The sequence below is a fragment of the Mastigoproctus giganteus genome, chromosome 1, assembly GCF_048544385.1.
Source record: "Mastigoproctus giganteus isolate SK-2022 chromosome 1, ASM4854438v1, whole genome shotgun sequence".
Lineage (NCBI taxonomy): Eukaryota > Metazoa > Arthropoda > Arachnida > Uropygi > Thelyphonidae > Mastigoproctus > Mastigoproctus giganteus.
The window spans coordinates 127791360-128231112 of NC_143575.1; the positions used below are offsets into that span (position 1 = coordinate 127791360).

General features: G+C 38.8%; 2 protein-coding genes across 4 annotated transcripts in view; one reads left to right on the forward strand and one right to left on the reverse strand.

The window, feature by feature from the left end:
- Window positions 1-798: 798 nt before the first annotated feature.
- LOC150091130 (mitochondrial intermediate peptidase) lies at window positions 799-324176 on the reverse strand. 3 transcript variants are annotated; one of them, XM_090382168.1, is made up of 15 exons: window positions 323661-324176; window positions 313948-314121; window positions 287788-287876; window positions 275399-275546; window positions 259848-259966; window positions 246592-246655; window positions 242907-243112; window positions 227896-227956; window positions 192986-193038; window positions 165170-165323; window positions 106477-106605; window positions 90069-90290; window positions 61413-61643; window positions 23204-23390; window positions 799-968 (listed from the first exon to the last, which is right to left on the reverse strand). In XM_090382168.1, the coding sequence occupies exons 1-15, from the start codon at window positions 323910-323912 to the stop codon at window positions 886-888; spliced, it is 2172 nt and encodes a 723-aa protein (XP_090238294.1). In that variant the 5' UTR covers window positions 323913-324176; the 3' UTR covers window positions 799-885. The 3 variants fall into 3 exon arrangements, with proteins under 3 accessions (XP_090238294.1, XP_090238285.1, XP_090238302.1); XM_090382159.1 differs by having other exon boundaries at window positions 23204-23399; XM_090382176.1 differs by lacking the exon at window positions 323661-324176 and adding an exon at window positions 322662-322722 and having other exon boundaries at window positions 23204-23399.
- A 58624-nt stretch (window positions 324177-382800) lies between these two features.
- The window catches only part of LOC150091131 (photoreceptor-specific nuclear receptor-like), a 101948-nt gene continuing 44995 nt past the window's right edge, over window positions 382801-439753 (forward strand). Inside the window, exons 1-3 of the mRNA XM_090387134.1 lie at window positions 382801-382861; window positions 399534-399674; window positions 417139-417234. Coding sequence (XP_090243260.1) covers window positions 382801-382861; window positions 399534-399674; window positions 417139-417234 — 298 coding nt within the window. The remainder of the gene's footprint in view (window positions 382862-399533; window positions 399675-417138; window positions 417235-439753) is intronic.

Consider the following 439753-nt stretch of genomic DNA (forward strand, 5'->3'; position numbering starts at 1 on the left):
TTACTGTTAACTGTTAGATGCACATCACTTCTTAATTTAGTATTTTTACAATCGATTTCAGTATTATAGCTGAAAGTGTTTTTGCACATTTTTGTAGTCTAGAATTAAAGCATTAAACAAAAAAAAAAAAAAAAAAAACACCCTGCAAACAGTAACTTTTAGAGAGAAAACTATATATAAACAAGATATTTAAGCAATATGATTTTCACTTTCACCAAAATGTAACTAATGGCATAAAAAACAGACTACCTTTCTAAGCTGTAAAAACGTGTACTACTCCATTTTTAATTGTTTATATATACTCTAAATATATCTAACTTTCTGTACTTTATATTTGCATTATCAATAATAAAAGAAAATAGATCTTTTATATATAACACAGGTTTCTACAGAAATTGACTATCTGCTTAGTAAGGATTATTAAGAACAGCATATACATTAGGGTCTATCTATATATGTAAATATATAGGTAGACCCTAAGGAGGCCTCCGTAGCTGAGTGGTCAGGAGCGGGAGAGCAGTAGCGCACGCTCTTTGAGTAGGCCAGGGTTCAAGCCCCCGACTGCTAAATATGGTCAAGCTGCCGACCTACACTGGACCAGCATGGCAGATTATGGTCCATTTCCTTCGACATGAATTTTTGAGGAGGCTTTGATCCTGCTGTGGGTTGTTAATTGCTGCAGTTTTTATATATGTAAATATTCATCAATATGATTTTATTAGCTCATTTTATTTATAATTTAAGTTGTGATCTAAACTCTTTGAATTTTATGAAATATGAACGCTAACCAAAGGTTCCTTCTATAGAAAAATTTGATTTATTAGCTACTTACAACAACCGAAAGAAAATTTATCCAATTGTCACTTTCACTTTGCATTCTGAAGTTCACATGAATTGTTTATTGCCATCAATATCTTTTATAAGTGCTTCACACAGTGAAGCTGAATTAAGTTCTTTGCCAAGAAAATCTGTCAAATGAAATAAAACTCATAAATACTTTTTCATGAGTGATTTTAACAATCATATCAGAACCTGCACAAATCTATATAATAAATTATAGTTAGCAATGCATGACATCAATTCCAAGTGCATTGCTGAAAACGAAAGTTAAGTTAAGGTTTAATAACAGTATGCTGCTATTATTACTCAGAAAGGTACCAAGTGTTCCATGCAAAAAAAAAAAAATGGAGCACCCCAGAGTATTCTTCAATTTTATGTCAGAGAAAAATTTGTTAAAAAAAATCAATCAAATGATTACTGGATATCTAGTATCTACCTGTTTTGAGTTTACTTATGTATAATATCAACATTCTCACTTATATCATTAGAGAAAAAAATCTAAGTTCGTAGCATTTTATTGTCGGCAAAGGTTATATATGATTCTCAAAAACTTACAGAAATCTTATGAAAATCTCTTGAAATTTCAGAAATTTTCAAGAGGCTGTAATCATCATGTTGCACACCACCCTCTAAAGAGTATCTGGACTTCCATTTTCAGAGTCCACTGGACCTCCCCAATAAAAAAGTAACACAGACTAAGGTGTCACTTTTAGTGTATATTAGCGTTGTGACAATAAAGGCATTGTGAGCCATACAAGTAAGTTGTTCCCTTCATGGCACATAGGGCTGTACCAAATGATTTCAAAAGAGATATTATTGTCAGATGCTAAATTGCTGGCTTGTCAATTCGTGCAATTGTGGACAGCCTACAATATCATGGTGCCTGCATGGAGGGGGGGGGGACATTGGGTCCCATTAGGGGCCCAGCGGCCAAATGACCAGAGGAACAACAGTAACACGACACTACACATATACAAGAACCATATACCTTTAAACCTCTGGCATTAACAGTGTTCTGTTTCGCACCTACAATGTATACTACGCGGAGATGGGGGAAACCCCTGGTGCCACTTAACACTAAACACACAAACACCACCACTGACCGGCAATGCATAGGAAAACCAATACAGCTCACTCCAGGCAACCCTCTGGTCATGTGCCTTTGTGGTCTCTGAAAGGTAGCATAATAATTCCATCACACATTCCTGCAAAATATCACTTAGGGGTTTAATGCTTCAACAGAACTTGAAGTCTCTGTACAAACATGCTCCGTTATTATGGAGTCCACAGTCTCAGACATAAGCTAACAGGAGCCATAATAAGCAGTCATGCCTTTAATGGTGCAATGAATGTTATAATTCGTTCACAGAGTAGTGGAAATCAGTCCTAAAGTGACAAATTTTATTAATCCAAAATGTTAAAATTAGATGGGCTGGTATGGAGGATGCCTGGAGAATGTTTGCTGCCAGAGTTCACAGTGTCAACAATGAAGTTTGGAGTCATGACATTAGTTGAGGCATATGATGCAAGAAAGCAAGCTTATACAGCATCAGTCCAAAAAAAAACCCTTGCCCATTCCACCCATCCGGTCACTCCAAATGTTTGTCTAGTTCAGCCTTAAATTTATTTAAGCTATTAACTTCCACAACAACAGATGGAAGTCTGTTCCAGCAATCAACTATCTGCAGGCTAAAAGCACACTTCTGCACATCTATTCTACAACTATCTTTCCTCAATTTGAATCTATGCTCCTCAGGTTCTTAATCTGAGCAAGAGGAAAAATCCCATCAGCACTGAGCCTGCTCAAACCATTCAAGGCCTTATACACCTCAATCGGATCACCTTGCAAGTGCCTAGTCTCCAAAGGCTGCAATTTGCAGAAGTCTGACATGGAGCTATTTCTCATAGTATGGCCTAGGACATTTGATGTTTGTGTGTTTGAATAGCTCTTTAGTACAGACCTATATTGTTTCAAAACAAAAATGCCCTATGTTATACTAAGAGTGCTGTTCAAATATACTGGTGCATGCTACTGGTCTTGTGTTGTGCTAATTGTTCACACTGGGGAAGAAAATCTTGTTAATAAAATATAAGTATAAAAAGAAAAAAGGCATTTTTTTGAGTTTTTATTATATATTATCACCTCATACGGATAGTGTGGTTACACAAATAGTGTAATATTGCTTATACAGACATTGTCTGGCAAATACATGTTAAGCAGACAATGTCTTGTTAACAATAGGGACTGCAATACCAGCATTTCATACTATTTTTCAGTATGAAAATATTGATATTTTTGTTAGTAAAATAATCAGTATTTCAATATTTTGGCTTTCTAACCTTAGATTCCAGAACTAAAGGTCAATTTTTCAATTTAGATATGCATAAACACAAACTGTTTCAATTTGTTCAAGTTGCTTGCAACAATGACTAAACAGTGTAACAATGTCTTGCATAAAGCCTAATGTAACCAGCCCTGAATGATGAGATTTCCAACAATCAGGGCTAAAGACATCTCATGGTCAATTAATGAACAATAAACAGCTTCCCAAATTTTGAGTTCAAAAGTTGTCTGTGAGGTGTCAAAGAAACACATATAATACACATAATAGTTAGTATAGCATCAAGTGCTATTCGATTCGAAATAAGCTCTCTGCTGTGGGCATGACGTTTGTACATTCATGGACATGAATGTACAAAAGTTGGAATTTATTAGCACACTAGCTATTTAGGCCATATTGTGCCTTCCATATGATGTTTGCAAAAGGATCCAGCTGAAAAGATATACTCATATGCATATATCTTTATTTTGCTTTGGCAGATTAAATCTGATTATAATAGGAAAAAGTCATACAAGAGGAAAACTTCTGCAATGTTCTACCTTCTAACATTTCTTTTATAATCAAAGTGCCATAGATATTATAGAAAGAAGTGAATGCTCTGTACTGTTCCTGTTTCCTTTCTCAATCTGAATTCATGCCCCCTCACTTCCATGACTATAGTTCAAGCTAAATTTGAAGGAGTTTGTTGTTACTTTGGTCCTTCCACATCTGTTGTTATTTTTAGTTTGGCTGTGTTGTATTATCAGCTGTAGTATCAATTAGTGTTGTGGCAATTTTAGCAGCAAGAAATGTACATTTATTTTCTGTAATTCCAGTATAGCCAGGAGTCCAACATATTCTGATGGTTTGTGTTCTCTCCAGTTGACTGACAGCAGTCTATTTTTTTTTAGCATGGGATGCAAAGGGATGGTTTCAGTTTGTAAAGCTTGAAAAGCACTTAATAAATCTGCATATATAATGTACAGCAAGGAAGTGATAATTGAAAAATCTGATATGGCAACTTGTATAGAATACAGCTCAGTAGTGCATACACTACATTGTATTGAAAGCTGATGGAGCTGTTTGTATATATTTCTATGTGGGTATCCAGCCACATGATCAGCACACAACTGCTTAAGGTTTCATTTTGAAAGCTTATATTATCCTAAAGCTAAGAGTGTTCATATATATCTTTGTACAATTGAACTGGTGGGAGGGAATCTGTGGGAGTCAAGTTGGATTCTATCTTGTCAAAATTTAGCTGTCAGAAATTTAACGGGTTTCAGAGACATATGCCAGATGGTTTGTTTTTTGTTGGCTTATTTCTAAACAGGTTTTCCCATTTCAGATTGTAGAGTATTTCGCATACTGAACTACTTTTCATTTTGGCAGAGTAAGTGAAGGTTCATTAGCTTCTAAAAACAGGCTTTGAATCAGTGATGTGTGGAAGGCACCTAGATATGATGAATGCGATTAAGCCATCTCAGAATCATATATCATGAAGCATAATCAATTTATGATCTTATTTATACTGATCAGCACTACATGTTATGGATGATATGGCTTTGAGGGATATTTAGTTTCTTCAGACAACTGAACCATGGAATTTTTTATAGGTTCCAAGAAGTTAAATATTATACCAAGAAATCTGATTCTCGAAGCAAAGGAAATCAGATGGTTTCCAAGCCTTAGTTCAGGTTCAGGATGTAAACTGCATTTTCTACAAAAATGAATTCCTGTTTTATGTACAGAGGTTTAATAGCCATTATTTCTGTTTCATGCTTCTATTTTATTTATTGCACCCTGTATCTATCGCTCAATCATGCACATATTTTGTGAGTGACAGGAGATACTTAGATCATCCACAACAAATAAGTGTCTACATAACTGGTATATTTTTTGTCACTGAACCGATTCAAATAATGGCAAATGGAGTGGCTAACAAACTTAATGAGTATTTTGCAGCTACATTTACACATGGAGTTATTCAGGAACGGGAAGAATACCAGAGGTTTAAATAGCGATGGTAGCGAGTTAAATGATTTTTTAATAACTGAGAGCAAAGTGGAGGAGAATTTGTTGAAGGTAAATATAAAAAAGGCACCAGGGGTGGATAGGATCTATCCAGTTATATTAAAGAAGGTGGCAAAGTAAGAAAGCAAACCCTTGGCCATAATTATGAGAGCTTCCTTGGACACACAGGAGGTACCCATGACTGGAGATGAGAACATGTGACCCCAATTCACAAAGGAGGATGAAAGGCTGTTAGTTTAACTTCTGTTCTGGGAAAATTAATGGAGGCACTGTTTAAAGAAGCACTGAAAGATCACCTAGACATTGTCGGACCAATTTGATTGGATACTATGATGTGGTCACAAAAATACTGGATGCAAAAATTTAATTTTGATATCATATATTTGGATTTTAGGAAAGCTTTTCATATTATTACACATGGAGGTCTACTGTACAAATTAGATCAGTATGGGATTAAGGGCTAAATGCTGCTATGGATAAAGAGATGGTTGAGTGGGAGAAGACAGGGTAGTTATCAATGGACACAGGTCTTCGTGCACTAATTTTATTAGCGGAGTCTCCCAGGATTCAGTGTTGGATCCATTGTGTTTTCTGTATTTATTAATGACATTGATGAAGTTATATCAGGCTTAATGTCTAAATTTGCAGATGATATGATGCCAAATGATGGTTGGCTGGGTTGTCAATGACACTAATGACAGTATGCTGCCATAGTTTTGCATAAACTAAGAAATTAAAAGAAATGACTGCTATTTTTCCCTTATTCAAGGTTCAAGATTACATGAAGGACATCTTCATAATTGAAAATACCATCTGTTATATAAGCCCCTACACATGTACCTGATACCATTAACCCATTTGGCTCACATCTGGTGAGTATGGGCTTGACACACCCAGGTCCTGAGCTGCAGATCATCATCATTCTCTTTCTTGGCGATTCCCCTCTACATCTGACTGACTAACTGTAAAATTTTTTTTTACCTGACAGAGAGAGAGAGAATTTTTTTTTGGCTGGTGCCTCGTAAGCCTCAGATTTTCTTGCACCCTATGGATAATATTAATAATAAAAAAATAATAATGTGTATATAAACCATCTTCCTCAGACTTAGCATTAGCATTAGTAGAGGCATTTGATGCAAGAAAGCAAGCTTATGCAGCATCAGCCAAAAAAAAAAAAAAAAACCACTTCCACTTCACCCCTCTGTTCGTTCAAAATACCTGTCCAGCTGAGCCTTAAACTTATTTAGGCTATCAACCTCCACCACAAGGGATGGAAGTCTGTTCCACCAACCAACCACCCGCTGGCTAAAGGCAAATTTCCGCACGTCTATCCTACATCTGTCTTTCCTCAATTTGAATTTATACCCTCTCAAGTGATTTTTCTGAGCTAGAGGAAGAATCCCATCAGCATTGAGCATGCTTAAACCATTCAAGGCTTTATACACCTCTATCAGATCACCTCGCTGGTGCCTAGTCTCCAGACACTGTAATTTGCAAAACTTAAGCCTTTCTTCTCAATATACAATACTCTAGGAGTGGCCTGATCGTTGTCTTGTACAATGGGATAACCACCTCCCTATCCCTGCTAGCAAAATTCCTATATATCATTGACAAGACTATGACTTGCCCTGGCAGGCTATCTATACTGTCAGCAAACATATTTGATTGCACAATTACTGGTAGGTCTTTTTCACTTTCCACTACCCTGAGTGTAATACCACATAGTTGGTACGTTTCTCTTCAGTTATTTCTACCCATATGCAGTACTTTTGCATTTGTCAATTAGCATTAGCATTAGTAGAGGCATTTGATGCAAGAAAGCAAGCTTATGCAGCATCAGCCAAAAAAAAAAAAAAAAACCACTTCCACTTCACCCCTCTGTTCGTTCAAAATACATGTCCAGCTGAGTCTTAAATTTATTTAGGCTATCAACTTCCACGACAAGGGATGGAAGTCTGTTCCACCAACCAACCACCCGCTGGCTAAAGGCAAATTTCCGCACATCTATCCTATATCTGTCTTTCCTCAATTTGAATTTATGCCCTCTCAGGTGATTATTCTGAGCAAGAGGAAGAATGCCATCAGCATTGAGCATGCTCAAACCTTTCAAGGCTTTATACACCTCTATCAGATCACCTCGCTGGTGCCTAGTCTCCAGACAATGTAATTTGCAAAACTTAAGCCTTTCTTTGTAAGAGCACCCCTTTGTTCCATTCACTAATCTTGTTGCCCTTCTCTGTACTCGTTCCAGCAGCTCTACACCCTTCTTGAAATGAGGCCTCCAGACCAGTATACAGCACTTTAGGTGTGGCTGACCATTGCCTTATACAAGGGAATAATCACCTCCTTATCCCTGCTAGAAAAATTCCTATATATCATTGACAATACACCTTGAGCTACTCTTGCAGCCCGTCTGCACTGCTCAGAGAACTTCATATCTGCCTGCACAACCACCCCCAGGTCCCTTTCATTCTCTACCACTGTCAGTGTAGTACCACAGAGTTGATACGTTGCTCTGGGGTTGCTGTTTCCCATGTGTAGTACTTTACATTTGTCAATGTTAAACTTCATTTGCCACATCTCAGCCCATCTGCTCAACCTTTCCAGATCCTGTTGCGGCAGCATAGTGTCAGTAGTGTCCTTGACAACCCTGCCTACCTTTGTATCGTCTGCAAACTTCGACATTAAGCGTGATATACCATCATCAATATCATTTATAAATACAGAAAACAATAATGGACCCAACACTGAGCCCTGAGGGACTCCACTAATAACATTAGTCCACGACGAGCAGTGTCCATTGATTACCACTCTCTGTCTTCTCCCCCTCAGCCACCCCTTTACCCACAGCAGCAATTTGCCTCCAATGTTACACTGCTCCAATTTGTGCAGCAGTCTTCCATGTGCAACAGTATCAAAAGCCTTTCTAAGATCCAAATATATAACATCAAAGTTATTCCCTGCATCCAGTTCCTTTGTGACTGCATCATAGTATCCAATCAAATTGGTCAGGCAAGACTTCCCCTTAACAAAACCATGCTGTGTCCGAGCTATAACTGAAGTCTTGTCTAAATGATCCTGCAGTGCTTCTTTAACTAGTGCCTCCATTAATTTTCCTGGAACAGAAGTTAAACTCACAGGTCTATAATTGCTTGTGTCAGCTTTTGATCCTCCTTTGTGAATTGGGGTCACATTTGCACATCTCCAGTCTATGGGTACCTCCCCTGAGTCCAAGGAAGCTCTCATAATTATGGCTAAGGGTTTGCTTACTTCCTTTGCTGCCTCCTTTAATATAACTGGATAGATCCCATCCACCCCAGGTGCCTTTCTTGTGTTTATCTTCAACAGTTTCTCCTCCACTTTACTCTCAGTTATTACAAGATTCTCTAGCTTACTGCCAGAGTTGAATACACCTCTGGCATTCCCCTCGCTGAATAAATCCTCGTGTGTGAATGTCGATGGAAAATATTCATTTAGTTTGTTAGCTACCTGAGCAGGATCATCAACAGTTGACCCATCGATATCAAGTGGACCAATCTGATTCATCCCCTTCCTTCTAGAGTTTACATAAGTAAAGAACTCTTTGCTGTTTTTCTTTGCATCCCTTGCCAAAGATTTCTCGTAATCTGCCTTCGCCTGCCTAATCTCCTTGGTAACTTGGTTACAGATCAACTTGTATCTATCATAGGCTTTTGTGTCATGTGTTAATTTGTATGTATACCATGCATGTTTCTTCTCTACCATATGCCTCATTAGTTCATCTGACATCCATTTAGGCCTAAACCTTGAACAATATTTCTTAGTTGGTATGTAAAGCCTAGTAGTTCCCAAGATAAGTTCTTTGAATGCTTCCCATTTTGCATTTGCTGTTGGTAACATCATCAGTTGGTCCCACTGTATAGAATTTAAATACTGTCTCAGTCCATCGTAGTTACCTTTACAAAAGCAATAACCCTTCCCTTTACCCCTAATGGTAGTTACCTCTTTGAGTAAATCCCACTTCAGCACACTGTGATCACTGCCACCTAGTGGTTCATTTATCTGCAGATTCTTAATGCATGAAGAATCACTGCTGATAATCAAATCAAGAGTATTCCTCCCTCTAGTTGGCTCCCGAACATGCTGATGTAGAAAACAATCATCCAATAAATCCACAAAAGCCTTGCTAGTGTGAGTGACCAGCCCCCAAATTCCAGTCAATATCTGTGAAATTAAAATCTCCCATTATAAGACTCTCTGATTTACTGGCCCACTATTTCCCTGTACAGTTTCTTATTATACTCATCAGAGTCGTTAGACCTATAGCACACTCCTACTCTCAATTTTGATCTCCCAATGCTTATGTCACACCAAACTGACTCAACACTGCACTGTCCAGCGATGTCTACTGGCTTCACTTCCTAGGATTTTATGTATTTCTTAACTAATAGCATAACCCCTCCTCCCTTCCTATCCAGTCTATCCTTTCTGTAGATGTTGTACTCCCCGAATTCCAGTTCTACATTCCTTATATCTGTGTGACACCACGTCTCTGATATCCCAACAATATCTGCCTTTGATGTTTTGAGCAATACCTCAAATTCATCAAATTTATTTACTAAACTCCTAGCATTGGTGTACACGCAAGTATACATGGACCTATTTCTATTCTTAGCTACCCTAACACAACCCATGTGTTTACTTGTACCGCAATGACTCCCAGCAGTCTCTGAAATATCCTGCATCTTGTTTTTCAGGCTTCTGCTCATTCCAATAGAAGCAGTGCAAGAATCTCTTTCACCTCTGCCAGTAGCTACTGTTAATCTATTCGTCTTTGTCTCCCCCCAAGCTAGCAGTTTTCCGACCCACCTAACAATGCCTCGATAGCATCAGCAAATATTCTTGCACCGTTTCTATTTAATTGTATCCCATCCCTGTAGAAGCAATCTCTCCTGTTAACAAGTACAGTCCAGGCTGATAAAAATTCTACCCCTTGAGCCTTGCACAATCTTTCCAGGGCCGAATTGATCGACAAGGCTCTCATCATATACTCCCTCCTATCGTGTCTGGGCAGAATTGCAGACACTTTCAAAGTCAACCCTATTTCACGGCTTTTTTTCAACCGTGACCTGTACTTGTTAAGCAATTCTGCTGGTCTCCTACTCTTGATATCATTAGTGCCAACGTGTAACTATATCACCTTTTGTGCCCTTAAAAGATGATATCTGCTCTACAACGTCATCAACCTTTGCCCCTGGCAGACATACCCTGGTCCTGTTCCACCTATCCTTTTTACAAAGGATGTTCCCCGTTTCCCTGACAATAGAGTCACCAACAACTACTAGTTCCTTTGGGACCAGTGCATTCTGCCTTGGGGGTTGTCGCTGTGTTGTGCGATGACCAAGTGCAAGCTCTGGCATTGATGTGGGCAGCTGAGAGCTTGATGGGCCCCTCAATTTAGTTCCATCGAGGGCATCCACCCTGTCCTTCAAGCTCTCATATAGGCCCATAAGAACGCTGAGTTGTTGCCCGATTTCGATACACTCCTTGCATCGCGCGCACACACACAAAAACATCCCCCATGGCAATATCATGTCCCGTACCTGAATGCTCCACAAACATCATGCAAGCTGTGCATTTTAAAAGGCTGTGATTCAGAAGGCAACTGCCCCCCTTAGTTCTCCCCTGAGCCACAGCACTTCCATTAGCTTGAGCCTTTTGTTTTGCTGCTCTGGTCTGAATCATGATTTCTTTTAATTTAAATAAAATTTCAATTTCAGTTTATAACCCTAACTTATCTCCCAAGACAGTTATAACGGGATATATATTTTTTTTAGTGTCAAGTATTAATTATCTCCGAGTTCCCTTTATATAACTCCCGTATCGGTTATGTATTAATTAATTATATTACGTTTGTAATCTGAGTCAGTATATGTATTTAGTTAAAATACAATTTAAATGCCAACGAAGTTCAACAAGTTTAATAGATTTTACCGATCACTGAAAATATTATAACCTATACTATACTAACGCTATCTAGGTTCGATATATAACGATCGTATGACAAAGACAAAGGCGGGAAGTTACGAACGGTGAATCTATGGACACTTAAGTATTAATTAACTTTCAAATCTCGCTGTCTCAATTCAGAATAAACTAACGATCCTTACTAGGTCTATAAGCTACTTACAAAAAATAATTTGATGTAAAAAATATTCAATAAGCGGCTAAATATGGCTAAAAAAACTTCTCGTTCAGCGGAGTTGCGACTTGTAACACGTGGATACCCTTACCGATACTTTTATGCAATTGCAAGGCCGAGTAAAGAATAAATACACCAAATTAATCAGAAAATCACAAAATAATGCTATACTACTAAATTTAAATGTTAAACTTCAATGTTAAACATCGGTTGCCACTTCTCAGCCCATTTGCCCAACTTATCTAGATCCAGGTGGAGTAGCATACTGTGTTTACTGTCGTTAACAGCCCTGCCTTTGTCCACGATGCGCAATGAACACTGCACTTTGTCCACGAAACGCAGTGTCCACTTTATCGTATCCCACTCAACCATAACTTTATCCATTGTAGCAACTTACCCTTAATGCCATACTTCTCCAATTTGTACAGCAGTCTTCCATGTGCAACAGTATCAAAAGCTTTTCTGATTTTCAAGTATATGATATCAAAATTATTTGTGACATTCAGTTACTTTGTGACCACATCACAGTATCCAATCAAATTGGTCAGACAAAACATCCTTTTAACAAATCCATGCTGTGTCATAACTATGACTGCAGTCTTGTCTAGATGATCCTGCAATGCTTCTTTAACCAGTTACTCCATTATTTTCGCAGATCACAAGTTAAACTAACAGGTCTATAGTTAGTTGTGTCACCTTTTGAACCCTCTTTGTGAATTGCTGCTACATTTGCACACCTCTAGTCCATGGGGATCTCCCCTGAGTCCAAGGAAGCTCTCATAATTATGGCTAAGCATTTGCTTACTTCCCTTGTTGTCTCCTTTAATATAACTGGATAGATCTCATCCACCCCAGGTGCCTTCTTTATGTTTAACTTCAACAATTTCTCCTCCACTTTGCTCTCAGTTATGACAAAATCACTTAGCTCCCTGTTAGAGTTTGATAAACTTCTGGAATTCTCCTCATTGAATAACTCCTCATGTGTGAATGTACATGCAAAATACTCATTCAGTTTATCAGCTACATGTGCATGATCATCAATAGTCGACCCATCTATGATAAGTTGTCCAATCTGATTCATCCCTTTCCTTCTAGATTTTACATAAGAAAAGAACTGTTTGTCTTTGCATCCTTTGTCAAAGATTTCTCGTAATCTGCCCTCACCTGCCTAACCTCCTTTGTGACTTGATTAAAGACAGGCTTATATCTGCCATAGGCTTTTGTGCCACCTGATTCTTTATATGCATCCCATACATTTTTCTCCTCTGCCACAAGCTTCATTATTTCATCTGACATCCATTTAGGCCTGAACCCTGAACAGTATTTCTTATTTGGAATGAAAAGCCTAGTAGCTTCCAAGATTAAGTCCCTGAAGGCTTCCCATTTAGAATTCAATGTTGGTAACCTCATCAGTTGATCCCACTGTACAGAATTTAAAAACTGTCTGAGACCCCCGTGGTCACCTTTATGAATGCAAAAGCCATTCTCTTTAGGCTCGATGGCAGTTACATCTTTAAGTAATTGCCACATCAGTACATTGTGATCACTGTCACCCAGTGGCTCCGTTATCTGCAAATACTTAATGCATGAATAATCACTGCTGATAATCCGATCAAGAGTATTACTCTCTCTGGTTGCCTCTCAATCATGGTGCTGTAGAAAACAGTCATCCAATAAATCCAAAAAATGTCTTGCTAGTGTGCGAGTGACCAATCCACAAGTTCCAGTCATTATCTGGAAAGTCAAAATCCCCCATTATAAGACATTCTGAATTACTGGCCCACTATTTCTCTGCACAATTGCTCATTACATTCATTAGATTCATTAGGCCTATAACACACACCTACTCTTATTTTTCCTTTCCCAGTTCTTATGTCACACCAAACTAACTCAACATTGCACTGTCCACCACTGTCAACTGGATGCACTTCCTTAAATTTAGTTTCTTAACTAACAGTATAACCCTTCCTATCCATGCTTTCTGTACATATTGCACTCCCCAAATTCCAATTCTGCTTATATCTGTGTGACAATACATCTCTGATATCCCAACAATATCTGCCTTTAATGTCTTGACTAGCACTTCAAGCTCATCAAATTTATTAACTATACTCCTAGTATTGGTGTACATGCAAGTATACATGCACTCGTTTCTACTCTTAGTTACTCTTAACATAGCCCATGTACTTATTTGTTCCACTAAGACTCCCAACAGTCCTGGAAATCTCCATTGTCTTGCTTTCCATGCTTGTGTTCATTCTAACTTAAAACTTTCTTTGTTCCTCTCACCAATCTTGTTTCCTTTCTCTGTACTCATTCTAGAAACTCTACATCCCTCCTAAAATGAGGCCTCCAGACCTGTATACAGTACTCAAGGTGGGGGGCCTGACCATTGCCTTATACAAAGGGTAATCACTTCCTTGTTTCTGCTAGAAAGATTTCTATATATAATTGACAAAACTCTGACCTGCTCTGGCAGCCCGTCTGCACTGCTGTTGTTATTTGGTTTTTAGGAGCATTAGCAACTAAGGCCATATTGCTCTGGGATATGCGGTGGTCATTCCCTGACCTTTCCGCATCCTCCGTATTTGGTGGTGACAGGCTCGAACCCCGGTCTAATCAAGAAGAGTGTGCTACGCACTGCTGCTCCTTCCCACCTGGCTACGGAGGCACCTCCGTCTGCACTGCTCAGAGAACTTCATATCTGACTGCACAATTACCCATAGGTCTTTTTCATTCTCCACCTCCCTGAGTCTAGTACTACCCAGCTGGTAAGTTTCTTTTGGGTTACTGCTACCCATATGGAGTACTTTGCCTTTGTCAACGTTAAACTTCAGTTGCCACTTCTCAGCCCATCTTCCTAACTATTCTAGATCCTGTTGCAGTAGCATACTGTGTGTACTGTCATTCAAAATCCTGCCGACTTGGACATTAAGCCTGATCTACCTTCATCAATATCACTAATAAATACACAAAACAACAATGGATCCAGCACCGAACCCCGGGGGACTCCGCTAATAACATTTGTCCACATGGAGCAGTGTCCATTTATTACCACTCTCTGCTGGCTCCCACTCAACCATCCCTTTAACACGCATGAGAGGCGACTAGAATACTGGTGTAGAATAACACACATTGCAGTAAGATGTTCAGAAGATGGTGAGAAGAAATTTCCATAGTGCCACACCATAAAGAAGGTTATCAGCCACTGTTAGATGTTGGTTTTTCTCATGGCAGCCCTATAAAATTAAGTTCACCCTAACGACTGTCATGTAAGTAGGGCAGAATATAGCAGGGCAGTAAGAGTCACCTAGGCATCAATAGGCAAAGGGTATGAGAGGCCATGAGCAGTGAGAGCCAGTTGTATTTGGATATTTGTGGGTGGAGGACCAATATCGGGATACAGGACAATTTATTAGAGAAGGGAACTAGCTAAAACATGGGGTAGGGGTATAGGTCATGACAAAAGGAACAAAATAATCAAGGCATTCGTGGTGGAGCAGTAACAATAGATGGGTAACAACCTTCGAAAGGGTGGCATCATCAAAACAAGAGGAGATACTAGTTTATATCAGTTGGTTGTTGTGGTGATATTGGGACATTATTATTTTAGTAATTCAGTTATTCTAGTTGCATCAAGTTGTGCTGAATGCCTCTTTTGTTTCAATAAGTTTTTTTCCTAGTCAGCAGCAAATGGCTAGTTGAATTGTTAGTTGTTGCCTCTATACTGCACATAGGGGACAGGAGTAGAGAACACGAGACTAGGTCTCTTGTTCTTCATAGTCGTGTGTTCATGTATGTATGCATAAACTGATGGTTATTGGCCAATTAGTTGCCCAAATTTTGGTTGGCCAATTTTGATTTGAAGGAGCCATGGCCTGTCAAGAAATGTAACATTAGTACTAGGTTGGAACCACTTCCTGATTTTGGGGTTTACATAAGTTTCATTTGGAATAAACATAACTTATGTAAGGAAGTTATGGCACCCTTAGTCCCAATGTTTCAGTATATATGCTAAATATTTGTTAGTGCATTCATTATGCTTCCTTTTCCCTTTTTTGAAATCAGTCTTAAGCCTATGGAGATGGAAACCAAGTCCACAAAATATGGTCATAATTTTCAACTTCCAAAATGAAAGTTGAAAATTATGAATTTTAAAAACTGATGGAAACTGGCACATCACATTCTTCAATATATCTCGGAGTAACATCCTCAGACATCAATTCGAGGTAAGCTGGACTGAACAGCTACACTGAGATTTTCTGACATTGGAATGACATTTAAGAGAACAAGAAAATTGCTTTAATCAAGTCAGAAGAGAGAAATACGAACATATTTTCCACACAAATGAGCATAACACATACCTAAACTTATCAGTTTGCTTGGCCTGTTTAAGATTGATTTCACCAGTAGTTATTTTTCTTGCAGATATCATTAATTTCTCTTCTTTCAAAACTTATTTTGGATCACAAACTGGATTCAGGTATGAAGCAATGCCAATCACTAGTGACTGCTTGTATTTTCAATTTGCTAACTTTGAAAAGTGCCTATATGACTTTTCTCAACACTTCTAACCTCTTCTTTAAAGAGATATGTCAGAGCTAAACACTTTTCTACCAGTTTACTTAAACATTTATCCAAAGTCAGCCAATGCATGTACACATGCTTTAAAATAATTTTTTACTTCAGTAGCATGTATCAATCAAAATTGTTTAAATCCATCTTTCCTTTTAGCACTTCCTTCTAGATAGTAAATGTTCACTAAGAGGGGCATTATCAAGGTCATTCAGAAGAAGATACCTATATCACCTTCCAGTGCTGACACTGAGAGCAAGCTATTTTTTTTTTTTTTTTTTTTGAAGGAAACCACCACAATGGGATATAGATGGGAATCACTTTGATTACTGTCATCTACAGCAAATGGGAAAAAAAACAAAGGACATTTTTTAGAGCCATCACTCCTCTTCTTTCCCTCTCTGTGCAAGTTGGGATAAAGCTGGAATCACTTTGTTTATCACCACTTACAGCAATAATAATAATAATAAAAAAAAAGCACATTTTTTTAGAGCCATCATTACCTCTTCTTTCCCTCTCTGTGGAAGTTCACCAACAATACCTACTATTTGAGTTCTTCCAGAACCATAATTTTTTTGCTATTTCATTATCAGGAAGTATATTTCTGAATGATGTACTTGCGTGAGTAGAACAAATAGAACAAAAATAATATTCTCTGATAGACAATGTGAATAAGCATTCAGCACATATAATGGTATCATCCATCATATGTGCAATGCTACATCTATTTTTTTCATTCATTTCTATATGGTGCAAATTGTCTTTATGATTACTTATTTGCAAAGAGCTGATTACATGTTTTCTGCCACTTGAAATTAAAAAATCATATTTACATAAAAAGCAAATGCATAATTTTTTCCATATTATACAACAATAAATGGATCTTCTGATATTTTACACTGTACTTATTAGGTATCTCACTGAAGGATGTTGTTAATTATACTGCACCAGAACAATGTGCCACACATTTCAAGTTCCACATATGTCAATGCAACACAGACCATAACATGTAATTGCCAATTTTTTATTTTTTTTTTTTTAAAGCAGAAATATGCAAATTTTTTAAAAAATTCTGAATTTAACACAGTTTTACTATTTTCCTACACAAAAGTCAGACAAAAACCATGTTACAATGGTGAGATGAAGGACGGATCAAAAAAGGCATATTCTCCATCATAAATCAAGACAGTTGGAAAGGACGTGGGTTAGAAATTCCAATAAGATATAAGGGCAATAGAAATAAGATGCCAAAGAACGATTAGTGCCTCTTTGAAAAGGTGAGGTCTGATGTAATGCATAAAAGAAAAACCACAAAATTTTCATTTGGGATCAAGAGAGAGATCTATAATTTATTCTCTGAAATGTTCTGATGAATATGCAGGTTCACTTCTGTATTAATATTCTATTTTCTTCACTTTGTGTTCCTCTGTCTTATTATTTAAAAAGTGCACAAAGTTATCTGGATATATTAAATAAAATTTATAAAATAAGGAAAAATGCACTTTCCTTTTTCCTAATTTGTGGAAAATACTTACTTAATACAAAATGGATGTTACTACCAAAATCAGTATAGGATAGTTATGGCAACAGTTAACACATTATGATACAAATTCCTCTCTTAAGTTTAAATTTGCAGGCCTACATTATTAAGTGTAAAATTTTTTCTGAAATTGTTTATGGGTCATAAGCATTAATTAAGTACAGTAAAGTATTTCAATATAACCCCAGAGAAAAAAAAAAAAAATAATAATAATAACAAAAATGTCTCCCCTAAACAGTATTACAAACTTGTGTCATAAAAGAGAAAAACCAACACAGATCAACTTTAATGTAATTGCATCAAAAGTAGATCATCAAAATTTAAATCTTTTGCATTCTTTAGATTTTAAGGTGGGTAATTAGCATTAGCAGAGGCACATGATTCAAGAAAGCAAGCTTATATAGCATCAGCCAAAAAAAAAAAAAAAAAAAAAACCTTTATTTCAGCCAAACAAATGTTTGTCAAGTTCTGCCTTGAATCTATTTAAGCTATCAACTTCTACAACAACAACAGATGGAAGTTTGTTCCAGCAATCAACCACCCGCTGGCTAAAGGCAAACTTCCACACATCTATCCTACAACTGTCTTTCCTCAATTTGAATTTATGCTCTCTCAGGCGATTATTCTGAGAAAGAGGAAGAATCCCATCAGAATTGAGCATGCTCAAACCATTCAAGGCTTATACACCTCAATCAGATCACCTTGCAGGTGCCTAGTCTCCAGACACTGTAATTTGCAAAACTTAAGTCTTTCTTCATAAGAGCAACCCTTTGTTCCATTCACTAATCTTGTTGCCCTTCTCTGTACTAGCATTAGCATTAGTAGAGGCATTTGATGCAAGAAAGCAAGCTTATGCAGCATCAGCCAAAAAAAAAAAAATAAATAAAAAATAACCACTTCCACTTCACCCCTCTGTTCGTTCAAAATACCTGTCCGGCTGAGCCTTAAACTTATTCAGGCCATCAACTTCCACGACAAGGGATGGAAGTCTGTTCCACCAACAAACCACCCGCTGGATAAAGGCAAATTTCCTCACGTCTATCCTACATCTGTTCCAACAGCTGTAGGATAGATGTGAGGAAATGTAAGAAGCTCTACATCCTTCTTAAAATGAGGCCTCCAGACCCATATACAGTACTCAAGATGTGGTGTGACCATTGCCTTATACAAGGGGATAATCACCTCCTTATCCCTGCTAGAAAAATTCCTGTATATCATTGACAAGACACCACGAGCTACTCTTGCAAACCATCTGCACTGCTCTGAAAACATCATATCTGCCTGCACAATTACCCCCAGGTCCTTTTCATTATCTACCACTGTCAGTGTGGTACCAAAGAGTTGATACGTTACTCTAGGATTACTGCTTCCCATATGTAGTAGTTTACATTTGTCAATTTTAAACTGCATTTGCCACCTCTCGACCCATCTGCTCAACTCTTCTAGATCCTGTTGCAGCAGTGTACTGTCATTAGTGTCATTAACAACCATGCCAACCTTCGTATCATTTGCAAACTTGGACATAAAGCCTGATATACCATCATCAATATCATTTATAAATACAGAAAACAACAATGGACCTAACACTGAACCCCGAGGGACTCTACTAATAACATTAGTCCACAAAGCGCAGTGTCCATTGATTACTACTCTGTCTTCTCCCGCTCAACCACCCCTTTATTCATAGCAGCAATTTGCCTCCAATGCCACACTGCTCCAATTTCTGCAACAGTCTTCCATGTGCAACAGTATCAAAGGCTTTTCTAAGATCCAAATATATGATATCAAAGTTATTCTTTGCATCCAGTTCCTTTGTGACTACATCATAGTATCCAATCAAATTAGTCAGACAAGATTTCCCCTTAACAAACCCATGCTGCGTCCAAGCTATAACTGAAGTCTTGTCTAGATGATCCTGCAATGCTTCTTTAACCAATGCCTCTATTAATTTCCCTGGAACAGAAGTTAAACTAACAGGTCAGTAATTACCTGTTCTCCCTTTGATCCTCCTTTGTGGATTGGAGTCACATTTGCACTTCTCCAGTTCATGGGTACCTCCCCTGGGTCCAGGGAAGCTCTCATAATTATGGCTAAGGGTTTGCTTGCTTCCTTTGCCACCTCCTTTAATATAACTGGATAGATCCCATCCACCCCAGGTGCCTTTCTTGTGTTTATCTTCAACAATTTCTCCTCCACTTTACTCTCAGTTATTACAAGATTATCTAGCTTACGGCCAGAGTTGAATATACCTCTGGCATACCCCTCCCTGAATAACTCCTCATGTGTGAATGTCGATGCAAAATATTCATTTAGTTTGTTAGCTACCTGAGCAGGATCATCAACAATTGAACCATTGATATCAAGTGGACCAATCTGATTCATCACCTTCCTTCTAGAGTTTACATAAGTAAAGAACTCTGCTGTTTTTCTTTGCATCTCTTGCCAAAGTTTTCTTATTACTTGGATATAAAGCCTGATATACCATCATCAATATCTTATATATTACGTAATATAATTAATTATTACGTAATTATATTATATTACGTAATTAATATATTACGTAATATAATTAATTAATAAATTAATAGAATCATGACTCAGACCAGAGCAGCAAAGCAAAAGGCTCAAGCTAATGGAAGCGCTGTGGCTCAGAGCAGAACTGAGGGGGGCAGTTGTCCTCTGACTCACAGCCTTATAAAATGCACTGTTTGCTTGATGTTTGCAGAGCAATCGGCTACTGGACATGATACTGCCAAGGGGGATGTCTTTGTGTGTGCGCGATGCAAGGAGTGTATCGATATCAGGCAACAACTCGGCGTTCTTGTGGGCCTATATGAGAGCTTGAAGGACAGGGTGGATGCCCTCGAAGAAACTAAATTGAGGGGCCCATCAAGCTCTCAGCTGCCCACATCAACGCCAGAGCTTGCACTTGGGCATCGCGTGACACAGAGACAACCCCCAAGGCAGAATGCGCTGGTCCCGAAGGAACTAGTAGTTGTTGGTGACTCTATTGTCAGGGAAACGGGGAACATGCTTTGTAAAAAACATAGGTGGAACAGGACCAGGGTATGTCTGCCAGGGGCAAAGGTTGATGACGTTGTAGAGCGAATATCATCTTTTAAGGGCACAAAAGGTGATATAGTTGTACACGTTGGCACTAACGATATTAAGAGTAGGAGACCGGTTTGTTGTTGTTATTTGGTTTTTAGGAGCATTAGCAACTAAGGCCATATTGCTCCGGGATATGCGGTGGTCATTCCCTGAATGACCTTTCCGCATCCTCCGTATTTGGTGGTGACGGGCTCGAACCCCGGTCTAATCAAGAAGCGTATGCTACGCACTGCTGCTCCTTCCCACCTGGCTACAGAGGCGCCAGTAGGAGACCGGCAGAATTACTTAACAAGTGCAGGTCACTGTTGAACAAAAGCCGAGAATTAGGGTTGAATTTGAAAGTGTCTGCAATTCTGCCCAGACACGATAGGAGGGAGTATATGATGAGAGCCTTGTCGATCAATTTGGCCCTGGAAGGATTGTGCAAGGCTCAAGGGGTAGAATTTTTTTCAGCCTGGACTGTACTTGTTAACAGGAGAGATTGCTTCTACAGGGATGGGATACACTTAAATAGAAAGGGTGCAAGAATATTTGCTGATGCTATCGAGGCAGTGTTAGGTGGGTCGGAAAACTGCTAGCTTGGGGGGAGACAAAGACCAATAGATTGACAGTAGCCACTGGCAGAGGTGAAAGAGATTCTTGCACTGCTTCTATTAGAATGAGCAGAAGCCTGAAAAACAAGATGCATGGTATTTCAGAGACTGCTGGGAGCCATTGCGGTACAAGTAAACACATGGGTTGTGTTAGGGTAGCTAAGAATAGAAACAGGTGCAGGTATACTTGCGTGTACACCAATGCTAGGAGTTTAGTAAATAAATTTGATGAATTTGAGGTATTGCTCAAAACATCAAAGGCAGATATTGTTGGGATATCAGAGACGTGGTGTCACACAGATATAAGGGATGCAGAAATGCAATTTGGGGAGTACAACGTCTACAGAAAGGATAGGCAGGATAGGAAGGGGGGAGGGGTTATGCTATTAGTTAAGAAACACATAAAAACCAAGGAAGTGAAGCCAGTCGACATCGCTGGACAGTGCAGTGTTGAGTCAGTTTGGTGTGACATAAGCATTGGGAGATCAAAATTGAGAGTAGGAGTGTGCTATAGGCCTAATGACTCTGATGAGTATAATAAGGAACTGTACAGGGAAATAGAGTGGGCCAGTAAATCAGAGAGTCTTATAATGGGAGATTTTAATTTCCCAGATATTGACTGGAATTTGGGGGCTGGTTACTCACACACTAGCAGGGCTTTTGTGGATTTATTGGATGATTGTTTATTACATCAGCATGTTCGGGAGGCAACTAGAGGGAGTGGAGAATGAAAGGGACTTGGGGGTGATTGTGCAGGCAGATATGAAGTTCTCTGAGCAGTGCAGATGGGCTGCAAGAATAGCTCATTGAGTATTGTCAATGATATACAGGAATTTTTCCAGCAGGGATAAGGAGGTGATTATTCCATTGTATAAGGCAATGATCAGGCCACACGTAGAGTACTGTATACAGGTCTGGAGGCCTCATTTCAAGAAGGATGTAGAGCTGCTGGAACGAGTATAGAGAAGGGCAACAAGATTAGTGAATGGAACAAAGGGGTGCTCTTACGAAGAAAGGCTTAAGTTTTGCAAATTACAGTGTCTGGAGACTAGGCACCAGCGAGGTGATCTGATAAAGGTGTATAAAGCCTTGAATGGTTTAAGCATGCTCAATGCTGATGGGATTCTTCTTCTAGCTCAGAGAAATCACCTGAGAGGGCATAAATTCAAATTGAGGAAAGACAGATGTAGGATAGACGTGCGGAAATTTGCCTTTAGCCAGCGGGTGGTTGGTTGGTGGAACAGACTGCCATCCCTTGTGGTGGAGGTTGATAGTCTAAATAAGTTTAAGGCTCAGCTGGACAGGTATTTTGAACGAACAGAGGGGTGAAGTGGAAGTGGTTTTTTTTTTTTTTTTTTTTTTGGCTGATGCTGCATAAGCTTGCTTTCTTGCATCAAATGCCTCTACTAATGCTAATGCTAATGCCTTTGCCTGCCTAACCTCCTTTGTAACTTGGTTACAGACCAGCTTATATCTATCATAGGCTTCTGTGTCACATGCTAATTTATATGTATCCCATGCATTTTTCATCTCTGTCACATGTCTAATTAGTTCATCTGGCATCCATTTAGGCCATTAGGTCCATACCCAAGGTAATCAACAGAGTAAAATCCAGTCTAATATTCACCATACAAGGCCTTGCACCATCTTGCAAAAGGCATCACACAGTAGGTACTGTACCAGATTTTCTGAAAGAAATAACATTTGGTGAGTATTCCAAACCAATTTCCAATTTAACCCATTTGTGACTATTTTCTATAACAATATCTCAAAGAGTAAGCATTCAAAATCAATCCTCACACAGTTCAGAAATATCCAATCCTAGGAGAGGTAATTCTAATCTCTACAGAAACTTTAGGTTGTACTGTGAGATTTCATTATTCAAAACTTAACGCACAAAGGATATATAAAATTTGTTTCACTTTGAACACCACAATTTTATACAAATAATTTATGTTTATTTTATATAAATAATTAAGAAAGTTCAAATTTATTTCTATATTGTTACCTTTCATTAATGAATGGGGAGGTTTGGAGCCACCATAAGCAAGAACTTCTTTTCTGTACTGCATACCGGCATGCCTACTAAATGGGTCATCTTTAAAAAACTGCTGCCAAATCCATGATGCCACTGCACGACACATAACGTAAGAATAATATTTGGCACCATATCCAACCAGATGACCAAATCTAAGCTGCCAGGCCTCAAAACAGAAGTTTGATTAAAAATAAATTATATAAATTGTCACAAATCTTAATTACAACACTTACTTTGACTTACAATAAAAACTATAGAAAACAAGTGTTACACTATACATATAAAAATAATGGATTTCCTACTATGGAAGAACTTTTTTTTGTTGTGGAAAAGTGGATTGGAATGTACCTTAGTTACGTACACTGAGTGGACAAAAAATCATGGGATACTTAACTAGTAACGGGCAGGCCCGCCTTTTGCCAGGATAAGGGCAGTCACATGGCGAGGCATTGAATCCACTAGTTCACGAAAGCGTTCCACAGGTATTTCCATCCATGCTTTCTGCACCGCTGTCCATAATTCTGTCACATTCCTGGGTTGAGGATCCAAAGTGCAAATGGACCTTTCCGCTGCATCCTAAAGATGCTCCACAGGTTTCATGTCCGGTGAACAGGGAAATCATTCCACGGTGGTAAAATCTGCAGAATGCTTTTTGAACCATGTTCTAGTCACCACGGCTCTGTGGGGGGGGGGATCATTGTCCTGCTGGAAGAGTCCATTGCCCTGTGGGTGCACGATGACCATTAAGGGATGCAGATGGTCTGCAAGGATGGACATGGTCCCAACATGTGCCAGTTGTATACGCCTGAGACCATTACCGACCGTCCACCTGCGTGAACAGTTCCTTGTTGACATGATGGGTGCATAGCGTCGTGCTGTTTCCGCTCGAAATAACTGGAAATGGAACTCATCGGATCAGCAGACCCGTCTCCAATCATCCAAGGTCCAGTGCCATGGTGTTAGCAATGGGACTTTGGTGGGTCGGCAGCTCCCATAACCTATTGCGGCTAATGATCGCCTGATGGTTTTGGTAGAGACGTTTCTGGCACCTCCCTCATTGAAGTCTGCAGTGATTTGTGCCACTGTCATTCTCCGGTTGGCTGAAACAATGCAAGACAGATGTCAACAGCCATGTTCATCCACCACCTTTCTCCGCCCACAGAACTGTCCACAATGAGATGCTATTCCAGAAATGGCATATTCCTGATACACTCTTGATACTGTTGAATAGGGATAGTGCAATTTTTGTACCACCTCCTCAACAGAGTGACCCATGCGTCGAGCACCCACTATCATCCCTCTTTTAAAATCAGTTAACTCTGACTTTTATCCATACTGACATCAAATTACCGTCTACACAAATGCAGTGTACCTATATACTTGCCAAGCAGTGGGTTCATCCACTAGCAATTGCCCAGGAACCAGGTATCCCATGAATTCTGTCCTTTCAGTATATAACACTACTCTCATTGGTTTTTGATGTTTGTAAACTAATAGCCATTTTTAACTGTTTTTTAATGTGATTTCAGAAATTTTTTTTTTGTTTTTTTCTACTGCGTATGTAAATTTTTTCACAAATCACTTAAGTTGATGTTGTGAGTTGAATTATTGAAAGTATCAAGGTTAGGAGTAAATGCTGGAAATTTGCAAACTAAATCTTCACATGCTGGCAACACTGCCTTCAGTCATTTGTTTCTTGACCTTGAGAACTCCAAGCAGCAGTGTTTATTAGCATGAGCCCAGTTTATTTTTGAGATTATCATGACAAACTTGTGCTGAAAAGTGAGTAGTACGTCCTCACACAAGTGTCTGAAGAATCCAAAGTTATTTTGATATCTTTGTGGAAGTTATAAAGTCCTCAAGCAAAGATATCGCAGAATAATAAAAAAAAAATTGTGATTTGTGCTTATTTTGGAGTGAAACTTGGTGACCAAGATAAACAAAGACATTTTGAAAAAATGGTTAAGAGAAGGCTCATTTGCAATTCCCATGATTTTACGAGAGCCTACAAAACTCAACGATCTGGTAAGAGATTTAAATTTGCCAAAGAAATCTGCAGGACTCCTTGGTATTAGAGTCAAGTCAAAAACTTTTCTAGCACATTGGATGTTTTTCTCATAGTACAGACACAGAAAACAAGAACTAGTCTCCTATTTTTCTGAGAATTATTTGATGGTTTTTTGCAGTAACATAAATGACTTAATAAATTATTTAGATATTAGTTGCCATGCTAAACAATGCTGACTTTTTATTGACTCATCAAAGAGCAGTCTCAAAGGTGTGTTGCTCCACAATGGAAATAAATATGGGTCAGTTCCAATGACTCACTCTGTCCATTTGAAAGAATGCATACGAGAACATGGTTGGTTGGTTGGAGTGACTGACTATACAGTGATAGACATGTTACCTGGACAGCAATCTGGTTCATAAACAACTGGTGGACCCCAAATGGTCCTCTTTCCATCAGACTGGGGTTGATGAAACAGTTTGTGAAAACTTTACCTCAGGAAGATCCCTGCTTCAACTACCTGTTTCCAATCGCTCATTCAAGAGAAGCTAAAACGATATTTTTGTTGGACCTCAAATTCGCAAACTGATGAGGGACTGATATTTTGAAGGAACTATGAATAAAAGAGAAAAACAGGCAGGGATTAGCTTCAGGTCTGTTGTTGAGAACTTAGGGAACAGCAAAGATACAGACTACAAGAATATAGCTGAAAATATGTTAGCAAACTTCAAGAAACTGAGCTGCAACAAGAGTCAAGGTACATTTTTTACCTCCCAAGTCGGCTACTTCCTAGAATAAAATCTAGGAAGTGTTAGTGAAGAGCAGGGTGAGAGGCTTCACCAGGACATCAAAGACATAGAAATGAGGTACCAGGAGAGGTGGAATGTCAATATAATGGCTGACTATTGCTCGATGCAAAAGAAGGACAATAAAGTATTGTCCTTCTTTAGACTAACCCAATTCATTGGGTTAGTCTGTTGCTTATGTTTACTTCCTTAGAGGAGGTGGTATAAATTAACAGCTTTAAGGAAGTTGAAAACATCTGTGAAGTCATCTCTATCATTCAAGAGGCCGTTAGGGTAATGGTGTGATGTGTTCTATAAATATCTTTGAAGGCTTGTTTGCATTCATTTGCATATGTAGGACAATGATGCAAGAAAGCAAGCTTACATCAACTTACACAGTGACAGATGGAAGTTGATATTCCCATGACTTCGGAGCCTACAAAACTCAATGATTTGGTAAGAGATTTAAATTTGCCAAGGAATCTGCAGAACTCCTCGGTTCTAGAGTCAAATCAAAAGTTTTCTAGCACATTGGATGTTTTTCTTATAATACAGACACAGATGACCTGTCCAGATGCTGCAATTTTCAGAACTTAAGCATTTATAAGCAAGAGCAACCTTTTGTTACCCTCAATCTTGCCCTTCTCTGTACTCATTCTAGCAACTCCACATCCTTTCTAAAATGAGGCCTCCAGACCTGTATGCAGTACTTAAGGTGTGGTCTCACCATTGCCTTATACAAAGGGATAATCACCTCCTTATCCCTGCTAGCAATATTCCCATATACCACTGAACTGCTCTGGAATCCTTTCTGCACTACTCAGAAATCTTCATATCTGACTGCACAATTACCTCCAGATCTTTTTCATTCTCCACTACTCTGAGTGTAGTACTACACAGTTGGTACATTTCTCTGGGGTTACTGCTACTGCCCACATGCAGTACTTTGCATTTGTCAATGTTCAACTTCAGTTGCCACTTCTCAGCCAATCTGCTCAACTTTTCCAGTTTCTGTTGCAGTAGCACACTATCCTTACTGTCATTAACAACCTTACCAACCTTCATATCGTCAGCAAACTTCGACATTCAGCCTGATATACCTTCATCAATATCACTGATAAATACAGAAAATAACAATGGGCCCAACATGGACCCCTGGGGGATGCCACTAATAACATTAGTCCACAAAGAGCAGAGTCCATTGATTACCACTCTGTCTTCTCCCAGTCAACCATCCTTTATCCATAGCAGCAACTTGCCCTTAATGCCATACTGCTCCAATTTGTACAGCAACCTTTTATGTGCAAAAGTATCAAAAACTTTACTGAAATCCAAGAATGTGATATCAAAATTAGTTTTTGCATCCAGTTCCTTTATGACCACATCATAATATCCAATAAAACTTGTCAAACAAGACTTACCCTTAACTACCATGCTGTGTCTGAACTATAACTACAGTCTTGTCTAGATGATCCTGCAGTGCTTTTATCAGCGACTCCATTATTTTCCCTGAAACAGAAGTTAAACTAACAAGTCTGTAATTGCTCATGACACCTTTCGATTCCCCTTTGCGAATTGGGGATACATTTGCACATTTCCAGTGCATGGGGACCGCCCTGAGTCCAAGGATGCCCTCATAATTATGGTTAAGGGCCTGCTTACTTTCTTTGCTGCCTCCTATAATATAACTAGATAGATCCCATCCACCCCAGGTGCCTTTCTTATGTTTAACTTCAACAATTTTTCCTTCACTTTGCTCTCAGTTATTACAAAATCATTAAGCACTCTGTTACAGTTTGATAAACTTCTGGCATTTTCCTCCTTTAATAACTCCTCATGTGTGAATGTAGATGAAAAATACTCATTCAGTTTATCAGCTATCTGAGCAGGGTCAATAGTCGAACCATCGATATCAAGTGGACCAATCTGATTCATCCCCTTCCTTCTAGAGTTTACATAAGTAAAGAAGTCTTTAGTGCTTTTCCTTGCATTCTTTGCCAGAGATATCTCGTAATCTGCCCTTGCTTGCCTCATAACTGGGTTGAGGTCGAGGCAACTCGTAATCTTGCCTGATAACTGGGTTGTCACTATTGCAACACCAGTGTAGCTGTTCACCCACTGAAGAGAGGCCATAAGCCTCGAGGTAGTGCAATACATGACAACTTGTTGTGAAGGTATTCAACAATATGAGATGTAATTAAAATGATGCCAATTTGTCTACTTTGGTAGGTGGCTACGTATAAAATTTGCACTAACTCATACATTAGCTTGTTTTTCTTTATTACTGGATAAGCCCAAATTTTTTTTGGTTAAAAAAAAAATTAAACTGAACCTACTTATATGGAAATAAAATACCTCATATCTTTAATAATGATGGGAAATTTATTAATTTTGAGGTCTATAACAGTAACACTTGGGTATACAATAAAATTTGAGTTAAAATTTACAAACTATGCATTACAATCTCTTTCTTGAGATCTTTCCCTGTGGTATACGAGCCCAAATATTTGACTGAAAGAGACCAACTTGCTGCTGACAGTCCTTTACTGGATTACTGCTTCCTGAGGAAGAAAATGTCCAACAGTGTATCCTAGTGGCTTCTGGACATGTAATGAAAAGAAGTGCTAAGTTCTCAGATGTATATGATCAATTTGCCATTTCAGCATTCATACCTACTGTCACAAACAGAGCCAACTCGAGGGTATGTGGCACCCCGGGCCAGTAAAATAGGTGCCTCAAAAATAAAATTTTTGATCAAAATGAAGTCCCATTCAATACAGCACCTGGTATGAAAAATCAAAAATGCTAAAAACGATGCCCCTTGCAATACGGCTTTTGGAGGGCACTGCTCATACCACCAACACTTCGACTCACTAGTCCTCTTTAATACTATTACTTTTTTTTAACTATGTTGGTGCCCCAAAGCCAATGCCTCTTGTGCCTAAGCCTAGAGCTGGTCCTGGTCACAAATTGATAATGTCAACCAGATGCCAGTATATTCAGACACTGCTGTGAACAGGAAAGGAAAGAAGAATATCACGGTAAGAACCAGTGGTAATGAAAAGCAAAGATGCTCTATAATGATATGCATCCTGGCAAAGGCAGAAAAATGTTACCTTACGTTGTTTTAAGAGGAAAAAAAATTCTTCTGAAAGTGAATATGACTGAAAGGTGTTATTTTTAAAACCCAAGAAAAAGGATGGATTTACACTGCACTTATCCTAGACAATGCACTATCCTAGACACACAGCAAAAGTGTCCCGAAGTACTACAGAATGTCAGGAGTATGCTGGTAAAGGTTATCTATTTAAAACAGAATCCAATGTTTAGGAGTTAAAAATGAAAATTTTAATTTTGAAATTTTATATGGGTATGTGTGAGTGAATCAATCTTTTTTTAGGAATAAAACTAGGCCCTGCAAAATAGTTCTGCATTTGTTGATTCTTATTACCATTTTAATTTCAAATGGGACAAATCTGCAGATTTAACTCAACAAGTCAATGTTGAAAGGAAGTCGTGAGTTAGGGTTGAATGTGAAAGTGTCTGCCATTCTGCCCAGACATGACAGGAGGGAGTACATGATGAGAGCCTTGTTGATCAATTCAGACCTGGAGAGATTGTGTAAGGCTCAAGGGGTAGAATTTTTTTCAGCCTGGTCTGTGATTGTTGACAGAACAGACTGCTTCTACAGGGATGGGGTACATTTAAATAGAAAGGGTGCAAGAATATTTGCTGATGCTATCGAGGCAGTGATAGGTGGGTCGGAAAACTGCTAGCTTGGGGGAATACAGACTAAAAGGTTAAGAGTGGCCACAGGCAGAGGCAAAAGTGATTCTTGCACTGCTTCTATTAGAATGAGCAGCAGCCTGGAAAGCAAGTTACCGTAATGGAAATTTCCAGGACTGCTGGGAGTCATAGCGGAACAAGTAAATACATGGGATGTGTTAGGGTAACTAAGAGAGTAGGAACAGGTGCATGTATATTTGCATGTACACACAATGCTAGGAGTATAGTTAATAAATTTGATGAGCTTGAAGTGCTAGTCAAGGCATCAAAGGCAGATATTGTTGGGATATCTGAGATGTGGTATCACAGATATAAGCAATGCAGAATTGGAATTTGGGGAGTACAATGTGTACAGGAAGGAAGGAGGGGTTATGCTGTTAGTTAAGAAACACATAAAATCCAAGGAAGTGCATCCAATTGATGTTGGTGGACAATGCAATGTTGAGTCTGTTTGGTGTGAAATAAGCATAGTGGCATAGTGTTTTGTGGAAGGCGCCACCGGTGGTTTCCCACATCTGCACCATGGTACTTTGTGAAGAATTACAGAATCTCTGTAAAAGCCAGGAAAAGTGTGGTGTCTGGTTTGTGACAGAGTAGTGCTACGTTCTATCTCTGGCTGATTAGCCGCAGGGCCCCTAAGGGAACCCCACATTGCCCGCCACCACCGAGAGGTGAGCCAGGCTGGCCTCCGCCAGGGTTGCCTGAGCTTCCTGAGACCAAATAAAAAAAAAAAAAAAAAAAAAAATATATATATATAAATAAATTAAAAAAATAAAAATAAATAAAGAAATAGATTAAAAAAGAAAACGAAAAGAGGATTGAAAGGGGAATGAATTTGGGTGGGTTGACAGGCTAGAATAAATCCACCCTAGTTTAGGCAAAGCATAGGAAACAGAGTGGGTTTAAAAATCACAGGGGGCAGGCGCCCCTGTGTAATTTCCAATGGCATAGTGCCTGTAGATCCCGCACTGTGGTCAGTGCCAGCAATCCTGCATCTAGATCGGTGCCAGCAGTATATCCTACCCATTTTGGATTTGCAATTACTTTTAAATCCTGCACTCCAAGGAGTGCCAGCATCCCACACCTTGAATGGTGCCTGCAATAAATCCTACCCTATTAGGGTTAGCATGATCATGTCTGTGTTGTTCTGGGGGGATGGAGAGTTATCCCATGTCGGTCCGGTTTAGTTCTCGGGCTCTGAGTTCTGCAATCTTAGCTTGTTTAAGTGCAAATGTTTCCTGTGCATAGGTGGTTAATGACTTATAGGTATCTTCCTCGAGTAGCAGAGTGAATTCTTGATTGCGAGGGTTTCTCTGTATTGTGGTGAGGAATTTAAGCCTAATGTTGTCGTAGCTGGGGCACTCATACATGAAGTGCCCCCAAGACTCCTCTTTGTCGCAGTGGCAACGTGGATCATTCTCGATTCCCATGGCGGTCAGTTTTTGTTGGAAGGATCCAGGGCCGGTGATGATAAAGGTCACACGGAGGCCAGGCAAAAACCATGGTGAGTTGAACTTATAGATGGAAGGAATCATTTTGTGATGGCCCCTTTTGTTGTAGTGTCCCAGTCATGTTGCCATATCTCTTGTAGATGTTGGGTTATCAAAGCACTGTACCTTTGAATTTTGTTGGCTAGATACTTTAGGTGGTGGTAGAAGGTAGGTCCTGAGCCTAAGAAGATACCTAGGAGCTTGACCAGTGTCCAGTCATATGGGTGTAAAGTTTAATTTTATTGTAGGTGGTCTTGTGATTTGTAGCCTGCCTTTAAGGAGTATGGATTTTGTTTTCTCTCCTGAAATGGTAAGGTTGTGCAGGGCTGCCCAGTTCTGGAGTTTTACCAGTGCTCTATTTGCCATTTTCTCCAGCGCTGCCCTGGTGTTATCACATACCAAAAGGACAAGATCATCTGAGAAGGCTAAGGGCTCAACATCCCAGGTCCATGCCCAGGAACTCATCCAGGACAATAGACCAGAGGAATGGGCCAAGCATAGAGCCCTGCGGATAGCCTCGATTGATGTACCTAGTCACTGTCTGGAATCTGTTGGTAACTTGGACTTTTCTACCAGTTAAATATGACCTTAAAGTGTTGTATAGGTTGTTGGAAACATTTGATTGCCGAAGCCTCCGAAGAACACTGGGCCATCATAGTTGATCAAAGGCCCCAGCGAAGTCTACCATGATTGCAAGGGAGTACTTAAAGGCTGTGTGAGTTGCTTGAGTGATTAATCTGTTGATGGCATCTTCTGTGCTGCAACCTGCTTTGAATCCAAATTGCTTGTCACTTGTTCATATCTGGCGGTTAAGCGAAATAGGAGCACGCATTCTTGTAACTTGGCCATTACAGAGAGCAAGGCAATCGGGCAGTAGGAGGTTGGAATTTGTTGTGGCTTGTCGGGATTTTTCGATATAAATTTCAGGGTTGTCATTTTCCAGGATGTTGGAAAGGTGCCTTCTGTTAGGCACCTATTTAGAAGGCTTAGGAGAGTAACAGGGTAGTATTCTAGTATTCTGCAAATTTTTTAACCACATCCATTTCCAGGCAGATCTGCACCAGGTGTTTTTCCTACTTTCATTTTGTTTATTGCCAGGTCCATATCAATGTTAGTGAAGGGGGATTCCACAGAGGTGATAGTTGTGATTTTCATCTACTATTTCCTGTTGTTGTTGAGTCATAGCTGCAGCTTCAATGGAATAAATGGTGTATAGAATATTGTTAATGCTATCCTTCCAGGTGTAAGTAGAGGAGCCATCCATCTTTAGTGTCGTGTTGAGTACCTCTCCTCGTGGCAGCTTGTTTGTTACAATCTTGAAAGCGATGCTCCAGGGGTCCTTATTCCCAGAAGTGGATACCAGGGTTTTCCATGTTTGCTTTTTACTTTTACGTATTAGCTTTGTGTATTCATTTCTGACAATGCGGTAAGCCTCCCTGGCGGCATCTACCTCATGGGGAAGTAGACTTGATCGAGCCTGCTGGAACATTTTTCTTGCATGGTAGACTCTTCTTCTGAGATCCTGTAGTTGGGGATTCCACCAGGGAACTGCATACCGGTAGGACTTTCTGCATGGGATGGAGAGATCACATGCAGATCTTATGGCAGTGGTAATGAACTGTATACAATCGTCTGAAGGGAGTGCTTCAGGGAGTCTTCTTGTTAGCTCAGTCTGAAAGCGCTGCCAGTCTGTCTTTTTTGAATTGTACTGTATCACATCTCGTGGGATCGGAGGGGTCCATTCCACAGAGCGAACCAGAGAAAATGATATCGCTCTGTGGTCCAACGTGGTCCATGGTGCTCTCCCAAAGGTGGTTGTTGTTGAGTTTTTAGCAGCATTAGCAACTAAGGCCATATTGCTCCAGGGATATGCGGTGGTTATTCCCTGACCTTTCCGCATTCTCCGTATTTGGTGGTCACGGGCTCGAACCCCGGTCTAATCAAGAAGCATGTGCTACGCACTGCTTCTCCTGCCCACCTGGCTACGGAGGCACCTGGTAGTCTCTGTATTTGTGCCTTTTTCAGCACAGTGGCCACATGTTGAATCATGCTGGTTGCATGTGTGCGATGTGTGGCCAAAGCGAAGGCACTTGTAACATTTCGTAACTGAAATATGCTCCTTAAACCTATGGCTTTCCTAGCCTATGAAAATGCGACTCTGTTTCTAAGATTTGCCATGCTCGCATGGAGAGCTGGATTACCCAATTGACATTTAAATGTGTTTTAGATTTAGTACTGTATTTTGGCTAACGTCTTCTTCCACAATGTCCTCAGGTAGGTGCAGACTTCGGTTTTTGTGGTAAATTTCCTCTTTGAGTCCTTCTGGGATTACACCTTGCTGTACATCAAATAAGACAATTCAGGGTCTTTTTTCTCGGGAGCCTCTGCCTTTAAACCGTACTTGGTCATATTTTCATTACTTAAGATTGTTTGTGCCTCTTCTCTGGAGTTGGTTTCAATTACCACTGGGTGCCTAGTCTTCTGCATACCTTTGATCTGGATCGTCTTCATTTGGTCTTTTAGATTTTTTGTTAAGGTCTCCTTTACAGCATCACTTGTGTCAAGCTGTACATCTTCTGTCGGCTTAATCAGGATTATATGTGATTCTGTCTTTCTTGTTAGTGTTTTGGGTCCATCTGGTTTATGGGATGCGAGTTTAGAGCCATTCCGCAACGCCTCTGCGAAGGTAGGGGGCGTTGTTGCATTTGTTTTCCCCTTTCGGAGGGCAAACCTCCCAATTCGCTTGCAGTTTTAAGTATTCGATGTAGGGGTTTAAAATCAGTGTCTCCTTCTTACTGAATATGATAATGAGGTCAGTGCGGATAGCAGCAGTAATTTTGTTTGATTTTCCCACATACTCCTCAAGCGTCCCTCTGATAGCCATAATTTTGTCAACTGGGTTCCAGTTAGAGTCGGTAGAGTGGGGTTCAGGTTTGCAGCTGGTTTGGCACTTCGTTTGTTTCTTTATTTGCATCTTTGTTCACCTCTTCGCTGGTCTCTTCAGTCACGTCCGGGTGTGAGCGAGTCAATTGTTGTGAATCCTTGGGTTCACAACTACTTCTCTTTCCCTTTTCTGGGCAGTAAAAGTAAAGTTGCGGCCATTATCAACCCACTGCAGGGTGGACGCCTCCTCAACAATTCATGCTGAGGGAAAAAGGGACCATGATCTGCCACGCTGGTCCAGTGCAGGTTGGCAGATCGACCGTATTCAGTAGTCAGGGGCTTGAACCCCGGTCTACCCAAAGAGTGTGTGCTTACTGCACTCCTGCTCCTGACCACTCAGCTACAGAGGCCTTGCGCAACCAGGCATAATGATTATTAAAAAGAGGGAGAAATTGGCAAAGAACAAATGTTTAAAGTAGCACTACAGTAGGGGCAGAAGGCTTCTGCAATTTTATTTTTTTTTTCTTATTTATTAGAAAAATTACTGAAAATTCTATTTAGTTTCTCAAGTTCCTTATTTTTAAAGTGTTCCACTGCTAGGCAATAAAAGCACTTCCTATTATATGAGAAGTGTTTGTGTTCAGTTATATTTAGCATTTGCATGATAAGCACTGTGAAAGGAAAAATCAGAGTAGGTGTGTTAGCATTAGTAGAGGTATATGATGCAAGAAAGCAAGCTCAGAAACACTTAAAAAAAAAAAAAAAAAAAAAACTCTCCCATTTCACCCTTCCATTCGTTCCAAATACCTGTCCAGCTCAGCCTTAAATTTATTTAGGCTATCAACTTCCACAACAAAGGATGAAGTCTGTTCCACAAACCAACTACCCACTGGCTAAAGGCAAACTTACGCACATCTATCCTACATCTGTCTTTCCTCAATTTGAATTTATGCCCTCTCAGGTTATTATTCTGAGCAAGAGAAAGAATGCTATCAGCATTGAGCATGCTCAAACCATTCAAGGTTTTATACACCTCAATCAGATCACCACGCTGTTGTCTAGTCTCCAGACACTGTGATTTCCAAAACTTAAGCCTCTCTTCGTAAGAGCAACCCTTTGTTGCCCTTCTCTGTACTCATTCCAACAGCTCTACATCCTTCTTAAAATGAGGCCTCCAAACCTGTATACAGTACTCAAGGTGCGGCCTGACTTCCTACAAGGGAATAATCACCTCCTTATCCCTGCTAGAAAAATTCCTGTATATCATTGACAAGACATTATGAGCTACATTTGCAGACTGTCTGCACTACTCAGAAAACTTCATATCAGCCTGCACAATTATCCCCAGGTACTTTTTGTTCTCTACCACTACAGATTTGATATGTCACTCTGAGGTTACTGCTTTCCCATATGTAGTACTTTACATTTGTCAATGTTAAACTTCATTTGCCACCTCTCAGCCCATCTGCTCAACTTTTCTAGATCCTGTTGCAGCAGCGTACTGTCAGTGTCCTTAACAACCCTGCCAACCTTCGTATCATCTGCAAACTTGGACATTAAGCTTGATATACCTTCATCAATATCATTTATAAATACAGAAAACAACAACAGACCAAACACTGAACCCTGAGGGACTCTATTAATAACATTAGTCCACAATGAGCAGTGTCCACTGATTACCACTCTCTGTCTACTCCCACTCAACCATCCCTTTATCCATAGCAGCAATTTGCCTCCAATGCCACACTGCTCCATTTTGTTCAGCAGTCCTCCATGTGCAACAGTATCAAAAGCCTCTCTAAGATCCAAAAATATATGCTATCAAAGTTATTCCCTGCATCCAGTTCCTTTCTGACCACATCATTGTATCCAATCAAATTGGTCAGGCAGGACTTTCCCTTAGCAAAACCATGCTGTGCTCGAACTATAACTGAAGTCTTGTCTAGATGATCCTGCAGTGCTTCTTTAACCAGTGCCTCCATTAATTTTCCTGGAACAAAAGTTAAACTAACAGGTCTATAATTACTTGTGTCGCCCTTTGATCCTGCTCCTTTGTGAATTGGGGTCCATTTGCACATCTCCAGTCCATGGGTACCTCCCCTGAGTCCAAAGAAGCTCTCATAATTATGGCTAAGGGTCTGCTTACTTTCTTTGCTGCCTCCTTTAATATAACTGGATAGATCCCATCCACCCCAGGTGCCTTTTTTATGTTTATCTTCAACAATTTCTCCTCCACCTTCCTCTCAGTTATTACAAAATCATCTAGCTCACTGCCAGAGTTTAACTCACCTCTGACATTCCTCTCCCTGAATAACTCCTTACGGATGAATGTAGATGCAAAATACTCATTTAGATTGTTAGCCACATGAGCACGATCTTCAATACTTGAACCATCAATATCCAGTGGACAAATCTGATTCATCCCTTTTCTTCTAGAGTTTACATAGGTAAAGAACTCTGTTTTTCTTTGCATCCTTTGCCAAAGACTTCTCGTAATCTGTCTTTGCCTGCCTAATCTCCTTTGTGACTTGGTTACAGACCAGCTTATATCTATCATAGGCTTCCATGTCACCCATTAATTTATATATATCCTATGCATTTTTCTTCTCTGCCATATGTCTCATTAGTTCATCTGACATCCATTTAGCCTAAACCTTGAACAATATTTCTTAGTTGGTATGCAAAACCTAGTAGCTTCCAAGATAAATTCTTTGAATGCTTCCCATTTTGAATTCGCTGTTGATAATGTCACCAGTTGGTCCCACCGTATAGAATTTAAATATGGTCTCAGACCACCGTAGTCACCTTTACGAAAGCAAAAACCCTTCCCTTTACCCCTGATGGTAGTTACCTCTTAGGCGCCTCCGTAGCCAGGTGGGAAGGAGCAGCGGTGCATAGCGCAGGCTTCTTGATTAGACCGGGGTTCGAGCCCGTCGCCACCAAATACGGAGGATGTGGAAAGGTCAGGGAATGACCACCGCATATCCCGGAGCAATATGGCCTTAGTTGCTAATGCTCCTAAAAACCAAATAACTAACTAACTAACTAAGTTACCTCTTTGAGTAAATCAGTAGTAAAGAATCACTACTGATAATCAGATCAAGAGTATTACTCACTCTAGTTGCCTCCTGAACATGCTGATGCAGAAAACAATCATCCAATAAATCCACACAAGCCTTGCTAGTGTGTGAGTGACCAACTCACAAATTCCAGTCAATATCTGGGAAATTAAAATCCCTCATTATAAGACTCTCTGATTTACTGGCCCACTATTTCCCTGTACAGTTTCTTATTATACTTGTCAGAGTCATTAGGCCTATAACACACTTCTACTCTCAATTTTGATCTTCCAATGCACTGTCCAGCAATATCGATTGGTTTCACTTCCTTCGATTTTATGTGTTTCTGAACTAATAGCATAACCCCTCCTCCCTTCCTATCCTTCCTGCAAACATTTTTCTCCCCAAATTCCAGTTCTGCATTCCTTATATCTTTGTGACAACATGTCTCTGATATCCCAACAATATTTGCCTTTGATGTTTTGAGCAATACCTCAAATTCATCAAATTTATTTACCAATCTCCTAGCATTGGTGTACATGCAAGTATACATGCACCTGTTCCTATTCTTAGCTACCCTAACACAACCCATGTGTTTACTTGAACCGCAATGACTCCCAGCAGTCATTGCGGTTCAAGGAAACTCCCAGCAGTCTCTGAAATACCCTGCATCTTGTTTTCCAGGCTGCTGCTCATTGCAATAGAAGCAGTGCAAGAATTCCGACCCACCTAAGACTGCCTCAATAGCATCAGCAAATATTCTTGCACCCTTTCTATTTAAGTGTATCCCATCCCCGTGGACAAGTACAGAGAAGGCTGAAAAAAATTCTACCCCTTGAACCTTGCACAAAGTGTTATAGGCCTAATGAATGTGATGAGTATAATGAGCAATTGTGCGGAGAAATAGAGTGGGCCAGTAAATCAGAATGTCTTATAATAGGGGATTTTAACTTTCCAGATATTGACTGGAATTTGTGGATTGGTCACTCACACATTAGCAAAACTTTTGTGGATTTATTGGATGACAGGTTTCTACAGCAACATGTTCCAGAGTAATACTGTTGATCTGATAATCAGCATTAAGAATTTGCAGATAAAGGAATCACACGGTGGCAGTGATCACAATGTACTGATGTGGGAATTACTTAAAGATGTAACAACCATCAAGACTAAAGGAAAGATGACTACAGAGGTCTCAGACAGTTTCTAAATTCTGTACAGTGGGATCAACTGATGATGTTACCAATGTTGAATTCTAAATGGGAAGCCTTCAGGGACTTAATCTTGGAGGCTACTAGGCTTTTCATTCCAAATAAGAAATATTGTTCAAGGTTCAAGCCTAAATGGATGTCAGATGAATTAATGAGGCTTGTGGCAGAGAAGAAGAATGTATAGGATGCATATAAAGTATCAGGTGACACAGAAGCCTATGGCAGGTTTAAACTAATCTGTAATCAAATCACAAATGAGGTTAGGCAGTCGAAGGCAGATTATAAGAAATCTTTGGCAAAGGATGCAAAGAAAAACAACAAAGACTTTTTTACTTCTGTAAACTCTAGAAGGAAAGGGATGAATCAGACTGGATCACTTAACATAGTTGGTTTGACTATTGATGATCATGCTCAGGTAGCTGATAAACTGAATGAGTATTTTGCATCTACATTCAAACATGAGGAGTTATTCAATGAAGGGAGTGCCAGAAGTTTATCAAATGCTAACAGGGGGCTAAGTGATATTGTAATAACTGAGAGCAGAGTGGAGGAGAAATTGTTGAAGTTAAACATATGGAAGGCACCTGGGGTGGACGGATCTATCCAGTTATATTAAAGGAGGCAGCAAAGGAAGTAAGCAAATCCTTAGCCATAATTATGAGAGCTTCCTTGGACTCAGGGGAGGTCCCCATGGACTGGTGATACATGCGCAAATGTATCACCAATTCACAAAGGGGTTTCAAAAGGTGACACAAGTAACTACAGACCTGTTAGTTTAACTTGTGTTCCGGGGAACATAATGGAGTCACTGGTTAAAGAAGCATTGCAGGATCATCTAGACAAGACTGCAGTAATAGTTAAGACACAGCATGATTTTGTTAACAGGGAGGTCTTGTCTGACCAATTTGATTGGATACTATGATGTGGACACAAAGGAACTGAATTCCAAAAATAATTTTGATATCATATACTTGTCACCTGCCAAACAGCCAATCTAACTACGAATTTGTTGGAAGAATATTTTGGTAGTGCATTATTTCAAAAAGATTATAGAGGCTACATTGTAATGAGTTGTCAATCCTGGATTATTATTATTTTTTAAATCCACAATCATTGGAAAAACTTTGGAATCAACAATCATTGGAAGAACAAAACACTGAACATTATATCAGTGACTGAATTGCAATGTGATAAACAGGGTAAATGCATGTTGTCTAATGTACTAAAACTGTGTTGTACTACACTCAGGGTAGTGGAAAATGACCTGGGGGTAATTTTGCAGTCAGATATGAAGTTCCCTGAGCAATGCAGACAGGCTACCAGGACAGTTCATGGAGTTTTGTCAATGAGGTACAGGAATTTTGCTTTATATCCCATCATATAAAGATGATCAGGCCACACCTTGAGTACTGCACACAGGTCTAAAGCCCTCATTTTAGGAAGGATGTAGAGCTGCTGGAAATGGTGCAGAAAACAATAACGAGATTGGTAAGCAGAGCAAAAGTGGTGCTCTTACCAAGAAATGCTTCAGTTCTGCAAATTGCAGCATCTGGAGACTAGGCACGTGCAAGGTGATCTGATTGAGGTGTTTAAGGCTTTGAGTGAACTGACCAAGCTCAATGCTGATGGGATTCTTCCTCTTGACCACACACATGCGTGCACGCATACGAGGACACAAATTGACACTGACGAACTAGACAAACTATCGTAGTGAATGAACAGGTGAAATGGAAGTTTTTTTTTTTTTTTTTTTTTAGCTGATGCTGTATAAGTTTGATTTCTTGCATAATTTGCCCCTACTAATGCTCATGAGCAACAAGGTGGACATTTCTAACCCTTAATTGCGATTAATGTATGTGTATATAAAAGCAATAATGCCCTATCACATTTTTAAATTTGCATGATTTTAATTCTTGCTCATAGGGTTTTACTTTACGTGGACAATCCTGTGTGAGGAAGCACCCATGGGCACACAACTAAAAACATAAAAAAAAACAGGAGAGAGAGAGAGCACTGCAACACAGATCAAGAAATCATCCCTGGAGGGCTACTATCAGTGTTGCAACTACTGGATGTCAGCATAAACAGACAATTCAAGGGCTTCCCTGTAGGAACTATATATACACACAATGGCTGGTTGGGAGAAAGAAAACAAGTACACACACACACACACACACACACACACACACACACACACACACACACACGCACACACACACACACACACACACACACACACACACACACACACACACACACACACACACACACACCTATAAGAAAGTGACAAAAAAGTGGTCCAGATTTGCAAAAAGCCCAAAGCATGGGCAAAGACTAGCTTTAAAAGACATGGGACATCAAATAAACTTGATGATACTGAGGATAACTTGCTTTGGGACAGCGATCATGGCCATGTGAGCCAGGATCACTAGTATAGTAACTAAGTATTAAAAAATTTCTGTACCAGTTTTTAAATTTTCTTAAAAATGAGGTGTAGAGTTGAAAAAATACAGTCTCTTACTTGATATTTGCATCTTAGGAGACTTTACCTGTTAGGGAAGGGCCTATTCTACAAGGACAACTTATACAGGGAGCAATTAAGTCTAATGGCATTAAACACTGGAGTGCAGATACATGTACACTCGCTCACATGATGAAAATCTGACCCTTCTCTTTTCCTCTTTGGCTTTATATATTGTTTTGCTAGTCACTAAACAACAATCCATTCAGCAGTGATCAATAAAGCTGTATGTTAAGAAAAATGCCATAAATGACTATTTTTCCATTTTTTTTGAATTTTTGTAAGCTTAATTTGAGAATGAAAGTAGCTAATAGTTTCACATTTATTTTTGTTTAGTGTTTCCTCTTTCCAACAATATGAATAAAAGTTACGCTATTTTAACAATAAGGGGGTGGAGAGGTCATAATTCTTATAAAAAGCAGCCTGAGCACAAAAAAGACCTTTTGCTGAGATTGAAGTTACATCTGCCAGCATAGAATCTGTGGGGTGTGAGTAAGTTGGAAGCAAAGGTATAATGAGAGTCTCTACATGCAGAGAATGGACAGGAAAGCATGAATGTCTTATTATGGGCAACTTTAATCTGCTCCAGATTGACAGAAATACATGGGAGCAAAAATCACCATGGGGAAAATTTTTATAAATAAACCAGATTATTATTTGTACCAGCATGTCAGAGAAAGTATGAGGGGTGAGAATATTCTTGACCTCATCATTACTAATGATTTAGATGACAATCACAGGGCTTAAAGTACAGGAACCATTTTCAGGAAGTGATCTTGCAACTGTCACCTGGAAGATGAAGAAAGATGTTGCAGTAATTGAAGGTAAAGGCACGGGTTTAACTTCAGAAGAGGGGACTATAAGAGGGACTATATGGCATCTGTGAATTGGGTGGATTGCCAAAGGAGGGCAAATACATTTGAATCGTGGAATACTTTTAAAGCAAAAATCACAGAAGCCATGAATGCATACATACCATTTAAGAAAATATTGCAGGAGGAAACTGCCAAAACAGATGACTGTGGAGTTGGCCAGTCAAATAGAGCAGAAAAAGATAGCATGGGATAGTTAGAGTATTGAAGCCTAGAAAAGATACAAGTTGATCTGTAATAGTACCACAATCAGTGAGTCATACAGTAGTATCGTCACCATCCTCCACACACCATGGTAAAGGCCCAGGTTCGATTCCTGTCGATGATGCAAGGAACTTTTATGGGCTTTTGATGTGAAAACATCCTTGGCAGCACCTACTAAATTTTTCAGACTGAAGTAAAACCGATTGGTAACGAAAATGCGAGATGGAAATGAGAATGTCACTTCCTAAATCAGCATTTCCCAAACTGTATTCCTTGAAAAATCGTAACTGATAATTAAAAAAATAAAATAAATAAACCTTGCATATTTGTAGCAAAGCATAGACTAATAATTAAATAGACCACGGAACACTATTTTGGCAGGCTTTTGCATAGAGCTGTATGCGTAGAAGTAATGAAATCTACAACAAAGTAGCAATGTAGTGATCTAATATGCCATTTGTAAGCGATTTAGCCCGGAGTACACAGGCTGAGGGAGAGGGAGAAGCAAACTGTTATCATAACTAAACTCACTTCCTTGTATACATTTTTTTTGATAATTATCAGTATTTCGAAATATTATTATTAAAATAAATGACCATGGATTTCTGATTGAAAAAAGGAACTTTAAAACGAGAAGCAAGTACTTCTAGAATTGCAACTGTGGTTGATGAAAATGAACACAATATTGTCACACTTCAAAGTGGGGATGAACAATTGCAGCCTTTTGTTCCCCAAAAATCCGAAGTAAAAAAACAGAGCCAACTAATAAAAGACCAAAACGAAAGTATGATGACAGTTATTTGAATTTCGGCTTTATGTTTTGGAAATATAGATGCTCCTGATGCACAGTGCATTATATGAAATAAAATATTAGTAAACAGTTCTTTGGCTCCTGCTAAACTTGTTTCGTAAGTGTTCCGTAAATATATTGTGAGATGAAAAGTGTTCCGTGACCAAAAAAATTTGGGAAATGCTGTCCTAAATGACGCTAACTCAATCGTTAATGTTGATTCAGCAGAGAAGGTAGCTGGCATGAGCATAAAACATTACATTATTCATATTAAATATTTTGGACTGAAATAAAACTGATAGGTAACGAAAATGCAAGATGAAATAATGCTAACTCAGTCACTAACGTTGATTCGGTAGAGTAAGTAGCGGGTGTGAGCATAAAACATTACATCATTCATAACTTTGATTCTAACTGTTCGATTTTAAAAATTTAGACAGTTTTGATTTTCATCAAAGATAAATAAAACATCTTACGTGTGTATGGGGTACACACACACTTTTTTAAAATTTATTTTTTTAAAACTCTGTGGCTGAGTTAGTCAGTCTCAGGCATAGATAGCAAGGTTTTATCCAAGGAAAAAAAAAACTAGGGTTTTTTTTGTAGAGCAAAGCAGGCAAATCAACCAGAGAACACATGCAATTTACAGACACAATACACATGGATAACTGAAAGTTTCTTTCTAGGTAACTCTAATATAATAGTTTGTAATAGTACCACAAATAAGGTTAGGAATGCCAAGGCCAATATGAGAAAGCATTGGCTAAGAGAGCAAAGAATGGGGATAAGAAATTTTTGCATCTGTGTGAATACAACAAAGAAGAAAGCTAATCAGATCAGACCCTTGTGCACTGGGTGTGTGAAATTCTTAGCTAACATAGTTGAGGTTGCATATGAACTGACAAGGTACTTTGCATCGGTCTTTACTGACGAAAGACCTTCATGCTGAGAGTAGGCTGTGCAAGTGAGGTTGAGCCATATAAAATTAGTGCTTTCATAATTACAGATGATTGTTTATTAGAAAAAAATTGAGCATAAAGGCAAGTGAGGCTCCCAGAGTTGATGGCATATACCCAGTAATTTTGAGGGAGACAGCAGGAGAGTATTGAACCATTTAGGTTAATTATGAGGGCATCTTTGGAGAGATTCTTTTGGATGACTGGAGAAGTGCCAACTTATCACCAATACATATGTCCCCTCCACTTTCTTTACTGCTGAAATCATCATGGATATTCAAATTAATAGAAAAAACTTCTCTGCAAAAAGACCTAAACCTTCCCAAACTCTTCCTCATTCACTTCACAAATATACGTGGTCTCACTTACAATCTCACTGACGTCAATTTTCACTTAAGAGCCTGCCAGGCTACACTTACTTTTTCAGAAGGATTTCCAATTACTAGTTGATTCAACCACTGCTCATCTCACTTGTCCTAACTATTTTCTGTACAATTCTTGTCATTTCAAATTCGGTACTTGTGCACATGCTCTGTTATTCCCCGAGAGAGACTTAGTAATTTGAAATCCGCTCTTTTTGATCTTCTCTCTCTTAAAATCTCTCTACTCCATAACATAAAATTCACCTGTTGCCTCTATAGATCTGCAATTTTCACTAATCACTTGGAACTCTGTGACTTCCTTTTTTTGAAGCTCAACTTTCTTCAGTCAACCTTTCCTAACAGTTAGGTAATATTCCTTGGCAACTTAAATGTTCACAACTACAGCTGGCTTCCATTTTCTAGTCACAGACCCAGCTGATTGAGATGTGAGGCTGTTGCAATTACTAATAACCTCTCACAGATTGTTCATTTATGTACCAGAATACCAAATGATCTTAACAACACACAAAACACTCTTGATATTTTTATCTTGAGCAATGCTTCCAAGTACACAGTAAAGGCAAGTGGTCCTTCTAGGCACTTCAGATCACAACTTGGTGATGGTTTCTTCTACAATGGAGCCTTTCTTTCATGGCCATTCCCAGCCTTGTGTTGTTTGGCATTACAAGATTGTAAAATGGGATGATCTGTGAGATTTCTATTCTTATTTTTCATGGTTGGATTACTTTTTATATTTTTTGATTTCAATTTTTACTGAGATCATGTCACTGAAGTTATTCTTGTAGGTATGGAATCCTTTATTCCATACTCCACCTTAAAATGTCATCCTTTATCTAAACCTTGGTTTTCCAATAAATGTGATAATGCTGTGCAAAATTAGAATGTTGCATATCATAATGGCTCAAATCCAAATCTCCAGGTTTACTTTTCTGCCTACACCAAAGCTTGCAATTGTAAACCAGTTATTAATCAGTCCAAATTAGATTTCGAACAGGCTAAGAGTAGGTAACTTGCTAATGGTAGTCCAACATTCTGGTCTCTTACCAAAACCAGTTATTAAATCCACAACTTCTGCCCATCTATAATTCCATCTCTGTTAAAACCTGATGGTTCTATTGCCACCTCAGCTAAAGATAAATGCCTTCTTGCTAATATACTATTTTGCTTCTAACTCATGTATTGATGATCTTGGTAAACTGCCTCCTTCCATTCTGCAGTACACTTCATTCAATGCCTTCTGCAATGCAATCTTCCATCAAAAGGATGTCACAAGAATTTTGAACAATCTTGATGACAAAACACCAAGTCCTGATTGTATTCCTCCACTTCTCAATGCCTGTGCTCCTGAGTTTATGCGTGCTCTGTGTCACTTTTTTACACTTTCTTATTCCATCGGTGGTGTTTGTCCTTCCACTTGGAAATTTGCTCATATCCAGCCAGTTCTAATATGGACAAACACCTCTCATCCAATAATTATTGTCCCATTGCACTTACTTCTACTCTTTAAAATAATGGAGAAATCTGTTAACTGCTAACTCCTAGATTATCTTGAAACCTTTTGCCTAATCAATGATGGATTCTGCCAGTGTCAATGAAGACTGGTGATAATACTGGCTCATGTTATCCATCTATGGACAAATTCAATGGAAAAGTTTGGTGAAACTAAAGCAGTTGCTCTTGACATTTCAAAGGCGTTGATCATGTCTGCTATAAAGTCTTCTAAATAAGCTTCTATCTTATTGACTGCTGAATGCTTTTTGTAATTGGGTATCTTTTTTTTTTTTGACTGCTCACTGCAAGTGATGATAGATGACTGTCTTCTAACTTCTCCACTAATTATTATTATTAGCCATATGGTGCAAAGAAGCCTGAGACTTATGCCGCACCAGCCAAAAAAAAAAAAAAAAAAAAACAATTTCTGAATTACCCTGAGAGAGAGAGACAGAAAACAAGAGTCAGAAGTAGAAAGGAATCACCAAGAAGGAGAAGAATGATGATATCCAGCTCGGGACCTTGGGTGTGCCAAGCCCATACTCACAAGATGTGAGCCCCTGGGGTTAATGCTAGTGTTTCCCCAAGATTCAGTTTTTTCTCTCTCTTTCCCTCTTGTATATGCAATGGTCTTCTTCCACTGAATGCAAATATTATCTAAAGTTTTGCTGATGATTGCAAATTGCATTCTTCATTCCACTTTAAGAAACCTTGTTTTGCACAAACAGCTTCAACTTCTCAAATATCCACTACCAATTCCTTAAACGCTGATCTCCAGGTAATTCACCAATGGAGCAAAGATAACTTAGTTAATTTCAATTCTTCTAAAACTGAGTCCTGTCTTATATCTTGCAAAAAAGGATTCTACTGCTCCTATGCTTATCTTCGATGACATTCAGATTTCTAGACAAGATCACATCTCTATTGGAGGTTACCCTAATTTCTAATATCTCTTGGCATAAGCACATCATGAATATTGCTTCCTTGGGGTTTTCTCTTTCTTTCTTTTTTTGGCATTAGTTTTCTTTTAAACAGCTATTCGCTCTGTATAAATCTCAAATCAAACCAACTGTGGAATATTGTTCCCACAGTGCACCCATTACGTAGAATTCTTCAGGCTTCTAGACTCAAGGCAGTTAAGTTTATTAATGATCTATCTCTTACAAACTCTCCCTGCTCTATCTCATAGATATTCTGTGAGAATATCTATGAGACAGAGAATAGAAAATGAATGGAATGGAGACGAATGGATAGCCAGGAAGGCCTAGAGTGCAATGGAGAGATGAAATCCAGATAACTTCAAGAGTGCAATGGATAGGAATTACAGCAGCAAGGTGAGAAAGGAGACAGAGACCTTCATACAGCAGCGTACTAACAACAGTTGAAGAAGAGACAGAGAGAGTAGTTGTTTAGAAGAAAAGTAACACTAAGAGCAATATTTTTGATGCGCTTATGCCAAGAGGGATTAGAAGCCAGAGTAATCTCTAACAGAGATATGTGAACAAAGGAATAGTACTCCTTTTTGCAAGATATAAAACAGGACTGAGTTTTAGAAGAATTGAAGTTAAATAAGTTATCTTCATCCCATCAAGAATTACCAGCAGATTGGTGTTTAACGAATTGTTGGTGGATATTCAAGAAGTTGAGGCAGTTTGTGTAGGACAAGATTTTTCTGGAAGGTGCAATCCTTTGTACTGGAAAACCTATTCAGTACAAAGATTTTGAACAAAACTATGAATAGGATTTCCAGTCAGTGAAAGAAGGTCATTCATATACAAGAGGAACGAGTGGGAAAAAGTACAGAACTGCAGGGAATGCCAAAATTAATGGAACAGTCAGAAGACAGAGCTGCAGTGTGAATGGTTGGAGTGAAAATTGGGGGATTTTCACTTCGACCCAATGGAAACGCAATTGCAAAATATTGCCTGCAAAATAATTTGATTGGATACTATAATTTTGATATCATATGCTTGGATTTCAGGAAAGCTTTTGATACTGTTGGAAGACTACTGTACAAATTGCATTGATTGTTCCTCCCTTCGGTGCCTTGGTGATCCCAGAACACTGTGGCCATAACTTTTTGGACACTGGGAACAGTTTTGAATTTTTTGCGCACAGGAGATTGTGGATGTTTCCAGGTCATGGTGTCTTGTTTGCTCTCCAGGGTAGTGATGAATCCATGTTTCGTCTGCTGCGACTATGCGAGTGAGAAAATCCTCTCCTTCATCGCCGTATCGCCACAGGTTCTGAAGACACATCCCCATGCGTTTTGCTTTGTCCTCCTCTGACAATTGTTGGGGCACCCAGCGGCAGCACACTTTTCGAAAGCCAAGGACATTGCGAACAATTTCGTGAACAGTCAACTTACTCACATTCACTATTTGTGCAATTTCACGCAGTTTCACTCGCCTGTTTTCAAGAATGATGCCCTAAATGAGCGAAATATTGTCTTCTGTCTTGCTCGATGATGGCCTGCCTGCCCAATGCCGATCTTCAATATCAACACCTCCCACTTTAAATTCATTGCACCAAAAACACATCTGCTTCATTGTCATCACCTTTTTGCCATACATAGCAATCAGTTCACAGTAAATGTCACTTGGTGAAGACCCTTAATAATAATGTGGGCATTCAATAAGTGACTGCTTAGCTGTGAAGGTCGAAATACAGTGGAGATGTTAAGGTTGGGGGAGGGACCATTTCAAGTTGGCAGGTAGAGATGTATAAGGTAAGTATGTCCATTATGTGTCTCACAAGGACAAATTTGTGTAAGTTTGAGTGAGAACTGAATATCCAGAATTGTGAATCATGTTTGATTTGCATTATTTGATTATACATAAATGCTTGGCATTCTAAAGGGCTATATAATGTAAAAACGGCACATGGTGAAAAAACAGTTTTACCAATCTTTATAAAAAAAAACATCTAATTTATAATTTATAAGTAAAAAAAGGCATTCTTCTCAAACAGCTACATGAATTACTGAAAAGATGAACTTATTTACAAGTAAGAACAAAGGAGTTTTATTAGTTAGCCAAATGTAATAAACTTTGGTTATTACTACACATCAGATTACATGCATTTGCATATGCACATTATTGTCATTTTAATCATTAATGCATATAATGTGAATATTCCTAGGAACATATAATTCTTTAATTGATCAATTTTCAGGCATTAAATTCAAAAATTACAATTTCGGTCACTGAAAATCATAACATTACAATAACATTAGTGTGGGAAACCATATTGGTTAGCATGGGAAAACATTTCAATGGTGTTTTAGTTTAATTGTTGTGCCATAAATGAGATGAGAGTATATTCTTTGAATGGGTAACACATAAAAGTTTAGTTTTCCTATAAAAATTGACAGTTTCAGCTTTTGTTCAAAATGTGAAAACTCAAATCTGCTGCTCAACTCTTATGGATTATATATGGTTCAGCATGGAAAAAAGTTCACTATGGATGGCAGTAATGCCTTTTGTGTTGTTTGTGAAAAGAAGGTACCATGCAAAAAAAAAAAAAATCCAGATTGACTAAAATGGTCCTTGAGGTTGTCACAGACATTCTCTCAGATATGCCAGACAAGCTGTTCTTGCTACCTGGGAGTCTAAAACGCTGATGGAACTGATATTCGGGTGACACTTAAGTCAAGTGGACCCAATTTCAGCAAAGTCCGGACGGTCTATGACAGCCAAATCCTCTGCTTGCACCTTCACGAAGGTGGGACTGTTAGTAATCCTGGGTATAACCTTCATGCACAAGTACATGGTGGGTGACCACCCAGGTGTGAACCAACGTAAGCAGCGGTCGAGGTGTGGCGCCCACACCACATGGAGGAATGCCGCCCCTCTATGTTACCAGGCAGTACTAGGTGGTAGATGACTCTCATCAACCGGTGAAATACCACCACTTTGCTTATTGGAGGCTTGAAGTGGTGGAACCCATGTTTAGTCTCTAGAGCTAAGTTCCGGCTAACCCTTCCCTATCTCTTCCACCATGCAGTATGATTGATGATTTTTGAGGTTATGATGAATGTCGTGGCGAGATCCAATATTCCTTACATTTCGAGGGTACAGCTCTAAAACGGTGTTCGCAGGCCGGCCGCTAGATAGTACACGGGACCAAACCTATTGGTAACTCTCTAGGAGGCTTCCGGATCAGCTGGTGATTAATCTTGCTACCTCTACTCTGCCAGATAGTGACTGGAGGGAGTCCGAGTAGTGTGTATGTGGGGAGCATTGTCGAGGCCACGTTATGTCAAGGATCTGGATATATTTTTACCACATGTACGCCATATCCAAAAATTTCATTACTTCATACAGCATGTCCCACCCACTTTTTCTTACTATTGAATATACCATGAATTGTCAAAATAATAGAGCAAGCTTATCTGCAAAAAGATCTAAACCTCGCAAGCACTTCCTAATTTATTTCACAAATATATGTGGTCTCAATTCCAATCTCAACGATGTCCATTTCCACTTGCAGTCTTCCAAATCCCATGTACTTTTTCTGACTGAATCTCAGTTATCAATTGATTCAACTACTGCTCATCTCAGATGTCCAAATTATTTGCTGTATGATTCCTTTCGTCTCAAAGGTGGTACTTGTGCATATGTCCGTTCTGATATTCCCTGTCAGAGACTTGGCAATTTGGAATCTCCTCTCTTTGATCTTCTCTGGCTTAAAATCTCTCTACCTCATTGTGTCAAATTCATCTGTTGTCTCTACAGTTCTCCCAACTCCACTAATCACTTGGAGCTCTTTGACTTCCTCTCTTTGCAACTTGACTTTCTCCAGTCCAACTTTCCTAACAGTGAGGTAATTTTCCTTGGTGATTTTAATGTTCACAACTCCAGCTGGCTTCCGTTTTCTAGTTACACCGACCCAGCAGGTCGAGATGCTGAGGCTTTTACAATTACTAATGACCTAGCACAGATTATTCATTTACCTACAAGAATACCAGACAATCCTAATCATACAGCCAATACGCTTGATCTTTTTCTCACAAACAACCCTTCTAAATACAAGGTCGAAGTGAGAGGTCCTTTAGGCAGTTCAGATCACAACTTGGTGATTGTCTCTTCTCCCATGGAACCTTTATCTCATGGCTATTCCCAACCTCGTATTGTATGGCATTACAAGAATGCAAAATGGAATGACTTGCGAGACTTCTTTTCTTCTTTTCCTTGGTCTGATTACTGTTTCAAAACTTCTGATGTCAACGTTTGCTCAGATCGTGTCAGTGAAATTATTCTTGCAGGAATGGAATCCTTTATCCCACACTCCACTTTAAAATCTCGTCCTTTATATAAACCTTGGTTCTCCAACAAATGTGCTAAGGCTGTCCAAGAGAAGAATGTTGCATATCGTAACTGGCTTGTTTCTAATTCTTCAGTTTCATTTTCTGCCTACACCAAAGCTCGCAACAATTGTAAAGCAGTTATTAATCAGTCCAAACTAGAGTTTGAACAGGCTAAGAGTAGAAAACTTGCTTCTTGCCCTAATGGTAGCCGAGCATTCTGGTCTCTTGCCAAAGCTACTGGCCGAAACTTTTGCCCATCTCTGCTCCCACCTCTGTCCAAACCAGATGATTCTGTTGTCACTTCGGCCAAGCATAAAGCTGACCTGCTAGCATCCCATTTTTCTTCCAGCTCATGTATTAATGATCTTGGTAAAACACCTCCCACCATTCCTAACATGCTCCATTCAATGCCTTCTGTGGTCTTCCGTCAAAAGGATATCAGAAGGATTTTGATGAATCTTGATGCTAAGAAAGCTCCAGGTCCTGATGGTATTTCTCCACTTGTTCTCAAAACCTGTGCTCCTGAACTTACTCCTATTCTTTGCCGCCTTTTTTCACTTTCTTATTCCGAAGGTGTTTTTCCTTCTGCTTGGAAATTTACTCATATCCAGCCAGTTCCTAAAAAGGGTGAAAAATCCCTCCCATCCAATTATCGTCCCATTGCAATTACTTCTACTCTTTCTAAAGTAATGGAGAAATCAATTAACCGGCAACTCTTAAACTACCTTCCGTCTGATCAACGATCGCCAGTATGGATTCCGTCAGTGTCGATCCACTGGTGATATTCTGGCTTATGTTTATGGACTAATTCAATGGAAAGGTTCGGTGAAACACAAGTAGTTGCTCTTGACATCTCAAAGGCTTTTGATCGTGTTTGGCATAAAGGTCTTCTAAACAAGCTTCCATCTTATGGTTTGCCAACTGTTTTTAGTAATTGGTTATCCAGTTTTCTCTCTGATCGCTCACTGAGGGTGATGGTAGATGGCTCTCTGTCTTCTAACTTCTCCACTAATGCCAGTGTCCCCCAAGGTTCAGTTCTTTCCCCCACTCTTTTCCTCTTGTATATCAATGACCTTCTTCCATTGACTGGAAATCCTATCCATAGTTTTGCCAATGATAGCACATTGCATTCAACTTTCCATTTTGAGAAACCTTGTCCTGCTCAATCAGCTTCAAGTTCTCGAAAATCTGCTGCCAATTCCTTAAATGCCGATCTTCAGGTAATTCTCCAGTGGGGCAAAGACAACTTAGTTGATTTCAACCCTTCTAAAACTCAGTCTTGTCTTATATCTCGCAAAAAGGATTCTTCTGTTCCTATGCTTATCTTTAGTGACACTCCGATTTCTAGGCAAAATGATATATCTCTTTTGGGGATTACCCTGACTTCTAATCTCTCTTGGCACAAGCATATTACAAATATTGCTTCCTCTGCGTCTAAAAAACTTGGTTTTCTCTTTCGCTCTCGGCGTTACTTTTCTTCCAAACAGCTGCTCACTCTGTATAAATCGCAAATCCGCTCTGCCATGGAATATTGTTCCCACTTCTAGGCAAAATGATATATCTCTTTTGGGGATTACCCTGACTTCTAATCTCTCTTGGCACAAGCATATTACAAATATTGCTTCCTCTGCATCTAAAAAACTTGGTTTTCTCTTTCGCTCTCGGCGTTACTTTTCTTCCAAACAGCTGCTCACTCTGTATAAATCGCAAATCCGCTCTGCCATGGAATATTGTTCCCACAGCTGGGGTGGTTCCCCCAAAACCTCTCTCAGGCTTCTTAATTCCATTCAGAAGAGGGCAGTTAGGTTAATTAATGATTCATCTCTAACAGAGTCTCTCCACTTGCTTTCTCATAGACGTACTGTTTCTGCTGCATGCCTCTTCTACAGATACTTCCATGGGCACTGTTCTCCTGAATTGGCTTCTATAATTCCCGTTCTCTCTTTCAAAACAGTCCGAACACGTGCCGCCACCAGCCAACATCCATTTACTGTCCAGCTTCAAACCCACAGAACCAACTTTTCATCTTCCTCATTTATTCATTCAACTGCCGTTTTCTGGAACAACCTTCCTTCATACGTATTTCCTGAAAATTACAATCTACAGAAGTTCAAGTCCAATGTCAACAAATATCTTCTTTCGTCTTTTCAACCTCCAACCCAAGCACGGTACTAAGTACTATAGGTTCTAATACCTCTCGTGTTTGGGGTTCTCATAAAAAAAAATGTAAAAATAACATCACATTGCACATTATGAGTGAATAAGAGAGAGAAATTAAAATAAAAAATAAATAAATAAAAAGAAAGAAAGAAATATTGCCAGATCTGTCAATTTAACCAAACCATGTACCTAAAGAGAAGGGAAAAGTGACTCTTCCAAGGATCACTGTCTTTCTTTGGTAAGCAGCATTATCCCTTTTAAGCAATTCAGTTTTCAAACATGGCTTATGGCCCATGGCTTACATGGGCTTGTGGAAACAATTTGGAATAATTTTGGCAAAGTTAGTAAAGTTATTTCTTGCGTAAAAAAAAAAGATCTTCATAAAAGGCCCTACACATATAACCATTTACAGAGATATGCAACTTAGTCTTCTTCTTCCACTGCATCCCATTTTGATAAGGTAGAAAACATGGTTATATTCATTTACAGTTGGTCGTCGACTTACGACCGACTTCTGTTCTGACTGACAGGTCGTAAGTCGATCTGATTGTATGTCAGCCATATATTTATTAACAGTATTTTTTAACCTTTCTAATCTTTTTATCATCTTTATAATCTATTTTTATAATCTTTTAAATTTTTATCATCTTTTATTTTTCATTTTAAATACAGTGTTTTTATCCTGAAAAAGGCCTCTGAGGTTGGGCAAATTCATATTTTAGCATTAAATCAGCTCACACACCAACCATAAGAATAAGTATTTTCTGTAACTAAAATATTTACATATTAAAATAAAATAAAATTAATATTTACAAAAACTGCTATTATATTAAATTAAATTATATACATGTAAAAAACATTAAAACTGTGATAAAATCCTCGAGATAAAATACACTAAAATAAACCGGATTAAAAACAATAAAAATCTCTGGAGCTTTCGGAAGCATCGGCTTCCTTCCTCAGCAGTAACACAACTTCCTGCAGCATGTCCATATATAACAGGCTCACGGTACTTACACACGTGGTGCAGTCGGCGCATGGTCTGAACTGGAAGCGGAAATAGCGGGAACGTGTTAAGCAAAACCATCTATCCGTACTTAGGATGATAATTTCAAACAGAGGATGCATACGCATACCTCTGTCCCTATTCATAATATTGTGGTCGGATGAACAGATTCATAGGCTCTCGAGCCATTTACGGTTCCAGAACCCATGCGCTCGATCCACGATAACCGCATCCTCTGGGGAGATTTGATGCTGCTTCTCCCAAAAATGTTCGGCCACAGCAGACTTATTGTAATCAACGGTTTTTATAGCATTTGCATGCTCCCCCAGACAATCCTTGAGCCGTCGTTTTGTCTCGCCCACAAACCTCCCATTGCGGAGATAGCAATGGGTATTGAACGGGCCATCAGCAAGCTACCGGAGGCCCTAGCTAATGAGATCCGGGTTAAATCTGCCATTATTTTGAGCCAGGTAAAGAAAGTATCTCCGAATCTTAACTTTAGTCAAAGAAAAGCCTTGAATGAACTGAGAAGAGACGATGGAATTGTAGTTTTACCTGCGGACAAGGGCAGATCGACGGTTGTCCTAAACAAAGAAGACTTTCACAAAAAAGCAATGGACCTTTTACAGAACAATAATACGTATAAAGTTACTCAGAGAAATCCGTAGGTTGGCCTAGAGCGGCGTGTTAATAAACTGGTACAGGTTTGGTTAAAGGCAGAGATGATTTACAGGGAGACCTTCTGGTTCTTACATGCTACTGGATGTCAACTCCCTAGGTTTTATGGACTTCCAAAAATTCATAAGACAGAAGTTCCACTCAGACTTATTGTATCATTTATAGGAAGCCCCACATATGCTTCGTCAGGGTATTTGGCTAAATTGATTTCGCCTATAGTGGGCCAGTCCAACTATGTCATAAAAGACAGTAAAGAATTTGTGAATTTTGTGAAAGATTTGATTGTAAATGAAAACGAGAGCATGATTTCTTTTGATGTGGTGTCACTATTCACATGCATTCCAATTAAACATGGAATATATTGTGTTAGAAAATCTTTGAGTAATGATGTCTCTTTGGGTAATAGATCGCTTTTAAATGTAGAGGATATTTGTTCTGGTGTGGAACTTTGTCTGGCCAGCACCACTATGGTGTACCAAGGTGTTAGGTACAAACAGGTTCACGGTACAGCCATGGTATCTCCTATTAGCGCCATCGTGGCCAATCTGGCCATGAAGGAGTTAAAGGACAGGGTTTTTAGTGGATGTCAATTTCCCATAAAGAAACGGAAAAGGTATGTTGATGATCCCTTCACCGTGGTCCAGAAGGGGAGAGAGGATGATGCACTCCATTGGCTTAATAGCTTCTCCCAATTTATACAATTTACCTCAGAGGTGGAGACAGGAGGTACCCTTCCTTTCTTGAATGTACTGGTCTCTAGGATAGAGACTAGGCTCAAAACTTCTGTGTTTAAAAAACCTATGTGCAGAGGCCAGTACAACCATTATAGTTCAGCACAAGCTGGGAAGCATAAGAATAGTGTAGTGAAAGCTCTACTAGATAGAGCAGGGTCACACTGCACCACCTCTGAGGACAAAGAATGTGAAATTAGACGAGTCACAGCAGACCTTAAAAAATGCGGATACCCCCAGAGGATCATAGACAGGTTTAGTAGAGGAATAGAGTCTAACCGTCAGGAACCGTTTGTTCCTGTGGCTACCGCATACATTCCTTACTATCCGGGCATTACTGAGCATCTCGCTAGAGTTTTGCAGGGTTATAAAACACGCCGTGTGCAGCTTCCCGGGTGGAGGTTGCACACAGTGTTGTCTCAGGTAAAAGACCCAATAGCAAAGGACCTGAGTAGTGGAGTAGTATACAGGATAAAATGCCCGGATTGTGGGGAATGTTATGTGGACGAGACAAAACGACGGCTCAAGGATCGTCTGGGGGAGCATGCAAATGCGTGGGGGGAGCATGCAAATGCTATAAAAACCGCTGATTACAATAAGTCTGCTGTGGCCGAACATTTTTGGGAGAAGCAGCATCAAATCTCCCCAGAGGATGCAGTTATCGTGGATCGAGCGCATAGGTTCTGGAACTGTAAATGGCTCGAGAGCCTACGAATCTGTTCATCCAACCACAATATTATGAATAGGGACAGAGGTATGCGTATGCATCCTCTGTTTGAAACTATCATCCTAAGTATGGATGAACGGTTTTGCTTAACACGTTCCCGAGCTATTTCCGCTTCCAGTTCAGACATGCGCCGACTGCACCACGTGTATAAGTACCATGAGCCTGTTGTATATGGACATGCTGCAGGAAGTTTTGTTACTGCTGAGGAAGCCGATGCTTCCGAAAGCTCCAGAGATTTTTATCGCTTTTAATCTGGTTTATTTTAGTGTATTTTATCTCAAGGATTTTATCACAGTTTTAATGTTTTTTACATGTATATAATTTAATTTAATATAATAGCAGTTTTTGTAAATATTTATTTTATTTTATTTTAATATGTAAATATTTTAGTTACAGTAAATACTTATTCTCATGGTTGGTGTGTGAGCTGATTTAATGCTAAAATATTACAGTGTTTTTATCTTTTACTTAGCGATACTGTACATACCTTCGTTTCTATGCCTAGGCATAGAGGTTAAATTTTAACCTCTATGAGGTTAAATTCAAACGTTCTCTACATTTTAATTGATTTATTATTCATACTGTTTATAAAAAAACAAAACTACAATCTATAATTATATTGTACATAATGTGAAAAATAATACTGTACATAATGTACTGTAAACACAAAAATACAATCTGAAATTAAAACAAATCAAATTTACAAAATCAATTTTTAATCTTTGCTTGTGCTGGGTTGTGCATCGTCAGGGTCATGTTCCTGGGTTGAGGTAGGAGATGTTTATTTATAGAGACATTATGCAAAGCAAATCTTTTTTTAAAACGCTTAAACCACCCAGTACTAGCCTGCAAATCTTCTGTGTAATCGTGTCCGGCGCGTGATTTTAAACTCTGAAACAAATTTCTAGCCTTTGCTTGCACTGTGTGAAGGCTCAGGAGTGTATTTTTTTGTATTAAATCTTCCATCCACATAAACAACAATTTCTCCATTTAATGGATGGGTCCCTGCCATTTGGTTAAAATTGTAGACTTAATAGGTGCAGAACCTTTCACAGCTTCTCGAATTCTTTCTTTGTCCTTAAGTATCGTCGATACCGTGGAATGTGATAACTTCAAGTCACGTGCTATCGTATTCACTTTCTTTCCGCCTTCATACTGCTGGATAATTTTCATTTTACACTCTAAATCAATAGTTTTCCTTGACTTCTTAGCTGGCGTGTATGTAGATGAAGGCATTTTCCTTTTACTAAACATTTTATGCGTATTTCAGTAGAATTTTAATTAATATACCACACGCAACAGATGCTTGAAAGCAACTGGGTGTATGTGAGAGAGAGCGACTGAGTGTATGTGCCTGGTGCTGTCCTCAGGCCTCCCGTCATCAATGTGCCTCCTCACCTGGGTTATGGGTGTCCTCAGTAGTGACTTCCTGATTTATTATTAATTTATTCATTTATTCACTATTTATTTATTTATTTTGTTGTCATAAGTGTGGCCGGTCGTAAGTCAACGACCAAGTGTATATGAAGCATTGTTTTATGCCAAGAAGTTTGATTCTACAAAAATAATTGTCAAAGCTTGATACCCCAGATGCTGCAGCTGCTGGTGCAGCATCTGGGGTATCCAAAGCATCTTTTTCTAACCAATGATTTACTACAGAAATTCTTTCTGATTCTTTGGTTAAAAAAGATTTGCCATTCACCAAGGCTGTTTTACATGTTTATCTAATTCTATAACCAAACTCAAAGCATGGGGACGGCGTCTGAGCAGTGCAATTGAAGAGGAAGAGTAAGTTCAGTTGGAAATTTCAACCATTGCTGGAGACATTAGGAAGAAAATAAGAAATAAGTTTGATAATGTTTTAAAATAAAGAACTCTAAATTTCATATTTTAAAGAAAATAGTTATTTTTATTAATGGAAATGAGCAAGAACTTCTACTTCAGGTAGCTTACATATAAGGCTCATATTTTTAAGTTTAGCTGATCACTCCAATCGACGAAAGTATGTTCTCTGCTTTTAAAATTATTTTGGACAATAAATGCAATAGAATTAATAACAGGCCATTGAAAAATATATTATTTACTGTAACAGAAATTATTTCACGTAAAATGATACTTATTTTAAAACTTTTTATTTAACAGTTTGTTATTTTAAATCCTGAATACAGGTGTACCCTGCAGTTACGACAGGTTAGGTTCTGGGTCTTTATCGTAAAGCGTAAATCGTCGTAAAGCAGAACACTACCTTTTTTCACTCGCAAATGCATGTGATGCTCAAAAGTCGCACAAAATTAAGCATAGCACTTACCATTAACACTGGAATTAAATATTACTGCAGCAACTTACAAAATTCTGAAAGAAAGTCCCTCCACTTTGCATTCACATAAAATGCTTGTGACCTTCAAACATAAAATGTAAACACTATATTTGGCAGCATTAAAGGGATGGAAAAAATTAGTAAGAGTAAAAGATAGGAAAATATAAAAAGTAGGAGGTTGCAAATATGATTAGAGGGGATTGATCATTTTAAAACCTTTATTTTGACAAAATAAATGATAAAAACCTGTTTCTGAATGACCTCAATATATTCACTTTGTCTGTACACACTATTAAGTGTACAATATAAATTTATCGAAGCAAATCTTAAGTGGATGGCACAAATTCTACATCTGAATCTTCTTCATCTACAACTAAATGCTTCCTTGCAGGCGATTTGGATGGACTTTTTGTAGGCCTAACTAATGCTCAAGAAGGACTTTCAGTTGATTTTGAAGGTTGTTCTAAGATTTGAGAGGATGCTGGTCTTTTATGAAAGTAGGAATCGAATTAAGTTTGAATTGTGGCTCTTCTTTTCTTTTCTCTGTTGATTTCTCTATAACAGGCATATTGATCTAAAATACCAGCATTTACTTTGGAACTTATTTCAAAATTGGAATCCACCTTTTCAAAAATGGACATAGCTCCTTCTAAAAGCCTGAATGCTTTTGGAAGTTTCTTGCAAGTTAGTTCTTTAGGAATGAGATTCGATACATCCTCAGGATGAGAATCCTCTTCAAGTTCTAGAAGATCTTCATTATTCTAGGGACTATAAATGTGACCCAAGCAGTTCAGTAACATCTTCGGTCTCCACGTCTAGCTCTAAATGACTTGCCAAATCTACAATATCCCATGAATAAGTTCAAGGCAGAACTAGACAAGCATTTGGAGTGAATAGATGGGTGAAATGGGAAGGGTTTTTTTTGCTTTCTTGCATCATATGCCTCTACTAATGCTATTTGTAGTAGCCTCCTCAACATGATTTTCAAATCCTTCAAAATCATCAATAGTAAACTGAAGACAACTTCTTCCAAAGGCCTTTAAGTGTTGACTGTTTCACTTCATCCCATGTATCCCTAATAGTCTTGATGCCATCCAAGATCGTGAAACCTTTCCAGAATTCTTTTACTACATTTGCTCTAGGCATACTTTCAGATTCACTGTCTATTGCAGCTACAGCCTTAGCAAATGTTCTCCTTAGGTAACATGATTTAAATGTAGCAATAACACCTTGGTCCATTGGTTGAAGTAACAAAGTAGTATTTGCAGGGAGGAAAATTACTTGAACGTTTGGGTTAAGATCATCTAATGATTTAAGGTGGCCAGGTGCATTATCCAAAATAAGTAAAATTTTGAAGGGAATTTTCTTTTCTGTACAGCATTCCTTAACTGCAGGCACAAAGTAATTTTACCACTCTTCAAAAAGTGATGCAGTAACCCATGCTTTTGAATTTGATTTCCAATAAAGAGGAAGACTGGATTTTGCATAATTCTTTAAAGCTTTTGGGCTTTCTGAATGATAAATTAGCATTGGAACCTAACAAAAGGGTTAGCCTGTCTTTTGCTACTTTAAATCCCAGCACTGACTTTTCTTTTGCTACAAATGTTCTTGAAGACATTTTTTCTCAGTAGAGGCCAGTTTCATCAATATTAAAAATCTGCATTTCAGATTAATCTCCCTCATCAATGATCTTGGCTAGCTCGTTAGGAAAATTAGCTGCAGCTCCTGTATCTACACTGGCCGCTTCACCCTGAACTTTAATGTTATGGAGGTTGCTCCTATGCTTAAATCTATTAAATCAGCCTCTATTGGCAGCAAATTCAGAATCTTTAGCTGTCTCCTCCTCTCCTGGCTTTCATGTCAGCAAACAGACTTAGGGCCTTATTCTGGATAGCTTGGTTAAAGGGAACACACTGGCTAGTTTGATCACCTATCCACGCCATTAAAAATTTTTCCATATCGGCAATAATATTGTCACGTTCACAAATTATTGTTGTACTGACTGGAATAACACTCCTCATTTCACTTCGAATTTTTGCTTTGGTTTTAGGAACAGTAATAACTGTAGTGCAAGGTAAGCTTAGCCTAAGACATATCTCACTGTCTAATAAACTATCGTCGCTCAATTTAATAATTTTACTCTTGGTATCTAATGTCAGAGACTGACAGCTCTTCATCTTCTTTTCACTTTTACTATTATCTGCCATTATTAATGTATAATTATTATATTATGTAATTATATGTACTTACATGTTATAATGCATAAAAGTTTGTATAGTAATCAACATTGAAATACAGAGATAAACAGCATGCAACAATGCCAAATTACAAACTAAGTCAGCCACATGGAATGCATGTCGGTTGATATCTCGTTCAACGAGATGTCGTTAATGTAAATCAGGAAAAAATTAATGTGTAAAAAATGTCTTCAGGTGTCTCAGGAATGGATTATAGGGTATAATTAAAAGTGTCATAAATATGGATTGTCGTAAAGCGGGGTACACCTGTACAAAGAAATTTTAATTCGATTAATAAATAAATGTATAATAAATTTAAAAATGTTATTGAACAGTGTTTTTGTACATATTTTCACATAATTTTTTGGCTATTTTTTTAGTGCATATTATCCAGTCTATTTATTACCAGTGTGAAATCACGACAATAGGTTTGTTCTCTGGGTAGTTAACATTAACCAAAGAAGAGGAAGAAGAATATTCAAAGAAGAAAGTTGTTGAGGTACTTGATCGCAATTTTCTAGTTCATTTGAATTATTCCATTATTTTACCATGTTTATGACAGGTATTTATTCTTACCGTCTCTTCCACATAAGGCAGACTGTAATAATCTTGTTGTATTGATTTCAGAACATCTGTAGTAGATTTTCTTAAAGGATATCCATGATATACCTGATCTAATGCTGCATAAAACACTTGCAACTGCATTTCACTGGCTGAAAACAGCTGTTTAGAGGACGTCAGACTTGTAAGCAGATGGGATGGAATTGGCCTACCACTCTGATAATGCTTAGCAAAATGTGATATTACCTAAAATACAGAGAAAACAAAATTCAACAAATTAAATGAAATGGAAAATTCAAACCACATCCTAAATGTTTGAATTTTCCAAATTTCTTAACATTGAGTTTCATTACTGATGAAACTGAATATTAAGAAGAGGCATCTGAAAAGGATGGAATAAATTATATTATTTGGATTCATCTCCACCTTTAAAAAAAATAATAAATAAAATATATATGTATATTGTTATTGTTGTTGTTATTTTGGTTTTTAGGAGCATTAGCAACTAAGGCCATATTGCTCCGGGATATGCGGTGGTCATTCCCTGACCTATATATGTATAGACAAAAAGGTAAAAATCAGTATATTTGTGTATATGGTAGGGGAGTTGAGCTAACAGGTGTAATAACCATGGAAGAATAGGGAGAACCTGTAAGTAAAAAATAAATTTACTTGAATTAAAAATAAAATGTAATTAATAAGAAGGGTCTGCAGCGACACTTCTTATTAATTACATTGTAGGAGCCACGACAATAGGCCAAGTCTGACTTATTGTCGTGGCTTCTGCGATTTTTGCTGCCGACCCTTTTGAAGAAGTAGTTAAAGTCCTAGGACCCATAGCTTTAGGTTCTTACAATAATTATGCCCTTATTAATTGCATTTTATTTTTGTTTCAGGTAAATTAATTTTTTACTTACAGATTCTCCCTATACTTCCATGGTTACAGCTGATAACTCAATCCCCTACCATGTACACAAATATACTGATTTTTACCTTTTTGTCTATTATTCATTATGGTTGCCCGTCCTTTCTGCATTTACCATAGTACCCGGATCCATAACCTTGTCTTATATACATTTTACATTAACTCTTATAGCTCATTCCTGTTTGATAAGACTTTCGTAATTTCATTGCATCTTTATAATTTTTTACACACGCATGCATGTCCAAAGAAAGTGCATCACCTAGGAATTTCACATTTCTAAACCTTTTTTTTTTTGCGATGGTAGGTTACATTAATGACTAGCATCACAAATAGAAATATAAACAAAAAATATTTATTAATAGTTAAAGCAAAGCTAAGTAATATTTGACAGGTGCTCTCAAAATATTCCAAAATGAGCATTTGCAACCTTTATATAACAGTTTTGGCAAACACGACATTTATGGTTGAAATGTTATCAGAAGCCCTCAACTTGCTTCAGGGAAACGAAATGAAAAGTTCACAGGTGCAAACTAAAATTTAGTTGAACCGCCTCTGGCCCTGATAATAGCAGCACACCATCGAGGCATTGACAAGATCAACAATCTGAAGATAATCAACTGATAATTCGTGGTTCCAAACACGAATTATGGCTTCCTGAAGTTCACGAAGGGTCTCTGATTCCTTTCTGGCAACTGCAGATTCCACACGAAGCTAACAGTTCTCTACAGGATTAAGGTCTGGGCTGTTTTCAGGCCAGCTAAGAGTTGTAATGGATGGTTCTTCCAACCATTTTTTCACCTGTAACAAATGTAAACACATTTTTGTCGAACCTCTAATGCAGAAATGAAGATAAAGTAACTACAGAAGTGCCTACTTACACTTTTCGCCTGATGACAAGGAGCAGAGTAGAGTCGTCCTGAAAGATGCAGTTACTTGGCAGGTTGAAATGGTCTCTAATGGTTGGCAGCAATTTGCCTTCCAATATAGCCAAGTATTCATTGGCATTTACGGAACCTTTTATAAACTGCAGGTATCCTACTCCATAATACGAAATGCACCCCCATATCATTTGGCCACTAGGGAATTTCACTGTAGAAACCATACCGTCTGGATGGTATTCTTCACCACGTCTACGGCGAATCGTTTGTCTCCCATCAGAGCCATGCAGGTTGAATTTCTTCTCATCCAAGAAAATAACTGAATTTCACTGCTCGGGATCCATTTGACATGCTCCTTACACCATATAAACAATGTCGTTTTCATTTTTTGTATGAGGAGGGGCTTCTCCTTAGGACGACAGGCTACAAGTCTATTTTTGAAGAGGCATCTTCTGACTGTTACTGCACTTGCTACCACTCCTGTATGTTCTTCCCATTCTCTTTTCAGCTCAGACAAAGAAGCTTTATGGTTTTTAAGGCATAAGTGCTTCAAAATGTGGTCCTGGTTTTGGCGTAGAAGAAAAAAGGAACTGGACGCGTTCGAGTCCGGTTCCTTTTTTCCTATCAGCAGAACCAGTATTCTTGAGTTTGGAAAGAAATCTACTCACTGTTGACTGATTACAAGACACTTTATAAGCAATATGACAGGAAGAACATCCTTCCTCACGTAAAGCAACAATAGCACTCTTTGTTCGTGGTGTCAACTGCATGTAATTCGCCATCCTAACATAAGCAAGGAATGACTGCAACTCTTGCAGAGCGTGCTTATATAGCTGAAAGTAACAGCTGATGGAATATTACGTCATCACCTACACGTCAATTTTATCTGATGCAATCTGTAAGAAATATTGCCACATACATACATTATTCGGACAATAATTACAATTTTAAGGGGTGATGAACTTTCTTTGAACACCAGTGTGTGTGTATACAGTAAACCCTCAATTTAATGGACTAATAAGGGAGAATGAGTGTCCATTAATGCCGAAAGTCTGTTAAATTGGGGGCATTTTTCATCATTCTTAATGTAAAAAAAAAAAAGATTTAATACAATATACAGTACTGTACAATATAAAATTATGTTGCAATTTGGCCTTTGATTTACGGATATCAGAAACAATGTTTTTTTACGCTGTAAATTTCACTAACATGTGCTACTGAGACGCCTTGTTCTAATTTCTCAATTAGCTCTAATTTCTGTGCCACATTTAAGTTCACATGCTTTCTTTTAACTCCTCTATCACTTGATGCCATTTTAAATTGTAAGGATTGCAAAATTATTTAATAAATAAAGTCACAATTCAGAAATCAGAAACATTCTGTATACAACCTGACCGCACGATAGCTTGAGGCAGACTGAGACCGAAACAAAGTGAGTCGGTACACCTGCAGTTTAGTGTCCCGAGTCATGTTCAGCTTGCAAGTCACTGCCTGCTCTTATCTGTAATCTGGGAAAACAGCTATTTGAACACATTGTCAGAAAGAATAAAAAAAAATTTCCTGAATTTCATTATAAAAATAAAAGTAGGTAATTATCAAAACAATAATGGAAATAGGTAATTATTATTAATTTTTAATTAATAATAACACTGAAGTTTTGTATAACCTAAAAAAATATGGTCGAGATTAATATATACATTACTGTATTATTATTTGTCTGGTCCATTAAATCCAAAATTCGTTATATCGGGGTCTGTTAAATTGAGGGTTTTTATATATATATACACACCCTCGTTAATTTCACTTCAAGGAAAAGCCAAATATTATTCTGATAGTTGATGAATCTCAATTATCATTTCCCTAAATAACTGAGCTTCATCTTACATGAGCTACCAAACGATTTTATTGCAGAATTAACAAAGCTGATGTGGTTATATAAAAAAATACAACCTTGAACACTGATGGAACTGATATTATTCAGGTAACGCTCAAGTAAAGTAAACCAAATTTTTGGCAAAGTCTGGTTGTTCTGTGACAACCAAATCCTCCGCATGCACCTGCACAATAGTAGTACTGTTAGTAACCTTGAGCATAACCCCTCATGTGCAAATCCTGAAATACAGCACCAAGTATACAGGAGGTGACCACCCAAGTGCAAACCAATGTAAGCATGGGTCAAGGTGTGGGTGGTGTCCACAACACACGGAGGAATGCCACCCCTCTGTGGTAAATGATTCATCTACTGGTGCAATACTACCACTTTTCTTATCGGAAGTGGTGGAATCCATGTTTAGTCTTCAGAGCAAGGCTTCGACAACTCCCCCCCCCCCGCAGGTGCCTCCGTAGCCAGGTGGGCAGAAGCAGCAGTGCGTAGCACATGCTTCTTGATCAGACCCGGGGTTTGAGCCTGTGACCACCAAATACGGAGGATGCGGAAAGGTCAGGAAATGACCACCGCATATCCCCGGAGCAATATGGCCTTAGTTGCTAATGCTCCTAAAAACCAAATAACAACAACAACTCCCCCCGCCCGTCCAAATCTTCCATCATGCAGTACGATCGATGCTTTTTGAGGTTATGATGGACATCATGATAAGATCCAATCTTCGTTACATTCTGAGGGTGCAGCTCTAACATGGTATTCACAGGCTAGGTGCCAGATAGTCCACAAGACCAAACCAATTAACTCTGCTAGGAGGCTACTGGATCAGCTAGTGTATAATCTCACTGCACGTACTCTGTCAGATAGCGACAAGGGAGTCTGAGTAGTGTGTATGCAGGGCACATTGTTGTGGCCAAGTTATGTCAAGGAGTTGAGTATATGGGGCTTGGCAAGAGAACATGTACGTTCTCTGAAAGAATCCCAATTATCGGTCGATTCAAGCACTGCTCAATCTCGGTTCCTAATTATTTGTTGTAAGATTCCTTTCATTTCAAAGGTGGTAGTTGTTCATATCTCTGCTGTGATATTAACTGTCAATTAGCAATTTGGAATCTTCTCTTTTCCATTTTCTCTGGCTTAAAATCTCTTTATTCCGTTCTGTAAAATTCATCTCTTCCCTCTATTGTTCTAAAAACTCCACTAATCACTTGGAACTCTTTGAAACTCTGAGTTTCTTCAGTCCAAATTTCCTAACAGTGAGGTAATTTCTTGGTGATTTTAATGTTCACAACTCCAGCTGGTCAAGATGCTGAGGCTTTTTCACTTAATAATCACCTCACATAGACTGTTCATTTACCTACCCAGAATACTAGACAATCCTAATTGCATAGTCAACACTCTTACTCTTGATCACTTTCTCACAAACAATCCTTCTACGTACACAGTCAAGCAGAGTGTACTAGCAGCTCAGATCACAACTTGGTGATGGTCTCTTCTCCAATGGAGCCATTCTCTTGTGGCCATTCTCAAACTCATGTTTGTGTGGCATTGCAAGAATGCAAAATGGGATGATCTGTAAGATTAATTTTCTTTTTCTTGGTTGGATTACTGTTTTAAATCTTCTGATTTTGATGTTTGCTGAGATCATGTGAGTGAATTATTCTTGTAGGGATGAAATCCTTTATTCCATACTCCACCTTAAAATTTTGTCCTTCATATAAGCCTTGGTTTTTCAATAAATGTGCTAAGGCTGCTCAAGATAAGAATGTTGCATATTGCAATTGCTTGCATCCAAATCTCCAGGTTCATTTTCTGCCTTCACCAAAGCTCACAACAACCATAAAGCAGTTATTAAATAGTACAATTTAGATTTTGAACAGACTAAGAGTAGAACACTTGCTTTTGTTCAAATGGTAGTCGAGCATTCTGGTCTCTTGCCAAAACTATTGTTTGTGTAGGGCAAGGTTTCTGTAACTGAAAGGTGGAATGCAATGTGCTATCATCAGCAAAACTATGGATGGGATTTCCAGCTGGTGGAAATATTAATATACAAGAGTAAAAGAGTGGGAGAAAGAACTGACTCTTGCAGAACACCTGCATTACTGGAGAATTTAGAAGACTATTCACCATCACCAACAGTGAGCAGTCTGAAAGCAAACTGGATGCCGGTTACAAAAAAACATTTGGCAAACCATAAGATGGAAGGCTTATTTAGAAGACCTTTATGCCAAACAAGACTAGAGGCGAGGCAAGACTACTAGAGGCGAGGCTACTAGAGACGGTCGTGTTCAAAGCCGCTAAGTGGATTTTTCTTATTTATTGATTTGAAATTATTGTTTTTCTAAAACTTTTGATTTAAATTTAGTAGTATAACATTATTTTGTTATTTTCTGATTAATTTGGTGTATTTATTCTTTACTCGGCCTTGTAATTGCATAAAAGTATCGGTAAGTGTTTCCACGTGTTTCAACTCCGCTACCGTTCGTAATTTTCCCGCCTTTGTGATACGATAGTTATATACCGTACTAGATAGCGTTAGTTGAACTTCGTTAGCAGTTAAATTGTACGTTTAAATAAATACATATAACGACTTAGATTACAAACGTAATATAATTAATTATATTTAACATAATTAATAACATAACATAATTAATTATAATTAATTAATAAATTAATAGAATCATGACTCAGACCAGAGCAGCAAAGCAAAAGGCTCAAGCTAATGGAAGTGCTGTGGCTCAGAGCAGAACTGAGGGGGGCAGTTGTCCTCTGACTCACAGCCTTATAAAATGCACTGTTTGCTTGATGTTTGCAGAGCAATCGTGTACGGGACATGATACTGCCAAGGGGGATGTCTCTGTGTGTGCGCGATGCAAGGAGTGTATCGATATCAGGCAACAACTCGGCGTTCTTGTGGGCCTATATGAGAGCTTGAAGGACAGGGTGGATGCCCTCGAAGAAACTAAATTGAGGGGCCCATCAAGCTCTCAGCTGCCCACATCAACTTTTCCTTGAGACTTTTCTTTTTCCCCTTGTCAGTGCAAGTTGGGCTTCCTTCCCGGCTAGGGGAATCTTTCTTTCAAATGTACAAGCCTTCAGGCTTCAAAATTTTACCTCTTCAAGCTCTCTCGCTTGTTAGATTTTCCAACTAGTGTTTTCCTCTTTCCTGTTTCTTCTTTTTCCTGAGAGAGTGTTTTGCTCTCATTTCTTCTTCTACTTTCTTTTCTCCTACTTTATCCTCCCTATTCATTATTTACTATAACCGGGATTCCACTTGTTGGAATCCCACTAAGTGTAATTTAGATAATTCCTGGAGCGCCTCCACGTGGCTAGGGACGGGAGTCGGGACGCAGGTAGCTTGCTCCCTGCCTCCCGGCTGCTAAGACTCCAGGGCCGGCAAACAACAACCATCACAACACACATATATACTTACTTACACACACACACACACACACACACACACACACACACACACACTTGCCGGCTATAAATAACCTACAGATGCTACAGCGGTATATAGGGGTAACCCTGGAGGCCGCAATCAATACAAGAATACCTTGTCCCCTTGTCCCTTGCCCACATCAACGCCAGAGCTTGCACTTGGGCATCGCGTGACACAGAGGCAACCCCCAAGGCAGAATGCGCTGGTCCCGAAGGAACTAGTAGTTGTTGGTGACTCTATTGTCAGGGAAACGGGGAACATGCTTTGTAAAAAAGATAGGTGGAACAGGACCAGGGTATGTCTGCCAGGGGCAAAGGTTGATGACGTTGTAGAGCGAATATCATCTTTTAAGGGCACAAAAGGTGATATAGTTGTACACGTTGGCACTAATAATATTAAGAGTAGGAGACCGGCAGAATTACTTAACAAGTACAGGTCACTGTTGAACAAAAGCCGAGAATTAGGGTTGAATTTGAAAGTGTCTGCAATTCTGCCCAAACACGATAGGAGTGAGTATATGATGAGAGCCTTGTCGATCAATTCGGCCCTGGAAAGATTGTGCAAGGCTCAAGGGGTAGAATTTTTTTCAGCCTGGACTGTACTTGTTAACAGGAGAGATTGCTTCTACAGGGATGGGATGCACTTAAATAGAAAGGGTGCAAGAATATTTGCTGATGCTATTGAGGCAGTGTTAGGTGGGTCAGAAAACTGCTAGCTTGGGGGGAGACAAAGACCAATAGATTGACAGTAGCCACTGGCAGAGGTGAAAGAGATTCTTGCACTGCTTCTATTAGAATGAGCAGAAGCCTGAAAAACAAGACGCATGGTATTTCAGAGACTGCTGGGAGCCATTGCGGTACAAGTAAACACATGGGTTGTGTTAGGGTAGCTAAGAATAGAAACAGGTGCAGGTATACTTGCGTGTACACCAATGCTAGGAGTTTAGTAAATAAATTTGATGAATTTGAGGTATTGCTCAAAACATCAAAGGCAGATATTGTTGGGATATCGGAGACGTGGTGTCACACAGATATAAGGGATGCAGAACTGCAATTTGGGGAGTACAACGTCTACAGAAAGGATAGACAGGATAGGAAGGGGGGAGGGGTTATGCTATTAGTTAAGAAACACATAAAAACCAAGGAAGTGAAGCCAGTCGACATCGCTGGACAGTGCAGTGTTGAGTCAGTTTGGTGTGACATAAGCATTGGGAGATCAAAATTGAGAGTAGGAGTGTGCTATAGGCCTAATGACTCTGATGAGTATAATAAGGAACTGTACAGGGAAATAGAGTGGGCCAGTAAATCAGAGAGTCTTATAATGGGAGATTTTAATTTCACAGATATTGACTGGAATTTGGGGGCTGGTTACTCACACACTAGGAGGGCTTTTGTGGATTTATTGGATGATTGTTTTCTACATCAGCATGTTCGTGAGGCAAAAAGAGGGAGCAATACTCTTGATCTGATTATCAGTAGTGATTCTTCATGCATTAAGAATCTGCAGATAAATGAACCACTAGGTGGCAGTGATCATAGTGTGCTGAAGTGGGATTTACTCAAAGAGGTAACTACCATTAGGGGTAAAGGGAAGGGTTATTGCAGCCGTAAAGGCGACTACGATGGACTGAGACAGTATTTAAATTCTATACAGTGGGACCAACTGATGATGTTACCAACAGCAAATTCAAAATGGGAAGCATTCAAAGAACTTATCTTGGAAGCTACTAAGCTTTACATACCAACTAAGAAATATTGTTCAAGGTTTAGGCCAAAATGGATGTCAGATGAACTAATGAGGCATATGGCAGAGAAGAAAAATGCATGGGATACTTACAAATTAACACATGACACAGAAGCCTATGATAGATACAAGTTGATATGCAACCAAGTTACAAAGGAGGTTAGGCAGGCGAAGGCAGATTACGAGAAATCCTTGGCAAGGGATGCAAAGAAAAACAGCAAAGAGTTCTTTACTTATGTAAACTCTACAAGGAAGGGGATGAATCAGATTGGCCCACTTGATATTGATGGGTCAACTGTTGATGATCCTGCTCAGGAAGCTAACAAACTAAATGAATATTTTGCATCGACATTCACACATGAGGAGTTATTCAGCAAGGGGAATGCCAGAGGTGTATTCAACTCTAGCAGTAAGCTACAGAATCTTGAAATAACTGGGAGTAAAGTGGAGGAGAAACTGTTGAAGATAAACACAAGAAAGGCACCTGGGGTGGATGGGATCTATCCAGTTATATTAAAGGAGGCAGCAAAGGAAGTAAGCAAACCCTTAGCCATAATTATGAGAGCTTCCTTGGACTCAGGGGAGGTACCCACAGACTGGAGATGTGCAAATGTGACCCCAATCCACAAAGGAGGATCAAAGGCTGACACAAGTAATTATAGACCTGTGAGCTTAACTTCTGTTCCAGGAAAATTAATGGAGGCAGTGGTTAAAGAAGCACTGCAGGATCATTTAGACAAGACTTCAGTTATAGCTCAGACACAGCATGGTTTTGTTAAGGGGAAGTCTTGCCTGACCAACTTGATTGGATACTGTGATGCAGTCACAAAAGAACTGGATGCAGGGAATAACTTTGATATTATATACTTGGATCTTAGAAAGGCTTTTGATATTGTTGCACATGGAAGACTGCTACACAAATTGGAGCTGTGTGACATTGGAGGCAAATTGCTGCTATGGATAAAGGGGTGGTTGAGGGGGAGAAGACAGAGAGTGGTAATCAATGGACACTGCTCATCGTGGACTAATGTTATTAGTGGAGTCCCTCAGGGCTCAGTGTTGGGTCCATTATTGTTTTCTGTATTTATAAATGATATTGATGATGGTATATCAAGCTTAATGTCCAAGTTTGCAGACGATACAAAGGTTGGCAGGGTTGTCAAGGACACTACTGACACTATGCTGCTGCAACAGGATCTGGAAAGGTTGAGCAGATGGGCTGAGAGGTGGCAAATGAAGTTTAACATTGACAAATGTAAAGTACTACACATGGGAAACAGCAACCCCAGAGCAACGTATCAACTCTGTGGTACTACACTGACAGTGGTAGAGAATGAAAGGGACTTGGGGTGGTTGTGCAGGCAGATATGAAGTTCTCTGAGCAGTGCAGACGGGCTGCAAGAGTAGCTCATGGAGTACTGTCAATGATATACAGGAATTTTTCCAGCAGGGATAAGGAGGTGATTATTCCATTGTATAAGGCAATGGTCAGGCCACACCTAGAGTACTGTATACAGGTCTGGAGGCCTCATTTCAAGAAGGATGTAGAGCTGCTGGAACGAGTACAGAGAAGGGCAACAAGATTAGTGAATGGAACAAAGGGGTGCTCTTACGAAGAAAGGCTTAAGTTTTGCAAATTACAGTGTCTGGAGACTAGGCACCGGCGAGGTGATCTGATAGAGGTGTATAAGGCCTTGAATGGTTTAAGCATGCTCAATGCTGATGGGATTCTTCCTCTAGCTCAGAAAAATCACCTGAGAGCGCATAAATTCAAATTGAGGAAGGAGAGATGTAGGATGGACGTGCGGAAATTTGCCTTTAGCCAGCGGGTGGTTGGTTGGTGGAACAGACTTCCATCCCTTGTGGTGGAGGTTGATAGCCTAAATAAGTTTAAGGCTCAGCTGGACAGGTATTTTGAATGAACAGAGGGGTGAAGTGGAAGTGGGTTTTTTTTTTTTTTTGGCTGATGCTGCATAAGCTTGCTTTCTTGCATCAAATGCCTCTACTAATGCTAATGCTAATGATCAAAAGCCTTTGAAATGTGAGGAGCAACTGTTTGAGTTTCACAAAACTTTTGCATTGAATTTGTACATAGATGGGTAACTAACTATATAATATCAATGTAGATACACCACAGTTTACCCATAAATTTAAACTATGTATGTAGTGTAAAAGGCATCGTTGTATCTCATATTGTGGTTGCCTTCAACAAGATACCACCACCACCACCCAGATGGCACCATTTCAAAGGTGTTGGCCTATCATCGGTGGGTGGGCAGGTACCCTGGTAATGCAACATGCCATCACAGTTGCGAAATTATTCCACAATATGAGAGATGCCAAATGGTGTACCGTTAAAGTATTTAAAGATGAAATGCACAAGGCAGAATTATACAGGGAATCCTCGGTATCCAAGTATTCATTATCTGAGTCCCCCTCCCCCAGTTACGAGGATTTGAAAATTAAAGAATTAAAAGCTTTTTCCCTTGAGAAAATTGACCAAGCACTTTAATATTTCTTTGTGAGAACGATCTTTTATAATAAAAAAATGTCCAATAAAATAATTTTCCAATTTTTCAGTTCCTTCATCCATTTTTTACTATATTTTTTTATATTGTTTACTATGTAAATGTACATAATAACCATACATAATAAAATCACACTACTATCATAGTTTTTCTTTAAGAGTTGTCTATGGTGTATCTACACTGATATTATATAGATACAGAATCTTAGAAACTTTTAAAATATTATGCCTAGTTGCATTTAGTTTTATTTAAATAATAAACGTTACAAAAATTGGTTCTGTTTTAAGTGGAATATTCTGGAATCAATTATTCTCAGATAACGAGAATCCCTGTATATGGGTTTTCTTCTTCTTCTTTGGTCCTTAGCTGGCAGCTGGGGGAGGCGGTTGGCCACGCAACCAGTATGCTGCTGTAGGTGCCGCAGGGTTTCGGACTTGCTCTGTGATGTTCTTCCATACCTTACGATCAATGGCGTCAGTCCTGGCCTGGTTAAGGTCGAGACGTCGGCTCTTCATGTCATTTTCCACTTGCTTGGCCCACGTTTTCCTAGGCGCGGTCCGTTGGATGCTCCATTGGGTGAGTCGTTGTCTCCAAAGGAGTCTGGATGGTATTCTGTTCGTGCCCATTCTACATACGTGGCCAAACCATCTAAGCCTTCGCTTCTGGATTTGGTCGGCAATGGTTGGTTGCTGTTCGCATCTGGCGCGGATGGTATCATTAGTGATGCGGTCGCGAAGAGAGATGCCCAAGATCTGCCGCAGGCATCGCATTTGGAATACCTCAAGTTTGTTCAAATCTAACTTGAGACAAATCCATGTTTCCGATCCGTAAAGAAGAATGGGCAGGATCAAAGTCCGGAAGAGTTGGATTTTAGTCTTTGTGGAAATGTTGGTCCTCTTCCACAGACACCATTTGAGCAAGGCGAACGCAGTGGCCGCCTGTCCAATTCTGCTGTGGATTTCCATGGTGGATGCAACTTTCTTCTCCTGGACCAGCGACCCAAGGTATTTAAAGTCCTGCACTTGCTCGATCTGGACGCCTTCGAGATAGATGGTGGCTTGCGACCCATCTGTTGTCAGGGCCTTTGTCTTAACAGCATTGATCTTCAAACCGTATGGCCGGGCAATGCGGGCAATGTCGTAGAGGATGTCCGTGGCTTCAGCGTCGTTACTGGCAAGGATAGCACTATCATCAGCAAACATCAGGTCAGTCACATAGTGATCCTTGTCATATTGTATGCCCTGTCTATTTCTGAATGCTTGCCTCATAATGGTGTCGACCACGATGTTGAAAAGTAACAGGGAGGCTACATCCCCTTGGCGAACTCCAGTTTGGATGGTAAATTCCTCAGATAAATCGTTCTGGATGTGCACCTGGCTGGTTAAACCGTTGTATGCAGTTTGGAGGAGTGTGATGACTTTTCGAGGTACATGTTCAACCTCTAGTAGTTTCCATAAGGCAGGCCGGTGGACACAGTCGAAAGCAGACTTAAAGTCAATGAAAACAATGACGGTTCGCTGTCCACACCGGATCCTCTCCTCCATCAGCTGACGAATGGCAAAGATTTGATCACAGCATCCTCGCCCGGGTCTAAATCCTGCCTGTTCTTCTCGACTGGTTTGCTCACAATGTTTTTGCAGTCTTGACTGGATGATCTTCATAAAGACCTTTCCGATGATGGAAAGGAGGCTGATGCCACGGTAGTTCTTGCAGTCCCGGTTATCACCTTTCTTGTGGATCGGTATGATAATGGCTTTCCTCCATGTTAGCGGAATTTGTTCAGTGCACCAGATGGTTTTGAGGAGCGAGTGTAGTCGGCGAAGCAGTACATCTCCCCCGGCTTTGATCGCTTCTGTGGTGACTTGGTCCACTCCTGGTGCCCTGCCATTCTTCAGGGATTGTATGGCTGCTTTCACTTCTTCTACTGTAGGCTCAACATCGACCATGGAGACCTCAGGGGGGTCGATCGAGAGTGCTGTTGCTGGCGGTCCCTGAGGTGGGTCGTGATTATACAAAGCTTTGAAGAATTCACTCCACCGTTGCAGGCGTTCGGATGGTGATCGCACGAAGGTCCCATCAGCATTCTTGATGTTGTCACTAGTCAATTTGGTCTTTCCACTCAGACATCTGAGGGTGCGGTAGAGAGTGCGGTACTCATTCTTGGATGCCGCCACTTCAAGATCGTCTGCCACTTGGTTCCAGTATGCTTCTCTTTCTGCTTTCATTCTTTGTTGTACTTCTCGGTTTAGCTGCCAGTACCGTTCAAAGTCGACGAACTTTGCCTGTTTCCGTTTGTCCAAGAGGTCGAGGCACTCGTCTGATATCCATGGTTGCGTTCGACGTCGGGCAGGTGGACATAGGGGGTTGGCACATTCCAGGATGGCATCAGAGATCTGCTTTTCTTCTTCATTTATATCCTCGGGCACGGCCAGCATCTCGAAGCGGTTGGATAGGGCGATCTGATATGCCTGTTTGTTGGCAGCATTCATTAGCTGCCTCCAGTCCAGCTTGGCTGACCGAGATGATATTTTTGCATGCCGTAATTTGAGCTGCACCTTAGCCCGGATGAGGTAGTGATCAGATCCGCAATCAGGTCCCCTCATGGCACGAACGTCCATGAGTGATGAGCGAAATTTGGCATTGATCAAAATGTAGTCCAGGATTGCTGAGTCCTTGCCAGATGGATTTCGCCATGTAAGTTGATGTTTTTGAGGGTGCTGGAAATGGCTGTTTCCAATGATCAGGTTGTTAGATGCGGCAAAGGACAACAAACGTAGTCCGTTGTCATTGATCTTCCCATGGCCAAACTTGCCCATTGTTGTTTCCCAACCAGATCTGTCCACGCCAACGTGGGCATTAAAGTCCCCTGCGAGGATGATCACTTCTGTCTGCGGAATTGAATCCAGCGTATGTTGGAGCTGGTTGTAGAAGTCATTCTTGGTCGGGTCCAGGCTAGTCTCAGTTGGCGCATAGGCGGAGATAATATGGGTCTTGATGGTGCCCTTGACAGTAAGGACTGCCAGGCGGTCCGATATTGGTTGGAAAGCGATCACACTACTGGTGGCCTGAGCATCGACCATAAAGCCCACTCCTGCTTCTCATTTCTCACCACCAGAGTAGAATAGCATAACCGCTTCGTTAGGTGCTGGTGGTTGGATGATCATCGTTCCAGACCCGGTGAGCCTTAATTCGGATAATGCCGTGATTGATATCTTGCACCTAAGTAGTTCTTGGGCAATGATTTCCTTTTGTCCAACGTGGTGCCCCGTTCGAACATTCCATTCGCCAATGTTAATTGTCCTTTTCGGCGTAGTAAGCTTATTGCTGTGGCCAGTGATCCACTTCACACCAGCACCCTGGGTCCCTAGTGCTGGCACATCGGCTACCCCGGGATGCGGTAACATTGTTATAAGAGCTTGTTCTGTGGCCAGTGGTCCACTTCACACCAGTACCCTGGGTCCCCAGTGCTGGCGCATCGGCTACCCTGGATGCGGTAACATTGTTGTAAGAGCTTGTTCCGAATTTCATGCGTTTTCTTGCCTAGTTTCCCCGGTTTCCCGGTTCTGGTCATTTCGGCAGGATGACCAACCTCCTCCTTTCGCAGCCGGGCTTGGGGCCATCCATGGCATGTTGCATTACCAGGGTACCAGCCCACCCTGCGATGATAGGCCAACATCTTTGAAACGGTGCCGTTTGGATGGTGGTATCCACTGAGAATAAATAACAGTAGTCTTCTCTTCTCTTCTAGAGAAGTGTTACTTATTCAGAGTACAGCAATACCTGGTATCTTGTTGTGAAGGCTGTTGTTGTTGTTGTTGTTATTTGGTTTTAAGGAGCATTAGCAACTAAGGCCATATTGCTCCGGGGATATGCGGCAGTCATTTCCTGACCTTTCTGCATCCTTCGTATTTGGTGGTCACGGGCTCGAACCCCGGGTCTGATCAAGAAGCGTGTTGCTACGCACTGCTGCTCCTGCCCACCTGGCTACAGGGGCACCATTGTAAAGGCAACCACAATATGTGATACAATTAAAACAATGCCTTTTTCATTAATTATTGGTGTAAGTACACCATAGTTTACCAATAAATTTAAATTACATGCATAATTTAAATTTATGGGTAAACTATGGTGTACCTACACCAATATTATATAGTTAATTACTTAAAACCCATATATAATTATGCCTTGTGCATTTCATCTTTAAATAGATGGGTAACATAAGCCAGTACATCAGTGGATCAACGTTGACAGAATCCATGCTGGCAATCATTGATCAGATGGAAGGATTCTAGATAGATCAGGAGTTGGTGGTTAATAGATTTCTCTATTACTTTAGAAAGAGTATATGTGCAATGGGATGAAAATTGATTATTATTTATTATTATTATTCATATGGTGCAAGGAAGCCTGAGGCTTATGCTGCACCAGCCAAAAAAAAAAATTCCCAAGTTACCAAAATATACACAATTTTATATCATTTCATTTCATTTTAGACAAGAGAAGAATGATAATATCCAGCTCAGGACCCTGGATGCACCAAGCCCATACTCACCAGATGTGAACCCCTGGGGATACTTCTGTTGTCTAAAATGAAATGAAATTATATAAAATTTCAATTCACATGCACACTGGAATTGAAACATTAATTCTACTTTCTGAATGAATTCCACCATTTCTGAGAATTTATTAATATTTCAAACCTTTTATTTAATGTAAAGATAAATAATATTAGGGAAATTCTTTTTAATATTTGGTGGGATCATGATGATTAGTTTTCAATTTTCTTAAACAATAACTCAGCAAAATGTTTCCCAGTCTTCACCTGGAAGTCTTTGAGGGGAGGGGGGTTGTGTTTCATGGGTTGCTCAGGGCACCAGTTATTCATAATTAGTCTAGAGCTGCCCTTGGGAATGAATTGCAACTACCATATTTTGTTGTGAAAAAAAAAAAAAACATGGTAACTGGGAACCAATGCAGGCTGCTTTTTCATACTCGTAATTCACAAATACCAAAATTTGGGAGTGTTTAATTTGAAAAAAAAAAAAAAAAAAAAAAATATATATATATATATATATATATACAGTAATACCCCGAAGTTACGCGATAGGTGGGTCCGACGAAAATCGCGTAAGTCGAATTCGCGTAAGTCGGGGTACAACTTTGCATATAAATACATATAAATTTTGCTTAATTGGGACCAAGGACTAACAAAAACACTAGTTTAGAAGAAAAATATTAATAAAATTGCAGTTCTTTATCATATTAATACAAAATATGTATTAAAAAAACAAATGACTTACGTTAAAAAGTTATTTCGATGTCGATGGCTTCATAAAATCTAACAAATTCGTCTGACGACACAGCGCGTTCTTTTTTTCACGCATAATTTCTTCGTAGCAAGCTAATAATTTTTTTATTCCTTGCTTTGTAGCTATAACGCGTTCTTCGTTGGAGTCTATGTTTACTAAAATTTTTAAGACCTTTACAATTGAGCCCTTTTCAATTTTCAACCTGTCAAGTTTGCAATTGTCATGTGCTTGTTCGCCGTTGCTTCATTTAGGCCTGTAGCACGTGCAATATCACATGGTCTTTCATTTCGCTCAAAGCGTTTCACAATTTCATATTTTTTTCTCTATCGACAGAGGCGGACTGGCCATAAGCCTTACCGGGGAAACCCGGTGGGCCAGTGTGATTTTGGCCATAAACCATAGTATGAGGCACTATAAATTTTCCCGGGTAAGAATTTTTGACCCAGTCGCCTCTGTTTATCAATAATTGCTTTTCTTTTTCTCTCTGAATCTGCAGTGTCTTCACCAGGACGCTTCCTTTTCACACCTTTTAATTAAGTATTTTACTCATTTTTAGGGAATAAAGCACAATTACAAAACGAGGAGGCACGCTTGATACGCATAAACAAAGCTGCGCGCATGTAGCAACTGAATAAACAACACCATAAAGGCAGAGATACACTATTAACACCTCACATTTCTAGGGGTTACTACCATAAAACAATAAAAATCCAGTGCGTTTCTGCTAGTGAAATCTGTTATAAACTGGTAGTAAACTCGATCTAATTGCATTTGCGATTATACCGATAGCTGGAATTGTGTTGGTTTTTACGTTATTATGGTGAAATGTGTTTCCCCTTCACTGATATAAAAAACATAAAAGCAGCAAAGTTGAATTTTGTTCATCTTTCCCTCTCATTCTCCGCCGTCGCACCGTATATCGATAACATATGAAAAACGACCTTGAAGATAGTGGGCGGCAGCGTTGCCAAACGAAAAAATCAGGAACCGCGTAACTCCGAGTTCGCGTAAGTCGGGGTATTACTGTATATACAAAGACAAATCAAGAACAGTCACATGGGCAGACATATATAACTTCACAGTATACTTTCAACAGCCAAATGGCACAAACCTTTGCCATTCGATGGTTGCCCCTACAGTCCATTGACAGCAGACACACTGAAGGGGGAAGTAAAGCTCCTCAAAAACCATTTTGTTTATGTAACTGCAGTCATGTGTTAAAGCTTGTAAAAGCTACCAATGTGGACTACTACTCCCTCCCCCCACCACTACCAAAAAAAAAAAAAAAAAAAAAAAACACTACTGGGCGTGTCGCTCTAATAGCTAAATAAATAAATGAGTAAATCTTTATTATGTGAAGAATGATAACAGTTAACCAAAAACCTGAAACATTACACAAATATCATAACTTCAGCTTACTTATAACAAAGAGAGAATGCTCTCTGACTGCTAAACACAAATACTATATAGTATATTACCACTTACGATACATGTTGAGATCCAACCACTAACAATCCATGCCCAAGAATTCATGGGGGATTTGTAATCCTTTTTAGGAAATGACTGGATATGAGCAAATTTCCAAGCAGAAGGGAAAACACTGGTGGAACAAGAAAGTGTAAAAATGCAACAAGGAACAAGAGTAAGCTCAGGAACATAGCTTGTGAGAACAAGTGGAGAAATACCATCAGGACCTGGCACTTTCTTGGTATCAAGATTATTCAAAATTCTTCTGACATCCTTTTTAGAGAAGACCACAGGAGGCACTGAATGAAGTGTGCTGAGTGTAGGTGTGAGGTAGTTTACCAAGTTCATCAATACACAAGTTACAAGGAAAGTAGGATGCTAGCAGGTCAGCATCCTACTTTTCTTTAGATGAGGTGCTAATACAGTGGTTTCCAACCAGGGGGCCGCAGCACCTTAGGGTGCAGCAACAACATTCCAGTGGTGCCACATAATTTGGGTTTAAGTTACTTAAAACTTTTTTTTAAAATTATATATTTATTTCATTATAAAAAGGTGTACGGTATCTTTTTAATTTTGTGGAGATCTATAATAGATATTTATTTAGTACCTCTATATAAAGAATTAAATTATTATATATATATATAATTTATATTATGAATTGTAATTTTGTTTATAGTTATATTATTGTAATAACTGTCATATAACATATTTTTTTAATATTACATATATATAGCAGACTCTTGATTTTTACTGGGATCGGTTTAACCGGGACAGTTCAAGACTCCAAATAAAAATAAAAAAACAGAAATCATAAAATTCAAGTAATAACTAGAATAGGTATAAATAGATGTTTTGAAAGTCGTAAATAAGCAGTGTTATAAGTCGTCACTGGGAGATTAGTGTATTATTATCTTGCAATCCCCGTTGTCTTCACATCCACCGCTGAAAAAAAAAAAAAAAAAAAGAGACCAAATGTTAAGTTTGTTTTAGTGCATCACGTCGATTGTTGTGTTCCGTTGCACTGCAAAACAAATTTGTTTCATTATTTGTGTCTGGGACGTTGAAATTTTTTTTTGTTTAGAAAACGTGAAAATGATGTCACCCATCATTTACCCATGCAAAAGAGTTGTGCTTTCAGTTAAACAAAAACTTGAAATTATTCAAAAGTTTTAAAAATGAAAATGGTGCATCCGTTAAATCTCTAAAGAACCATTATAATGTTGGTGACCAAACCATACATGACATCATAACAAATAAAGGGAAGCTATTAAGATTTAAAACTGACATTGAAAAAAAATAAAGGGAAGCATCATATTGAACACGTGAGTAGTGCGTGATAAGTTTTTTATCTATCACCATATTTTTTACGTAGATTGTTGAACATTTTTCAATGATATGTTCAGCAACCCACGGATTTACGTAAATTTTTTTTCACTCAGTTTTTTTTTTTTTTTTTAAATTTAAAACAAACAAAAAAAATAAAAATAAATAAATAAAATAAGCAATCAATAACGACGATCATGGCATGCACAAATTTCACAAGTGAGATACAGAGTAACAAAGAAAAAATAGGAAAGAAGAGAAGATTCTTAAAATTTGTTTTTTTTTTTAAGATTTCAGTGAAGGGGACACACATTTCACCATAATAACGTAAAAATCCACAGAATTCCAGTTATTGGTATTATCGCAAATGCAATAAGCTGATTGCGTTTACTACCTATTTATAATAGATTTCGCTAACAGAAAAGCCCAGTAACCTGGAAAGTGCAAATTGTTTTTATTGTTTTATGGCAGTGACCTCCAGAAATGAGCTTTAGTAAAACCTGAGCTCGGATTGGGGTGATAATAGTGAGTTTTAGCCTTAACCCTGTGAAATTCTTTTCAAAAATTTTCATTTTGACTGTTATCATGGTGCCAACTAAGAGAATAAGTGACAGCGGTACTAGGAAATCTACCAAGAAAAGAAAGAGATCGATTTGGAACAGAAAATTAAAATAATAAGGATGTATGAAAATTATCAAGCATTAACAAGTATCGTGCTGAATTCAGATTTGTCAATAATAATATAGTAGGGTTGGTACTTTAAATGAATTCAAGGAAAAACTACACAAACTATTAGAGAAGATGGAAAAGTGATATGATTTTTTATTTTTTTTGATGATTAACTTGCTTTCTTGCATCATTTGCATATATAAAGGTCAATTTTTAAGCAAAATATGCAGAAATTTGTAAAATGAAAAAAAAAAAAAAAAAAAACTTCACCTAGTTTTATTATTATTTTATATATTTTTGTAAAACAAGACAGATGATAACTGAATTTTTGCAAAACAACGAAGAAACTTTGTCACCAGTTATATTACAATGGCGAGACGAAGAAGGGTCGGAAAACTGCTAGCTTGGGGGGAGACAAAGACCAATAGATTGACAGTAGCCACTGGCAGAGGTGAAAGAGATTCTTGCACTGCTTCTATTAGAATGAGCAGAAGCCTGAAAAACAAGATGCATGATATTTCAGAGACTGCTGGGAGCCATTGCAGTACAAGTAAACACATGGGTTGTGTTAGGGTAGCTAAGAATAGAAACAGGTGCAGGTATACTTGCGTGTACACCAATGCTAGGAGTTTAGTAAAGAAATTTGATGAATTTGAGGTATTGTTGGGATATCAGAGACGTGGTGTCACACAGATATAAGGGATGCAGAACTGCAATTTGGGGAGTACGTCTACAGAAAGGATAGACAGGATAGGAAGGGGGGAGGGGTTATGCTATTAGTTAAGAAACACATAAAAACCAAGGAAGTGAAGCCAGTCGACATCGCTGGACAGTGCAGTGTTGAGTCAGTTTGGTGTGACATAAGCATTGGGAGATCAAAATTGAGAGTAGGAGTGTGCTATAGGCCTAATGACTCTGATGAGTATAATAAGAAACTGTACAGGGAAATAGAGTGGGCCAGTAAATCAGAGAGTCTTATAATGGGAGATTTTAATTTCCCAGATATTGACTGGAATTTGTGGTTTGGTCACTCACACACTAGCAAGGCTTTTGTGGATTTATTGGATGATTGTTTTCTACATCAGCATGTTCGGGAGGCAAATGGAGGGAGTAATACTCTGGATTTGATTATCAGCAGTGATTCTTCATGCATTAAGAATCTGCAGATAAATGAACCACTAGGTGGCAGTGATCACAGTGTGCTGAAGTGGGATTTACTCAAAGAGGTAACTACCATTAGGGGTAAAGGGAAGGGTTACTGCTTCCGTAAAGGCGACTACGATGAACTGAGACAGTATTTAAATTCTATACAGTGGGACCAACTGATGATGTTACCAACAGCAAATTCAAAATGGGAAGCATTCAAAGAACTTATCTTGGAAGCTACTAGGCTTTACATACCAACTAAGAAATATTGTTCAAGGTTTAGGCCAAAATGGATGTCAGATGAACTAATGAGGCATATGGCAGAGAAGAAAAATGCATGGGATACTTACAAATTAACACATTACACAGAAGCCTATGATAGATACAAGTTGATATGCAACCAAGTTACAAAGGAGGTTAGGCAGGCGAAGGCAGATTACGAGAAATCCTTGGCAAGGGATGCAAAGAAAAACAGCAAAGAGTTCTTTACTTATGTAAACTCTACAAGGAAGGGGATGAATCAGATTGGCCCACTTGATATTGATGGGTCAACTGTTGATGATCCTGCTCAGGTAGCTAACAAACTAAATGAATATTTTGCATCGACATTCACACATGAGGAGTTATTCAGCGAGGGGAATGCCAGAGGTGTATTCAACTCTAGTAGTAAGCTACAGAATCTTGAAATAACTGGGAGTAAAGTGGAGGAGAAACTGTTGAAGATAAACACAAGAAAGGCACCCGGGGTGGATGGGATCTATCCAGTTATATTAAAGGAGGCAGCAAAGGAAGTAAGCAAACCCTTAGCCATAATTATGAGAGCTTCCTTGGACTCAGGGGAGGTACCCATGGACTAGAAATGTGCAAATGTGACCCCAATTCACAAAGGAGGATCAAAGGCTGACACAAGTAATTATAGACCTGTGAGCTTAACTTCTGTTCCAGGAAATATACTTGGACCTTAGAAAGGCTTTTGATACTGTTGCACATGGAAGACTGCTACACAAATTGGAGCAGTGTGACATTGGAGGCAAATTGCTGCTATGGATAAAGGGGTGGTTGAGGGGGAGAAGACAGAGAGTGGTAATCAATGGACACTGCTCATCGTGGACTAATGTTATTAGTGGAGTCCCTCAGGGCTCAGTGTTGGGTCCATTATTGTTTTCTGTATTTATAAATGATATTGATGATGGTATATCAAGCTTAATGTCCAAGTTTGCAGACGATACAAAGGTTGGCAGGGTTGTCAAGGACACTACTGACACTATGCTACTGCAACAGGATCTGGAAAGGTTGAGCAGATGGGCTGAGAGGTGGCAAATGAAGTTTAACATTGACAAATGTAAAGTGCTACACATGGGAAACAGCAACCCCAGAGCAACATATCAACTCTGTGGTACTACACTGACATTGGTAGAGAATGAAGGGGACTTGGGGGTGGTTGTGCAGGCAGATATGAAGTTGTCTGAGCAGTGCAGACGGGCTGCAAGAGTAGCTCATGGAGTATTGTCAATGATATACAGGAATTTTTCCAGCAGGGATAAGGAGGTGATTATTCCATTGTATAAGGCAATGGTCAGGCCACACCTTGAGTACTGTATACAGGTCTGGAGGCCTCATTTCAAGAAGGATGTAGAGCTGCTGGAACGAGTACAGAGAAGGGCAACAAGATTAGTGAATGGAACAAAGGGGTACTCTTACGAAGAAAGGCTTAAGTTTTGCAAATTACAGTGTCTGGAGACTAGGCACCAGCGAGGTGATCTGATAGAGGTGTATAAAGCCTTGAATGGTTTAAGCATGCTCAATGCTGATGGGATTCTTCCTCTAGCTCAGAAAAATCACTTGAGAGGGCATAAATTCAAATTGAGGAAAGACAGATGTAGGATAGACGTGCGGAAATTTGCCTTTAGCCAGCGGGTGGTTAGTTGGTGGAACAGACTCCCATCCCTTGTGGTGGAGGTTGATAGCCTAAATAAGTTTAAGGCTCAGCTGGACAGGTATTTTGAACGAACAGAGGGGTGAAGTGGAAGTGGGTTTTTTTTTTTTTTTTTTTGGCTGATGCTGCATAAGCTTGCTTTCTTGCATCAAATGCCTCTACTAATGCTAATGCTAAAGGGTCAAATTTGGTTAAAGATTATAATCTGTCTTAAATCTACAGGGCTGTCAGCTACACAAGATTATGCTAAAATCTGTTCTGAGTGAATATTTTCCTATTACTGGTTTGTTATGGATTTCATAATCCTTGAATATTCTCAAGATGTGAGTGCCTTCAGCCACAACATTTTTAGAACAATGGACAATGACATGTTGTCTTTAACAAAGATCCAAGGTCAGTTCTTTGAATTTATATTTTATGTGGTTTGAAGAACTTAGGAACTGTACCTTTGTGAGATTCAAGGGATTGTTTTATGCTTATGTACCACAAGACAATTAATTATAAGAGTGTGTGTGCATGCACTCTTCGATTAATCACTGCTCAACACACCAAGTTACTGGTTCAACTTTACTGCAAGAATAAGAGTAAGACTGATGTTACTGCTTCTGCTGCTGTGCAATAATTTCTATAAAAGTAAGAATCTTTAATTTTTGTATTTTGGAATTTATAATGTTGCATTAAAATGAGCACTTTGTTTTTTATGTGAAAGCATTTTTTGCTTTCTTATGTGTGTGCTAATTTACATGCAATTTGATTTGAAGTTAAGGCACATCTTTGCAATTCAGAATTCTAACCAGTACAAATTGTCTTAACTGTAGACATTTAGATGGTTTTATATATTTATTACTTTTATGAGGGGGCTCAAAAAAGATCTGTATTCACCAGAAGTAATTGTGACAGAAAGATGAAATGTAATTGACACCTTGAAATTACTATATCAACCACACAAATTTTGGTTTCGATCTGACAGACAGTTCATTTTTTTTTTTTTTATTTGCAGCACACTGAATAAAGTGAAGTGAACAATGGATAAAGTGAAATACAAATCAGTGATTCAGTTCATCATTCTGCAAAGGAAAACACCCAAAATAAGCTATGAAGAAATGGTCACTGTTTATGAGGAAGAACCTCAGTGCATGAAGAAATCCCAGGATGCCCAGCAACTGCTGTAACAGAAGAGAGTGTTGCAACAATTGAGGCATTAATCCTGGAAGATCACTGTATTAGCTTCAAATTACTAGCTGCATAGCTCCAAATTAGTGTAAGGTCTGGAGAACATCACCTTCGACAGTTTCATATGAGTAAAGTGTCTGCTAGACAGGTTCCCAGACTTCATACCCATTGTCAGAAGAAAAGGACACAATGTATATATGAAACATTGATGTGCCAGGAAAAACTTGGATCCATTGTTATGATCGCAAAACTAAACAAATGTCAAAACAATGTGAGCATGCAGAATCAATCCCCCCCCCCCACAAAAAGGGCAGAGGTGCAACCAAATGCTGGTGTCAGTTTTTAGTAATAGTAATAGAGGCATGAGAGAGAAGAAAGCAAGCATATAAGCTTATACAGCATCAGCCAAAAAAAAATAATTCACACAACCATCCCCTCTAAAGGTTTGTTCAGTTCCTCCTTGAATTCATTTAGGCTATCAACTTCCCCAATGTCAGATGGAAGTTTGTTCCAGCAATTAACCACCTGCTGGCTAAAGGCAAATTTCCACACATCTATTCTACAGCTGTCCTGAATTTATGCCCCATTAGGTTCGTAATCTGAGCAAGTGGAAGAAACCCATCAAAATTCAGCTTGCTCAATCCATTCAAGGCCTTATACACCTCAATCAGTTCACCTTGCAGGTGCCTAGTCTCCAGCCACTGCAATTTGCAGAACTTAAGCCTCTCTTGGTAAGAGAACCCTTCATTCCCCTCACCAATCTTGTTGCCCTTCTCTGTACATGCTCAAGCAAAGCTACATGCTTCCTAAAATGAGACCTCCAGACCTGCATGCAGTACTCAAGGCGTGGCCTGACCACTGCCCTATACAAAGGGATAATCACCTCCTTTTCCCTGCTAGCAAAATTCATGTATATCATTGACAAAACCCCATAACTTGCTCTGGCAGCCTGTCTGCATTGCTCAGAAAACTTCATATTTGACTGCACAAATACTCCCAGGTCTTTTTCATTTTCTACCACCCTAAGTGTAGTACCACACAGTAGGTATGTTACTCTGGGGTTACTTCTACCGATATGCAGTACTTTTCATTTGTTAATGTTAAACTTCAGTTGCCACTTCTCAGCCAATCTGCCCAAATTTTATAGATCCTGCTGCAGTAGCACACTGCCATTACTGTCATTAACAACCCTGCCAACCTTTGTATCATCTGCAAACTTCGCCACTAAACCTGATATACCTTCATCAATATCACTGATAAATATACAAAACAACATGCATCTTTAACCAGTACTCCATTATTTTACCCGGAACAGAAGTTAAACTAACTGGTCTGTAATTGTCACCCTCGACCCCCCCCTTGTGAATTGGGGATACATTTACACATCATCCGTGAGGACTTGCCCTGAATCCAAGGGGGCTCACATAATTATGGCTAAGGGTTTGCTTAGTTCCTTTGCCACCTTCTTTAATATAATCGGATAAATTCCCATTCATCCCAGGAGCCTTTCTTATGTTTAACTTCAAAAATTTCTCCTGCAATTTGCTCTCAGTTATTACAAAATCATTAAGCACCCTGTTACAGTTTGATAAACTTCTGGAATTTTCCTCCTTTAATAATTTCTCATATGTGAATGTAGATGCAAAATACTCATTCAGTTTGTTAGCTATCTGAGCAGGATAATCAATAGTCGAACCATCAATATCAAGCGGACATCTGATTGATTCCCCTCCCCTTAGAGTTCATATAAGTGAAGAAGTCCTTGCTGTTTTTCTTAGCATCCTTTGCCAAAGACCTCTTTCAATCTGCCTTCGCTTGCCCAATCTCCTCTGTGACTTGATCACAGACAAGCTTATATCTGCCATAGGCTTCTGTGTTGCCTGATAATTTATATGCATCCCATGCATTTTTCTTCTCTGCCACGAGTCTCATTTGTTTATTTGTCAACCATTTAGGCCTAAACTTTGAACAATATTTTCTTAAATTGGTATGAAAACCCTAGTGGCTTCAACAATTAATTCCTTAAATGCTTCCCAATTAGAATGGGCAAGTAAGCATGTATGTCTTATTATGAGTGATTTTAATTTGCCTCTAAATGAATTGGAGCAAATGGGAAAGAAACTCAACATGTTAGGGAAAAGAATATTCTAGACCTGATCATCACCCATGAACCAGATGACATAATATGGCTGAACCAGTAGCAGGAAGTGATAATGGAGTTCTAAGGTGGACAATGAAGAGAAGGGTAGCAGTAGTTAAAGGCAAAGGAAAGGGTTATAATTTCAGGAAATGAAATTATGACAGCTTAAGGTGCTAACATGGCCTCTATTCACTCTCACAGAGAGTGAATACAATTGAATTATGGTATACCTTTAAGATAATCACAGAAGCCAATCACATTTAAAAAATACTCCATGAGGAGGATTTCAATATCTTCAAACAGGCCTATGGGGCTGGGAAATTCCATACTGCAATAATTAAAGACAAACACCAGCCAAGGAATAAAAAATTTTTACTATAAAAATAATGTGAGATACACTATCAGAAATATTACAATAAATTACGATAAAACATTAAAAATATACCTTCAGGTTTTATCGCTTTTAATCCAGTTTATTTTAGATAATTTTATTGCTTCGGTATATTTTTAACTATATTTTTAATGTTTTATCGTAATTTATTGTAATATTTCTGATAGTGTATCACATTATTTTTATAGTAAAAATTTTTTATTCCTTGGCTGGTGTTTGTCTTTAATTATTGCAGTAAGGAGGAATTCAAGTTGGATGAATAATAAAACTGTCAGATTACCTGAGCAGAAAAAGATGGCATGGAAAAGTCATAGAGCAATAAAAAGTACTGAAGACTATAACAGCTACAAATTTTTTGGGCATGGTGCAATATTAAAAGATTACCTTCAAAAGATGGGGAAAGCTGTCAAAAGCTGTGTGTGCATTCCTGCATGCTGCAGTGAGGTGTGCCCATGAATGTGGGTTTGAAATATTGCTGCATTCTGCACCCTCAGACTTTTTCTTCTTTCCTGCCCTGAAAGTCCTTTCTTCATTGAAAACACTTTGCTACTAATGAGATGATTTCTGTTGCTGTCATGGTTTATATATTTTCAACACACTGGCCTATGGAAGTGTATTTAGAGGTGGAAAATATGTGTCAATTTGTCAGGTGACTATGTTGAAAAAGTGTAACAGATGGTGTTTGTTTTGACTTTCTATCACAACTACTTCTGGGTGAATACAAATCTTTTTTTTGAATCCCCTCCCCCATAACTGAGCTTGTTATCTGCTTACGCAGCTTGTAGCATTTAATATTTAACAGGATTGTGAAATTGATTACATTCACTAATATTAGAATTTAATTACTACAGTGTTAGTTTATGAGTTGCTGGTGTTCTTGGTTTTACTTACTTATGGCAGAGCTGAATTTCAGGGTTGATTGGTTGTTTTGGGTATTCCTGGATGCAATGTTGCAAGCTGAAAAGTTTTCAATTTATATGAATAATTTAACAAGTTTTCTCTTGGAATAATTCAGAGGGAAAACCCTATTCCCACTTTTTGAGATTATATAACTGGCCCATCATGAAGATGGTCTTTAAGAATGCCTCCTGTCTTCAATATAATTTAAATACATACCTCTCTATACAGGTGACAAAACCACTATAACTTAATGAGGAAAAAAAAAACCATACAGACTTTCACTCTTGCCGAGCCATAGTGAGGAAAAATAAACTCATAACAGTTCTTTCTGCTCTAATAGGTGGGCATCTTCCAGATTCAGCCAGCAATAGAAATCAAACCCAGACTTTTTAATTAGATCTGCTCTGCTACATATGTAATGTGGAACCACTACTGAGAAAACTGCTAGTTTCTCTTTGAAGAATGATTAAATTATAACTTCATACCTTTCTGAATTAGAAAGGTTTGTCCCCCTCAACATAATCCCTGCAATATCAAGTTTACTATTATTCCTTTTCTATGCAGATGCACCTGCACTACATCCTTAAACTATGGGAGATGTTTCAGATACCACTTACCTTGAATTATCAACACATCTGAATATGACATAAGGAATGTGAATGAGATAAGACAGGTTTAAAATATAAGATTATTTGTTGATTCACATTGCTTTCTTCTACTGTGTGTGTGTGTGTTTTAATTTCACATTTATACAATTCATGTGGACTTTCCTAAAATTTAATTTTATAAACATGTCAAATTAAAACAACAGTGAATTACCCTGGGATCAGAGGCAAAGTACTCCATAAGAATAGAAGGCACTTCTGCAAGATCTGTAGAACATCTTGTGCCTGTAACATGTTGATAAACAGTTCTTGCCATCATGGAATGCATAGCATGGCCCATCTCATGAAAGAGATTATCTACCATGCCAGGTGTTAAAAGAGATGGAATATTCCATAATGGAGAGGGTAGGTTCATCATTAATACTACAATGGGCAACTGCAAAAAAAAAAAAAAAAAAAATGAATACTATAATAATATTAACTATAGTACAAATGTAATATTTCTTGAATATAAAAGTAAATTAGAATAATCCAAAAATTCTGCACGGTAAACTATTGGTTTAAAGTTTTAATGCTGAATACAAAAGCTCTTTACATTCCTAAAAAGAAACAACAGATAAGTTGTTTCTTTTTAGGAAAGATTAAAAGTATTGTCCAAAATATTACTTGGACAATACTTTCAATCTCAAATAGATGTGTGTAAAACTGGAAATTTCAGTTTTTACACAAATCAAGAAATTCTAAGACTTTGTCTTAGAATTTCTTGATAATTTTAGTCTTAATAATTTTAAGACTTTGCTAATGCTACAGAGGATGCCTTAAGAATTCAGGAAATTGCTAATGAGTGGGTTACAGGAGGGACTGGAAACGTTCAGGCTGGTGACACAGATCAAGGTTACACTTGAACCTTCACTGAAAGTGGGTGTGCAAAACTGAAATTACCATGTTTATGGGCAGGTGTAATGAAATCTGACTACTCACACCTGAGAAACAATTCTGCACGGAAATAGATTTATAAAGAGCTGCAACAGATGGTTACTGAAGATAGTGAGTTCTGCACAAAGTGATAACAGTGGATGAGACATGGCTTCATCATTTCTACCAAGAGAGTAAGCAAAAAAGCTCTTTTTGGAAGTCTATGTCACCGCTAAAACCAAATAAAAGCAAAAGTTATGGCTTCTGCAGGAAAGGTTATAGTTGTCTCTCTTTTTGACATTCAAGGAATGGTTTACCAGCATGTTGTGCCACATCATAAGACTATTACGGGAACTTACTACAGAACTGTACTGCACACTTTGCGGGATCACATTTGTCACAATCAACCACAAGTGATGTGGATGCTGCATCATGACAATACAAGACCTCACATTGCTCATACTGTCATTAATCATCAAGTACTTAGCTAGCATTATCATCAAATGTATTCCTCATCCATCCTACAGCCCTGACTTTGCACCCTCAATTTTTTTTTTTTTTTTTTTAAATTTCCAGAATTAAAGAAGGAGCTGAAAGGATTACATTTCTAGTCATCAGAAGAAATTGTAAAGACGTCAGAGGCGATTCTCAAATGCATGTCAAAAAATAGCTTCCACCATGTTTTTGAAGAATGGGGACTACTTTGAAAAGGGGCCATCAAATATTAGCATTAGCATTAGTAGAGGCATTTGATGCAAGAAAGCAAGCTTATGCAGCATCAGCCAAAAAAAAAAAAAAAAAAAAAAAACCACTTCCACTTCACCCCTCTGTTCGTTCAAAATACCTGTCCAGCTGAGCCTTAAACTTATTTAGGCTATCAACCTCCACCACAAGGGATGGAAGTCTGTTCCACCAACCAACCACCCGCTGGCTAAAGGCAAATTTCCGCACGTCTATCCTACATCTGTCTTTCCTCAATTTGAATTTATGCCCTCTCAGGTGATTTTTCTGAGCTAGAGGAAGAATCCCATCAGCATTGAGCATGCTTAAACCATTCAAGGCTTTATACACCTCTATCAGATCACCTCGCTGGTGCCTAGTCAAATGCATGTCAAAAATGTCAATATGGATGATTAATAAAAAATTATGATCATTCTTTATTGAACAGCCCTTATATATACTATAAGCATAATATAATAAATGTAAATGCACAAGGCATAATACTATAAGAGCTTAAAATTATACTATTATATTTAATAGTATAATTTTAAAGCTCTTATAGTATTATGCCTTGTGGCATTTATATTTATTATAGTATAATCACGTACACCTTTTGGTATCTCTCATATTGTGGGATTAACTTCATAATGGGGTTGTCATGATTGCAATACCAGGGTGCCTACCTGTCTGCCTGCCTGCCCAACCCACCCACCACTGAAAGGCCATACAGCCTTGAAACGGTGCCATCTGGGTGGTGGTGGTGCCCACCAAGAATAAGTAACAATTGTCTTCTCTATTAGTGAAGCGTTACTTATTTGAGGTAGTGTAATACATACATGGTAACTCGTTGTGAAGGATGATCACAATATGAGATACAAATAAAACAATGCCTTTACACTACGAATGTAGATTTCATTTAAGAGCGAGCTATCTATGCTGTATCAACACTAATATTTAATAATACTATAAGCATATACCCAATGAATAAATATAGTATTACTTATAGCTGCAGACAAATGTTTCTGAATGAAATAAGAACTTTGACATATCAACTCAAAATTGGTAATGGCCATGGAATTGATACACTTTTAGGTCATGCATATATTTTATAATTTAGAAGAAAAGAATACAGAAGAACACAATAATGCAAAACTAATATACAGCCAAGCCTCGCATAACGCGAGTTTGATTAACATGTTTTTCAGTTACTCGATTTGAAAAAATTATACCACTTTTTTCTTTGCGCGATACAAATTTCTAGTTAATGCAATCTTTTTTTATGTGATAGTTGAAAAAGATTTGAATCACACGCTAAACATCTGATGGCCAATAAACAAGCGTTTGCCTGCTGCCCGCCTCAGTGTGTTCCACAACCATCGGAAGTAGATGTGTCGCTTGTTTGTTTCCTGCTAATAAAGTCATGTGCAGATGCATTTAAAAATTCTAATTTTCTACCCATTAATTATGGATAAAAGAAAGAGTGAAATCAACGTGGTTGCAATAAAAAAAAAAACGAAAAGTTATAACTTTAGCTTAAAAAAATTGGAGTTATTAAAAAACATGAAAGTAGTGCAAACCATGAGAAAATCTTAAGAGTTCTAGTATACAGCAAATCTATGGTACAAACTATTTTGAGCCATAAGGCCAAATATAAAGAGAAAGGTAAAGTTTCATCAACTTCTTTTGTTTTACAAAATACCAGAAACAGAACTCCAATAATGATTGAAATGGAAACTATTTTATCAAATTGGATAGAAGATTGCAATCTAAAAAGAATTCCATTATCTAAGGACAATATTCAGAGCAAAGCCATTAACATTTTTAATAAGCTTAAAGAAACAAAACATCAAGGGGAGACTGAAACGGTTTTGCTAGTTCAGGGTGGTTTGAATATTTCAAAAATTGAGCAGGACTGTATAATGTTAAAGTAACAGGGGAAGCTGCTAGTGCTGATGAAGATTCTGCAGACAAATTTCCTGCAGAATTGCAAAAAATCATTCAGGATGATGAATACGACGATCGGCAAATATTTAATGTAGACGAAACGGGCCTATTTTGGAAACAGATGCCAACTAAAGCTTATTTGGCTGCAAATGAAGCATCACAATCTAGGTATAGAGTCTCAAAAGATCGACTAATGCTTGTGAACCACACACAAAATCCTAGGGCTTTAAAAGGATACAGCCATCGGATAAGGCCAAATATAAAGAGAAAGGTAAAGTTTCATCAACTTCTTTTGTTTTACAAAATACCAGAAACAGAACTCCAATAATGATTGAAATGGAAACTATTTTATCAATTTGGATAGAAGATTGCAATCTAAAAAGAATTCCATTATCTAAGGACAATATTCAGAGCAAAGCCATTAACATTTTTAATAAGCTTAAAGAAACAAAACATCAAGGGGAGACTGAAACGGTTTTGCTAGTTCAGGGTGGTTTGAATATTTCAAAAATTGAGCAGGACTGTATAATGTTAAAATAACAGGGGAAGCTGCTAGTGCTGATGAAGATTCTGCAGACAAATTTCCTGCAGAATTGCAAAAAATCATTCAGGATGATGAATATGACGATCGGCAAATATTTAATGTAGACGAAACGGGCCTATTTTGGAAACAGATGCCAACTAAAGCTTATTTGGCTGCAAATGAAGCATCACAATCTAGGTATAGAGTCTCAAAAGATCGACTAATGCTTGTGAACCACACACAAAATCCTAGGGCTTTAAAAGGATACAGCCATCGGACTCTTCCAATCATTTTGCGTTCAAATAAAAAAAGCATGGATGAACAAAGCCCTATTTGAAGACTGGTTTAAGTCTTATTTCTGTCCAACAGTTGAAGCCTATTGCAAAAAAAATAATCTTACTTTTAAAGCTATGTTGCTTTTAGATAATGCACCTTTTTTTTTTTTTTTTATGTGAACCCCAAACACGAGAGGTATTAGAACCTAGAGTACTCAGTACCGTGCTAGGGTTGGAGGTTGAGAAGACGAAAGAAGATGTTTGTTGACATTAGACTTGAACTTCTGTAGATTGTAATTTTCAGGAAATAGGTATGAAGGAAGGTTGTTACAGAAAACAGCAGTTGAATGAATAAATGAGGACGATGAAAAGTTGGCTCTGTGGGTTTGAAGTTGGACAGTAAATGAATGTTGGCTGGTGGCGGCACGTGTTCGGACTGTTTTGAAAGAGAGAGCGGGAATTATAGAAGCCAATTCAGAAGAACAGTGTACATGGAAGTAACTGTAGAAGAGGCATGCAGCAGAAAAAGTGCGTCTATGAGAAAGTGAGTGGAGAGACTCTCTTAGAGATGAATCATTAATTAACCTAATTGCCCTCTTCTGAATGGAATCAAGAAGTCTGAGAGAGGTTTTGGGGGAACCACCCCAGCCGTGGGAACAATATTCCATGGCAGGGCGGATTTGCGATTTATACAGAGTGAGCAGCTGTTTGGAAGAAAAGTAACGCCGAGAGCGAAAGAGAAAACCAAGTTTTTTAGATGCAGAGGAAGCAATATTTGTAATGTGCTTGTGCCAAGAGAGATTAGAAGTCAGAGTAATCCCCAAAAGAGATATATCATTTTGCCTAGAAATCGGAGTGTCGCTAAAGATAAGCATAAGAGCAGAAAAATCCATTTTGCGAGATATAAGACAAGACTGAATTTTAGAAGGGTTGAAATCAACTAAGTTCTCTTTGCCCCACTGGAGAATTATCTGAAGATTTAAGGAATTGGTAGCAGATTTTTGAGAAGTTGAAGCTGACAAGCTTCAACTTCTCAAAGTTGAAGTTGAAGTTGAGCAGGACAAGGTTTCTCAAAATGGAAAGTTGAATGCAATGTGCTATCATCGGCAAAACTATGGATAGGATTTCCAGTCAATGGAAGAAGGTCATTAATATACAAGAGGAAAAGAGTGGGGGAATGAACTGAACCTTGGGGGACACCGGCATTAGCGGAGACGTTAGAAGACAGAGAGCCATCTACCATCACCCTCAGTGAGCGATCAGAGAGAAAACTGGATAACCAATTACTAAAAACAGTTGGCAAACCATAAGATGGAAGCTTGTTTAGAAGACCTTTATGCCAAACACGATCAAAAGCCTTTGAGATGTCAAGAGCAACTACTTGTGTTTCACCGAACCTTTCCATTGAATTAGTCCATAAATGGGTAACATAAGCCAGAATATCACCAGTGGTTCAACACTGACGGAATCCATACTGGCGATCGTTGATCAGATGGAAGGTTTCTAGATAGTTTAAGAGTTGGTGGTTAATTGATTTCTCCATTACTTTAGAAAGAATAGAAGTAATTGCAATGGGACGATAACTGTATGGGAGGGATTTGTCTTCCTTTTTAAGAACTGGCTGGATATGAGCAAATTTCCAAGCAGAAGGAATAAGAAAGTGAAAAAAGGCGGCAAAGAATAGGAGTAAGTTCAGGAGCACAAGTTTTGAGAACAAGTGGAGAAATACCATCCGGACCTGGAGCTTTCTTAGCATCGAGATTCATCAAAATCCTTCTGATATTCTTTTGACGGAAGACCACAGGAGGCATTGAATAGAGTGTGTTGGGAATGGTGAGAGGTGTTTTACCAAGATCATTAATACATGAGCTGGAAGAAAAATGGGATGCTAGCAGGTCAGCTTTATCCTTGGCTGAAGTGACAACAGAACCATCTGGTTTGGACAGAGGTGGGAGCAGAGATGGGCAAAAGTTGCGGCCAATAGCTTTGGCAAGAGACCAGAATGCTCGGCTACCATTACAGCAAGAAGCAAGTTTTCTACTCTTAGCCTGTTCAAACTCTAGTTTGGACTGATTAATAGCTACTTTACAATTGCTGCGAGCTTTGGTGTAGGCAGAAAATGAAACTGAAGAATTAGAAACAAGCCAATTACGATATGCAACATTCTTCTCTTGGACAGCCTTAGCACATTTATTGGAAAACCAAGGTTTAGATAAAGGACGAGATTTTAAAGTGGAGTGTGGGATAAAGGATTCCATTCCTGCAAGAATAATTTCACTGATATGATCTGAGCAAATGTTGACATCAGAACTTTTGAAATAGTAATCCGACCAAGGAAAAGAAGTCTCGCAGGTCATCCCATTTTGCATTCTTGTAATGCCAAACAACACGAGGTTGGGAATAGCCATGAGATAAAGGTTCCATCGGAGAAGAGACTATCACCAAGTTGTGATCTGAAGTGGCTAAAGGACATCTCACTTTGACCGTGTACTTAGAAGGGTAGTTTGTGAGAAAAAGATCAGGCGTATTGGCTGTATGATTAGGATTGTCCGGTATTCTTGTAGGTAAATGAACAATCTGTGCTAGGTCATTAGTAATTGCAAAAGTCGAGCAACTCGACCTGCTGGGTCAGTGTGACTAGAAAATGGAAGCCAGCTGGAGTTGTGAACATTAAAATCACCAAGGAAAATTACCTCACTGTTAGGCAAGTTGGACTGGAGAAAGTCAAGTTGCAAAGAGAGGAAGTCAAAGAGCTCCAAGTGATTAGTGGAGTTGGGAGAACGGTAGAGACAACAGATGAATTTGACACAATGAGGTAGAGAGATTTTAAGCCAGAGAAGATCAAAAAGAGGAGATTCCAAATTGCCAAGTCTCTGACAGGGAATATCAGAATGGACATATGCTCAAGTACCACCTTTGAGGCGAATAATTTGGGCATCTGAGATGAGCAGTAGTTGAATCAACCGATAACTGAGATTCTGTCAGAAAAAGTACATGGGGTTTGGCAGACTGCAAGTGGAAATGGACATCGTTGAGATTAGAATTGAGACCACGTATATTTGTGAAATGAATTAGGAAGTCCTTGGGAGATTTAGATCTTTTCACAGATAAGCTTGCTCTATTAGTTTGACAATTCATGGTGTATTCAACAGTAAGAAAAAGTGGGTGGGACATGCTGTATGAAGTAATGAAAATTTTGGATATGGTGTACATGTGGTAAGAATATACCCCGATCCATGACATAATGTGGCCTCGACAATGCTCCCCGCATACACACTACTAGGACTCTCTCCAGTCACTATCTGGCAGAGTAGAGGTAGCAAGATTATACACTAGCTGATCCGGAAACCTCCTAGAGAGTTACCAATAGGTTCGATCCGGTGTACTAACTAGCGGCCGGCCTGCAAACACCGTTTAAGAGCTGTACCCCCGAAATATAAGGAATATTGGATCTCGCCACGACGTTCATCATAACCTCAAAAGTCATCAATCATACTGCATGATGGAAGAGATAGGGAAAGGTTGACTGGAACTTAGCTCTAGAGACTAAACATGGGTTCCACCACTTCAAGCCTCCAATAAGCAAAGTGGTGGTATTTCACCGGTTGATGAGAGTCATCTACCACCTAGTACTGCCTGGTAACATAGAGGGGCGGCGTTATTTCATGTAGTGTGAGCACCAACACTTGGACATTATTCTGCACTTGGTGACTTAAATGAAAATGTGAAAGTTTGTTTTTTTACCAGCGAATACAACTTCGTTGTTGCAACCCATGGACCAAGGTATGATTGCAACTTTCAAGGTTTACTATATCCGTAGACATTTACACAGGCACTTGAAGCTAGAACAGGAAACAATGCAATTTCTGTACCAGAATTTTGGAAAAAATATAATATATGAGTGCCCATTGAAAACATTCATGCAGCATGGGAAGAAGTGACAGTCAGCAATATGACAGCAGTTTGGAAGCATCTTTTATCCCATTGTGCAAACAATTTTACTGGCTTCAAAGATGCAGTTCAAAAAGTTATTGAAGACATAACTAATATTGGTAATGACCTTGGTTTCAAAGGCTTGGATACAACTAACATTTGAGAATCACTGAATTTGCATTCAGAACAGCTAAGTGACAATGATCTACTTCAAATAAAGGGACAGCGTGCGTACAAAGAAGCTGAAATAAAAGTGTGAGCCAGATGAAATTTATCATTATTATTAGCGATATGGTGCAAGGAAGCCTGATGCTTATTCTGTGCCAGCCGAAAAAAAAAAAAAAAAAAAAAATTTGATTTACCCTGTGAACCAGAGAGAAAGGGAGAGAGAGACGTAGAAGGAAATCACCAAGAAAGAGAAGAATGATGATATCCAGCTCAGGAGCCTGGGTGTGCCAAGCCCATACTCACCAGATGTGAGCCCCTGGTTTGTTACCACAAAGGAGATAACGGTAAAAGAACTAGGTGAAATCTTTAGTATCGCAGAGAACCTTAAACAAAAAGGTAATGGATGTTGATCCTAACATGGAAAGAAGCATGTTATTTCTCCAGGACCTAGAGTGGCTTGTTGTTGGCTATCGGAAATTGTATGATGAAAAAAAGAAAGCCAAAACTGTTCAAACAACTGTGTTCAAATATTTCCATAGCAAATAATTAGTTTCATTATGTATTTTATGCAATAAACATTTAATTCTATAATAATTTTTACTATCTTTTACATAGTATACATTTAAAAAGTTATTTAAAAGGTATTTTTAAAATTCTTTATAGACATTCCTGAAGATCATGGACCAATTATAATTTTTCCCAATTGATTATGATATTTTATTAACTTTATTTTTTGTGCTATGCACTCGTGGGACGAATTAATCGCGTTAATCGATGCCGGCCTGTATAGGTAATAAATGCATGATTATTCTGCAAGAAAATTCATTGTTAGTTCTTAATGACACTAAATATTCCTTTTTTTACAATAACATTGCTGCAATGAGCAAGTCCCTGATTGAAACATGCACCCTCGCCTGTTTTGATCAGGTATAGGGTGGATCTATCAAGATAGAATCTAACAATGAATCACTTCAGACAGAAATTGTTTATTTCTCTATAATTATTCAGGTGAATAATTAAAGACCTATCAACTTGACTTTATGCCATAGAAAATAATGCATTCGGTGGTGAAAGAAGTAATGCAGATTCACAGTTATCAGCAACCAAAACATGTATCTGTTAAAGGCACACCTTGTCTGACTAATCTCAGTAGTGACTGTGGTGGTCACAAAGGAACTAGATGCAAAAAATAATTTCAACACATATATTTAGATTTGAGTGAGGCTTTTTATGCCATTCCACGACTGCTGTCCAAACTGGAGCAGTGTGGCATTGGGGACAAGTTACTACTATGGATAAAGTTTGTTATAACTATGGCTATAATGTGCCAAAAACATGGCATACAATGAAATATGTATGCCATGGCATACAATACTATGAAAAATAATATGTACAAGCACAAAAAAGGATAAAAAATGCTATATATGGACTAAAAATAAATGCTATATACACTCAGTGATAACTGAATTATGACCATCCGATCAGTAATGGACTGTGCCTCATAGCTTGCAGTATAAAAAGCTGAATAGCTTCCTATGCTAAAACAGTGATAATCTGCATTTGATCGTGCAAGTCAATGTGATAAAGTAGAAGTTATGGGATGTAGTAAATATATCACAGAGTTCCAATCAGTAAAAAAAGATCATTAATATACAATAGGAAGGAGTGGGAAAGAGAACTTGACCTTGTGGAACAGCAGCATTAGTGTTCCACAAGCCAAGTTAGCCATCAACTCAGAAAAATCAGTGGATACTCAATTGCAAGAAAAAGAAACAGGTGCCAATCCATAAGGTAGGTTCTTATTATGAATCTGCATTACTTCTTTCACCACCTTTATGCCAAACAATCAAAAACATTAAATATGTCAAGAACAACTTGAGTTTTACCAAATGTTAGATTGAGACAGTTAAGAGTTGCCGGCTGATGAATTTTTCCATTACTTTGGAAATACAGGTAACGGTAATGGAATAACAACTGGATAGGAAGAATTTTTCACCTTTTTAGGAATTGGCTGGATATGAGTAAGTTTCCAAGCAAAAGGAGAAAAATCAGTGGAATAAGAAAGTGGAAAAAAAAAAAAAACAAAGGTGACGGAGAACAGCAGCAAAGTCAGGAACACAGGTTGCACAAAGCGTACAGAAATGACAACCAGCACAGCACAAGTTTTTAAGGTATTTGATTACAAAAGCAGGGAGACAGCTTATGGTATATTCGAATTAAGAATATGCCATAAGCTGCCTCCAGCTATATCATAAACAAAACTCTTTAAGACCTATTAGAGGGTTTTGCGTGTAATATTTATTTGCTAAAAAATGTACCAAACAATTAGGAAGCAGATATATTTGCTTTAGTGTTTTTTTCAATGGTAAAAAAATTCATACTTTCAAATTTTGGTGCCTCCTAAACTTCACAGTGCCAAGCCAATTCAACATTGGCTCATCCCTTAAGCCAGCACTAGTTAAGCAGTTAAAGCCAAGAGGAGTACCTGTAACACACTGTGCAGTGATAAATGTTGAGTTTTAGGATATAAATTTTTACACAGTTTAATAGTAATACTAATGTATAAATATAATGCAAAAACTGCATAAGGTATCTCATCAAGAAAAAGATGCAGAATTATTACAGTAGTGTATGAAAGCAAAGTATTTCGATGGGCAAACAATTTGGTGTAACATACTAAACACATTTTTTTTTTTTTAACTCCACCAACCTCATTATTTTACTTATGAGCAATAAATACTTTATACTGATTTTAAATGTATCTGAATATCTGGAACATATAAGCAAAATAATCAAATTGCTGGGGTTAGAAAATAATAAGAATAAAAAAAAATAAAAAAAAAACACTACTTTGCATTATATATTTCTGTAATTACTGCTGGTAGTCACTATTGTCCCACTGCTAGAGCTTGGCTTTATTCTTTATTAAATTCCCAGTTATACAAACACATAATGAATGCTACATTTTCATTTGGAAGTTTTCTTGCACACGTCACTTGATTGCTCATTTAGATTGAATATATTTATTCATTGTTTGAAACAAGGATGCTAATCGAGGCTGCCTCTTGTTGATGAGCAAACTAAATATTTTAAAAACTAGTTATAACAGTTTATTTGAGACTGTTACAACATTTAATTAATAATTGCCTTCTTGGTGATTCTCTGACTGAAATTATATTAGTTACTATTTTTTTCAACATGTTTTGTAATTGTTGCAACAATTGTAAAAAACTTACTAATCAGTATAATTTTGATTTGGAACAGGCTAAAGTGCAAACTTATAAAAGCGGTCCATAAGACTTAACAGTAAGACAAACCAAGCAATAATCCTATTAATATTCATGGGAAATACACGTATACCTATAACAAACTAATATATACTACATGTTAAGTACAACTACATATCATTGTATTTAAAAAATAATCATTAATATACAGTTGGACCTCTATATAACGAAATCGATCATTCATTTGAAAAAATTCGTTAAACAGAAATTTTATTATAGAGAAATATGACCATTTCAGCAATGAAAAATACTGTCAACATTCAGAAATATAGTAAAAGATGGGAAATAAAACAGAAATAAGTGGGAATGAATACATTTTCTAACATTTTAAACAATTAATTTATTAATACATATATATTAAGAAATGACTACATACATGATAGTGCACAAAATATTTTTTTGAAGACTAAATGCTCAAGGCATAATACGTTATGGGTTGAAATTAACTATATAATATAGGTGTAAATACACCATAGTTTACCAATAAGTTTAACTGCATACATAGTGTAATGGCATCGTTTAGATTTTATCTCACATTGTGGCTACCTTCACTTCAAATAAATAATGCTTCTCTAGTAGAGAGGCCTACTGTTATTTATTCTCAGTGGGCACAACCACCCAGATGCATTTCGGAGCTTGTTGGCTCACTCATCACTGGGTGGGCAGGTACCCTGGTAATGCAAACATGCCACCACAATATATTAGTACACTGGATTTTACTGTACATCATTCATAAAAATGTTAAACACTCAAATATTTTCTGGCACATTTTCTTCATATTGAAGGCCTTGACAAATGCTAGGTTTAATATTGGCCCTCATTTTGGCATTAGCATTAATTGAGACATATGATGAAAGAAAGCAAGCTTATATAGCATCAGCCAAAAAAAAAAAAAAAACCATTCCTGTCACTCCAAATGTTTGTCTAGTTCAGCCTTAAATTTATTTATGCTATCAATTTCCACAACAACAGATGGAAGTCTGTTCAGCAATCAACTACCCACACATCTATTCTGCAAGTGTCTTTCCTCAATTTGAATCTATACCCCCTCAGGTTCTTAATATGAGCAAGCAGAAGTATCCCATCAGCACTGAGCCTGCTAAAACCATTCAAGGCCTTATACACCTCAATCAGATCACCTCACAGGTGCCTAGTCTTCAGATGCTGCAACTTACAGAACTTAAGCCTTTCTTCGTAAATGTACCCCTTAGTTCCTCTCACCAATCTTGTTGCCCTTCTCTGTACTCATTCTAGCAACTCTACATCCTTCCTAAAATGAGGCCTCCAGACCTGTATGCAGTACTCAAGGTGTGGCCTGACCATTGCTTTATACAAGGGGATAATCACTTCCTTGTTTCTGCAAGCAAAATTCCTATATATCATTGACAAAACTCCATAACCTGCTCTGGCAGCTTGTCTGCACTGCTCAGAGAACTTCATATCTGTCTGTACAATTAGCCCCTGGTCTTTTTCATTCTCCACCTCCATGAGTGTAGTAACACAGAGTTTGTACATTTCTCTTGGGTTACTGCTACCCATATGCAGTACTTTGCATTTGTCAATGTTAAACTTTAGTTGCCACTTCTCAGGCCATCTGCCTAACTTTTCTAGATCCTGTTGCAGTAGAATAATGTCTTTATTGTCATTAACAACCCTGCCAACCTTTGTATCATCTGCAAACTTGATATTCGCCCAAGTCATTGCTGATATTGTCACTAGTACTTTGTATACCCTCTAAAATGTTGGAGTCACTCAGATATTCAGCTACTATGACACCATTATCAACTCCTAAAAATTCGTCAAGAACAATTTCTCCAATGATCAAACCCCTTGCTTGGAGTTCTTCCCAAAGTTGCTTAATGTCTTGTAGTACTTCATTCCTCTCATCACTGTTAATTGGTGTTTTAGCAAAACCTGCTTTGCGAAACAATTCTTAATCATTGTTTCCGTCACATCTTGACTCCACACTTTCACCCACTGCACATCAGAAAAACTATAACAGAATCTATAGGATGGTTGGTTTCTATTCTCAGTATAATTTTTTTTTTTTTCCCAGTATGTGCCTTTGGTAGCATTTTCAAATTCTTGATAATGCCCTGGTCCATTGATTGCAGTTTAAACGAGGTATTCGGAGGGAAGAAACAAGCTTCACACCTGTACATTTCGAAATTACCGAGTGAAGGTTGGCAGGGCAGTTGTCGACAATCAACGCGATTTTTCTGTTTTCTTTTGTCATCTTTCTATCGAAATTTAAAATCCACTGTTCAAAAATTTCACTTATCAACTAAGCTTTTTTTGTTATAGTTGTAATCCAACTCTAATGACTTTACTCCTTTGAAACATCAGGGTTGTTTATTACCAAAGCCTATTACCAAATGCTTCAGTTTTTCATTGCTAGCCATATTTGCACCAACCAAGACTGTATTTCTCCTTACCATTTTACCACTTAAACATTTATAACCTTTAAAAGTCAGTGTCTTGTTCGGCAAACATTTAAAAAATACACCTGTTTCATCAATGTTGAACATGTCTTTGGGCTTGTAGTCCTTCATAATTTTTTTCACTCTTTTTCTCCAATTGGTACAGTCTTCTTTGATTACAACTCCACTTTCAACAGAAATAACTTTTTCGAGTAAGCCATGGCACTTTTTAAATTTGCTCAGCCAACCAGAACTAGCTTGGAATGTTTTATTCCCCAGAAAAGATACACACTCCACAGCCTTTTCTTTTATTAATGAGCAATGATATCAGCATGTTTTGGTCTCTAATCAAGTACACCCACTTAAAAAGGCTTCATCTACATATAATTATCATACGTGATACAGGCAAAATTTCGCATGCTTCTGATGTTGTTGTTGTTATTTGGTTTTTAGGAGCATTAGCAATTAAGGCCATATTTCTCCAGGGATATGCGGTGGTCATTCCCTGACCTTTCTGCATCCTTTGTATTTGGTGGTCATGGGTTTGAACCCAGGTCTAATCAAGAAGCGTGTGCTACGCACTGCTGCTCCTGCCCATCTGGCTACGGAGGCATACATGCATGCTTCTGATGGGTCCTGTTTCCTCAGTTTGAGAATCGAAACAGTTTTTCAGAATGGTTGATAAACTACTGGCAGAGATACCAAATTTTAAAGTGATTTTTTTTTATGCTCCGATCTACACCAATATGCCTTTAATCTTTGCCAATGGCTGTGGATACATAAACAGCAGTTGACCAGCGTGACTTCTCAGTACAGTAGAGCTATAGGTTGTATAGGTTTTATGGGTAACAGTAAATTGTGGAATGTTTTAGCGCTTAATTCATGCTCTTAAGAATTAATCCCTTTAGCTCTTAAAAGCTAAAGGGATTAAATCTTAATTCTTTTAGCTATTAACTCATGCTTTCTACAGCATCAGCTCTATTGCCTAAAGGACAGAGGTGTGAACAATGCATACCCATGTTTCTCGAAATTAGTTCAATATATGGAAATTTTCTTTGTTATATGGACACTATTTTCAATGTAATGGGAATGACCAAGGGGAAATAAAAAAAATTCGTTATATGGAAGTTTGTTAAAGAGATTTTGTGATCTGTGGATTGTACTTCAAAAACACTATTCTAGATGATCCAAAAGTTGGCAACTGAACTGGAAATTCAGCCTGAATTTGGTCAAACAAAAAATTCATAACACCAGATGAAAAAAGCCCTGGTTTGAATCCCATCAATGATGTGAAGAATTTATGGGGTTTTTTTTTTCACGTATTTGAGTTAAGTCAGTCTCAGGTAGGTTGCATGGTTTTTTTTCCCCTCCTCCCAGAAGCTCAGGTTTTACATCCGGCAAATAGGTGACCATAGAACATACAATTTAGAGACATAATAAATATGATTCTATATGATCTGTCAGTGATGCACCCAAAAACCTATTACAACAACCACAACAACTCATTCCAAAAGAGAATGTATGATAATAGAAGTTGGAACGATTAAAAAAGAAAATTTTAGAATCCACTTTTTTTTTTTCTTCATATTTTTAAACATTACAATCCAGTCCAATATGGATTTAGAATTGTGTGTAAGATGGTGATTTATATGAATAATTAAAATATTTGTGAAAGCATTTCGAAGATAGTTATTTTTGCTAAAAATCTAGTCACGGGTTCAAACACGTTGATGGCATCATCGGCAAATCTTTATGTGTCAGGAATTCTTGTTTGTTTGTTTGTTATTTGGTTTTTTAGGAGCATTAGCAGCTAAGGCCATATTGCTCCGGGATATGCAGTGGTCATTCCCTGACCTTTCCACATCCTCCGTATTTGGTGGTGATGGCCTCGAACCCCGGTCTAATCGAGAAGCGTGTGCTACGCACTGCTGCTCCTTCCCACCTGGCTACGGAGGCACTAGGAATTCTTGTAATTTTGCCAGTTGTCAGTGCTGAAGGAAGCTTTTTTTCAAAAATAAAGTTAATAAAAAAAGACCTCTGTTCCATGATGACACAAGATCATTAGATTGGTCGGCAATCTTATCAAATGAACATGCCTTTGCAAAGGATTTAGACCTGGATGAAATGATCCAAGATTTGCAGCTATTCATGAATGAAAGGTTAATCTTAGAGAACAGAAAATTTAATAAATATGTAATAATTAATGCTATTTGTTTATTAAATTTAAATTAATAAGTTATATTTTATTTTATTAGGGGAGGGGGGAATATACTTCAGTGAATGCTGGTTTTAACTCAAGTTTAAGTGAGAGATAAAGAGATCTCAGGAAAGATCTAATGATCAGTGCAAATAAACACACTTAAAATATAATTTTTCTCAGAAAAAAGAACAAATAAAAAATAAAGTAAAACAAATGCAATATACTACCGATACCTACTTGGTATGTTTCATTTTTCAATAATTTTCCTCCTTGAATAGTAAAATGACAATCTTGATTGGGCTTACCAGGTCTTTCATAAAAATCACAATAAATATATCCAAGAACACTGTGGTCTTCACAAACTGCCTAAAAAGGTATATACACTCATTCATATATATAATCTTACACTCTCAAAATCTTATACTGTAAAGGATATTTATTGCAATTTATAATTTATAATACATTGCTTAATAACATACATATAAATGCACTGACATTTACCTCATCTCCTTCCAATGAATAACTAATTATATTACATACCGATGTAATATTGGATTAGATTAAATTAAATTAGCATAGCAAAAATAAGGGAGGGGGGATTTTGAAGAATGGACAAAGATGGCTATTGGCTATATGTGGATAGCACATAACTCATCAGCGTTTTCACTTGGTCGGGTCTTGCAACCAGGCAAAGCAAAATGCAATCAATGGCATTCATTAGTTTTATGAAATATTAAACTGCCAAGAAAGTGCACTGTCTTCTTTTCACTTCAAATTAGAAATGAAAACAGTATTAACTTACCCCATTTTCTTAAAGTTAGTTAGTTCTTTGGTTTTTAGCAGCATTAGCAACTAAGGCCATATTGCTCCGGGATATGCAGTGGTCATTCCCTGACCTTTCCGCACCCTCCATATTTGGTGGTGACGGGCTCCTTCCCACCTGGTTACGGAGGCGCATTTTCTTAAAGTAACCAGACAGTTTCATTAAGATAAGTTGCTTGAGAGAAAGTAAGAAATGAAGGAAAAAATGCAATTCATTAATAACATTACAGGAGCCAGCTCCTTTAAAATCCTTTATTAATTATTGCCTTTTATTTTTCAATTCTTGAAACTACTTGGATTGAGAGGTTAAATTCATAAATTTGCATATCTCCAACAAGATTGTTATATAATTTTATTGAAGTGTAGAACTATTGAATAAGATCATAATGTGTATGTTATAAGAGGAGAGGCACTGGAACTGCCACCCAATTTTGCGCTAAATATACTCTAACCAGATGACACATTTTCAGCAACATGGAGAAGCATGTTCTAGACAATGTTAGCAATTAACTCACTGATGGCGTCAATTAGTTAATCAATTAAGCGTGGCATGTTCAACAACACTCACTCCTTAATATATAGTAGATTCCTGAATACATAAAGTGGTCAAGAAATGCAAAACTAATGCAAAATTCTTTTCCATTAGTCACCAAAAGATAACACGTAATGCAGTTCTTTAATTACTCAACAGCTTCCAAGTTAGCATAAGTAGAGGCATAAGATGCAAGAAAGCAAGCTTATGCAGCATTAGCCAAATAAAAAAAAAAAAAAACATTTCACCACTCCATTCGTTCCTAACCTGTACAGTTCAGACTTAAATTTATTTAAGCTATCACCTTCCACAACGAAAGATGGAAGTTGTTTCACCAATCAACTACCTGCTGGCTAAAGGCAAATTTCTGCACATCTATTCTAACTCTTTTTCTTCAATTTGAAACTGTGCTCACTCAGGTTCTTAATCTGAACAAGAGAAAGAATCCCATCAGCATTCTGCTCAACCCATACAAGGCCTTATACACCTTAATCAGATCATCTCGCAGATGCCTACTCTCCAGGTGCTGTGATTTGCAGAACTTTAGCCTTTGTTCCCCTCACCAATCTTGTTGCCCTTCTTTGTATTCATTCTAGCAACTCTACATTTCACTAAAATTAGACCTCCAGACCTGTACACAGTACTCTAGGTGCGGCCTTGTATAATGGGATTAACATTAGAAGAGGCATATGATGCAAGAAAGCAAGCTTATGCAGCATCATCAAAAAAAAACACGCTCCCATTTCACCCCTCCATTCGTTCCAAGTACCTGTCCAGCTCAGCCTTAATTTTATTTAGACTATCAACTTCCACAACAAAGGATGGAAGTCTGTTCCACCAACCACCCACTGGCTAAAGGCAAACTTCCGAACATCTATCCTACATCTTTCTTTCCTCAATTTGAATTTATGCCCTCTCAAATGATTATTCTGAGCAAGAGAAAGATTTCCATCAGCATTGAGCATGCTCAAACCATTCAAGGCTTTATACACCTCAATCAGATCACCTCGCAGGTGCCAAGTCTCCAGACACCGTAATTTGCAAAATTTAAGCCTTTCTTCATAAGAGCAACCCTTTGTCCGATTCACTAATTAGCATTAGCATAGGCATTTGATGCAAGAAAGCAAGCTTATGCAGCATCAGCCAAAAAAAAAAAGATAAATAATAAATAAATTAAAATAACCACTTCCACTTCACCGCTCTGTTCGTTCGAAATATCTGTCCAGCTGAGCTTTAAACTTATTTAGGCTATCAACTTCCACGACAAGGGATGGAAGTCTGTCCCACCAAACAACCACCCGTTGGCTAAAGGCAAATTTCCTCATGTCTACCCTATATCTGTCTTTCCTCAATTTGAATTTATGCCCTCTCAGGTGATTATTCTGACCAAGAGGAAGAATCCCATTAGCATTGAGCATGCTCAAACCATTCAAGGCTTTATAAACCTCTATCAGATCACCTCGCTGGTGCCTAGTCTCCAGACACTGTAATTTGCAAAACTTAAGCCTTTCTTCGTAAGAGCACCAATTTGTTCCATTCACCAATCTTGTTGCCCTTCTCTGTACTCGTTCCAGCATCTCTACATCCTTCTTGAAATGAGGCCTCCAGACCTGTATACAGTACTCTAGTTGTGGCCTGACCATTGCCTTATACAAGGGAATAATCACCTCCTTATCCCTGCTAGAAAAATTCCTATATATCATCGACAATACAACATGAGCTACCCTTGCAGCCCATCTGCACTGCTCAGAAAACTTCATATCTGCCTGCACAACCACACAAGGGCCCTTTCATTCTCTACCACTGTCAGTGTAAGTACCAGAGTTGATACGTTGCTCTGGGGTTGCTGTTTCCCATATGTAGTACTTTACATTTGTCAATGTTAAAAACTTCATTTGCCACATCTCAGCCCATCTGCTCAACCTTTCCAGATCCTATTGCAGTAGCATAGTGTCAGTAGTGTCCTTGACAACCCTGCCAACCTTCGTATTGTCTGCAAACTTAGACATTCAGCTTGATATACCATCATCAATATCATTTATAAATACAGAAAACAATAATGGACCCAATACTGAACCCTGAGGGACTGCACTAATAACATTAGTCCACGATGAGCAGTGTCCATTGATTACCATTCTCTGTCTTCTCCCCCTCAACCACCCCTTTATGCCCAATTTATGCAGCAGTCTTCCATGTGCAACAGTATCAAAAGCCTTTCTAAGATCCAAGTATATAATATCAAAGTTATTACCTGCATCCAGTTCTTTTGTGACTGCATCATAGTATCCAATCAAATTGGTCAGGCAAGACTTCCCCTTAACAAAACCATGCTGTGTCTGAGCTATAACTGAAGTCTTGTCTAGATGAATCTGCGGTGCTTCTTTAACCAGTGCCTCCATTAATTTTCCGGGAACAGAAGTTAAACTAACAGGTCTATAATTACTTGTGTTGCCCTTTGATCCTCCTTTGTGAATTGGGGTCACATTTGCACATCTCCAGTCCCTGGGTACTTCCACTGAGTCCAAGGAAGCTCTCATAATTATGGCTAAGGGTTTGCTGCCTCCTTTAATATAACTGGATAGATCCCATCCACCCCAGGTGGCTTTCTTGTATTTATCTTGAACAATTTCTCCTCCACTTTACTCTCAGTAATGACAAGATTCTCTAGCTTACTGCCAGAGTTGAATACACCTCTGGCATTCCCCTTGCTGAATAAATCCTCGTGTGTGAATGTCGATGGAAAATATTCATTTAGTTTGTTAGCTACCTGAGCAGGATCAACAGTTGACCCATCGATATCAAGTGGACCAATCTGATTCATCCCCTTCCTTCTAGAGTTTACATAAGTAAAGAACTCTTTGCTGTTTTTCTTTGCATCCCTTGCCAAAGATTTCTCGTAATCTGCCTTTGCCTGCCTAACCTCCTTTGTAAATTGGTTACAGATCAACTTGTATCTATCATAGGCTTCTGTTTCAAGTGTTAATTTGTATGTATGCCATGCATTTTTCTTCTCTGCCATATGTCTCATTCGTTCATCTGACATCCACTTAGGCCTAAACCTTGAACAGTATTTCTTATTTGGTAAGTAAAGCATAGTAGCTTCCAAGATAAGTTCTTTGAATGCTTCCCATTTTGAATTTGCTGTTGGTAACATCATCAGTTGGTCCCACTGTATAGAATTTAAATACTGTCTCAGTCCATCGTAGTTGCCTTTACGAAAGCAATAACCCTTCCCTTTACCCCTAATGGTAGTTACCCCTTTGAGTAAATCCCACTTCAGCACACTGTGATCACTGCCACCTAGTGTTTCATTTACCCGCAGATTCTTAATGCATGAAGATCACTACTGATAATCAAATCAAGAGTATTACTCCCTCTAGTTGCCTCCTGAACATGCTGATGTAGAAAACAATTATCCAATAAATCCACAAAAGCCTTGCTAGTGTGTGAGTGACCAGCCCCCAAATTCCAGTCAATATCTGGGAAATTAAAATCCCCCATTCTCTCTGATTTACTGGCCCACTCTATTTCCCTGTACAATTTCTTATTATACTCATCAGAGTCATTAGGTCTATAGCACACTCCTACTCTCAATTTTGATCTCCCAATGCTTATGTCACACCAAACTGACTCGACAATGCACTGTCCAGCAATGTCAACTGGCTTCACTTCCTTGGATTTTATGTATTTCTTAACTAATAGCATAACCTCTCCTCCCTTCCTATCCTGTCTATCCCTTCTGTAGACATTGTACTCCCCAAATTCCAGTTCTGCATTCCTTATATCTGTGTGACACCACGTCTATGAAATCCCCACAATATCTGCCTTTGATGTTTTGAGCAATACCTCAAATTCATCAAATTTATTTACTAAACTCCTAGCATTGGTGTACATGCAAGTATACATGCACCTGTTTTTTTTCTTAGCTACCCTAACACAAACCATGTGTTTACTTATACCCCAATGATTCCCAGCAGTCTCTGAAATATCCTGCATCTTATTTTCCAGGCTGCGGCTCATTCCAATAGAAGCAGTGCAAGAATCAATTTAACCTCTGCCAGTGGCTACTGTTAATCTATTAGTCCTTGCATTCCCCCAATCTAGCAGTTTTCCGACCCACCTAACACTGCCTCGATAGCATCAGCAAACCTTCTTGCGCCTTTTTTCTATTTAAGTGTATCCCATCCCTGTAGAAGCAGTCTCTCTGTTAACAAGTACAGACCAGGCTGAAAAATATTCTAACCCTCGAGCCTTGCACAATCTTTCCAGGGCCGAACTAATCTTGTTGTCCTTCTCTGTACTCATTCCAACAGCAATACATAATTCTTAAAATGAGGCCTCCAGACCTGAATACAGTACTCAAGGTGTGGCCTCACCATTGCCTTATATAAGGGGATAATCACCTCCTTATCTCTGCTACAAAAATTCCAGTTAATCATTGACAAGACATTATGAGCTACTCTTGCAGACCATCTGACTGCTCAGAAAACTTCATATCTGCCTGCACAATTACCCCCAGGTCCTTTTCGTTCTCTACCACTGTCAGTGTAGTACCACAGAGTTGATATGTCACTCTGGGGTTCCTGCTTCCCATATGTACTACTTTACCTTTGTCAATGTTAAACTGCATTTGCCACCTCTCAACCCATCTGCTCAACTTTTCTAGATCCTGTTGCAGCAGCGTACTGTCATTAGTGTCCTTAACAACCCTGTCAACATTCATATCGTTAAGCTTGATATACCATCATCAATGTCATTTATAAATACAGAAAGCAACAAAGGACCCAATCCTGAACCCTGAGGGACTCCACTAATAACATTAATCCACGATGAGAAGTGTCCATTGATTACCACTCTCTGTCTTCTCCCACAAAACCACCTCTTTATCCATAGCAGCAATATGCCTCTAATGCTACACTGCTACAATTTGAGCAGCAGTCTTCCATGTGCAACAGTATCAAAAGCCTTCCTAAGATCCACATATATGTTATCAAAGTTATTCCCTGCATCCAGTTCCTTTGTGACCACATAACAGTATTCAATCAAATTGGTCTGGCAAGACTTTCCCTTAACAAAACCATGCTGTGTCTGAGCTATAACTGAAGTCTTGTCTAGATGATCCTGCAGTGCTCCTTTAACCAGTGCCTCCATTAATTTTCCTGGAAGAAAAGTTAAACTAACAGGTCTATAATTACTTGTGTTGCCCTATGATCCTCCTTTGTGAATTGGGGCCACACTTTCACATCTCCAGTCCATGGGTCCAAAGAAGCTCTCATAATTATGGCTAAGGGTTTGCTTACTTCCTTTGCTGCCTCCTTTAATATAACTGGATAGATCCTATTCACCTCGGGTTCCTTTATGTTTATATTCAACAATTTCTCCTCCACTTTCCTATCAGTTATTACCCATTCAAGGCCTTATACACCTTAATCAGATCACCACGCAGGTGCCTAGTCTCCAGCCACTGCAATTTGCAGAACTTAAGTCTCTCTAGGTAAGAGGATCCCTTCATCCCCCTCACCAATCTTGTTGCCCTTCTCTGTACACGCTCAAGCAAATCTACATCCTTCTTAAAATGAGACTTCCAGACCTGTATGCAGTACTCAAGGCGTGGCCTGACCACTGCCTTATACAGAGAGACAATCACCTCCTTTTCCATTGCTCAGAAAACTTCATATCTGACTGCACAATTACCCCCAGGTCTTTTTCATTTTCTACCACCTTTAGTGTAGTACCACACAGTTGGTACGTTTCTCTGGGGTTACTTCTACCCACATGCAGTACTTTGATTTGTCAAGATTAAACTTCAGTTGCCACTTCTTAGCCCTTCTGCCCAAATTATCTAGATACTGTTGCAGTAGCACACTGCCATGCTGTCATTATCAACCCTGCCAACCTTTGTATCATCTGCAAACTTCGACACTAAGTCTGATATACCTTCATCAATACCATTGATAAATATACAAAACAACAGTGGACCCAACACCGAACCCTGTGGGACTCCACTAATAACATTAGTCCATGAAGAGCAGCACTCATTGATTACCATCCTCTGTCTTCTCCCACTTAACCATCCTTTTATCCATTGTGGCAACTTACCCTTAATACCATTCTGCTCCAATTTGTATAATAGTCTTCCATGCACAACAGTGTCAAAAGCTTTCCTGAAATCCAGATATATGATATCAAAATTATTTTTTGCATCCAGTTCCTTTGTAACCGAATCATAATATCCTATCAAATTTGTCAGACAAGAGACTTTCCATTAAGAAACCCATGCTGTGTCTGAATTATTGCTGCAGTCTTGTCTAGATCCTGCAATGCATCTTTAACCAGTGGCTCCATTATTTTACCCGGAAGAGAAGTTAAACTATCTGGTCTGTTGTAATTACTCGTGTCGCCCTTCGATCCCCCTTTGTGAACTGGGGATACATTTGCACATCTCCAGTCTATAGGAACCTCCTCTGAGTCCAAGGATGATCTCATAATTATGGATAAGGGTTTGCTTAGTTGCTTTGCCACCTCTTTAATATAACTGGATAGATCCCATCCACTCCAGATGCTTTTCTTATGTTGAACTACAACAATTTCTCCTCCACTTTGCTCTCAGTTATTACAAAGTCATTAAGTGAGAGGAAAGTGGAGGAAAACAATTATCCAATAATTCTGCAAAAGCCTTGCTAGTGTGAGTGACCAACCCACAAATTCCAGTCAATATCTGGGAAATTAAAATCCCCCATTATAAGACTCTCTGATTTACTATTTCCCTGCACAGTTTCTTATTATCTTATTACACTCATCAGAGTCATTAGGCCGAAAACACACTCCTACTCTCAATTTTGATCTCCCAATGCTTATGTCACACCAAACTGACTCAACACTGCATTGTATAGCGATGTCGACTGGCTTCACTTCCTTGGATTTTATGTGTTTCTTAACTAATAGTATAACCCCTCCTCCCTTCCTATCTTGTCTATCCTTCCTGTACACATTGTACTCCCCAAATTCCAGTTCTGCCTTCCTCATATCTGTGTGACACCACATCTCTAACATCCGCCTTTGACAATACCCCTTGAGCCTCATACAGTCTTTCCAGGGTCGAATTGATCGACAAGGCTCTCATCACATACTCCCTCCTATCGTGTCTGGGCAGAATTGCAGACACTTTCAAATTCAACACTAATTGAAGGCTTTTTTCAACAGTGACCTGTACTTGCTAAGTAATTCTGCCGGTCTCCTACTCTTAATATCATTAGTGTCAACGTGTACAACTATATCACCCTTTGTGCCCTTAAAAGATGATACCTGCTCTACAACTTCATCAACCTTTGCTCCTGGCAGACATACCCTGGTCCTGTTCCACCTAGCCTTTTTACATAGCATGTTTCCCTTTTTCCTGACAATAGAGTCAACAACAACTACTAGTTCCTGTGGGACCAGCACATTCTGCCTTGGGGGTTTCCACTGTGTTGCGTGATGATCAAGTGCAAGCTCTGGCGTTGATGTGGGCAGCTGAGAGCTTGATGGGCCCTCAATTTAGATCCTTTGAGGACATCCACCCTGTCCTTCAAGCTCTCATATAAGCCCGTAACAAATTTGAGTTGTCACCTCATTTCCTTACATCCTGCACACACAATGACATCCCCATTGGCAATATCGTATCCTATACCTGATTGCCCCACAAACATCAAGCTAGCAGTGCATTTTAAAAGGCTGTGATTCAGAAGGAAACTGTCCCCCTCAGTTCTACCTTGAGCCACATCACTCCATTTAGCTTGAGCCTTTTGCTTTGCTGCTCTCGTCTGAGTCATGATTGCGATTTAATTTTAATAAAATTTCAATTTCAGTATAAAGGGATAATGGCCTCCCAATCCCTGCTAGCAAAATCCCTACATATCATTGACAAGACTCCATGACCTGGCTTCACACCCCATCTGCACTGCTCAGAGAACTTCATATTTGACTGCACAATTACCCCCAGGTCTTTTTTACTTTCCACTTCCCCGAGTGTAGTACCACACAGTTCGTACGTTTCTCATGTGTTATTAGCATAGGCACATGATGCAAGAAAGCAAGCTTATATAGCATCAGCCAAAAAAAAAAAAAAAAAACACACACACTTATTTCACCCATTCACTCACTCCAAATGTTTGTCAAGTTCTGCCTTGATTCTATTTAACCTATCAACTTCTTCAACAACAGATGGAAGTTTGTTCCAGTGTTCCGGCAATCAATCACCCGCTGGCTAAAGGAAAAATTCTGCACATGTATCCTACATCTGCCTTTCCTCAATTATGCCCTCTCAAACGATTATTCTGAACAAGAGGAAAAATCCTATTAGCAATGAGCATGCTCAAACCATTCAAGGCTTTATACACCTCACTCAGATCACCTCGCAGGTGCCTAGTCTCCAGGCACTGTAATTTTCAAAACTTAAGCCTTTCTTCGTAAGAGCAACCCTCTGTTCCATTCACTAATCTTGTTGCCTTCTCTGTTCTCATTCCAACAGCTCTAAATCCTTCTTAAAATTTAACTATTTAAAACGACATCCTTCTTAATTTGCTACCCATATGCAAACGGGCTAAGAAGTTGCCACTTCTCAGCTCATTTGCCCAACTTATTGAAATCCAGTTGGAGTAGCATACTGTCGTTAACAACCCTGCCAACCTTTGCATCATCTGCAAACTAGGACATTCATCATCATCTGCAAACTAGGACATTCATCATCATCATCAGCCATTTTCAATCCGCTGCAAGATAAAATGCAGTGTATTGAAAACTCTCCAGCAACTTTCCAGTTCCTTCTGTTTTGTGCAATGGCCATCCATTTACTATCCACAAACTCATGAATTTCATATATCCTTCTCCGTCGTTGTCTTCCAGGTTTTCTTCTAGCTCCTCTTGGGTGACATTCTGTTATTCTCTTAGTCCATCTGTCATCATGTCTTCGAGCTATGTGTCCTGCACAAGACCATTTTAGTTCTTTAGTTTTGATAAGAATGTCCTTTTCTTGAGTTTGCTGCCTAATCCATTTGTTTCACTTCTTATCTACCAGTCTTCAGGTGGTAGATAACTTTCATCAACCGGTGAAATACCACCACTTTGCTTATTGGAGGCTTGAAGTGGTGGAACCCATGTTTAGTCTCTAGAGCGAAGTTTCTGGCACCCCCCTCCCCCCATACTTCTCCTTCAACCCATGTACGGTACTAAGTACTATAGGTTTTGATACCTTTCATAAAACAAGTCTGATTTCAATATAATCCGCTCCATTCTTCGCTGTGTAGTTCTCAGCTTCTCTTCCATTCTTTTGGTGAGGGCCCAAGTTTCACTTCCATAAGTCATGTAGGTAGTATACATTGGTTCATTATTTTACATTTCAGACAAATTGGGATATTGCTCCTCAGTATGTGACAATATTTCCTGAATGCTATCCATCCAAAATTTATTCTTCTCTTGACTTCCAGCCATTTATCATTATAACAGCTGATGACTTTTCCCATATAAGTATATGACTCCACCTTTTCAATTACTGCTCCTTCAATAACTATATCCCTTTCTATGACATACTTGTTCATCATTACTTTTGTTTCAGCCATATTCATCTTTAGTCCAAAATCCTTACAAACTCTGCATAACTGATTAAGATTTTCCTCTAATTCTTTGGGATCATGGCATATGACCATAATGTCATCTACAAATCGTAAATGGTTTAGGTACTCTCTATTCACATTGACTCCCTTCTGCGACCAGTCTAATCTTCTGAAAGCTTCCTCAAGGACAGCAGTAAACAGTTTTGGAGATGTGTCTCCTTGTCGAACTCCTTTCTGAATTTTAAATTTACTACGGTCTTTGTCTAGTCTAATAAAGGAGGTAGCGTTCTCATATATTTTCTTGAAAATCATAATATATCGGGTATCTATGCCTTGTCTTTCCAGTACCCGAAACACTGCCTTATGCTGTATCGAGTCAAATGCCTTTTCATAATAAACAAATGCCAGGTTCTTCATTAGCTGTGATATTATGTGAAGGTGATCCATAGTTGAGAATCCTGTCCTAAAGCCAGCTTGCTCTTTAATTTGATTCTCATCAAGTATTCTTTCTAACCTGTTAGTAATGACCCTTATGAACAACTTGTAGATACGGGACATTAAACCTGATATACCTTCATCAGCATCATTGATAAATATACAAAAAAACATTGGGCCCAACACCAAACCCTAGGTAACTCCACTATTAACATTTGTCCACGAAGAGCAGTGTCCACTGATTACCACTCTCTGTTGTCTCCCACTCAACCTTCCCATTATCCATTGTAACAACTTACCCTTAATGCCATACCTCTCCAACTTGTACAGCAGTCTTCCATTGCAACAGTATCAAAAGCTTTCCTGAAATCCAAATATATGATATCAAAATTATTTTTGGCATTCAATTCCTTTGTGACTACATCATAGTATCCAATCAAACTGGTCAGACAAGATCTCCCTTTAACAAACCCTTCCTGTGTCTTAATTATTACTGCAGTCTTGTCTAGATGATCCTGCAATGCTTCTGAACTAGTGATTCCATTATTTTCCCCGGAACACAAGTTAAACTAACAGGTCTATAGTTAGTTGTGTAACCCTTTTGAACCCCATTTGTGAATTGGTGATACATTTGCAAACTTCCAGTTCATGGGGACCTCTCCTCTGAGTCCAAGGAAGCTCTCATAATTATGGCTAAGGGTTTGCTTACTTCCTTTGCTGCCTCTTTAATATAACTGGATAGATCCTGTCCACCCCAGGTGCCTTTTTAATTTCAACAATTTCACTTCAACAATTTCTCCTCCACTTTGATCTCATTATTACAAAATCACTTGGCTTCCTGTTAGAGTTTGATAAACTTCTGGCACTCCCCTCATTGAATAACACCTCATGTGTGAATGTAGATGCTAAATACTCATTTAGTTTATCAGCTACCTGAGCATGATCATCAATAGTCAACCCATCTATGTTAAGTGGTCAAACCGATTCTTCCCTTTCCTTCTAGACTTTACATAAGTAAAGAACTCTTTTCTGTTTTCTTTACATTCTTTGCCAAAGATTGCTCGTAATTTGCCTTCGCCTGCCTAAACTCCTTTCTGGATTGATTACAGACTAGCTTATATCTGCCACAGGCTTCTATGTCGCTGATAATTTATATGCATCCCATGCATTTTTCTTCTCAAGCACGAGCCTCATTAACTCATCTGACATCCATTTAGGCCTGGCCCTTGCTTGAATGAAAAGTCTAGTAGCCTCCAAAATTAAGAGAATTCAACGTTGTTAACATCATCAGTTGATCCCTCTATACAGAATTTAAAAACTGTCTGACAACCCTGTAATCACCTTTACAAAAGCAAAAGCCCTTCCCTTTAGCGTTCGCTTGATGGTAGTTACATCTTTAAGTAATTTCCACATCAGTACATTGTGATCACTGTCCCTAATGGTTCCTTTATCTGCAAATTCTTAATGCATGAATAATCACTGCTGATAATCAGATCAAGAGTATTATTCCCTCTAGTTGCCTCTCGAACATGTTGCTATAGAAAACAGTCATCCAATAAATCCACAAAAGTCTAGCTAGTGTGCGAGTGACCAACCCAAGTTCCAATCAATATCTGGAAAGTTAAAATCACCCATTATAAGACATTCTGATTTACTGGGCCACTCTTTTTCTCTGCACAATTGCTCATTATACTCATCAGATTCATTAGGCCTATAACACACACCTACTCTCATTTTTTCTTTCCCAGTGCTTATGTCACACCAAACAGACTCAACATTGATTGTCCACCAACATCAATTAGATGCTGGATTTTGTGTTTCTTAACTAACAGCATAACCCCTCCTCCCTCCCTTCCTGTCCTGTCTACCCTTTCTGTACATATTGTACTTCCCAAATTCCAATTCTGCACTGCTTATATCTGTGTGACAGCACGTCTCTGATATCGCAAAAATATCTGCCTTTGATGTCTTGACTATCACTTCAAGCTCATCAAATTTATTAATTTGATGAGCTTGAAGTGCTCAGGGCTGTGTTATGTTACTCTTAGTTACGTAACACAGCCGATGTATTTACTTGTTCCAGTATGACTCCCAGCAGTCCTGGAAATCTCTATTACCTTGCTTTCCAGGCTGCTTCTCAATCTAATAGAAGCAGTGCAAGAATCACTTTTGCCTCTGCCTGTGGCCACTGTTAAACTTTTAGTCTGTGTCTCCCCCCAAGCTAGCAGTGTTCCGAACCACCTAACACTGCCTCGATAGCATCAGCAAATATTCTTGCACCCTTTCTATTTAAGTGTACCCCATCCCTGTAGAAGAAGTCTCTACTGTCAACAATTACAGAACAGGCTGAAAAAAATTCTACCCCTTGAGCCTTAAACAATCTTTCCAGGGCCGAATTGATCAACAAGACTCTCATCATATACTCCCTCCTATTGTGTCTGGACAGAATTGCAGACACCTTCAAATTCAACCCTAACTAGCAGCTTTTTTTCAACATTGACTTGTACTTGGTAAGTAATTCTGCCTTTCTCCTACTAACTCATTCACATTCATACCTAAATAACAGGGCATGGCTCCTTCAACGTAAATCTCGCTGGCTTCAGAGTCACAGAAAACCCAAATTCTGATTACAAAAGTGAAATATCATCCAAGAGGACAACAATTTCTCCTCCTTGAAACAGAAGAAGATTATAAAGCCTTGTCACGATTCGCCCAGGACCTCTTCGTGAGAAGAAAGGTGCAAATTGCCATATACTGAGAAAAAGAGGAAATGACAACCCAAAGACAAAGCATATCACCAACCAGGACTTCTCCTCCTTGAAACGGAAGATGATTATAACCGAAAACTTGATGACAGCCTGGAAGGACAGGATTTGTCCTTGGACTACCACGGACTTAACTCTACTGGACTTTACCTCATTGCAGCTCTGTTGCCAATGCCATATGAGATCCTATACCTGTGCTCTCTTGCACGGTGCTTTCTTTCCACTTCCCTGGGGAGGGAAGAAGATGGTTTCACTGTCACCCCCTCCTTTTCCTCCTGGTGGGACATGGGTTTGCCCGACTGACTACAAGGATCACCTCCTCTATCGATCCCTTTCTTCCTGTTTCCTCCCCTACTCTGTTCACTTTCACAGCATAACCCCACACAGTCTAAATTTAAAACTTTAAAATTCCACTGTACAAGTATTTCTCTCAGCCTCTAATCTTTTCAGCACTTAATTGTAACGCTTTTTTTTTTTTTTTTTTTTTAGGTCCTAGCTACTGAAATCTCAGGAAACTAGGTGGCAAGACCTGCCAGAGTACTTACTTAAAATACTGGTGTACCTGGTCAAGTGTGGGCAATGGTGGGCCCCAACAGGGATCCAACAGCTAAATGGTCAGATGAACAATGGTGTACGACTGGTCCCGGTCATTTTTTCCTGATAGTGAAATACCAGTATTGATACAAAAAATACCGGTTTTTCGGTACTAATTTAAAAAATATAATTGTTTATAATTTAATCACATAAAGGTAATAAAATCACCTTTATGTGATTATGATGTCGTTATCTCTACTAGCAAATTTCGATAAATCATTGATAGGACACCATGAACACTGCAACCTGTCCACAATTCTTGGATAACTTCATGTGGGCGCCTCCGTAGCCAGGTGGGAAGGAGCAGCAGTGCGTAGCACACGCTTCTTGATTAGACCGGGGTTCGAGCCCGTCATCACCACCAAATACAGAAGATGCGGAAAGGTCAGGGAATGACCACCGCATATCCCGGAGCAATATGGCCTTAGTTGCTAATGCTCCTAAAAACCAAATAACAACAACAACAACTTCATGTCTGACCATATCGTAACTCCGAAGTCCCTTTCCTCCACTACTGACTTTCAGTTCAACTCCACCAAATGTGTAAGTTATTTTGGGGTTGATGTTCCCCAGGTGTAAGACCTTGCATTTTGCTGAATTAAAGCATAGCTGCCACTTTTCTGACCATCCCAGAAGTCTATCTAGGTCACTCTGAAGAAGCTCGGCTTGGCGGCGATCGTTAACTACTCCAGTGATCTTTACATCAACTGCAAGTTTAGACCTCATGCCCTCCATAGATGTCATTTAAGATAATCAAAAACAACAGTGGTCCCAATAGTGATCCTTGGGGAACCCCACTACTTACATTAACCCAATCTGAGGAATAACCATTTATCACAACTCTCTGCCTGGTGCCCTCAAGCCATCGTGCTATCCATCTAAGGATTTTCTCTATGATTCCAGCCTGCTCCAATTTATAAAGTAACCACTCATGTGGGACTGAGTCAAATGTTTTGCTGAAATCCAAATAAACAATGTCAAAATTATTCCCTAAATCCATCTCACGAGTGATCTGTCAAAATGGCTAACCAGATTTGTTAAACATGATTTTCCCTTTACAAAACCATGCTGGGTATCCTACAGAATTCCATTTCCATCTAAATGATCCTAAATTCCACCCTTGATCATTAACTCCATGATTTTCCTTACAACTGAAGTTAAACTGGCCAGTCAGTAATTTCCCGTTACACTCCTAGAACCGCCTTTATGTTCCAATTTACACCAATCCAATGGAATCTCTCCTGTCCAGTGATGCTCTCATAACTAGCCTTAATAGTTCAATGCACTCACTTGCCGCCTCCTTTAAGATTATAGGATATATGCCATCAACCACAGGAGCCTTACCCGCCTGTAGGTGCGAAAGTTCTCATTAAATAATCATTTCAAATTTCAACATCATTAATTACATTTTTTTCAACTTCACTTCCATAATATCTCATTGACACAAAGGGTTTTTTTTTATGTAAATATCGATGCAAAGTAATGTTGGGTTCATCTGCAACTTCAGCTATGCTATCTAATACTATCCCACGTCCATTACATAAGGGTTCAATCTGATTTGTCCTTCTGTTCTTTGCATTTATATATGTGAAGAATTCTTTAACTGCACTCTTTGTTCTCTTCTTTATTTCTTATCTGCACCCTTTGCTCTCTCCTAGACTCAGTAAAGATACTATAGTGAAAATTATATTTCACTTAATAAAACATCTTTCTCCTTCAGAAAATGATGAACATAATTGAACCATGGAAGACCAACATGGAACAGAACATCAGTGTTCCGCAAATTCTTTCCAAAATAAGAAATGGCCTGACTCCAATAAGATTTTAAAAGATGAATTTGAGTTGGAAATTAATGAAATACTTTTAACTATTTTTGCTAAAAACGTTCAAAGCCTAGAAAATATGGCCTGAGATCATCTACGATTATCTAAGTACAATAGTACCAGAATAGAATCCGAAAGGGCATTTTCTGCCACTAATCAAATACTGTATATACTAAAATTAGATCCATTTTAAACTATCATACTATTGATTGCTTATTTTTCTTAAGAGCTCACTTTCTTCGGACAGGTAATGTGGATGCTTAAACATAACTAAACTTTGCAGTAACAATATATATTTTTTTGTTTTTAGAATAACTGTATTTTTAATGATTTTTTTCAGGATATTTATTATTGAAATAAATGTTTATTTAAAACTTGAATTCAAGTAATTACAGTACTTATATTTTCCATACTTTATTGCACCTAACTGTCATCAAAATTTATTGAGAAAAACGTTTGTTTTTGGAATACCGGTATCCTGGTTTCGTAAATTAAAAATACCAAAATACTGGTATCGAGATTTTGACCAGCATTGTAAGCCCTATACAAGACACTAAACTTAAAAATATCCATATACAGTCCATTCCAGTTATTTGGGACACATTGGGACTAGTGCATTTTGACCCGATTAAGCGGCTGCCCCAATTATCCGAAGTTTCACGTAAATAGTTAAAAATACAATGTACCCCCCCTTTACAATTGGTTCACTGTACAATCAAATCACGTTATGACAAACTCAACATAGTAAAGTACCGTTCACTATACGATGTGCAGTAAGCGCCGGTCATTGTGATCACGTTTGTGAATTGAATTTTAATTCTATTAAATAGCGATTCTAATTAGCGAAAATAGGAGAAATATCCACAGGCTATAAAAGCAAAGTATATTAAGCACAAATTACTCTTTATTACCTTACCAATTAAAAAAATGAAATGATACATGAAAATCAGAAGAATATAATCGGAATAATTAATACGTACTGTAATATGTACATATGAACTAGTTAACATATCTGTTCATTGACATTTGTGGGCGGGGGGGGGGGGGGGGGTAAAAATTTAAAACAGTAAAAAGATAAGCAATCAATAACAAAGAACATGGCACGCACACAAATTGCAAGTAACACAATACATGCAAGTGAGAACCGAGTAACGAGTTACAAAGCTTTAAAAATAAGAATGAAGAAAAGATCTGAAAATTAATTTTTTTATATGATTGAAGATTTCATGGAAGTGTAAACACATTTCACCATAATAACCCGGTATTATCGCAAATTCAATAAGATCGAGTTTACTGTCTGTTTATGATAGATTTCACTAACAGAAAAGCCCAATAAACAGGTGACTGCTAATTGTTTTTATTGTTTTATGGTTGTGACCTCCAGAATTTCGACCGAACCATGTGGTACCGTCGGAGACAATCGTAGGGTAATTTCCAGTGCTGCTGTCTCCTGCCCCGATTAAATGGCATGTTGTCCCAATTAAGCGAAGTAAACCCTGGCTATTTTCTCAATTGGTGTCTGTTTTTTAAGATTTGTCCCAAATAAACGGCTGCCCCGATTAACAGGTGACCCAAATAACCGGAATCCACTGTACTTATAAATCTCTGGCCTTTACAGTGTACTGTAACACACAACAATGTATACTACACAGAGATGGGGGGAAACCGCTCCAGTGCTGTCAGACCCTAAACACGCTTTACACTTTTACCACTCAGCTATGGAGGCACTTCAGAAAAAAGGAAAATTTTTTAAAGTCCACACTGCACTAGAAATTAAATTTTATTGGCAAAAAACACGTTTAATATAAAAAAATATAGGTAGAGTATGCTTTCAAATATTAACTTAACTAGGATTTTTATGTCTGTGAATTTTTTTTTTTTCTTTTTTTTTTTTGGTAGTTGTTGGCGCATCAGCTTCTGTGGCCATAATGCACCTCCCAAGGTTTTTGCAGTACTTTGATCCAAGCCCGAGGCGGGATTCGAACCCGCGACCTTTGGGTTGCTAGGCAGGCACTTTACCCACCCGGCTAGCCCGGTCGGCCTGTCTGTGAATATCTGCTTGGATATTCTATTAGGCAAATCATTTTCATTGCTTCAAAAAATATACCGTTGCAGACTTTTCCCTCTTCAAAAATGTTCATAACAGTGGCTCTTCTCAGAGACATTTCCAAAGCTTCAGCAGAAAGAGAAGATCTGAACTCAGTTTTTGATTTTCTAACTTGCCAGAATATTCTCTTGTGCTCGGCACTGTTACGAGGAATTGTTAAAATGCCAAGCATGACCAGATAATTTGTTATATTTGAAGCTGCTACATCAGGGGGTGTAAAACTCATTTGGGCCGCGGGCTATTTCCCGTATTAGTGTACCTCATGCAGGTCGCACACAACCTACAAACCTTGTCACTGCTACGCCTAAAGGTGTTTTTTATTTGCTCAGTTGTTGCTGATGATACTCGCAGCTGAGAATGCACTAATAACTACTTGAAAGGAAATAAAATCTGAATAAACAATACAACGAATAATGAAAAACAAGTTTATTCCAGATAATACAATATTTCAATAAGGGAATATACATGAAACTAGGTAATCTAAGCCTTTTTGCCAGACACTTGACTCCGTTTGCTTGCAACCAGCTTCGCAAGATTTGGAGTCAAAGATTGATAAGACACAATCTTCATTATGGAAGAAAGACCGGCGTCGGTTAGGCTTGATCTGTGGGCTGTTTGTTAGCTTTCAAATGTGAAAACAGTTGTTCATATAAATATGTGCAGCAAACTTTCTTATCTCTGGGTATTTTTGCCCTAAATAGGAGTAGATTTTTGGGATCCCAACTTCTCAGTATTTCTATTTTAAAATTGAGTACTGCAGATCAATTAGTTCCATTTGTATGGAAATGGGAGCTCTCTCAACGTTAAAAGAAAAAGGACCTGTGAAAAGAGAAAAATCTTCTTGGTGCTCCTTGAAACCTTTAAAGAGCCTATCAAATTCACCTTTAATCATTTCTATTCTGTCGCATTTTTTGAAAAGGTATAACTTTGACTCTGGTTTTTCAACTGTCACACATAGAAGAGCAAGTCAGAGTAACCTATTTTAATTGATTTTGCCACACAATCAACTTTTTTTGAAAACTAGCCAGTGCATCGTGCATGTCTGTTAGGCGCCTCTGTAGCCAGGTGAGGAGTAGCAGTGGGTAGCACACACTTCTTCATTAGACCGGGGTTCGAGCGCGTCACCACCAAATACAAAGGATGCGGAAAGGTCAGGGAATGACCACCGCATATTCATGGAGCAATATGGCCTTAGTTGCTAATGCTCCTAAAAACCAAATAACAACAACAACATGTCTGTTACAATTGATCTTTCCCTTGTAGTTTGATGTTTAGATCATTTAGGTGACCGGTAATATCTACTAGGAAGGCCAGATCTTGTACCCAAGACTGATCCTTCAGAAGCAATACATCCTGACCTTTCATTTCTAGCAACAGTATTATTTATTCCAAAAGTAAAAAAAACCTTTTTAGTATGTTGGGGCAAGACAACCAATGAACCTCTATGTAGTATGGCAGCTCTTCAAATTCACTTTCCAAGTCCTTAAGAAGGGGAGCAAACTGGCAGTGATTCAGTCCTCTGGACCAGATGAGGTTCATAGTTTTGGCCAGTCTTGAGCACATAGTCCATTTTCAGTATTTTCGAACACAGAACCTGCTGATGATGAATAATACAGTGGAAAGATTGCAATTTTTGTTTGTCCAGATACTCATCCTTCAGTTTTGCTTCTAGTGTTGATACAAACCTTTTGACTTTGCCTGCCATCACTGCAGCACCATTGGTAGTCACAGTCAAGTCTTTTGAGAGGAAGCTTGTATTTCTTCAGAATGCTCCATACAGCGTCAAAAATGTCTTCCCCAGTAGTAATTCCATGGATGGGAATCATTTCCAAAAACTCTTCAGTTACTTTCAAATTGTCATTGCAGGATCAAAGAAACAGTACAACCCTCTTCAAGTAGAGGGGGTAACCTGACCTTTTTTCTGTAGAATCACTGGTGGACTGGTGAATAAATTGTTTATTAAGAAAAAAAAAAGGAAGCTCATACAAGAAGCATGGCAATTTTTGAAAAAGTTTACCGGTGAAACTATATTAAGAACATTTTTTACAATGGCAGAACTTCCAATCTGACTCTATTCATGATTCAATTAGTTAATTCAATTAGTGATTCTAAAGAAAAAAAAGGTCAGGTTATCCCCTCCACTTCAGGAGGGTTTCAAGCTCCCATGGGATTCAACTTCTACTCCAGACCGATAACGCCCATTATCTTTTTACCGAGCGAGCAACGATACAAATGCCGTTACGGCAAAGTACTTTTACTGATAAATTTCATCAAACTTTTGCGTGCTTCTTGTGCAGGCTTTCTTTACCTTAGCCCTTAAGCCTTTCTTGTGAGAGCACTCCTGTTTTCCTCTCATCAGTCTTCTTGCACTTCCTGGTACTCGTTCTAGCAACTCTATATCCTTCCTAAAATGAGGCCTTCAGACTTGTATGCAGTACTCAAGGTGTGGACTGACCATTGCCTTATACAAGGGGATAATCACCTCCTTTTCCCTGCATAAAATTCCTGCATATCATTGACAAGACCCCATGAGCTGCTTTGGCAGCCTGTCTGCACTATTCATGCTAGATATTTGTGGAATTGAATGCTTTGCTGTCTGGATTATACTTTTTGAAATGTATGTCGCTGCATCATTAATTGAAACTTGGCTGACTGTTAGCCGATCGAACTGTGCCAGCTGTTTATATGCATTCTAATCAGCTTGCTCTATCTTCCACCTTAGTGTTTCAATAGGATGGAAAAACTTCACATTTATCAAGGTAGAACAGGGGAACAGTAGCCACAGGGGCAGGCCACTCCCTACGATTGGACTCAACCCTATGAATATATTTGTCCAAGACCCTCTGGGGGTATCCACATTTCCTGAGGTCTGCCGTGACTTTGCAAATTTCTATTTCCTTTTCTTCAGGGGTACTACAGTGGGTCCCCACCCTATTCAACAATGCCCTGGCTACACTGTTCTTATGATGACAAGCCTGTGCTGAGCTATAATGAACAAATTGGCCACAGCACATAAGCTTTCTATAGATCGTTGTTTTTAATCTAGATCCATCTCTGCTCACCAAGACATCCAGAAACAGGAGGGACCCAGCTTCTTCCACCTCTGAGGTAAATTGTATAAATGTGGAAAAGCTGTTGAGCAAATTGAAGCACCTCATCTTCCTTTCCCTTTTTTAAAATAGTGAAGGTATCGTCCACATATCTCCTCCACTCATGCATGGGGAAATTCAACTGATGCTCTGGATACTCTGGATACCCCCAGAGGGTCTTGGACAAATATATTCATAGGGTTGAGTCCAATTGTAGGGAGTGGCCTGCCCCTGTGGCTACTGCATACATTCCTTACTATCTGGGCCTTTCAGAACGTATTGTATGGGCATTGCGGGAGTGCCAGACTCGCTGTGTGCAACTTCCGGGTCGGAGGTTGCACACAGTGATATCCCAAGTTAAAGATCCCGTAGCCCAGGACCATACTAGCAATGTGGTCTACGAGATTAAGTGCCCGGATTGTGAGGAGTGTTATGTGGGGGAAACGGGGCGACGTTTAAAGGACCGTCTGGGGGAACACACGACCGCTATCAAGACTGCTAACTATGCGAGGTCTGCTGTGGCAGAGCATTTCTGGGAAAAGCAGCATCAGATCTCCCCTAAAGACGCGGTCATTACTGACCGCGCCCATGGATTTTGGGAATGCAAGTGGCTCGAGAGCTTGCGAATCGGTTCATCCAGTCACAATACTATTAATGGGGACGGGGGGATCTGTTTACACCCCCTGTTTGAGGCAGTTGTCCTCAGAAGGGATGACCATTTCTGTTTGACACGTTCCTGAGCCACTTCCATTTCCAATACGCACATGGAGAATGTAGATCATGTGTCTGATGATCACGTGCATGAGTGCCATGGACCGGCTACTTAAGGATGTGTCTTAGCACTAGTAGTATGCTGTTGAAGAAGGAGACGGCAGTTCTCCGAAAGCTCCAGGTTTCATTGTTTTATCGCTTTTAACCTAGTTTATTTTAATTAATTTTATTGTTTTTAACTATATTTTAAATTATATTGTAACTATAATTTAATCAGTGTTTTTATTTTATTTGCATCACATTTCATTGTATATTATTTCATTGTATAGTAAATTTTTAGTTTAATTTCTTGGCTGGTGTTTATCATTAATTATTATAGTATGGAAATTCCCAGCCCCATAGGCCTGTTTGAAGATATATAGTTAGTAAGAAACCTACAGTGATGCAAACTTCCAAGGTTGCAGTTTGTATAAGAGAGATTTGCAGAACCGGGGAATCACTATCCACAACTACGGTGATTGCATCATGTAGGGCTATCCCCCCATCTTATCTTTATTAATGATCATAAAGTTTTTTAAGGCTGGGTTTTCTGTCTTCTTTAGGTAAGTCTCCTGTAGATATAAGGGAACTGGCTTCTGCTTAAAAAAGGGAGCTTTGACATCATCAAAGTTCTGGAAAAGTCTAGTACAGTCGATTTCGGTTATTTGGGACACATTCGGACTAGTGGATTTTGGCCGATTAAGCAGCTGCCCCAATTAGCATAGGCACATGATGCAACAAAGCAAGCTTATATAGCATCAGCCAAAAAAAAAAAAAACAAAAACCCTTATTTCACCCATCCACTCCAAATGAAGTCCACGAAGAGTAGTGTCCATTGATTACCACTCTCTGTCTTCTCCCACTTAACCATCCCTTTATCCATAGCAGCAATTTGCCTCCAATGCCATCATCATCAGCCATTTTCAATCCACTGCAGGATGAATGCCTCTCTAGCAACTTTCTAGTTCCTTCTGTTTTGTGCAATAGCCATCCATTTACTATCCACAAACTCATGAATTTCATCTGTCCATCTCCGTCGCTGTCTTCCAGGTTTTCTACTAGCTCCTCTTGGGTACCATTCTGCTATTCTCTTAGTCCATCTGTCATCATGTCTTCAAGCTATGTGTCCTGCCCAACACCATTTTAGTTCTTTAGTTTTGATAAAAATGTCCTTTTCTTGAGTTTGCTGCCTAATCCACATTTCTCTTCTTATCTAACAGTCTGATTCCCAATATAATTTGTTCCATTCTTTGCTGTGTAGTTCTCAGCTTCTCTTCCAGTCTTTTAGCATTAGCATTAGTAGAGGCATTTGATGCAAGAAAGCAAGCTTATGCAGCATCAGCCAAAAAAAAAAAAAAAAAAACCACTCCCACTTCACCCCTCTGTTCGTACAAAATACCTGTCCAGCTGAGCCTTAAACTTATTTAGGCTATCAACTTCCACGACAAGGGATGGAAGTCTGTTCCACCAACCAACCACTCGCTGGCTAAAGGCAAATTTCCGCACATCTATTCTACATCTGTCTTTCCTCAATTTGAATTTATGCCCTCTCAGGTGATTATTCACCTGAGAGGTGAATGAGAGGAAGAATCCCTTAGCATTGAGCACGCTCAAACCATTCAATGCTTTATACACCTCTATCAGATCACCTCGCTGGTGCCTAGTCTCCAGACACTGTAATTTGCAAATCTTAAGCCTTTCTTCGTAAGAGCACCCCTTTGTTCCATTCACTAATCTTGTTGCTCTTCTCTGTACTCGTTCCAGCAGCTCTACATCCTTCTTAAAATGAGGCCTCCAGGCCTGTATACAGTACTCTAGGTGTGGCCTGACCATTGCCTTATACAAGGGAATAATCACCTCCTTATCCCTGCTAGAAAAATTCCTATATATCATTGACAATACACCATGAGCTACTCTTGCAGCCCATCTGCACTGCTCAGAGAACTTCATATCTGCCTGCACAACCACCCCCAGGTCCCTTTCATTCTCTACCACTGTCAGTGCAATACCACAGAGTTGATACGTTGCTGTGGGGTTGCTGTTTCCCATGTGTAGTATTTTACATTTGTCAATGTTAAACTTCATTTGCCACCTCTCAGCCCATCTGCTCAACCTTTCCAGATCCTGTTGCAGCAGCATAGTGTCAGTAGTGTCCTTGACAACCCTGCCAACCTTCGTATCGTCTGCAAACTTGGACATTAAGCTTGATATACCATCATCAATATCATTTATGAATACAGAAAACAATAATGGACCCAACACTGAGCCCTGAGGGACTCCACTAATAACATTAGTCCACGACGAGCAGTGTCCATTGATTACCACTCTCTGTCTTCTCCCCCTCAGCCACCCCTTTACCCACAGCAGCAATTTGCCTCCAATGTTACACTGCTCCAATTTGTGCAGCAGTCTTCCATGTGCAACAATATCAAAAGCCTTTCTAAGATCCAAATATATAATATCAAAGTTATTCCCTGCATCCAGTTCCTTTGTGACTGCATCATAGTATCCAATCAAATTGGTCAGGCAAGACTTCCCCTTAACAAAACCATGCTGTGTCCGAGCTATAACTGAAGTCTTGTCTAAATGATCCTGCAGTGCTTCTTTAACTAGTGCCTCCATTAATTTTCCTGGAACAGAAGTTAAACTCACAGGTCTATAATTGCTTGTGTCAGCTTTTGATCCTCCTTTGTGAATTGGGGTCACATTTGCACATCTCCAGTCTATGGGTACCTCCCCTGAGTCCAAGGAAGCTCTCATAATTATGGCTAAGGGTTTGCTTACTTCCTTTGCTGCCTCCTTTAATATAACTGGATAGATCCCATCCACCCCAGGTGCCTTTCTTGTGTTTATCTTCAACAGTTTCTCCTCCACTTTACTCTCAGTTATTACAAGATTCTCTAGCTTACTGCCAGAGTTGAATACACCTCTGGCATTCCCCTCGCTGAATAAATCCTCGTGTGTGAATGTCGATGGAAAATATTCATTTAGTTTGTTAGCTACCTGAGCAGGATCATCAACAGTTGACCCATCGATATCAAGTGGACCAATCTGATTCATCCCCTTCCTTCTAGAGTTTACATAAGTAAAGAACTCTTTGCTGTTTTTCTTTGCATCCCTTGCCAAAGATTTCTCGTAATCTGCCTTTGCCTGCCTAACCTCCTTTGTAACTTGGTTACAGATCAACTTGTATCTATCATAGGCTTCTGTGTCATGTGTTAATTTGTATGTATCCCATGCATGTTTCTTCTCTGCCATATGCCTCATCAGTTCATCTGACATCCATTTAGGCCTAAACCTTGAACAATATTTCTTAGTTGGTATGTAAAGTCTAGTAGCTTCCAAGATAAGTTCTTTGAATGTTTCCCATTTTGCATTTACTGTTAGTAACGTCATCAGTTGGTCCCACTGTATAGAATTTAAATACTGTCTCAGTCCATCGTAGTCGCCTTTACGAAAGCAATAACCCTTCCCTTTACCCCTAATGGTAGTTACCTCTTTGAGTAAATCCCACTTCAGCACACTGTGATCACTGCCACCTAGTGGTTCATTTATCTGCAGATTCTTAATGCATGAAGAATCACTGCTGATAATCAAATCAAGAGTATTCCTCCCTCTAGTTGCCTCCCGAACATGCTAATGTAGAAAACAATCATTCAATAAATCCACAAAAGCCTTGCTAGTGTGTGAGTGACCAGCCCACAAATTCCAGTCAATATCTGGGAAATTAAAATCTCCCATTATAAGACTCTCTGATTTACTGGCCCACTCTATTTCCCTGTACAGTTTCTTATTATACTCATCAGAGTCATTAGGCCTATAGCACACTCCTACTCTCAATTTTGATCTCCCAATGCTTATGTCACACCAAACTGACTCGACACTGCACTGTCCAGCGATGTCCACTGGCTTCACTTCCTTGGATTTTATGTATTTCTTAACTAATAGCATAACCCCTCCTCCCTTCCTATCCAGTCTATCTTTTCTGTAGACGTTGTACTCCCCAAATTCCAGTTCTGCATTCCTTATATCTGTGTGACACCAAGTGTCTGATATCCCAACAATATCTGCCTTTGATGTTTTGAGCAATACCTCAAATTCATCAAATTTATTTACTAAACTCCTAGCATTGGTGTACACGCAAGTATACATGCACCTATTTCTATTCTTAGCTACCCTAACACAACCCATGTGTTTACTTGTACCGCAATGACTCCCAGCAGTCTCTGAAATATCCTGACTCTTGTTTTTCAGGCTTCTGCTCATTCCAATAGAAGCAGTGCAAGAATCTCTTTCACCTCTGCCAGTGGCTACTGTTAATCTATTTGTCTTTGTATCCCCCCAAGCTAGGAGTTTTCCGACCCACCTAACACTGCCTCGATAGCATCAGCAAATATTCTTGCACCCTTTCTATTTAAGTGTATCCCATCCCTGTAAAAGCAATCCCTCCTGTTAACAAGTACAGTCCAGGCTGAAAAAAATTCTACCCCTTGAGCCTTGCACAATCTTTCCAGGGCCGAATTGATTGACAAGGCTCTCATCATATACTCCCTCCTATCGTGTCTGGGCAGAATTGCAGACACTTTCAAATTCAACTCTATTTCACGGCTTTTTTTCAACAGTGACCTGTACTTGTTAAGCAATTCTGCCGGTCTCCTATTCTTGATATCGTTAGTGCCCACGTGTACAACTATATCACCTTTTGTGCCCTTAAAAGATGATATCTGCTCTACAACGTCATCAACCTTTGCCCCTGGCAGACATACCCTGGTCCTGTTCCACCTATCCTTTTTACAAAGCATGTTTCCCGTTTCCCTGACAATAGAGTCACCAACAACTACTAGTTCCTTTGGGACCAGCGCATTCTGCCTTGGGGGTTGCCGCTGTGTTTCACGATGACCAAGTGCAAGCTCTGGCGTTGATGTGGGCAGCTGAGAGCTTGATGGGCCCCTCAATTTAGTTCCTTCGAGGGCATCCACCCTGTCCTTCAAGCTCTCATATAGGCCCATAAGAAATTGGGCACTTTTGGTGAGTGCCCAAGTTTCACTTCCATAAGTCATGGTAGGTAGTATAGATTGTTTCATTATTTTACATTTCAGACAAATTGGGATATTGCTCCTCAGTATGTGAATATATTTCCTGAATGCTAATCCATCCAAAATTTATTCTTCTCTTGACTTCCAGCCATTTATCATTATTACAGTTGATGACTTGTCCCAGATTAGTGGCATAGTATTTAGGGTTAGGTGCCACCTGTGGTTTCCCACATCTGCACCGTATGTACTCTGTGATGGAATGCAGAACTACTGCTTAAACCAGAAAAAAAATGTAGTGTCTGGTTAATGCAGTATTATGTTATGTTCTGTTGTTGTGTCTCTGGCTACTTGGCCACAGGGCCCCTAGTGGAACCCTACACTGCCTGCCTTCATACTCTGGCTGATCTCTGCCAGGGTTGTCTGAGCTTTCTGGAGGGAGACCAAACAAAAAGAAAACAAAGGGAAGATAGTAGAAGTGGTGGAGTCAAAGTAGGCAAAAGGAGGAGGATGAGGAAAGAAGGCATCCTCCAGCGGAAAGAAGAGGTGGGAAGGGAGAAGTAGGAATCACCCCTGGTCTGTGAGCCCACCGAAGGCCAGGGAAAGTAAGACAGCTTGCATAAAAAGGAAGGTCTGCAAAATTGGGAAGGTGCAACAGTAGTGTCTGAGTTTGATTTATATCAGTTCAGTGCCATCATTCCAACGTGGAAGATGTCCAGTTAGGTGTTCATTCAGTTCTGATAGTGGCCAGTGATGAGGGAAGAGCAGGTACGAGGAGAGATCATAGCAGTTTCAGGAACGTCTGGTGTGGATGTCTATGTTGTGGGATCAGATGTGGAGAGATGATACCAATGCCTTTTTAAGACTGCTGAGGCATACCTGCTAAAAGCTAAAAATGCTTCTTTTGATTTTAACAGGTTGCCTTCCAGGCTGAGTGTGAGTAAATTTATATCCAGTAACAGCTGATTATGTAGGTCTAGGTAGACGTTACACGAGTGCATTACGTGGTGCCAGTCCTCCAGTTCTCCACAAACACAATGGGCATCATTTACAAGCTCCAAGTCCTGAAGTAGCTTTTTGAATGACACATGTCCTGTCAGAAGAAAGGTAGCATGTAAATTAGGGAAGAACCAGCCAAGTCTTTGTTTGTTTGTAGGAGACACTAGGTAAAAATAGCTTGGTAGTACTGCCTTTGGTGGAATCATCCCAACGGATTTTCCAGAGGGAAACATGTTCCTGCCATGTATGCTGGAGTTCTTGTTTAGGACCTGCATCGACAATAGTTTTTATCCCCAGGAATTCAGTTTCTTTGTTCTTTCTGATGCCATGTGAAAGTGCTGTGAAGGCCACTTGGAGGTCAAGGGGGATACAACCTGTTAATACTTGTAGTGCTGCTGTTGAGGTCGTTCTACAAGCTCGAGTTATTTTTAATAACATTAACTGTTGTAACTGCAGAATAACGTTCCCAGTGCTGATGATGGACAAACGATGGAATCATACAGCAGTGCCATATGTTACGAATGGTGCAAAAACAGCTGAATAAAGAAGGTGGAATGCAGGTCCCTTAAGACCCCAGTCTTTGCAGGTCAAGTGAGCAAGCATATTGATATAATTTTTGACCTTCTCTTTTATGGACTTTAGATGTGGCATGAAAGTTCTGCGATCATCTAGGGTGACACCTAAATATTTGAATGAACATTGATTCTTGAGTGCATGTCCTTTAATTGTTGTTGTTATTTGGTTTTTAGGAGCATTAGCAACTAAGGCCATATTGCTCTGGGGATATGCGGTGGTCATTCCCTGACCTTTCCGCATCCTCCGTATTTGGTGGTGATGGGCTCGAACCCCGGTCTAATCAAGAAGCGTGTGCTACGCACTGATGCTCCTTCCCACCTGGCTACGGAGGCGCCCTCCATGTCCTTTATAACGAATGGTTGGTAGTCTGTTGATGTCAAGACTGTCTTTGAGAAGCAGGGTTCTGCTTTTATCTATAGAGATTTCCAGCTTATTCTTTTCAGCCCAAACCGACAGGGCATTCAAGACTGTGTTGGCTCTGGTCTCAATAGCTGCAATGAGTAGGGCCCTCAACAACAACAACAACAACCAAGTCATCTCTGCATATGAGAGCTGTGTGGTGTGGGGGAAGTCCTGCAGGAGCCATTCATCTAGAATCATATTCCAAACATCTGGTCCCAGCACAGAGCCCTGAGGGCAGCCTCTGGTGAGTTGGCGGGTGATACCATGAAATTTTGTTTTCATGGTAACTTTTCTGTTATAGAAGTAATCTGTAAGGCATTTGATGATGTTGAGGGAGCAGCCAGATATTCTGGCTTGCCGCAAAACCCCTGGCCACAAGACGGTGTCAAAAGCTCCCTTAAAATCTATAAAAAATTGCCAATATGTAACGGGCATCAGAATTATCTGCTAGATGAGTGGTTTTCAGTAGTGCATCAATAGTTGAGCACCCCTGCTTGAAGCCAAACTGGAGTGTAGAGGAGAGTCCATAGACAGAGGAGGTTTCATAGACAGACTGAAGATGGATGAGAAGCAACCTCTCAAATACTTTTCCTAATATTGGCAATAGAGCAATTGGATGGTATGCTTTGGCTGCACCAGTGGAACAATTTGGATCCTTGGGTAAAAGCCTGAGGTCGGCATGCTTCCAACATGTAAGAAAGGAGCCTTCATTAAGACACGTGTTGAATAGTTGTACTAGAATATCAGGTGCAGCAGACCAAAGGTGCTTGATGGACTCCCCCTCGATGAGGTCCAGTCTGATGATTTTTGATTTTATTTATGGCTAATGCAACCTCCTCTTCTGTGGCCGAGGGCAAGTAGCCCTGATTCTCAGTGATGACGTTTCTGTGTACTTCAGTGTCATGATCAGGATTAAGAAAAAAAACAGTATAATCCAGTGAATGTATTTAATAACACAATAAATATAATAAGATACAGTAGAAGCTTTCGCGGCCTTGAAAGCTTCTACTGTATCTTATTATATTTATTGTGTTATTAAATACATTCACTGAATTATACTGTATTTTTCTTAACCATGGACCCCAGTACACCAGGCCCTTTCGTGATAATGATCAGGATTGTCTTGGCAGATTATTCCATCTAGAATTTTGTTCATTGTCTCTTCCCAGGAAAGTGTCTCCAAGGAGCCCTCAGAATAGATAGAATTTATGATATCTGTGAACCCAACTTTGTTCCTTATGAGCTTGGCACCAAACCCTAATAAAAGCAATAAAAGCCCAAGGGCTTTTATTGCTTTCCGTCTCCACCAGGAACTTTGTTTGGCATGATAAATTTTGTTCGTGTATTCTCTCCAGATTGCATTATATCTTTCCTTGTACTGTGCTACTGTTTGCGTTGGGCGTGTTCTTCTTTTACTTTGTAACTCTTCTCTTGCACGCTGGAGAGAGGAGCGGAGATCTATTAATTCTTCTGACCACCAGGGAACTGATTTTGGATGTCTGGTACATTTTTTCATCGAGGCACGTGATGCTTTATGGAGTAAGTCTTGCAGGAAATTAGTTTTCTGGTAGCTATTCATGGTTCGAAAGTGCTCAGCTGAATGGTGGTGAAGAGCATCTTGGATAATGTTCTCAAAGGTATCCCATTTGGCAGTTCTAGTGGAGAATCTGATGGTATTGTGAACATACATCAAACGAGTAGAGGTGCTGTTTTCAATGCTATATGTTATTAATCGATGATCACTGGTGGTGGCAGTGTCGTGTACTTGCCAGTGCCTTAGTCTGTTGACAAGAGAGGGGGTTAATAGTCTGATATCCAGATTAGACTCCCCATTTCCCGAGCTGTACGTTGTTGGCTGTCCAGGTAGGTTGGCTATTACAAGTCCACGAGAGGTGATGAATTCCTCTAGTAGGTCTCCTTTGGCATCAGTGGTGGCATTATACCATTGGGTTGATTGAGCATTTGAGTCAGTAGCTATGATAACATCTGCATTTCCAAGGAGGTCAAGGGCTTGTTCAAGACGAGCAATGTGTGGCTGTATATTGGTGCCAAATTGGAAATACGGTGTGAGAAATGTAATGCAGCCGAAGTTGCCCTCAACAGTTGCCCCAGCCAGATGTGGGCAGCATAGGGAATCAATTCTAGTGATGACTAGATCTGGATTGGGGACAATGATGGATGTGAGACAGTGCTGTTGTGTAGTTTGAATTTTTCTGTACATTAGGGGATAACCAGAGACCCTGCCACATATGCAGTAGAGCTCTTGTAGAAGGAGATCAAGATTTAATTCCTCCATAAGATGGAACTGGGATGCACTGAAGTTGATTTTTGTGTGTTTATTTGGCCTATGAGAAGTCTGGATGATGGTAAGTATGCTGTCCTACTTTCCATAATTGGTGGTATTGCATATTATTATTTCAGCTGCTCTCTTGTAAACAAGGTATGATCCATTTCTCAAAGAGTGGTCACTAGGTTTGTTGATGGCTTTACAATTGGTGCATTTCAGTTGCGAAGTTTTATTGGGGCTTCCTTTGTAAAGGTGGCCAGCTTCTGCACAGTGGCTGCATATAGGTTTTTATTTCAGACATTTGGCTGATATGTGCCGGTCTCCTAAACAGTTATAACATTTCAGGACTGGTACAAAATCCCTTATCCCATGTGAGGGCCAGCCAAGAAAGATTGCATATATACTTGCACGTACACCAATGCTAGGAGTGTGGTAAATAAATCTGATGAATTTGAGGTATTGCTCAGAATATCAAAGGCAGATATTGTTGGGATATCAGATGCGTGGTGTCACACGGATATAAGAAATACAAAACTGGAATTTGGGGAGTACACAATGTGTACAGAAAGGATAGACATGATAGGAAAGCAGGAAGGATTATGCTATTAGTTAAGAAACACAAAATCTAAGGAAGCACATCCAGTTGACATATGTGGCCAGTGCAATGTTGAGTCAGTTTCGTGTGACATAAGCACTGGGAAAGCAAAATGAGGATACGAGTTTGTTATAGGCCTACTGACTCCGATGGGTAAAATAAACAATTATACAGAGAAACAGAGTGGGCCAATAAATCAGACTGTCTTATGATGGGGGATTTTAACTTCCCAGATATAGACTGAACTTGTGGATTGGTCACTTGCACACTACCATGGCCTTTGTAGATTTACTAGCCGATAGTTTTCTACATCAGCATGTTCAGGAGGCAACTAGAGGGAGTAATACTCTTGATCTGATTACCAGTAGTGATTCTTCATACATTAAGAATCTGCAGATAAAGGAACCACTAGGTGGCAGTGATCGCAGCGTGCTAAAGTGGGATTTACTCAAAGAGGTAACTACCATCAGGGGTAAAGGGAAGGGTTTTTGCTTTGGTAAAGGCGACTACGCTGGTCTGAGATAGTATTTAAATTCTATACAGTGGGACCAACTGATGATATTACCAACAGCAAATTCAAAATGGGAAGAAGAATTTATCTTGTAAGCTTCTAGGCTTTACATGCCAACTAAGAAATACTGTTCAAGGTTTAAGACTAAATGGATGTCAGATGAACTAATGAGACATATGGCACAGAAGAAAAATGCACGGGATACATATAAATTAATGGATGACATGGAAGCCTACGATAGATATAGGCTGGTCTGTAACCAAGTCACAAAGGAGATTAGGCAGGCAAAGGCAGATGAGAAATCCTTGGCAAAGAATGAAAAGAAAAGCAGCAAAGAGTTCTTTACCTATGTAAACTCTAGAAAGAAAGGGATTAATCAGATTGGTCCACTGGATATTGATAGTTCAACTGTTAATGATCCTGCTCAGGAGGCTAACAAACTAAATGAGTATTCTGCATCTACATTCACCCACGAGGAGTTATTGAGAGAAGGGAATGCCAGAGGTGAGTTAAACTCTGGCAGTGAGCTAGATGAATTTGTAATAACTGAGAGTAAAGTGGAGGAGAAATTGTTGAAGATAAACATAAAAAAGGCACCCAGGGTGGACTGGATCTATCCAGTTATATTAAAGGAGGCAGAAAAGGAAGTAAGCAAACCTTTAGTCATAATTATGAGAGCTTCTTTGAACTCAGGGGAGGTACCCATGGACTGGAGATGTGCCCAATTCACAAAGGAGGATCAAAAGGAGACACAAGTAATTATAGAACTGTTAGTTTAACTTCTGTTCCAGGAAAATTAATGGAGGCACTGGTTAAAGAAGCACTGCAGGATTATGTAGACAAGACTTCAGTTATAGCTCGGACACAGCATGGTTTTGTTAAGGGAAAGTCTTGCCTGACCAATTTGATTGGATACCATGATGTGGTCACAAAGGAACTGGATGCAGGGAATAAATTTGATATCATATATTTGGATCTTAGAAAGGCTTTTGATACTGTTACACAAATTGGAGCAGTGTGGCATTGGAGGCAAATTGCTGCTATGGATAAAGGGATGGCTGAGTGGGAGAAGACAGCGTGGTAATCAATGGACACTGAACCCTGAGGGACCCCACTAATAACACTGGTTATTAGTGGAGTGCCTCAGGGTTCAGTGTTGGGTCCATTGTTGTTTTCTGTATTTATAAATGATATTGATGATGGTATATCAAGCTTAATGTCCAAGTTTGCAGACGATATGAAGATTGGCAGGGTTGTAAGGACACTAATGACAGTACACTGCTGCAACAGGATCTAGAAAAGTTGAGCAGATGGGCTGAGAGGTGGCAAATGAAGTTTAACATTGACAAATGTAAAGTACAACACTGACAGTGGTAGAGAACAAAAAGGACCTAGGGGTAATTGTGCAGGCAGATATGAAGTTTTCTGAGCAGTGCAGACAGTCTGCAAGAGTAGCTCATAGTGTCTTGTCAATGATATACAGGAATTTTTCTAGCAGGGATCAGGAGGTGATTATCCCCTTGTATAAGGCAATGGTCAGGCCACACCTTGAGTACTGTATACAGGTCTGGAGGCCTCATTTTAAGAAGGATGTAGAGCTGTTGGAATGAGTACAGAGAAGGGCAACAAGATTAGTGAATGGAACAAAGGGTTGCTCTTACGAAGAAAGGCTTAAATTTTGCAAATTACATTGTCTGGAGACTTGGCACCTGCGAGGTGATCTGATTGAGGTGTATAAAGCCTTGAATGGTTTGAGCATGCTCAATGATGATGGGATTCTTCCTCTTGCTCAGAATAATCACCTGAGAGGACATAAATTCAAATTGAGGAAAGACAGATGTGCAGAAATTTGCCTTTAGCCAGCAGGTAGTTGATTGGTGGAACAGACTTCCATCCTTTGTTGTGGAAGTTGATAGCCTAAATAAATTTAAGGCTGAGTGGGACAGGTATTTTGAATGAACAGAGGGGTGAAATGGGAGCTTTTTTTTTTTTTTTTTTTTTTTGGCTGATGCTGCATAAGCTTGCCTCTACTAATGCTAATGCTAAAATTGTTTTCTGATTCTGGGAGATACTTCTATGATCCAATTTCTGCGATCATGTACCGTGGTTTTAGTGAAGTATTTGATCTTAATTTCACTATAAGCATCCTCCTTCTGCTTCTCTATAGTCTCATAAAGATTCCTGTTGTAGATTTCTTTAATTAAGTCATCCTTCTGGATAGAGCTTTCTACATCTAATACTATTAAGCTGGACCCCCGAAACTTGGGGGTCTCGAAGACAAGAGTAGTATCCACTTCAGTCCTGCACGATTTTATCTTATCTAAGTCAGATTTCGTGGCTGTTTCAAGAATGATTCCTTTGTCCCTGATCTTGCGGATACTTTTGATTGACATTACTTAGCTTTGGTTTTATAGTCTGAAGGTTTTGTTTTTCACTCCATGACTGTTGCAGCCCTCTCCAGCTTTAATGATGAGCATGTGTTTATATTCAGGGGTAGTTGCTTTGGGCATTTTTGCCACAGCTGCATATAATAATTGTTGGGTACACAGATATGGCTGTGGAGGTCTGGACGTCCGTAGGCATGAGAGCAGGACTGTTGACAGCCGCAGTTAGCATAGAGTTAATCAACTGGAGTTGTTCATTTGCAACTTTAAGTTGTTGATTTTCTATTATCAATTCATACAACATCTTTTCAAGGGAGCCCCAGCAACGTGTTATACAGAGCGAGGTAGTTTTAGGGATCATACTCTTGTCATTGTTTAAGCAACACTCCACTTTACGCCTCAAAAGAGGGATTATATTATTGCTCAGAAAAGTGTGAAGTTCCTCATCAAATTCGGCATCCTCCCAAAGCTTGGTGGGAGGGCATTTCGAGTGACCTATACATTTTTCTTGGTTAGTACCACTTTCAGCAAAGTTTTGCATACCACACTGGCTGGCATACAAATGACTATCACTGAAATGCCGCCTTCTCCTTCCATTATTAAAAAATTCCGGTTTGGAGGTAACTGAATTATTGGGGGCTACTCCATAGTTGTTAAGGTTGCAGTTATCATTTGCAGCTGATTGTATCTGGATATTGCTCTTTTCATCATGAATTACTTCTGAAGAGGAAGATGTATTATGTGCTTTTGTGATTTCAGAGCTGTGCAGAGTTGTTGTTATTTGGTTTTTAGGAGCATTAGCAACTAAGGCCATATTGCTCCGGGAATATGCGGTGGTCATTCCCTGACCTTTCTGCATCCTCGGTATTTGGTGGTGACGGGCGAGCTGTGCAGAGCAGCAGGACTGTCAGTATAATTGCTTCCTTCTGCATTTGATAGAGTTGGATCCATCAATTTTACTAGAATTATCAGGCTCACTTGCCTTTCTTTTCGTTTTCATCACTTGGTTTTGTGAAATTTTCTTATGTGCATGCATTTCGCATGCTTGGCATAGGAAGAATTTCCTCTTTGCGAGTGGCAACTTTGATAGTTTATTGACACGGCAAGCCCCTAGGACAATCAAAAAGCTGACACACTGACTGCATGTGATCTTTTCAGCGTCAGCGCTTTTCTTCTGTATTAGACTTGGCATATTTAGACAATAAACAGCTCTTACAAATTAGAAGAAGTGGAATAGTTTGTTTTCTGATTTGGAGCGAGAGCTTTAAAGCAATTTGTTACAACAACGACTAGCAATATATACCTGCTTGTAGGTCGTTAGCAGCAGGTCACTAGGGAGTTGATTCTTTAAGTAAATAAGGGATTTAATGACCATCTTAAGTGCTAAACTTGACAGGTTTCCGAGTGGATAGCTTTAGCATTGCTGGGGTAGTAGAAGGCAAACTTTGTTCTGATGAAACATTACTGATTAGTTGAATTATAACACACAGAAAAATGAAAATAAAAGTTTACCTGTCACATGGAATAACGTACTCAATCTGCCAAAGAGTTTTCCTTACACTAACAGGAATGTCCTGGTATAAGATTCATCACAAACTGTTTTAAACTATATATTTTTTTGCACTAAACACAGAGCAACAAACTGTGGTCACACTTCCTGTCAACACCAAGACGTTCCTGTCCCAAATAAGTATATGACTCCACCTTTTCAATTACCGCTCCTTCAATCATTATATCCCTTTCTATGGCATACTTGTTCATCATTACTTTGTTTTAGTCATATTGATTCTAGACAAAGACGGTAGTAAATTTAAAATTGAGAAAGGAGTTCGACAAGGAGACACAATATCTCCAAAGCTGTTTACTGCTGTCCTTGAGGAAGCTTTCAGAAGATGAGACTGGTCTCAGAAAGGAGTCAATGTGAATGGAGAATACCTAAACCATTTACGATTTGCAGATGACATTGTTGGTCATAAGCCATGATCCCAAAGAATTAGAGGAAAATCTTAAAATCAGTTATGCAGAGTTAGTAAGAATTTTGATAAAGGAGGTAGTGTTCTCATATATTTTCTTCAAAATAATAATGTATGGGGTATCTATGCCTTATCTTTCCAATGCCCGAAACACTACCTTATGCTGTATGGAGTCAAATGCCTTTTCATAATCCACAAATGCCAGGCACAATGGTGTTTTATATTCCATTGCTTTCTCCATTATTGTGATATTACGTGATGGTGATCCATAGTTTAGAATTCTGTCCTAAAGCCAGCTTGCTCTTTTGGTTGATTCTAATCTGTTGGTAACGACCCTTGTGAACAACTTGTAGATGTGGGATAACAAGCTAATTGGTCTATAATTTCCAATTTCTGATTTATCTCCTTTCTTTTGCAGCAAAACTATGACTGCATTATTCCACTCCTTAGTCGTCACCCCTTTTCTAATGCATTTTGTGAAAAGTCTTGCCAGTTTTTGTGTTATGTCTCTTCCTCCCAATTTTAACAATTCTACAGTAACTTCATCCCCCCCCAGGGCTTTCCGATTCTTCATTTTCTTCAACGCATGTTCTACCCTCATCAGGAAAAATATCGGGTATGTTGTATGTGATACTAATTTGGGATCCATCTTCCCCACTGCTGGCATCATTCCCTTGCTCCTTGTATAATTCTCTATAGTAGTCTTCTGCTATTTGAATTATACCTTCTCTGCTATTTATAAGTACACCATCACTATTCTTCAGTTTCAGTATCATTTATCTTTCTGTATTACTGCTCATGGCATTACTGCTCAAAGGACTTAAATCATGGCTGATTTAAGTCCTTTGTTTTCTCTTAATGCTTGTTCTACTTTTCTTGTGTTAAATCTTCTTATGTCCTCTCTGAGTCTCTTTCTAATAGCTTTGCATAACTCAGTATACTCAATTTTCTCCTTGTCAGTGTTTATCTTGTTCTTCATTTGTCATCTTCAGTTCATCATGACAAGTGTTTCTTGACTAATTTTTTCTTCTTTGGATTTCTTTTACCCTATAGGTTTCTTGAGCTTTTATCACTTTCAGAAAGTTGTAATATTCTTCATGAATATCTTGGTCAGGAGCAGTCTGCAGAAGCTCAAAATTGTTCTTAAGTTCCAGCTTATAATGCTTTTTCTCCTCTTCTGTTATCTCAAAGACCTTCATGTTATTTACTCGAGTCAATTGTTTCCTTTCTTTTCCTACATCTATATCAAGTGTGCATCTTACCATTCTATGATCGCTTCAAACATTTACCTTATTCAGGACAGTAACATCATTCACGATATATCTATCTTGCTCTTCATTTGTCGTCTTTTATTGCATTTTTTGACCAGGATCTTAGGCAGATGTCGATATAAACAAAGCTGATCCCACTTTAATTCTGCATCTGTTATTCCTGTAAATTGTCTTAATAACATTAATCAGTTGTCCATCAATATTTGCCTGTTTCAGTGCTGCCCATAAGAGTTTTCTTGGAACACTGTCATATGCCTTTTCAAGGTCAAATCATAAATCTTTATGAAAATCATAAAGATTTCTTTTCCTTTTGATTGGCATTTTTCAAGGATTTGTCATACTGTTGAGATATGGTCTATACATGACCTCGCGGCTGAAAAACCCCTTTGTTCTTCTGACAACTCGATTCGGGATTCTAAATGGTTCCTGATCCATTTTCCAAGAATCTTCAACAGTGGGTTCAGGATGCATATTCCTCTGTAATTTGAACAGCTTTTTCGATAGCCCTTCTTATAAATTGATGTAATATATCCTGTTGTCATTTCTTTCAGTATTTCTTCTCCTCTCAGTATACCATTTAACAGTTTTTGTATCAGAACAGCCACTCCTCGTCCTCCGTATTTCAGAAGTTCCATATAAACTCCTCCAGGTCCAAGTGATTTGCCATTCCTTCCTTTAGCAAGAGTTCCACTTCCCTAACAAACTTTTAAGCCCGAGTCTTCTACACCGAAATCCTCCACCATCTTGAACGTTTCCCGGTCTCCTTTTAAAATTCCTTCATAGTACTTCATACAGTCTTTTAAAGGTATTAATTGCAAACCTGCGTTGTGTCTATTATGTTTTCTCAAGTCTTTAAGGACCTTCTACGATTCTGCTGATCGCTTGAAGCCCAATTTGCGATTAATAGTCGCACGTTTCCATTCCCATTCTTCGCTTCTACTACCAACCAATTGGCTCTTTTTTTCTTTTCAACATAAATGTTCCTATATGCATCATTCCTATCACCCAGCCATTTCTGATAAGCAAGTTTCTTTTCCTCTACAGCAGCTCTTACTTTCTCTGCAATCTCTGCTTGCAACTTCAAGATGATGGGACTATTAGTAATCCTGGGTATAAACTCCATGCACAAGTAAATGGTGGGTGACTACCCAGGTGTGAACCAATGTAAGCAGGGGTCGAGGTGTGGCGCCCACACCACATGGAGGAACGCCACCCCTCTATGTTACCAGGCAGTACTAGGCGGTAGACGACTCTCATCAACCGGAGAAATACCACCACTTTGCTTATTGGAGGCTTGAAGTGGTGGAACCCATGTTTAGTCTCTAGAGCTAAGTTCCGGTCAACCCTTCCCTATCCCTTCCATCATGCAGTATGATTGATGACTTTTGAGGTTATGATGAACGTCGTGGCGAGATCCAATATTCCTTACATTTTGAGGTACAGCTCTAAAACGGCGTTCGCAGGTCGACCGCTATTTAGTACACTGAACCGAACCTATTGGTAACTCTCTAGGAGGCTTCCGGATCAGCTAGTGTTGTTGTTGTTCAGTTTAACGACACAAGGGCTACTAAGGCCAAATTGTGTCCCTTCATCGTTAATTGACAAAAAGCGTATTGTTAGAAAGATTAAATTATATGCTTCTGTACAAACCAATATGTTTTAGATATAATAAAAGTTCTTCAATATTTGCTTCATTTCCTAAGATGCAAGATACATCAGGTGATATATTCAGTGTAGAGAGTGACTGAAAAGTGTTTGATCGAATGGTTGAATGTAAGGGACAATCAACCAGGAAATGACAGACTGTAAGTTGCGTCTGACAGGATGAGCACTGTGGTGGGCTTTCACCCAATAATAGGAAGAGATGAGTATGGCGAGTGTGTCCAATTCTGAAAAGTGAGAGTGACTGAAAAGTGTTCGATCGAATGGTTGAATGTAAGGGACAATCAACCAGGAAATGACAGACTGTAAGTTGCGTCTGACAGGATGAGCACTGTGGTGGGCTTTCACCCAATAATAGGAAGAGATGAGCATGGTGAGTGTGTCCAATTCTGAGTCTTGCCAGTACCAGTTCCTCTCGTCTGTTTCTTTGGAAGCCAGACAGCCACAGATTTGGTTCTTCTTTTATCTGGTAAAGTTTATTGTTAGTGTTACTTTTCCAGGTCTGTGACCATTTATCGTAGCAGGCTTTGCATATGACACACTTAAAATCAGAGAAAGGAACCTGAGGATGTTGTGAGAGAGCGGGTTGAGGATGTTTAGCGGCAAAGTCAGCACTTTCATTTCCCAGAATGCCTGAATAGCCAGGGATCCAGTAAAAACTGATTGACTGATTGGACACACTGCAAGCAAATTTTTTTTTTTTTTTTTTATGTGAACCCCAAAACACGAGAGGTATTAGAACCTATAGTATTAGTACCGTGCTTGGGTTGGAGACTGAGAAGACGAAAGAAGATATTTGTTGACATTGGACTTGAACTTCTGTAGATTGTAATTTTCAGGAAATACATATGAAGGAAGGTTGTTCCAGAAAACGGCAATTGAATGAATAAATGAGGAAGATGAAAAGTTGGTTCTGTGGGTTTGAAGTTGGACAGTAAATGGATGTTGGCTGGTGGCGGCATGTGTTCGGACTGTTTTGAAAGAGAGAGCGGGAATTATAGAAGCTAATTCAGAAGAACAGTGCCCATGGAAGTATCTGTAGAAGAGGCATGCAGCAGAAACAGTATGTCTATGAGACAGAGAGTGGAGAGACTCTGTTAGAGATGAATCATTAATTAACCTAACTGCCCTCTTCTGAATGGAATCAAGAAGCCTGAGAGAGGTTTTGGGGGCACCACCCCAGATGTGGGAACAATATTCCATGACAGGGCGGATTTGCGATTTATACAGAGTGAGCAGCTGTTTGGAAGAAAAGTAACGCCGGGAGCGAAAGAGAAAACCAAGTTTTTTAGATGCAGAGGAAGCAATATTTGTAATGTGCTTGTGCCAAGAGAGATTAGAAGTCAGGGTAATCCCCAAAAGAGATATATCCTTTTGCCTAGAAATTGGAGTGTCTCTAAAGATAAGCATAGGAGCAGAAGAATCCTTTTTGCGAGATACAAGACAAGACTGAGTTTTAGAAGGGTTGAAATCAACTAAGTTGTCTTTGCCCCACTGGAGAATTACCTGAAGATCGGCATTTAAGGAATTGGTAGCAGATTTTCGAGAAGTTGAAGCTGATTGAGCTGGACAAGGTTTCTCAAAATGGAAAGTTGAATGCAATGTGCTATCATCGGCAAAACTATGGATAGGATTTCCAGTCAATGGAAGAAGGTCATTGATATACAAGAGGAAAAGAGTGGGGGAAAGAACTGAACCTTGGGGGACACCGGCATTAGTGGAGAAGTTAGAAGACAGAGAGCCATCAACCATCACCCTCAGTGAGCAATCAGAGAGAAAACTGGATAACCAATTACTAAAAACAGTTGGAAAACCATAAGATGGAAGCTTGTTTAGAAGACCTTTATGCCAAACACGATCAAAAGCCTTTGATATGTCAAGAGCAACTACTTGTGTTTCACCGAACCTTTCCATTGAATTAGTCCATAAATGGGTAACATAAGCCAGAATATCCCCAGTGGATCGACACTGACGGAAACCATACTGGTGATCATTGATCAGACGGAAGGTTTCTAGGTAGTTTAAGAGTTGTGTTAATCGATTTCTCCATTACTTTAGAAAGAGTAGAAGTAATTGCAATGGGACGATAATTGGATGGGAGGGATTTGTCACCCTTTTTAGGAACTGGCTGGATATGAGCAAATTTCCAAGCAGAAGGAAAAACACGTTTAGAATAAGAAAGTGAAAAAAGGCGGCAAAGAATAGCAGTAAGTTCAGGAGCACAGGTTTTGAGAACAAGTGGAGAAATACCATCAGGACCTGGAGCTTTCTTAACATCGAGATTCATCAAAATCCTTCTGATATCCTTTTGACGGAAGACCACAGGAGGCATTGAATGGAGTGTGTTGGGAATGGTGGGAGGTGTTTTACCTAGATCATTAATACATGAGCTGGAAGAAAAATGGGATGCTAGCAGGTCAGCTTTATCCTTGGCTGAAGTGACAACAGAACCATCTGGTTTGGACAGAGGTGGGAGCAGAGATGGGCAAAAGTTGCGGCCAATAGCTTTGGCAAGAGACCAGAATGCTCGGCTACCACTAGGGCAAGAAGCAAGTTTTCTACTCTTAGCCTGTTCAAACTCTAGTTTGGACTGATTAATAACTGCTTTACAATTGTTGCGAGATTTGGTGTAGGCAGAAAATGAAACTGAAGAATTAGAAACAAGCCAATTACGATATGCAACATTCTTCTCTTGGACAGCCTTAGCACGTTTATTGGGCAACCAAGGTTTAGATAAAGGACGAGATTTTAAAGTGGAGTGTGGGATAAAGAATTCCATTCCTGCAAGAATAATTTCACTGACACGATCTGAGCAAACGTTGACATCAGAACTTTTGAAATAGTAATCCGACCAAGGAAAAGAGGGAAAGAAGTCTCGCAGGTCATCCCATTTTGCATTCTTGTAATGCCAAACAACACGAGGTTGGGAATAGCCATGAGATAAAGGTTCCATCGGAGAAGAGACTATCACCAAGTTGTGATCTGAAGTGGCTAAAGGACATCTCACTTTGACCGTGTACTTAGAAGGGTAGTTTGTGAGAAAAAGATCAGGCGTATTGGCTGTATGATTAGGATTGTCCGGTATTCTTGTAGGTAAATGAACAATCTGTGCTAGGTCATTAGTAATTGCAAAAGTCTGAGCAACTCGACCTGCTGGGTCAGTGTGACTAGAAAATGGAAGCCAGCTGGAGTTGTGAACATTAAAATCACCAAGGAAAATTACCTCACTGTTAGGAAAGTTGGACTGGAGAAAGTCAAGTTGCAACGAGAGGAAGTCAAAGAGCTCCAAGTGATTAGTCGAGTTGGGAGAACGGTAGAGACAACAGATGAATTTGACCCAATGAGGTAGAGAGATTTTAAGCCAGAGAAGATCAAAGAGAGGAGATTCCAAATTGCCAAGTCTCTGACAGGGAATATCAGAATGGACATATGCAAAAGTACCACCTTTGAGGCGAAAGGAATCATATAGCGAATAATTTGGGCATCTGAGATGAGCAGTAGTTGAATCAACCGATAACTGAGATTCTGTCAGAAAAAGTACATGAGGTTTGGAAGACTGCAAGTGGAAATGGACATCGTTGAGATTAGAATTGAGACCACGTATATTTGTGAAATGAATTAGGAAGTCCTTGGGAAGTTTAGATCTTTTTGCAGATAAGCTTGCTCTATTAGTTTGACAATTCATGGTGTATTCAATAATAAGAAAAAGTGGGTGGGACATGAATAGCTGGGAATGAATCTGTTTCAATGTAGGGTGAGAAATGGAGGAATTCTTCCTTATGGCAGAGACAGCACTAAGAGAATCTGTGTAAATTATGGCAGGTGAGATGGAAAGCTCAATTATCTTACTAAGAGCTAAGTTAATGGCATATAATTCAGCTGTGAAGATGCTGCAGGCAAGCGGTAGTGTGGCTGAACTTGTACATAAAGGGAAAACCGCTGCAGCACGTACAGTACTCTCAGTTTTTGAACCATCCGTATAAATTTTACAGGCATGGTTGTTCATAGCATGAGCGGAATGTAACTGTCTGATATTGCAGGAAGGTATATTTTTCCCCCACTGGAGGAAGTGTGTATCTTGAAAGACAGACACATATGTCCAACGAGCAACAGGTGTAGTTGTGTCTTGGAAAATTTCATTTAAATTAACATTCCAAGTCTGAACAAGCTCTTTGATCCTGAGAGAGGCAGGTCTACTTTCATTTGGCTTGCTCTCATAGAAGGCATCCCAACAAGTATTATAGAGATACTCCCAACTTGGGTGCGATGGTAGACTCTGGATCTTAGAAGCGTAGTGGAGCAGTAGTGTTTTTCTATGCAGGTGTAATGAGGGATCATGCGCTTCAATATATAGACTTTGGATCGGAGAAGTCCTGAAAGCTCCCAGCGCAGTCCTCAGAGCACTGTGATGGATCATATTTAGCCGTTTTAAAGTAGTGCTCCTGGCAGAGTCATACACTGGACAACCATAATCTAGTCATGAACGGATTAGCATTAGCATTAGTAGAGGCATTTGATGCAAGAAAGCAAGCTTATGCAGCATCAGCCAAAAAAAAAAAAAAACCCACTTCCACTTCACCCCTCTGTTCGTTCAAAATACCTGTCCAGCTGAGCCTTAAACTTATTTAGGCTATCAACCTCCACTACAAGGGATGGAAGTCTGTTCCACCAACCAACCACCCGCTGGCTAAAGGCAAATTTCTGCACGTCTATCCTACATCTGTCTTTCCTCAATTTGAATTTATGCCCTCTCAGGTGATTTTTCTGAGCTAGAGGAAGAATCCCATCAGCATTGAGCATGCTTAAACCATTCAAGGCTTTATACACCTCTATCAGATCACCTCGCTGTTGCCTAGTCTCCAGACACTGTAATTTGCAAAACTTAAGCCTTTCTTCGTAAGAGCACCCCTTTGTTCCATTCACTAATCTTGTTGCCCTTCTCTGTACTCGTTCCAGCAGCTCTACATCCTTCTTGAAATGAGGCCTCCAGACTTGTATACAGTACTCTAGGTGTGGCCTGACCATTGCCTTATACAATGGAATAATCACCTCCTTATCCCTGCTGGAAAAATTCCTGTATATCAATGACAATACTCCATGAGCTACTCTTGCAGCCCGTCTGCACTGCTCAGAGAACTTCATATCTGCCTGCACAACCACCCCCAAGTCCCTTTCATTCTCTACCACTGTCAGTGATAGAGAGTTGATACGTTGCTCTGGGGTTGCTGTTTCACATGTGTAGTACTTTACATTTGTCAATGTTAAACTTCATTTGCCACCTCTCAGCCCATCTGCTCAACCTTTCCAGATCCTGTTGCAGCAGCATAGTGTCAGTAGTGTCCTTGACAACCCTGCCAACCTTTGTATCGTCTGCAAACTTGGACATTATGCTTGATATACCATCATCAATATCATTTATAAATACTGAAAACAATAAAGGACCCAGTACTGAACCCTGAGGGACTCCACTAATAACATTAGTCCACGATGAGCAGTGTCCATTGATTACCACCCTCTGTCTTCTCCCCTTCAACCACCCCTTCATCCATAGCAGCAATTTGCCTCCAATGTCACACTGCTCCAATTTGTGTAGCAGTCTTCCATGTGCAACAGTATCAAAAGCCTTTCTAAGATCCAAGTATATAATATCAAAGTTATTCCCTGCATCCAGTTCTTTTGTCACTGCATCATAGTATCCAATCAAGTTGGTCAGGCAAGACTTCCCCTTAACAAAACCATGCTGTGTCTGAGCTATAACTGAAGTCTTGTCTAAATTTTCCTGCAGTGCTTCTTTAACCAGTGCCTCCATTAATTTTCCTGGAATAGAAGTTAAACTAACAGGTCTATAATTACTTGTGTCGCCCTTTGATCCTCCTTTGTGAATTGGGGTCACATTTGCACATCTCCAGTCCCTGGGTACTTCCACTGAGTCCAAGGAAGCTCTCATAATTATTGCTAAGGGTTTGCTTACTTCCTTTGCTGCCTCCTTTAATATAACTGGATAGATCCCATCCAACCCGGGTGTCTTTCTTGTGTTTATCTTCAACAGTTTCTCCTCCACTTTACTCCCAGTTATTTCAAGATTCTGTAGCTTACTGCTAGGGTTGAATACACCTCTGGCATTCCCCTTGCTGAATAACTCCTCATGTGTGAATGTCGATGCAAAATATTCATTTAGTTTGTTAGCTACCTGAGCAGGATCATCAACAGTTGACCCATCAATATCAAGTGGACCAATCTGATTCATCCCCTTCCTTCTAGAGTTTATATAAGCAAAGAACTCTTTGCTGTTTTTCTTTGCATCTCTTGCCAAGGATTTCTCGTAATCTGCCTTCTCCTGCCTAACCTCCTTTGTAACTTGGTTGCATATCAACTTGTATCTATCATAGGCTTCTGTGTCATGTGTTAATTTGTAAGTATCCCATGCATTTTTCTTCTCTGCCATATGCCTCATTAGTTCATCTGACATCCATTTTGGCCTAAACCTTGAACAATATTTCTTAGTTGGTATGTAAAGCCTAGTAGCTTCCAAGATAAGTTCTTTGAATGCTTCCCATTTTGAATTTGCCGTTGGTAACATCATCAGTTGGTCCCACTGTATAGAATTTAAATACTGTCTCAGTCCATCGTAGTCGCCTTTACGGAAGCAGTAACCCTTCCCTTTACCCCCAATGGTAGTTACCTCTTTGAGTAAATCCCACTTCAGCACACTGTGATCACTGCCACCTAGTGGTTCATTTATCTGCAGATTCTTAATGCATGAAGAATCACTGCTGATGATCAAATCAAGAGTATTTCTCCCTCTAGTTGCCTCCCGAACATGCTGATGTAGAAAACAATTATCCAATAAATCCACAAAAGCCCTTCTAGTGTGTGAGTAACCAGCCCCCAAATTCCAGTCAATATCTGGGAAATTAAAATCTCCCATTATAAGACTCTCTGATTTACTGGCCCACTCTATTTCCCTGTACAGTTCCTTATTATACTCATCAGAGTCATTAGGCCTATAGCACACTCCTACTCTCAATTTTGATCTCCCAATACTTATGTCACACCAAACTGACTCAACACTGCACTGTCCAGCGATGTCGACTTGTTTCACTTCCTTGGTTTTTATGTGTTTCTTAACTAATAGCCTAACCCCTCCCCCCTTCCTATCCTGTCTATCCTTTCTGTAGACGTTGTACTCCCCAAATTGCAGTTCTGCATCCCTTATATCTGTGTGACACCAGGTCTCTGATATCCCAACAATATCTGCCTTCGATGTTTTGAGCAATACCTCAAATTCATCAAATTTATTTACTAAACTCCTAGCATTGGTGTACACGCAAGTATACCTGCACCTGTTTCTATTCTTAGCTACCCTAACACAACCCATGTGTTTACTTGTACCGCAATGGCTCCCAGCAGTCTCTGAAATACCATGCATCTTGTTTTTCAGGCTTCTGCTCATTCTAATAGAAGCAGTGCAAGAATCTCTTTCACCTCTGCCAGTGGCTACTGTCAATCTATTGGTCTTTGTCTCCCCCCAAGCTAGCAGTTTTCCGACCCACCTAACACTGCCTCGATAGCATCAGCAAATATTCTTGCACCCTTTCTATTTAATTGTATCCCATCCCTGTAGAAGCAATCTCTCCTGTTAACAAGTACAGTCCAGGCTGAAAAAAATTCTACTCCTTGAGCCTTGCACAATCTTTCCAGGGCCGAATTGATCGACAAGGCTCTCATCATATACTCCCTCCTATCGTGTCTGGGCAGAATTGCAGACACTTTCAAATTCAACCGTAATTCTCGGCTTTTGTTCAACAGTGACCTGTACTTGTTAAGTAATTCTGCTGGTCTCCTACTCTTAATATTATTAGTGCCAACGTGTACAACTATATCACCTTTTGTGCCCTTAAAAGATGATATTCGCTCCACAACGTCATCAACCTTTGCCCCTGGCAGACATACCCTGGTCCTGTTCCACCTATCTTTTTTACAAAGCATGTTCCCCGTTTCCCTGACAATAAAGTCACCAACAACTACTAGTTCCTTCGGGACCAGCGCATTCTGCCTTGGGGGTTGTCTCTGTGTCACGCGATGCCCAAGTGCAAGCTCTGGCGTTGATGTGGGCAGCTGAGAGCTTGATGGGCCCCTCAACAGATTAAACTTCTATAAAGATGCAGCAAAGTATACCGATCAGCTTCCCACGACATAGATGAGATGGAACTAAGTATATTCAAATGCTTTAAAGAAGAAGTTCTTAAATAACTGATGTGAGCTTGGAAATTTAGTTTGCAGTCAAATTGTAGTCCAAGAAATTTAACGGTATTAACAAGCGGGATTGGAGTATTGTTTATTTGTAGTTCAGATTCGGGATGGAGAGCTCTCTTCTTGCAAAAGTGAGTGACAGTGCATTTCTTTTCTGACAGTCTGTAACTGTTCCATGAAGTCCAGGATTCTATTTTGGTTATGGCAAGTTGTAGCTACCGTTCAATGGTATTCATACTTTGAGATTGACAGGAAATGGTAAGGTCATCTGCATACATATAAGTTTGAACAGTTTTTGGGATATCTCGTGTTATGCTGTTAACTCGGATTGAAAACAGTTGGACTGAGTATTGATCGCTGCGGGACTCCCTCTTCCTGAATGTGGGATGTAGAGAGGACGTTTTTGTATTGGACTTGAAAAGAACGCAATTGCAGGAAATTCTGAATTATTTCTGGTAAATGACCCCTAAGCCCCAAGATGGTAAAGGTCCATAATAATACTATGCTGCCATGTAGTATCAAATGCCTTTTCAAGATATAAATTGACTGTGACTAGGTGTTGTTTCATGACAAAGGCATTTCGGATATGAGACTTGGTTTTAATGAGCACATCTAGGGTTGATCTATTTTTTCGAAAGCCATACTGGTGATCTGGAAGGAGATTCTCTGACTCCAGGATGTAAGTGAGCCTAGTATGAACCATTCTTTCGAAAATTTTTCCCATGCAGCTCGTAAGAGATATTGGCCTGTAGTTTTCAACACAGGAAGGATTTTTTCCTGGTTTTGGTAAGGCGATAATGAACGAATGGCACCATGAAGTTGGATAGGCATTTTCAGAGAAGATCCGATTATAAAAAATTAATAGGGTTCTCAGGTCTTCTCCAAGTAAATGCTTTAACATAATGTAATGAACTCCATCTGGACCTGCAGCACTATTGGAAGATCTGTTTAATGATTCTTGAAGTTCTATTAATGTAAACGGTTGGTTGTACGGGAATGAGCGGAGCATGGAAAAGTTAATTTTATACCATTCTGCACCTACTTTGATGTTCTGGAAGGTGGAGGCATAGGCGGCAGAAGCTGAGATTTTTGCAAATGATTCTGCTAATACATTTGTAACTTCTTCAGGAGTAGAAATGTCTTTCCCTTTCCAATGAAGTATTGGAGAGGGCAGCAAAGCAAATTTGCCATTTAGTGCCTGTATTCTTTTCCAGATGACTTGTGTGTCCGTAATTTGGTAATGGTGGAGGCAAAAGCAATCCATGAATCCCATTTCGCTTTCCACCTAACTTGTCTAGCTTTTGCTTTTAGTCTTTTAAAAGCAATTAGGTTACTAGTGGTGGGATACTAATGGAAATGATTCCAGGTGTGGTTTTTTTCCTGTTTGGCAATTAAACAATCTGTATTCCACAGGTGATTTCTGTGCTTTCGATATGGTATGGATTTTGGAATGGAGGCCTTAGCTGCAGTCAGAATCTGATTGGTTATGTAAGTGTTTACATCATCAATATGTTGTCTTTGAACATAAAATCTGTCTAAGCATATCTGGGCAGAATAGCCACCCCAATTTGCCCTTTTAAACTGCCAAGTGGATCGTTGGTCAGGATTTGAAGTTACCCCTGTTTGTAGCGAGCAAATAATTGGAAAGTGATCACTGTTGAAGGGATCGGTTAATACCGACCATGTCATGATTGGAAATATGGATGATGAACAAATTGACAAGTCTATTGCAGAAGCAGATCCGGTTGCTAAGTGGATATAGGTAGGAGATCCAGAATTTAATAAATTAAGATCATTATTATGCATGAATTCCTCCATCAATTTGCCTCTTATATCCATTGTGGCCGATCCCCACAATGGATGGTGTCCATTAAAGTCACCAAAAATTGGAGTTGGGAGTTTTGCAATAAGGTTGTCAAGTTCTGAAAGCAGAAGTGGTGCAGATGGCAGAATATAAATGGAAACAATGGTAAATGACGTACCAACTGCAAGGTGAGCTGCCACAGCTTCTAGGATAGTTCTCAATTGGATCGGCCTGGATGGTTTGTTAGCGTTAACAAGAATAGCAACTCCTCCACGTGCAGGTGATACTGAGTTCCTATCTCGTCTATAAATGGTATAACTTGAAAATTTTGGAAATACTTGGGTTGACAAGAATGTTTCCTGTAAGCATACACCTATGGGATTAAATTGAGCTATTGAATCTCTTAAGTCATCAGAATGAGTGCTTAGTCCTCTGAAATTCCATTGTATGATCTTCTTCATTATTTAGGTTTACCTGAGGGTGATTCATCTGACTGTTTTCTGTACGTGGGACATTTTTTCCAGTCCTTTTTTGAGAATGTGGGGCATCCAGTATCCATGGTGTCATCTGCATGGAGTTCTAGAATAGGTTCCTCATTGTCTAGCAGCTCATCTACATCCATGCTTTTGGAGGGGGATTCCGTTTTTTTTAGAGACTGATTCAGATTTTAATTGTTCGTTTCCAACTGGGACTGATGGGGTATGAGTAGGAATGCTGATTGGAGTATTTGTGGCTTCGCTAGTTCTTTTTGGAAGAATTATCTTTGAGGTTGAAAGCGTACATTTGAGCCAGTTCGCTAGAGAGGTGTTAGGTGGAACTGATACATCTGTTTGAGCTGCAGTAGAAACTAAGTTCTGAGTGTGAGCTGCATAAGAACGACTACTAGGCATGGTCGACATAACTTGTCTACGTGCCTCAGGAAAGGTGACTTTATTTTCTATTTTGTACTTTTGAATTTTCTTTCCTTTAATCCATAGCTCACATGTTTTGGAAAAAGCTGGGTGGCTTTCTTTGCAGTTTGGACAAACAGGGGTTTTGACAGAGCAATCCGCTTGAGTGTGATCTTTAGAGCCGCAGATGGGACATATGGCCTCACCTCTACGTGCCTGCTGCGAATGCCTGTATTTCTGGCATTTGAAGCAGCGAACGGGATTCGGGATATATGGTCTAATACGACAATTCAAATAGCCAGCTTTAATTGAGGATGGTAAATCTGGCGTACTGAATGTTAAAATGATGGATCTCATTGGAGTGAGATTTCCATCTTTTTTAGTCATAATCCGTTTCACATTTGTGACTTTTTGACTACTTAGTTCTTGAAGTAGCTCTTCTTCGGAGACTGTAATTAGGTCCTACTCACTCATTACACCCTTTGATGAATTTAAGGTTCTGTATGGAGTAATTGATACTGTGAGCCCACAAAATGTTGTGTTTAAGAGCCGCTCAGAATGTTTTGCAGTGGCAGTTTCAATGAGGAGATCTCCGGATTGTAGTCTTTTCACCATTTTTGGTGATCCAATAATTGATTCCAAATATGTTTGAATCAAGAATGGTGATAATTTGCCTACAGGTTGGGAGGATAAAGAATGAATCGCCAAGAAATTTGGTAATTCATCATGGCATTGAGGTTCCCTTTAAGCCTTTTGGGCTCGTTGGTGTCACGAATTTCTGATCTTGAGCTTGATGGCTCTAAGGTGGATAACTACTCGTATCCATGTTAGCTCCTTTTGGCCCTGGGGGTATATTTTTACCACCCAGATTACCGGCCCCGCCACGGGGAGGCAGGAGCAGTGCCGCTTGTGGTCAAGCGTATAGGTTAGTACAGTTAGTAAGACTAATTAAATTAAACAAAAAGGTTCTTTCCTTCTTCTGGGCTCTTTCCTTAGTGATTTTAAGAAAGAAGGGCTACTTAACGGAAAAGTTTAATAAGCAAGGGAGAAAACAAAAGAGAACCTAGTCGTTTAGAGAAAAACACTTTTCAATCGCACGAGAATCGCTTGGCCACGGAAACGCTTGGCACTCGGACCCTCAACTAGTGTATAATCTTGCTACCTCTACTCTGCCAGATAGTGACTGGAGGGAGTCCAAGTAGTGTGTATGCGGGGAGCATTGTCGAGGCCACATTATGTCAAGGATCTGGGTATATTCTTACCACGTGTACGCCATATCCAAAAATTTCATTACTTCATACAGCATGTCCCACCTACTTTTTCTTACTATTGAATACACCATGAATTGTCAAACTAATAGAGCAAGCTTATCTGAAAAATTATCTAAACCTTCCAAGCACTTCCTAATTCATTTCACAAATATACGTAGTCTCAATTCTAATCTCAACGATGTCCATTTCCACTTGCAGTCTGCAAAACCCCATGTACTTTTTCTGACAGAATCTCAGTTATCAGTTGATTCAACGACTGCTCATCTCAGATGCCCAAATTATTCGCTGTATGATTCCTTTCACCTCAAAGGTGGTACTTGTGCATATGTCCGTTCTGATATTCCCTGTACCTCATTGTGTCAAATTCATCTCTTGTCTCTACCGTTCTCCCAACTCCACTAATCACTTGGAGCTCTTTGACTTCCTCTCATTGCAACTTGACTTTCTCCAGTCCAACTTTCCTAACAGTGAGGTAATTTTCCTTGGTGATTTTAATGTTCACAACTCCAGCTAGCTTCCATTTTCTAGTCACACCAACCCAGCAGGTCGAGGAGATGTTGAGGCTTTTGCAATTACTAATGACCTAGCACAGATTGTTCATTTACCTACAAGAATACCGGACAATCCTAATCATACAGCCAATACGCTTGATCTTTTTCTCACAAACAACCCTTCTAAGTACACGGTTGAAGTGAGAGCTCCTTTAGGCACTTCAGATCACAACTTGGTGATTGTCTCTTCTCCAATGGAACCTTTATCTCATGGCTATTCCCAACCTCGTGTTGTTTGGCATTACAAGAATGCAAAATGGGATGACCTGCCAGACTCCTTTTCCATGGTCGGATTACTGATTCAAAACTTCTGATGTCAACATTTGCTCAGATCGTGTCAGTGAAATTATTCTTGCAGGAATGGAATCCTTTATCCCACACTCCACTTTAAAATCTCATCCTTTATCTAAACCTTGGTTTTCCAATAAATGTGCTAAGGCTGTTCAAGAGAAGAATGTTGCATATCGTAATTGGCTTGTTTCTAATTTTTCAGTTTCATTTTCTGCCTACACCAAAGCTTGCAACAATTGTAACAAAGTTATTAATCAGTCCAAACTAGAGTTTGAACAGGCTAAGAGTAGAAAACTTGCTTCTTGCCCTAATGGTAGCCGAGCATTCTGGTCTCTTGCCAAAGCTATTGGCCGCAACTTTTGCCCATCTCTGCTCCTACCTCTGTCCAAACCAGATGGTTCTGTTGTCACTTCAGCCAAGGATAAAGCTGACCTGCTGGTATCCCATTTTTCTTCCAGCTCATGTATTAATGATCTTGGTAAAACACCTCCCACGATTCCCAACACGCTGCATTCAATGCCTCCTGTGGTCTTCCATCAAAAGGATATCAGAAGGATTTTGATGAATCTTGATGCTAAGAAAGCTCCAGGTCCTGATGGTATTTCTCCACATGTTCTCAAAACCTGTGCTCCTGAATTACTCCTATTCTTTGCCGCTTTTTTTCATTTTCTTATTCCAAAGGTGTTTTTCCTTCTGCTTGGAAATTTGCTCATATCCAGCCAGTTCCTAAAAAGGATGACAAATCCCTCCCATCCAATTATCGTCCCATTGCAATTACTTCTACTCTTTCTAAAGCAATGGAGAAATCAATTAACACAACTCTTAAACTACCTAGAAACCTTCCGTCTGATCAACAATCGCCAGTATGGATTCTGTGAGTGTCTATCCACTGATGATATTCTGGCTTATGTTACCCATTTATGGGCTAATTCAATGGAAAGGTTCGGTGAAACACGTTGTCAAGTTAGTCTTCACATCTCAAAGGCTTTTGATCATGTTTGGCATAAAGGTCTTCTAAACAAGCTTCCACCTTATGGTTTGCCAACTGTTTTTAGTAATTGGTTATCCAGTTTTCTCTCTGATCGCTCACTGAGGGTGATGGTAGATGGCTCTCTGTCTTCTAACTTCTCCACTAATGCCGGTGTCCCCCAAGGTTCAGTTCTTTCCCCCACTCTTTACCTCTTGTATATTAATGAACTTCTTCCATTGACTGGAAATCCTATCCATAGTTTTGCCAATGACAGTGCATTGCATTCCACTTTCCATTTTGAGAAACCTTGTCCTGCTCAATCAGCTTCAACTTCTCGAAAAGCTGCTACCAATTCCTTAAATGCCGATCTTCGGGTAATTCTCCAGTGGGGCAAAGACAATTTAGTTGATTTCAACCCTTCTAAAACTCAGTCTTGTCTTACATCTCACAAAAAGGATTCTTTTGTTCCTATGCTTATCTTTAGTGACACTCCGATTTCTAGGCAAAATGATATATCTCTTTTGGGGATTACCCTGACTTCTAATCTCTCTTGGCACAAGCACATTACAAATATTGCTTCCTCTGCATCTAAAAAAACTTGGTTTTCTCTTTCGCTCTCGGTGTTACTTTTCTTCCAAACAGCTGCTCACTCTGTATAAATCGCAAACCCATCCTGCCATGGAATATTGTTCCCACATCTGGGGGTGGTGCCCCCAAAACCTCTCTCAGGCTTCTTGATTCCATTGAGAAGAGGGCAGTTAGGTTAATTAATGATTCATCTCTAAGAGTCTCTCCACTCGCTTTCTCATAGACATACTGTTTCTGCTGCATGCCTCTTCTACAGGTACTTCCATGGGCACTGTTCTGAACTGGCTTCTATAATTCCAGCTCTCTCTCTTTCAAAACAGTCTGTACACGTGCCGCCACCAGCAAACATCCATTTACTGTCCAACTTCAAACCCACAGAACCAACTTTTCATCTTCCGCATTTATTCATTCAACTGCCGTTTTATGGAACAACCTTCCTTCATACGTATTTCCTGAAAATTAAAATCTACAGAAGTTCAAGTCCAATGTCAACAAATATCTTCTTTCGTCTTCTCAACCTCCAACCCAAGCACGGTACTAAGTACAATAGGTTCTAATACCTCTCGTCTTTGGGATTCACATAAAAAAAATAAATAAAATAAAAAATCCAGGTCTTTTTTGGTCCTTGGCTCTTCTTTTTGCCTAGTATTTCATGGGCTATTTTTTTTTAAATATTTTTTAAAAATTTTTGTAGATTTCTTCAATATTACATTTTATTATTATATGATGCAAGGAAGCCTGAGGCTTAATACTGCACCAGGGAAAAGAAAAAGTTCCCGAGTTACCCTGAGAGAGAGAGAGAGAGAGAATCAAATGTAGAAGGGAATCACCAAGAAAGAGAGGAATGATGATATCCATCTCGGGACCCTGGGTGTGCCAAGCCATACTCACCAGATGTGAGCCCCCGGGGTTAACTCTATATTAATTGCAGCATCCAATTCTCTGGGTGAAGTTGTTTCTAATGCTGTTGTCTTGAAGTAGTTCAACGTTAAATTGATCCACTTGTAGCATTTCTCCTTCACTGCATTGTTGATTGTCCACGCTTATTTTCTTAATCCAGTTCCACCTCAGTGTTGTTTTAACAAGAAAATGGTCAGATCCACATTTGGTTTCTCTATAAACTCTGACATCTTTCAATACATATGTCCCTGAATGTTTTGAAATAATGTAATCTATAACTGATCTAATTTGTCTTGTCTCCTGTGACCACGTATATTTATAAATATTCTTGTGTTGGAAAAATGTGTTGTTTATTCTAAAGTCAAACTGTTCACAAAGATTGAATAGTCTATCTCCGTTGTCATTCCTCTCTTTCTCTCCGAATCTTCCAACAACTTTGCTATTTTGTTCAGTTCCTACTCTTGCATTGAAATCCCCCATTAAAAATCTCTTTGTTCTTGGAGATTAGTTTCTATTAGTTCTCCCAGATCCTCCCAAAATTCATCCTTCAAGGTATCAGCCATGTCATTAGTTGGGGCATATATTCCCAAAATACATATTTCTCTCCCATACATTGTCAATTCCAATGAGATCATTCTTTCATTAATAAATTGCCAGTTTTTGATGTTATGTCTCAATTTCTTTTTAACAGCAATAGAAACTCCTGCTCTTGCTCTTTCACTCTTATCGACTCCACTCCAAAAATGGTAGTATTCTCCCATTATTTCCTCTCGACATCCTTTTTTCTTTGTCTCTGATAACACAACGATGTCTAAATTGAATTTTTGCAGTTCATCCGGAAGTAAGTTTCTTTTAGTTGAAAGACCTTGAATATTCCAGCATCCCAAAATCATTGTCCTTTTATATTTGTTGAGTCATTTCCGAAAGTGCAGTCTGTTTTCATTTTCACTTGTAGGTTGTTTAGCATTTGTGTATTTTTTGCGCTGAACGAGGAGCTAGCCCATTGCAGCAACCTGGAGGACCAGGGTATCTCTCTTAGTCTAGCCCCTACCCTTTGACCTGTCTGGCTTGGGAGGCTCTACCAGTAACTAAGCTACTGCTGACTTAGCCTTTGGGTCATTGGGACACACAAGCTCTCCCATCATACCAAGGTGGAGAATGCCATCGGGGGTGCCATGCTCAATACTGCAACAAATAATTAGTATAGCAATGACTTCTGGAGGTAGAAAACAACTTTGGGAACAACTGAGAGCTTTATTTAAATATGAGAAGAAACACTGCATTGGATAGTATTAAAATATACTATTTTAATCTATCTTGCATAATTACAATATTCAAAAAATTTAACACTAGGTTAACTCTTCAAATAACTGAAGTACTTAAAATATACTACAATAACATTTTGGCATTATACTATAGCTCTTGACAAAAGAGACCAATGTCTGAAGTGATTGGTAAAAATTCATAAACTGGTTATAATTTTTTACCAATCGCTTCAGACATACAAGTTTTTCCATACCATTAATTAATTTCTATTTATTTGGAACATTCATACTTTTCTCATTCAACTATTTTCTCATTAATTATCAATCAACTGAATTATTAAATTACTTTCTTGTATTAGGCTCCACTAGAGGACCCAAAAACAGAGAGCTACCACTACATATCGTGTAATTTGATTAGCTATCTGATTAGTAATTTGATTAGTGTAATTAGCTATTGCTACATATCACGTAATTTGATTGTTTTTTTTTTTTTGTTTTTTTTTTAATAGAAATCATCTGGTATTCTAAGCAGTTAAGGAGTAAAAAATATTAGAAGAGAGAAATTATAGTAAAAAAAGTCATGATTAACTAAGTTTGTTAAAAAATGAAAAGCAGTCATTAACTGATTGCCAGATTATAGGTTGAATATTTCTTATTCAACTAAGTGGTCTGTATATATCAGATAAATTAAAATCTATATTCTTACACTGTATATAAAGAAAATAAAAATTATACTACAAACTTCCACAAATACTTCAACAATGATAGCATTAAATGGAAAGAGAATAATGTTCTCTTAAAAAGAAAATTTAGCAGTCTGTAATCTCTATGATTAATTTTGGAAGTGTTTTACTTTCCAATTACAGTTGCGTCCCCGTATCCACTGATTCAGTTACCCACGGTTAACCATGGAAAAAAAAACAACTTAGCATATACTACTCGTGTGTCCAATATGATGCTTCCCTTTATTTTTTACAATGTAGCATATGGTTTCATCACCAACATTATGAGATATGTTCTTTAGAGATTTAACGGATGCACTGTTTTCAAACTTTTGAATAATTTCAGGTTTTTGTTTAATTTGAAAGACAACTCTTGTGTTTGCCCATCATTTTCGCGATTTCTATACAAAAAAAAAAAATAAATAATAAATAAATAAAAAATAGTTACTATATATAAAAAAAAAAAAAAAAAAAAAATTTCCGACATCCCTGACAAATTACAAAACAAAATTTGTCCTTTTCTGGTGCAACGGAACACAACAATCGACATGACGCACTAAATCAAACTAAACATTTGGTCTCTTTTTTTTTTTTTTTTTTTTTTTGTTTTGAGTGGCAGGTGTGAAGACAGCAGGGGTTGCAAGATAATTGGTACACTAATCTCTCAATGACGACTTATAATGCCGGTCCTTGTCACTTATTTACGACTTGCAAAATATCTGTTTATACCTATTCTAGTTATTACTTGAATTTTATGATTTCTGGTTGATTTTTTTATTTATTTATTTTTTTATTTGGAGTCTTGAAGTGTTCCAGTAAATCCGCTCCCCGGTTAATCCAATCCCGATAAATCGAGAGTCTGATGTATTTTATTATTACCATATTTAATGTTGGTAATGTCTTACTGTTTGTTTAATTTATCAATTAAAACTTCATTGCATGTACAAGAAAATCACGTTATATATGGGGTCAGCAGGTGTTCACTTATATCTGCGGTTTCAGCCATCCACAGTAGGTTTTAGGACATATCCCCCGGAGATATGGGGGTCTTACTGTACTTTCTCTTGCAGACACTATAAACCATTAACTTAACTGAAAAATTTGACGATGATATATACTGCCTATAACAATGCAGTACTTTATCCTTTGTTCACAGCACCATACACTTCAAAAATACTTTAAACTGCTACATATTTTATAGATGATCCTATAAAAAAAATCTTACCAATTTTACAACCTCTGTATGCCAAACTTCTCCTGGTTTTACTTTCTGGACCTGAAGCGTTACACCATACAAAGACTGAAACAAATAATTCAGGCCATCCATGCAAACACCCAATGAAAAGTAGGGACAAAAATCACTGCTTCTTACACGAAACCTGTAAGGGAAAAAATTACATATTAAATAAAATTTTAAAAAAATTCAATTCAAAACTAATGCAACAAACCTTTTGAGACTTTATGCATCAAAAGGTACTATATCTCAAAAAATACAGAACATTTTTATTAATAAAAATATAAATTACACACTACAAGTTGTAATCATTACCATATGTTAAATATAAATTGACAAATATTATTACATAATACCAATAGTCAAAAAGGGAAAAAACCCTGTTTTGATTAAAGTCAGAAGTTTTACATTCTTTAACAACAATTAAACTAGTATTTCTATTAAGAAAAGATATATAAATATTAAAAAAAAAAAATGAGAACACCGATAGACAATGTTTAATTGATCAACAAACAAGAGTGTGACACCTATTCTAATGGCCAATGATTTATTTATTTTAATTTTTTTTATTTTTTTTTTTTATTAAATATGACAATTGATTCTCCCTGCCACTCAAACTTGAAAACAGTTAAAACAAAAAAAAATTTATGCTAGGTCAATGTTAGATGAACAGATGATTAAGTAGAATAATGAAGTTTAAACTTTTTTAAACTGGTTATTGTCACAAAATATAACTATACAGTAGAACGACAGTTACCTAGAATAATTGATGTCAGACCTCTTCCAGATAGACAAATTTTTCCGGATAATCGAACCGGAAAATTTTCCAGATATTTTTCCAGTAAGATTAAATAAATTTAATCCTTCTTTATTAAATTAAATAATTATGACTAATTAAATAAAAAAATTATAAACTAATCTCAGGCATCTTTATGATTTTTATAGAAAACAGGAAAATTAGAAAGACTTTAATGCTCTCTGTTTTTTTGACTTACCGATAATGAGCATGGACAATCTGTGCGTTCCAATGACATTTGCACACATAGCAATTGTAACTCGCTATTTTCTCATCTTAAAACTGGTGCAGGCATTTCTCTTTTAGTGGCTAGGGTTTTTCTCGGTTATGCTTTCCATAATAAGTCCGTCTCATTTACATCAACATTATAAACTTTTCTTTCTCATAATTTGCTTAACTGAAGCAAACTTACTTTTAAAGGACACCGCTGCCAAGTCATCTGCAAAAAGTTTCTCACCTTGAATATCTAGTTCAGGTATACAGTCTCAGTTTAAAATTTTTCTGTGCTTGCCTTAAAATCTTCATTACCTCTTAATTTGATTAAAATCCAATGCTTTTTCACACAATATTGGGCCAGACACTGGTTCACCTAAACTTCGCTTCTGAAGAAACCATAAATAAAGTGCTCTCTAAAGCGGCATTTTCAGGTTTCAACATCATCTTTTTTCTGCTTGATCCTCCTTCACTATCCATAATCGACACAAATTCTGTTATAGCATTGGAAATATTCTTGATGTTGTAAATTGATGAAGTCCCCACATTAAACTCTTTGGAGAGATTGCCTAAATTTTCACCTTTTCTAATTCTATTAATAATTTCCGTTTTTTGTTGCAATGTTGAAACTATGCATTTTCTTTTCATTCACATTTTACTGTAAAAAAAACTAAGAAAAATAATAAATCACGCAGCTTCAGCCGATATTATTCTTACCAAATCTGGAGCTAAACTAATCTGAAATTCACTCATGGTTTCCGAGAAAACCCAGTAGTGTGATAATTTTCTACAGCACTTTTCTGAAGGTCACACAGAATTCTAGAGGTCACAACCACAAAACAATTTGCAGTTTTCGATTTATTGGGTTTTTTGTTTGTACAATCAATTTTTTGTTTGTACTCAATTTCGCTTATTATAATCAAAATTCAATTTGCAAACGTGACCCCTATAACTGGTGCTTAATGTACTACTGTTAATAAAAAAAAAAAGAAGGAAGATCAGCCTTTCAAATTATTCCAGATAACTGACGTTTCGGATAACCGACGTTCTACTGTACTACAATTATTTAACTTTAGAGAGACCCTATTCAAGTGTAGTAGTGATCAAGATGGGCAGTTTAAATAAAATTGGTACGACATAAATTATGATTTCTCAACGGTCTAGCTGGGCAACTAAAGTTAATACTCAGAAGTTCTGGAGCATCTGCAAGCCCTACAAGAAATCTGTTGAACATGCTTAAATACAGCAGCTCATCTTGCAAAAAGCATTATGAGACCAAAATGTTTGCACCAGTCTAAGTAAGGTTTATCCTCATATATTAAATTAGACTTAAATAACAGGAATCTAATAAAAGATTTCTGTATTTTTTATATAGTCTTAATTTGTCCCATAGCAGTAGGATAGGATACCACACCTGAGAGACTTACTCCAATACAGGCAATACATAAAGGAATTAATTCAAAAAGAAAAAATTCCATGAAAAAATTCCATGACTCACAGAAATTTAGGGTAACTGTATTAAGTTGAATAACCACAGAGGAAAATTGATGTGGTTGTTGATAATAACAATTACGCTGATTCCTATTTTTGACCAACATGCCATGCGAATGAATTTGTATCTGCTGTTTCTATGTTTTTTATGAATGACACAGACAATGCCTCAATTGATCCAAAAAACATTTTTATCATGACAACAATAATTATACAATTATACTAATGATGTCAAAATGCTTTATATTTGATGTTTACTTTTATAATTTTAAAGAATGAGTTATGAAAGTAATTGATCATTTAAACCAGAGATTGCCAAACCTTTATACCTTGAGTCCCTTAATTTTTTTTTTATAAATTTCACACACTGCCCAGGTTCTAGAACAAATGCAATAAACAAATTTGATCTAAAATTTAGCTATGAATATACATACTTTTATAAATTAATATATATACTTCAGTACATTTCTTCTCAAAGAAATAAAATAGGAATAATATAAATAAATAAAAACTGCTTTGTACCAGGATTTTGGGATGGTTTGTCCATATTTCATTAAAATTAGTGCTTCATGAAAACAATAAAATTCTACTTCGGTCCAATGTTGGAATGAAATGGAATTTTATGTTGAAGTAGGTGCATCAGAGGACATCAGATTTGTTTTCCCAATCTGTTGGCATACTTACAGTACTACCATTTCCTGAACACAACCTGAAAAACTAAATCAATGTTTACTGCAGTTTATATTAGATTGTCAGCAGCATTTTTTTTTTATTATTTTTTCTTAAAGGAGTGCATTCAGAAGCTATTAGAATCTGCTGAATTAGAATTTGATTTTGCTTGATAGCAACAATCCAATGTTTCTACCAACAGAGACAAAAGGTAAACAATGCATTATTCAAATATTTTTCCCACTTACTGCTCCAAACTGCAATTTCAGTCTGGTAAATCAAGGATTCCAAAAAGTGAACTTGCATTTTTTCCAGCTGTTTTTTTTTTGATTCTTTTATAGTAACATGATTCTTTTATGGGCCCAACAGAAGGAACACAAAGTTTTAGTCAAATAACGATTTTCTAAATGAGTCCAAACTTAAGTCCATTTTCATTTATAAATGGTATAGTTCTGAAGCAAACTACTTATATAAGCGAAATTTAAATGTTGAGAAAAATTCAATCAAGTACTGGAATATAAAAATATAATAATGTAAAGTAAGTAAACTGATTACTGAATGGTTCTTTATTTCATTTTTCTCTAGGTCAAAATTAAGATTTGGCTTAAATAGCAAGACTATAGAATAGTAGAGCATGTAACAAACTGGTGAATAATAAAAAAAAGTTGACATTTAACCATTTCACACAGCATTTCCCAACTTAAATAAAAAATTATGTAGAACACAAGGAAAACTTTTCTTAAGTCTGTACACTAAGTAACATTAGCATTAGAAGAGGTATATGATGCAAGAAATCAAGTTTATTTAGCATCAGCAAAGAAGGAAAAAAAAAAAACCACTTCACATTTCACCATTCCATTCACTACAAATGATTGTCCAGTTCTCCCTTGAATTTATTTAAGCTAACGACTTCTACACTGACAGATGGAAGTTTGTTTCAACAATCAACTACGTGCTAGCTAAAGGCATATTTCAGCACATCTATTCTACAACTGTCTTTCCTCAATTTGAAATTATGCCCCTCAGGTGTGTAATCTGAGAAAGAGGGAGAATACCATTGAGCTTACTCAAGCCATTCAAGAACTTATACACCTAAATCAGATCACATTGCAGGTGCCTATTCACCAGAAGCTGCAATGTGCAAAACTTAAGGCTTTCTTGGTAAAGCACCCCTCTGTTTCCTTCACCAATCTTGTTGCCCTTCTCTGTACTCATTCCATCAACTCTACATCCTTCCTAAAATGAGGCCTCCAGACCTGTATGCAATACTCAAGTTGAAGCCTGACCATTCTCTTATACAAGGGGATAATCACCACCTTATCCCTGCCCAAATTTTCTGTATTTCATTGACAAGACAAGACTTGCTCTGGTAGCCTGTCCGCACGGTTCAGAACACTTCATATGTTTTCTAGCACATTGGATGTTTTTCTTATAATACAGACACAGATGACCTGTCCAGATGCTGCAATTTTCAGAACTTAAGCATTTATAAGCAAGAGCAACCTTTTGTTACCCTCAATCTTGCCCTTCTCTGTACTCATTCTAGCAACTCCACATCCTTTCTAAAATGAGGCCTCCAGACTTGTATGCAGTACTTAAGGTGTGGTCTCACCATTGCCTTATACAAAGGGATAATCACCTCCTTATCCCTGCTAGCAAATATTCCCATATACCACTGACCTCCTCTGGCATCCTTTCTGCACTGCTCAGAAATCTTCATATTTGACTGCATAACTACCCCAGGTCTTTTTCATTCTCCACTATCCTGATTGCAGTACCACACAGTTCTTACATTTCTTTGGGATAACTGCAACCCATATGCAATACTTTGCATTTGTCAATGTTAAACTTCAGTTGCCACTTCTCAGCCCACCTGCCTGACTTTTCTAGATTCTGTTGCAGCAGCATACTGTCATTACATTAACAACCCTGCCAACCTTTGTATAATCTGCAAACTTTAATAATAAGCCTGATATACCTTAATCAATAGCATTGATAAATATACAAAACAAGAATGGGCCCAACACTGAATCCTGGGTTCTCCACTAATAACATTAGTCCACGAAGAGCAGTTTCCATTGATTACCACTGTCTTCTCCCACTCAACTGCAATACTTTATCCAAAGTAGCAACTTGTCTTTAATGCCATAACACTCCAATTTGTATAGTAGTCCAATTTGTACAATGTACAACAGTAGCAAAAGCTTTCCTGAAATCCAAATATATTATATCAAAATTATTTTTGGCATTCAGTTCCTTTGTGACCACATCACAGTATTGAATCAAATTGGTTAGACAAGACCTCTCTTTAACAAACCCATGCTGTGTCTAAACTATTACCGCAGTCTTGCCTAGATGATCCTGCAATGCTTCTTTCACTATTGACTCCATTATTTTCCCCAGAACTGAAGTCAAACTAACAGGTCAGTAATTACTAGTTTCATATGTATCTGGAGCATATGCACTGGAGATGTGCATATGTATATACATATGCCCATCTCCAGCCCATGGTTACGTCAGACCTCCCTAAGTCTAAGGACTCAAGGGAGGTCCCACGTAACCATAATTAAGGCTAAAGGTTTGCTTACTTCCTTTGCTGCCTCCTTTAATATGACTGGATAGATCCTATTCACCAGGTGCCTTTCTTATGTTTAAGTTCGAAAATTTTTTCTCCTCCACTTTACTCTTAGTTATTATAAAATCATTTAACAAACCTCTGTCATCCACCTCCATACAGAATTCCTCATGTGTGAATGTAGATGGAAAATTCTCATTCAGTTTGTCAGCTATCTGAGCAGGATCATCAACAGTAGAAACATTAGCATTAGCATTAGTAGAGGCATTTGATGCAAGAAAGCAAGCTTATGCAGCATCAATATCAAGTGGGCCAATCTGATTCATCCCCTTCCTTGTAGAGTTTACATAAGTAAAGAACTCTTTGCTGTTTTTCTTTGCATCCCTTGCCAAGGATTTCTCGTAATCTGCCTTCGCCTGCCTAACCTCCTTTGTAACTTGGTTGCATATCAACTTGTATCTATCATAGGCTTCTGTGTAATGTGTTAATTTGTAAGTATCCCATGCATTTTTCTTCTCTGCCATATGCCTCATTAGTTCATCTGACATCCATTTTGGCCTAAACCTTGAACAATATTTCTTAGTTGGTATGTAAAGCCTAGTAGCTTCCAAGATTAATTCTTTGAATGCTTCCCATTTTGAATTTGCCGTTGGTAACATCATCAGTTGGTCCCACTGTATAGAATTTAAATACTGTCTCAGTCCATCGTAGTCGCCTTTACGGAAGCAGTAACCCCTCCCTTTACCCCCAATGGTAGTTACCTCTTTGAGTAAATCCCACTTCAGCACACTGTGATCACTGCCACCTAGTGGTTCATTTATCTGCAGATTCTTAATGCATGAAGAATCACTGCTGATAATCAAATCAAGAGTATTCCTCCCTCTAGTTGCCTCCCGAACATGCTGATGTAAAAAACAATCATCCAATAAATCCACAAAAGCCTTGCTAGTGTGTGAGTGACCAACCCACAAATTCCAGTCAATATCTAGGAAATTAAAATCCCCCATTATAAGAATCTTTGATTTACTGGCCCACTCTATTTCCCTGTACAGTTTCTTATTATACTCATCAGAGTCATTAGGCCTATAGCACACTCCTACTCTCAATTTTGATCTCCCAATGCTTATATCACACCAAACTGACTCAACACTGCACTGTCCAGCGATGTCGACTGGCTTCATTTCCTTGGTTTTTATGTGTTTCTTAACTAATAGCATAACCCCTCCCCCCTTCCTAAATATAACTAAAGAAGTCCATGCTGTTTTTCTTTGCAACCTTTTCCAATGATTTCTTGTAATCTGTCTTCGCTTGCCTAACCTCCTTTGTGATTTGAATACAGACTAGATTATATCTACCATAAGCTTCAGTGGTGCCTGATATTTTGTATGCATTACATGCATTTTTCTTTTCAGCCATGCGTATCATTAGTTCCTCTGACATCCATTTATGCCTAAACCTTGAACAGTATTCCATAGTTGGTGTACAAAGCCTAGTAGCTTCAAAATTAATTCATTGAATGCTTCCCACTTAGAATTTGCTGTTGGTAACATCACACTTTGTCATTGAGTACAGAATTTAAAACCTGTCTGAGACCACTATAATCACCTTTACAAAGCAAAAGCCCTTCCTTTTACCCATGATGGCAGTTACATCTAACAGGGTTAAACGCTAACAGGGAGCTAAGTGATTTTGTAAAAACTGAGAGTAAGGTGGAGACATTGTTGAAGTTAAACATAAGAAAGGCATCTGGGGTGGATGGGATCTATCCAGTTAAATTAAAGGAGGCAGAAAAGGGAGTAAGCACACCCTTAGCCATAATTATGAGAGCTTCCTTGGACTTGTGGGGGGTGGGAGGTGTTCCGATGCACTAGAGGTGTGCAAATGTATCAACAATTCACAAAGGAGGTTCACAAAAGGTGACACAAGTAACTACAGACTTTTAGTTTAACTTGTATTCTGAGGAAAATAATGGAATCACTGGTTAGCATTAGCAAAGGCGCATGCTGCAAAAAAGCAAGCTTATATAGCATCAGCCAAAAAAAAAAAAAAAAAAAAACCCTTATTTCACCAATCCAATTGCTCCAAATGTTTGTCAAGTTCTGACGTGAATCTATTTAAGCTATCAACTTCTACAACGACAGATGGAAGTTCGCCGACTAAAGGCAAACTTCTGCACATCTATCCTAGAAACGTCTTTCCTCAATTTGAATTTATGCCGTCTCAGGTGATTATTCTGAGCAAGAGGAAAAATCCCATCAGCATTAAGCATGCTCAAACCATTCAAGGCTTTATCAGATCAACTCGCAGGTGCCTAATCTCCAGACACTGTAATTTGCAAACTTAAGCCTTTCTTCGTAAGAGCAACCCTTTGTTCCATTCACTAATCTTGTTGCCCTTCTCTGTACTCGTTCCAACAGCTCTACATCCCTCTTAAAATGAGGCCTCCAGACCTGTATAGTACTCAAGGTGTGGTCTGAACATGGCCTTATACAAGGGGATAATCACCTCTTTATCCCTGCTAGAAAAATTCCTGTATATCATTGACAAAACACCATGAGCAAATCTTGCAGACCGTCTGCACTTTCAGAAAACTTCATATCTGCCTGCATAATTACCCCCAGGTCCTTTTCATTCTCTACCACTGTCAGTGTGGTACCACAGAGATGATACGTTACTCTGTGATTACTGCTTCCCATATGTAGTGCTTTACATTTGTCAAGGTTAAACTTCATTTGCCACCTCTCAGCCCATCTGCTCAACTTTTCTAGCTCCTGTTGCAACAGTGTACTGTCATTAGTGTCATTAACAACCCTGCCAACCTTCGTATCGTCTGGAAACTTGGACACTGAACCTGATATACCATCATCAATATCATTTATAAATACAATAGACCCTAAACTGAACCCTGAGGGGCTCCACTAATAACATTAGTCCACGATGAGCAGAGTCCATTGATTACCACTCTCTGTCTTCTCCCACTCAACCATCCCTTCATCCATAGCAGCAATTTGCCTCCTATGCCACACTGCTCCAATTCGTGCAGCAGTCTTCCATGTGCAACAGTATCAAAGGCGTTTCTAAGATCCAAATATATGATATCAAAGTTATTCTTTGCATCCAGTTCCTTTGTGACTACAACATAGTATCCAATCAGATCGGTCAGGCAAGACTTCCCCTTAACAAAGCCATGCTGTGTCCGAGCTATAACTGAAGTCTTGTCTACATGATCCTGCAATCTTTCTGCAACCACAGCCTCCATTAATTTCCATGGAACAGAAGTTAAACTAACAGGTGTGTAATTACCTCTGTCTCCTTTTGATTTGCACATCTCCAGTCCATGGGTACCTCCCCTGAGTCCAGGGAAGCTCTCATAATTATGGCTAAGGGTTTGCTTACTTCCTTTGCCACCTCCTTTAATATAACTGAATAGATTCCATCCACCCAAGGTGCCTTTCTTGTGTTTATCTTCAACAATTTCTCCTCCACTTTACTCTCAGTTATTACAAGATTATCTAGCTTACTGCCAGAGTTGAATACACCTCTGGAATTCCCCTCCCTGAATAACTCCTCATGTGTGAATGTCGATGCAAAATATTCATTTAGTTTGTTAGCTACCTCAGCAGGATCATCAACAATTGAACCATCGATATCAAGTGGACCAATTTGATTCATCCCCTTCCTTCTAGAGTTTACATAAGTAAAGAACACTTTGCTGTTTTTGTTTGCATCCTTTGCCAAATATTTCTCATAATCTGCCTTCGCCTGCCTAATTTCGTTTTTAACGTGGTTACAGACCAGCTTATATCTATCATAGACTTCTGTGTCACATGTTAATTTATAGGTATCCATGCATTTTTCTTCTCTGTCACATGTCTAATTAGTTCAACTGAGATCCATTTAAGCCTAAATCTTGAACGATATTTCTTTGTTGGTATGAAAAGCCTAGTAGCTTCCAAGATTAATTCTTTGAATGCTTTCCATTTTGAATTTGCTGTTGGTAACATCATCAGTTGGTTCCACCGTATAGAATTTAAATACTGTCTCAGACCACTGTAGTCACCTTTATGAAAGCAAAAACCCTTCCCTTTACCCTTGATGGTAGTTACCTCTTTGAGTAAATCCCACTTTGGCTCACTGTGATCGCTGCCACCTAGTGGTTCCTTTATTTGCAGATTCTTGATGCATGAAGAATCATTACTGATAATCAGATTAAGAGTATTACTCCCTCTAGTTGCCTCCTGAACATGCTGCTGTATAAAACAATCATCCAATAAATCCACAAAAGCCTTGCTAGCGTGTGAGTGACCAACCCACAAATTCCAGTCAATATCCTGGTAATTAAAGTCCCCCATTATAAGACACTCAAATTTACAGGCCCACTATTTCTCTGCACTATTGCTCATTATACTCATCAGATTCATTAGGCCTATAACCCGAAGCATTGCAGAGTTAAAGAAGCATTGGAGGATCATCTAGACAAGACTGCAGTAAGAGTTAAGACACAGCATGGGTGTTAAAGAGAGGTCTTGTCTGACCAATTTGATTGGATACTATGATGTGGTCACAAAGGAACTGAATGCCAAAAATAATTTTGATACTTGGATTTCAGGAAAGCTTTTGATACTGTTGCGCATGCGCATGGAAGACTGCTGTACAAATTGGAGAGGTATGGCATTAAGGGTAAGTTGATACAATGGATAAAGGGATGGTTGAGTGGGAGATGACAGAGAGTGGTAATCAATGGACACTGCTCTTTGTACAAAATATTTTTTGTAAATATACAAAACAATAATGGGCACCATTGTTGTTTTGTATATTCATCAGCGATATTGCTGAAGGTATATAAGGTTTGATATCGAAGTTTGCAGATGATCCAAAGGTTGGCAGGGTTGTTAATGACAGTAAAGACAGTATGCTACTCCAACTGGATCTAGATAAGTTAGGAAAATGGGCTAAGTTTAATGGGGAAAATGGGCAACTGAAGTTTAATATTGACAAATGCAAAGTGCTTCATATGGGTAGCAATTACCGAAGAGAAATGTACCAACTGTGTGGTAGTAAACTCAGGGAAGTAGAAAGTGAAAAAAACCTGGGAGTAATTGTACAGTCAAATATGAAGTTTGCTTAGCAGTTCAGACGGGCCGCCAGGACAGGTCATGGAGTCTTGTCAATGATCTATAGGAATTTTGCTAGCAGGGACAGGAAGGTGATTATCTCATTGTATAAGGCAAGGGTCAGGCCACACCTAGAGTAGTGTACAAGTCTGGAGGCCTCATTTTAGAAGGATGTAGTGATGTAGAACGAGTACAAAGAAGAGCAACAAGACTGGTGAGCGGAATAAAGGGGTGCTCTTACCAAGAAAAGCTTAAGTTCTTCAAATTGCAGCACCTGCGAGGTGATCTGATTGAAGTGTATAAGGCCATTAATGTGTCGAGTAAGCTGAATGCTGATGAGATTCTTCCTCTTGCTCAGACTAAGAACCTGAGGGGGCACAATTTCAAATTGAGGAAAGATAGTCACATGTGCAGAAATTTGCCTTTACCCAGCGGACAGTTGATTTGTGGAACAGGCTTCCAGCTTTTGTTGTGAAAACTAATAAATTTAAGGCTAAGGTGGACAGGCATTTGGAACGAATGGAGGGGAAAAATGGGAGGAGTTTTTTTTGGCTGATGCTGCATAAGCTTGCTTTCTTGCATCATATGCCTCGACTAATGCTAATGTTTAAGTAAATCCCAGATCAGTACACCGTGATCACTGTCATCTAGTAGTTCCTTTGTCTGCAAATTCTTAATGCGTGCATAATTACTGTTGATAATCAGATCATGAGTATTATTCCCTCTAGTTGCCTCTCGATCATGCTGCTGCAGAACACAAACATCCAATAAATCCACAAGTCTCCCTAGTGACTAGATCTTGGGGGGGGGGGCAAGACTTTTCTGGATTTATTGAATAACTGTTTTCTACAGCAACATGTTTGAGAGACAATTAGAGGAAATAATACTCTTGATCTGATTATCAGCAGTGATTATTCATGCATTAAGAATTTTCAGATAACGGAACCACTGGGTACAGTGATCACAATGTATTGATATAGGAATTACTTAAAGATGTAACTACCATCAAGGCTAAAGGGAAGGGCTTTTCCTTTCTAAAGGTGACTACAGGTGTCTAAGACAGTTTTTAAATTCTGTACAGTGGGTTCAACTGATGATGTTGCCAACGTTCAATTCTAAATGGGAAGCCTTCAGGGACTTAATTTTGGAGGTTACTAGGCTTTTCATTCCAACTAAGAAATACTGCTCAAAGGTTTGGGCCTAAATAGACGTCAGATGAATTAATGAGGCTCGTGGCAGAGAAGAAGAATGTATAGGATGCATATAAAGTATCAGGCGACACAGAAGCCTATGGCAGATATAAGCTAGTCTGTAATCAGGTCAGAAAGGAGGTTAGGCAGGTGAAGGCAGATTATGAGCAATCTTTGGCAAAGGATGTAAAGAAAAACAAAAAAAAAAAAAGTTCTTTACATATGTAAACTCTAGAAGGAAAGGGATGAATCAGATTGCACCACTTACCATAGATGAGTTGACTACTGATGATCATGCTCAGGTAGCTGATAAATTGAATCAGTATTTTGCATCTACATTCACACATGAGGAGTTATTCAATTAGGGGAGTGCCAGAAGTTTATCAAACTCTAACAGGGAGCTAAATGATTTTGTAATAATTGAGAACAAAATGGAGGAGAAATTGTTGAAGTTAAACATAAAAAAGGCACCTGGGATGGACGGAATCTTTCCAGTTATATTAAAGGAGGCAGCAAAGGAAGTAAGCAAAATCTTAGCCATAATTATGAGAGCTTCCTTGGACTCAGAGGAAGTCCCCATGGACTGGAGGTGTGCAAATGTATCACCAATTCACAAAGGGGGTTCAAAAGGTGACACAAGTAACTATACACCTGTTAGTTTATCTTGTGCTCTGAGGAAAATAATGGAATTAAAGAAGCATTGCAGGATCATCTATACAAGACTGCAGTAATAGTTAAGACACAGCATGAGTTTGTTAAAAGGAGGTCTTCTCTGACCAATTTGATTGGATACTATGATGTGGTCACAATGGAACTGAATACCAAAAATAATTTTGATATCATATACTTGGATTTCACGAAGCTTTTGATACTGCTGTACAAATTGTAGAGGTGTGGCATTAAGGGTAAGCTGCTACAATGGATAAAGGGATGGCTGAGTGGGAGACGACAGAGAGTGGTAATCAATAGACACTGCTCTTCGTGGACAAATGTTATTAGTGGAGTTCCCCAGGGTTCGCTGTTGGGCCTGTTGTTGTTTTGTATATTTATCAATGATATTGATGAAGGTATATCGGACTTAATGTCCAAGTTTGTAGATGATACAAACGTTGACAGGGTTGTTAACGACAGTAAAAACAGTATGCTACTCCAACTGGATGTAGATAAGCTGGGCAACTGAAGTTTAACATTGACAAATGCAAAGTATTGCATATGGGTAGCAATAACCAAAGAGAAATGTGCCAACTGTGTGGTACTGCACTCAGGAAAATGTAAAAGACCTGGCTGTAATTGTGCAGTCAAATATGAAGTTCACTGTGCAGTGCAGACAGGCTGCCAGAGCAGGTCATGGGATCTTGTCAATAATATACAGGAATTTTGCTAGGAGGGATAAGGAGGTGATTACCCCCTTGTATAAGGCAATAGTCAGGCCATACCTTGAATACCTTGTACAGGTCTGGAAGGCTCATTTTAGGAAGGATGTTGAGTTGCTAGAACGAGTACAGAGAAGAGCAACAAGACTGGTGATGGGAACAATGGGGTGCTCTTACCAAGAAACATAAAAGAATTAATATATGTTCCAGATTAACTATTTTCTACTTTATGACAACCAGGGACGGAGTAGCGCACTTCTGTTTCCCTGTGCTTATTTTAAAATTCCGTTAAATTAAATCACATCCCACCTTAATGCATTAACTTAACCATTCCACCTTATATTTAACCATCAGTTTTTCATAAAACTATTGCAGATTATATTCAAGGTGAGTACCGCACTTTAAGTATTTCGCTATTCTTATATTTAGTCTATTATCATGGTACTATAAGAATTCTATAACTTTATACTTGCTAATAGATTCCTAAATGCAGTGATACATGTTACGCCGCTATCTAGTTCTATGCTATCTAACTTGCACTAATAAGTTCAGAATATATGTTACACTATACCATAACTACCACAATTTTAAATTAGTATACCTTAGCAAAACACAAAAGATATATTCCCAACAAGTGATTTGAGTTATAAGTTAATTGTAATATATAACAAAATTATCCAACTAACACCAACCTAATTAATCTGAACTTTAGAGTTACCTATTTAGCACAATTAAAAAATTTGAATTCCCCTCCTCTCGGTCTAATAACAATAACAAGTGGCAAGATTCGAATGAAACAAAGGTTCTACATATATTAAGTAGTAACCTACAAAATCTCTTGCTAAATTAAAAATAAAATAGTGAGCATGCCTAGGACTATAAAGCTACTTATAGAGTACAATAATGACAATTAAGTCAATAAAACGTCAAGTCTTCAAAAACTTATCAGTTTCGTGGAGCTGTAAATTCAGTGACTTGCACTTGGATAATCTCATCCCCATTTCATGATATGATATAAACTGCACATTAATCCCCAGGTGGGCTCATTTTTTCTAAAATTTGCCCATTTTGGTGGGACACCTCTCCATTTTGATGTATTTGACTATAAACCGAGAGCTGGTGTATTTTACATTTAATTAGCACTAATGTTTACACTAAAGTGTTAATTGCAGCAACCCACGACTGGATCACCATGCCAGATAAATCCTCAATGATTTAATGGGCAATGAAACACACTGGTATCCACACACGTGTTTGATATTATCTGTGGTTACAATCAATTCCTTCACAACGTTCAAAAATAAGTAATTTTTTATTGTGTAGGAATGAATAATTTAGAGATGTCAGCCAAAAACTTCAGAGCCCCTCCTGATGAACTGACAATAACATATAGGGCACAAATGATCTTCTTTCTATTTCTATTTCCTGTGCCACAAAATAAAGTGATTTATTTTTTGTCATTCAAAAAACATCACTGTTAGAAAAGTTTCACGTTACTTTTTGTAGTAAGAAACTACTCAAGGCAATTTTCAAAAAAATAAAAAAAATAAATAAATAAAACCCTTGTAATCGCTTTGTTCATTCAGAATAATGGTATAAAAGAGCCACCTTTGAAGAAAACAAAAATAATCATACCGATGTAATAAAAATATTTGTATTAAAAAATCATTTCAGTATAATAAATGAATTTTTGTATTAAAAATTGATTATTTCCATCAAATAGAATTGATATATCTAGTGGAAGATATTGCTTCAAATTTCAGTTATATTTATGCATCAATTACCACTTGTTGGTTAGAAAGAAAGTGTAATAACACCTTACTGTAGTAATATATCATTTTTCCAAAACCAAGCAGTTTCTTCTTATATTACTATTAAATATAAGTGATAGTGCAGGAAAACCATAAGTTAAATGAATGTATGATAACCAAACAATTTCCTATATAAAATCATGTAAATTTACTCAGATATGTTCCCCAAATACTTTTCAATAATTTGATTTTTTAAAAATGATATAAGAATTAAATACAATTATTGTAAATACCTGATTAATCCTGTTTGAAAACTTCATTCAAAGAAAGCTGATTATTATTATTAGCTATATCGTGAGGCTTATGCTGCACCAGCCAAAAAAAAAAAAATCCCCGAGTTACCCTGAGAGAGAGAGAGAGGAGAAGTAGAAGGGAATCACCAAGAAAGAGAAGGATGATGAAGTCTCCTTCTCATCATAAAGAATCTTATAGAAATGGTAACATCACAGGGTGTTTCTGACAACACTACTGCTTCTTTCAACACTGCAATTGAAATCCTCTGACTCTCACTGTCTCTTCCAATTTCATGATATTTCTCAAACTTTTGAGGTTTAAGCTCTTTGAAGAGATACTGGAGTTTTATTCCTTTTTTCAATTTATTTTGCCTGCAACTCAATGAAACTATCAGTCTTGAGGTCTTCTCTATGAACTCCACCAACTTGTTCAACATCTGGATCCACTTCCAGATTTGTTTGCCAAGACTAAAATTCCTGACACTTATGTTTCTTGAAAATCTTCAGTCATGGAAAAATTAAAAAACTGTAAGCAAAGCTTTGTCCAAAAGTCAGTCATAGTGAAATACTTGATATCTTTCTAACTTGCAGCAATGTTTCTTACTGCCATAGAGATGTTCGTTACAGCACATCAAAATTTGTATGACAGCTGTTGCTTGCTTCCTTCCCTGAACCATGGATTAGGCTACTGCCATTGATAAGAAGCAGTAGACTGAGCTAATGTTCTTCACAAATAATAGTGATTAAAAGTGAAAATAAACCCTTAATCCATAGGCAGAGCAGAAAAGTGGTGTTGGGGGGGGGACACTATCTTTCATTGAAGTACATATTGTTAATCCACTAACCCTCACTCGTGGACAATAGATACCATGCCTTCACCACTTCAGCTCTTATTATTTTCATTTTCACTACAAAAGTAATCAAGTGTCTTTTTTTTTCTTCAAACCATCAGTTACAGGGGCACACTACCTTCATTTTCCCTTTTCTTTCATCTGAGCCATAGTTTAAAAAAACATTTCTACAAGTTATTGTTCCACTAAAACTATGAAAACTGAAAATATAAACAGACTGCCAAAACAATACCAAAAGTGAAACCAAACTTTTGATTTGGTTTCAGATTCATATGGCACCTAATTATTTACACCAAATTAAACAAATCTCAAAAATAATCTCAATCTAAAATCTAATCTCAATTGTCAGGGAAATGGGAAATATAGGAGGAATAGGACTAGGATATGTCTGTCAGGGGAAAAATTTGTTGACGTTGTAGAGCAGATATCATCTTTTAAGGGCACAAAAGGTGATATCGTTGTACATGATGGCACTAACGACATTAAGTGTAGGAGATTTGCAGATTTACTTAATAAGTACAGGTCAATGTTGAAAAAAAAGTTGCGAGTTAGGGTTAAATTTGAAAGTGTCTGCAATCCTGCCCAGACACGATAAGAGGGAGTATATGATGAGAGCCCAGTCAACCAATTTGGCCCTGGAGAGATTGTGCAAGGTCATGGGGTAGAATTTTTTCAGCTTGGTCTGTGCTTGTTAACAGGAGAGACTGCTTCTACAGGGATGGGATACACTTAAACAGAAAAGGGTGAAAGAATATCTGCTGATGCTATTGGGGCAATGTTAGGTGGGTCACATAACTACTAGCATGGGGGAGGATTCACAGACTAATAGATTAACAATAGCCACAGGCAGAGGTGGAAATGATTCTTGCACTGCTTCTATTGGAATGAGAAGCAGCCCGGAAAGCAAGTTTCTGGGGATTTCTGGAACTGCTGGGAGTCATAAAACAAATAATTACATGGGCTGCATTAGAATAGGAGTAAGAACAGGTGCATGAATACTTGCATGTACACCAATGCTAGGGGTATAGTAAATAATTTTGATGAATTTGAAGTGGTAGTCAAGACATCAAAGGTAGATATTGTTGGGATATCAGAGACGTCACACAGATGTAAGGAATGCAGAATTGGAAATTGGAGAGTACGATGTGTACAGAAAGGATATACAGGATAAGAAGGGAGGAGGGGTTATGCAGTTAGTTAAGAAACACATAAAATCTAAGGAAGTGCGTCCAGTTGACATAGATGGACAATGCAATATTGAGTCAGTTTCGTGTGGCATTAGCATTACTATAGGCACATGATGCAAAAAAGCAAGCTTATATAGCATCAGCCGAAAAAAAACAAAAAAGCCAACACTTCTCATTTCATCCATCCACTCTCGGCTCCAAATGTTTGTTTAGTTCTACCTTGAATATATTTAAGCTATCAACTTCTACAGCGACAGATGGAAGTTTGTTCCAGCAATCAACCACCTGCTGGAAAAAAATAAGCACTGGGAAAGCAAAAATTAGGGTAGGAGTTTGTTATGTTATAGGCCTAATGACTCTGATGAGTGCAATGAACAATTATACAGAGAAATCGAGTGGGCCAGTAGATCAGAGTGTCTTATAATGGGGGATTTTAACTTCCCAGATATTGACTGCAACTTGTGGATTGGTCACTCACACACTAGCAAGGCTTTTGCGGATTTATTGGATGATTGTTTTCTACAGCAGCACGTTAGAGAGGCAACCAGAGGGAGTAACACAATTGATCTAATTTTAATTTTCAGCCGTGATTATTCATGCATTAAGAATTTACAGATAAAGGAGCTACTAGGTGGCAGTGATAACACTGTACTGATGTGGGATTTACTTAAAGATGTAACTACCATCAGGGGTAAAGGAAAGGGTTTTTGAATTCGTAAAGGTGACTAAAGTGGTTTCAGAGATTTTTTAAGTTCTATATAGTAGGACCAACTGATGATGTTAACAATAGCAAATTCTAAATGGGAAGCATTCATGGTAGTAATTTTGGATGCTACTAAAAGTTTCATACCTATTAAGAAATATTGTTCATGGTTTAGGCCTAAATGGTTATCAAATGAACTAATGAGACTCGTGACACCAAAAGAAAAATGCATGGGATGCATATAAATTATCAAGCGACTCAGAAGCCTATGGTATATATATATATATATATATATATTTTGTGTTATTATTATTATTGTTAATGTCTAATTGATTATTTTTAATTTATCGCTTGCTATGTTAATGCCATTGCCCTGTGGCAATTGGACTATTATACGTGCTTGATGTATATTTTTTATTTTGATTGCTTAGATTACTTAAATTTTTCTGGTATCTATTTTCTATAGGGTATTAAGGTGTATAATGAACAGGAGATTTAGTTAGCGTTTTTATTCTAACCTATTCCTGGGGGTCTGTAATGGTATTAAATTATATAATATATAATGAATTTAGTTTTAATTATAATTATTTTAACATTAATTAATCATCATACAATACTAACTAACTAACATTCCCTCACCTGGTCATCTACCCGCTACTTCATCAGGGGCTTTGAGCAGATCGATAGCCAGTTTTAAAGGAATGTCTCATAATTACCCGTTTCTGTTATCTCCTTACCAGTTTTGCCTTAGCAGTGAGATTATTTTGCTCTTTAAGTCTATTTAATTAATTGAATATGGATATTTTTATTTCAATTTGTCTTTTGGTTTAATTTTAATTTTTGAAAGTATTTTTATTTTAACATCGGATTCGGCAAACTGGTAGAGGGGAAACAAAGCCCAACGGGTAATTATCGGAATAAGCGAGTGGAGTTATACTTATCTGTCCGGTGGTGGTCTTTCGGTAAATGAGGGGTTTGCCCTACTCATTGTTTGTTTTATCACTGGTTTGGTTTTTGAGTGCGCAGCCGCTCATATTGTTGCTTGATATTGTTGTAGGGTGATGTTTTTGCAAGTCATCCGATGAGTGGGCTGATTCCTACGTCAGCCGGGGTGGGGCTGAGTCCGGGTTTTTTTTTTTATTTCCGGTTTTTGATTGACTCCGCGGTGAAAATTAAATTCTTACATGTTTTGGTTGTTTGTTATTTACAAGCGTTGTTTTTTTGTTATTTGCAAGCATTGTTTTTTTGTTATTTACACGAGTTGGTTTGTTATTTACATTAATTGTTATTTACATGAGTTGGTATTGCTATCCCTTTGGACTGGGCCGGTATAGCTTTTCTAAGGCATAACAGCCCGTATTGTCTTAGGGGATAGCTATTTACATATTTACAGCCTCCTGTAAAGTGAATGTTACCTTCCGTCTCATTGCGTGCAAATTTTTATAAAAAATTGGGTGGGTTAATATAGGAAGCCGGATTATAGTGCGGTCAGAGGACAAGCCTCCTCTGAGCGTAAGAAATACGGACCTTAATTTAGGTAATTTTGATATTGCATTATGATTTAGACATTTGATTTTTAATATTCATAATTGTGGCCGCTTTTATGTGGTGTTTGCTATAATTGTAGGGTATATTGTTTATTGTGAGTGTTTTTATAAGTTTGTTAATTGCTTCTGTTGTGTTCTCTGCATTATTGCATATTTTTATTATTCTGGTTGTTTGGTTTCTAATTGTGTTTCCATATATGTGTTTTGCAATGTTGCTGTCCCAGTGGACGAGCTTTATAGCTGGGAAGTTGAAGTGGTCTCTTTTATCATAATGTTTAGTTTTGATATTGTTGTTGTTGATGGTGGTGATCTGACTGTCGAGGTAATATGCTTGTAGGTTGCTGTTTTGGTTGGTCCGTTCTATGCTGAAGTCAGTGGGGTAGATTACTTGGGCTAGTGTTTCAAAACTGTCGTGGTTGATGACTAGGACGTCATTGATATATCTAAATATGTTGATTTCTTCTGTGATGTCATTTTCAAAGTGGTGTAAGCATAGGTTGGCAATCGCGCTGGAGCAGCACGATCCCATGGCTATCCCTCTGGTCTGTTGGTAGATGCTGTTTCCCATCTTTACGTAGTTATTTTTGACGTTGAGATTAATTAGATCGTACCAGTATTGTTTGTTACATTTTAAACTATTTTGGTGGTTTTGAAAGTAGACTAATAGGACTTTAATCAGATTTTCGTGTGATATGCTAGTAAATAGGCTTTGGAAGTCATAGGTGTATATGCTTCTTATCTTATTGTTTTTGTTTTGGATGTATTCTAGGTATGTTTTGTTGCTGGTGAACAACAACAATATCGAAACTAAACATTATGACAAAAGAGACCACTTCAACTTCTCAGCTATAAAGCTTGTCCACTGGGACAGCAACATTGCAAAACACATATATGGAAACACAATTAGAAACCAAACAACCAGAATAATAAAAATATGCAATAATGCAGAGAACACAACAGAAGCAATTAACAAACTTATAAAAACACTCACAATAAACAATATACCCTACAATTATAGCAAACACCACATAAAAGCGGCCACAATTATGAATATTAAAAATCAAATGTCTAAATCATAATGCAATATCAAAATTACCTAAATTAAGGTCCGTATTTCTTACGCTCAGAGGAGGCTCGTCCTCTGACCGCACTATAATCCGGCTTCCTATATTAACCCACCCAATTTTTTATAAAAATTTGCTTTATATTTTTGCTGATGCTTGATAGCATCAGCAAAAATATTTGCTGATGCTATCAAGGCAGTGCTAGGAGGGTCGGAAAACTGCTAGCTTGGGGGGATTCACAGACTAAAAAGATTAAAAGTAGCTGCAGGCAGAGGTGAAGGTGATTCTTGCACTACTTCTATTAGAATAAGCAGCGGCGTGGAGCAAGGGGGTGTTGGGGGTTTCAGGGACTGATGGCAGTCATCATGAAACAGGTGGGATGTGTTAGGATAACTAATAATAAGAATAGGTACATGTATACTTGCATGTATACCAATGCTAGAAGTATAGTAAATAAATCTGATGAATTTGAAGTGTTGGTCTAGACATCAACGGCAGATATATTGTTGGGATAGCAGAGACGTGGTGTCACACAGACAGAAGGAATGCAGAACTGGAATTTGGGGGTACAATGTGTACAGAAAGGATAGACAGGATAGGAAGGGAGGAGGGTGTTATGCTGTTAATTAAGAAAAACATAAAATCAAAAGAAGTGCATCCAGTTGATATAGATGAACAGTGCACTGTTGAGTCAGTTTGGTGTGACATAAGCACTGTTTGTTTGTTTGTTATTTGGTTTTTAGGAGCATTAGCAACTAAGGCCATATTGATCTGGGATATGCGGTGGTCATTCCCTGACCTTTCCGCATCCTCTGTATTTGGTGATGACGGGCTCGAACCCTAGTCTAATCAAGAAGCATGTGCTACGCACTGCTGCTCCTTCCCACCTGGCTACGGAGGCACCCCATAAGCACTGTGAAAGCAAAAATAAGAGTAGGAGTGTGTTATAGGCCTAATGACTCGAATGAGTACAATAAACAATTGTACAGAGAAACACAGTGGGCCAGTAAATCAGAATGTCTTATAATGGGGGATTTTAACTTCCCAGATATTGACTGGAACTTGTGCGTTGGTCACTCACACACTAGTAAGACTTTTGTGGATTTATTGGATGGTTGTTTTCTGCAGTGGCATGTTCGAGAGGCAACCAGAGAGGTTAATTCTCTTGTACTGGTGATCGGCAGTGATCATTTGTGTATTAAGAATTTGCAGATAAAGGAACAACTAGGTGGCAGTGATCACAGTGTACTGATGTGGGATTTACTTAAAGATATAATTACCATCAGGTGTAAAGGAAAGGGTTTTTGCTTCTGTAAAGGTGAGTACAGTGGTCTCAGACAGTTTTTAAGTTCTGTACAGTTGGTAACTGACGATGTTACCAACAGCAAATTCTAAGTGGAAAGCATTCAAGGAATTAATCGTGGATGCTAATAAAAGTTTCATACCTATTAAGAAATATTGTTCAAGGTTTAGGCCTAAATGGTTATCAAATGAACTAATCAGACTCATGACAGAGAAGAAAAATGCATGGATGCATAAAAATTATCAAGCGACTCAGAAGCCTATGGCAGATATAAGGCGAAGGCAGATTACGAGAAATCTTTGACAAAAGATGCTAACAAAAACAGCAAGGAACAATAAAAAACTTATATAAACACTAAAAAGAAGGGGATGAATCTGATTGGTCCACATGATATCGGTGGTTCGACTGTTGACAATCCTGCTCAGATAGCAAACAAACTGAATGAGTATTGTACATCTACACACATGACGAGTTATTAAGGTTTGAAAATGGCAGAAGATTATCAAATTGTAGCAGGGTGTTTAATGATTTTGTAATAACTCAGAGCAAAGTGGAGGAGAAATTGTTGAAGTTAAACATAAGAAAGGCACCTGGGGTGGATGGGATATATCCAGTTATATTAAAGAAGGCGACCAAGCAACAAAGCAAACCCTTAGCCATAATTATGAGAGCATCCTTGGACTTGAGGGAGGTCCCCACTGACTGGAGATGTGCAAATGTATCCCCAATTCACAAAGGGGGAATCCAAGGGTGACACGAGTAATTAAAGACCAATTAGTTTAACTTCTGTTCCGGGTAAAATAATGGAGTCACCAGTTAAAGATGCATTGCAGGATCATCTGGACAAGACTGCAGCAATAATTCAGACACAGCATGGGTTTGTTAAGGGAAAGTGTTGTGTGACAAATTTGATAGGATATTATGATGTGGTTACAAAGGAACTAGATGCAAAAATAATTTTGATATCATATATTTGGATTTCAGAAAAGCTTTTGACACTGTTGCGCATGGAAGACCATTGTACAAATTGGAGTAGAATGGTATTAAGGGTAAGTTGCTACAATGGATAAAAGGATGGTTGAGTCGGATAAGACAGAGGGTGGTAATTAATGGGTGCTGCTCTTCGTGGACTAATGTTATTAGTGGAGTCCCACAGGGTTTGGTGTTGGGTCCTCTGTTATTTTGTATATTTATCAATGATATTGATGAAGGTATATCAGGCTTAGTGTCGAAGTTTGCAGATGATACAAAGGTTGGCAGGGTTGTTAATGACAGTGTGCTACTGCAAAGGATCTAGATAATTTGGGCAGATGGGCTAAGAAGTGGCACTGAAGTTTAACCTTGACAAATGCAAAGTACTGCATATGGGTGGAAGTAACCCCAGAGAAACTTCCCAACTGTGTGGTACTACACTTAAGGTGGGAAAATGAAAAAGAACTGGGAGTAATTGTGCAGTCAGATATGAAGTTTTCTGAGCAATGCAGACAGGCTGCAAAGGGCAAGTCATGGTGTTTTGTCAGTGATATATAGGAATTTTGCTAGAAGGAAAAAGGAGGTGATTGTCCCTCTTTATAAGGCAATAGTCAGGCCATGCCTTTAGGTCTGGAGGCCTCATTTTGCTTGAGCGTGTACAGAGAAGGGCAACAAGAGTGGTGAGGGGAATGAAGGGATCCTCTTACCGAGGGCACCTCCGTAGCCAGGTGGGAAGGAGCAGCAGCAGTGCATAACACACGCTTCTTGATTAGACCGGGGTTCGATCCCGTCACCACCAAATACGGAAGATGCAGAAAGGTCAGGGAATGACCACCGCATATTCCCGGAGTAATATGGCCCTAGTTGCTAATGCTCCTAAAAACCAAATAACAAACAATAACAAACAATCCTCTTACCAAGAGAGGCTTAAGTTCTGCAAATTGCAGTGGCTGGAGACTAGGCACCTGCACGGTGATCTGATTGAGGGGTATAAGGCCTTGAATGGGTTGAGCACGTTGAATTCTGATGGGATCTTTCCACTTGTTCAGATTACGAACCTAAGGGGGCATAAATTCAAATTAAGAAAAAACAGATGTAGAATAGATGTTCGGAAATTTGCCTTTAGCCAACGGGTGATTAATTGCTGGAACAAACTTCCATCTGTTGTTGTGGAAGTTGATAAGTTAAAGAAATTTAAGGAGGAACTGGCCAGGCATTTGGAGGGAATGGTGTTTTGTTTTTTTTTTTTTTTTGGCTGATGCTGCATAAGCTCATACACGTGCTTTCTTGCATCACATGCCACTACTACTATTACTACAGTCTGTAATAAAGTCACAAAGGAGGTTAGGCAAGCAAAGGCAGATTACAAGAAATATTTGGCAATAGATGCAAAGAAATCAGCAAAGACTTCTTTAGTTATATAAACTCTAAAAGGAAGGGGATGAATCAGATTAGTCCACTTGATATCAATGGTTTGACTGTAGATGATCATTTTCAGCTAGCTGCCAAACTAAATGAGTATATTGCATCTACGTTCACACACGAGGAGTTATTCAAGGAGGAGGGCCAGATGTTTATCATACTCTAACAGGGAGTTAAATGATTTTGTAATAACTGAGAGCAAAGTGGAGGAGAAATTGTTAAAGTTAAACATAAGAAAAGCATCTGGAGTGAATGGGATCTATCAATTTATATTAAAGGTGGTGGCAAAGGAAGTAAGCAAAATCTTAGCCATAATTATGAGAGCATCCTTGAACTCGGTATAAGTCCCATGGACTGGAAATGTGCAAAGGTACCTCTAATTCGCAAAGGGTGACAAGTAATTACAGACCTGTTAGTTTGTCTTCTGTTCCACGGAAAATAATGGAGTCACTGGTTAGAGAGCATTGCAGGATCATGTAGATAACACAGCAGTAATAATTCAGACACAGCATGGGTTTGTTAAGAGAAAGTCTTGTCAGGCCAATTTGATTGGATAATATGATGTGGTCCCAAATGAACTGGATACAAAAAATAATTTTAATATCATACACTTGGATTTCAGGAACACTTTTGATACTGTTGCACATGGAAGACTACTGCACAAATTGAAGCAGTATGGCATTAAGGGCAAGTTGCTACAATGGATAAAAGGGTAGTTGAGTGAGAGAAGATAGTGGTAAACAATGGATACTGCTCTTCGTGGACTAATGTTATTAGTGGTGTCTCCCAGCGTTCAGTGTTGGGCCCATTGTTGGTTTGTATATTTATCAATGATATTGATGAAGATATATCAAGCTTAATTTCAAACTTTGCAGATGATACAATGGTTGGCAGGGTTGTTAATAACAGTAATGACAGTATGCTGCTGCAACGGGATCTGGAAAAGTTGGGCATAGGGGCTGAGAAGTGGCAACTGAAGTTTCACACTGACAAATGCAAAGTATTACATATGGGTAGCAGTAACCTCAGAGAAATGTACCAACTGGCTGTTGTTACACTCAGGGTAGTGGAGAATGAAAGAGCTCTGAGGGTAATTGTGCAGTTAGATATGAAGTTTTCTGAGCAGTGCAGACAGTCTGTCCAATTAGGTGATGGAGTTTTGTCAATAATATATAGGAATTTTGCATGAAGGGATAAGGAGGTGATTATCCCCATGTATAACGCAATGGTCAGGCCACACCTTGAGTACTGCGTACAGGTCTGGAAGCCTCGTTTTAGGAAGGATGTAGAGTTGCTAGAATGAGTACAGTGAAGGGCAACAAGACTGGTGAAGGGAAGAAAGGGGTGCTCCTACAAAGAAAGTTCTGCAAATTGCAGTGTGTGCAGACACTAGACACCCGCGAGGTGATCTGATTGAGGTGTATAAGGCCTTGAATGGATTGAGCAGGCCGAATGCTGATGTGATTCTTCCTCTTGCTCAGATTACTAACCTGGGGGGGGCATAGATTGAAACTGAGGAAAGACAGTTGTAGAATAGATGTGCAGAAGTTTGCCTTTACAGCGGGTAGTTTATTGTTGGAACAAACTTCCCTCTGTTGTTGCGGAAGTTGATAGCTTAAAAAAATTCAAGGCAGAACTAGACAAACATTTAGAATTAATGGATCAGAGAAATGGGAAGGGTTTTTTTTATTTTTGGCTGACGCTGCTTGCGTTTTTTGCATCATGTTCCTCTACTAATGCGAAATATACAAGTTTTCTGTTTATATAACCAAACAATTTTAGGGATCAGAGGGGGTATACAAGTGCAGTCATCATTTAAAGATAATGTCAGTGCATCAAAGCATTGAAACTGCACAGAACTGCAGATATACACTGAGTGATCACTGAATTAGGACCACCCCTATGAAAACTGAATGCAACCTACTGACCATGTGAGGTATGAGCGTACACAGTTAGTCGACCTATGTAGCATAGATAAGGTTTCAGTGGTTCAGTAGGTAGTAAAATTCTGAGCGCGATGGGTAAAAGGAAGGATTTATCGGACTTTGATAAAGGACAGATTGTGGGTGCCTGACAAACTGGTGCCTCGATTTCCTAAACGGCTGAACTGGTGAGGTGTTCGAGAGCCGCCATAGTTAAAGTGTACCAGGACTGGCGTCAAAATAGTTAAACAACAACAACCCGACAGCAAAACTGCAAACATCAGCGAAAGGTTGATGTTTAAGGTGAGTGCCGGGTCTGACAACTCGTACAGGCAAACAGGCGCAGCACTATTGAAGAGTTGACTACCCAATACAACATGGGCCAACTCGAAACAATATCTGCCATGACCATGCGTCGCATGCTTGCACATATGGGCTATACCAGCAGACGACCCCTACCGCATCCTCTCCTAACCAAGGTTCATCGGCATAAAAGACTTGCCTGGTGAAAAGAGCATGTAAGTTGGATGTTAGAAGACTGGAAGAAGGTGTGCTGGTCGGATGAGTCATGCTATTTACTCGACACCGTGGATGGTCATGTATGGATTTGGCATCAACAACATGAGGCTCTTGATCCATCATGCATGGTATCAAAAGTGGAGGCGGTTGTGTGGTGTGGGGCATGTTTCACTGGCAGGAACTTAGACCCCTGGTACATGTGGAACAACGTATCACTGGTCTCTGCTATCGTCACCTACTTGCTGACTGTGTACACCCCACTATGTTACACTTTTTCCCAAATGGCGATGGTGTCTTCCAAGATGACAATGTACTGAGCCATCAGGCACTTTATGTGCAGGAATGGTTTGAGGAAAACAGTTCTGACTTCCAGCATATCGATTGGCCTCCGAACTTCCCCCAATATCAATCACATAGAGCACTTGTGGGACATTATGGAAAGGCATATCAGGCATCTGGATACATCAATCACCTCTATACCTACATTGCTGACCACATTACACACAGCTTGGTTGGCCATACCTCCCAAATGCTTCCGACATCTTGTTGAATCAATGGCACATTGGATAGCTTCTGTACTGAGGGCAAAAGGAGGATCTATGAAGTATTATGTAGGTGGTCATAATTCAGTGATCACTGTGTATGTAGGTTTATTGGACAAATAATATCAGCATGGAATTTCTGTATCATCAGGTAACCATGCACTAGATGTACTTTGTTATAAAAATGACTATTATGAAATACAGAATGAGAGAAAAAAAAAAAGGAAAACTAGCAAAGCATTAAATTTCACAATACTAAAGTAATATAAACACATTATTAACACAAAAATTAAAAAGCATCATCATTTACCTTTGATGTCTAGCAAGCGCGATGTAGTAAGGTACATCCCATGGCATTAATTCCTTAAATAAAAATATCAATATAAATATACAGATGGATCAAGAAAAGTTCAGTTCTGAATGCCTGTATTTTTTTTTATGTACTGGGCTGTCATTGTAAGACATGGGAGGTTTTTTTTTTTTTTTTTGCCAATTAGCAGAGCATTCCAACAAGAAATTTGTAAACAGGAGAGTATACCACAATAAAGCATGACTTTAAGTAAGATGTGGCTGCAAAAAAAATGGCCCAAAAAGGTCAACTTCAAAGTTAGCAAAGAAATGTGAACACTGATTCTGTGATTAACAATAAGCACAATAGTTTCAAAATGAAGCTGATGATGTAGCTGAAATTATTGCACATATCGGAATCTTGAAGACCACTCTGTTCCAACTGTTGAATGCATGATAGTGAAACTGAAGAAACATTTTTCCCAAGAAACATACAGCAAATGCAGTTCTTCAGTTCCTGTAGGAACTTTTAATGATACAGACATCTTGAATTGATATCATGGGTGATATGTGATTGGAATGTCTTAGCCACTGTACTTGCCAGATCTAAATCCCTGTGACCACTTTGTGTGAGATTTCTGAAGGATGCCTTCAGGAATAATCCACATATCACTTATGGATTAAAAGGTGAAATAACAGCTGCTGGATGATTCCCTGCTGAAGAAACAATGCCTGCAGCTATGGTAACCACTGATTAATGTCTGTGAGTAGTCTTGGATGCACAGATATCACATACTGAATAAATTCCCATTCATTACATGTTTAACAACACCAAATGTGCCAATACCAGCTCAATACATGAAAGAAATATAGGCATTCAAAACAGCTGCATCTTTTTGTGATTATCCTGTACATCAGTACTTAAAATATATATAAATTAATTAAAAACACAAATGCACACATGCATGCACTTACAATGTATAGTTGCCAATGCCTCTATTTAAACTAGAGTTTAAATTTAACAATAACTTTCTTATAAAAACAAGTTACAGTATGATGTGCCACTTTACCATGTATCATATTTATATACATCCAGAAATTAGATCAAAACTTATTAGGATTTCAAGAACCAATTAAAATAAAATTATATAAAATAAGGAATTAATGAAGTATGCATAACAATTTGTACTAGTGGAAACACTCAATTATTAAATAGTTTTCTCTCTTGTACAGGTTCTTTCAATCTTTCCTGATTTGGCCTAATGACAGGATTCAGAAATAACTGTTAAGTAGTTGTATATTGTGTGGAAACTTCAGCTCCCTTATCAGTATTAGCCAAATCATGCAAGAAAGCATGAGTCCTTTGCTGCAGCAGCCAAAAAAATATAAAAATTAATTAATTAATAATAAAATAAACTACCTATTTGCCTCCCCTCTCATGTGGGTACCTATTTATCTGACCTTGGAGGATGTGTGGTCAAGATTACTGTATGCATCTGCTGAAACACGTTGTGGAAATTGAAAAATATTTTTTTAAACGTGAACACATTATCTTATTTTTGAATTTAGCTAAAGCTTTTAAGTTACAACTTAATACTCAAAGTTCCTTTATCTAAAATTATGTCATCCCATACATTACCACCACCTACTAGACTACTTTCTAACATTACAGTACTTTATACACTAGTTTTTCATTAATATTAGTTCAACATTTTCTTATTTACACCTCTAAATTATGTCTTCTTCATTCCTCAATATGATAATCAAGGCTTCATTTTGTGAATTATTATTTTACAATTATTTCTGCTTGCAGACAACCTCCCTACCTATCCTAAATTCTACAAGTTACAAAGTTCACTTAGCAGAGAACTGCACTCCTTGTTATCAGTGAATGCTGAAGCTGTTATCAGTAAAAGTAAGCAGTACTTGGTAACTACAAGTATTAATTCTATTATGGCACTTTCACAGTCAAATAAATGCAAGCCAATAGTAGTAGTAGGCATGTGATGCAAGAAAGCAAGTGAAAACAACCTTTGTATCATCTGCAAACTTCAACACTAAGCCTGATATACCTTCATCAATATCATTGATAAATATACAAAACAACAGAGGACCCAACACTGAACCCTGTGGGACTCCACTAATAACATTAGTCCACAAAGAGCAGAACCCATTAATTACCACCCTCTGTCTTCTCCCACTCAACCATCCTTTTATCCATTGTACCAACTTACCCTTAATACCATTCTGCAACAGTGTCAAAAGCTTTCCTGAAATCCAAATATATGATATCAGAATTATATTTTGCATCCAGTTCCTTTGTAACCAAATCATAATATCCTATAAATTTGTCAGACAAGACTTTCCCTTAACAAACCCATGCTCTGTCTGAATTATTGCTGCAGTCTTGTCTAGATAATCCTGCAATGCATCTTTAACCAGTGACTCCATTATTTTGCCCAGAACAGAAGTTAAACTAACTGGTCTGTAATTATTCGTGTCACCCTTCAATCCCCCTTTGTGAATTGGGGATACATTTGCACATCCCCAGTAAGTGGGTACCTCCACTGAGTCCAAGGATGCTCTCATAATTATAGCTAAGGGTTTGCTTAGTTGCTTTGCCGCCTCCTTTATTATCATAACTGGATAGATCCCATCCACAACAGGTGCCTTTCTTATGTTTAACTTCAACAATTTCTCCTCCACTTTGCTCTCAGTTATTACAAAATCATTAAGCACCCTGCTACAATTTGATAACCTTCTGCCATTTTCAAACCTTAATAACTCCTGTGTAAATGTAGATGCAAAATACTCATTCAGTTTGTTTGCTATCTGAGTAGGATCATCAACAGTCGAACCATCGATAATAAGTGGACCAATCAGATTCATCCCCTTCCTTTTAGAGTTTATATAAGTAAAGAAATCCTTGCTGTTTTTCTTAGCATCTTTTGCCAAAAATTTCTCGTAATCTACCTTCGCCTGCCTAACCTCCTTTGTGACCTGATTACAGACTAGCTTATATCGGCCATAGGCTTCTGAGTCGCTTGATAATTTATATGCATCCCACGCATTTTTCTTCTGTGTCACGGGTCTCATTAGTTCATTTGATAACCATTTAGGCCTAAAACTTGAACAATATTTCTTAATAGGTATGAAACTTTTAGTAGCATCCACAATTAATTCCTTGAACGCTTCCCACTTAGAATTTACTGTTGGTAACATTGTCAGTTGATCCCACTGCACAGAATTTAAAAACTGTCTGAGACCACTGTACTCACCTTCACGGAAGCAAAAACCCTTTCCTTTACTCCTGATGGTAATTATATCTTTAAGTAAATCCCACATCAGTACACTGTGATCACTGCCACCTAGTGGTTTCTTTATCTGAAAATTCTTAATACACGAATGATCACTGCTGATAACCAGATCAAGAGTATTACATGCTGTTGCAGAAAACAATCATCCAATAAATCCACAAAAGTCTTACTAGTGTGTGAGTGACCAACGCAAAAGTTCCAGTCAATATCTGGGAAGTTAAAATCTCCCATTATAAGACATTCTGATTTACTAGCCCACTATTTCTCTGTACAACTGTTCATTGTACTCATTCAAGTCATTAGGCCTATAACACACTCCTACTCTTATTTTTGCTTTCAGAGTGCTTATGTCACACCAAACTGACTCAACAGTGCACTGTTCATCTATATCAACTGGATGAACTTCTTTTGATTTTATGTTTTTCTTAATTAACAACATAACACCTCCTCCCTTCCTATCCTGTCTATCCTTTCTGTACGCATTGTAATCCCCAAATTCCAGTTTTGCATTCCTTATATCTGTGTGACACCATGTCTCTGCTATCCCAACAATATCCGCCTTTGATGTCTTGACCAACATCTCAAATTCAAATTTATTTACTATACTTCTAGCATTGGTATACATGCAAGTATACATGTACCTATTCTTATTATTAGTTACCTTAACACATTCCACATACCCACCTGTTTCACGATGACTGCCATCAGTCCGTGAAACTCTCAACACCCATCATTGCTGTTATTCTAATAGAAGTAGTGCAAGAATCACCTTCACCTGCAGCTACTTTTATCCGTTTAGTCTGTGAATCCCCCAAGCTAACAATTTTCCGACCCACCTAACACTGCCTCGATAGCATCAGCAAATATTTTTGCACCCTTTCTATTTAAGTGTATCCCATCCCTGTAGAAGCAGTCTTTCCTGTTAACAAGCATAGACCAGGCTGAAAAAAATTTTACCCCTTGAGCCTTGCACATTTCCTCCAGGGCCGAATTGATTGACCAAGCTCTCATCATGTATTTCCTCCTATCATGTCTGGGCAGAATTGCAGACACTTTCAAATTTAACCCTAATTCAGAACTTTTTTGCAACATTGACCTATACTTGTTAAGTAAACCTGCAGATCTCCTACTCTTAATGTCATTGGTGCCAACGTGTACAACAATATCACCGTTTGTGCCCTTAAAAGATGACATATGCTTTACGTCATCAACTTTTGTCCCTGGCAGGCATACCCTGGTCCTGTTCCATTTATCATGCAAGTATACATGTACCTATTCTTATTATTAGTTACCTTAACACATTCCACATACCCACCTGTTTCACGATGACTGCCATCAGTCCGTGAAACTTGACAATAGTCACCAACAATAACTAGTTCCTTTGGGAATAATGAGAGATAATTAATTAGAATCCTCATTAAACTTTAAACTGGTATAAATTAAAATCAGATCCCATTAATTAAGATCTCATTAAAATCAGATAATTAGTCACCTGGACTAATTATGATTTTTAATGAGACTTTCAATAAATAACATGTCAGAATAGTGACTATTTTTTAAAACTATTTTCTATAATCAAAATCAAATACATTTTAAGTACTTTTAAATTTCGGTAATTTTAAATCATCTTTTAAAAATTAAAGTTTTTAATATCGATATCAGATAAGGAGTGACTAAACTTTTCAGGCATATAAATTTGAAATAAATTTCTCTGCTCATCAAACTTCTGCTATGAGACAAATGCCGGTGTCTTTTTAAAAATAGTTTTAAATTTATTTACATTGTATTCAAAGTCTATTGTGAAATCAGTTATTTTTTTAGTAGGAAGGATTTGTAACCTTGTATCAAGAATATCTGCCATTTAATAATTATAACATTTTTAAACTATTTTATTTCATACATAATTTTGCTAGCATATATAAAACTAAACTCTTAATTTTCATTTATGAATTCATTACTTAATGAATGATTGAAAACAACATCACACCAGTTTATTTTCATTTTACGTGTACAAGGGGGTAATCCTTTAATTTGCAGACTGTGTACAAGATTTCGTGTTTACCGTTCAAACTTTTCGTAACTGCCAGTAGAGGTGACCCCCCTCCTGATCACTACAGAGCAGACTGTTTACAGGCCAGTACTTGTCAAGCTAATGTTGTGTGAAGAGTTTTTTTTTTAGCAGCATGTCACTGATGATCATTTTGAAGCAAGTATCATGTCGGACATACAGATGAACAGTGATATGTGATTCATTATTGTGTAAGACGAGACTTAAATGCATCGGAAAGAGATGAATGATGCATATGATAATGAGTGCCTTGGTAGGACAGTCAGATTCTAGTGTGAAGTGACAATGCCAGGCCCCATATGACTAGTATTGTGCTGTGATCACTGCCATAGGTGCCAAAGTTCTGCCACATTCTCCTTATTCACCGGTATAATCAGTATACCTGATTATACTCGATAAACCTGATTATATTAATAAGTTAGATTCAGTTATTTCAGATACCTCCACTTATCCTGAAGTAGACCCAGCACTATTTACCAATTTGGTCAATCAATACAATAAAACATTAACCACGTATCGTAAAAACGACTACATTACTATGGCTCAGTTAAAGGAATTGAAGGCCAGAACATACAATATTCCTGCACTTTTTGGTCAGGTAAAATTACACAAGACTGGATTTCCTTCCTAAAATTACTGGATTTCCTATTCAGCCTATTGTTTCCTACAGAAATTCTGCATTTTCATCCCTGGCCACACACGTATATAGCATTATAAAACCCTATAGACAAGCGATACAATTTGGGATTAAGAACTACGATACATTATTTAATAACATTATTTAAGGACTGTAGACTTGGCGACAATGACAATTTATTCTCACTAGATTTTTCCTCATTATATACGAATGTAAACATTGAATACACATTAGATATTATTTGAGATATGTTAAATAATAACCATTTGCAGATGACATTGTGGTCATAAGCCACTATCCCAAAGAATTAGGGGAAAATCTTAATCAGTTATGCACAGTTAGTAAGGATTTTGGACTAAAGATGATTATGGCTAAAACAAAAGTAATGATGAACAAGTATGCACGGAAAGGGAAATAATGATTGAAGGAGCATTAATTGAAAAGGTGGAGTCATATACTTATCTGGAACAAGTTATTAGCTGTAATATAGATAAATGGCTGGAAGTCAAGAGAAGAATAAATTTTGGATGGATAGCATTCAGGAAATATAGTCACATACTGAAGAGCAATAATCCCAGTTTGTCTGAAACATAAAATAATGAATCAATGTGGAAGTGACTTAGGGAAGTGAAACTTGGGCACTCACCAAAAGAATGGAAGAGAAGCTGAGAACTACACAGCGAAGAATGGAACGAATTATACTGGGAATCAGACTGTTAGATAAGAAGAGAAACACATGGATTAGGAAGACATGATGACAGATGGACTAAGAAAATAACAGAATTGTACCCAAGAGGAGCTAGAAGAAAACCTGGAAGACAAAGGTGGAGATGGATAGATGAAATTCATGAGTTTTTGGGTAGTAAATGGATGGCCAGTGCTCAAAACAGAAGGAACTGGAAAGTTGCTGGAGAGGCCTTCATCCTGCAGTGGATTGAAAATGGCTGATGATGATGAAATAATAACTTGATACTGATTAATTATATGAAGCTTCCTATTAAGGAAATTTTTCACTTAAACTGTTAGTTGAGGCCAACTATATCACCTTTCGAGACAAAGTGTGCAAACAAATTTTTGGTTTGCCAATGGGATTGAGCCTGAGCGGCTTAATATCAGAGATCTATCTCTCAACAATTGAGCATATACATTTGACACCTTTTCAACCCCGTATCACATACTATGGGAGGTATTTAAACGATGTTCTAGTTATTACTAATAGTAGTACTATCCAAGGCATTTTACATTCATTTAATAATATTTATCCTAGACTCAAATTTACATTGGAAAGGGAGGATACGGATACAAAGTCATTAAATTTTCTAAATTTCACGCTTGCTCGGGACTCAAATAAAATCCAATTTAACATCTATCGAAAACCTACAAACGCCAGTATGGTTCTATATTATAACAGCTATCACCCGTTCACCTACAAAAGATCAGTTATCTTTCAGCAATTTCTAAATGCCTAAAAATATTCAATGAAGGAATCTGCTTTGGGCTCAGAAATACAAATATTGACCAGCAGATTCTTAAACAGGGGTTATACCCTTGCTACAATAAACCAAATTAGGGTATAAGCTAAGGATAGGATACAAAATACTAAACCAACCAACAATAGTAATATCAAAAAACACTTTATTTCTGTCACGTATATTGAACAGTGGCACAAACAGCTTAACAGATTCTTTAAAGATACCAAATTTAAAATTGTGGACAGACCAATACGGAAATTACACACTATACTGTGATTTTTAAATGTTTCTCACCAACCATGTATTAAAATAAGACACGGAAACTGAAATTTTAAAAAATATATACTACTATACATTTACAATTAAAATAACTTTACAACTAAAAATATAAAAATATTTAAAATATATATATACATCAAATAAAATACATTAAAATACCGGGTTAAGAGCAATAAAACCGACTGTAGCTTTCCAAGGCTCCTGCCTTCTTCTTCAGCGGTAGCTTCCTTGTACTGCAGTGCATCCTAAGTACCAGCAGGTTCACGGTCTAAATCACGTGTTTCATCACCACGTGTTCTATTCTCCTGTGTACTGGGACCGGAAGCAGCTCAGGAGCACGTCATATGAAATCGTTCATCCCTTCTGAGGATTGTAGCCTCAAAGAGGGGATGAATCCACAAACCGTTGTCTCTATTAATGTTTTCTGTCGAATTAATCCGCAAACTCTCGAGCCACTTGCGGTCGCAGAACCTACGCACCTGATCAGTGATGATAGCATCGTCCGGGGAGAGCTGGTGGTGCTTCTCCAAAAAATGCTCGGCCATGGCGAACTTACTGTAGTCTGCATTCCTTATTGCCTTAGTGTGCTCCCCCTTATTGCCTTAGTGTTCTTTGAGACGACGCTTTGTTTCCCCTACATAACATTCCCCACAATCCGGGCATTTAATACTGTAAACAACCCCACTAGCATTCTCTTTTTGAATGGGGTCTTTTACTTGTGACACGATTACTATACTGAACAATCGCTCAGTCCTTTCCTCATTCGCAACACAAATTAATGACCTGGTATACATTTCTTGAGGTGATTGCGACTCATTTTACCAAGGTTCGACACATTTTCCTTTGAATATTCGTGTTAATCAACATGGGGCCTCACTTCATGCTTCTCGTTCAGCAGCGTCAGAATTAGCCTTTCACGGTGTTAACAAAAAATATACTTTTTTTATTTAATGAGGCCAAAATACTTAGGGTCCAACGTAATTATACGAGACTAATTACAGAAACAATAGAAATTAAATAACACGAAAATTCTGTGTTCATCGGCCATATCTGATCTCCGATTCATGGTGATGTGATTTTAGTTGTTAGGAGCATTAGCAACTAAGGCCATATTGCTCCGAGATGTACGGTGGTCATTCCCTGACCTTTCCACATCCTCCGTATTTGGTGGTGACGGGCTCGAACCGCAGTCTAATCAAGAAGCGTGTGCTACGCACTGCTGCTCCTTCCCACCTGGCTACGGAGGCGCCCCGATTCGTGGGCTTTTATGTGTATGCGCGAAGACAAATAATCCCTATTTAAGTTTCATGCTCACCCCTATTTGGTAATTTTCATTCCTGTGATCATGACATACGATCGAAAAGAGTAGTCAGCTTCAGGAAGGAAAATCGTTTTGGCAATATTTTTATTAAATTCTTTTAATTTTCTTATTTTTAATTGCATTAAATTGATTTTTAATTATTTGCTACTCTAATGTAAGATTTTCGATTTTTTCGTTTTATATTTTTCGGGAGAGTATCATACGGAAGTGTTCTACGTACTATATTGAGGTAAACTTCTCTTATTATTTTACAAAAAAAAAAAAAAGAAATTCTATTATAAAACCGAGTTTTTGTTCTTTAGAAATAATCCTTAAATAGTCTAGCCAACTGTTCAGAGAGAGTAGGATCTCTAGATACTTCATCCTATTTTATAGTATTAGGTTTAAAGGGATGGTTTTCAGGAATTTTTATTTATTTATTTTTTTTTTATGTGAACCCCAAACACGAGAGATATTAGAACCTATAGTACTTAGTATCGTGCTTGGGTTGGAGGTTGAGAAGACGAAAGAAGATATCTGTTGACATTGGACTTGAACTTCTGTAGATTGTAATTTTCAGGAAATCTTTAGAAGGAAGGTTGTTCCAGAAAACGGCAGTTGAATGAATAAATGAGGAAGATGAAAAGATGGTTCTGTGGGTTTGAAGTTGGACAGTAAATGGACGTTGGCTGGTGGCGGCACGTGTTCGCACTGTTTTGAAAGAGAGAGAGAGCGGGAATTATAGAAGGCAATTCAGAAGAACAGTGCCCATGGAAGTATCTGTAGAAGAGGCATGCAGCAGAAACAGTACGTCTATGAGAAAGTGAGTGGAGAGACTCTGTTAGAGATGAATCATTAATTAACCTAACTGCCTTCTTCTGAATGGAATCAAGAAGCCTGAGAGAGATTTTGGGGGCACCACCCCAGATGTGGGAACAATATTCCATGGTAGGGCGGATTTGCGAATTATACAGAGTGAGCAGCTGTTTGGAAGAAAAGTAACGCCGAAAGCGAAAGAGAAAACCAAGTTTTTTAGATGCAGAGGAAGCAATATTTGTAATGTGCTTGTGCCAAGAGAGATTAGAAGTAAGGGTAATCCCCAAAAGAGATATCCTTTTGCCTAGAAATTGGAGTGTCACTAAAGATAAGCATAGGAGCAGAGGAATCCTTTTTGCGAGATATAAGACAAGACTGAGTTTTAGAAGGGCTGAAATAAACTAAGTTGTCTTTGCCCCACTGGAGAATTATCTGAAGATCGGCATTTAAAGAATTGGTAGCAGATTTTCGAGAAGTTGAAGCTGATTGAGCAGGACAAGGTTTCTCAAAATGGAAAGTTGAATGCAATGTGCTATCATCAGCAAAACTACGGACAGGATTTCCAGTCAATGGAAGAAGGTCATTGATATACAAGAGGAAAAGAGTGGGGGAAAGAACTGAACCTTGGGGAACACCAGCATTAGTGGAGAAGTTAGAAGACAGAGAGCCATCTACCATCACCCTCAGTGAGCGATCAGAGAGAAAACTGGATAACCAATTACAGTCTGTCCTCGTACAGCACGATAGTTGCGTTCCTAGAAACCCTCGTGCAATGCGAAATCGTGCAATATAAACAACAGGCCCTATGGGAAAAGTGGGGTTAGGTGCCGACCACCCAAGATTGAACACAAATTTGGAACCAAAACATTACCAAACAATAAATAATCGGGTAATTTTAATCGTTATAAAATACGTAATAAAAATATTATAATAAAGTATTTTTAGTATTTTTTAATACTAAAAAAGTATTTTTTACGAATAAAATACGTATTTTATTCGTAAAAAATTTATTATATTAAATAAAATAGTCGTAATAAAACACTTACGTATTTTATAATACGTAATTATAATACGTAAGTCATAATAAAATATTGCTAATGCTTTTGCTTCTATCGTAAGCAGACTTTTTTTTGTTTGATTTTCTATACAAACAGATGACAGCCGTTCCATCTCTTCCAATTCTTGTCTTAATCTAATGGATTTTAATTACACTTTGAATTGTTCCCGCTATGAAAGTTGTTTTTATTTTCTCTGCATTCTTTGTAATTCTCGGCGTTGCCTGATTTAGGTCTATAGCACGTGCAATATCACATGGTCTTTCATTTCGCTCAAAGCGTTTCACAATTTCATATTTTTTCTCTATCGACAGAGGCGGACAGGAGCCTTACGGGGGAAACCACGGTGGGCCGGAGGCCGGTGTGATTTTGGCCATAAACCGTAGTATGAGGCCACTATAAATTTTCCCGGTTAAGAATTTTTGATCCAGTCCGCCTCTGTTTATCGATATTGCTTTTTTTTTTTTTCTCTGAATCTGCAGTGTCTTAGCCAGAACGCTTCCTTTTCACACCTTTTAAGTATTTTACTCATTTTTAGGGAATAAAGCACAATTACAAAACGAGGAGGCACGCTTGATACACATAAACAAAGCTGCCCGCGTGTAGCAACTGAATAAACAACACGGCCGAGATACACTATTAACACCTCACATTTTACTAAAGCACATTTCTGAGGGTTACTACCATAAAACAATAAAAACAATTTCCAGTTGCGTTTTTGCTAGTGGAATCTGTTATAAACTGGTAGTAAACGCCATCTAATTGCATTTGCTATTATATCGATAAGTGGAATTGTGTTGGTTTTTTACGTTATTATGGTGAAATGTGTTTCCCCTTCACTGATATAAAACACATAAATACATTTTAAGAATCTTCTTCGTTCCTATCGTGTTGCGTTCAGTTGGGGTGATTCCGCGTTCGACTGCCATTTCTTGTAAACACAAAGGCGAATCGTGTATAAGCGAATTCGGTTCGTGTTATATAAGATAACGTTCCCCTATTTATAAATCGTGTATGATCGAATTCGTGTAATGTAAACACGTGTTATACGAGGACCGACTGTACTAAAAACAGTTGGTAAACCATAAGATGGAAGCTTGTTTAGAAGACCTTTATGCCAAACACGATCAAAAGCCTTTGAGATGTCAAGGGAAACTACTTGTGTTTCACCGAACCTTTCCATTGAATTAGTCCAAAAATGGGTAACATAAGCCAGAATGTCACCAGTGGATCGACACTGATGTAATCCATACTGGTGATCGTTGATCAGATGGAAGGTTTCTAGGTAGTTTAAGAGTTGGCGGTTAATTGATTTCTCCATTACTTTAGAAAGAGTAGAAGTAATTGCAATGGGGCGATAATTGGATGGGAGGGATTTTTCACCCTTTTTAGGAACTGGCTGGATATGAGCAAATTTCCAAGCAGAAGGCAAAACACCTTTGGAATAAGAAAGTGAAAAAAGGTGGCAAAGAATAGGAGTAAGTTTAGGAGCACAGGTTTGAGAACAAGTGGAGAAATACCATCAGGACTTGGAGCTTTCTTACATCAAGATTCATCAAAATCCTTTTGATATCCTTTTGACGGAAGACAACAGGAGGCATTGAATGGAGTGTGTTGGGAATGGTGGGAGGTGTTTTACCAAGATCATTAATACATGAGCTGGAAGAAAAACGGGATGCTAGCAGGTCAGCTTTATCCTTGGCTCAAGTGACAACAGAACCATCTGGTTTGGACAGAGGTGGGAGCAGAGATGGGCAAAAGTTGCGGCCAATAGCTTTGGCAAGAGACCAGAATGCTCGGCTACCATTAGGGCAAGAAGCAAGTTTTCTACTCTTAGCCTGTTCAAACTCTAGTTTGGACTGATTAATAACTACTTTACAATTGTTGCGAGCTTTGGTGTAGGCAGAAAATGAAACTGAAGAATTAGAAACAAGCCAATTACGATATGCAACATTCGTCTCTTGAACAGCCTTAGCACATTTATTGGAAAACCAAGGTTTAGATAAAGGACAAGATTTTAAAGTGGAGTGTGGGATAAAGGATTCCATTCCTGCAAGAATAATTTCACTGACACGATCTGAGCAAACGTTGACATCAGAACTTTTGAAACAGTAATCCAACCAAGGAAAAGAAGAAAAGAAGTCTCGCAGGTCATACCATTTTGCATTCTTGTAATGCCAAACAAGAGGTTGGGAATAGCCATGAGATAAAGGTTCCATTGGAGAAGAGACAATCACCAAGTTGTGATCTGAAGTGCCTAAAGGACCTCTCACTTCGACCGTGTACTTAGAAGGGTTGTTTGTGATAAAAAGATCAAGCGTATTGGCTGTATGATTAGGATTGTCCGGTATTCTTGTAGATTAATGAACAATCTGTGCTAGGTCATTAGTAATTGCAAAAGCCTCAGCATCTCGACCTGCTGGGTCAGTGTGACTAGAAAACGGAAGCCAGCTGGAGTTGTGAACATTAAAATCACCAAGGAAAATTACCTCACTGTTAGGAAAGTTGGACTGGAGAAAGTCAAGTTGCAACGAGAGGAAGTCAAAGAGCTCCAAGTGATTAGTGGAGTTGGGAGAACGGTAGGGACAACAGATGAATTTGACACAATGAGGTAGAGAGATTTTAAGCCAGAGAAAATCAAAGAGAGGAGATTCCAAATTGCCAAGTCTCTGACAGGGAATATCAGAACGGACATATGCACAAGTACCACCTTTGAGGCGAAAAGAATCATACAGCGAAAAATTTGGGCATCTGAGATGAGCAGTAGTTGAATCAACCGATAACTGAGATTCTGTCAGAAAAAGTACATGGGGTTTGGCCGACTGCAAGTGGAAATGGACATCGTTGGGATTAGAATTGAGACCACGTATATTTGCGAAATGAATTAGGAAGTCCTTGGGAGGTTTAGATCTTTTCGCAGATTAGATCCTTGAGGTTGTCACAGACATTCTCTCAGATATGCCAGACAAGCTGTTCTTGCTACCTGGGAGTCTAAAACGCTGATGGAACTGATATTCGGGTGACACTCAAGGCAAGTGGACCCAATTTCGGCGAAGTCCGGACGGTCTATGACAGTCAAATCCTCTGCTTGCACCTTCACGATGGTGGGACTGTTAGTAATCCTGGGTATAACCTTCATGCACAAGTACATGGAGGGTGACCACCCAGGTGTGAACCAACGTAAGCAGGGGTCGAAGTGTAGTGCCCACACCACATGGAGGAACGCCGCCCCTCTATGTTACCAGGCAGTACTAGGTGGTAAATGACTCTCATCAACCGGTGAAATACCACCACTTTGCTTATTTGAGGCTTGAAGTGGTGGAACCCATGTTTAGTCTCTAGAGCTAAGTTCCGGCCAACCCTTCCCTATCTCTTCCATCATGCAGTATGATTGATGAATTTGAGGTTATGATGAATGTCGTGGCGAGATCCAATATTCCTTACATTTCGAGGATACAGCTGTAAAACGGTGTTCGCAGGCCGGCTGCTAGATAGTACACCGGACCAAACCTATTGGTAACTCTCTAGGAGGCTTCCGGATCAGCTAGTGTATAATCTTGCTACCTCTACACTGCCAGATAGTGACTGGAGGGAGTCCGAGTAGTGTGTATGCGGGGAGCATTGTCGAGGCCACGTTATGTCAAGGATCTGGGTATATTCTTACCACATGTATGCCATACCCAAAAATTTCATTACTTTATACAGCATGTCCCACCCACTTTTTCTTACTATTGAATACACCATGAATTGTCAAAATAATAGAGCAAGCTTATCTGCGAAAAGATCTAAACCTCCCAAGGATTTCCTAATTAATTTCCAAATATACGTGGTCTCAATTCCAATCTCAACGATGTCCATTTCCACTTGCAGTCTTCCAAACCCCATGTACTTTATCTGACTGAATCTCAGTTATCAGTTGATTCAACTACTGCTCATCTCAGATGTCCAAATTATTTGCTGTATGATTCCTTTCGCCTCAAAGGTGGTACTTGTGCATATGTCCGTTCTGATATTCCCTGTCAGAGACTTGGCAATTTGGAATCTCCTCTCTTTGATCTTCTCTGGCTTAAAATCTCTCTACCTCATTGTGTAAAATTCATCTGTTGTCTCTACCGTTCTCCCAACTCCACTAATCACTTGGAGCTCTTTGACTTCCTCTCTTTGCAACTTGACTTTCTCCAGTCCAACTTTCCTAAACAGTGAGGTAATTTTCCTTGGTGATTTTAACGTTCACAACTCCAACTGGCTTCCATTTTCTAATCACACCGACCCAGCAGGTCGAGATGCTGAGGCTTTTACAATTACTAATGACCTAGCACAGATTGTTCATTTACCTACAAGAATACCGGACAATCCTAATCATACAGCCAATACGCTTGATCTTTTTATCACAAACAACCCTTCTATGTAAAAGGTTGAAGTGAGAGGTCCTTTAGGCACTTCAGATCACAACTTGGTGATTGTCTCTTCTCCAATGGAACCTTTATCTCATGGCTATTCCCAACCTCGTATTGTTTGGCATTACAAGAATGCAAAATCGGATGAATTGCAAGACTTCTTTTCTTCTTTTCCTTGGTCTGATTACTGTTTCAAAACTTCTGATGTCAACGTTTGCTCAGATCGTGTCAGTGAAATTATTCTTGCAGGAATGGAATCCTTTATCCCACATTCCACTTTAAAATCTCGTCCTTTATCTAAACCTTGGTTTTCCAATAAATGTGCTAAAGCTGTCCAAGAGAAGAATGTTGCATATCGTAATTGGCTTGTTTCTAATTCTTCAGTTTCATTTTCTGGCTACACCAAAGCTCGCAACAATTGTAAAGCAGTTATTAATCAGTCCAAACTAGAGTTTGAACAGGCTAAGAGTAGAAAACTTGCTTCTTGCCCTAATGGTAGCCGAGCATTCTGGTCTCTTGCCAAAGCTACTGGCCGCAACTTTTGCCCATCTCTGCTCCCACCTCTGTCCAAACCAGATGGTTCTGTTGTCACTTCAGCCAAGGATAAAGCTAACCTGCTAGCATCCTATTTTTCTTCCAGCTCATGTATTAATGATCTTGGTAAAACACCTCCCACCATTCCTAACACGCTCCATTCAATGCCTCCTGTGGTCTTCCGTCAAAAGGATATCAGAAGGATTTTGATGAATCTTGATGCTAAGAAAGCTCCAGGTCCTGATGGTATTTCTCCATTTGTTCTCAAAACCTGTGCTCCTGAACTTACTCCTATTCTTTGCCGCCTTTTTTTCACTTTCTTATTCCAAAGGTGTTTTTCCTTCTGCTTGGAAATTTGCTCATATCCAGCCAGTTCCTAAAAAGGGTGACAAATCCCTCGCATCCAATTATCGTCCCATTGCAATTACTTCTACCCTTTCTAAAGTAATGGAGAAATCAATTAACCGCCAACTCTTAAACTACCTAGAAACCTTCTGTCTGATCAACTATCGCCAGTATGGATTCCGTCAGTGTCGATCCACTGGTAATATTCTGGCTTATGCTACCCATTTATGGACTAATTCAATGGAAAGGTTCGGTGAAACACAAGTAGTTGCTCTTGACATCTCAAAGGCTTTTGATCGTGTTTGGCATAAAGATCTTCTAAACAAGCTTCCATCTTATGGTTTGCCAACTGTTTTTAGTAATTGGTTATCCAGTTTTCTCTCTGATCGCTCACTGAGGGTGATGGTAGATGGCTCTCTGTCTACTAACTTCTCCACTAATGCCGGTGTCCCCCAAGGTTCAGTTCTTTCCCCCACTCTTTTCCTCTTGTATATCAATGACCTTCTTCCATTGACTGGAAATCCTATCCATAGTTTTGCCGATGATAGCACATTGCATTCAACTTTCCATTTTGAGAAACCTTGTCCAGCTCAATCAGCTTCAAGTTCTCGAAAATCTGCTGCCAATTCCTTAAATGCCGATCTTCAGGTAATTCTCCAGTGGAGCAAAGACAACTTAGTTGATTTCAACCCTTCTAAAACTCAATCTTGTCTTATATCTCGTAAAAAGGATTCTTCTGCTCCTATGCTTATGTTTAGTGACTAAAAAACTTGGTTTTCTCTTTTCGCTCTCAGCGTTACTTTTCTTCCAAACAGCTGCTTACTCTGTATAAATCGCAAATCCGCCCTGCCATGGAATATTGTTCCCACATCTGGGGTGGTGCCCCCAAAACCTCTCTCAGGCTTCTTGATTCCATTCAGAAGAGGGCAGTTAGGTTAATTAATGATTCATCTCTAATAGAGTCTCTCCACTCGCTTTCTCATAGATGCACTGTTTCTGCTGCATGCCTCTTCTACAGATACTTCCATGGGCACTGTTCTTCTGAATTGGCTTCTATAATTCCCGCTCTCTCTTTCAAAACAGTCCGAACACGTGCCGCCACCAGCCACCATCCATTTGCTGTCCAACTACAAACCCACAGAACCAACTTTCATCTTCTTCATTTATTCATTCAACTGCCGTTTTCTAGAACAACCTTCCTTCATACGTATTTCCTGAAAATTACAGTCTACAGAAGTTCAAGTCCAATATCAACAAATATCTTCTTTCGTCTTCTCAACCTCCAATCCAAGCACGGTACTAAGTACTATAGGTTCTAATACCTGTCGTGTTTGGGGTTCTCATAAAAAAAAAAAAAAAGCTTGCTCTATTAGTTTGACAATTCATGGTGTATTGAATAGTAAGAAAAAGTGGGTGGGTGGGACATGCTGTATGAAGTAATGAAATTTTTGGATATGGCGTACATGTGGTAAGAATAAACCCAGATCCTTGACATAACGTGGCCTCGACAATGCTCCCCGCACAAACACTACTCTGACTCCCTCCAGTCACTATCTGGCAGAGTAGAGGTAGCAAGATTATACACTAACTGATCCGGAAGCCTCCTAGAGAGTTACCAATAGGTTCGGTCCGGTGTACTAACTAGCGGCCGGCCTGCGAAAACCGTTTTAGAGCTGTACCCTCGAAATGTAAGGAATATTGGATCTCGCCACGACGTTCATCATAACCTCAAAAGTCTTCAATCATACTGCATGATGGAAGAGATAGGGAAGAGTTGACCGGAACTTAGCTCTAGAGACTAAACATGGGTTCCACCACTTCAAGCCTCCAATAAGCAAAGTGGTGGTATTTCACCGGTTGATGAGAGTCGTCTACCGCCTAGTACTGCCTGGTAACATAGAGGGGTGGCGTTCCTCCATGTGGTGTGGGTGCCACACCTCAACCCCTGCTTACGTTGGTTCACACCTGGGTGGTCACTCACCATGTACTTGTGCATGGAGGTTATACCCAGGATTACTAACAGTCCCACCATCGTGCAGGTGCAAGCAGAGGATTTGGCTGTCACAGACCGTCCGGACTTCGCCGAAATTGGGTCCACTTGACTTGAGTGTCACCCGAATATCAGTTCCATCAGCGTTTTAGACTCCCAGGTAGCAAGTACAGCTTGTCTGGCATATCTGAGAGAATGTCTGTGACAACCTCAAGGACCAAAGAAGTTTATATTTAAAATATAAACTTTTTTTTTTTTTTTTTTTTTTTCAATTAAATAACTGTCTTTTTCTCCAATAATTGCAACTTTCCTTCCTTTTCAGATAAAATTAAACAGTATATTTGATACTTTCATGTTTTTTTTAATTTCCACTGAAATAAAACTTATATAGATTTGATATTTACATAAAGTGTTTACTCACATCAAAATGTATTATTGGATATACATTTATGAACTGAAAATAATCAACAATTATACCTTCATCACGACACATCTTTTATTCCTGCAGCTAAAAAAACTTGTATATAATCTTATATACTCATTTTCTTCATATTTTATTGTAAATTCTTCTTATGGATATCTTTTTCCTGACACCTCGACATAACATGATTCTAATATCAAATGATCGAAAATCATATTGGTTTGTTTTTGATTTTCAAACCTATCTGATTTCTGAAAAATTATGAAACTATGAGAAGGCAAGTTCTCTGTATTAGAAACTAACCATTTATCACCATTATCACATGGTCAGAGGAGTTCACAAGACAGAGAATACTAGAAACAGCACTGTATTTAGTAGTCACAGGGTTGAACTCCGTTACTCAAGGCATGTGTACTTATGAACTCTTTTGCCTCACCACTCAGCTATGGCACACTCCCAATAACAAGTTAACAGTTTCTCCTGATATATTTTGAAAAAATTTACTTTCTGTGGTTAATGAGGGTTTAACCTGTGGAAGTCATAAAGATAGCTTTTTTAAGTGAATTTATATTTCATATCATCTGCTGTAGTATTCAATATATTTTCATCCGAATTTTTATTTAATACAAATTTGATTTCAACTCCTGTGAAAACTCTTTGACATATCTAAACAAAAATTTTGAGTGGTAACCAAAAATATACAAGCTAACATTTTTGTGTTAATTAACATTGTGTTAAAAGCTAACATTCTTGTGTAAAAAATTCAATGAATCCTTCAGTGAATTTTTTTTCTTTTTTTTTTTTTTTTGGAGGCTATTTGTGCAACTGTCAAGTCTTTAGATGAATCTGTAGTACCATTAAATCTATTCAAATCTAAGGTATTTGTGGTATCAGGATATCAAAACATATTAGTAGCACTAGTCTATAACAATCATCTAAGAAATTCACAAAATTTAACTAATGTTTTTATACTGAAATTTAATATTTAAACATATGTTTGGATATTTTATTCCAGTCGATCTTTTCATGAAATTCTTCTGTAAAACTTGGAGAGTTTTTGTTCTTTAGAAATAAAATTCCAATTGAAATAATGCTTAAATTGTCTTGCCAACTGTTCAGAGAGAGAGTAGGATTTCTGGATGATTAGAGAGTAGGACCTCTAGAGGATATGTCTGCCAGGAGCAAAAATCGATGATGTTATGGAGCAGATATCTTTTAAGGGCACAAATGGTGATATTGTTGTGTATGTTAGCACTAACAACATTAAGAGTAGATCTGTGGAATTACTTAACAAGTACAGGTCAATGTTCAAAAAAGTTGAGAGTTAAGAGTTAAATTTGAAAGTGTCTGCAATTCTGCCGATAGGAGGGAGTATACGAGTAGCCATATCAATCAATTCGGCCCTGGAGAAATTTTGCAAGGCTAAAGGGAAAGAATTTTTCTCAGCCTGGTCTGTGCTTGTTAACAGGAGAGATTGTTACTACAGGGATGGGATACACTTCAACAGAAAGGTGTTGTTGTTTTTTAGGAGCATTAGCAACCAAGGCTATATTGCTCCGGGAATATGCGGTGGTCATTCCCTGACCTTTCCGCATCCTCCGTATTTGGTGATGACGGGCTCGAACCCCGGTCTAATCAAGAAGCATGTGCTACGCACTGTTGCTCCTTCCCACTTGGCTACGGAGGCACCATCAACAGAAAGGGTGCAAGAATATTTGCTGATGCTATCAAGGCAGCGTTAGGCAGGTAAGAAAACTGTTTGCTTTGGGTGAGTGTGACTAATTGATTAACAGTAGCTGAAGGCAGAAGTGAAAATGATTCTTGCACTGCTTCTATTGGAATGAGCAGCAGCCTGGAAAGCAAGGTGCTGGGAATTTCAAGGACTCATGGAAATCATCATGGAACAAGTAAATACATGGGCTGTAGTAGGTTAACTAATAGTAAGAATAGGTGCCCGTACACCAATGCTAAGACTATAGTAAATAAATTTGATGAATTTGAGGTGCTGGACAAGGCAAATATTGTTTGGATAGCAGACATTAGCATTAGCAAAGGCATACGATGCAAGAAAGCAAGTTTTTATAGCATCAGAACTATCAACTTCCACAACAGATGGAAGTCTGTTCCAGCAATCAAACACCCTCTGCTTAAAGGCAAACTTCTGCACATCTAGTCTACAATTGCCTTTCCTCAATTTGATTCTATGCCCCCCTCAGGTTCTTAATCTGAGCAAGCCGAAGTATCCCATCAGCATTGATGCCTGCTCAAACCATTCAAGGCCTTATAACACGATTGGCAAAAACTGCACACGGATATCACTATTAATTTTATTTATTTATTAATAGCACAATTAATAAAAAATTGCTAGCGTAATAAATTTCCAACATGTGTAAATAGCGTAAACAACAACCAACCGAATGTTTCACCACATGGACCTTTACTACCCGCATCTACGAGTGGTTACTTTGAGTGTGGGAATCTTTCTCGTCTCTGATATGGATGTGCTAATTGCTGATTGCCTCAGATTGTCCTAAATCACATGAACAGTGGATAGCACAGTACGATGCCGATAAATTGTCTGACGATTTTAAACTTTCAATTTATAAAAAATTTGCAAAAATAAATAAATAAAAATGGCATTGTCATCAGTGATCGGCGCTATTGCGAATCGGTGCAAATTGGACCAGCACAAAACGAGGGCTACCTATATATATATATATATATATGATAATGTTTTTACTCTTATCTGTGATAAAAATCCATTTTTTTTTTATATGAAAATAGAGTTCGATATCACCACGTAAAAGGGAAAAAATGAGATTTTGCTTATTTTAGTTGCGATTTGTTTTGCCTATTGGTTTTTATTTTTTAATTATAATAATTATTTTGGTCCAGGTTTCACATTTTTCTACTGAAACGTATATATGTATAATGTAAACGTATAATAAGTTATTACTTACTTTTAGAAATAAAAATCAATGTTTATATCTAAAAACAAATAACTTAAAATATATTTATTAAATTGCTTCATTAAGAACTTTATATTTAAACAAAATTTAAATTTTTGTAGATATTTATTTTCCACCCATAATGGAAAACTTTTTGAAATGCTAGAAAGTCATCAGATTCACAGGACAAACAAAGTAGTCCAAAAAAAAAAAAAAAAAAAGCCAGTATTTTGGCAATATAATGAAGAAAATATCAAATATGGATTTGCATGCGCTGATAATTATTCTCTTTCTCAACCCATATGTCTTATTTGCCTAGAAGAGTTATCAACTGAAACAATGGTACCAAGTAAACTACGCTGGCACCTTACCATGAAACATCCAATCATGCACAGAAAAAGATTTGAATTTTTTTAATCATCTTCAAACACAAAATAGGAAGCAAAGCTCTTTTATGAATTCAATAACAACAGTGTGAAATCGAGCTTAAGAGACTAGTTACAATGTTGTCCAATTGGTAGCCAAATCCAAAATTCCTCATACGATTGCTGAGTCACTTATTTTACCAGCTTGCATTGAAATTGTTAACGCTATGCTTGGGGCAAAAGAAGCAAAGGAAATTGAAAAAGTGCCACTTTTGAATAACACAATTAGTAGATGCACTGAAGACATATCGATGACATAGAAACAAAATTAATTCAAAGAATTATCAAATCTAAAAAAATTTCATTGCAAATTGATGAATCTACAAATGTTAATAGCTGTGCTCAATTAATAGGGCTAGTTTGAATTATTGCAGAGAAATGTTTGAAAGAACATTATTTGTTCTGCAAAGAACTGCCAAATTACACTAATGGGGAATTAAATATTCAAAGTGGTAAATGAATACTTGGAGACAAATAATATATCACGGAAAGATTGCTTAAGATTGTGTACTGATGGTTCAGCTGCAATTACCTGAAGAGTTGGAGATTTTACATCAAGTGTTCATTCTGAAAACCTGGAAATTTAGGTAATGCATTGTTTTATTCACACAGAAGCTCTTGTATCTAAAAGTTTGCCTGTGGATCTGAATTCCACATTTACATAACATTATCAAGATTGTGAATTTAATAAAATGAAAGCCGTTAACGTCACGTCTGTTTTCAAGCTTTGTGTGAAGAAATAGGATCGAAATACCACTCTCCGCTATTTCACACTGAAGTACATTGGCTGTCCAAAGGAAGAGTTTATGAGCTAAGAGAAGAGTTTAAAAAAATTTTTTTTTTTTGTGAATAATTCTTACTTTGCAGATTTATTGAAGGATAGTTATTTGGCTCCAGAAACTAGCTTACTTAACTGATATTTTTGAGCGCTTGATTGAGCTAAATTGAAAATTGCAAGGATCACATGAAAACATACTAATGCATACGGACTAAGTTTATGGGTTCAAAGAAAAACATTCAACTTTGGAGAAATTAGGTTAAAAATGAATCACTAATTATGTTTAATCGGTGTTATAATTTAAATCTTAAAGAAGAGTTATTGGAATTAGTAGAGCAATGTTTGTGTTTGCTTGAGGTAAAACTTCACAATTTTTGAAATACTGTACTTGATGTAAAAAAATTTGATTGGATTAGAAATCCATTTTGCATTATCCCTAGTAATTCTACATTTATCAATGAAAGAAAAAGAAGAGCGATTTAAGAAATGATTGCACCTTTCAAGTAGAATTTAAAGAAACAGAGTTATCCGATTTTGATTAATGGTGAGAAATGAATTTCCTTCAATTGGAGAAAAAGCAATTGCCACTCTTCTTCCATTTGCTACCACCTATTTGTGCGAACAAAGTTTCTCGTCGATGGTGACTATCAGGGGTGGGCAGAGCGAGCATTGCCCCCCTTAACCAAAAATTTGAAATTAAAGAAAAAGAATGCAGAAGGTGTTCTAAAAAATAAAAAACTCAACTTGGTTACAATCCCCTCCCCCCTTATAACGATACTTGGATATGCCACTGGTGACTATCAATAATTCGAAGAGATCATTAAAAACTCTGGATCAGGAGTAATGAGTAGCCACTTCAAGAATAAAGCCTGATATAAAAATGTTATGTTCACAGAAGGTTTCCCATTAAAAAAAATTTGAGAAGATTTTATTTTGAAGTTTTGTATGAATTTAGTATTATATATTTAATATCTTCCATAGTATTTATATTTTACTTTTCTTATCATAATTACAGTAGAGAGTCAGTTATCCGGAATAACTGATGTCAGACCTCTTCCAGTTAGCCAAATTTTCCGGATAATCAAACTTAAGGCAAGGTTAAATAAAAAAATTATAAACCAATCTTGGAAAACAGCAACATCCACATCCAGGCATTTTTATGACTTTTATACAAAACAGGAAAATTAGAAAGATTTTTTAAATGCTCTAGGTTTTTTCAACTTACTGATAACAAAGCATGGACAATCTGTGTATCACAATGACACATTTGCACACACAGCAACTGTAACTTGCTAAAACTTGGTGCAGGCATTTCTCTTTTAGTGGCTCAGGTAATGCTTTCCATAATAAGCCCATCTCATCAACCTAATAAACATTTTCTTTCTTGTAATTTGCTATAACTGAAGCAAACTTACAAGGACACTGCAACTAATTCGTCTTCAGAAAGTTTACCTCTTAATTTTCAATTAAAATGCAATGCTTTTTCACACAACATTGAGTCAGACACTGGTTCAACTAAATTTCGCTTCAGAAGAAACCACAAATAAAGTACACTCTAAAGTGGCATTTTCAGGTTTCAACAGTCTTTTTCCTACCAGATCCTCCATCACTATCCATAATCAACACGAATTCTGCTATAACATTGGAATTTTTCTTAATTTTGTAAATTGTTGAAGTCCCCACATTAAACTCTTCGGAGAGATTTTATTCGGGCCGATATTATTCTTACTGAATCTGGAGCTAAACTAATCTGAAATTCACTCATGGGTTCCGAGAAAACCCAAGTAGTCTGTGATATTTTTCTAAAGCACATTTCTGAAGGTCACATAGAATTCTAGAGGTCACAACCATAAAACAATTTGCAGTTTTCAGTTTATTGGGCTTTTTGTTTGTACAATCTGTTATAAATGGGTAGTAAACTCGATCTTTCGCTTACTAGAATCAAAATTCAATTTGCAAACGTGATCATTATAACTGCCGCTTACTGTACTACCACCATTAATAAAAAAAAAAAAAAAAAAAAAGAAAGATCAGTCTTTCAAATTATTCTGGATAACTGACTTTCCGGATAACTTATTTTCTACTGTATAGTAACGAATGGGCCTGGAGTACTGGGGTCCATAGTTTATAATAACATACACGTAAGTTTTAATCCAGTTTAATACAAATATATACTAACAAAATCAGTAGCTTTCGAGACGCGTGTCTCTTCGTCAACTGACAAATTAAATACAAAAATACAACGAGCTGAGTGAGGCACGTTAATCATGCATCATTGTTGTTGCACGGACGTGCGCCGCTTTCTACACCACTGATCATCCAGCATTAAAACGGTTGTCTCTAGGATGGGATGTAGACGTATGCCTTTCTGGCGATTTAATGCCTTTGGATTGTTTACTATGTTGAGTGGTCTACTATTTCAAAGTTGCGTTTGGGGTCAAGATCGTGGTTGGTGGCCCAAAAATGTTCTGCGACCGTGGACTGGTCAGTTTCGGCAAGCCGGATTGCTCTGTCGTGAGGCGATCTTGGAGACGCCTTGATGTTTCTCCTATGTAGCAACTTTTACAGTCTCTACAGGTGATGCGATATACCACACTGCTGCGCAAGACAGGTGTGACAGGGGTCTTCACGCTGGAGACAAGTGAACGTAGGTTCCTGAAGGGTAATTGCACACATTTGATGTTGTAACTTCTAAGGACCTTCGAGATCCGTCCTGACATGCCTGGATAATAGGGAATGTAGGCGGATGATATACCGACTTTGTTCGGTGGTCTTGGGTTGGATGTGAGCTTCTTCTGCCTGTAATAGGCATCTGCTTAGTACATGGGATGGATAACCACATTTGGTTAGGTCCGCCTTCACATGGGAGATCTCATTACGCCTAATTGTGTCGGTGCTGGAATGGCTCCAAGCCCTGGAGAATAGGGTGCGGGCAGTGCTATTGAGATGGCTAGGTGCGTGGCCGGATCTGTAGTTAGTGAATTGACCGCACTACATAGGTTTGCGGTATACTGAGGTCTCTAGATGTGGGCCTACGCGATGCACTAGGACGTCCAGGAACGGGAGCGTACCGTTCACCTCTGATTCTATGGTAAACTTGATGAAATTAGATAGGGAGTTGAGGTATTCCAGCAGTGCAGTTTCAGAGCCACGTGGTATTATGGTAAAAATATCATCAACGTATCTACACCATGTTGTAATAGGCGTAGGCGGGTTCTGGTGTATCTGCTCCTCCAGATCTTCCATGGCGATGTTGGCTACTACGGAACTGACAGGGGCACCCATAGCAGTGCCATGTTCCTGCTGGTAGAGTGAATCCTCAAAAGTGAAGATGCTGCTTGATAAGCATAGGTTGAGGGCGGTACAGATGTCATCAGTGGATAGTGATGTCCTGGATTGGAGGCTTAAGTCATTCTCGAGGAGCCTTCTGGCGCAGTGCATGGCCTGTTGGACGGGAATTGAAGTGAATAAAGAATAAACAAAGTCCTTACAGACACCAAAATTATAATTTTCCAAGTGTGCCCTGGTGTGAAAAAGGTTGGGAAGCACTGTGTTATATGTACTCCCCCCCCCCCACACACACTCAACCTCATAAAAGGCATTTATAGTTTACTGCTGTAGTTTGCTGTCTATTTGGCCTTTCCAGTTTAGTTGCTGCTGCTGGAGTTAGCAGCTTTTTTAGACTATCTGCATAAAGTATTTCGTACAGTATATACTTTATACAGTATTTCCTGTTCATGATTAGGTGGTGTTGGAGCTAACTTGGCAGCATTCGTCAGTTACTTCATTACCTAAGATTCCAATATGACTTGGTACCTACCAGAAATAATCCCTTTCTTCAGTGAGTATAGATATAGTCTAAAATTTTCCAGAGGACAAGATAAGAATCTTGCAAGCCATTTTTTGAAAGACTGTGAAGTTCTTCCGTTGTGGCTCTGTGAGCATCACTGTTGGATTTGAAATGCTTGCCTTTCAGAGCTTTCTTCAGACATGGAAACAGGAAGAAATCGTACAGGGCTAAGTCCAGTGAATAAAGGGAATGTGGAAGAACCTTGGCACCTATGGCAGTGATCACTGGCTACACAATATTAGCTGTGGAGAAACCACTTCACACGGGAAAGTTCTTGACATTTCTCAAGAATGACACAGGTAAAGTTTGACTCTGAGAACCTCAAAGTATGTTTCCTTATTCATAATTGTTCCACGAGGCATAAAATGTGTAACAAGAATGCCTTTTATGTCAAAAAAAACCCACAAGTCCCATTTGTTTGTCAGCCAAACGAGAAGCTTGAAATTTTTTAGGTCTTGGTGAATCACTCACTTGACCGTTGTTTTGTCTCTGGTCATAATGAAAAATCCAAGTTTCATCACAAGTCACTATTTGATTTAAGAAGTATTCCCTGTGTTTCAAAACGATCAAGCATTTCTTTGCCCAAATCTACTATTTGCTGTTTTTTTCTGGAGTCAAATTGTGTGGAATCCAGCAGACACAGATTCACAACATTTCAGGTGATCTTTCACAATATTGTGAACACTGCCTTTTTAATTGGACATTCTAACAGCTAATTCACAAAGTGTAATTTGCCTGTCTTCGTCCAAGATTTGTTGGGGTTTTGCAATTTTCTCAGGAGTTGTTGAGCAGGAAGGCTGACCAGGTCTTGGGTCATCTGCAACAGACTCACGGCCTTCACTGAATTGTTTGTTCCATTTAAATATGGCTTCTACCAAGACGCTCAATACCACATGCTTCATTCATCTCTAACTGTTTCCGAGGCATTTAAGCGCCATCTAACACAATAACAAATCACACACTGCTGTTCAAATCTGTATGTCTGACATGATACTTGCTTCAAAACGATCATCAGTGACATGCAGCTAAAAAAAAAAAAAGCTCTTCACACACACAACACTAGCTCAACAAGTACTGACATGTGAACATGTCAGTACTTGTTGCGATCACGAGGTTCTGCAAATTAAATGATCACCCCTCATATATTATACTTTTTAGGATATTTGTTGATTTTGTATGTTCTATAGATAAATTTGTTGCTGGTAATTTGCAGAATATATGCTGCATTTAGTTAACAATTGTTTTTAATAAAAATTATATCAGGAAAGACTGGCTATTTTGACAGATTTTGCTCTTTGATCCGTCGGTATATATTGAAATGAAGTTGGAGTATTGTCATTGATGATGACATGCAGTTATAAGATATTATCTTTGGGAAGCATATTTATGTTCCACTTGTGAATTATGAATTGCATTGTGGCAGAGTTCAGCTCCAAGGTGAATGAGGGGATTGGGAATGGTTACAATGTTATATAATGTCAACTAAGTATACTAGCATTTACTGGATTTGTATTCATAAAGGTCTACTGACTGAAGGCTTGTTATACTATTCAGTTTCCTAGCATGGTGTGAATAATATTGACTAATTTGTGTGTTCATGGAAAAATTGTATTTTAGATGCATATTGCAACATTAGTGTTGTCTGGTAATTGAGAGTGGAGGTTAGTGTTCTTTGGCATAGAAGCTATGAATAAGGATGTGCAAAAAACTCCAAAGGAAAAGTGTGTATAGCACCGAGGTGAAATGAACCAAGCAGCAAAAGAGCATTAGGTCTTGCTGAGTTATATACTGCTGCTCTGTATCAAGCAGAGATCTGATCAGGACTCTGTACAATTGGAGTAGATCACAGAAGGGCATTTCTTATTGAATATTCCAACTGTACAGAAACATCTAAGGTGGTTCCGTTTCATCTGATCTCATTATGGACAGCATATAGGAAGTTGTACTTTTTTTTTTAAATACCATAATAAATCTATGATTTACTATTTTCTTCAAAATCTTGCAGAGGCATCTGGTTAAAGCAATGGGTCTGTAATAAACTGGATTAGTGGAATCTTTTTCTGGTTTCAGGAAAGCAAAAACAATAACATGCCACTGTTGAAAGTTTTCTGTATATATCCTATTGTAGATGATACAACAGAATTTTCATAAACTGATTATGAAAATTCCATAATAGATTACTGTAGATCTTTGTTGTAGATTTCATAATAATCAACTAATTTGCATATATTCAATTATTTCATTAATAAAATAACCGATTATTAATCATTCGATTATGCCCATCACCAGTACATAATGAGCAATGAAGTCATAAATGTTGACCATGTTTGTATTTTAACCACAGTAATTCCACCAAATATCTCTCTTATTTATTTCTTGATGTGCCTTCTGAATGCTTCCAAAAAACTGAAGTTTCATGCTTGTCTGCCTTGGCCCTATTTTGGAAAAACCATTTTCCTATGTCGATATCCTCTTTCACAAATAGATCAAGTCTTCTTCTGGTGATTTTTTCCATAAAATATGCATTTCGTCGCAAGTGCTGTTATTTTACTGACCTTCCTGATTGGAAAGGCAGACGTTTTTAGGTATAACTGTAATTGGTGTGTTGACTGCTCCATCTGGCTGGTTGCGGAGAGGGTAAAGTTTCACACAGCTGAAAAAAAAATCATTCTTTTGATTTATAATGATTTATATTATATATAGCTAAGTTGGTTTGGGTTTCTGATAATTGATATTTATTGATAATATGTGGATAGGTTAGTTTGTTAGTATTAATGGAAGGAGACTTATTTAGCTGTTGTTGGTTGGGTTTAATGACACATAGGCTACTTGGGCCATATTGTGTCTTCTAATGGTGAATATGAAATAATAACTATATTTTATGATATATTTCTATCCTGTTTAGGAGAGTAAATAGTTCTTTTTTTATTAGGATCATCTCCCAGAATCTGCAATAAATTTATTGATGACTGTGTTTTAGCAATTGATTTAAAAGTATCTAAGCGGATGTTCTGAAAGTGGGGACAGTCCACTAACAAATGGTGAATGGTCAGTTGTACTTGACATAATGTACATTGTGGAGTGCTGTCATTAGTTAATAGATACAGGTGAGTGAGATGAGTATGCCCAATCCTGAGCCTTCCTAAAATTGTTTCTTCTCGTCTGCTTTTCTGGAAGCTGGAGGGCCACAGCTTTGGTTCTGGTTTTATTTGGTATAATTTGTTTCCTGGATAACCTCTCCAGATTAGTGACCAGCTATTGTAACATGCTTTACAGATGATATGTTTATAATCAGTATATGGGGGTTCGAAGAGTCTGCAAAAGAGTAGTATCTGGTTGTTTGGCTGCAAGATCTGCTCTTTCATTTCCTGCTATCCCAAAATGACCTGGAATCCAGCAGAATGTCACAGTTTGGTTTGACTCATTACACACAAGTAATTTAGAATGGATTTGTTTTATTACAGGGTGAGGGGAGTTGGTATTACTATTTATGGCAGAGACAGCACTGAGCGGGTCAGTGTATATTAAGGAAGATGAAATTAGAAGTTGAGTAATGTGACCTAGAGCCAAGTTAATAGCATAAAGCTCGGCAGTGAAGATACTGCATTCTACATGTAATGAGACAGAAGTGGTGAAATGTGGAAAGATCGCCGCAGCGCCTACTTGGGTCTCAGTTTTCGATCCATCTGTATAGATCTTACAGGCCTGTGAATTAGAAGCAGAGTGAGCTTCATGTAACTGTGCGATATTGAAGGGACACAAGGTGTTCTTTCCCCACTGTTGGAAATAGTCATCGTAAATTGCAGGGATATTTGTCCACGGTGGAACAGGCGGTGTTATGTCCTGATATATATTGCCGATTTCAATATTCAAAGTTTGAGTTAGTTCTTTAAGTCTAAGTGCAGCAGGTCTGTTTTTATTTGGTTTACTGTTGTAAAATGAGTCCCATTCGGTATTGTACAGACATCTCCAATTAGGATGAGAGGGAAGACTGTGGATTTTTGCGGCATATATTAAAAGCAATGTTTTCCTCCAAAGATGTAAGGGAGGTTCGTGGGCTTCAATGTAAAGGCTCTGGACTGGGGAGGTTCTGAAAGCACCTAGAGGAACTCGAAGGGCACTGTGCTGGATGGTATTTAATCGCTCTAAAGTACTCTTCCTCGCAGAGTCATACACTGGAGAACCGTAGTCCAAACGGGACCTGATGAGAGCTCTATAACTATAAGCATATGCCGATCAGCGCCCCATGACATGGATGACACACACCGAAGGATATTCAATTTCTTCAAGCAGATGGTTCAAAGATAGGCCACATGTGTTTGAAAGTTCAGTTTTCTATCTAGTATCAGGCCAAGAAAGCGGACAGTGTTAACCAGAGGAACTGGCACATTTTTTATCTTTAACTCAGGATCAGGATGAAATGACCGGAGTTTGCAGAAATGAGTGGTAGTGGATTTCTGTTCAGCAAGATGGTATCCATTGCTTAAAGTCCATGATTCTATTCTATTTAGAGTAATTTGTAACTGTCTTTCGATAGTATTCATATTTTGTGATTGGCACGATATGGTGAGGTCATCTGCATACATATATATTTCAATAGTTTTTGGAAGATCTTCCAATATATTATTGACCCTAATTGCAAACAGGGTTGGACTCAGTATGGAACCCTGTGGGATACCCTCTTCTTGAATATGAGATGTTGATAGGAAGTTTTGATATCAGACTTGAAAGGTAAGTAACTTTAAAAAGTTTTGAATAATTTGAGGGAGATAGCCTCTCAACCCTAACTGATGCATATCTTTGATAATACCATGATGCCATGTCGAATGCTTTCTGAATATCCAGATTGACCATAACTAAATGTTGTCTCTTAATGAAGGCGTTACGTATGTTGGATTCAATTTTGACAAGTAAATCTAGGGTGGACCTGTTTTTGCAGAAGCCATATTGGTGATCAGAAAGCAGATTTTGGGAGTCTAGAATCCAGGTGAGCCTTTTATGCACCATCCTTTCGAAGATCTTGCCCAAACAGCTTGTCAATGATATTGGTCTGTAATTTTGAACTAGAGAGGTATCTTTTCCCGGTTTTGGTATTGCACAAATATAGAATGACGCCATGAGAGAGGATATGTGTTTTCTGAGAAGATCCTGTTATAAAATAGCAATAGTGTGTACAGATCAGCTTCACACAGATGTTTAAGCATTCTGTAGTGAATGCCGTCTGGTCCTGCTGCACTATTTGGAGATTTACTCAAGGATTCTTTGAGTTCAGCTATAGTAAAGGGCTTGTTATATGGAAGTGGGAGATTAGTTGAAAAATTCAATTTTTTACGTTCTTCATTAGTTTTAATTCTCTGAAAAGCAGTCACATAAGTGGTTGAGGCGGAAGTATTATAGAAAGATTCTGCTAAAGCATTTGCGATGTCAGTAGGAGAGGATAGGTCCTGCCCATTCCACTGTATTATTGGAGACTGTAACAATAGAAATTTTCCATTGACAGCTTGTATTTTTTTCCAGATAATCCGAGTGTCAGTATTTTTGTTAATAGTTGAGGCGAATTTAATCCAGGAGTCACGTTTTGCTTTATTCCTAATTTGTCTTGCTTTGGCTCTCAGTTTTTTGAAAACTATAAGGTTGGCGGTGGTGGGGAATTTACGAAATTGGTTCCAAGCATGGTTTTTTTCTACTTGCACTATGGTACAATCTTGATTCCACCACTGGTTTTGGTGTACCCGCTTGCTCTGGTTGGATTTTGGAATAGAAATTTCGGCTGCTAATAATATATGGCTGGTAATGTGTTCGGTTATGTCATCAATATGTTGTTGCTGTACATACTGTTTGTTTAGTAGGACAAAAGTACAGTAGTTTTTCCAGTCTGCTTTGTGGAAATTCCAAGATATACGGGTTTTAGGGCATGATACGACCTGTGTTTGAATTGAGCTGTGATGACTTATTTAGCTTCTTAGTTGGAGACATTATGTTGCACTTTATATTTCTGTATATATTTTTCACTTTTCCATTAGTTAGTCTTCACAGCAGCCTAATCAGCATGATACATCACTGCTTACAACTTTTTTGAGAAGTCTGGTTCAATTCCCATCAAAGACTGAAAAAATTTCTAAAGTACTCTTAATTTGGAGCTGTAGTAAGCCAATCATAGGCAGAGACTGTATGGTTTCCTCCATGCATTATTCTACATTTTTCAGCTTGCACAAAAAACAAATAGGGCTGTGAACACATGCCTTTACAGACAAAATACATTTATGGTTATATATTCCAAAAAATTTGGCATGTCCAAATTTTTGGAATATATAACAATACAGAGGATTAGGGAAATATAGTCTAACATTGCATAATAAATATACAGCTTTGATTGATGTGGGGCACTGTAGAAACTTAAATATGAGAATTAGATTTTGTGTAGGCATGGGGTTGTCATCTTGCTTAACTGAGATTGTCTGAACCCTCAATCACACCTTGTTCTTTGAGTCCAGTATGTATTTCCTCTTTGAAAACATCAAGGAAGTCCCAGTTCAAAACTACTATTTTCGATATATCAAGTGGCACGTGGGGATTTAATATAATGTAATTCTCTAAACCGGTTAGTATTTGTTAGTTTCAAAGAATATATTGCTCGAGTTGAGAAGCTTGGTAGTCTTTTGGAATCCAGCAATGATTTGAAATTCTTTCTGTATTCTGAATGATAATAGTTTGTCCACTGAAAGTTCACTGGAATGCATAATAAAGAAGATTGGAGCTGGATATGTATATAAAGTAGTCTTCTGTCTCTTAGCTGATCCAATATTTTTGTCATCATTTTGTCACATTAGTGTTAATCATAGTTTTTGGCACTGGAGGGGGGGGATGGTAACACTGCCATTAGAGTTACCAAGTGGTAATAAAAGTATATGCAAGTAAAAAGGAAAAATAACTAAGGTGGTTTTCCTTTCTGAAATTAGATTACAGACATGACATGCCTTTTATTAATGGAAACTGAAGAAAATCTTTAAAACTAAATAAGACATACATCTTTGAGAAATGCCATTTGGAATACTTTTAAAATTGCAAAAAGTGTATCGCTTGGCCATGTGAATGGCCAACACCCAGGGGCCAATTTTAATTTAACTGCAGAGACTGAAAGAGCTCTAATTTATTCTAAATGATTGTCTACAAAATATGGTCTTGAGTGTTATAACAGGCAAAGTCATCTACAGACAGGTACAGAGTAGGCAACAATTTTTAGTGCTAGCTAAAAATTGCTAACTCTTAGTGAACTAGTTAGTCGCTTGAAACTAAGTAAACTAATTAGTGCTTACTGATCTAAACTCCTTTAAATACAGGACTAAAATGACAAAATGAACTTTAAAGAGAGAGAGAGAGAGAGAGAGAGAGAGAGAGAGAGAAAGAAAAGAAAACTAAGGATTAAAGAATGCATCACTATAACTGCTATTTTTTCTCCTTGAGGTAAAATATGATACCATTGTTATATCAGTGAGAGGAAGTTTATAAAATAATAATGATTGCTTGTTTTTTGATTTTTTGTTTTATTTGGTTTTTACGAGCATTAGCAACTAAGGCCATATTGCTACGGGAAATGCAGTGGTCATTCCTTGACCTTTCCGCATCCTCCGTATTTGGTGGTGACGGGCTCGAACCCCGGTCTAATCAAGAAGAGTGTGCTACGCACTGCTGCTCCTTCCCACCTGGCTACGGAGGCGCCTAACAATGATTGTACTTTTCTTTAAGTGTGTATGTTAAAATCATTTCTCAAAATTAAAATTTAAGTGCCTTGATCAGACTCTCAATGTGAGTGGTCAAAGAGGATTTCACTTATATTGAAAAATGAAAGATATACCTTATGTACTGAATCCTATTTTTGTAAATGACATTTTCAATATTTCTGCTCCATAAAGCTAATTACAAGAATGAAAAACATCTGCTCTTAAAAAAGTATAAATTATATTGATATTGTGTCTGCTATGCTAATTTCAAAAAAATTTTTTTTTGAATTTTGCTAATATTCATATATAGTAAAGTAAGTAAAGTGCAGCCATTATCAACCCACTGCAGGGTGGAAGTCTCCTCAACAATTCATGCTGAGGGAAATGGACCATTATCTGCCACGCTGGTCCAGTGCGGGTTGGCAGATCGACCATATTCAGCAGTCAGGGGCTTGAACCCCGGTCTACTCAAAGAGCGTGTGCTACTGCACTCCCGCTCCTGCCCACTCGGCTACGGAGGCCGTATATTCATATATAGTAATTATTAAATATATTTACTAAAGAATGTAAAATTCTTACCATTGCATATTTATTAGTTGCCTTTTTCATTGAAAGCATTTCCCCGTAATCTTTATCAGCTCTGAAAAACAGAGTTGAAGTCTCAAAACACTAAATACACTTTCCAAAGAAAAAATAAGTAAGCACCTTCCCTGCATAATTTCAAATTTATTTTACTGCAATTTACCAGAAATAAGAGAATAAATATGTGAAGGGTTTGGTGTACTGAATCTATTTTTTTTTGGAGTATAATAGATTTAAAAATTATGCAAAAATAAGTAGTTAATTATTTTTACTACTTTTTATTAGAGTACACAAATAACTTGAACCATATGCAATTTAAAAACTATACTATACGTGATTTTAAAATACACAGGTGACCTCACTCAGAATACTGCAGGATAAGAAGTAAAGAATTGCCTTGTAATGATTTAATAAATAAATAAATTTTCTGTTTATACTCCAAGACGACCAAACGGTCAGAGGATTTCACAAGATAGACAGAATACAAGAAACAACACAGTATTCAGCAGTCACGGGCTTGAACCCCAGTCACTCAAGGCACGTGTACTTATGCACCTGCGCGCCTACTAGGCTACAGCGGCCTTTTAGTATTAGCAGAGGTAAATGATGCAAAGCAGCAAGTTCACACAGCATCAGCCTAAAAACTACCTGCATCATTTGTCCATCTTTTTAATGATTTGTCTAATCCTTCCTTAATTTATTTAAACTACATACTTCTGCAATATTTTGGATTTTAGCATTAGTAGAAGCATATGATGCAAGAAAGCAAGCTTATATATAGCATCAGCCAAAAAATAAAAAAAAACACCTTTCCCATTTCACCCATCTATTAACTCCAAATGTTTGTCAAGTTCTAATGTGAATGTATTTAAGCTGTCAACTTCTATGACAGATGGAAGTTTGTTCCAGCAATCAACCACCTGCTGGGTAAAGGCAAATTTCTGGACATCTATTCAACAACTGTCTTTCCACAGTTTGAATTTATGCCCCCTCGGTTGCCACTTCTCAGCCCATCTGCTCAACTTTTCTAGATCCTGTTGCATACCATCATTAGTGTCATTAACAACCCTAACAACCTTCATATAGTCTGAAAACTTGGATATTAAGCCTGATATACCTTCATCAATATCATTGAAAAATACAGAAAACAATAATGGGCCCAACAAGAAGCCCTGAAGGACACCAATAACATTAATCTACGAAAAATCAGTGTCCATTGATTAGCACTCTCTGCCTTCTCCCACTCAACCATCCCTTTATCCCCAGCAGCAACTTGCCCTTAATGCCATATTGCTCCACCTTGTACAGTAGTTTTCCATGTGCAACAGTATCAAAAGCTTTACTGAAATCCGAGTATATGATATCAAAATTATTTTTGCATCTAGTTCATTTGTGACCTCATCGTAATATCAAATCAAATTGGTAAGATAAACCCATGGTGTGTTTGAATTAAATTAAAACTACTCTACATTAGCATAGGCACATGATGCAAGAAAGCAAACTAATTTAGTATCAGTCAAAAAAAAAAAAAAAAAACCCTTCTAATTTCACCCATCCACTCACTCCAGATGTTTGTCTAGTTCTCCCGTGAATCTATTTAAGCTATGAACTTCTACAATGGCAGATGGAAGTTTTTCCAGCAAACAACCACCCGCTGGCTAAAGACAAACTTCCATACATCTATCCTACAACTGTCTCTTCTTTCAATTTGAATTTATGCCCTCTCAGGCAGATTATTCTGAGCAAGAGGAAGAATCACATCAGCACTGAGCATGCTCAAACCATTCAAGGCTTTATACACCTCAATCAGATCACCTCACAGGTGCCTAGTCTCCAGACACTGTAATTTGCAAAACTAAGCCTTTCTTCGTAAGAGTAACCCTTTGTTCCATTCACTAATCTTGTTGCCCTTCTCTGTACTCGTTCCAACAGCTCTATATCCTTCTTAAAATGAGGCCTCCAGACCTGTATACAGTATTCAAGGTGTGGCCTGACCATTGCCTTATACAAGGGAATAATCACCTCCTTATCCCTGCTAGAAAAATTCCTGTATATCATTGACAAGACACCATGAGCTACTCTTGCAGCTCGTCTGCACTGATCAGAGAACTTTATATCTGCCTGCACAATTACCCCAGGTCCTTTTCACTCTCTACCACTGTCAGAGTAGTACCACACAGTGGATATGTTACTCTGGGGTTACTGCTTCCCATATGCAGTACTTTACATTTGTCAATGTTAAACTTGAGTTGCCACCTCTCAGCCCATCTGCTCAAGTTTTCTTGATTCTGTGGCAGCAGCATACTGTCATTAACAACCCTGCTGATCTTCATATCTTCTGCAAACTTGGACATTAAACCTGATATACCATCATCAATATCATTAATGAATACAGAAAACAACAATGGACGCAACACTGAACCCTGGGGGACTCCACTAATAACATTAGTCCACAAAGAGCAGTGTCCATTGATTACCACTGTCTTTTCCCACTCAACAATCCTTTTATCCATAGCAGCAATTTGCCTCCAATGCCACACTGCTCCAATTTATGCAGTAGTCTTCTATGTGCAATAGTAACAAAAGCCTTTCTAAGATCCAAATATATGATATCATCATCATCAGCCATTTTCAATCCACTGCAGGATGAAGGCCTCTCCAGCATTCCACTTTTCAATCCACTGCAGGATGAAGGCCTCTCCAGCACTGGCCATCCATTTACTACTCAAAAACTCATGAATTTCATCTATCCATCTCCGCCTTTGTCTTCCAGGTTTTCTTCTAGCTCCCCTTGGGTACCATTCTGTTATTTTCTTAGTCCATCTGGCATCATGTCTTCGAGCTATGTGTCCTGCCCAAGACCATTTTAATTCTTTAGTTTTGATAAGAATGTCCTTTACTTGAGTTTGCTGCCTAATCCATGTGTTTCTCTTCTTATCTAACAGTCTGATTCCCAATATAATTCGTTCCATTCTTCGCTGTGTAGTTCTTAGCTTCTCTTCCATTCTTTTGGTGAGTGCCCAAGTTTCACTTCCATAAGTCATGGTGGGGAGTATACATTGATTCATTATTTTACGTTTCAGACAAACTGGGATATTGCTCTTCAGTATGTGACTATATTTCCTGAATGCTATCCATCCAAAATTTATTCTTCTCTTGACTTCCAGCCATTTATCATTATTACAGCTAATAACTTGTCCCAGATAAGTATATGACTCCACCTTTTCAATTACTGCTCCTTCAATCATTATTTCCCTTTCCGTGGCATACTTGTTCATCATTACTTTTGTTTTAGCCATATTCATCTTTAGTCCAAAATCCTTACTAACTGTGCATAACTGATTAAGATTTTCCTCTAATTCTTTGGGATCGTGGTTTATGACCACAATGTCATCTGCAAATCGTAAATGGTTTAGGTACTCTCCATTCACATTGACTCCTTTCTGCGACAAGTCTAATCTTCTGAAAGCTTCCTCAAGGGCAGCAGTAAACAGCTTCGGAGATATGTCTCCTTGTCGAACTCCTTTCTCGATTTTAAATTTCCTACTGTCTTTGTCTAGTCTAATAAAGGATGTAGCACTCTCATATATTTTCTTCAAAATCATAATATATGGAGTATCTATGCCTTGTCTTTCCAGTGCCCGAAACATTGCCTTATGCTGTATGGAGTCAAATGCCTTTTCATAATCCACAAATGCCAGGCATAATGGTGTTTTAAATTCATTTGCTTTCTCCATTAGCTGTGATATTACGTGAAGGTGATCCATAGTTGAGAATCCTGTCCTAAAGCCAGCTTGCTCTTTCGGTTGATTCTCATCAAGTATTCTTTCTAATCTGTTAGTAATGACCCTTGTGAACAACTTGTAGATATGGGATAACAAGCTAATTGGTCTATAATTTCCAATTTCTGATTTATCTCCTTTCTTATGCAGCAAAACTATGATTGCATTATTCCACTGCTTAGGCGTCACACCTTTTCTAATGCACTTTGTGAAGAGCCTTGCCAGTTTTTGTGTTATGTCTCTTCCTCCCAATTTTAACAACTCTACAGTAACTTCATCTTCCCCCGGGGCATTCCGATTCTTCATTTTCTTCAATGCATGTTCTACCTCATCAGGAAGAATATTGGGTATGTCGTATGTGTTGCTACTTTGCAATCCATCTTCCCCACTGCTGGTATCATTCCCTCGCTCCTTGTATAATTCTCTATAGTAGTCTTCTGCTATTTGAATTATGCCTTCTCTGCTGTTTATAAGTACACCATCGCTATTCTTCAGTTTCAGTATCATTTGTCTTTCTGTATTACTGCTCATGGCTGCCGATTTAAATCCTTTGTTTTCCCTTAATGCTTGTTCTACTTTTCTCGTGTTAAATCTTATGTCCTCTCTGAGTCTCTTTCTAATGGCTTTGCATAACTCAGTATACTCAATTTTCTCCCTGTCAGTGTTTTTCTTGCTCTTCATTTGTCGTCTTTGGTTCGTCATGACAAGTGTTTCTTGACTAATTTTTTCTTCTTTGGATTTCTGTTTCCCTATAGGTTTCTTGGGCTTTATCACTTTCAGAAAGTTGTAATATTCCTCGTCGATATCTTGGTCCTGAGCAGTCTGCAGAAGCTCAAACTTGTTCTTAAGTTCCAGCACATACTGTTTTTTCTCCTCCTCTGTTATTTCAAAGACCTTTGTATTATTTACTCGAGTCAGTTTTTTTCTTTCCTTTCCTACATCTATATCAAGTGTACATCTTACCATTCTGTGATCACTTCCAACATTTACCTTATTCAGGACGGTAACATCATTCACAATATATCTTCTGTTAGTGAGGATGAAGTCGATTTCATTAGTTGTTAATCCATTTGGACTCTTCCATGTCCACTTTCTGTTCACCCTTTTCTTGAAAAAAGTGTTCATTACTGACATTCCTTGAGATTCTGCAAATTCCACAAGTCTTTCACCTCTTTTATTTCTTTCACCAATTCCAAAATTTCCTATAGTTCCTCTTTCTGCGCTGTTTTGCCTTTTTCCAACCTTAGCATTGAAGTTCCCCATAATAATAGTGTAGTGGGTTTTCTGCTCATCTAGAAGACTCAATTTCAGTGTACATTTCTTCAACCTCTTCATCATCATGGCTCGATGTTGGTGCATAAATCATTATAATCTTTAGCTTGTACCTCTTAGAAATCTTGAGTATTAGTCTTGACACCCTTGGTGATGTACTTTTGAATTCCAAAATGTTGTTTTTAAAATCTTTATGGACCAGAAACCCAACTCCACCTTCACTCCTTTCACTGTTTCCATTGGTGTACAGCAGATTTCCACATGATAAACTTATAAGTGATTCATTTCTTCTTCTTGTTTCAGCCAAACCGATGATATTCCAATTCACATTTTCTAATTCCTTTTCCAGCCCTAATATCCTGTCTTCACCGATGAGTGATCGTACGTTATAACAGGCCAAGTTCAATTTCCGTGCATGGCAGCCTGGTCGTACCCAGAGATTCTTAGCACCCTCTGCTTCCACTCTGATCCTCTCGCTGCCGTAAGAGGGAGAGTGAAAGCTGCTGGGGACTGAGGGCCATTTGTATTGTTGTGCTATCATTGCTGGAGGGTTTGGTCTTTTCCTCTTCACGTTGACCAGGCGTCTTGAAGAGAACCACTCTACACATTCGTTGCCACCTAAGTGACGTAACAGGGCTTACCATCGAGAAGGTGTGCATGAGTGGATTTTAGGGAGGCAGGCCAACTGGACTTCTCCTAAATCTTCTGTAAGAGAGAGATATTGGATCCATCAGTGTTTTAGGCTGAGTGTCTGATAACACACAGGATACCTGTTCCCCTCTAAGCCCCTCGTATATATTTCATATATATGATATATGAAAACTATTCTTTGCATCCAGTTCCTTTGTGACTACATCATAGTATCCAATCAAGTTGGACAGACAAGACTTTCCCTTAACAAATCCATGCTGTATCCGAGCTATAAATGAAATCTTGTCTAGATGATCCTGTAATGCATCTTTAACCAGTGCCTCCATTAATTTCCCTGGAACAGAAGTTAAACTAACAGGTGTGTAATTACCTGTCTCCCTTTGATCCTCCTTTGTGGATTGGGGTCCCATTTGCACATCTGCAGTCCATGGGTACCTCCTCTGAGTCCAAGGAAGCTCTCATAATTATGTCTAAGGGTTTGCTTACTTCCTTTGCTGCCTCCTTTAATATGACTGGATAGATTCCATCCACCCAGGTGACTTTATGTTTATCTTCAACAATTTCTCCTCCACTTTACTCTCAGTTATTACAAGATTATTATAGCTTACTGCCCGAGTTTAATACACCTCTGGCATTCCCTTCCCAAATAACTCCTCATGTGTGAATGTAAATGCAAAATATTCATTTAGTTTATTAGCTACCTGAGCAGGATCATCAACAGTTGAACCATCGATATCAAGTGGATCAATCTGATTCATCCCCTTCCTTCTAGAGTTTAGATAAGTAAAGAACGCTGTGCTGTTTTTCTTTGCATCCTTTGATTTCTCGTAATCAAAGATTTCCTTACAAAGATTTCTCGTAATCTGCCTTTGCCTGGCTAACCTCCTTTGTGACTTGGTTACAGACCAGTTTATATCTATCATATGCTTCTGTGTCACCTGTTAATTTATATATCCCATGCACTTTTCTTGTCTGCCACATGTCTAATTAGTTCATCTGACATCCATTTAGGCCTAAATCTTAAACAATATTTCTTAGTTGGTATGAAAAGTCTAGTAACTTCCAAGATTAATTCTTTGAATGCTTCCCATTTTGAATTTGATGTTGGTAACATCATCAATTGGTCCCACCGTATAGAATTTAAACACTGTCTCAGACCACCTAAGTCGCCTTTATGAAAGTAAAAACCCTCCCCCTTTACTCTTCATGGTAGTTACCGCTTTGAGTAAGTTCCACTTCAGCACACTGTGATCATTGACACCTAGTGATTCCTTTATCTTAACGCATGAAGAACCACTACTGACAATCAGATCAAGAGTATTACTCCCTCTAGTTGCCTCCCAAACATGCTACTGTAGAAAACCACCCAATAAATCCACAAGACTTTCTAGTGTGTGAGTGGCCAACCCACAAATTCCAGTCAATCTCTGGGAAATTAAAATGCCCCATTATAAGACACACTGATTTACTGGCCCACTATTTCTCTGCACAATTGCTCATTATACTCATCAGATTCATTAGGCTTATAACACACACCTACTCTCATTTTTCCTTTCCCAGTGCTTATGTCACACCAAACAGACTCAACATTGCATTATCTACCAACGTCAAATGGATGCACTTCCTTATATTTTATGTGTTTCTTAACTAACAGCATAACCCTTCTGTTATGCTGTTAGTTAAGTCCTGTCCTATCTATCCTTCCTGTACACATTGTACTCCCCAAATTCCAATTCTGCACTGCTTATGTCTGCGTGACACCATGTCTCTGATATCCCAACAATATCTACCTTTGATGTCTTGACTAGCACTTCAAGTTCATCAAATTTATTAACTATACGTCTAGCATTGGTGTACATGCAAGTATACATGCACCTGTTTCTACTCTTAGTTACCCTAACACAGCCCATGTATTTACTTTTTCCACTATGACTCCAGCAATCCTGGAAATCCCCATTGCCTTGCTTTCCAGGCTGCTGCTGAGTTCAATAGAAGCAGTGCAAGAATCACTTTCACCTCTGCCAAAGGCTACTGTTAATCTATTAGTCCGTGTATCCCCCAAGCTAGCAGTTTTCCGACCCACCTAACTCTGCCTCGATAGCATCAGCAAATATCCTTGCACCCTTTCTATTTAAGTGTATCCCATCCCTATAGAAGCATTTTCTGTGTATTACAAACATAGACAAGTAACATAACACATTTGTTAAGTGTTCTGTATGTAGATGCAATTTTCAGTTTAAATTAATGGGAAACAAGGTATAATCAGAAATTTGCAAACAAGTAAACAGAAGAACACCACAAAGTGCATAAAAAGAAGTGTAATAAGCGTTGCAGCACTTCATAGTGAAGAAAATAAGGTCATTATGCGCTGAATTATTATCGTCATTTATCATGTCATTATTCATCATATTTCTCTGACTTGTGCGATTCATTCAATAAAATTATTCAGAAATGTTTCCAAAGAGTGAATTAGCAAAAAACGATGTGGAAGAACAAAAACAAGCATTGGTGGTAAAACTAGAAAAGAAGAGGTAGTTATGGTATCATAAATATGCCATTTCCGAATGCCACAGATGGCAGTAATTAGGAAAGGCTATGTTAACCTTTCCTGATAAATGAATAAAGGAAATGAATGCAAATTCAAAGAAGCTTACTCTTGACCTAGTCCTCAGTACATTGGAAGATAACTTTAGAAGGTAAAATAAATGGGCATCTTCTGAGGAACCTGAAAGGGAGGGGAGGTCTGTATGTCTTCCTATGAAGGTGGATGAAAGTGGGCATTTCTTACCTTTTCTTTTGATTTGTCAGACAGAGGTTGCCACTGTTTTTCCAGGCTTGTAAACATTTACCCAGAAATAGTTAACATGTACATGCATGCTTTAACTTTTTTTTAAATTTTTTATTTTAATGGTATTAAGCATTAATTGAAACCTTTTTTGCTCTGTATTTCCTTTTATTATTATTTTCTAGAGAAAAGTAAATGCCACAAGTCCTTTTCAGAGTTACCAAATTGGAAAGTACACAAGTGATTACTAATGAGAGTGCCACCAGCTCACTTTTTTTTTTTTTTGTTGTTGTTGTTAGTTGTTGGCACATCGGCTTCTGTGGCCATAATGCACCTCCCAAAGTTTTTGCATTTTACTGTGATTCAAGCCCAAGGTGGGATTCAAATCCATGACCTTTGGGTTGCCAGGCAGGCACTTTACTCACCTGGCTAGCCCAGTCGGCAGCTGACATTCAAATCCAGTTCATAATACAAAATAAGTTTTGAAGTTCATAATACAAAATAAGTTTTGAAGTTCATAATACAAAATAAGTTTTGAAAGAAGCTTTTCAATGAACTCCCTAAGGAAAAGAATTTCTGAATCTCAAAGGCAGATTATGAGAAATCTCTTAAGGAAAGGAAAACAGCAAAATCTTCAAAGCTTATATAAACAGTGGAAGGAAGGGATTGAATAACATAGGGCCACTAGGGAGGTGATGTCTACGGGTTAACTGTTATTGACCCTGCTCAGGCTGTGGACAAATTGAATAGATATTTTGCATCTATATTCACACACAAGGAATTCTTTAGGGAAAGGGATCCCAGCAGCTTATCAAACTCTAACAAGGAGCTAAATAATTCTGTAAATGAAAGGAAAGCGGATGGGAGGAGTTGAGGATGGAGATAAAAAAAGGCATCTAGGGTGAATGGAATCTATCCAATTATATTAAGGGCAGCAGCAGCAAAGGAAGAAAGCAAACCTTTAGTCATAATTATCAGAGCATCCTTGGATTCAGAGGAGGTTTCTATGGACTGGAGATGTGTGAATGTATCCATTCATAAAGGGGGATCAACAGATGATGTAAGTAATTACAGACCTGTTAGCTTAATCTCAGTTCCAGGGAAAATAAGGGAATCACTGGTTAAAGAACTAAGGCAGGGCCATCTGGCAGGGGCATTCCTAGAGTATGTAGTGCACATGTGGCAACTGAAATTTGGTGCCCCCTTTAAAATTTTCTTCATATCAGTATGCAGTTTCAGGTGCCCCTTGAACATTGGCACCTGGGACAGTGCACCCTCAGGACTGCCTGCCTCTGCCATCTGGACAGGCATGCAATTATACTGCAATCACAGCACAGATTTATTAAGGGGAAGTCTTGTTTGACCAATCTGAGAGGTTACTATGAGGCAGTGACCAAGGAACTGATGCAAAAAATAATTCTGACATCATATACTTGGATTTCAGGAATGTTTTTGACACTGTTGCACAGGAAAGACTGCTGTACAAACTGGAACAATGCAGCATTAAAGACAAGTTACTGCTACTGATAAAGGAATGGTTAAGTGGAAGAAGAGAGAGCAGTTATCAATAGCACTGCTCTTTGTAGACTAATAGTGTAGTTATTAGTGGAGTTCTCCAAGGTTCAGTGCTAGGTCCATTGTTGTTTTCATTATTTATCAATAATACTGATGAAGGTATATCAGGCTTAAAGTTTAAGTTTGCAGATGATACAAAGGTTGGTAAGGTGGTTAACGACAGTCATCAGGGTGAGCTACTGCAACAAGTTCTAGGGAAATTGAGTCAATGGGCTGACAAATGGCAGTTAAAATTTAACACTCACAAATGCAAGGTACTACATATTGGTAGCAGTAACCCATATGTAGTACCTTGCATATTTGGCTGATGATATATAAGCACACTTTCTTGCATCATTTGCCATACTACTACTACTAAATTCAAGTTAAGGAAAGATGGTTGAAGGATAGACATGTGGAGGTTTGTCCTCAGCCAGTGGGTGGCCAATTGTTGGAATAGGCTTCCATATGATATTGTGGATGTGGAGGGGTTGATAAATTCAAGGAAAAACTAGACAAATTCTAGGAGGGTACAGATGGGTGAACTCTAGGTTTTTGATGTGAAAACATCTTTGGTGGAACACCTACAAAATTTTTCAGACTGAATTAAAACCAATTAGTAATGAAAATGTGAGACAGAAATGACAAAAATGATGTCATCCTAAACTCAGTCACTAAAGCTCTTTCATGCCTACAGGTACACGTGCTATTTTTTTTTTTGGCTGATGGTATCTTGATTCTGTCTTGCATCATTTGCCATTAATACTATTACAGAGAAGCTTCCTCCATCCTCTAAGAGCAATGCTCACTGATAATTACTGTCTTCTTCCACTTAACCACCCTAACCTAACATAATCTAACCAGTACTGGTTGGGCAATGTTGAGACCCTGGTTCTAGGGGTCAAGTGATAACTCACTCATCTGACCTTTACAGTATTTGTATTGCATCTCAAAAGCTATAAACTGGGGGGGGGGGGAACCCTGGTGCTGCTTGACTTGTAACACTTGACTTGTAACATGGGAGAAGACACACCAACCAATAAAACTTACTAAAGCTATTGTAATAGATGCATAAGGGAAGTATAAATTAAAATAAAAAAAGAGAAAAGCTACAAGGGGTCCAAATATCCTTGACCTGGTCCTCAGTACGGATCCAAATATTATCAAGCTTATAACAGTGCAGAAACCATTAGGTGATAGCAACCAAAATGTTATAAAATGGATAGTATCTATGGAAATATCGGTGATCCAACACAGATAGGAGGGTTTCAATTTCGAATGGGGAGGGCAGAACCTATTCCACACGCTTGACCAATATGTAGAACAGGCTGAACCAACACTAACACTTTCCACAATTCTATCACCACCTCAAGATCATGTTGAACCAATCGCCTCCATTTCATATAGTATAATTAACCAACATGCTATGACCACCACCCATTGATGTGAGCAAGCCAGCACTAAGGAATGTGATGTTTCCTGTAAAACTATATTTTGATTTGTTTTACAGTAAAGAAAACATAATAGGTGGTCAAGATCACTCACTCTTCCTATTCCTCACACATTCCACAGTGTGAAAATGGAATGTGTAGGCCTGGTGAATGATTTTGAACTTCCCACTGTTTTTCTCCTTACTATAACTTTTTTTATGTATTCTCTGTTAATAGTTTAAAATGCACTAGACTTAATCAGCCAATAACTAGACTAACACCATCAATGCCTATTTGCATGATTTTAAGTGATGCCCATCTTAAGTATTGGATTCTGAGATCTGAACCCTTATGCAAGTCAGGAGCTAAGTGTATGCAGTAGTGCTGTGACCCTACGTGCCACTAGTAGGTAGCACACAGGGTCACTGGGCAAAATAAAATCTGTCACCCTGAATGTTGAATACTGATAAAGATTAACCAATCAGAAAGCAATGTCAAAAATTTTTTGCCATCCTCCTGAACCGCTCATAGGCGATGCCTACTTTGCCTATCCACTTGCAGTGCTCTGCATGTATTTATTATTCTACTTCAATTTATGTAGAAAACTTTGCCATAACATCACAGGTGATTCTGACCTCATGGCTTATTCAAATGTTACAAAACAATACATAATGAATGGATAACATAAACAGCACATAAACAGGTCATCAAGAGAAGATGCAACAGTTTTGAATGCCTATATTTCTATGATGTACTGGGCTGTCATTGGCAAGTTGGTGTCATTAAACATGTAAGACAGAATTTTTCAGTGGTAAATGAAGCACCCCAACAAGAAAATTCTCTAAGCTAGGAAATTTTGTAACACTACTAAGCAGCACGTTTTTTGTGTGGAAACTACCACTTCTTAATCCCTTAATAAAACTTCAGGTTTGTTAAAAACTGCTAGTTTCCACACAACAAATGCTGTTTTTTGTGTGGAAACACCCCTTTTTTCTTTTTTTTTTGTCAAAGTTAGCCAGGGATTGTGATTGTTGCATCTGAATAGTTTGGCAAGACTTAGAACTGTTTCCTTACAAAATGCAGATGCAACAACTACAATCCCTGACTAACTTTGACAAAAAGGACGATTTGTCTTTTGCGATTAATTTCATCAATATCTGGAAAGCAATGCAACAGTTAGTTGCCACAAATAATTCACTGTTGGAACAAACTTCCAACACCTTAGCAGATACATTAATAAGCAGAATATGCATGAATGAGGCAATAAGAACTTCCAAAAAGACATGGAGATGCCTTTGTATCCTGAAAGTTTCTTAATGTGGTGTGTAATTTCATCACCAGAATCAGTGAATCCTCTTAGATGACAAAGTTAATATAGAATACAACCCAAAACACCTTCAAGGCCACTTTATTCTAACTCACCAAGGCACGGGAGGGAACATAGAACTATTTTTTCAACAAGATGGTCAAAGCTGACATATGGTGAAATCAGTTCATTTCCCAAAGAAACATTTTAATGACAGAGTCATCTATAATAAATATCTGGACATATAGGACTGGATGATCTTGGCCTGAGTTTATTTTTGGGAGGAGGTGTCCTAGAAGACAATGTACAGAAATAATCCATATACAGTAAACCCCTGCTATTCGCGGGGGTTACGTTCCTGAGAAATGACGCGAATACCGAAAACGTGAATACTGAGTTATGGCTCCCATAGTAATAAACGGGTTCCGTTCCAAAGTATGAAATATATAAGAAAAACTAGTCTAAAATTTTGTCTATGTATGTATTATATGTATCTTCATAATATAACTATGTACATAGACAGTACATAGTGAAATGCAAGCATATGGCATCGAAATGAAAATAAGAAACAATTTAATATTAAATGTAATATTTATTAGAAATTTCAAACAAATCTTTCAATTCAGCACCTTTGTTAGCAAAAAAACTTATCCTGCCAGTGCTATTACCAGTTTCGCTAAAGTGTTGATAAAGGAGTTTTGCCTTTTCACGAATGATGAGTGAACTTAAGGGAATTTTATTTTGAGTTCGGTCTTCTATCCACAGATTTAAAGCCTTTTCCATTTTTTCTAATTTAACATCGAGTTACAGAGCAAATTTTTGAAGCAATTAGCGCGTTTTCACAGACACTACGGCGGATTTTTCTTCCGATTTTTTGATTGATCGTACCGTTGACTCATTGATTTTATAATGTTTTGCCACTGAGGAGACACTTTCACCATTAGAAATTTTGTCTAATAACTCAATTTTATTCGCTCATGTCATCACCTTCTTTGATCTTTTCACATTTCCCTTGTTATTCGTAGAAATATTTTTCTACGGGTTAGAAAGAACTTGTCCACAATAAAGTCACTTTCTTCCGTTAACACACTCGAAAAAGTGTTTTACACTGCAAAACGGTAAATTTATCACTTTTGTAAGCATATCAATTTATAAATTGATAAATTTATTCAATTTATAAGCATGTAAATTAAAAGCAAACGACGAAACCTTCCATGACAAGCGCATAACACATACTGAACAAGGAATAACGAAAAACATCCACACCGGGATTTTGTCACCCCTCTCCCCCCACCCACTGAGCGCTGTTTTGACTGGGAAAGATAATTTTAGCCACACCCACGTTTTTTTTTATGGCGGAAAATGTTCACGGCGCTTTAAAATTCACATTTTTTTAGGTTTCATTTTATATTAAATCAGCAACCGCGAATACGCGAAACCGCGAATAGTGGGGGTTTACTGTACTGTTAAAGAATTGAAAGTTGAAATTACAGTTGCTGTGGAGAGCCTCTCTCAAGAAATACCAGCTGCAGTTACTGTAACTTTCACTCAACATGTGTGAGAGGTCTTGGATTTACAAAGATTACATATTAAATGTGTCTTTTCCTGAAAAATGAACTCCCGTCTTGTGTTTAACATGTTTGCTTCCACCCATATTTGAAAGAGCACTCTTTCAAATATGGGTGGAAAAAATTCAATATGTTGTAATTTTCAGAAAATTGAGAAATAATAACATTCTAAAAATTTGTAAATAATTGTCAAGTAAAAGTATGGAATTCATAGCTAAAAGTGAACACTGCTTCTGGACTGAGGTGTAAATTTTATCAAAAGATTATTCCATATACATTAACTTCAACACAAGCAAAAAGCAAGCAAATAAATATGAATACCAAGATATAAACAAAAACAAAGCATTGCTGCAAATAGCCCAGAGTTCAATCAATGTGCCGAGACAATCAAGCAGTTAATTTCATATGCCTTGACATTTACGCCACTTGTATATGGACCACTTTAAAATGGCCATCTATGTGTTATAGCACAATACTTGTTTGCTTTTTGAAAACTTATATGCACATCACTTATAGTACCATTTGATTCATATATGCAATAACCATGTTAATAACACCAAACTCACCAATAGCATAACAATACATCAAAAAACTAGGCTTTCAAAACTGTTGTCTTTTCTTGGTGACCCCCCCCACACACACACACACACACGCACGCACCTTGGCTTAAGTTCTCTAGAAATGACTTCCAAAAATTCTTTGATGTTTTCTGGGGAGCCTGCCATACTGCCCTTCACAGCTCGATGTGCATAGGTTGGGAAACCACACAACTGTGCCAATTTGCGTCTGGATGCAAGCAACTCTATTAACAATTTATTCTGATGTTCATCTGGAAAGAGATATATTCTGTATGCTGCTTGTCTCACCTATCAAAAAACAAAACAAAACAAAAAAAAAGTGAAATTAATAAATATTAATTTCACTAATATCATTAATTTAACAATATATTATTAAATTAATAATCTTTTTATTTCTGTAATTTAGTGTTTGTTATCCATTATATGGGGCTTAGAGGGGAACAGGTATTCTGTGATCAGACAGTCTAAATCATTGATGGATCCAATATCTTTATATTTTAGAAGATTTAGGAGAAGTCTGGTTGGCCTGCCTCACTAAAATCTACTCATGCACACCTACTCATTGGTAAACCCTGTTACGTCACTTTGATGGCAATGAACATGTAGAGTGGTTCTCTTCAAGATGCCTGGTCAGCGCAAAGAGGAAAAGACCAAACCCTCCAGCACTTTATTAAATATGACAACGCAACGAAACAAATGGCCCTCAGTTTCCAGCAGCTTTCACTCTCCCTCTCATGGCAGCAAGAGGATCACAGTGGAAGCAGAGGTTGCAAAGCATCTCTGGGTACAGAGAGGCTGCCATGCACAGAAACTGAACTTGGCCTGTTACAACGTAAGATCGCTCATCAGCGAAGAGAGGATATTAGAGATGGAAAAGGAATTAGAAAATGTGAATTGGAATATCATTGGCTTGGCTGAAACAAGAAGAAATGAATCACAAGTTTATCAAGTGGAAATCTGCTATACACCAATGGAAACAGTGAAGACTGAAGATGGAGTTGACTTTCAGGTTCATAAAGATATTAAAAATAACATTTTGGAATTCAAAAGTACATCACCAAGGGGGGGGGGGGAATCAAGACGTCTAGGATTTCTAAGAGGTACAAAGTAAAGGTTATAAATGATATATTCACCAACATCAAGCCATGGTAATGAAGAGGTTGAAGAACTGTACACCGAAATTGAGAGACTTATAGATGAACAGAAAACTTACTACACCATCATTATGACAAACTTTAATGCTAAGGTTGGAAAGAGACAAAACAGCACAGAAATGGAAACTATAGAAAATTTTGGAAATGGTGGAAGAAATGAAAGAGGTGAAAGATTTGCAGAATCTCAAGGAATGTCGGTAATGAACACTTTTTTCAAGAAAAGGGTGAAAAGAAATTGTACATGGAAGAGCCCAAATGCATTAACAAATAATGAAATTAACTTCAACCTCACTAACAGAAGATATATTTGTGAATGATGTTACTGTCCTGAACAATGTAAATGTCGGAAGTTATCACAGAATGGTAAGATGCACACTTCATATAGATGTGTGAAAAACAAGGAAAAAAACCAACTCGAGTAAATAATACGAAGATCATTGAGATAACAAAGAGGAGAAAAAGCAGTATGTACTGGAATTTAGGAACAAGTTTGAGCATCTGCAGACCTTTCAGGACCAACATATTGATGAGGAATACAATAACTTTCTATAAAACCCAAGAAACCTATAGGTAAAAAGAAATCCAAAGAAAAAATTAGTCAAGAAACTTGCCATGATAAGCCGAAGATGTCATGCACAGTAATACAGAAAGACAAATGATACTGAATCAGAAGAATAGTGATGGTGTACTTATAAATATCACAGAAGGCATAGTTCAAACAGCATAAGACTACTATAAAGTATTATATAAGGAGCAAGAGAATGATGCCAGCAGTGGGGAAGATGGATCACAAATTAGCAACGCATATGACATACCCTTCCTGATGAGGTAGAACATGCATTGAAGACAATGAACCAAAAAGCCCCAGGTAAAGACGAAGTTACTGCAGATTTTTTAAAATTAGGAGGAAGGGGCATGACACAAGAACTGACAAGCCACTTCACAAAATGCATTAGGAAAGGCATGGTGCCTAAAGACTGGAATAATGCAATCATAATTTTGCTGAATATGAAAGGAAATAATTCAGAAACCGGAAATTATAGACCAATTAGATTGCTGTCCGATGTCTACAAGTTGTTCACTTGTAGATCATTAGATCTGTTAGTAATAACCCGGGTCTTACTAACAGATTAGGAAAGCTTTTGATACTAAGAATTTAGGAAAGCTTTTGATGCTGTTGCACATGGAAGACTACTGTGCAAGTTGGAGCAGTATGGCATTAAGGGCAAGCTGCTGCAATGGACACTGCTCTTCATGGACTAATGTTATTAGTGGTGTTCCCCCAGGGGTCTGTGTTGGGTCCATCGTTGTTTTCTGTATTTGTCAATGATACTGATGAAGGTATATCAGGCTTAATGTCGAAGGATGCAGATGATATGAAGGTTGGTAACAGTTGTTAATGACAGTAAGGATGGTACACTACTGCAACACGATCTGAAAAAGTTGAGCAGATGGGCTGAGAGGTAACAACGGAAGTTTAACATTGACAAATGCAAAGTGCTACCTATGGGTAGCAGATCCACAAAGTAACATACCAACTGTGTGGTACTACAATCAGGGTAGTGGAGAATTAAAAAGACTTAGGGGTAATTGTGCAGTCAGATATGAAGTTTGCTGAGCAGTGCAAACAGGCTGCAAGAGTAGTTCATGGGGTCTTGTCAATGATATATAGGAATTTTGCTAGCAGGGATAAGGAGGTTGTAATCCCCTAGAACAGCATGTCCCAAACTGTGTTCTGCGGAACACTAGTGTTGCATGAGATGTGAAAATTTTTCTGGGAAAAATCGTAATTAATAATTAAAAAAATAAAATAAATAAATTTTGTATATGTATAATGTAACGTACGCCACTTTTGTATCATTATAATATTTAACATAATTTTTTTCCAGTTATTAATATACAGGCATAGACTAATAATCAAATAGACTGCGGAACACTTTTTTTTGCAGGCTTTGCATAGAGAAGTATGTATAGAGGTAATAACACCTACAAAAAAGTAGCAATGTGGTTTGTTTGTTTGTTATTTGGAGCGTTAGCAACTAAGGCCATATTGCTCCTGGGATAGGCGGTGGTCATTCCCTGACCTTTCCGCATCCTCCGTATTTGGTGGTGACGGGCTCGAACACTGGTCTAATCAAGAAGCGTGTGATACGCACTGCTGCTCCTGCCCACCTGGCTACGGAGGCGCCAGCAATGGGGTGATCTAGTATGCCATTCGTATGCGATTTAGCCTGGAGTACATGGGCTGAAGGAGACAACAAAGCAAACCGATATCATAACTAAACTCACTTCTTTGTATATATATTTGTTGATAATTATTAGTATTTCGAAATATTATTAAAATATGTGACCATGGATTTATGGTTGAAAAAAGCAACTTTAAAACGAGAAGCAAAGTATTTATAGTAGCTCAACTGTGGTCGATGAAAGCAAACACAATATTGTCACACTTCAAAGTGAGGATGAACAATCGCAGCCTTTTGTTCCCAAAAAATCCAAATATAGACTGCTGTATTAATTATTCAAAAAAAAAAAGCAATAAAATAAAACAAAAAAAATAAGCAAATTCTATATTACATAATAAAATAAACTCAATACTACAACAGTGCTCACCAACTCATTGTCTGAATCAGCAGAAAGGCTACTGACCAACACACTTTCTCCTTCTCCTGTAAAGCTGGAAACAAAAATAAACATATCTAACCAACTATTTAAAAAAATTACAGCAAAAGTCTATAACTACATATAAATTTTATAATATTTCCATAAAAAACAGTTTTAATAATGTAAGCAGCTTCAGAGGTCACAATTTGGTTCATGAACATTAATGGTTTCTCATGTCAACAAAATGGGTTGTTCACAATGCATCATCTAAGACACTTGGATTGAACAATAGGAGTGCAATACTACCTTTTTCACTATCACTTAACACAGTACTGCATCAAAAAAAAAAATACTAAAAGCGGCTCTGGCCAGAAACTCTCTTACAGATAGAAATCATTTTATTATATGAGAGAAAATTGCAAGTAGATTACTTCGAAATCCAATGTTCATCAGAAAACTTGGCTGCAGAAAATTTTGTTATAGAGAAATTCATTATTGAGATATTCGACTGTGTGTGTGTGTGTGTGTGTGTGTGAGGAAAAAGCATTACATTCTCTACATCTGCTTTCAAATTTCTTGTTAAACAATTTTGTTGACATCATAAATACTAGTTTGTCGCATCTGATCATGACTAATTAGATAATTTGTCATCTAGTTTGATGAGCTGCCTGTATTATCATCAAAATAAATGTGAGTAAGTAACTGTATGTAGGTAGCACATTAAAACAAACATGTTTCACTGGTTAGTTACTTTCAGAGCTTGCTGGTTTATCAATTAGTGTAGTTCTAGTGTGCAGAATACATATAATCACTGTGATTGCTATTGTTTATATTATGTCTGTATAAGTGTGTGTGTACGCGCACGTACCATGGCAACTAAAACATATGGCCTATTTTAAAGATAACTCTAAGGGCTGTGACTTCATTGTTTTACAATCATTGTATCTTGTAGCTTGGATAGGAAAAACTTGCAACAATGGATCTTAATGATTCAAAAGGACTAGTGCAAATAGTCTAGTTCATTCCTAGTTAGCTTGCATTTCATCACTGAGTGCTCTTTCAAGGCACAGTATTTGAGGACAGGTGCTTCAGGTTGTGCATTTCATCACCAATTGGTCTTTTAAGTCGGTATAGTCGATGAGTCCATTGGAAATGTCAAAGTCTACCTAAGCATATTTCAACACTTATGAAGATGAAGACGAAGTGATGAAGATGAAGACGAGATGAAGTGATGAAGACGTACTTGCAAGAGATTTTTTTTATGAAAACCCCAAACACGAGAGGTATTAGAACCTATAGGACTTAGTACCATGCTTGGGTTGGAGGTTGAAAGAAGATATTTATTGACATTATATATGAACTTCTGTAGACTAATTTCCAGGAAATACATATGAAGGAAGGTTGTTGGTTTGTTCCAAAAAACAGCAGTTGAATGAATAAACGAGCAAGATAAAAAGATGGTTCTGTGAGTTTGAAGTTAGACAGTAAATGGATGTTGGCTGCATGTGTTCGGACTGTTTTGAAAGAGACAGAGAGTGGGAATTACAGAAGCCAATTCAGAAGAACAGTGCCCATGGAAGTATCTGTAAATAAGGCATGCAACAGAGACAGAGAGTGGAGAGACTCTGTTAGATATGAGTCATTAATTAACCTAACTGTCCTCTTCTGAATGGAATCTAGAAGACAGAGGTTTTAGCATTAGCATTAGCAGAGGCATTTGATGCAAGAAAGCAAGCTTATGCAGCATCAGCCAAAAAAAAAAGTAACATAAATAAATAAAAATAACCACTTCCACTTCACCCCTCTGTTCGTTCGAAATACCTGTCCAGCTGAGCCTTAAACTTATTTAGGCTATCAACTTCCACGACAAGGGATGGAAGTCTGTTCCACCCACCAACCACCCGCTGGCTAAAGGCAAATTTCCGCACATCTATCCTACATCTGTCTTTCCTCAATTTGAATTTATGCCCTCTCAGGTGATTTTTCTGAGCTAGAGGAAGAATCCCATCAGCATTGAGCATGCTCAAACCATTCAAGACTTTGTTTTGGGGGCAATGCCCCAGATGTGGAAACAATATTCCATGGTAGGGCCAATTTGTGATTTGTACAGATTAAACAACTGTTCGGAAGAGAAGTAACACCAAGAGCAAAAGAGAAAATCAAGTTTTTTAGATTCAGAGGAAGTATTATTTGCAATGTGCTTGTGCCAAGAGAGATTAGAAGTCAGGGTAATCCCCAAAAGAGATATCATCTTGACTAGAAATCGGAGTGTCACCAAAGTTAAGCATAGGACCAGAAGAATCTTTTTTGCGCGATATAAGACAGGACTGAGTTTCAGAAGGATTGAAATCAACTACGTTGTCTTTGCCCCACGGGAGAATCACCTGGAGATTGGTATTTAAGGAATTGGTAGTGGGGATGAATTGGTAGGAAGGGGATGAATCTGATTGGTCCACTTGATATTGATGGTTTGACTGTTGATGATCCTGCTCAGATAGCAAACAAACTGAATGACAATTTTGCATCTATATTCACACATGAGGAGTTAAGATTTGAAAATGCCACAAGGTTACCAAATTGTAAAGGGTGCTTAATGATTTTATAATAACTGAGAACAAAGTGGAGGAGAAATTGTTGAAGTTAAACATAAGAAAAGCACCTGGGGTGGATGGGATCTATCCAGTTATATTAAAGGAGGCAGCAAAGGAAGTAATCAAACCCTTAGCCATAATTATGAGAGCATCCTTGGACTCAGGGGCGGTCCCTATGGACTGGAGATGTGCAAATGTGTCCCCAATTCACAAAGGGGGATCAAAGGGTGACACGAGTAATTACAGACCAGTTAGTTTAACTTCTGTTCTGGGTAAAATAATGGAGTCACTCGTTAAAGACGCATTGCAGGATCATCTAGACAAGACTGCAGCAATAATTCAGACACAGCATGGGTTTGTTAAGGGAAAGTCTTGTCTGACAACTTTGATTGGTTATTATGATTTGGTTACAAAGGAACTGGATGCAAAAAATTATTTTGATATCATATACTTGGATTTCAGGAAAGCTTTTGACACTGTTGCGCATGGAAGACTACTGTACAAATTGGAGCAGAATGGTATTAAGGGTAAGTTGCTTCAATGGATAAAAGGATGGTTAAGTGGGAGAAGACAGAGGGTGGCAATCAATGGGTGCTGCTCTTTGTGGACTAATGTTATTAGTGGAGTCCCACAGGGTTCGGTGTTGGGTCCAATGTTGTTTTGTATATTTATGAATGATATTGATGAAGGTATATCAGGCTTAGTATTGAAGTTTGCAGATGATACAAAGGTTGGTAGAATTGTCAATGACAGTAATGGCAGTGTGTTACTGCAACAGGATCTAAAAATTTTTGGCAGATGGGCTGAGAAGTGGTAACTGAAGTTTAACATTGTAAAATGCAAAGTACTGTATATGGGTAGAAGTAACCCCAGAGAAATGTACCAACTGTGTGGTGCTACACTTAAGGAGGCAGAAAATGAAAGACCTGGGAGTAATTGTGCAGTCAGATATGAAGTTTTCTGAGCAATGCAGACAGGCTGCCAGGGCAGGTCATGGGGTGTTGTTAATGATATACAGGAATTTTGTTAGCAGGGAAAAGGAGATGATTGTCCCTCTGTATAAGGCAATGGTCAGGCCATGCCTTGAGTACTGTGAGCAGGTCTGGAGGCCTCATTTTAGGAAGGATGTAGATTTGCTTGAGCGTGTACAGAGAGTCTGATATGTAGTGAGACTAGTGAGTCTGATATGTAGATTCTTGATGGATGAAGGGTCACTGTTAATAATCATAGAGAGTTGATTCCTCCAATTGCCTCTGTGATACACTGGCATAGAAAACATTCATCCAGGAAATCTCGTCACTGTGTGAGTGAGCAACCCACATGGTCAAGCCAATACCTGGGAAGAAAGCCACTCATTAGCGTTAGTAAAGCCATATGATGCAAGAATGCAAGATTATGCAGCTTCAGTTAAAAAAAAAAAAAAAAAAAAAAAAAAAAAACACTTCTCCCCTTTCACCCATCCATTTTATTGCAAAGTTTGTCCACTTCTTCCTTAAATTTATTTAGGTTATCAACTTACACGACAGACGGAAGTTTGTTCCACAATTAATTACCTGCAGACTAAATGCAAATTTTGCACATTTATTTCACAAATGTCTTTCCTCAATTTGAATTTGACCCCTCAGGTTTGTAAGCTGAGTATGAGGAAGAATCCCATCAGCACTGACCTGCTGAAACCATTCAAAGCTTTATACACCTCAATCAGATCACCTCACAGGTGCCTAGTCTCCAAACACTGCATTTGTAAAACTTAAGCCTTCCTTGGTAAGAGCACCCCTCTGTTCCCTCACCAATCTTGTTACCCTTCTCTGTACTTGTTCTAGAACTCTAGATTGTTCCTAAAATGAGGCCTCCAGACCTGTATGCAGTACTCAAGGTGTGGCCTGATCCTTGAATTATACAAAAGGATAATCAACTCCTTATCCCTGCTAGAAAAATTCTTGTATATCATTGACAAAACCCCATAATCTTTCCTGGAAGCCTGTCTGCACTACTCAGAAAATTTCATATCTGACTGCACAATTACCCCCAGGTCTTTTTCATTCTCCACTACTCTGAGTGCAGTACTGCACAGTTTGTACATTACTCTGGGGTTACTGCTATCCATATGCAGTGTGTGTGTGTGTGTGTGTGTGTGTGTGTGTGTGTGTGTGTGTGTGTGTGTGTGTGTGTTTATTGGCGCATTAGCTGCTATGGCTATAGTGCGACTATTCGTAGGAATATTAAAAAATAATCCAGTTTAAATTAGTTTCAGTTCTGAAGCCTATTTATAAAAGATGATACACTCCAATTTGTTTTAAAAAGCAGAAAAGCTCGTTAACATTTGTGTCCTCTCCAATGATATGATGTAAATCAATGGTTCTCGACGATTAGCCAGATTTTGAAGTATTGCAGCTCGATGTTGTTGATACTGTGGACAATCAGAATATGTTTGACTGTTAAATATTCTAAGCAGTGTGGACACTGAGGAGGATCATCGCCCATTAGTAGATGGAGGTGAGTCAGATGGGTGTGTCCTGTTCTCATTCATGTGAGTACCACTTCTTCCCATCCATATGTAGTACTTTGCATGTAAAGCACTGCATATAATGGATGTAAAGATCTCTTTACATTCTTTGCCAAAGATTTCTCGTAATATGCTTTTGCTTGCCTAACCTCCTTTGTGACTTGATTATACACTAGTTTGTATCTATCATAGCCTTTTCTGTATCACTTGATAATTTATATGCATCCCATGCATTTCTCTTCTCTGTCATGAGTTGCATTAGCTCATCTGATATCCATTTAGGCCTAAACCTTGAATAGTATTTCTTAGTTGGTATGAAAAGCCTATTAGCTTCCAAGATTAATTCCTTGTTGCATGTTTAGGTAGTTATATCTTTAAGGAAATGCCACATCAGTACACTGTGATCTATGCCACCTAGTGGTTCCTTTATCCGCAGATTCATAATGCATGAATAATCACTGCTGATAATCAGATCAAGAATATTACTCCCTCTGATTGCCTCTCGAACATGCTGCTGTAGAAAACAATCATCTAATATATCCACAAAAGTCTTGCTGGTGTGCAAGTGACCAATCCACAAGTTCCAGTCAATATCTGGGAAGTTAAAATCTCCCATTATAAGACTTTTCGATTTACTGGGCTACTATTTCGCTGTACATCTGTTCGTTGTACTCGAGTCATTAGGCCTATAATACACTCCTACTTTATAAAGCATTCTGATTTACTGGTCCTCTATATTTCTGTGCAGCCATTCCTTATACTCATTAGGCCAGTAACACACTCCTATTATCATTTTTGCTTTCCCAGTGCTTATGTCACACAAAACTGACTCAACATTGCACAGTCACCCATGTCAAATGGATGTACTGCCTTAGATTTTATGTGCTTCTTAACCCCTATCTTTTCCTTTCTGTATTATACATTTTTACACATTGTACTCAACATTTTCAAATTCTGCCTGATATTGGCATGACATTGCCAATATCCCTAAAATGTCCACATTTTATTACTAACCAGTTCTTCAAAGTCATCAACTATGCTACTAGCATAGTTGATGACTTTGTAGCATACGCACAATTTCAAATTCACTAACTATGCTCCTAGGATTAGCATGCACACAAATATACATGCAGCTGATTTTGGTCTTAGTAATCCTAAGGTAGCCCATGTATTTGCTTGTTCTATGCAGACCACTAGCAAGCTTTTAACTCCCTGAAATCTTGCTTTCCAGGCTGCTGCATTTTCCAATAGAAGCAGTGCAAGAATTATTTATACCTCTGCCTGCAGCTGCTGTTAACCTATTAGTCTGTGTATCTCCTTATAATAGCATCAGAAAATATTCACACCCCTTCTATTTTTAAGTGTATCCCTTCAGTGTAAAAACAAAGTGCCCTGTTAACAAGCAGAGAACACACTGCGAAAAATTTTACCCCATGAACCTTGCACAGTCTCTCCAGGGCTGAATTGATTGACAAGGCTCACATCATGTACTCCTTCCTATTGCACCTCAACAAAATTGCAGACACTTTCAATTCATAACAACAACAAAAACCTTCCCATACCACCTTGCCATTCCATTTAATAGTTTGTCTGGTTCCTCTTCTTATTAAGTACAGACCAAGTTTACTGACTAAGAAACAGCACTGTTTGCAAACTACTCTTTGCAAGGGTAGTATATACTGTACAGCTATGTGGCTAGCAAGAACACTTGCATCAATTGGAGATTGATGTCACTTTATGACAACTGAGAGCAAAGAGACCAAAAATGTGCAGTTTTGTAGAGCTGAAAAAAATTTATGCTTGATTAAATCTATGGTTAATCTCTCCTCCATAGATAGCAACTTACTGATATACACACAATACATTTAATTCCGTCCAATCAAGGTTTTTGCTGCTATCATAACTAGTCATACAGCTCATCAACTGTATGACTCAAGTAGGGAGAAAACAACAGGCAGCTCAAAATTGCTCACTTGGTTTTCCACTCCATACCAACACTATGGTACAGAAGGCCTAGTGAGTGACTGAACATTTTTTTTTTTTTTTTTTTATCTATATAACAGTTATAATAGCAGCAAAAATGAAACTCAGTGACCTTTTTTAGTATTTGCAAAAAACTAACTGAATTTCTCAACAATATATTAAAATAAAAATGTTATGTAAACTGATAAACATGCACATACCTCATTGTGATTATTTCTTAAGAATTAATTTTTTAAAGCAAATGTGCTTTTTCTCTGAAGCCCATTCATTGGTACTCTCTGATAATATAGTAGGCACCCATTTAAAGTCTAAATTACAGAACATTTTCTGTTAGGTTGGGTGTATGTTAAGTGGCAAGACAAGTAAAACTATGAGGTGTTGTTACTATATTGTATCTAATTGCATTGTATTTTTCAGCTGGTTTGCTGTTCATTGAATGAAAAACAAGGGTTTCTAAGACTGACTAATTCAGCATCGTTGTGAACAAAGCCTACAGAAAAATTCTCATATCACTTGATAGGATTCAAATTCACACCTTTATCATCTGGTGTGGGATGGTGGTGATTATAACCACTGTGCTACCTGAAAGGAACATTTGCTGTGAGTTTGTCATTTGTTTACTTTTAACAAACCAAACTGCTATTTATATTTGTAACAACTAGCACTACTTTAGTCATTATAAATGTTTGCAGATGTGAATGTTCAGTTGTTAGGGCATAATATTCATTGAAATGAGCTTCTCCAAAACTGCACAACCACTACGTATGACTCTCTGAAACCTGAAAAATTTTAAATTCTGGCATATCTCAATCCAAGTGGGTTGAGAGGTGCGAAACCTCTTGGATTGAGGATTCTAAACAGTTTACTCTATTGAGATTTTAATCTTTCAGAAGTTAAAATGCAATTCACAACAATGTGTATACCCTGAAGCCCACAACTTAATATTAGCAACATAGCCTAGATCCTAATTTTCTTATTAATCAATCTACATCAACCAATCACATTCTTTCTCCAAATCTCACCAGCAAATAGCAACAATTATTTACTTAGTTTAATTAATATCCATGGGGCACTGAGCAAGTATGAGGACGGATGATAAGAGGAACAATTGAAAACAGGATGGCCGAGGAACAGTATGGCTTTAGGCCTAGCAGATCGCTGGTGGATCTAATTTTCTGCATCAGGCAACTGATGGAAAAGTGTTATGAACACAATAAAGAAATATGGATGGCATTTTTGGACATAAAGCGTTTGATGCTCTGAAGAGTGAGAAAGTGTGGGAGGTTTTGAGAAACTTGGGGATAGAGGAACATCTTGTGGAGAGAATTGAGAATATGTACACCAATACAGTGAACAAAGTAAGAACAGTGATGGGGTTGACGGAGAGCTTTGAAATAACATCAGATTTGCGACAAGGAGCATCCTGTCACCACTACTGTTCATAGCTGTCATGAATGATGTGCAATGTAGAGTGGTGGAACAACTTGGACAAGACAAGATGAAAGTTAAGCTCTTCGCAGATGACCTCAGCATATGAGGAGAGCAGGGAACAAGTGGCTAGTACGGCCAATGAATTTGGACTGGTTTTCAGTCAGGAGAAGAGTGGCGAGCCTGAATTTTTTACTTAATTTGTCACTACAGCCCTCCATCTGAGGACTTTAATCACTTGCTTACCTTGACACTGTGATAAATACTTTGGGACTGAATAGTAATATATTGGTCTCATCGGACATCAACACAAAATCAAACTTTTGGCACAGCTCTTCTACAGATGTGCATGGCCTTCTCTTGGAGGAGTTCATAATTAATCATTGTTTTCAATTCACAAGCCTAATCACCCTCATATTTTTTTCGAGTTATGCAGGAGAATCTAATATAGATATAATGATGACAAACTCTCACTTCGATTTGCAGCTTACTGACTGGACTCTGTATATGGACTGGTGTACCAGTGATCATGGAGTATCTATTATGTGCTTTCCCCTGATTCTGCCATTCCACACTTCATACACTTTCTCACAGCCAGAATTTATAAGATTTTCCATCAGAAAAATTGACTGGAATGCTTTTGACTCTTCCATTCTTCTGGACCTTGAACAGAAACTTGCTTCTTTTGAATCCTCACCTATTTCTCATGAAGTGAACTATATTCAAAATGCTATAATAAAAGTGTCATTTAAGTATTCTAGAAAAAAGAGAGTTAATCAGAAGACGTGTTCATGGTGGATGCAGGAGTTATCCCAGTTAAGGAAAATGCATTGAGTCCATAGGTATTACCAAAGGCATAGAGACTGGCCCCAAGCCAACTTTAATTGTTTTTACCAGCAGTATTCTTCATTGAGGAAAAGCTACGTGAAAGCCATTACCTCTCGAAAGCATGAAACATGGATGAATTTCGGGCACACCTCTGAAAATGAGGTGTGCCCAAAAGGGTGTGCTCTCGGGCACACCCTTAGGGTCTTCTATACAAGATTGTTAGGAGAAAGTCCTTTGAGTCTAACATATTTGGCTCAATTGTGGCAGACTCTGTGGAAACACTGAACTGGCATTATTCAGCAAATGCAATCTTAGATGCTCTTTTTCCATTGGATGATCCTACCTCAGATTTCTGCTGTTCATTCTAAAATCCGATCAGACAATGAATTTTATGTGCCCTCAACAACCACTGAACCTTTCACGTTGGATGAACTGCAGGCTGTCTCGCATAAAGTTAATTTTCTGAAGTGCACAGGACTAGATCTTGTAGAAAACATTTTTATTATCAGAGCGGTGAAATTAAAAACCTTATGTTCTTCTAAACTTATTCAACAGATGCCTTCAGGAAGAAACTTTTCTGGAAATTTGGAAGGTCGCTCTCGTTAAGTTATCAGAAAGCTGGATAAGCCTTCTGGAGCGGCTAGATCGTACAGGCCAATTGCTCTGCTGGCTAGGCTAATTTGGGTAAATTGCTAGAGTGACTAATGGACATTAGATTGAATAACCTACTGGTAGAACAGGATCTGCTTTCAAGGAGTCAATATGGGTTTTGTCCCGGACGTTCCTGCAAGGATGCTCTTGTGGATTTTGTCTCTTCGGTTCAAAACTCTGTACATAAATATACCCCGGGTGTTTTCATCGACTTCGAGGGCACCTTTGACTCCCTTTGGTGGAGAGCGTCCTCGAGTGTCTGCAATTGTCTTCAACCACCTTTACTTTTTAATCCATAATTACTTTGCCAATAGAACCATAATAATCAAGGCTGAACATAGCCAAGTATCAAGATCAGTATCTAGAGGGTATCCACAGAGATCTATATTGGGTCCTTTTACATGGATCATGGTACTGCAGCAGTGGATCTCCCAATCTTTCGATAACATCAAAATAATAGCATACGCAGACGATCTCACCATCTTGGTCAATGGTAACTCTAGGGCAGCTCTTGAAACTATTGCAAATTTTGTTCTCCATGATCTCTATGATTGAACTATTGTACTATTAAGCTTAAAATCAGCTTGTCAAAAACAAAGATGATGATTCTTGGCTCAAAGTTAGATATCTCTCATCCTCCGTTGGTCAAGATCAACAATATTCGTCTCCCCATAGTTAAAGAGAACAAGGTTCTAGGAGTGGCAATTGATTCCAGTCTCAATTTTATTCCTCACTATCTTCAAAGAGATATGAGGTGGAGTTGAACTGACGTTCTAGGAGCCGCCCTTTACATATACACATGGCCCCAAGTATGCATCTGAAACTAGGACTATGAAGAAAAAGGATGAAAGCAGAATTCAGGGGGCAGAAATGAAATTTGTAAGGAGCATAGCCAGAAAGACAAGAATGATGTGATTAGGGAGAGAATTCAGGTTGAAAAACTCTTGAACAGGATTGAAAAGTCTGCTTGAAATGGTTTGGACATGTCAATAGGATGAACGAGAGGCATTTGCCAAGAAGAATGTTTGATTTACAATTAAGGGACAAAAGACCAAGAATGAGGTGGCAGGACATGATAAAGACCGATGTCATTAAGAGAGCAGGAAAGTGGAGTGAAATCAATGACAGAGAGAAGTACATGGACAGGGCATGGTGGCAAGGCTTCATATGTTGACCCATGGAATAGCGGAACAATGACAGATGATGATGGGGCACTGAAGCTACAAATGATTTTTATCTTTTCTATTACTTTCTTAGAATTGAAAATGAACCCAAAAGATCAGATTTGAGATGGCATCAACAGGTGCAGGGGGGATAAATTGTTTAGTAGTTTAATTCAGGATTAACTTCAATCTTTTGTGTAATAAGAATTCCAGTACACAAAAAACTAATAACCAAAGCTCATAATTGTTTTCGTTAAGATTTAATGGCCCAAAAGCTGCTATGACCATATGCTACTCAAGAAAAAAGGTACACTGATTAATTAAAGACAATTATATATGCAAGTTCATTTCAGGTATAATTGAATAATTCCATCAAGTTGGCATTATTTTCTATGCTGTGGTGTAGTGCTAATGGTTCAGATAACTTGGACAAACATATAAAGGCTGCAGTTCTGTCAGTTTTATAGTGTGGACAGTGAATGCACTTTGGAGGATCTTCCACCACAAGGAGAAAGAGGAGTCAAACAAGTGTCCAATTTGAGGTCTGGCAAGAATAACTTCTTTACACCTATCATATCTTAAACTGGAGTTCAATAGTGTGTTTCATGTTTAATCAGCAATAGTTTAGTGTTAGTCTGAGACAGCCGTAGCTGTTTTCTTCCATTGACTGTGGTATGCACACTGGATGAGTGGTTTTTAGCCTGAATACAGAACCTATGCTTGTGTATAATACTGGCTGTTTGATCGGCATTTTCATTTCCTGGAATTTCTGAAGTGAAGGCATATCACAAGAATGTATCCTACTGAAAGCTGAACTTGGCATTGAAAAGAGAGAGAGAGATATTTTCATTAGGTAATAGATAATAATGCATAAGATGATTGGGCCAATTTGTAGTCTGGCAAGTATTTACTCCAACTTCTCTTCAACTTTTCCTAATGTTTGAGTTCCATATTTGTGGATTCGGTTTTATTTCCTGCAGTTCCATGTGACATCCACGAACGTTATAACATCCCTCAGATTGTGCAGTAGGGATGCATATGACACCCCAGTGACTGCCTGCTTGTGTTCCAAGCAGTGAATGTACAAAATTGCCTCAGGTTTTGAGTGAGAGAGAAAATTATGCTTCCATTGCATTGATTCTTGCTTGGTCTCAGGATCCCAGTGATGAACCCATGTTTCATTACCTGTAAAAATTCTGAAAGTTTCAGGATTGCTATAAATTCTCTTCATAACACCATACTCTGAATTACTTCTGCACAGGGGTCAGAAATCTGGGGGCCCACCTTGCACTGACCTTAGTCATCCCCAAATGTTCATGGAGGATGACTATAACTGCCCCCTCAGATATGTCATATTCCCTAGAGATTTGGGACATCTTTAAATGTCTGTCATTAGCACAAGTTTTCACAGCTTGGCACATTTCTGGAGTGGTTGCTCTCACAGACCATCCTGGACTTGGATCATCTTCAATGGACTCTCTACCCCACTTGAATTGTTTTGATCAGAATTTTGTCTGGTACTCTGAATGTGCACTGTTGCCATACATAGCCACCATCCTTTTATGAATGCCTTTGGCCCATTTCCTTCTTTGATGAGAAACTTGATGACCAAAAGATGCTCCAATTTCAGCAAATCCATAATTTGATACAGGTATCTTCCTTCTTTTTGTTACAGCAACACAACCTAAAAACATAGTGGGATCAAAATTAGTATAATTCAAGTTGAGATAGGGAGGAACATGATAAATCATGAATCATTTAAATATAACTATGGGAAGTACTTTAGGCAGATAATTTATTGAACACGCCTTGCATATCAATGCAGTGGCAAATTGCTTATCCAACACAGAATCTTGCACAAGCTGTAAGAAGACAGTCATTTAGGATTTCTGAATCCTTTCCTGGTTTGGGTAAGACAAGTACAGTTGCCTTATACCAGGTATTGAAGGCCATTCACTCCATGCCTGTAAGAAAGAGCTGTTTGCTTCATTTTCATCCACCTTTAGCAGGCATTTGAATTTCATAGAGATAAGAATATCACAGAGATAATAATAAGATAGGCAAAGGCTGTCAAATAATATTTTAGAGGATTTAACATAAAATAAATACAATTACCAGTGCCTGATAGTTTCAGGTAGCTGTGACTTTAAAACAGATCTTGGTTGTAGAGTTCCATTCATGAAGTGTGATCCAACTTGCAATATATAATCATTTAAGGTTACCGATAACTGTCTCTGTAAAAATAAATCAATACTAATAAAATTATATAAATAAATAAATAAATGGTATTAAAGTAAAACATAAATAGTAGCATGGACAGCTGTCCACAAGTCATTCTGCACACAGATTCTGTCCATTTGTGAACAAGTGTGTGTGTGTGTGTGTGTGTGTGTGTGTGTGTGTGTGTGTGTGTGTGTGTGTGTGTGTGTGTTATGGGTGTTTAATGGCACATAATGGGTGTTTAATGGCACATAAGCTACACTGGCTATAGTGCACCTGTCCACAAAGATGTGTTAGGAAATAATGCAGAATTGAAGGCATTTCAATGTCATTTTAGAAACTATTTGGAAGCGATGAAAAATTCCAACTTTTTTCAGAAAACAGAAAAGTTCATTAATGTTTGCCTTATTGCCTATAATATGCTCTAGTGATATTGGTTCTTGTAGTTTAATCAGAGAAAGCAGAACTGATGTTCTATCTTGGTTATATTGAGGACAGTCAACAAGAATATGCTTCACTGTTAGATGTACTGAGCAGTGTGTACACTGAGGAGGATCATCACCTGTGAGTAGATGGAGGTGGGTCAAATGAGTGTCCTATTCTTGCCTGTGCAAGTACTACTTCTTCCCTTCTAGTTGGTTGGATGCTCGAGTGCCAAAATTTCGGTTCCTGTTTCAATTGGAAAAGGTTATTAGTCTGGGTGTGTCATAGCTCTTTCCACTGTTCAAGGTATGCTGCTTTTATGATGATATCATGGTCAGAGGCTGGAATATCAGCTGAGGTCAAATCTAATGTTGAGAGATTTTTTGCCGATATATCCGCCAGTTCATTTCCCTTTATCCCTGAATGTGCTGGAATCCAACAAAAGTTCACTAATTGTTGACGTTTTTCAGTTTTCAAGAGCAACTTCCTGATTTGGTTTAAAACAGGGAGATTCATATGGAATGGATTTTGCATTGCTCTAATTGAGCTGAGAGAGTCTGTGTAAATTAAATATTTTGAAGATAGGTAAAGATTCAAATTTTGTAGAGCTAATTTTATTCCATGTAGTTCTGCGGAAAATTTTCTATACTCGGGTGGAAGGGAAGTTGAAATAATAGTGGAGGGAAACACTGCTGCGGCTCCAACGGCTGATTGAGATTTGGACCCATCAGTATATATTGGCAGGAAATCAACGTGGCTCTGAATGACTTGCATGGAGTTGTTTCAGGTTGAGAGTCGGTAGAAGATTCTTACCCCATCGAAGAAAATAAGTATCAAATTTCAGTTGAGGAGGGGTAGTCCAAGGTGGATGAAAGTAATTCATTACATGCTGACTATAATGAAGAGGAACTTTCCCACTCTGTGATATTTCAAAAAGCCGTAGGCCTGCTGGCCTTATTTTATTAGATTTATTTCTGTAGAGATTAGTTAGTTGAGGATTGAAGAGGTATGGGTGAATAGGATGCAAGCAGCAACTTTTTATTTTGGCTGCATACTTCGGTAGTAACATTTTTCTGCAGAGGTGCAAAGGGGGTTCGTGAACTTCAATGTATAGACTGTGAGTTGGAGATGTCCTAATGGCTCCAAGTGCAATCCGTAATGCACTGTGTTGTATAGGATCCAGCCAGCGTAGTGCACTCTTTCAAGCAGAATCGTAGACTGGAGCACCATAATCCAAATGTAATCTAATCAATGCTCTATATAGTCGAAGCAACGAGGTACGATCTGCTACCCAATACAAGGCGGATAAAACTCTTAGTATATTGAGCTTTCTGAGACAGGTATTACGTATGAATTTAATATGTTCAATGAAGTTTAACTTCTTGTCAAGAGTTAACCCCAAGCTGTTGACAATCGGAATGGTAAAGTCTGACATGTGAAGTTTGGGATATGAATGTAATTTGTGTTGATTGCAAATATGTATAGCGACAGTTTTCTGTTGTGAAAGACGATAACCATTGTTTTCTGCCCTTTTTTGTATTTTATTTAGTGATATCTGCAATTGACGTTCAATAGATCTCATGTTCTGAGAATGGCAAGAAAGAGAAAGATCGTCAGCATAAAGGTAATTCTCAACAGTACTTGGGAGTTCTTTAGTAATGGAGTCAATTCTAATGGCAAAAAGAGTTGCACTCAGTACAGACCCTTGCAGAACTCCTTCTTCCTGCAAGAATGTCATAGAAAGGAAGTTAAAATATCGACCTTGATAAGAACGATTCAATAAAAAGTTCTTAATGAATATAGGCAGATTGCCTCGTAGACCAAGGGCATGAAGGTCTCTAAGAATGCCATGACGCCAGGTGGTATCAAATGCCTTCTCTATGTCGATGGAGACCATAACAAGGTGTTCATTTCTGACAAAGGCATTGCGAACTGCGGACTCGGCCTTGATCATAAGATCTAAAGTAGACCTGTTTTGGCGAAAGCCATGTTGATTATTACTCATTAGGTTTTGGTCTTCAATTATCCAAACGAGTCGTTTGTGGATCATTTTCTCGAAGATTTTACCGAGGCAACTGGAAAGGGAAATTGGCTGGTAACTAAAAGGACTGGAGGGATCTTTACTGGGTTTCAAAAAGGCCAAAACTGTGGCATGGTGCCAAGACGTAGGATAGATGTTTTCCAGAAATATTCGATTATAAAATAACAACAGCAGCTGTAATTGTTTGTCATCAAGGTGCTGTAACATGATGTAATATATTCCATCGGGCCCTGCTGCACTGTTGTGTGCTGTTCTAATGGCTTATAGAAGTTACAAATACTGAAGAGGCTGGTTATATGGTAAGTTTACAGAGGTGTGAAAGTTGATGGGTCGCTGTTCAGTGATATTCTTGATTTTCTGGAATTCCAGGGAATAACTTGATGTCGCTGAGACTTTAGCAAATGCCTTGGGCAAAACCTTTGCTATAGTCATAGGAGCAGAGAGTTCTTGCCCATTCCAGGAAAGAATTGTTGAAGGGATGGTCGAAAACTTTCCAGAAAGCTGTCTAATTTTCTTCCACATTAATTTGCAGTCAGTGTTTCTATTTACAGTGGATGCAAACCGAGTCCAGGAGTCCTTCTTGGCTTGTTTTTGAATGAGACGTGCTCTTACCCTTAGTTTCTTATAGTTGATGAGGTTAGGGGTGGTTGGGAATCGTCTAAATAAATTCCACGCTTTATTTTTTTCCCTCTTTGTTTTCGTGCATTCATCATTCCACCAGTAGTTAAAATGACGCCGGGCCATGGATTCGTCAATGGAATTGAGTTTTTAGCAGCTGATAACAATTGGGATGTGATATATTCTGTCACTTCATCTATGGGTTATAATCGGATAATTTCCTCATTCAGTTTAATTGCCGACTGAAATTTCACCCAGTTGGCATGAGAAAATTTCCATTTCCGGCAGGGTTCAGCTAATGGTGGTTGTGCAGTGAGCATATTACAAATAATTGGGAAATGATTGCTGCCCATGGGATCATTCATAACAGACCATTCCATGACTGGAAATAGTACCAGGGAGCGTATTGAGAGGTAAATTGCAGAAGTTTGTCCAGTTTGCAATTGTATGTACGTAGGTTTACCTCTATTAAGAATGGTAAGATTTTGTCTTTCTAGAAAGGTTTCAATCAGTCGGCCATGTGTATCTAATTTGGAAGATCCTCATAAAGGGTGGTGACTATTGAAATCCCCCAACAGACAGATAGGGGAAGGTAACTGCAGTAGAAGGTTTTCCAGATCTTGGTAAGAGAAGGTATGATTTGGTGGAAGATAGATTGAAAATAGTGTTATCGCAATCTGAGTAATGAAACGTACAGCGACAGCTTCAATTTCTGTTTGAAGAACAATTTTCTTTGCTGGGATCTGCGAGTTGAAGATGGCTACACTGCCACAGGCAGCATTTGATGTATTGCGATCTTTTCGATATATAGAGAGTAGTTCTTTATGGAGGTGGAAATTTGGGAAGGTAAATAGGTTTCTTGCAAGCAGAAACCAACTGGAGAGTAGCGAAGAATAAGGTAATGGATATCGTCGATATTGCTACGAGGTCCTCTACGATTCCACTGTAAAATATAAGGCAATACTTCAGATGAGAACAAGGAAATGTATCTGACTGCTTTTTCAGTATGGTAGTTTTATGTCAGTCAAATTTCTGTTTGTCTTTTTTTGAAAATGTAGGCCGACCAGTGTCCATTTCTTCCTCCACATATATTTCTGAAATTGGATCTTCCTGGGTGGATAAGAAATTAGTATCCATGGAGGTATCTTGAATATATTTTTTTTGAAACTTTTTTTGTATGCAACTTTTACTATATGATGCAGTAGCAATTACGGGTGGGGAAGGACATGTTACTTGCCTGGTCTGATTGCTTAGGGACACTGGACTGTTGCTGAGAGAGGACAGCTTGAGCCCAGTCAGAGATTGATATGTTTAAGGGGACTGTAACATCAGTTTGGGTGGACACTGTTTGTTGTTTTTGTGCAATATTAGCATAGGTACGTTTGGGCATAGTAGGAGCAATTATTTTTCTCACTTCTTGATAGGTTACCTTGTTCTCAACCTTATATTTAACAATTTTTTTCTCGGCCTTCCATCTGTCACACGTTTTTGAGTACACAGGATGGTTGCCTTTGCAGTTGGGGCAAGTCTTTTCTGTCACCAAACATTCAGATTATGATTATGTATGTTCAGAAGATCCACAGTTAGGAGATACTGGGTTTCCTCTGCATGTTGTTTGAGAGTGGCCATACTTTTGGCACTTGTAACATCTCAAAGGATTGGGTATGTATGGACGAATATGGCAAAGAAGATAACCCTCTTTCACTGATGATGGTAGGTTTGGAGAATTAAATGTAAGGATAATATTCCTAGTGGGTGTAAGGTTATTGTCTTTATTAATCATGATTCTTTTAGCCGCAATAACATTTTGATCATGAAGTTCTTGAGTTATTTCGTCCTCGGTCACATTCAACAGATCCAAGCTAGATATCATACCTTTAGATGTATTTAGTGTTTTATGGGGAGATACACTTGTAGAAGTCAGTCGTAGAAGTTTCTCTGAATGTCTAATGTTTGCAGTTTCTAATAGTAGGTCTCCAGATTGTAGCCTTTTTAGTCTTAGGAGATCCAGTAATACTCTCCAGATTTTTCTGGATGAGGAAAGGAGATAACTTGCTGACAGGTTGGTCTGAAAGTGGGTGCATAATTAGAAATGCACTAGTTGGTGAATTAGTTTTTCAACCTCTTTGGTTGTATGGTGTCAAAATCAGTATCATTCTCTGGCCGAGAGCTTGTCAGCTCTAGAGGTAGAAACACATTTTGCTCCATATTTGCTCCTTTTCGCCCTTGGCAGATGAGCTTTTCTGCCAAGGTTTCCGGCCCCACCATGGGGAGGCAGGAGCAGTGCCTGGTGTGACCAAGCGTAAAGTAGTATGGAGTTAGTAATAAATCTATGAGAAAAAAGAAAGGGGACTTCCCTTTCTTGCTCTGTACAAGAACTTTTTTGACAAGAGCTGTTTTTAAATAAATAGATTGCTTAACGAGAGGAACGTAAAATAACTGTATATCACTTTTAAGAAATTGCACTGAAAGTCACAGAAAAATCGCTCAGTCACAAAAGCTTGGCACCAGGGGTCTGTGAAAACAAGTGCAGAGCTGCCAAACACCACCAGAGATTTTATTGGTAAAGTGGTTACAGCAATAAATATTTAACAGAACTGAAAGATTTCCTGCATGTTTAAAATTAAATCTGTTAATTAAATTTGATTAAAATAAGTTTATCATTACTATTGAGCTCTAAAAAATCCATAATAAACACTGAATACTTATAACTATTATTCTAAGTGATGCTAAAAGTATCAATATGAATTAAGTCACTTACTTTATTTGCATAACGATTCAAAATATACAATAATTAAAAATAAAAATAAAGAAAGGAAGACATCAACAGTCATGGAATCTGCATTTCAAACACAAAGCAAATCAATGCATCAGAGAGCAACTGACAAACATTCTTCTAACAGCCTATTAACAGCAATAGATTTGCATAGCAGTGTACCTTATGTAATAAAACTAAAAAGTGCATGGTCAAGGCAAAGTAAGGTAACAACTTTCTCCCCCAGTTGTTGGATGAGATGTCATGCAGAGGTTCAGACTCCTCATGAATTTCATCCAAAGTTGAATGTTTTAGAGATATGTCAATTTCTTATCGAATATAAATTCTGAGAGTATCATCTAAATTGCCTTTAGAGATAAACATTTCTTGCTCTTGTGGTCTTTGGCAGCAAAGAAGGTTTACCACATGGTGCATGGACAGGGGAGCCATGACATTGCAAGTGGCCATACATTTGGCTCTTAAAACACCTCAGTGGATTTGGAATATAAATCCTTACTGGACAGTTTAAGTAGCCTGCCTTGATGAAATTTGGAGGCTGTGGGGTGTTAAAGATAAAAACAAGAACTCAAGTAGAAAAAGATATCTGCTTGGCAGTTGTGATACATCAAGTTCAGAGCAGACAGATCTCTTCCTCAGAGTCACGAAAGGTCCCACTCTGATATTATGATGCTATGAGTTCTGAGTTTTATGGAGAGTTGTGATGATAAGTATTCCCCCAATCAATGTGGCTTTCAAAATTTTCTGAGCATGTTTGGGATACAAGGGTACAACTAAAATATCCAGGATGCAGTCTTTTAACATTCACTATCAACTAAATGCGATAGAACTCATTCAATGTGCCATAATTTTCAGAATGCTGGGAAAAAAATGAACATTCTGACATGCCTGGAATTCCAAAAATTCATACATAATGGTTGAAAACGAAAAGTTTGGAATTCATTGCTAAAAGTGAACACTTACTTTTGTGCTGAGCTGTAAACAGAACAAATCTTAATTTTCTAAAAAGTTTATTCATGTACATAAGCTAACACGAAAGTGTGCCAAGTCTATAAACACATACCATGCATTACAGCAAAGCATTCAATCAGTGTGCCAAACGTGAGCAGCTGTTAATTTCACGTGCTTTTACATATATGGCACTTGCTGGTTTACTGCTTAAGAACGATTGCTCATCTGCATTAACAGCACACTGCTTGGGTGCATTTTGAACAAAGAGTGGTATGCTGTGATACATCATGCCTAGTGCCACTTTATGCATATGTGCATTGAGGCAGTGAACGTGTTAACAGATTGAATGTCTTGTCAATCCTTCTAATCCTTTCTGGAAGAAGGGTAACATTTTACTGATTGTCTGTTCTCTGTTGGAATGGAGAATGAGGAAGAGTGGTGTCATTGATGGCATATCCTCAGTTCTAAGTCTATCAAAGCTGTTCTCATCATTTGATCACGGGTAGGGCTTTGTTGAGAACCCAGAAGAAGAATTTAAATTTCATCATATGAGTGAAAAAAAAAAAAAAAAGTTTCATATATTCTAAGTATGAGTACCTCACCCATCACAGAGCCCTATGAGGGGGATGCCCACTATTGGACTAGCAGGTACTAAACTCCTAAATGGGATACCAGGTTTACTTAGAGCACCATGCCCTCATTTTCAATGTGTTTCAATTTTACATTGATATAAAGTTGACCCTAGCTATGAGAACCAGGTGTCCGCTACATCCAAAATCCATCTGTCACACGTTTTATCCCAGTTAGTAAAATCCAAATCCTGGCTGAACCAGGAGCTCCTAATCAAAGCAAACACCAAAGTGCTGGGTCCCCTCACCCACCAGGATTTCCTTTTCTGATTTTCCCTGGGTCATGGCACACAGATGCACATGCCAGATTCTAAAAATGTAACCCTGGAACTAAGGTGTGAGCACTGGTCCCAGAGATCTTAATCTAGAAGACAAGCAGCACCACTGGGAGGTCCCCTCACTATGTACAAATGCTGTGTAGAGATTGTCAATGCCAGAGGGGAAAAAAATATGAAATCCATCATTAAAGTAATAAAAATTCATCTGGATAGAAACAAAGGTATAAAGCTATTTATAACTACAGAAAGTAGTTATAAATAGCCACTGCTCTTCACTGACTTCACAGGAAATATTCTCATATTTCAAGTAGTGCCTCCAAAACCTCTCTAAAGTTTCTCGACTCCGTTCAAAAGAGGGCAGTGAGGTTAATGACCTATCTCTAATGAAATCTCTCTACTGTCTCACAGAGAGTCACTCTCTGATGCAGGCCTTTTCTGTAGATACTTCTACAGGAACTGCTTTCCTGGAATGACATCAATAATTCTAACACCCTCTTCCAAAGTAATCTGAAGATGTGCCTCAACTAGTCAACATCTATTTTGCAGAACCCCACAGAAACAACTTCTCTCATTTATCCCTTCTACTTCTGTTCTTTGGAACAACTTTCCTCTGCAAGTATTTCCTCCATTATAATATACAGAAATTCAAGGCTGATGTCCATAAGTACCTTCTGTCTTCTCAACCTTCTGAGTTAGGAGCTTTCATTAAAAATAAATAAAAATAAAAAATGTATATAATAATAATAATATCAGAAGGCATTCCACACAGGGTTCTATGCAGTGCCCATACTATTTCTATTTATTAATGATTTATTTTAAGTTTAATATCTAGCTAAAATCGTTAAATCAAATTCATGCTTTTGATTTAATCAAATCAAATGGTTAAATCAACTTCAAAAATGGATATTGTTAGTTCAACACAGCTAGGAGTAATTGACTCAGTATGTGGATAGGTATACATAATATCTAATGTTTCAGCTACAATATATGGAAAGCCTAAGTGAAATGTATTTAAAAAAAAAAAAAAAAAAATTGCTGGATTTCTATTAGTCCAATTTTAATGAAATTTGGGGCAGCTGGACAATATGTTTGTTTCCATGTGCTGGTTGGAAGATTGAACAGATAATATAGCAGATGCATACAAATGAAATTCTTGGTTTGCACATTAAAGCTGTTTCTTCTTTTTTTTTTTTTTTTTTTGTTATTAATTATGAATTATTACTATTGGTTAATGCATCTTTAGTGTAACCATTGCATACATTAAATAACTTGATTACATTTAGCTTCAATAATTTCTCTTCCACTTTCTTTGTTATCACAAATCATTGAGCTTGCTGTTACAATTTGATGTACTTCTGGTATCCCCATTCTTAAAAAATTTCTCATGTGTGGATGCCAGCCACAAAATACCAATTCAGTGTGTCAAGCAACATGGGCAAGATCAACAGTTAAATCATTCACAGCTAGCAAAGCAATGCAAATCATCCCCTTCGTTCTAGTATTTATATAAGTAGTCAATGCTGCTGCTTCTTGCATTATTTGCCAGAGACGTCTCGTAATCTCAGCGAGCCATTCCAACCTTCTTTGCGACTTGATTGCAGAATAGTTTATATCTACTGTAGGCATCTGTATCATCTGATAATTTATATGCATTCCATGTATTTTTCTTCTTTGCCATGAGTCTCATCAGTTCATATGATATTAATTTAGGTATAACCACTGAACAATATCTCTTATCTTGTATAAAAAGTCTAATAGCTTCTATGATTACTTCCCTGAATGCTTCCCATTTAGAATTCGCTGTTATTAACCTCATTGGTTGGTCTCACTGCATGGAATTTAAAACTGTCTGAGACCACTGCAGTCACCTTCACAAAAAGCAAAAGCCCTTTGCTCCTGACAATAGTTAAATCTTTAAGTAAATTTCCTATCAGTGCGATGTGATTGATTGACACCTAGTGGTTCTTTATTGACAGATTCTAAATGCATGAAGAATCACTATTGATAGATCAGGAGTATTGCTTGCTCTTGTTGTCCCCCTAAACATACTAGTGAAAAAACAGTCATGCAATAAATTCAAAAAATTCTTGCTATTGTCTGAGTGACCAACACACATTTTCCAGTCAATATTTTCATAAAATATTCAAATTTACTGGGTCACTATTTGTGTATACTTGTTCCTTATATTCATCACAGTAATTAGGCCTATAAAACACTCTTACCCTACTTTTTTGTTTCGCAGTGCTTACTCACATCAAACTGACACAAAAATTGCACTGGCGACTTAAGCAAACTGGATGCAGCGCTTTGGATTTTACGTGTTTCTGAACTAAGGGCATATCCCCCATTCCTGTCCTATCTGTACACATTATTGTATTCATAGTAACTCTTAGTAACTAAATTCTTAGTAACTCTAATATAGCCCATGTATTTGCTTGTTCCATGAGGACCCTCCCCCAGCAGGACTTAATCTCAAACATTTTGCTTTCCAAGATGCTGCATGTTCCCAGAAGCAGTGCAAAAATCACATCTCTGCTTGTGATTGCTGTTAGTCTATTATTCAGTGTGTATCCCTCTCCTCCATGTTTTCCAACTCACCTGACATTGCCTTGATAGCATCACCAAATATTATTTTTATTCAAGTGCAACACGTTTCTTCTGTGTAAGGCCACAGCTGATTTGGAGGGAGGAAAAAAAAAAAAAAAAAGATACCATTATTAAAATAATTTCATAAGTTATAAAGTGTACAGATGTTGAAAATGCATATAACAACATATAATTATATGACATATGCCTCAAAACTGAATGAAAACTTCCTAACAATGCCTGCTGTTTTTGTCTTCAACATACATATTTTTTGCTATTTCAATATTGGGATACATGTTTCTGAATAATACATTTGCATGATTAGGCAAGGTCACACGGAGGATTACATTCAAAGACAAATATTGTGTATAAACATTCTGCACGTGCAACACTGAAATCTTTACTTTGAAATGATACCTCTATTTTTCTCTCTTTTCCTGTGCACTGTACAGTGTTGTAATGCTTATTTCTTTGTAAATATCTTATAGTTTTTATATTACATAGAAAATCTTGAATATGCCTTCTCAGATGTATAGGCATTTTCTTAGGCATATTCTTAGGCATTTTAACAAAGAATGCTAATAATTAGCTTCAAACAAAAAAGAAGGTAAATGCTACAGACAAAACAAGGAACAAAATGTACTGTTTTGTGTGTTCCAAAACTTTTTGGAAATACATACTAGCATTCCTAATGGCCAATTCATTAATTATTCTCTGTTAGATAATTTCTTGACAAAAATAAGGAGAAAGTCATAGAACTTTTTAAAAATTTTGAATTTAATGGCAAACTTAGAGTTTTACTATATTTTTGAGAAAATACAGACAACACAAACATAGTAAAAGGCATGGGAAAAACTGTTACAACAGTAAGATGGAGAAGGGTTCAAAATGAATCTCAAAGACCAAGTCCCCATTGTAACTCTAGAGTTGGCACAAATGCATTAAGCACAATCCTGCCATTTTTTATTAGATTATAACTGAAACACGGATTATGAATTATATAATCAATGTTGGTACCGTGATAATGTACCGTGCTTGGGTTGGAGGTTGAGAAGACGAAAGAAGATATTTGTTGACATTGGACTTGAACTTCTGTAGACTAATTTTCAGGAAATACATATGAAGGAAGGTTGTTGCAGAAAACGGCAGTTGAATGAATAAACGAGGAAGATAAAAAGTTGGTTCTGTGAGTTTGAAGTTGGACAGTAAATGGATGTTGGCTGGTGGCGGCATGTGTTCGGAATGTTTTGAAAGAGAGAGTGGGAATTATAGAAGCCAATTCAGAAGAACAGTGCCCATGGAAGTATCTGTAGAAGAGGCATGCAGCAGAAACAGTACGTCTATGAGACAGCGAGTGGAGAGACTTTGTTAAAGATTAATCATTAATTAACCTAACTGCCCTCTTCTGAATGGAATCGAGAAGCCTGAGAGAGGTTTTGGGGGCACCACACCAGATGTGGGAACAATATTCCATGGCAGGTCAGATTTGCAATTTATACAGAGTGAGCAGATGTGTGAAAGAAAAGTAACGCCAAGAGCTAAAGAGAAAACCAAGTTTTTTAGATGCAGAGGAAGCAATATTTGTAATGTGCTTGTGCCAAGAGAGATTAGAAGTCAGGGTAATCCCCAAAAGAGATATATCATTTTGCCTAGAAATCGGAGTGTCACTAAAGGTAAGCACAGGAGCCTAAGAATCCTTTTTGCGAGATATAAGAAAAGACTGAGTTTTAGAAGGGTTAAAATCAACTAAGTTTTCTTTGCCCCACTGGAGAATTATCTGAAGATCGGCATTTAAGGAATTGGTAGCAGATTTTCGAGAAGTTGAAGCTGATTGAGCAGGACAAGGTTTCTCAAAATGGAAAGTGGAATGTAATGTGCTATCATCGGCAAAACTATGGATAAGATTTCCAGTCAATGGAAGAAGGTCATTAATATACAAGAGGAAAAGAGTGGAGGAAAGAACTGAACCTTGGGGAACACCAGCATTAGTGGAGAAGTCCGAAGAGAGAGAGCCATCTACCATCACCCTCAGTGAGTGATCAGAGAAAACTGGATAAACTGGAAAGCTTGTTTAGAAGACCTTTATGCCAAACACGATTGAAAGCCTTTGAGATGTCAAGAGCAACTACTTGTGTTTCACCGAACCTTTCCATTGAATTAGTCCATAAATGGGTAACATAAGCCAGAATATCACCAGTGGATCGACACTGACGGAATCCATACTGGCGATCGTTGATCAGGCGGAAGGTTTCTAGGTAGTTTAAGAGTTGGCAGTTAACTGATTTCTCCATTACTTTAGGAGTAGAAGTAATTGCAATGGGGCGATAATTGGATGGGAGGGATTTGTCACCCTTTTTAGGAACTGGCTGGATATGAGCAAATTTCCAAGCAGAAGGAAAAACACCTTTGGAATAAGAAATTGAAAACAGGCGGCAAAGAATAGCAGTAAGTTCAGGAGCACAGGTTTTGAGAACAAGTGGAGGAATACCATCAGGACCTGGAGCTTTCTTAGCATCAAGATTCGTCAAAATCCTTCTGCAATCCTTTTGACAGAAGACCACAGAGGGCATTGAATGGAGCGTGTTGGGAATGGTGGGAATTGTTTTACCAAGATCATTAATACACGAGTTGGAAGAAAAATGGGATGCTAGCAGGTCAGCTTTATCCTTGGCTGAAGTGACAACAGAACCATCTGGTTTGGACAGAGGTGGGAGCAGAGATGGGAAAAAGTTGCGGCCAACAGCTTTGGGAAGAGATCAGAATGCTCGGCTACCATTAGAGCAAGAAGGAAGTTTTCTACTCTTAGCCTGTTCAAACTCTAGTTTTGATTGATTAACAACTGCTTTACAATTGTTGCGAGCTTTGGTGTATGCAGAAAATGAAACTGGAGAATTAGAAACAAGCCAATTATGATATGCAACATTCTTCTCTCGAACAGCCTTAGCACATTTATTGGAAAACCAAGGTTTAGATAAAGGACGAGTTGAGTGTGGGATAAAGGATTCCATTCCTGCAAGAATAATTTCACTGACACGATCTGAGCAAACGTTGACATCAGAAGTTTTGAAACAGTAATCAGACCAAGGAAAAGGAAGAAAAGAAGTCTCGCAGGTCATCCCACTTTGCATTCTTGTAATGCCAAACAACACGAGGTTTGGAATAGCCATGAGAGACAATCACCAAGTTGTGAACTGAAGTGCCTAAAGGACCTCTAACTTCGACCGCCTACTTAGAAGGGTTGTTTGTGAGAAAAAGATCAAGCATATTGGCTGTATGATTAGGATTGTCCGGTATTCTTGTAGGTAAATGAACAATCTGTGCAAGGTCATTAGTAATTGCAAAAGCCTCAGCATCTCAACCAGCTGGGTCGGTGTGACTAGAAAATGGAAGCCAGTTGGAGTTGTGAACATTAAAATCACCAAGGAAAATTACCTCACTGTTAGGAAAGTTGGACTGGAGAAAGTCAAGTTGCAAAGAGAGGAAGTCAAAGAGATCCAAGTGATTAGTGGAGTTGGGAGAACGGTAGAGACAACAGATGAATTTGACACAATGAGGTAGAGAGATTTTAAGCCAGAGAAGATCAAAGAGAGGAGATTCCAAATTGCCAAGTCTCTGACAGGGAATATCAGAACGGACATAAGCACAAGTACCACCTTTGAGGCAAAAGAATCATACAGCGAATAAATTGGGCATCTGAGATGAGCAGTAGTTGAATCAACCGATAACTGAGATTCTGTCAGAAAAAGTACATGGGGTTTGGCAGACTGCAAATGGAAATGGACATCATTGAGATTAGAATTGAGACCACGTATATTTGTGAAATGAATTAGGAAGTGCTTGGGTGGTTTAGATCTTTTCGCAGATAAGCTTGCTCTATTAGTTTGACAATTTATGGTGTATTCAATAGTAAGAAAAAGTGGGTGGGACATGCTGTATGAAGTAATGAAATTTTTGGATATGGCGTACATGTGGTAAGAATATACCCAGATCCTTGACATAACGTGGCCTCGACAATGCTCCCCGCATACACACTACTCGGACTCCCTCCAGTCACTATCTGGCAGAGTAGAGGTAGCAAGATTATAAACTAGCTGATCCGGAAGCCTCCTAGAGAGTTACCAATAGGTTCGGTCTGGTGTACTAACTAGCAGCTGGCCTGCGAACACCGTTTTAGAGCTGTACCCTTGAAATGTAAGGAATATTGGATCCCGCCACGATGTTCATCATAACCTCAAAAGGCATCAATCATACTGCATGATGGAAGAGATAGGGAAGGGTTGACCGGAACTTAGCTGTAGAGACTAAACATGGGTTTCACCACTTCAAGCCTCCAATAAGCAAAGTGGTGGTATTGCACTGGTTGATGAGAGTCATCTACCACCTAGTAATGTGCTTAAAAATAATTCATGATCTGGCTCTTTTATTGTTATGATTCAAACTGCCTAAACTTGATTTTGGCTTCTAAATAATAGTTCAGCTATATAAGATATGTCACATAATGCAAGTGCCACATTAAAATGATTATAAATACAAAATGTTGAATATTTCTCGGTGAAAATTATTGGAAGAGTGCTGAAAATTGCTAGGAAGCAGAGTTGCATATTAATGGTGCTAAGGTTTTTTTTTTTTTTTTTTTGCTTTGATCCAAAAATTAACTGGACTACAGGTATGGGAAAGAAAGGCAAAATATGCTAAAGCTAATAGGTGTTTATACATTTGCAAAGGCACCTTAAAATAAAAAAATTATCCCAGGGGCTCACGTTTGGTGAGTATGGGCTTGGCACACAGAGTCCTGAACTGGATATCATCATTCTTTTCTTTCTTGGTGATGTCCTCTCTCTCTCTCTCTTCCCCCCCCCCCCCTGGGTAACTCAGAAATTTTTTTATTTTTTATTTTTTTATTTTTTTGGGTGGCGCAGCCAAAGCCTCAGGCTTCCTTGTACCCATATGGCTAATGATAATAATAATAAAATGTTGAATTTCTACTCAGTTCTCTGAAAAATGACCATTTAGGAAACAATAAATGAGAATTATGCAAGATTTTCTATAAAATATGTGAAGTAACAATTAAAGTGCTTTCCTAATTTTTATTTTATATCTAAACATTTATTTCATAAAGCTAATATTCTTATTTAAAAGTACATTACCTTATACTTATCCAAGTGAATTCCACTTTGTTCAAAGTCAAATAAAAAAAGTTTAGCCACATGATCATCAGCAAAATCAGTTGGACAGACATCTCCATGCTCTACAACTTCTTTCAGAGCTTGATACAAATCTTGATTTGTATTTAATCTGAAAAACACGTTATTTTCATCTTTAATAAATTTAGAGATATAGAACTTTTATATTTAAATACAAAGTGATTTTCCCAAAGTACTATACTTTGGGAAAAATATACCTATGAATGTGGGTCCAAAACAAGATTAAAAAAAGTGATTCCTGCAGATGGTATAATGCTATAAGGTGTATCATTTTCCATTTTAATATAGAAAATTACTAACAGCTTGTCCTCACCTCACTTTTGAATACCATTCATTTTAAGCATCTCCCACAAGTAAACATCTAATGGGTATAGGTCAGGAGAGTGGTCAGGCTTTGTAAAATGCCCTATTTTACTGATGCCCTAATTAAACTGAAATTATAAAAATATATTCAGTACCCACCAAAACATATTATAACACCCCTGTTTTTGTAGTCAACTGGACTTTCCTGAATAAACAAGTGACACAGAGCAGTATATAAGGATGGTATATGAGCCACACAAGTTAGCTATTCTCGCACGATATGTACAGCCAGACTGATTTTCAGAAGGGTGTTATTGTCAATTTGTGCAACTGCCATCAGTTTACCCCATGAAAAGTAGATTGGCAACGTTGTCCCAAAAAGGATGCATGATGGTACCATCACTGTCCAGCAATGCACAGGAAGGCATCCCTATAAAACACCAATCAAGAGAGTTTAAGGTGTCAACTTGGGTTGAGATCTATATGAAATTTCTATGTATAGAGCTCAGCCTTAGTTCTGATAGAAAAATGGCTGTGCATAAACAAAACATCAACAGCATTCAACAGTTTTGCTTTGCATAGTACAACAAACCCTAAATGGTATACAGAACAGTAGAAATTGTTCTACCAGATGACAAACCTTGCTAAACCCTATTCCGATCAGATGTGTGGGTATGGGTTAGAGAATGCCTGAAGAACATCTGCTACTAAAACCCATTGTGACAATAAAGAAGTTTGGAGTAGGTGGACTTATGGTGGAGTGCTGTTTCTCATGGTATAAACTAGGACCTTTGCTGTTTATGCAGGGAACCATGCATAAACAGCAAACTGAATGCCAACACTTACCTTAGCATAGATAACAGAAAATTCTATGCTCCTTGCAATGTGCCAATCCTTTGGTATAGAACCATATTTGTATCAGCAATTTTTTTTTCCCTATTAAATTTCATAATGCCCATAAGCCATTCCAACTTTTGTACAAATGTACAAAAGTTGGAATGGCTGGCACAGAGCACCAATTTGAAATTTATGGAACACCCATGAATAGCTGCCCTCTTTTGACTTTCAAAAAAACAAAACAAAAAAAAAAAACGGAGATTAGGCATTTCTAGGAGGGAGGAAAACAGGATTTCTTTTAAAAAGCATGAAATTTTTCAAAAAGTCCACACTGCACTGCAAATTAGAGTTTACTGATCAAATACACATTTTATATTAAAATACAGCAACAAGACTGCAATCTGCAATCATACACATGGAAGCAACCTATGCAGTATGCTTTTAAACATTAGCTTACCCACCAGTGCTTTGTCAGTGAATTTCTATTTGTACTGTCTTTTAATAATCAACTGATTATGATTGCTTGAAGGAAGATATCTGCCTGCACAATTACCCCAGGTCCTTTTCATTCTCTACCACTGTCAGTGTAGCATAACACAGTTGATAAGTTACTCTGGGGTTACTGCTTCCCATATGCAGTACTTTATATTTGTCAATGTTAAACTTCAGTTGCTGTCCTCTCAGCCAATCTGCTCAACATCTCTAGTTCCTCTTACAGTAGCGTACTGTCATTAGTCCCATTAACAACCCTGCCAACCTTCGTATCATCTGCAACTTAGACATTAAGCCTGATATACCTTCATCAATATCATTAATAAATACAGAAAACAACAATGAACCCAACATCAAACTCTGGGGGACTCCACTAATAACATTAGTCCACGAAGAGGAGTCTCCATTGATTACCCGTCTCTGTCTCTCCTGCTCAACCATCCTTTTCATAGCAGCATTGTCCTTAATGCCATACTGCTCCAATTTTTGCAGTATTCTTCCATGTGCAACAGTATCAAAAGCTTTCCTGAAATCCAAGTATATGATATCAAAACTTTTTGAATCCAGACCTTTGTGACCACATCATAGTATTCAATCAAATTGGCCAGACAAGACTGCCCCTTAGCAAAACCATGCTGTGTCCAAACTATAACCAAAGTGTTGTCTAGATGATTCTGCAATTCTTCTTTAATTACTTGTGTCACCCTTTGATCCTCCTTTGTGAATTGGGGTCACATTTGCACATCTCCAGTCCACTGGTACCACATCCCTGAGTCCAAAGAAGCTCTCATAATTATGGCTAAGGGTTTGCTTACTTCATTACCCGCCTCCTTTAATACAACTGGATAGATCCTATCCATTAAAAAAATTAATTCAAAGATTAATTCTTTGAATGCTTCCGATTTAGAATTTGCTGTTGGTAACATCATTAGTTGGTCCCACTGTATACAACCTAAAAAATCTCTGAGACCACTGTAGTCGCCTTTACAAAAGCAAAAACCTTTCCCTTTACCCCTGATGGTAGTTACATCTTTACGTAAATCCCTGCGCCTCCGTAGCCAGGTGGGAAGGAGCAGCAGTGCGTAGCACACGCTTCTTGATTAGGCCGGGGTTCGAGCCCGTCACCACCAAATACGGAGGATGCGGAAAGGTCAGGGAATGACCACCGCATATCCCGGAGCAATATGGCCTTAGTTGCTAATGCTCCTAAAAATCAAATAACTAACTAACTAACGTAAATCCCACATTAGTATTTGATCACTGCCACCTAGTGGTTCCTTTATCTGTAAATTCTTAATGCATTAAAATCACTACTGATAAACAAATCAGGAGTATTACTCCCTCTGGTTGCCTCCCAAACATGCTGCTGTAGAAAACAATTATTCCAATAAATCCACAAAAGCCTTGCTAGTGTGCAAATGACAACCCACAAGTTTCAGTCAACATCTGGGATATTAAAATCACCCATTATAAGACAATTTGATTTACTGGCCCACTATTTCTGTGTACAGCTGTTCATTATACTCATCAGAGTCATTAGACCTAAAGCATACTCCTACTCTCAATTTTGCTTTCCCAGTGCTTATGTCACACCAAACTGACTCAACACTGCACTGTCCACCCATGTCAACTGGATGCACTTCCTTGGATTTTTTGTGTTTCTTAACTAATAGCATAACTCTTCCTATCCCGTCTATCCTTTCCATACACATTTTACTCCCCAAATTCCAATTCTGCATTCCTTATATCTGTGGGATGCAATGTTTCTGATATCCCAACAATATCTGCCTTTGATGTTTTGACCAGCATCTCAAATTCATCAAATTTATTTACCAAACTCCTAGCATTGGTGTACACGCAAGTATACATGCACCTGTTCTTATTCTTAGCTACCCTAACACAGCCCACATGTTTACTTGTTCTGCAATTACTCCCAGCAGTCTCTGAAATCCCTGGCACCTTGTTTACCAGGCTGCAGCTCATTCCAATAGAAGCAGTGCAAGAATCACTTTCACCTCTGCCAGTGGCTACGGTTAATCTATTAGTCTCTGTATCCCCAAGGTTAACAAGTACAGACCAGGCTGAAAAAAATTCTACCCTTTGAGCCTTGCACAATCTCTCCAGGGCTGAATTGATTGATTAGGGTCTCATCATATACTCCCTCCTATCGTATCTGGGCAGAATTACAGACAACTTCAAATTCAACCGTAACTCGTGGCTTTTTTTCAACATTGACCTGTACTTGCTAAGTAATTCCGCTGTTCTCCTACTCTTAATATCATTAGTACCAACATGTATAACCATATAACCTTTGTGCCCTTAAAAGATATCTGCTCTACAACGTAATCAACTTTTGCCCTGGCAGACATACCCTGGTCCTGTTCCACCTATCCTTTTTGCACAATATATCCCTATTTCCCTGACAATAGAATCGCCGCCAACTAGTTCCTGTGGGATCAGTGCATTTTGCCTTGGGAATTGCCGTTCTGTTGCCTGATGTTCAAGTGCAAGCTCAGTTGACATGGGCAACTGAGAGCTTGATGAGCCCCTCAATTTAAGTCCTTCTTGGGCATTTCTTCAAGCTCTCGTAAAGACCCATAACAACACTGAGTTGGCACCTCATTTCCTTACATCCAGCACACACAAAGACATTCCCCCTTGGCAATATCATGTCTAGTTCCTGATTGTACAACAAATATAAAACAAGCAGTACATTTCAAAAGGCTTTGATTCAAGTCTTGTCTAAATGATCCTGCAGTGCTTCTTTAACCAGTGCCTCCATTAATTTTCCTGGAACAGAAGTTAAGCTCACAGGTCTATAATTACTTGTGTCAGCCTTTGATCCTCCTTTGTGAATTGGGGTCACATTTGCACATTTCCAGTCTACGGGTACCTCCCCTGAGTCCAAGGAAGTTCTCATAATTATGGCTAAGGGTTTGCTTACTTCCTTTGCTGCCTCCTTTAATATAACTGGATAGATCCCATCCACGCCGGGTGCCTTTCTTGTGTTTATCTTCAACAGTTTCTCCTCCACTTTACTCCCAGTTATTTCAAGATTCTGTAGCTTACTGCTAGAGTTGAATAAACCTCTGGCGTTCCCCTCGCTGAATAACTCCTCATGTGTGAATGTCGATGCAAAATATTCATTTAGTTTGTTAGCTACCTGAGCAGGGTCATCAACAGTTGACCCATCAATATCAAGTCGACCAATCTGATTCATCCCCTTCCTTCTAGAGTTTACATAAGTAAAGAACTCTTTGCTGTTTTTCTTTGCATCCCTTGCCAAGGATTTCTCGTAATCTGCCTTCGCCTGCCTAACCTCCTTTGTAACTTGGTTGCATATCAACTTGTATCTATCATAGGCTTCTGTGTCATGTGTTAATTTGTAAGTATCCCATGCATTTTTCTTCTCTGCCATATGCCTCATTAGTTCATCTGACATCCATTTTGGCCTAAACCTTGAACAATATTTCTTAGTTGGTATGTAAAGCCTAGTAGCTTCCAAGATTAATTCTTTGAATGCTTCCCATTTTGAATTTGCTGTTGGTAACATCATCAGTTGGTCCCACTTTATAGAATTTAAATACTGTCTCAGTCCATCATAGTCGCCTTTACGGAAGCAATAACCCTTCCCTTTACCCCTAAAGGTACCTCTTTGAGTAAATCCCACTTCAGCACACTGTGATCACTGCCACCTAGTGGTTCATTTATCTGCAGATTCTTAATGAATGAAGAATCACTGCTGAAAATCAAATCAAGAGTATTACTCCCTCTAGTTGCCTCCCGAACATGCTGATGTAGAAAACAATCATCCAATAAATCCACAAAAGCCCTGCTAGTGTGTGAGTGACCAGCCCCAAATTCCAGTCAATATCTGCGAAATTAAAATCTCCCATTATAAGACTCTCTGATTTACTGGCCCACTCTATTACCCTGTACAGTTTCTTATTATACTCATCAGAGTCATTAGGCCTATAGCACACTCCTACTCTCATTTTTGATCTCCCAATGCTTATGTCACACCAAACTGACTCAACACAACACTGTCCAGCGATGTCGACTGGCTTCACTTCCTTGGTTTTTATGTGTTTCTTAACTAATAGCATAACCCCTCCCCCCTTCCTATCCTGTCTATCCTTTCTGTAGACATTGTACTCCCCAAATTCCAGTTCTGCATCCCTTATATCTGTGTGACACCACGTCTCTGATATCCCAACAATATCTGCCTTTGATGTTTTGAGCAATACCTCAAATTCATCAAATTTATTTACTAAACTCCTAGCATTGGTGTACACGCAAGTATACCTGCACCTGTTTCTATTCTTAGCTACCCTAATACAACCCATGTGTTTACTTGTACCGCAATGGCTCCCAGCAGTCTCTGAAATATCATGCATCTTGTTTTTCAGGCTTCTACTCATTCTAATAGAAGCAGTGCAAGAATCTCTTTCACCTCTGCCAGTGGCTACTGTCAATCTATTGGTCTTTGTCTCCCCCCAAGCTAGCAGTTTTCCGACCCACCTAACACTGCCTCGATAGCATCAGCAAATATTCTTGCACCCTTTCTATTTAAGTGAATCCCATCCCTGTAGAAGCAATCTCTCCTGTTAACAAGTACAGTCCAGGCTGAAAAAAATTCTACCCCTTGACCCTTGCACAATCTTTCCAGGGCCGAATTGATCGACAAAGGCTCTCATCATATACTTCCTCCTATCGTGTCTGGGCAGAATTGCAGACACTTTCAAATTCAACCCTAATTCTCGGCTTTTGTTCAACAGTGACCTGTACTTGTTAAGTAATTCTGCCGGTCTCCTACTCTTAATGTCCATTTCCACTTGCAGTCTGCCAAACCCCATGTACTTTTTCTGACAGAATCTCAGTTATCGGTTGATTCAACTACTGCTCATCTCAGATGCCCAAATTATTCGCTGTATGATTCCTTTCACCTCAAAGGTGGTACTTGTGCATATGTCCGTTCTGATATTCCCTGTCAGACACTTGGCAATTTGGAATCTTCTCTGCTTAAAATCCCTCTACCTTATTGTGTCAAATTCATCTGTTGTCTCTACCGTTCTCCCAACTCCACTAATCACTTGGAGCTTTTTGACATCCTGTCTTTGCAACTTGACTTTCTCCAGTCCAATTTTCCTAATAGTGAGGTAATTTTCCTTGGTGATTTTAAAGTTCACAACTCCACCTGGCTTCTGTTTTCTAGTCACACCGACCCAGCTGGTAGAAATGCTGAGGCTTTTGCAATTACTAATGACCTTGCACAGATTGTTTATTTACCTACAAGAATACCAGACAATCCTAATCATACAGCCAACACGCTTTATCTTTTTCTCACAAACAACCCTCTTAAATACACGGTCGAAGTGAGAAGTCCTTTAGGCACTTCAGATCACAACTTGGTGATTGTCTCTTCTCCAATGGAGCCTTTATCTCATGGCTATTCCCAACCTCATGTTGTTTGGCATTACAAGAATGCAAAATGGGATGACCTGCGAGACTTCTCTTCTTCTTTTCCTTGGTCGGATTACTGTTTCAAAAGTTCTGATGTCAATGTTTGCTCAGATCATGTCAGTGAAATTATTCTTGCAGGAATGGAATTCTTAATCCCACACTCCACTTTAGAATCTTATCCTTTATCTAAACTTTGGTTTTCCAATAAATGTGCTAAGGCTGTTCAAGAGAAGAATGTTGCATATCGTAATTGGCTTGTTTCTAATTCTTCAGTTTCATTTTCTGCCTACACCAAAGCTCGCAACAATTGTAAAGCAGTTATTAATCAGTCCAAACTAGAGTTTGAACAGGCAAAGAGTAGAAAACTTGCTTCTTGCCCTAATGGTAGCCGAGCATTCTGGTCTCTTGCCAAAGCTATTGGCCGCAACTTTTGCCCATCTCTGCTTCCACCTCTGTCCAAACCAGATGGTTCTGTTGTCACTTCAGCCAAGGATAAAGCTGACCTGTTAGCATCCCATTTTTCTTCCAACTCATGTATTAATGATCTTGGTAAAACAATTCCCACCATTCCCAACCCGCTCCATTCAATGCCTCCTGTGGCCTTCCGTCAAAAGGATATCAGAAGGATTTTGATGAATCTTGATACTAAGAAAACTCCAGGTCCTGATAGTATTTCTCCACTTATTCTCAAAACCTGCGCTCCTGAACTTACTCCTATTCTTTGCCGCCTTTTTTCACTTTCTTATTCCAAAGGTGTTTTTCCTTCTGCTTGGAAATTTGCTCATATCCAACCAGTTCCTAAAAAGGGTGACAAATCCCTCCCATCCAATTATTGTCCCATTGCAATTACTTCTACTCTTTCTAAAGTAATGGAGAAATCAATTAACCGCCAACTCTTAAACTACCTAGAAACATTCCGTCTGAACAACGATCACCAGTATGGATTCCATCAGTGTCGATCCACTGGTGATATTCTGGCTTATGTTACCCATTTATGGACTAATTCAATGGAAAGGTTCGGTGAAACACCAGTAGTTGCTCTTGACATCTCAAAGGCTTTCAATCGTGTTTGGCAGAAAGGTCTTCTAAACAAGCTTCCATCTTATGGTTTGCCAAGTGTTTTTAGTAATTGGTTATCCAGTTTTCTCTCTGATCGCTCACTGAGGGTGATGGTAGATGGCTCTCTGTCTTCTACCTTCTCCACTAATGCCGGTGTCCCCCAAGGTTCAGTTCTTTCCCCTACTCTTTTCCTCTTGTATATTAATGACCTTCTTCCATTGACTGGAAATCCTATCCATAGATTTGCCGATGATAGCACATTGCATTCCACTTTCCATTTTGAGAAACCTTGTCCTGCTCAATCAGCTTCAACTTCTCGAAAATCTGCTACCAATTCCTTAAATGCCGATCTTCAGGTAATTCTCCAGTGAGGCAAAGACAACTTAGTTGATTTTAACCCTTCTAAACCTCAGTCTTGTCTTATATCTCGCAAAAAGGATTCTTCTGCTCCTATGCTTATCTTTAGTGACACTCCGATTTCTAGGCAAAATGATATATCTCTTTTGGGGATTACCCTGACTTCTAATCTCTCTTGGCACAAGCACATTACAAATATTGCTTCCTCTGCATCTAAAAAACTTGGTTTTCTCTTTGGCTCTTGGCGTTACTTTTCTTTCAAACAGCTGCTCACTCTATATAAATCGCAAAACCGCCCTGCCATGGAATAGTGTTCCCACATCTGGAGGTGGTGCCCTCAGAACCTCTCTCAGGCTTCTTGATTCCATTCAGAAGAGGGCAGTTAGGGTAATTAATGATTCATCTCTAACAGAGTCTCTCCACTCGCTTTCTCATAGACGTACTGTTTCTGCTGCATGCCTCTTCTACAGATACTTCCATGGGCACTGTTCTTCTGAATTGGCTTCTATAATTCCCGCTCTCTCTCTTTCAAAACAGTCCGAACACGTGCCGCCACCAGCCAACATCCATTTACTGTCCAACTTCAAACCCACAGAACTAACTTTTCATCTTTCTCATTTATTCATTCAACTGCCGTTTTCTAGAACAACCTTCCTTCATACGTATTTCCTGAAAATTACAATCTACAGAAGTTCAAGTCCAATGTCAACAAATATCATATTTCGTCCTCTCAACCTCCAACCCAAGCACGGTACTAAGTACTATAGGTTCTAATACCTCTCGTGTTTGGGGTTCACATTAAAAAAAAAAAAAAAAAAAAAATTGCTCCTATGTACATTAAGCAGCAGCAAAGCATACAAAAGTATATATTTAAACTTTGTCAAAATTTTTATATATATAAAGATTGCCTCTCACTTTATTACTTCTAACTTAAATATACATACAGTAGATTCTCATTAATACAAAGTTCAAGGGACCTTAATTTTCACGTGTTGTAATAATGAGGTTTATAGTAATGAGGTCATCCAAAAAGTGTCAAAATGTTCCCTTTATTAATTATTCTTTTTTTTTTTTTTTTTGGCGCATGCTATATATCTAAGAATAATAATAAATAATAATACTAGCAAAAATAAATAAATAAAAAATTAATTTAAATTAATAAAATAAAAAAAAATAAAAAAAAAAGCCTTGTCTAACAATACAGTAGGATTAACACACTTTTTAAAGATTTTATTTTATTTGTAAGATAAACTAAGAGAAAAGCAATTAACAGAAATGAAAATATTGTACAGTATATATACAATATTTTATATCACAGCAAAAGAATTAATCTTAATATAAAAGGAGACATACAATCCAATAACTTTTTGATAAATTAATCTAATTCAAAGAAATCTAAAGAATTAAAATTTAAATTTCTTTAAATTTAAAGAAATTTAAAGAATCCAATGTTGTTTGCACAGTTTTTGTCCTATATGCATTTTTAACTACAGCACAGACATAAAATGTAATAGTTGTTTCTTTATCAATGTTATGCTCAAGGCATTTTGGGCATCTTTTTTAGATGGTAGTGTGTGTGTGTGTGTTTCTTCACTTTTGCTGATAACAAAAACATCATCGTTTTGCTTGGTGCTTAGCAGCTCTTCTGGTGTTGCATTTCTGTGGTAGAAACTACATGTACCTTCACAAACTGTTTAAATTTGCCAACAAAATCCATAGCTCCTTGAAATTCCCCCGAATGTTATAGCATCAATGTTGCTATAACATTCAGCTGCTGGACCATGTTTTTCGATGATATTCTCTCTTTCTGAAGCAGCTGATTATTACACTTGATGCAATACTGTTGCAAGCAATAACAAGATTACAGATAGCATCCAAGACATTCCAATTTATCTGCAAATTCTCTTCCTCCCTCCCTCCTATGTTGAGGATCAAGTACCTTATCAGGCAGGCTCTATATGCTCCCTTGTGGTTATAATAATGCCTTGGTCGAGTGACTGTATAAAACTGCTGGTAAAAAAAAAAAAAAAAAGCTCCACCAATTGCAGGATGGAAGCCTCCTGAACAATCGAGAGAACATGTTGAAAGAAATGAACCATAGTCTGCCATGCCGTTCCGGTGTGGGTTGGCAGATTGACTGTATTTAGTAGTCAGGGGCTTGATCCCCAGTCTACTCAAAGAGTGTGTGCTACTGCACTCCCACTCATGATCACTCAGCTACAGATGGTAACTGGAGGTTAAAAACAACAGCTGTATATTTGTCAACTTAAGTGTCTCAGCAGAATGTGCTATACAACGATCTAGAACCATCAAAATGTTCCTTTTTTCTGAAGCCATTCTTCTGTCCACTTTTGATAACCAAGACTGAAAAATTTTGACCATAAGCCAAGCACTTCTAATGCCCACATAATCACAGAGAAGATGGTTAACTTTTTTAAAACACCTTGGCTTGGAAAACTTATCAATAACCAGTGGGCATAGTTTTGTATTGCCATTTAAATTTCAGCATAACAGAATAGTGAGTCTTTGTTTACTTAATTTTCCACCATGACAAGACTCCCGTCGAACAGCAAATGGATATATACAATATCCATTTTGTTTGGCAGCAAATTATAAAATAAACCTGTCTCATCAAGATTAAAAAATTATTTGCCTCATATTTTTCAAGAATGGACCGTACAGAACACAACCAGTCTGTGGCCTTTTCCTTGTCGACTAATCCAGACTCGCTGCAAGTATTTCAGGAAACCAAGTTATTCCTGTCTAAATCTTTGGAGACAGCCACTGCAGCATTTGAAGTTGCTAATTTCATGTTGCTGAGCCAAATAATTTGCCCTTTCTTGCAAAATTGGACCTGATTATTGGCAAGTTAGATGCACGCATTTGTTGGTACCACTCAAAATGTTTTGTTTCAAGCTCCTCATGTTTTGAACCAGGAATTCATTTCCTGTTTTTTTGTTTTTTTTTTAATCACTGCTCCAGTGTCACGCAGTTCAAGTTTTTTTTTCGGTTTTTCAGTATTGTAGATGAAGTAAAGTGATGTAAAGGGATGGGATGTTGAATTCCTTTGAAATGTCTGTTTTGCTAAGTTCAATCCTATCAGCCTCTTGTATAATTTTCAGTTTAATTTCCAGGCTCAATTCTGTTAGTTTATGTTTTGTAACCATAACGCCAGATTAGATCTGATATAAACAAACTTTAAATTAATTTAAAGACAAGTTCCGAAAAAGACATCAGCTCAGATAAAATGGCACAAAAAATAGATTACTGTATACTCGTAGCAAAAGATTCTTTCAACTGGCATAACAATTGCAACTGACTTTAATCCCGTGGAGAGCGAGGGAATGTATGTAAACAACTTAAAAAAACTGCTTTTATTCTTTTGTTAATTTAACATGATGTTTTTCAGAATACACTTACGTTGTAGCTACTATAAACTGGTTTTGTTTACACAAAAATAATTTCTAACGTCAGTGCCATCCTTCGGGAAGCAGGATATTTCGAGAACTGAGTGGCCAGAGGCAATAATCGGACAGCTGTGCTAAGATTGGTATTAAACATACAAAATAACAATATTTATTTCTCACGGGGTGAAAACGAACTTTGTAATACATATTAAACGAATATATTTACATAGAAGAACCTATCCTTTCGGAGGGGAATGGTATGTATTTCATATAAACGAGTACTTTGTATAAACCGAGTTTGTATTAACGAGATTTTACTGTATATATAAAAATACAGAAATTTGTCGGGAATCCACTTTACTGAGTTATAATTAGAATTAATTTAAAAAAAACTGGCATTTATCCAGTACTTACTCTTCTACTAAGTTGCTAATAGACAAAGAAGCATCTTCAGCAGCTTTTGAATAGTTCTGTTGTGGATGTCCTATTCTAACAAATTCAGCCTAATAAAAAATAACACAGAAATTTTTAATGAAGATTAAATATGATTTTGCTATGACATTGGTAAAATATTTAATAGAGATTGGTTTGTCTTTCACATTACAACAATTTGTTCTAATGCACCCACAATTCAATTTAATAAGCCAGCAAGCATAAAGGAATCAAAATATCCTTAGGCTGTTAAGATGTTGATTACATAAATAATAAATAATTGGTGCCAATGTGTACAAACAATATCACCTTTTGTTCCCTTAAAAGATATCTGCTCTACAATGTACAAACTTTTGCCCCTGGCAGACATACCTTGGTCCTATTCCACCTAGCCTTTTTGTGCAATATATTTTCAGTCTCCCTAACAATAGAGTCACCAACAATAACTAGCTCCTGAGAGCTTGATGGGCCCTCATATTAATTTATTTGAGGGCATCTACCCTACACCTCAAACTCTCATAGACTCCCATCAGAATGCTCAGTTGGCACCTAATTTCTTCACAGTCTCTGCACCTAGCACACACAAAGACCTTGGCTAGATCATGTCCTGTTCTAGAAAAGACCACAAATATTTCATATTTCACACATTTTTTTAGATTGTGATGCGTTGGAGAATCGCCCCCTTTGGTTCTCCACGAACCACAGTACTACCCCTACTTTACGCTCATTGCTTTGCTGCTCTAGTCTGGGTCATGATTCCATTTAAGTACAATTTAATTAACAATGAAATTTAATAAGATTAATAAATTTTACTGATTAACTGATAACACTATACTAAGCTAACAGATTTCTAATACAGTGCTACGTATTTTGCTATCTAGTTTTACATTAAACCTTACATTATCAAGTTTGGGATATTTATGCTATTCCGTATTGTATAAAAATGGCGGTAAGTTATGAACGGTAAAATCTATGGACACTAAGTATTAACTTTCAAAATCGCAATCTGAATTCAAAATAAACCAAGGAGCTTGACTAGTATACTATAAAGCTACTTATAGAAAATAATTTAATATACAATTAAGTCAATAAAACAGCAAAATATAAATAAAAACTTAGCGTTCACTGGAGCTACAAAATCTTGTCCAACACGTGGATAACCTTGTACCCGACATTAAGCACACGAAATTACAAATGCACCTCATGACCTGTTCCTAGTGTCACCTAAATAATTTTAATATAAAATAATGAAAATTTTCATAAATCTGACATGAGAGAAATACCTAACATTTTTGTGTAATCAGGAAGAAATGAAAAACTAGAATGAATGGAACAAAATTTTACATAAGTGAAAACTCCACAACAGCAGGTAGACAAGGTATCCTTGACTCACTAAATCTGTCACAAACTGAAATAAAAATTTAGAGAGAGTAAATTGACTAAAATGATGGTCGCCTAATGAAGGAAAAGAACAAAAGAGCAATTTGATCATCAATGCCCTCATCTTTTCAAGGGAAAGCTACATATTAGCTCCTTAATATGTAGTAATAGGTAGAGTAGTAGCAAATGATTCAAGAAAGCAAGCTTATATAGCATCAGCCAAAAAAAAACCATGCACGAAAGATGTTTTATGCATAAACATCTTTGACGACACTTACTAAATTTTGAACAGCTAGAACCGCACTCATGAATATAATTTACACTCACGCCCACTACTTACTCTATCAAATCAATGTTAGTGATAAATAGGATACACACGCCTGCTACTTTCTTTACCGAATCAACATTTGGAAAAGATTAGGCCAATAGCCTAATTACCCATTTGACTGCAGCCATTTGTTGAATATTATGAGTGCAACAATACAAGTAAACCCTCGATTTAAGAGACTAATAGGAGAGAAGGGGTGTCCGTTAATGCCAAAAGTCCATTAAATCAAATGGAACTGGGGGGGAGGGCATTTTTTATTATTCTTAATGTAAAAAAAAAAAAAGCTTTAATACAATATACAGTACTGTATAATATAAAAATATTAAATTATAATAAAGAATATGTAATATTTACTCACCTTTTTCACAGTGTAGTTGAAGAGTTTTGCCGTGACCATAGTGGTAGTAGTACAGTAGTCGTTATTCATTAACTGAAGGTAGAGGTGAAGGGGAATCCTCAGCTTCAGATTCTTCTGAAATGTTCACAAATGGAGGCACTGGTGTCATCTGTTTGCTTGTAGATGGTTGAGATGTACAAGCAGTTGGAGGTGAAATAGGAGTAGGTGTTGGTGAAGTTTGCTTAAAGAAAGCATCCAGCTACAATTGTTTGCCACTCTCATGTTGTTTCTTAATAACGATCTCCCTGAACTGCCAAAAATGTTCATAGTAAGGGACAATTTCAGGGTCAGAAGATGTCCCTATGTAGTGGATGGCGATGTCCATGAGATTTCTCATTTCAGACAGTATAGGCCAAGCTGGTGTAATTTGCTCTTCCTCAATGTCTTCTTTTTCTTCCCCTGCCTTGCCATATTGAACCTCATCCACAATTTCTTCTTTAGTGAGAACTTGGTAGCCAGGATCATCTTCATCATTTTCAAGCCATTTCATTTCAGAACATCATCTTCAGTTGTTTCTCCAGTTGCCAGCATTTCCAAGGGTGCGCCAAAAGTCATTTGCCTCAAATCCTTCAAAATCCAAATCCAGTTCAATATTGTCCAGTTCTTCCAACCATTTGCCAAAGTCATAGTCTTCATCTCCTTCCAAGCAGCTGCAAAGTTAAAGAGTACAGACTTAATGTTGTAGGCTCGTAGATTCTGAAGTGCCCTGGCTCCTTGTGTCTTCTTCTGCATCTTCTTCATCCTCCAACATAACTATTACTTCTTCCAAAAAATTCTTCTTATACAGAATAATTGCAGCAGGCTGCAATTATTCCCCGGTCCGTTGGATGAATAACTGAAGTTGTGTTAGGAGGCAAAAAGAAACATTTAATTCTGCCATCCTTACTAAATAACTTCTCAGTACTAGGATGAGCAGGGCTATTGTCAAGAAGCAACAATGCCTTTACATTATTGGGGGAAATTTTCAGAACATCTGTCTGGAAGCACCTCACATCAGGGACAAAGTGGTTGAAGAACCAGTCAGAAAAAAAATCTCTGAAATAAACCACACTTTCTTTGAGCAGGTGTAAATACCATGCAACTGATTCATAATGTCTTTAGGAGTGCATGGTTTCTTTAATTTCCCTACCACCATGGGCTTCAGGCGATGCAATCCATCAGCATTTGCACAAAGTAAGCCAGAAATTTGCTCCTTACTTAACTTGCAACCAGGAGTACTGTGTTCATGTTTGTAGGCTAGCGTATTTTCAGGAACAGCACAATAGAACAGGCCAGCTTCATCGGCATTGTAAACCTGTGATAAAATAAGGCCCTCAGATTTAATAAGTTCATTCATATATTTTCTAAATGGCTCAACTTGTTTAAAGATTCACCACAAGTTTTCTTGTTCACAACACCATGCCTTTTTCTAAAACGCCACAGCCACCCATCACTTGCCTTAACATTAAGTCCCATGTGTTTTCCAAGAGTTTCACACATGCAGATTTCAATCCAAAACTTTGCGCATTAACACCACTAGATCTCTGTTAAACATACCATTTATACACAGCTTCTTCTAAGTTTTTATCTTGTGCAACTTTCATGTATTTTCTACTCCCCTCTGTAGAACCACATTTAGAGCTATCAACACTGTATTTTAAAGAAAAATATTGCAATTTGGCCTTTGATTTACGGATATCAGAAACAGTTTGTTTTTTTACGCCGTGAATTTCACAAACACATGCTACTGAGATGCCTTGTTCTAATTTCTCAATTAGCTCTCATTTCTGTGCCACATTTAAGTTCACATGCTTTCTTTTAACTCCTCCATCACTTGATGCCATTTTAAATTGTAAGGAGTGCAAAATTATTTAATAAATAAAGTCACAATTCAGAAATCACAGAAACACTCTGTATACACTGACCGCACGATAGCTTGAGGCAGACTGAGACCGAAAGCGAGTTGGTACACCTGCAGTTTAGCGTCCCGAGTCACGTTCAGCTCGCAAGTCACCGCCTGTTATCTGTAATCTGGGAAAGCAGCTATTTGAACATGTTTTCAGAAAGAATAAAAAACAATTTCCAGAATTTGATTATAAAAATAAAAGTAGGTAATTATCAAAACAATAATGGAAATAGGTAATTATTAATTTTTAATTAATAGTAACACTGAAATTTTGTATAACCTAAAAAAAAAAATAACATGGTCGAGATTAATATGTACATTACTGTATTATTATTTGTCCAGTCCGTTAAATCCGAAATCCATTATATCGGGGTCTGTTAAATCGAGCGTATACTGTACAGTCATCCCTCGATTTGCACGTTATGGGAAAAGACCATGCAGTCCAAATCCGTGCAATGTGAAACGTAATTTATATGACATAATGAGAGTTCTGTACCTGTACTCAAAAAAATAAATAATAAATAAATAAATAAATTGAAAAAAATTTCTTCATTCGGTAAGAAAAAAGAAAAAATTACAAACATGCCAATAAAATTTTGATTTTTAGATTTTCAGTCTAAATTCATTGCTTCTTCATCGCTGTTTCTTGTGATAAAATAGAAACAGTAACTTTTGAAAAAAATTTGTTAAAATTGTTTGCTTAGAAGCCCACTGTTTTTCTCTATAAGTTTCTTAATAAGGAAAAAGTTTTGCGAAAATTTAAATTCCTCTCCAAATTAGGATCCACATCCAGAGCTTCTTGGCTAAGCTTCTTCAAATCCAGTTCTTCAAATCCCTCTCCACTAATCATTTTGCCAATTCTCACAATCTCAACTGCCTCCATCATTTCGACCGTGGCTTCTTTAGTGCAGATTTGTGGCCACAGCTTTTCCCACACTGCATTCATTGTTGAGTTTTTAACTACTTCTTCCCTAGGTGTACTCAATATTTTTTACAGCATCAAGAATGTTATAATTCTGCCAATATTCTTAAATTGAAAGACTGCCTATTCCATTAGTAGCTTCTACCAATTGTAAAAAAGATCTTCTCAGGTAATAAAGTTTAAAGGAAGCCATAACACCTTGGGTCCATCAGCTGAATTAACAAACTTGTATTCGCTGTATGAAAGGTAACATTTCACATTTGGGTGCAGATCAGATAAATGTGCAGGATGACTGGGTGCATTAACAAGAATGGGCAAGATTTTGAATGCCATGTTCTTCTTCAGGCAATAACTTTTTGTTTCGACACAAAAGCAATTTAAAAACCAATCAGGGATTTTAGCTGTCATCCAGGCTTTTTTGCTTGATTTCTATTGAACTGGTAAGGAGCTTTTTGATATTCCTTTAAAAGCACAAGGATTTTTTGATGTATAAATTAAAAATGGTTAACACTTAAAGTCACCCTCTGCATTGCCACATAACGAAACCGTTAACCTATCTTTTTCAGCTTTGAAACCTGGGACATTTTCTTTCTTTTTAAATGAATGTTTGGCTTGGCATAAGCTTCCAAAATAAGCCAGTCTCATCAGCATTAAACACTTGACTTGCTAGATAGCCCTCAGTCGAAATAACATCTTTTAAAGTTTTTGGATACAAAGAAATAGCTTCTGTATGTGCACTGGCTGCTTTGCCCATTAGTTTTAGATTGTGAAGACTGATATTTTTTAAAATTTTCAAACCAACCCTTACTAGCCTGAAAGACTGCATTGGATGGACTGGCTTCTACTTTTAAGCAATTAAAAATTTGCAAATAATATCTAAACTAAGAGGCATTCTTTTTTGATTAAGATCTTCTATCCACATAGAAACTGGATTTTTCAGTTTCTATCTGAATAGAAGTAATTTTTCAGTTTTTTCTATTATGGGATTTTCTACGTTTGTAGTGCTTTTTGGAGCCAATGATGTGGAACAGATTTTCTCAGCATTTCCCCTAATTCGTCGAATGCTAGATTCATTTATGCTGTATTTCTTGGCCAATGTCACAACCTTTTTCCATTTTATAACTCCTTAACGATTTTTAATTTTTCCCTAAATTTAAAATTATTTTTGTTGTAGCTTTCTTCATTTTAGGCACTAATAAAACACACACTTTATATAGACAAGAAATATTAAATCAGCAAAAGCAATGCTTACCGATTAAAACACTTTACATTGCGTGAACCAGAAAAAGATTCTATCTGAACAGCTAACATAGGATAACTGATGAAAGGGGTTCCCAAATGAGGAAGTTGTTTCAAAAATAACCAGACAAACACACCACCGTTTATTGCTACGTTTGGTTGTAAGAATCGGTTATGAACGCCTTTATGATATTTTTCTTAAAGCAGATTTGTGGAGGTCACGACCATAAAACAATAAAAACAAACTGCATTTTCCAGTTTATTGGGCTTTTCTGTTAGTGCAATCTATTACAAACAGGTAGTAAATTCAATCTTATTGCATTTGTGATAATACCGATAGCTGGAATTCTGTGGGATTTTACATTATTATGGTGAAATGCGTTTCTCCTTCAATGAAATCTTCAATTATGTAAAAACCATTTATAAATTTAAAACCTGCTCTTCATTCCTATTTTTGAAGCTTCATAAACAAAAATTGCGCAGTTAGAGAAACTTGCCACTCAATCTAAAATTTTTGTAGTAAATACCTGACTGCACAGTAGCAAAACTACACAAATCAAGGGATGACTGTATTTGTACTGTTACAATCATATTATCATATTACTCTGTCACGCTTTGTTGTAAATTACACATGTAGTGCTGAGATCTTCAAGAAACAACAGTATCCATGCATAATACACTATTGAAACTATGACTTGGCTCAAGATCTCAACGAGTGCAGGTGCAAGATGTTAAACGCTGCACATTCCATTTCGCAATGAGGAAATAGATACTGTCAGAGATGAAATATGTCAAGATCTACAATGACAATAAAAAGCTCATACTAGATCGTATGAATCGGACTTGAACATTTGCAAAATGATTGAAATATGTAAGACAACGATGACGCTGACTTTGACAAAGCATGTGGTAATGATCTGCATAGCCTTGTAACGCGACTGTGAGAAGAAGACCCCTTTCTAAACTTTTACAATCATTCAAACAACGAGATGAATGAGGATCTAAAGCTCGCCACGCTCAACCAACTCAGCACAAATGCAAAAAAATGCAAAAACTTGATGACCAATGAGGACTTCTGCAACTTAATAAGAATGGCCAATGACAAGCAAAAGATTCTACTCATATATGTAATTTGGAGTCTTATCTCCCAATCGTGAACCGATTCAAATATTCTTGCCCTGCCCAGCTGGTTGCAGAAAAATGTTTGTTTCACCTCTTGGTGAAACATATATACAGATGGGTACTGTAACGCCTACATTACATGCACTACAACTGGTGAGGCTGAAGCACATCCAAGATCACTGCCCTCAAGATCTCTGGCTACCAAAAGGTTTCTGCCACGGGTGGCAATGGTTAGCCTAAAGCCACCTGAGTGGTATGCCTCGAATCATAAATGTTTTTCCGCAACCAGCTGGTTTATCCAGCTCTGAGCACATACAAGATTACCTCCCATGATCCTTTGCACGATCTCCTCTCCTGACTCAGTTATTTTTGCCTTTCCCACATGTTTGCGTAACCAGCTGGTTCATGCCAGCTCTGAGCACATCCAAGATCACCTCCCATGATCCTTTGCTCTAAATGCTTTACTTTTTAAGTTTTGCAAGATTTCCATTTCTCTGGTTACCAAAAGGTTTCTACCACAGGTGACAATGGCTAGCACAAAGCCACCTAAAGTGGTATGCCCCAAATCATAAATATTTTTATGCCAATTCTGAGCATATCCAAGATCACCTCCCATTATCCTTTGTGCCATCTCCTCTTCTGACTCCATTTTTCTTTGTTATGAAACAGAAATGATGTCAACTGACATCATTTCTGCATCGCAAAATCATGACAAATTGATTTTACTACCGTCCGAAATTTAGTAGGTGCCTCCAAAGATGTTTGCACATCTTTGGAAGCACATACTAATATGTTATACGATACAACATCAAAAACCTTACAAAGTTCACCCATCACTATCATCCAAGAATTTGTATAGTTCTTTGTTCAATTTATTCAACCCATCCACTTCCATAACAGATGAAAGCCTGTTACAATAATCGACCACCTGCTGGATGAAGGCAAAATTCCGCACATCTATCCTGCAACCATCGTTCCTCAACTTGAATTTATGCCTCCTCATGTGCGTAGTTGCAGCAAGTGGAACAATGTCATTAACATTCCATTCACCTTACTCAATCCATTCAAGGCTTTAACCACCCCATTCAGATCTCCCTGCAAGTACCTAGTCTCAAGACACTGAAATTTCCAGAACTGAAGCCTTTATAGTAAAAGCACCCTATTTGTTCCCTTCACCCATTCAAGCAGATCTATACCCATCCTAAAGTAAGGCTTCCAGATCTGTATAAAGTACTCAAGATGCAGTCTAACCATGGCCTTATACAAAGGGATAACCACCTCTTATCCTTGCTAGCAAAGTTTCTGAATATCATTGACAAAACCCCATGAGCTGTCCAGGCAGCATGTCTGCACTGCTCAGAGAATTTCATTTTGAATCCACAATTACCCCCAGGTCTTTTTCATTCTCCACTATTCTGAGTGTAATACCATACAGTTTATAAGTTACTCTGGGGTTACTGTTACCCAGAGGCAGTACCTTGCATTTGTCAATGTTAAACCTTAACTGCCATTTCTCTTCACTGACTCAATTTTCCTAGATCTTTTTGCAGTAGCTCACCCTGATAACTGTCATGTGCCAACCATTATATCATCTGCAAACTTAGACATTAAGCCTGATATAGCTTCATCAATATCATTGATTAATATTGAAAACAGCAATGGGCACAGCACTGAACCCAGGGGAACTCCACTAATAGTATAGATAAAAGTATCCAATCCACGTATTACAATTTTTGCAGCTCCACTGAACGAGAAGTTTTTTAGCCATATTTAGCCGCTTAATTGACCAATTGTTATATTACATTATTTTCTATAAGTAGCTTATTGACCTAGTCAAGATCCTTGGTTTATTCTGAATTGAGACAGTGAGATTTTGGAAGTTAATTAATACTTAAGTGTCCATAGATTAACGGTTCTAAACTTTCCGCCATTGTTATACGATATGTTATATCCCGAACTAGATAGCATTAGCTTAGTATAGTATATTATATAATATTGTCAATTAATCAGTAAAATCTATTAATCTTGTTAAACTTCATTGTCAATTAAATTGCGCTTTTTAACTAAATACATATAACGACTTAGATTTTACAAACATAACATAATTAATTGATACATAACTTGATACGGAAGTTATATAAACGGAACTCGTAGATAATACTCAATACCGAAAAAAATATATAGATATATAGTGTTATAACTGAGTTGGGATACAAGTTTAGGGTTATAATTTTGTACTGAAATTGAAATGAAATTTTATTGAAATTAAATCAAAATTATGACTCAGACCAAAGCAGCAAAGCAAAAGGCTCAAGCTAATCGGAGTGCTGTGGCTCAGGGGAGAACTGAGGGGGGCAGTTGCCCTCTGAATCACAGCCTTTTAAAATGGACTGCTTGATTGATGTTTGTGGAGCAATCAGGTACAAGACATATTGCCATGGGGAATGTGTGTGTGTGTGTGTGTGTGTGTGTGTGTGTGTGTGTGTGTGTGTGTGTGCGCGCGCGTGTGTGTGTGTGTGTGTGTGCGCGCGCGTGTGTGTGTGTGTGTGTGTGCGCGCGCGCGCGTGCGTGCGATGTAAGGAGTGTAAGGAAATCGGGCAACAACTCAGCATTGTTATGGGCCTATATGAGAGCTTGAAGGACAGGGTGGATGCCCTCAAAGGATCTAAATTGAGGGGCCCCATCAAGCTCTCAGCTGCTCACATTAATGAGCATGCACTTGGTCATCACGCAACACAGCGGCAAACCCAAAGGCAGAATGCGCTGGTCCCAAGGGAACTAGTAGTTGTTGGTGACTGTATTGTCAGGGAAACGGGGATATGTCTGCCAGGGGCAAAGGTTGATGACGTTGTAGAGCGGATATCATCTTTTAAGGGCACAAAAGGTGATATTGCTGTACACGTTGGCACCAATGATATTAAGAGTAGGAGACCTGCGCAATCACTTAACAAGTACAGGTTCCTGTTGAAAAAAAGCCGCGAATTAGGATTCAATTCGAAATTGTCTGCAATTCTGCTCAGACACGACAGGAGAGAGTGTATGATGACAGCCTTGTCGATCAATTCGGCCCTGGAAAGATTGTGCAAGGCTCAAGGGGTAGAATATTTTTCAGCCTGGTCTGTAATTGTTAACAGGAAAGACTATTTCTACAGGGATGTGATACACTTAAATAGAAAGAGTGCAAGAATATTTGCTGATGCTATCGAAGCAGTGTTAGGTAGGTCGGAAAACTGCTAGCTTCGGAGGATACAAGGACTAATAGATTAACAGTAGCCACTGGCAGAGGTGAAAGTGATTCTTGCACAGCTTCTATTGGAATGAGCAGAAGCCTGGAAAACAAGATACAGGGTATTTCAGAGACTGCTGGGAGTCGTTGCGATACAAGTAAACAAATGGGTTGTGTTAGGGTAGCTAAGAACAGGAACACGTACATGTATACTTGCATGTACACCAATGCAAGGAGTTTTGTAAATAAATTTGATTATTTGAGGTATTGTTCAAAACATTAAAGGCAGATATTGTTGGGATATCAGAGACGTGGTATCACACAGATATAAGGAATGCAGAACTGGAATGTGGGGAGTACAATGTGTACAGAAAGGATAGACAGGAAAGGAAGGGACGAGGGGTTATGCTATTAGTTAAGAAACAAAATCCAAGGAAGTGAAGCCAGTCGGCATCGCTGAACAGTGCAGTGTCGAGTCAGTTTGGTGTGACTTAAGCATTGAGAGATCAAAATTGAGAGTAGGAGTGTGACTAATGACTCTGATGAGTATAATTAGAAACTGCACAGGGTAACAGAGTGGGCCAGTACATCAGAGAGTCTTATAATGGGGGGATTTTAATTTCGCAGATATTGACTGGAAGTTGTGGGTTGGTCATTCACATACTAGCAAGGCTTTTGTGGATTTATTGGATGATTGTTTTCTACATCAGCATGTTTGGGAGGCAACTAGAGGGAGTAATACTCTTGATCTGATTATCAGTAATGATTCTTCCTGCATTAAGAATCTGCAGATAAAGGAACCACTAGGCGGCAGTGATCACATTGTGCTGAAGTGGGAATTACTCAAAGAGATAACTACCATCAGGGGTAAAGGGAAGAATTTTTGCTTTCATAGAGGTGACTACGATGGTGTGAGACAGTATTTAAATTCTATACAGTGGGACCAACTGATGATGTTACCAACAGCAAATTCAAAATGGGAAACATTCAAAGAATTTATCTTGGAAGCTACTAGGCTTTACATACCAACTAAGAAACATTGTTCAAGGTTTAGGCCTAAATGTATGTCAGATGAACTAATGAGACATTGCAGAGAAGAAAAATGCATGGGATACATATAAATTAATGGGTGACATAGAAGCCTACAGTAGATATAAGCTATTTCTTATTTGGTTTTTAGGAGCATTAGCAATTAAGGCCATATTGCTCCGGGGATATGCGGTGGTCATTCCCTGACCTTATCGCATCCTCCATATTTGGTGGGCACAGGCTCCAACCTCGGTCTAATCAAGAAGTGTGTGCTACGCACTGCTGCTCCTGCCCACCTGGCTACGGAGGCGCCTAGATATAAGCTGGTCTGTAAACAAGTCACAAAGGAGATTAGGCAGGCAAAGGCAGATTATGAGAAATCCTTGGCAAACGATGCAAAGAAAAACAGAAAAGAGTTCTTTACCTATGTAAACTCTAGAAAGAAAGGAATGAATCGTATTGGTCCACTGGATATTGATGGTTCAACTGTCTATGATCCTGCTCAGGTGGCTAACAACTAACGAGTATTTTGCATCTACATTTCACACATGACGAGTTATTCAGGAAGGGGAATGCCAGAGGTGAAGTAAACTCTGGCAGTGAGCTAGATGATTTTGTAATAATTGAGAGGAAAGTGGAGAGGAGAAATTGTTGAGGATAAACATAAAAAAAGGCACCCGGGGTGGATGGGACCTATCCAGTTATACTGAAGGAGGCAGCAAAGGAAGTAAGCAAACCCTTAGCCATAATTATGAGAGCTTCTTTGGACTCAGGGGAGGTACCCATAGACTGGAGATGTGCAAATGTGACCCCAATTCACAAAGGAGGATCAAAGGCCGACACAAGTAATTATAGACCTGCGAGTTTAACTTCTGTTCAGGGAAATTAATGGAGGCACTGGTTAAAGAGGCATTGCAGGATCATCTAGACAAGACTTCAGTTATAGCTTGGACACAGCATGGTTTTGTTAAGGGAAAGTCTTGCCTGACCAACTTGATTGTATACTATGATGCAGTCACAAAAGAACTGGATGCAGGGAACAACTTTGATATTATATATTTGGATCTTAGAAAGGCTTTTGATACTGTTGAACATGGAAGACTGCTGCACAAATTAGAGCAGTGTGGCATTAGAGACAAATTGCTGCTATGGATAAAAGGATGGTTGAGGGGAGAAGACAGAGAGTGGTAATCAATGGACACTGCTCATCGTGGACTAATGTTATTAGTGGAGTCCCTCAGGGTTCAGTGTTGGGTCCATTGTTGTTTTCTGTATTTATAAATGATATTGATGATGGTATATCAAGCTTATTGTCCAAGTTTGCAGATGATACAAAGGTTGGGAGGGTTGTTAAGGATACTACTGACAGTATGCTGCTGCAACAGGATCTGGAAAGGTTGAGAAGATGGGCTGTGAGGTGGCAAATGAAGTTTTACATTGACAAAAGTAAAGTACTACATATGGGAAGCAGTAATCCCAGAGTGAGTAATCAACTCTGTGGTACTACACTGACAGTGGTAGAGAATGATAAGGACCTGGGAGTAATTGTGCAGGCAGATATGAAGTTTTCTGAGCAGTGCACATGGGCTGCAAGAGTAGCTCATGGTGTCTTGTCAATGACATACAGGAATTTTTCTAGAAGGGATAAGGAGGTGATTATTCCCTTGTATAAGGCAATGGTCAGGCCACACCTTGAGTATATAGGTCTGGAGGCCTCATTTCAAGAAGGATGTAGAACTGCTGGAATGAGTACAGAGAAGGGCAACAAGATTAGTGAATGGAACAAAGGGTTGCTCTTATGAAGAAAGGCTTATGTTTTGCAAATTACAGTGTCTGGAGACTAGGCACTGGCGAGGTGATCTAATAGAGGTGTATAAAGCCTTGAATGGTTTGAGCATGCTCAATGCTGATTGGATTCTTCCTCTTGCTCAGAATAATCACTTGAGAGGGCATAAATTCAAATTGAGGAAAGACAGATGTAGGATAGATGTGCGAAATTTGCCTTTAGCCAGTGGGTGGTTGGTTGGTGGAAGACTTCCATCCCTTGACGTGGAAGTTGATAGCCCAAATAAGTTTAAGGCTCAGCTGGACAGGTATTTCGAACGAACAGAGGGGTGAAGTGGAAGTGGTTTTTTTTTTTTTTTGACTGATGCTGCATAAGCTTGCTTTCTTGCATCAAATGCCTCTACTAATGCTAATGCCGATGGGATTCTTCCTCTTGCTCAGAATAATCACCTGAGAGGGCATTAATTCAAATTGAGAAAAGACAGATGTAGGATAGATGTGCGGAAATTTGTCCCATTGATAGTTACTCTGTCTTCTTCCACTTAACCATCCCTTTATTCATAGTAGTTACTTCCCTTAATACCACATATTGCTTCAATTTGTACAGCAGTCTTATGTACAACAGTATAAAAAGTCTTCCTGAAATCCAAATATATGATGTCAAAATTATTTTTTGCATCCAGTTCCTTGGTCACTGCATCATAGTAACCAATCAAATTTGTTAGACAAGACAGCCCCTAAAAAAATCCAAGCTGTGATTGCAGTACAACTGTACACCTGTCTAGATGGTCCTGAATTACTTCTTTAACCAGTGATTCCATTATTTTCCCCTGGAACAAACATTAAGAGTTAACACGTCTGTAATGACTCATGTTACCCATCTCCAGTCCATAGGGACCTCTCATGAATCAAAAGATGTTTTCATAATTATGGCTAAGGGTTTGCTTACCTCCTTTGCTGCCTCCCTTAATATAATTGGATAGATTCCAACCACCCCCATGTGCCTATTTTATGCCCATTTTCAACAATTTCTTTTCCTTTTAATTATCACAAAAATCATTTAGCTCTTCATTAGAGTTTGATTAACTTCTGGCATCCCTCTTCCCTAAAAAATTCCTCATTTGTGATTGTAAATACAAAATAGAAGAACTCTTTATTATATACAGAAGGCACATTGTTGTATACAACTCCTTTCACTGCTACAAGCCAGAGGTTTACATAAAATAAATTATAGAACATAACAAAGATGAAAAAAAAAAACAAAAAAAAAAAAAAAAAAACCAGCATTATGACTCCAGAAAGGTTTGAATGCTGGAGTGATGGATCCATGGCAGTGATGGACAAGTCCTCAGGAGCAGGTTCTAATGTCCTGTGCCGTGGTCCTGGAAAGGAAGTCAACCGAGTACTTTCTGCCTATATTTCTTATCGACTTCAAAATTATAGAGGTCGTCGTCCAAGGAGTGTATGTCCTGCAGTATTTGCACAGGTAGGGACTGATCAGATAACTTTAACCGGTTTGGAATGGCCTGAAGGATTGGATTATCCCTAAAGCTTGGTACCAGCATCCTCCATGCATAGTTAGTCCAGAAATCTGGTACTGAAATAATGCCGACCATCATTTTGATGGGAAATGAAGAGTCTTCCTGCCATCATTCTGATGGCAGGAAGACATCCAATGTTGAGAGCTGTGGCCATCTGGGTGGTCCTTGGTGCAGGGGGAAGACGAAATTTCCATATGGCCACTTCGGTAGCCAGAATTTCCCCACGAAAATCTGTCTAAGATAGCTCATAACAGTTGAAGTTCAGACTTCAGCGCCATAGAGTATGACCGGATAAACACGTCTTAATATATCTGCACCCAACAGCCTGGTCATGGACGTGCATAAGTTGTTTAATCATCCACCGGAGTCGACAGAACTTTATTTGCGGGTGGTCAATGTGCGGTAGAAAGGAGAGCTTTTGATCAAAAATAATGCCCAGATCTGTATGTTGTTGGATGGTAGAAATTGCGGATCCTCTTAAAATGGGTTGCACTATTGTTGGGTTCTGTTTGAGAGGGGAAAGTCAACTGTTTTGATTTCTCAGGATTGATGTAAAGTCCGAAACTGGAGAGGAAGGCCTCAAGATTCTGGATTTTCTGAAAGATTAAGGCATTGATGTATACAGCAGTGTCTCCAGGGCTAATGGGAGTAAACAATTTTATATCATCAGCAAAGGTGATCATATCAGTTTGGCCTGCCACGAATGGCACAAGAACAGCTGAGAACAAGATTCCGGACAGGACAGGACCCCACCTTGTGGTACCCCAGCTGTAATAGTACTGGTGTAGTGCAGATTGCCATCACGAACAATAATGGTCCTGTTCTCGAGCATTGTCTGAATAAACCAGAGCAAGTCTCCAACAATGAGGTAATACTCATGTAGTAGCCTTGTCAACGCATGAACGGATATGGAATCAAATGCTGCCTGGATGTCGATATACGTAACAGTGATTTCCGAATGGTGCTCAAATGCCTCAAGGATCTTGGTAGTGGTGGTGACTAGATTTGTAGCGGTGGATCTTGACCTGGTAACATAGTGGATCTGCGGTAGCTGTTGTGGCATAATTTGGGTGGTTAACGTTCTCAGAAGAGATTTCTCAAAGAGCTTTAATAGTCTTGATGCAGAAGAAATTGGCCAGAAGTTACTGGGTGAGAAGCAGAGCATACTTTCGGCAGAGGTCTTACTACATAGACATGCCACACATAGGAGTGAAAAATTTTTGATTAATGATCTCGTTAAATAATGACAGGATAGGATCAACAACAAATGTATTGAGGCATTTCAGCATAAACTGAGGAATTCCATCAGCACCGGATGCAGCCATACGTGCTTAGCTATTTATTGCATCGATCAGCTGGTATTTGGTGAGGTGAACTGAATTTAACGAATCTGTTGAAATAGGATTGGTTGGGAATTCCATTGGCATAGTGGATTCTGGCTGAGTGGCAAACCTAGTTATATGGTTGAGCCAACTACCCATACTGAGTGAGTCAATGGCATCTTCTGATTGGCTTCTATGGAAGGGCTTCTCCTTATTTATGGTAACCTCTAGGTGAAGTTTTATCATCTCCCTCTTGTTCCGAATAAAAAGTGCCCTAGCTCAAGAGAAGGCAGTTCTGTCTGAGGGTGAGCCGGAGTTTTTCCACTTTTTGTAAATACCTACTCAATTTGTTCACAACTTCAGCAGGGTCATGAACAGTTAATCCATCATCATCAAGTGGCACAAATGTGATTCAACCCCTTCCTGCCACTGTTAATATAAGCACAGAAGTCTTTGCTGTTTTTCTTTGCATTCTTTGCCAGAGATTTCTCACTGCACAAAATTTAAGAACTATCTGAGACCACTGTGGTCAGCCTTAAGAAAGTAAAAGCTTTCTTCTCTTAACCTTGACAGTAGTTTTGTCTTTTACCTGCAGATTCTTACTACATGAACAATAACTGCTGATAACGAGATGATTAGTTTGTTTTGGATATTATTGGCGCATTAGCAACTAAGGCTATAATGCGCCAAGACCATAATAATGAGATGAAGAGTAGTGCTTCTTCCTGTTGCTCTCTAAAATGCTGTGAAAAACAGTGATCCAAGAAATCTACAAAATTGCTAGTGTGTGAGTGACCAACCCACAAATTCTAGTCAACATCTGGAAAATTAAAATCCCCCATTATGAGACATTCTGATTTCCTGGCCCACTCTGTATCGCTGTTTGGTATACTCATCAGTCATTAGGCTTATAACACACTACTGCTCTCAAAAATCAATAATGATTTTGTTTTCCCAGTTCTCATATCACACCACACTGACTCAATATTGCACTCGTCATCCATGTCAACAAAATACACTGCCTTAGATTTAATATACTTTTTAACTATGTGCATAACCCCTCCACCTGTCCTGTCCTGTCTGTCCTTACTGTATACATTGTACTTCCCATATTCAAATTCAGCATCACTTTGAGTGGCACAATGTTTCCACTATTCCTACAATATCTGCATTTGATGACTTAATCAGTACTTCAAATTCATCAAATTTATTTACAATACTCCTAGCATTAGTGTACATGCAAGTATACATGCACATTAACATTATCAGCCATATGGTGCAAGGAAACCTGAGGCTTTTGCTGCACCAGGCAAAAAAATTGAGTTACCCTGTGTGTGTGTGTGTGTGTGTGTGTGTGTGTGTGTGTGTGTGTGTGTGTGTGTGTGTGTGTGTGTGTGTGAGAGAGAGAGAGAGAGAGAGAGAGAGAGAAATCACCAAGAAAGAGAAGGATGATGATATCCAGCTCAGGACCCTGGATGTGCCACACCGATACTCACCAAATGTGAGCCCCTGAGGTTATGTTCTTACAACTTATTCTTACATCATGGAACAAATAAGTTGTTCTTACTTATTTGTTCCATGATGACCCTCAGTAGGGCCTGATGTCCCAAAAACACCTAGCTTTACAGTCTGCTGAATGTACCAATAGTTGTAGTGCAAGAATCATTTTTGCTTCTGCCTGACCTTTAGTTAAGCTATTTAGTCTGTGTATTCCCCCAAGCTCGCAGTTTTCTGACCGACCTATCACTGCTTCGATATCTGCATATATCTGCATATATTCTCGCACTCTCTTTTATTTAAGTGTATCTCATCCCTGAAAAAACACTCTCCGTTTATTAAGCAGACTACGCTGAGAAAAATTCTACCCATGATTCTTGCACAATCCCTCCAGGGCCAAATTTATTGATAAAACTCTCTACAATATATATATATTCTCCCTCCTATCATGTCTGGGCAGAATTGCAGACACTTTCAAATCCAATCCTAACTAGCAAATATTCCCAACGTTGTCCTATACTCGTTAAGTATAGGACAATGTTGGGAATATTTGATATCATTGTACAAGTTGGCACTACATTAAGTGTAGGAGATCTGCAGATTTAATAAGCAAGTACAGGTCAATCCTTTTTTTTCAAATTAAATTAGAAAAAAAAGTTGCAAATCAGGGTTAAATTTGAAAATGTCTGCAATCCTGCCCAGACATGATAGGAGGAAGTATATGATGAGAGCCTTGTCAATCAATTCAGCCCAGGAGAGATCGTGCAGGGCTCATGTGGTACATTTTTTCACAGCATGGTCTGTGCTTGTTAACAGGAGAGAGTGCTTCTACAGGGATGGGATACACTTAAATAGAATGGAGGGCAAGAATATTTACTAATGCTATCGCGGCAATGTTAGATGGTTGGAAAACTGCTAGCTTGGGGGGAAATTCACAGACTAAAAGATTAACAGTAGCTGCAGGCAGAGGTGGAAATGATTCTTGCACAGCTTCTATTGGATTGAGCAGCCACCCAGAAAGCCAGTTGAAGGGGATTTCAGGAACTGCTGGGGGTCATGAAACAAGTAAATACATTGGCTGTGTTAGGGTAACTAAGAGTAAGAACAGGTGCATGTATATGGGCATGTGCACCAAGGCTAAAAGTATAGTAAATAAATTTGATGAATTTGAAGTGCTGTTTAAGACATCCAAGACAGATATTGTTGGGATATCAGAGACGTGGTGCCACTCAGATATAAGGGATGTAGAATCGGAATTTGGGGAGTACAATGAATACTCCCCAAAGGATAGGAAGGGATTGGTTGGTTGGTTCTTGGGTTTTATTGGCAGATGAGCAACTAAGGCTATAATGCGCCACAACCAGGTGATATATAAAAATTTTTGTTTCACTGACCTAATTACTTAGGTCAACCACGTCAAAATATAAAATAACAAAGGTATAAAATGCAAAAAGATAAATCAATAAAGAAATAACAATAACAAGTAAATATTAAATACAAGTAAAAACCTTTATTGATTTATAGAAGCTAAAAATAGCAGACACATGGTCATTGTCAGATAAAATCTGACTGAGTGTATACGGCTCAGTCAGATGATTAAAAGCGGTAACACGGATATTACTAAAATCTGGACAATCAATTAAAATGTGTCTGATAGTTACAATTGTGCCACAGGACTCGCACATAGGAGGGTCATCAGCCCTCAGGATAGGAAGGGAGGAGGAGGGGTTATGCTGTTAGTTAAAAAACACAAAATCTAAGAAAATGCATCCAGTTGACACAGATAGACAGTGAAATGTTGGTTCAGTTTGGTGTGACATAAGCACTGTCAAAGCAAAAATGTAGGAGTTTCTTATAGGCCTAATGATTCCACTGAGTACAATGAACAATTATACAGAGAAATAGAGTGGGCCAGTAAATCATACTGTCTTATGATAGGGGATTTTAACTTCCCAAATATCAACTGTAACTTTTAATTTGGTTACTCGCACACTATCAAGGCTTTTGTGGATTTATTTGATGATTGTTTTCTACCAGCAGCATGTTAGAGAGGCAAAAAGAGCGAGTAAAACTCTTGATCTTATTATCAGCAGTTTCTTATAGGCCTAATGATTCAACTGAGTACAATGAACAATTATACAGAGAAATAGAGTGGGCCAGTAAATCATACTGTCTTTTATCTCATATAGGAGAGGGCGCTGACTCTCTTTAGAAAATACAGCTGCGAGTTACAGGCTCTGAAAAAAACGATAAGTGTTTGCTTTTTATTTACATAATTGTTATTATATATTGTACTTAATACGTAGTCATAGTTTTAATTACGCTGGTTATTTTTATTTTTATAAACAGTTTTTGTAGATATACGTAATACTTTATAAAACCGTTATTTCGTTCGAATATTGCAGGCATTGTTTTTGTATATAGTGATAGGGAATTCAAATTTTTAATTGAGGTAGCTAGGTAGATCTAATGTATAATTATAGAAACAGTAATACGCTTCACTGTTTCTATTAGATTGCGTAGTATTGACATTTAATTAATTTAATTTATTGATTTTATTAATTTAAAGTATCATGCCCCAAACTAGAGCAGCAAAGCAACGGGCACAAAGTGGCAGGAGTACTGTGACTCGGGAGAGAACTGAGGGGGGCGATTCTCCAACCCATCACAGCCTAAAAAAATGTGCAACTTGTGAAATGCTTGCCGAACTATCTGGAACGGAACATGATATTGCCATGGGGGATGTCTTTGTGTGTGCGCGATGTAAGGAGTGTAAGGAAATCAGGCGACAACTCAGCGTTGTTATGGGCCTATATGAGAGTTTGAAGGACAGGGTGGATGCCCTTGAAAGATCTAAATTGAGGGGCCCATCAGGCTCTCAGATGCCCACATCAATGCCAGAGCTTGCACTTGGTCATCATGCAACACAGCGGCAACCCCCAAGGAAGAATGCACTGGTCCCTCAGGAACTAGTAGTTGTTAGTGACTCTATTGTCAGGGAGACGGGAAATATATTGTGTAAAAAGGATAGGTGGAACAGGACCAGGGTATGTCTGCCAGGGGAAAAGGTTGATGATGTTGTAGAGCAGATATCATCTTTTAAGGGCACAAAAGGTGATATAGTTGTACATGCTGGCACTAATGATATTAAGAGTAGGAGACCGGCAGAATTACTTAACAAGTACAGGTCACTGATGAAAAAAAGTCGTGAATTAGGGTTGAATTTGAAAGTGTCTGCCAGACACGATAGGAGGGAGTATATGATGAGAGCCTTGTCGATCAATTCGGCCCTGGAAAGATTGTGCAAGGCTCAAGGGATAGAATTTTTTTTCAGCCTGGTCTATACTTGTTAACAGGAGAGACTGCTTCTACAAGGATGGGATACACTTAAATAGAAAGGGTGCAAGAATATTTGCTGATGCTATCGAGGCAGTGTTGGGTGGGTCGGAAAACTGAGAGCTTGGGGGATAGTTTAACAGTAGCCGTAGGCAGAGGTGAAGGTGATTCTTGCACAACTTCTATTAGAATAAGTAGCAACCTGGAGCGTGGGGTGTTGGGGGTTTCAGGGACGAGTGGCAGTCATCGTGGAACGGGTGGGTATATGGGATGTGTTAGGATAACAAAGAATAGGAGTAGGAGCATGTATGCTTGCATGTATACCAATGCTAGAAGTATAGTAAATAAATTTCATGAATTTGAAGTGTTGGTCAAGACATCAAAGGCGGATATTGTTGGGATATCAGAGACGTGGTGTCACACAGATATAAGGAATGGCGAACTGGAATTTGGGGAGTACAATGTGTACAGAAAGGATAGACAGGATAGGAAGGGAGGAGGTGTTATGCTGTTAATTAAGAAAAACATAAAATCAAAAGAAGTGCATCCAGTTGATATAGATGAACAGTGCACTGTTGAGTCAGTTTGGTGTGACATAAGCACTGCAAAAGCAAAAATTAGAGTAGGAGTGTGTTATAGGCCTAATGACTTGAATGAGTACAATGAACAATTGTACAGAGAAATAGAGTGGGCTAGTAAATCGGAATGTCTTATAATGGGGGATTTCAACTTCCCAGATATTGACTGGAACTTGTGGGTTGGGTACTCACACACTAGTCAGACATTTGTGGATTTATTGGATGATTGTTTTCTGCAGCAGCATGTTCGAGAGGCAACCAGAGAAAGTAATACTCTTGATCTGGTTATCAGCAGTGATCATTCATGTATTAGGAATTTGCAGATAAAAGAACCACTAGGTGGCAGTGATCACAGTGTACTAACGTGGGATTTACTTAAAGATTTAATTACCATCAGGGGTAAAGGAAAGGGTTTTTGCTTCCGTAAAGGCGAGTACAGTGGTCTCCGACAGTTTTTAAATTCTGTACAGTGGAATCAACTGATGATGTTACCAACAGTAAATTCTAAGTGGGAAGCATTCAAGGAATTAATCGTGGATGCTACTAAAAGTTTCATACCTATTAAGAAATATTGTTCAAGGTTTAGGCCTAAATGATTGTCAAATGATCTAATGAGACTCGTAACAGAGAAGAAAAATGCATGGGATGCATACAAATTAACACATGACACAGAAGCCTAGGATAGCTAAAAGTTGATCTGTAACCAAGTTACAAAGGAGGTTAGGCAGGTGAAGGCAGATTACGAGAAATCCTTGGCAAAAGATGCTAAGAAAAACAGCAAGGATTTCTTTACTTATATAAACTCTAAAAGGAAGGGGATGAATCTGACTGGTCCACTTGACATCGATGGTTCGACTGTTGATGATCCTGCTCAGATAGCAAACAAACTGAATGAGTATTTTGCCTCTACATTCACACGTGAGGAATTATTAAAGTTTGAAAATGGCAGCAGGTTATCAAATTGCAGCAGGATACTTAATGATTTTGTTATAATTGAGAGCAAAGTGGAAGAGAAACTGTTGAAGTTAAACGTAAGAAAAGCACCTGGGGTGGATGGGATCTATCCAGTTATATTAAAGGAGGCGGCAAAGCAACTAAGCAAACCCTTAGCCATAATTACGAGAGCATCCTTGGACTCAGGGGAGGTTCCCACGGACTGGAGATGTGCAAATGTATCCCCAATTCACAAAGGGGGATCGAAGGGTGACACGGGTAATTACAGACCAGTTAGTTTAACTTCTGTTCCGGGTAAAATAATGGAGTCGCTGGTTAAAGATGCATTGCAGGATCATCTAGACAAGACTGCAGCAATAATTCAGACACAGCATGGGTTTGTTAAGGGAAAGTCTTGTCTGACAACTTTGATAGGATATTATGATGTGGTTACAGAGGGACTGGATGCAAAAAATAATTTTGATATCATATATTTGGATTTCAGGAAAGTTTTTGACACTGTTGCACATGGAAGACTATTGTACAAATTGGAGCAGAATGGTATTAAGGGTAAGTTGCTACAATGGATAAAAGGATGGTTAAGTGGGAGAAGACAGAGGGTGGTAATCAATGGGTGCTGCTCTTCTTGGACTAATGTCATTAGTGGAGTCCCACAGGGTTCGGTTTTGGGTCCACTGTTGTTTTGTATATTTATCAATGATATTGATGAAGGTATATCAGGCTTAGTGTCGAAGTTTGCAGATGATACAAATGTTGGCAGGGTTGTAAATGACAGTAAAGGCAGTGTGCTACTGCAACAGGATCTAGATAATTTGGGTAGATGGGCTAAGAAGTGGCAACTGAAGTTTAACCTTGACAAATGCAAAGTACTGCATTTGGGTAGAAGTAACCCCAGAGAAACGTACCAACTGTGTGGCACTACACTTAAGGTGGTAGAAAATGAAAAAGACCTGGGAGTAATTGTGCAGTCAGATATGAAGTTTTCTGAGCAATGCAGACAGGCTGCCAGGGCAGGTCATGGGGTTTTGTCAATGATATATAGGAATTTTGCTAGCAGGGAAAAGGAGGTGATTATCCCTCTGTATAAGGCAATGGTCAGGCCACGCCTTGAGTACTGCGTACAGGTCTGGAGGCCTCATTTTAGGAAGGATGAAGATTTACTTGAACGTGTACAGAGAAGGGCAACAAGATTGGTGAGGGGAATGAAGGGATCCTCTTATCAAGAGAGGCTTAAGTTCTGCAAACTGCAGTGGCTGGAAACTAGGCACCTGCACGGTGATCTGATTGAGGTGTATAAGGCCTTGAATGGGTTCAGCACACTGAATTCTGATGGGATCCTTCCACTTGTTCAGATTACGAACCTAAGGGGGCATAAATTCAAATTAAGAAAGGACAGATGTAGAATAGATGTGTGGAAATTTGCCTTTAGCCAGCGGGTGGTTAATTGCTGGAACAAACTTCCATCTGTCGTTGTGGAAGTTGATAGGTTGAATAAATTTAAGGAGGAACTGGACAGGCATTTGGAGGGAATGGTGTGATTTTTTTTTTTTTTTTTTGGCTGATGCTGCATAAGCTCATACATTTGCTTTCTTGCATCACATGCCACTACTACTATTACTATCTGTAAATACTTAATTCATGAATTAAGAATTTACAGATAAAAGAACCACTAGGTGGTAGTGATCACAGTGTATTGATGGGGGATTTACTTAAAGACTAACTGCCATCAGGGGTAAAAGGAAGGGTTTTTGCTTTCATAAAGGCAACTACAGGGGTCTCAGAGATTTATTAGGTTCTATACAATGGGATCAACTCATGATGTTACCAACAGCAAATTCTAACTGGGAAGCATTCAAAGTAGTAATTTTGGAAGCTACTAGGTTTTTGTTCCAACTAAGAAACAGTGCTCAAGGGTTAAGCCCAAATGGATGTCAGATGAACTAATGAGACTTATGGCAGAGAAGGAAATGCATGGGATGCACATAAATTGTCAGGCGACACAGAAACCTATGGCAGATACAAGTTAGTCTGTAATCAAGTCACAAAGGAGGTTAGGCAAGCGAAGGCAGATTATGAAAACTCTTTGGCAAAGGATGCAAAGACTTCTTTACTTATATAAACTCTAAATGGAAGGGGATGAATCGGATTGATCCACTTGATATCAATGTTTTTATATCAAGCAGGGAAAGATGATCATTCACAGACAGCTGTAGATGATCATTCCCAGACAGCTGCTGAACTAAATGAGCATTTTGCATCTATATTCACACGAGAAGTTATTCAAGAAGGAGAGGGCCAGACGTTTATCAAACTCTAAAGGGAGTTAAGTGATTTTGCAATAACTGAGAGCAAAGTGGAGGAGAAATTGTTGAAGTTAAACATAAGAGAGGTTATGGGATCTATCCACTTATATTAAAGGAGGTGGCAAAGGAAGCAAACACTTAGCCATAATTATGAAAGCATCCTTGGACTCTGAGAAAGTCCCAATTGACGGGAGATGTATCTCCAATTCACAAAGGGGGATCAAAGGGTAACACGAGTAATTAGAGACTTGCTAGTGTGACTTCTGTTCCAGGGAAAATAAGGAGTCACTGGTTAAAGAAGCATTGCAGGATCATCTAGACAAGACAACAGTAGGGCGCCTCTGTAGCCAGGTGGGCAGGAGCAGCAGTGCGTACCACACGCTTCTTGATTAGACCGGGGTTTGAGCCGTGAGCCACCAAATACGGAGAATGTAGAAAGGTCAGGGAATGACCACCGCATATCCCCGGAGCAATATGGCCTTAGTTGCTAATGCTCCTAAAAACCAAACAACAACAAGACAACAGTAATAATTCAGACAGCATGTGTTTGTCAAGGGGAAGTCTTGTCTGACCAATTTGATTGCATACTATGATGTGGTCACAAAGGAACTGGATGCAAAAAATAATTTTGATATCACATACTTGGATTTCAGGAAAGCTTTTGATACTGTTGCACATTTAAGACTACTGTACAAATTGTAGCAGCATGGCATTAAGTGCAAGTTGCTAGAAAGTATAAAAGGCTGGTTCAGTGGCAGAAGACAGAGTGGTATTTAGTGGGTACTACTCTACAGGGACTAATGTTATTAGTGGTGTTGGGGCTAGAGAGGCAACATGGTCCCAACACCGTACCTCAGGGTTCGGTGTTGGGACCATTGTTGTTTTGTATATTTATCAATGATATTGATGAAGGTATATCAAGCTTAATGTCAAAGTCTGCAAATGATACAAAGGTTGGCAGGGTTGTTTATAACAGTAATGACAATATAATAACAGGATCTAGAAAAGTTGGGTAGATGGGCTGCAAAGTGGCAACTGAAGTTAACCATTCACATATGCAAAGTACTGCATATGGGTAGCAGTAACCCCAGAGAAATATACCAACTATGTAGTGTTACACTCAGGGTAGTGGAGAATGAAAGAGACCTGAGGGTAATTGTGCAGTCCAATGTGAAATTTTCTGAGCAGTGCAGATAGGCAGCCAGAGTAGGTCTATATGATATCTGCTTTTAAAGTTGCTCTTTATTATTTATAATTTGAAATTCTTTTTCAGCCAATTATAAAAAGATGTCACTTACTAGGTCAGCCACCTTACAAAGAGTATCTGATAGATCATCAAATATTTGAACCATTTTCCGTGTACGACAGGGACTTAAAGCTTCCTTCACCAAAGCTTCAGTCTTGATCTCAGCATTTTCCTTCAAAAGGTAAAACCCATGAGGTTCCATAAGCTCTTCATAACTGAAGAGTCCCTAGTAAAATAAGGAAACAAATTCATTATTAAAATACATGATATGTCATTTTGTTTAGAAATTTTTTAAAATAAAAATTTTCTTACGATGCACATTAATAATGAATTTTCAAAACATATTTTGCATGGAAACCCCCTCTATTCCCTCCCAAGGGGTCTTTAAAAAATTACTTACCTTGGCATTGTTTAATTTTTGTTTTCCTTCCAGATTAATCCTAGTTCAATTTTTGTTCAAATATATCAAATGGCTACTGTAACGTTACAATACTCAGAGCCTCTGCTTTGTCAATGAGAAATTTATCTAGAGACATTACAATACAACAAAATAAGTTATGTAACAAGCAATGGAAACAAAAAAATATTCTAGGAAACTCTAGAAAATTTTAAGAGAAAGGTTATGTCTTCCTGTGATCTGGTCTTCTTATGCACATCCATTCCAATTTAGCCTGTGGTTGCTTTTGCTAAGTAGCTGCTGGACAAGACTTTTTGTAGATGATATCGGTAATGACAATTACCGATATCATCTACAGCCATGTAAATAGTGTTTACATGGTTGCAATCATACATGGTTACAATACAGTATTATAACTACATTGGGATATAAGTTGAGGGTTAAATTTTTGTATTGAAATTGAAACAAAATCATGAGTCAGACCAGAGCAGCAAACCAAAAGACTCAAGATAATGGGAGTGAAGTAGCTCAGAGGGAAAACTGAGGAGAGGTGGTTCTACACTAATCACAGCCTTTTGAAATGTACTGCTTTTTGATGTTTGTGGAGCAATCAGGAACGGGAAATGATATTGCCAAGGGTGTGTGTGCGAACACACCAAATCTTTGTGTGTGTGTGTGTGTGATGTAAGAAGTGTGAGGAAATCAGGATGCCAACTCAGGGTTGTTATGGGCCAATATGAGAGCTTGAAGGACAGCATGGATGCCCTCGAAGGATTTAAATTGAGGGCAGTCCATAACTCTCAGCTGCCCACATCAATGCCAGAGCATGCACCTGAACATCACGCTGTTATTGTTATTTTTTTATTTGGTTTTTAGGAGCATTAGCAACTAAGGCCATATTGCTCCGGGATATGCGGTGGTCATTCCCTGACCTTTCCACATCCTCCATATTTGGTGGTGACGGGCTCGAACCCTGGTCTAATCAAGAAGCGTGTGCTACGCACTGCTGCTCCTTCCCACCTGGCTACGGAGGCGCTGAACATCATGCAACACAGCGGCAACCCCCCAAAGCAGAATGCACTAGTCCCAAAGGAACTAGTAGTTGTTGGTGGCTCAACTGTCAAGGAAACGTGGAACATACTGTGCAAAAACGATAGGTGGTACAGGACCAGGGTATGTCTGCCAGGGGCAAAGATAGCTGATGTTGAAGAGCAGATATCATCACTTAAGGGCACAAAAAGTGATATTGCTGTACACATTGGCACTAATTATATTAAGAGCAGGAGACCAGTGAAATTACTTAACAAGTACAGGTCAATGTTGAAAAAAGCCTTGAGATAGGGCTGAATTTGAAAGAGTCTGTTGTTGTTGTTATTTGGTTTTCAGGAGCATTAGCAACTAAGGCCCATATTGCTCAGGGGATATGTTGTGGTCATTCCCTGACCTTTATGCATCCTCTGTATTTAGTGGTCACGGGCTCGAACCCTGGTCTAATCAATGTGCTACTCACTGCTGCTCCTGCCCACCTGGCTATGGAGGTGCCCGAAAGTGTCTGCAATTCTGCCCAGACACGAAAAAAAAGGGAGTATATGATGAGAGCCTTGTCAATCAATTCGGGCTTGGAAAGATTGTGCAAGGCTCAAGGGGTAGAATTTTTCTCGGCCTGGTCTCTGCCTGTTAACAGGAGAGACTGCTTCTACAGACATGGGATACACATGAATAGAAAGGGAGAAAGAATATTTTCTGATGTGATCGAGGCAGTGTTAGGTGGATAGGAAAACTGCTAGCTCGAGGAGACACACACGAACTAATAGATTAACAGTAGCAACTGGCAAAGGTGAAGTTGATCCTTGCACTGCTTCTATTGGAATGAGAAACAGCCTGAAAAACAAGGTGCAGGGAATTTCAGACACTGCTGGGAGTCATTGCAGAACAAGTAAATACATGGGAGGTGTTAGGTAACTAAGAACAAAAACAGATGCATGTATACATGTGAGTACACCAATGCAAGGAGTTTGGTAAATAAATCTGATGAATTTGAGGTGTTGGTCAAAACCTCAAAGGCAGATACTGTCGGTACATCCATTTTGGGGAGTAACTGTAGGTTGGTCACTCACACACTAGCAAGGCTTTTGTAGATTACTGGGAGGATAGAAGGATAGCAAGGGAGGAGATGTTATGCTATTAGTAAAGAAACACAAAATCCAAGGAAGTACAGACAATCAACATGGCTGGACAGCACAGCGTCGAGTCAGTTTGGTGTGGCATAAGCACTGGGAAAGCAATGAGAGCAGGAGTGTGTTATAGGCCTAATGACTCTGATGAGTATAATAAACAACTGTACAGAGAAATAGAGTGGGACAGTAAATCAGAGTGTCTCATAATGGGGGATTTTAATTTCCCAGATATTGACTGGAAATTGTGGGTTAGTCACTTGCACACCAGAAAGGTTTTTGAGAATTTAGCATTACATTAGTAGAGGCATATGATGCAAGAAAGCAAGCTTCTGCAGCATCAGCCAAAAAAAAAAAAAAAAAAAAACTTCCACTTCACACCTCCATTGGTTCAAAATACCTGTCCAGCCAGCTGAGCCTTAAATTTATTTAGGCTATCAACTTCCACAACAAGGGATGGAAGTCTGTTCCACCAACCAACTACCCGCTGGCTAAAGGCAAATTTCCGCACAACTATCCTACATCTGTCTTTCCTCAATTTGAATTTAAGCCCTCGCAGGATTATTCTGAGCAAGAGGCAGAATTCCATCAGCATTGATTGCTCAAACCATTCAAGGCTTTATACACGTCTATCAGATCACCTTGCCGGTGCCTAGTATCCAGACACTGTAATTTGCAAAACCTAAGCCTTTCTTCATAAGAGCAACCCATTGTTCCATTCACTAATCTTGTTGCCCTTCTCTATACTCATTCCAGCAGCTCTATATCCTTCTTGAAATGAGGCCTCCAGACCTGTATACAGTACTCAAGGTGTGGCCTGACCATTGCCTTATACAAGGGAATAATCACCTCCTTATCCCTGCTAGAAAAATTCCTGTATATCATTGACAAGACACCATGAGCTACTCTTGCACCCGTCTGCACGGCTCAGAGAACTTCATATCTGCCTGCACAACCACCCTCAGGTCCCTTTCATTCTCTACCACTGTCAGTGTAGTACCAGAGTTGATACGTTGCTCTGGGGTTGCTGTTTCCCATGTGTAGTACTTTACATTTGTCAATGTTAAACTTCATTTGCCACCTCTCAGCCCATCTGCTCAACCTTTCCAGATCCTGTTGCGGCAACATAGAATCAGTAGTGTCCTTAACAACCCTGCCAGCCTTTGTATCGTCTGCAAACTTGGACATTAAGCTTGATATACCATCATCAATATTATTTATAAATACAGAAAACAATAATGGACCCAAAACTGAACGCTGAGGGACTTCACTAATAACATTAGTCCACGATGAGCAGTGTCCATTGATTACCACTCTCTGCCTTTTCCCCCTCAACCACCGCTTTATCCATAGCAGCAATTTGTTTCCAATGCCACACTGCTCCAATTTGTGCAGCAGTCTTCCATGTGCAACAGTATCAAAAGCCTTTCTAAGATCCAAGTATATAATATCAAAGTTATTCCCTGCATCATAGTATCCAATCAAATTGGTTAGGCAAGACTTCCCCTTAACAAAACCATACTGTGTCCGAGCTATAACTGAAGTCTTGTCTAGATGATCCTGCAGTGCTTCTTTAACCAGTGCCTTCATTAATTTTCCTGGAACAGAAGTTAAACTCACAGGCCATTAATTACTTGTGTGTGCCTTTGATCCTCCTTTGTGAAGTGGGGTTACATTTCCACATCTTCAGTCCATGGGTACCTCCCCTGATTCCAAGGAAGCTCTCATAATTATGGCTAGGGGTTTGCTTACTTCCTTTGCTGCCTCCTTTAATATAACTGGATAGATCCCATCCACCCCAGATGCCTTTCTTGTGTTTATCTTCAACAATTTCTCCTCCACTTTACTCTCAGTTATTACAAGATTATCTAGCTTACTGGCAGAGTTCAATACGCCTCTGGCATGTGAATGTCAATGCAAATATTCATTTAGTTTGTTAGCTACCTGAGCAGGATCATCAACAGTTGAACCATCGATATCAAGCGGACCAATCTGATTCATCCCCTTCCTTCTAGAGTTTACAAAAGTAAAGAACTCTTTGCATCCTTTGCCAAAGATTTCTCATAATCTGCCTTCGCCTGCCTAACGTCCTTTGTATCTTGGTGACAGATGAACTTATATCTATCATAGGTTTCTGTGTCACGTGTTAATTTATACGTATCCCACGCATTTTTCTTCTCTCCAATATGTCTCATTAGTTCATATGACATCCATTCAGGCCTTGACGAATATTTCTTAGTTAATATGTATAGCCTAGTAGCTTCCAAGGTAAGTTGTTTGAATGCTTCCCATTTTGAATTTGCTGTTGATAACATCATCAGTTGGTCCCACTCTATAGAATTTAAATACTGTCTAGAACCATTGTAATCCCCTTTATGAAAGCAATAACCCTTTCCTTTACCCCTGATGCTAGTTACCTCTTTGAGTAAATCCCACTTCAGCACACTGTGATCACTACCACCTAGTGGTTCCTCTATCTGCAGATTCTTAATGCATGAAGAATCACTACTGATAATCAAATCAAGAGTATTACTCCCTCTAGTTGCCTCCCAAACATGCTGATGTAGAAAACAATCACCTAATAAATCCACAAAAGCCTTGAAAGTGTGTAAGTGACCAACCCACAAGTTCCAGTCAATATCTGGGAAATTAAAATTCCCCCATTATAAGACTCTCTGATGTACTGGCCCACTATTTCCCTGTACAGTTTCTTATTATACTCATCAGAGTCATTAGGCCTATAGCACACTCCTACTCTCAATTTTGATCTCCCAATGCTTATGTCACACCAAACTGACTCGACACTGCACTGTCCAGCGATGTTGACTGGCTTCACTTGCTTGCATTTTATGTGTTTCTTAACTAACAGCATAGCCCCTCTCCTCCCTTCCTATCCTTTCTGTAGACGTACTCACTAAATTCCAGTTCTGCATTCCTTATATCTGTGTCCCACCACGTCTCTGATATCCCAACAATATTTGTCTTTGATGCTTTGAGCAATACCTCAAATTCATCAAATTTACACAAAGTGCCCCCACACCCATCAACTGGTGCAATACCACCATTTTGCTTATTGGGGGCTTGATGTGGCGGAACCCATGTAATTCCAGAGATAGGTTTCGGTCAACCCTCCCCCACCTCCTCCATCTTGCAGTATGATTGATATCTTTTGAGGTTATGATGAACACCATGGCAAGATCCAAATTTCCTTACATTTCGAGGGAACAGCTTGAAAACTGTATTCGCCAACCAGCCAGCCACTAGTTAGTACACCGGACCGAATCTATTGGCAACTCTCTTGGAGGCTTCCAGATCAGCTAGTGTATAATCTTGCTACCTCTACTCTGTCAGATAGTGACTGGAGGGAGTCCAAGTAGTGTGTATGTGGGGGGGGGGGGGGATTGTCCAGGCCATGTCAAGGATCTGGGTATATTCTTACCATGTGTACGCCATATCCAAAAATTTCATTATTTCATACAGCATGTCCCCTCCCCCACCTTTTCTTACTATTGAATACACCATGAATTGTCAAACTAATAGAGCAAACTTACCTGAGAAAAGATCTAAACCTCCCAAACACTTCCTAGTTCATTTCACAAATATACGTGGTCTCAGTTATAATCTCAATGATGAACATTTCCACTTACAGTCTGCCAAACACCATGCTCTTTTTCTGACAGAATCTCAGTTATCAGTTGATTCAACCATTGCTCATCTCATTTGCCCAAATTATTCACTGTATGATTCCTTTCACCCCAAAGGCGGTACTTGTGCAGATTTCCGTTCCGATATTCCCTGTCAGAGATTTGGTAATTTCGAATCTCCTCTTTTCGAACTTCTCTGGCTTAATCTCTCTACCTCATCTGTGAAATTCATCTGCTGTCTCCATCGTTCTCCGAACTCCACTAATCACTTGGAGCTCTTTAACTTCCTCTCTTTGCAATTTGACTTTCTCCAGTCCAACTTTCCTATCAGTGAGATAATTTTCCTTGGTAATTTTAATGTTCACAACTCCAGCTGGCATCTGTTTTCTAGTCACACAGACCCATCAGAAAAAGATACCCAGGCTTCTGCAATTACTAATAACCTCACACAGATTGTTCATTTACCTACAAATAGCAAACAATCCTAACCATACAGCCAACATGGTTGATCTTTTTCTCACAAACAACCCTTCTAAGTTCACGGTCAACGTGAGTGGTACTTTAGGAACCTCGGATCACAACTTGGTGATTGTCTCTTCTCCAATGGAGCCTTTTTTCTCATGGATACTCCCAACCTCACGTTGTTTGGCATTACAAGAATGCAAAATGGGATGACCTGAGAGATTTCTTTTCCTTGATCGGATTAATGTTTTAAAACTTCTGATGTCAACGTTTGCTCAGATCGTGTCAGTGAAATTATTCAAGTTGGAACGGAATCCTTTATTTCATATTCCACCTTAAAATCTCGTCTTTTATCTAAACCTTGATTTTCCAATAAATGTGCTAAGGCTGTTCTAGAGAAATATGTTGCATATCATAATTGGCATTTTTCCAATTCTTCCGTTTCATTTCCTGCCTACACTAAAGCTCACAATAATTGTAAAGCAGTTATTAATAAGTCAAATCTAGATTTTGAACAGGTTAAGAGTAGAAAACTTGCTTCTTGCCCTAATGGGAGCTGAGCATTCTGGTCTCTTGCCAAAGCTATTAGCCGCAAATTTTGCCCACCTCTGTCAAAACCAGTTGGTTCTATTGTCACTTCAGCCAAGGATAAAGCTGACCTGCTAGCATCCCATTTTTCTTCCAACTCCTGTATTAATGATCTTGGTAAAACACCTACCACCATTCCCAACAAGCTCCATTCAATGCCTCCTGTGGTCTTCCATCAAAAGGATGTCAGAAGGATTCTGACGAATCTTGATGCTAAGGAAGCTCCAGGTCCTAATGGTATTTTTCCACTTGTTCTCAAAACCTGTGCTCCTGTTCTTTGCCGCCTTTTTACACTTTCTTATTTCAAAGGTGTTTTTCCTTCTGCTTGGAAATTTGCTTATATCCATCCAGTTCTTAGAAAGGGTGACAAATCCCTGCCATCCAATTACTTCTACTCTTTCGTCTTCTCAACTTCCAACCCATGAACGGTACGAAGTACTATAATACCGTTCATGGTACCATTCTAATACCTCTCGTGTTTGGGATTCTCATAAAACTCTGGTAGTGAGCCAGATGATTTTGTAATAACTGAGAGGAAAGTCGAGGAGAAATTGTTGAAGATAAACATAAGAAAGGCACCTGGGTTGGGTGGGATCAGCCCCTGGGGTTCCATGACTATTGCTTCAAAGAAGATGTTCCATAATTTTAATGAATTTCTTCTCCACATGCTATCTTCCCATTTGATAGAGGCCATATACAACCTTAAGCTGTAGACAACTGCTACCCTCTCTCCTTATTATTCAACTTAGAACTACATAAACAGTAAGTAACCATTACAAGGAGTACTAACAGTTCCCCACACTATCAACTGTATGACATCATATGGGTTGTGAACAAACAGGTCTAGAAAATGTAGTACTGTAGTACTTTTCCTAACACGGTGATACAAATAATAATAAATTTTTCAATAAAAGATTTCTTGTGGAATATGAAAAACATCAAAGGGCAATCACAAAAAAACTCTTTCCTTTAAATAACTCCACCAATCCATATGTGCTGAAAGAAATCCATTTTCAGGAACAGCATGATAAACCATTGCACAATCCCAAAGTTATAAGAACAGTGCAGAGTTACACCAGCTAGAACCAAATTTTTTGAGGATGATCAAACCAGTTATAGCACTTTTTATTTTTCCAGAAAAAAAAGTTTACTACTGAATCAACCAGAAAAGTTGACTAGGAATCGACCAGAACAGCGTTTATTTCTAACAAGAAATGTGGGCTACTGTGCTATCAGAAAAACGTAGTGTATTTCCCAATCATGTTATTTAAATATTATGATGACATTGCATGGCCTCCAAAGTCTCCTGACCTCAGTGCCAACAAATGTCTATTTTTGAGGACATCTGAAGGAAAGTTTTTCATGACTGTCATTCAAATATCACAGAATTAAAAGGATTCCACAAGAAACCAGAGTGACTGATGAAAACTTGTTACATCACATCATGGAACATTTTCGACATAAATTAGAAAGCTGCATATGAAAACAGAAACACACTTACCAGGCACAGCCTCAACTAAAAATGCATTATCAATTTAAAAAATGTTTTTTTTTTTTTTTTTTTCAGTAAGTTATCAACCGTTCAACTAATACTGAAAAAGAAAACTAATCTGCAAAGCTGCACCCTGTATAAGTAGAGCAAATTAAATTTGCTATGCGTACATTGATTTCATATTGTGGAAACACTTCATGAGTTCCCTTAGTATTGCACCAATTAAAATAAAATGTATTGCTCCAATATACAGTTACATAAATTGCCATTTATGTAACTTACGAAGAAAGGCTTAGGTTTTGCAAATTAAGGTGTCTGGGGACTAGGCACTAGCGAGGTGATTTGATAGAGGTGTATAAAGCCTTGAATGGTTTGAGTTCAATGCTGATGGGATTCTTCCTCTTGCTCAGAATAATCACCTGAGAGGGCATGAATTCAAATTGAGAAAAGACAGATGTAGGATAGACGTGAGGAAATTTGCCTTTAGCCAGTGGGTGGTTGGTTGGTGGAATAGACTTCCATCCCTTGTCGTGGAAGTTGATAGCCTAAATAAGTTTAAGGCTCAGCTGGACAGGTATTTCGAATGAACAGAGGGGTGAAGTGGAAGTGGTTATTTTTTATTTATTTATTTATTATTATTTTTTATTTATTTATTTTTTTTTTTTTGGCTGATGCTGCATAAGCTTGCTTTCTTGCATCAAATGCCTCTACTAATGCTAATGCTAAAAAAAAATGTAACTGGTTAACATCTTCCCCTTCGTCACGCTTTCTTGAATCTCAAGAAATATGCGAAAAGTGTAACATAATCAGGTGCTGGCCGTCCAGAGGGCACACTGCATCCAGGCAACTACGTTCAATGGGCGCCTGAAAACCTGAAACTTACATACACATATGAAGAAAAATTTAAAGGGAGCGCCAAATCGCGATTTGCACCCGGGCGCCATATTCCCTAGTAACTCCCCTGAGCATAATTGTAAAAAAAAAAAAAAAAGAAAAAAAGATGCATACCGTATTTTTTTGGAAACAATCAATCTGAGGTTGGTTTCCTGGTCTGTTATTGAATGCAGCTGCGAGTGCCGACTGCGTAACAACGCTGCGGTATTGACACCATTTAACTTTCAATACACCCGATGTTGTCCAAGACAGCACATAACTATAGCGCTTAGCAATGGTGTTCAATGTACAATGACGAACCAAATAAGGATGATAAATGATCTCAAAAGAACTCACAAGTTTTAACCGAACAGGCTGAATGAACATTTTTTAACAAAAACTAAAATGTTCTTCAGTGCTCAAATTTAAAGTGAAGCATAACAATGTTGGCTGTACTAAATTTTGCAGTACATATGAAGCCTATTTTTGAATGCATATGGTGGTGAACACAAGTTGTGAGTATACGAAATACTTCTTAACAAACTTCCCAATTACATCACTATAATCCAAGCCACAGCACAAAGTAATGATATACTCCATCTTACTACACTGTGTCCGTGACTACCAGCACAGCACATTCAAAAATCAGCAAAATAAGTATTTAATATACTGTGTGATTCAGCAGCAAAGTTTAAAAACCCGAAAGGAGGCGTTACCATAATTTTATTTCCCACAGAAAACACTTTTTTATTCTTTTTTTTTTTTTTAATTTTTGTGGTGGTCAGCACCCCAATAAATGAAGGGAACGCACAATATTGCTGCTTCGCTTCATTTTTGAAATTATGTTCGAAAGAATTTAAATATGGTGAGTGCATCGTTAACAGAAAAGAAGCGCGTTGTGGTATGCATTAGCATTAGCATTAGCATTAGTAGAGGCATATGATGCAAGAAAGCAAGCTTATTCAGCATCAGCCAAAAAAAAAAAAAAAACCCTCTCCCATTTCACCCCTCCGTTCGTTCGAAATACCTGTCCAGTTGAGCTTTAAATTTGTTTAGGCTATCAACTTTAACAACAAGTGATGGAAGTCGGTTCCACCAACCAACCACCCGCTGGCCAAAGGCAAATTTCCGCACATCTATCCGACATCCGTCCTTCCTCAATTTGAATTTATGCCCTCTGAGGTGATTATTCTGAGAAAGATGAAGAATCCCATTGGCATTGAGCATGCTCAAACCATTCAAAGCCTTATACACCTCTATCAGATCACCTCGCCGGTGCCTAGTCTCCAGACTCTGTAATTTGCAAAACTTAAGCCTTTCTTCGTAAGAGCAACCCTTTGTTCCATTTACTAATCTTCTCCTTCTCTGTACCCGTTCCAGCAGCTCTACATCCTTCTTGAAATGAGGCCTCCAGACCTGTATACAGTACTCAAGATGTGGCCTAACCATTGCCTTATACAAGGGAATAATCACCTCCTTATCCCTGCTAGAAAAATTCCTGTATATCATTGACAAGACACCATGAGCTACTCTTGCAGCTCGTCTGCACTGCTCAGAGAACTTCATATCTGCCTGCACAATTACCCCCAGGTCCTTTTCATTCTCCACCACTGTCAGTGTAGTACCGCAGAGTTGATACATTGCTCTGGGGTTACTGTTACCCATATGTAGTACTTTACATTTGTCAATGTTAAACTTCATTTGCCACCTCTCAGCCCATCTGTTCAAAGGGTTGCTCTTACGAAGAAAGGCTTAAGTTTTGCAAATTACAGAGTCTGGAGACTAGGCACCGGCGAGGTGATCTGATAGAGGTGTATAAGGCTTTGAATGGTTTGAGCATGCTCGCTTCCTGGTAACGATCCTCGCGGCGAGCGTTCTGCTAATAGCTCTAATGGGACCACCTGAAGCAGACGCTTGAAAAAGTACAGAAAGGGTAAACAGCAAGATTTGGGAAGCAGTTATGCTCTTCGTCAACACACAGATGCTAAAGCAATACGCCCAAACGAACAAACGAAATTGAGACAAAAAAAAAAAAAAGAAAAAATCCTGATATCAAGTATAGGTAGTTCTCGACTTTACGAGTTAATTTGTTCCTAGCGCGCGCTCGTAATGCGAAAACTCGTAAAGCAGGAATTCATTTTCCATATACATAAGGTTAAAAATAGGAGTTACGTTCTCAACAATGAAATTAGTTAGCTAATTAGTTTATGTTTAAACAATGATTAATTTATCTAAAGAAATGAAAACGTAGCCTGTAAAATCAAGTGAATTATAACAATAAAGAAATTATTTACGACTTACAAATGTTAAAGAATGTTTATTCCTCATCATCGACTAAATGCACACTAGCTGATCACTCATTATTGGCTCGGCACTCGTTGGTTTGTTGCACAAGGGGTTGTCTTCTTCAGAAATGTTTCTGGAGGCGTTTGTTTCCAAGATAATCTCTTTTAATTATAAATTTCACGATTGCATGCATAAGCATTTTTTAACGGCACACACAAATTGCAACTAACACGATTCGCGTGGTGTAACAAGTTTACGAGGCTTAAAAAAAAACGAATGAACAGAAGATTCTGAAAATTTATTTGTTTTTTATACGATTAAAGATTTCAGTAAATTGGAAATACATTTCACCATAATAACGTAAAAAAAAACCACACAATTCCAGCTATCGGTATTTTCGCAAATGCAAGAAGATCGAGTTTACTACCCGTTTGTAATTGCTTGCAGTACCAGAAAAGCCCAATAAACCAGAAAGTGCAAATTGTTTTTATTGTTTTATGGTCCTGACCTCCAGAAATGTGTTTTAGAAAAATATCACAAAGGCGTTTAAAACTGATTCTTATAACGGAACATATGATAACGATGAAAGTGTAGTGCATTTGAATTGGTAACTAATACAACTTACAAACCATGCTCACAAACTTTTATATGGGCTTAAAGCCACGCTCGTGACCTTAAAAATGATATTTTAGAGAGATAAATAGCTTAGTTATGCAGCGAAATTTTCAACTTCCGAGATCTTGAAACGAATTACCAAAAAACAATGTGTTATTGGGTTCACATAATGATATTTTAAATACTCTGGAACTGATTAATACCGTAAAGCGGGGTACACTGTATTGTATAGCTACGCACGTGGTTTGGAATGCAGTATTTATGAATGTTTAACATTCATTTTTTGCAGTTAATGTTCATATTTTCGATTTTGTTGATACTCGGGAAAGGAAACTCGTAAACTCGGGAACTCGTAAAGCGAAAACTCGTAAAGCGAGAACTGCCTGTATAGGTAAAAAATATGCTTGCATTATATATTTTTAATGTAGAAGGATTAACGCCCCAGGCACACCTTGTAATTCTAATTAATTTTCCAGTCAGTGTTCTTATTTTCTGGAGTATATATTTTGCATGGGCTACGAAATGAAACCGATCATCGACCTTTATACTAAGCTATTTATACGTACGGACAGTTTGAATAGACTGGTCGTTTAATTTTATGTTTTGTGGTCTCTGTAAATTTAGGTTACCTTTATAGAGCATTTGTTTGGTTTTCATTACGGAAATCTCCAGTTTGTGGGTTAACACCAAGTATTTAAGTCAAGCAACACATCATTTCCATGTTCTTCCAATTCAAGTCTGGAATTACCATATATGAGAACAACAAAGTCGTCTGTATATGCAAGTTTAGAAATACGCTCATGTTCTTTAACCAGCCACCCATCAAGGACCACGTTCCAGGGCCGAGAACAGAACCCTGAAGGCAGCCGCGAGTAACTGGTCTCGATACAGAGCAATGTCCAAAAAAAAAAAAAAAAAATCAAATTAGTATATTAGGGTTATCCGTAAAAGATTACATTAACCCGTATTCGTGTCTGTAAATTGCGTGTGTTCTCTGGTCGATTTGCCTGTTTGCTGGACGAAAAAACCTTTCTATCTACGCCTGAGACCAACTAACTCAGCCACAGAGTGGAAAAAGCTCATTAAAGTTGCTCACGTCATCGACGGGATTTGAACCCGAGCCTTTTCCAGCCGGTGTGGGGAGGACGGTGACAATACCACTGTGCTACGCTCGCGGGCAGAGCAATGTCCAGATGAGACTACAAGGCATCTGTACTGAAAATAGTCAGTGATAATTCTGTAAATGGGGACAAAGACCCCGGCCTTCCGGAACCTCGCCAGGACACTCTGCCACCATAACGTGTCAAAGGCCCCTTTGAAGTCCACAAATAGGCCGAGGACGTATTTAGTACTTGAAGTAGAGACCAAATCTGTAGTTTGTTTAGTTGAATCTACTATAGATTTTCCTTTAGTAAAACCGAATTGATTAGGTACGTGTAGATTTTTTATATTGTAATAATTTAGAAATCTTGCAACAATAAGTCTTTGAAGTACATTCCCAGGAACGGGAAGAAGGGCAATGGGACGGTATGATGATGCCTGGTTTACGGATTTGTTAGGATTTTTTAATAATATTTTCGAAATTTGCTTGCTTCCACGATTTGGTAAAAGAACCTTCTTTAAGACAGGTGTTAAGTAGATTTTCAATTAGTTTGTTTTGGAGAAACTTTCCAAATTCTTTTCAAGACAGAAACTTCCATCAAATTTAAACCCGGCCATTTTCCCTCCTTTATGGCCTCATCAATCTCCTCACACTTGAAATTTTCTTCAGAGAAGGTCCTTCATAGGTTAAATGGTCTATTCTTATTTTGTTTTCCGGAGACTGAACATCCCGATGTATTATTTCGTCCAGAATAGCATTCACGTCTCCGACCATGTAAGTGTTTCAGTATTATTTGACTTTAATATGGATGAGAAGATCTCTGCTGAATCTATCTTTTCAACAATCAGTTTGTAAGGGAGACCCCATGGGTCTTCATCAAGGTTGTTTTTATCAAGCGTTTTTACCAAACGCTTTTCTTTATAAATAAGATTAAAATATGTTCTTCTGGTCTGATTATAAATTTCCTGCAAGCGCTCGATCTCCTCATTTGGTCTGTTACTACGTTTTGCGAGTTGGTAATTTCACCTGGCATTCATTAGGTTGCTTCGCAAAACAGAAAGATCCTGAGTCCACCATGGGACAGAATTCCTTCATTGCTTTTTCTTTTGGAGAGTTACATCACAAACCTCAGTAATAAGTTTCATTACCCCTCACAACTGCCAGGTAAAATAAGGTTCTCCCAAGCGCTCAACATTGTCATCAGTGAAAATTTCTCTTAACTTGGAATCAAAGAGCTTCCAATCTGCACTTTGTGTTTTGTACCGAGGAAAATCATAATTACAGTTAAGATTTCTGGGATCTGAAGACGATACAATGTTGAATGCAATAACATTGTGGTCACTGCTGTTCCAGGAGGTATGAACCCTGCAGTCCCTGACACAGTGACCAAACGTTCTGTTAGTCAATGTGACATCAATAAAGGATTGTCCAGAGGCAGAGACAAATGTTAGTGGGTGTCCTGGGAAATTCCAAATAGTTAAGTTCTTTGATTGAATAATTTCCTCTAATTGCTCGCTTTTAGAATCCGAAACGGGGCTGTTTCATAGTGTTCACTGCGCCTTTTTCTGTGTCTCTCCATCTCCTATGCCAAATCTGGACGAGGTGGTCGGCGATTCTTCTCTTCTCACGGTTGCGGTCATTAGTGATGTCAGTGGTGAGGTCATACATTGTAGTCAAAGTGTTTCTAGCAAGATGGTAGAGCAGACCGCAGCGGGTAGTCTCGAATTCCAGGGATAGAACACCTGCCAGGACCTGGAAGGCAGTTGTGCTAGTCGTTCTAGTTGCTCTCGTCATGGTAAGGAGGATGGTTCTCAGAACGGTTTCAAGGATCCTTTTATTCACTTCTAGACCCGCCCTCACGTACCAGACAGGGGAGCCATATGTGATGGCAGGGATTAAGAGAGCTTTGTAGTAGAGGGACAGGGTAGTACTGATGAGTCCCAAGTCCCTGCGGGTGACTCTAGCGACGAGGGCTGCGCATCTTCTGATCTTTTTGTTCATTAATTACTTAGAGAGATTTAAATTTACTGAGAGATTTACTTCCATTATAATGCCTTGTGATTCTGGTATGTAGCAGTCTTTCATATATTTCACTAAGAGTTGGTGGCAGCGTTATGGGTCTGTAGGAACTAGGTATCTCCGGTGGCCTTGTTGGGGTTTTAGGAGCTGTTTTAAATTTTCCTTTTTCTACCGTAGTGGAATTTTACCTGCTTCCAAGTAGCAACTGAATAGTTTTAGTAGTAATTCCGGTATATGTTCCGTTGCTTCTTTTGCCATCTCCGCGTCGATTAGGTCCAGTCCAGGGCATTTCTTGTTTTTCGTACGGCTTGCTGCATCCTGAATTTCTTCTAAGGTGAAGGGGGGGGGGTTATATTTGGTCATTATTATAGCAATTATTTGCTCGGCAGATAGCCAGCTGCTCATGTGTTAATGAAGTTGATAGCTCTTGAAGGATGTTGTCCAGGATGTTCCCAATCGGCTCCTCCCAGGTTATGGTTAGGTTTCCTTGTGCTGTTTTGGTGGCTTTCTAACTTCCCCCTAGGGAGTTTGTGAGTGGTAATTTTGTATACCACCCCCCAGGGGTTGCTGTTTCCTGACCCTCGTACCAGTCTCTCCCATGATTCTCTTTTCTTTTTCTTTATCTGTTCGGTATAATGATTTCTAGCAATTCTATATTGGTTCCGGAGTTCAGTGAATTTTTGTTGCGGCCAAGTCCTCCTGTCCCTCTGAAATTGTTTCCTTTTATGTTGTACTATTTCCTCAATCGTATGAGCTCTGTAGTCCAACAGAGCGTGGTCCCTGCAATCGAGATTCTTCTCTTCATGGCTTTCTCTGCTGCTTCAGTTATTATTTTTGTTACGTACTTCTGGGTTTTCACTCCCGTATGCCTACTCACTCAGTGTATGCAGATATTTCTGGCCTGCTGTGTACAGCGCGTCTCGGAAGGTGTCCCAGTTTGCCTTGCCGAATCTATTTAGCATGTGCCTGTTGGCGGTTGTTCTTGTCAGGTTCCTTTCTAATGTGAAGGTTATTGTACGATGGTCCGAGGTCGTCCAGGCGTTTCTAACCGTCCAATTTGTGATGTGGGTGTCTCTGTTTCTTGTGGCTAAAGTTATGTTGATTTCTGCTTCCCATAAGGTGTCGCAGAGGGTCGGGAGGAAGAAAGGTTGGTTTTTAACAACAAATATGGAGTTGGCCAGGTGCTTCTCAAGCTTTTGCCCATTTGGTGTGCCTCTTCTTCTGGGAGTGGTAGTATGCCAGAGAGGGGACCTGCAGTTGACGTCTGCCCCCACTAGTATCTTGTGCCTGCTTAGTGCAGTTTGAAGATTCTCCAGGTTTGTTATCGCGTAGTCAATTTCTGCCCCTAGCACATAAATCTTCCTATGGGGAGGTGACCAGGTGGGCACATGCTCCCCAGGGATTGCAGAATTGTGAGATTTTTGGGACCGTGATATGGGGGTGCCTGATATAGTTGCCCGTGGGGTTTCATCAATGTACTGCACAATTTTGTATTTAACAGGATATCCCCGTACTTCCGTCTGGTGCGTGTACGGTTCCAATATTATGACGACGTCAGCGTTTTCCTCGTCAGCTTTTAGTCGGACCTGCTCCGTCACCACCCGGGTACAGTGCATTCAGCTGGTGAAATTTGAGAACTCTGGGGTTGAATTGTTTTTGGTGTGTGGCCATAATTTATTCTCTGTTGGTAGGAACTCTTGATTTTTTGGAATGTCGGACACCCAGCATCGCGGATGGAGTGTGAGAACTCCAGTTTCAGGCTCTTACAGTTTGCGCAGGTTGGTGGGTCGGTTTTGTTGGGGCAAGTACTATACTTTTGAGCAGTGGCCGCTGGTCGGCCACTGCCCAGAAGTACAGTAGTGGCCGCAGGTCGGCTCTCTCTGCATGCTAGTATGGGTGATGTGGCCATATCTGCAGTAGCAAAAGCAATTGGGAATGGGTATATGCTCCCGGTATCTCAGGCTGCTCCATTCAATATAAACTCTGTTTTGGGTGCTTAAGATTTGCCATGCAGATGGCGCCAGTTCCTCCGTCTAATTTACTCTCATACCGTTCTTTCCTTTTATTTTGAACTTCGGAAAAATCAGCTTGGAAGGTTCCAGCTCTAGGAAGTGGCTCTATAAATCTCATTGGTTAATTACTGCGGATCCAAGTCATACTCTACATCAAATATTAGTATAGAGGGGCCTTTCTTTTTTCTGCCTTTACCCCTAATCTGGTTATTTTCTCATTTTCTTTTATTTCTTCTATCTCCTTCTCGCTCTCCGTCTCAATCACGATCTCAAGTTTTTCGGTTTCCTGGTGTTTTTAAAGTCTTCCTTCATATTGTCTTTTAACTTTTTGTTGTATTTGCTCACTTGATTGGTTGCTATCCCCGGTAGGTCTCAGTATCACTATATTTTGGTATTTTTGTGAGTGTTCTCTTCTTTTGTGTTTGTAAGTCGCTGTTTTTTTCCTTCATACTGTGGGTGTGCCTCAGTGCTTCGGCATATGATGGGGCGCGGTGTAGCATTTCATTGCCACCATTAGCAGCTTTATACGCTTCTAGGGCTGCAAGCACCCTCTGTTTCTCGACATTTCTTTGTAGGAGGATTGTTTCTAATTTGGTCCATTGAAGGACTATGTCCGCTCTTAAGGTTGAAGAAATCCTGATATTGTTATCTTTGATTATGTTTTCTAAAGTGGCTTACATGGTGAGCACTTGCTAAAGGACTGTTCCCTGTGGCAAAGCCGATCCAGTGGCGAGGGAGTTTTTTCCCCTTCTTTTTGCTCTTCTTTGGTTTTGATTGGTTCTTGTCGATCTCTTGCTTCACTATTGCTCCTCATTTCCCAGTCTGGTTTTTCACTAGTGCACCTCTTGTTTCTCCTCCTGCCGATGACTCCTTGTCTAGTTTCATACTGTTTTTCTGGTTTGTCCAGGAAGGGTTTTGCTGCTCCCTTGTCGGTAGATGTCTGGGAACCGTCTGGCTGGCCTCGTTGACTGTCTGGTATCACCTCCGGGTCTTGTGTTCTCAACCCAGAATTGGATAATGGTGCCGAGATCAAATTTTTTTTTTATTTATGCAGCAGGATGAAATCCGCGGGATAAAAATCTGACAGATGAAAAGCCACATGATGAAAGGTTCTGAGGGGCAGCTTCTGCGTTTCTTCGCTGCAGGGTGCAATGTTTAGTTCAGAGTCTCCTGTATAATTGTCGACCCAGAGTTTGCCGGGTGGGAGGAGCAGAATCTTAACCCTAGATATCAAAGATACCGGATGTTGAGCTTAGTTTAGCGATCGTCCTGGGGAGCCATTGGGAGCACGGCACTGCGTATATTATTAGCATTAGCATTACTAGAGGCATATGATGCAAGAAAGCAAGCTTATGCAGCATCAGCCAAAAAAAAAAAAAAAAAACCTTCCACTTCACCCCTCCATTCATTCGAAATATCTGTCCAGCTGAGCCTTAAATTTATTTAGGCTATCAACTTCCACAACAAAGGATGGAAGTCTGTTCCACCAACCAACTACCCTCTGGCTAAAGGCAAATTTCCGCACATCTATCCTACATCTGTCTTTCCTCAATTTGAATTTATGCCCACTCAGGTGATTATTCTGAGCAAGGGGCAGTATACCAACAGCATTGAGAATGCTCAAACCATTCAAGGCTTTGTACACCTCTATCAGATCACCTCGCCGGTGCCTAATCTCCAGACACTGTAATTTACAAAACTTAAGCCTTTCTTCGTAAGAGCAACCCTTCGTTCCGTTCACTAACCTTGTTGCCCTTCTCTGTACTCGTTCCAGCAGCTCTACATCCTTCTTCTTGAAATGAGGCCTCTAGACCTGTATACAGTACTCAAGGTGCGGCCTGACCATCGCCTTATACAAGTGAATAATCACCTCCCTATCCCTGCTAGGAAAATTCCTGTATATCATTGATAAGACACGATGAGCTACCCTTGCAGCCCGTCTGCACTGCTCAGCGAACTTCATATCTGCCTGCACAATTACACCCAGGTCCTTTTCATTCCCTACCACTGTCAGTGTTGTACCACAGAGTTGATACGTTGCTCTGGGGTTGCTGTTTCCCATATGTAGTACTTTACATTTGTCAATGTTAAACTTCATCTGCCACTTCTCAGCCCATCTGCTCAACCTTTCCAGATCCTGTTGCAGCAGCATAGCGTCCGTAGCGTCCTTAACAACACTGCAACCTTTGCATCGTCTGCAAACTTGGACATTAAGCTTGATATACCATCATCAATATTATTTATAAATACAGAAAACAACAATTGACCCAACACTGAAACCTGAGGGACTTCACTAATAACATTAGTCCACGATGAGCAGTGTCCATTATATACCACTCGCTGTCTTCTGCCATTCAACCATCCCTTTATCCATAGCAACAATTTACCACCAATGCCATACTGCTCCAATTTGTGCAGCAGTCTTCCATGTGCAACTGTATCAAAAGCCTTTCTAAGATCCAAATATATAATATCAAAGTTATTCCCTGCATCCAATTCTTTTGTGACTACATCATAGTATCCAATCAAATTGGTCAGGCAAGACCTTCCCTTAACAAAACCATGCTGTGTCTGAGCTATAACTGAATTCTTGTCAAGATGATCCTGCAGTGCTTCTTTAACAAGTGCTTCCATTAATTTTCCTGGAACAGAAGTTAAACTCACAGGTCTATAATTACATGTGGCAGCCTCTGATCCTCATTTGTGAATTGGGGTTGCATTTGCACATCTTCAGTCTTTGGGTACCTCCCCCGAGTCCAAGGAAGCTCTCATAATTATGGATAACGGATTGCTTACTTCCTTTGCTGCCTCCTTTAATATAACTGGATAGATCCCATCCACCCCAGGTGCCTTTCTTGTATTTATCTTCAACAATTTCTCCTCCACTTTACTCTCAATTATTACAAGGTCATCTAGCTCACTGCCAGTGTTTACTTCATCTACGGCATCCTCCTTCTTGAATAAATCCTCATGTGTGAATGTAGATGCAAAATATTCATTTAGTTTGTTAGGTACTTGAGCAGGATCATGAACAGTTGAACCATCGATATCAAGTGGACCAATCTGATTCATCCCCTTCCTTCTAGAGTTTACATAAGTAAAGAACTCATTGCTGTTTTTCTTTGCATCCCTTGCCAAAGATTTCTCGTAATCTGCCTTCGCCTGCCTAACCTCCTTTGTAACATGGTTACAGATCAACTTATATCTATCATAGACTTCTGTGTCACATGTTAATTTATATGTATCCCATGCATTTTTCTTCTCTGCCATATGTCTCATTAGTCTTTCTGACATCCATTTAGGCCTGAACTTTGAACAATAATTCTTCGTTGGTATGTAAAGCCTTGTACCTTCCAAGATAAGTTCTTTGGATGCTTCCCATTTTGAGTTTGCTGTTGGTAACATCATCAGTTGGTCCCACTGTATAGAATTTAAATACTGTCTCAGACCATCGTAGTAGCCTTTATGAAAGCAATAATCCTTCGCGCTACCCCTGATGGTAAGTTACCTCCTTGAGTAAATCCCACTTCAGCACACTATGATCACTGCCACCTAGTGGTTGCTGTATCTGCATATTCTTAAAGCATGAAGAATCACTACTGATAATCAAATCAAGAGTATTGCTCCCTCTAGTTGCCTCCCGAACATGCTGATTTAGAAAACAATCATCCAATAAATCAACAAAAGCCTTGCTAGTGTGTGAGTGACCAACCCACAAATTCCAGTTAATATCTGGGAAATTAAAATCCCCCATTATAAGACTCTCTGATTTACTGGCCCACTCTATTTTCCTGTACAGTTTCTTATTATACTCATCAGAGTCATTAGGCCTATAGCATACTCCTACTTTCAATTTTGATCTCCCAATGCTTATGTCACACCAAAACGACTCGACACTGCACTGTCCAGCGATGTCGACTGGCTTTACTTCCTTGGATTTTATGTGTTTCTTAACTAAAAGCATAACCCTTCCTATCCTGTCTATCCTTTGTGTAGACGTTGTACTCCCCAAATTCCAGTTCTGCATTGCTTATATGTGTGACACCACGTCTCTGATATCCCAACAATATCCGCCTTTCATGCTTTGGACAATACCTCAAATTCATCAAATTTATTTACTAAACTCCTAGCATTGGTGTACACGCAAGTATACATGCTCCTCTTCTTTTTCTTAGCTACCCTAACACAACCAATGTGTTTACTTGTACCCCAATGATTCCTAGCAATCTCTGAAATATCCTGCATCTTATTTTCCAAGCTGCTGCTCATTCCAAAAGAAGCAGTGCAAGAATCACTTTCACCTCTGCCAGTGGCTACTGTTAATCTATTAGTCCTTGTATTTCCCAATCTAGCAGTTTTCCGACCCACCTAACACTGCCTCGATAGCATCAGCAAACATTCTTGTACCCTTTCTATTTAAGTGTATTCCATCCCTCTAGAAGCAATCTCTCCTGTTAACAAGTACAGACCAGGCTGAAAAAATTCTTCCTCTTGAGCCTTGCACAATCTTTACAGGGCCGAATTGATCGACAGGGCTCTCATCATATACTCCCTCCTATCGTGTCTGGGCAGAATTGCAGACACTTTCAAATTCAACCCTAATTCACGGCTTTATTTCTACAGTGACCTGTACTTGTTAAACAATTCCGCCGGTCTCCTACTCTTAATATCATTAGTGTCAACGTGTACAACTATATCACCTTTTGGATTATATATGTATGTTCTTAATATCTTAAATGCAGTGAAATTAATAACGTCTATTAATCATATATTAAGTCAAATAAATTTAGTCTCCCTAAATATTCTGGATATAGCTATCTTGAGGTACGTAGCTACCAACTGCAACTAACGGTCATTCAAACAGGGTTCCACCAATCAGGGCTTGACCGCATGGTGTACACTGAGAACAAAGGCCTTTATTTATTAAGCAGCATAGTAAAATCAGACGAGGAAAGATAGTAAAATATCCAAATTTCATCATGAAAGTTATATGTGGCTATAAAAAAAAGGTAAAGTGGAGCCATTATCAACCCACTGCAGGATGGAAGCCTCCTCAATAATTCATGCTGAGGGAAATGGACCATAATCTGCCATGCTGGTCCAGTGCGGGTTGGCAGATCGATCGAATTCAGCAGTCGGGGTCTACTCAAAGAGCGTGTGCTACTGCACTCCCGCTCCTGACCACTCGGCTACGGGAGCTATAGAGCCGTTTAATTACTATTCCCAATAACTACTATCGTCGATATTTAGGCAATATTTGTGGTACTATTAGCTTTAACAAAATTCATCTTAATATACAATGCAAAATCATGTTGTGACCCAGCAGATTAACGCTAATAAAAATGACCATAACTTTCGATTACCTTGGCCGATCTTCACGAAGTTGATGTCTGTGGACACACCTTGAGAAGAGGATCTTGATGGACGCAAAATAAATCAAAATATGACAATTGAAACCAATAAACGACACAACAATTAACGAAGCACCAAAACTATGCGTGTGACCAGTACTTGGTTAGCGCCACCTCTCGCCAAAAGTGTTCAACAATTTTCTTCAATCTTTGATTATAGTCCTGTGGTATTGAACAGGGTCATGTACAGGGACATGTTCAAAGTTAGATTTGTTTCGCGGCTCGAACTGAAGTGATTCGAGAAAAATTGTTACATTTTCCATATTTTGTTACATTTAAAAGGAAGTTTCTATTTTCAAAAAGGTTAATGGGATACAAACCACTGGCTTGTTTGCGTAGAGTCTACTTGAATTGACCCTTCTTAAGAGAGTGCGGTTGGAAATGTTTTCACCTGTAGTAGCCGCAGCAACCTCAAGAGACAGTTAATTACAGGACATTGTAGGATTCCATCTTGCTGTTAGAGCCAGATAGCGTCTATTCTGTTTGACGTAGAGCTCGCTGATCTTGGCCAGCATTTCTTGTACTGGTTCCTGTCTCCTGAAACTGTTTTCATAGTGCCGAGACGACACTGTGTGACACATGAGCCAACGTGCCACCTCCCCTAGCACCTGTTCGGCTTCAAGTCGTCCAAAGGCCCACAATCTCAAAGAATCATCTAAAATTATAAACGATGATTTGCCTGCGCGGTAGCACAGTGGTATCGTCGCCGGCCTCTCCACCGGATGGAAAAGGCCCGGGTTCGAATCCAGTCAATGGCGCAAGGAACTTTAATGGGCTTTTTTTCGCTGAGTTAGTCTGTCTCAGACGTAAACAGCATGGTTTTAACCCCCAGGAACTGGGGTTTATCGTCCAGCAAAACATACAAATCGACGAGAACACATGCAATTCACAGACAATATACATGGGTGGGTAGTTGAATTAACATTTGGGGTGACCCTAATAAATAATATATAAAACGATGACTTACCATCCTGAGTACTGGAGATGTGGCTGTCACAGTGAGCAAGCCAAAAAACGGGAATGAAGTGATGTGGTCACAACCCATGTTTTTATAGGCATGCATAATTGGAGAGAGTCGGCTCGCAGAATCTCTCCAATCAATCCAAATATTCCAAGTTAACTACCAGCCAACGAGAGACCAAAACCTGCTGGAAATAGTCTATTCTTCGGCGATATGGCAACTCGAAGAAACCACAGCCGACATGTTTCAATTAGACCACCATCCAATCATATTTACAGCTCTTCTACCCAAAAAATATTTCAATACCCTCAAAACCAAATCTGTGCAAAAGGTCACCGCTCAAAAATTTCTGAATCCAGCACTCTGCATTGAAGCTGCATCCACAGTCCCATGGAACATCTTAAATGGATGTGAAATGAGCATCGCAATCGATCTAATGACCAAATGGATCAATACCATAGCCCTTCACACCGCTACCAAGACAGTCACCATTACTCCGCGCTCCAGAGCGTGGTGGACTTCCCAGCTCAACCAAAGTTTCCACTACAAACAATCACTACACGCCAAATGGAAAGCTTCCGGCGACGTCCAAGACCGCATTTCATTCTCCAAAGCCAGGGCCGAATTCAACAGAAACAAATCAGCTGCAATTAAGAAGCCCCTCGAAAGAATCCTAAAAAGGGGAAAATCATTCTACAGAACAAAGGCTAGTTCTTCCAGCAACATCGACCCAGTTGACTGGCTCAACTACGTTTCCAGATTTTCCAATCAACCTCCAGCTCTACCTAATCTGCCACTCTTCAACCACTCTCATCCCACTGATAGTCTCACTACGATCCGAATTTCCAAGCAACAGCTGATGCAGGCCATTAATACTCTCCCTCTCACAGCAACCACCGGTGACGATGGCATCCCCCAGTTCATAATCAAATGCTTAGGCGTCTTCATCATCGATTCACTCCTCCACCTATACAACAGGTGCCTCGAAGTTCATTTCTTTCCACCCCAGTGGAACAGGTACTCTGTCCGGCCCCTTCCTAAGCACCAACAATCGACGCTTCCAAGCCAATATAGACCCATCGCTTGCGCCTCTGTATTGCTAAAAATTCTGAAGAAAGCATTGCCACGGTCTGCCACCCATCAAATTCTCTGTGACAGTCCTCAGCAAATATACTAAGGGATATCAGGAAGATCAACTGTAACTAACCTTGTAACAACCACTCTGCACATCTTAGAAGCCTTTGAACAAAGACAGGAATTGCCAGTTATATATCTTGACATCCATTCCACATTTGATGCCATCTATATACCTAATCTCCTACGTCTCTTAGAAAACTACTTCAATTTTCGCGGCGATGTTCTCTGGTTCATAAAATCTCTCCTATCCAAGAGGACCCTTGTTCTAAAGATCAGAACAAAGACCTTCACGAGTCACATAACTGCCAGTGTGCCTCAAGGGGGGGGGTCCTGTCTGGCATTCTCTTCTCAGCAATCATGGTGCCGTTTGTGACCAACAAGTGCAATTGGATCACATATGCTGACGATGTCAAGCTCCTTACTAGGATATCGCTATTAAACTCGGCAGCCGAAACCACTCAGCAAATCACTAGCAAACAGCAGGACATGGTTGACTACCTCAATACTTTCAACTTCCAAATCAACCCCCCTAAAATCGGCACAAATAATTTATTCACTAAAGGGCAGTCCAAAAAAGGTGAAGCCTGTGCTTAACAGCTCCTCAGATCCAAGTATTCAAACGCACAAAGATCTGGGGTTCGTTTTCGACTCCAAACTATCTTTCAGCGATCATGTAAACATCATACAGTCGAGGCTGATTTCACTAGGCTGGGTTGCCAAACAACAGCTGCTCCACACCACTGATCCACAACTGGTAAAAAGATACATCGTATCAATCTTTTACCCGACAATACTGTATGCTTCAGAGACATGGGCCCCGGCTGCCGAATCCAACTATAAAAGAATATCCAGTATGATTGATGACTTTTGCAGTATGACTTTTGAGGTTATGATGAAATGGCGAGATCCAATATTCCTTACATTTCGAGGGTACAGCTCTAAAACGGTGTTCGCAGGCCGGCCGCTAGTTAGTACACCGGACGGAACCTATTGGTAACTCTCTAGGAGGCTTCCGGATCAGCTAATGTATAATCTTGCTACCTCTACTCTGCCAGATAGTGACTGGAGGGAGTCCGAGTAGTGTGTATGCGGGGAGCATTGTCGAGGCCACGTTATGTCAAGGATCTGGGTATATTCTTACCACATGTACGCCATATCCAAAAATTTCATTACTTCATACAGCATGTCCCAAACACTTTTTCTTACTATTGAATACACCATGAATTGTCAAACTAATAGAGCAAGCTTATCTGCGAAAAGATCTAAACCTCCCAAGCACTTCCTAATTCATTTCACAAATATACGTGGTCTCAATTCTAATCTCAACGATGTCCATTTCCACTTGCAGTCTGCCAAACCCCATGTACTTTTTCAGACAGAATCTCAGTTATCGGTTGATTCAACTACTTCTCATCTCAGATGCCCAAATTATTCGCTGTATGATTCCTTTCGCCTCAAAGGTAGTAAGTACTTGTGCATATGTCCGTTCTGATATTCCCTGTCAGAGACTTGGCAATTTGAAATCTCCTCTCTTTGATCTTCTCTGGCTTCAAATCTCTCTACCTCATCTTGTCAAATTCATCTGTGTCTCGACCGTTCTCCCAACTCCACTAATCACTTGGAGCTCTTTGACTTCCTCTCTTTGCAACTTGACTTTCTCCAGATCAAATTTCCTAACAGTACAGTGAGGTAATGAGGTAATTTTCCTTGGTGATTTTAATGTTCACAACTCCACCTGCCTTCCGTTTTCTAGTCACACCGACCCAGCAGGTCGAGATGCTGCGGCTTTGGCAATTACTAATGACCTAGCACAGATTGTTCATTTACCTACAAGAATACCGGACAATCCTAATCATACAGCTAATACGCTTGATCTTTTTCTCACAAACAACCCTTCTAAATACACGGTCGAAGTGAGAGGTCCTTTAGGTACTTCAGATCAGAATTTGGTGATTGTCTCTTCTCCAATGGAACCTTTATCTCATGGCTATTCCCAACCTCGTGTTGTTTGACATTACAAGAATGCAAAATGGAATGACCTACGAGACTTCTTTCCCTCTTTTCCTTGGTCGGATTACTGTTTCAAAAGTTCTGATGTCAACGTTTGCTCAGATCGTGTCAGTGAAATTATTCTTGCAGGAAAGTCTGCGCGGGTAGCACAGTGGTATCGTCACCGTCCTCCCCACACCGGGTGGAAAAGGCCTGGGTGTGAATCCCGTCGATGACGCGAGGAACTTTAATGGGCTTTTTTCACTCCGTGGCTGAGTTAGTTGGTCTCAGGCGTAGATAGCAATGTTTTTCTCACCAGTAACTGGGGTTTTTTCGTCCAGAAAAACAGGCAAATCAACCATACAACATACGCAATTTACAGACACAAAATACGGGTTAATGTATTTAATTACGGGCAACCCTAAAATAATAATTTATTCTTGCAGGAATGGAATCCTTTATCCCACACTGAACTTTAAAATCTCGTCCTTTATCTAAACCTTGGTTTTCCAATAAATGTGCTAAGGCTGTTCAAGAGAAGAATGTTGCATATTGTAATTGGCTTGTTTCTAATTCTTCAGTTTCATTTTCTGCCTACACCAAAGCTCGCAACAATTGTAAAGCAGTTATTAATCAGTCCAAACTACAGTTTGAACAGGCTAAAAGTAGAAAACTTGCTTCTTGCCCTAATGGTAGCCGGGCATTCTGGTCTCTTGCCAAAGCTATTGGCCGCAACTTTTGCCCATCTCTGCTCCCACCTCTGTCCAAACCAGATGGTTTTGTTGTCACTTCAGCCAAGGATAAAGCTGAACTACTAGAATCCCATTTTTTTTCCAGATCATGTATTAATGATCTTGGTAAAACACCTCCCACCATTCCCAACACGCTCCATTCAATGCGTCCTGTGGTCTTCGGTCAAAAGGATATCAGAAGGATTTTGATGAATCGTGATGCTAAGAAAGCTCCAGGTCCTGATGGTATTTCTCCACTTGTTCTCAAAACCTGTGCTCCTGAACTTACTCCTATTCTTCGCCGCCTTTTTTCATATTCTTATTACAAAGGTGTTTTTCCTTCTCCTTGGAAATTTGCTCATATCCAGCCAGTTCCTAAAATGGGTGACAAATCCCTCCCATCCAATTATCGTCCCACTGCAATTACTTCTACTCTTTCTAAAATAATGGAGAAATCGATTAACCGCCAACTCTTAAACTACCTAGAAACCTTCCGTCTGATCAACGATCGCCAGTATGGATTCCGTCAGTGTCGATCCACGGTTGATATTCTGGCTTATGTTACCCATTTATGGACTAATTCAATGGAAAGGTTCGGTGAAACAGAAGTAGTTGCTCTTGACATCTCAAAGGCTTTCGATCGTGTTTGGCATAAAGGTCTTCTAAACAAGCTTCCATCTTATGGTTTGCCAACTGTTTTTAGTAATTGGTTATCCAGTTTTCTCTCTGATCGCTCACTGAAGGTGATGGTAGATGGCTCTCTGTCTTCTAACTTCTCCTCTAATGCCGGTGTCCCCCAAGGTTCAGTTCTTTTCCTCTTGTATATTAATGACCTTCTTCCATTGACTGGAAATCCTATCCATAGTTTTGCCGATGAAAACACATTGCATTCCACTTTCCATTTTGAGAAACCTTGCTCTGCTCAATCAGCTTCAACTTCTCGAAAATCTGCTACCAATTCCTTAAATGCCGATCTTCAGGTAATTCTCCAGTGGGGCAAAGACAACTTAGTTTATTTCAACCCTTCGAAAACTCAGCCTCGACTTATATCTTACAAAAAGGATTCTTTTGCTCCTATGCTTATCGTTAGTGACACTCCGATTTCTAGGCAAATTGATATATCTCTTTTGGGGATTACCATGACTTCCAATCTCTCTTGGCACAAGCACATTACAAATATTGCTTCCTCTGCATCTAAAGAACTTGGTTTTCTCTTTCGCTCTCGACGTTACTTTTTTTCTAAACAGCTACTCACTCTGTATAAATCGCACCGCCCTGCCAGTGAATATTGTTCCCACATCTAGGGTGGTGCCCCCAAAACCTCTCTCAGGCTTCTTGATTCCATTCAGAAGAGGGCAGTTAGGTGAATTAATGATTCATCTCTAACAGAGTCCCTCCACTCGCTTTCTCATAGACGTACTGTTTCTGCTGCATGCCTCTTCTACAGATACTTCCATGGACACTGTTCTTCTGAACTGGCTTCTATAATTCCAGCTCTCTCTTTCAAAACAGTCCGAACACGTGCCGCCACCAGCCAACATCCATTTACTGTCCAACTTCAAACCCACAGAACCAACTTTTCATCTTCCTCATTTATTCATTCAACTGCCGTTATCTGGAACAACCTTCCTTCATACGTATTTCCTGAAAATTACAATCTACAGAAGTTCAAGTCCAATGGCAACAAATATCTTCTTTCGTCTTCTCAACCTCCAACCCAAGCACGGTACTAAGTACTATAGGTTCTAATACCTCTCGTGTTTGGGGTTCACATAAAAAAAAAAAAAAAAATTCTCTGCCGAATTCTGGCTTCTAAAATGGGCCAACACAAACTCCACCTTCTCCCAGCTCTCAAATCAACGCAGTTAGCAGAAGCCCTTCAACTACGCAGGCTCCGATCCTATATCGGAGAAAGAAGGCTGCTGTTCACCATTAAGATGGCCACCGGTAAAATTACAGAGCCGAACTTCTGGGATCACTGCTCTTGGCGCATTCCTCCCCCTTATCTCCGGTCTTCAGCACAGCTGCTAGCAAGCCGTAACCGGCTAGTACTAACCGGCAGATTCCTGCCAAAGCAAATGCTGCACTCACTGCAAGCCATAGAGGGGGACCACCAAGAAGTTGTCAACAATAAAAAATACAGGTAGGGAGTCCTCGTCGAACTGAAAATGTAAAACTGTGCTTTGTTGCCTTCCGATAATCTGATGTAACTCATAAGTTTTTCTCATGTGTACCTCTTTTGTAAATATGTTTTGTAAACCCCTGGCACCACCTGGCACATTCGTCCTGTGATGGGACTAATTGTATGTATATCATGCTGCAATTAAAGATTCTATTATATTCTATAATGTGCAGCTCTGTGAGGTGGTAGATCGATTTATATTGGATACTCGGAATTTGCATGCCAGGATGACTATTTTATCAAATATTCACCTTCGGCGACACTGTTCATAACAAAACATTCATGAAAAACATTTTTTGTTAATTTTGTCGAGCAGTGTATATGTCAATGACAGGGATACAACTAATATACTGGTGTGCAAAATTTAAGGACCAGTTACGTTTTCACCTGTAGCTTCTCATAGGAGTGGCATGAATACGGGAAAAGCATATCAAAGGAACCTCGTGAGGTATAGAAATGATGAAGAAAAACAACACTGACACAACAACGGAAACAAAAGGGTACAGAGGGACTTTATTCAAAAATGGCAACATAGCACTGGCTGCCATGATACAGATGCATCAGTGCGAAATATGGAACAAAGGGAAGAGGTGATCCTCAGTAGGAAATATGGCAACCCCTAATGTCGATGCAGGCTTTGCACACCTGTCCATACTTAGAACAATGTTGTTGATAAGTTCTTCCGGTATCATCGTCCATTCCCCTGTCAGCGCCATCTTCAGCTGGTGAACATTTTCTGGTGGGTGTGGACGTGCCGCTAGGCGTCTCCCCAGAGTGTCCTATATGTGTTCGATGGGATTTAGATCGCCGCAACGGGCAGGCCAATCCATACGAACAATGTCCTCACTTTCCAAAAGCATATCACAGCTGCAGTGCGATGGGGTGTGGCGTTATCATCCATAAACACGAAATCGAGGCCAATGGCACCTTGGAACAGACGGATTTGGGGAAGGATTACCTCACTACAGTAGCGTGCACCGGTTACAGAACGGCCTTCCAGTATCTGGAGTTGTGTACGTCCATCCAAGATAACGCCTTCCCAGACGAGAATACCTCGACCGCCATATCGATCCCCTTCAGTGATGTTTGCGGGGTAATACCGTGTGCCAACCTCTCGCCAGATTAGCTGACGTCCAGAATCGCTGCTGAGACTGAATCTACTATCATCAGTAAAAAGTACTTTAAGTAAAGACTTTTTGGTTGTAACCTTTAGAAATAGTGTTGGTCCTTAAGTTTTGCACACCAGTGTATGCTAACTTGCTATATCCCACAAAGCTGTATACTGTGGATATCTGAACTTCGTAATCTCTCTAGGTACTGAAACCAATATTTGGAAATGGGTGACCGATGACAAGTCTCATCACAATGAGGCGCACAAAATGATAACAATAAAAAATGAGCTTAATAAACGTCCTAAATACTGTAAGCCTTGGTTTACCAATAATGGAAATATATATATATATATATATATATATATATATATATATATATATATATATATATATATATATATAATAAACTTGTGGGATATCATGCCAAATTATTTATTCGAATAAAATAGAAACGGGCGATAAATGTTTTAAGAAGGGTTTTAAAAGGTCAAGGATCGTTTCCTCGAAAAGACCGTTTTACTATAAATGGCCGAGCCGGAAATTATACGGCAAAACGAACAGTACGGTTAGTAAGATGGCCAAGGCAGATCGGATTAAAGAGGATTAAACAAGAAAAAAAAATGGGGGAAAGAAATGGAGAACATTTTCGAAATATAAGGGACGTAGAGTCTGGAAAATAGAGCAGTCCTTATGTGAATTTGGAGTGGTGTTTTTTTTAGGGGGTTGTGGGAGTCGAATGGGATATGGAGAAGTGTTGTCGCGTGTAGGAGAAGCCCCGGAGAATTTAAGAGCCGTGGTCTTAGTTAGCAGCGTGGGTTGAAGTAAAGTTAGAATGGAAAGACAGGATCAAGTTTCGAAATGTGGGTGAAAGTCGGGTCTATAAGAAATTTTCATAAAGTTAGGAGGAACATTTTGGCAGCTTCAGAAATAAGAGAAAGGGTTGGAGAGATTCGAAGTGGAAGAAATACCGCGCTTAGCAGACTGGTCCGTCCTGGCAAACAAATTAGGGAAATGTAAGTAGAACTTTTCTGAGTAGACTTTTCTGTCCTGAGGAATAATAATAATTTGATAAAAAGACCCCCTTAAGACGCAATCAGTGTTCCTAAAAAACTCTTGACCTTGTATAAATAGTAAAATAGTAATTACAAATGGAATGAGTCTGAACTCTTAAGAAGAAAGGTACCTTATGATGATTGTAAGGGCGGTCCCTAGACCATAATGAATAGAAATTTTGTTGTGTGATGAATATTAGTTTGGACTTACTATGAATAATTGACTTGTATAATTTTTGAATGATTAACATATATAGAAATAGAACTGCATAGAAATTGATATTGTGAAACCCCATTAGTGTAAATTGTGTAAGGAATGTTTTATTAAAAATTCCTTAATCATTACTTGTGTCTGAAGTGAGCTGTGTCACCGTACTGAGTTTTCTAACCGGATTTGGAACTTCCATTAGCAGTCAGAGGCCCTAAATCAAACACTGATTAAAGTAGGAAGGATTGGCTTTAGCTAGCTAAATTTTTAGCAATAGGCAGAGAAAAAAAAAACGCCTACAATACACTGAATGATCACTGAATTATGACAACCTACCTAATATTTCGTAGATCCTCCTTTTGCCCTCAGTACAGCAGCTATCCCATGTGGCCTTGATTCAACAAGATTTCGGAAGCGTTCGGGAGGTATGGCCAACCAAGCTGTGTGTAATGCGGTCAGCAATGCAGGTGTGGAGGTGATTGGTGTATCCAGACGCCTGATATGCCTTTCCATAGTGTCCCACAAGTGCTCTATGGGATTGATATCGGTGGAGTTCGGCGGCCAATCGATATGCTGGAAGCCAAAACTGTGTTCCTCAAACCATTTCTGCACAAGTGCCCGACACATTGTCATCTTGGAAAACAACATCGCCATTCGGGAAAAGGTATAACATAGTACGGTGTACACAGTCAGCAAACTGTTTACGATAGCGGAGACCACTGATACGTTGTTCCACCTGCACCAGGGGTCCAAGTTCCTGCCAGTGAAACATGCCTCACACCATACAACCGTCTGCACCGGCCTGCACTTTTGATACCATGCATGATGGATCAAGAGCCTCACGTTGTTGACGCCAAATCCGTACACGACCATCCACGGTGTGGAGTAAATAACGTGACTCATCCGACCAGCACACCTTCTTCCAGTCTTCTAACGTCCAACTTGTATGTTCTTTCCACCAGGCGAGTCTTTTACGCCGATGAATCTTGGTTAGGAGAGGATGCCGTAGGGGAGTTGTCTGCTCGTATTGCCCATACGTGCGAGCATACGACGCACAGTCATGCCCGATATTGTTCCGGGTTGGCCCATGTTGTATTGGGTAGTCAACTCTTCAACAGTGCTGTGACTGTTTGCCTGTACGAGTCGTCGGACCCGGAGCTCACCTCTAACATCAACCTTTCGCTGACCTCTGCAGTCTTGCCATCGGGTCGTTGTTTGATCATTTTGACGCCAGTCCTGGTACATTTTTAACTACGGCAGCTCTCGAACACCCGACCAGTTCAGCCGTTTGGGAAATTGAGGCACCAGTTCGTCGAACTCCCACAATCTGTCCTTTATCAAAGTCCGATAAATCCTTCCTTTTATTCATCACGCTCTGAATTTTACTACTTACTGAACCACTGACACTTATCTATGCTACGTAGGTCGATTAACTGCGCACTCTCGTACCTCACGTGGTCAACGGGTCGCATTCAGTTTTCATAGGGATGGTCATAATTCAATGATCACTCAGTTTATTTGGGACATAACATACATCCCAAATATTTAGGATATATCCTCTTGTTTAGCAGCTTATGGACTTCTATCTTTAGATAAAGCTTTTAACGAAGTTAACCCAAGCACGGTACTAAGTACTATAGGTTCTAATACCCCTCGTGTTTGGGGTTTTCATAAAAAAAAATAAATAAATAAAGCTTTTAACGAAGTACCTGTGCAATGAGTTCTGTAGTCGTGTGGGATGAAAACGGCACACAACCTCGTCTATTTCCTATAACCCATGATCTGAGATATTAATTAATTAATTTAATTTAATTAAACGGAGTATGTAATGTGTTCTAAAGCAATCTCCTATGAGAACCTAATTCCAAAGGACAATAAATGTAAGAGAACTTGAGCCAGGAGTTTTCGTGGGCGCGGCCAAATTATGGACCCAATTTTGTGCTGGAATGCGTGAAGTGCGCGGTTGGAACATCTATGCCACCTCTGACACCGCACTGAAAAGATATGGATTCGAATCTGTCACCTGCCGACGTTGAGAAGTACTAGTTATTGAATCGGAAGAATTTTATGGGCCTTTTATTATACTGTGGCTGAGCTGGTATGAGGCAAGGTTGCATTGTTTACCCTGAAACCCAGGCTTTTCAGGCAAACAGACTGTATAATAGATGCAATTTATAGACGCAATATACTGACGTATCATAGGCTTATTTGGCTTGGCAAGCAACCTGAATAAATACGGCCTTTCCCGAGGAAATCGAAATCCTGGATCAATAATGGTATAATTATCTAGGATTGCGGTATAATGACAATTTCAATTTGAATGATATCGCCATTTTATTTAATGCCATTTAATAGAGTACAAAAAACTCTTATAAAGGAAGAAAAACACCCCCCCCCAAAAAAAAAAAAACACTTTAGATAGTCTCGTATTCTTCGAAATTTCTTTATCAAGAGATAAATTATGAAAAATTTCACTCGTATAATTTTCAATTAAAAATACGTCATTTAATAGAGTAAGGAATAGTTGCTTTAAGTAATGACATTTGGATGGGTCGAGCATCACAGCAAATAACATAATAAACGTAATGATTAATTATTCATTGATTATAGAAGTGGTTGTGTTCGAACAAATGCGGTAGTAAGTAAATGGCAATGTTTGACAACTTCGTTGATTCATGGTCGATTTTTAGGAACTTTTAATAGTGAAGAGTAGAAAGAAGAGAAAGGGAAGGGAGGAGAAAAGGAGCTCATTGTCATTGCCCTGATCCCTCCAATGACAATTACCAGAACAGCCACATACGTTATCTAACTTTCAATCATTCCATAGTGGAGAACGACACAGTTCTATCAGTTAAGGAGTCTATCAAATATTCATAAGACAACTTCGCTTTAAGAGAGTTTTGCGTGTTAGCTTCTTGTGGGGACAAAAGGGGCACACATGATGCTCGTAGGAAATAGCACTCTGCACCTGCCCCACGTGCACTTTAGAGATGACAGGCGGGAAGCGTGCGTTACGTGCCGGCAGCATAGAGTTTCACGCCGTTGCTGTTTGAAGCCGCTTGATAATGTCTCTGCATACTGCCTGCACTGGCGGGTAGCTTGATAAAGGAGAGTGTTATCTATTATTGACAACAATACTAGTGGCGGAGACAGACGAGCGAACCTCATTCGATCGGTTGTAATAGAGCATAATGTCAGTAAATGATGGGGCATTCTGGTAGCACACATAAGCAATCATAATAACAGCTTAGGTTATCAAATCTCAGTGCGATCTCAACACTACATCATATATATATGAATAGTGTCACGCATTACGCGGAACTTTATCCCCCTCCTTCTCCCCATCCATTTTCTATTGGAACTGCCAGGTACTTGTTACTACGTAGTTGACCCTAAGTTCTGAAACCTCATGCACATTCCATACTATTGCTGCTTTCATAAATAGTATTAGACTTTCTCACAGTCTAACACCAAGTTCGAATTGAATTCTTTTCAGGAGTATTGCACTTAGAACATTAAGACAAATATGAAGGCTGAAATTAAAAACTGTGTAATAAATACAATTTTAATACAAAGAAGGTAAGCAATGCTTGCATTTCAGACTCATTAACTTTTTTTTCTTTTTTTAATACAATTATTTAATGCAAAAGTCAGTCTAGCACGCCCAAGTCATATTCTGATTCTGACGGAACAAACACGCACCTCTAAAACAGTGACCAGAGATCATGGAACTCTCAACCATTAACTTCGCAGATCCTATTGCGTAAATACAACTAAGGCTATATTCCCCATGTTTGTATATAAATATTGTCTGTAAATTGCGTGTGTTCTGAGGTAGATTTTCTTGAGGAAAAACCTGAGTTTCTGAGAGTAAAACCATGCTGTCCACCACTGAGACAAAATAACTCAGCCACGTTGTGAAACATGCCCATAAAAATTTCTCACGTCATCAACGGGATTCGAACTCAGGTCTTTTCCACCTGGTGTGGGGAGGACGGCGATTCTACCAAATGTGCTACCCATGAGGACCTGTGAAAATTGAATGAGGGTCGAGTAAATGACAACCCAAGAGAAATAAGTCACAGCACCCGAGCATGCAAGACAGTCTCTACTCATGCACTACAAGTGATCACGGGCGCTCTCCCTCTTGATCTTGAGGTGATTCGCAATGGCATGCTTCAGCAACTCAGACGTGGCAAAGTCACAACCTTTCAGGACCACACTACGGACCTGGCTAATAACTGTAAAGTTGAGAAATACAGGCTGCAAACGTACTTGACATCGATATGGCAACAACGCTGGACGATTTCTGACAAAGGAGACATCACGCGAAGGTTCTTTCCGAACTTGCAAAAGGTGTACCCAAAATATCCGACATGGCTCTGCCCTGGTCTCCACGTCACCTACCTTCTCACAGGACATGGAGCTATCCGCCACAAGCTAAACCTCTTTGGACTGACAGATAACCCAGCCTGCGCATGTGGTTCCCTCGAGACCTGGGACCACCTGCTACACGAGTGTGAACTGTACGAAGATCTGCGTGGACACCTCATCACACGAGTCCAGTTCAACCCCAAAAATCAGGAGCACTACCTACTGGAGGACGAGGGAACCTACAATGCCCTAACCAACTTTGCTCAGTGCCTCTTTGTAAGACGCCAGACTCTTCCTTTGCCGGAAAATCTAGGACAACTAGGATAAATACAACAACAATCACAACAAATGATGAACCAAGATAAAACTGGACTGTGCCTGAACTGCACTCTCCCAAATACTGACCGATGGAGGACACCGATTCCATTTGAGAACTGTTAACCAAACGCATCGACTACAATCGGACCTTCGGGAGTCCACCCTGACTGTGACTGAAGCCTATCCTACTGAATATCCACCAGTGGATGGACCTGGATCCCACGAGTAACTACTTAATAAAAGACCAAGCATGATCTGCACAAATGTCATAGAGACCTGGACTGAAAACCTGGACAGAGATATCTTCACTCCACTCCTGGGAATACCTGACGCCTTGGCGCCCGACTGAAGCCACCCCACATGTATGCCCTGTTGGCGAATAGGCCAGCTCCCTTGCCTGGCCTACTTTCTACCCTTCCCTGGCGGGGGATGAGGAGACAGCCCTGCTGTCACCTCCCCTTCTCACCACCCCTTCTTTTCCTTCTGGTGGGGCATGGGCATGCCCCACTGTAAACTGGAGTTGTCTTCCCTATCGGCTCCATACTTCTATCTATCTCCCCCCCAGTCTTCAGTCTCCCTCCCCACTCTACCTGTACGCTAGTGAACGCCCCACACAATCTAAATTCCACAAGTGAAAATCAATTTCGCCCACCATTTCTCTTGACCTCCTAGCACTTCCTCCTCAACGTGATCACATTTTTATTTATTTATTTATTTATTTTATTATTATTATTATTATTTTTATTTATTTTATTTTTATTTTATTTTATTTTATTTTATTTTTATTTTATTTTATTTTATTTATTTATTTTTTTTTTTTATTTTTTTTTTTTTTAGGTCCTAGCCACTGAAATCTCAGGAAATTAGGTGGCAGGACCTGCCAGAGTGAACTATATTCAAGTGGATACCTGGTCTGCCTCCACGGGGCGAAAGTGGGGCAACGTCGGGCCTCAGTAGAGGTCTGGCGGCTAAATGACCAGATGAACAACGGTACAAGGCATCACACATATTCAAAGTCCATACACTTTTAAATCTCTGGCTTTTCCAGTAAACTGGTTCACATACAATGTAACCTACGCGGAGATGGGGGAAACCCCTGGTGCCGCTTGACCCTAAACACACTTTACACTTTACACTTTACACTTTAGTACGAACAATCACCATATGCAGGAGTGACAACACTGCATCGACGCCCAGATAACAGAACAAACAGTGAAAGTGACCACATACCAAGAATGACCACCCAAAAGTGACCACATACCAAGAATGACCACCCAAAATGGAAATAGAAGGACCATGACCACGACCAAACTGGATGAGACCTTGATCCCATGACCAACGCCGGCATTCAACCGATCTCTGAACAAGTCGGTAGAGACCTTGTCCCTGTATGTACCTCCTGGGGCCAGTGTTGTGATGCTGTCCTGAACCTGCTGGCTTAGCCACCACTCTGCAGCCAGGCTGCACACACGCCATATTGGCGACCTGTGCCGGCTCCCTTGTCCGGCCCTTTCTATCCCACCCCGGCAGGGGGGGAGGAGACGGTCATACTGTTTCCTCCCCTCCACGCCACCCCCATTCTTCCTTCTGGCAGGGCATGGGCATGCCCTGCTGACACCAAATTGAGGCCTCCTACTCTATTGGCCTTATCCTTCCTCCTTTAACCCCCCAGTCTTCATTCTCCCCCCCCCCCTTCTCTATCTTTACACAAGCGAATTCCCCCAAACACATAAATTCAATGAATCCAAATTAACTGACGCCCATATTTCGGTCTATCCTTATTCAAGCGACATCACCCTACGCAATCGAGAGATATCACACATATATCTATACATATATGCGTAATTTTTTTTTTTTTTAAGGTCCTAGCCACTGAAATCTCAGGAAATTAGGTGGCAGGACCTGCCAGAGTGAACTAAAGACTATCGGGTACCTGGTCTGCCTCCACGGGGCGTAAGTGGGGCAACGTTGGGCCTCAGAAGAGGTCCAGCGGCTAAATGGCCAGAGGAACAACGGTACAAAACACCACACTTCCATAATCCATACACTTTTAAATCTCTGGCCTTCCCAGTGAACTGGTACACCCACAATAAAAGCAACGCGGAGATGGGGGAAACCCCTGGTGCCGTTTGACACTGAAAACACTTACACTTACACTTACACAGTACGAACAGGAATACCTCCATGTACTCGCCCAGCCTATCGCAGGCACCACTGCCCCCAATGTGTTTGTTTCAAGATTAGCCCCTGAAAACTAAGCTTGACCTTGTCGCTGAAGTTCTCTTTGTAAAACTAAACCTCCAACTGACTATACAAAAGCTTCAAATTAGAAATTAACAGTGCGCATCATTCAAGATTGAGTGTAAGAGACATCTCTTAGATCTCATTGGCTGGAATTCATCTGGCCTGTAGACAAAATCATCAGGCCTTTCTATGAAGAACCACCCTCAGTTGATTCCTCCTTCATCCTCCTAAGTCCCATCATGGTGCAACCGGTCGCCATCATCATCAGAGCTGACTCAGTTCAAAACCAATCTCTGTAGCACAACTGCAACCTACTCTCACCATCAGCCCTCGGCATTATGAGAGAAGGTCTTCATAAACGTACCTTGCATGCAACAACAGTAATCAATGCTTGAAATTTTACAACTACAGAAATTCAAGCCTAATGTCAAATTAACAACTATATTTTTTCTTTTGGGTCTCTCTTGGCCCTCGTGTGGGTAGCACAGTTGGTAGGATCGTCGTCCTCAGCACACCGGGTGGAAAAGACCCCTGAGTTCGAATCCCGTCGATGACGGGAAGAATATTATAGGTATTTTTCATAACGTGGCTGAGTTAGTCGGTCTCAGGAGAGGGTAAGATAGTTTTCTCTCCCTTAAAGAAACTCAGGTTGTTATTGGTTTTTAGTCGCCGATGCTCCTAAAAACCAATAACAACAACATAACTCTGTTGGTTTCTACGCAGCACGCCATTAAAGTCCATATTTCAAGACTCTGCCTCACTCTAACATAGAAATTTTAGAAACAATAGGCTAATTCTGGTAATAACAGAGATTACTAACCACAAAACATTTCTACTGATATTTGAAAAGGTCAATCAGGAAAAAGCTCGAAGTTGTAGAAGTGACTTTCTGAGACTGCTGATATTGTCTGCCGCACAGAAACCTCAACGAAGTCGCAACTAACATCCACACACTCTGTGCCGTTCCAGTGTGCTTTCAAATACAATAACTGGAGAATAAAACAGGTGGGGAAATTAACGTTACCATAATATTTAACATGCATTGTTCGAGTATGTTCACTCAACATCCCAATAGCATCACTCACTGAAATTATAAACCTAACATACAAATAAAAGCATGTCTTGTTGTGACTATTTACTCATCATTTTTCCCGATTGATGAAGCGATAACGAAATCACTGTAACTGTCTGAACAACAATCCTCGTCAGTCTGCACCATACACAGCCATAGGTCACTTTAACGTCTCGCCGGTTCTCTGAAAAGAACTTCTACACTATCTACTTTCTTTGCAAAGACAGATGGTAAATCATGTGTCCACCAGATTCACGCCCCACGTAGTCATACCATTATCAACTGCTTTTGTTAAGGTCCCAAATCGAAGGTGCTCTTTCTCTTCTGGGACCCAAATCGAGGGTGATGCACCCTCGATTTGGGTCACAGAAATAGTCAAGTGCATACTGCTCTGGATAAGAAGATTTAGTTTTATCGGGAGACTGTTGTCAGGGAAACGGGTATCATTTTTTGTATTAAAGATAGGTGGTCCAGAACCAGGGATCTATGTTTGCAGGGGGAAGGGGATAAAGAGAGCAGCATTATTCATGTGGGGAATAACTATATTTAAATAGACAAGACCTGACGATTTTTTTGGTTAAATATAGGATCATTTCTTCCAGCAAACAGAAATTCGACCAAAGAACACACGCAATTTACAGACAGTATAACACGGAACAACATGGCCTTAGTCGCTGATGTTCCTAAATTCCTACTACAAGAACAAAACCAGTCAACTCAAACGCGAGTACTAGGCCTGACGTAGCCCAGTGGTCAGGAGCGAGAGTGCATAACACGCGTTCCTTGAGTGGACCGGGGTTCAAGCCTGTGGCTACCAAATACGATAAATATTTGTATTGACGATTTATTGTAAACTCTACTGACTTGGTTATCGTGCCGGAGTATAAAAAAAAAAAAATTTAGTGTACCCTCGCACAGCGGGCCAAAGTGGGCCCTAGTGGGCCAAACGCGAGGGTACAGTAAACCTTTGCGTTTGTTCCCTAGGCTATGCATAATTCATCACCCTATATGCGCACATCCGAGGCAGACGACGAAGATGCTGACATATGCCGCACGACACATAAATTTTTCCGTCACTTTGATAGCCGAATTCTTAATGTTATTTGGGAAATCAAATTATAAATATCACTCAGCAGTTATGTACTTTGTGTATAACATAGATTATAAAATTCACTAAGTATTTATTTATCAGAATGCCACAAGAGAAAAAATATAAGCAAAGAGACGTGATGTTTCTATATGTGAGACCTATTTATATCCAATTGCGCTATTAAATTTGGCCCTTCTTTGAGCCTATTATAACAAAAGAATTCGCAAATAATTTATGTTAGAAAATTCGGCCTGTATAATATAATCTGTATAGTATAATATAATATAATATATACTGTATAATATAATCCAAAAGAAATATCATATCATTAAAAAAAAAACATATAATTAGTAAGACTGCTTGGCTCTCTCCATAGCGCAGAGGCCAACCCGGGAAGGGGGTTAGAGTAACGCATTTAAGCTGCCATGGCTTGAGCCTAGTGGGATCAGTTTGTAAAGAAGAGAATATGATAAAGCTCTTGTATTCTCTATCTTGTCGGCTCCACTTGCTTTAATGTGGCCATTCCTGAATCAATATCATCTGTCATCGTTCCGCTATTCTACGGATCGACGCATAAAACCTTGCCACTATGCCCTGTCCGTGTACTTCTCTCCGTCGTTGATTTCACTCCACTTTCCTCCTCTTTTAATGACATCAGTCTTTATCATGTCCTTCCACCTCATTCTTGGTTTCCCATTGGTCTTATATCCCTTAATTGTAAATCAAATATTCTTCTTGGCAAACGCCTCTCTCTTGACATGTCCAAATCATTTCAAACTGGACCTTTCAATTCTATTCTGGACCTGAACACACACAAATATGTAAATCAAATATTCTTCTTGGCCTCTCTCTTGACATGTCCAACCATTTCAAACTGGACCTTTCAATTCTATCCTGGACTGGACCTGAACACAACTCTCTCTCTCTCTCTCTCTCTCTCGATTTGTCGTGGCTTGTCTTTCCAGCTATGCTCCTCACAAATCTCATTTCTGAATTCTCCTTTTTCGTCATAGTTCAATGTCAGAATTGGTACGTAATAGGCCTGATATAGAGACTTCTTACACTTCAGTGGTATATTCCTGTTCCAGATCAGATCTCTTGTCTGCCTATAGAAATTCCCGCCCACTTGTATCCTTCTACTTATTTTTTCATCTATCACTCCAGTTTTTGTAATGGTGCTTCCTAAATACTTGAAGTTGTTAAACATTTTTAGCTCTTTCCCTACCATTGTAATGTATCCGTCAGGCTCGCCACTCCTCTTTAGAACCATTACTTCACTCTTCTCCTGACTGAAAACCAATCCAAATTCATTGGCCATACTAGCCCATATATCGATTTGCCTGTTTTGCTAGACGAAAAATCCTAGTCTCTAGGAGAAAAACCTTGCTATCTACGCCTGAGACCGACTAACTCGGCTACGGAGTGAAAAAAGCCCATTAAAGTCCCTCGCGTCCTCGACGGGATTCGAACCCGGGCCTTTTCCACCCGGTGTGGGGAAGATGGTGACAATACCATCTTCCCCACACCGGGTGGAAAAGTGACAGTTTAAGTAAACTGGCTAAAAAGAGACAGTTTAAGTAAGCAATCAAGTACTACTACACTAAGTACAGGTGTAACGGACGTTGTAGGTGGATGTTTTACGTTGTCATCCAATATCGGCAGTTCTAGAACTGCAGAAAGTAGTAAAAAACGGAAGTACAATGATTTGTCTCTTGGGGTTTACGTGCACAGGTGATGAACTTTCCCCTGATGCCCTATGCGTCTTGTGCAACAAAGATCACCTATCTATCAAAGAGTTCTATGTTACCCACCAAACTTCATAGACATCGTGATACTAATCACCCTGGACAAAGATATTAGTTTTTTCAAGCGTAGGCTTGAGGCATATGGTGAAAAGTCCAAAAACTGATAATGAAAATGCTCTCGCGGTCTCCTGCGAGTTAAGTTACTGTATTACACTTGCAGGAGAAGCCTATTCAATTGCAGAAACCCCAATTAAGCCATGTGCGGTGGAAATGGGAACTTGTGCTTTGAAACAGTCCAAAAAGGGAACTTGAAATAGTTTAGTTATCTGAAGATACTGTTAAACTTTCCATTCAAGATCTGTCAAGACATATAGAAAAACAATTGGTGTCACGACTTAAATTCGACTTTGCTTTTCGTTGCAACTTGACGAATCAAGACATGTCGGAGCTGGCAGTATTACTTATATTTGTACTTTACTTGTTACAAAACAAAATCGAGCAAGATTTATTGCTCTGTAAAATCTCTTGAAAGTCGCGCGACTGGAGAAGAAATGTTTAATGTCATAAATAGTTACGTGATAGGAAATGAAATCATTTGGGAAAAGTGGGTTGATGTGTGCACTGATGGGGCCAGAGCAATGACAGGAAAAAAGGCATGGGTGGTGATGCGTATCAAAGAGTTGGTGCCGTCTTGTTCGAGTAGTCACTGTGTGCTCCATCGACAAGCGCTTGTCACCAAAACGATGGAAAGAGACCTAAAAAGACCAGGTGCTGGATGATGCTGTAAAGATAGTGAACCACATTGAGTCCAGGCCATTTAATAGCAGATTGTTTAAGTTACTTTGCGAAGAATAGGCAGTGGACACACAACGCTGCTGCTTTATACAGAATTAAGATATCTTTATAAGGAAAAAGTTCTTGTTAGAGTTTTTGAACTTCGCTCGAAAATTTATTCTTTATTTATTGATTACCCATTTTATCTTTCTCACTGTTTGCTAAATACATCTTGGCAGGAGAAATTAGCATACTTAGATATTTTTAAAAGAATTAATGAACTTGTGGTCGCCCATTTATATGGTGTGCAAAATTTAAGGACCAGTCAAGTTTTCACCTGTAGCTTCTCATAGCAGTGGCCTGGATATGGGAAAACCATACCAAACAAACCTCGTGAGGTACAGAAATGATGAAGGAAACAACATCGACACAACAACGGAAACAAAACGGTACAGAGGGACTTTATTCAAAAATGGCAACATAGCACTGGCTGGCTGCCATGATACAGATGCATCACTATGTTACCATATGGCCATCCCTAATGTTGATGCAGGCTTTGCACTGCCTATCCATACTAGGAACAATGTCTTTGATAAGTTCTTCCGGTAACATCGTCCATTCCTCTGACAGCGCAATCTTCAGCTGGTGAACATTTTCGGTGTGGACGTGCCGCTAGGCATCTCCCAAAAGCGTCCCATATGTGTTCGATGTGTTCCAATCCATACGAACAATGTCCTCACTTTCCAAAAGCATATCACGGCTGCAGTGCGATGGGGTGTGGCGTTATCATCCATAAACACGAACTCGGGGCCAATGGCACCTCGGAACAGACGCACATGGGGAAGGATTACCTCAGTACAGCAGCGTGGTCCGCGCGGGTAGCATAGTAGTATCATCACCGTCCTCCCCACACCGGGTGGAAAAGGCCCGGGTTCGAATCCCGTCGATGACGCGAGGAACTTTAATAAGCTTTTTTCACTCCGTGGCTGAGTTAGTCGGTCTCAAGCGTATATAGCAAGGCTCTTCCCCCAGAAACTGAGGTTTTTCGTCTAGAAAAACAGAAGAATCGACCATAGAACACACGCAATTTACAGACATAAGACACACAGCACGGCAGATGAATTTAATTATTCGGGTGGCCCAAAAATAAAACTAATAGTTTAGTTTAGTACAGTAGCGTGCACCGGTTACAGTACCACCTTCCAGTATCTGGAGTTGTGTACCTGGATTCAAGATAACGCCTCCCCAGACAAGAACACGACCGCCATATCGATCCCTTTCAGTGATATTTGCCGGGTGATACCGTGTGTCAACTTCTCGCCAGATCAGACTGAATATACTCTCATCAGTAAAGAGTACCTTAAGTAAAGATTTTGTGGTTGTAACTTTAGAAATAGTATCCTTAAGTTTTGCATACCAATGTATTTAATTTAACTTTATTTTGCTGGCTGTACATATACCAATTGCTCTACCATCCTGGCTCTCTCGACAGTTTTGGTCGTTCAGCCACATATAATTTATTTTCTTTAATGTAAATGACTTCCGTTGTACTGAAGTCCGTGGAGGACATGAATTGCAACTTTGATTGCAATTTTTAGAAAATTCCAAATTCTAGGATAGTGTAAAGCGGTAAGTTAGCAGAGCAAGAAGACGACGCAAAATTTTACATATAATTAACAAACTTTAATGAAGCCCATAAAAAATATTTACATATATACAAATTTGTATACACAGAGAGATTCCAAATTTCATATAGGAACTTTTATATAACACAAGAAATTTCCGCCTTCTTACACATATATGTACCAGCTATCTTCACATACTTCTTATACATATATATAATTTACATTAGTTAACACATCTCTTCTTTCCTTTTTCTTTTTCTTTTCTTATTGGTAATCTCTCATTCCTTTTTCAATAATTTCCAACTATTACTTAGGTACAGGTTCTTCTCTTCCTTTACAGATTTTCGAACAATCAGTAGGAATCCTTACATCAGTAGGTTCTTACTACAAATCAGCTATCAAATCAATTGCTACTTTACATCAGTAGTCTTATTACAAATCACCTAATTCTATCAAATCACCTATAGAATCAATCACTTTGCATCTACTTATCACTTTGCATCAGTAGTACTTACTACGCTGGTGTGCAAAACTTAGGGACCAACACTATTTCTAAAGATTACAACAAAAAATCTTTACTTAAGGTACTTTTTACTGATGAGAGTAGATTCAGTCTCAGCAGCGATTCTGGACGTCAGCTAATCTGGAGAGAGATTGGTACACGGTATCACCCCGCAAACATCACTGAAAGGGATCGATATGGCGGTCGAGGTGTTCTCGTCTGGGAAGGCGTTATCTTGGATGGACGTACACAACTCCAGATACTGGAAGGCCGTACTGTAACCGGTGCACGCTACTACTGAGGTAATCCTTCTCCATGTCTGTTCCGAGGTGCCATTGGCCCCTAGTTCGTGTTTATGGATGATAACGCCACACCCCCATCGCACTGCAGCTGTGATATGCTTTTGGAAAGTGAGGACATTGTTCGTGTGGATTGGCCTGCCCTTGCGGCGATCTAAATCCCATCGAACACACATGGGACGCTCTGGGGAGATGCCTAGTGGCACGTCCACACCCACCAGAAATTGTTCACCAGCTGAAGATGGCGCTGACAGAGGAATGGACGATGTTACCGGAAGAACTTATCAACAACATTGTTCTAAGTATGGACAGGCGGTGCAAAGCCTGCATCGACATTAAGGGTGGCCATATCTCCTACTGAGGACCACCTCTTCCCTTGTTCCATCTTTGGCAGTGATGCATCTGTATCACGACAGCCAGTGCTATGTTGCCATTTTTGAATAAAGTCCTTCTGTACCGTTTTGTTTCCGTTGTTGTGTCGGTGTTTTTTCCTTCATCATTTCTGTACCTCACGAGGTTCTTTTCTAATATTCCATATTCACCATTAGAAAGACACAATATGGCCCTAGCAGCCTATGTGTCGTTAAACACAACAACAACAACAACGAGGTTCTGTTGGTATGCTTTTCCCATATTCAGGCCATTCCTATGAGAAGCAAAATTTAAGGGCCAGTCAGGTTTCACCTGACTGGCCCTTAAATTTTGCACACCAGTGTACAAACTCACTGACAAGCATATTTGTTTCTTTCCTTTTCTCATACAGGGCAAGGTTCCCCTTTTCTCTTAAGGTTTCTCAATAAAAATAATCTTTATTTTTCTCTTTCACACATTAACTCATTACCTAGAATTTTATATGTTAACACTATCTAGAATATCACATATGTTACCACGTTCTCTTTCTACTAGGCCTTTGTCATTATTAATTCCCTAATTTTTTTCTCTCCTTTACCCCTTTAAGTACTACTACATCATTTCATGGTCTTTAACTTAATCTATATGCTCAACGTAATAACATAACAGTACATTACAATAAAATTTCCCGTTGAAAGAAAATATCAACCAATATCTCACAGATATTGGTTGATAGTTTTAGTTCAGCTTATATGTCTATAAGCTAGGGATTCAATAAACTGGAACACACGTTTCGACCGGACTGCTACTTCCAATTCATTTTCACTCTTCAGCAGGGCTTTTCTCCTGGCGGACAGGCTTCCCACATCCGTTTACAAATTTTTCTGGCGGTCTATCTCTTCATCTGGGGCTCTTCGACTGAACACACTCTTTCCACGTAGATTTTCCAGACTCACACACTTGTGTACCCGGCTGATTCTCAACAGGTCAGATCTAGACGTAAGTGCAACTTGCTAGACAATTTTATCTTCAGAAATACAGCATTCGATTACGTTGCTACACACGCCGATCGCCCGACTTATGGCCAACTCCACCTTTACTTTACACTTTAGAACACGTTCCCCACTCGTCCGCACTTCACAAAAAAAAATCGCATTCAGTCCGCACGTCCTCGCGTTCTCTTCCCTCACTATCCCCCCCCCCCTTTTTTTTTCTTCTTCTTCTTAGATCTCTCACCCTTCTCTATTTCCGAACTTCAACTCTCACTCGAATTCGAACTCCCTACTCTTCATATCCTAACCTCCTCTCCCTCTCACTACTTTTTTTTCTTTCTCTTTTGATTCTTTATCTTGCTTCCATGATTTCCGATCTCCGAACTCGAACCTCAACAACAACTCTTACAACCCGCTCTCTATCCGAACCCTACTTTTATTCCAGAAGTTTGCAACTCCTCCCACAGGATTCTCACCAATCGCAATAACATACTTAAAATTTCACTCCTTCCTATTTGCTAAAACTTAGCACAATCGTCTCCCTCGTGCAACAAACCATACTACTCGCTTGTAATTTTCTTGTTTAATTCACACTCCAGCAATACAACTTTCATATACGCCGAGCACCGCCAAAAGTAGCTATTTTTGTGTTTTCACAATTTAGATAAAATGTCGCCAACTTACCTAAAATCGCCACACTGGCACGGTGTTTCAAAGCAAGTGCCGGACTGTCCCGTCACTAGCTGTATCGTCCAGCTAACATCAAAGGCGCTTCATAACTGAGTTCTATTGTTCCCCTGCTTATTGCAACCCTTTCTCGCCTGTTCACAAATGACACTCCTTCCCTAGTATGGGCCGCTGTTTTTGTTTACTCTTAGTTCACCCTTTTTGTATTTATTTGTTACTTCTTGTCTCCATTTTACTGCTATTTACTACGCACATTTATATCCTCCCTATTTTTAATCCATTATTTTCAAACCTTAATATTTATCATATTTTATTCTGCCATTGAAGCATTTAACTGAGAAAAGAAATATATTTTCCCTATATCTGTAAAAGTGTACTCTTGCAAACTAAACAACAAGGGACAAATTAGCAACAGCAGAGGTGTATGGCTCTAGAAAACTAGCTAATACAACATCAGCCAAAGAAAAAAAAAAATCCCATTTCACTCATCCATTTGTTCCAAAGGTTTGTCTAGTTCTTCCTTGAATTTGTTGAAGCTATAAAGTTCCACAACGATAGATGGAAGTTTGTTCCGGCAATTAACCACTCGCTGCCTAATTTGCCTAAAGGCAAATTTCCGCACATCAATTCGACAACTGACTTTTCTCAATTTGAGTTCATGCCCGCTCAGGTTTGTAATCTGAGCAAGAGGAAGAATCCTATCAGCATTAAGCCTCAGCCCATTTGCCAAACATTTCTAGATCCTGTTGCAGTAGCATACTGTCATTACTATAATTAACAACCCTGCCAACCTTTGTATCATCTGCAAACTTCTACATTAAGTCTGATGTACTTACCTTCATCAATATCATTGATAAATATACAAAACAACAATGGGCCCAACACCGAACACTGGGGGACTCCACTAATAACATTAGTCCACGAAGAGCAGCACCCATTAATTACCACCCTCTGTCTTCTCCCTCTCAACCATCCTTTTATCCATGGTAGTAACTTTTCCTTAATGCCATACTGCTCCAATTTGTATAAAAGTCTTCCATGTGCAACAGTATCAAAACCTCTCCTGAAATCCAAGCATATGATATCAAAATTATTTTTTGCATCCAGTTCCCATGCTGTGTCTGAATTATTACTGCAGTCGTGTCTAGATGATCCTGCAATGCTTCTTTAACCAGTGACTCCATTATTTTCCAAGGAATAGAAGTTAAACTAACATGTCTGTAATTACTCGTGTCACCTTTTGATTCCCCTTTGCGAATTGGATATACATTTGCACATCTCCAGTCCGTGGAGACCTTCCCTGAGTCCAACGATGCTCTCATAATTATGGCTAAGGGTTTTCTTACTTCCTTTGCTGTCTTCTTTTGATATAACTGTATAGATTCCATCCACCCCACGTACCTTTCTTATGTTTAACTTCATCAATTTTTCCTCCACTTTGCTCTCAGTTATTACAAAATCACTTAGCTCCCTGTTAGAGTTTAATAACCCTCCATTTTCCACTTCCCTACAGAATTCTTCACGTGTGAATGTAGATGCAAAATACTCATTCAGTTTGTCAGTTACCTGAGTAGGATTATCAACAGTCAAATTATTGATATCAAGTGGGCAAATCTGATTCATCCCCTTCCTTCTAGAGTTTATGCAGGGTGATTCACTACCAGTGCGACAAACTTGTAGGAGGTGTAGGGGGCACAAAGACGAATCGGAATCACATAGCATTGCAGTGTCCGAAATGCCTTCATCATGTGGTAGAGGACGTTGAACGGGAGGTCGCGTGAACAGCGATCCGCTGGAAGTCAGCATTTGCGAACCGTTTCTGTTGAAGAAACCAAGTAGCAAACGTCCTCCGGAGTGGATAATCCGCAGGCTCCAATGATTGGACGCGTTCCAGATGGTATTGGGTATTTCCCAATCCATACAGTGGATTGGGAAATACCCAATCGTTGGCCTATCGCTCGAGTACTCATACTCGGATTGCCTTCTGCAAGACGTAGGACATTCTCCTCATTGTCTGGCCTCCTCCTCGTTCGCTCTCGATTCATGGTACCTCTCGTGAAACAACCAGTCTCACGTAACCGTCTGTGCACAAGGGCGAAAATCGTATGATGAGGAGCACGCTTGTGCGGGAAACGTTCCTGGTACAAGTGCAGAGCAGCGCACCCGTTACAGTCTGCAGCTCCATACGCAAGGTGCATGTCGGCCAGTTCAACGTTTGAATACTCGTCCATCCTACTGCCTCGGGAACCGGTTCGCAAATGCTGACTTCCAGCGGGATCGCTGTTCACGAGACCTCCCGTTCAACGTCCTCTACCGCATGATGAGGGCATTTCTGACCCTGCAATGCTATGTGATTCCGATTCGTCTTTGTGCCCCCTACACCTCCTGCAAGTTTGTCGCACTGGTAGTGAATCACCCTGTATAAGTAAAGACGTCTTTGCTGTTTTTCTTTGCATCCTTTGCCAAAGATTTCTCGTAATCATCCTTCGCTTGCCTAATATTCTTTGTAACTTGATTACAGAATAGCTTGTATCTACTGTCTACTATGTCACCTGATAATTTATATGCATTCAATGCATTTTTATTCTCTGTGACGAGTCTCATTAGTTCATCTGACATCCATTTGAGCCTAAACCTTGAACGGTATTTCTTAGTTGGTATGAAATGCCTGGTAGCTTCCAAGATGAGTTCCTTGAATACTTTCCATTTTGAATTTGCTGTTGGAAACATCATCAGTTAGTTCCACTGCACAGAATTTAAAAACTATCTGAGACCACTGTAGTCAACTTTACAAAAGAATAAACCCTTCCCCTTTTCCCTGATGGTAGTTACATCTTTAAGTAAATCCCACATCAGTACACTATGATCACTGCCACTCAGTGGTTCCTTTATCTGTAAATTCTTATGCACGAATAATCACTGCTGACAATCAGATCAAGAGTATTAATCTCTCTGGTTGCCTCTCGAACGTCTTGCTGTAGAAAACAATCATCCAGTAAATCTACAGAAGTCTTGTGTGCGAGTGATCAACCCACAAATTCCATCAATATCTGGGAAGTTAAAATCTCCCCCCCCCCCATTATAATGTATTAGAATTGCGTCTTTTCAACGTAAACTTGAATTTGGAAGAGGTGCGGGTAAAAAAAAAAGGCAGTATGATGCTTTCCAACTCTGAATGATGTTTTGCTTGGGACAGAATGGCTAGCCTGGAACTATTTATAATAGCATGGTCTAACATTTAAATGGTTTGTAACAGGTGTTCCGGAAATACTTCCCACCTTCTACCGATGGCGCTACCTGGGTCCGAAATGCATTTTGTGTTTGACATGTCCGTGTAAAATTACGAGTGTTTAATACATATTTATCTCTGATATGAAACAGAAATTCAGTGAGCTTCCTCTTGTTGAATTCTGGTGCAGTCTCCTTCAAGAATATCTGCAAGTGTCTAAATATGCAGTGGTCAAACTTCCGTTTCCCACAACTTACATATACGAAACTTGAGATTTTCAAGGTAATGCAGCAACAAATCTAAATATCGTAACAGACTGGATGTCGCACCCGACGTGACAATTCGGTTGTCTACTATCACTCCCAACTTTAAAGGACTTTGTGAGAAATACAAAGCCTATGAAATACAATTGATTGTATACTCAAATAGTGACAGTTTATTGTTCAGTTATTTGTTGTGTAAGTCTAAAAAAGGTAGATTGTAAACATAATAAATCGGTTCTGAGATGAAAATTTTTAATTTTGGATTCCTATCATCCGGAAACCCTATATTTAAGCGAGCAAGGATGTGAGGATCCGTGGTTATTTTTCAAAGCCAGAAGGGGTTCGCAAGCATAAAAGTTTGGGAAACACTGTTTTAGACCAATGGATAAATACATGGTTTTTTGCCACGGTTTTTGCAGTACTTTGATCCAAGCCCGAGGCGGAATCGAACCCGCGACCTTTGGGTTGCCAGGCAGGCACTTTACCCACCCGGCTAGCCCGGTCGGCTTAAATACATTGGTCTAATAAATTTCTTCTCGCAGAAACTAATAATCATTTTATAGTACATTTCCAGTATCAAAATTCCAATGGAATTTTGATACTGGAAATTTTGATCCCGATAATTCGTCAATGAGGAGAAGAAAAAAACTTAGTTATTTTCAATATTTCTAAAACACACTCATTGTATTTCTCACAAAAAAAAAAAAAAAAAAAAAAACAACAACTGATACTCTCCTATTTATCTTCAACAAAACTCAATCCGAATGCAAATTGAATGTGCAAATAAGGCAGCAAAACAACCAATAAATTCAAATCCGATGGAAATTAAGGATCCTATTCAAGAACACATTAACAGTAAGCTTATGGAAATTATACACAACCATCCATTCTCAGGTTCCAACACCAGGAAAGTAAACAAGTAATGTTTGTCAATGAAGGTAATGAACTTCTTAGAAGTTCACCTTTCTAAAGAAATTATACATATCGAGTATTACAGCGTATGTCTACTTCCGTATGTGCTTTGAAAATTTCTCCTTAAAATCATATTTGCTGTACAAGTCGATTCCTCTGTTTTTTTTTCACACTCCTCTTTCATATCTCGTGCATTGCTTTTGTTCCTAGGAATCAAAGATATTTTGAATCCTAGCAAAAAAAAAAAAAGCAAAAAAAAAAAGCAAACTTTTGATTCCTAGGTTTTACTGGCGAATTAAAATATAATTTTGCTTTATCATTTTTTCTGAATAATAAACCACTGTGATAGAGACCCGCCTTCAAAATACTCTTGCACCTTACAAAATAACAGGCAGCACTAGACGATGGGTCAGGCACGAGGATACTTAAATACACGTACTTTGAGTGACTGGGGTTCTTTTTTTATTTTTTTTATTTATGAAACCCCTAAACATGAAAGGTATTGGAATCTATAGTACCTAGTACCGTGCATGGGTTGAAGCTTAAGAAGATGCAAGGAGACACTTATTGACATTAGACTTACATTTCTGTACATTGTAATTTTCAGGAAGGGAGAGTGTTCCAGAAAACGGAAGTTGAAAGAATAAATGAGGAAGAAGGAAAGTTGGTTCTGTGAGTTTGAAGTTGAACAGTAAAAGGATGCTGACTGGTTGCGGCACATGTTTGGGCTAGCTTGAAAGAGAGAGGGGGGGAGGGAGAATTACAGAAGCAAATTCAGAGAGGGAGGGGGAATTATAGAAGCAAATTCAGAAGAACAGTGCCCATGGACTGCATGCCCTATAGGCATGAGCTGCATGCCTATAAGGCATGCAGCAGAAACAGAACGTCTATGAGACAGAGTGGAGAGACGGGTCATTAATTAACCTAGCTCAAGTTCTTGACTGCTAAATAAGATACTGCTTCTTGGTACTCTCTCTATCTTGTGAACTCTTCTGACCTTGTCAACTTTTCTTCCGTGTGGTCGTCCCGGAGTATAAACAGAAAATTTATTTATTTATTTAAAAAATAAAATTAAACGTTGGTACACATAATCACTCATTTTATTTATTAGGAGCTTAGAATATATGCACTGTCTTCACTGTGCCCTTCCGTCTCTCTGTCCATCCATGATAAACTGGGCTACCTGCAGTCGAATTTTCATAAAATTTTATATTTAGGCCTATTAAAAATATTTGTCCAGCCATTTACAAATTTTATTAAAATTCGACCAATAAAAACTGAGAGAATTAGGCAATTTTTTTTTCTACCGTGCTCATAAATAAATTTTCCGTTTATACTCCGGAACGACCAAACGGTCAGAGGAGTTCACAAGGTAGATAGAATACAAGAAACAGCACCATATTCAGTAGTCACGGGCTTGAACCCCGGTCACTGAAGGCACGTGTACTTATGCACCCGCGCCCCTGACTTTATTTAGTTTAGGCTTTCCCAAAAAGAATTTCAGCTCAGGATCATCCCTGGTTAAAACAGTCTGCTAAATTTTATCAAACTTGCGCAAGCCTCCCCCTTTCCCCCAATCTCCCGCCAGAACACCCCTGTACACAACGGTTCCGCGAAGGTAATGCACTTTAAAATAAAAATAAAACATTCTCAATATACTGTTCAAAAGTATCCGGATTATGTTCCTTGTTCAAGGTTCGGATAACAGAGCGCACTGTGACAAAAATAACGTATTCAGACCTGTCTCATCCTTACCTGCATGCAATACTGTTTCACTCGTTTATGTTTTACAGTAAGCCGACGACCAAGACACGTTTTACATCTCGTCGGAGTCTTAGAGTGTACCAAACAACTGTCTATATGTTAAATTTTGCTTTAAATCGGAAAACTTCACATTTGTTGTCTTAAAATAGCATATGGCGCTTCTGCAATGGACCGTACAGTTGCGCAGAAAAACAAAGTCCATGTTGCTAGGGTTCTTTTTTTTTTCTTTTTTTAACTGCGATGGTTTTGTCTACCACGAATACGCTCCAGAGGGACAAACAATTAAAAAAAAAGAGTACCATGTTGAAGTTCTACTATACCTTCTTGATGCAGTTAGAAGAAAAAGACCGGAGAAGTCGAATTCCAAAGACTGTGTAAGATGTAGATCTTACAAATTAAAATAGAAATATTTGTTTTGCTAAATTAAATCCGGGTAGGGCAATGGAAAATGAGGATTAGCATTAATGCCCGATTTTGAATATAGTAAAATTTAAAGTTAGTAAATATTAAGATTGATAAATATCCAATCTTAATATTTAATGCAAATCAAATATTTGCTTAATATTTAATGCAAAAGTTTTAATGCAAATAAGGGTAAAGTTTGAAGAACACTGGAATTAGTAAAGGACAGTTTTAGGTGTGGGAATTAAAATAATAGCAAAAAGATAAGAAAGTAATTTAAATAAAACAGGAGAACAACCAGATACAGTGCAATGACTAGAGAAGGGGTGCCATTTGAGAACAGGCGTGAAAGGGTTGCTGAGGGAAAGAACAATAGGACGTGAAACGAGATTATACGAAGCATCTCTTTTGATCTAAGTCACCGTTAGAAATTAAACGTCCAGTGTTCGCGTCAAAAGAAAACGGCGTCAGGCTGACTGAGATTTGGGTGTTTCGATATATTTAGAGAGAAAAGTGTGAAAACGAAAATGAGAGTTTTTGGAGGTTACTGGCAAACATGAAAAGGCCATACTGCCGTGTGAAAAAAGAAATAAGAAATTTCTAGAGAAGGGTTGGTTTCTGCGCTAATGAGACAGCTGGGGAGGGTTGGTTTGGCAAATAGAAAGGAATGGAAAATTAAACTGAATATGGGAACTGGTTAGAGTCCTTAGGGGAGGCGTTCCAAACTTTAGGGAAAAAGTAAAGTTCAGGGGGAAAAAATTAAGAAAGTGTCCATTCTGCATCTGACTTCTGTGTGGTATGGTGTGGTCTAAGGGGAGAAGGTCGTGAGTTGCGGGTTGAAGTAGAGGTAGGCGAGTTTGGTAATGTAGGGCTTGTAGAAAAAGTCTGAAGAGTAACTCAGGAAGTAACCGCTCATGGGTTCCAGATCCCATCCGTAGAGAATGAGCCAAAAGTGTACACATGTGCCTGTATAACTTACCTGAGATGGTGTGTCCTGTCTGCCACTAAGGAAAGCAGAGTGCCCAAGAAATGAGAGAAACCCAAAGAGCTACATGACTGAAGTAAGCCTGTTCGCCATGGAGAAACCCAGAGTGCCACATAACTGAAGTAAACCTGTCATCCAAAAGGAAGCCTGAATACAAGGAATGTGGGATCAGCTGACATTTCGGAACGTAAGTCTGTTGCTTGTTTTTTAATGAACCCCGAACTCTTGGACTCATAATCTGAACCCTGTAAGAAATTAGCATTAGCATTAGTAGAGGCATTTGATGCAAGAAAGCAAGCTTATGCAGCATCAGCCAAAAAAAAAAAAAATAATAATAAAGTAAAATAAATAAATAAAAAATAACCACTTACACTTCACCCCTCTGTTCGTTCGAAATACCTGCCCAGCTGAGCCTTAAACTTATTTAGGCTATCAACCTCCACGACAAGGGATGGAAGTCTGTTCCACCTACCAACCACCCGCTGGCTAAAGGCAAATTTCTGCGCATCTATCCTACATCTCTTTCCTCGATTTGAATTTATGCCCTCTCAGGTGATTATTCTAAGCAAGAGGAAGAATCCCATCAGCATTGAGCATGCTCAAACCATTCAAGGCTTTGTACACCACTATCAGATCACCTCGCTGGTGCCTAGTCTCCAGACACTGTAATTCGCAAAACTTAAGCCTTTCTTCGTAAGAGCACCCCTTTGTTTCATTCACTAATCTTGTTGCCCTTCTCTGTATTCGTTCCAGCAGCTCTACATCCTTCTTGAAATGAGGCCTCCAGGCCTGTATACAGTACTCAAGGTGTGGCCTGACCATTGCCTTATACAAGGGAATAATCACCTCCTTATCTCTGCTAGAAAAATTCCTATATATCATTGACAATACACCATGAGCTACTCTTGCAGCCTGTCTGCACTGCTCAGAGAACTTCATATCTGACTGCACAACCACCCCCAGGTCCCTTTCATTCTCTACCACTGTCAGTGTAGTACCACAGAGTTGATACGTTGCTCTCGGGTTGCTGTTTCCCATATGTAGTACTTTACATTTGTCAATGTTAAACTTCATTTGCCACCTCTCAGCCCATCTGCTCAACCTCTCCAGATCCTGTTGCAGCAGCATAGTGTCAGTAGTGTCCTTGACAACCCTGCCAACCTTCGTATCGTCTGCAAACTTGGACATTAAGCTTGATATACCATCATCAATATCATTTATAAATACAGAAAACAATAAAGGACCCAATACTGAACCCTGAGGGACTCCACTAATAACATTAATCCACGATGAGCAGTGTCCATTGATTACCACTCTCTGTCTTCTCCCCCTCAACCACCCCTTTATCCATAGGCAATTTGCCTCCATTGCCACACTGCTCGAATTTGTGCAGCAGTCTTCCATGTGCAACAGTATCAAAAGCCTTTCTAAGATCCAAGTATATAATATCAAAGTTATTCCCTGCATCCAGTTCTTTTGTGACTGCATCATAGTATCCAATCAAATTGGTCAGGCAAGACTTCCCCTTAACAAAACCATGCTGTGTCCGAGCTATAACTGAAGTCTTGTCTAGATGATCCTGCAGTGCTTCTTTAACCAGTGCCTCCATTAATTTTCCTGGAACAGAAGTTAAAGTCACAGGTCTATAATTACTTGTGTCAGCCTTTGATCCTCCCTTGTGAATTGGGGTCACATTTGCACATCTCCAGTCCATGGGTACCTCCCCTGATTCCAAGGAAGCTCTCATAATTATGGCTAGGGGTTTGCTTACTTCCTTTGCTGCCTCCTTTAATATTACTGGATGGATCCCATCCACCCCAGGTGCCTTTCTTGTGTTTATCTTCAACAATTTCTCCTCCACTTTACTCTCAGTTATTACAAGATTCTCTAGCTTACTGCTAGAGTTGAATACATCTCTGGCATTCCCCTCGCTGAATAACTCCTCATGTGTGAATGTCGATGCAAAATATTCATTTAGTTTGTTAGTTACCTGAGCAGGGTTATCAACAGTTGACCCATCGATATCAAGTCGACCAATCTGATTCATCCCTTTCCTTCTAGAGTTTACATAAGTAAAGAACTCTTTGCTGTTTTTCTTTGCATCCCTTGCCAAGGATCTCTCGTAATCTGCCTTCGCCTGCCTAACCTCCTTTGTAACTTGGTTACAGATCAACTTGTATCTATCATAGGCTTCTGTATCACGTGTTAATTTGTATGTATCCCACGCATTTTTCTTCTCTGCCATATGCCTCATTAGTTCATCTGACATCCATTTAGGCCTAAACCTTGAACAATATTTCTTAGTTGGTATGTAAAGCCTAGTAGCTTCCAAGATAAGTTCTTTGCATGCTTCCCATTTTGAATTTGCTGTTGGTAACATCATCAGTTGATCCCACTGTATAGAATTTAAATACTGTCTCAGTCCACCGTAGTCGCCTTTACAAAGGCAATACCCCTTCCCTTTACCCCTAATGGTAGTTACCTCTTTGAGTAAATCCCACTTCAGAACACTGTGATCACTGCCACCTAGTGGTTCATTTATCTGCAGATTCTTAATGCATGAAGAATCACTACTGATAATCAAATCAAGAGTATTACTCCCTCTAGTTGCCTCCCGAACATGCTGATTTAGAAAACAATCATCCAATAAATCAACAAAAGCCTTGCTAGTGTGTGAGTGACCAACCCACAAATTCCAGTTAATATCTGGGAAATTAAAATGCCCCATTATAAGACTCTCTGATTTACTGGCCCACTCTATTTCCCTGTACAGTTTCTTATTATACTCATCAGAGTCATTAGGCCTATAGCACACTCTTACTCTCAATTTTGATCTCCTAGTGCTTATGTCACACCAAACTGACTCGACAGTGCACTGTCCAGCGATGTCGACCGGCTGCATTTCCTTGGATTTTATGTGTTTCTTAACTAAAAGCATAACTCTTCCTCCCTTCCTATCCTGTCTATCCTTTGTGTAGACGTTGTACTCCCCAAATTGCAGTTCTGTATCCCTTATATCTGTGTGACACCACGTCTCTGAAATCCCCACAATATCTGCCTTTGATGTTTTGAGCAATACCTCAAATTCATCAAATTTATTTACTAAACTCCCAGCATTGGTGTACATGGAAGTATACATGCACCTGCTCTTCCTCTTTGCCACCCTAACACAACCCATGTGTTCACTTGTACCCCCATGATTCCCAGCAGTCTCTGAAATATCCTGCATCTTATTTTCCAGGCTGCTGCTCATTCCAATAGAAGCAGTGCAAGAATCACTTTCTCCTCTGCCAGTGGCTACTGTTAATCTATTAGTCCTTGTATCCCCCAATCTAGCAGTTTTCCGACCCACCTAACACTGCCTCGATAGCATCAGCAAACATTCTTGCACCCTTTCTATTTAAGTGTATCCCATCCCTGTGAAAGCAGTCTCTCCTGTTAACAAGTACAGACCAGGCTGAAAAAAATTCTACCCCTTGAGCCCTGCACAATCTTTCCAGGGCCGAATTGATCGATAGGGCTCTCATGATATACTCCCTCCTATCGTGTCTGGGCAGAATTGCAGACACTTTCAAATTCAACCCTAATTCACGGCTTTGTTTCATCAGTGACCTGTACTTATTAAGTAATTCCGCCGGTTGATTGATAGTTCTTTCTAACGAAGTTAAATTTGAAATAGGCAACTTAGTACTAAGGTTGAGATATTTTGTTATGAATGTATTTGATTATGAATTAAGGTAAGGGTGGTAAATGAGATGACTAAGCTGATAACTAAAGAGTAATTAAGGTAGAATGAGGGATTAATTTCATGTGTTAAAGGCTAGAAACAGATATTCTAAAAGAGTAATAAGAGCTGAAGTAAATATTACTGATGTAAGAGATAAAAAAAAAAAATTGGTAATGTAAGAGAATGATTGAGTAATCATCGAGGATTCAAATTAAGTAAAACAACTGATACAAACTGATGTTAATAATTCGTAAATTGAGAATAGTTGATGAGAGAGTGAGAGATAGTGTAGTGTACTGTAGTATGGTTTACATATGTATAGGCCTGACGTAGCCGAGTGGCCAGGAGTGAGAGTGCATAGCACGCGTTCCTTGAGTGGACTGGCGTTAAAGCCCGTGACTACTAAATACGATAAATATTTGTATTGACGATTTATTGTAAACTCTACTGACTTGGTTGTCGTGCCGGAGTATAAACAGAAAATTTATTTATTTTATTTTATGGTAATTGGTATGCTTGTATGTAATTGTTTGTTTCTTTGTAATTATTTGTCTCTAAAGGTTTGTAATTTTTTGTAAATAAATGTGTCTTTAATGTTCTGCTAAACACACCGCTTTACACATCCTAGAATCCAAGAAATGTTTAGTAAATTTCAGTCAGATTTGCATTTGTGGGGTGGAATTGTGACTTCAGCAGGGTGGAAGTGAATTGCAGTTAATAATACTGTAATTATATTATATTTTATTCATCCCCCCCCCACAACTGGTTGCTTCACCACGATAATGCGCCATCACATTCATTGCTATTTGTACAGTATTTTGCCCAAACACAGAATCGCTCAAGTCAAGTGACACGCATATTCATCAGATATGGCTCAATGTGTCTGTAATTTTGTTTCCAAGACTTAAAAAAAAAAAAAAAAATCCTGCATGCCGATTTAATGATATAGAAAAAATAAAGAATAATCGACGGCTCAGCTTTCCAGAGTAGCGCTATTGCGACGCCTCAGAGGAGCTCTATATCGAAGTGAGTTAAATTGTCCACCCCAGGAAGTTTGCTTATTGTCACTATATTTTAGCAGTCCTGATACTGTTGAACAGACCTCGCATCTGTACTAACAGATTCTCGTTATGTCATTTATTTGAATTATTTTATTTCTAGTCATGAAGAGTTTGTTTTGTACTGAAAGCGAATGAACAAAATAAAGTTTACATGTAGTAGATTCGTGTTTCACCAATTTATTACTTCTAAAATGTTCCGTTACTCAAAACAGATAAAAAAAAAAAAAAACCACTGGCGTAGAGTAATGGACAATCACACTTTTAAAAGTGGCTATCCTAAAACGACGCACAGCAACAGGTGCCAAATCAAATCAAATGTCAAATCGTGTTAAAGTTGCACTAGTCTATCAAAATAATTCAAGCTGCTCTACCTTGACAGATTCGCTGTGTGTTTCGTGCATTAAATGACGGACACGTGCCCCTAAAAGTAGTACACGCGTCGAAATCGATGGTATATTTTCTTCCCGACCATCACCATACGGTGAGAGCCTAATGGATGGGGTGAGGCTGTTTAAACATACGGTGGCGGCTCTTCACTTTAACCCATACGGAGATGCTCTTAACCCGGGATAACCAGAAATCAAAACTGTTAATATTCAAGAAGGTGAGTGTATGTGTATTATTCGTACTTTGCTCTTCTAAAGTGGTGAGGGGGATACGATAATTCTTCGCCGATGATCGACGGGAAGGTACACGTACCTCCTTGATTGCTGAGCTGAGCTCCGCCTTCGGTGTTACCGCAATCTCGAGGCACTTCTGTGCAGCAGACTTTCGTCCAATCACGAGTTGTGCAGAGGAGTCGTTGGCTGCTTTCGGTATGCTGATCTTTAACAAGAGTGGTGACTCGGTGAGCATCCTCAGGGAGACCTCCCCCAGAAACTCAGGTGTGTCATATGCTGTTGCCAGTGGAGAGAAAGGCTTGCAACACTAGTAGTAAAGCTCTAAGAAATGGGTAAGTGATATTCTTTAGGGTTAATGTAGATTTTCCTTAGTAACAATTATTGACATAATGAGACAAATTTAGTCTTTATATTTTGAATATTTGTGATTTTACACTTTTTAACTCTACGCATGCTTTTTATATGTAAATCAGTAAGATGTTCAATAAGGTGTGGTACATAGAAAGACAAATGATTTTTGAGATTCAGAGCATTTGTATAAACAATAACGAGAAATGACCAAATGAAGTAATTTCCCCACATCTGTAGATTTTTTATTTTGATCCAGTGTGAGAGTATGACGAACGTATGAAAATGAAACCAATGAACTTCTCCTTCTATTCAGCCTTGAACTTCCTCTTCTTGTCTAGCTATACTCGCCTACACAATTTAGAATTGCGTACAGTAGGTTGAGTATAAACAGCCGTATTTAGGATTGTGGTTTGCTTTACAACTCATGTTTTGTTCACCACTTGGACAGCAAGCCAGGTTAATTGTAGTTGCCTCCGTTCAGTACTAGTGTTTCTTCCTGCTACATTCCATGGATCTTTCAAAAAGCCACCATAACATATAAAGATAAATTATGGATCAAATGAACTCGTACTGAATACACTCCGATTGTAACCGGACACAACACTGCCAAAAATTTTAAATAAAATTTGTTACTTGTATTTATTACTTGGGGGGGGGGCTTTAGTTGAGAGTTTAAAGGCCAAAAATGATTTCGACTGTAAGGATGCTGTGTTGCGATTCGCTTCCAGATCAAAGGTTTGTTGCTGGATTGCAAGGATCATTTAATTACTCCGTCTAACAAATAATGTTGTCGTCAGGACAATATTAAAGAAAAGGCTTTAAACCATCAATTGACCGTTATATGCTTCAAGAGTGGCCTGTTAAGGTAATTTAAATTAAATTTTTTGTTACGGAAATTTACGTTTATAACTGTAACAGTACTCGAAATCGAGAGATCACAAACTGAGAACAATGTTTTGTTCTTGGTTTTCGAATATTTTCTCGCTACTTAAAGCGCTTTTATTAATTTTTCCGGACATTACATGTAAAGTCACCAGTTCAACGTGTTTCTCACAGATGGTTATGCTGATCTTTACGCCATGTATAAATATAGAGTAAGACAGCACTGGCTCTAGCAGCCCATGTTAACTTTAGTAATTCTTTTTGAGGTTTTCTGAGGTACTGAAGCTCACCCCTACCAAGATATTAAAAAAAAAAAAAAAAAACACTCAATTATGCAGATTTTGATCGACAGAAATACTTAGCAAGTAGCGGAAAGCGATGAACTTTTTCTTGTCTGATCGAAAAAGGATTTGACTTTGAGTTATTTTTCTTTTAATGGTAATTTACATTCTTTAGTAATCTTAAAAACAGATGTTTTATAGCATATAGTTTATAATATACAAATCATAGGAGGAAAGGGCACTTCGGTAAAATACGGAGGTTCGCTTTTATTCAGAAAAAATTTCTTTAGTTCTAAAATAAGTTTAAAAAAAAAGTTAACATAACTACATGTCCGATTTCGAAAGTAACGGAGCTATAGCTGTTTGAATTTTAAAAAAATGGCTATGAAATTTTTGATAATAAAAAAATAATACATAAGAACAAGAAGATAGGGTTTATTCACACCAGGTATGTGTCTGCTTATCCGTATTCATTTTGTTATTTTTATTTTTTGCCATTGAAAACAAACTCCATGGCTATTTGTTTTTTTTTTTTAATTCAAACAGTCATAAGCTGTACTATTCAGAATTCAAACATGTTTATATGAACTTTTTTATTTGTTTTGTTACGTATAACTATCCCTATAATTTTGTAGTTGTAATTAGAAACACCCTGTACAATAAGAATATTTGAACACCCGACATAGACCAGGCAAAAAGGGTTTACAAGGATTAATACTAGATAAAAAAAACTTATAATTTTGAATTTACACTAAAATGTTTGCCTACCTAGAACCTATTCACATCGGCAGAGAAATTATTAACTAAACTATGATTGTGGGGAAGAGAACTTTTTTTTTTTACACATTCCGATTGAAGAGGCATTTAATAATTCCTTTAATAAATGCTTTCCAACGATGACGCCACTGTACAGTCATGGACGTTGCATAAGTAAAGGCGAAACTAAAAGTTTTGTTGTACTTAAAAAAATACCAACGGCCTGGATACTACACGAAAATTTCAAACACTAAGTTCAATCAGGTACAACAACCATGTTATAAAAATCTCCAATTTGCGTGAGTTAGTTATATGCTAGTCATTTTTGTCTTATTACACATTTAAATTTATTTATTTATTATATCGGCTCGGCTTACTTTTACACTACTTCGAAACGACTCTCTACTCTCCGTGCAAAACATCCAGAACTCACATGCGGGAAAATATTTCTGTACGAGGAAAATATTCCTCGTATGCGAAAAGTTCAGAAAACTTTCTGAATGTACATGATGTAAGAGGAGACTATCAACAACCATTTGTTGGTAGTGCACTTCAGCTATATAAACAATATAAGGGTTGTTAAAAAAAAAAACCCAGACTTTCAGGATAAACATTCGGAATGAACCTGGTTAAAAGCAAGTAATCCTGCCATTGTATCAGTCCTATCCTATCGTCCAGCTCGTGACTCACCCTCTGCATCGAACTCCACTCCGATGACTGCTTATGAAACTAATCGGCGATGATCTGGGGTCCGCCCGAGTGAGAGTGACCCTTTCAGCATCTTCTTCTAAGGATAGAGGGTGTGGTAGTCGTCGGACGACATTTCGTAACTGTTTCAGCACTTCATATTTGTTCTGTTGCAAATGAGCCGCTGGCAAGAGCTGAGTAATGTTTTTTGTAATGTTGTGGAGCAACACTATACAACACAATGAACTTCCATACCACTTTTCTCCGCTGTTTCGTTGTAGCAATGGGCACTGATTGTATTACCATGAGACCAAACACACTATCACAGTAGTCCGAGTGGATCAAAAAGAATGTTAGCATCACTTTCCTTGCGTTGGATACGAGTGAACTTCTTAGCAGGGACAACCAGGACGTTTTTTTGGCACCCAGAAAAAAAAATTGCTTCCAATGATTCAACCTAGGAAATGTTCGCTCCTCCTCGTGATAGCAAAATTTGTTTGCTATCAAGAGGAGGAGCGAGGAACTGGTACAAGATTTTGCAAAAAAACCATCAACAGGAAAAGTAAGACTAGTTACTACGAGACTAGACCCAACTAAAACAGTGAACTCCTCCCCCATAGACCCCAATCAAGGATAAAACTGGAAATTATCACTGACTTTCGTCAAAAGAGAACCAAACACAGTACCTACAAATCTTTCCTGTAATCACTGGGACCTCAATAGCGTCCTAACATCTGGCCACTCGGTGCGAAAATCAAGATCTTCTTCAACTACGCCCAATCAAATCCGAACGGTAAGGCATAGCAACCAAGTAACATATCTGAAGTGCCAAGATCTGCTGAGCCACTTACCCCGTTTCACGCAAAACGTCCCGAGCATTGGATATAAACTGGACACGCTGCAGAATTTCTTGCTATTCGAAAATTTCCCATTTATTTGTCTTGCAGAAATCTGGCTAACCAACGATCAACAAACTGAACTCTCTCAGTGGAAACTGCGCCTGCCACATCACTCCAAACGAGGGGATGATGTGGTTATCTTTTCGCGTAAAAGTCTACGCATCACAAATACCACCAGAAGTGATTCTACCAACTTCATGAGCGTAATTTGCTACAGCAATATTCAAAACATCCAAGTCTGTGTAATCTAAAATAAGGATTCAAGAAACGAACTTTGCTCATGGCGGCTCCTGCACACGTAAAACAAACCCTCCCCACTATCATCACAGGGGACTTTAATATGTTCCTCCCAAGGAGATTATCTAATTCTGCAAAAGCAGAATTAGATAATCTCCTTGCATCATTAGGTAGCTACCCACTACAGACTCCATCTACAAGATAGAATCAAAATTTGGACTTTTATCAATCTGAATATTGGCCAGAGCCACCGCAAGGGGGTAAGCGCGCTTATGGGCGTCGGTTCAGGAGGGCAACAAAAATTTTTTTTGACATGTACAAGTCGGACCCTCCGTTTAACAAACTTCTTTAAAACGAAATTTTCTATTTAGCGATACTTTTTTTAAATTCCCCTTGGTAATTACATTTAAAATAGTTTCCGTAGAAAAAAAAAATTCCATATAACGACGGATTACGAGAGACTTCATTGGGAACGCCTTAACAGTTCGCACCTCTGGCCTTCAGGAAATTGAGACAATTAGTGCTACGAAGCACGAATTAAGAGTTAAAGGGATTACCATTCTGTAACTCAGTGGTACTCATAAAACCTATCCAACCGCCTGTTCCACATACTCAGAAGTCGCGCTGGTCATCTGATTGGTTAACGTTTACCAGTATTCAACACGTCAGACAAATATGTAATTCATTTGAAATAAATTCAGTACATGAAATTGAAGACTTCGTTAATTTTCTTATTATCTGGATCTGTGTTCACTGCCGGATTAAGGCTAGCAGGGTTTATAATATACGTAAGTTAGTTATAATCCAGTTTAATACAAATATATACTAACAAAATCAGTAGCTTTCGAGACGCGTGTCTCTTTGTCAACTGACAAATTAAATACAAAAATACAACGAGCTGAGTGAGGCACGTTAATCATGCGTCATTGTTGTTGCACGGACGTGCGCTGCTTTCTACACCACTGATCATCCAGCAATAAAACGGTTGTCTCTAGGATGGGATGTAGACGTATGCCTTTCTGGCGATTTAATGCCTTTGGATTGTTTACTATGTTGAGTGACTCTAGCCATAGGCGGTGGCGAAAGTGTCGTGAGTGGTCTACTATTTCAAAGTCGCGTTTGGGGTCAAGATCGTGGTTGGTGGCCCAAAAATGTTCCGCGACCGCGGACTGGTCAGTTTCGGCAAGCCGGATTGCTCTGTCGTGTTCCGTGAGGCGATCCTGGAGAAGCCTTGATGTTTCTCCTATGTAGGAACTGTTACAGTCTCTACAGGTGATGCGATATACCACATTGCTGCGTAAGACAGGTGTGACAGGGGTCTTCACGCTGGAGACATGCAGGAGGAATTATCCTGCAGGAACCTACGTTCCTGCAGGATAATTGCACGCATTTGATGTTGTAACTTCTAAGGACCTTCGAGATCCGCCCTGACACGCCTGGATAATAGGGAACGTAGGCGGACGATATACAGACTTGGTTCGGTGGTCTTGGGTTGGATGTGAGTTCTTCTGCCTGTAATAGGCATCTGCTTAGTACATGAGCTGGATAACCACATTTGGTTAGGTCCGCCTTCACACGGGAGATCTCGTTACGCCTAATTGTGTCGGTGCTGGAATGGCTCCAAGCCTTGGAGAATAGGGTGCGGGCAGTGCTATCGAGATGGCTTGGTGCGTGGCCGGATCTGTAGTTAGTGAATTGACCGCACCACATAGGTTTGCGGTATACTGAGGTCTCTAGATGTGGGCCTACGCGATGTACTAGGACGTCCAGGAACGGGAGCGTACCGTTCTGATTCTATGGTAAACTTGATGAAATTAGATAGGGAGTTGAGGTATTCCAGCAGTGCAGTTTCAGAACCACGTGGTATTACGGTAAAAATATCGTCAACGTATCTACACCATGTTGTAATAGGTGTAGGTGGGTTCTGGTGTATCTGCTCCTCCAGATCTTCCATGGCGATGTTGGCTACTACGGAACTGACAGGGGAATCCATAGCAGTGCCATGTACCTGCTGGTAGGGTGAATCCTCAAAAGTGAAGATGCTGCTTGATAAGCATAGGTTGAGGGCGGTACTAATTTCATCAAGTTTACCATAGAATCAGAGGTGAACGGTACGCTCCCGTTCCTGGACGTCCTAGTGCATCGCGTAGGCCCACATCTAGAGACCTCAGTATACCGCAAACCTATATGGTGCGGTCAATTCACTAACTACAGATCCGGCCACGCACCAAGCCATCTCGATAGCACTGCCCGCACCCTATTCTCCAGGGCTTGGAGCCATTCCAGCACCGACACAATTAGGCGTAACGAGATCTCCCGTGTGAAGGCGGACCTAACCAAATGTGGTTATCCAGCTCATGTACTAAGCAGATGCCTATTACAGGCAGAAGAACTCACATCCAACCCAAGACCACCGAACCAAGTCTGTATATCGTCCGCCTACGTTCCCTATTATCCAGGCGTGTCAGGGCGGATCTCGAAGGTCCTTAGAAGTTACAACATCAAATGCGTGCAATTATCCTGCAGGAACGTAGGTTCCTGCAGGATAATTCCTCCTGCATGTCTCCAGCGTGAAGACCCCTGTCACACCTGTCTTACGCAGCAATGTGGTATATCGCATCACCTGTAGAGACTGTAACAGTTCCTACATAGGAGAAACATCAAGGCGTCTCCAGGATCGCCTCACGGAACACGACAGAGCAATCCGGCTTGCCGAAACTGACCAGTCCGCGGTCGCGGAACATTTTTGGGCCACCAACCACGATCTTGACCCCAAACGCGACTTTGAAATAGTAGACCACTCACGACACTTTCGCCACCGCCTATGGCTAGAGTCACTCAACATAGTAAACAATCCAAAGGCATTAAATCGCCAGAAAGGCATACGTCTACATCCCATCCTAGAGACAACCGTTTTATTGCTGGATGATCAGTGGTGTAGAAAGCAGCGCACGTCCGTGCAACAACAATGACGCATGATTAAAGTGCCTCACTCAGCTCGTTGTATTTTTGTATTTAATTTGTCAGTTGACAAAGAGACACGCGTCTCGAAAACTACTAATTTTGTTAGTATATATTTGTATTAAACTGGATTATAACTAACTTACGTATATTATAAACTATGGACCCCAGTACTCCAGGCCCATTCGTTACTACTGCTAGCAGGGTTCTTGCCCGGGGCACCAAAAACAGAAGAACGATGAGGCAAAAAAATATATATATATCCTTCGAAAAGGGAGCTAAAATATCTTTTTTAGCAGGGCGCCGAAATACCTTGGTCCGGTGCTGTCTGTTTCATATTTATATTTCGCAGTGTTATACTCCAGAACATGGCTACAACACCGTTCTTAGACGAGAAAGAGCGGAAGAAAGCAGAGATAGGACTTGAAGGCAATTCCCACTCACTGCTATTCCCCTCTCCTCCTCGCCTGCTGTTACTGGGGGATGTCACTTGACATCGCAATATGTCGTAGCTTAAATGAAGAAAAAGAAACGACAAAACGGCAATGTTTTTTTAAACTAACAAAAATTACCATCACATCCAACCACTATCACTGATTCTTCTCCTCCATACATTTCTAGAACGGTTTCACGTGTATTAACAATGAGAATTGCTCATGCACGTCAACAGAAATGTTTCTTTCTTTTTTTGTTCTGGGGGCTGCTGCCCCCAACACCCCCACTAATATAAAAAGAACCTGATACTAACAATACATAATGTATACAATTACTGCGAAAAACATCAAATCGTCAAGAAACAACTTGAAAACAACAACAAAAAAAAAACAAAAAAACACTTATCTGATAGTCCTCGGATGTTTGATGAAGTACAGTTCATCAAACATCCACACTGAAAACACATGTATTCCGAAAGCATGTTTTCAGTGTCAAATTCATACTCGTACACCATTTAACAGTCTTACATCCATCCTCTTCCAAACGGAATACCAGGAAATAACAATAAATAACAATAACACACAATAATAAATTTGAGCTTGAAGTACTACTAATCAAAGGCAGTTATTACTGGGATATCACAGACGTGGTATCACACAAACATAAGCAATGCAGAATTGGAATTTGGGGAGCACAATGAGTACAGAAAGGATAGGCAGGACAGGAAGGGAGGAGGGGTTATACTGTTAGTTAAGAAACATAAAATCTAAGTGCATCCAATTGATGTTGGTGAACAATGCAATGTTGAGTCTGTTTGGTGTGACATAAAAACTGGGAAAGTAAAAATGAGAGTAGGTGTTTGTTATAGGCCTCATGAGTATAATGAGTAATTGTGCAGAGAAATATAGTGGGCCAGAAAATCAGAATGTCTTATGATGGGGGATTTTAATTTTACAGATATTGACTGGAACTTGTGGGTTGGTAACTCGCACACTAGTAAGACTTTTGTGGATTTACTGGATGGCTGTTTTCTACAGAAACATGTTCGAGAGGCAACCAGAGGGAATAATTCTCTTGATCTGATTATCAGCAGCGATTATTCATGCATTAAGAATTTACAAATAAAGGAACCACTGGGTGACAGTGATCACAATGTACTGATGTGGGAATTACTTGATGATGTAACTACCATCAAGGCTAAAGGGAAGGGCTATTGCTTTCTTAAAGATGACTACAGGGGTCTCAGACAGTTTTTAAATTCTATACAGTGGGATCAACTGATGATGTTACCAACGTTGAATTCTAAATGAGAAGCCTTCAGGGACTTAATTTTTGAGGCTACTGGGCTTTTTCATTCCAACTAAGAAATACTGTTCAAGGTTTCGGCTTAAATGGATGTCAGATGAATTAATGAGGCTCGTGGCAGAGAAGAAGAATGTATGGGATGCATATAATGTATCAGGTATGCATCCTGATACATTATATGCGTCTGGAAGCCTATGGCAGATATAAACTAGTCTGTAATCAAGTCACAAACGACTGATGTGGGAATGGACCGATGTGGTTAGGCAGATTACAAGAAATCCTTGGCAAAGGATGCAAAGAAAAAAAGCAGAGTTCTTTACTTATGTAAACTCTAGAAAAAAGGGATAAATTAGATTGGACCACTTAACATAGATGGGTTGATTATTGATGATCATGCTCAAGTAGCTGATGTAGATGATCATGCTCAAGTAGATGATCATGCTCAAGTAGCTGAAGTAGCTCAAGAAACTGAATGAGTATTTTGCATCTATATTCACACATGAGGAGCTATTCAATCAGGGGAGTGCTAGAACTTTATCAAACTCTAATAGGGAGCTAAGTGATTTTGTTATAATTGAGAGCAAAGTGGAGAAAAAATTGTTGAAGTTAAACATAAAAAAGGCACCTGGGGTGGACGAGATCTATCCGGTTATATTAAACGAGGCAGCAAAGGAAGTAAGCAAACCCTTAGCCATAGTTATGAGAGCTTCCTTGGACTCAGGGGAGGTCCCCATGGACTGGAAGTGTGCAAATGTATCACCAATTCACAAAGGGAGTTCAAAAGGTGACACAAGTAATTATAGACCTGCTAGTTTAACTTGTGTTCCGGGGAAAATAATGGAATCACTGGTTAAAGAAGCATCGCAGGATCATCTAGACAAGACTGCAGTAATAGTTAAGACACAGCATGGGTTTGTTAAATGGAGATCTTGTCTGACCAATTTGATTGGATACTATTATGTGGTCATAAAAGAACTGAATGCCAAAAATAATTTTGATATCATATACTTGGATTTCAGGAAAGTTTTTGATACCGTTACACATGGAAGACTGCTGTACAAATTGGAGAGGTATGGCATTAAGGGTAAGTTGCTACAATGGATAACGGGATAGTTGCGTGGGACGCGACAGAGAGTGGTAATCAATGAACACTGCCCTTCGTGGACAAATGTTTTTAGTGGAGTTCCCCAGGGTTCGGTGTTGGGTCCATTGTTGTTTTGTATACTTATCAATGATATTGATGAAGGTATATCAGGTTTAATTCCAAGTTTGCAGATGATACAAAGGTTAGCAGGGTTGTTAACGACAGTATGCTACTCCAACTGGATCTAGATAAGTTGGGCAAATGGGCTGAGAAATGGCAACTGAAGTTTAACATTGACAAATGCAAAGTACTGCATATGGGTAACAATAACCAAGAACCCTACCAACTGTGTGGTACTACACCCAGGGAAGTGGAAAGTGAAAAAACCTGGGGGTAATTGAGCAGTGCAGACGGGGTGGCCAAGGGAGGTCATGGAATCTTGTCAATGATATATATAGGAATTTTGCTGACAGGGATGATATTACCCCCTTATACAAGGCAATGGTCAGGCCACGCCTAGAGCACTGTGTACATGTCTGGAAGCCTCAATTTAGGAAGGATGTAGAGTTGCTAGAAACGAGTACAAAGAAAGTGTAGGTGTACACTTTAACTCTGTGTACTATATATATATATATATATATATATATAATTGTTTAATTAATTTATATATATATATTTTTTTTTTTACCACCTACTGTTATTTTATTTTGGTAACTATATGTTACTCTTGGGCCTCTAACTGCATAAGTCCAGGGATTTTGGGTTAGCTAGAATAGAGTGAGACAAACTGACAAATACACATAGTTAACTGTAACAGGTTTAATACAAGGGTTCAAACTCGTGTACATACAAATTTTCCACTAATTGTCCAATACAGGCAAACTCCACAGGGATGTACCATTACAAAATTCTTTACTAAATCTCATTACCACGAAGAATAATTTACAGTTCTTTTAAGACATCAGTTGGGTTTTATCCTTCCACTTTACTGGTTAATCATGGCATTCGCAGATAGGAGTACAGAATGCCTTACTTTGTCATTCTCTTCTCCCCAGCGACTATATCTTGGCCAGGTATAATAATGATAAACAGTACTTACAATTAATTTTTCCCCTTCTCCAGGTTGGGCCAGCTCCTTGGTTTTAGGACGACTTTCCATTATGGTCTTCATTTCGGATTCCATTGTTCTGTATCTCCAAAAAAAACTCGCCGACCAACTCGCTCTCCAAACCACCAACTCTCTCTCTCTCTCTGTTTCTCGCCGAACAAATCCTTATATATCTCATTTGGTCCTAAATTCTCCTCCACCCCCTTATTTTAATATAATCCCCGATTAATTCCTTCGTCCTGGACCTTCTCCGTTTCTCTGTATATTTCTCCTGGCTCAGACTTTTTCGAGGAATTCTGACCTGACCTTCTTTCTGTAGGTTCACCGCCCTTCTGAGAAATTTTACTCGCCCTTAAGCACCTTCCTAACGGTTAATACTGATCCTATTTTAATCTTTCGTTGACGGGTATAATTAAATGTTCACCGAATCAGTCTAATTTGTAAGAATATATTTCAATGTTAAATGGATATATATTATTATTTTATTTTATTTTATTTATTTATTTTTTTTTTAGTTAGCCAAAGCTTATAAAGGGCAACAAGATTGGTGAGGGGAACAAAGGGATGCTCTTACGAAGAAAGGCTTAAGGTCTGCAAATTGCAGCGCCCGGAAAGTAGGCACCTGCGAGGTGATCTGATTGAGGTGTATAAGGCCTTGAATGGGTTGAGCAAACTGGATGCTGATGGGATTCTTCCTCCTGCCCAGATTAAGAACCTGAAGGGGCACAGATTCAAATTGAGGAAAGACAATTGTAGAATAGATTGTGCGGAAATTTGCCTTTAGCCAGCGGGTAGATGATTGGTGGAACAGACTTCCATATTTTGTTATGGAAGTTGATAGCCTAAATAAATTTAAGGCTGAGTTGGACAGGCAAATTGGAGCAAATGGAGGGGTGAAATCGGAGGGGTTTTTTTTTTTGGCTGATGCTGCATAAGCTTGCTTTCTTGAATTGTATGTCTATGCTAACCGAGAGCAGCAGAGCAACCCGATAATTTCGTATTTCCCGCTAAAATCAGAACCGAATTTTCATCCTATCAAAAAATCAGGGACACAAAATGGGGTGAATTACGCATTCCCAATAATCAGCCAATCGCAAAACTCTACAATCACTCTGTTCTTCTGCCACGCCCGCAACGGAGATACTCAGATTCTGAAGTTCAGCCAGAATAATATATATGATAACATTTTTAGCAAGGCAATGTATAACGTTCAGGGGATCTTGAAAAGATTTATATGAAAATGAGAATGGCGACTTTTTAAAACTTTCTGAAACAATTGCTAAATATGATTCAGTTATGGCAGAACATATTAGCCGTATTCAGAAATCTGAATCGAAAAAATATCGTTCATTATTTGGGTGATCAAATACAAAATGAAATTATCGAAATAATTTCTAAATATTACAGATAAAATACTAGAAATGACCAGAGAAGCTAGTATTTTGCCATGACTTTGCTAAGATCACTGAAGATGAAAATTAAAATATGGATACAAGGAATCATGCTAAATCAATAACCTTAAAAATAACTTCTTATAAGTTTCTTTGTTCAATTATAATTTGGCATGCTCCTTATATTCATTTGATCCTAAATTCTCCTCCACCCCTTATTTTAATATAATCCCCGATTAATTCCTTCGTCCTGGACCTTCTCCGTTTCTCCGTATATTTCTCATGGTTCGGACTTTTTCGAGGAATTAATTCGAATAAAATTAATTTGATACGTAAAATGATACGTCAAAAAAAAAAAAAAAAAGGGATTCTGATATACACTGCCCCCCACCATACTAAGAGAACTTAGAGTACTATATCCGGACACCTGCCTTTACACAAAAAAAAAAAAAAACTTTTATTTTATCATTTAATATTTTATGCTGAAACCTTTTGCTTTTATGACGGCCTTTAATCTTGGCGGCATACTCTTAACCAGCTTTTTATAAATGTCAGGTGATATGTTCCTCCACTCGGCCTTTAACGCAGCCACCAGTTCGGCCTTGTTCTTTAGGCGATCAGTACTCTGTGCTGGCCAATCCAACTTTTCCACACCCCTGTCCTCAAACCACTCTGTTACGACCCTAGCAGTATGGCATGGCGCGTTGTCTTGATGAGACAGGTATGAGTCTTCCCCAAAGTATTGCCATAATGTTGGAAGTGCATAATTGTCCAGAGTGTCCTGGTATTGCACAGCATTCATGGTTTCGTCGATAACGACTAACGGGCCCAAGCCAAACCATGAAAGGAGTCCCATACCATGACACTACATCCACCAAACTTCATTGTGGGTTGTTGTTGTTGTTGTTATTTGGTTTTTTAGGAGCATTAGCAACTAAGGCCATATTGCTCCGGGATATGCGGTGGTCATTCCCTGAATGACCTTTCCGCATCCTCCGTATTTGGTGGTGACGGGCTCGAACCCCGGTCTAATCAAGAAGCGTGTGCTACGCACTGCTGCTCCTTCATTGTGGGAGGATACAATCAGGAAGGAACTGTTCCCCTCGATTCCGCTAATAATATGGCTGCTATCGTTGGCATTGTAGCTTCGTTTCCAGAAGTAAGCAAAAGATTGAAAAAACATCATTTCGATTATGAAATTAGAGATGACGCTATTCAGATTCCGCAACAAAATTTCAAAATTACTTTTTTTCTTTCAAATTATGGACACAACAATTTTCTCGTTAACTGAAAGGTTTACAAATATGAAAGAACATGCAGAAATATTTAAAATGTTTTATAATATTTCGGAATTTAAAAAAAAAAAAAAAAAATGGTCAGATGACGATTTATTAAATCATTGCAAAGATTTACATATTAAGTTAAGTGACATTGATCGTAATGAGTCCGATATTGATGGTTTAGCATTATCTGAAGAACTTAAGAGTACAGTACTTCAAATTTATATTGAATATAAATTTATATACTTCATTTGAAATGTTACAATGTTTTTAAAAACGATTTTATAGATACTTTTCCAAATGTAGCAGTTACATTAAGAATTTTTCTAACTTTACCGGTTTCAGTTGCCTCAGGTGAAAGGAGTTTTTCAAAATTAAAATTAATCAAAAATCATTTACGATAGACAATGTCTCAACAACGACTCTCTAATTTGGCAATAATTTCAATAGAAAATGATCTTTTGAAATCATTTTCAATAGAAAATGATAATTTAAGAGATGCGAATTAATAAATTCGCATCTCTTAAATTAAGGAAACATAAATTTGTATAATTTTCCTTTTATTTTATTATTGTAAGATTACTGTGATTTAAAATTTATTTTCAGAATGATTTTGTTATTTTTTGTTTGTTGTTTCATTATATTATATGTGAGATATGTTGTAATTCTTTTCTTTTTCAATAAATGAATAATTATTTAGGCCTTATTTTATTATTTTTTTTAATCCAAATATTTTGAGGGGCAAATTTGATTTCGCTTACTGGCGGCACACAGGGTCGCAGCAGCCCTGGATTCAGGCTGGCGGCAATGCGGGTATGGTGTCTGGTGTCCTTCCGTCCCACTCCCGAGCGCATTTATTGCTTGGCGGGTAATGGGCGTCCCATTTTGGATCTGTGGAGGGTGGGAAGCACGGGCGCTAAACCACAAACAAAAACGCAATGAATCCTGATAATAAATAAATAAATAAATTTTCTGTTTATACTCCGGGACGACCAAACGGTCAGAGGAGTTCACAAGATAGACAGAATACAAGAAACAGCGCCGTATAATGTTCTTTCTTCTGGGGTCCTAACACGATCTCTATCATAAAAATTGGATGTTAATCCCGCTAACGCCACCTCAGCAAAAAGACAGAAAACAGAAGTTTTATCAGGTCCAACACCTCCCTACCTAATAATTATGCTCCATAAGTGAGAAATTTATAAGGGAAAAAAAAAATCACTCTTCTTTATTGGGAAGAGTTTGGAAGGGTTGGCAAGACAAACCATCCTAAATCCGTCAAATAGCTTCGCTCAGGCGACATCCTTGTAGAGACAAGCAGTAGCGCTGCGTTCCCGTGTGTCGCCGGTAAGCAAAATAAAATTTGACGCCCTAAATCGTGAATACTGATCCTTAAGGGTTAACCAATCAGAAAACAATATCGAAAAAAATTTCGGCGCCCTCTTGGACTGCCGCCAGTAAGCGACGCTTACCCCGCCTACCCACCTGCGGCCGCCCTGGAAACAAGAAGTTTCCAAGGAGCTGTTTGGCACAGTGGATATACTGATGTGAGAGGGAACCAATTTGAAGACCTCTTATTATCTCATAATCTTGTTGTTCAAAACCTTCCAAATAAGCCGTTCACCTTATCAACTGTAAATGGAGAGTCTAATATTGACGTTACTGTGACATCTCTTCGTATGTGCGATTCTATTTTGAATTGGGAAGTCAATTCTGGCTTAGTAAATAGTGATCGCCGTGCAATTTCATTTGATCTCTGTTTCGAAGTAAGGGAAAAGAGCTTCGATACGAGTGATTAACTGGAACAATTTTAAAAATTATTTGACTACAGTTTTCGATAGTGATAATTGTGAGATACCTGGAGAGAGTTTAAATGATATGACAGCTTATGAATATGTAAACTATGTACCGTATCATATTTTCCAGGCTTGTGTGCACTCCACGAGGAGAAGAAGGACTAAAAAGTTGTCTGTGCCGTGGTGGACTCCTGCTTTGTCTGCTCTGAGATCTCAGGTATGCCAGGCTAGGAAAGTATACCAAAGAAATAGACATCTCTCTAGTGTTGATGTGGAATCATTTAAAAATGCCTATAAAGAGAGAAGAAAGGCTTTTCATAAGGCTATTGCTGAGAGCAAGAGAACTTGGTTAATGAGGTTGGTAACAGAGATCTCTGGGGTCTCGTGTATAAAATTTCTCGTAATAAATTGCTTTGTGGAGAAATATACAACACTGTATTGAACAATAATGATGAGATATCGGATTGGTTTTCTACTGTGGAAACGATTGTTAGAAGACTATTTCCTCAGGATCTTCCTCAAGATGATTCACCTGAACAAGCGGAGATACGCCGGATGAACTCTGAGTTTACAGGAGCAGGTGACGCTGAAGCTGAACTCTTCAGTTTGGTGGAGCTGGGTGCAGCAGTACCTAAATTGAACGTTAAGAAATGTCCAGGTTTGGACTTAATTGAAAATCAAGTAATCATTAAGTTTTATGATTACTTTCCTCAAATTATGTTAAATTTGTTTAATAAATGTTTCACTGAAGGTACTTTTCCAAGACCGTGGAAGATGGCACTGCTAAAGATATTGCATAAGCCTGGTAAGCCCAGGACTGATCCGAGAGCATACAGACCAATTTCTCTCTTAAATAAATAAATTTTCTGTTTATACTCCGGCACGACAACCAAGTCAGTAGAGTTTACAATAAATCGTCAATACAAATATTTATCGTATTTAGTAGTCACGGGCTTGAACCCCGGTCCACTCAGGAACGCGTGCTATGCACTCTCGCTCCTGACCACTGGGCAACGTCAGGCCTGCTTGGCGAACATGGGTAAGGTTTATGAAAGGTTACTTGCTCCCAGAATTTCTGCGATGTTAGAGGATAAGCATCTGTGTTCTGCTGATCAGCATGGATTTAAGAAGGGGCACTCTACAGAGGACGCCATAACATCTCTTTTAAATTACATCAAGGATTCTTCTGAGAAATATGTTTTTATGGTCTAAAGACCATAAAAATTTATAGACTTTGAAGGAGCATTTGATTCGGTATGGTGGGAAAGTGCCATTCAATCTCTCGTGCTTGCAGAGTGTAATAGTTACATATTTAACACTATAAGGTCATACTTTCAGGACAGATTTATTACTGTGCGTGCACGTCATCTGTCATATAGTGCCAGTGTCTCGAGAGGCTGTCCTCAAGGTTCGGTTTTGGGATCTCTCTTTTGGAATGCAGTTTTAGATCAGTGGCTTGTTAAGGAGAGTACAGAGTTTGCTAAGATAGCCTATGCTGATGACCTTGTGATTGGAGTTTCTGGGCACTCCAGACTTATATTGGAAAGGAAAATACAGTCAGTTTTAGATGATTTAATGCAGTGGGCCAATTTGAACAAATTGAAGATCTCTGCAAGTAAGACCTGTTTTATGGTTTTTAAGAAACAATTTGATTAAGGCAGACCTCCAAGAGTTCTTTTAGGTGGAGTTCAAATTCCTTATGTTGCTAAAACTAAGTATTTGGGATTAATTATAGATGACAAACTTTCCTTTTTACCTCATGTTTCACACCTAAATGTAAAAGTAAGACACTTTACAGGCTCCATTGCTAGGATTTCTCGTAAGGAGTGGGGATTGAATAAGAGGGTGTTGTCATTGTATTATAAGACTATTTTTCTCCAGATAGTGGCATATGCGGCTGTTGCTTGGTTTTCTGTGGTAATTAAAACTAGGATTCGATCGAAACTTTTATCGCTTCAGCGATCTATGTTATTAACTTTATTGAAAGTACCTAGAACAGCGTCTACAAACGCCCTACAGGTAATTGCTGGTACCATGCCATTGGATTTATTTATTGTCTACAGAGGGTTTTTGTACAAATTGAAAAAGGGTACATCAATAACGTTTTTGGATATTACAATCAATTTGGAGAATAATATTAAAGAAGAAAAACAACGAATATGGAACAAATTAATGGATTTATGGCAGACCAGATGGGAAAGTGGTGATGTTGGAGCTGTGAGGAGGAAATATATTCCCCAGGTGAACTATGCATTGGCAAAAACCGTGGCATCTTGGTTTACGCCTTCTATGTACACTTCTTATTTGTTAACAGGACGCGGCTCACTTAGGGCCAAATTATATGAGAGAGGGTTGGAAACAGATCCTTTCTGTACATGTGGCGAGCAGGAGACTTGGATGCATGTAATTTTTTTATGTCGGGAGTATGAAGACCAAAGGCGGATTTTGATGGCGCATATTCCTGACTTATCATTTGATACAGTGCATTTGCTTATTGCAAATCGTGACTGTTTTAATTTATTTCAGGAGTTTTCAGCTGATGTTTTTGCAAGAAGAACTGTTCTCACAGCCTTTCTTGAGAGGCAAACCTAGTGACTTAATTGTCTTCATGGAGTTTCACTATTTGTTTCTACATCTGGCTAGCAGCTGGGGTGCTGGACCTGATTCATGGTGTTGGGTCTGGTGCTCTGGTTAGTTTCTTTTGTGCTGCGATCATGGATACTCCATTCTGGATTCTGGGGTGCTGGATCTGATTCATTGCGTCGGGTCTGGTGGTCTAAAGGTTCTATTATCCATGGCGTAAAGTTGGAGATTTGCTGGATAGTACCGTTATTGGTTTTGGAGGTTCCAGTGCATGTGAAACAGCAACTGAGGAAATATTCAGTTGAACTGCGATTTTTGAAGTTTATAGTTGTGCCATCCAGACTATTGAATATTATTGTTGTTTTATTATATGTTTTTTTTTTTTTTTTTTTTTTTTTCCTGCTGGCTTCCTGGTATGGGCAACCCGGGGCGCGGGATTGCTGGCACTCACTGGTATTGCACTACCTCCAGTGGGTGCGGGATTTCAAGTGCGAATTGCGCTACAGTAAAATCAGATTCAGGTAATTTAACATACTTTTTCAGGACTGCTTTGTAAAGACTACATATTCTCAAGTTCTCAAGGTAGATTTGGGCTTATGCCTGGGAGCTACCCTGCATAAGAACACACTTGCACACACACACGAGAGTTTAATGTTTGTCAGAGCATATAATTATATGTAAATATATCTTGTATATAAATCATGTATATACTTTTATGTACATAATGTTGAGACTATATTGTGTGTAATTAATAAATAAATGTTCTGAAAAACATTCAGAACAGCTCCTCCGAGCAATATGTATAGGAGGAATGCAGATCATAGTTACCCCCTCACAAGACGGGTATTCATCAATAGTCATCAAGAGGGGTATAGTGAATTCATCCCGTTGTTTACCTCAGAATGGGATCTCATTGAAGTGACTGAAAAGAAAATTTGTTCTGAATTAAAACCCCACGAAGCTGCGAAACGAATATTAATGCGTAGGGATGGGAAACTTGTTCTACCAGAAAGGTCATCCTGACGTTTAATTCACCAACGCCTCTTAATGAGATCAAAGCTAACAATATTAACTGTCAGGAAGAAAAAGAAATACAAAGACTTACGGCAGAGCTGAACATATCATATCAGGAGGAAAGAAAGGCGGTGAAACCTTTAAATACAAATAAACCTACGTATGCTCGGAATTTAGTAGGAGATGTTCCATCAGAACTCAAACACAAATGACTATTCCATCAAAAGAGTCATTCACTCCCATTGCACGCTACTTGTTAAGCTCACAAAAATCCACCCAGAAGGATCAACTGGCACTCCACATAGTTCTCTTTTGTTCTTTCAGCCACTCTTTATCCTTTGCATATTATTAATTATTTTTCACTGAATGAAAATCCTGTCCATAGTTTTGAATATATTTTACCTTCCAGTTTTAGAAACCTTGCGCTGCACAAATAGCTACAATTTCTCGAATACCCAACACCAGTTGGATATACCATGAATTGTCAAATTAATACAGCAAGCTTATCTGCGAAAAGATCAAAACCTCCCAAGCACTTCCTAATTCATTTCACAAATATACGTGGTCTCAATTCTAATCTCAACGATGTCCATTTCCACTTGCAGTCTGCCAAACCCCATGTACTTCTTCTGACAGAATCTCAGTTATCGGTTGATTCAACTACTGCTCATCTCAGATGCCCAAATTATTCTCTGTACAAATGATTCCTTTCGCCTCAAAGGTGGTACTTGTGCATATGTCCGTTCTGATATTCCCTGTCAGAGACTTGGCAATTTGGAATCTCCTCTCTTTGATCTTCTCTGGCTTAAAATCTCTCTACCTCATTGTGTCAAATTCATCTGTTGTCTCTACCGTTCTCCCAACTCCACTAATCACTTGGAGCTCTTTGACTTCTTCTCATTGCAACTTGACTTTCTCCAGTCCAACTTTCCTAACAGTGAGGCAATTTTCCTTGGTGATTTCAATGTTCACAACTCCACCTGCCTTCCGTTTTCTAGTCACACCGACCTAGCAGGTCGAGATGCTGAGGCTTTTGCAATTACTAATGACCTAGCACAGATTGTTCATTTACCTACAAGAATACCGGACAATCATAATCATACAGCCAATACGCTTGATCTTTTTCTCACAAACAACCCTTCTAAGTACACGGTCGAAGTGAGAGGTCCTTTAGGCACTTCAGATCACAACTTGGTGATTGTCTCTTCTCCAATGGAACCTTTATCTCATGGCTATTCCCAACCTCGTGTTGTTTGGCATTACAAGAATGCAAAATGGGATGACCTGCGAGACTTCTTTTCTTCTTTTCCTTGGTCGGATTACTGTTTCAAAACTTCTGATGTCAACGTTTGCTCAGATCGTGTCAGTGAAATTATTCTTGCAGGAATGGAATCCTTTATCCCACACTCCACTTTAAAATCTCATCCTTTATCTAATCCTTGGTTTTCCAATAAATGTGCTAAGGCTGTTCAAGACAAGAATGTTGCATATCGTAATTGGCTTGTTTCTAATTCTTCAGTTTCATTTTCTTCCTATACCAAAGCTCGCAACAATTGTAAAGCAGTTATTAATCAGTCCAAACTAGAGTTTGAACAGGCTAAGAATAGAAAACTTGCTCCTTGCCCTAATGGTAGCCGAGTATTGTGGTCTGTTTGCCAAAGCTATCGGCCGCAACTTTTGCCCATCTCTGCTCCCACCTCTGTCCAAAACAGATGGTTCTGTTGTCACTTCAGCCAAGGGTAAAGCTGACCTGCTAGCATCCCATTTTTCTTCCAGCTCATGTACTAATGATCTTGGTAAAACACCTCCCACCATTCCCAACACGCTCCATTCAATGCCTCCTGTGGTCTTCCGTCAAAAAGATATCAGAAGGATTTTGATGAATCTTGATGCTAAGAAAGCTCCAGGTCCTGATGGTATTTCTCCACTTATTCTCAAAACCTGCGCTCCTGAACTTACTCCTATTCTTTGCCGCCTTTTTTCACTTTCTTATTCCAAAGGTGTTTTTCCTTCTGCTTGGAAATTTGCTCATATACAGCTAGTTCCTAAAAAGGGTGACAAATCCCTCCCATCCAATTATTGTCCCATTGCAATTGCTTCTACTCTTTCTAAAGTAATGGTGAAATCAATTAACCGCCAACTCTTAAACTACCTAGAAACCTTCTGTCTGATCAACGATCGCCAGTATGGATTCCGTCAGTGTCGATCCACTGGTGATATTCTGGCCTATGTTACCCATTTATGGACTAATTGAATGGAAAGGTTCGGTGAAACACAAGAAGTTGCTCTTGACATTTCAAAGGCTTTTGATCGTGTTTGGCATAAACGTCTTCTAAACAAGCTTCCATCTTATGGTTTGCCAACTGTTTTTAGTAATTGGTTATCCAGTTTTCTCTCTGATCGCTCACTGAGGGTGATGGTAGATGGCTCTCTGTCTTCTAACTTCTCCACTAATGCCGGTGTCCCCTAAGGTTCAGTTCTTTCCCCCACTCTTTTCCTCTTGTGTATTAATGACCTTTTTCCATTGACTGGAAATCCTATCCATAGTTTTGCCGATGATAGCACATTGCATTCCACTTTCCATTTTGAGAAACCTTGTCCTGCTCAATCAGCTTCAACTTCTCGAAATTCTGCTACCAATTCCTTAAATGCCGATCTTCAGGTAATTCTCCAGTGGGGCAAAAACCAACTTAGTTGATTTCAACCCTTCCAAAACTCAGCCTTGTCTTATATCTTGCAAAAAGGATTCTTCTGCTCCTTTGCTTATCTTTAGTGACACTCCGCTTTCTAGGCAAAATGATATATCTCTTTTGGGGATTACCCAAACTTTTAATCTCTCTTGGCACAAGCATATTACAAATATTGCTTCCTCTGCATCTAAAAAACTTGGTTTTCTCTTTCGCTCTCGGCGTTACTTTTCTTACAAACAGCTGCTCACTCTGTATAAATCGCAAATCCGCCCTGCCATGGAATATTGTTCCCACATCTGGGATGGTGCTTCTAAAATCTCTCTCAGGCTTCTTCATTCCGTTCAGAAGAGGGCAGTTAGGTTAATTAACGATTCATCTCTAAAGAGTCTCTCCACTCGCTTTCTCATAGACGTACTGTTTCTGCTGCATGCCTCTTCTACAGATACTTCCATGGGCACTGTTCTTCTGAATTGGCTTCTATAATTCCCGCTCTCTCTTTCAAAACAGTCCGAACACGTGCCGCCACCAGCCAACATCCATTTACTGTCCAACTTCATACTCACAGAACCAACTTTTCATCTTCTTCGTTTATTCATTCAACTGCCGTTATCTGGAACAACCTTCCTTCATATGTATTTCCTGAAAATTACAATCTATAGAAGTTCAAGTCCAATGTCAACAAATATCTTCTTTTGTCTTCTCAACCTCCAACCCAAGCACGCTACTAAGTACTATAGGTTCTAATACCTCTCGTGTTTGGGGTTCACATAAAAAAAAAAACAGTTCCTCAAATAGCGACCTTCAGATAATTCTCCAATGAGGAAAAGAAAATTTAGTGAACTTGGATCCTTCTAAAACAGTCTTATAAAGATTGAAGTTAACTTTTTCTTTTTTGTCATAAAAAAAAAAAAGTCTTATGTTCTCATGCTCATCTTTAACAATACTCAAATTTCTATTTTCACTGAGAATAACCCTGACTTTTAACTTTTACTGGCATAAGAATTATTACATATATTTCTTTCTCCGTATTGAAGAAAGAGGGGGGGGGAACAGGTTTCGTCTTTCGTTCTGGGTGTTACTTTCATTCCCAACAGCTTCTGACTCTCCTATATTTTATCCAAAGGACGACAGTTAAGTTAATTAATGACTCATCTTTCACAAACTGTCTGCATTCTGTCTCATCGACATTCACTCTCTACTGAAAATCTTTTCTATATGTCTTTCCATGCGTACTGCTGTTCTGAAAGAGCAGCTTAAATTCCACCTTTTTCTTCCCAATTCAGTCCGAACATGTGTCTGAACTAGTCAATATTTATTAACAGATACACGCCATACTTACAGAACAAAACCTTTTTTTCTTTCTTACCCCCCCCCCCTCCTTCGCTTGTATCTCTTTAAATCACAATCTGTATAAAATCAACTCCTAAGCACTCTTTGGATTTTAAACTTTCAACACCATACATAGTGGATGAGTAGCACAATAGATGAATTACATAAAATCAGCATAAAAGGAAAACAGTAAAACAGCATAAAGGAAAATTATAAAAATAAACCAGTGAATGAAGTTAGGTTAGTGATATGTTAGGCACCAAACTATCTAAGGCGTCAATATATTGTATCTGCAACTGCATGTATTATTCGATCGGATTGCTGGATGGGAAACTCGTGTTTCCAGGAGAAAAACTATGCAACCCTCGCCTCTAACCGACTAACCCAACCACGCTGTGAAAAAAATCCATAAAAAAAAAATAAATAAATAAATAAAGTTGAACTCAATGACACGTGAGTTCAACTCTCGTGTCATTGACGAGAGTTGAACTCACGGCTTTTCCACCCGGTGTAAAAGAATGGTGATTACGACCACTATGTTGCCAGCTAGGCCGAAGGAAGGAAGTCAGTCAGGTGAAGCAACAGATAAGCCAAAAGCATTTGACAATATTAAATTACTGTTCTATCCGACATTCTTAACGGAAGAAAGATGATATGCTTAATCCTCTATCCATTCGGGTAAGTACAACTTTACTAAGTGACTCAGAGTGCCAGTTTCCATCCTAATATCGGCGCTTTTCATCCCTCCGCTAACGCACGCTTCGTGTATTTCTCGTATATCCACTTGCCAACATTTACTCAACGAATGATATTTACTGGTGGCGCCACCTTGTTTTCTTTAGATCGATTTCAGACTCCGAAATGTCAACAGCATAGATATACATACCATGGATCCAATGAACCACATTAGTATAATGTGTTTGATTGAATTCAAAACACTCTTTACAGTTCTAATTCTAGTTGTACTCTAAATGTCTCGAATCATGAAAATCGTATGTCCCATTTAAAAAGTAATTTGTCATTAATCTTAAAAGAATTGCTTTTACCAACACTTCTTCCAGTAATGAAATTATCCTTTGCCAACAGGAAGAACACTTCCAGTTCCAGTTCCATGTAAGGTTTGTGGAGACAAATCGTTTGGTAAACATTACGGAGTCTATTGCTGTGATGGGTGTAGCTGTTTCTTTAAACGGAGCATCAGGAGAGGAATTGTTTATAATTGTATTGGTAAATAATGTGTTTTCAGTATTGTATATATTATGAATCTAAGCGCAACTATGGCTCAATATATCCTATGTTTTATTAATACTTGAAAATTACAAGTGTTACTTCAGTACTTCATAGGACGACTTCTATACTCAACTCTCCAGGTCCGATTTAAATTGCGTAAAAACTCCTTTAAAATTTATTAAATGTGTTCAACACTCTTAGTACATGAACGATCCGACCCCCCGGGATCACAGTCGAAAGCCCCAACCCGACCCCAACCCCATCAGATATCCTCCACTCGAGGTTTCGTGGGTCTGGGGTCGATTGGGCGTCGGATCGTTCATGTACTAACAGTGTTGAATACATTTAATACATTTTAAAGAAGTTTTTTATGCATTTTAAATCGGATCTGGAGATCAGAGTATAGAAGTCATCCTATGAAGAAGTACTGAGGTAACTCTTTTGAAATTTTAAGTATTATATACACCTTGGTTAATAACTATGCTTGTAATGACTCTTCTAACTCTTCTTGTAATGAAATCCTCTTCTTTTTCAAAGTTCTTAAATTCATATATTTAACTAAAACATATCATTCGTATGCTTCTGAAAAAATCTGTGAGATAATCAGTTAAGCCTAATGTAAAGTAGAAAAGGCGATAGTTCCAACTACTCTTCAGTAATCGAAAGGGTGCGCGAAAACAGAGGTCTGGAAGGAGAAAAAAAAAAAAAAAAAAACGGTTACAGCAAATCATCCAAATGGAAAAATTAAAAGTTGTAATAAGCAAAAGTGACCTCCGCCGAAGGGGGTCACTTTTAGGGGCTACCCCCATCGATCCAAACTAAAGCACTATCCATTTCGAGGTAGTTTCTGTTGGGATTGGTGGGTCTGTCTTTTATCTCCTGACAGAGGCAGTATCCCGTATTTTGCAAGGAGAGACCAAATTCCTGGAATCAGCTTTACCCCTTTCCACCAATGAAAAATTCCGCCAGCACATTGACTGAACCCTTCGGGGGTAATGCTCCAACTGCCACTAAATTTTCATCAGAATATTAAAAGCTAATTAAATTGTACTTTTTAGACTCGTATACCTAACCTACCTCTCCCCCTCCCCCCCAAAAAAGGTTCGTTTTTCGATTATATATAAATCACAGCTCCTTTTAAAAAAATGGGACATACGGAATCAAACCGTCTCATGGAAAGCAGACCATACAACACGGTAAAAAAAAAAAACAATATTCTCAGTATTGCAGAAATAAATGAAATTGACAAGTACGGTACATCGTGCGCCATACAACAAAATTAACAATTAGCGTGCCGATATGAAAACACGGTCCTAGCCAGGGACCGTGTTTCAGGGGTGGGCAGAAGGGGCATATTCCTCACTCCAACACAATATTGAAATTAAAGAAAAAGAACGCAAGAGGCGTTCTTAAAAAAAAAAAACAAAAAAAACCCTGGTCGCCATGCGCCCCCTTACGATTATACCTGGATACGCCACTTGACTCCTAGCAATTTACTTTCAGAAAAACCAAAGTGTTTTCAAAAATTACGAACATTCGGCTCTCTATAAAAGCTCGACTATTTCAATTCAAATATATTTCAGAAAGGGATGTTCTTCCTGAGTCAGTGGTATAAGTATAGCTTGGCCGCTTAGAAAATAACTCTAGGGGGAGAGTTTACATATTTTTTATTTTAGGGTTTTATGCACATCAGCGACTTGGATATAGTTGCGCCGTTATTATTTCTGTACAAGTGTGGGTTTAAGGGCCAAGTTACGCGTTGTATAGACTATAAATTCCGGAAGAACTCATGGAGGGAAAACATGGCTTACATAAATGGAATCGCCCAAATAGGTCATGCCATGAATGTTTGTTCACTTTCGTCTTGGAATCCGTGCATAAATGTGTACACACTTCTACCACTGCTACAGAAAGCTCCTAAAGCTGGTATGTTCTCGTACGCGACTATCGTAAATCGCAACCTCGCGTCTACTATGCTGCTAGGTCCGCCAGTGCGTCGTCCTGCGTGATAGTGTAGTGGTTTCGTCACTTGTTACTCGTTTAGAGAGGTCTAGGTGCGAATCCCGTCGATGACTGGAAGAATATCTAAACTAATCTCTTCGATTGGAGGGACTAGGGTTCTCCCTGTGAGTTATTCAGGGTTTTTCGAACCGCACAACCTTTGCCATTTGAGTTTTACAAAACACAGATATAATACAGAACGGAGCAATATGGTTTAGATCAGGGTTTCCCAAAGTGTGGTCCGCGGCCTGGTACCGGTCCGCGAACAACTTATTTGAAATATATCTACATAAAACTATAAGAAATTTCCTTTCCTAAAATATGTCAATTTTATGTAAACTTTTGATAATAAACAAAGAAATAAATTACCTATCTTTTATTTATATTAACTGATGTTAATGAATATCTAATGCAGTGTCATTATTTCCTGAACCTACGAGTATAATTATTGAAAATACATTAATTTATAGCTTTTGGTGGGCCGCGAAAAAAAAAAAAAAAATCTGCAAAACACCGGTCCGCCCTTGAAAAAGTTTGGGAAACCCTGTTCTAGACAACATCATATACGTATCTCTATTAGGGATTACCCTGACTTCTAATCTGCCTTGGCATAAGCACATCGCAAGTACTGCTTCCTCTGCATTTTAAAAAAAAAAACCGGGTTTTCTCTTTCACTTTTGACGTTACTTTTCTTCCAAACAGCTGCTCACTCTGTTCATATCGCAAATCCGCTCTACCATGGAACATTGTTCCTACATCTGAGGCGGTGTCCCTGAAACCTCTCTGCGCGAGTAACACAGTGGCATCGTCACTGTCCTCCCCACACCGGATGGAATGAAAATTAAAAACAACAGTGGTCCTAATACTGATCCTTGGGGAACCCCACTTCTTACATCAACCCAATCTGAGGAATAACCATTTATCACAACCCTTCTATCCATCTAAGGATTTTCCCAGTGATTCTAACCTGTTCCAGCTTATAAAGCAACCGCTCATGTGGGACTGAGTAAAGGCCCGGATTCGAATCCCGTCGATGACGCGAGGAACTTTTATGGGCTTTTTCATTGCGTGGCTGAATTAGTCGGTCTCAGGCGTAGATAGCAAGGTTTCTCCCCAGAAAAACTGGGGTGTTTCCTTCCAGCAAAGCAGGCAAATCGACCAGAGAACACACGCAAAATACAGACAGAATACACATGAGTCGTTGAAAGTAATTTTCCAGGTGACCCTAATATAATAGTTAAGTTTTCAGTTGATATATTTTTGCATAGACTGTTGCATAATCTATACATGGTCCTAATATTACATAACCGTCGGGCGCCTCCGTAGCCAGGTGGGAAGGAGCAGTAGTGCGTATCACATGCTTCTCGATTAGACCGGGACTCGAGCACGTCACCACCAAATACGGAAGATGCGGAAAGGTCAGGGAATGACCACCGCATATCCCGGAGCAATGTGGCCTTAGTTGCTAATGCTCCTAAAAACCAAAACAACAACAACGTAACCGTCTGCTGGACAATCTCTAAAAATCTCAAGTGTGAATGTCAGAAACCCATAACAAAATATCAGAAATCCATACTGGCTCATCAATAGTTATACTATTCATATCAAGTATACCAATGTGATTCATCCCTTTCCTTCACAGAGCAGCTTCACATCCCTGTTGTCACATCATGCTGACAGGAATAAATATTCCACAAAGTAAAATTGAATCCACACAGCAAGCAGAAATAGCTTTATCCACAGTGCAAGGAGAATGGCACACGCAGGATCGAGTTATCTGTTAACTTGATCTAGTTTGAACCAGTTCTGTAGTCGTAAAATTAGCAGAAAATATACTCTGTGAATGTTACGTATGCAGAGAGTATGCTGTGCTTATTAATCGAATTCCAGAGGGTATACCCGTGTGTTTTTGTGTGTGTGTGTATATATATATTACTTAACTAATTTTACATTATTATTTTTAAAATTATGGTACTACTTGGTAGCATCAGGTTTGTAATGATCCCAACCAACCCGCTAGTTATACATAAATCTAGCCCTGGTATGGATAGTCTTATATATAACATAGATACATATAAAAACAACAAGATTAATGTAAATTTAAAGAAGATTAGAGAAAGTTGGAGAATTAGAGAATACTGGAGAAATTGGAGAAAATTAACATTCTCCCTGGTGGCCATACATCTGCTACTTTTCAGACTGACCACCACAGGATATGGAGGTGCGTACAATGATATTTTAATCTGATATATACCCGTAGGGCTTTGAATCTCCTATCACAGTTTGCTGTCATAAGTAAAACACCCTGTTTATTTAAAATTAAGTACATATATTCAAAAAAATTACTCTCATTGTTCCAAATTATTCACAAAGTAATTACCTAAAGTTAACCTAGCGAAAATTGGAGAAAAGTTATTTTCACTAACTTTTCTCCAATTTTCTCTTCTCCAATTTTCTCTTCTCCAACTTTTCTCTAATTTTCTCCAGTATTCTCTAATTCTCCAACTTTCTCTAGAAGTCTCTAATCTTCTTTAAATTTACATTAATTTTGTTGTTTTTTTTATGTATCTATGTTATATATTTATATATAAGGCTATCCATACCAGAGCTAGGTTTATATATATCTAGCGGGTTGGTTGGGGTCACTACAAACCTGATGCTCCCAAATAGTACCATAATTTAAAAAGTAATAATGTATAAATTAGTTAAGTATATATATAACCCATGCATGTATAATGTATAATTGTCACTGTACAATAGCATTAGCGTAGGAGCCAATACCCCCATTTACGCTATTTAATATTTAAAACTAATTGTCATTAGACATAATTCCAATATATATATTTAAATGGGTTTTTTAAAGTAACTCGTTAAAGGAAAAGTTTAAACAGTTACACAGAAAAGAGGTATACAGTAGATGAGATGGTTTCAGTGAAAGCAAGTTTAATAAATTAGGTTATGACAGATGACGCTGCATTGCAACTACCTTGTCCATGCTGTATTATAATTTTTGTTGCTTTTTGGCCTTTCACCTTTCTTCTACTACTATGGACAAGTATAGAAACGCAGTTCCTGATACATGATTAGATATTAATATTTGCTTCAGCTGACATCAGATTCTGCACATTTGCCTTACCTATATTCAACCTTTATCGAAACATGTTTCGCCTCATATCTGATGACTGCTGTACCACTTTTGATTTCTTATTTTTATTTGTATTTTACTGCACTAATTTTACTTTACAGTACACCCACCTTCTGCTGGCTTTGTAATTCAGCCACAATTTTCTTAATTCATCATACCTTTTAGGATATTAATATTCTTTCACCTTTCACATATCTACTACACTTGCTTTTCTACTATCCTCACCCTTCTAGTTACTGGCACTTTGTGTAATTTTCACATCCATTTATGCATACTTTATTCAATATATTAATACAAACTGATATATATATATATATATATATATATATATATATATATATATATATTTATATATACTATCTTTGAATTATATTAAATAAAATTAAATTATAATAAATAAATAAATAAATGATGGTCAGTCTATTTTATTTTAGTTTATTTTGATTTGGTTATCGTTTGGAAAGTTCCTTTAACCCTTTTTGGGTGATATTTCACGTCTTTCGGAACTGGTACCTCTCGGGGGGGTACCGCTAAATTAATAACTAATTGGCATTATTCTAAAATTTGTATAGTTTTTGTTAATTGGATTTAAAGATCGAAATTATATTAGGGTTTCTGGGCTACTATTTATATCTATTTTTCTTTTCGTTCGATTGTTTATTTGGGTTATTTTTGTGTTAATTTTCGCTCTACAGTTTTTGCCATACTGCTGGCTTATGTTTTGTTTAATTAAAATAATGGATATATATTTATATATATATACACACACACAAGTCTTTCAAAAAACCGGAAGGTATACGCTATTCACCTAAAAAAAATCGATATTTTTTTAGGTGAATACTTGCGTATAGCCTCCACTACAGCCCAGGTTTGAACTCTTGAGCAAGTGGTCTCCAAACTTTTTTTGTCGCGCACCCTTTTTTTTACTTAAAACGACTAGCGTGCACCCAGAAACAAAAAAAAAATAATAAGTACATAAGTTTAATTATTTTTAAATTTATAAATCATTTACATGAAATGGATTATATCTAAATTCGCATATAATTTTAAAAGATCACAAATAAAAAAATACAAAATTAAATTGAAGTTCAAGTAGAAAATGATACGAAATCATTAACGTAACAAGTGTAGTAAATGTAATGTAATACTATTTGTTTTATTTATGAATAATTTACATGGTATGCATTATATCTAGATTTTATTATCAAGATATAATGTATTATATATCAGCGTGGAAAACAGCCTTCACGATTTTATTGACATTATCTGGCGTACCCCACTTTGGAGACCAATGGTCTAGAAATCTGACTGTCATAGTATTAGGGTCAGGCGCCACCTGTGGTTTCTGACTGTCATTGAAGATGAGCATAGGAGCAAAAGAAACCTGGCAATGAGAGAAAGTCATTAATATACAAGAGAAATAGAGGGAGAAAGAAGTGAGCCATAGCGAACACCTGCATTAGTGGAGATGTTAGACAGTCATTCATCATCAGCACTGAGCGGTCAGACAGAACACTGGATACACGAAATAGTTGGCAAACCATAGAACGATTAAAAAATTATATATATTACATTAGGGTTACCAGTAATTGATTACATAAACCCGTATTTATGTCTGTAAATTGCGTGTGTTCTCTGTTCGATTTGCCTATTTTGCTGGACTAAAAAACCAGTTTCTGTGGGGGGGGGGGGAACTTTGCTATCTACGCCTGAGACCGACTAATTCAGCCACGGAGTGAAAAAGACCCATTAAAGTTCCTCCTCGCGTCAGACGGGATTCCAACCCGGGTCTTTTCCACCAGGTGTGGGGAGGACGTTGACGATATCACTATGCTACCGCGCAGTTAGAACGCTAGAAGCCATGGAAAGCACAGAAGCTTATTTAGGTGACTTTTATGCCAAATATGATCATTTGAAATATCAAGAGCAGCTGCTTGAGTTTTGAATTTGTCCGTACATGGGTAACATATCCAGTATATCACCAGCAGATTAACACTTAAGGAATCCATACTGATGATCATTAGAGAAATCTATTAACCGCTGGCAGTTAATAGATTTCTCCAATACTGGAAAGAGTAGAGGTAAGCACAGTAGAACGATAACTAGGTGGGAGACATTTTTCATCATTTTTAGGAACTGACTGGATATAAGCAAATTTGCAAACAGAAGGGAAAACACCGGTGGAATGAGAAAGTGTAAAGAGGCGACACAGAACAGCAGTAAGCTAAAAATAGCACAAGTTTTGAGAACGAGTGGAGAAATACCATCAGGGTCTAGCGCTTTCTTGGTATTATGACTGTTTAAAATTCTTTTCACAGTAGACATTAAATGGAGTGTACTGGGAATGGTAAGAGGTTGTTTGCCAAGATCATCAAATCACGAGTGAAAAGAAAAATAGGATGCTAGAGGGTCGGCTTTATCTTTAGCTGAGGTTGCAATCGAACCATCCGGTTTTGACAGAAGAGGGAATAGAGATTTAAAAAAATAATAAAATAACTGTCACACTAGGGCCATCCAGAATATTCATTTAACTGCCCAAATGTATTATGTTCGTGAATTGTGTGTGGTCTCTGGTTTTATTCCCCTGCAAACTGGGGTGAAACACCCCAGTTTGCAGTAAACAAGCAAATCGTCCAGAGAAGATTTGCTTGTTTACTGGAGGGGAATAAAACCTTGCTATCAACGCCTGAGACCGATTAACTCACGAACGGAGTGCAAAAAGCCCATTTTCTCGGGTCATTGAAGAGACTCGAACTGCGGCCTTTTCCAACCCGTGTGGGATGACGGTGACGATGCCACTGTGCTACCGCGCAGACTGGAGGGAATAGAGATGTGTAACGTTGCGGCCAGTAGCTTTGGCAACAGACAAGAATGCCCGATTACTATTTGGACCAGAAACAAGTTTTCTACTAGACGAGCGCTTGAAGCGCGGCGTCGGCAACGCCTTACAACGCCCAGTTTTACAGGAAGCAGAGGGTAAAGGCATGCAAACTAGACAGGCCCTTCCAACGCAGCGTTGAAAGCCGCCAACGCCGTTGTAGGAGTTGGAAGCACGAACGCCTTGGCGTTTGTACAGCCTGGGGTGGTTGGACTTAATTGGTTTGTTTATTATACTTTGGGGAAGGCGATGTTTGACACAGAGGACTTTATTTATGAGGTGGAAAGGAAGCCTTCCTTGTATAATACGCAACAAAGAAATAAAAGCAAAGTGTTGTATTGAAATTGGAAAATAAATGTTTCCGAACAAGGATGAACTATGTAATGATGAGAAGAATCAGAAAGCTCAGTTCTGAACCTTATATTTATTGTAAATATTACTTCTATTTTATTACTGTTTCATTAGTTAACGAAATCCAAGTTTGTTCACTTTGCAGAGACAATTTATTGGTAGATTCCTCTGGTTATCTGAGTACAGAATCACGAATGTATATACTTTAAGTTAATAAAGAACCTTATAATTATTATTAAATAAGATCAAACTAAGATCCACTGCAACAGTACAACTAATGTCGGCGTTAACAAAAAAGAATCACGTGCGGTCTGTCTTGTTCCAAAACGAATTTTGAACCTTTCGTTTCGAACATAACTGGTGTCTTTCGTTTTTGAAAAGTATCGTGAAAGTAATGAAAGTAAGCAGCTAAGTACAGTGTCGCTGTCAATGTGATACGGGGGGGGGGGGGATGCACGCAACTGTTTCTTGGCATAAAAAACATGACCGAAAGAACTGCAACGGATTGTTTTCGAAAAACGAAAAGATCATACTTCCTTCAATGTGTATTGCAACGACTAACACAAAATCGAGGGAATTCATCTATTGGAAAACTCACTGGAATTCATCTATGGGAAGACTCATTGGAATAAATCTATTGGAAAACTCACTGAAATTCATCTATGGGAAGACTCATTGGAATAAATCTATTGGAAGCCTCACTGATAACACTGCAATACGCATTTGATAAAAAAAAAAAAAAAGTTTGCTTTAATGTAATTGTTTTTAGGGAACAATATCTTTTTCTGGATGTATATTTGATCTTTAACGAGATTTCAAGAAAATATTTCTGTTGATAGCTGCGTTACAAACTTCGAAAACTGGTGTCTTCGCATAAGCATTCGTAAAGTCAAGCGATACTGATCCTTCATTGGTACTACTGTAACGGCACTACTGTAACTGATTACATAAAGTAATCAGTTACAGTGTGGGTAGCGGAGAACGTTTTCTGCTTCAAATGGATGGAAAAGACTTGTCAATATTCCATCTGGAAATAATGTCAACTGATGGAAAGCCAGTAACAACAGTTGTTTTTTTCTGAGAAGTCCTGTGCGGTAAAATCAAAGAGGAAGTTACCCTTCATGTCGCCGAAAGTAATTCTGCAAGACGCCAAGTCTTACAAATATCTTAATCTCTGAATAGGAATAGCGGGTAGAAATAAAATAATTTTACAAACAAAGAAAACAACATTTCAGAAATATTTCAATTAGTGGCCTGTCGGTACAGCACATAAAGCATAGATGTAAACATCGGTATTGATATTTCCGTATCACGGTATCAAATTTTGCGTTTTTCCACTAATTAACATTACAAGTTCATCAAAACTATTGACATTCCGTAAAATAAAATAAAATAACTTCTCGGGAGACTTCCTGTGTGTTTCAAACATAATATAAAACTGTCCTGATTTTAAACTATTTTAATTTTCTGGATGAAGCCACCATCGTCTTTTTTTCTTTCTACTCGCAATCAACACTATACATAAATGCGCAATACATCCAACTTGAACAGCCTCCATCTTAAAACTGGGAATAGAAAAAGTGAGTGGCTGGTGATATCCAATGAAACGTTAGAAGTGCCCCGTGTAGTTTGAAACGATCTGACGTTAGGAGAGCTACGTGTAGTTTGCTGTTTTGGAGGCGTTCACGACGCAGGGTGACGCTCGCGCTTCAAGCGCTCATCTAGTATAGCCCTTAGCCTGTTGAAAATCTAGTTTGGACTGATTAATAACTACTTTACAACTATTGTGAACTTTCGTGTAGGCAGAAAATGAACCTGGAAATTTTGGATGCAAGCCAATTGTGATATGCAACATTGTTATCTTGAACACATCCTTAGCATATTTTTTGGAAAACCAAGAATTAGGTAAAGGACAAGATTTTAATGTGGTGTGGAATAAAAGATTCCACCGCTACAAGAATAATTTCTCTGACACGAGCAAATGTTGGCATCAGAAGATTTGAAACAGGGAAAGGAAGAAAATAAATATCGCAGATCATCCGATTTTGCATTCCTGTAGTAGCAAACATCACGAGGTTGCGATTGGTCACGAGAGAAAGGCTTCATTAACGAAGAGGCCATCACTAAGTTGTGATCTGAGGTGCCTAGACGACCACTCACCTCGACCGTGTACCTAGAATGGTTGTTTGTGAGAAAAAGATCAAACGTGTTGCCTGTGTGTTTGGGACTGTCTGGTATTCTGGTAGGTAAATGAACAATCTGTGCGAGGGCATTAGTACCTGTAAAAGCCTCGGCATCTCGACCAGTTGGGTCAGCGTGAGTAGAAAACCGAAATAAGCTGATATCAGGCCTGACGTAGCCCAGTGGTCAAGAGCGAGAGTGCATAGCACGCGTTCCCTGAGTGGACCGGGGTTCAAGCCCGTGACTACTAAATACGATAAATATTTGTATTGACGATTTATTGTAAACTCTACTGACTTGGTTGTCGTGCCGGACTATAAACAGAAAATTTATTTTATTTTATGTTGTGAACATTAAACTCAACAAGGAAAATTACTTCACTGTTAGGAAAGTTGAGCTGGAGAAAGTCAAGTTTCAAAGAGAGGAGATCAAAAAAGTTCCAAGTGATTAGCGGTTGGGGGAACGATAGAGGCAAAAGATGAATTTGACAGAATCTGGTAGAGAGATTTTACGCTAGAGAAGATCGAAAAGGGGGATTCCAAATTATTGAATCTCTGACAGGGAACATCAGAGCAGACATGTGCACAAGTATCAACTTTGAAGCAAAAGGACTCGTACAGCGAATAATTAGGCCAACTGAGATGAGCAGTGGTTGAATCAACGAATATTTGGGATATTCGTTGCAGACTAAATGGAAATGGACATCATTGAGACTGGAAATGAGACCACGAATATTTGTAACAAGAACGAGAAAATGTTTGGGAAGTTTAGATCTTTTTCGCAGATAAATTTGTTCCATTAGGTTGACTATTCATGACGTATTCAGTAGTAAGAAAAGGCAGGGAGGGCATGCTGTATGAAGTTTTTGTATGTGGAATACACAAAGCAAGAATATACCTAGATCATTGATATAACGTGGCTTCGACAACGTCTCCCCTCCATATACACAACTACTCTGGCTCCCTCGAGTCACTACCTGGCAGAGTAGAGGCAGCGAGATTATACACTAGCTCAGTGGTGTCCAACCTACGGCCCACGAATAATTTTTATACGGCCCGCGCGGTCATGAAAATGGCTACTTTGTTTGGGTCAACATATGTTTGCGAGCAAATATTTTCATACATGAAATCAAATGAATGTTTAAAAAGAAACAGAAAAATTGATGAGCATCTTCATTGCGTATTGGGAATTGCAAATTTTCAACCAAATTTTGAACAATTATTTTATCTAAAAATATCCAGCCTCAATCATCTCTATTTAAAAAAAACATTCGAATATTTTCAATTTTAGATGTATCATTATATTTATTTATCCACCTTAATATTGAAAAGCAATGATCCTTTTCAGTTTGTAAATTTTCTTAAGTGACATTTAAAAGTGAAAGTAAGGTATTTAAAAAAAAAAAAGTAAGGTTTTTTTTTAAAAAAACAAAAGTAAGTCATATTTTTTAAATTTTAATAAAATCTAAAAAATAAATCGCTGACACAGACTAAAAGTGTTGGGAATTTGCATTTTATATATAGAGTGTGAAATTAAAAAAAGGTAACATGAAAATAGAAACTTCCTTTTACACGTAACAAGAATCACTCAGTGCGTTCCGCGAAACAAATCTAACTTTGAATATGGCCCCTGTACGGGATAAGGTTGTACACTACTGCACTAGCTGATCCAGAAGTCTCCTAACCTAAAGAGTTACCAATAGGCTCGGTCTGGTGGACTATCTAGCAATCAGCCTGCGAACACCATTTTAGAGCTTTACCGTCGAAATATAAGAAAGATTGGATCTCGCCATTACGTCCAACATGACCTCAACAGAAATCAGTCACACCGAATGATGGAAGAGATGGGGAAATGTTTAATCTCTAGAGCAAAGCTTCTGCTGAAGCTTTGCTCTGGAGATTAAACATGAGTTCCACTATTTCAAGCCTCCGATAAGTAAAGTGGTGGTATTGCACCGATTGATGAGCGCCAGGTACCACCTAGCATTGACGGGTAACACAGAGAGGTTTCAATCCTCGGTGTGGTGTGGACGCTACAACTCGACCTCTGTTTACGTTGGTTTGCACCTGGGTGGTCATCTCCAGTATACTTGGTGCCATATTTCAGGATTTGTACACTGGGATTAAACACAGGGTTACTAACAGTCCCACCATCGTGAAGGTGCAAGCAGAGGATTTAGTTTTCACAGAAAGACCGGACTTCACTGAAATTTGGTGTCCACGTGGCTTGAATATCAGTTCCATCAGCGTTTTAGACTCCCTGGTGGCTAGACCAGCTTGACATACCTGAGAGAATATCTGTGACAGCTTCAAGGACCAAGTATTGAAGCTAACTAAGTTTTCTTTATCTCTTTGAAGAGTTATCTGAATATAGGCATTTAAAGGATTGGTGGTGGATAACCAAGAAGTTGAGATTGCGTACGACAAGGTTTCTCACACTGGAATGTGCAAAGTAATGCGTTATGATCAGCAAAACTATGGATAGGATTTACAATCAGTGGAAGAAGGTCTTTAATATATGAGAGAAAGAGTGGAAGGAAGAACAGAATCTTTGAGAACACCAGCATTGGTGGAGAAGTTAGAAGAAAGCGAGCTGTCTATGATCGCCCCGGGAGGGTAGTCAGAGAAAAAGATGGAGAGGCAGTTGCCAAAAAAAATCATAAGACAAAAGCTAGTTTAAAAAACCCTTAATCTGAAACGAAACGAACCATAGGGCGAATTAATAATTAGGGCAACTGAGATGTGTAATGATTAAAACATCCGAAGATTGAGATTGTCAAAAAAGAAAAAAAAAAAAAAAAGAAAGAAAGAAAAGGATTACAGCTGTAGCAGGTTATAAGCGGTAATAAACACCACTGAAGTTTAAGAAGGTTTAAATCATTTTTTCAGATAAGTTTGTTCCATTACTTTGACTATTCACGATACATTCAATAGATAAATGAAAGTAGAGGGGGTGGAACATGTATGAATTAATGAAATTTTTGGATATGGTACACAGCAAGAATATACCCTTGACATAACGTAGCCTCGCGTTCACATTACTTGGACTCCCTCCAGTCACTAGCTGGCAGAGTACAGGCAACAAGATCAAGATTATACGCTATCTGATCCAGTTACCTACTACAGAATCACCAATATTGCACCTGACCGTTTCTGTGGACTATCTAGCGGCTCGCCTGCGAAAACCGTCTTAGAACTGTACCTTCGAAACGTAAGTAACATTGGATGTCGCCATGATGCTCATAATAACTTCAAAACTTGTTGTTGTTGTAGGGTTTTAGAAGCATCAGCAAATAAGGCCATATTGTTCCGTATACACTGGTGTTCAAAGAAAGTGCATCACCTAGAAATTTCACATTTATAACCATTTTTCGCGATGGTATGTTACATTAATGACTAGCATCACAAATAGAAATATAAACAAAAGCTATTTATTAATAGTTAAGTTAAGGCAAAGCTAAGTAATATTTGACAGGTGCTCTCGAAATATTCCAAAATGAGCACATTTGCCACCTTCATACAACAGTTTTGGTAAACACGACAATTATGGCTGAAATGTTATCAGAAGCCGTCAATTTGCTTCCGTTTATAATTTTAAACGGAAAACAAAATGAAAAGTTCACCAGGTGCAAACTAATATTCAGTTGAACCGCCGCTGGCCCTGATGACAGCAGCACACCGTCGAGGCATTGACAAGAGCAATTTCTGAAGATAATCAACTGATACTTCATGATTCCAAACACGAATTATGAAGTTCACGAAGGGTCTTTGGTTTCTTTCTAGCAACTGCAGATTCCACACGATACCAACAATTCTTTATAGGATTCAGGTCCTGGCTGTTTCCTGGACAGCTAAGAGTTGTAATGGACCGTTCTTCCAACCATTTTTTCATTTCAACTGTAAAAAATTTAAACACATTACTGTCGAACCTCTAATGCAGAAATGAAGTTAAAGTAACTACAGAAGTGCCTATTTACACTTTTCGCCCGATGACAAGGAGCAGAGTCGTCCTGAAAGATGCAGTTACTTGGCAGGTTTAAATGGTCTCTAATGGATGACAGCAATTTGCCTTCCAATATAGCAAGTATCCATTGGCATTTACGGAACCTTTTATAAACTGCAGGTGACCTACTCCGCGATACGAAATGCACCCCCATATCGTAGAGACTCGTTTGCGTCCGGTTTCGTTTTTTCCTATCAGCAGAACCAGTATTCTTGAGTTTGGAAAGAAATCTACTCACTGTCGACTGATTACAAGACACTCTATAAGCAATATGACGGGAAGAACATCCTTCCTCACGTAAAGCAACAATAGCACTCTTTCTTCGTGGCGTCAACTGCACGTAACTCGTCATCCTGACACAAGCAAGGAATGACTGCAACTCTTGCAGAACGTGCTTATATAGCTGAAAGTAACAGCTGATGCAATATTACGTCATCACCTACGCGTGTAAATCTTATTTGATGCAATCTGAAAAATATTGCCATATACTTACGTTATTCGGACGACAATTGCAATTTTAAGGAGTGATGTAGAACACCAGTGTATATTGTCTGTAAAATTGTTTTCTTTGAACACCAGTGTATATTGTCTGTAAAATTGTTTTCTTTGAACACCAGTGTATATTGTCTATAAAATTGTTTTCTTTGAACACCAGTGTACATTGTCTGTAAAATTGCTTTCTTTGAACACCAGTGTATATTGTCTGTAAAATTGCGGGTGTTCTGTGGTCCATTTTCTGTGTACTGGACGAAAAACTAGAGATTCTGGGAGAAAAACTATGTTACTCTCGCCTGAGACTAACTTAGCCGGTTTGTAAAAAATGCCCATAAAAATCCTCATTTCATCGACATGAATCGAATTCAGGTATTTTCCATTCGGTGTGGGGAGGATGGCGATTCTATCGACTGTGCTACCCACGAGGGCGTAACTTCAAAAAACATTACTCATACTGTATAATGGAAGAGATGAGGGTTACCGGAACTCTGCTCTAGAGACTAAATATGAGCGTTTCGCCTCTTCAAACTTTCAACAAAGTGGTGGTACTGTACGAAATTATGAGACTACCACCTGGTAATACTTGTTGATATAGATGGGCGACATTCCTCAGTGATGTGGACGCCATATCTTGGGCCCTGCTTACGTTGGTTCCTGTATCGTCTCCTCCAGAATACTAAACGTACATAAGATTAATATCTAGAGTACTACCAGTCTCGCCGTTGTGAAGGTACAAATAGAGGATTTAATTGTCTTAGAATGATCGGATCTCACCGAAATTCGACCTACTTAAATCGCGAGTGGGATCTGAATATCAGTTCCATCAGCTGTTGTTGTTGTTTTTGATGAGGTTTTAAGTGCAATGGCTACTTAGACCATATTGCACTAATGAAAATGGTTCATACTGTCTGTGTTGGTTGATTCAGAAGCAGTTAAAAACGGCTATAGAATCCTATTAGTTGTAGGAAGGAGAAGAATTTTGTGAGATTTGATTTTTCGCCTATGATATGGCTAAGCGACAAAGGTTCCTTTAAACTTGCCAGAGAACTGAATGGCACTAGTCGAGCATTATTATATAAGTACATTTTCCAGAAGTATGTGTTTAACTGTGAGTGGTGTATGACAGTGATTACACTGAGGAGGGCCATTTCCTGAGTTCCATCAGCATTTTAGACTCCCAGGTAGCAAGCTCTAGTCTATCACTCCTGGGGAAATGTTTTTAACAAGCTTCAGATACTCGAGGAATGGCAATGCTACTAAGAGGTGGCTGTATCTGGGAAGATTGTTTCTTGAAGGAGAAAACTACTATGGTCGCAGATTCGGCAGGGTTGATGGTAATTGAGTATTGAATCAGAAAGGCTGCTGGTGTTCTCTATTTTGTTGGTAACAAGTTGATCACCTGTAAGACTGAAAGGAGTGCGATGACTTTTCGGGAGAATTAACTAGCGTTCAGCGGAAAGGTGCTCAACTCTAGAGCTGATATGCGCTCGGAAGAATTGGAGAGAAGAACCCTCCAAAAATCTGAGCAGAAAAGAATTGATGTTAACAGCGCCAAATGTTGAATGTATGCCAAGATGCACATCTTCAATTTTTGAATTAGTTTCAAATGCCTGTAGAATTTTTATGAATGCTGAGAGGAGATCAGTAGCTGGATCTGTGCTTGAGGGCATAGTGAACTGGAGAGGCATCAGAGGGGTGGTTAGACAAAACTGGCAACAATATGAAGCAGCCTAGAAGTTTTGAATATACCGTGGGCCTGCAGTGAATTACTGACATTAGTCTACTGGATTTCGAAACAGGAACATATATTTCATTATATAACGTATTTAATTCAATGTACCAAAATTGATCTACAATTAAATTTATACAAAGTACACCACGATATTACTAAATGAATTTCTTCGCAATTGAAGTTTGTTTACTAATACAGTAATTAAAATTAAACAGTGAAACTTGCAACACCATTAAATATTACTTTGTGGGATCGATGCCAATACATTGGTCTCAGCTGCCCGGATCCCACAGCGTGGGATACATGTAGTAAATTCTTTTCAGAACAAAATTCATTAAGATTAATTCAATTTCCTTACATTCTTTTCACCACTATATATATATCTCGTTGTAAAATGTGTAATGAATTTTAATCTTGATGGTGACACCCTCGAAGAAAACGACTCGTTCAGTCATGATTAAAATTTAGTTATTTTATAATGGTATGTTATCTAAATTAAACTTTGTACAGTACTTGATGGATCGAACCCACAAAGAAAGACGTTTATTTAAAAATTTCATTAAAGAAAGAGTGTATATTCACACAAGTATGAAGACAGAAGACATAGATACAGACGGTATCTAACTAATACCCTGTCTCTTCCCTTTCTTTTTCCAACTTCCTTTCTCTTCACCAGCTGGCACGGGAACGTGTGTTGTGGACAAAGCTCGTCGTAACTGGTGTCCGTATTGCCGTCTGCAGAAATGTTTCGCAGTTAATATGAATCGAAATGGTAAGTTTTTTTTTTTTTTTTTTTTTTTTCCCTTCTTTTTATAGCAATGTGCTCGTATATAGTCCACATACTGTTGATTTAAAAACAGTAAATATCTAAATCGAAATTTGTACCCTATAACAAGTCATTAATTACCTTGCCCAGTTACCTCAATTTGATGTAAGATCAAAAAGTTTGAGGAATGAACTAACATTTGGAAAATGATAGGTCTCATTCGAACTAGGCTCCTTGACACTGTAGACCGATTTCAACTCATCCGCAACTTCTGAAAGTATTCCTGATAGCTTCTTTTGGAATTGCTAATAGTTCTTGTGGCAAATTATGAATAATTTCCTCAGGCGTGGCAAATCTGCGACTTTCAAAGGGGCTTTAGGCTTGGAAAGCAAAAAAACCTACACTGAACTAAATCCAGTGAATGTGGAAAATGGAAAACAAGGATGATACCGTACTTCGCAAGAAATTCTTGAATAGAGAAAGAGCTGTTATCGTGATGCATGCGCTAGTTCCATGAGCCCACTTCGCCATTTTCTCCGAGCAGTATCCCACACAATCGCTGCAAAAATTTTTTCTGGTATTCCTAGTTCACTATTTGACCATGCAACAAAATCCTGAGAGTCAAAAAATATGATAAGCTTGATCTTCACATTTGATCGAGTTATCTTGCTTTCTTGGGCCATGGAGAACTTGGAGTGTTCCTTTGAAGGGACTAGGCCATTGTTTCGTCATCAGTATGGAAGAAACAATGTGTTGATCAGTAGGCAGCACGTTGACAAAGCGAGCGACATGCGAGTACTCGCCGCTGTGTATGATCATCAGTGGGAATGCGAAGTACAAACTTCTTTAAAACGCGTCACATTTCCAAATCTTAAATTAAAATTGATTGATATGTCCCATAAGAATACCAGTTTCACTAGCAAATTCACGGATAGTTATCCGTGAATTTTTCTACTCACAAGTGATCAACTTGTGAGTAGATCACGAACACATGACTGAATCATTGGTTTTCGAAGTGGAAGGGCAGCCAGCGAGGGGGAGGGTCATTTTCTACGGAAAAAAAAAACAAACTTTAAACTTTGCGAACCACTGGAAAGTCTTGAACGATATATGCCATCTTCTCCGAAAGTAATTAACATTTGGTGGGCTTCTGTTGCATTTTACCTATTTTGAAACAAAATTTGATAAAAAATTCGCTGCTCAGTGCACTCATCACTCATTTTAAAACGGTAAAATTCATAAAAAACACCTATTCAACAACACGCGCTATTTCAGACTGACTGTAGATAAACAGATAAGTTGTGTTATATGTCTAGATAGTCAATGAGCACGTTGCTGTAAGTCTCAGCTCTCTAAGATGTCGCGATTTCAAGATACAAAGCCAATCTCCTAACGTTTTAATCACACTTCGTAAACAGTTGATTTATATGTTACTAGCTTGATGAGTCACTGAATTCTCTAGGAAGCTGAAGTTTCAAGATAGAAAGTCAGCCCCCGAACTTTATGATCACACTTCATATTTCAATTACCAACACTGTAAATGTTTTTGAAATACTGTAAGCCAAACCGAGTACAGTATTTCACTGACCTCCCGTGTTACACGAAGGAAACAGGGGAGGTTCGAGTAACTTTTAACTAGTTAAAGGCAGTTGCCAAACCAGCCACCGAGTTGGAAACTATTCATACATGTGGTCACACATGTCTTTTTGGATAATTGTATTTATTCATACCAAAATCCAGTTTGCAAGTGAACGCAATGCTGAAGGATAAAAGTTTTACTGCGATGTAAAGTTTAAGTAATCAAATAAATAAATTTTCTGTTTATACTCCAGGACGACCAAATGAGATCAGAGGAGTTCACAAGATAGAGAGAGAGAGCATACAACAAAATCACCGTATTTCTGTGTGTGAGAATAATACATGTATGTAAATAAATGAATAAATTTGATAATCCACTTGAATTGCACTATAATCGGGAGTAATAGCTCAATATGAGTAGGCACGCGCGTGCACGTCTATACCCTCGCACTTGACCTACGGCGATCGATGGAGGGAATATAAGAACATTATACTATATTTAGTAGTCACAGTGGGCGTACTTTTGTATCCTCGCGCTTGACCACTCTTTGGAAATCTGTTTGCGTAAAATTCGTGGTTAGTATCAGAATATTTACTCTCGTGCTCTGAATATATTTACTCCAGTACTCACAAGTGATTATGAAGTACTTTCTCATCACTTCCCTAATTTCTGCACTGTGTTCCAAACAATCTTTAGCTGGTATCACTGCTCTCAAAATCATGTGTCCTCGGGTATTGGATTTAGCTTTGATCCTTCTGATCAAAGCTAAATCCAATACCCGAATCCAGTCTGCATACAGCGATTAGACGAGATCTGTATGATGAGTTCTATCACATTCCAGTTTTCCTTCGCTAGAAAAGCCAATATTTAGATACCTTCTATGTCTTAACAGTGATGTTATAGTAATGCTGATAACTACTATAACATCTGGGATAACAGTTATTTGCTACTACTATAACAGTTATTTACTACTATAACAGTTTATTGGCTAATTCATTCCTATTGTTGAGATATTAGAAGAAGAAGAACTCTTTATTATATACAGAAAGCACATTGCTGTATACAACTCCCTTCACGGCTACAAGCCAGGGGTTTACATAAAAGAAATCACACAACATAATATAAACACAAAGAAAAAAAAAAAAAAAGCATTATGACTCCTGAAAGGTTTGAACACTGGGATGATGGATTCAAGGCAGTGATGATGTCCTCTGACGTGGTCCTGGGAAGGAAGTCGACCGAGTACTTTCTGCCTATATTCCTTGTCGACTGCGAATTTGTAGAGGTCGCTGTCCAAGGACTGTATGTCTTGCAGCATTTGAACGGGTATGGTGGCAGGAAGACGTCCATGTTGAGAGCTGCCGCCATCTGGGTGGTCCTTGGTGTAGGGGGAAGCTGAAATTTCCATATGGCCCACTTCAGTAGCCAGAATTCCCCCGCGAAAATCGGTCTAAGATGGGTCGTAGCAGTTGAAGTCCAGACTTCGGCGCCATAGAGTATGACCGGATAAACACATGTCTTAATATATCTGCACCCAACAGCCTGGTCATGGACGTGCATTAGTTGTTGTTTAATCATCCACCGGAGTCGACAGAACTTTATTTGCAAGTGGTCTATTTGCGATAGAAAAGAGAGCTTTTGATCAAAAATAATGCCCAGATCTGTACGTTGTTGGACGACAGAAATCGCGCATCCTCTTAAAATGGGTTGTACTATTGTTGGGCTCCGTTTGAGAGAGAAAGTCAACTGTTTTGACTTCTCAGGATTGATTTGAAGTCCGAAACCGGAGGGGAAGGCCGCAAGGTTCCGGATTTTCTGAAGGATTAAAGTATTGATGTATTCAGCAGTGTCTCCAGGGCTAAGGGGAGTAAACGATTTTATGTCATCGGCAAAGGTGAGGATGTCAGTTCGGCCTGTCACAAATGGCACGAGAACAGCTGAGAACAAGATTCCGGACAGGACCCCAGCCTTGTGGGACTCCAGCTGTAATAGTCCTGGTATAGCGCAAATTGCCATCGCGAACAATAATGGTGCAATGCGTTGCACCCTTCGCTCATCACGAACATTCACTTTGCATAATCCTTCACAGGTCTGTCGGAGGGAGGTGGTTTGACCCGTTCGACACAATTCTTTGTACACCTCAACCGCAGCAGACCGTGAGCAACCAACAAGGCGTGCAGTTTTCGACATGGAAGCACCCAATGCACGAATTCCCACAATCATGCCCTTTTGAAACTCCGTGATTTCTTTACTACGTCCCATAACTGCTACTGTATACTTTGACTTGCACGACCAGATGCAAATTACCACTGCTCTAGAGTAGGAAGCTGTTCTGCTTTTTTATACTGCTAGCAATACGGCATAGTCCATTTGGATGGAGTGATCATAATTTAGTGGTTTCTGAGTGTATATGTCGAGGAGAGAGAAGATGGAAAAAACTATGGTTTAGGCTTAAAAATTGAATATTTAAAGCAAATATTTATAAATGTAATGTACCAATAGTTTGTTGATTAGTTTTAGATCAGCGGCTCTTAACCTTTACCAGGTTTAAAAAATAATAATAGTAATATGTGATTAATAGTTAGTTTGTTAATTGTTTTGGTGGTAGTAGAAAACTCGCATATTCTCTGAAAGTCGTAGCCCGCTATTCATCCAGGGTGAAATTAATGCTGTCAATCGGCATGCTTCAATCCATCACACCAAATGCAAAAGCACGCTTGTGTAGGGAGTATTTCAATTTATTAAAGTGGATCAAGGCGGCCCACTCTAAAGGTAACCCGTTTTACATTATCTGACAACAATGAATTCCACATCTAAGCTAACAACTAAAGAAAAAAATCCATATAAGCAATTGGCATGCAAAATTCGAGAAAGCTCTAGAGTCTGTTTTACGATTTAAGAAATGTTGTTGGGAAACTCAGCCTAAACAAAGTTCGCTGCAACGGTAAGCGTCCACAATCTTACAACGCCAGGTTGACCTATTTCAGATGTGTCTTTATCTAATAAGGCAGAATAAAGGGAAGCTTGGAGGAACAGCCCAAAGAAGTTCTCTTAACCTAGGAATAACAAGCAGCAGGGGCCCGTCCCGAGAGTACCAGGAGTGCACTGCACCCGGGAGCCGACATTCAAGGGGCGCCTGAAAACCAGAAACTTACATACACATATGAAGAAAATTTTAAATGGACGCCAAATTGCAATTTGCACCCGGGAGCTACATTCCCTAGGAACTCCCCTGATAAACAGGCCTAGTCCCAGGAAAATAACAAAGCTTTTAAACTTCAAAATTTACTGTCCCATTAACACAAACCCTTAACGAAAATTATCCTGACTGTTGATAGAAATCTGCAGGAACATTCACACAATGCAAGGAACAATATGGAATGGTTGATAAAATTCTGTTGTGTGATGATGCCATTCAATTTAAGTGGGCAGGTGAGTACATCGAAAAACGTTGCCGTACAGTGCAATAAAAATATAATTATTTACCTTTCAAAAATATATTGTACAAAGTCAGGAATGGATTATCAATTGGACACTGCCTAGAATCAGCGAAAAACTTTTACCCTCCGAAAAATCTTAGGTGAAAAAAAGTCGACTCTTGCCAAATCAAAATTAAAAATATTCTCTAACTGAGTTACTTTACAAACCCGTTTTATCGAATTAATAATAACACATTTACAAATGAAGACCTACAGTTATTAATTTAGTATAAAATAAACTTTTTTTTATTATTATTATTTTTTATTATCGAATGTATACATTTTACTCAGTTCCGATACTTATCTCTTGAACTATCTTGTGAACATACGATTACCCATCTCTGCTACAAGAAAATGAACCAATAATATAACCTTAATCGTTTCAAAATAGCACAATGAAGGTTTATTTATTATTGTTGTTATATTACTTCTCCCTGATGGGGCTTACACTCTGTGATGGGTACTGGTACCAAGTGCACAGGATAGTTATTATGCCCGGATGTTATTACTGTTCGTCGAGGAACTTTCTGACTATTCTAGTGTTCAGGATTGCGATTTTCTGGAGTTCCTTGCATGTGTTCTCTGGGAGACCTATTGCTGCCAGGCTGTTATACAGAGTCTTTGGCACCACACCGGAGGTTGACATGATGATCGGGATGGTCGTTACTTGTTGCCTATGCCACATCCTGATCTTTTCCTAGTGGGTTTTCTGGAGGTTGCCAGTGTTGGGCACCGCTATGTCAATCGGCGCCGCACAAGTACAGCTTGTGGGTTGGGGTCTCCAGTACCGCCTGGGGTTCGTACTTGTAATACGGTACACTTTCTTTGATCAACTAGTATTTACTCGCTAGCTTCTGATGTATTATCCTGGATACCTGGTTATGTCTACGAATGAACTCTGTCTGGGTGATCACCTTGCATCCTGCGGTAAAGTGTTGGATCGTTTCTGAGGCCAGGCTGCATCCTCGACATGTGTCATATGCCACTCCGGCTCCTTTGCGATGTATTTTCTATGGTTTCTGATGTTTACTATCTGGTATTAGATGGCGAGCATGAATCCTTCAGTCTTGGGGAAGAGCGTCCCGCTCGTGAGCCATGCCGCTCGAAAGCAATTTTATCTACGTGGTCGTGATTATCTTTTTCTATACATTAAAATAATTTTACTCCTAGTGATATTTTTTCAGCCAATGGGAGAAGAGAGATGCTGTTTACGTGGTAATACGTAACTAAAATACGTGACCACGCTCAAACTTCTGTTTGAGCGTGGTCACGCGCTATGTTTATCTAACATGACCACGCGGTACCTTGCTTGATTTCCATATGTAATGTACTTACGTATTCATAGCAGAAGAAGAGACACACAGTGTCGAAAGTTTCCATAAGTATTTTATTTTACTTTATCAAAAGAAGCGAGCGCAGCGAACAGGGGGCGAAGCCCCCTAGTGTTTATTGTTATTGCTCTTATATATATTATTTCTCCCTGATTTGGGGGTTCCACCTCGTGACGGGTATTGCTACAAAGTATATAGGGTGGTTGTTGTTATGTCTGGTGTTACTGTTGGTCGAGGAACTCTCTGACTATCCTACAGGTGTTCAGATTGCAACTTTCTGGAGTTCCTTGTAGGTGTTCGCTTGAGACCTATTGCTGCTAGGCTGTTATGTAGCGTCTTTGGCACCATACCTGTGGCTGACACGACGATCAGGATGGTCGTTACTTGTTGCATATGCCACATCTCTTTGATCTCCTGTCTTAGGTTCGTGTACTTCCTGATGTTTTCCCCATGGGTTTTCTGCAGGTTGCCAGTGTTGGGTGCCGCTATGCCAATCAGATAGGTAATCTTTTCCTTCTTTGTCCACAAGGGTTATGTCCGGTCTGTTGTGCGGGATTGTACTATCCGTTATTATGACACGGTCCCAGTACAGCTTGTGGGTTGGGGTCTCTAGTACTACCTGGGACTCGTACTTGTAATACAATACACTTTCTTCGTTTATTACTTACTTCGTTTCTAGTACTGCCTGGGGTTCGTACTTGTAATATGGCACACTTTCTTTGATCAACTAGTTTCTTCTTCTTAACAATACAACTTCTTCCACAATGAATAAAAATCCTCGTGTTTGCATTTTGAACCACTACAATCCTCTGGGCCACTTACTTTTCTTTTATCTTTCTATACATTAAAATAATTTTCCTCCTAATGATATTTATTCAGCCAATGGGAGAAGAGTGGTAATAAGTAACAAATACAAAAATACGTAACAGAAGCTTGTTTTACATGACCACGCGGTGCCATTCTTGATTTCCATATGTAACGTATTTATTTAAATAAACTAAATGCAACAAGGCATAATATTTTAAGATTCTATATCTATATACGGTAATATCGGTGTATATACATCATAGACAACTCTTAAATAAAAAGTAGGATCGTAGTGTGAAAAGCACCCACCAATGAAAAGCCAACTATCTTTGAAACGGTCCGTCTGGGTGGTGGCGCCTACCGAGAATAAACAACAATGGTATTCTCTATTAGTGAAGCGTTACTTATTCGGGGTAGTGCAATACTTGGTAACTCGTTGTGAAGGATGAGCACAATATGAGATACAGATGAAATGATGCCTTTCACACCACGATCGTAGTTTTCCTTTAAGACTTGTTTGTTGTGTATTAACACCGATATTATATAGATACAGTAACGTATTTATGTATTCATAGCTGAGGAAGAGACACACAGAGTCGAAAGCTTCTGTAAGTATTTTATTTTATTTTATCAAAAGCGAGCGCAGCGAGCAGGGGGCGAAGCCCCCCTAGTACATATTATTATTACAGTATTATTATTATTATTATTATCCATATGGTGTAAAGAAGCCTTGGGCTTATGCTGCACCGCCAAAAAAAAAAAAAAAAAAAAATTCTAAATTACCCCGAGAGAGAGAGAGAGAGAGAGAGAGAGAGAGAGAGAGAGAGAGAGAGAGAGAGAGTGCCAAGGGTGTGTGCCCATACTCATTAGATGTGAGCCCCTGGGGTTAATATATTTCATTAGGGACAGATAAAAATATAAAGGTGCTGCGTCAATATTTAAAAGCACGATAAACTAAAAGTTGTGGAACGAATAAGTTACGTTGCCCTAATGCTTCACGTACAAAACGCAAGACTGAAAAACTGAGTAATTGATTGCTAATTAATTATCAATGTGTAGCTATTAATATTCGTGGATAGCACACAATCCCATGACCTTAACAGAGTGTCCTATGCTGTGGGTCCACGGTAAAAACTTCAGCTCTGAAGTGATTTTCCACTCTGCACAATCAGCTCTGTTTGGCCGAATAACTAACTGGAGAACTAAATTTGGATTGGGGGAATGCAACAAATTCTCCCATTTTCCTTTCCTGAAAATGAGTGGTGCCAGATAAGATAATGAACTGCAGGATTTAGTAGGTATATTGTGTAACAATATCAAAGGAATTAAGTGTACCAGGAATAACCTCATGGTGTTGTTTGGGCCTTTCTTTTTTTAGCGGCACAGTCGCATGTGAAATCGACTTGAAGATGTCAAAAAATATTTTAGATGTGAGCCCCTGGGGCTCACATCTAAAATATTTTTTAGATGTGATCCAAGAGATGTCTTTTTTTTAATGAAAACTGGAGTCTCTCATTATGCTATTATTGTGCAGTTTTTTTAAAGGGAACTTTCCCTGGACGGTGGATCGATCGCCGAGGTGCCATCGAATGAACGCTACGTTCACCGGACTTTCGATTCTAGGTTACGCTACGGACGCTACGTTCACGACTTTCGAATATTTTCTGTAGGAGTACAGAAAAGATAATCTATCATGTACCGCTGCGAAACTTCAGCGGATCTTCCCCTGTTGCGTTGGTTGAATTGGTGATAATAGCATAAAATAAACTTGTTGTTTCTACGTAATGACTAGTATCTATATGGGATATTTAATTATACAATTAAGTTAATAATATTATTTTAAATAATTCATTTAATTAAATAATTAAATGCATAGTGGGCGACATGTGGTTTCAAATTTCGTCGGTAGGCACTCGCATTAAAGGCAGCACCGCTGAAGCACTTCTCCACCTGTCCGCTTCGTCCACCGTTTTGAATCTTTCCATAATAATAGAGCCTCACACATGGAGATGGATACGAACTCCACCAAACCTACTGATGTGAGCCTTGTTATTTTGCGTGTATAATGTATCGTGTCAGAAGTGGCACTACTTGTCATCCATTTGGTCTAATATATTATACAATACTGTATATACATTATGGGGAACAATCTGCTGATCCTCTTGCCAGCAGTGAGCAGCAATGTTTTGTCGAGTATGCGATTTTTACTCTATGAATAGCATCACTGTGGTTTTCTATCGTAAGCTTTCTCTTTGCCTCATGAACAGAGATGCTTAAAAGAAACTTTTCCCAACCTCTTGGAAAAAGAGCGCATTTACTCGTGTTTTGGTTCGTTTGCATATACGTAAAGCGCCTACTGTCTTACCATGTCTGTCTCCGAGCGTACCTACGCAGTAACAACTTGATTAAAAAGTGGCTTTTTTAAGAAATTTTATATTTAGCTCTTTTAAAAAAAAAAAAAAAATATATATATATATATATATATATATATATGGAGCTTTCCAAAAATCATTAAAATTGGACAAATAGAAATCTGGCAATTACTTTATTTTATTTTTTTCATAGATATCGAATAAGCTATCCATAAATTTGCTACGTATAGCAAATTGTTGATAAATATCAACAATTTGCTATACGTAGAACGAATAATTTGACCAGTTCCAGCGGGTCGTTTCGCGGACCCCTGAAACTAGCCTACCCCAGTCGCGGACCCCAGTTTGGGAACCGCTGTAATAAGACAATGATGTGTATTAATTATATGTACAACTTATATTTGTATATCTATATGCGCACCCCTTGGTCAATAGTCGTAAGCGGGTGTCTCTCAGGAGAAAATTAAGATGATAATATTAATAATAATAAATGCGTAACGTACTACAAGTACGAACTCCAAGCCGTACTAGAGACCCCGACCCACAAGCTGTACTGGGACCGCGTCATAATAACGGATAAGACAATCCCCACAGCAGACCAGACATATAACCCTTGTGGACCACGAGGAAACGGCTACCTATCTGATTGACATAACGATACCCAAACTGGCAACCTGCAGAAAACACATGGGGAAAAAATCAGGAAGTACACGAACCTAAGACAGGAGATCAAAGAGATATGGCATATGGAACAAGTAACGACCACCCCGATTATCGTGTCAACCACAGGTATGGTGCCAAAAACCCTACATAACAGCCTAGTAGCAATAGGCTCCCAGCGAACACCTACAATGAACTCCAGAAAGTCGCAACCCTGAACATCTGTAGGATAATCACAGTTCCTCGACCAACAGTAACACCAGACATAACAACCACCCTGTATACTTGGTAGCAATACCCGTCACGAGGTGGATTCCCCAAATCAGGGAACAATAATAAAAATAATAATGTAAGACTAAGGAGATTTACAATAGATCTGGTTATTTAGTAAAGCGTTGCAGTGACATGCCACATCTCTGAGCTGCCGGTTCATTCTCCGACTGCCGAAGGTGCCGGTGCTTCGACGCTGCTGACGCGTTCTGCGTGCTGGTCATTGCCGGCGCAGTACAAGCGACCAGTGTTACCGTTTGAGATTTGTAAATCGCGCTAGTTGATCTTCAAAAAGGAGCTAAAATTAGAATAAATGGCGCTGAATAAAGCGCTAAAAACATAACTTTTTTTTTTCTGTCATTATTTTCATAAATTTGTTAGATATAAGTATCAAGATTTCCCTTTAAATTAAAAATAAAATTCTAAAAGAAGTTTACAGTAGTGCAGAACACATTTTAATTCCTATTTAAATTAGTTTTATAACTAATTTAAATATGAATTTAAATTAAATAAATAAATAATAAATAAATTTTCTGTTTATACTCCGGGATGACCTTTGGTCATCCCGGAGTATAAACAGAAAATTTATTTATTTATTTAGGTCAGAGGAGTTCACAAGATAGACAGATTACAAGAAACAGCACCGAATTCAGTAGTTACGGGCTTGAACCCCAGTCACTCAAGGCAGGTGTACTTATGCACCCGCGCGCCTGACCACTAGGCTACATAATAAAATGAATTCTTTATACACGTATTTTGAAACAAAGTGATTTTAACAGAATGGACCTCAATATATACATTTTTTTTTTTTTTTTTTTTTTATATGGCTTCTGTCAGGAAGCTTAGGCAACCCTGGCAGAGGCAGCCAGAGTATAATGGGCAGCCTGGCTCACCTCCCAGTGGTTGTGGCGGGCAACGTGGAGTCCCAATAGGGGCCCCGCGGCCAAGCAGCCAGACACAACAACAGAACAAAGCACAATACTACATTAACCAGACATTACACTTTTTCTGGCTGTGCAGTAGTTCTGCATTTCATCACAGAATACATATGGTGCAGATGTGGGAAACCACCGGTGGCGCCTGAACCTAAATACTATGCCACTATATACATATATCGCATCATTGAAAACCCCAAGATTGAAGCCCTTGGATTAACGGCCCAGCCGCCCAAAAGGAAGGGACCAAATATATTAATTTATGACGTTAGCCCAGAAATTACAGCCACCCAGATAGCTGAAGAACTTTACCACAGAAACCTCCAACGCGAGATCCCGGACAAGCAGCCGCAAGAAGTGATAACACCAAAGTTCCACATAGAGGCGAGAGGAGGCTTAAAAAAACAGCTGGAGTGTGGAACTAATCCCGGAGGCGTGGCAAGTCCTAAAGGACCGGACAAGGGTCTACATAGAATGGGGAAGCTATCGTTTTCGTGTCGTGAGCGGGTGGCAGTACCGAAATGCTTTAGATGCTGTAAGTTCGGCCACTCCAGCCACGTCTGTTCCCAACAGTCCCAACATGCGGACATTGCACTGAAAAGGGCCACGAATATAAAGAATGCCCACACTAAGACAAGGAAGCCACATGCGCAAATTGTAAAACAATGAAACTCGAATATACACACTCAATCAGGGATCCTAACTGCCCAATCTATGTAAAAGCCAAGAGCACCTACCAAAACAGAATCGATTACGGGTACAAAAATTAAGAAATATAACACAACCATGATCAAAATAATACAAACAAATGCCCAGCGAGCAAAAGCGGTGGCTGACCAGATTCGGGTCAAGGCCGATGAAGAGAACATAGACGTTATTATATTACAGGAGCCGTACGTCCATGCAAGGCAGGTGGCGGGCTACCCATTACAATATAAAGTGATGCACACAGAAGAAGTATAAACAGAACCTTAGCCCCGTGGGCGGCGGTATTGGTCAGAAACAAGAATATTACCGCAACAAGAATAACGTAACTATGCACGGCTTGGGCAGCCTGTGACCAACTCATCACAGCACTGGGCTCCCTCTACGTGGTGGCTCTATACAGTAGACCGGGACAAGAAATAGAGATCGCCATCAACTACCTACGCTGCCTACAGAACACCCTGCCAAACGAAAGAATCATAATAGGAGAGAATGTAAACTGCCACTCCCCTCTATGGTACAGCGCTACAGATGATAGAAAAGGGACAGCAAACGGACAGCAGATTGAGAATTACCTGACAGGATCACAGTTAGCGGTCCTAAACCTGCCACACCAGTTACCGACATTCTGTAACACCCTCCCCTCTGGGAGGCTACAATCGACATATCCTTAGCCACTAGGAACCTGGCGAACAACGTGGCCGACTGGAGGGTGGAGGAAGCCTGGACCACCTCGGATCACCGAGTTATAACTTGCTTGTTTGTTTGTTATTTGTTTGTTATTTGGTTTTTAGGAGCATTAGCAACTAAGGCCATATTGCTCCGGGATATGCGGTGGTCATTCCCTGACCTTTCCGCATCCTCCGTATTTGGTGGTGACGGGCTAGAACCCCGGTCTAATCAAGAAGCGTGTGCTACGCACTGCTGCTCCTTCCCACCTGGCTACGGAGGCGCTTCCGTTATAACTCGCACCATAACAAGAACAATGACAAGAGCAACAACAATCAACCAACGATGCCATAGATATGCAGTTGCCAAAGCGGACTGGCCGCTATTCAAAGAACTACTGGCCACAGCGATCAACAGTAACCCACTAACCTTGAACCCATTGAACAGCCCGGACGACCTGCAGAAAGTTACTACGGAACTGATGACAACTATCAAGTAACCAAGCAATAAGAAAAAAACACCCCCAACTGGGGGCAGTACCCTGGTGGACTCGAGAAATTGCCATGCTCCGGCGGCAAACGATAAAAGCAAGGAAGGACTTTCAGAGGGCCCGCAGATCATGGCCTGCAAACGAAGTCGAAGTCCTGAGACAACAATATAGGGAGATAAGAAACCGCTATACTGATGCCATTAAGAAGAGCAAAATACGCTCTTGGGAGCTCTTAGTATCCACAGAAGGAAACACTGACCCCTGGGGCCTAGTCTACAAGGTAAACTAGTCTACAAGTGGTATAAATTTTTCAAATAGCGTTAACTGAAATTCGCGTCAATCGAACTCGCGTTATGCAAGGCCTTCCTGTATATCATAGGCTTCCATGTCACCCATTAATTTATATGTATCCCATACATTTTTCTTCTCTGCCACATGTCTCATTAGTTCATCTGACATCCATTTAGGCCTAAACCTTGAACAATATTTCTTAGTCGGTATGAAAAACCTAGTAGCTTCCAAGATAAATTATTTCAATGCTTTCCATTTTAAATTTGCTGTTGGCAATATCATCAGTTGGTCCCACCGTATCGTACAGAATTTAAATACTGTCTCAGACCTCCCCAGTCGCCTTTACGATAGCAAAAACCCACTGCCTTTCTGCCTTTGGGCAGAAACCACAAAAAATAATTTGTGGTTTCTGCCCAAAGCGGTATTGTTTCAGAGGTTTCAGTCTATTTAACATGATGCAATTTTTTTTCATTGAAAATCAGTGGGTGCGTAAGCTTTTCCGCATCACTGTAAAACATTTTTTCTAGGACAAGAATATCTTGCTTTACAGGATTTAGGTATTCACTGTAACATTTCCTGGACACCGTTGACGAAGTTGTTTTATGAGTTCAACTTGGAACTCCGTGCAATTAAAGCGAATATATATATATATATATATATATTTATTTATTTATTATTTTTTTTTTTATCGTCATCTGAAAGTTTGAAATCGCATATCACGTTTTCGAATTCACAGCCTAAGTAAAGCTTCGCAGCAAAATTATTTTCAATTACAGTATCAGTGGTGAATTTTCTTCCTGGAATAACAACTGGCATAGAATCAATTAAATATACGAAGTAATCAGCAGCTCTGAAGGGTTATTTACTTCAGCTTCAAATTTCTTATTTACCATTTGCATTTCTCAAGAATTGATTTCAAAAAAAAAATAAATAAATAAACTGTATTTCTCTTATCACTAAACATCGAATAATATTTCGACTTATTCATTTCTTGCGATTTCAAACTGATTCTCAGTTCACACCATTGCTGCGAACTTCTCATTATTGTAATTTAAATTGACATTTATCTTGTTTGGCTATACTGAATTAACTTCAAAGGAGGAACTCCATCATTCATTTAACTATAAAGCGTCTTATATTTAGTCTGTCAAACAAGTGAATATGAGAACCAATCGTACCTTTCTTAGTTTTTCTTTCGTAGTTTCTTTGGTAGACACTCATTATTGCATGGGACACCACCAGTTGGAGTGAATGACATAAACACTTGATAAAAAGCAGATGGGGAATATCAGCCTTTAATTTCTTACACACACTGTTGTTAGTACCAACCAGTACGGATGCATTATCAGTATCAAATGCAATACGTCTGTGCAAATGTAATCCATTATTTCTTAGAGAGATGTTTTCAAAAATTCACATAATCTAGCGGATCGGTTGTGTAAAAGGGATAAAAGCAAACATTTGCTACAATAATAAACGGATTCCTTCTGAATTGCATCCATTGAGTTCAATCATGTCAAGAAAAGTTACAAATCGATTGTTAAAATTCGAATAGTATCGTATTACAATTCACAACATCTTATAACACTAATACAAACTTGACTGTCATTACTTTCATCGATAATTAAACTGGAGTTTCTATTTCCCAAATCGAATTTTAAAGCTTCCACGAAATGTGGTGCTATAGTTGCATGTTATTGAAGTAAATTTTGTTCTCCGCAGTTTGAAGTCCTTACATTCCTCGCTGTCTGAAAAACGAAATTTACAGAGATCACTCAAATGATCAGCTACCCTTAACACTGCTTTATGATTGCTTAAAGAGGGCATTTTTCGAGAAAAATAAAGAAGTGCGTCAAATATGGCTGTAAAATTCTGAAAAGCATCAAAACAGCTCCATAGCGCACAATACAATGAAAGGCCTATACAAACAAAAAAGCGTCAAATCAAGGAAGAAAAGCGCTAAAACGGGCAACACATGGGACGTTGCCAATGAGTTGCCCGTTTTCCTCTGTTTACATTTCACCTTATTTTTATTTATGTACAAGACAGTGCAAAATGAAATCTACGTTATTTATTATAGCATTTACTACATGAAAAAAAAATATATATATATATTTTTTTACAACTTACAAATATCTATACACTAAATGTCTCAGGGTTGTATTGAAGAGATCTTGCCTAACAATGTGTTTTTTTAGATGTAATCCGGAAAGGCTAGCACATTTATTTCAGCGCAGTTTGGTGATACATAATCATCCCGCATTCAAAGTATGTAGCACACAATTAGTAATAAATAAATAAACTTCTTCGTTTGTACTCTGTATGACCGAGGCCATAAGAATTTACCACTTGTTCGTAAATATTTTATTGCAGCCAAAATGTCAGTGCATTTCCATTTTCCATTCCATTTATTTGTACACACAATTCTTTACATTTTATATACAAGAACTTACAGAGAATATATATATACAATTTTATATACATTAGCATTATCATTCTCATTATACCTATATATATATACTATATTATATATGAACACGTGTGTGTGTGTATTACCTGTATCAAGGGTGGCTCCTAGGCCTTAGCCCATCTCCACCTTGCACGTCTGTGGTGGTGCAGAAACTCAGCAAGCTTTTTATCGCTTGTGTATGTCCACCTTGCCACCAAGGGAGCAGCCAACACCCAGGCAGCCGCTGCCTGCGTGGTAATAGTAGACCCAAGCCTGGGTCTACTATTACCTTTAGTGCCATGGTCACAAATCCCACACCCACCGGAGATAGTGCAATACCGGTGGGTGCCAGCAATCCCGTCCCCAGGTTGCCCAAACCTGGAAACCAGCAAAAAAAAAACAAAAACGAAGTAAATATTTACATATGTACAAAAGATAAAAAATTTCGACTCTAAATCCTAGTAATACAATTCAATTTACATATCTGACAAGTCATCCTATTTATATTTAATGGGATACCAACATTTATATTAACTGCTCAGCTGTCAGATTTATACTCGATTTTGGATTTGAGTTCTTAGTTGAAGTCTTTTCTTAAAGACCGATTCTGCAAAGGTCTGGAAAGTCTCAAAGTTTGTTTTGTTCTCAACTAGTATTTTCACGTTGTCCTCAGCTAGACCTGGAACCTGATTAAGTAGCAATACTCGATGGTCTGTATATTGCGGACAAAACAGTAAAACATGGATCCAGTCCTCCATTTGACCACAGGTGCAAAAAGGATCCGGCTCCAATCCTCTGTCGAAAAGTTTAGCCCTCAGAGATCCATGGCCTGTTAATAAATACGTCGTAAACATGCTTGGTGCAAACCACGAAACAGAAGGTTGAGTAGAAGCAAACTCAACATTTTCAATATACTTCTTTGTGACTTCGCCGTGCACAGACTCATTCCATCTACTTTGCCAAATACTAATCATTTCACTCCATAATCTTTTCCGTTCTGTCTTTAAGTTACTAACTGGGTCGGTTGTAATTCCCATAATAGATACCTGCAGTCCTTTCTTATGTTTATAAATCATGCCACGGTATAAAATAAATAAATCTAAAGGCAGTTCTCCTCCAAGAATTTGGAGGGCATTGTTTGATACTGTACGAGGGGCATTGTTTAGTGCCAGAAGCATTGTCCTTTGAATTGATAGTAACTTGTTTTTAATTTTCACCTTAACGACGTTCTGGTGCCAAATACCTGCTCCATACGAAACTATAGGCAGAAATATTGCTTTATAATATAGTTTCAAGGTCTTTTTATTCAAAATGTCAGTGCAATAGTTAAGAGCGTAGTATGGGCATATTGGCATAGTACAAGCTCCTCGATCTCGCAACGCGTGCACCAAAGTCAGCGTATATTACGCCAAACTTTATTTAAGAAATTACTCTTTTCTGTAAACAAGCGAAGAAAGTTAAATACTGAACGCAAAAGAAAAATGAAATGGATATGAGGAATAAAATGTGGGCAGAGTCGAATCTAAGAAAAAGAAAGAAAGAAAGATAGGATGGTTGCAACTTGACATTTGTCTATCTTCACAAGTGACTAAACTTCTAAAATGGACGTTTCCGCAGCTTTGAAAGAAACCGAGGATATGTGAAAAACGCGTGGTTTGATGAAGGGGGGAAAGAAGCTTTTAGCAAAGTTCTGCCCTTGATGATGGTGACAATAGAAACTCCTGGAGTGTGTTCTTGTGCCTCTGCACGTGCACGACACGTAACCTAGAGTAACTGAATAGGTAAGCTTCCTAAAGAGTGCGCACATATTCGGAGCGTCGCTCTTGTAAGGGCATCAAATGACTAATGGCAGATCTCATTGCCACATTGGAGAGGAGGTCGTTGATTGAACGTTGTTTCACGTGTGCCGGGGAGCGTCACACAATAATGGAGAAGATGGCTTTCACCCGCACAAACACCAGTCTGTATAACAGAAAAGCAGTGCAGTGCAGTGATGGGAGGGGTGTAATGACAGGATAGTTCAGCATACTGTCAAAGGCATGAAAAAAGGTCCATTAAGTGGCAGATTACATGCTCAATTAAAGTTTTCCTGATTGCAAGCCCACCTGCCGTCAGTGTGATTAAATACCACTGTTACTACAAGCAACTGTCCACAGTGTCTAAAGAACAGGTTCCATTATCACAGTTCGGAGAAGAATCTGTCACTTCTGTTTAAAGAACAGCAATGAACAGAAATATTAAATCTCTGTCGATTATAAAATTAGACCAACATGTTGAAAACAAATGACCAGTGACAAAGATTATCGCGTGTATTGCAAGTTTGAGCAAAAGCTCTCTATCAAGGCCCCCATTCCAGTGAGCCGTATCCTTAATCAATTCCCACTTGCTTCAATTACACTGAAACAGTAGGAACTTCAAAAAAAATAATAAATAAATAAAATAAAATAAAACTGATTAATCTAATTCCTGGGTTCCCAACCTGCGGGTCGCGGCCCCCAAGGGGATCGCAAAGTGTTTTCTGAGGGGTCACCGGGGTTATTTTTAGTTGCAATTAATTTTATAGGAAATTTCATCACAAAGGTTTTCAACACTTATTTATTTCAATATGGCTACACTGCAATATTCTACTAGTCGTTGTAACACTGATTTTTGATAAATGAAAGGAAGTGACTTAAGGTCCACAGCAGCGGATATTTAAAAAAATATTAAAAGCCTCGCCGTGCTCACACATATTAAACAGTTTATATTATTTTAATTTATTTGCTATGGCGGGCCTTTAATATTTTTTCAAATTTCCGCCGCGGCGGATCTTGATTCACTCCCTAAAAATAAAACATACAAATGCAGTGGTATCATTAGAATAAAATTCTATGTTTACAAATAGTAAACTGAAAAAAATATTCACCATGATTCAAAATTCATTTTTAATCGGTGTCTCGATGTGTGAATAACAAAAAAAAATTATTTTAGGGTTTCCCGTAATTAAATACATTAACCCGTATTTGTGTCTGTAAATTGATTTGCCTGTTTTGCTGGACGAAAAAACCCCAATTACTGGGAAGAAAAACCTTGCTATCTACGCCTGAGACCAACTAACTCAGCCACGGAGTGAAAAAAGCCCATTAAAGTTCCTCGCGTCATCAACGGGATTCGAACCCAGGCCTTTTCCACCCGGTGTGGGGAGGACGGTGACGATACCACTGTGCTACCCGCGCAGACCGATGTGTGAATAACAGACTGTCGAATAAAGGTGAGTTGCTCTCTTAATGCAGTTGAAGAGCACCCTGTATGTTTTGCTGACGCCGCCATGTTCGCAATGAGATAATTCAATAATTAATGTCCGTGATGGGCCGTCTAATGCAAACTGGCGCGAACTTAGTTCGCCAATAGTCAACCACCTTTAGTTGGCGCAGTAAAGATGAATCACTGGCGTCGGAAATTAAATCTTGGAAAAATTGACATGGTTGAAAAACTCTGCAGTGTGGTAGAGAAATCTGAAGGTGAACTGGACGAGAATCTGAAGGAGGAGATTACTGGGCACCTTGAATCCCTTGAAAGGAATTTCAGCGGTACTTCCCTGAGCTTACAGAAGAAGAAGCTGCACTGTTACGAAACCCATTCTCTGCTTCTCTGAATGCAGCTAGCATTCCCGTGTGTGGTGGGGGGGGGATAGATGGATGTTAATACTTTTTTTCTTTATTATTATTATTTATTTCTGTAATAATAAATCACGTTAACCTTCCAGACCCACCTCTTTTAACTTGTATTTCCCTGTTTATTTTCCCCCTAATTTACACCCTCCCACATTAACACCTGACTTGTATATTGCACAGAAGATCACAGATTCTGGGGGAATAATAGTTCGTGAATGTCTCCTCTGGACTGGCTGAATATTCAGAATGACTCAATACTACACATGATAAACATATACAATTTTGTTTATTTCACAGTATATACATTAAAGGATTATATCATACAACATCAATTGGTATAATGTTAATTACTGGCATTATATGTGTGCTAAGATGTAAAATTAATCACAACTCATATATTATGTCTCTTCGTGTCTTTCTGCCTTTTCTCCTTCTGGTTTAGGTTACATCTCATAACATTCCTTTACTTTCTAACAGTTAAACTTCCCAACTGGAATTACAGCAGTGAACTTAACACCTCTATGGATATTGTCCTAGATTTATAAATCCCCGCTATAATCTTTCTTTAATTTATCCCTTCCAAAATAATTCAATCTTAATATCTTGTAACGTTTCATGTACATAGAACACCTTTACATCTTAACTTAGAACATACCAGTCTCGAGTACATGTATCTAAATCTTCCTTGCTTTAACTTATCCTTGAGATGAAGTACATACATCTATATCTTATGAACCCTTTCCTTCCTGTTATACTAAACAATACCAAATCTACTATCAACTAAATAGACATTTTCCTAAAGTCCTTACCCTCAAATCTAGCTTAAAATTATTATCTCGTACTTACATAACAACTTAGGGAATCACTCTTTACACAACCTTTTCTCAGTTCAGGGACGACCATCATCAACAGTATAGGGCATCATCAGGCTCCAACTGGAATTATTCATCGGCAAAGGAACTGCTGCTCATCTACAGGGATTCTCCTACGTTCAGGAACTTGCTCTTCTCTCCATACGGCTATTAAATAAGTTGCTCCGGCCTGCTTTTTTGGGCGTCTGATCAGTTCGACGAAACTGGGAAGCATAATAGAATTATCAGGACTCTTCTTACTGCTTTATCAAGAAGCCTGGCTATGTAGCTCTTCCTTACCTTTCTATACCGAGGCTTTTCGATCCTTTTTACTCAGCTCCAGCATATGTGTTTCTATCTTTCATTGGTTATCTCCTTCCTATTTCAACTACTCTTACACAGCAACTCCCACAACTCATTTCTCTGTCCGCTACTTTCTGGCGATTCTCCCGGCACTTCTCGGGATTTCTTTCCAGCCGCACATCACTCAGGCATCTCCACGGGAACTCTCAAAACTTCCAAACTCCAAAACTCACAATTCTCCCACGAAAAAAAAAAACAACCCCCCTTCCCTGTCTTGCATCTCCTTTTTGTTTCAGCCGCTCATTCTATTTTGATCCAATCGTCGTTCGTTCTTCATCATCTCATTATTCTCATTCGCTCTCTCCCACTTCTTCCGTTTTTCTTGGCCCTTCCCTCTCCTGGGGTAACTTCCTGTTCACGAAATTTCCAGAAACTTCGATGAACTACTGGGCGTCTAGAAATTTCTAGATATCCTCTTGTGATCTTTCGAGGCACTTACCCCTTTTAGTCCATTCTGTTTTTTTCTCTACCGCTCCATGAAATTAATAAGTGCTCAAGGAGTCGGTCTGTTTCATCTAGCGGCTAGCCATTTCCACATGGTGTATGCCGCATCCAGGGTTCCGTCCACCCTCTTAGGTTTTTAAAATTCTTCCTCTCCACAAGGGAGAGTCGGTTCCCTTGTTCTTTTCTTCCAAAGAGCTGCTCACTTTCTGTTTACAGCGACTTGAACTGCCCTTACGTTGCTCCCATTGTACTTTTGTGCCCTGTCCAGCTACCCCCGTTGTTACGCTAATCCTCCCCTACCTAACTGTATAGTACAGAGCGATCGCAATCTTAGCTGAAAATCATCCTAAGTAAATAATATTATTTAATATATATATTTTTTTTCTTGTTATGTTATAATATTTATAACATAACATTCCTTAGGATAAGTGTAAGAATTGGGTTCTTACACCCGATATAGTACAAGATGAATTCTTGGATCTGCGGAACGATTCCTCGGCACGTAATTTGCTTTATGAAAAATTGCTGACTCAGTTCTAGTGTGCTATGTATCAGTCATATCTAAATGTCACCATGCTTGCTTTTCGAGTTTTACTTCCATTTTCCTCTACATATCTCTGTGAGAGTGGATTTTCAACGCTTCTTCATATCAAAACAAAGGCAAGAAACAGAGTGAATGCTGAGGATGACATGAGGTTAGTTTTAACAAACACTCGCCGCGAATTTTGAAGCTGGTTGTCCAGATGCAAGTACAACCATCGCATTAAATATTAGGTTAGAATTATATTCCGAAAAATCTATTTTTAATGTGTTTTCTTTAACCTATTAAAAATGCTTTTTTATGCAAATATTGCGGGGGTCGCAGGTTACTTGGCTATTATAAAAAAGGGTCGCGACTCGAAAAAGGTTGGGAAACACTGATCTAATTGTTCCTTTACCCTTAATTCATCATTCATTTCACCTCCGTGTTCATCCAAATCTCACTTACATAAGCTTTTCCAAGATAACAATAGCCAAAGTTATCTTGTTGCTTTTCTCTGTACCCTTTCACACACACACACACACACACACACATACACACACACATTTTTACTGAAATGCAGGTTTCCACACTTGTATGCCATACTCAGAGTAGGGTATATAAAAGAATAACCATCCCTTACTCTTTACTGATGAA

Bases quoted from the DNA above. Each gene is read 5' to 3' on its own strand.
- LOC150091130 (XM_090382159.1), bottom strand. From the start codon at position 323,912: ATGTTCATTCAGCCTGTTCGGTTAAAACTTGTGAGTTCTTTTGAGATC. The intron at 243,113-246,591 runs GTGAGCACTGTT...GTTTTTTGATAG, and splicing joins CTGATTCAGACAATGAGTTG to GTGAGACAAGCAGCATACAG. The intron at 106,606-165,169 runs GTAAGATTTTTT...ATACCTTTTTAG, and splicing joins ATACAGAGGTTGTAAAATTG to GCAGTTTGTGAAGACCACAG.